Source organism: Drosophila suzukii, chromosome 3 (genome assembly GCF_043229965.1).
Source record: "Drosophila suzukii chromosome 3, CBGP_Dsuzu_IsoJpt1.0, whole genome shotgun sequence".
NCBI lineage: Eukaryota > Metazoa > Arthropoda > Insecta > Diptera > Drosophilidae > Drosophila > Drosophila suzukii.
In genome coordinates this window covers 69580076-70112056 of record NC_092082.1, presented here as the reverse complement: position 1 = coordinate 70112056, position 531981 = coordinate 69580076, and the positions used below count along the sequence as shown (strand labels likewise).

Genomic DNA, 531981 nt, shown 5'->3' with positions numbered 1-531981 from the left:
TTGATTTCAGCTTCAGTTTTAGTTTCGGTTTCAGTTTGAGTCTCAGCTACTCGGCAATTACCGACACGATCGCAAATTGCCAGCACACGAGGCTGGTAATTTGCCGGGCTTAATGTCCGGTATGCAAATACATAACGGAGCTGGCCGATCGATCATTTCAGGCCCCCATATACTTAATGGTACATTGTATTTCCTGTTAGTCTCACTCATATTTCACACATTCGGCAGTAAGCCAGTCCGAGTTTCAGGTGAACTTTAAACGTTTGCGAAAAACACTGTTGAAATATGGGAAAATTGTATCAAATACTTCAAGCTAATATTGATTACAAGATTGTCTAGCTTCAGCAATTATTAACCATTTATCGATTGTGTTGGTTGGTTTGCTAAGGGTCCGGAAAGAGAAAGTGGAATTCGGACTTAGTCAGGTAGATATACTCGTGGTCTTCCTTTTTTTTTTAGCTTATATTAAGAATCTGAAAAAAATGGTTCCTAAAATGGAAAATGGTATTCGGAATTATTAGAAACTTGTTTATAATTAATACCAAGGGTTTTCCTTTCTCAAAAATCCAATGAGAGATATTTTTAAAAAATTTAAATGCTTTATCAATCAATATCTTGTAAGTGTGAAAAAGTAATTGTAAAAAAGTAAATCCCTAAACCATTTTCCCTAAGATCCCACTTCAAGTCTCAATAATAGTGAGTCAATTATTCGACAAACATCTTAGTTGAATTGAGGCACACTCAAGACCTCAAAAAGGACAACTGAAGCCCGAAGGAATTTCACACTTTTGTCTAAACCATATGTAAATAGCCGGCGGCACGTTGCGATCCCCGCATCCTGGCATTGTCCTTCGATCCTGCGATCCTGGCTCAGCTGTCGCACAAAGAGCCGTCAAGAGAGTGGCACTTCAGACCCGTTTCTGGGCATTGTTTGCCTAATAAACGACTGGCTATTGTCGGGGGGTACATTATGTATATGTCAAAAGGTTGCCTGTTTTTGACACCCCAGGACACACTGGTCAGCCAGCCAGGACAATGGCAGTCACCGGGCGAAATGGCACTGTATTTTTGCCCATGTACCAGGGCAAAACCCTGTTCGTCGCACGACGATCATTTATGTGTCATTAAGACATGTCCCGGGAGCAGGAGGATGGTTTAAACGATGCAGCTGTCGGCTAGGAGCGCAGCTTGAGATCGTTGCCTGGCTAATGGAGCCCCGGTCTCCGCCCATATCATATAGTACTGTAGCAACCTGATCGATCAGCCGGCCATGATGAAGTTGTTGCACCGATCGAGCTGGCCAATTTGTTTGCAACTTGCTTGACGCGTTTGTCAATTAAAATCAAATTCATTTCTGGCTAGAGCAAATGTTTGTGTGCAGTCTGTGGATATTCGTATGGGTATCATTAACCACTTAGGCGCTAGTGCAATAACTTTTAATCAACCAATAAATTTGGAGCGATTTATCAAAAACAGAAAAACAGATTTAAGACCAGAACAAAAAACAAGAACCCACTGCGGAGCGGAGAAAATGTTGCTGGCCAAATTGCCTCTAATAACCGCAATCGATCGTTATTTTTTGTGGTTATTAATACGGATGCGTGTCTGGACTTTGGGATCTGCGATCTGCAACGGCTTCTCAGGTAGTTCACAAGTAACTGCAAATTGCTGCCGTCGATAAAACTCAAATTGGCCGGACTGGAGCATCCGCGATCCTCTCGGTGGTTCGTGGGCTCGGTGGTGCAGTGGTGCACTGGCGAGGTGGGGAAGTGGTGCAGTGGAGCGGCAATCGATCGTTGAATTTGCCTAATGGCGATGGCCACTCAACACAAACACCGCTCGTTCCATGGACCGCGATCGATCCTCGGCATCTGCATCTCGGCATCTCTGCATCTGGGTATCTGGGTATCTGGGTATCCACTGATTGACGGAGACCGATTCGATCTGAAGATCCGATCCTCGAGAGGCCTTCTTCCTTTGCCCCTCGACGATCGCGATGTTTACGCGTGCATTTAGCATGTTGTAAAAGTCTGATGGCGTCCATTATAATCAATTGGCCGGGCTCGTAAAATTAAATGATCCCGCAGGAGAATTAAGCGCCAATTACGCGCAGCTCGAGAAAAATAAGAGAAGACAACTAACGGACAGTTGCGGTCAAAATAATAGTTGAACCATTAAATAGTGCGTAGCTGACCAAAAAATCTATGGAAGTTTGTAATTGTTATCAATTTAAAAATATATATTTAATTTAATAAAAAAAAAACACTTAAGAACGGTAATCAAAAAAAACAACAATTTTTTGACATAAGAAAGTCTAGTTCACAGTAAAAAGTCTAAAATAATAATAATTTTTGGTCCCTGCTCTAAAGTGAATAGTTCATATGGTTAACATTTATTTAGTTATTTCAAATTATTATTTGTAGTATTTTATATCAACTTAAAACATCCTTTTGCAATTATTTGATTTTTGTTAACTTAGGAAAATTAAGATTACACATATTATATGTATATATACTACATTTTTAAAAAGATCATAATTTGCAAATTAATCCTTTTAGGATTTAAAGCAGAGGCTTCTAAGTCACAAGTTAAATAATTCTTTTTCATCTTTTATTTATTTATATTTATTTATATTTATACTCCTAATATTTTCCCCTTGTCTGTACATAAAAAATACATATATAAGTTAACGTTGCCATTGGCGCTGCGAAGTCTCAAATTTGGGCCGCGATCGCGAGACCAGAAAATGAACAACCCGAAGTCGAAAAAGAAGAAGACAAGTTGAAACAGGGGTGGGTTAGGGGGGTTAAGAGGGGAGGGAATCGCTGGTCCGACTTAATTGCAGCATTTAAGTTGTCTTATTGATCATAATAACTCCATAATGGCGGAACATACGCGTACAATATAATAATCAGCCGGGCATCGAGTGAAAATTGCGAACGGGAAATGGTGCAAGCCCAAGGACTCGCCATGGGCGGAGGGAAAAGGGGCTAAAGGGGGTAAGCAGGTGGTTGTGCCCAAGAAAGTGGAGCAGTCTTCCTTTCCCGCTCACTCTGCCCCCAATGATTGTGTGAAAGCAAACAAGCCGTTAAATTAAAAGGGATCGATTCTCCCCCCCTGGCATTCCTTAGACCCCCCTTTCCACCCCGTCCCTGCCCACAGAAAACTGATCAACTTGTAATGGGAAATGAGCTCCGAATTTCAACTCAATCAGCTTAATGGCCTGACAACTTTGTAGACTGCGTGGATCGCTTAAAAAGAGGGCTTATAAAAGGGGAGCATGGAAGGAGGTTCTTGGAAAGAGTACCAAAGGGGAGGATATTTGAGGTGGGGCAATCACTGATCATTGGCTCGGCAACAGGCAGGTGCTTTTCCAACGCCAGCACGAATACTATTAAATTATCGACTTTGTTATAAATGAAAGTTGGCTGAGTTTTAATGATAATCGGAAAGGAAAAGCGGATTTTATTTAAAGCCAAACAAATTCAAGGGAGATAATCTCTTTTAAAGATACTTTATGAAACTACATATTCTTTATATTGAATGTAAAAAGTTGTATTACAATAAATAAATAACTAATACTTTATTTATAGACATCTAATAATCAAATAAGTAAAACAAATTTACAGTATCCCTTTTTTATCTGTATCTTTTGGGGCTAAAAATGTTAAAATCATCGAAAGTGTGAGCTATTATATTTCATAATCCCGCACATCGTTAAAAAACTTTTTACTTTCACTAAGATGTATGTTACCCACCACCATATATGTAAGTCCACGTCGAACTGCTGACTGTAATTCATGCATTTACATACGGAATTAGCATGTTCCTACACCTTTATGAGTAATGCGTACTCACACCCCGTACTCCTTATCGCGGTGCCCCCCCAACCCCTAGTTTGACATTTACACTCCGCAATGGAATTCCGTATTTATTGCGAACGCATTGCACGCTACCCTCCATTTTTGGCAGCCCAACAAAACATTATAAATTAAGTCATTTAACATAATTTCGCTACCAACGCGGAGGGATCGGAATTGGTAACAGCAACAGCTGCTAAAAGAGGGGACATGTGCCAAATGCGAAATGCAATATGCAGATACAAAGGATCGTGTGGGTGCAATCAGCAAATGCAGGGGAAACTCCATTTATACCATATACTGGGGTAATTTACAGCCCGATGACGATCCGATGCGATGCGATCCGATCCCAAGGAGGCCAAACTGAATAGCGCAACTAATTTTGAAAAGGCCGGCAGACAAAGCGTGCAATAAACGATGTCCACTTAGGAGGACAAAGGATCGGGATCCTGAAATAAAGGACTGCGGGACGCGGGCGTGGAGATTGAGATATCCCGAAAGTCGGGCCAATAAAACAGCCGGACGAGGACTGGCCTTAATTAATGGAATTGCAATGACTCGGAGGTGTCGCCGCACAATCCGTGTTTGGGATCTTCAAGGAGTCAAGGAGATGGCAGCTGGGCGATGGTTGACAAATTTATAACAAATATTCACGCGTGCTTTGGCAGCCAGTCCTTCGTCCAATTATTGTCTTACAATTGCCACCGAAGGATCTGTTCTTGCCGCTTTGATTTTCGAATCTAAAGGAGGAGGACCCTCCATTGTGTGATTCCCCGGAAAAAAACATATATATATAGGATTGGCGGTTTAGCACATTTTGTGCCAAGTCAACAGCCAAACAATAAATGCTCAATAAGGCAGAAGAATCGTAGACAATGCAGCGAAAACACAAGGACAATTAAATCGAAATTTCCAAATTCAATTGGTTCGGCATTGTCAATTTTCGGGGGTTGTTCCCCGGATTGTTCTACGGAATTTAAAGCGTCAAATGCACTCAGTCATAACAAGCCAATAGAAAACAATTTAAAATATAAAAGGGATTTACTGCAGAAGCGAACAACATTGTTTCCAGAAATTGATTTGCACGCCTTGGCAAGCGGACAGAAAATAATGGTAAAAAAAGGTATGGCTAAGTAAGTGCTGCTAAAACTGCCGGCCGAAGCGTTAATTTCATTTGGCCAGCTCAACTGGTTTGCACTCCCCCAAATCCCCTTGAAATCCCTCGGCTATCGGCTGGAAATTCAGCGAAATCTCGCGATAAAATGCATAACAACTTCATTCACAGCGGGCGATGCCATAAAAGTGTTTTAAATCGTGTTAATAATTTTGTGCAGCATTTGCCTTCAACTGCGAGCCCCGAATTGAGAAAAGTCCTGCTGTGCCTGGCACGTCATCCACATCCATTCAGCTGCAGATACATTTGCACCCAGAGAAATATCCTTAATCAGTTAAGATAATTTGCAAAATATTTTATGTAAAGATAGTATAGTTATAATAAACATTAAAGTAAAATACTTAGGATTTTTTTAAGAGTATACTATATATATACTATACTATAGGTGTTATATCATATATTCTTTTGTTCTTTAGCATTGAGTAGTAAATTACATATTATTATATGATTAGTATATAATCGTATGGCATATTATTATATGATTAGTATATAATCGTATGGCATTTACGGAAATATAATACAATATTTTAAAAATCATCATAAGTTTTCAAGATCCCGAAAACTATTGTAAAATAAACCGAAAAAGATGAATTTTTTACATAGTAGTATGACTTTTTAAAAGTGCCAATAGCAGTTTTATTTTTCCCTTAAAGTTATTTTTGGTTGAACTCTTTGATCAAAGCTAAGGAAATATTTTGTCCCGTGTATGTACAGCTACAGCTTCTCTTGATTCCCCAATCCCATTCCGCTTTGCATGTCTGGGCATATTGCACTTTGGATTTCCAGATATTTGTGCGCAAATTTCTTTCTTTTAATTTTTTTTGCTGACTTGAGGGCCTGAATTGGACCTTTTGGCGTGGCCTATTCACACCTGCAGCCCAAAAATAAATTGGGCCTGCTGAAATGTATCTGCAGGCTGCTCGATCTCCATCACGTGAGCGATGCAATTAATTATAATTTGTCGTTAATAAACGGCTAAAAAAAGTTTGGCCTGAGAAACTTATTCAATATGCAAAGACTCGAAGGCTTTGCGTGATATCACCGGTATATATCGGTGGGTATTTATATTTTTAGGGCCTTTATTGTACAGTTTTTGTGCTCAGGGTGCGGACATCTTGATGGACAATAATTTGACTGGTTAAGTGGATATTTTGAGGATATGAAAACAGTTATACTGCCTGACTTAAATTTAAAACATACTATAATTACGGATAAAAGAGCAGAGAAAATAAATTCTACCTAAATTATGAGCACAGCACCTTCACCGAATTATAAACGAATCTATCCGCTGATCTCTCTATTTATTCACAGTACCCGTGACCCAGCAATAAACCCATCTCTCCGCCAATTTGCGGTCATGCCCACTGATCCATTCTCTCACCCACCCAGTCATTCATCTTGGCTTCTCGCCACCCCAACAATTTGCTTAAATTTGAGCCGAAACTCCCCATCCTTCTGCAATAAAAAGTGCAATAACTCGGCTTTGGGTTCGGGTTCTTCGGTTCCCCGACTTTGGCTCAGAATTGGGCTGTCCATCGGCCAATGTACACAGCCCGATAAATATATTTCCCCATAATGAAGGCCTGGGACTGGAGCCCGACTAGGAATATTTATGAGCACATAATGTGATAATAAGCATGCGCTGATATCCTGCGGAACTCTCCGATCGAACTCCAAGTTCAAAAGTTAAGGCGCTTTTCGTGTTCCAGCTCAATTGCTCAATTATTAGGTGAGGCAAAGTCGAAAATTATATAGCCGGCATTAGGCGAGTGAAATAAAAGTCCATTACAAATGAAATCAACAACTCATTGCTCATCGGTTCAGGGGCGGAGGCAGCACTATTATCAAGACCCCTCCTCCGAGAAAAAAACACAAACTCCTCCTAACCAATATCTGCCCGATAAGCAGCAATTCTCGGCCCCGATTCTTCGAGTGGAGCCCATTAAAATATGATAAATTGCGCCGATTCTATGCAGTTGATTCTAACAAGACAATTTAACAAGCGTAATTTAATATTTGACAGAGTGAAGAGTGCCGCTGCTCGAATCGCTCCGTCTCCCTTCAACCGCAGCGGCAAAATGGAAAAACGACCATGAAAATGATGTAAAGTCGATGGGTTGTTTGGCTCGAAATCTATCTCACCCTGGGGAACACTTAATGCCAACCGAAAAATTGCCCGGGTCGGACTTCAAGTGAGGCGCTGACTTCAACCGTTAATCTCGGTGGTGGATATGGATGGGCTATGGGATGAGGTATATGTATATATGCTCGAGAAGTGGGAACAGGGGAACCCAAACCAGAAACAGAAACATCGACAGAACCGCAAGTACAAACACACTCGTTCTGGGGGTTGATGTTAAACATTATAAATTAAATGGGTCGCCGGCGATAAGGTAATTGGGGTGAAATGTGAACATGGTACTCAGACAGTTCCTGAGGATGAGGATGGGAATTGTGAGACCGAGGCGATGCTCCCTAATCGAATGATTTATTCGCCTATTGCATGACTTATGTTACCAACTCGGCCAGCTCGCTTAGCCAAATTAAGCAATTACCGCGCTGAATCGCCGTCTCAAAAATGAAATGCCCATCAAATTGATTGTTTATTTTTAGAGTTAATTACAGTTCGAACCGGCTAATTAACCTGATCCACATAAAGCCAAAACCGCCGGCGGCATTGAAAAAACGGCCAAAACGAAACCCAAGACTAATTGGCCACAAATCGAGATTGACTTTAATTAATTAAGCCCGGGCGAAGTTAGTCGCAGCATTTGATTGAGTTGAGTAAATAAATCTCGTTGGAAACTTGATCGGATAGGGAAGGTTAAATCTGAGAAATCTTTGCTAGCACGGAGAGAAAATACTATAAAATAATGCTATCTATCTGAGAAAATTGAAATCAGAAATAAAACTTAGATATGCAGCAGGTGATTTCTTATACTATTTTCTACTTTAAAAAAAAAAAGTAATATATTTAAGTAATACTAAAATAATAACATTCCGTACTATCTCTGATATATAACAGGAATTTAGGACTACAAAATATATTTCATGATATTCCTAAATATCTCTAAAATACATAAAATAGGAATTTAGGACTACAAAATATATATTTTATGATATTAAGGTACTAGTTGAAATGTTTAAAAATTAAAAAAAATTAAAATAATATTAATTTTATGATATACTTTCTAGTATCTTCATCTCTATAATTTTCTCTCTGTGCATGCATGTATATATTCCCCTAATTAAATCTAAAAAGCCAATCAACAACTCCGCTGCCAGCCGAAAACAAACAAATCACTTGAAACAATGTCCGCAATTAGCGGAGCATTTCGAGTATTAAGCGAAGGAAACCGCAGCCATTTCTGGGTCTAGAACTTAGACCCTGGACCGCACACCACGAGGGTCTTGAAAAGGGGGGACTCTGGGGCACTTGGCACAAACGTTGACAGATAAAAGTTCAGCGAACCCCGAACAATTGAGAACGCTTTAGAAATTACCAGCCAATGAGCAGACTCCGCTTAATGGCCGCCGTATCAGGCAATTATTTTCAAATTGTCTCGTTAGTTTCGAGGCAGCGCCGCAATTACTATTGCCCGCAAGATATACACGCAGTATCCGAGGGGTGTATATAAAAATATATATATATATATATATAGTTTGTGCCATGGAGTTACGCCTCAACTCACACGCACTCGGCGAATGTAGAGCGTTTCCACGGAACGCAGAGCACAGGAAGTGCGCACTTAAGTAGACTTTGAATAGTTTCTAATTAACGGCGACAAACGGCGTAACGGGGTTGACGGATCGGATGGATCGGACGGATATGGATCGGATGGTGATGGTCTCGTCCACTGAGGCACTGATGGCCTCAATGGCCAACTAACTGACTTACTGACAATACGCACAAAGGCAGTTAATGGCTGCGAAAGAGGGGTTGCAGTTTGTCTAGGGCAGGGGATATGATATGAGACCTGCGAAAAGGCTCTGAAGTGCTTCTGAAAGGGTTCGGCATTTTCCGCTTTGGGATTTATGATTCAGGAATATTTATTAGTAATGCATTTTATTTTGAACAATGGAAATATGATTAACTGCAAGTCAACAAGCAAAAGTCCTTGAACATTTTAGGGAATGACCTTTAACTAGTTCAAGCAAGGTACTTACATTATATGAATATTTTTTATACAAAACCTCTTAAAATATTAAAAAAAATATTTTTCTATTTTTTATTATATACTTAGGTACTTAAAGAAAATATCTTAAGACATAGGTTTGAATTATGGTCAACAATATATTTAAAGTGAGCTCATAAAAACCGAACTTTCCAAATAAAGCCACCAAGCGTGACACGAACAAATGGCCAAATGAAAGCCTTAATAAATAGACCTCCACTTTCCCAATACTTCATATCATCCGATCAATAACATTTAATAATACCAAAATATACAAGCCTTATTAGCCTGTGATATGGTTTCATAAAGAGAAGAAAGGCTATCGTGACTTATGTAAATTGCTTCTGGAATTTGTGCGTTTAAAAAACCGTTTGCTAGCTGGGTGGTTCGGCACGGAGATTTTACAATCTTCAACTCTTCGATACCATAAAAGCACCCCACACGACGACTGCCGTAAGCCAGATACCTCAGAGGAAATTCTTTAAAAAGCCATTATCGGAGCTTAACTATTTGGGCGACATTTCCCCCAAACCAAATAATAGGCTACTGTTGGGACCAGGGAATCTGCATTCGAATTGAAGTGGACTGGCCATCGGGCCCATAAATTTCGACTGCTTAATTAAAGTGTTAGAAATGGGCAGACTTGTCGGGGTAGGGATGTATAATAATACGAACCCGAAAAAACCGAAAACCAATTCGAAGTCCCAGAAGCAGGTTGCGTTCGCGGCGGCTCGTCATAAGCCGACCGTGTGATTTATAGCGAAATTATAACGCATTAAAATCAAAATATATATCACGCCAACAGACCGGGACAACTCGGTCGGTGGAAGTGGAAGCAAACTAGTTTCTGACATTTTAATAAATCGATTGGCGGACAACGAAGCGGATCGGCGACAATGTCTTAAGCCGATAATATTATTAACTCTCCGAGTTAAATCGAACGTTTTGTATGTTTTGAAGTCGTTTATCAGGCGCTTAAGTCGCACCGATTTTTTCTTTATTTTTCTGCCTGGTTGGATTGTACTGCTTCCGACTTTACATTCAACCAGAGTTTGAAATCTCTTTTAAGACTGGGTTCAGGGTAGATTAACCTGAAATTACAAATAAATATTTTTCGAAATATGTGTACCTTAAAGCGTTTCATATCTTGCGAAAACCCAAAAATCTTTTTTTGACATCATTTAAATATTTATATATTAATACTTTTTATATTTAAAAGAATTTAATTTGTAATAAAAAGTTAAAGATATTTATATCAATTTAATGCCATACAAAATTTAAAAGTATTAGTTTCATTCTACTTCGATATAAATATACATTTACTTACAGAAACAAAAGTTTGTAATTAATAAAAAATATTAGTACTTATGAATTTCTTGAATTTAAACCTTATTTCTTCCTTATTTACCTCTCTCTTTATAAACATAAAATTAAATATGTTGAAACCTTCCCGTTTTGTCGCACTTTTGCACTGTGATTTTGGTTAATTACCCACTCAGTTAATGGGAACTGTAGACGAGGATGGTGGGTTGCTGAATCGTCCTTCGTAATGAGACCTCCAGGCCTCGTGCAATTATTAAATGAGTGCCAAAGCGAGCACTTGCCTCACATAAATTAAAGGCAGACACTTTTTGTTGTTTCTCGGAGCGGTTGCGACACAATTATCTAAACGCTTGCATAATATAACAGATGAACAGCTTCCTTCCAGTGCCCCCGAATGTTCAGATACTCAGATATCTAGATTGGCGACGCCCACTGGGGCCTGTGGATTGCGAGTTACCCGTATTACTCGTATTTGTATCTAAGCCCACGGACTGGAAGCTCAGATAATCGGTTTACTCTCAGATTCGGAGACTGCGCAATGGAAGGAAAGAGACAGCAGCAGGTAAGCCCCATATACCAGATCTTATATACCTTATATACCCATTTGCAAGTATGCGGCAGCAGATTTCATATACCATCTTAATTGAGGGCCTTTAAATATATACCTATTTCAGCTGATAATGGAACAAAATTGAATTGTTTTTCCTGCTAGTCGGAGCGGTTAACTAATGAATTGTTAGCAGGGCAAAAATCACGAGATGAAAACATTTAAAATGGGTAATTTTGCTTAACGAGGGGAAATACCTTTACGTTTCCAAAAACAAACTCATTTTAAGTCAGCTCTCTATATATTCTTATAATTATTAATAATTACGCAAATAACACTTTATTTAGTTTAATTTAATTGTAAAAATCACTTTTTAAATTGGCATAAATATATAACATTTTCTACAAATAACATATTTTAACTGAATAATTTTACAATTTAATGATATGTTTATTAAAGTATAATTTATTGAATCTCTACCACTTAAGACTATTATAATTGTTTTCTCTCAAACAGTTAAAAGAACAAATTGCTTTATGCTACATCTCAATTCCGTTGTGTAATCCATAAGAAGTACTTGAACCCATCAGTAATGCCTGTGTTTCCTTATTACCAGCGCAGTCGTAAAAGTAAAACCCTAAGCAATCCTAATTTGGAACGCTATCGATATTCGTATTTATGAACCTTGAAATTGTATTTTTAATTGGGCATAAAATTTAAATATCCCTTCAAGGGCTCGAAGGACACACAGGCTGCGTGCCACTTGTGTCGTATTACCATTTCCATCTCGCTTTGATTGGCATGACAAAGGATGCATAATTACATAAGGGCAGCGACTGCGAATGGAATGGGGTGTGGGATTCGGGATCTGAGAATCCGGAATCTAGATGGTTACATGTGTTTTCGAGCTACTTGCTTCACCAGGAGGCACTTGAGGCCCGTGGACCACCCAGAAATCCATGAAGTGATAAACCAAATTGGTCCAGAGCTCGTAAAATAGTCAAGTATGTAGAGTGGCAGATCTCGGGGGCCTCGACAATGGCATTTTCTCATGTCAAGTCATTGATTTTAATGGCACATTAAGCATACGCCTCGTTGCCGCTGGCTTGGAATTCGCCCAACTTTTATGATATTTGTCGTGGTCATCTAATTTACATAACTTTGAGGGGGAAAAACAATAAACATTTCCAATATAAAACTCGTAGCAGAACAATGGAAACACCAGGGTGAGAGCTATAGAGTAATGAAGTTCGTTTTTGGACACATTTTGTTTTTTGTGGATTTTGAAACGCGTTTCCAAGCTGTCAACTTGGCGGAACCAATTTTGTTAATGATGGGCCATATAAACCGAAATTAACTAAAATTGTTATAAAACTCAATTTTATTGCTCTGCGATCTTTTTTGTTCGAACTGTGATTTGGATTTGCCTTGGTCCGCATTTCGTGTAACTTCGATATTTGGGTTTTTTTTTTGTCTTATTGGAAATCCGATCTGCAGTTTGGCGATCACAATACCCCGCCTAATGACAGGAAATTAATTCCGAAGGCTTCTCCTCTGAGGCGCTCTATTGTGCAGATCTGCCACATAAATCAATATAATAATATTTTCATATAGCATTTAACTAAACGCTTTTGGGCGTGGGCGCTGGCATTCGGCTGGCATTGTTTCGAGTCGCGGCACTCGTGTGGTTTCCATAAATCATCATAATTATGCTTCAACGGCTTCGGTAGACCGTATAAAATTACCCAAATGGGTGGGGCCGCTGTCGAAATCGCGCTAAAATTAGCACAAAGCAAGAGTTTATTTGGGGTAAGAGAAATGTTCTTACTGGGGATGGGATTTTATTCGAAAGATATTTTCTTTTTTATATAGAACTTCGCAGAGCCACTGGGAAATGATTAACGCAATGATACCTTAATTAGTCTATCTTAAATGTTGAGTATAGGTTACCTTTTCTTCTCTTCTATAAAAAAATATAATTTATTATAGTAGGTTTACTAAATTATTTTAAATTATTTATAATACATTTTTTTTTCTTAGTGCATCCTCTGATGTAACACCTCATCTCGAACTTAACCCCCAAAAACTTAGCCTTACCAACCCTTCAATTATCTCACCGCCCAACTCCCAAAAGTGCCGCAAATGCCCAACGACAGCTAAACAAACATTAGTCACAAAATTGCCTGCCAACAGCGAAATGAACAATATCTATATGCCATAAATATCCTTGGGGTGCCACAGCCACTTTCCCGCCATAAAGCTTAGACTGCCCTGGATCCACCCATCCCATCTCGTGGAATGTCGGCGACCCATGACGACCCGGCTGTTTACTTTCAAAACCGTTTGCCATGCGTAAATGACAAACGATTTTGTGAAATTATTATTGCCTTTGTCATCATCGCTCGGCAGCCGCATCCACTCAACCCCCAGGACTTCGCCTCCGTCCTCATCATCCTCATCGTCCTCGTGGTCCAACCACTCCCAACTCACAACTTCCAACTCCCAATCCCCCAATCCGATTCCGAATACGAATCCTGTTAGCCAGCCTCCCCTCGCACTTTGCGCTGCTCAATTTGGCAAACAGTCAGCCGTTGACATTATCCTTCCGCCGGCATGGCACTGAAAACCAATAAGCCACCAGCAGCCAGGGAAACCCTCAGCCATTATAAGCACAGTGGGGCAAAATTAAATGGACTTGTGGCAGGAACTACTTTGCCTATTAGTCGTGTTATTTTATTTAACAAGTCTTTTATCCGCTGAAAAATAATTCAAGTTTGTAATTCAAAAACAAAAAATTCACAAATCTTTGAAATTTAATTTTGTAATATTAAAGTTAACTGAAAATTAAATAAAAATATTTTATATTTACATTTATATTTTACCTTGTCCCGGGTCAGTTAGTCGATGTGTTTGTAACTACGGATGTTGTACACTGTTTGTGTGGTGGCAGAGAACGTGCATAGAAATTTTATTTACTGTGAACATTTATTTATTTATTTATATAAAGCTAGCTTAAAGTTAAAACTATAGGCTAACTAAATTAAGAACTCTAACAGCTAAGGCCTTCAGCTGCCTGTGAATATATAATGTTGTGATGTATGTGTGACACGTAGTTATAATAGTATTAGTAAATGTTGTACCCTAGTTAAATATTTTAAAAGCATAAAAGTCATTTAAAGGTTTAATTATTGTTTTGAAACAAAAAAATTTACATTAATTTGTATTTAGGTTAGATTTAAACAGTGGTGATATTTAAGGAAATTTTTAAATTGCTGTCAGGTATATTAGGTTTTAATGATAAAAAAATTATTTTATATGAATTTTAACAAAGACTGGGGCTACCAAATTTGTATCAAATGCGGTCATAATATGTTCCCAAAAATTTCCTTTAAATCTCAACTTACACCACTGTGTTTTTGATGTGCGACTAAATCCCGCAGCAATTGCTGCTGGCAATGCACACTAATCCGAGAGCACACCCACTCATCCACCCACTCAACCACGCCAAATTTTGCAGAGTTACACGAGTTTCCGGAAAGTGCCCCGCCCACCGCCAACGCCCACCGCCCTCGTAGTGTATTTATTTTATAACATTGCCAATCAAGATGGCTGCGCAAACATAATCGCAGTGGGGCCACGCAGACAGAGACGGGTAGATGGGCAGAGATGGGGAGATGGGAAGAGACCCGAACAGGACCTTTATCCCGGCCACATAACGTGCCTTTTTTGCATGGAGCTCCCTGCATCTCCCAGCTTCCTGGTTAAGGATCAATAACACTTTTGCCTCAATTCCGGCTGCCAGGATGCGCTCACATTCCCCATCCTTGTTGTTTATTTGTTTTGCAAGCAATTTCAGCACTCTGCCCCATTCCGTTCCCTTTTTTCACAGGGTGTGGCAGAGTGTGTGAGCATTATCCTGTGGATATACACATGTATGCTGGTATGTCCTTTTCAATTTGTTCAATGATTCGCAAGCAAATTGATTCCCATTCAATTCCGCGCCGTTTCGCATCCGACAATTTCGATTTTTATTGGTTTTCTTGCTCACTCATCGTCCCATCTCGCTCTGATTACATCCCTCTCGCACTCAGCCATTTTGTCGATAGGATCCTGATTCTGGATCCTGCCCTTTCGCCTCCTCGATACGTGTGCGAAAATATAATAAAATTGTAAATTGGTTTTCGTTCGTTTATTGTTGTGTATATTGTTACTGATATTGTTATTGGTTTTGGGGTTTTATAGACCCCTCAAACTTGTTTCCCAAATATTTTGGCTTCCATTTGCTGGTCCTTTTTCGGCCGTCCTTTGCAGCTTGGCCATTTTGCAATTGGTTTGGGACGGATGTGAGGTTGACATGAAATAAATTAATTGGAAACTCAATTCGAGTGTTATGTATGTAAATTTATTAAACTGAAATCAATTTGTTTTGTGATTTGAATAGTGTATGGTCAGGGTATTGAGATGGGAGGGTTTCTTGGGCAGGTAGTGGATTTAGGAGGACATGTAAGACATGGTTAAGGCTATAAATAAATAATATTTGACTTTCCTATATAAAATAAAGATATTAATAATAATATTATTATTTTCCAAGAGGTTATTTTCTTATAAAACAATTGTATAAATAATTTTGTTGTCTCCCACAATTTCTCAGTCTTTATCCCAGCTAATCACAATCGAATTGCTACTACCAACTTAGTAAGCTCGTAAACATCCCACAGCGAACTCTTTACAACTCGACCGCTTCGGTTCTCTACACAGAACCCAATGAGAACTCAACTTCCTACCATGAGACGGTTGAAACGAGGGGCCGGGCCAAGAATGTTTGTCACAATACATCAAATGGCTGCGAAATGACACAAAACATGAACGCGTCACTTTCCATCACTATCACTCCAAAGTGCCAGGCCGACTGGTTGGGATAACAAGCAAAGTCTTAGCCTCGATTTCAGCCAGGCCAGACAGTCTGACGCAGCCCGAGGTTCAGAAAACCTGGGCGTCAGTCTCCGCCTGGAGAATCGGCCTCAGATTAACTGCGCGCATGCGCAACTATTTGCGCACATTTTAAATGGGCCGTCTTTCGCACAATGGATGGTCTCTGGTCTGTGGTCTTTGGTCCCCGGGTTGCGGGGACAATGCACCTTCGGAGATCCAGTTAAAGGAGGCTGGAGGATGGGGACGAGGGGCACCACACTCTGGTGACACTCTGTGGACGATCTGGAGTCGTCGCTGGGTCTGGCCCGACCGCCTTAATCCGCCAAGAAATGCGACAACAGCAACAACAGCCACCAAGATGACGATCATGGCGATTATTTGTACCTCTTCTTGTTGGCTTTTCCAGCTGAAGATGACACCGTGAGGCACGTAGGAATTTATTTTTTAAGATCACGAAAAAGATTTAATTAAAAACTTTATAAAATAGTAAAATTGACTGGTACAAACTATTTGATATAATTTTTTATTCAAAAACAGCTTTAACTAATTATAGTTTTATAAGGAAAAAATTATAAGGGAATCAAGATTCAAGTTAAAGTACTTCTTTGCCGTCTTTAAATGAAAAATTGTATTCAATACTTTAAAAAAATTCAAATTTAAATTTACCCTATCTTTTTAAATGGAATAAAATTAATAATATCCCACTTTAATAAAACTCGATAATTTTAGGAAAGAGTAATTAGAATTTACCCTCTATATGTGTAACAAATTTTTAAATTGAGGGTTTTCTTTAAAAAGCGAAGGAGTGGCTCAATAATAATGTACGTCTAAGGAACACCTGCTTAAGTAAGTTTAAGTTTTAATATGGTATAATTTGACAAGCCAGCTCATGGCTCAATTTAAATAAAAACTTGCAGGCTAAACAATGTGATTTTAAAAAAATGAAATGTCCATTGTAATAGTTTTTCACATTTCAAAGTATTCCTAGTTAGTAGCCTCACTCTGTCATCTCCATTACGAAGTGCTGCGCCCTCAGATACGAAACTTATACAAAGATTGTTTTATTTTGCTCTCCACCCTTTTTCAGTTTTTGTCGCAGCAATCTCGTTTGACCAAAAACGACTAACGAGCTGGGACTGGAGCTGAATCCGAGTTCCAGATCGAGTTGGGATGATGATGAGGGGGGCCTTGGAGCGGGAAGTTTTGGAGTTGCCGCTGAGCGACTGCCAGACTTGATATTCAGCGACAACGACATCGCAGATACAACCATACAACGACTGGGGATGAGGAAGCTGTGGCATCATTAATCCTTTGCATTGGCAACGCCTTGTATTGCAAAGCCGCCGCGTAAGTTGTCATGTTTTTGTCGCTTTATGGACTTCTAATCGTTCAATTCTATCAAAAAGCTTACGCACTAACAAACGTGTCCCAAAAACTGGAGTCCCCGGGCCCAAAACCAAAAACCAAACCCAAACCCATACCAAAACCGAACCGAATCGGGCAGCCAATTTTCAGGCAGTCCCCCAGATTAAGATATTTAGATTGGCCCACGACGACACGAGGGAGACGAGTGTGGTTCCGCGAGCAACTTATTTAGCACCTTTCGGGCCAAGACGGCCCACGGGTCCATTGGCCACAATGGAGGATGGAGATGGAAATGGCATCGGGATCGGCATCGGGATCGGAATTGGAGTTGAAGTTGGCAATGGAGAGTTTGGAATCGAGTTAAGGCTGGAGGTGACAATAAGCCGGTGGCTGAGTGGCTCAGTGGCTGACTGGACCATGAAATTTGGTTCAATCTGCTGCCTTTTTTGTGCGGACTGCGTGCCACTGATAGAGTCTTTGTGGCATTTGATGGGCGAATTTGTTATTTAGCCAGGGAAACACTCTGCCGATAATCCACTGGGAGAGCAAAGGTGCCAAGATGTGTATAAATTGAGTTCCAGATAGAAAGCAGAGGTGGCAAACGATCGATAGTAAGTGATAGGTTAATGTAAGAGGGGGAATAATGTCGGTTATTAATAAACAGAAGTCTGAATATTTAGAAAATAAAGCAAGCAAATGCTTATTATATAATTAGTCGTTATGGAATGAAAACTTCTCAGTTTATTTTAGGTTGTTGAATATTTGAAGTATATTATATTTATAAATATTATTTAGTCGCATACAAAATATTTCGGTGATATATTACTAAAGACTACATTTTTTTTACAGACTACTCTAGAATTCACTATAATGAACTCCAAACGTCCCATTCATACTATCGACTTTTGGCCATCACTAATCCACAAAAATCCGTCGGATTCTTTTGGAAAGTACGGATGAATTAAATGTTTTAAACGGTTAGTCTGAACGGTATTATCCGTCTTGTGAAGGCCCCAAAAGTTCAGACCAATTTGCATCTGAGTGCTGAACTTTCGATCGGGCCTCTTGAGTTATTGTAATTAATGCCAAATTGGCCATAAAACACAACATTTGCATGTCAAACAGCGGAGTTTTTCGGCATAAATTCAACTCGCATATTATTCATATTTTGACCTTTGCCGGAAGTGTCCATTGTGCGATCGACTGAAATAATTAAATATTAAATATGATTAGTTTTTTTGTGTATTTGCTGCTCTAAGCTGGCACACTGAAAGCCCACGCAGAGCCATAAAATAGCGACTTATAGAGCCCCGCGAATGCTAAACGCCATTCAAATATAAATAAATGTCAATTTGTGCACGCTTGGCCATAATCTTGTCTTGTATATATGTACGGTGTCTAGAAGTTTTTGTTCTCAGAGTCTCGGAACACTCGGCGAACTGAGTCTGCGACTCGGGCTAAATGCAAATTAAAGCTCATTAATCCCCGAAGAGATATTTTGAGAAACAGCGGGGCATTAATGGGCTTCGCACTTTGCCGAACGTATTGCCAACTCGTTTTGCATAGAAAGTGGCCCGGGGTTTTTGTGGGAGGGGTTTTTGAGCTGAGGTGATCGTAAAACATGCCATGATTACTTTATTAAGCCAAATGTTTCATAAACAATCGTCATGTCGTACATAAAACTCGAATCTCGGACCCAATCTGAATGCGATACTTTGAGGTCTCAGCGCGGGCGTTTTTTCTTATGCCCCCCTACCAAAACCATCTTGTATAATCAAGCGTTTTGCTTAGATAAGTCGGTTGAGATAAATCTCTGGTGCGTTCAAAATTATAACTTTCAGATATTGAAACTGAGATACAGTAAAGCACACCCAAGCAGATGAGCCACAAGTTTAGAAATTCAAATGTATAAACGACCTGCAGAGAGTTTAACTAATTTTATTAAATTTAACATTAGTTAAATTTCGCCAGACCTCGGACTTTAAGATGTGGCTTCGATGATAAGGTGGTGCTTGCAATTAAGCTTAAGTTTTAACATAATTAATTTGGTGATCGATTAATGAGAAGCGGTGCTCAGAGTGATCAAAGAAATCTGTGGGAACTCGAAAAGCTAGTGAGAGATATATCTCCTGATAAGTGGGATTTATTGCAGGCTACTATAGTTTATTGGCACTGCACCATATTGGATTACGATCCGGGTTGACTTCCTACTCGCGTACAAATACGACTTGAGCATTAGCCATTCATAAATGTCTAATAATGATTCACGATCCATTGGGTTGCTTATTCAATTAGCGCTTTTATGCGTTTTGCCCAACTTTGGAGAGAGCCAACGCGAAGGTCTTAATTTTATGTCTTCTGGCCATAAACATCGCAGACTTTTGCCAGATTCCGTGGGCCATATATCAGCACCCACTCGGGTAAGTGGATACCACTGCAAAATGTGAGAAAAAGGGGGGAATGTCTTCATTGGCCGGGCCAATTGTCACTTCCTTCCTCAATGGAGGAGCTGAGCTGCCACCACTACTGGCTATAAGAGCTGCCTCACCGTCTGCTTAATTTTATTATCCAGTTCCGCCATCAGCCGGCGGGGATTGTCGCCATTGTGGCCAACATGGTCGTGTCTAGCGACAAATTTAATGACTTACTTAACCCCATTGGTGGCGAGGGGAGGGCGAAGACTTTGTATACCACTTGGGCGACAAAGTCTCCGCCTCGATTTCGCCGAAGGTCCCCTCACCACCCGAGACTCCTCCGTAACTTAGCATTTTTTAATGACTTAATTTACGTTCGCAATAGGTTCCACCTTCCACGTTTATTGTTTTGACTAAGTACAGATATCGGGGCTGCCGGGACGGAGTTTCGGCTCAGATCGTCTGGCTGTATATGATGGCTTTATAGCCAGGGTCTCAAACGCCCTCGAGTTTGCTCCTTATCGCACCGCTCTCATCGTCTCCATCGTCGACTTGCCAGTGTGTTTCTCGGCCAGGCTTCCTGTTCTGATCCAACGTGGGCTGGCTAAATATAAATTGTGGGCCCGGGCACTTTAGTTGGGTCCACATGTGATGGGGATGAGCATGGTGATGAGGAGGTTGGGAATTGGATGGGGTTTTAGAAGCGTAGGTGTTGGCCAGGGATGCGGGAAAAGGGAAGCCGGGCTTATTGTTAATTTAATTGGCCAATTTCGTGAAAGTGTTTGCTCTGGCTTTTGTAGCTTCTCTCCTAAATTAGTTGGACAGTGGGACAGAGATTTTTAAAAAATATCAGCACAGATTGTATAAAGTAAGATGGGTAATAGAAGCTATAGGAAATATTTAGGGCAAAAGAGCACATAAAATTTCAAATAAGTTAGGGAACAGTATTTGTTTTTAGTGGTAAATTCTCATGACCAACCTAGTTATAAACTTTCATCCTACTACTATTAAATAATTAAATCTATTTAAATAAATCCATGCGGTTACAAGTTAACATACTAAGTATGATGACAAAATTTTAAAACGATTTTCAAGAATTAAATTTAAATTATCAATAATTAAATTTTACATAATATTTGGAAATATTGGAAGTATATTTTCGATTAAGTCTTTTAAAATCAAGACCTTTATATTTATTTATTATGATTTTTTGGATGATATTCCTCCCATTTTTTGTCACTGTTCCAGCTATTGCTGCCCAAAGAGATGCCTTTTGTTAAAATTTATTTGCCATTTGTTAGCCTGCCCGTCAGAACCTCAAGTCTTACTGACAATCAAAGTCGCTCGACACTTTGGCTTTAGCCAAACGATTCGCAGTCGTGGGCAGCCAACGCGGCGTATGAGTTATGGCTGCTCACTTGCCGCAAAATATACGAGAAATCGCGCGACGATTTGGGACGGCGACACTTGCTGACCAGGCGGCGCACTTTGAAATGGATTTCGCTGAAATTAACACAAAATGTTGCCCACAAATTGACAGCCAACATGATGCTAAATTAGATGGTACGACTCGAAACAAAAAAGCAAATTAAAATCGGCGACTGGGAATCCTGCTTTTGCCTGACATTTCAAGTTCAATGTCGCCTAACACGACAAGCGGGAAATTAGCGAAACACGCTTATTAAATTCCAATGGAGATGGGCTCCAGTACCCCGGCCAAAAAGCGTGTCCGTGTCCATGTAAACCGATCTAAATAAGAACCTTGGTTGCTTTATTGGGCCAGTCAGACAAACAAAATGCATTTAAAAGCTACAAAACTACATTTCACATACGCCCCGAGGGCCGAAGGGGGTCACAGATACAAACATGAGTTGACAACTCATCGAACATTGAACACGTTGTAATGTGATACTTAAATGCCTGATTGGCTCGTAAATATTTTCACTCTGCGCACAACTCTTTGGCTGAGGCCGTGGCTGTCGTTTCTGTTGTTAACAATAATTTCTACAAAGTATCGCCCGTACCTTTGGCTCGGGCTCGAATCCAGAGGTCCAGCAACAAAAAAACAAAGCGGCCAGCGCAAAAGTGAACAAAAAAGCGCCAAATCTTGCACTAAAAACACACCAAATACGACATCAAAGCTATCGCAGCGATCGATCGGAATCGAAGGGATACAATTGTAATTGTTTGGCCCCGGTCCGCTTTGCTCTGCTCTGCTCTGGACTTTATTCTGGCCACACAGAGGGATCCCAAGTCCATGCCCATGCCCATGCCCACCGATCCGATCCGATCCGGCACTCTCAAGGCCCGTCCTCATCATAATGTTAATGTAAATGCATTTTAAATGGACTTGCGTACAACATTTTTTGCTCTTTGTCTCGCGGCTGTTGTCGCGCTTTGTGTGGACAGTTCGGACAAGGACAAGCTGTTTGCAACACGATGCGGGCCTAGCGAAAAATCATAAAAAATACTGACCATCTTTAAAGGGGAAGAACGAAAGTGGTATACTCTTCCGGGTCTAACAAGCCAGTTTTTAATAGTAAAACACACTTAAGAATGGTTGGTACTATAAATGGTATACCAAAAAGACATTAAAAAGCTTACTTGAGATCTATTTTAATAATAGAATCTATTTAAAAGGTACTTTTTGAAGGATGGTTCCATATACCATTATATATATAACATAAAAAATGTTTATATTTTTTCGTCCTTTGACTAAATATATATATATACTCCCATACCCCGAATATTACATATATATACCCACCTCATATAGAGTACATCCCTACATCTACCCATATACATGCTTGTGTGATCTCTTGTCTGTTTGAGGCTGCAAGAGCAAAACGTTTTTAGTGTCTTACAAATGAAATCTGACAGTTGGCGAGCTAAAAATAACAAAACGCACAAAAACCCAATCCAATAAGCACAATGCCCACAAGAAGAAGAGGTGTAGATGGTTCAAAATTAACATAATTTAATCAACACTAATTCGCGCTTTCAGCTTGACAGATCTTGAGACCAGGAAAAAAAAGAAATGATGGAGTGAGATGTGGGCGCCTCAATCCGAGTTCCAATTGTCCCTTGGCTACGGGCTTGAATGGTATTTCCGCCCTGCTAATTGCTTTCTTTTTCTGGCCTCATTAATATGCCAGGCACAGTGATCAGTGATCAGTGATCGCGAGGAAACAGGATGCTGCTTATCTATATCAATCAGGGGATGCTGCAGTTGCACTCGAAGTATCTCGCCATGAATGAATCCAAATGGGTTAGGAGCTGGGGAACGGGAATGTCAACTGAAAACAAGTTCATTAAGAAGCGTTCTGCACAGCCTACAAAAATAAGAGACCAAGCATTGATTGTAATCGACATTTCCCTGTAAAGACAAAAACGAAAATCGGCATAAAGAAAAGTGTGAATTAAGGCAATTACAGGTTGTAAGGAAAACTACTTTCATCGGAAGATGCTAGCTGATGGTCAGGGGCGGCGAAAAAGGGGTCTTCTAAAGCTAAGAAACATTCCCGGGTACCTTAAAAAAAAACTTACTTCATTTATTCCTTATTTGGCTATTTTTTTCTTATGTATAAAGGAATCACAATGTTTTGGGAATATTAGGATTTCAAAATATGGTCATCATAATATTCCATTTATATAAGTCAAAAAAAAACCTCAATCAAAATATTATGATGTATTGCCCTTTTCCGCCAATAAGTATTTGAGGATTGTATGCCAGCAATAATTAGTTAATATAAAATTTAAGTATTACTAAGTCCTTTACTCAAGATCTCACCTTTTTTATAAGAAGCACATTAAGAAGATGGATCTAAAAAAATTGTCTATCTATAACCACCGGTTTCGTAACCCCCGTGGGCTACACCTCTGCCTTCAATAACGCGATAAACACGTCGTTTTCATTTAAGAGCACAGCACATCACGTACGCACGAGATTCTGTTTAAATATAGCCACATGCCCAACATATTAAGCAGGCACGAGAGCAGCGCCATTCAGGGCCAGAGAAAAGGGCCTGAAAAAAGAGGGGCCAGGCGCTGAACCACATTGGTTTATGACTTCCTTCTAAGACCAACAGAGAACGGGGTTACGGGCTCCTCTAATGGCTGATTTAAGGCCCAAACCAGGGACAGAGCAACATAAATTACATAGCGTAATATATATCAGGGGACGATAAGATCGATTATGCTAAGTTGCTTGGCGTTAAAATTATGTTGACGCATGTTTCTAAAATGTTCCAACATAGGAACTGAACTCTGCGGGTATATATCTTGATTTGGCCATATACAAGCCAAACAAACCCCACCAAATTATGCAAATCTCTTGACAATCATTTAAGACCTTTAAAGCGTATTAAGTATGCCAAGACAGAGAGAGGGCGAGTCCGCTGGTGGGACAGTGCAAAAGAGATAGACGGATGGATAAGACATCGACATTGTGATCGGAACGCACCTCTAACCCAATTTATAACGACTTATCGACAGTAATAAAAACAAAATACAAAATACGTTTCTACACATGTTGCGATCGATAACGCCAACGCCTCATTTGCATGTTAGAGGAGGGAATTCGGATTCGGGGGATTGGTTGGGCTATTGGTAAACTTGTCTTTGTAGCTGCACAGAGAAATATTTTTTGACAGTCAAATTCCTAAAAATATTATTATTAAATAACATTTTTAAGAGATGAGTTTTGTTTCACAAAATTTTTGTTGAAATATTTATGGTTCCTGAATCAAACTAAATATAATATATCTGTATTCATTTTTTTAACAGAATATTTTGACATTTATTATAAGGTGATTTGATACCTTCAAAAAATAATCAATATTTATTGGGAAAATTCTTTATAGATGAGTGTTATTTTTCGCAGTGTGCTCTTGAGAGATCGCCCCCTTGCTGAGGCCGGACACTTGACATTGTCAAATCGCGGCTTAATTAAGCAATCGATCTTCTCCCCTCGAAAGAGCTGGCCAATATCGAAAATGTTGCTAATTTGCAAACAGACAAAGCGCTGGTGGGAAAGTCGAAATATGTGCGTCTTTCACAGGACCGTTATAGGGCCTAATGAGTGACCACTTATCTGATGTGATCCGGGCAAAAAAAAATAACCGATTTAAAAAGAAATTAAAAATTCATTCAGCACGGCGACTGATTCACCACATTTGTTCAGAGCAGCGAGCTCATAAATCATGCCGACTCTTGTGACACTATCGAGCTAATCAAATCGCCAGGCATTATAAAGGGACCCACAGCACAACAACCAAACAACAAACTGAAAAAAAACCCAACAACGAACAACTCGAAGAAATGACAGCCAACAAATGATGTTCGACGCTTTTGTGGACATTAATATTTGACATTAATTGAAATTAATATTAATTTCATATTTATTGTAATGCCCGTTAATACCAGACTGGAGTTTGGAGTGCGGGGGCGTCTGGGCGTCCCAGTCTCCCCGATGAATTGGCATTTTTTGGTCGTCTAGGGAGCCCCACTGTGACCAACTGGTTGGGAATCAGCCCGAGATTCCCATACCCATTCCGATTCCGATTCCTAGGGAGATTCCTCGGCCCAGCACGATAATTCGCGTCACTGTTAGAGGCAACAACTTAATTTTTGTAGTTGCAGGGTATTAGAATTTAAGTAAGGCGTAATTAATGCTGTCTGGCGGGGTAAGATTCTCTTTTTATATTCCCTGGCTTTGGAGGCAAGTCATGCCACGTATGCGAGGTTTATTTATGGGGATCTAAGTGATTTCCGATGAGATTGTAAAGACCGTCCAGCGATTGAGGCATCATCTCTCGCCGCAGGGGGCGCTTAGAAGGGGGAGTGGCAAGGGGTAACTCGACTCATGCGATCTCCTGTTGCGTGTTTTTTTTTTCACTGAGCACTGCCCGCAGTGCATCAGGTGAAGGTGAGAGAAGTCGAAATGGGTTTCACTTTCCATCTTATACGATATTTTGGGTGTGATATCATTAGCTCCCCCCGTTTCGAGAAACCCGTTTCTACCTGGCTCCAACGGACAATGAATATTATTAGCGTGAATAAAAATTGTTGCTGCCGATATTTGCGCATCATTAAAATCATCAAATGAAGCCAATTAAAAGTAAATAAATAATACATTTTATGAAAGCAATCAAATGGCCCCTTCAACGGGCTAAGTTATGCACGGCGAAAATTATAAGATTTTGTTAAAACTTAATTAGGCATCCCAGGCCGAGACAAAAGATCCCAAAAAGCGAATTCGAAAACCTAAACTTCGGGGTCTTAAGCTCAGGGGGCTCATTAATAAATTAAGAAGAGCACACATAAAAACGTCAGTGGAAGAGGGTATAGACAGCCAGATCTGAGAAGAAAAGGCAGCCATAAAAAGGGTTAAGGAATTTGGGGTAAATCTGCTCGGAATGAGATTGGCAAGCGTTTTAAAATCAATAAAATGCGATTAGCGTTCTTTCGACAAGGCAGCCTAATTGAATAGCATTTATCAAAAGTTTCGAACCCAAAGGAATACAATATTAGAGGATTATGGCTTGGGAACGACAAAGTATAGGTGTTCAATTGTTCAATTTCAGATTTAAGAACTTTGAACTTTTTATAATACCAGTGGATGTATCCACATCATAAGGCAGTTTTCAAATAATCAACTTTTTTAACAGATCAAACAGTGAAATTAATTTGAGACCATGAAATTGTATACTCTCAAGTATTCCATAATTCTTTTAATGATTTTAATATATAAATTTACTTGCTTTATTGGATTTTTGTATATAACCTGTACAAATAAAATCTCTTTAATATTGTTTAATGATTTAAGTATAATAAATAATTCTTATAGCTGAAAGCTGATTTAATATGCTTCTGGGAAATGATATCCCTTGTGGTCATATCTCTTCCTTTTGCCTCACTTTCCCCGTTAAACTCCCCGCCTCCTTATAGAGGCCATGCCAAATCGCACCCGCTGCGTTATTTAAGTGCCACATTTCACATAAGCAACTTTTAAAATTATTTACATGCACCACACGGACACGAACACCTTCTGACCGGCTCGTTTGGATAATTAATTGATTAAAATGTTTTCCTTTTTCTCCACTCTTATTTCCTTTTTTGCATATTATGGCGGGTATCATATTTCACATAAATGAGCGCATTCAACACGCTAAAGTGCCAAAGATGGTCCAGGAGTCTGGATTTGTGAGGCAGGGGGAGGCTGGTGTGGCAGGCAGACACTTGTTGCCACAACTTACCACCTAGGGTAAGGTAAGCCCGGCCTCGGATACAATCATGATCATGATGGGGCCGAAGTCGAGGCTGCAGATGCCCCCAAAGAGTTTGTCTATCCAAGCGCCGCATGTTGCCTCATGAGGCAAGATGAGGGGGTCCAGAAATGTTTCCAGGTGAGAGGTGAGGGCCGAATCTCGATGCGACTCCAAACACGGAACAGGGTGTTTATGGTGATTTAGTCAGTTATGTGGATCGTAAACATTTTTGATAGCTAAATTTAAATAAACGACAGATATTTGTGGCTCTCGCAGGCCCGCTTTATGGGACCTCGAGCTCAAGATGGAGGCGCTTACTCATTCGCCGTGGGCTTTGTGGGGAGAAGAATTTAAATTAATTTTATTACATTCCAGTTTTTGTGTAGTTGGCGCGCGAGTGAAAATATCAAATTACTTTCGGTAATATATTTGGAATTAATGGCGCGCATCTCTGGGCCAAGAGATTTTGTTACGTTTTACTTTTATTTAGTTGGTAAATTGGCCATTAAAGTCTGGCCTGGCCAGCATATAAGCATGGGTCTTCTTCGATCTTCCGGCCGATAAGTTTGTATTTTCCTACAAAGAAAGCGGGTGGAAGGGGAAAGATTCCAATGAATCTCTGTTTTTTGGGTGCATAAACAAAATAAATATTTAGTTTAAATTTAACCGCTGACAAGCGAGCGTTTCAAATGTCATTCTAGAGCTCCGACCTTCGGCATAATTGGCTCAAAATTGTGTTTATTTATTTTGGAAATTGCTGCCAGCGATTTACCTGAGCCGAGAGAGTCACTGGGATTTTCCCAGCTCCCTTTTCCTCGATTTCCCCTCTGGCTGGATTAGATTCTAGCTGCAGGCACTTGTGGCTTAACTTCTGTCAAATCCTGTTAGAGATCATCGATCCTCCTGGTTTCCTTCGGGGTTCCGACCTGAATGAATGTCAGCGCAACTTAATCCCCGACTCGGCTCGACTCCTCGGGATCGGTTTGCTGAAACGCCCTCTTTTTTTCATTTGCATGCCGCATTGACTTATGCCTTTTGTCACAAGTCAGGACGAGGTGTACGACTGGATTTCGGGGCCTCACAATTCATATTTAATAAGCCCATAATGGCAATAATCATGATTTTACAGCGAACTTGGACCATTGCATCTCCAGGCCAGCGGGATGCCGTTAAAGGGTTTCGTTCGTCCTCGCAAAAGAAACCCATCCCAACTGACACAATGAGTTGGGAATGGAATGGCAGGATGGCAGGGGAGGAACTATGTAGCTTGGAAACTGGGAGGCGTTGCGCACATTTAATTAATACGTTTGCTTGTTTTCCAGCTCGCCTTTGGGCCAAGAAGATCGGTGGTCGATGGTCGGTGGTTGGTGGGCGTGCCAACAGATGATTAGATTTTCTTCAAAAATTCCAGCCACCGATGCTGTATGTCATTTGAGGCTCTCTCTCCATTGTTCCCGATTTGTGCGATGCCTGCAAAGCTTCGTTTAGTCCGGCAATCCTTTCGAGTCCTCCGCTCAGCGGGGCGGGGAGTTATTATTATTCAGATTCAGGGTCCGACTAACGTTTCAACGGAAGCCCCGGGCTGTGGCATAAATGCGGTGTTTTGGCAGACTGTTTACAACAATCGACTCGGAAAAAGGGAATGCGAGGGGAACTAAAACAAAAGACTTAGGCAACGAACTTGCTGCTCGCAGACTGAAACAAACGAATATGAAATGTTTATGGCCCGATTATGCAGCGGGGGGTTTAAAAAAGATATAGTATCTCTAAAAATGGAGCTAAAGTTGTGTATTTTCAGGTGCTTCCTTAGGTTGGATTTACAAATTTAAGAGATTTAGGTATATATATTTTATATCGTTAGCTTGATTACCATTTTATGGACCCTTATTTAATTAAAGATAGGTTTATAAAAAGAAAGATATTTTATAAAGTATATTTAATATAATAACAATATTGATCAGTCGATAATTTCTTAGATTTTTGTGAGCAAGAGGAGATCTTTAAATTTTGTATATTCTTTTTCTTAGTTTGTTAAATTTTTATGTGTTTTTCCCTCCGCAAGATTTCTATAATTATATACTTTGGCAAGTAAATATTGCTATCTATTCAGCATCATTATCCCAAACATTTCTTGGTAATTAGATTGATTTTTCTGGCTGATTCTCATTGTTCCCACCGTAAAAAGGACGAATCACTAGCCCACAACAATGGCTATCTTTATGAGCTAACGGTTTTCTGCTCGTAAAAGAAATCAACCGAACAATCGGTCCAGGGACCACAACAATTGCTCTACTCAAGTGCCCCCCGTCCGGGCCAAAATCACGCAAAACCGTAGGCCAAACAATAAGTCTCGACCCCGGGCATTTGTTTAATTTCCAATTAAAAAGAGCAAACACTAAAAGAAGTCGAGATGCAGCGATACAAACGCCCACGCACAGCAGGTTAAATCGCCTGGCATTATCTTCATTGACATCGCAACAAGGGATTCTTGACAACTGTTTTAGGCTGGCCAGGAACAAAAAAAAAGAGAGGCCAAAAGGATCGGCCAACACTTGGCTGACCAGTTGTGCGACCCCTGTTGAAATGTCCAGGGCAATCGAATGAGGTTTTTCTTCTCCGCTGCGTTTTGTGCTGCCCAGAGCGTTTCCCGGAAAATGCCACTTGTCAATAAGGACCCTATGTTGCCTGTACCTGTTATCTAAATTACGCCAGGCAAAACAAAAACAGCAGTTGCCGTAACGGTGATAAATAGAAGCCAAGTGGTTGGGAACCCCGAAAAAAGGAACCCAATCGAACCCCAGACAATCCTGTTGGTCAGGGGTGGGCCCTGTCTAATGTTTTAATTTGATTTTAAAACGATGTTATTCTAATATCCGTGGAAATGTCAAAATAAAGCAGCATTCTCTCGCCCACTGCGTCTGATTAATTAGAAATGGTAATGGAACCCGGGAACCCCGAGAGGGCCTAATGCTAATTGAAATGCACTTGCCGTTGCCTTCGTTGACTTCGATTTCAATGAATTTCCCTCTTTATTACGAAATACGCTGTCAAAACTGTATTGGGAATCGTTTTGGGTGTGCTCACCATCTACGATAATCTACGAGCATTATGCTGACAATATTATTTTCCAACGAATTTGAATTTTCAGCCGCAACAGCAGCTCGAAAGGAATGCCATCGGACATCAACATCGTCATCAACATCAGGGACGCACTCATTTGTTTTGTTCGATTTCGACTTTTTTTTCTTCTCTGGGTTCGTTTTGGGCGTGAATACCACAAATTTATATTTAATTGTTTGATTGCCTTGGCTGCATAATTTTTCAATATTTTCATCGTCCGTTTGCGTGTGTGTGACAAATGCTAATTCATTAATATTTGGACATTCGACAGGCCTGACTTTAACTTGGGGTTAAAGTGTGAATAGATGGGACGCAGAGTGTGGGTGTGGATATTCACTGCCGGTAGCAAACTGTGTGACGAATCACCTGTTTACAAATAAAAGTCTCTTTAGCACAGGGTGGATATTACCTGAAGAAAACAGGAAAAGCTGGGGGACTGCTCATATATGCTGTAACATTAGGTAATACCCCCCTACCCACAATTATATTCGAGGCGTGTTAATGTTTTTGTTTACCTAAAAAAACGGCTAATTAGATTAGTGCACTTCATCATCCAAACTAAACCTGTAATAAGCCTCCCGTGCTCGTAATTGTTTCACAGGAAGTACCCGATTCAATTATAGAAAACCACCAACTGGACAGTGAAGTTGATTCCGCATTGGGAGGTTCTCATGGCTGCCAACTAGATGGAAATCGGTCGAGCGGCCTGTAATTTAAACGAATTCACATCGCTTCAATTATGCACATTTGTTGAGCAATTTTCATAATAAATATTCTAATTGGCTTTTAATTATACGAAAAGCGTTTCGTGTTCGAGTCTGGCAAATTGACTAATTGCCTCGTGTAATTGCAATATATTAGATGACGCCTCATCGGCCCGGACCACCGAGCACTTCGATAAACTATAGTATAGTATAGTACTATACTGCATACGAGCACCTTACATTGAGCCACAAAGTGTAGAAGTAGAACCCATATGCAGGCCCCAAATGGCAAACCCATAATTACCTTGACCAACTCGAGGCTGGCACGCAATCCGAGCATTTGTCGGCCTGTCAGGGCGGGGTTATATTTTGGGGAGGAGCAGGGCAATGGGTCCTACACATATATGTATATATAGGCCCTCTGATAGCTTCGCCCCGAGTATAATTCAATAACGGCATCAGCGATTCAGTTGCGGTCGTCACTAATTGATTGTTTAACCAGCTAAATGTCCAAGGCGGGATTTTCTCCAGCGTTTGAATAATGCATTGCACTACGGGCAGTATGGAATGGCATTTATTCCGAGAGCCAATGGTTGCACAGTGGGTCAGGCATTCGAAAATATGGAGAAAAGAAAATAGATATAAGAACAAAATATTTTTTTTACAAAGTCTATCAATATTTACCTAAAAGAAAATGTTGTATATACTTAAGAACCAATTAAAAAGGATTTTATAAAGAATATATATTTATACCCGTTACTCGTAGAGTAAAAGGGTATACTAGATTCGTCGGAAAGTATGTAACAGGCAGAAGGAAGCGTTTCCGACCCCATAAAGTATATATATTCTTGATCAGGATCACTAGCCGAGTCGATCTAGCCATGTCCGTCTGTCCGTCTGTCCGTCTGTCCGTCTGTCCGTCTGTCCGTCTGACCGTCTGTCCGTCTGTCCGTCTGTCCGTCTGTCTGTCCGTCCGGATGAACGCTGAGATCTCGGAAACTATGAGAGCTAGGCTATTGAGATTTGGCGTACAGATTCCTGAGCTTCTTACGCAGCGCAAGTTTGTTTCAGTAGACTGCCACGCCCACTCTAACGCCCACAAACCGCCCAAAACTGTAACTCCTACACCTTTTGATGCTAGATAGAAAATTTTAACTGAAATGTATTGTTCTCATCAATACCTATCGATTGACCTAAAAAAAAGTTTGCCACGCCCACTTAAACGCCCACAAACCGCGAAAACCTGTGACGCCCACAATTTGCATGCTAGATAAAAAATTTTAACTGAAATGTATTGGTGTCGTCAATACCTATCGATTGATCCAAAAAAAAATTTGCCACGCCCACTCTAACGCCCATAACGCTTAAATCTGTCTACCGCCGGTAGGTGGCGCATTTTAATTTCGCTTTGCTGCTTGCATATCTCCATTTCCCTTTGAGTAACGGGTATCTGATAGTCGAGGTACTCAACTATAGCGTTCTTCCTTGTTTTAATTTGCTTAGATGCTATAATAATATTAAGTTATTTCAGGAAAGTGTTTATAGATAAAAAAAAACAAATATATAAAAATTGGATTGCAACTTTTTACGCCTTTTTCGATTACCTTGAACCACAGTGCTCAACCAGTGAAAAGCCAACAATCATACGCAGCGTGGGCGCTCCAGCTCAGCGAGCATAAAACAGTAACAACAAACATCAGGTTGTCATAAAGAGTGCATATTTATGTGGCTAATTCGAAATAAAACATAAAACTCACCAAATAATATTAAGAGTCTCTCGACAGACCCAATAACTGACGGAGAAACCGAGATGCATATCAACAATTAGGACGCCCCGCGGAGTTGGCCACGAAATCGGGAATTGGTAATGGGCAGCCGAGAATTGAGAATTGAGAAATTTGACGCTTTTACGAGCCGGGGGAGGGGTATGGACAGCAGCATAATGTCTCTCTTTGATATACCAAATTAAAGCATTCGATATTTGATAGCCGCAGCACTTTGCATATGAAAGAGACGGCGTCTGGCGCCAGAGATTCGTGATGAGGCCGGCGATCTAGCAGTCCAACAATCCAACAATCCAAACACCCGGAGAGCCTAGCATAATTGAGGCAATTAGAAAACATCAAAATATTGGTCGCTGGCCGCAGCAAAATTGTTAAGTAAATAAAAGCCAAAACGAGTCGTTGTTGCGGCCCTTAATTAAGCACTTGAGGACCTAAAGTCGAGTCAAATGTTTACTCTGCTTACCCTGGTCGACAAGTCAAGCAGTTGGCAATGACACAGCGGATCTGGAGTGCATATATGGGCTGTATGGGCTAAAGAGCTGGAGACGCCCACCGTCGGATCATTCAACTAAAACGCTTACTTATTATTATTACGACAAACAAAAATGTCGAGGGCCTGGAAAAGTGATGCCAATCTAGTTTGAACCGCAGGAAGTGCTTGTGGAATGAGAACAAGCGCTGGTAAATTACAAGCAATTGAAGTCGGCTGATAGGAATCTGTTTTGAGATCCAAAACGACGATGACGGAAGTGGGGTTAACAAGCGTGGCGGCGGCCAAGAAGAAGTTCGTCGCCTAAGTCTTTCGTTAGGCAAACGGAGGGAACATGGACTTTAAAATTAATTACTTAATTTAACACAACAAGCGGCCGGCGACACCTTCGATGAGGTCTGACGTCTCCAACGACAACGGAAAGCACTAAACAGTCGTTTCGGGCCCAGAAACCTGTTGGCCCGAATGGCGATGGAGATGGCCAACAGCGCATCGTCGAACGATCCTGGGCCGGAATGAGCGGGCTTAACAGATTAGTTAGCATATCCCATATCAGGGTAATTATTGTTAAATGCGATAACGATCTTGTACAGCGCTGACATTTATTTATTTTCCTTAATTTCGCCGTATTAATCTTCCAGGAAACACACATTAAACAGAACACCGAGATATGGCACGTCCCGATCTTGAACCCTGCGATCTCCGATCTCTCGAGGATGGCCATTAAGGGGCTGGGGGCCTCAAAACTTGGCTTGACAATTTGCATTATGCCGGCGATCGATCAGCGATCGGTGAAATTCAGCCGACAATAATGAGCAATGGAGTGGGGGGGCTGCTGCCCAGAGAAACCCAAACTCAATTAAAGGCCGAAATAACTGCGAGACGAGACACAGCTAACTTAACCAAATTGGATTACTTAATAAACTTTATGGGATATATAACAATAACAATGGGCAGCAAGTTGTGCGTGGTGCTGGCCATAAAGTGAATGCGGCGTTATTATTATTTCTATATCTCTTTTTTTGGGGCGCGCCGCATAACAAACCTTTTGAGGCATTCGAAAATAAAGAAAAAAAAAACTCAGTCAGTCAGCCACGAGGCAAAACAAGTTGTACAAACATATGTATGTCTGATATATGTATAACATCATCAACAGCAACAACTTACCAAATTGTGTTTTAATTTCCGAGAATTATCAGCAAGGGATTTCATTCCGATTTCGTTTTCAGACCCTTCGTCAGTGTTTTTTTTTCGTGTTTTTGTTCTACAGAAACATTTGAAGAGTGATATTGAAAAGCAGGCCGGGCGATAAGCCGTAGCCCCCGAATCCAATATGCAAGGGGCGTGCCCCAGCCCCATTATTAATTACAGTTGCCCCTCGATGGGCAAATGTATCTCCGAACTGGAATCTAAAATCTGGAATCTCGAAGTTTCCATCAAATGTGCGTGCCCGCTAAGCAAACAAGACTCGCCATTAGCCGGGGGTTTATATGGCTAAGCCAGCGATTCCAATCACCGATGGAACATATAATTTGCCCACTCTGATTTATTAGTTTTGCAATTGTAAACTTTGCGATTGCAATATCCCCCTGATTTTATTTAGAGGGACCTTTGACAGAGTGCCACAATTTAGTGCTGTTAACAGCTAGTAATTAGACTCGTTATGTCCGCTAATTAGCCATATCAACCGGGCCAATCGAGTTTGCAGTTTGCCCATTGCAATTAGCCACTGCATATTCATTAGGCCCCATTCGATAGCCGATAGCTGATAGCCGATGGCTGATTGCCGATCTGCCGATAACGATAAGCCTCTTTTCGAAATTGTCGCATAAATTTGTGGTCCAATGATCATAAATTGGGCTTTTAAATCATTAGCACACCTCGAGTGGTTCATTAACCAGTTTTCAAATGGAGCTCCTTGCTGTCTCAGCCCCTCCTACTGTCGACCCACCAAACCCCCCCTTAAAACCACCACCCCCGCCCCTTTGATCTCGCACGAACTGCGCTCAATTAAATTCTACAATAAAACACGATTTGCATTTTAAATTGTGCAATTAAAATGCTTATGAAATCTATAAGAAATAACGATCGCTAAATGCATTTTATAGCCGACTCCTTAAGCTATCCCTCTCTGTTTTTTTCAGCCCCCCTTCGAACCCCTTCTCCGCCGCACCTGTCACCATTCGAGTGGACAGAAACAGCAACAACAATGTTAAATGTCACACGTTAATTAATTGACGGCGCATAATTTTTAACTCTGTCACACAGTGGGACGAACTCAATTAAAAGGGGGTGGAGATGCTGAAATAAAAACACGATAAAAAGTTTTGTTTAAGGAAATTCAAACTAAAAAGCTTAAATAAAAAATGTTCAACCTGACATGCATAGCATACCAATGATTGGAAGATTTACTTCTTGTCAAAAAAAATATTTTATCAAAATGTTATTATAAAACTGTATAATTGAGTAATAAAATATTAATCTCATCATTACTAGATTTTAAAAAAACAATGAAACATACTTCTTTTTGTTACTTTAGAATTTGCTGAAAAAAAGATAATCCCAACCCAGTTCCCAAATTAAATCCAACTCACATTTTTTTTTAGATTTCTTTTCATAATGAATATTTTATATTTTATATGATAATATTTTTGTGTATTTCTTACAGTGTTGTATTGGCTTAGGAAGTAGTTACTAGCAACTAGGGCTTTATAATAATGGGCTTTAAATAATATCCAGCTGCAGTTGAGCGACTCTAGAGGTTCGTGCTTAAGACTAAACATAAATAAATGCTAGATCGTCATACAATACACAAGAATTATACAATAGATAGTACGATTTGCTCAGGAGGAATTCACTAATTAAAAGTAATGCTTGTCATGAATATTTACACGCTTAAACCATTAAATTTGTACAGTTATAGTTGGTGTCTAGCCTAGAGTTCTTTTTTAAGATTTTCGTTTTTGTTCAGATATTTTTGGAAAGAGAGGAAACAACTTGCTTTCTTTGAGCTCTACTCAACCTCGGTTCTTCGCAAGGATTTGGCACGGATCTTGAGAGAGGGTGATAATGTATGTGGAGAGGGGTTCCTAATACTTTCCTATGTACAGTACAGTTAGCCTAACGCCTTAAGAACGCTCTAAGAATATATCACAACAAAACAAACTATGTTACTTCCGCTGGAATTCGACTGGGAACCCCGAAAACTGGAACTGCTGGACTCTATCTGCCAGGATAAGGAACTCACGGACCGCCGCGGGAGGATTATCTCCCGGATTCTAACTCTAGTGACTGGCGTCCAGGTCGTGCTCCTCGTCGCTGGGGCATTCGTCCATCTCCATGTCGATCAGTTCGTCGTCGTCCTCGTCGCCGCTGCCGTTGTGCATATTACGCTGCGATCCCTCGCCGCCGCCCTTCTCGTCCTCCTGCTGCATCCGCTTGTGCTTGGTGCGCCGGTTCTGGAACCACACCTTCACCTGCGTCTCGGAGAGATTGAGGGTCTGGGCCAGGGCCTTGCGTTCAGCCCCCACCACGTACTGGTTGCTCTCGAAGGCGTGCTCCAGCTTGAGGAGCTGCGATGGCGAGAAGGCGGTGCGGATGCGCTTGGGTTTGCGGAACGGGGGCACCAGGAAACCTTGAAGAAGAGCAGAGAAGAAAGGGTTTCGGTTAGTCATCGGTTTATAATATGGAATTTTTACAGACTATATAATGGATTGCTTAGTCCATTAACAAAAGGAACAATCAAAACAAAGTTTTTAAAGCAAGAGATCCTTTGTTCAGAGTAAACCCTATCACCAAATGTGATATATCATTTATGATGCAGTAATACCAAGATATAAACAAGTTAAAAAGTGTTTTAACATGTTAAGATACCCTATCCTCATAGTCATAAGTGGGTTACAAAATTCGATTAATAGGTTTATAACCCTTTTAGATCTCAAGAACTTTCTTTTTTCATAGATGCTACTAGGGTATATCTTATTCTAAAGATACTTACTTCCTGGGAATCGGTGGGGGAAGATCCTTCCGTGGCGGCTGAGCAGCCAGGGGTACAGCTGGTAGCTATCCCTGGCCATGCCCGGATTGGGCATAAACTGGGCGGCGTGTGGCGGCAGACCTGCGGCAGCAGCGGCGGCGGCAGCGGGACCCAGGACATGACCCGCCTGCAAAGCGGCGGCCATCTGGAACTGGGCGGCGGCGATGAGGTGAGGATTGTGCTGGGGCGGCAGTTCCGGCGGGGCATTGATGTAGGGCGGCAGCGCCTTGATGTCCGGCATTCCGGGTTGTCCCTGCGGCATCGGGGGCCCTCCGGGTCCCATGGGAAAGGGTCGCACAAGTCCAGCCGGTGGCATGCCCGGCATCATCATGGGTCCTGCTCCCGCTCCGGGATGCATCATGGCGGGCTTTGGGTAGTTAGGGGGCTGTTGTTGCTGCTGCTGCTGAGGGGGCGTGGCATGCGGACTACTGATGAGCAGCGTGGGCGACGAAGAGGGCTGCGAGGATTGCGGGCTCACGGATTTGGGTGGCGTATGAGGTGGCTGGATGCGCTGGGCGGGATTCTCCGCCTGCTCGTGGGCAGGTGGGGCAGGTGATCGCTCTCTCTTCAGGGAGACGGGATGTTGGGGCTGCTCCGAGTCCGGGGAGAGGCGCGTCTGCAGCGGACTCAATCCGCTGGCCATGGCGGCATTGTGGTGCAGTCGCTGGAGCAGCTCCTGGATGTCCTGGTGGTTCTTGGGATGTTGCTGCTGCTGCTGCTGCTGTTGGTGTTGCTGTTGTTGCATGAGGAGGTGCTGGTGCAGCACATGCTGCTGGGCGGGCGAGAGATGCGGATGCGGATGAGCTGGCTGCAAGTGCTGCTGCTGCTGCTGCTGGGCGTGTGGATGCGGATAGGGCAGTCCGTGGGCAGGAGGAGCCATCAGGTGGTGAGGAGGTGAGCCGGGTATGAGGGTCAAGGTAGCAGGCGGCGTCTGGGGCGGTGAACCCGGACCATTTCTCTCGCCGGGCGGCGGACTTTGGGGGCCGGACAGCTCCGGTGTGGAATTGCCGCCGGCAGTGCTGACATCATTGCCCACAATGGACTCGATGCTGAAACCGATCTTCTGCTTGGGCGTGGGCATCATGACGGCTGCGGCGGCGGTGGGAACCGGCGGAATCATCTTAGTCATAAATACGGCGGTTAGTTCGGCTATGTTGGCGGTTGTCGGGATTTTATGGGGAGTTAAAACACTTTGTTTCGTAATCCTCAGGGAAGTCCTTGTGTTCTCTTGATTAACTCTTGGTATTTTATAATATTTCTCACTCTAAGCGACGCATTGGAAACGCTTCTGTATATATTTCTACTGTATAAATCACACACGCACTCGATGTTTTTGGGTTTCGGGAACTTTTACTCTATGGCGATCGACGCGCTCGTTTCGGTCGGAAGACGAGGAATATAGACGTGTGCTCTCGACGACGTTCGATGTCTGAATAAATCCGGAGAGCGCTACGACACCACCAAGTGTGCGCTGCTCGAATGCCGATGAGAGTTGTTGGGAATCGAGAATTGAGAAGTCGCCCTCTCTCTCTATCGAGCAGGCCAAACCAGTTTATCGGGCCAGAACGGGAGGCAGTATACTTGCTGCCCTATAGCCATCTTGTTCATCCCTACTTTGTGGATTTTATCTACCCCAGCGATATGGTATATCTCTCTGTGAGTGAGTGAAATGGCTGCTTTTCCAAAGGGGCGGGTCCAACGTAATGCTCTGCTCTTACCCCGACTTTTCTGCATATGGCTTCCGTTCGCATTCAACCACCAGTTGTTGTTGCTCTTGGCCTTTGTGTAATTTGGCTTAAACTGCCATTCATAGTTTTTTTGTTTTTGCGGTTGCATTTCTGGGCCGGAACGAGCGCTAAATGGAAATCTAATGCCAGGTGTGGCGAAATGTCTCTGTTTGCGGACTCTGGCCAAATTTACAGGAACTTCGGAAGGGTTTTCGAGGCTTACAGGGATATCCTTTTAAATATTTCCCTTGTTCGGGGGATTTAGTTGGGGATTGTCGTTGTGCAAATGTATAGTTTATAAAGATTTGTAGAAAGTTTTTTAACAAGAGGTTGGTTTTTGGCAGGAATCCCTTTAATAGAGCTAATTTCTCAAATATATACTTAAGATTTTTTAAAATACTTTTCGTGTGGTTTGTTCTTTTCCTTTATAATTTTTTTATTTTTGTATTTCTATTTTAGAATTACAAATGTTCTGATGTTTTAGACAGCAGCAATTCTTAATTTGTAAATTTCTAAGATATACAATCCAATTCCCATTAGCAATTCCACACCAGGGATGCAATTCAATTGTGCTGTTCCAATCAATCATCCCTGAATTTCGATCGGGACAGTTTTATGACATATGTATGCTACCGGGTTATTTTTCGCTACGATTTAGATGTTAATTTTCGAGCGTTACTTGTTTTTTGGCACACGACAAAGTTTGCATAATTTATGTAGTGTCCGAATCGCAATTCCAAATCTAAATCAGAGCATGTTCATCAATGGTCGAGACGTGCTAAAAGTCTCACTTCATTCCCTCAGCCAGCATTTTTCCTATCAAATTTTCTAAACACATTTGGCGGCGAAACAAATAATATTTGGTAGTGCTAAGTTCACACTCCGTTATCATATGGGGCCTTCAAAATCGTCGCCAGACCTCGGAGATTTATGGGCTAGAAATCGCAGCCACAACTTGTGTGTTAGATTAAAATCTATCAAATTTTTATGGCCGCTAATTAAGCCACGCGTATTTACACATCGCTTTCGTTTCGATTCGATTCGACGCGAGGCATAAACAACTTTCGAGTCCATTAAAGCGTAATTATGTTGACTAATGGATTTTGATTACAAGGCGAAATGCTATCGAAAGTTCACCGATTTTTTGCTGAGTCGGTTTGATTTGCGGTCTAATGTGCAAAACGTGTGTGTAGCTAATTTCGATTTGTATTTTCGGCATTTGAGCTTTAGTTTTGACTTTGTGAAAGTTGGAAGAGTTTTAGAAATAATTAAGGGAATTTTCCATGTTTGATACTATGGGTTTTTTTCAAAAAAAAGTTTTAAAGTGTTTTATTTGAATAAGTCGATGGACATAAAAATGGTTTAATAATATTATCAAGGATTCCAGGTGTGATCAAAATACCATGAATTCAAATTAACCAAGTTTAATTACAAGATTCCTCGTAAGTGTACACCTAACATTTCGACGAACTTATCATAATTGACTTGGCGAAAAACCCAATTTACCTTGTATTTTTGGTAATTTCACATGCCCACCGAGGCGAGGACCTCGCCACAGGAGCTCCAGGACTTCGAGGACCTGCAGCCAGTACAATCGTGCTGCTAATGAGCGAATAAAGATATCCCGATGCCGCAGGACCAGCGGCAGTCAAGTGGCCAAGTGACCAAACGGAGGATTCGGCAGTTGACCCCCTGCCTGGGTTCGCAAAACGAAACGAAAACCATAAAAAATGCAACATTGGCCCCGGGGGAAAACAAAAAGGGCACAAATGCATTTATTAGATGGAAATAAAGAGGAACACAATGCAGCAGCCCGAAAGGTGTCAAAATCAACAATTTCCAGCCTGCAAACAATTCCACAGAAACCGAGGCACAGCGTGATGCAATTTCACCTATCCGAAGTTCGAACCTCCCTCCATCCAAAATCCACATAGTCTACAATCCAATTCCCCGATCCCAGTTCAGCTGAAAATTGGAGAGAGAAAAAACAGCAGTTTCACTTTTTGTATTTTCGTTGTTTTTTCTCGCTGGGAAAACAATGAAAAACGTGGCAAATTTTCCTTTGTTCAATTCGATGGCCAGAAATTGTTGAGTAGCAACAAAACAAGACAACAGAAGACGAGAAAAATTGACTTTAATGATGATGAGTTGGCGTTTAGAGTGTGCGTTTTGGATTCATTTGAATTGAGTGTGTTTCCAGACCCATTTTCTCGGGTTTTCTCCCACTTTTTTTTTTGGCACAAACACGGGAAATCTCTCTGGGGGAGCCAAGCGTTTAAATGTAATTAATTTCTGGCAACTCGATTGAAGGACAAGCGCCATCGCTAACTGCGGTTCCCAGAATACCATCGATCGATTTCACAGTTCCTCGTTATTTTCATATTTTCCCCCAAAACGATCTGACCATAATTTGAGCGCTGTAAATCCACGCGACCCTAGAAATTATGATGGATCGACATGGACTTTTGTGGCTGCATTTTCACGCGTTTGTTTGTAGGGAAAATTCGAATTGGTAGCCGACTGACAGCCGTTTTTCGGGGGCAGGGGGGCGTGTCAGCCCTAAGAACATCAAACAACTGGACTGTGATGAGCCTGCCGTTTTCCAGGAAAATTCCTAGAGGAGCCTAAATCCCCAAAAAGGGTGCACCAGAGCGAAGGATCGGATAATTTGGAATTTCAGGCACGACACGTCGGAGCCAATCAAGTTGGGAATATTTCGAGTTACCACAAAGCCGTAAAATCATATTAAAACACAATTTCTGGTCCACAACTTCGGTAGCGGGCCAACATCATAAAACATTTATATCTAATCCTTGACAATCATAAAAATTACACAAACGGCATGATACAGCGCAGGGAAAATCTGACAAAGGCCAAGTGCCAGCGGCAAAAAGAAATGTTTAAAACGTCGGAAAAGTGCTCGAGAAATGTGGAAAAGGGCGGGCAGCGTGGAGAAAGCGAATAAACAGTAGTCAGGGAAAATGTCATAAAAATGTCTGAATCCCTCTTCGAACCTTTCCATCTCCCAAACTAGGCACTGAGAAAAAGTGTTCATATATTATAGTAATTTAAAGTCTCAAAGTATTCAGAGAATATTCACTTTTCATTAAAATTTCGTTACTATAAAAAATATATTATTTAAATTAAATGTTCACAAATGTTGTTGTTAGAAAATTATTGAAATATTCCATTAAGCAAATTATAAATCATATATTTTTCAACAAATTTTTAAATTTAAATATTATAAGACTTTCCCAAAACATTTTTCACTCTGCATCACCTCCGCTTAGTACGTGTGTGCAAAACAGTGGAAAATAGTGGAAAACCATCCCAGATTCAAGGCATTTTTATGACACTTTCCGTAACGGGCATTCGAGCGTGGCCGGCAGAAGGACAGACAATCCTTTGACTCAGCGGGTATAAAAAATATAGTAGTTGCCGAAATAAAATCAACGTAATGTTTATGACTTTTCACCGGTACACCAGGCTCCCCTGCTCCCGATGGCACTCCTCCTTTGACCTGGCTGGTTGACACTTTCGTTTTGGTAATATTTTGGCTGACAGGCACTTTTGTTCGTGTGTCATTATCGTTTCGCTCAGATCCGGACGGTCGAGCAGGATTTATGATTAGATCGGAGCGATATGAGGACCTCTGTACAGTAAGGTCCTTAGATTTAGTTGGAGTTGGTATAGATAGCGGAGAAAACGTGGAGAACTATATCTTAACTTGTATATTATGTAGACCTCAAGATAGTCCTAATCCAAAATACAGGTAAAAGATTGACGAATACAAGAATACAGGGTTCTATAATTACAATGATTAAATCATCTTACTTTATTTTGATAGTGGTAATATTATTTATAAATGAATACTACTTAGTTAAACTAATTGCAATTTTCTAAATAGCGATTAAATTCTTCTGAGACACATACTTATATTTATTGTTAACTATTCCACTGCTAAGTAAATTCCCAAGTTGGAATTCATGTTAAGCACCAGCTAAACAAATTCAAAATCCCCAAGATCATCTTATAACCGCTTGAGTAACCCCAAGAGACCTTTAAGCAGCCTTCAGCGAGTACCGCCCTCTTGGTATTCCACACCTCACCATCCATATCACACATATGCCTCCCCTATCAACTTGATGGCCAAACCAATTACTCTTCTCGTCCTTATCGCAGATCTTTCCCCTTTCCACACTACCCAACCGAAATATACATAAATATACTCCCCCGAAATTTTCCCCCTGGCAAACACTTTATAAATTACACGCCCACACTTGTCGACTGCCCCATTCCTTGAGTTCAGTCCCCTTCCCAGATATAATCCCCAACCCCTGGCCATATCGAAACTAATGATGACAGCCAATAAAAAATTCCAACAAATGTATAAATTTGTAAAAATGCATGAAAAACAAAAAACGAAAATTTCATAAAAATGTAAATTTTCAAAACGCGGAATGGTGAAGGGAATATGGGATATATGGGATATAGGGATATGCGGACATGCTCGAATGACTGGCTGAAAGTAGGGAATGGGCTGTGGAAAGGGAGGTTTGGGAACAACAAATGAAATAAATTTGTGCATGTTACTTGAAAATGTCGCTGCCAAACAAAAAAAAAGCCAAAAAACCTAAAGTGGAAATGGGAATGGCAATTGGCAGGGGTTGCTATGAGGAGGGGTTGGATGGTTTTCGAGCCAAGGACTTGGCGGGGTGCCCTGGCAGATGACTCAATTTACACGCAACGAGCTCTGTAAATTGCGCCTCATTTCGTTCGCGATTCTTCCTCTGGCAGTTGGGCAAACGTCAAATGTAAAAATAAAATGTATATCCCAGATTTCCTTCCTCCAAATAGCATCCATCCATTCAGCATCCCTGGCTGCCTGCCCTCCGAAAAACGAACCCGGCTACAAATTGCCAAACCTAATAAAAGCGAAATTAGCTAGAGAAAGGAAAGATATGGAGGGTTGATTTGTGAGTTGTGCTTTGAACGAAGTGCGTTGCGAGGGGTAACTTAATTTTGCGGATATGTGCCATAAATTAAAATAAATTAATTGACTGTGACTCTAAGAAGATACCGCCTAGAAGTTATCTGACATCCAGAATGTTTTCTATTTATTGCGCATCTATATTTAGACACACTTTAATTATAAGTATATAAGGGAATTGTACAAGGAATTTTGAGATAAATCTATTAGAACTAATATAAGTGCTGTTCCTACGATTTTTCGGGTATAAATCAGATAAACCTGATGTAGGGTATATATTAACTTCTTAAAAATTTTAGGGTCTGAACATTTTTAACGTCAGTCATTATAGTTTTCCAAAAATTTAAACTATTATTTGTAATTTGAACTAATGAAAATTATAATATGGTTAACTTTACGTGGTATTAACCTTGAAAAAGCTTCGGATACACTTAATAAAAAAAATCTGCCTGAATATCAGACATATATTTTGAAAAATATTCTATAAGAGCTTAATTCCAAGCTTTTAAAAATCCGGGGAGAATATTTTTTTAATGATCTTTAAATCATCCATAGTAAAATTTCCTTAACCATCATCTAAATTTACTTACAGTTTCCTTAGAAGTTTTGGGAACCATCAGAACAGATTTTAAAAAATAAAGTACTTATAGTCTGTGAAGTTCTAAATTAAGTTTGAGGCCATCCCCCTCCCGACAACCCCTAATTGTGATGAGGTTGTGTCGCCATTTTCCCGGGCCCCTTTTTCCCCGGCAGCCCAGATAGGGAAAAGTCTGGGCCCCGAGCGTTGGTCGTTAAACAAATGAATTGCCATAAGCGCCGGCTGATTGCGCTGTCGTCCTAGATGGGCTGCCATAATAAGCTGCGGCTGGGTGGCGCATCCTGATTGGACTGCCAGCTGTCGGCGGGGCAACTGCGATTATTACACCATATAGCATAGCGCCTGCCAAAGTTCCCTTTTTCCCGCTCCACGGACTTTCGCATCATTACGGGATGCTCTGTCCTGCAGCCGGAGTCTGCCATTATTATACGCCATTTAAATAATATTCGCCTTCATGCTGCGACAATGTCGCCTGGCACGTTTTCGAGACCCCAACCCCTGGCAAAATGGGAAATGGTAAAAACGGGAAACCACCCCGATTTCTGGCCTCATTGTTTGCCGTCGTCTATGCCATTTTTCACAGGCATTTGCTGCGCATAATCAAGGCACATCATCAGCATTTGATTGCGACAAATAATGCCGCCACTTTGTGTTTGTCCCGCGAGCGTCTGCCGGCACTTAAGGGGTGCTTCAACCCCCCAACCACACACCATATATATGTATACCCTATATCTCTCAGTAACCCCCTTGGCAAAATGGCCGACAGACTGAAAGGATTATGGCAGGCGCGGATGCAAACGCGCGCGTGTTAAATTAAAAGGATTTGTGTGTTGATTAAGTGCACGCACAGCATTCAAGTGCATCGCGAAATAAAGGAAAATAGTGGTTCTTACGGGGTTAGTTTTTAATGGACTTCTGAAAGGGGTTCGGAGAAGATAAAAAAAAAGATTCCGGGGAAGCAAAGCTGGGAAGACAAACAGACACAAAGCTGAAAAAACGCTTAAGTACATTTAATTATTTTTTATATTTTCAAATGTATAATTGAAAGAGGATTATGTATTGGGAAAAAGGAGTACAACTTTACTTTGAACCTTATATAACAGAAGAATCTTTTTGGAAATAATAACAGATTTGGGAGGGGGATATAAAAAAAATGGGTTGAGTAGAAATCAAAAATTGGGAATAATACTTTTTATTCCGAGTCGGGCGATCTATCCCCTATATCAGATTAATTATTTATCTGTCTTAGATGATTCGATTCAGTTTTATATTGTAAAAGTAATGCAAGTTTATTTTGATTTCTTAAAAATTGTATTATTTAGTTCTCCAATTTCTAGAAAAGTATACTGAATCCCGTTCTTTAACTAGATCCCTTGCGCAAGCTAATCCCAAACAACTGCAAACATTGCAACATAATGGTGTGCAAATGGAACCCGGGAAAGAATCCAGAACTACCTACATGACTTCAGTGGGCTGTCGTGCGATCCATCAGATCAGCGAATCTTAACTGATCCAACAATGCGATAATGGAACATATATGAACTTCGGGGCCTAAACAAGCCGACAAACGGTAGCGGGATCAACGAAGGAATCAATCCCAAGGAACTCGGAACCCAGAAAAGACAATGCCAGCTGATTCCTGCTACTGGTTCGGCGATTCTGGCCAGATTGCTGATCTCAACATGTTGATCTTGTTACAAAAGTCAGAAGAGGTCCGAAACCTGGAACCCCGCAACGTGCGGGTGTTCTTCGGGAGATTTTTCAGTTTCTATTCTTCTCGACGTTGCAGAAGCGGAAAGAGCCAAAAAGTTAAGCCACAAACATACAAGAGGATCAAAACGGATTTAAATACAAAGTGGGAAATAATGAAGTGCATGGGGTAGAAGTGGAAGGGTGCAAGATTTCCCAAAACCAGGGTTGCTCCGGGTCCCCTGCTCTTCTTCTTGCCGTCGAGTGCGTGTTGAGTTGGGCTTATTAAAGTTATAATTAAAATATGTCGGCCTTGATGCGTTGATCTTGGGCGAGTTCCAGTTATTCGTCTGCATTATGTTCCTATGAATTTAATTATAAAAATTCCCTGATAATTGTTTTTGTATTTAAATTTTAATGGGTTCACACTATTCTCTTCGGTCTGGCTGCGTAACGAGAACTCTCGGGAAAGGGGTGGAATTTACCTAAAAAGTCTACAATTAGTTGTTTGCCTTCAACTGGGAATTAAGGCAGAGGTGGAGTAAAATGTTAGAGTAAGGGGGTTTCGAGATTTCTGTTAATAGACGCTGCGATATTAAGAGCCTAAGACTTCGTAAAGTTTATACTCTAATTTTTATAAAGCTTAGATTTTTAATAAATATTGTAGTATAGTATCATATCATAACTATAATATTAAGTTAACTTTAAAGGTACTGCGAGTTTTTTCAAATATTTGTATTCACGGACTAAAAATCTTAGACGATACTCTGGCGAGACCAACCTCCTTCATTATAATGACCCCTCTTGCATTTGACGCCCCTGTTCAAGTACCCTTTTCAACGGATTCGTGTGAGGAGACCTTCGTGTACACATTGCACGTCATTTAAATTTATTAGGATTACGAAACAAAAAGTCAACAATATGACAAGAATCGAAGTGAGCGACTTGAGAGCCCCTTTGAAGTACCAGAGCTACTGGGTCATTGTTTCGCCGAAAGAATAACGCCAAACAGGCAGGGAAAAATAAGGATAATACAACTCATATGCGTCCATTATTAGATGAGTGAAGGGAGAACCATGGAAAATGGAATATAGGGAGGTCTCAGCCTGATGGCCTCACATACTTGACTTAATTTAAGCCAATTTAATGCCCATTGACCGGACGGGGATCACACACAAGTGAGTCCGTGATTCCTGATCCGCAATTGTTTTGGGAAAAATCATTGCACACGCACAGGGACTTTTCGAATACACGAACACACTCACATGTGGCATTATCCGGGGCTTAGCTGTGGGAAAATTGGAACACCCGCAAGTCGCTGACTTTTCAGGGATCCTGCAGGTCCACTTGAACCTATGTACATATACCCTTATACCATTTCGTAATCCCGAAGTGCTCCTGTTTCCCGGCTGTTTTCGAAAGTGAACAGTAGCTTCGTTACGGACATTCTGCGCATGCCATTATCTAATTTGCCCAGCATGTGCAGGCGGCTTTCTTTCTTCTCAGCGGCTTCTTTATGTTGGTTTCTTTTCATAATTTTCAAACTATTTTTTTGTTGTGCCACTTGTCCGTGTAATTAGATTTGTGCTACTTTCCACGGCGGTCCCTTAGAACTAACCGATCCCCACAGCCTTATCAATGCAAATGCCCTCCATGATTATGATGTCTTCGGCACTGTCAACATTATTTATTGAAATACTTTTTATTAAAGCTAATTGGCCGACAAAAGACGCGGCCCGTGCCGCACTGTCTACAAACTGAAACAATCAAAATGCCTCCGCATAAAATCGAACAATTCCGGGGCATTCAGTTCGGGGCAATTCGAATCAATTCGATGTCACTCGATTGCATGCAATGGGTGTCAATGCACGTTCGGGTATTTTTATGCACTCCGGGAAACTTTTGGAGAGATTACGAAGCTCTAGATCGGATCAGTGAGGCGAGATTTGTGGTTACCCTTTATATATATATCAATCTTCCCCAAGTAATAATGAAATGTATTTGTTTTTATTTTTTGAAAACACGTAAGACATTTTAATGTAACAGCATATATTTTTAAAACTAAATAATAAGGACAGGGGATACTGGATCTTGGTTGTGTATGCCAAACAACTATAAAACTTGTCATCCAATTGGATGAATGGTTGTTTTGATAAAAGTTTTTAAAACAAAACAAATAAAATAAAATTGATTTATATATCTAATCTTATAAATATATTTAACAAGAAACAAATATTTTTTCTACATCTTAAAGTCTTTGTAACTTCAATTTTTTACTATTTTAATAGAGTGACTGTGGCTGAAATTATTAATATGTTAAAAAAGTATTACTTTTATAAAATACGTCAAGATTGTATTTTAGCTATTGGTTACCAATGATAACATAATGGTTTCAAAGTAAGTAAAAATATTAAGTTAATACTATTAGTTTAGTACACTGTTCTTTTTTTTCATAACTGGTTCTTTTCTGGCAGTGTACATTAGAGAGCGGAGCTAGTCATGTGTTTAAAGCGATTTAAGCATAGCCAGCGGGCAGTTTGTGTTTTTAATCAGCTGCCACTTGCCAGGCAGACTCCGCCGGAGAGTTCAGATCATGGTGTACCATGCCATCCATGCCAGACCGAATGAGAGGGTTTCAGACCCCACACACGAGTCTCGAGTCCGAGTGCCTAATTAAAATTGATTTGATTTCTCTGACACTTTTGCAGCCCGAGTTTTGTTTTCGAAGCAAAGTCGCAGTGGAATCGGATTCGATTCCGAGCTGGAATCAAAGCCGCATTGTTCGTCACGCCACTCGAACTCATGGATGACTGACAGTTGGTCGCTCAGTGAGCCAATCATTTGCCCAATCGTTTCAATTTCACATTTTGATTGATATTTCTGCTGAAACCGATACAACCCCTGATTTTTTTTACCGCTCTGCATGGAGCATAGAGCTAATTAAGGTGATCCGTGCCCGGCGCTAAGCTCATAATTATACGAAAGTCCAGATTGGATGGGGATGCTGATGGTGATGCCGAAGACGAAGAATCCGATATATAACGATGCCCATGCCGATGGGTTGTCATCTGGGCCATATATCTTGTTATGGCCACGGCGCATGCGCGTCTCGTCAATTAGTTTGGCTGTCAAAAAGATGATGAACTCGTTGCTTGATGAGGGTTTTTTTTACTGAACTCTGGCGAGGATCGCCCCGACTGTCCAGTGACTTATCACAGTTTCGAGCGAATTACGACGCGTCGCAGTTATTTTTTAATAGTTTTGCCAGCTTGGCATTTGTGGCTTTCCATCCACCTCCTTCTGGCATTCCAGAAATATGAGTAACTCGACTCGGAGTATTATGTTTTTTGGGTTAGTTCGAGGTTCGAGGTTTGAGGTCGGTGATAGCATCCGATAGACGTGTTTATAGGCCGGTCTAAGTGGCCTCTTCCACGGTGGTCCGCCTCCGGCGTCATGTCGTTGACATTTGCGACAAATGGCCAGACGCACGTCAAGTATCCGAGCCGTGTGTGTGGTCCACTTTAGGGGGTGTACACGTTACAGGGCACCGCATAATGGCCGCAGCTTGTAAGTGACTCAGATGATAAGTGATCAGATTCAGAGAGTCACACAAAGTCATCGCTATGTTGGGGTTTTTAATCAACTCATTAAGGTCAGCACATAATTTTAATTGTTTTTTCATAATTTTTCGTTTTGTGAGGGGCGGCCGGCATCAAAGGCTCTTAAATTCCGCGGAAATCGGAGGACAGATAAGCCAGGCAAAACACTTTGGCATAATTGGCGGCTAGTTAGCTTTTTAGTTGGTAAACTTCAGCGTTAGTCGGTTTGTTTTGTAATCGCTGCGTTTCGTTTGGGAGGTCATCTGCATGCCATTATAAAATATATATTCCCCTCTTTTCAAAATAAAACGGTGGGAAAACTCTTCGACCGTTCGCTGCATGATTAATTTTAGTTTATTTTTAGGCACGAACGCTCCACTTTGTGGCTGCCTAACCCCCAAAAAATATATATTTATTTGTTGGCTGTGTGTTTTTCATTTCCATCGCAAGCCGCAATTAATTACAATTTTTATTGCGCCGACCTGAGGTTTTCCATTGTGATTTATATGGGAGAATATGCAGGGCTTCGATCTCCACGCGTTGAAAGTGCCATAAAATGCAAGATGCGTTTTTCGTATTCGATGCGTTTTGATGAAATGTGAAAGGCAATTACTCAATTGCATTTTATTAACTGAGAACATTTTCCGGCTCCCTTTTTAGGTAAATGATTTGGAGCATTTGTTTTGGGTTTATAATGGGCAGGGACTTTGGGTTTTGAGAGCTATAAGCATGAGAAAAGTGCCGAGCCCTTGTGAAGCTTCTAATTTGATTTAATGGAAATTAATTCCTGTTGCTTTTTCTGTGAAAGGTGGTAATAAATTGTTGAACATTTTGTGGTTGCAAGAGATGTTAAATTGAGGGGCTGAAAGGGGTTTTAAATTAGAGTTTGTTGAAAAAAATCTGTTTAAGTATTAAATAACATTTTTATCTTATTATTATTGAACTTTTTGTGGTTGGAATTGATGTTAAGTTATGAAACTTACTCGATCTAAAGGGTTTTCAAAAATGAGTAAGTTAAACAAGAAAAAATTTTATATTTATAAAAAACCTTTTTATCTATTTTCAAACAAGTCTTAGATTTTAATATAAAATTCAAAAGTATTGTTGTGTATAAAATAAAACCTGATTGAAAATTTTAAGGTGTTGTAAACTTGAAAATCTCTTTTTTTGAGCCAAATTGAAATCTTAAAAAGTTGTAAAAATTAGTTTTATGGTCTGTTAAAGTGTTTTTTACCCACCTTGACCTGTGTAAAGTCTTGGCTAATTGCGCGAAGCGAACAGCTCATTGACACCTGGGCTTGAACTCCCGGCCTCGCATGTCAACACCGTCATCAGCATCGCCATCACCATCACCATCAGCACTTCCACCTGTCCACCGTCTTCATCATGGAGGCAAAATGCCAGAGTAGCTGGGCAGTTTGTGGCAATTTGGTAAAGATTTTGCCGGCAACCGAAGTGCAAAACACATGCAACGTTTTGGCTAATTAAGCTGGCTGCATTTGAATGCGGCCTCGCCTGTTGTTTTCCTTACTTTTCTGTGGGTTTCTTTCTTTTCGCACCTCAGATGGTGGTGCACCACGGTAGCCCGGTTCCACAGTAGCCCCTCGCACTAACGGAAGCCATACCTCAGCTGCGTCGCTGGGGAATCTGACAAGTGAAATCTAAGAGATGTCGGAGGAAGTCCACATCGCTGATACGCCCTGTGGGCTGCAATAAAAATTAATTTTCCCCCCGTTAGCAGCGCAATCAAAGCAAAGTTGACAAGCGTTTACCAGCGCGACGTCTGCACGAATATTTCATCTGCGGGATAAGCATCGCCAGGGCCAAAATGCAGCCCCCGAAATAATATAAAACTTAAAAAAAAGAAGAGGCAGGCAGCCACTTTGTCATAGCATTTCCGCTGAATAACTTTCCCCTGCCCTCCCTGGACATATGGCGGCTAATTAGCTGCCCGAATGGAATTGAAACTCATCGCGGCTCACACCTTGCTGACCATGGAAATGTACCTTTAGGATGTGGCTGTGGACGCGAAGATGCGGATGCGGCTCTTTGTAGTGCGAATTTTTAATGGTTCGCATTTCGTTGACCAAGCCACGCCAGATGTTAATCAGTTTTTAGGTTTTTTATGCTTTATGATTGTCCAAGGGATTACCGCGAAGTCAGCTTCTTGTGGCTTTAATTGAAATTCGCTATGTCGAGGGGACAGGTGAGTAAGTCGGTGGTGAGTAAGTTGTGGAAAGTTGAAGAAATGGGCTCAAGGTGTGCGGAATGCTCTCCTCTTCAAGTTTGGCAAGTGGTTAAAACAATTCGTCACTCTCTAAAGATGGACAGCTTTCTATAATCAGCGATGAATAATTATAAATTCACTGCAATATTATTAATAGAAAAAAATCTTAAAAATCCATCTTTTATTGCTAAAATTGTGTGCCAAAAGTTCAGGTTCTAAGAACTTCAAGAATATTATTAATCACTCTTACATTCCTTTAGCACCCAATTAAAAATCTATTTAATGGAAACAAGTACCCTCTGAACTCTCCACCTCACTCTCCACGTTTTCCATCACCTTGGAGACTTAAGGAAAATGCGCTTTTAATTGCAGCACATCAATCAAGTTTTCCCTCCCCAACGCCCCCTTTGCGTTTTCCATAATGCACAGAGTGTTAATAAATGCGAAATGCGATTTGGTATTTTGAACTCGAGTTTCGATGGCCAACGGGATGCATAAATCAATGGATGGGTCTGTTCTCGATTCGGTCTGTAGTCAAAACTGGAAAAAGATACTTGAAAGTATTTTTAAAGGAATTTTTATTAAAGAAAAGTAGCCTTTAAAAAGATAATTTCTATATGAAAATGAAAAAAAAAAATGTTTAATTGTATTTTAAATACTTTAAAAATATTTCTTAATATTTGGAGTATTTTTTTTAACTTTTGATTTTTTTTTGTTGATTTTCCCTTTTTCTTTCATCTCGTTAAGTTGCAACTGGCGGCCATTTTGCAAATCTGCAGCGTTATTAATTGCGGCTGCTTGCTTTTTAGCGTTTATTTATGGCCGCCGACTTCGATTCCGATTCCGATATGAGTTTCGAATATGGGCGCGAGTTGCGAGTTTCGAGCGACGCCATTCAATTGACACGCATTCAATTACGGCCGCTGCAGCTGCTCATGGCTAGTGACTCATGACCATGGGCGGAGGGGCAAGAAAAGTGGTAAGGGGAAAGGGGGTGCGGTCAGTCAACGGTCCGCTGGAATGCAATCAGCTTCAATCACTTGGGCTCTGTTATATTTATCGCCTTAAACGAGCATAAATTGCGGCTTAAAAAGTTTCCTAGAATCGAAAGTCAATGCAACAGGGGAAAAATGTGTTCAACAGAGACAAAGATGTGGGTGGGTGGGGTTCGTTGACTGTTAATGGGAAGCTAGGATCACTGAAAGAAACAAATAGGTGAACGTAAGAATTTACACAAAAAATTTGAACTGAAAAAATAAACTAGGTGAGTGTGGGAAATTACACAAGAAATATGTTGTGAAAATAATAATAAAATAATATAATATAATATAATATAATAAAAATAATGTAACATAATACAAAATATAATAAATTATATTTTTTTTTATTTAGAATTAGTTAAACTTTAATGTGATTTATTACAAATTTGTAATGATAATATTATTACCAATTATTTCTCCTTACCAACTTATATAATCTCAAAACAAGTATATTTATCTAATGTTCATAATATACCTAAAAGTAAGCTTCAATATATTAAGATATTAAAGTTTCCTTCTGAAAACTTACTTCTGTTTTAACATTAAAATGAGAAAACGATCCAAAGGGTTTAAAACTTATTAAAATTTGATTTTAGTATTACATAAATATCAATATCAAATATCAATGAACATTTATGTCTAGAACTAACTTTTAGTTTAACCTGAGGTCAAAAATCGGATTAACGTTAGGATCATAGAAACACAGTTTCCATGTAAGGTGCTATAAATGTCTTCTTTCCTTGCAACTTTGCAACTACATCACTTTTCCCTCAGTGCATGCTTATACATACTGAATGGAATGGGCGGAGATAAAGTATCAATACCAGTGGCGTTTAATTAAAATTGTACAAGTGCGAGTGTCAATCGACTGGCATCATGCGTTCAAGTCCCCCCAGATCCCTCAGATAGCCCTCTTCTCTCCCCTCCAGCTCCACGATAGGTGTACCAGTACCAGTACCAGAAGTACCCCCATCCCGGGGACCCATCGATCGGTCACCGAAACACGTTAACAGCCCAAACGTGACAACAGAAATGCCGAGGGGCAGCCCCTGGCCCAACCCACCTGGTGTTGTCTCAATTGTCAATTCACAAACGAACCGAGAGGTTCATTCGATGGTTTTGATTTATGCCCATGAATCCACAGCCAAATGTCACCGAGGGGCAGCAATGGCCGCTTCAAATTGAATGTTAATGTATGCAGTTAATAAGTTTTTCACCCGCCGATGTCGATATTATATGGTAGCCAACGGGCTGTCAAAACTCGCATAGTCGACTGTCAGCAGCCCACGCTTTTGGATTGGATCTGGTGTGGCATATTAATGGGTTAACTTGGGCAGGTAGGTGGGGGTTAAGCTGGGGTCAGAGGATGGGTGGGTGTTTTGTGTGAGGAAGGGGGATCGGGTTGCGGTGGAGTGGAGCAGACTAGGTGACGCTTCCCTGCCGCCATGTTGATCACTTTGCCCAACTGACAAGCTAATTTGTGCGATAATTATGCGAATTCTGACAGCTCCAATGAGATCCCTATCGGTGGCGGAAAGACAGTATCTCGAGAGAGGGTTGCTCTTAACCCATTGGTTAAGGCATATACATAAGGGATTTTTAAAAATATTTTTTAATAGGTAATTTTTTTTTAATATTTCACTCATTGACTTCGTATTTGTACCATCCTAGTAAGTTAGATTTATTTCACAAAATATTTTATGAAGAGACAACTTTTGTTTTATTTGGTTTATGGAATATTTGATATGGAAACTTTTTACCACGCCAGTTATATACAGAAAATATTGGTAAATTCATAATTTGCTTATATTTAGGGCTTTAACTCTCTTATTTTCAAAGTTTCAATAATGTAGGCTTTTCAAGGTGCTGTCCGTCAATGGGTTAAGGAGGGGAAAAATACTGAAACTCGGACAGGGGGACAGATAGTTGGACAGCTCACTGTAACAGGCACCGGGCGAGACAGATTGACATTAAACAAGTTGTAATTCGATACTTAATTGACGCCCGGCTCGTAAATTTGCAATTGCAGCGGGTTAATGGCAGCGCGGCAGTCCCGGGATCTTGAGATGTGGGGAAGTTGGGATCGGGAAGTCTTGGGGTCTTGGGTTCCGAGCGATCCAATTAAAGTTGCCCAAGGGGCCGCCATGGCTGTCGAATTGAGGTAATGTAAAAGACGGAGAGTCCGAGATGTGTTGCCCACACAGCTGGACTTTTGAACACCACCAAAGTCATGTACAGATGTCAGTTGGCCGGAACCCCCCATCCATCCAAAGAAACCCCCCCCCCCCAACACTTTTCTGACCTTTTGCGTGTGCGAAATCCAAGACGGTCCAGTTTTTATTTACTTTCGTCGCATTTGTTTTTAAAATACGATGGCCTGACAGTTTCATTGGGTGGACGTCCCGCCTCCCGGAGACATATTGCACTTTTGGCCATAAATTTTGACCCCGTTTCGGGTGGATCTGTAACTGTAACTGGGCGCATCATTTGTCGAGGGGTTGCGACTGGTACAAAGTGTGCGTTTTTCTGGTTTATGACCCACTGGCGAACAGCATTAGCACTTGGGCTTCGAGCACTCCCCAGAGGAGAAGAAGTTCAAACCGCTGGCCGGCTTTCTATTGCGAAAGTGTAACTTTTACTCCGCGCCGATTTTAAAGCCATAAAAAATGTTTTATGTGCGGCGCTAAAATGAAAATTGCCTTACACCTCTATTTTGTAGTTCAAAACTGAGTCTGGGAATTCCTCGTGCCAACATTGTAGGTGTCTAAGTTTTTTTTTTCCTTTTCGCAGTTATTGGCGGCAATTTATTTTATTGCAAATTTTATCGACCTTCGCCGGTTTGATTGGACTTTTTCGGCAAATCGTTTTTGGTTGTCCGTTGGCGAAATCCAGCGAAAATATCGAATTACCAATGAGTTTAGCTGTTTGATTTTTATGGCCGTTCTGATCGAGGGAACTCGGCTTACTACTGTGATTTCAGCTCAGCCATATGGCTTTTGGGGCTTAAAGTGTGTGTAGGCCACATTTTATGGGAATTGAGATATCACGATTTTAAGGTTGTCAAGTGATTGGATTGTTTTGTTTTCAAGGCAAGTTTTTTCTTGGTAGTGAAATGATCAGGGCTCTTAAAGAAAGATAGGAAATTTGAGGGGTATAGCCATCATAAATATTCATTAGCACCCGGTTTTACTATCTTAGAAGTATTTTATGAATTCAAAAAGTATATTTATATTAAAAACCATGTTTAAATTGGAATGAGATACTTCGAAGTGTAATCAATATATTGCAGTTCTCTTCTTTACTTTCCTGAAAACCCCACCCTACCCCATCAATTATGTTATTCACCCATTCTCATTATAAAGAATCGATCTCGAGTTTTCTCTACCTGATTGCAGTCACGAATCCCACAAATTCTCCAAGAATCCAGTCAGCAATTGTCTCGCCTGAAATTGGAAATAATTAAAATATTTCATATGTCACGCAATGAATTTATAATTACGAGTTGTTTACAATAGAAAACACCTCCCTGATTTTTTTTGGGGGGACAATTACTTTATGAGCGCTTCGAATATGGCGACGATCATAATTACGGATCGAAAGTGACAGCCGAACTTCCGCCGAATGTCGATGGACGGGCGGATAGGCCCGAAAGGTAATCGATAACTCCGGAGTGACAATTATGATTGAGGAGAGGAAGGTGTAATTGCGGCACAAGCCCAAAGTTCAAGTGCCGGGCTTTAATGGCCGGAAAGCGACACGTGGGCGCTGATAAGCGGCCAGCACCTCCAATTTGGCCAAGGTGGGCGGATGTCGGCGATTTGGGTCGGGCTTCCATTTTGGATGGGCTTTTCTTCGCCCCTGATCTCGGCTTTCGATTGCCGGAAAATCGTTTGGCAGACTGAGCAGTAGTTAATGTCTTAATTAACTGCCAAGGGCTCTTCGTAGTCCCCAGTACCAGTCCCCCAGCTTCATGTTTCTCCTCCTTAGACTCGTATTTATCCTCAACTGTTATCGCTAATTTGTAATCAGCAATTAAGTCACAGCGCACGCGCTTCAAGTTTGAGTTTGAGTTTGACTTTGGCCCTCAGTTCTGGTTGGAAGTTGATGATTTTACTTTGGACTGGGATAGGATTACACAGGGAAAATAATACACATAAAAACCTAGAAACGAAATAATAACCAGAATAGATCTCAAAAAACGAAAATATGTATATCCTTCACTATATACAAATTAAATACTATAAATGTTTTGATACTTACAATCAATTTATTGTATTAACATATTATGCCATTTGTATTAGTTTCTATTAACATAGAGAGGTAAACTTTGAGTTGTCGTTATTCTAAATTCAAAAACCAATTTAATCAAATAAACTTTCTATTAATATTCCTTTGGTTTTCCACAGTGCAGTCAACTAGTCACAATCACTGCATCAGCATCAAGCATTAAGTTATTATGTGTTGATTTACATGCCTACACTGCTTATAAAGGGGGAAAGAGGAATATTGTAGAGGCAGCGTTTGTCCGATTGAGCCACTGAGATAGGCGATTGCTTATGAACGATAAAAACGAACTCAAATAACTGGGGATGGTGATAAAGGGATACTAAAGGTGACAGTAGTTCTTCCAGAAGAATTCATGGGAAGAAGCAAAGACATAAAAGGTAGTAAAAACGAGAATATTGGATTTCATATTAGACGGTTTGTTTATGATTATAATTTTAATCAGTCCTAGGCTATAACACTTATTAGGTCAACTGCCTTTCCTAAACCAAACAGATCTTGGGCATAACTCCACAGATAGCTCAGTCATCAGCATCAGCTCCAATCCCCCTTAAACAATTACAGAGCTGAAATCATTTTTGCTTTTGAGCGATCTCATTTGAGATAAAACACGCCTCTTCAGAGGTTGCCCAATGCCAAAGCAAATCAAAGCAAAACCTTTCAGCGGTTATCCAACCAACTAACCTCCCCCCAAAAAAAGGATTGCATAATATCCAAAGCGTTTTATTGCAATTTTTTCACCAGCTCTTGCCTTTGTGTTCAGTTTAAACAGAAATTTAAATTTTTTACGACTTGAAAATTGCAACATTTAACCAAGCAGAAAGGGACGGCAGCTAATTTTCGCACTGGTAAAAAAACGAGACTACTAAAAATAAACGCTCACAATTACAAACCGCAAAGACGTAACAAAGGCAGCAGAGGGTTAAAAGTCTAGAGAGAGGAAAATCAAGCATAAAATTAAAGCGCAAAATGCAAATAAACGAAACCTAATAAAAGCAATTTGGAAAATTAGCCAAAACGCTGGCTCACCTCGGAGTCAGATGCCGAAATTGGACGCGGGGTCGCACTTAAGTCCGTGAGCCGGGCTTCGATTGGGCCCGTAAACAAGCAAAAGCTGTGCTAATTTTTTGTAAATAAAACTACCGATCTACCACCTCTGCAGCCTCTGCAGCCTCAACCACCTCTGCTGTGCGGGTAAATCAACTGTGAAAACTCCCCGGCAGCCCCAGCAGACAAAGTAACAGCAAACGGTTCCAAATTGCCAAGCTGCAGTTCTCCGCAGATCTGCACATTTTCAGATTTCAGATTCCAGATCCTAAGATCGTGAGAGGCGCAAGGCGCAAAACAACAGTTGCAATCCGCAACGGAATGCAAATTACCCAGCACCGAAAAAGCTAAGCCAGCACTCAGCATTAGAATCTCCGGGCTCCCCGAACCCTCTTCTGATTTCAAATTTAACTACACTCGGGAAAACATCAGTTTATAAGGTTATGTTAGGTCCTTTTGTAAAAAGATAGAAATTTTCTGGGAAGATTTGAAGTTTAAGTTAAAGACTTACGGCTTAAACCATTCTGAAATATTTAAAATATATTTTGGATCATCATTATAATATCAAAATAATATTAAAATGCAATTTGGATCATGATCTAAACGTTATAAATAAGGGTTCTATCAGTGGCGTAGGCAGTAATTTTTTGAGGAGGGTGCTATTTTCTTTTTATTAAACTCTTATAAATACATTTGATTTTATTGTCGCAGGGGTCTACTTATTTATTTTGACTAATATTAATCTCTATATTTTGGATCATCATTATATCAAAATAACATTAAAATGTTATCTGTATATAAGAGTTCTATCATTGGCGTAGGCAGTAATTTCATTAGGGGGCATAGTATTTTCTATTTATTAAACTCTTATAAATACATTTAATTTCATTGTCGCAGGGGTATACTTATTTATTTTGACTAATATTAATCTCGTTAATAAAAATCGGAGGGGGGATAGACTCCCAAATGTCCCCCTGGGTTCTATTATTAAATTAGTAAAAGTTTATTAGTTCTTAACAGTGCATCATAAAACAAAAATTTTTCTAAGAAATGATTTCATGGAATGTTCTTTATAATTTCTTCTAGTTTTATACATTTTTTAAGTAAACATTTTTTGAAGCCTATTTAAAAATATTATATTTTTTGAAGTTTCAAATTAATTATAATAATCAAAATAATAAGCCCAAGTACCGAAAAAAGCTCTATTTTAACATAAATATCATGTTTTTTGTTTAAACACTAATCTTTTACCTTTCAATCTTAGAAAATTGATTTGACAAAATATTTTTTCCAGTGCACTTGGCTAATGCTGGCGCTGGCATTTGCATGTGGCTCCAGCTTTGGCTGCTTATTTCGGCTAGCAGCTTCAAGAACCACACTTGTCTGCAATTTGTGATGTGTCTGCCTGCAAGTCACGCGTTGACCCGCCCCCTCCCCATCCCAGCAAACCCCCCTTGCCATTATCGCAGACGCCCCTGTTTTTCGACTGGCAAGTTGCACTGATTATTTGCTTAAATTGCTGCTAATAACATGACAAGAAAGAGAGCGAGCGATGCGAGCGAAAGAGAGATCGCCCCCCAGTTTGCATTTGCATGCAGGTTACTCGTCTCGAATGTCTGTCCATCATTCGTTAATTTCTGCATGTGGCACAGGAGCACCCAGGGGGCCACAGGGGGGTTAAGAGCGGGATGCCTGCCACCGTTTATCCATGCCGCATGGATTTCCCAAGCACAAATTGCCGCAAAATTAGTTGGCTTGACTCTATTACACATGCAGATTGCAACTGCAACTGCAATTGCCGCTCCAATTTGGACCAGATGAGATGTATCTGGGATCTGGGAGACCCGAGAGATGGGCGATCTGAATTCTGAAATCGCAGATCAAAGATGTTGCATGGCCAAACCAATCCCCAACCAGTGGCCATGGAAACGCTACAGTTTAGCCTGCTCATAACTGGAGGGTATATGATGTGGCAAACGAATCCACTTGCTGCAATTATGGCAGCAATTACTGCCGTTGCACCTGATCTATAATTTGCATTGCTAGTGCTGCAAACCGAGAGATCCAGATACTTTTCACAGCTCGCGGCTCTGCTGTCAGGAGAAATGAGGTCTGCACGTCGGGTCATATGTGCATATATGCAAATCCCCAGTCCGATTTCGAGAGTCTGGTGTCGGGCAGTTGCAACAACTCGCAGCCTAATGAAAGAATAATACCAGCCGGTGACATTGACACGGCAGCAAAAAGTCGGTAGGAAAACATCAAATACCCGAGTCAAAGATCAGCCCGGGGCCCATGACAAAGAAACTGTCCGGGGATGTCGGAAATCTAGGATACAATGATCGCTCGAAAATGACTTCAAAAGGAATTTATGTTGCTTTGCAAAATGCAAAAGGGAATTCAGGATGGTGGTCAGTCATTTATTTACTCAGAGAGTTGCCTAAAATGTCAATTAATGATTTTCGGTATGTATTTAAAAATCTGATTTATCTAAAAAAAGGAAGTGAAGGTATGTATTCCTAAAGAAATTAATGAAAATATTCATTTTTGATAATGATCAATTTATTTTAACAATAAACTGACTGACATTTTTATTTTTTTCGCTTATAGTATCCTTAAAATTAAAAAAAAAAACATTTAAAATTTAAGAAATATTTATGGTATCATATTTTCTTTGTTACAGCTAATTCAACTCTTAAAAGTGTATTACCATTTTTATGAAAGAGTAAGATGGTATCTGGAAAACCATTCAATCTAATATTGAAACGGTTAACACACCCACCCAAAGCGAAACCCTCATCATTCCAGAACCAAAACAGTTCGGCTTGATTGCCTGGTCCGCCCCCAAAAGATTTAAGCACCACCACTCTGAACCACTTGCCCGAACCACACTCATTTTCTGCCAGTGAGTTTCCCCCCTTATATATGTATCTATATGTATAAATTGTGTGTTGGCCTCAGTTAAGCCCGACTAATGAGCGACAAGCCCTGAAAACTGTCAAGAAACACCCACAAATCGAGCAGTTCTCCCCATCGAACAAACGAACCCCAAAAAACACAAAACAAAGTAAGCAAAACATTTTGTAAATGTCGAAGACACGAAAATGAATTAATTGTATCTGTATCTCAGCTTTTAAATTTTTGGGGGTTGCACGCACAGCCACGAGATACATGTGCGTAAATAAATCATGGGAAAAAGCCAAAATGCGATGGCGCCAAAGAGCTTAACAGTTTTGGTTATCCAGAGATACAAAAAACCGAGATACAGATACAATTGACTAACCAAATCAGGGACTGACAGACTGTCTGACACTTTCTTTTGGGGAAAAGCAACGCCGTTACACGTTTTTCTGTGTCGATAATCGCTGCCAGATCAGCGTGGATCGAAGATTGGTGGATCATTGCATCAGTGGATCGGTGTTCGATGTTCGGTGGATCGATGATCAGCATGGCGCCTCGACGGGATTATGATGCCGGCCTCACGATGTCGTGCCTCCGATTTTTAGCTCTGGCCTGGGATTTGTTGGTTGCTCGTTGTTGCTCGTTGGTTGTTGCATTCGTGAGCCATTCCAAGTGCAACTAATTGCCGCACGTTCGCACCCAATTAGCCGCGAACGAGTTGAATCCGGCTAAGTGCAGCTATCAACACTCTCAACCGGCAGATGTACACTCAAATGCAGATGCAGATACAGATGCATCAATGTGGGGACACTGAAAAAAAACAACACTGCCTTAAAATAAAAAAATAAACACCTATAATTTTTATTGATAGCTTGTTTTATGAAATTTACAGCAGATACCAATTTGATATTCAATAAATGAGAGAGGGGTACTTATTAAAAACAAGTTTTAAGTAATTATCGACAAGCTTAAGCTGTTTTGTTATAAAAAAAAACTATTATACTTAATAGGATTCGATTATTTGGTAAATTCATTTGTAGAGAGTTTGATGATTTAAATATGGGTACTTCCAATCTTATTAAAAATGGTATAATTAAGAAGAAGACCTCCTTAATCTATTGATACATTTTAAAAATAGTAAGTTTCCAAAACATAATTGTCTGATACTTTACACTCTTTTAAACAAATATTCTCAACAATACATACATACATTAAAAATAATGAAACATTAAAATGCACTCTCAACATTTTTTCTCACTGCACTCCATGCGCCGCAAGTTATGATTTACATGCCCAGGCAAAAAGAACATTCTTTTTTGTAAGATTGAACTTCAAGCGTCAAAATATTGAACTGGCTAGGAATGGCACCATGTCGGGGGGAGTTTCCTCCCTAAGTGGGGGGTGTTGACAAATGTCTTTTGTGCAGTGGTCTCGGTTACTTTCCCTTTCTTTCTCTTCGCCTTTCCCCTCCTTGACACGCATTTTTTTGGGTGTCCCTTTGCCTTCAGACAGCTGCTTCTAATTTTCACGCAACATTTTCCACTCCTCGAAGGCGTTTCCCCGAAGAAAAGCGGGCAGGGAGGTGGAAACTCGAGGCTAGGGGCTGGAATCCAGAAAATATTGGGGAGCGCATTTCGCTGGCCATTTGTATCTATCAGCGCCGTCAAAGTGCAATTGCAATTATGACTTGTGCATTTGCGGGCGATGATGAGTGAATATATTAATGAGCAGCGATTTGTCTAAGGATTTGTCTTAGGGGTAATGGGTTCTAGGGGAAAGTGGGTGATATACACTCCCCCGCTTTCACATGTGCTGGCCATTTATCTAATGGCAATTCTTAAGTGCCCGGCCTAATGTGAAAAATCTGTTTATCATTTCATTAATTACGAAAAATATTCCCTCAATCAAAATCAATGAAATTTATGAAGCCTCCAAAAATAGCCCTGTGAATATTGAAATCAAAAATGATCTGGCTTGGTTTACTCGAAAAATCTATTTCTGACTTCTGGTTAAAAAATTTGTTCTTATATTATAATATCTAAAGTTCAAAATAGGTTTTTTTTCTTTGATATTTCTTTTAAAAGATTTTCTTAAGTACCAACCTGTTTATATTGCACCGATTTAATCTATATACTTTAGTTCTGATCCATCGGATGTTTTGGTGCGATTGCCCCCATTAAGTGCAACTAAATATTTTGGATTTGTAAGTTCGGGGATCAGGGAGAAGTTAGTCTACCCCTGGATTGCCGGCAAAAAGGACCAACAGATCGCGGGGGGATCAGGATCCTGGGCTCTGATCCCCGAATCCTGCGAGGCTGTTTTCCGGGGAACCAAGGCAACCGTAGAACACATATGATCAGCGCGTGTTTAGGCCGGCAAATCCACAAACTTAACTCGGAATTTGTGCGCCTCAAAGCCACGTTGGAAATCCAAAGATCAGCGCTGGACTAGCGCGAAATCTTCTTGGCCCCGAGCGATTTAATCCAATTATCGATGCTGCTTAGAGCGCGCGACAGGAACAGGACGAATCCGCTCGAATCCTTTTGGGCCGGGCAACAATTAGGGGCTGGTTCGCGGGGATTAAGGGGCGGAAAGGGTCGAAGGTCGAGCGGTCAAAAACAGATTATCGGCATTACCGCAATTATCGAACTCGGGCAGGTCCTGGCGTAATTTCAATGCGGTTTTCCGGCGGCCGGCGTATCTAATTGTGGGCCGATCTACCTGGCCATATACCCATGCATATATATATGAACCGCTGATCCGTCTTCCGCTGCTTTTCCCCACCCGCTGATCGCCTCTTCATCGGCGAGAGCCATTCGCATTTGCATAATGAGGCAATAAAATATTTCGCTTGCATCCCACGAACCGCACAAATTTGCGATAATTTGCGGCAGTTGTCGCGCCTCGATCGGCATATCCATATCCCCACCATTCCATATCCATATATTGCCACACCCACTTGGCTACACAGGGGGAAATACTGCCATAGATACATAATTTGTTATAAAAATATTACACATTATAAAGGCACCTAATGTTGAAGATTATATAGTCTTTAATATGATTCATAATTTGTAGTTGTGCATTAGATGTTGCTGGAAATGCTTATTATTTATAAAGAATTTTAAGTTTATCAGGGAATTTTGACGAGTTCTTATAAGCTTAACTTCTGTTGTCATTTTTTCTCCGTGTAAATAAGCAACCACACCTGGCATCCCATAAAAAACTCATTAAATAATGGGCCTCGTTTGCGAGCTGATCAAAATTTTAATTAATCAACGGACTGCTCTGGCAATCTTCCCTCCCTGTCACACCCACCTTGGCTGTCCCTCTCGCACTTTCTGGGAACGGGAGAATTACCCGGACTAAGCCACGCCACCCGCCTACAAATTCTCTTCTAAATAGCCGTTTCCCAAGGCATTTTCGAGCCATCGATAATTGGATTAAATGCGCCGATCCTTGGGCCAAGATGCAGAGATCCCGCGGATTTCCACAGGCTTTTCCTTGGTTTAAGTTCGGGGATTTGCGTGATCTTCTGGCGATCTTCTGATCACTCCTGATCCACGACGACTGATCTGCGACTAAGCATTCCAAATAGTTGCAAAATATTTATTGGCATTTAATTAAGTCCAGTGCTTAGCTCGAAAGGAAGTGGTTAACTTTTGGGAACTCAAAACTTCAAAATAATAATAAATATTAATCAGAAAAATATTATAATTTTCATCTTTATAATTGCTTAATACCCCCACCATTTCAAGCTCATTTATCTTGATATATTTCCAAATACACAAAAACGCCAACCAAATCCGCGTTATTAAAATTTAATTTAAGCTTCCTTTTCGGCCAGACAAACACAAAGTGTCACGACTGGGCGAAGGAAACCCTTTCGATTGGCAGTGGCAATTTTTAATTAAATCAGTGCCCATGGCTGCAGCCGAAAATGCTCAATTATTAAAACAAATAAAGCCAATTAGCTGTGTCAACACGAAGCGCTGGTCGGTTGGTGGAATCTTCTGGCCGTCCAACCCTTGTGGCAATTATGCTTTCGCTAAACATCCATCTCCAACCCCCAGCTGCCATTTATGTGCCCAAAAGCCCCCATCCCCCCGAGCATCACGAAATCCACGGAGACGAGAAGCTGTTTTAATTGACTCTGAAAAGCCGTCACCATCATCGCACATCAGACTTCCCAGGCGTCGGAATATCAGAATCATCAGCATCCGTGGGCTTCCATTTGCGGGTCTAATAAAAACGCTAACGAGACGAGGGCGCACTGAGATACTCAGATACTGCATGTATCTCAGATACTGTATCTGTGTATCTGGCAGATGTATGAAGGGAGACGGGGAGCAGTATCACGAAACTCTTGGGCGGAAAAATAAACAGGGAATAATTTAAGATATCATAAAGTATGTTTGTTATCAAAGGAAAATTGTATGCCTAACAATAAATGTATTAAACATCATAAAAATAAAATAAGCAATACAATACATTAAACGTCATAAAAATAATATTATTTTATAATTTAAGTTTATGCTAACTTTAATAAAAATAACTCTTAAAGGCTAAGTCTAGAAACTGACTGGAGTGTTATAAAATATTTTCTACACAGATAAAATAATGCAAGATATCATAAAGTATAATTATAATCAGAGGAAAATTGTATGCTTAACAATAAATTTATTAAGCATCTCAAAAATAAAATAAATAATACAATACATAAACATGCAAAAACAAAAACACAAAAACAATATAATTTTACAATTTAAGGTCAAACAAACTGTAATAAAAATAACTTTTACAAGCGAAGTCATGAAACTGACTTTAGTGTTTTAAAATATATTCTATGCAGATACAACCCTTTTATCTTAAACTTTCATATTATGCGCTTTAAATAAATTAAAACTGATTTTTATTTTTCACATAAACTGCTAGGATAATCCCAATAAAACACAAAAACCAGACACTAAGTACATTTTGAGTCGACTAGTTCTACGGAACAAGTTAAAAGTACTTTTAAAAAGTATCTGCTCAAAATCCAACAGTAATTGTATTAGTATAGATATATTCTGTCTGTGTGAAGAAGATGAGGTGCCCTGCCCACAAAGAACCCCCTTGCTAGAACCCCCCTCCTGCGAAATACCCCCCGCTGGAAACTGGCAAAGCCGTGCAAAGTACTCGTGATAATGAGCTCCATCTCGTTGGCAATTATTAAATGAATTGGATTTATACGCCGCGGCACCCCTCCCCCTTCCTTTAACCCATCCCTTCCTTCCTGTCATCCTGCCTCCCGCTCACTCCAACGGAAAAGAGTGTCCATCCCCTTGTTAGCAGCTACTGCTACTAGCCTACTGTTGTCCCGCTCTCGCCCACGTAGATACTGCGGGCAGCCAATCAGCGACAGCTGTCGGTTTATCTCGCTCGCAACTGTGGAACATGGAAGTATCTTGTGGATTGCATTTCCCATATGCAGAGAAAGGCCGGCAGGGAGTAATACCAGTATGGATCGGGTGCTTCCACTGGAAGAACCTAATTTCAGGCGACTTTAATTAGTTTGCTTAGAAGCTAAAGAACTCTTATTCCAGGAATATTATAATAGTTACTGGGCTGTAATTAGCAGATAAACTGAAGCGGAATTGAAAAGGAAACCCCTTTATTCATCTGGAAAAGGATAGAAGCTGAAGTTTTTTTGATTTCATCAAAGAATTACTTTTTTTGAATAACTTTAGGAACAGTATTTAAAAACAAAACATATTCAACCTATAACGTATTGTTTTTTATCACAGTAAAATGATCGTTTACACTTTTCATATTTGTTTTAGATTTTAGGTTTTCTTTTCAAAATATATTAAATATCTAAAAAAGGAAAATTTCGTATGATACAGTAAAACACATAGAAAATATTAAAAAAAGCATTTCGTTTTTTAAATTATTTAAAATGAAATAATATCTTTACTACACAACTTTTAATCAAATAAATTCTGAAGTAACATTTTTAAATATCGTCTTAAATTTATTCCCACTTACCAAAGTTGCCTCGCGTTTTGTGAGCTGATAACCCAGGCATTTGCTGCATTTTATCTTTTCTGGGCCCACCTACTGGTCATATATCAAGCGCGGTAAATGCCAAAAAATACGCCCCGAAAATCATTGATTGGCGATCGATAACCTTTAGCAGTGATGGAGCATCCCATAAAGTTCTCGTCCCAGCTCATTGTCTGACTAATTAAATGATTTATCCCGAAACGTGAGGCGGTGGGGCGGAATCGAGAGGAAAAAGAGTAAAAACCAATTACAATTACCGCACCCAGAGGTGCCACACTCACAGATACAAAGGCACACATATAGATATAGATACTCGGCTGCATCTGCGGCAGCCGAACTGCTGGCCCATCGACAAGCACCGGCCTTATCTAGATGCATACAAATCCAGCCAAGCGCACGTCAATTTATTTGCCAACCTCTCGGCTCTCCTGGCTCCTTTGGGCCAACAGCCACAGCCACATCCACATTCACATCCATTCATGGCCAAAAGGAGGAGATCCGAGGAACAGGGGGCCGAGTCGCATGTATTTACCTATGAGAAGGCTGCGAAGTTGGCGCTGCATGTTTTATGCCTCCTCCTGCATCTTTAACGAGGTGTTTATTTTCACAACTCACAGCCAGCGGATGAGGATGGGGATCCAGCCACAGATACAGCCACTCGGATGACCAGATACAGATACATTCCCATCCCCAGCACGGCGTATCTGTGAGATACTCGCTGCGAGTGTGCGCCGGCAGTTGCAGCTCGCCGAAGGTGTAGAAACCAAGTTACCGCCCATTTTCATGTCCAAATGCTTTTGGCCAACATGATGCAGATGCCAATTCGAGCCAATTCAGAATGGTGGAAGGCCAGGAGGAGGGGGTGGGGAGAAGGGCAGGGGCGGAGGGCCAGAAGATGGAGGAGGGGGTGCCGGTTATAGCCAGCACTGACGACGGGGCGTCTAAGCTATATAAGCGATGACGTTGATGTCGGTGCACAGTGGAATCAGGAAAAAGGTTTACCAAATTGGAAAAGCTTATTATACTAAATTTAAGTTAACAGACGGTTACCAAAATGTAATGGGGGATATTATTTTAAAATTTCTTAGTTTTATACCGATTCCTTAGCTAAAGAATTAAACCTTTTGGATTTCGAATAGTAATAATAAGTATCTAATTATATTAAGAAATCTATTCATTATCATAATGTAAAAATTATATAATCTGATACCATAGCTATAAAAAAAATCTTGTTTTAGACTTTATATATTTCTTAAATTTAAATTTAAAGGGCTTAAAACTTTTGAGGGGAGTCCTTTATTTTTAGAATAAATAATAAATAAAACCTAAAACAATTTCTATCTTAAAAAGATACATTTAAAAAAAAAACAGATATTATTAAAAAAAAATTGTAAACACTTTGAGCTTTTCGTTATGAGAAGTTTAAATTAGATCAAATTGGATAGCCAGTTTACACCAGTTTTCCGTTTGTCTAAATTTAAATAACAAATAATACTCACTTTCCAATACCCCCAAAATATTGTGTTTCGCCCACTGTTTTAGTGCCCCTCCCCTCGCCACCCCCGCCCCCTTCCAGCTGGCCAACCCGCTTGGCACTAAAACCACAAACGCTTTAATGATGCTGTTTTGTTTAGCGCAAATTGTTTGTTTCGCTGTCATAAACTGGTGCGAAAAATGGCCAAGAGAGCGAAAGAGAGATGCAGAGAGAGAAAGCCCCCGTAACACACTCACACAAAAGAGGCCAGAGAGCGCGAGAGCGAGCGAGAGAGGAGGTGGCTCCACTTTGGAGCAGAGCAGGTTTTTGGAAATCCAACTGGACTATTGCTGCACTGCTTTGGCGCAGGCGCAGAGTAAAGAGTGTGCGAAAAAGACGCCTGCTGTGCTGTGCGGCTCCCACTGGAAGCAGAAGCAGAAGCAGCAGCAGAAGAAGAGGAAGCACAATTGCTGGCCCCACAAACTTTTTGCGGCTTTTTCCTTTCCAACACGACACTCGAGCCAAAACGCTCAGCGTGAGAGCCACGCAGCGATTCGCCGACGCCCCCGCCGAAAAGAAAGAAAGACAGAAAGAGAGGGGGAGAGCTGCGAGTGAAAGAGAGAGGGCGAGAGAGGAGCCAGCAATTAGACGCCTTTAGAAGCCCCATAATGCTAATGGCGTTGACAGTGCTCATCATCCTCGCAGCGCGGCCACCGCAATCGCAATCGTTTCGTTACCGGGCACCGCTGATAACCGTTAACCGTTAACCGCCGCCTTGCGACCGAGTCAATCATCAATCGTCCATCGTCCACCGGCCGTCGTCAATCGCCGCCGTCAATCGTCCATCGAAGCGGTACGGTCACGCTCCAATCGCCGCGTTGCCGCCGCTCCAGTTATCCAGTTTATCAATGTCACGCCGACGGATGCCAACCGCTGGAGCATCGCAGATACAGATACAGATACAACAACCGCATAGCATAGCCGTGGCCTATGGCTATCTGATCTGAAAAACAGTGCGTGTGTGCCTATCTGATACCCAGTAACCAGTAACAAACAACCTACGTACCGATCGTGTTTCCTATAGACCCCATCCCATCCCAATTAATAGGAAATCGATCAATACTCCCCTCTTTCCGTTTTCGATTCTGATCTATTTTGGCTGTGTTTACCTTTGATAATGCGGAAATTGTGTTTATAACTCACATATCATTAAACGGTTAGGATAAAATTTGCACTCTTTGGGGTTATAAATTCAAGTTTTTAAGAGATTTTTAAATTTAAAACTCATGTTTTTCTGTATAGGAATAATGAATATACCATTTATAGAGTTTTAATCAATTTGATTACAATTTTTTTTAATTTTAAATAGAGTTTGATTATTGAAAAATTTAATATTATACCTGTCCTACTTTAGTTCCTTTAAAAACCTATTTTATTATAATTTCTTTCTTTAAATATGGTTATAATTGTATCTAAATAAAAAGTTTCGTGGATGAACCTAAAATATTTTATGAAATTAATTTTTTTAAAGAATTGGTAGATTGTAGATATTCCTTTCCTTTCCTAGTTCCTTTAAAAACTTTTATGTTAAACTTTTTTTTACTCAGATAAGGTTATATTCTAAAATTCTGATATTTCGTGGTTGAAAACCTAAAATATATTATAAATCCATTTGTAGCAAGCACAATATTATGAAATACAGTCAAATCCAAGCAGATTAGAAAACGGAAACAAAGGTTTATTGGAGTGCTCATAACCTACTTTAACTTATAGTTCGATTTTGAGAAGTTGGACAGTGTTTTGTTTGTGGGTTCCATCGACTAAACCCCTACCAAATGGTCACCTGCGGCCGGCAAACGTTCAACATGCTGCCCATGGCGCCGACGAGTCCTTTCGTGAGCAGCAGCTCCTCGGCGGCCGCGTCCTCGACTTCCGTTTCCGCCAGCACGGCCAGCGCTTCCGCCTCCGCGGGCAGCAAGCCCAAGCTGGCCTTCAGCATCGACTCTATTGTGGGCGAGTCCTCGACGAGATCGGCTCCCCTGAGGGTCAGTGTGATATCCTCGCCGGCGCCGCGCAGCGAGAGTCCCGCCTCGCCGACAAACACCAACAACAGTGGCCGGCGGACGCCCAGGGGATACATCTACTGCCGGAGGCGGGATTCCCTGGACAGATCGCGCAGTCCACAGAGATCGCCGGTCAGCCGTTCGCCAACGCCTCCAAATGGAAATCCTCCTGCAAAATCAGGGGATCCCCCGCCAGCGGGAGCGGGCAATCCGCCCAATCCAACCCTCATCCGTCCGATGCCCTTGCCGGCGCCGAATCTAGCTTTAATCCAGAACCGCACCTCGCCGAACCCCCTGGCGGTGCGCATGGCGGGTCCGCCCCACCCGCCGCCGCCCCCCTTCCTCGCCGCCCAGTTCCAAATGGCTGCCGCCCTGGCCCACCATCACCAGCAGCAGCAGCAGCAGCAACAGCAGCAGCAACTTCCGCCCGTGCCAACTGGACCGCCACATGGTCCGCATCCGCATCTGCCGCCCGGCCAAATGCCAATGGGGATCTTCCCGGGCGGCCCGCATCCGGGACATCCTCCGCCCCACGGCCACCACCCCTTCGGGAGTGCTCCGCATCTGATCCGCGACAGCTATCCGCTGTATCCGTGGCTGCTCAGTAGACACGGACGCATCTTTCCACGCTTTCCAGGCAGTAAGTTATGTCACTCTTAAAACACTTCCCAGTATATTTCAAATATTAAATTCATAACAATAATAAAGTCTTTAATTCATAACAATCTAAATTTATTTTAAAACATGTTTTAAATATTCTATGGATATTTCTTTTAATATAAAACTAAAATGAAAACCCGTTCCTAACTTTTGTATCTAATTTAAAATGTTTTTTAATAATATTTACACGTTTAGCTAAAAATATTTATACATAATACACCGAAAAAAATAGTCATAGAAAAGCAAATATTGTTCCATTAGTTCTACACTATTGAGTATCTATTTGGCGTCAATAAAAAGGGAATTAAATGAATACTTTCCAAAGTATTACATTGAAATTAGTTAACTTAAAAAGTCCAAATCCAAATTCTAGACTCTTTAATATAGAAATAAAACTGTTAAGTATAAACCTTTATTATAAAACCTTGAATCTATACATTTATTTTAACATTGCCTCTATTATACAGTGTTTTTAATAATACAACTGGTATTAAATCTGAACTTTCTGTTTTTTTCGTTGTTGTTTTTCAATTTAAAAATTTGAGAAATGCCTTTTTTATGCATAAATAGCCAATAAAAATTAATAGATTTATAAAGGAATATATTAAAAGCAAAAGCAATTTAGAACAGTCTAAGTTAGTTATTATGCATATTTATTAATTGTATATGTGCACGATTCCATTAGCAGACAGAGATACTTTTAAGCTAGATAAATGGTGGCTCAAAACATATTTAAATACTTTCGAATTTTAAAATTTTCTAAGCCCCAATATTATATTTATTAAAGATTTAATAGGAGGCAAAAAATAGTAGTCATATTCAGGAGTCCGTTAAAACATATATAATTTTGTTTAAACACTATCTGAGAAATGCCACCACTAACTTTTTGAATATATTTCACTTAAACGAGTTTTTCCTAGTCATTATAGCCGTTTCAAACGGCCGCTGAGTGCCGTGAACCAGGGAGAGAAAGAAACCACACCTAAAAGTCATATTCGAACCACTCCGCCATTATGGCGCAGAGAACCTCAATCAAGCAATTATTCAGTTATCGCTGTTGTTGCCGTGCAGCTCCATATAATTAAAGTTAAATAAGCAAATGGCAAACATTTATTACAAGTTAATTAGACGTGTATCGGGCTCATCATCATCAGAGAAAGAGGAACAGAGACAGAGAGAGAGAGATCGGGTGCGAGGGAGAGGGTACCAAACCCATTTTGATAACTATTTCCAAACAAATTACTTTTTAATTAAATTGTTTAAACAACATTACACACATCGTTAGGTCAAGCAGCGTACCTAAATGGCCAGCCAAGTGTGTGAGTGTGGGTTTTTTCTATATAAATATCTTTTTTCGAAATTGCCATTAATGGCCAACAGACGGCGCCAGTTGCTTATGCGGCGGGCCCATGCGGCGTATGTGTAACGTACGAAAAGTGCAACCAGTGAAATGTTAATGCGTTTTTAATTGAGGTTTTGGGGCAACCAAGCAAGGAACTGAAGAACTGAAAAAACCCGAGAGATAGAAGCGAAGAGCCACCGCAAAGCGCATCTCAAAAACATTGTCATTTACCACGCTTTAACCACATTTTTTTTCGTTTGCTCTCATAATTACCATTTGAATTTCCAGGCCATGTTGTTTTTCTCGTTTTTTCTGTTTTTGGGTTGGGTAAATATAAGCATAATTTTCGGCACACTCACACGCCTTTCACCTGCCCAAGTGTGCATGTATCCCCGTTACGCCTTAATTATGTTGTACTCCGTTTCATTATTTTCTCCCTTTTCCCATTTCCCGCTCGACTTCTCACTTTTCTCCACTCCGACTGTAATTTTCGCTTGATTTATGAACGTGAAATGTCAATGTTTCGCATAACGATTTCATTAATTGTAAATGTTTTTCGTCTTCGTTTGCTTTGTAACTCGTGTGAGTAATACCGGGTTACATGGTGTTTTTTTCGGTTTTTGGAGGGGGTTGGCATACAAGATAATGGGGATCATCGCGATAGCGAGGATGATGATGCGTCAGTAACTCAATTCAGGTTGCACGTGCTGCAATTTCTGGGTGTGGCCCTCTAATGCCGACGATGAAGTTCTAGGAAAAGGGTAACACTTATAAGGTTAAGGTCCTTATTATCGAAGGCTTAAAAACGGATCATTATAATTGGACAAGCTGGCTTCTGTTGTCTTACGAACCTGGTAGACCCTTCAAAGTGTAATACGTTTATACAACCTTACTTTTAACAAGTTACATTATAATATTTTACGGAATTATTATTAAAAATATTAAAATCCAATCCCTTAATAAGTGAGAAAAACTTAGACTTACAACATTATTGTAATGTTAAATTGAGGCTTAAAGCACTGTTCTTTACTTATCAAAATTATTAATAAATCTCCAGGGTTAAATCACTTAAAGACTTGCCTAAATTCCATCAAGTACCTCAAGTTAATCAACAAAATTAAATACATTAGTGGTTGGAAAAAATAAATTCCTTTTACTATATGTGATTGTTGAACTGGTTTAATACCTGACCTTATTTGTATAGTGGCCATACTTCACAGTCATTAATTTGATAACTACAACTACTTGATACGTGATTTTGACTTCGAGCTCATTAAAAAGATTGGTGTATCAACTATATTTTATGTTTTAATTTTTTGATTCATTTAAGTGAAGCATAAGTTAGTTATTAGTTATGAAATTGTATTCCGTTGCTTCAAAATTTACATTTAATAATTAAGGGTAAACTGTCTTAAATATTTTTTAGCCCATTCCACATCTAATCAAAAAATGTTTTATAACTATTGTATGTATAGAACTGCTATTCGCCTCATCAACAAGGTTCTCCGATAGGTAGCCTTATCAAAAGTATTTATTCTACCCCAATCAAAGCCATTACCCCGCAGAAACCCACAAAATCGCATTCAGACACCCCGACTGCAAATGGCCATTGCCGTCAAATCGATCATCACAACATCCCCGACTGTCATTTCATTTGATTTCAATTATCGATCTCGAGTCAATGTCCTCGCACGCGGGACACTCGAGGAATGCAATAAATTAATGAAAAAATCATGAGAGCATAAAAATTAAGCCCTAACTCGATAAAAAAGAAAGCAAATACAATTGCACATAAGTGATAAATAATGGGGGGAACAAAAGGCCAGGACAGTCCGATAAACGAAAACGAAACGAGTCCCGGCACTACCAACATGGGCTAAAAAAGTGAGGTATACTCGTATACCATACATAAAAAAATGACAGCTGACAAGGGTGTGAGCCACTGCAAATCCAACAACATGGCCAGCAGAGCGGACACATCAATTAATTGTCAATTGCGCGTATTTTCGCACGGCGGTTTCCTTTGTGTCCACAAACCTACAGAAAAAATCTAAAAAAAAAAAAATACACACACTTCATTGAGAGCTGCTGCAGAGCTAGATGAAAAAAAGGAAGAGAAAAAATAATTAAGTGGCCATTGTGAGCGGCGGCATTATCAATTATACAGCCTCTTCTAAGGCGCTGGGCAGTCGTGTATCTTGTATCTTGTAGCTACATTGTTAGCTGTCAAATGTAACAAATGTCAAGCGATCGTGGAGTACAAAAAAAGACCAAAACTAGATCACTCGGGATGCTAGCTCCTGGCAATCGTTTGTCAAGTTCATAGCAAAAACCAAGCACGCAGTCAGTCGGCAGTCGCAGTCAGTTGCATCTGTCAGATGCGTAGATACATGGCCATCAATGGTGCGAGGCTGCATTTATGAAGTGTCGAATTGACAAGTTCCCCTTGCCCACTCCCCGTTCCCATTTCCCTCACCCTCTCATTCCCTTTTTATTGTTCGGTGGTATTTTTCCAGCCAGGCAGCGCTAACAAGATACATTTCTGGGGTTGCATCTTGTATCTTATGGCTTCGCGCCCTTTCGCCAGCCCTTCTCTATTAGCTGTTTATTTTCCCAATGGCTTAGCTTCTGTTTTGTTGTTTTGCTGTTTGTTGCACAGACTTCCTGTCGCCGAAATCGATTCGATTCTGCTGTGCCAATATTGATTTTGTAATTGGCACACCTTCAGCTTAGGCTTGCTCACTAAATTATATCACAACAAGGCTGGTTAAGGTGGAATGTTTGCTTTGTGAGATCAGAATTGCAGTTGGTTAAGCTCTAAAATCTTAAGGTTACAGTTTTTGGGCCAGCAAAAGAATGGTTAGAATTGTTGGCCAAAGAAAGTCATATCTCAGGACAAGAAATTGGTAATCCGCTGGATTTTCTATTAGATGTTTAGTTAGCTATTATTTACCTTCCGGAAGCAATGTCATTTATTCTTGATTTTCTAAATGCATGAGAATGTATACGTCTTTATAAAAATTTATCATTCCTTAACTGAAAATACATTTTTACAATTAGCTTACATTAACTTAATGAAAACTTTATTAGGTGCATTTAAATATTTTAAAAATATTGAGTCAAAAATAGGTCAATATGCTTGCAAGCTTTCTCGAATAAATCATTCTCCTGATGTTTTGTTTTATAGAAAAAATTAAATATCCTTAAAAATATACAAAACTGGAATTTGTTTATAAATTCCATACATTTTTAAAGCCTTAAACCAAATTTTGAAATATTCAAAATAGGTCAATATGCTAGCAAACTTATCGAACAAATCATTCTCCTAATGTTTTGTTTTACAAAAAATCAAATATCCTTAAAAATGTACAAAAATGGAATTTGGTTTTAAGTTCCATACATTTTTAAAACCTTAAGCCAAATATTTACATATTTAAATGTTCTTTTAATATTTTCTTTTTAAGTTATATTTATTTTTCCGTCTTCCTCTCATATTTTTCAAAGCATATTCCTCCGCACCGTCAGAAATCTCAGTCGCATCTCGCACAGTAGCCCCAGCCCCATATCAATATTCAAATTGTGGCTCAATTGAAATTTGTTAACTCGCAGGCGCAAAAGCGGCAGTGAACTTGGCCTGAAGGTGGGGATGTGGATGGGATTGGGATGGGTATGGGGATGGGGATCTGGGCTTCCAGAAATCGTGATAAACGTCAAAATATCACGTTGTGCCGGCTGGAAGGAAGAACAATGGGACCTCGATCCTCTGTCCTCGGTCCTCCAAAGAGGCGTCGTTGGCGGCTTTTAGGAGCGCTAAAGTGTTCGGCTTGGCGTCCAGGGCAAAAGAAAGCCAACTGGGCTCAGCTTGGCCTGGCCAATTGTTTTGGCCTTATCAGCGATTCTGGGACATGGCAAAAAACACACAGCGCCGACAGCGGCACGAACCAGAAGCCTTTTGTGCTTTCCGTTCGCTGGCCCATGTCTGGAAATTTGTTTATTGTTTTGTAATGAGCGTGTGCAACATGTGAGTGGCCACCATGCGGCATCTTTGCTCGCGGCATTCGCGGAATTCATAATCAACAATTTGAGGCACAACGTCATCTAATTGGCAGGGCCTCCAGGGAGGAACGAGGTCCTCCTCTCACTGGGTGACTCTACATAAATGTACTTTTATAGCCCTTTATATTCATGAAACTTATAAATAGTTTAATAAATTATATGTGGTACAGGTTCACAGGTATTACCCTTAACTAATTTATTTTCCCAATAACAATATTGATTTGTTTTTTATATACATTGAATTAATTTACTAGTTTTATTAGCTCTTAGAGTCTGTTAAAAAAGGTATTTATTCACTTTTATTTATTTTATTAGTAGCCAACATGATTTGCTTAATTGAGAAACTTTAATAGCCCGAGAGCCTATTAACTTAGTAATAAATATTTAATAATTTTTTTAATGGTAAACTTAATGGCTTAGATAAACAAATCGCCGATAAAGTTTTATTACTTACATAATTACTAAACTAAAATAAAACGTGGCTTGGATAACTTTTGATGGGATAACTTTTAATGCTGTTACGTTGCATAGTAACCCTATAATCATTTGCTTTCCGATATTTATTTTTAAAGTAGTAGAGTTAGTTGAAACCTTTATTTGTTAAAAAAATGAAATAGCAGTATCTCTAGCTATTAAAATTCGTCTGTAATTATTATTATTACCCCAAAATATTTAACTTAAAGGGGTATTTTATACAAACTTATGTTATAATAAAATATATTTTAGAAATAAACATTTTATAAAATTTCTTTAAATATATAATTTAAATGGCATACCATAAGTTTATCTTAGAAAATGTGTATTTACTTTAGAAGCTTATAATAATAAAGGTGTTAGTCAATGAGTTATAAGGTTACCCCCCAGCAAATTAACTAATACAGCAGAATCTCAAAGTAATACAATTCGTCTGTAATTATTACTATTATTACCCCAAAATATTTGAGATAAAGAGCTTTTTGATAGAAAGTTCTGTCTTGATAAAAACTATTTTAGAATAAATTTAAATTTCTTAAAATATATATTTTAAATGGTATACCATAAGTTTATCTTAGAAAATGTGTCTTTTCTTTAGAAGATTATATTAATAAAGGTGCTAGTCAACGAGTTATAAGATTACTATTAAAATATATATTTTAAATGGTATACCATAAGTTTATCTTAGGAAATGTATCTTTACTTTAGAAGATTATAATAATAAAGTGTTAGTCAACGAGTTATAAGATTACCCCACAGCACCACCCATTATAGCTCCCATCTAACCCGACTTTTTCCCTCCCGATCTCTTGCAGATTTCCTGTTCCAGCCATTCCGCAAGCCGAAGCGCGTCCGCACCGCCTTCTCGCCGACGCAGCTGCTCAAACTGGAGCACGCCTTCGAGGGGAACCACTACGTGGTGGGGGCGGAGCGCAAGCAGTTGGCCCAGGGGCTCAGCCTGACCGAAACCCAGGTGAGATGGGCCCGCCACCCGGCAGCCCTTAATGCGCATCAAATTCAATAAGCAGCCCCAGTTCAACCCCTTCGGTTAGGGGCTAAGTGATTGCATGTCGTCTGGTCGTTATCCAGGGAAGTGCCGGGACTTACTGAGTTATTAGCGCTTCGAGGGGGCGGCCAGGGGTGCAGGTTCAAGTTCTCGAAAGGGGGTCGTCTAGCACTTGACTCCGTACCCTCGGGGGCATAGCTGGGAGGCAGGCCGTAAATAGAATTAAAAGACTCGTTAAATTTATTTACGACTTGCCAAAAAAAGAGAAAACAAAAGCAAACTAGAAGGGTTAAGGACCCACCCCCGAAAAGGCTACCCCCAAGCTCAATTGCTTCCTGTAAGTGCACTAAAGAAAATATTTATACGAAACTGAGGTTGGAAACAAAGGGGGATTCAATGAACCATTCTTATGGCAGTCAGGTGGTTCTTTAAAATGTTAACATATCATTTCAAGTTAGTCGATTCCTTTTCAAATAAATCATTACTATTTTACCTAAATAATGAAAATGATATTTATATTTACATGGTTATTCAGTTGATAATTTAATAATATAAAATTTTTTTTTGGAATCAAGATATAAAGGATAGACGTTTTCGTTAAAATTATTAATGATAACAAATTTACTATAAAATACATTTTTAAGTTCTTTAAAATGTTAACATATTATATCAAGTTAGTCGACTCATTTTCAAATTAATCATTAATATTTTATCTAAATTATCAAAATGATATTTATGTTTACATGGTTATTCGGTTAATAATTTTATAATATAGAAATGTTTTTTTGGATTCAAGACGTTTTCGTTAAGAATAAAATTGATAACAAATTTACTATAAATACATTTTTAATGTTGTAGAAAAATAATGAAATTTATATTCAATTTAAAGAGCTATTTAATGGATACTGTAAATAATTCAGAAATGTTTTTTTTCGCATCAAGATATTAACGCTATGATTAATGATGATAACGATCACACTTTGAATTTATATAAAAGTTTATAGACCCACCAACAAATTTACCACTTTAGTTTTTTAGTTACATGTGCTTAAATAAATTGTAGTATTTTAGTTTAGGTAACAGTAGAAAGATCTAAAGGTCGTGATATAAGGATTATCATTTGTAAATGATTGATATTTCATAATTTACTTAATCGGAATGAAATAAAATTAATTTTTTTTTAAATAATTTCTTATAATAGGTGAAAGTGTGGTTCCAGAACCGCCGCACCAAGCACAAGCGGATGCAGCAGGAGGGCGGCGACGGGAGCGACACCAAGAGCAACAAGGGCAGCTCCTCGGGAGGCGGAGGAGGTGGCGATGGCGAGGACGATGGCAAGCACGATGGATCGCAGCACAGCTACGAGGATGCAGAGGATCCCGAGGATGAGGAGGAGATCGAGGAAGATGACGAGGACGAGGTGATCGATATGGATGACTATGGCAGTGAAATGGACGCGGAGGAGCACCAGCGACTGAGGGAGCAGTTCCAACAGCAGTTGGCCCAGCACCAGCAGCAGTTCCTCCAGCAGAATCCTTCGGATGCGGCGGCCACCTTGAGTCCCCAGCAGCAGCATCAGTTGCTGCAGCAGCACCAGCAACATCTGCAGCAGCAACACCAGCAGCAGCAGCAACATTTCCTCCAGCAGCAGCAACTCTATCTGCGGGAAAGGGAGCGGGAGCGGGAAAAGTCCCGGGAAAGGGAAAGGGAGCGGGAAAAGTAGTGACCCATAGTTGCTAAACTCGGCTTACTCGGCTATTTTGTGTTCCTTTAATTTCCTGTAAATTATTTGTCAACTGTATAGCTTAATTTAAATTGTTTACTACTTAAAATACAAATAACAAAGCCAATAAATAAAAGAAAGAAATCATATATCCAGCCAAAACATTTATCAAGTGCCTGCAAATCCACATGTGATGGCCATTTATTGGCAAACATTCTGCCATTGCATGATAAACTCATTACAAATGCACAATGGGTATCGATCAGCTGCCAAAATATAACCAATCAAAGGGCCCCGAAAAAAAGTACTGCTAACAAGGCCTTTCATTTATTGAGTTGTTGATGGAAACCCCCATTCTCCCCCCGAAAATTGACAGTAAAAAGTGCAGAGTTACGGTCTCATAAGGCGGCCAAGAAATAAATGTCAGTAACTAAAGGCCGAAATTGATGGCCAAAATTGATATTCAAAATGCAAATGATTGCCTATAAAAAATATTTACTATACCGAAATTGCTCCGAGGTTGCAGATATGCATATGGAGCAGCCCGAAGCTAATGGGCCAGCAATTTGGGTTCATTTAAAGCGAAACGCGAGCTAAACCAAAAATTAAACTGACAAAACGGGAGGAGATCGCAAAGTGGCCCAAAATATATGAGCCCGTTGGCAATGGCGAACAAAAAAAATACATATATATAAATATATTCCCTGCGTTATTTTTCGATATGGCAGGCGAAAAGTTCAAGGTAATTGCCGTTGTCAAAGCAGCGCAACGAAAAGTGGGCGGGCACCGTGAAAACTTGGCCAGCAATTTATGGGCCACTTGACTACAAGCAAAGGGTGTTGAGGTTGCACGCGAGCAATCACCAGAACTCCAGAGCTACAGAACTACGGAACCCCAGAACTCCAGAACCCCAGAGGTTCCTCCACCAGAATGCCAGGGAAAATTCTCGTATTTTGCATAAACGATGTGAGAATTACTTAATTGCACTCGGAAAGGGCCCCTGCCCACATATGCAATTATATATATCGGTTTGGTCTGCGTTTCCTCTGTGGGCCGCGAATTTATGAGTCTTTCGGCTAGACCTACAAAATGAAGTTGTCTACGGCGAAGTGCAGGTGTCTCAGCTGCTCGGGATTCGGGTGGTTACCTCAGAGCAATGGAGGGTGGCCCCGGGAGATGGGGTCGGGGTCACCACTTCACTTTGTTTGTCCCTTTGATAGCTAAGCATATTCGTAAATATGTGCCTTTATCAGGTAGAAAGCTTGGGAGGATTTTCGTCCACATGTTCTTGGTAATGTTAGCCAACAGTTCTCAAGGTAAGATAAGACTAATTAAATCTATTTCAAAAATGAAAGAAGTTTTAGGCTCTAGTGAACTTTATCATGACTACAAAATAATACTTAATTTTTATATTTTGTATATGTAAGGATTCTTTAGGATATTGGAATCTATAAACAACTTTTAAGGGGAAGTGCTAATAGGCATTTCTAAGTAATTTATGGTTACAATAATGGCCATTTAACTGCTTACTTATTTTCCATATTTAAGTATTTATAAGGAATAACTTATTCAGTCGTAACTTTGATTGGATTTTATTTCCTATCATTATATTTATAAGTAAAAGCTTTATTATTTCACCATTTTGATCGCAAGTGCATTGGTAAATCGACTTTTCAGCAGTATTTCCTGGGTTTTCCGTTGGCAAACCTTTTCGTTTGATTTTGGCATGTCTGCCAGCCGCGATGACGAAGACAAAGACGATGGCGATGACTTTGAAAACAAAGCGAAAGGGAAATGGCTTTCAGCCAAGGCACTTGGAGCATATTAAGGGCGTCATTAGTTCCCCAGGCGCTGCAAATTTGACAGGTGCAAGGGGTGGGGAGAGGGGGCGTCAGCGATTGAAGGGCCTGACACTTGCTGCAGTGCAGCAACAGCACGGCAGCAGTTGCAACACCAACAGCACATCAGCAACATTAACCCTCTGCGGGCACAAATCTTTAAGAAATTTATTTAAGTTTATTATAAAAATTTTAGTTAATGATAAAGTGCTTAAAACCAATTTTAATGTATGGAATTCTTTAAACATAAATACATAATAAATAAAATATATGAATAGGTTTATTTAATGTCTTAAAAATGTATAGGCTTTTAATAATGATTTGAAATGTGATCAAAAACTTGGCTAAACATTTGAGTATACAAACAGAGCTTTTTAAACTCAATTCAACTTCATTCAAGCACTTTGAGAACATTTTGAATTCAAAAAGTTTCGCCATGTTTTTAAGAACACTTTCAACTTAGGTGAGAACATGAGAATTCTCTTTGTGTATATTTAGGACATTCTGCCTAAATCGACTAAAAAATCTCAATTTTTTCCCTATTCCCTTGTGATTTTTGTTGAGTGTCAGTGGGTTTATCAATCGCCCATCGATTGACAAAGGGTTAAGCGAAATCGAACGTGCTGGCAACGGCGTAGGAGTCCGGGTTGTTATTGTTGTGTCAGGTCTCAGCTATTTAGCGGCAATTTGTATGGGAAAAGTTTGCCAAATGTAAACGGAATTGCAGTTTAAACCTCATTTGGCGCACATCGTGGGCGGTCGATAGAAAAGCAAAAAACAAATTAAATGCTTAAAATAACAAATGCAATACCTGGAACAGCCATAAAAATAGTACGTTTAATAATTGCAAAGTGTTTTCTATTCGCCTTCGTTTCCAGGTCGTAAATCAGCGATTGCTCAGTCAGTCTCGGCTGGCGCCTCCTGCTCGAACATAAATTTAATTGAAAGACTGGGCCAGAAAGCCAAAGTCTGGGCCAAAAAAACGAAGCCACAGATGCCCGCCAGAGGTTGAGGCGTCAATTGGCAAATTGGTTTCCATGTCAGCCAGCAGGAAAAGTTAATTTTCTCGCCGCCATAAATAACACCCTGATCGACTGGAACCAAGGCCTGCTCCTCCATGGATCTCCATCTTTTGGATGCGAATGGGAATCTCCTTCGGCAGGTGGGCATGGGTGCTGTCCATTTCGATTCCAATTGCAATTCCCTCGCAGGCCGTAAGCAACGTGTTTTAATGCTTTTTTAATTGGAAATGCACACCAGCACGCTGATGATGCGCCGACCTGTCGGTTCTGGCATTACGTAATGGCAATTTAATGATCGACTCGACGAAAAAGTCAACAAATAATTTTGAGCAAACATTAGTATATAATGGATGGCCCGAGGCACCCAATTTAATTATTGTTTGTAATAATTTAAATGCATATTTACTACTAATTTCTTTTTAAATATTAAGTAAAATGAAAACAGGTTTCGTTTCGTTTACTCATTATTTAGCTTGCAATTTTTGTAAGTAAATATATTTTAAAATACAAATTCTTGAGCAATATAAGTACTAGTAGGTCTTAAGTTTTAAAGGCTAAATTTTAGAATATTATCAAAATTCGGCTTTTTCCAAAAACCTATAATACAATAGAGCATCACATATTCCCTACCACTTTTTACCGAATCGCTTTTAATTGACTGTGTTAATTAAACACTTTAATAAATTGCCAATTAAGCTAAAGTGGAAATTGCACGGCACCTACAAACGAATACTATAATACCATACAACATTGTAAGAGTTTTCCTGCAAATAAAGGAAATATAAATTACGGTTGGGGAAAATCTTTGACAGATTGCCGCGCAAATGATTTGTTAATTCCGTATAATTGTGGATTTCTCGAAGTGGAAAATTTATGTGGCTGGCCTGATGAAAATTAACATTAATTAGGCACGAAAAAGCGGCAGCAAATTCAATTTGATGCATTCCGGTTTTATTCGAAAATTCTCTCATTTTGTGGAAATTAATGGGCGCCCATTTGGCGCACTCCTCGGCCACGCCCACAAGGTGCACGCAAGCTTTATTCGTTTGGTTTTCCGTTTCTTTCTGTGCTTTTTTATAGAATCTGCCTTAGTTATATTTATAAATTAATGGGCCAAGATAAATGGCGAGTGATTTGTATTAAGAAGCACTTTTTGGGAACCAAATTGGGCGCCGGGCCACGAGAAATGTCTTCGGTCTTTGTTCTGGGAGGCCCCTAATTTTTGGAAGCGAGTTCAGAGGGTGTGTTTGCCATGAATCTCTGGTATTTCCATTCCGATTACCCTTTTTTTTCGAGGGTGTGGCATTTGGAGCAAGCTTCAGTTTATGAATCTGAGGCAAATTAAGGGAGAGATCTCAAATCGGTTGGGCCATAATGATGATGAGTTCTGATGAGTTTCTGGGTTATGACTCAGAAATTTGATCACCTGGCGAAAGACTTTCAGTAAAGTAATATATTACCGAAAAAATGTTACATGTTGTATCCACATTACCCCTTTGAAAATTATTTTGAAAAGGCATGGGCATGGTCTGGTTTATATGTATATCCAAAGTTTTTAATTAATTTTCATTAAATTATAAATTATAGCTTTAATATAATTTTATATTTAAATATAATAAGGAATCCTTTAATAAGAACTAATGCCTATTTTTAAAAATCACAGAGGTCCAAATCCTTTGCAAAAAAATGACCACAGGTAAATAGAACTGCACACTGTAAGCCTTAAGAAGAATATTGATAAAAAATAATTATAGCTCGCCTTTGAAAAAAAATAAAAATATTAGCCTTTTGATTTTATACCCATACTTCTCAGTTATCAATTTTGAAAGCATATTTCAACCTTTTCCTCCCACCAAATCCAGTCACTACTCCGCCCACCGACTTCCCCGCCCTCCCCCTGCCAAGTACCCTCTCAAGCTCACCTGACCAGCCAATTAACTAATTAACCTTTGACCCAATCTAAGCCAGCCCCTTGTAACAAAATCAATAAGTGCATGTGGGCGCATGACACGCCCCCGAACATGAGTGAAGCTCAATTTAAAAGCCATTTCGCTTTGTCGCCGCCGACAAATTGCCGACATTTGCTATTAAAACCTTTTTGAAACCCCCTTTCAGAAGTCAGAGGGGTACGATCCGCTGTTTGTTGTGGGTATGCTAAAAGTTTTTGTGGCATAGCCGATAAATCTGCTGCCTGAAAAGGCAACATCGCGTCGACCAACTACTTTAAAATAATTAATGGGTGCGGCTCAGCAACCGAAGTTAGCCAAGTTTCGACGCTGACAATTGGCTAAATTATGGGGTCGCAATGCAATTCTCATCGTTACAGGGGGTGGGGTGGGGGTATTTCAGGGGAATTACAAAAGGAGCGCGGTGCAAGAGCACCTGTCCCCCGTCCACCGTATCGAGGTGGCACTGTGAATGCCGTTCGCTGAGCTCAAATCAAAACAACAACAGCTGCCACATTGAGCCGGTTAATTAACACATTTCTGTGCAGCCGCTCATTAGGGGAAATCTGGCAAATTGCCAAAGAAGTGGGGATTAGAAGGGGTCACAAGACACCTGCAATGATCTTATAGATTGCCTATGGGGTATACTCTTTCAGATACATTTTTCTAGAGCAATAAAATAGAACTAAACATCAAAATACCCAGAAAATAACACTTAATTCTGTGTAGTTATAAGATTATTTGACTATAAAAATTATAATATATATGATAATATTATATGTTATAACAAGTATAACCTTATATTTAGTTCGAGAAAAATTATTTAATTAATACTTTCATCTGTTTTTTGTGTGTATATGAAAACCTTTAATCAAAGTGCATCAAAAAGGTTTAGATATATACTTATTTTATAAATATTAATATGGCTAACTTGTTCTAAAGTAGAGAATAAGACTATAATTTCCATTGACTTGTAAGACAAGCTAGATTGAATATATTAATCAGAAATGAGATCAGTTTACATATATTAAACATTGTGTAATATGAACCCTTTAATTAAATGCAAAACAATGTGGTTAATGTAATAAATCTCTAGTAATGACCTGCGGAAAACGTATTTGCTTAAAGTTATGGAAATAGTTTATAATCGCTACCAAGTCCTAATTATTAACCCCATTAAAAAATATGGCGCTGTGCGAAATGGCTCGACTGTGCAAATGATGAGTGTGCCTCTAAGCAAAAGCCGTGCAAATAAACTTAAGTTAATTAACTTCTGGTTACATTAATTTATGCAGCATGATTAATTACCCCGAAAACGAGCTGCCTGCCATGTTGGCCTCGCAGTCTCGACTCAGAGTAGCCTGACTGCCCAAGGAACCTGGCCGAAACGGAGACCCAAAGCTGGCGAGGAGCGCGGGATCGGAATCGAGCAAGTGGTTGGAAGTTGGAAGTTGGAACCAATGGTTGATGGTCAGTGGACAGTGGTTGGCACGTCAGCCGGCGGCCTGTCAGCGTTGCCTGCTACCGGGAGGCAAGAGCTGAGACGTCTCGGCTGCCACAACTCAGGCTGAGTGCCACACGGAGAGAAATAAGTATAAAGTCTGGTACAGTTTTACAGAAAATTATTGCTTTTTTATCTACTAATTTATTTATAAATATTTATTTAAAACCTAATATTTAATTTAAAATATTTTTTTATCAGTTTTTCATTCTCCTTATTTTTAAAAAATCTTCTATTTTGATTAAAATGTTATATTAGTTTAATACAAATGTTTGTTATTACTTTAAAAAAATTAAGGGCAATATACATTATTATCGTTAGCGAATTTAAAATATTTTTAATCATACCAAAGTCTGGTAAATTTAAGTATATAAAATATTTATAAAATAAAAGTTTAACAAATTTTTGCTTCCCTTGATTACCCTTTTTAATTGCTTGATAAAAAATTGTTTCTATTTATTTATTTGATATTACCTAAAAATTTAAACATCATACTAAAAAAAACCATTTAAAACCTAAGTTTTAAATTTTTTTGGAGTCTATTTTTTTTTGATTTTTGAATAAATATTTCAATTGGATCGAATTTTGTTCAGTGCCGGCGATTCGCATCGCTGCTGCAATTTCGCACGCAGTTCCGTTCGGTGTGGGGTGGCGATCGCCGGTGAAGGAGGGTGGGAGGAGGGGGCTTTCTGGGGAGGGGGAGTGTGTGTACAGCTGCAGCAGCAACCAGTTGAAAACGCCATTGGTCATTTGCAGCAAAAGCAGCAGCAGCAAAAGCAGCAGAAGCCAGAGCAAAGCAGCAAAAGCAACAGCAGCGCCGGCCATTAAAATGACATAGAGCCAAAAGACGGGGCACGAAGTCCCGAAAGGAGTCAGTTGGCCAGCAAAGTGCGGGGATTGCGGGGTAGCAGCCAAGTCGTGGCCACTGCTGGCATTCAATTTTTAACCCAAACACATTGCTTCGGGACCTGGGCGCCCAGGCCAGCATGTGTTAATGCTTTAGGACCAGTTACCAGGCTCTCTGGACTGGCCAACAATTAAATTCGAATTAGCACAAACACTGACGCAGACGGACACAAACTTCTAGCCGAGAGCCAATCAAATGGATTTATTTGCCTGCCAGGAGCCAGCAGCTGCCCAATGCCATGAAAAAGGCATCAATATTTACTCCAAATTAGCATAATTTTGGATAATATTATTACAGTGCTTGGGGTAGTAGAATGATTGAAAAGGTATTTATTAAGAATGGTATTAAATGTCAACAAATGCGAGGGAGCTCTTAAATAATGGTTCCAAACTCACTGTTAATTATGCTAGCTCATATATATTTATAAGTATTGTTGTTGAGACATTTATATTTATTTTTTTAAATTATAAACCTATGCAATTGATGAAAAACATACAACAACATTAATTAAGCTATTATAAATACAATTAAATAAATTAGATTGGAAACATTTATATTATATCATTATTTTTGCACGGAAAAATAACAAGAATATTTTAAATTGTATCGACTACATTTTTTAAGTCAAATTAAGATGAAAATCAGTTTAAAATTGGTTCAGGTAAGATAAAAACACAAAGTATGATCTATTGTTTTGTTACATACCCTACTATTTTTTTGAAAGTCTGGTTTTTATTGGATTCTATGCAAAACAGTATTCTTAGCAGCGAATCAAAGTAAGCTTTGGTCTTATTCAATCATTTTTCTAAAAATAAGATTTAAGCTCCAAGCTTTAAATCTTATTATGACTTTTTAGAACAGTTTCTTTTTAGGCAAAGTTTGGTTACAACCAAATGTTTAGAATATATATTTCCCTAAAATCCAAAGACTACTTATAAAATAAATGAAAGACCTCTCCCCACCTGAGGCATTATTACTTGACTTTGTTATGTATACTTTGTTGTGCAACTCAAGGCCAGATTTAGGGCTAAATCTCCAGATTCAGTTCGCACTCGACACGAAGTCCGCATGTCTGGAGCAGAGCCACATTTTGCAAATGAGTTTATCTGCGGCCGCCGATTTGAACAATTCTGGATTCGCCATTGCCATCAGGCAAAAGCCTTTTAACTGCTTGCAAATTTATGTCTCAGCTTAAGAAAACACTAAATGAGTGCCATGCATTTTTTTATCGCACGCAGCAGCAACAACAACAACAACTAATTAGACATGTTAAAGAACTTGTTCGGACTCCCCCGACTCCTCTGATTTCAGTTCCCTACGGATCTGTTCTGTTGTCGGGCATTAAAATGGTAACAGGCCAAAAAGTCAGCCAGCACACACATTTAAAAATGCTCAACTTAATTAATTGCCCAGCAAATGCCGGATAAGGGACTTTAGCCTGTTGGCTGGCCATGGGTTAAGTGTGACTAAAGCCAATGACTTGATATTTGCCGCACGATAGGAAGTCTGCGAGGAACCCAAAGGGTTCGGGGCACAGGCATCTCGTTTCGCTTTTCATTAAACAAATATCCAAACACTTTTGCCGCTGATCCGGCGACACAGATTGCGACCCGGCTGGAGTTCGAGAATCCGGGACCAGGGCACATTTTTATTTTCAATTTCAATTTCGTACCTCTGGCTGGCGACAAAAGGTCTGCCAAAGTCTTGCCAACTTGTTAATGAAGTTTTATTCTCTGTGCCCCTCTTGGCATTTTTTTTCTTGGTCCTGCGCGTGCTGGGCAAACGCATTTTAATCGAATTGGAAAGGCCCGCGATTTGACATCAAGTAATTTTGGACTAACTAAAAAATTCCATTGGTTTTATAAGTCATTTATTAGCTTGGTTTGAAAGCATTTTTCATTGATTTTCTCAAGTACTGTAGCCATCTTTAATTATGCTATAATATTATTATTGTAAAAATGTTCACTTTGTAATTTGGGACTAACTAAAATATTATAGTGTATATAGGAACAAGTGCTTTACTAACCAAACAGCAATCTTTCATTATCAGATAATATTAATATTTTAATGATTCCAGATGTTAAAGTTTTATAAATTTTTTTTAATATGTTTTATATTATTATTAACACAAAAAGAAGTATGATAAAAAATATTAAAGGGTGTTAAATATACAATACTATCATTATATCATCATGTAAATATCCATTAAAATGAATAATAATAATATTTAAAAATATATGTATAAACAGCTAAACCTTAATCGAATTTATTAAATCATTTTATACATTTTATGTTATTTTTGACTTAAAAAGGAATATGATTAAAATTGTTAAAGCCTAAATATACAATACTATCATTATGTCATCTTTATAATACCCAGTTAAATAAATAATAATCAAAAATATATATTTATATCAGCTTGGCCCCTAATCGAATTTATTCAATCAGCTTTAGAATCCTCCTTTCTCCCGATTCCCAGACCAGCCAGCTCATCTTTCATCATCGCTCTCCGCATTAGCCAGGTTCATTAAGGCTAACACGCCCACAACAACCACAAGAACGATCAATGAACAATGATTAATTGATGATTCGACTGCAGAGAAACATTTGACGGCACAATCAAATTAAGGCAGCAAATAAATGTGAGCCAATTATTAAAACCTAATTTTGATGTAGACACCGGGCATGAGACGCGGATTCGATAACCGATTTCACAGCTCCCTCCGTTTTCCACCTCTGGATTTTCAGATTTCCAGTTGCTCATCAGTGGAGAAGCCTAATGAGCCGACATGGACTTGGAATCCCGAGATGCTGCGGTTGTACAACTAATCAAGCTGTTCGAGCTGCCAACTTTGATGCATTTCCCCAATTGATGCCCTCGGGATTGATGGCTACGAGCGCCCCGAGTGCCTCTGACATATGCAAAACATTTTGTTTATACACATTTCCAACCTGCCAGTGGATCGGCGGGCAGGGGGCAAACAGACAGGCACAAATCCAGTGTCTACAAATAAATGAGCTGAAAATGCAGACAAATCACGGGCGCAGAAGGTGAAAAAGCTGCCAGCTGAGATGGGATGAAAAGAGTGCCTGGATGGTGGATAAATGCGAATAATCAGTGAGCGTTAACGAAACCCATAAATACCTTATACTTTCAAGTTAAATAAAAATGTATTGTATTAAAGAAATAATAGTTTCAATTATTGCTAAACAAAATGATCTCTTAAATGTTAATTTGAAATTATTATTATTAACTAATTCATAGAATATGAATAAATAAATATTAGTTTTCTTTGGCTAATATATTTTTGATGCTCTATAATACACATAACAATTAGTGGGAGTTACATTTAAATAGTTATAATACAAAAAAATTGAAAGAAACCGTTTCCAAAAATATATTTTTAATATCAAACTTAATAAATCAAAAGATATATCTATACCCTCCCAATGAAAACCCTTTATAATCAAAAGTTAAACAAATCTATTACAATTTCTTTGGCTGCGCCAAATTAACCGCAGGCATTCTGTATTTTCTCTGGTTTTTGTTTACTTTTTTTGGGGTTTTCTCTTCTTGAAGAATCGAATCGCAGTTTGAAGTCCCTCTTGTTTGCTTTGTTTTTTCATCTGATGAGTATTGATGAGTTTTAATAAATTGCTGATGAGTTGGGTCTGAGTCGGCTTCGAACCCTAAAAAAGAGGAGAATCAACGCCTCGGCTAAAAGAGCCGCAGAATGCAGCCGTGGGGATGAGAAGCAGATGAGCATTTGAGTGATGCGTTTTTGAAAGTGGCGTCGAATTCCTCAACCGTGAAGCGCCATGCAGAGCAGCGGTAATTGAGATGCTGCCCGGGATCGGCCTCCATCACCCTGGTACCCTATGTGTATCCATTTAATTGCCGCCATTATTAAACCCATTTATCGTGTTTTCGTTTCAAAGTGTTCAGGTGTCCGTGGGGATCTGGAATGGGATCGGGTTTTGGGATCGCTATAGGCTCCGAATCGGGATCCCAGATGCAGATGCAATTAGCCTGAGCAGCTGCCCATGATGTGATGCTGATGCAGCGCTTTACATGGGAATTAAGTTGTTTTGCTTAATTAATAAAAGTGGTTTTTAATATAACAGCACTAGGCCGAACGAAAGACTGAGGCAGCGAACTTTCAGGGTAATCAGGCACCCACCCGGAGCTTTATGCTCTTTGGGCCGGAAAAGTTTCCACATTACCCGGGCATTAAGCAATCCGTCGGCTTGTCACACTTTCGAGTTCATCAATGTCAGCCGCGACAATCGTAATGTTCATAATGACGATGATGACAGGCCAACCGGAATGGGAATGGGAATGCTTCCCTGTTTTCACCGTCACATAAAGTCGTATAATTAACATAATCATAATCAACAAAGTATAAACATTAAATTGAGGCTAATTACTTTATAACCGACACTCAACTGCGAAACATCTGACAGTGTTGTATGCTGAATTACCCCAAAATACAAGACCAACATGTTCACTTGTGGCAAACTCGTTTCAATTACGAAGAATCGAGCGGTGGCAGGCAACAACAAGAAATACTTAACCGGATGGAGCCAACAAAAATTAAAAAACCCACAAAATAGCCTCAAATTATGCGAGTACGCGACAGTTTCACACATGCCAATGAAATTTGATTTAATTTTCGTCTAAATGGAGGCTATGATCACGTTTCTGATGTCTGCCGGTATGAAACTGCAATAGCCATGAAGATTGTTGAACGAAATACACGGGGAAATAAATAGTGGTTTATGGTCTACAAATAGAAATAACGATTATTTTTAAAATGTTTAAAATATATTCTTTAGGATTTATAAGGATTCAATGATCAACCTAAGAAGGTATACCAACCGTGTTTTATTTTATCACCTTATAATTGATTTTGAAACATTGAAGCACCAAAAAAATTCACACACATGTTATTAAAATATTTAAAACATTTTCTTTAGGATTTATAAGGATTTAATCATCAACCCAAGAAGATTTACTAACCGTGTTATATTATATCATCTTATTATTGATTTTGAAACATTATAACAACAAATAAACTCATATGTACATCCCATTCTATCCTAAAATAATATTAGTTCATCTTTGATTTATCTGTGATTCTTACCAATTTTCTCGCAGTGCAATCAGCCTAAATGTCCAGCAGTAGCTTACGGCCGTTAACTATTGCAACCGCTGGCTGCGGCCGCTCGAATGAAATTCGAGCAAGATTAAAAGCCAAAGTTAACTCAAAACTCCGCTTCAGATTTTTATGACAAGCGCATGAATCCGTGTGCAATTGTAAGTGCGCCATATAATTTACAGATAATTATTATAATTACAGGTTATTTTCAGTTAACATGTTTGCAGTGGCCGTTGTGTTGTTCTTGTTGCTCGAGTGGCCCCCGGTGTGAATTGTTGTTGCCGGCCAATTAGTGGGCTCTTTTCGAGCTCCAAATATATTTGTGCAATAATAATTAAGTTGTTTTATGCGATTTAATTCCATTTTCGTTCACTAATTAGTTTGCTTAAGATTAGCTAAATGCGTAAGTACGTCGAGCGTAATTCGAGCGAAGCGAAAGACTTAGGCAACGAACTCGACCAAAACGAAAGACTTAGGCAACGAACTCGAATCTGCTAGAGATAGTAAAAAATCCTATGATCCGGGATGTTTGGTACCGTTTGTCTAGAACAAGATAGAAATGGGTTTTATGCGATTTAGTAGGTGATAAGAAAAACATCCATGATTTTACGACTCTATAAAGTACAACCGGGGATTCTGTGTACCCTTGGACGAATTTCATTCAACTTAATTAGGGAAAAGTTTCGAGTACCTGAGTCATCTCCCTCACTCATAACTCTTTGGCCAATTATGCGTTATGGCCGAAACCGAAAACTGAAACTAAAAATACTGTATCTCTCGGCCGTTGGTCATAAATAAATTCGCCAGTCCAGAAAAGCACGAGTGAGTATAAGGAAAACAATCTATGGGCAGGGCCGAACAGGACAGGAAAGAGTCTGGTCGGGTTGGGCTGGTCGGCTGTGGGCTTGGAGCGCGATAAAAATCGCTGGCAATTTGTTAAATTTAACGATTCCGAACCGCCAGCTAACGAAAACTGTGCCGAAAGTTGGCCATTTCGCCCCCGAACCGTGGCCCCTCCCTCGACTTCGACTGTTTTATGGCCAAATAAATAATTAAAATGATGCGTGGTGTTAAGTGCCGCCACGTCGAAATGCTCGGCGGAGAACAACCGCCACAAACGCCAATACTGCCACACTATATATCCAAGCCACACGCAGTCTGAGCAGACCATTTCTTTTGAAAATTTGTCATAAATTTATAGCTTTCGCGACCGGGTTCACTAAACCCCCGAACCTGGACACGTACTTTGTCGCAGTCCGAGCTTAATTGCTTGTCATGTGGCACACATATTCGCCGCAAATTGGTCGCCAGATATACGACCATCTCGGACGTGACCCTTGGCACGCGGACCACACAGGGTTTAAAGTTCTAAGGCCGCCAGAAATTGTTATGACACAATTTACCAATTTAAATAAGATGGTACTAATTATCACTGTCCTGAAATAAGTTTAAAAATTGAAATCATTAAAATAAAAGGGGAAGCTCGATATATTATATATTTAAAGTAGTATTGCCCCTTTTATTAAACTCACTTAGTAAAGTAAAAAAATAATGTATATAAGTTAATATATAATATATCAAGCCAATATAAATTTTCTTTCTGCTTCTATCCAACTAACTTAATATGCCTAATTGTAAAAGGTAAACTATTATACCTCCATTTTTCTTTTAAGCCCGGTTTAACCATCATAAAAAAAAATAAAGAACTAAAAACATTCCTCATTAAAGGCGGCCAGAACACAAAAAAAAGTTAGAATCAAAATTACACTCGGAGTTCAGTTTAATTCCCCTTCTTTAATGAAGTAATATGCTTTATGAGTGCTCGACTTCTTCCGCACAAAATGCCACTTGTCGCAGCTTCTTGTCTTTGAAGATCTTCCTTTTTATGGGTGTACGCGATCGTAAAAGACAACGAACGCATAAAATGAGGTCTAGACCCTAATCTTAACTGATCTTGAACGGTGTTTATCAAAAACGAGGAAAATGGGAAATGGAAAATTAAGAAGCAAGTGCCTCTCATTCAGGTCTTTCTTAGTAAATGCTGTCAGAGGAAATTTTCAAGTACTGAGATTTTTAGGAAAACGGTTTTAATTGGCAGGCAGAATGGGATGTTTGTGCTTAAGGAAGGCCACCTCGTATCCCTCAGTGCCCCCGGACGTTATGCACACCCTTAAGAAGAAAACGGCACGTTAGTGAGCTCTAATATCTTATTTCTAATTTTTAACTCTTTTCCGCAGTGAGTCGCAGTCAGATAAAGTATCTATACATCCGCTTCAACCAGTTTTCAGGGGGAGGTAAGGATCCCCCCAGTCAGCTGCACAAATACAACTTTTATTCGGGGCTCTTGCAGTTGAACCCATTATTGCCCACCATCTTGAACTCCATGTTCGGGGATAAGGTGACAATAAGCTTTTTGGACTTCGCCCTATTTCTGAGCACCTTTCAGGCCCACTCACTAAAAACCTCAACGGAGCTGAAAAATGCAAACAAGGATAAAAAGTTGCAGTGTAAGTGTTTGTTTTTATAAAACTAGATAGTTTCTTCAATTTTTACTTACAGTACTTTTTAACATGTACGATCATAACAAAGATGGTCGCATCACAAAGTATGATTTAGTAATAGTCGTTCACAAACTGTTCTCAAATCTATTGGATCACGTGCAGATAATGCGCATAGTGGAGACAATGATGAAGGAAATGGATCATTCGGACTCAAACCAAATACTATTTGACGACTTTTGCAAAGCATTGGATGTATTTGACATGACCGAAAAGGTGGTCACATGGATACCCGAATTCCATGGGCGGAACCAGCGGTGATTTGCAATAAATTATTATTTAATGTTTCAATTTGGTTTATTTATTTTGGAATAACATTTTAGTGCCCAATACAGATTTTAGCCACTGACAATGTTTAAAACTGGCTGAAGAAGTTGAAGAGCATCATATAAAGCAGGGCTTAGAGTTTTTAATGCACTAAGGTCTCCTGAGGAAAGACCCGAAAGAGCACTCGATAGTCCTGATAAATGGTTAGTGTTCAAGCAGCTAACTCCCGACGAGCTAGTTATAGAATCCAAAAGTCCAGCAGCTTCGCAAGGTTGCATAAATTGCAGAACAAAAATCTAGAAATGGTAAAATAATGTACAGTACAACATTAAAACATGGAGGTATATATCCTAATTTTAAGCCAGTAAAAACAAAATGTTTATCGGTATCCTACTAAGCTTACAGTAATGGCAAAGATCCTTGTGATCCAGACTCCCTTAAAAGACAGCCACATTTTTGCAGTTATGGCAAAACTAGCTGGACTAAGAAACTAAGTCATATGGCCAATGCTTATATAGCTCTTTTCCTAAACTTTAACCGAACACGAGTCTTTCCTAAAGATAGGGTATATCGAAGCAATACAGTTCGTGAGTGGCTTTGATTGGGTTCGGGTCGTTAGTTACCTAACAGAACCACATCAATTTGCGGCCGTCGAATGCCGAATTTTATGACTCTATTAGGGCGAAATTCATATGGGCGACGGAAAAATAAGGTAAGCCAACAAAATGCCAACCGAAAGCTCATAAACTTTACTACCTTTGACTCCAGCTGATTGTCCATATATGCGGATATGCCTCTATATAGTCATCGTCGTTATATTCCCTTTGCGCCGATCTTTCGGGCGCGTTGAAGGAATTTTGCGGGACTGCCTGTTGTATTTTTCGCTTAGCAACATAAATAACATTTTATTGGCAATTTGGTGGGGAAATTAATGTGCATACAGTTGGCAACTTTGGTAATTTATGCAAATAAAACGATCGTAAATTTGGCATTAAAACGCTTATTAAATGATCGTTTATTAACCCACCGTTCGGTTCGGTTCTGTTCGGATCGGTTAATTTCCCGAAATGGATAAGCCCCTCGCTGTTGCAACAAGGTTGCGATTTGTAGCACTTGCATAAATTAAGTGATTAACAGAATTGTTCCTAAATGCTGGCAGCTACTTACACGATTGATATAATTTACTACTGGGCCCCAACAAAATTTCAGTGTGTGTCTATAACTTCTGGGAAAGCGCAGCTTCCATGGGCTCAGCGATATCTCCTTTTCCCCCATATTGTTTAATGTATTAGCCGGCGCATTGTGTGTTAATTTGACATTCCTTGGGAATGGGTTGCGGATTGGGATCGGGAATGGGAATGGGAATGGGAATGGTCAGCCCCAACACTCTGCAGAACGACAAACGAGGCTTGTTGCTGTCAAAAGCAAGAATTATAACCATATAAAATCAGTCGGCATGGCCACTGATTCTGTTGCTGCTGACCTGTCCCGGTCTTTATCTCCAGTCCTCCTGTCTTCTGTCCTCTGTCCTCTGTCCTCCCATCATCATCGTCAGCCCCATCATCATCGTCTCGGCAGGATTAGCAAAATTAATGCGGCAAGCTGGATGCTGAGAATCCCGAGCTGTCAGCGCTTCGAGTCTTCACTTTATCAAAAAACCAGGGATGACGAGGGGATCGGGGCTTAGCCAGTCTGAAAAGCGGAAACTTTCAATGAAAGTTTGGAATATATTCGGATATACCAAGTAAAAGGTTTAGGTTCTTAACATATATCAGTTTTGATGATTTTTTGTTTTAGTACCTATAATATGAAAATGAATATAAATATCATTTATGTAATTAAAATAAATGTATTACTTCAGTTGCAATTTATCCAAAATATTTTTAAAAACATAATAATAACAATAAAATATTGTCTTTTGATCAGATTTGATATCAATAAATGGCAATACTTTTTGATAAATTACAAAAAATATTTTTCATATATTATAAAACACAAAAGCGACGTTCATATCATTGGCTTACATATCTTTGGAATAATAATCCCCGAAAATCATCGCCTTAATCAATGATCGGGCTCAAACGACAAAGCTCACTTCATTCATCCAAACCCTTGTCAAAGGTGACATTCTTGCTCATTCCCCTAAGCTCAGTATTATTGTTTCCATTTTTACCATCTTTCTCTCTGCACAAAATTGAAAAAAACACAAATATTGATTGATATCCCAACGGTTCGAAAAATATTTTAAAAGCGTTCAGCGATTGGCAAGTGTCTTTACACAGTGTTATTTTGTCTTCGTGTCCCCTATAAATGTTGATTCAGTTTAGGCCCCAAGGAAGAAGAGAAACTCGTATTCATTCATGGACGAGGTGAATAAAAAGTATTCGTATTCATTCAGAGAGCACTCTTTGTTCGATCTGCCCACAGGCGAGGGCCTAGAGCATGATAATGATGGCTTAATAATTGAAATTTATCAAAATAAATTAGGCAAATCGTCTTTAAATCGAAATGCCACATTAATTACAGGGTCTTTGAAGGGGTATTTCGTATTTGAATTGGTCGGGACAAATGGGACAGAAGATGTGACAGACTATAAAAAAAATACTTATTTACATTTGTATAGTTTTAAAATAAGATTATAATTTTTTATAAAACTCGAATGATTTTTGATGATCTTAAAGTTATGATTGGTTATATTTAGAGTGCAACGATTTAGCTCTTCATCAGACTGCAGTCCCTGGCTTTAAGAATATTTCTTAAAAATTTTAAAGTTTTTATTTTCTAGATTTATAACAAAATGACATTTTATTATAAATTTTATATTATAAATACATTTCTTTCTGTGCTGTGAAGCTCATCTATGCCAAGACCTGGTTAAATAAACCATTTCAATGACAGAGAACTGAGTCCCATAAATTCGGACAGCAATTTACAACGATCAATTCATAAATTTATTAATGAATTAAGTTATAAGGTAATTTCGCGGCATCCTCTGCGGGTCGACTCCTCCGTTCCCAGCCAACGAAATGCAATCTGCTCAAAACAAAATGATGATCGCTGATGATCGTTGGCAATATATCAACGGCAGACACGGCCTCCGCCGCCCGGCGACCTAATCGAATATTGTGGGCCCAACGATCCCGAGTCCGCGGATTCTCGGAACTGGCTGAAAAGGGAAGGCCAACGGCGCAGGAGGAGGGAAATTTAAATGAAGCTGTGGCAGGAATGCAGAAATACTGAAATAACGACGGGGCTATCGCGGGGGGATCGGATCGGCTTAGTTCTATGCCTCGGACATGATTAGCAAACACGACTGGAGCCTGCTTTGGGTACTTCCATAATCGTTATCAATGCCGCACCATCATCATCATCAGCAGCAACAGCCACAGCAACACCATCGAACGGACAACGGCAACCACTTTTGCATTTCGCATTTCTTGTTTATAAATTGGAATTTAAAATTAATTAAGTTGTCGTTTTGCGCTTTTATCCAATTTATAACTAATATGACACCGATTATACGAAATATGTTCACTAATTAACGGACAAACACCGCAACTCTCCAGACACCCCCTCCATTTTCATTGCCATTTCCATCTCCACCTCTCTAAATAAGCAAAGTCCAGGCAGACAGTCAGGCAACATCCAATGTCGCCGTTGGTTTTCCCCTACTTGGTTTTAATACCCTTAAGGAAAGTATATTATTGGTAATATCACATGGTTTTTTAATAATAACAGTAATGTAAGGCTTCATAATAATGTACTATATACCTCTAAGAAAACATCGGGTTTCTTTATAAGGTTTTGTTTTGATAGAATATATAGTAATATTTTCGTTTGTAAATGTAATAGAAGAACTAAGTATTACGAAATAAATATATTTATTTGGAAACAATATGTATCCTGTATAACTAAATGCAACTATGAAAAAACTATGAAACATATTACTAGATTTTATTAGATAAATCCCATACTATAAATGTATCACAAGAAGGATACTTACGCACTTTAAGCAAATATTTGTGGCTTCTTTCATAATATAAAGTAATTTATCTGTAAGAGTATCTGATACTTCGGTTCTGATGGTTTGATTTCCTTCCTTGTTAGTATCCCCGCTGATTTTTGTTGCTCTCACCGCTGCTGGCGTGTTGTTGTTTGCTTTTTAGTCCGCTGCTGATGATGCTGCTTTTGCTTTTGCTTTCTGCTTTTTGCTTGTTGCTTCTTGCTTTCTGGATGGCAGTTGGATCGTGTCCGCGTGCTCGTAATCTGCTCGCTGAAGACGCGTTGTAAATTGTCTGACAAAGCTTATTTTATTAATTTAAGCCATAAACGCTGGCCTCTCTGGATGCCTGCTTGCAGCTCCTTTTTAGCTTTGCATACCCCGGCCCCCAATATTCCCCGATCTCCGATCGTGGATCCCCAAAACACCCCGACCATCCGACTCCCCGGTACAGCTCCTCAAAACCGCTTCAGGTTCAGAATCAGTTCCATACCCGGCACCAATTTATTGCCATCGTAAAAAGCCGTTTTGCGTTTTAATAAGCCATGTTCGGCTCTTTCGTTTCGGTTGTTAACAGAAGGCGTCGACCATTTCTCTGTCTTTGGTTATTTTTCAGTCTTCTGCATTCTTGGGGCATAACTGCGGAATTGGTCTGGTGTTTTGGTGTCCGGCGAATTGAAAGTGTCAAGAAATTGGCCAATTGAATGGCACTGGCTTACGGAATACCAAAGTAAAGATCAGTTGGTAATTTTTAAGGAGTTGTGAAATGGTTAAGGAATGTGTAAGCAATTAAAACTTTTATTTATTGCTGATTTTGGAAGTATTTTGAAACATTTTAAATGGTGAACAAAACCACTAATTTGTATTACCGATTTTGTCGCCATACTAGAAATAATAATGATCCAAAACCCGTACATCATCTTTAGACATCTTATTTCCCTTCAACCACTTGAAAATTCCATTGAATTTGCACCTGTCCCAAACTATTTTAGGTTCATAATGGATTTCCCACCTCGATTGTCTAAATGGCAGAAATAAAGAAAGAACTCTCCTGGCCTGCAGACCAAATAACCAAGCTGACCCCAACCTGACCCCCACAATCCCACTTAATCACCAGTGTGGGTTGCTCAGGATTAGGGGAAAGGAGGAACCCACTCCCACCGCCAGTATGCAGCACATAATAAAAATAAATATGTCAAAATTAAGTAAGCAGCAACAATTTCCAAAGAGATAAGAAACGCACACAAGAGGTAATAAAAGTGCGAGGGGCGGTGGAGGAGAACACGGAGAACCCTTTGCTGGCCATAAAACAAGGCGTTGAAATCAGTAAAAATTGGCAAGAACCAACTGAGATTCTGCTGAGCAAACAACCTGGCCAGCCCATCAAGATGCCAGCCAAAGTCGAACTGCAGGTCCTGGTGCCCATCCTCATCCTCATTCTCATCTTGGGCCACATCCACATCCACTTCCACATTCACGTCCACATCCACGTCCACATCCACGGCTACATCCACATCCACATCCACGTCCATGGGCGATGGGCATGAAAATCGTTTACAAATAAATCAGAAAGCGATAAATAAGGATTTTGTCTCGTAATAACTCAGCGGGAGCCATTTAACATGCAATCATAACGAATCGATGCTGAACGCTTTAGCAGACGGACAGAATCCAGACAGACCCGAATCCAGGCCCGAACTCGGACCCATCTCCAAAAGCATGCGAATTGCTGACACTTGGAGAAAAATTGTTGTATTTGTATCTCATATAACCAAAGATATAATACATTTTATTCACCAATTATATAAGTATTTATTTATTTATTCATCAAATTAGAATTTCGAAATTATAGTACAGACAATTTAAACAAATTATATATATCATTCAATTATGTTAGGATATATGAAATACTATACAATCCAATGAATAATAGGAGTGTATAAATTCCTATCCTTATAAAGTCAATATTTAAATAAAATAAATATTAAATATTTAAAATATATTTACCTTGGCTAAACTAGTTAATATAATAATCAACCCTTTGTTTTTATAAAAATATCATTGCCAAACATATCATTGGGAATTTTTTATATCTTTTCTTACTTTATGTAAAGGAAAGATATCTTAGCTCTCAGTTATTTTAGCACAATCTAAGTATTATAATTTAAAAAAAAGGAATAAGGATTTTAAAAGCCAAATGCAATTAACCATAATAAATTCAGAAAAATGTATATAATTTATAAAATGTTTCAACAAATTTTAAGGAAACCTGACTTACTATATCTATCACAGTTGGAAGTTAAAAGTATTCAGAATTACTTATTTATATTATTTTAAATCTATATTTGTTTGCAGTGCTGTGAGAGTCGAATGGAATCGGAATCTGGACCGAAGGATGGCAACACGCTTTCACACCAGGCAGTCGCCAAGTGGCCAAGTGGCTGGTACTTTTGGCCAGAATGGCAAGTGGCAAGTGTGTATCGAATTGTTGTTGACTTGCTGCAGTTGTCGCTGTTGGTTGTTGTTCTTGGCTGTTGGTTGTTGTTCTCGCACGCCCGGGGCATGAAAATAAAGTTGCAACATGGTCTGCTCGGTTCTCACCTCCTCGCAAAAGGAGTTAGCACAATGACAGGGGCGTTGCTGAGTGACGTTTTTTATGCCTGCCCCTATTGCCGTGTAAAAAATGAAGGAAAGGACCAGAACAACGCACTACATGCACTTGGCTGCACTTCATAATTCGCACCGAGGCCAACAACAATGCTGCTTAATTATGTTGTAAAACAATCTGGCGAGCCGTCACTTTGGAGGAGCAGGTCCTTTATGGTCCTTCACTCCCACTCCCTGGCCAATAACTCAGCCAGCCATCAAGGGGAAGTAATTAAAATTACAAAAGCCCAGCGTTGACGTTGAGGCCTTTTGCCATAAAATGGCTGCCAGACACGCAGGGCGTATACGTGATTCCCATGACTAATTGCCAGAACTGTGTCACAGGAAACGAGCTGGCTCGATGGCCCCACGGCTCGATGGCTCCATGGCTCTATAGTTCCATGGTTCCATGGCTAGAGGGCTACAGCTCCACTCGGGGATCCCGGCTTATGGGGTCAGGCACGCAGGTCTTATCGCGATGCAGTTGCAGTTAGCTGCGGCTAACAAGAAATTAAATTCCATTAAGCCCGCTCAGAGAGGCGCACACTGGTCGAGGATCATATTTACATATAAATGTATACCCATTATTTTGTAAGTAGAAGACTAATTTAATATTTCCTATTTTATTCTTGGAATAATATAATACAATGTACTAAAACTACAGGGGGTCAAACTTTTAAAAACAATATTGAACATCTATGAAATGTCCAAAAACATAAATATAATTATATAATATTTATGAAAAGGGTTAATCCCATTTAATCTTAATATATCTAAAAATATATTTTAATAAAAGAGTATGTAAATACACCTATCAACATCTAAAACTGTATTTTCCATATTATTCTCTATAAGTATTTTATAAAAAGCAACATCAGAGGGTTAATCCCCTTAAATCTTACTAATATTTCTAAAAATATATTTAAAGTAACTCAAAATATTTAATATAATTTTGAGTTCATAGATCATAAATATGTTGTGATATGTGGTTTCCATATTATTTAAAATTTACAATTTGAAAATTTGTAATATAATCTTTTAGTTGCTAGTCCACATTTAATGTTGTGGTATTTAAGTTTAAATATTTTTGAAATGTTACAAATATTTAAACTAAAAACTTTGCCTGTGCTAAGAAACCCCAAAGTGATGAACCCACCCATAAGTAAACACCTCCCTTGACCTTTGCCCCACTGTGCTGAGCTCTCCGTACGCCCGACTAATGAAGAGGTGGTAATTTATGTGAACATCTTCACCTGTTCCTAGACACGTTTTAATATGCCAGCCGAGAGAGTCATGAATGAGGCGAAAGAGCCATGCCGGGATCTGAATGAAGATGTGGGCCTGGACTCGGGCTGGAGCTCGGGGATCGGCCATGGGCCACTGGCAACCTGCTAGTCGCTGTCTAGTTAGCCGGGCCAACTAAGTTGGCCATGGGGATGGAGCTGGAGTGCAGGATTAATTAATTGCCGCTGCCTCGTCAGCGGAGCGGCCGACATGACGTATACGTGACATTTGAGATATGTTCAGCCGCTTAATGTGCGACATTTTGTTTGTTTTGCAGCCGTGCTGTTGCTCTTCTGCTAACAACTTTCGACAATCATCAGTAGCTGCTTTGCATATTTGTGCATACTTGAGCCCGGCAGTCGGCCGCATAATGATGCAGCAGTTGCAGCGTTGTCAAATGACTTGCGTAAATTTATCGTAAATGCCATCAGCTGAAGTTGAGGCTGAGCTGGGCTCCTCCGCGGATATTCGTCAGTCAGTCAGTCAGTCTGCCATTCAGTCGGTCAGTTCGTCAGTTCCTCAGTTGGATCGAGCTGGCCAATTGTGCTCAGTTGCCAAGGTTTTCTAATCCTCGTTAATCCCTTCAACTGCCTGGCTGCACTGATAAAAACCTTTTCTCTTTGCTTTTATAAAAGTTGCAATAAGTATTCTTTAAGAAAACAATTTAATTGGACTATATTCTAACAGTTTTACGCGTGGTATGAGTAATTTTCTATGAAACTTAAGGACCATTTAGGCGTTAATGATTTAGTTTTAGTTTTGGAATAAACTTCTTGCTTACCAAAATATACAAAAATATAGTAGTTAAAATGACTCTATTTTTTGGAACACTATTTGCTCATACGTTTTTAATTTTATTTAAAATTTTGGCGTCGTTTAAATATAATTTCCATTTAACTTTAGTACTTAATATTACTAATAAATATGGATAAGTATTTTTTTCTTACTTCTCGGCCTCTAAAATTAAATTTCTAAAGAACCAGAACATAATATTGACAAAATCTTATAATAAAGAGATTTCTTAAATTTGGTTGGTATTTTTTTTAGTTTTGAAATATACGGATATGAGGTATGCCCTATGAACTTATTTATTTGAAATAAAATAATTTTTTTATATATATATATTATATAGAATTTTTGAGGTGTTCTACATAGCAAAGCTCTTGTAGCTGCACATAAATTTGGCTCTGATTGTGGTCTTTGTTGCAGCAGCTTCTTTCTGCCGCTTGGCTCAGATGATATGCTAATGAAATTCAGGCCGAGAACCATCCGATGTTCCTTGGCCTGAACGATCGAGCCAGTCTCAACTATGGACTTGGCGTGTTAACGGTCTATGTCGTTTGACACATTTAATTGGAAGTCAATTGGCCGGGCTCGGAGTGATTGCTGAGGTGGCAATTGGCGCTGCCACAAAGGTGGTGCTAATATCTGGGAAATGCAAAACCAGTTAATCACTGAATCGATCAAGGAAGTCGATGTGACTATCACATCAACGCATTTGAATTGCAAATGGAAAAGTGGAGCAAAGGAAGCTGAAAGCTCTGGATTAGTTCGCTTGGGATTATCGTTGAAGAATACGAAAGATTTTCTTAGTGTAGTAAAACTATTTTGTTTGATGAAATTGATATATCATCATAACAATTATAAACACTTTTTTCGTATTTGTTCTGAATAATGATAATGAAAAATCCTGTTAGCTGATACATTTTTTTAATCCAATAGCCAATAAAATAAATTGCAAATTTCGACCGAAGCATTCCAAAATACTGCCGATGAAAAAATGCCAAAACCGAAGTGCTCGCATAACACCCAAAGGACCTAAAAGGCGGCGACAACGGCGCTCCGATCGCCGAAAGAGTCGGAGACAAAGACACACATTTGCGACATTCGGTGGAGAGTCGGGAGCCCGGGTCTCTGTCTCATTGTCATGCCCGGCTTATTGATTGGAATACAATGGATCCTTAAAGTGTGCTTACAAGCGCCGTAACTCAAACAAATTGCAGCGCCCAAACGCCTGACTCAAATGGACGGCGGCAACAGCAACAACAGCAACATCGGCAGCAGCAACAGCAACATCACCAGCAACAGCAACATCCAAGACGACAACGACACTGATCAACAAGCGCGGCGACGTGGATGTGGATGCGTCGAATTTTCGAGCAGGCACAGTGGCGTAGGCGGGGAGGGGCCAAGTGAATGCGTTTTACATGATGCCTACACGACAGGACAGGAGCGGCCAGTCGGCCAGTCCTAACAAGATAAGCCTCTACCCGCAGCACAGTGGTAAAAAATTACAAAAATACAAAAATGTTATTAAAACAATTCATTTATGCATATTAGACAAGGAATGAATTTAAAATTTTATAAATACAAATACAAAGCTTAAAATCATAAGCTTTAAATTAGGCTTTAAACTTATAAAATAGGATATAGTATTTAAACATCTACGTGAATACCCTCTTCCCATAAAGATCATCCGTTGGAATCGGTTGAGATGTTTGACAAATATTAAACTCCGATTACCACAGAGCACTTCCGCAAATTATCCGATTACAACTGATCTGAAAACCTGTGGTTTATCAAACAAAACCTTTTGCGCTTTAATATTTTCGTAGTGAATGCTTAAATTCAAGAAGAAGAATTCAGAGTTGCATCGAAAAAACACCATCATATTTGGATGGAACCATCCGTTCAACGGGTTGTAGATGGTGAATGGATCTCTGTAGAAAGAGGGTATTTCCGTGAAGTCAGTTGACTTTAAATAGTTTAGAAAAACAGCTTTGCAAATTTTAAATTCGAAATGGACAAGAACCACAAAAAGAATCCGAATAAGATTTAAATGCTTCCAACAAAAGTAATGCTTACAAATTTTCAAAATAATTAAGAATAAGTTTGCCTGAATAACTGCATTTTTCTGTTTTGTGACTTAACTCTACAAAAATATTCAAATAATATATTTTAATGAGTTATCATATATATATATGTTTTTTTTCGATGCTATTGCTCTTTTCCCATATCTTTGACCTAGTCCATAAGTTTTCGAACCACTGTGCCCTGGAGTGATTGTTTGGTTCTGTGGCTGCCTCCCGGCCTCCTTAAATTATTCCAAGCTCGCCTCGGAAAGGCACTGGACACAGAAAAGCAGACATGGACCAGAGGCGCTACTGACGCGCTTATGTTAAATTTACCAAACAACCGATTTGTATGCAATTTTGCGATCGAGATGACTCCGAGGGCGGTGGCGGTGGGGCGCGATCCGGCTGAAATCCAAATCCCAGCGAGACATCATGACGTCGCGGATTTGCAGGGTCGGTGGCCAGGTCCCAGTTCCTCCTCCTGGTCCCCCTGGAACCCAGTTACAATCCCATTCCCATTCCCAGTTGCATTGCCATTGTCTGAGTCTGCGCCGCCGTCGCGAAGTCTAGTTTATTGGCGCGACTTTTTATTTGCATTCGAAATGTTTGCCTTTTTTCTGCTGTTTTTTATTTCAGGCTTTGTTTTTGTTCGCGGCTGCTGGCTGCACGTGATGTATGCGACGTGAACTGCCCCGCTGGTTAGGCCAGCTTACACTGAAAAAAAAGGTTCCAAATAAGCAATTATTTGAAGTAAAAAAATTATATCACACTTTTCACAAAGATAAATGACTCAAGTTCTAGAAAGATATTACTTTTCGCCTATTTATAAAATAATTGTCGCTTAGTATCATTAATATTAGTGCCATTTATTAGTAATTAGTACCATTTATTATTAATTAATATAAAAAGAGTATAGTACAGGGCCATTAAAAATTAAAGCTAATAAAAAAATGATATTACCAAAAAAAATCAACATCCGGGTAAGAGTCAAAAGTTGAGAGAGGGATTTTCTTTTTAAATTCTAAACTCATTTTAAAAGTGTGTTTTGGTAAAGTTTGCGGGAAAGAGTGTCCCCATTTTTAAATGATATTTCACCATGAATAAATATTTATTTAATCCGTTCATTTTCTTTCAGTGATCCTTGCATGCCCAGTCGGCCACACAATCGCCATAAGTTTTGGCCGCTCTGCAATTATTTGCGGAATTCCTTTTGGAATATATATTGACTCGGACTGGAGTGCCCGGCCAGACTGACCAACTCGGCCGGGAGACTCTCCTCCGAGCATGTCTTCTCCCAAAGCCGGACTCTTCACTTCGACTAGCTGTGACAGCCCATACAAGGAAGCCCAGCCAGCAATCGCAAATGTTGCCAGGTTCTGTTGCATGTTGCCTGTTGCCTGTTGCTCGTGTTGCTGTTGTCGCTTTGCTGACTGCGACTGTGACTTTGAGTGCTCTGTGGATCGGAATCTAAATTTGAATACGACTCCGGTGTTTTTGGTTTCTGGCCAGGCCTTTACTTTGTTCTTCTGCTAATTTGTCAGGGAATTTCATGGCTGCATTCCCTGGCTGTTAAATATTATAAATTAAGAATATTTAACACTACATTAGTTATCTCACAGTACTAGCCCTCCTGACTAATCAACCTTTCAATTCAATTTACTTTCAACTTTTAAAGAGCTATGCATTACTTCATTATTTTTATGAACCTCCCACCTTTATTATAATGCGGCTCATTAAAAATAATTATCCAGTTGGCATTTAAGCTAACAAGCTGTTCAGCCAACAATCTCGAGAAAAACAATCGCAGATCAAGCCACTCATAATTCCGGCAACAAGTCGATTCAATCATACACACAAGATGGCCAATTCGAGACAAAACCCCGCATTAGCACCCATTGCCAGAGCCAATCTTTGAGTACGGAAAGCTAACAAAGCCCCGCACCCACATATCGATGGGTTGGTGGGTTCTACCCACCGACTTATAAGGCCAATTGCACAACAGCCCCGAGTGTCAAATTAGGCAAACAGCAGACTGGGCCCAATGCAAACTCGGAAACCCGCAACTCGAATCGAATCAAATCAAATCAAATGCTCGTTGCAAATTGCATTGCGCTCACTCGCTGTCGGGCTGCTAATTTTCTGCGAATCGCGCTCTCTGGCTGTATAAATCCCCCTCCAGAAAAGGATCGAAGATATATGGGGGTTCTGGCGCTGGATTTGCATGTGGGTGGTCAGCAAATTGCCGGAACGTGAGCACAATTTTTAAATTAACGGCCCAAAAGTGGTTAGAACGGCAGCAGCAACGGTTCAGAATCGTTTGCAAAGGGGGAACGGAGGAAGTGGTGCCTCCGGGGCACATTCCTGGCACAAAACTGTTGCAATTAATTGCATAAAAGTTCTAAATTGTCAGCCAGCCCCTCGTCCCAACCCGCCCCCAACCACTCCACAGTTCTACCAATGGCGTCTTGGACAAACTTTGCAACTGCAACCACAAAGCGCCGCATTATCGAAGACGCATCGCACAGTGGTAGGTGTTCTTATAAGGTATATTAACGGATACCGCTTTAAAATTGTAACCTGAGGTTAAAGCATAGCTTATCTTAAAACATAAAGTAAAGGTTTTTTAACCCTATTTTAAAATATGGTTTTAAATAACTGTTGTGGGTGCTGTAAAAATCGGTTATAAAATAGGAAAACATATGGTATTTTATATTTTTGAGGTCCAATTTTAGTTTAACCTAAAGATGAGAAACCGGGTCATTAACAATTATAATTGCTTAAATCTGTGTTATTTGAATTCCATTACCATTTTCAGTGTTTGGATTTCATACCATTTATTATAATGATAGGTTGGTTTAAGGGTGTATTATAAAAATGGTATTTGATACTAGTATTTTATAGAATTTTTTAGTATTTTGTATTTCATCTTTAGTATTTACTATGTACCGCTTAAAACACACACATGGTTACCATAAACTTACCTAATGCTTAAGAAGTAGTATAAAATAGTCGAAAACTAACCAGTTCTATTAGGATCCCTCCACCACTGTGCAGATCGGCGGTTCCGTCGTCATGGTCGTGCCTTTCAGTTCGAAACGTGATCGATAGACGGACTACCACTGGCAGTCCGTCGAGAACTGCAAATTGGCCTCTCGCCGTTTGCCGTTTGCCGTTGCTGTTGCCAAATGTTTGGCCTTAGTCAAATTATGTTCTTTGGCCCGTTTGATAATGAAACTGCAAATCGAAGTTGGGTTCCCTCGCTTCGGGACTGGCTGACTGAGGCCCCTCAAATTGTTTGCTCACACCGTCCCGGAGCAACGCTAATGATTACGTGTTATCGTGTTGTAATTTTACACAGGGCCCTAATGATGAGTCTCGGTTCGGTTTGGATCGTATGGGATGGGATACGATAGGATAGGGCGACTTGCCCTGCCCCCACATTCACATCCACATCCACATCCATCTCCATCTGAGAACGATCGGATCGTATCGATCTGGCTCCGGGTTAGACACTAACTGGGCTCATCATGGAGCGTTAACAAGCTCATTTTTCTAAACTTGACGTGCTGAGTCCACCAACCATCCAACTAGAGATCCACTTAGGCAAAAGATCTTTGCAGATTATCGGACGCAGCGACTTGGCCAATTACTTGGCCACTTTCGGACGTTCCCAACCGGTGGGATCATAAATTGTTTATAATGGCATGGAGTGCGTTATGTCCTGGCACTTGGCCAAAACCGATATATGATGGGTTTAATATGTAAAGTATGTAAACAAAGAAGAATTGATAGTTTAGTAGGATTAAAAATGGATGGAAATACCTGCACTTTACTTAAATTAGAGTCAGGATCCGCTATATAAATTTAGGATTTATTTGGAACTAGTCATCTAATGATCATATTTGGAGACAAAGCATTTACCAACAGATTGATAATAAAAGTAATAGATTCCTTTCATAAAATAAAAAATTTGATTACAAATTCTGAAATGTTGAGTGTTTATATACAAGCAATTTTGAAATGATCTCTAAAATATACTTTTCCACCGTTTACCCAAAAAGTATGCAACGTAAAATAGAGCAATCCCTATCAGATTTTATGGTGTGTTCCGATTGGAATCTACAAAACCATAATTATGGACAAAAAGATCCCACAAACAAACACCCACGACAAATTTAGATGGGCTGACATAACCAGCGTTGATTGCATATGGGCCACAATGGTGAACAGAAATTCAAAGACAAAACGCTTTCCAGCTAAATCAGATGGGGAAACGATGGTATAGGAATCCACGAAGATCTTGGGGAGCATATTAAATTGAATTTTTATGTTCTCACAGCCCGGGAAAATCATGTGCCAGGCCATAAAAGTCAAGGATCGCCACGGTTCAGACCGGTGCAGTTGGGATCCGTTGAGTGTGTGGGTTAATAAATAGCCCCAACGGGGCAGGAGCGGGTTAAGAGCGGCCCTGGATCTGGATGGTGCGGTAAATTATGGTTATTTAAATAAACAGCACACGATTTGATTTGGCGGCCCAAAAGTGTTGCCAGCGCGCCTCCGAAATTGGAAGAGCGACGCGTCGACGTCTGGAAATTATGTTGTAGTTGGGCCCGATCACCGATCACCATGCGGCAGGATAGTTGCTCCTCCGATGATGATGGTGATGATGATGATAATGGTGATGATGCTCCGCCGCTCCGGACGGAAAGGGGGTTGTGCCATCAACTCTTGATTGAGTAACGCCCCAGAACTGGCGTCTAATTACGAGTTCCAGGAGTTGGCGGACTGGCAGCCCCGAACTGGCAGCATCATTAGCTGATGTGCGGTATTGACCCGGCCTAATCGGCGATAAGACTCGTGATAAGCAAACACGCATAAGGCTTAATGTGCCTGGTTGCTGCACAGAGCATGATTCCTTCGCAGAAAAATACTAATACTACTAAAAAATACTAATTTTCCCATATTATGTTTGTTAGGGTGTCTTAAGAACCCCTTTTTATATAATGATAATATATCAATATTTATTAAAAATGAAGTTAGATTGTATTGTTCTTTTTAACATAAAAAGAATCTAAAATAGTTTTAGGTACTAAAACAGGGTGTTAAATATGAATACCGAACAGATCATAATAATATTTAAATTTGAAATCCTAAGGATAACACACAATAATATAAATACTTTACTAGGTAGGATTGAAATGATATATACCATGTTTTAACATCAAGTTGTGCACACATACCTCGAATTTAGATTACAATATAGAGATATTTTAATTAATGAGATCAGAATGTCGAATTCAAAATGTATTAACAAATGCAATATTTAATATAATTTTTTCCTGTGTGCCTGTTGGTGTGACCTTTTCCCGATTTGTGAACTGTTCTGTTCTGAAATAAAGTGAACTGACCATCGCGTCCAGCGATTCTCGTTGGCGTTGCGGTGTTTTGTTTATTTTGAGGCTATAATTTAAGCGGGTAATTGCACGCTGGCGGCCAGAATTTGTAACTAAACTGCAAATTAGCAGCCAATTCCCAGGCCGATTAATAACCATAATTATTGGCTCAAGCGCTGACGAGCGAACGTCTCGAGTCTCCAGCCTCGAGTCTGCTCCTCCAGTTTCAGGGATGAGGATGCGGATCTCGATGAGGAGGCTGCTGCCCTACCCGCAAATTGCACTTGGCCAAGGCCTGGGCTTTCAGCCGATTCAGCTGGCCCTCAATTGCCAATTCGTGATACACCCAGGCGCATATGGGTTGCACTCCAAAAAATGAAGTAACTTTGCGACAAGAAAATATAGAAATTAAGATTTGTTTGACATAATATTTATTTTATTAATTAGAAAAATATTTATTTTGATTTAGAAAACACAAAGCATCTCATAGCCAACTAGAAATTAGTAAGTACATAAGTAAGTAAATTATTTAGGTTGTTTTTGATTGAGATTAAATAAAATGTTGGCTTATAGGCTTACATGTTCTCTTGTTTTTTACAGTAGGAATATTATGAATTTGAACCAAGGTTTTGTAAAATAAATAAAATCATATTAACGTTACAACTTAAACAAATAAAAGTTAGGGCATTGTATGGAATTAAAAATATTTCATAAATAAAATATAAGTCTTATAATTTATACATAGCATTATAATATTTTTGTTTCAATATTTTATGACTGGAATTTTATAAAGTTTTAATTTGTATAAATTCAAGGTATAATTTTGTTGATTGCCACACGTTTTTGACTACTTTTTTTACCACAAATTTCACTGGACCTCGAAAGCCAATTTTTTTCAAGTGCTATTTTTTGTTTCATTATTTTTTGAATTACATATTATTTTAAGATTAATTTGTAAAAATTCAAGGTACAAATTTTATGATTGCCAAACGATTTAAAATACTTTTTTTACCACAAATTTTAGTGGATTCTGAAAGCCAGTTTTTTTAAGTGCTGAATCCCAAGCTCTGTCTCCGTTTCAGTGTCGCTCCTTGACTTCCCCGCGCCACCCGGCAGCAATTTAAATAGTGAGCGCCTGGCTTAATTACATAAAACAGGCAACACGAGAGGATCGGTGATCGGGATATATACCGACTCATATATATATATATATTCCCTAGCCGGCGGCGCAGTCGTCAAGTCTGGAGCTGGGCTCTGGACCACGACCACGACCACGATCTGGACCTGGGCCACTTTTGATGGACATGTGTCTAATGAAGCGGCCTAATTAATGTGCATAGCTGACGCGAGAGTCTCTTCCCCATACAGCATGCAAATGGATTGGCCTGAAAAAAGGGAAACTGAGCGGACGTAGAGTGTTGAAAGCCTTGAGTGGTCAAATTCGGATGGGCCAACAAATTACCGGCATTATACTAAAGCAGGCCGGACAAATTAATAAATGTCGATACCCAATTAAACTGTCCGAGTATAATGCACGCTATAAATTTGGGAGAGAAGCCAGAACGAATAGAGACATCCACTATCCAATTATCGATGCGAATGATTAACTGCGCGAGGTCAACGGCAAAGAAACGAAGAAAAATGCTGGATTGAAAATAATTGCACAGCCATCGAACAGAAAAAACCGAAAAGCGGGGAGGAACCAGTGGGATTCTGTAATATGTGCATAGGTCTCTGCAAACAGAGCTGAACTAAAGAATATCATAAATCAAAAAGTAGTTTAAATTGTAACGGGCAATGATCGTCCCTTGAAATCGGGATGCCTATCGATTGCTTAAAGATGGTTTTGGTATTTTTAAAGGATGGTATTTCTATTTGTTTATAATATTAAATTATTTTATTCATTTTTATACTAAACAACATTACGCACTATAAACTCCAAAAAAATAAAATGAATATATTGTTCATAACTGTTGAGTAAAACGGTCAAGCCCGCCCGCATTCTCATTTGGAAGAAACAGCTAGGAACTTAAAAGGTATTTTATAAATAAGCTTTTTTATTTTTGTCATTTATCGATAAGCGCATTCTTATTTAAATTTCCCGCGCACATTTATATTGGACTAGTGCGAATAAAGTATTTAAAACTACTATTTTTTCATACATTTCCCAGAAAATACCGATATACCAAGCTGATAACATTTATCCTCTATCGCTTATATGTAGAGTAAATGTAAAATAGCTTGGAAGATACATGTCGGGATTGGGTTTGTATTTACTTTTTTGAGATAATTAACATGTTCACAGATCCAAAAACCAAGCCAGACAATTTAAAAAACAATATTAAATATTGATTTTGAAAAAAGATATCTTTATAAGCTTACTTAATATCGATTGTTTGTGTTTTATACAAATTTAAAATCGATCTCGATAATTGCAGTAAAATAATCAATGTTTAGCTAACATTCTTTTAAAACAGCTGATCGTGCATGCCTGGGAACAAATTTGGAAAATTTGGAAATTCAACTGGAAAAGCAAATTTTGAAATGAAAATTAAATACTACGTGGTCAATAAAAATGACTTAAATGGAGCGATTGGAGTTCCTGCAGGCGAAGTTTTCGATCTACAACCTTGATGGTTGCCCGCTATCAACGCTAAACGAGCTGGACTAAGACATTGGCATCCTGGATGATTAAATGCTGTTGGTACAGCAGTCGAATTTTGGTGAGGGCAACGTAACTCTAATTAGTCATGGGGAGCGATTAGAGGTCGTACTTTTTTCCTGATGTTTGCCTGATTTTTTAATAATGTCAATGTCTGCATATACAGGAAGTCGTAAGGAATGCCTTGGTCTGCTGGTGTAGCTGCCTCTTTATCTAGAATGTGGACCGACTGATCCCCCCATGGTATCATGAAAAAGGAAGAGGAAAGATGGTATTGCCAACGCTGATGGATGTTCTGAAAAAGCAACCGCCCAGGAGTCACGAGCCGATTATCCTCTGCACTTCCATATGCTGTGGATCCAATCTCTCCAAGATGGGTCCAATTATGGCCGCAACGGACGCTTGAAATATGTTCCAGCCAGAGGAGCTGCTCCAAAATAAGGTCGCCTTGGAGACCCTGATCATCTCCACAGGCAAGACGTTCTATAAAGCGTTTTTTCGTTGTTTTAAACTACTTTTGTGAAAAATATTGGATGGCTAACAGCTGGTCTCAGCTGGATGACGTAGCAGCCAGCTTCTGTTAGCACCACTCGCAGCGAATACACACATACACTGCCAGGGCTGCAATAAACAGCTGATTGCTGAGTCAATTTTGGGATTGTATTATTAAAAAAACTGAGCTGTAAAACCTTTGCATTATACCTAGAAAATGTCCACTGAAATGGCGCATCGGATGAGGGCTATGAAATGCCCGACGGACGAACTGTCCCTAACGAACAGGGCCATTGTGAATGGTTCCGATTTCACGGAGGAGGTCAAGTGAGTGGTCTTTGGATTTATGTTTTCTCCGCGACTACGTGGGCGGATTTTCACGCTTCTCAACACCGCCTTCCCCCCAAAACACCCCAGATATGTGGACATCTCGCCGGGACCGGGGCTGCACTACATCTTCGCGCTGGAGAAGATCAGCGGGGCGGAACTGCCGCCCGGCCACGTAGGATTCTCGCTCGTCCAGCGGAAGTGGGCCACGCTCTCCATCAACCAGGAAATAGACGTCCGGCCCTACCGATTCGACGCCAGTGCGGACCTCATAACACTCGTGTCCTTCGAGACGGACTTCCTGCAGAAGAAGACCACAACGCAGGAGCCCTACGACTCGGACGAGATGGCCAAGGAGTTCCTCATGCAGTTTGCCGGATTGCCCCTGACCGTCGGACAAACCCTGGTTTTCCAGGTATGGTAATCTGATATAAAGAGTATGGGGGATATTTAGAGTTACTCCCCTTTAAAATCCTGGATTTTAGGTAGGGCAATTTGATATCAAGAATATGGTGGAAATGTAGAGTTACTCCCCTTAAAAAATGTATTTACTTTACAATCTCTCAGAAAATAGGACAGTATAGGTTAGAAATTTAATGATCCTCAGATCTGCTATCATAATTTCAGGAGAGGTTTCTATTTTATTTAAAACAGAGGGAGAGTCTTCTAAAGATATTAAACAATTTCAGAAACAATATTGTTAAAATAGTTTAGGATCGGATACCATAATCTAATAATTTCTATGATAGCTGCACCTCTTTTTTATTATTTCACAAGTCTTTTATTTATTAAATTTTGATAACCATTTACTTAGTCACGATATTGTATTTTGTAACTCATTGTATATATATTATAATAACTCTTTATCTGTTATTATATTTGTCAGATTTGTACATACCTATGCATGAATCTTACTGACTTCTAGAATGACTGGGGATGCTGAGTCATATATCTTTTTAGTAAATAATGGCCTAATTGACACCGTGATGCAATCTTCTGAGTTAGACCCTCACAAATTCAAATATGTATACATTATAGGAACCGAGATTTATAATGTATGCGCTGTACACGTCAGGAAAGCATTTGGCTCTCTGCCATGTAGGTTTTTTATGGAATGTGATTGGTAGACTTTTCAAGAACTAAATATTTTATGTTAGCCATATTATTTTCAGTTTTTACCAAGTAAAATTATTGTTCCTGTTGGGGTTCCCTTCTTCATATATGATCCTAACTTATTAACTAACTAATTTTTACATGTTATCCCTGGTCTAAAGTTTTTTTCTAATAAATGTTTTTACTGCCTTACAGTTTAAAGACAAGAAGTTCCTGGGCCTCGCTGTGAAAACCCTGGAGGCAGTGGATCCCCGAACGGTGGGGGATACTGCCCCAAAGACCCGGAACGTCCGGTTCGGTCGCATCCTTGGCAACACAGTGGTGCACTTCGAGAAGGCCGAGAACTCCGTCCTAAATCTGCAGGGTCGCTCCAAGGGTAAAATTGTGCGGCAGTCGATCATAAATCCGGATTGGGACTTTGGCAAGATGGGCATTGGTGGCTTGGACAAGGAGTTCAATGCGATCTTTCGACGCGCCTTCGCTTCTCGCGTTTTCCCGCCGGAATTGGTGGAGCAGCTCGGAATTAAACACGTGAAGGGTATCCTTTTGTACGGACCACCCGGCACGGGTAAAACCCTAATGGCCCGGCAAATAGGAACCATGCTGAATGCCCGCGAACCCAAGATTGTGAACGGGCCGCAGATCCTTGACAAGTACGTGGGCGAGTCGGAGGCCAATATCCGGCGCCTGTTTGCCGAAGCCGAGGAGGAGGAGAAGCGTTTGGGGCCGAACAGTGGACTGCACATCATCATCTTCGACGAGATCGATGCCATCTGCAAGGCTCGTGGCTCGGTGGCAGGCAATAGTGGTGTCCACGATACGGTCGTCAATCAACTGCTGGCCAAGATCGACGGCGTGGAGCAGCTGAACAATATCTTGGTGATAGGAATGACCAATAGGCGGGACATGATCGACGAGGCGCTGCTGCGACCTGGTCGCTTGGAAGTTCAAATGGAGATCAGCTTGCCCAACGAGCAGGGTCGCGTTCAGATCCTCAACATCCATACCAAACGGATGCGGGACTTCAACAAGATAGCCAGCGATGTGGACAACATCGAGATTGCAGCCAGGACAAAGAACTTCAGTGGCGCAGAACTGGAGGGACTGGTCAGAGCGGCCCAATCCACGGCTATGAACCGACTAATTAAGGCGGATTCAAAGGTAGGGTTCATATAGGTTTACAAATGCATGGTAGTTGTTAAGATTACAATAAGTTCGGATACGGGGTGTGTCGCGTACGAATCATATGGTTACAATTATTAGATATATTTATTTATTTCAGTTGTATCTCCTTCGTTTACGGTTTCGGTTCTCGCGTTTATATAATTTCGGTTGCAGTAAGCTAAGGAATCAATCTAAAAGACGTATACGGTTCGGTCGGATACCAAGTGAAAGTTATAATGGTTAAATGAATCGATTCTCAATACATTTGTTATATAATTTCCTTATGTGTAAAATTCTAGGTTCATGTGGATCCCGAGGCTATGGAGAAGTTGAGAGTAACCCGTGCCGATTTCCTACACGCTTTGGACAACGACATCAAGCCCGCTTTTGGAGCCGCCCAGGAAATGTTAGAGAATCTACTGGCGCGTGGCATTATAAACTGGGGTCCACCGGTCAATGACATCCTGGAGGATGGAATGCTGTCCGTGCAGCAGGCGAAGGCCACTGAAGGCTCTGGACTAGTGTCCGTTCTCATCGAAGGAGCCCCCAACTCTGGCAAATCAGCGCTGGCCGCCAATCTGGCCAAGATGAGTGATTTCCCGTTTGTCAAGGTCTGTTCCCCGGAGGATATGGTGGGATTCACGGAGTCTGCCAAGTGCCTGCACATCCGCAAGATCTTCGACGACGCCTACCGCTCCACGTTGAGCTGCATTGTGGTCGACAATGTGGAAAGATTACTGGACTACGGGCCGATCGGACCCAGGTACTCCAATCTCACGCTGCAGGCCCTACTGGTACTGCTAAAGAAGCAGCCGCCCAAAGGTCGAAAACTGCTTATCCTGTGCACTTCCAGCCGAAAAGATGTCCTCCAAGAGATGGAAATGCTTCCGGCTTTTACGTCCGTGTTGCATGTATCCAATCTTTTGAACCCCGAGCATGTGCTCGCCGTGCTGGAAGACTCGGATTTTTTCAGTGCCGAGGAACTGCAGAATATTGCCAGAAATATGGCCGGCAAGCGGGTGTGCATCGGCATCAAGAAGCTGCTGGCCCTAATCGACATGATCCGTCAATCGGAACCCCACCAACGGGTCATCAAGTTCCTCAGCAAAATGGAGGAGGAGGGCGGATTGGAGTTGGTGGCCAGATCGCACTAGCTACCGCCCATCGCCGAGCTGCGGTTGTCCATTGTGGAGCTCCACGACGCCTTCTAACTCACTTACATTCCATTTCCAAACATTTGGGGTGATTCGATTTGATTGATGTGAAAATTAAGGGTAGATACCTATACTTGCAATGGTACAATTAACTTATTTTTATCGGAATGTTTGGAAAAATCAGTTAAAATCGAACCTTAACTTTGATGTTGTTTTTATTTTAAGGATCTAAAGACGTTCTCTTGGTAGTTCAATGCTTAATAGTGACGAAACAGAAGGGAAAAAAGTAGTACATTATTATTTTGTTGCTTATTTGATGCAATGATAGTGGATAAAATGATATACTTCCAAGGAACTTTTAAATTAGTTGATTTCAAACTTATTTGACTGAATCGGCGATTCACTGAAAAGAAGTATGAAGTCAATTAATTGTATTAGTTTTACCACATGTGTCTAGTTTTATTTATATTGAACATGGATAAATCCTTAAGTAAAATATTTTTAATTAAAACAGAAGATTTAAAACAGAATACCACAACGTATAACACGTTCATACTTATTTTAATCACAGATTAATACACGTATGTTTTACTAAAAATTAACAAAGCGCACAACCTACCCGTAACTGAAGACCAATTTGTAAGATATAATCAGATAATTTGATACGTTTTCAACTTTTATGGAACCAACGAACTTGTAAAACTCGCATTAGCGACTAAGGATAAATGCAGTATTTTTACCACGATATGTACGCACAGATTTACAATGACAATTTTTTACAAACAATTTGAATTTTTACAGTTTTTAAGATAAATGCATTTACCATGCTAATAGAAACAGATAAAAAACAGGAACTGAAAACAGATAACTAAATACAAAGCCGACAAGTGGCACACAACGTAGAAAAATATGAAACCAAAAATCAGTCTTTGAAGAAACTTAATAGTTTAAAGAAACTTACATGTAAAACACGTATTTTCACACCGTTCCAAAATGTGGATTTCAACAAAATCGTTGAATTTGCAGTTCGTCGTCTAATTAGGGATGTAAATAAATTTTATACAAACAAATTTTAAATCCCAAACATCTAAACAAATGAAATCTGTCAACATTTTCTTTACATCCCTAAGCAAGATCATATTAGGTTTCAAAACTAGCTGAAGGAGGTTTATGTCTCGGCTAAGAAATGTGGAATCTGATCAAAGCTTTTTTGAATAACGATCTAAACTGAAATTATAAAATGTGTGGGTTATTTGTAAATGTAATTTTATGGAAAAATATTGTGTATTTCAAGAGAAAAATAGCAAGCACAAAGATGTATGTAATAGTTACAAATAAATGGAGTTTACATAAAATGTATATTTTTTTTAACAATCTTGTCTAATTGGGAATATTTCAGGACTAAAGTAGGTTGTTATTATTTTATAAGGATTTTTTTTTCAATTCTGAGTTAATATATTTTTTTAAATTACATCTTTTTTTTGATATTTGTGCCATTTAAAAACAACATTTTCTTTTAATAACATGTATTTATTTTATGATTTCAAAATGAGGTTAGATATAATGATCTTCCTCAACTTACTGTAATGTGATTGGTAAATATTAAACTGGCCAAGACTGAATTCTTTGAAAATTCCCCTTAATTTGAATATTGTTTATGCTAGACGATCGCTGCCAGACAGAGACAGCTGTCCGCTTGGGAGGCGTCAGGTGGTTATCACTGCCCGGCGCTATATGGATATACATATTACCCGATCCATCGATCAGCTGTTCCCAGCGAGACCTGACGCCGGAACACAATCGGAGCAGCGCCGAGGTGCTGACCACAACCAGTCGCTCTAATATGCAATTTGAATAAATGATTTATAATGAAAACACTTTAGCCGCGCGTCGCCTGCGTATACGTAATGTGGAGTGGAGCACTGCTCGGTAATTGATATATGGCGCTAATTGCGCTCGACGCCCATTTGTGGTCCAGTCCGGCTTTATCAGCGTCGTCTGAGGAATCCTGGGTAGCCATACCCATACCCATAGACCATAGACCATAGCCAGTAGCCACGGTAACTACCAAAGCCATGGCCATGTCGCGACGGTGTCAGCTGCGAGCCAGCGCCGCTTATTAACTAATTAAAGCTGCATATTTCTTGAGATCTGAAAATTGATTTGCATTGCCAATTGCCCCTGGAATCGCTAAGCCGCAATCTCACGGTCGGTGAGGGAAATTCTGGACAAGATGTTTGAAAAACATTTTCACAACATGTTAAATTTACATTCTCAGTTTCAGTCTATAGCGAACTTAAATACTATAAATAGCTCAATGGGTATTTTTATAATGGTTTTCTTTGAAAGTTAATTACTTATTTAAAATATCTATTTGAATTTGCCTTTAAAAATCTCCTTGTAAATATTATTTGGAATATTTTTGGCACTGCAAGGCTTAAATTAGAGGAAAACAATGATTTTAAATTAAAACAAATAACCGAAAATCGAAACCTCACCTGGATTATGACCGAGTTAAGACCCCGTCCGCAATTAGCCCCAACTGCTCGTGATTCGGAGGAAAAGCCGACTCATTGTCGCCCACCCACCCGGCAATCGATGGGTAATTATATTTATTAGGGCCCGGCCACCGCGTCATCGGCGGTCTCTCACGTATGCAAACATTTTCATGACGAAAGTCCAGTCGGACAAAGTTCAGTGACCGGGCCAAAAATCAAAGCTGCGCTGCCTGCGAGGAGCCAAAATTAAAACCGAAACGGATTTTCATTCACCGTATGTAAAAATAAATGCGAAACTTTTACAATTCGTATTTTTGTTATTATTAATTGAAGGCAGCAGCGGCGCCCGTCGCACTCTTCACTTGTTCAAAGTTGAGTCTCCGGCTCACAGTGCTTCATGATAAATTATTTCGAAATTATTGAACTGGATTTTTATAAATTATAAAAAAATACAAGTCCCTTCATTTTTGCCTAAATCAGTACTAAGTGTACTTTAATTCTTGAATATTAAAAAAAGAGCCATATAAGATTTTTGGGTATTTATAAGAGCCATAAAACTTTTTCAAATATAATCTTGTTGGAAATGTTTAAAATAGTCCTGTTCAATTTTGTAATATATAATATATGTATTCTTAAGCATAAAGATGAATGTATACAAAAGCATACATTTATAAAATTCTCAAACTATTTAAAATGTATTACTATTTTAGCACGTATATTAATATAAGTAATTTTCCAATTCTGTCTAAATATTTGAAGGTACCCAAAATTTTTTTTAACAGAAAAAGGATACATTGGAACTTTTTACAATTGCATTTCAGTTATTATTTTTAAATATGATATATATTTTTTAAGTTGCTTTATTGGTTTTAAAAAAACTCCAACGCCAGTATGTAATGAAAAATACACGTTTAAACTTTTTTTAAACTTTAAAATTTTTTTAAAGTTACTTTATATCCTATGTTTTTATAATAATACCATCGTATGTAATGTAAAATCAAATTCAATTTAACGGAATTTGGAACACTGTGCAATCGCGCCCCTCGTAAACTTTGAAACCGGCCCGGCTTCGTTGTTTTTGTTGCTGGCTAAAAGCGCAAACGCCGGCAGCGAAGGTTCGATTTCACTTTCGCACGCTGTCCCCTCCCCCTTCCGCCCACCTCCCCCGCCACCCCCTTCTCCCAAGGAGCGGGCGCATCTGGGGTGTCATGTTTTGAGCTCTTTACGAGCGGTCGCCGCTCTCACCTGCTTTCTTTCAAACGGAGCTGGTGCTTTCGCTCTCGGATCTGAGATATCCCATCCGTGGGGTCGCCCGCTCCAAGAGAAATTAATGGAAACAATTTACCTCTATTTTCCAGCAGTTTCGATCAGTCGATTCTTTCGGATTGTCCAGGCTATCCGCGATTACTTCGGCGCCTTTTGAAAATCCCATGGAAAATTGGCAGGTCGCATGTTTATACATGTACTGAAAAAAACGGGGACTGTAACACTAGTTAATACCAAATTTAATTTTAGATTATTTGTAATTCGTATATGAAAGATATAAATGTTAAATTGATTTTACCCGTTTCCTGTTAGATTTGAGACATATCCATAAATTTTTTTAAGATTTTCATTTATTTAAAAAATGTTCACAATACAAAACAGTTTTTAATAAATATACCTAAGTGTCACTCGCCAGTTTTAAAATTAAAAATATTTGTCATGTTAAAAGGATTTATAATTAAAAACAAAAAAATTTCTACAAAATTTACAGCTGATACTACTGTCACTCCTAATGCGTCATACTAAATTAAAAAAAAATCGGAAAAATTAAAATCATCGTGGTTTGTAAAATACAGTGTCTAATATTGTCAATGGTGTGGTTGAATTTTTGCAAGGACTTTTCCTTGTCAATGATTATTATTTTCGAACCCTACTCAATTTTATCCAAGTTTGATAGTAGGACTAACAGATTCTTGGGAAATACTTGAATATCTATTAAAATATATTAATAAAGGTTGTCAAAGGGCTAACTAAATAATAATAGACTTATGTTTTTTTTTATTTTCTTTAACTTTATGCCACATTTCTCGCATTGTACTTTAGTGTGATCAATGTACTAAGCCAACATGCATATAACCATACGTGTTTGTACATACATAGGTATATCTGTGGAAGCAGTCCGGGAAAATGTAAAGCGAGTACAAAAGCAAACATCATGCAAAATCTTCCTGCATTACACAAACGCGGAAGATTTTCCCCGTACTCGCACATTTCATGGATTTTCCAGAGCTCAACCTGCATTTTCATGGCATTTCCATTGATGTTTTTTTCAGCTCGTTTTAGTGCCTGAGTGTGTGTTAGCATGCGAAACTAGCAGTTAAATTAGCAGTTTTTGCCGCTGCCTAAGCTACAATTTTACACTGCGACTCTTTTGGGCCTTTTCTTGGCTTTGGTTTCGGCTTCGCTTTTCGGTTTCTTTGCCTTTTATTTTTTATTTTCCCCTTTGCAATTTATAATTGAGTTGCAATTTGGCAGGCAACTATTTGTGGAATGCCAGGGGGCGCGGGGGATGGGTTTTTCGCGGAACTTGCATGCGTATTAGTCATCAACTGGCTGGGGGAAAAAAAACATGAGAAATAATCGCATTGGCAGAAATATTTGGCAACAAAATGGAGATTTAACCCTACAAATTTACTGAGTTCCTGAAGGGTTTCTGAAAAATATTTAACTAGTAAAACTTTTAACAAGACTGTTAAATTTAAATATAATAAAAACGATTTTTCAACAATTTATTTTGTTTTTTTAAATTTTAATATCAGTTAAATTGTTAAGGACAGAAGAATGTATTAAAAGAATATATAAGGATACAATTTTTTGAACTACTTACTAACTTTTTTCATATAACACAATTCAAAACAGTTAGCAAACTTTTCCTAAATGAACCCACAATGCAATGATCGGACTCATATCTAAAACACCCCCTTCATCATTCAAGGGTTAAACAGAAGTATGTATTATTATACCATTTATAGCCTAAACAGAAGATACAACCCCCGATATTACACACAATCGTCCAAAAAAAAAATCGTGGCACGATCAAAAGGAAGCACAAATCAAAACGTAGAATCAGAATCCAGAGCAAAAAGCTCAGAGCTCGAAATCTGAAATCTGTGAAAATGTTGCCGCACGCGATCGAGACATTCGCATTCGCATTTCATTTTATTTCATTTCGATTCATTGATACCGGGGCCAAGAAAAAACAAGAACAAAAACGAACGGCCCAGTTCCAAATTAAATAATACGAGCCTTTGGCTGCTTTGCTCCTTATTATTATTATATTGTATTCCACCCTTTTTTTGCGTGCTGCGTTTTTTGTGTGTGTGCCATTTTCTTAGGAATTCCCGGCAGCCTCATCCGCATCCCGTGTCGCACGATCAATCAGAACTTCAGACTCCCAATCCCCTGAATTCGATCTGAATTCGGATCGCTATCGGGCTGCGTTGCGATCACTTTCCTTTTTCAAGACAGCTGAATCCTTTTTTAAGGGGCGACACGTGCCTAGAACTCCCGATTTCTTCACTTTTCTCAGGTTCCATTTATTTTAGACCCTTTCAACCCTTCGGTCTCTCGAATTGGAACGCCCACAAGTCATTTGGCGCACTTAAACGCCACACGGTTATACATTTCATTGAAACTGATTGAACCATTAGATCATTTTTAGAAGACCTTACGTGTTAAATCTTAAAAATTAAAGTTCAAATATCATAAGCTGTAAGTTAGGTTAATCAGGTTATGTTATTGGATCTATGTGGATCTTGAACCCTGAAGATCTGCGGTTTATTTTTCCTTTTTTATGTTCTTGAATCTTGTAGATCTTACATTTCATTGAAACTGATTACACCATTAGATCATTTTTAGAACCTTACGTATTAAATCTTAAACATGGAAGTTCAAATATCATAAGCTGTAAGTTAGGATTATCATCCAAACATTGTTTCCTGACGTATTCGGTAAAATTGAAGGATAAATCCGGTTATGTCCTTGGGCCTATGTAGATCTTACATTTTAATGAAACTGATTGAACCATTAGGTCATTTTTAGGAGACCTCCTGTATTAAAACCTTAAAAATGGAAGTACGAATTTCATATGCTGTAAGTTAGGATGATAATTAAACATTGTTTCCTAGGGTATTCGGCAAAATTGAAGGATAAATCCGCTTATATCCCTTGGATCTGTATAGATCTTGAATCCTTACGATCTACGCTTTACTTTTCCTTTTCAAGGGATCAGCTGCCCCTTTCAAGAGGGCGGCACGTGCTTTCTTCACTTTCTTTGGCTACTCGGGTTACCCAAACTCACCTTTCACCCCTTCTGCAGCTCCTCACCTTTAACCCTTGGAGTGCCACGCCCCAAGTCATTAGGGCGCACACTTACGACAGGCGGATATTGATTTCCTTGGTCCATTGACGGCACTATTCAGCGCTTTCCATCTGATGATGACATCTGTGTGTGCCCATTGTGTTTCACTTTTCATCAAACTTATATTAATAAGTTGCGCGAGGGGCCATAATTAAAGCGAATTCGATATTTCCGGCCGGAGGAACATTTGGTTCACTGAACCCAATAAAAATCCTTGAACTCTCGTCGCCAGACGAAATAAAAATATTTGTATACATATGTATTGCCAATAATCTATTTCAAACAAAGACCATCAAAGACCAAATATGAAAGAAAAAACTAAGTTAGAGCAGCGTCTGCTGCCCTTTTGGCGGCACCCTCACAAAATTATTGACCAGAGTTCCATCCATCAAGAGCTAAAAAAAAGCAAAAGCCCACACAGAAAGAAATCAAACCAAAGTTTGGCCTCATTCTGGAGTTATAACTTATATGTATTATATCACTGTTTGACACTTAATAGAATTATTGGTCAAAATTCGTCTAAAATAAATGTTTTATTGGAGTTTAAGGTTTATAATAATATAATGTCATATAATATTATAATTTAGATCTTTTAAAAAAATTCCTAGGATATTATATTATATATATGGTGAGTTATATAATATATTTTTTTAAGATTTCTAGGGGTCCTACGATAAGATCGTTTTTTCTCCGTGCTGAAAAAGAACAAGCAGTCCGACTTTGAGCTGGACTTGTCCGTCTCATCGGATGCGGGATGCTACCCAAATATTTCTGCTAGAAGGGAGAGGACTTCTGTGCTGTGCGGCCTGTCGACGGGGTTTTTGCTTCTGGTGGTCGGTCGACCCTCCGCTCGCACACATATTTCATTCTAATCAACATGCTGCAAAACATATAATTCGAATTTTTGATATTTCGCCCGACCATTTTGCCGAGAAAATTGCATTTAAACGCCTATTATGCGCTTTTTATTTGCAACCCATACTTTTCTGCCCGAATGCTCCGGCTGAGTCAGTCATGCACAAATACAAATCATTGTATAAGCATATAGCATATATAGTTACTTTGGCCCATGTGAACGGGGGTTCCATTCGGAGACTGGACTGGTAAACTCTGTCAGCTAGTTGGCTTCCTGCTTTTTGGGAGCCAAGTTAATTAACCGATATCGTAGAATCGTAAAATCGTAAAATCGTTAGCAAATAAAATAAATTGCACTCAATTACACCGGTGACATCCAAGGCGCAATCGCGACGCTGGTGATTGACCTCTTTCAATGCGACATTCTTGGCTCGGTTCGGCTGGAAAACAACAACACGGCTCTTCGGTCAGATAATGAACTTCAGATACACTTGCATATATAGTATACCCGTCCAGCCCCGATTCTCCATTCTGCGACTCCGATTCCGATTGCGACTCCGACGACAATCGGCTATGCGCCATGCACTTAATCAAAAAGTACGACAAAATCAAGAGTAAACAAAAGTGCAGCGCAGAACTCGACTTGAGAACCGGCAGCGATTCGAACTTCACCCGGGTGCAATGAACACATGATCCGGCGAGAAAACAAAAATTTAAATCTCATTTACTCATTTTATGTGTTACAATGCACTGGAAAAATAGTGACCTCCCTTGTAAAATCGGTTTTGTAGCGTGAAAATAAAATATTCAAAGGCAAGTTATTATCCGACTAGTTTTAAAAGGTATGATAAACTTCCTAAAGAATTTAAATATATATTAAGCTTTCTGAATAAAGGAAATGGTTTTAGTTTAACTTGAAATTTTAAAAATATAAATCAAAGTTATGAACAGGAAAAATAGTGACCTTCTGTTAAAAATAAAATTTGTGTTGCGAAAAGAAGGTATTCAGAAGGTATTAGGCTTTCTGAATAAAGAATATTGATTAAACTTAACTTAAAAATTTTAAAATTAAAATTCAAAGTTATGATCTAAAAAAATGGTGACCTCCAGTTGTTCAATCGGTTTTGTAGCGAGAAAAGAAGCGGTTCAGGCAAATGTTATCATCCAACTGTACTACAAAGTTATGATGAACTGCCTAAGGATTATAAATATATATATATAATCTAATTTAATTACATTTTATTTTATTTAACTTTAGATTTCAAATTTATAAGCCTAAGTTGGGATCTAAAACTATTTATAAAGCAACCATAGCTTCGACTGTCACACTTTTGTAACCCATCTACCCCTGGTTTTCCCATTTTGTATCATTCTTACTTGTCCTTTCGGCCTGAACACATCCAAATTTGTTGTGTAGTCTCAAATTATTTCTTTTTGTTCGGTTCAATGTGAGTAAAAAGTGTTAAAATTTCAAAACAAAAAAATTTATAAATTTTAAATTTTGGTGAATATTTTTCTTTAGAACTTTTACGGATTAATCATGTGCTGCGGACCCTGTGGACCTTGCTGTGGACCCTGCTGTGGACCGTGCGGACCGTGCTGTGGACCATGCGGCGGAGGATGTGGACCATGCTATGGACCCAATGTCTGCGGGCCATGCTACGCATGTGGACCCTGTGGCGGTTGCTATTGTGGATATCCCTGCTGTTAGGCCAGATCGTAGGGGATCCCCTGCAAGGCTTGAATACTACCTACCCTGCTCCATCCTGATAACGCCCGAAATAACATCTACAATTCATCTAATATTCGTGAACCACATGGAAGTAATTTGGGACTAAATAAAAACGAAGGAATTACTTCCAAATCGGTTGACTTTTATTTCTGGTTGTCTATAGAAACCAATTTTCAGTTCTTACAAAGTTAATTTTTAATGCTTTCTAAAGGAGCATAGATAGAGCAAAATAAATATAAAAAATTTTATATTTAAATATATACTTACCCTGAAACAATTTTCGGATTTGAAAGTAATTAAAAACTAAATATAAACGAAGTAAACATTTCAGAATCGTTTGACTTTTATGTATTAGTCTGTGATTTTCTAAAAAGAACCTGCAATTCTTGCAAAGTTAATTGAAACTAATTTTAAATGCTTTATATGTATATTTATGCTCCTGATGATTTTAAATTTTAAATTAAGATTAGGAGGAAACTTCAGATTCGGAAGTAAAACAAAGTAATCACTTCAGAAAGGTTGACTTTAATGAATTAGTCTGTGGTTTTCTAAAAAAGCCAACCTGCAATTCTTAGAAAGTTAATTTACTTCAATTGTAAACCATATTTTCAGGATTATAATCAAATATATCAAAAAAATATAGAAATGGCAGGTTTCCTTAGAAAGATTGTCATATATTTTAACATCTACTTATACTGGAACTATTTTCGAATTGCACTAAATGAGATATTGTTTATGATGCCCCAGCAGAGATGATCAGTTGTCAATTCTGGTGCAATTTGCATACCCAAATCAGTCGAGTTGTGCTGAATTTAGAACCCAAATACAGATGTCTAAAGCGACCCGAATAAGAATCGATCGCAGTCTTCAAATGCGATGTGGTTGACCTTGACGTTTCGCCGAGAGTTTATTGTCCTTTCAATAGAACACGCTAAATAAAGCTCATTTTAGTAGTACGTACATATTCATTTCGCACACAGGCGTGCATATTTTTATACAATATATTCTTTTTCGATTTTTTTTTGTTTATTTACTGCACTAATTCTGCGACGAACTAGTTTCGAGACGGTGGATTCCGATTCCGATTCCTGAATTCCGAGCAATATTAAACAGCGGCGAGGCGAAAAGAGTCAACAAAGTGCATATAAAAATGTATTTAAATTTACCCGACTGCCGGCTCCAGTTGTCGATCCGATCCGATACGATCCTATCCCCTAAGCCCCCTTTTTGGCCATATTTTCCCCCACAAAATACAACTCCAGCCAATCCGAACCCATCATCAGCTGACTGGATCTACGCGCGCGCCTTTTTAATTGCATCGTTTTTATTTGTGCGACTTTATGCAAATTAAACAAGTTCCCTGCCAAAATATTGCTTTGCCGCTGCTGTATTTGCTTTTAATTATTTATTTGCATTTATGTGTGTTGTGTTTGGGATTTTGTAGTCAGTCGGTGTAAGTAGTTTGACTGGAGTAACGAAAAAAGATACAACTAAGTATAAACCAAAAGTTAAACCAAACATGTTTCATGTTTTTTGGGCGTTTGCCGCTCGGGGGTATTTTGCTATGTGTGCTCGCTGGCGTTTTTATTGATTAGCTAGATTGCTGATAATTAGTTTGACTTTGAACTTGATTCAGAGCTTGTTTGAAGCCAAGCCAATGTGTCAATAGTCGGCCGTTTTGGGGTTCATTTCATGTATTGGTATCACGTGTCGGGCCTAGAATGCCAGTTTGGCAACTCTACTCAGTCAATCAAATAAGATTTAGGTTCGTTAGCTTCTGTCAAGTCACTGCGGGTTGAAACATTCGCATTAAATTAGCTTTAAAGCCATTTGTGTCATCCCTTGTAGGGTTCCTAAAAAGTTTAAGGCTTATTGGAAATTACTTAGTAAATTCATTTAAAAGTAAGTATGTATATTATATTGTTACGTTTTTCACTTTCAAGTGCAGTTTTAATGTGAAATATTTATTAATCGCAAAGATTATGATGATTCTTTTAAGTGAATTAAAAAAATTCAAGTTATTTTAATATACATTTAAGAATCCTTTTCTATGCCAAGTTCTTATATTACGTTTTTCACTTTCAGGTACAGTTTAAATTTGAAATATATATATATCGAAAAAATGATGATGATTCTTTTAAGTGAAATAAATAAATATAGAATGTAGTTTAAAATTCTTATACCATTTCAGATGCTAAGAATCTTTTCCTGCGCCAAGTTCTCATATTACGTTTTTTACTTTCAAGTACATTTATATTTTGAAATATATATTTATAGTAAAGACTATGAGAATCATCATAAGTGAATTAAGTAAATACAGAATGTATCCTAAAATTATTATACAATGTTTAATGCTAAGAACCTCTTTCTGTGCCAAGTTCTTATATTAACAAACTATGGCCACCATTTGAATTCATCTCATGCAATCACCCCAATCTCCTGCTCTTGTTATCCAATCACCAGCCCCTTTTTTCAGTGGGTAACTGGCACTGAGCTTCCCCATTCATGCCCTAATTGCAGCCCAGTCCAGCCCAGTGGATCGGCTGAGAGCATTTCATGATCATGACTAAGGTCAGATTCATAAAAACCGCATAAACTAGACCCAATTTAGTTGACAAACACACACGAAAAAAAGCTGCGCGAAGAAATTAAAAGCGAAATGGAATTGTTTGTGCAAAAGCCGCCGATTCGAAGGTGAGGGGGCGCCAAGTGCCGAGGGTGCCGCATTTGCATAGCCATTTGCACGTCGAGGTTTGCGGTTTTGGGTGTCCAGAGGCGTATCGGGTGGATGATGGAGGCCCCCTACACGGCGAGAAAAATGAACTTTATTTCCCATTTAACCTTTTACCACGTAAGGTAAGAAAAAGATAAGTTGAAATGTGAGGATTCGTAGAGAACACCTTTAAAACTTATTAAAAAAATATATTAGGATCGGATTTTTTTGGTTTCATATAGTATATAGTAGCATAGTAGTAGTATAAATAGTAGCTTATATATAGTTTTTTTTACTTTAATTAGAATTTCATTCCTTTACTCAACATTTTCCATTTTTCATTTAAAAAATCACAGAAATCCTTTGATATTTGGTTAAGATCCATGCATTTACCTTGGAAAACTATGATCTTAAATTCAATTGACCTTGAAAAAAAAATTGCATTTAAGAACTCCCTTGATATTTGGTTTGGATCCATATTTTTTATTGGAAAAACTATAACTTAACTTCGCATTTAACCCCAGATAGTAGATTATTTTCTCTCTGCATTAGATGGCGATTGAGGCGCTTCCATTTTCAAGGGTTCGCCTTGTCTGGCGGCTCGGATTAGCCGCTTCCACATTGAACTTGAGCTATGAGATACACCCATGGGCTATCTCCCGGGGCGGAGGTGCGCAATCCAAGACAATCCAATCAGGTTCTGGGCGATTGTTGTTGCCGGATCTGGTGCAGTTGCGCATAAATCATGCGCGTCCGATGATATCACGTGTTATAATTAGACCGATGCATTTTCACTTTCCACGGGGCAGTCGCAGTCGCAGTCGCAGTCACAGTCGCAGTCCCAAACCGAACCGAACCAATCTCAAATGTCCGCATCCGCATCTAAGGCAGCTCAGGGTGACAGCTGAAAATCGTGATATTTGATGTTTGTATCTGTATCTGTATCAGTATCGGTATCTGTTTCTGCGATTTGATTCGTTTTGACCGGGATCGAAACCCCATTGAGCCATCAATGGAGCTAGAGCGTAATGCCCGTAAAGTGTCGTTCATTATGACCTCCCGTTGTTGTTGTTGGTTCTTAACTCTAAGATCTTGGCTACAATGTAATCGTTGGCTCTTTAAAATATGCAGCGGGGTGATACTGGGCATGGGCAATCCATGGAATCCACTTGGCACTCCAGAGCGGCCAGAACGGCCAGAACAGCAGGTTGGCCATGAGAACATGTTATTAAATTACTGTAATAATGTATTAAGTATGTAAGAATGCTACAAATGTTAATATGTAATAATAATTGTAATGGCCGGGCGGCTATATATGCCAATATGTCAGAGAGACCGATCTACTCGACTTTGGCCAATAGTCGACAGTCGCAGTCGGCAGTCTATTATTTCTACGCACTTGTATCCAGCGCCCATTTGACATTTCCATTTCCAATTCCATCAAAGCGCTAATAATGCACTTATGTACACGTATTGCCCGGGGGTCGATTTCGTTATACCGCTGATATATATATACAATTTATGGTGCCTTCATTTGCGTCAGTTGGAACGCGACTGGGTTGGGTTTTCGATTTTGATTTTGATTTTGAACCGCCCATAAGCCGCTTGTGGAGTGTATAAATACGTATTTGGAGGGGCGAGACCAGAACTTTTGGAAAGTGTGCCGAATCTTTACGTAAATGATTCAATTGTATTAAGTTATTTAAAGCTCTGTGTTATATTTTTCATTTTTATTATTTATTTTTATTTTGTATTTATTATTTAATATCATATTATACACACAATATTTATTTTAAAGCAAGACTTCTATAAGCCCCTATTTTTATATCATTATTTCAGCTTACTGTCTAAAACTATTATAGCTTCAATCTTGTCTTTAAAAACCCCTTTTTTATATAAGCTTTACAAATTCTTGAGAGGTACTAGTTCATAATTCTTAGAACCATGACGTTTCTTCCCAATTTACCCATTTACGTACCCCAGCCTCAAAATAAAGTTCTTTCAAATAGACACTGTTATTATCTACGAACGTTATTGCTATTGCGTACATAAATCCCTTAATTATATGCAAACGCTCGGATGGCTTTCGTCAAGACAACTTAATATAAAAATATGTTAATTAATTTTTTCCCCTTTAGTATTCCTTTATTTTTTCTCCAAACGTTCCCGGCTGCGCATTTGATTGCTTCTTCTTCTGGCTGATGATTCGGGTGTTATGCAATCCATTCGATAATTTCAACATCTCTACAATAATTAAAATCCGTATTGAATAAAAGTTAAGGATATGCATATCCAGTTTTAATCGCACGATTTTCTGGATTTGGGAATTTCATGGGCTTTTATTTATGTGATTTGGTTTTCGCTTTTTGTTTGTCGGCTGCTGCCAACAAGTTAGACTTGTAAATAAATCTAATTATTGAGTTGGCGTTCGGTTCAATTAATAAATATCACCTATTTATAAACTGCCTGAAATGATGTTGAACAATTGTGTGTGTCTTGGAGTACATTAAGTACTTTAATTTATGGCATCAAATGTCACAAGTGGATTTCGCATTATGATATCTGCATTAGCATGTTCTTTTTCGCTTTGTATATTTGTGTATTTGCACAATTGCAAGTGGTAAACAATCTGCGTCTGGGCCCGGTCACCAGCCGATCATTAAACATTTATAAACAAATTATGTCAATTTGTATGTAAACACGAAATCGAAGCAAATCATCGAATGCAGACGTGCTGGGAGTCGCCTTTCGGCTAGCCAGCTCGCACATTGCAAATATTGGATTGCAGTTCACAGCTGGCACTTGGCAGTCGATTCGGCTTACAGATGGCAGACGGAAAAAAATACATGCTCAATTTACGACTTTGAAAATATTATAATCCAAATAAAAATATTAAAACATATTTTTTCAATGATATAAATGCATTATAATACATAATATCATATACATAGTTAAGAAGTTGGAGGAAAGCAACATATTTAAGGGGTACTAACGATACAAACAAGTTGTAATGGAACATTACATGATTAGTTATTTAGGGATTATTCTTTCAAATAATATATGAAAATGAATGAGCAGGTCACATATAATCAGGTTATAAAAATTAATCTTCATATCTTAATCTTCATATTTCAGACCTAATTTTCTTGCTTCTACAATCTTAAATGGGACTTTTTTATAATCCTATTTATATATTTATATTACTTTAAAAATGAACTCCTTCAAATAGATTTCATATTGAGGAACTTTGGCGTTAAAAGCAATAATAATCAATAGCAATAATAATATTAGGGAAAAAGGCTTACCTAATTCGAACATTTGTATTATCTTAAGTTACATTTAATCTACAATCTCCAAACGTATGGAACTGGTTTTTGAACCCATGTTTTAGACTTTTCTGATCTACTTTAAATTGGAACTGTTTTTAATCTTAATTATATATTTATATTGCTTAAAGGATAAACTCCTACACAAAGATTTTTCCTAGGAACTTTGGGGCAAATTAGTATTATAATCGGAACCTCAAACATTTTACTTATCAGGGAAATGGGCTTACCAAATTCGTAAATTTGTATTATCTTAAGGTACATTAATTCTGTAGTCCCAAAACGTTTCAAACTTTGTCTTTGAACCCATTTTTTTTCTCAGTGCACCAATCCGCTCTCAGCTTAAACTTTCGCGTCGTGTCGCGTCACCGTCAACATTTAGTTTGGCTTTGCATTTTGTTACTTGAGCTAAATTACAGCGCATGAAATACGGAAGTTGTTATTGCTGTTGTTGTTGCTATTACGGCATTGATTGCAACCTGCACTTAGCGATAGAGCGAGACAGATGCAGCGGGGGAGGGGGGAGCGAGCGGGACGGGGCTTTTAGCCGCGGCCAAAGGGCGTGTGTTTTGGCCCAAAGTTGTATGCTGCTAATTTTGATTTATTGCGAATCGGCTTTTATGGCGTTTTTATCTCCGTAATGCTTCCTGTTCTCCATCAGATCTGGGCTACGATCTAGTGTGTGCGTGTGTTATATCTATGACTAGGCGTATTTTCCCAGCCGATTCGATTCGATACGATACGATCCCATACGATATGATACGATCATTGAGCTGACTGATCTCAAGCTCGAGCATAGCGCGTGTTATTTGATATTGAACTTGGCTTTGAGTCTTGCTTTGAGTGTGGCACGAGTTCTGTCGCGTAAACTGGCTCAAGTGCCCGGTGTTCCTCGTCTTATTCTAATTTATTAATTATTTATTTATGTTGTCAGCAATCGGCGTTACTCGCCGTAGGTGGTAATTGTACTGATGGGGGTGGATTTCGGTTCGGGGACTGCAGGGATCCACAGACTGTGGCGCATTTTGTGCATTAAACGCCTTAGAGCCATTTGTATGGTTATTGATCTGGTTTATGCAAAAGCCAAACTTTTAATGCGACACATGCCATAAATGGGGTGAATGCCATTCTATACTTTCGTGCAGTTCGCGATCGTGAACTTTTGTAATGCAAAATAAGTGACTTCTGTAGAGGAAGTAATAAATTATGAAATTTGTAAATAATAAATATGTTATGTATTGAAAATTTAAGAAAATAATGTAATCTTTATGAAATGCACAATATGATTATAATATTTCTAATAAAGATTATTACAAAAATATTAACTTGAACTCAATGCTAGTCCCTAACCATTTATGAATGTAATCTTAAATACTACTTTAAACAATTATGGATTTACCAATAAGTTAAAAATGATTCTTATAAAGATCGTTACACAACTATTAATTTGTACTGTATGGTATTCTCTAAATATGTAAGGAAATTTAATAAAATATGTTAATATTTATGAATTGTACAATACAACTATAACATTTCTAATAAAGATTATTCAAAAAATATTAATTTGAGCTAAATGCTAATCCCTTATAATTTCTGAACTTAACCTTAAATACTACTTTAAATTATTATGGACTTACCAATAATTTAAAAATGTTTCTTACAAAGATCGTTGCATAAATATTAATTTGAACAGTATGGTAGTCCCTAAAAAATGTTAAATTAAATTGTAAATAATACGTTAAATAATGCAAATAAAAATATATCGTCTTATTAAATTAAGTGATTACCATAAGCCGGTAAACATATGCATGTAATAATTTAAACAGATTATTTAAATATGCTAATCGCTGATAAATATTTATTTGTATTTTATTATAATTGGCTCGCCTTTGATCGCTAACTAGATCACACAGCTCCAAAATATTCCCATGTAATCGGCTTCAACTCCCCCAGTTAACGTCATATTCCGGTTTTGGGTGTATTTCTGGCCAAAGCATCCAGAGAGATATAACAATAAACAAAGTAAAATACTTGTTTCGCTTAAAATACGATAAAGTAATTAATTGGTGCTAATCTGTGCAATAAGAAAATATAATAACAATAAGACTAATGTGCCAACGATCGTCTGGCATGGTCCCAAGACTATTGGGATACTGACATTGTTCGTTTGTTCCCAAAAAAATAAAACACAATCGACACAGAAATGTATTTTGAATCGAGTTAATTAAGTGCATTCTGTTTGCCAGCAAGCAGACGAGTTTTGCTTTGTTTAATGTGTGATAGGAATACTTTCAATCGTAATGCTCGCCGTTGTATTGTTCGGGATTTAATTTAAATTTCAATTTATACAGAGGACTTGCTTTTAATGTGCTTCGCTTCTCACCTGCTGAGCCCAAGGTCGCACCCCTTTTTTTACGGGGAATTAAATGTCGCGACTAAAGTGCGGATTGCAAATAATGGGTTAATATGGGCTGGGTTTTTTTCGGGCATTCCTGGATGGACAATGACTGGGCTGAAAGTGTGTGGAACAAGAAAAGGGCCAACTTCACTGGCCACTTATGATTAATCACAATTGTGTGTTGCTATCAATTTTAATTTCATTATAAAAGTTTACATTACCATCGAATGCCGGCAAACAAAGGCCGAAATCCAAGACCCAAAAGAAGCACATGACACCTCAAACAAAAAAATGAAGAAAAAAAGAAAAAATGGTCAGGAAGAAGCAGACGAAAACCTTTCGAAGAAGAAGCTATGTGCTATGATACCATAATCCACGAATAAAACTAAAGAAACACAGATACACACCTTTACAGGCACACACACCGAAAAAGCTCACAAATAGTTCAATGAACTTATTTTTGTTGTATGTTGCTATGCTGGCTCTCTCTCTACCCCTCTCTTTTCCTCTCTCAGTGCGCTTGTGTGTGTGTATTTATTTATGTTTTATTTTTATTTGTTGCGTCTATTTGAATTTATTTTTTATGTGGCCACAGGAAAGGGAAATATTTTTGGTCAAAGCCAAACGAAAAATGCATTGAAAGCTCCATCGAAAAATACACTTGTATCTTTAAGCTTGAAAGTATCTTACAGATAAATATCTCAAAACCTATTTTTAAAGATCGAAAACACATTTACATTTACAGCGACACTTCTTTCGTCTTCTTTGATCTGCATTTTATTTCCTCCACTGCCTCATAAAATATTGTCACGTAGCCCATCGTATCTCGCTCTTCTGGATTGTATCTTCAATTTTGAATGAATTCTGATAGCCCCGTGCAGGTTGTAGCTCTAGAAAAAGAAAAAAGTAAAAATATACATTTTCACATGCCTCTAATCAAGTGTGAATAATCCCATTTTGGGGCCAGTCAGTAAGCAAAAAGTATTTAAGCTTAATTGTTATGCTGATAGAGGAGGCGCTAGATGGATTGGTTTCAGCTTCAGGCCCCAAAAAAATTAAAGGGAAAAACAAAAGCATACAAGAGTCTCACCTGACAGGTGTACAAACACACAGGTAGCCAGCTTTTGGTAAAAGTGTGTGTGTTTTGGCCAGCTCACGTTTCGTTTGCCGTCTGGGGAGCTCCAAACTCGAGAGCCTCTTTCTGTCTGCTTTGGCCAAATACTTTGATAGTTTTACATATAAAACAATTATGAATAATCCAACACCTCCGGCACGTCGAATTTTTATTGCTCTTAGGGCTTGTAACAGTGTTAATTAGAGAAAATTTATTGAAAACACTGGGGTATCCTAATAATATTTCAGCTAAACATGCTTACCTAAAAGTTATAATATAGTTTTACGAAATGTTACATTAAATCTATTAATTATAAGGTCACTTTTAGGGTTACCCATCTACATTATAGTCCTTAGGTTCTGTTTCGAATTCAATAAATCATATTTATAATTTTTAATATGGTTTACAGAATTTTTAAAGATCTGGTTACTTGACAATCAGACAGTATTAAAAATGTAGATAATTCGTGTAGCTACTCCGAAATATATTTGCATTACCAATTTGTAAATTTATTTTGAATATAATAAAATGTAAATACACTTACGTAACTTTTAGTTAAATAAATTAGCATATTTAAAAATACAAATTAATAAGCTGCTTAAAAATAAATCCCTGTGCACTCAAATTCTACACGTGTTCTCTATTGTTGAGCCTGGCAGTATCTGAAACTATATAGATATATTTTTTGTTTGACCAGCTGAAATTCGGTATACTCCATTCAAGGGCTTCGCGTTGCCAAAAACAATGTGTAATAGGTTTTTAATTGAATTGTCGCAAAAACGGCGTACTTGGCTGCTTTCGAAGCTATTTCTGTTTGATTTTACGGGCTGTAGGCGCGTGCGTTCGGGTTTGGGTGCTATTAATTAATTGTCATGTGCTTATTACACAATCTAGCTGCTAGTGGGCGGTTCGCAGAGTAGCGTGAGTAGAGATGCTGAGACTGACTCGAGTTACGCAATTTATTTGCCAAGTTTGCCAGGTTTGCACAGGTGCTGCTGCTGCCACCCCCCTGCTGACGTCACTGATAGTGGCCGCAAACTAAGTACAACTAAGTACACAAAACTATATTATAGATATGTATTTTCGCAAAACGACTGCGGGGCTGCGCAATCGGTTAACTTGGACTTGGCCAACAAGCCTAAAGTCAGTGCCAAGCAATGAAAATTGCAACGTGTTTTGGCATTAGACGTGAAAGTGGCCAAGTGAGTGGGTGAGTTCACTCGGGGGGGGGGGGGAGTGGGACATGGAATGGGCCTGGGATTGGAAATGGGAATGGGCTTTGAAAAGGAGAGGGTAAAACGGCCCACACCAAACGTCAGTTTGCCTGGCTTTTATGGCACGTAATTTGCAATTGGCAAAACCAAGTCCAAGACATTCAGAGGCGACTGCCTCTTTTGCCGCTGACAAACTTTTCACTTTTCATTCTGCGCTTTTCCACCTCTTACCATTTTTTTAATTTTTTTATATTTTCCTTTTTTTTACCATTTAACGTACGTGCCTCTTGGTGCATATTTTGCCCTGTTGGCCTATTAAGTCCTGGGTTCTTGTTGGCCCTAAGCCAAAGTCTGCCTTGAGTACTGGGAAAAGCCGAAACCCCCATTCGCACAAATGCCTCATGTTGCCTTTAAAGACATGCGACCCATTTCGCCTGCATATTGCGCATACGCCCTGTGGTGAATCAAATACAATCCACTCCATGACTAATGCCAGATTAAGCCGAACTGTAAGATTTGACACGTGAATCGTCTGAAAACTATGCGAAAACAAGTTCAAAAATATTTTAAATATTTCACTTCTCTCTTTTTGGTGCGTTGGCTTTGCCAAAAAAATAAAAGCAAGGAAAGAAAAAGATATTTGCAAATTAGGAGAAACTCTCATATTGTTTTTAAGGTACCCAGAGAGATGAAACTAAAACTGAATATATAACAAAAGGCACTTGTCTGGGTGAAATTTTCACTAGATATTCAAATGAAACGACAACAACAAATGTGGCTGCTGGCTGAACAAACAAACAACAACCAACACACAAAAAACGGAAACCGTTAAGGCCAAAAAAGCCAACAACATCAAACGTTAGTTTTGGAGTCGCTTTCAAATGGTGCACTGGAAAAAATATTACACAATTTATTTGGACTAAAAATTTAGCCAAAGGATATAGAAAAAATCTCTAGGAATACATCTTTTTAAACTCCTAAGACAATAAACACTTATTAAAAGATTATTTTTTAAGATAACTCCAATATAAAATCTCTTAGAAAATATATTTTTAAGTTCCTAAAACGATAAGCATTAATTAAAACAATACCTTTTTATGATAACTACTTCACCAGTTAGTATAATAAATAAATTGTTACAATTATTTATCATGAGTAAACATTATTATATTCAATTTTCAGGAAAAAGACGTACAGTCAAAACATTCTATGGATAAAATTAACCAGTACGGATAGTTAATTTACTGTAAAATAGGGTCAACAGCTCTTTACCATAGTGACGTGTTCCTTCTTTTTGCTTTGGTTACTATTCAATAGTAAAACTACCATAAAATGGTAGGTTGTGTTTAATTTCTTGTTGTGAGAGTAACTATTTCTATGATAAAATTAAAGGTTCGAGGGCTTAGGACCAGTTAACTATATTATATTGGTCAATTTTACCCAAAAGTTTTTGTTTGGAGTAATTCGGATTAATATATTTTATTATTTAATAATACCAACCTAAGACCCCTGTTAGTACATTTCAAATTCAAACAAGCCAGAGACTTATTTTCAGTGTACCAACCGTTGTCGTAGATGTTGCTGCTGTTGATGAGGCGTGCTCCGTTGTTTACCCCACTTGAAAGCGACTGAAGATCAATGGATTGTATGACCAAGACCAAGACCAAAGTTGTGGTGTTGGTCTACCACTTTCGTTGTTACTGTTGTTGATATTTTGTGTGTTTTTTTCCGAGACGCCGCTAGAGCTTTGAGCGATTTTTCATTGGAATAGAAAGTGAATTGAATTTGTTTTCGCTGGCGGACTGCGCGTTTCAATGCTCTTGACGTTGTCGTCTTCATTGGGGGGTGCCGTTGTTTACACTGAAAACAACTCACGATCGAACGGAAAGCAGATGCTCTGCCCGCTGCGACGGAGACAATCTTCTGGAAATTGGACCAAGTCATTGACCTCTTCGCCTCGAGTTGCCCCAAAAACAGTGAGAGTGCTGTTTGTTGTTTATCTTTCGGTTTCAGTTGTTGTTCAGCCCAGGGAAAAACGCCAGTGAAAGAGCAGCTTTTATGGAGCTGTTTGGGGATTTTATTCGAATGCAATTATTGGTGGTGATCTGGGGGATTGCGAAGTTTCCAGATTGTCATAGGAAAATCTGGAAAAATCTATTGGTGAAAATTGAGCTCTACAATTTCCTGCCTGAGTTGCAAATATTATTATTTTTGCAATTTGAAAATTTTTTCTTCTATTACAGGGATTTTTCCATCTAAGGACCTATTGCACGGTTCAAATCCAACAGAATTTTTATTTTAGATTTTTCCAAAAACATTTCCACAGTTTTTCACATTGTTTCTTAGCCACATTTGAACTATTTATAGGAGTAAAATAAAATATTTGACTTAGATTTTAATTACGATATTAAAGGAGTAGCATATATATTTATCGATCTTTTCCCACGTTTTTCAACAGTGATCATAAGTTTTAACTATAGAAAAAACATAGTCTTTTTAAGCTTTGAACGCTTTATTTACTTAGGATCTTGATTTTAGTGAAATATATGTAATTTAACCCGAATTACTTGATATTCTTATAAAAATAATCAAAAATTCCAACTCTACGATATTAAAAAAAATCCCAATGAAGACCTAGATGCAAAGTTTAACCAATTGAGTCATCCAGAGAGTTGACTTTGTCCCAGATTGATTTGACATCCACTGTCGCTTTCTATTTGTGGTGTCTTCTAGCGTTTTCCAATGCGGAACCGCCGAGCCACGGGCTGCAGTCTGCTGACTCTGACTCGATTTCTTTTACCAAAATACCAAAATGTGTAAATTGAACGCGGAGCAGCGGCATCGAGCCAATGGGTTCATTCACCTTTCGCCTAATTATCAAAATACATAAGCGGGGTGTACCAGAAAGCGATATAATCGTGTGTACATATGTGCAAAAGCCTCGACCAAACCGATACGACAACAACGGCAACTCGACTTCAACTTCAATGAAATCAATTTTACGATAATAATACTTTCAGAAAAATAAAAAAAGCCCAGAGAGAGGGGCCTGTGATTCCGATTCGGAATCCGAAGCCCTGCCGATTCATATATAAACATTGATTCAGACCCGGCCAGCAGCTCATGTACCGTTGGAAATTTCTTGCCTTTTCTTTTTTTTTTTCTTTTCTCACAGCGTTGTGTATAAATTTTGTTTTGTGTGTGTATTTTGTTGCTTTTTTTCGTTGTTATTGTCTTGCACAAATGTAGGTCAAGTTATACGTCCGTGTGTGTGTGTGAGTATCTGTGTGTGGGTCTCGTGGGACGGAGCTGCGTACTGGGGTGGATCCGGGGGCGGTACTGAAGGGGGCTGTCATCCCGTCGCACTCCGAGTGACTGACTAAAAGTCGGGCGAAGAGTCACAAGCACTGACAGTATTTTCTAGTAGCTCCATCCCCGGCCAACTTTCACTTAGAAAGTTCTGCTTGCGGTTATGCCGAATCGGTTTTTGGCCTTTTGCTTTTGTGTGGATACTCTTTTGGATCACTTATTCCCAGAATTCACACTTCAAACGGAGGAAAGTATGAACAAAGGAGAGATCAATCACCAGCTTTGCTTGGGGATCTTCTTGAAGAACTTTTTATCATATACATGATAACATTTACATGATTTCGGGGGACGAAAAGTCTTGAGTAATCCCCTACTAAAGTTGCAGTCTTTCTGGAATATTCCTAAGAAATACATTGTTCTTGTTTTTAAATAATTTGAATAACTTATAAGTTAAAAACAAAAGCCTTACTTTAAATATTTCATTACTGGGAACTGAAGTTGCCATTTTATTAGTCATTGATCTGAACTGGTTCCCAGTTAACCATATTACATTACAACAAGTTCGAATAGCTTTCATCAGTCTGTCTGTTACTATTTTCTTAGTCACATATCATTTTTTTACATAAATAAACTTTGAGAATAACATGTTTTACTACTCATAAACTCTGGATAAATAGGTTAATGACTTAATTATAATAAGTACATCAAAATATAGATTTTCTTAGATCCCATTTCTTAACATTATAAATCTTAAAGTCCTATCTTCAGGAACCACTATTCTTTTAAAGGGTATCTGAATTTCGCCTAACTATCTGTACTTTCTCGGCTTGTCTGTTTTTTCGGCGTTATGAGTTGTCTTTTAGTCTGTGGCTGAAAGCGATATTCATTCATATCACCGACGACAAGTTATCTGGGTCAAAGCGTGTGTGGGTTTCTGGGAAGATCTCATATACCTCGAACCTTAACGGATCATATCAAATCGAATGGGATCCCCACGGGCTGATATGATCGCTCAATTGGGTTTTCAATGCGAATCGCTGATCGCTGAGTGTCTGGGAAAGCTTTCCGTTAGGCGACGTCATCAGCGCCAGCGGCGCAGCAACCTTGGCGATCGGCGATCAGCTGTTCGCTCCGAGTGGATTTCCCTGAACTTCATACTGAAAAGCTAATGTGCGCGCGTGTCTATTAATAGACTCTCTTTCCTCGCAGTTTTCCGCTCTCTCTCTCGCTGCGCGTGTGAAGCTCTCTGGGGGACTTCCTGCTGGAAAAACCTGCTGACAGAGAGCGTGGAAAGCTCGGGCTCTCTTAAATGGAAACCCAGCTCTCTCTCGTCGAGAATCCCAAGTTCTCGACTGTTGTTGCTGTTGCTTCTGGTGTGCTATTATTGACCTAATCACTTGTGGAGCACAAACGAACATTGAACTTTTACTTCCGCATCAGCATTGCCCGCTCGAGATTTTCTCTTTTGATTGTCTGGATAGTGCTTTTGCATTGGGAAAATGCGTTTTTTTTGAACCCCCCTTCGCCGCAGAAGGGGGATTTCCAATTTTATTGATCATTTCCAGGCCGCTTGGCCATCGGCGACCGCCCAGTGACATTAATTAATGCCCACAGATTCATCAAATATGCGCTGGCCGTTTGGAAAATCATATTTTATGCTCCCCCGGCAGCAATTTGTCCGCGGCAGAGCCCCCAGAGTTTTGTGCCAGTGTGTGTGTGTGTATCTGTGTATCTGGAAAATCTTGTAATTTAATGCGACAATTTTGTGCTGGGCGCTGGTCCATCGATGAGATACACAAGACCCAGTAAAAAGCCCCAGTAAGGAGTGAAAAATGTTTCAGTTTTAAATATGATTTTCTTTTAATATTATATCTTTATGGGTGTGAGAGGTGTGTGTATGGGGTGTCTGGATGTTGGTCGCAGGTGTAGACATATAAATAGCTTAATACGCTTAAGATCTAAACAAAATTTCTCGCTCCGTATGATTTTCCTGGCTCTCGAGCGAGCGCAAAAAACATTACAAATCGTTGGCAATAAATAAAATTAATAATTTAAACAAACGAAGATTTGCTCGGGAAATATGACACTAAACGTAATACTCTTTGCGTAATCTTTTCCAATTTGAAGAAACAATTACCAGTGTATATGAATATATATATATAACATATATGGTGTGATACAATATAGGATATAGGATATGTATGTGTGCGCTTCGGTGTTTTGTGAACAGCAATGAACAATATTTAATTTAAATAGTATGGTAATAATAAATAATTAATGTAATAGGTATTGGTAGGCTACGCAAAAACTACATAAATACAAAAGATCGCATCGCAGGGGTCTGCCGGGGAATCCCCAGCTTTCTCCTGCGCCGGCAGCTGGAAGTCTCCTCGCGGCCACGAACGCGCAACCAGCGCGCTCCCCCAATCATGCCCAGAATTTTTGGATAAGGCACGGGCGTTATGGGGCTCTCCAGTCGGGTATGGGGTTGGATCAGTACTGCCCGGTGGGATCTAGACAGTCCTGTCGCCTCTTTTGGCGGCTGTCTTGCGAGTCGCGGGGTCGCCGATAGGTTCCAGTGGGGTCCAGCATTTTGTATAGATGTGTTTTTGGGGGTTTCTTTTGAAGATATGATAGTATCTCTTGCAATATTTAGCCCTGTTTGCTTGGCTAAAAAGGTTTCCTTCGAGGGATCCTTAGTAGGTGCCAGTAGGGTCCAAATCGAGCGACATTTTGATACTTTTTCTTGATAACTTTCGGATAGGAACTCAAGATATACGTATGCTCCTTCTTCTTCAGTACTGACCAGTGGGATCCAGATAGGCGGCCATGGCGAAGATCTTTGATTTATTGCGAATCTTTAAAGATGTTTAACAATATCTCTGGATAGCTTCGTTAGTACTGGCCAGTGGGGTCCAAGTAGGCTGCCATTTCGTATGCCGTGTATTGACCAAAAATACTTGAATGACAAAACCGAGCTGGCTTTTTGTGGCTGCTGCTGCTGCTGCTGTCGATTCTCCTTTGTTTAATTTGAATCAACGCGATATTGAACTTTATACTGGTTCTCGTCGCTGTTGTTGTAAGTTCTTTTATTATCACCACCAGTTGTTGGGTTTCTTGGCTGATTATACAGTCACGTTTGGGTGTGTATTTTCTGTGTTCAAAAGTCACTGACACTTAATTTTATTGTTTATTAATATGATGATGAATTGTTTATATTTTTTGGAAAACTACACGGAAAATCTTGAAGGGTTTGCGTGAAAATCTGCGGACTTTGCGAGTTTAGTTCTCTGGGTTGTCTGATATTTCAGATGTTTTGAGCTGGTGAGCTGGTGATCTGCACTCGTCGAATGTTGTCGATCTTTTGATTTGATTTTCGTCAAGTCGTAAGCTTAAATGCTCGGCCGGCTCGACGGCGCTGCCGGCGTCGCAGTCGAGAGCTCCGAGAGCGGGAGCGAGTGCAAAAGAGAGCGATAGACGGCAGGTGCGCCGCTCTTAATGGGCACATCTCTCTTAGCCGAGTGGGAGAGAGCGAGTGGGGAGATGGTCGTGTTTTCATTCATTTCCAGGTAGAGCGCGCTCTCTCGCTCTCGCTCTGCTCACACCCACCTGGATTTCATTCACGAAACAGCTGTTTCTGATCGAGTGCCCTCGTTATGCTCGCACGTCCAGGTGAGTGTGCGTGTGTGAGGTGTCTGTGTGTGAGAGGCTCCTGGGCGCGTGTGTGTGTGTCGGGGGAACTCAGGTAGGAACTATCCTGGAATTCCATTGGTCCTTCGCTTTCCGATCTGTGATCCTAAGACAGCAGACTCCACCTTCTTTAGGGGCCTAATTGAGGTATATCTCCCGACCAAATTCGCTTAGTCTCAGCGAAATACACCCAAAAACTAAGAGTTCTAACTAAGGAACTCTTTTTCCTAAAAGAAGATAGTTCTTTAAATATAAAATTATTTGTTACGCTTTTAACTTTTTCGATAGATGGCGTTTCTTAATATTTGTGAAAAGCACTAAATAATCCAAAAATTTAATATAATATCCAATTAAAGAATTCTTTGTGATATTTCAGAGAAATTTTTAATAGGAACTTACATAATATTTTGATCGTTTCTATTGTAAGCCCATACTAAATTCGAAAATCCGAATTTTATAACCTTACAATTTACCTATTTTAATATTATAAAATTCAGAAGACTATGTTTTTGAAGATTATCTTAAAATTGACATAGTGTAGTTGTTTCAAAAGGTTTACATATATAAAGACAAGTTGATAAATAGACCTTTGCCTAATCTTCATTAAATATAATGTGCCATTGACCATTTCCTTTACCCGCTTTTCCGAAAAACAAGCAAATATAGATGTTAACCAAAGATTACTGCTGTCGCCGCTTGGTCAAACAAAGACGCTAAGGATCCTTGCCAAAATGCTAATATCCTTATGTGGCATAAGTCCCAAATTAATGGTCTTTGAGCCGGCGGCGCGACGGCACTGCCCACTTTACGTGACATTTGTGGTAGCCTAAGCCGGGCTGAAAGCGGCTCAAAAGGCTTAAGCCGCAACTGCCGACTCATAAAAAGGATAAACGCTCGGCATGAGTCAGCAGGCCGACCCACCGACGGGTGCTTCCGCGAAATGCGACACCGGAGGCAGGTCCACTCACAAAGGACCGCCGAGATGCGACAAAAAATGAGATACTGCACCGAGGTGTCGCAGAACGTCTCGATTTTTCCCATATTTTTAACCCAAAAATTGCTCCGTGTCCAAGTCAGCTGGCGGGGCCAACAGAAGGCCGATTACAAGGTGTGTCATCTGTCGCACAATAGGAAATATAAATCCTTTCGTTTTATTACAACGACGTAAAAAACTCGAAAACAAGCGAGGCATCCGAGGAGTGCCACTGGGACTTCCGGCAGGGTACAAAATATTCGACTGAAGGACGGCTGCTCGGCACGAGCGGGGGATGCAACCCTTTGGCACGGGCCGGAATCGGGACTCCCTTCGAGATTGGGATGGTGTAAGATGATCGCCACAGCCCTTGGCACGGGCTTGTTAAAGAAAGGGGACTTAGGACCTATAATGAATTGAATCGAGACCTTGAAAATTGAAAAAATCTCTAATTGTCCCCCACTTAAAACCACTTATTCATTCTTCATATTATCAATATTCTTTGATTTCTAGATGGTTTTAATACCTATACTTATTTAAAACCTTATAGGTAATTGGAATAAATAGTTTTTTATGGGGCAACTACTTATCATGATATAGAAATAAACACATTTTGTTGCTTGATTTTAAAGATAATTCATTATAATGGTCAATTATTGATTATATGATATGTGTATTGTTAATCTAATAACAAGTTTGAACTGGTTCTATTTTATTACGTTTTAAGACATGCCATAAGTAGTTATTATTGAATAATAATTAAAACAATCATAGATAAGTCTTTCTATGTACTACAAATATCCAAAAGAAAATACATACAATTTGGTTTTATTATATTTGAAGAGATCTCTGAGGATAGTAATATACAGCTGTAGTTTTCTTCTGCAGGAAAAACTCTTGGGGTCCATTAACCTTATGTGGCCTGGGTCATTCGGTCTGGAGTTTTCCGTTAGTCTATTTGACTTACCTGGCGTGGGATCCCCAAAGCGAAATTTACCTTTTTGAGTGTTGCCCCGGATGCGCATCATCCTCGCTGCATTTTGGCGCTTCCGCTTCTGGGTTTTCACTTTCCAAACAGTTTTTGCTTTTTTATTAACGAATTCGTTATGCATCGTTTGGGTTTTCGTTTTCCTTTCCGTTTTGCACCTTTTGTTTTCCCGAACGCGCCACGTGCCACATCCAAAACATTTGTTGGCACAACTGTCAGTCGGTGAGTTTTCCCCCTCGTTCACTTTCCCTGCCGCCTTTGCTTTGTAATTCGATCAATTTAATATTTTTTAGGCGGCCCAGGACGGCTGCTGATGCGGTTTTGAGCCAACATACGTTTACCCAGACTTATGCAATGTTTGCCGAGGGCCCAGACTTCAAGAAAAACCTCCAAACGGTCTTGGAGATAGGTTAAAATTTGGGTCAATGTTCGTTGTTTATTTCGGTTTGTGCACACTTAACAGTATTTTCCGCTGAATTTTCTTGCTCTTGGACTTGGCCATGCAATGTTGCAGTTTTTTTCGGTTTGTTTGCTATTCATAAATTGCCATTGCAATGGCAAAAACTTGTTATAGTTGCTTACTTTTTGTGTTGTTTGTTGCTGCCGCGTTGACAGTTTGAACATTCGTGCTTTTGGGCTTAAACTGGCTCTGTTGCTGAATGATAAATGGCCACTTCTTTGGCCTGGCCAATTCACCAAACTGGCTGAAATTGCTTGACACTTTTAATGAGCCATGGGATAAATCGTGCAAAGGTAAGTAACTCAAAGTTCTTAGTCCAGTTGAACCAAATAGGGGTTGGCCATATTTTCTTGGGAAGCCAAGATGTACAGAAAACCCATTTAGATATTTGACTTCTTAAGAACAGTAAGACTACCTTCGTTGTAATCCGTTTTGCAGGGATACGTTGGCTTATTTTATCAGATAAAAAAGATTTTCTAATACATCTAGAACATACCTAAGGGTTATTATATTGTTATTTTTAAAATTTAGTTAAGCGACTATTTTAGATCTTTATTATCCTTTTCCTGTAAAGATTTCATTCAGTTCTATATTATTTTTTCGATCAAAGATTGGTAGTGACATGCCCTTGTAGCTATCCCATTTCGTATTCTTGTTTTCCAAGAATCCTGACCAGGGCAACGACTGCCCAAGATTGTTGTGATCCACGTGCCCGGCGGCACCAGTATAAATTACTGGGTGAACTTTTACTCCAGATTCGGTCAACGAATTTGATCAAGTAAACGTGACTGTGATGGAACTTTTCCTCGATTTCCAAACACCCAACGCACTGCCACCGAATTGGAATCCCAGTCCCCGCATTTCGCTTGTTAAACACTCGGCATCGGATCGGGGAATTGAATATGCTAAATCGACCTATCGATCGGTTCATAACAGACGCACTGACGCAGTGACTCCGAATGCAAATCCCACGGATACTTTGCTTGTTTGTCTTTCGGCCAACGGCAACGGCAATTGCCGAAATGAAATGAATGAAAGAACGGGCCAGGATATTAGGTAAGTCGCCGGCTGTTCTGTTGGGGTCGTTCTCCGTTAATGGCACCAATATGAGCGGAAAATCCACGGGCGGTGCATAAGAATCTGCATATGGATGCGGCATATACCATGGCATACTCCATTCTATACGGCACATACGGACTGTTGATCATTACACAGCGGTCAAACGGTCATTGGCCTGCTTGCGCATCAGCCGCGTATCTTGCAGATACTCCTCCTGAGTATCGGAGTATCTCGGTATCTGAGTTTTGCAGTATCGAGATGTGGATGTGGTGGCCACCACTGAATGCTGCTCGCTGGCACGTAAGCAGTCTTGGCATCTTTCACCATGTGTTGGCGCAGCTTACGCAAAATTATTTATGAAAACAGAGCCCGGCAGCAAGAAAAACAAGCGGATAGAAAGTCTATCTTTGGCCATCGAAGTTCGAAATACCCTAGTGATCGGAACTTTTGATCATCTGAGTTGATTTTCCATTTTGAATATTCATTTTTGAAGTGCTAATCCAATAAAAAATCAGAAGAGGGAACTAGCAATCCATTGGATACACCAAAATCTTTTCTGTCTTAGAGTAAACTAAATGGGATTTGTGATTTTGAAAGAACGTATTGTATCATGATACACTTTTGATTTGTATTTTAATATTAGTTACAATTTATACATGATTTTCCCATAGATGACCATATCATTTCTACCTTCTATCAGGGTAGGAAAACAACAATTGCCTCTGATTCTGAGCTATCAATCAACGACAGCGCCTTCGATATGGAAATGGTCGGGCGGAGTTCTATGGAAATTCCCAAACGATTTGCATATGTGACAATCGGCGACTGTGATTGTAATTGCAATTATCGTGCAGTTTGTGGGGTGTTCGGGTATCCAAGTATCCATGTATCCAAGTAGCTGGAAAATGGAGATGAAGATGGAGAGTGCGTGCGCGTATTCTATGCATGCCAACTATGAACCTTGTCCGCGCTCTTATTACAGCTTTGTTATTGATTTCATAATTTATCAGTTGCGCCTGTCAATGGCCATTAGATCAATGCATCGAATTGCATGCATAACAAAGGCGCCGCCTTCTGAATGGGAATATCTTTTTGGATTACGAAAGCCCGAGGACGGTGGCCTTCTCGAGGGGGTGGATAATAACTGAAAGGGGAGTGGGGCATAAAATGACAAATCAATCTGTTGGCAATCAAAAATGACTTCCCCATGGCTTCGTCGCGATTTTCACCCAATAAGGAAGCAAAGCAGCCAGCAGCACATGCAACATCAACTCGAGCAGCAACAGCAACCAGAAACTGCAGTCAAGCAAAACATAAAATGAGCAAAAGCCCCATGCACTCAGAAAAAAATCAGGCACCTGCATAAGCGAACAGGTCGCAGAAATCAGGAGCATCGCGGATTTAATTTTGAATGGTGATTGGGACATGCCTATTGCGCTCTTTTCTGGCACAAGCTGATGAATAGATCTTTATTTTAAGCCTGAATTGATCAGGCTTGAAATAAATAAATAATAAATTTTACCGAGTTGCTGAATTCGACTTATAAAGCATTTACGTGATCTTATAAAATAATGTTACGGCAAGCATTTAATACATTTTCTTGGCGTTGCACGTTTCGGTACTATAAGTGGTTAGGTGTATATATAATCTAGTTGTATTAGGATTTTTTCGTTAAAAACATTTCTGTTGCGTTGTTTTTAAAGTACCTACTTCAGATATTGAGTAGTGCTTTTGATGGCCAATACTTCTTATCCTTAATAACCTATAAGGTAGTTCTTATTGTAATCTGATGTTAACATTTAGATTTTTCAGCTGGAAAGATGATTAGGTATGTGGTTTTCATTCTAAAAAGATTAAAATGTCATATTAAAATTTGATTTTAGAAAAAGAAAATAATATAGTATTATAATAGCATCAATGGTATGACCAATGGTATGGTAACATAATAACCATCAATAACCATCAATAATGTCATATTGAGTTAAGGATTTCATAATTATTTCATAATAATAATCATAATCAATATTTGATGTTAGGAATAGAAAATAATATAGTGTTATAACGTTATGACCATTAATAATGTCATATTGAGTTAGAAACTTTATAAAGATTATTTATTATAAAAAGATAACTGTCTCTTTGATACATATAGTTTAGATTTAGTGTCAAGATTCTTTCTTTTTTGTGTGGTCATTTCTCTCAGTGCATAGCCGCGGGCCCTATAAATCTGGTGTGCCTCGGGAGACCGGAGACTTGGTCTCCAGCCAACCAGCCAAGTTTCGCCCGAGCAAGAGACCAGACCAGTTGCAACCGACCAGTTGGCCTAGGTGGCTTTTTCTGGGGAGAAGGAATGGTAAATGGGAAATGGGGATCCGGTGAGGAGGAGGTGGAGGCGGCGGAGGCTGTTGCTTGGAGGTAAAAATAACCTCAGCTAAGTTCACTGGGGCGAGGTTGAATGAACTCGCAGAGAAATGTGATTTGCCTCCCCGGCGGCAGCTCTCGCCATCTGCAAGTTGGCAACTTGTTTGCTGGCTGGCAGTCGGCAGTCAGAAGTCAGCAGTCAGCAGTCCGGATATATCAATAAGTGGCCTTTTGCCTATGGCTTGAGCCGCGATTGCAGTCTCAATTTCTCTCAATTAAACCTTGTATTTTGCGGGCCATTCGCGACAGCGATTCGGCTGCAGACGACAGATACAATTAACTTATCGCGAAAAAGTTTCCGGAAACTGACTGACTGCCCACACAATCGGTACTGGGGAATCTGAATTTGAATCTGGGGGAGCTGAGCCCCCGAAAAGGGGGCTTCCGCAGGGGGAAAATCGCGAGTGGCGAGTACCGGGAAAGCGAATGCAATAATACACTCGTATCACAGACGCTCGCGGCTCGCGTTTAATATGTTTGTTGACATCCAATTAGAGCGATTTCCTTCCTCATTAACAATCGCAGCAAGTGCGGATGGTCCGAGGGGAGGGTTCGAATATTCAGTGCTCTTTAAAGACTGGAGTCTACCAAAGAGAATAGGAATGGAAGTGAAAATAATTAATATTAATGTTTTTGAATTTATATAAAATTTTTATTTTCAGTTTTCTATCTTAAACATTTTTTTATTACAGATTATTATCATTAAACATTCCAAAAAATTAAAAAATAATAAAATAGTTTTCATAGGTAATGTCAAAACATATATTAGTATGATATCTTATCATACATATGTTATCATATATATCGCTGTAATGCTTTTTATATGAATAATATTATTGATTTAGTTCTTATTAATATGTGTAAGTAATCTAAGACATTCTAAGTTAATTATATACTTTTTAAGATTATTTTTTGAACAAAGGTTACTTTAACATAATAAGCCCCTTATACCCATCGTACCCTACTCCAAACTTATGGAAACGGAGAGTGCTGTGAGCTGGAACGCAGACGTTGATGTTTTGAAATTTAACTCAAGCGTCAAAAAATTATAGCAAACATGAACGAGATATAGGAGGCACACACACACCAGTTCCGGCCGAGTCACACAGATACGGATACTAGGGTACTAATGTGAGTACGAGTACGACAAACAATTAGATCTGCTGTGGACAGTGTGGCGATGGCGATGGCGATGCATTTTCCTAGACATCACGGGCACATCATGCCACCACCTCACGGCCGAGTATCTGCCAGATACTTAGATACATATACTTGTACCCCATCGCCCAGATACTCGTACTAACTCACGCACACTGAGCCGCAATTAGAGCTGCTGGCAACTCTGCACGCCTAAAGTACAATAAACCCAGATATAGCCGCACTCAACACAATGATAGTCGTCGTGTCGTGGGGTTTTTGAACTTGCTCCTCTCCACGATACCTATGCCACCTATATACCACCTCGCTTCCCAGTTACAGTCCCCATTTCCCATCTCTCCCTACCCGTACTACCTACTATTCTAGTTGGTATCTGCTTGGGTTTTATGACGTTGGCGCCGCTTTATGGCAAACATTTAGCGGAACGTTTAGCAGCCAAATGGCTTTATTATTGATGCCGGCGAGCGAATGAAACGAAAGTGAAAGCCTGCGCATTTGGCTCTAACGATTTGGGCCACTGACGCGAGTTCCGCGGGGATCCATTTAATTGAAGTGCATTTCCAGGCCATCAAAACTCTTAGAAAAATTTTATAGGTAGATAGGGAACTGTTCATATTATGAATTTTTTAGATCCTATGAAAATTTTAAATTTTAAAAGTACTTACATAAATTATTTAGGCAATTTTAATGAACAAATTGTGTTTTACATAAGTATTTTGTACATGCAGAAACAGGAAATGTTAGTTGGTTTCCTTGGAACCTTACCAAACTCCTTGTTTTAGAAAATTGTTTTATATCTTTGAGTTATCACAGGTTAAATAGTTAGTGTTGGTACCCCTGCCAAAGTTCCAAAATAAGGCCACCTTTCAGTAAATCATGAGCACTTGGCTCGCAACCTGGTCACCTTCCCAGGAACCACCATGACTTGACTGCCCCACTCCTTTTGGCCACTTCAGGAGCCCAGCAGAACAATCAGTGTCTATGGAAGCTCCTGCTCCTGCAAACACGCAAGTGGGTTACATGGGAGGACAATTGGGTTTGGGTTGGGTTTAGGTTTAGGTCGGCACTGGCCCGGTTGGGTAATCCAGAGGCCCATGTACGGAGCACATAATGCCATTTACCCACAGGGCGGGGGGTGGATATAGATAGAGAGCTCAGCTGTCTCCATTACATGGCATGAATAACAAATCTAAACATATGTACTACACATAAATATGTGTACCCCGGCCGAACAAACACAAGGAAAAAGCGAGAAAAAATCCAAAGTGGGGCCTGTACAGGGCGCACACATTCAGACAGACACGGGGCGAAAACAATGTGGAACAACAGGGGCGGATGTGTCGACATGGGGTGGCTCTACCCCTCCTTGGACTCTCGCTGCCGGCGACGATGACGATGATGATGATAGCTGCCACCCCCTGAACCCCCTTGAACCCCCTGAACCCGCTGAACCTCTGAGCCCCTGAACCCCTGGACCCCTGGGAACCCCCCGAAGAGCCCACACCCCTGGCAAACTCCGCAGCGGCACTTGTGCTCACATCCTGCGAACCTATTCACATTTCATATACTTACATCAGTGCATTGGTGTTGGTGGCGACCCCTTGCCACGCTGCACATGTGTGGGTGCCAGGGGCGTAGGCGGGGGTCTGGCAAGGAATTGCATTTAAATACATTAAATTGTGTAAATAATATGCTACACATGTTGCCAGTTGCCAGTTCATTAAATACATGCCACAGATACACAGATACATGCTAGGCACATGTATCTGCCAAATACAGGACACTCACACAGCTGAAGGACACTCGCAGGATACAGTGCAGACACAGATACAGTTGTTGGATTGGCTGTAAGCCACATGCCACATGCCGTGTGTGTTCTTGTGTGTGCCTTGCTGACCAGCAATTTATTTATGGCATTTTATCAATTTTATTTTCACTCCTCTCTGGGTTCAGGAATTTTGTTATTCTTTTTTGTGACCCCTCTGCCATTCGATTTTGCCCCGTTTCGACCCATTTGACAACCACCAACTGGGCACTGCTGCTCGCCTGTTGGCGTATCCTTTAAATGCAACTTGTGCGCCACTCGTCCGCCGGGCGTTTTGGCCCCGGCAAGCACTTCAAGCCCGCTTTGATCCTCTTAAACTAATTAAGCCTCGAGAGCGCCGACTTGAGCATGCTCAGCGGTACGACATCAAAGCGTCTCCCGAGTGAGTCCGTAATCTTCAAAGCTCCAGAAATTCATTTTGAACAGGCTGCCAGCGGACAGGAGCAGGCCGCCGGAATGCTGCTCCCCCGGCGCAACAGGAGGTGTCCTCCGCCGGTGTTTATGTGTGTTTGACTCGCTTTTTTTCGGTTTTTTGTCGCTTTGTTGAATATTATTTACCGTAAACGGTTAAGCGCACTCAATGGCCCGCTCATGACACCTTCACTGAGAAAAATAAAAAAAGGTTTAGCATTGTAATAATACCTATTATTGTAAGTACACTTAAATTCGGTTTAAGTGATGTGCTTACTTGAATAGTTGGTTTTAAAAGATGGTCAGAGTCCTTAGTCTTAAAACTTGAATTTAATTCTTTTATTTTGCTTTTATAAATATATTAGGAATATAGTTTTTAATCCTAATATTAGCTAAATAAAACAATTATTAATTTTTTTTTTATTTAATAGGGATAAAATAAAAAAACATCTTTGAAAATATTTACATAAAGTCACTCATATATTATATATATTTCATCATCACTCTTAAACTTTAAACATAGATCAATATTAGGGTACTTATAGGTACTTACTTATAAAGTACTTAGGCAATTTAGTAAATGTGAACTATACTCCTTTTTATTAGGAATTCATTAATCGGTTTTGTTTAAATATTTAAAAATATATAAACTTCCGCTATATAAACAAAATTTAATTGGAGTGCTAAGCAATCTTATTTACTAATTATTATTTCTTAGAGAGAACTATAAAATTTGTTTAATATTTTCTGCGGGTGGAGCTCATATGTACAGCCCCATATCTTCCCTTAGACGGAGGTTTGAGATTTTTGAACCCGCTGGTGGGTGGTGGGTGTTCGGGGATGGTATGTGGGTGGTGGATGGGTGGCTTTTGGCCGGTGTTGTGTGTCATGCGCATAGCTGGCGTGGCTGGCACATCTAACTGTGCTAATGCATACCAACGCCTGCTGCGGGTCCTCGGCGCCGGATAGCTTCTAATATTGAAATTCTCGCTTAGAAATTTCTAACGCGGACGCAACCCTAGGCGCTGCCAGCTCAAAGGTATTAGAATTTGTTACCTTTTCCAGGGGCGTGCCCTTTTTTTTCGCCCGGTATTTGCGAGCTGTGACACCTGCGGGTGGGTACTAAAATGTGCGGCTGGGTTTCCTGGTTGCCTGTTGGGGCCAGGTAAATTATGCAATCTTTGGCAGCCGCAACGGCGACAGGTGCGCGACAGGAGCCAATCGACTCCTGCCGCAGGAGTTGGCGCTCATAATAATGGATTTTTTCGTATATTCCAACAAGGCGAACAGCAATCGCGCTGGAATTCCGACTAAATCCCTTATGTCTGCAGATAAAACTACACACACACATCGCCATGGGATGTGGGCGTGGGTGGCGATTACTGTTATAACTAAAACTACGAAACTATAGTGTTTCAAAACTAACAGTATTACCATACCAGGTTATCAGGCCAACAGAAGTTGCAAGAAGGACAAGCAACTATCTCAGTTGGCCATTCTTTTTCACTACCGGAAAATAGTTGGGAAATCCAATCCCTTGGCTCTCTCTCCGGCTGGCTCTCACATGTGTTTGTGTGGAAAGCGAAAGTGTCCTGCGCTCTTGGCATTTGAAAACTACACATGTGAGGCGTCTAAGCCAAGTTAAGAAGCTGCCCAAACCGCCGGCGAAAAAAGCTAAGCAGCTCCACTCCGCCCCCCAACAAATAACAAGCAATTTTTTTCGCCGCACATGCACATGGAGCGTATAAACTACCCCAAAAGCGGAAAAAGTTAAGGGTCGCAAATCGGCTGTCACAGTAAGTGAAAGTAACCCTCGCTGCCGTCGAGAGTCGGGCGCTGAGAATGGTGAAATAGGTGGACGAATTCCAGGGATTTTCCCCGCTTTCATTTGCCACCCGGGCGAAAGTCAAAAGAATTTTTGGAGCCGGCGGAGGAATACCGTCATTAGGCCAGCAGATGCCACCAAAAAGTGGCAGCAGCGCATTCCAAACCGATGACGTGACCCCGAAAAATGTGACTCAAAGTGTTGCCGAAATAATTCGAAATATTTTGTAAGCACAAACACATATTTATTGTTACCTTTCCTCCTTTTTTTTTGGAGCCCATGGCCATCATGGCCCCTTGGCAACATTGGCCAGGGCGACAGTTAGAACGCCTGGGTGCCAGGGCATCAGAACGTAAGAAAAGTCACTGGAATGTGGTGTGCCTGGCAAAGCGGAAGTGTGCTTAGGTATCCACTTCCGGTTTCGAAGCCCTGATCGCCTGGTAAATGAAAATGCATCAGTTCCGCATGTGTGGCATGTTTGCCCCGTTTTGTGGCATCGAATCCCCCGATATCCGTCTGTATATCGCACATTCCAAGCCAAAACATTCGACGGGCGTGGCCGAACGGGCTATTGATCCGTTGCATGTGCCGCACACGGCAACCAGGAATTGTCAACCAGGCGAAATCCCGCAGGATACTTTGCCAACCCAGGAATGGCGGAGTGCAGGGCAAAGTTGCGCATACGCCGCGTGAGCCAAGTTTTAAATGCCAGCAAAAGTTTCAAAATGGCGCCGCATCTTAAAGTGCCAACTTGTGGCTCTATGGGACCAGGTGCCCAGCTGTTCGCAACAAGCGAACCATAAAAATCCCCTACCAGTATGGGTATATTATATAAATATACCTCGGAGTATAAACTTGCCAATAAACTTGAGCTCATAAAGCGGGGCACCACTTAACCCTCTAAAGTAGGCAATGGCAAATGAGTCCTATCTCGGCCACCTTTCCCCCATGTGTGAGTGTGTGTGTGAGTGCTGCACCGCTTTGAGTGGCTTTAAAAAAATGTTTTCGAGCTGAAACGAGCAGGCTTGCAGGCCCAAAGACATGTGTTTTCAGATAAAAAATCTGTGTGTGATGCGCCCGTTGAAGGAAAAATAAAAAAAAAGAAAAATCGAAGAGTCGCATGCTAAAAAAAGAGGGCCAGCGCTGTCGTTGACTTTTATGGGCATTTAGCACGTCATTAAAACGTCAAGTCATCAATCTTCTGGCCCATTCGAACAGGCTCGCAGCCCGGCCAAGAACTCCGATTCGATCCGGAAGGCCGGAAGCGAAATTTTCGGCAACAAAAAGGCGGGCGCGTGGGCGGCCATTAGAAAATTTCCATTTTCGTCACACGTTGTCAGGCCAACAGAAGGAGCCAGAGAGCCCAGACGGCCCAGATGGCCCAGACGCTTTCGAGCCAAAAGTCACCGCATTCCAATCCCCATCTAGGAATTCTCGCCGCCTGTTGGCCAGATATTTCCCATAGAAATGTTAGAAAAAGAAAATGCCACCGAGAGCGTGTTTAGAGGCGGCATTAGAAGACCTCTCGCTCTGGGGCAATAAATCTGGCATTTTAATGCGAAAACAGTCAACTTGTCGGCGTCGATTTTGACCAGGAGAGCAGGTCTCTCAAGAGGTGGTTCTAATTCCTGGCAGGACATGCGCAATGCCAAGAATTTTGTTGGGGTTCTTGGCTCGAGCACAAGTTATGAATGCCTGCAGTAATGCCGGAAAATCTCTCTTTCGCTGCTGCATTTTTTTTCTATTTAGCCCACTCCCACCAACGCCCCCGACTTACTGGCCAACTTTGGTTGCCTATTACCCTTACGATAATGATAAGAAATTTTTATGTCCCTGCCACGTGAGGGAGCGTCTGCATATATTATCAATGCACACACGCGGCGCGACAAACTTGGCGCCTAAATTAACGTTTGCGTGGGCGTCGCATTCCGATGGAGAAAAAGAAATATTGTAGATTCTGGTAGCGGGAGAACAGTATTTGCTAGGAGGTGTACGCATTCCACAGCAGGACTCCCCATCGAAGGACTCGTCAACTGCGCAGCCGTTAAGAGAGTGGAGAGAAAGTACTGGGAATGCCTAGGGGAGCACGATTCTCGCTGCGCATTAAAGAACAGTGAATTGGGGATTAAGAATTATGTTTTGTAGAATATTTTTATATATTTTAATATTCAAAGTAACAAAAACTACATGAAAAACCATAAACCATTACCATAAGGTTTGGCAATCTTAAAGAATCTCAAAGCTTTGCCATTTCGTCTTATAAAGAAAGCATCCCTTTATTAAGTTCATAAAATACTTCAAAAATATAATCATGTCCGTCGCACAAAATATCGTTTTATGGAGAATAATTAGTGTCCCTAAATGGTTTCTTAAAAATGGTTTTCCTTAGATTCTTTAGTATTGATTGATCAAATTATATAAATATTTAATATAAATAACATTATAATATCCCATAATTTCGATATTGCTCCACTGTGAAGACCACCCCCGAGAGCTTTTTTTTTATCATAGTGTTGGTGAGTACTTTGTAATGAAAAATCAGATTGCTACATAGTGTAAACGAGCGCCACGGGGGTTGTTTGGTGCCAGGGACCCCCACCCCGATTGCTGAGATTGTTGGGGGTTCTGTAAGTTGAGGTACAATGTTGTTGGGCTGCCCATGGCTGGAAGCCTAGTACCTTTTACAGGAATTCGTACTACAAATCTACCAAAAATTTACATGTCACCCCTTACGGCAACTTAGTCGCTGTGCTTAGCGGCCAACCCTTACAGACATCGCATGTAATGTGTGTGCGGGGTGGCGTTGGGATCCCAAGACGCCTTCCACGCTCCCAAATCGCTGCGGCCCTGATACAAGTTTGCATATTTCTAAATTCTAAGCGCATCTGTTCGAGGGCCTCGGAATCGGAATCCGAATCCGACTGTCTCCCCGACTCTGGGCCCTCAACGAAATCGAGAGTGGAAGGCGCTGCAGACGCACCCTCAAGGGAACTTGCTTAGCATACAAAAAAGTGGAACAAAACAACCTCAAAGGCTGCTGTTTTTTCTGTGTGTGCACTGAAGAAAAATATATTAAAAAGGGAAAAAAATTGCAGTCTTAAAAATTAATTTAAGAGTATTATTTCTAGAGTGATGACTATCGGATTTCAGCTTTTTTACGTAATAATAATAATTTTCTTTTATGTAATTATTAATTTGTACACTGATATACAAATAAACTGCATAACAATCTGGTAAAGTACTTTTAAAACTAATTGAAAAATTATAAAAATGTTTTAATTATATAAACGCGATTATTTTAGTGGATGGTTTATTAAATGAAGTTCATAGTTATAAAATAATAAAAATGTTTTAAATATATAAACGGTTTTATTTTAATGGATTATTTATTAAATAAAATTCATAGTCATAAACTTCTTATAGAAAATTAAAGTTAAAATTCAATCAAAAATCAATTCACCGTATTTATTTAAAATTAATTTCCTGTTGGGTATTATTTTTTTTTCAAGTGTATAGACAAACAAAGACAGGAGCAAATGATTTCCTTGATAGGCAGCCTCATAAAAAACCTGAGCCTATGCTATAGACAATGTGCACCCCGACCGCAGATTCGAAAGGATCTTTTCACTTTTTTTTGGGCTCTCTTGTTCTCGACTTAAGGTTTTTTTTCGCGGCTGCCACACTTCCTGGCTGCTGCAATTTGAGGGTGCCTCCTACCATCTTTCACTTTCAATAAAAAAAATAACAATGAAATTATGGAAAAAACCCGAGACTCTCAGTTTTTTCTTAGGGTTTTTTTGTATGCAAAAGATACCGAGGGGCGCCATGTGGTGCGTGCCAGTTGCCATGGAGGATTTGGTTTTTTATGCCAAACGGATATGCGATATTCTGGGCGTAGGCCGGGGCAATCTCTCCATTCGATTCCCTTTCAGGACGAGTCAATGGCTTTTGTGGTCGCCTAGCACGCGTCCTCCACTTGGCAGCTGTTGTTGGACACCGCCGGAACGAGATTGGATTCAATTCCGGCCCAGATCCTTTGCATATTGCTCCGTACTTTGCAGCTGCCGGGCTGAATCCATCATCACGCCCCCACGGCAGCTCCCTGGTAGCCTCAATCAGTTGTCCACTTGAAGGTGTTCCTACCTGGCGACCACCTTTTCCAAAACTCTTAATTGTTGTCAGCGCATTCGTCACACTTTTGCTTTATCCGGGAGTGGACCGTATCAGTCAACTGGACAATGGTCCTCGGGTCCTTGGTCGTCTGTTTCTAGCCAAGGTCCAATGTGTCAATGGCTGCGTTAATAATGCGATTTGCATTTCCCTCTTTTCACTTTTCACCGGCCTTGGGCCGTTTATCCTGCTGTTTGATTGAGTCGTCGTGCCCATTATCTAGCTTAATCCGCACCTTTCATCCAGGCCATCCTGACCATCCTGACCATCTTGCTGTCTATTGTTCCGCCGGCCAGGTCAGCATTGGCTGCGCCGGCTTAGTTTAATTTTGCGAACGCCGCTTGATTGACAGCCACATGCCACTGGACATGAATGACCCTATAGGGTCTATGGGACAAGGCCAAATCCCGCATTTAAAGAGCAGTTAAATGCATTTCAATGATCTTAAATGCATGTGTCTATAGTTTTTTGACAATATTTGTTAAGTTTTTAACGATTGAAATGTAGTTGTTATTATTATTATAATACATTCTTGATTATTGATTATAATAATCTTGACCAGAAGTGTTTTTATTTTCATATTCTCGCGATTAGATAGACCCCACAGCAACAGCAGAAAAAAACAGACCGATGGGGAAATGGGATAGAATATATCAGGCCGGACGAGTTTGCACTTGGGGCCTCCACCGTCACAGCGCCGAAATAGCTCAGTTGGGAGAGCGTTAGACTGAAGATCTAAAGGTCCCCGGTTCAATCCCGGGTTTCGGCAACACTTAACTTTTTTTGTTTTTTTTTTATTATTACATTTTAATGCATTGGCTTCCTTTTCTCAATTTTTAGAGGTAAGCAATATTCTTAATAAAAAAATATTTAATTTTAAGAAAACAAAGGCAAAAAGTTTGGGAAACTACATTCACTTCAAGAAATTCACCTCAAACTAAAAAAAACATAATAACACATGTATTTTTTGTTCTAAAAGTTATTATTGATGATATTTTCAGATGATAAGTTGATAAAATTGATTAAATTTGTGCTAAAACTAATAAGTTCTGAGAGAACTGGAGTCGAGATACAAGTGCTAACTAAAATAAACCAACGATGGCTGATAACTTAACATGTCTGAGGAAAATTAGCCTTTCCTGACTGGTATCTTACAGTCGAGTTGAATTTTAAAGCCCATTATTTGTTGTAAGCAAATACTACTTCGATTTGCTTCGAATACAAATATCTTTCGCTATTCAAGAAAAAAAAATAAAAAAATTAAGTGTTGCCGAAACCCGGGATTGAACCGGGGACCTTTAGATCTTCAGTCTAACGCTCTCCCAACTGAGCTATTTCGGCTGTGCTGGTGGGGGCGCCAAGTTCCGTGTAGTTCCGCTGGCTATGTTCTGACCCTTTTCCCCGGACTCGTGTTGCTGTTGCCACTGCCTTGTGTTGCTGCTGCTGCTGTTGCTGTTGCTGTCGTGTTGTTCGGCTGTTGCTGTGGGGCTTATCTAATCGCGGGCATATTAAAAATAGAACCTTTTGCCCGGGGCCGCCGTGCAGAAAGAACTCCCGGAAAAAGAGGCTCGGGGGCAAAGATTGAATACAGCGCCTGCGCCGAAGCCATCAAAGTCAAATGCATTTCAAATGCAAAAAGCCGGCTCTTGGATTTAGTTGAAAGTCTCCCGTGGCTACACTAAAAGAAACAATAGTTGGGGATTAACAAATCATTTTGTAAAAATTTTTTTTTATACTTGATAGTGTATTTTCGTTAGCTGTATATCTTTATGGCAACTAATAAATCTTTTGATAAGTCCAAGCTAAGTGGGTGAATAAGAAATAACCTAACACATCTAACATTTTTTCATCATCTGGTTATTTAATATAAAATAATGATATGTACAAAATTATTTAGTTTCTTAAATGATATAATAGACACGAAATTGAAACTATATGCGTGAAACATATAAATTACCTTCGGAAGTAGTAAGATATTATAATAAAAATTATTATGATAATAAGTAATACTTATAAGATTTTGTTGTTTCTTTTCATATATTTTGTTCAATTAAATAAATCTAACTTGTATATTTTGTAAGTATTACTTGTATTATATTTTATTGTTCGTTATTATATTTAATTCTATTAAATATATCTATCTTATGTGTTTTCCCAGTGCTGCTGCTCCTTCGTCTGCAGCCAAATCATGTTGGTTCCGCCACGATGGCACATGGCATCTAATGAACTATTGTGGGCGGGGGAGGCGTGGCACCTGGATGGGGCGGGAAGGGGGGTGTTGGGCTGGTGTCGCACACACACTCACACACTTACACCAGCACACACACACACACAACTTGGCTCGCTGGGCAACAAATCAGCCAGCGGAGAAAACCAGAAATGAAGCTGGGCCCCAAGCCCCAAGTTGTCGTTGTAAAAATGTTTGCCTGCACGCTTTCCAATGGCTGCTTGGATCTCTTGTGGTTGTTGGCATTTAGTTGTTGTAGCTAGTCGCTGTTGTTCTTGTTGTTGTTGCTGTAGCTGGTCGTGCTTTGCGGTCGTTGCCCCGCTCTGACGTCACCGGTTCAATGGCAAAATGTGACCCAGATTGTCTGAGCTGCACAACTAAGCTACATGGCTTTATGCCTGTGTGTGCGTTTTTGTTTGCCGTCTGTGTTGGCCACATTTCACCCGGGCTCTTTAGAACCAAGAGCAGCGGGCCCAAAGAGCGACGGGTCGCTCTCTTAGCCAATTTGTAAGATGGAGCTTCATCGAGACGACGGGAGTGGATGGATCCCCTGCCCTTGGCTGTAACCTCTCATGGCTTTTGTTTTTTTGGCCACGGCAACAGCCGCCTCAGCTTTCTATGCCCCAGGTTGGGTTAACCCTTCCCGATCCCGATCCCGATCCCTGGCTCTTTCTTCGAAATGGGGACACACGATTCTCAGCACCAGCGGCTTCTCCTGCTGCCAAGTTTCCAGTGAGTCGGCTCGATTGCCTTTGTTGCCGTGTCTCCGTAATTATCGCTGGCCTGGCCAAGTCCCAAACCTCAAGTCGAACTCAAATTCAAGTCGCAAGGCACTCGAAGAAAGGTGGTATCTAAGTTGGAAAGTGAAGTCGATAAAAAATCATTAGTTCTAATTCGCTGATAATTTGTTGATAAGTTATCGATAATGAATTACAATTTAACCGATTAAGCCTCGATAAAAAGGTTAATAATGATTTATCGTTAAAATAAGATAAGTTATCGATGATGAATTACAATTTGACCGATTTCGCCTCGATAACAAAGGGAGTAAGGATTTATTGTTAGAATTTGTTGATAAGTTATCGATGATGAATTAAAATTTAACCGATTTCGCCTCGATAACAAAGGGAATAGTGACTTATCGTTAAAATGTGTTGATAAGTTATCGATGATGAATTACAATTTAACCGATTTCGCCTCGATAACAAAGGGAATAATGATGTATCGCTACAATTCTTTCACTTAATAATTTTTTTTCTGTTTTACTTACAATCCTTTTTTTCCAGTGCAGGCCAAGTCGGCCCCAGTTAAGAGTCCCAGGCCAAAGCAGTGTTGCGTGTAATTTGTTATTTTATTTTATTGTTATTATTACCGCATGCGACGTGCACTTTATTTTCATTACCAGTTGGGATTCTTTTCATGCATATGTAACTTCGTGTATGGGAGAGCATCTAATGTCATGCATCGGAATTGGAAAATGCTTTCATAGTTGCAGCATTTGTTGCTTTTGCTTTTGCTTTTGCCTTGCTGCCGCTTTTGTTGCACGTGTGAATGTTGCATTTGTGCCCAACTGGGCGGAGTCCCTGGGTTTTACTTTTTTTCTATGTGGAGCTGGCCCAGCACCTACTACCAGGCTAATTGGAAATGCATAAATGGTAATTGATGGCTATAAATAAAATGATGATATACCCAATTTGTTGTGAGTGCGCGCTCTCCGATGATAGGGATTCTGAACCATGTTAGATAATCGATGATGTAGAAATGGGAATAGGTGAGTCCCCCCGTGAGTGATTATTAACATTGTGAAGTTCGTTTTTTCACATTGTTCAATTTTCTAGGAAGCTAACCCACTTCATAAGGCTGTTTTCTTTTTTACCTTGAGGAAATATTACTTTTCTTGTAGTGCTTTTCCGCTTTTTCGGATTTCATTTCAATGTATTTATTTATTTTGTTATAAAAAAATTAAATGTTTTTATTTATTTTTCTAAATTTAAATCATTAAGATTGATTCATGTGAAATTTTCTTTAGCCATGATAGATTGTTTTATTATGGGTAATCAGATTTTCCAGGAACCTAACCCATTTCCTGGGGCTATATCTTTTTTCCGCTTGTGAATCACTGTGACATTTATGTATTTCTAATTTGAACCTCGACCCATCGACTGAGTTTTTCTCGCTTCCCCTTTTCCAATGTGCGACAAATCAGCGGCAATCTGTACAAATTTGTGCAATTCATTAAAACGCTTTTGATTTGATATTGGCTGTGCTGAGCAATTAATTGCGCTTTTAACGATTCGCGCTCCCTGTCTCGCCCACCCAGAGCTCCCTCTCCCTCTCCCTCCCTCTCTTTCGCACATTCGTAAGCCGACTTCAATAGCTCTCTATATAAATCCGTGATTTTCATGGGGAAAAAGAGATATGGAATAGAGAGACAGAGCGAGAGAGAGAGAGAGGGAAGAGAGCGATGCCGGTTGGGGGCCAGTTTGGGTTTGCAGGCCTCGCACGAAATTAACAATATTTATATAAACAAGTTATAAACAATGTTTGCCTAAACAGTGACAAACACACCAACACAAACAGCCGCAAACCAGTTGATCTCTCAATATCGCCCCTCTCCCTCCTATCGATGTGCCCCGTCTCTTTCTCACATTACATGAACGACGGATGCATGAGTAGCATACACTTCCGCATTTCTGAGGCCAGTTGCATTGCATTCTCTTCTCTCCTGTTGCCGTCTCTTTCGCCTGGCCTATGGCCCTCTCTTTCTTTCCTCTCTATCACTCTCTTACAAGCCGATAATCACACTGAGACTCTCTTACAGGCCAGTAATTACTCTTTGGGTGTCAGCTGATTTTGTTTTGCTTGAACTTTTGCCGGTTTTAAGCCGCGATCTATGCACCCATCTCTTTCTAACTGCATATTGCTCTCTCTTTCGCCCCAGCTCAGTTGTTTGGCTTGTTTGTTTTGGAGCGGCAGGCCAAGCTCCTTTATACATTAGCATGTCAGACTGGACTGATGGCGACCCTGCCCAATGTCAATCATTTCTCTGCCCTGTCGAGAGAAGCAGGCCAAAAAGGCGGAACTCGTTTGCCCAAAAACCCCACCCATCGCCCCCGAAAACCATTACAACGAGCTTAACTGCTTGTGTGTTGCCCTGTAATCTTCTGTGGCACGGTCACACTGACAATGAAAGTCAAAAAGAACCCACACTCTCAACCAAAATCCGACAAAAAATTGGTATACTGAGAACAAAAGTCCAAGGTTTTAAAATAAACGTTTAACTTTATCTTGAAATTCCTTTATATATATCTATCTAAAAGTCTGCCAAGATATATTATGTATCTTTGACTTGAATTCTTTTTCCATTTCTTTAGAAATGCAAAACTATTATGAAAGGAATCTACAGCGTGCCTAGATATATCTTAAACCTTTTTTTTTATTAAAGGTATCCTAAGGTATTTAAATATATTTATTCATTCAGAAGACATACCTTTAGGTACTTTGTGAAAGACTTCCGACTTGCCAAGTTTTTTATAACACAATTAAACTACGTTTTGAGATTAAGGAACGTTGTAATCTTCTAGTGTGACTTTCATATCTACAGCATGCCAAGATATATCTTAAGTCTTTTTTTTATTAAAGGTATCCTAAAGTATTTAAATATATTTATTCATTCAGAAGACATACCTTTAGGTACTTTCTGAAAGACTTCCGACTTGCCAAGTTTTTATAACGAATTTAAAATACGTTTTGAGATTAAGGAACGTTGTAATCTTTTAGTGTGACTTTCATATCTAGAGCATTCCAAGATATATTAAGAATTTAAATATATTTATTCATTCAGAAGACATACCTTTAGGTACTTTCTGAAAGATTTCGGTCTTGTCAAGTTTTTTATAACAAAATTCAAATACGTTTTGGGATTAAGTAACGCTGTAATCTTTTAGTGTGACTTTCATAGATAGTTTCTAACCCAGTTTTGGTATTATATTTTCCCGTGTAAAAGTTTGGGAGCCCAAAACGCACTCACACGCCGAACGTGGGCCTGCACAAGTATTGGTGGGGGGCCTAGCGAGCTTGGCTTTACTTGGTTACACCGCGGATGGGACGGGATGGCCTGGTCATTTCATTCTTTTTGGGCCCGACTTACACACTTTGTATTTTGTATTTTGTATGCTGCATATGTGTGCCACTCGCTCTCACAGACGGGCGGATATTTGGTTTTGGTTTTTCGGGAGGTGAATGGCCGCAACTGTCGTTGCCACTTTGGTAACACCGTGGCGCATTAAACGTAGCAGCGGTGGCGGCGGCGGACCCAAAAACCAAAAGCCAAAGCCGCAACCTCGTCATCATCATCTTCATCATGGAAACCATGGCGGATCCAAGGGCTTTTTTGGACACAAAAGGAAATTGGGGTGGTGAGGTGCAGGAGGATGACCACACGGCAAAAAATATGATAATTATTATAAGGATATGAAATATGAAAATGTATAGGATATGATATAGGGGATAAATCCCCCCAACTGGGGATAAATAGTAAAATCAAAATTTTTGTTTTCAACTCAACAAATATTTGGTACATTAAGGGATATAGTAAAGCTTTTTGGGATGTACTGAGCTCACCCACATTATTTTTGTTTAATAATAAATTAAAACTTTTTCTCGGTGTACTTAAAAATTGGAGGGCAGGTCAGGCAAAGTAATGTTTAATTTGCTTTGCATTTTGTTTGGCCAAACTCCAGGCTGAGTCCCAAAACCTGGGAGCCCCAAAAAGACTGACGGACTGAGTGACGTCTCCGCTGCTTCTGGCTCTTATTTCTGCTCTTGGCCCGAACGTAACTCACGCATTTTTATGGCCACACAAAAGTCTGGACCGATGTTTTAGCGTTTTCACTGGGTCTTCATTATACCCTTGCAGAGGGTATCACCGTACTTTAAATACCGCCCTGCTCCTTTTGCTGGAATATACATATGTTGTTGGAATGTATTTTTAAAAATATATATGTGTCACATATATCTTATTGATATTGAATTTATAACTAAACTATTTACACGCATATATTTATTTGTGGCAAAAGGGTCAATATGTTTCATATGTGCGACTCAATTATGTAAAATATATTTTTCTGATAAGTGTAAATATAAAAAAACAATTTGCTAAGAAGTTAAGCTTGGCATTGAATATTTATTTAAAAAAATATATAATAAAAAATAAAAATATATAATAAAAATATATAATTTTTTTATTGAAATAAAATGTTAGTTGAACAATCAAAATAGTTTTCATGTTTGGATCTTTTATACTAAATTGGAGCGAGTGAATGGCGTGATTTGATTTCTTTATTTTATTATGCCTTCCGCTCTCCAATTTTACATATGAGTGTGTATTAAAAGAAACTTTTACAATTTGAAGTTTAATCCTTAAATTTTTTCTTGATTATTATGCATGACTTGAGTCTTCATGAGTCAAATTAAATTTTCCTCAAAAAGTAATCAAGTACTATGTACCAATTTGTACTGGTTGCATTGTCCTAGCAACTCTTTAACATTATCATCTACAAGGCTTATATTTTTATTAAGACTGTCCTCAACTACAATTATGACGCTTTCCGCCTCGTTCTTCAAATCAGTCACCCTATTAAGTTCGTCCCTTACTCCTTGCACCACGTCATCTATTAGCCCCGCAGCTTTATCGATTCTTGGATACAATATCTTAAAATAGTCTTGCGCTTCCTCCAATTCTTTTTTGACCATATTAACGAATACTAATTCTGTAACCCCTGAACCTACAGCCTGTGCAGATACTGCAGCTATTCCTGCACCAATCGCAGTTCCGAGCCCTGGCAAAACTAGAGTTCCAAGGACAGCCCCTATACTTCCCAAAAACGCAGCACCACCAAGTGTACTTAAGTGTCCGGTTACTCGGACATCTCTTATTTTGGTTTGAAAACGATCACTTTCCATCAGTTTATCTATATCAAAATATGGAATTATATTCTTGCACTCTACACTAGCGTTGGAGAATTTTTGCCGCACCATTATGAGTTTTTCTATAGATTTCTCAGCTTTTTCTTTCCCTTGTTGGCTTATGTCGACGATTAATCTGCCAATAATCCTATTTTCCATTTTCAAGCTTTCGAAGGTGGTCAATTTTGAAATAACACTACTGGCCCAATCGTAGATTTCGTGTGAAGATAGAAAATAACTATCGGCCGCTCCGTTTATCAAGTTGCGTATTTTTTCCATTCTAGAGAGGGTTTCGTCAGTGTGATATTCCACCTTGACGTCCAGATTAGCGTTTTTCAATTCCTTCCATTTAATAGAATTGTCCAGATCTCGATTATACACTTGCAAGATATTGGCACTTATTTCCAATTGTTCTTTAACATTGTATTCGACTTTACAATCCCCGCGGGAAATCTCCAAATATAACAAGAATATACAAAAGAACTCGATCTTCATTTGTGTAAATATATTGAATAGCGAAAAAAAAATGAAATAAAAATGCACTGTCTTGAAAAGAAGACTACAAACTGAATTGAAATCAATCCATAGGCTAGCTTTATACTAAAAGATTATCACTTTTTCATCAAAATCGCTGATGCGATCGCAATCCTTATCTATCCAGACTCTATAGATGCATTTTTTAAGGTCATTTCAATATCATTATCTCGCAATACACAACAAGTGTAACATGCGGTTATTCCCTAAAGGGTATTCCCTAAACTGTTGAATTGCTGAATTGTTAAAAAGTCAACAGAAAATGTCAGCAATTAAGGGAACCACCCTAAAAGTTCCCTGTAGAATTATCAATTTTAAGATGTCTGCTGTTTGTCAGATTGTCTAATTGCCAGGCTGTGTTTAGCAAAGATTGTATTTAAAACTAAGGAAAATGCCGAGAATAAGCCAAAAAACTAAACTATTAGAACTGCTAGCAGGCAGCATCCTATCAGATATCCTTTATTTGCATATTTTATACGATTGCAATTTCTCCATGTTTAAAACTGACCAGAGTTACCCTCTAACTTTTAGTCGAGAACGACAACAACTCTAGTTTTCAGCAATTAAACCAAAATTTTTAACAGCCCCGAGACTGTTGAATTGCTGAAATTTCTGACAGTTGACTTTGTATGGAACAGCTGGTTAACAGCTCATTAAAATTCAACAATTCAGCAATTCAACAGTTTAGGGAATACCCAGACTAAAAGATTATAATTTTTTCATAGAAATCACTGTTCCGATCCTTATCTATCCAGACTTTAAAGATGAATTTTGTAGGGTCATTTCATTATCATCATCACGCAATATACAACAAGTCTAACATGCGGTTATTACTGACGTTGTCCAGTTATTTCTAAGAAAAATAGGAAATTTAAAAAAAAAATTCGTTTCTACTGTCATTTCAAGTACCACTCACTCAATTATAATATACATTTAATTTAATTCAAAGTGCATCGATGACATACAGAAATATCAATAAATGATGAGTTAAAAATAAAGGCTATTGAGTGAATACCCTTGCCAAAGTCCTTCCTATCCTAAACTTGGTTCTGTTCTAAGTAGATCTATGTGTTGTCATTATCCTTTTTTATGATCCTTTTCCCTCCCTTAACACCCAAGGCTTTGTATCGACCTAAGCGCCTTAAATTTTTCTATGGTTGGAGTCCTTTAGAACGCCATAAACCCCAAAAGTGGCCTAGAACTTATGTATCTTTTTGCCTAAGCCTGGAGCTAAGTCTATGTATGGCCTAAAATTTAGGTCTCTAAACATTTTAGGTCACTAAAAGGTCCATAAAATGTGGGCCATTTTTAGACTACATTTTAGGTAATTGGCTGCCTAAAATAGTTTAAACACTACACAAATAATTTGTATGAACTTACAAAAGCATTTTGCCGCGAAAAAAAATAGTTTGTATTAATATAATAAATAAACATCTAACACTTTTTTTAAGTACCCAATTTTTAGCGCATGTTTGGCCTAAAATATTCAATTTTGAAATAATTAGTATTTAAAGAGTGCCCTAATAAATTAATAAATTAATAACAATATAATTATTATTTGTGTGGCCGAACATCAATACATAAAAGGCAAATTTAGTTTAAAAGGTTTTTAGCTGTCAAATATTTTTAGGTAAAATGCAATAATTGCAAGTGTGGCAAAAAGTTCCAAATATATTATTACTAAAAGTATAGTCAATTCTCTTAATTTTTAGGTCATAAGTAACTGTTTTTAATTTTTTTATATATATCTAGACTCTAAAGATGCATTTTTATACCCTTGCAGAGGGTACAATGATTTCAGTCAGAAGTTTGCAACTCACTAAAATAGACGTTTCTTTCTATTTTATTTCTATTCTTGATCAGCATCACTAGACGTATGTCTGTACCGAGCGGAGTCTCTCAGTTTTAATGCTATCGTGGTGAAACCTTCCCAAAGTAATTTTTCTGTTGCACGTAGTATATAAGTCGGCAATCTTTTTATATACAATGCTACCACGGAAACGACCTGCAAGGGTGTAGAAACGTCGGCTTGCCGATGTTAGTTTCCTTTCTTCTTTGTGTTTAATCTTGTTGGTTCGCTTTCTTCCCACACTCCGACTCCCACTGATCCTCCGCCGAAGAGTTCGTATCATATGTGGGCACATGTGGTGATGAGGAAGTTCTATTCGAATCTAAGCAGCTTTTGCTATTTAGGTGGAACAAAATTGGAACAAACCTTTGGAGGGGGCGTGGCGAATGCGTGATAAATGGTATTTCAGGGGCAATTAGGCAAAAGCCATTCTAGATTATATAAAGCAGTGCTAGATCGAGATTTGTAAAGGATAAAACTTATATGATCCATACAATATTTAATAATATAAGAAACACTTCAATCGATTTCTAATAAATTGTTTGTAATTGTTAAAAAACAGTAATCAAATAATCCATAGTAGCAAAATATTATACTTTGATATACTATATAAACATAAATATAATATTTTCTATAGTTTTCCTATGTGAAATAGATCAGTTTTAAATAGCCTATTAATTTGACCTTAATTTTGGTGATTAATTAAGTTGTTTCACGGTGCATTATTTATGTTCCATCTCTCAAACGCTGCTCTATTTTTCTCTCTTTCACCAGCTGGTCAGCGTGTAAAACTAATTTTGTTTTAATTTCTCCTTTCAACACATGTTCGTGTGTAATTTTTAGCCCGCCACGAGGTATTTGACCCTTTGGCTCACAGCTGATTTATGGGAATTTATACGTATTCGTATACCTATCCCTGTCTATGGTCTGCTGCTGCTTTTGGATCTGATTCTGCTTCTGATTCTGATTCTACCTCTGATTCTTTTTCTATTTCAGCCCGGAGTTGAATGGACGTTTTGCGTGAAAGTTTGTGTGCCGTGTGTGATACCGTGTTGTATTTGTTTGTTGCCTTGTTTCTGGGATAGCCAAGTAGCCAAGTAGCCAAGTAGCCAAGTGGCAGAAGCCGGGCTCTAAAGTCGGAGCGCAGCTATAGGAAGAAAGCTAATTCATGACATGCTGACCATATTAATTTATCTTCTTTCTGCAAAAGCTCGTGCATGATTTGGCCATTACCACCAATGGAGCTGCCCCTTTCTTCCCTTTTTCAGCTGTCTATCGGCTACAGTCCGACTTCTTTAGCTCAAACTTAATGATAAAATTAGAAAATTTGCACTTTAAAGAAGTTTAGAATTGAGAAAATTCCATTTAGATATATAAAATGAAGATTACTTTCAAATTTTAATGTCACAATGATGCCCTAATCAGGAAAAGTTAAAAAAATGTTTGGAAATCTTTAAAAGGCTTATCTATTTTATGTTCCTAACTCAAAAACCGTATTATATAAACCATACCAACTTTGAATTTAGTGGGAGCCTTGGATAATTAGATTTACGAAAATAAAAGTTTAGGAACCTATTTCCATAGACTTGACTTTTATTAGGGCCCCCAAAAAATTGGGCTGGTAAAGTATGAGTTAGGGAATTTCGACTGTATCTATATCTACGAAAGACTTTGCCATATGGTGGTCATGTCTCTGTAGCCCTCCGTCCAATTCTGTGGTACAATGAACTCCAGTGCGTGAAATGTTTGAAGCTCTTCGTTCTTTTTCGGTAACGAGATCATTGACACTTTAACGCGGAATGCATTAAGTTTGTTACCATGGCGAACGATCGCGGGCCGTGATTTCTTTCTTTTATTGGCATGATCGTGCACTCCTAATGATAAAGAAGTTCGTAGAAAGATAGCTAGCCCAGGTCGGTGGAAGAAAGTTGATGGATGGTTGGCCATAAAAGTGTTAGGATGATGGATTCGTTGGCAACCATATGAGCATGGGCATATTAGAAAGGTCGCTTGCAATCGATATGCTATCTAAGAATTCCTATAAATCAAACCCTAAAAATGTTTGTAACGTGTTTTAAGAGTATTTCAAATGCAGAGGTTGCAAAAGAATAGTCTGAGTTACAAAAATATTTCTCGTTCTCCATTTAACCGATGCTTTTTGAATTCATATCTTTATAATAAGAACGCCAAATCGACTCGATACAACGCAAATTCGAATACAGCGTGTGCTTAACATTTCAATGCTCCGCAGAAGCTTATAAGATTTAAATAATATTCCCATTCCGATGGGGTTTCAAGAATTCAGCATGAATATTCGAAGATAATGCAAATGACTGGAGAGGGGTGAACCAAGTCGAGCTCCATGGGGTTCAGTGACACCTTATCAGGGGAACTTGGCCAGCGGAGGAGCGACAGATAAGGCCATATCATGACAAAAGGGAATTGTTTGGCATTGAGGTCCAGTGCAGAGCATTCCCGACTCTCGAACACGCCATAATTACTCCATTATAATGGAGCGGCAACAACTGAACCGAACTGAGCTGATTGAGAGGCCGCAGAAGGCTGCAGGCAGCAGATAATGATTATGGTTTCAATTACCCAGAGATGGAGCTAACGAACGCCCCACAACAAAAGAGTAAACAAACATATGTATATGTTTTTCCTTTATTTTTTTTTTATTTTTCTCTCCAATTTTTTTCTTCCTCCTTCTTTTTGGACTTTTTAGTGGTGTAAAATATGCGGAAATGCATTTCTATGGACTGACTTACACACAAGTCAAACACCACAAGTCATGCCAGCCCAGCCGGCGAAAACTTGCATGTGAACGGAGCTGGCCGTCTCAGTCTGGCTGGATTTTGCCTCCCGTTCGCACAGTTGGCCCGAAGATGACGATATTAATGTGGCTGCGGATGGTAATGATGATCATGATAATCATGTGAAAACCAAGCCAAACCAAAGCCATAGCCATAGCCAGAGCCTGAGCCTGAGCCTCCCATGGACCTGTTTGGGGCATAATAAGAACACCAAGCAATGCAGCTGCCTGGAGCTGGAGAGCTGCAGCTTCATCCCAACCAAAGGCCCCTTCCCCAGCTCCATCTCCAGCTTCACCTCATCTTGGCCAATGCAACCGAAATGGCAACAAATACGGCCAGGCCGGGCCAGCAGGATGCAACTGAGCGGGGGATTCCATGCGGGGGGCTGGGGATGTTGACGATCAACCTATAGCCCAAGTAAATTACGACTGCAAGTCAACCAGTCAAGTCAGTCAAGACGAGAGACGAGAGTCATCTCTGGATCGGATCGCTGGGTTATGGTATGGGTATGGGTTGTATGGGCTGTACGGGCTATAATGCCTGTTTGTGTGTGAGAAAAGTTAAGAAAGAAAGCAAGTTGCTGGCCGGGCTTTTTCTTTTGTTGTATTTACAAGCGGCCAAAGGTTCGTTGACCGTACAAATAGTGACCCACTAACATCCGCGAGTACGTTCACCCTAGTGACGTATTGTTGCCTCCATGGAGCCGAAGATCCAACCGGGCCGAAGCGAACCTGGCTCAAACCTTTTGGGCCCGTCCGCTCTGCCGAGTAAGCCAGTTTGAAGCGAACCTCGAAAAATCGGTTGGGGCCTAAGAGTATTGTGGGGCTTAAGAGCACACTCGCCACTCTCTTTTGGCCAAAATGCGGAAATGTTGCAGCATGCTGTCGCAGCTGTATGGGTGTTCGCTGCTCAGTTTCCCGGGCCATATCTTTTGTGGTCTGCTAATCCCATCGCCTCCCATCGGCGGACATCTTCATCAGGCTAGATTAAAAGCAAATTGGTTGGCAAGCTTCGCTCTCGCTTGGCCAAAAGTGATTTCGGCCCTGACCATAAAAATATTTGCCGCGGCAATCAATTATGATCTGGCTGCAACGGTGTGAGCCTGGTTCAAATGCATCTGTGTGAAGCACACCGAGGAAAAATTAGGGATAGTTAAGTTGCGTATTTACACAGGATAATTATAATAAATTACCGAAGAAAATTAGGCAGAGTATTGTTGCATATTTACACAGGATAATTATAATTATTTGTGGCTTCAACACTAATTTTTGTAATATTGGTTTCATATTTTCAATCTAAGAAACATTTCAATTTAACTGAAAGTCTTTACAAAATCGAATCATACTTATTAAAAGACAACATCTTCTGGTTTCAACATTATTGAAATTGCATACATAATTAAGAGATATTATACCCCGCAATTGGCTAATTATTGAATTTAATAAAGACTTACAATCGTTGCATTATTTGAACATAACTTAAGTTGCATTTCCACCTGTAAACATACATACTACTACCATTATATACATATATGTATGTCTTTTAAATTTTTGAAATAAAAATATATTGATGGTCTGATAGTAACATTTCAAGCGCTGAAAGAAAGCTTACCATTATTTTTCATCTAAATGTATATAATTAAGAACTATTTTAAGAACTATAGTATACAGTCAAAGGCATAATCTAATCCCATAATTCGGAATATTAAAATGTAATCCCACTTTAAAATTTTCCATACCTTATCTTCCCTCTTCATCTCCATATAGATAGGGTATCTGCATCCGATGTCTCGTGGTGTTTAAACCCGCTTATCGGCCCGACCACACCTTTCGTTGTACTGGGTCTTGTGACCTTTGGCAGCCTTGACAATTGCCGCCTTCGACTCTGCCCCTGCATTTGCCTGTGCCTCAAGTTCAAGCCCGCTGGCAAACCTGAAATTGCCACATGCGGTGAAAGTAAAAATTCATAATTTTACCCCCGTCCCCGGCGCAGTTGTAAGCATTTTACCCAAAGAGGCCATAAAAATGGCAAGCCAACTGCGCTCCTCTCGGTGGAGGTAATAGCAACACTGCAACACCATTGAAAACGGCGTTGGTGGCAACACCAAATGCAATGGCATGCCGTTTTCCAAGCCCCTTTTTACCACTTCATTAGCCGGCGAGCGGGTCGAATTCGGTTGTCGGTTGTTTTTGGTATTTGGTTTTCGGTTTTTAGTTTTCGACTTTGGTTTTCGGGCCTTTCTCTTACTTTCATTCGCTCGGCGAGGAGTTTTCCGAATAATTTTGCCATCAAGGTGTGGGCCGGCCACACATTTTTCTCACCAAGGCTGAGGCCGCGTTGATCATGAACATGACACAATATTATGGATTATGAGGCGCCTTTTCTGCACACAGAGAAAATTTTACTATTCAACCCTTTGTGAAAAAATGCCGAATAATTTCATTAATATTTTTATAATTTTAAAAAGTTTCTTAAGCATATTTTGTATGGGAATTACATTTCGAAGAAATAATATAATATAATTCTAACTTTCTTGATTGTAATGACGTATATGTTCAAAGAATTTGTACTATTCTTTGATTTTTCAATGAAGTTTTGTAAGAATACAATCTAATTTATGTTTTAACTTGTATATTTTAACTAAAAAATGCTTTTAATAGAAAGTAGAAGGGATGCAAAAGGGATTTTAAAACAGTTTAAATTTCTTGAATATTAAGAAAGTTCCTAAAATATCCTTATTTAAATTCTTACTTACAAAATAATCACATAACACGGCTATTGATATAAGTTTAAGTTAAATTTGCTGTCTAAGGAATTAGGATGATTCTTTTTATTATTTATACCAATGACAATAATTTTATGTATTTTTCTAGGTGTATTTATTTTACTGCGGGTTGCCGATTGCTTGCTTTTTCCTGTGCGGCTGCTGGCCAGGGAAAATCTGTTGGTGTGGCAAAAACATTTCAATTCCTATTCGAAATTCGACTGGAGTTCATAATTTAGCGTTTATTTATGAGTTGTCAAGGCGTTCGCTACGTGACTTGTCGGCCTTGTTGGATTTTCAAGTTCAGGGCGCCGGCGCCTCTGGGTATCCCGTTTAGATCAACTTGATATTTATGGGTTTATGCAGAAATTTGTCTGTTCCCAGGCAGGATCTGTTTGGCCAGGGCCCACCCAGGCTAAGGGATTCGATTCGTGGCCCATGAATGAACAACTGCAGGCGGGGGAGGACATTCAATATGGATCCTGGCAGCCTTGAACTTCAGCAGCCCGAAAACTGGATGATCTCAGCAGCTGCTGCTGCTGCTGGCTGCTGCTGCTGCATCATCTTCCAACTGGCTGGGCACATGGGAAAGCTTTTGGCCAGGATCAAATGACTATGGGCAGCTGGAGCCGCTGCCTCAGCTTCCGATTCACACGCTCCCTGCTTACTCAAGTGAGGCCAACAGGCTGCCAAGGGGCTACCAAATTGGCTAACAATTTTCAAGCGGCTGCCGCTGCAATCATTGGATTAATTTTAATATGTCCATGGACTGGGCTGCTTTCGACCTAGCCAGCAGCATCTATGATTATGGGCTCACGGCATCGACTGGCCGACAAACACATGTACATAAATGTAGCAACATTGCTGCCACTGGAATTGCGACCTCTTTGGTGTTGCTGCTGCAGTTGCTGTTGCTGTTGCTGCTGCAGTTGCTGTTGCTGCTGCTGCTGCTGCTGTAGCTGGTTACGAAACCCCAAGAAAAACTTCCGCATTCATTTAAGATCATTTCTGTCGTTTGCTGCTCCAAGTGGTTGTTGCTGCTGCTGCTGCTGCCGGTGCAAGAGTTGCAAGTTGCAACAAGCAGCTAGCAGCAGCAACAGCAACAGCAACACAGCCCCCCTCATTTGGTGTTGCTTGTCTGTTGTTTGCTATTATTAATGCCGTCGCCGCCACCACCGACGTCTCAACTCCCAAGTCCCCAGTCCCCAGTGGTATGTTTTCTTCATTTGCCGTTTTCGCGACTTTATGGATCGGGGAGCAACAGCAACAGCAACAGCAACAGCAACACACACTTGGAGCCAGTTCGTCTGCTTCCAAAAGACAAGCGCCCAATTGACAAGGTGTTTTGGTGATTGTCCATACCGGATTGCTGTTCCTCATTGCTGTTTAGGTTGTTTTGATGTGTCTTACTGGGGGGCAGCCGACCAGTCAGCTGATTTGCTACGATTCGATCCAGCTTTCAATGGAAATATCTTGTTTATTTATAAAATGTATTCAAAAACCGCTTCATACATTAAGGATTACTTAATGGGACCAAAATAATATATAATATGTCTGTTTTCTAATAATTTCTCTTTGAAAAATTGTGTCATACTATTTTTAAAGGATCTCAAAACCAATTAAATATGGAATTTTTTTTAAAAAAGAGGCTTAAGGCTATGTACATTTTATCTTGAAAAGATCTTGATCTTATCTTGAAAAGATCTTGATCTTATATTGAAAAGATCTTGAGAATTTTTACCTTGTAAATGTCCTTAAAATCCTTTGTTTAATATATTACTTATTTACAAATATTAATAAAACTTAATGTTTTTATAAGAATTTGTTAAATCCTTTCGCCCTGAATATAAGGCCATACAGTCTTCCTTAATCTCTCTACAGACCTTTACAAATTGATGCCCTGCCCCTAATCGATTAATCTTATACCATATGAACCAGATTTAGCAGTAGTCTCTACAAGACAGCATCCAGGAAACCGTTAACCAGTCCTGCCATAATCAGGTCAACTCTTGGTGCGGTCCGTTAAATGGTCAAGAAGCCAGAAAACTTCCTCCAATCCCGAAGATCTTCTTTTTTTCGCTGTTTTTTGGATCGTGCCGCATTGGCAATAAATTCACACTAACGGGGCGAAAATGGGAGAGAAGTCAGCGCAAGAGACTTTTACGTTCATCAATAATAAGTACCGTTAGCCCGGTCAGAGCCAAAGTCTCCCGACTTGGCCAGATGACCAAAAGTGGCCAGTGTGACTGTCAATAAATTACCCAGAAGCCGAAGCAGAAGCGCACCCAGAGGAGAAGGAGGTGGAACCAAGTTGGCCCGGGAGAACGGCCAAGAACGGGAAGACTCGGCTCCGCAGTGCAGGCAGAAGAAGGCCAACTAGAGGCAACGGTATATTATGCAATCACAGCATGAATGAGACACTCTTGACCGAGTTTCCGAAGCCAGGCAATAACGGTACCACGACACATGCGACAGCTGACAGCAGAGCCAAGTTGCAGGCCCAAGCTCCCCGGAACGAGGCCCAAAGCGAAGAGCATGGCCAAGAAGCGAGTAACGGGTTCTAGGTTCTGTGGGCCAATCTAAAAAGAAGAAGGCTGAAAAGCTGAAAAGAAAAGGCTGTTGATGGGGACTGGGAAGGGGAAGAGGATGAGCCTGAGCCGTTCCATAGATGGCCAACAAGAACTCGAAATGCAGGGCACCCGCCAATTATGCAAACAATGCAGCTGAGAAATGCAGTAATAATAAAAAAGAAATAAAAACCCAAGAACTTTAAGACCTGCATCCCCACACAGAGTTTCTTATATGTCCAACAAATAGGGCCTATTCACATTCACTATTATGGGATTGTAATACTACTTGAATATCAGTTGGGCGCTTTTTATTTCCTATTTTATCATTTCCAAATCATTTCTTCTATTTTTCTAAAATGCGTTTTCCTGTCTGTATTATATTATTTTGACTGCCGAAGATCTCAAGGATTATCATTTTTGGAATGTCAAATAAACTGGCAGTAACTGTAATATAAGAGCTCTCTTGTATTTGAAATGGTAATAATATAATACTTATATAAATACAATCTGAAATCATTTTATGGTGCCTTTATTAAGAACAGTGATGTAGTTAGTGGACAGAAAGATAATATTGTTGGATAGGTATAATCATATTAGTGTATAAGTACGGTAAGTGGTGCTGGGCAGTACTTCCTCACGATAAATATGTAAGTTTGAAAGGATTTACTTCTGAAGATGGGTCTTCACAAGGGAAACCAGAGGGGCAGCTGTGGGCATAGCTGGGTGTTCACCGGCACTGCCGGCGATATCGATATGGGTATACTTGATCGGCAACTTGGAGTCCAACCCGTGTTTGTCCAATCCAGAAGCCATGATCATAAAGGCAGCTGGCACCTGGTGTCCACGAGGAGTCCTCACCGATGGGGCATTATTGGCCTGCACCAGATCCTCGCCAATCACCTTGCCGGCGTTGAAGGCAAAGTCGCTGGGACGGAGAATGGAAATCTCGAAGGGTTCGCCGAAGGTCTGGCCAGCAGCCTGCAGCCTCCTGGCGTGATCCTCGCGGTGGGCCACGCTGTTGTCGATGGCAATCGATTGCCCCTCTCCGGCTGAGATGAAGGCGTGTCCAGTCAAAGTGGCAATGGTGAACAGATGGGGATCGGGGAGATTCTGCTCCACCACCATCTCCTTCATGCGGCAGAGGGCATCGGTCATGCACATACGACCCTCGGCATCGGTGTTTCCAATCCTGACATGGAGGCCAGCTCGCGAGGTGATGATCTCATCGGCCACATAGCACTCCTCGCCCACGGAATTGCGGACCATGCACAGGGCCACCACGACATGGACATCTTCGGGCTGGAGTTGGCTGACCACCTGCATGAATCCAGCTGCAGCAGCTGCTCCGCACTTGTCGCGCGACATGCCGGCCATCACACCTCCGGCCTTGATGTCAGCGCCACCGGTGTCATAGGTCACTCCCTTGCCGACCAGCATCAGCGTCTTCCTCGCCGGCTTCGGGGGCTTGTACTCCAGGAAAATGATGCGACCGCGGTGACGCTCGACGGCATCTGCAGCCCGGTTCACAGCCGCAAACAGCGGATACTCCTTCTCCAGGACCTTCGAGTCACTAATCACATTCACGTTCAGTTTGTCGAACAGAGGCTTGATGTACTTCTCCACCTGGATGGGGGTCATGCGCTCTGGATCCCCAACTCCAATGTCACGGGCCACAAAACGACCAGCCTCCAAAATGAGAGCTTCCTGGAAAATGGACTCCGCCCTCGGATCGTCGATCTGGACACTGAGCGTAGTCACGCGGTTGTCTTTGGAGGTTCCTGCTTCACGCAGTTGAATGGGCTGAAAGAAAAATGTGTTTAAATGGGATTTGTATAATGACCTAATAGCTAATTTTTTAAATAAAAACAAATAAGGCCATACTCACCACATAAAGCTGCTCCAGGGCTCCGAGAACGGTGCAGAGCTCGACCTCGGGGAAACGCTGTACCTTAGGCACAAACAGCAAAGGTGTTCGGAAGCCAGCCTGACGAAAAAATATTTATTAAATATTTTTGCATAATTATCAGATCCTGTATTGCAGAATTTTTTGAGTTGAAATGTAAAGTATTCCAGATATTCTTTATACATTTTAGTAAGGATCCAATTTTTTGAACTATAGTTTTATAGTTTGGTTTTAAAAAATCTACTTGGAAACTAAATTTAAGTTCACCAATTGTGGCTTTAACAATATCAAATCACAGTCTATTATAAAATCTCCAATTGTGGTTTTAGCACTATCCAAAAACCGCGGAATAGTCTTTATAATTTGATGACCCAAAAATAGTTATATAACGATAGTGGTTTATACATTTTCCCCAAAAAAAAAGCGATAGTTTTTTTTAAATTTCTTGAATGTTAAAACTATAGAAACAGAGAAGAGATATACCAACCTTGAGCACCTTCTCCATGGACTTCTTGGCCGCCGCCTGGTAGCTCCTCACATCGTCGTAGTCGGTGAGTTCGGAGACGGGGGCATAGACCACAGGTTGGTCCACGTTGGGAGCCTTGAAGCAGGACACACTGCTGTCGAAGGACTTGTCGTAGCTGCGGTGCTCATCGAAGATGGCCTTCAGCTCGTTGGGAACCGCCTCGCGGTCGATGATGCACAGGCAGTCGCTGCCCGCCAAGCTCATCAGCTTGTTCAGCCGGAGGGTGCATGGTAGAATTCTGGAGGGGCAACGGAATCGTTATTGATATTCATTAAGAAACATTTCAGGGTGTCTACAATATATGCAATGGCGTTTGATTGAAGTGAATTTTATCACGTCACACGGGCTTTATTAACTGATGCAATAGTTCGCATTACATAACAAGCTCCTTTTGTGTTTTAATTCAGTTTTAACAATAAAAATCCCCACTGAATAGAGAATTACTATGCCCATGACTTGGTTTACTTAGCCTTCCTTTTACCCTCATTCCTGGCGCTGAGATTATCTTAACTTTAAGTACTATAAAGAATGCCGATAAGGTTTTAACATGACCATAATCATAATCTAATTTCTTATTGTAGTAAAGGTGTACCACTCGAAGTGTTAGCAACAATAATATTACTTTATATTTTTAAAATAATCTTGGTCTACCTAGTCTATTTTTCCTACACACTCCTTTATCTTCTTAACATAAATTGATTTATGGTTTAAGATTTAAAAAGAAATAGATTAGGTTTATAAAAATACTACATTTGTTACAAGTGTTAGCAACAATAGTAATATTTTATGTTTTTGAAAATAATCCTGGACTACCTACCATTTATCCGTCTTTTTTTCCGAAACATTACTTTATCTTCATCATAAACATATTTATAGTTTAAGGTTTAAAATTAAGTGTATTAAGTCTATACAAATGAGCATTTATACATTTATAAATGTTATTAAGCAATAATCGTTCTCCCTATTTTACTTTTACTCAAGTTCGACAAACAATGTTATCATCCTTGGCAAAGATAAAGTGCGGAATTTTCATGATATCCCCTCCACAGTTATTAAGCAAAATATGAAAATTGAGATACGGAAAGATAGTAAAACGTGAACAGCTTTTAATTTCGGTTTTGAATTGTCAAAGGAACGATAAAATGGAATGTGTCCTATGTGAACAAGTCTTAATTTCTGTTTGGACATTATGGAAACGGTACAATGGAATGTGTCCTATATGATTAACCTTCACTGTAAAAGATGGCGAATCCCGAAGAGCTTTCCCAATCGGGCGCTAAGCGTGGGCTAGATAACTAAGGCCATATAATCCCAAACACGCCCTCTAATAACAGGTAGTAATACTCACTTCTCGATACCCATGTTGAGTACTTTTTATAGGCAGCTCACGCGACTTGGTCGATCGGCAAGTGGGGCGTCACTGAACCTCAGATGGGCACAAAGCGCTGCAGCTGGAAACTGGAAACTTGGGAGCGGGATCTGGAACGGAAAGCTGGCGATAAGGAGCGATTTTGATAACTCTCTATGGTGATTTGCAACGTTCTGTCTGGGTGGTCAAGCTTTTTATACGTTCGACAACCGCACTGGCGCTTTGGTTTTAGTTGTTGTACAATAACCACTTGGGCAAAAACAAAATGCACGAGCTATGAATAATCGCCAGTATGATCGCAATGTAATACTAGAACTCGGATATAACTCGACGACAATAAAGTCAAAGTCTACTCACGTCGCTTGGTTGGGAATTGTGGGTTTCCTTTTGCCAGTCACGTCCCAGGTGGATGCAGTTTCTGGGCCAAACCAAACGCAAAAACAAAGGAGAGTCCAGGTTTTCAGAGGTAGACCAGCCGGCATGTGCAGAGCTTTCAAATGCCGGCCAGCTGACAGCTGTTAGTCGTTTGCCCGCGTTGCCAATCGATGTGAAGAGGCTAAAGAGCTTTCGGTTCGAATATTTGATACCCTTGATTTGGTATCTTTAACATGGTAAAGGAAGAAAAATGGGGTTATCGGCCTGTAGTCATTATTTTGGATATGGGTAAAGTACCACACTATTGTGTTGGAAACCGCAACTGGAATAATATACTATTTATAGTTTAAGATTCTTCTGGATATGTTTGAGTTTGCCAACACTCTTTCATACACATGTTTTTCCATCCCAAAATTCCCTATTTTTGTGCAATCAGGGAAATCCTTAAAAATTTTATATTTTTTAAGTTTTATCTCTCTCTTACTTGATTTTGTTATATTTTAAAGGTAAACCTGCATAGTTAGGACTAGGATCTTGATAAGTTATTAAGATTTTGTTACCAAAACGTAGCTTTTCTTAACACTCCCCCTCCTAGAAAGACAACTTTTAAAAAAGGGAAACATTTATTCACCATTAATAAAACGCTGTATATCGTCAATAAGTTGTGGCAACTGCTTGGCCTCCAGGACCAGGAGTTTCCTGTAGGGTGTCATCACTGCATCGCCCTCCAGCCAATCGCCGGACATCCCCGAGTCCGTCTCGGAGGCTACGGAGTACTCGAAGGAGAACTTGGCCCGATCCGAGAGCAGCTCATCCTCAGCGTTGGTGTAATTGTCCTCGGCTGGTTTTCCCTTCTTGGCCTCCTTCCTGTAGAATTTAACCAGAAGCAGCAGAGTGCCAAAGTCGAACTTCATTTTCTTGGCCTTGGCGGCGTCGATCTCCTGCTGCAGACTCTGCAATAGTGGCACGGAGATCTGGGCGGGGATGTTAATGAACCGCTCATTCACCAGGAATCCCACATGGCGCTGCTCGCTGTCCAGGAGATCCTTCAGCTGCTGCTGCACTTGCTCCGAAGCGTGCGACTTGGCGCGATCAAGTAGGTAGGTTCTTAACTGAGCGATGCTAGGCTGATCCTTCTTGGCGGTCAGATTCAGCACGGAGGTGATTCCAAAGACAGTGCCGTCCTCGACCATGTTTTCGTCGTCAGTTTCGCTCTCGGCGCCCTCGTCGTCGCACTGGCAGATCACACTGCCCACATAGTTTTGAGCTGGAAATACAAAAGTTTGTAAGTGGATACATTAGGTCATTTAGGAGAAATTAATGTGTCTATAAACTTATTCATATGAAGTTGCATATATATATAAGCAAATCCGACATAGAAGACCTAGTTATCTATGAAACAATCTATGTTTCTAATCTTTTGGAACACTCACATATGATAAGGTCCGCCATTTGGTTGCAATTGATGTGGGCTCTTAGGAACAGTCGCTGCAGCAGCTGGGAGATTCCCTGGGCATCGGGATCCACTGGAGAACGACCTTCGAAGTCGATTTGCACCTCCTAATTTGGAATTAACTTTATAAACATCTTTACTTCTGCTTTTTTGGGGACTTTGCTTACCTCGTTTCCCCTGTAAGCGTCTGGATGAGGTTCGTCCTCGTCATCATCCTCACTGGAACTGGAGTCCTCATCGTTAGGGTCCACCTCCATTGTATTCAGTTTCTTTTGCTTATTCGCTGACATTTTAATGATTTAGTAAACGGAATTACTATTGTTCGGCTTCCAAATAACAATAAAATGCGGCTTGAACAGCTGTTTTCGTTCACACGTGTTGCTCCGCGTTGCCAACCACTTTTAGCAGCTCTGTTAAGAGTTACAGAGCTCTGTTAATCCGTAAACACGGTTAACATATGCTGTTATTTTAAAAGCATTAAACTACACAGGAAAAAACTTTTTTAAACATATGATATTAATTACTCAAAAAATCACTTTAAGCACATAACAAATATGTGTTTTTGCTCAGTTCGTTCAAAAATGCATAGTTTAAACAAGAATATCCAACCCCCACAAAATGTATAAGGAACAACGAATGTATTTGTTTTCTTTTAATGTCAAGTGTGCAAAAAATGAATTATAATCATAAGCATTGTTAGGTATATTTAAACATTGTAGTATATCATGTGCTTCGTTATTTCCCTCACACTTATGAAGATATTAAATATGAATCTTTATGTACAAATACATAGGCTTTAATGGATAATTCGAAAATCGAAAACTGGAAACAGAATCACGTGGCCAGCTCCATTTTCACGATCTGAGGATCGTCGCTGGTTTCAGTTTCGGGTAGGACCTCCTTCTTGATCTTAAGACGCTCCTCGTACTGCTCCTGTGTTAAAAGACTCGCCTTGATGGCATCGCAGTTCTCGATTTTGGGCAGAAGAATAGCAAAGTAGCCGGCTCCCTCGGGCAGTTGCTCCAGGAGTTTGGGCTCCTCCACCAGGGAGGTGTTGACTTCCACTAGTTTTCCCCGAATGCAGCTGGGCACCTTGTAAGTCTCTCCACTTTCCGTGGTAAGCAATGCTAGGGTGGACTCCGCCTGGAGAATCATTCCGCCCTTTTTGCCCTTGCCTTTGACCACATTCTGGCTGCGATCTACGTTCCCGATGTCGAAGTTTACCGATGAGATGCCCTGATTGAGAGCAGGATGATCGGGAGCCAAACAAATCAGGCAAATGCGATTGGAGTGGTAGAGCACCTGGTAGGGAACCTCTCCCTTAAAGTAGTAATATCTGGTAAAGAAACGATCCACAACGGTGGGGTAGTCCTCTTGGAAACCATCAGTTATGGGCGTTACAAGCTTTCCGCAGATCTCCTGTTCCTCGTGCTCGAAGTAGAAGGGTTCCAACGGATCCTCTGATAGGATTGACATGTTGGTAGGATGAAGATCCTGCTAATTACTCTCACCCTGGAGCAGCTTTTCCTTGTATTTCGCCTGACGTTCGCGAGCTCTAGCGCGATTTGCAGCCGATCGGGCAACACGTTCGCCTTTTAGACACTTTACCACCTATTTCATAAAATTAATATTATGAATCTTATTTAAAGGCCATATTTTAGACCTACCTTATCGTCAATGGAATTGCACACACCTACGAATTTGGCGAAGGCGTTCTAAAAGTAGGATTCCCAGTTTAGTTCCCATTCCCATTCCGGTAATGTAATCCCTGATAATAACTCACATTTTCGTGGCAGGCCTGGAGTTCCTCGATTAACTTGTTGCAAGCGGGCGTGTGCAGGTGGGCGGACAGATCCGTATGCATTTTCAGCTAATTCCGGCCGGGTTTATTCCTTTCTTTCCAGTTTACTAATTCTATTCTATTCGCGTGTGTTGTCAAATGTTGTTAGGTAATTTTAACATATGTTATAACATTACTAGAAATGGTCTGCTCTGGTCACATTCTGCCAGTTGCAGAAAACTGTACTAACAGAAATACCAAATGTTAAAACGAAAACCGTTATGGTTTGAATATGTAATATTGAAATATCTTAGAATCGTTTCGTTTTCGTTTTCCTACAAATAAACTATTTTAAAATATGCAATTGCATATTGTTTTGGAGTTTATTCATATATACTGCATATTTAAGTTATATTTAAATTTGGTCTATTTTCTTTTTATTCCATGCTTAAGTTCTATTAATTTTTTTCTTTATTAAACTCCAGGATGCCAAAATTATTATACCCTCTAAAAATGGCAAGTAAAACAATTGATTGCTTGGGGTTTTCTGTTGTTTTTATTTATTTGTGTATTTCACCCGCTCTCACAGTTCATTTTACATGGGTTTTCAGTGTGTAAAATTGATAATAGTATTTTATAGTTTGAGCTGCTCACGCTCGTCAACAAGTTCATTTAATTTATTTAAGTAGGTTAAATTCTTTATTATCGTCTTCACTGTTTGCTTTTATCAAAAAAGTCTTATCAACTACGAAAAATCGTCAGGGACAGGAACCAAAAAACTAAAAAATCAAAACTTTACGAAGTTCCATTTGCTCTAAACTCAAATCTCAGATCTCAAAATCAAAACTCTGCGCTGTTGTCCACTACTATTCAAGGAAAGAAAAGAAAAAAACTGGGCACTTGGGAATTATAACGGGATGCTAGCCGATGAGGGGTCGTATTAGGGGGTTATGGTGATGGATTAGAATTCGTCGATAGTTCGTCTATTAGTTATTGCTCTCAGTTATGGGTTAAGTGCTGATCTACTCGCCTAGAAAAGACTCGGTGTGTTATGTGACCTCTCTACTCGGTTAAATATGAAAGTATTCAGTGTGTGATTGTGTGTTTGGCTCTCGATATTACATTGGTTTTCCTCTCATAAAGCTCTCAGTTCGGTTAAGTTATGTTAAGTAAGTGAAAATAAAGATCTCCTGCAAGGCGGTTGAAATCAAAAGTTCTCTAAAGCAACCGTTGCTATTTCAAATCGCTCTTGCCCTCTCTCTCCCCTTTTCTCTCTCTCTCTCCCTCTTGTTAGCTCTGTCTCTCTCCCTCTCTTTCCTCAAAAACAATGTCCTTGTTTTTTGTCTTGCGCTGTTGTTCTCTACCGATTTTGGGGGGTTCTATAACATTTCTCCCTTGTCGATATTAATTCCCTATAGACGGTTACCGGTGCCGATGTCACATTCTCTCTATCTCTCGCTAAAACAAACTAAATGGCAGGTTTTCTCCTCTGGGGGAGCCAACACCTCAACTCGTCTTTTTGGGATCGGCCTGGTTCTGGGCCCCACCATCCCGTTGCTGGGCCTCGATGCTGGCCAAGGCCGCCTCGGACATCTTCTTGTACTTGCCGGCCAACTCGGGCAGCTCGTAGGCAATGGCCAGGTCCAGTTTGGTGATCGGACATCCGCGGAAATAGGTGCAGGTGTCCCTCAGCTTCTTGAACTCGTACAGCGGGTTCAGGCGGAAGAAGTCGCGGTAGACCTCCGGATCCGGAAGATCGTAGCGCGAGATGTTCGTCAGCGTGGAGAGTCCCTCGTAGATGTGGTAGTTCTGCGGATGGTCGATAATGTCGTCAGCGATGCGCTTCTTGTTGCCGAACAGCGTCTTGTGGTTGTTGAACGTGTTCAGGTAGCAGTCCACCATCTTGGCGTGGTTGCGCACGCGCACCTGTAGATAAAAATTTATGGTTTATTTCAATAATAAAGAAAATTAAGATTCGAAGACTCTTCCATTTAAAATAATATTATATATATTCAATTAACCAGTTATTAGAAATTTTATGAACGGAACTGAGAACTTAGTAAGTCTTATTTAATTTTAATATATTATATAATATATAAAGTATATATTAAAACATTTTATAATACTCCAGCTAAATAAATTTGACTGTTCTAATTTGGTGTCCTTTATTTACTCGCCGGAAACTCGATAAAAGAGAGATGTGAACAAACCTCAAATCTAAAATCAGTTAGATTAGGCTGAGTTCTCTATTGTATTTCATATTTATTATAAAAAAAGCCTTATTTATTTTAAGGTTGGAATGCTTAACTGTGTTAACTTGTTGCTTATTATATTTTGCCATGTTTTCAACTTTATACTCCTAGCATCCTAAGTCAAAGATGACCAATAAATATATTCACTGCTATAATATTATGTTTCTAGGTTATGATATGTGACATGCTTTTCCATATCAAGGCTAAAGAAATAAGTTTACCCATGCTAGGAAATGTCTTCACTGATATATTCTTGTTTACCCATAAAGCAAGCCCTTTACAAGTAAGTTATTGAAAATATCACTCATACGCCCGAGTACTCACCGCGAAACGGCGGGCGCTGGCGATCTTGTGCTCGATGCGCTTGTCGATGGCCGTGCGCAGGTCGCGCAGGAAGGCGCGCTCCTGGGCGAGCAGCAGGCGGGCCGGGGCTCCATCCTGGTAGGGATGTGTCCACAGCGAGGTGGTGTACATCAGCGGAGGCTGGGCGGAGGACATCAAGGGCGAGATGTTCCAGATGAGAGCGCCCTGGACGCGCAGCAGTTCCTCCGGCTTGACGGTGTCCGCCTTGTTGAGGATGATGCGCGTCTGGTACTCACGCCCCTTCAGCTGGTCGAGAATGGCCTCCGTCTCGGGACCCACATCCAACTTGGCCGGGTCGTAGACCAGAAAGATGATGTCCGCCCGATCGATGAACCACTGGCAGGCGTCGTTGAAGGGGAAGACTCGGGACACTTGCTTGCGCACCTCTAGAATGCCGGGTATCTCGACGATGTTGACCTGAAAAACGCATAGCCAAGTGCTTAAATATAGTAATTCTCTGTATTTCTGCCCGCGCTGCCTTACTATGTCTATATGTATTTAGTTGCCCGCTCTCCGCCCCGCCCCGCATCAATTTATTAATAACGAAATTAATGCAAACAGCCTGTGTGCTAAAAGCTATAAATTCCGTTTGGCAGGTGGCCAACCGTTTGCAGTTTCCCAATCGACGGGCAGCTGCCCTGGGCGACAAGTTAATGCATGGCGGCACCTATATACCTCTGGCCCTGATCTGCCCTGTCAGATAATACGGCTATATATCTTACCTTCTCGAGGATCTTGCTCTTCATCTTCAGACCTCGCAGACGCTCCTCCAATCCCTGGCCGAACTTCTGCAGGCCGGCGAAGGTGTAGTCCGCCGCCAGTTGGGTTCCGTCCAGAACCTCCGTCTCGTTGCCCCACATCAGAATGTTAAAGTAGGCTGGAGAGGGTTCGGCACCTGTTGGGGAGCAAAAAAAATTGAATATAGAAAAAGTTTAATATATTTTTTATTTGTTGTGGCGATTAGATAGAAAGTATTTAACAAGTTAGGAGCTGAGTTACATCACTTTATATGTGTGAAATCCCTTTAGACTATCCCTTTATTATAAAAATTCCAAGAACCAATAGCTCCTAAAATTATAGTAAGTATCTATTACTAATACAAACAGTAAGAGGTTTCTGTACACCTTTAAATAACCGAAATAAATCAATTCTGGTATATATACCCTGGTATTGAACTATTAAAGACTTATTTTTTATACCCTTTAGTACTCACCAGTTCTCAAAGAGTTCGGGGTGTACTCGTTGTCGGTCAGATAGTTGAGGATGGACGACTTGCCACCCGACCAGGGACCCATGAACAGAATCAGTGGCTTCGAGAAGATCTCGGGATCGCTGAAGTGGCGGTTGCTCAGGTCGCGGTACTTGTAGAGGGTCTCCAGGGGCTTGACAGCGTTCTCGTAGATGCGCTTAATGTCCCGCAGGATGATCTCGGCCACATTATCGGTGGCCTTCTCGCGGGCATTGAACTCCTCATCCAGCTGCAGCAATTCCGTGATGTGCTGGCGACTGCGACGGTTCTCGGGAATGACTCCTTCCTGAAAATTATATAATTATACAGTTTTATACAATGGACTTTACCAGAGTCTTACCCAGAGAAGCTCATCCTCTGGCTTGGTGTCATCCTCATCATCATCATCCTCAGCGGTTTCCTTGGCGGCATCTGCTTGTGGTTCCTCCTGAGCCTTCTCAGGCTCCACGGCATCTTCGGGGACGGCTTCGGGCTCCTTGGGAGCGGCTTCCTGCTGAACAGGTTCCTCCTCAGCCTCCTCGACAGGAGCGGGCTTCTCCTCCTCCTTCACTTCCTCAGACACTGGCTTCTCTTCTTCCTGTTTAACTGGTTCTGGTTCGACTTTATCGGCTTCCGGTTCCGGGACAGCTTCCTGTTCGGACTCCTCCACTTTCACAGCCTCGACTTCGGGTTCCACCTCGGCAGATTCCTCCTTGACGATTTCCTCCTCCACGGGGAATTCTTCGGCAGGGCTTGGTGGAGCCTCAATGTCATGAACTGGAGCAGCATCCACTTCACGCTTGCTACGCTTCTTCACCGCCTCCTTCTCATCCTCATCATCATCGTCGTCATCATCGGCATTCTCACCGCTGTCCTTGTCATCGTGCTCGTTGGGAACTCCATCGCCATCCACATCACCATCGTGCTCATTCAGGATGCCATCCCCATCGAGATCGTCGTCCTTCTCGTTTGGCACACCATCACCATCCAGATCTTCATCCTCTGAAGGGGTTTCGGGGAAATAATTATTAAGAAATTTAAAAATTATTTTATAAGAGGAACTTACTGGAATTGTTGGTGCCATCGCCATCCAAATCGTCATCCTTTTCGTTCTTCACGCCATCTCCGTCGATATCTTCATCCTCTGAACGGAAAACAAGGGAAATAAATTAGAATATAATAGAACTAGAAAGAACTTAGCTATAATATTTTTACCATGGTTAGCTTTGCCATCACCATCCAGATCTTCATCATCTTCATTGTTCACTCCATCACCATCAAGATCTTCATCCTCTGTTGTTCAAAATATATAAATTAATATATTTAATTTGATGAATATATATTTTGTTAACCCACCATGATTGATTTTTCCATCTCCATCTAGATCATCGTCTTCCTCATTGGGCACTCCGTCTCCATCAAGATCTTCGTCCTCTGAAATATTTAACAATTATTTAGAAGCTGTACAAATCTGTGGGTGAAATCATAAAAAAGCTAGAATGCTGAAATTAAAACAAGGTAAGAACGCTACGTTGCAACTATCTGAAAATCAAAAAAGCTTTTAAATTAAGCACTATTATAGCCTAAAATCGAAATATACAAAATAAAGCTTTAAAAATATGCAAATTATGTATCGAAAGAAAAAAAAAGTTTGTATAGTTTATGGTCATACCATGATTTGGAGTGCCATCGCCATCTAGATCATCATCCTCTGCAAGTTGAAATCATAATTTTAAGTCTTATCAGTTAACTTTCGAGTACTATCCAATTTACCGTGATTCGCCTTGCCATCGCCATCGATGTCTTCATCTCTGGAGTTGGGCACACCATCCCCATCGATGTCCTCGTCCTTGGAGTTGGGCACACCATCCCCATCGATATCATCGTCCTCTTCATTCGGGATGCCATCGCCATCAATGTCCTCATCCTCGTCGTTTGGTATGCCATCTCCATCGATATCATCGTCCTTGTCGTTCGGTATGCCATCCCCATCGATATCATCGTCCTCGTCATCGGGGATGCCATCTCCATCCAAATCGTTGGCACTTTTCGCGTCTTCTGTGGAATCCAATTCGACAGTTTCAATTTCAATCGTCTCTTTCTCAACCGCGGATAGCCCACCATCATCGTCATCATCGTCGTCGTCCCCACGTGGCTGATCGGATTGCAGTTCTCCAGATCCATCTTTGACACCATCTGCAAATATACATATAATCGAATGAGTTATCCGCTAAATAGCTCATAAATATTGTATTACTCATACTAAAAGATTTGTTTATTTTCGCACTTCGGTAGTAGATATATCTTAATAGACCATTTAACAAAATTTATTATTATTATCTTGTATTTCACAAAAATGTGAGGAACCGGTTGGTTTAATAATTGTTTTAAAAAAAAGTAAGCGAAATGTATTTAATTTTATTACATTTTAAATGTCGTTATGTATGTTCATCATAAGGATTTTTACAGCAATTTAATTTGTAAATCTTTACTATTCGCTAGATCTTGGTCTTATTAAAATTCTTATATTATTTATAACTATTCCTTACCTGTTTTCAATTCATGTATGGCCTTTTCAATGTAGGGTCGACATTCTGATTCGCTTGGTCCGACATCGGCATTGACAAACCCAACTGAAAATCGTCGAAAAGAACATGACAGGTCAATTTGTAATCCGAGTATGGCGAGTATAGCCCAGAGATCAGGAAGCCCTAGGAAGGGCCCTAAGCTATTTTCATCTCGTCATCTTAAGAACCAAGAACAATGGCCCCACTTTCTCGGTTTGATGTCAGCGCCAACGGCGAGGTCATTCAATCTGTTCAAACTTGACATTATTTATGGTACTCGCCGTGCACAAACATACACACTTCGAAATATATGCGGCGGATTTATGAATTTTATTTTTAAAAGATGAGAACTCAAACACATTTCGCCAGCTTGCGGATGAGTAAATTTTGGTACCATTCTGTTGGCCGCTCGCCCACTTTGGCCTTACTTCTTTATTTTTGTTTCTCTTGGCCACCTTACTACTCCGAAAATCCGGATGCGGGGGCGTACCATTTGCAATGGAATATTCTATATCTTCAGAACTTGCTTTTCGGTAATGGAAGGTCGACTTTTTGAGTGACTGGTGGGCTGGAGGTCGCTCGACTAATTACTTGTGTATTTTCAGATAATTAGAACAAATGCCTGCCCGAGATCAACAGACTATCCAAAATATATATTGGGGTCCAATTAAGCGGGTTTTAAATGGGTTTGCCTATCAGTTTTCAGTGTGCAGTTTGCCTGTCGGCAGATAATTCATTTGATTTATTTCAGGGCGTATGTGGGCAGGAAGCTATTTGAGCAATTTCGCATTTCATTGCTAACCGCATTGATAGAATTATTTATACAAATTTCGCCGACCGACCGACCGCCTGCCTGCATATTGTGTTTATGTTGCTGCAATCGAGCCCATCCCAGCCCATAATATATAGTACACGGCATTTGCGCCATTTCTCATTTTTCTTTTTAGGATTTTTTCTATATTTTTTTGGCTGTTTTGCAAACTTGAGCAAACCAAACAAAATATACAGAGACATTTCGCATACATATGTAGATGGAAAGCGCTCGCTGAGCGCAAATCAAATAACTTAAAATTGTCTAAATTTAAAAATATTACAAGCGATGACAACGAAGAGCAACCAAGCGGCGCAAAAATCTCAAAAGTTCTCGCGAGATGAAAAATGTCGGCAAAAATTATATCTGTATCTGTGTATCTGCCACTAGTGGTTGGCCAAGTCAAGTGTACGGGGCTATACCAATATACTAATGCCCAAAGTGTCGTCCACTGACGTTTGCAGACACCAATACCGAACCAAAAAAAAATAAAAAGAAAAAATATAGAGAACGCACAAACTCAGGCAAATATTTTTAAACGTATATTAATACATATTTCTTTTTTTCGGACGTTTTCCTTCTGTTTTTCTTGGCTTTTTGTTATAAAATTGCATAATGCCTGCCCAGGCTGCGTGAAAAACTGTCAAGATATTCGAAAGTGCCAACTCTCGCCCTTTTTTTGCCTTATATAATCTCTCTTTATATATGGGATCGCAAGGATACTCACCATTATTGGAGACGGCGATTAACGTTAGTCCCAGCAGGAACCAAATGGTTAGCCGCCCCATAATAATCAAAACAACAAATTATCCTCGAGTTTCCAGCGTGGTTAGCACTTTAGCCACGTCATAAATTCTCCTTGCAAGTTTTCCGTAATTATGAATAATTAGGGAAAATTATAATTAACACTTTTTCTCGTATTCTGCATATATATGCATCCGCTATATATGCGCTCGTTTAAATGCACTAAATGAAAAGAGTGAAGAATTCGAAAACCAACGATTATTTAAGGCCAGAGAGCTGGATAGATTTTTTTATAGAATGTATAGGATGTATAGTGTGTAGATTGGAAGTCTGGTATGTTTATATATAGAGGTATCTGTATAGATGTTCAATTAGGATCGCACAAATTTTGTCACAGTTTCAGTGGGTTTCCAATTTTGCACTTGTTCGTTATTTCATTCACTTTGCAGATCGATTTATTAATATTATTAATTATTAATATATATTATAGTTATTGATTTTAGGTTTTAAGGTTTTTCGCGCTGCCGTTAGCAAATTTAACCAACAATCGTCGGCTGGGTAATCCTTAGTGTCCCTTTCGACGATTGTTAGCTAAATAATTTGCTTATTTCTGGCCGTCGTGGTCGTCTTCGTTTTGGTCGTCTGTGCACGTCGTGTGCGTGTCGTTTTTTGAACAGGGCAGCTCGAATTTTCCCAACACCTATCACATCTATTTTCTATCTGGTATCTGGTAAGAAAATTCAGTGTGCCGTACACGAGTATACGAGACGATCTCTCCCGGTCCAAAACCAATTCGTAACTCAACATGCATATACCATGAATTTACCTTGTGACCGCGAAAATTATTCGATTTTGATATTTTCGTAGCACGAATTTTTGTCAAAAGCACACACAGTTGAGTGAGTGAGTGGGTTTTCCTTCTCGCCTAATGCTCTTTCTATGTTTTCCGTTTCCATTTTCATTTTTCTTTCAATATTAATTCTATTTCCTCTCGCCGGGTGGCGCTCTCTGCTGGGATTTTGGGAACATCCCGGCGAATTCTTGGGATAAGCCTATGGGAAATTAATAGCTTTCGCGGGTTGGAAGTATTTTCAAAATTATTTTAATATATTTTTCCTCTAGTTGTGAGCTCTTTTGTGATTGATTAGATATTTCCTTTGCACTAGATCACTTTCTCTCTCAGCACTTTCGTTTTGGAGGAATGTTTAATTATAGACAATGCGGTGCTCATTCCGCATATTATTACTCAGAGCATCTTTTGAGCCAAAAAGAATATTTCGAAATCAAGATTTTGGCCTCTTTGCGATTTGTTTCGTGTCACAAATGCTTAGGTTCCATTTCCCTCAAGCTCTCCGCGTATGAAATGAGATTATGAAAATCAAATGTTAGGGTCTAAAATGATACATACATCTCGCTGTGGCATTTATCATTGCTCGTTTATATGGTTGATTGCACGAACAGCTGTTCGCTGGTTGTGTTCCAAGGCTACCATCCTCGCTGCACCCCATCTCACCCCATCTCGGATCGCCGCGGACAAGTGAAAATGTGTCCCAAGTCATTGCGTTTATTAGCTTAATTAGAATTGGCTAGTTCTCATCCAAAAAAAATTGTGCAGGGCAGGGAGCATTACGTATACGTAATCCGCTGATCATCGAGCATGCCTTATGTAAGACACGTTCTGCCCCATCACGTATTGTTTTATTCTAGAAACGATTGCTCACACCTCCATTGAACGGCCCATTTAGTTCTTGCTTTATTCGATTTTAAAATCAAATTTATTTTTATTGTTTTCGTCTCGTCTGGTTATCTATTTTATAACCCCAAGATGCTATTAAATTAAAATACTTAAACATCTATTTCTAAGTGTACATGAAGATTTTTCGTTTTTAAATAATTTAGATATGTATATTTTGGGACAGTTAGTGGGCCTCGTTGCCCTCCTTCTTCTGCTTCAGACGAGTGCAGTAGTAGCGATCGCTATTCTCGATCCAATCGCAGACATTCAAAACAGTGTGGAAAGCTGTTCCCTCCTTGCATTCGAATTCCACGGGTTTGCCATGGACACATCGGAAGTACTGGTAGAGAAAAGGGGATTATTAGTAACATGACAGAATATATTGAAAATCTGGAACATTCTTAAGTGGTAGCGGGATAGTCTATATATATTCCACTTCCGAATTGAATAAAGGGAATTGGTCACAAGATCAACTTTAGTTCGTTTCAAAAAATAATGCCATAAAGTATGCAATGATTTTTTGTGAAGGAAAGAACATAAGGCTTATAAAGATTATTTTAAATCCTTCATAGATTTATGAGGAAGAACCTTTTTAAAACAAAGTTATTTTTTGCACTTACCTTTCGGCAGTTGGGATGTGGAACAAAGTCGCGGTTGGTACAATCGATTTCGTTGGGATCAAACTGGGAACCCATAGCCTGTTCGGGTTCTTCAGGATCAACAACTTCTTCGGGCTCCTCAGTGTTCTTTTCCGGAGCGGCAGTGGTTGTCGTTGTAGTGGTTGTAGGCTTTTTCGGCTTTTTGGGTTTCTGGTAGGTAAATAATAAGGAATATTTAACAAACCTATATTTACAAAATTTTATTTATAACAATTTTCAAAAGTTATTACCTTTGTTGTTGGTTTTGGGGTGGTACTAGTAACAGTTGGCACTGGAGCTGATGTAGGGCTTAAAGCAACTGAAGTTGGCTTGGGCTTGGGCTTTGGCCTCTTAGTAGTAGCCATCGTTGGTTTTGGTTGGGTTTGCACCACAGTGCCCTCATCCGGATTTGGAGGAGTTGCTGGAGGCTTGGCCCACTCAGGCTTAAAAGAAGAGAAACTCATCATATAACCATTTCCTGATTTAGGAACCCCAACTTACCCTTGGAGTAGTTTCCCTTGTTGGTTCCGGAACCCGATAGTTCTTCATGTTGTCGTAGAGGATCTGCGTTAAGCCGTTCTTCTTGCCGCAAATTCCATGGAAGTCATCCATGTCGATGGCCCAGGTCATGGCGCCGGCGTAGCCCTTCTGCTTGATGAAGTCCATCTTGATCTGGACGGAGGCTTCGTTCTCGTAGCCCACCCACTGGGTGTCCTTGTAGGTGTAGGGCACCATTCCGGCGTCGTCCCACTCCACGGTCCATCCCTTGGACTTGTCCATCACCTCGGTGCAGATTTCGTAGTAGGCCAGGAAGCCGCTGGCGTTGGTGTAGGGACCCGGTGCTCCGCCACCCGCCTCCTTGTTGATGTAGGTGCCCATGTTGTAGTTCTTGTTCGAACTGCTCAGCGTGAAAGTCCGGCCGTAGAAGGGGATGCCCACCACCAGCTTGTTGGCCGGACAGCCCATCTCCTCCCACAAGGCGAGGCCGTCGTTCTTGAATGGCGACGCTAATTAGTTTGGCACCAGCATCAGCATTCGCCCCTGCTCTTTCCCACTTTCCCCATTATGTCTTTTTATATATATCACTTACCACATTCAGGCGTTCGTAGGCGTATTGGTCGTGTTTTCGCTTGTAGAGTGGACTGTGCACGTCGGCGAATCCGGCCCAATTGCCCCGCAGGTCATAGGTCATGGCGTGAATGGCATCCAGCTCTCTGCAAAGGTGGGCAATAATGAGAGCGTGAATGAAAGTTGCTGAAAAACGACAGCTCTTTTGCAAGGGAGTTTAACTTTAATTTGTATTAAAATAGTTTCTGTGGAAAATATAACCTTAATGAAATGGAATTTATGACTTACAAAATTGTAAAAATAGTTCTGGTCAATACCATAGACATATTTGAAATTAACAAATAAATATTGTTATAAAAAAATAAATAAATGCATACCTTTGTATTTTAATATTATACAATTCTAAAATTTAGAAGGAAATTGTTATACCTACTAAAAATATATTTTTTGAGAGTTTAAGAACCTTAAGCCGTTAAGACTTTTTTAATCACTAATTTTTATAAAATCATAAAAATGCATTCAACTTACTCGCACAATTCCGGAACGTGGTAACCCTCCTGCAGTCGGAACTTGGCCACCGGCACCGCCATGGTGATTTCCCATCCCAAACCCTCGCGATCGAAGGCGCGTCGCAGCTCCTGAACGAAATACAGGAACTTGTCCTTGTCACTAAAGGAGCCACCGCGATCTGTGGCCCCGGGATACTCCCAGTCCAGATCGAAACCATCGAAATTGTACTGCTTCATAAAGCGTACCACACTGCGGATGAAACTCTGTCGCCGCTCTCGAACTGCCACCATTTGTGAGTACTTGGAGCCACCTTCGGCCCAGCCACCCACTGCAATCTCCAACTTTACATCGGGATTGATCTTCTTCAACTTTGTGAACCTGCTGAAGCCCCTTTGATCGACATCCAATTCCGGATCGATCACCAGGACATCCCAGCTCTTGTCGTTAACACCGATGAAGGAGTAGATGATATGGGTGCACATACCGGCGGGCACATCCTCCAATCCATATCGACCAATACCAGGGCGATATACCGCCCAATTGCTGAAGTAGCAGACGATTCGAGAAGGCTGATCACTGGCCAAAGTTGCAGCTGGCCAGGAAGAGAGCACTCCGAGGAGCAGGAGCGCCAAATGATGCACTAAGATCAGAATAAACAGTGTTTAAAATAATATGATGTCGATATGATCTTAACACATAATCCTCAGAAATTCCTGGTAAGTCCACACCTTAAAAATTAAACTTTGTTTATTTTTAAGCACACCATTATGTTATTTTGAAATACTGAGGCTCCCGACTGTTTTGCTTTTTCCCAGTCAAAGAATCGTAAAAGCCTCTCCCGTTCCCAGTTAAGACTTGTTTTTCGAGATCAACGTGAGCTGCATTTTTAATTGAATGTAGTTCGAGTCTCTTATCGTCCCACTGCGAGGGTTCGAATTTATGGAACAGCTAAGGTTATGTGTCCATAATGCTGCACGCCTCAAGTTCATTCACCGATTTGCACTTTGTATGCACGGTCAGGCTTACCCATTTCTTAATGCTCCTCCACGAAGCGACGATAACCAAAGAATTGATTTGAATATATGTGTAAACCGAAATCGGGGGAATCTCGAATCTCGAGTTCTGCGTGCGACGCTCGTTTGGCGTCAAATGACAGTCCAGCTCGCGATCAGCTCGACTTTTATAGTGGGAGGCGGTTGTCTCGATATACTCTTTTTTGCAGTCCGGTTCTTGGATTGCGTCTTTGTTCCTGCGTAGAGTGCGTGAGAGGTGTGCGATTCTCCGAAGAATCGCAACTTTACGGGAATGGTCGCGGGGCGTGGAAGGGGCTTTTGTTTTGCCTCTGCTGACTGACTGTGCTCATTTCCAGATCGGTTTAGCTCTTTGTGTTGTCTTACCACTTTCTTTCCGATTGTTTTGCATTCGCATTTTATCTTACTGTCACCCCCTGCGTGTTGTTTATGCTCTAGAATTACCATATATATGTCAGGCAGGGCCCTAAAAAGATCCCTGCGAGTGGCCTGGATAATGTTACGCTGTGCGCATCCAGGCTTCGCTGGCCGATTATAATGGTAATGGATAGATAACTTGTGGTTTTGGTAGCAACTTTAATGTCACGAGATATAAAATAGAGTCGAGGCTTAGGTCTAGGTCTCGGAGCCAATGCGTATGTCGATGGCCAGGGGGGCTTCTTCGGTGCTGGAAGAGATGGGTGCTGAAGTGGTGGAGGTGGTGCTGGTGGTGGAGGTGGTGGTGCTGGTGGTTGAGGATGGAGTAATCGGAGCCGCAGGTGGTGGAGCTACACTGCTTGAGCTGGGCTGTCTGGGAGCCACTTGAGATCCTCCTTTGTCATCTGAAATAAATGAGTGCACTGATTATATCTGGCATTTTAAAGGCTTTTATAAATAGAAGAGTGGAATAGAATGGACTTCTGAAATATAAGTGGCTCTGATATAAGGATTTCAGTAACATATAAATAAATATAAATAACATATTTATTCAAAACAGTAATATAATAATAGGACTTCCAGAATATTCGATTGATCAAAGCAAAGATATTTTAACCATTTTTTCATTCATTACACTTTAAGTGCCTTAATAGGGTTTCTTTGTGACTAACTGTTTGCGTAAATACAAGTTAAACGTGTAAATCAACGATAGAGAAATGTTTATCCAAAAACCAAAAGAACAGGAAAATTTATTTCTATAATATAGCTTTACAATTAAATGAAGAATAAACAAGGAAAACTATTTAGTCGACACCTCACACAATGATAACAATTTCTTAGAAGTCTTGTTTAAAATACATTGTAAGAGTCGTGTATATATATGTATATATATGTACTGTATCATAACTTTCTTAGCAATACTTTAATTTGGCAAATATTATAGTAAATATGTAGGTACACAATTACAATACTAAGATCCAAAAAATTTGATAAAGTAGGAACTATTGATTTGCTCCTAAGATAGTGAAATACATAAGACCAAACACACTTCCTTCCCTCTTTTTCATCCTGATAGTGACTTTAAACTTGAAATTTTGGTTCTAACGAATGCTTTCATTTTCTTAATGGAGATTATTAGAGTAAACTATGCTCACCCTTGAATGGTTCCAATTCAGCATTAAAAGGTCGCTGGTGCTCTTCGTAGTCCGGGGCTCCAAAGGCGTTAGGAAAGGGTTCGAAGCCATGTGGCTCGAATCCGAATCTGTGGGGTCGCGGCGGTCCATGTGGGGGATGCTCAAATCCAAATCCAAATCCGCCCGGGTGATGGCAGTCGGGAGCCGGGAAGTGGTGATCCCTGTGCCGCTTGTGATGGTGGTGCCCGTGGTAATTGCCGTCCCCATGATGGCGACGATGCCGATTGTGCTGGACGTGGACCTGGCTAAAAACGGGTGCCGATTCCTCGGCCAATAAATCTTGGCTGGCAAAGGCACTGAAAGAGGGAGCAGGGCAACAAAAAAAAACAACCAGGTGAAGTGCAGAAAATACGGAGCTAACAGATACGGATACTGACGCATTCTCGATTCCTGGGAACGGAGCAGCCTGAAGCTGCAGACTCTGTGAGCTTATCACTGCGAACAGCGCCAGCTGGGTGAAATATATGGGATTGAAATGGGGTTGGATTGGGTTGGTTTTGCATTTGGATTGGGTTGGAGGATTTACGAGCTCTGGACTTACACGGACGGGAACTGAGGCTAACATGCTGTTGGTATGGTATGCCGATTCCCTTGGACTGCTGCAGTTTAACAGTTTATCTTCCTTGAACGTTTCGCCTGAACCGCGCTCTTTAGCCGCACAGAATCGACTAAATCTTGCCGTACGACTCACTTTATTCCGCACAATTAATACTTGGACAATGTCGCATGTCGGGGTTTTTATTTTTTATCTGCTGCTCCCTTACTCACTCAGATTTTGAGTTGTTTTTGTGCGCATCATAAACCTGATCGGTCAATGATAATTCAGGTTTTTTATATCCAATACCCATTTACATACGCGACTACAGTCGTTCATAAGTCGCTGGTCTTTTGAGCGTTTTGTAATTAGCCTGGCCTGCAATGGGCTGATTTTGGTACGGAATAGCCGCAAACGTACATTAATTGCCAATAAATGTGACAAAGTGTTGCTAATTTTGCGGTCGCTGAATTGAAGCCCATTGAGAGAGGTTGCGATGCAGGGCGAAAACCTCTCAGATTATCGTACTTGTGGCTAATTGTTAGGAAATATACTTTAAAAAGTTATCTTAATGTTACTTTTATTATTCATCAATCGAATTGGAGAGGGTTTCCCCTTAACTATTAATCAGTTTAAAAGTGAAAGAGACCTATAAGGAATACTAATCTAGTTAAAAAATGTTCAGTGAAAGAAATAGTTGACCACATATTTAAAATGAACTATAATATTTAGTTGATAAATAAAAAATATAAATAAAAAGAATTGTGATTGGGGAATTAAATTTTAATTTTTATTATTATACCCGTTACTCGTAGAGTAAAAGGGTATACTAGATTCGTCGGAAAGTATGTAACAGGCAGAAGGAAGCGTTTCCGACCCCACAAAGTATATATATTCTTGATCAGGATCACTAGCCGAGTCGATCTAGCCATGTCCGTCTGTCCGTCTGTCCGTCTGTCCGTCTGTCCGTCTGTCCGTCTGTCCGTCTGTCTGTCCGTCCGGATGAACGCTGAGATCTCGGAAACTATGGGAGCTAGGCTATTGAGATTTGGCGTGCAGATTCCTGAGCTTCTTACGCAGCGCAAGTTTGTTTCGGCACAGTGCCACGCCCACTCTAACGCCCACAAACCGCCCAAAACTGTGGCTCCTACAGTTTTGATGATAGAATAAAAATTTTAACTGAAATTTATTGTTCTCATCAATACCTATCGATTGACCCAAAAAAAAGTTTGCCACGCCCACTTTAACGCCCACAAACCGCGAAAACCTGTGACGCCCACAATTTTCATGCTAGATAAAAAATTGTAACTGAAATGTATTGGTCTCGTCGATACCTATCGATTGATCCAAAAAAAAATTTGCTACGCCCACTCTAACGCCCATAACGCTTAAATCTGTATACCGCCGGTAGGTGGCGCATTTTAATCTCGCTTTGCTGCTTGCATATCTCCATATAGCTGAGTAACGGGTATCTGATAGTCGAGGTACTCGACTATAGCGTTCTTCCTTGTTTTTTTTTTTAATTCGCTATGTTGGTATTTCCTATAAACAATATTTTTAAATCAGGAAGAGTTGTATAAATTCTAAAAACTTTTTGGAAACAGTTAAATTTTATTTTTAAATTTAAAGAATATTTATTTACGAAATTAAACAAAAATGTTCTGTTTTAAAATTTCTTAGTGTATTCGGAACCAAACTAATTGGTTAATTATCCATCTCCTTGTGGACACAAGAGTCACGATTATGTTAATATGATATCAGGCCGTTGCTTTTTGAAAACTATTCAGAGCTGTTTAAGCAAATCCAAAAAAATATAAAACAAATTTTAAAATAGAGCGAATTGTACTTTAAAACGTAGGTTTATTTTTGGGAACTGTTTAGACATTTTTTAGATCTTAAACATTTAATATTAAAGATGTGAAGAGAAGAAGTTCTCAGTGTACCCTGACCCAAACTAATTGGTTAATCACCACGCACCTTGTGGACACAAGAGTCACGATTATGGTAATATGATATCGGGGCGGTGCTTTTAGAAAGTTATCGAATGCTCCACATTTCTCCCGATATGTCTATCTCTACTATCTCCACACCCACACATTTCCGCAGAGCCAACTTCTACGGCGATTTCTGGGTCTATTTGGCATGCCAACGGCGTCGGCCCAGAATACAATTCAAAATGAAAATATTTAATGTTGAGCTGTCAGCGCCTGGATTCATTGTGATTCATGACGACGGGGAATCGGCCCCTTAACATTGATCTTGAATTTAGCCGGCAATTGGGAATGATATTCGTCATAAGGCTGGGCAGTAAGTGACCAGTCGAGCAGTCGAGTTCCTGTTCCGCGAAACCTTCGGGCTGTTACAATGAAATTGAAAACAAAGGCGCATTTGAATTTTCAACTAAAATCTTTATTGATAACATTTCTCGTTCGCAGTTTATCGTCTTCAACTCTTATCATATTATGACGTACAGTTTATATGTATATGTTTATGTATATCTATATATATATATGCAATAAATATTTGTTGAGTGTGTTTTTTCTTTCTTCTTAGATGTTTTTTCCCCCCTACTTTCGGTATCTGGGGAGTATGCGTGCTTCTATGCCTGGTGCAGTAGCAATTTTAAGCCGACAATCTACATATCTGACAGTGTGTCTACGTATATATACTTTGACTTTGCCTTAACTTTTTCTGTGGGTGCGCAAACTTAGGGGAAAACTTGAGAGCAAATAATTTACATATACACATCCATATAGCACCGCGAAATGTACAAACAACTTGTGGAATCATTGGGAACTTAGCGATAATGATAAAAGAACCTTAAACCATACGTAGCAAATAGATAATAACAACTAAAGACTAAGAACTTAAAATATATTTTTGTACAATTTTGCAGGGATCGTTTTCGTTTAGATTATCTCTTCTATAAACATTTTGCTCGTCGTTGTTCTTGTGGGTTAGTACGATTATTTTTTTGTATGTATAATTGTGAATAGAGCTATGCGATTTCAATAACTTTTAAAGTTTCCATAGACATTAAATTCAACCAGCGATTGCGTATAATTTATCCATTGACTTGTATTGCAATTTATTTTCTTTTTTAAAAACATTCATCAACATGATCAAATATTTGATTTCAACCGCTTCCCTTTAATTGCCCGGCTAATTGACCTACATTTAAATAATTATGTGTACGTTTGTGTATATTATAGCATTATGCTCGTTTAAATATGTATAGCTTTAAATTAATATATGCATGTCGTAATTCAGCGTTGCCATTTATATGTATGTTCTCGTTTAAATACAATTGAATTATATTTCCTCAGTTGTGTATTCATATTAGTCCATTATTAATAATTGCGATAGGTACGTTTTGGGAAAAGTTGCGAAGGTTCGAAGTGCTCTGAGTGCGCCGTGCTGTGTTCTGCCAGATTTCTGTTTTCCGTCCTTTAGGAATGATGGTATCGGGTTCGGACTAGAGTCCCTAACTAACGGTTTGATGCCACTGCTGTTGATATTCTGCTGACTGATCTTAAAAACTTGTTCATATCAAATGCATTAATATTGGCTCCAAAAGTGGTTCAATTAATGTAACTGCTTTTTGGTTGGTTGGTTTTGTTCGTTTTGTTTGTTCCTTTTTGTAGAGAAAATGCGCTACTCTCGAAAAGTCCGTTACAAAAGTCTTTAAAGTTATTGTATTAGTTGTCGTGAATAAGTTTTGACCTGCCACTCTACTTTGTAAGCCCAACAGGAACGTATTTGATTCGCCTCAACTCCGATTTGGATCGTACATAATTGTCGATCCCTTGCAGATCTATACCCATATCGATTTTCCTACAGTTCAAGAACGCTCGCTAATTGTGTGTAATTGATATCGTTTAAATGACTTGTAACACGCTTACAGTGATATGTTGAATCTTTGATTTCCATATTGTATATGTTGTATATATATAATAATATGCTTAGTATCATTTACGCAATAACAATCGCCTCGCAAAAATTCGTTTAATTCCCCCACCCCCGCTGACTTTCGATCTTTCGTGGTCTTTTCAACTTTCTCAGATATATAACGCCCCTAAAACTCAGTCACATTTAAGAATTGATACGATTTTTGGGTTAAAATTGTTAGCAAATTTCCTAGTTTGATTCTCAAGATAAATGCAGCGGATATTGTGCCTGAATAGTATAAATATATTCGCCAATCGGAGTTAGTTTAATTAGTTGACGTAGTTCTCGTTTAGCTGTAAAAATTGTCGCGTTGCTGGAATATCGGCAGTGGTTCACTTGGTGACTCCGATCGGTTTTCGTCATCTTGATTGGATCTTTCGGCCGCCTTCGACATGGCTTTCTCTGTGGGTTGACAAAAAGGGCCAAAAGTTAGTTCACCAAGTTGGAAATGTGGATTTTCTTAGACCAAAAACCTTCCCAAGCGTGCTGTAAAAGTTTTGTAGTATATAAAAAAGTACACCGATAACCATTCGGAAGTATATATCGTGTGTGTTTGGTTTGTGTTCTTCTTTTTTTTAAACTTTTTTGTTGGTAGTATGTTTGTGTTTGTTGCTACTCCTGTCTTAGCTGTTTTCTTGGTGCTTTGAGCTTATACTTACTCGATTTATCGCTTCTTGACTCTTTTGGACAACTTTTATAAGCATGTTAGGCAGTGCAGAAATTTAGTTTGGAAACTAAGCCATTTGCATGAAATTGGTTTTTGAAACTTCGCAAACATTTCTGGTAAAATTGCATGTTTTTATAAACTGACAGTTGTTTTAATTTATTAAATTTTAATTGATTTATTTCTTCGTAGGTATTAAAATTGTAAAGAACACTAAGACTTAGTGACTTTAATTTACGATTTTAAAAAATTCTTGAACAGATTTTTAACATGTTTAGATTTAAAGGATAATATTTATTTCCATATGTCTATAAGGTTTTTATATTATATGTAATATTTCTATCATTTGGTCATTATTTTGATCCCTTTTCTGTCCTAATTTTCCAATACAATTGCACTTTGGTGAAAACATTAAATTCTGTGCTTATTTTGGTGTTTGACTATTTTTTTCTGAATTTTGAGTGTTTGGTAAGTTTGGCTTGTGTGTGGTTTAGTGGGTTAGTGTTGGGGGTGCATATTTCCTGTATAGCTTTAAGTCTAAAATTATAATTACGGCGTGCAGGTTAATTAATTTAGCCAATATTTCATTTCTAGGCTAAGCAGAGATTTGGTCGTGATTATATTCAAAATGCAAGGCCTGGAAGCTACAATATACTCGTTTATTGTTTATTTATGAATATCGGTATAATCGAAATGTGTACAAACCTGGACTTACGTAATCGTATATCTGTTGTTGTTGTTCTTGTGCTTGTTGTTGTTGTACTTGTTCTTGTTGCTATTACGTTGCTGTTTATTCTTGTCGTCGTTTTTATATATATATATAGTTTTTAGTATTGCTTGTTGTGAATTGTTGCGTTTTGTTTGGAGTGAGTTTTATGTTTTTTATGTGAGTTTAGCATGCTGTAAATCTCAACTTCGCGTGTGTTATTGTTTGTAGTTACTGTATACTTGGGGTGTACTGTATACTAGGTATGCGTATATGTACGTATGTCTGGTATGCTTCGAACTTCGAACAACAAACTCATTTATCGCGAATCGTGATGCGAACCCTCTCAGTTATCGATTGGCAAAACACAACGTGAACAAAAATTAAATGCAATGCAAGGGTAAACACAAAAAGTGAACAGAAACAACTCGACAGGCTACTTGCGGATTAGTTGTGACTAGTGGGATTTCCTAGAAAAATATGCAAAACAAATAAAGACAAACATGTAAATTAAACGAATGCAAATGCATAAATTATACAATTATAATATAAGTGTAAATAATAATAAGTAAATCTAAAGTAGGTGTTAGTTTTGTAACAAATATTTCTTGAATGTTTATGAAATCTCTTTGCTGGCCCTATTACAACATTATAATATTTTATCAACACCCTATTTATAAGGTATTCAAAACATATCTTCATAAAATAAATATAATTTAATTAAGGGGAGTGATAAATATTATTTCCAGTTATTTAACAATTTTTGAATTAAAGTTTAAGGCTCCTGACAACTTGCAGCTTGATATGTTTTGTGGGTAGGCTAACACTGCGTATGCGCAATATTTGGAGAATTCAATCTTGACAAAGTTCATAGAACTCTCATCAATGGTTACTTAATTTATGATTAATTATACATAAACTGGTCGGGTGCAGATGCGAATGCGAATGCATGAGAGGGCAATGTGGGCCACAGGTTTTCAAATGTACGATTGACTGTTGAAAATGTCTGAATATTGTGTAGGTGATTGGGTTTTGAATGGTGTGTCTTTGTGAGAAGGGGTTATGAACTTGACGAACGACGCCGGTGATTAGCACGCAATGTGGGTGGGGGGGGCATGATCTTAGAACTCTTATTCGAACGGGGGCTTATCGCTCTAGATTAGATGGTATGCATATGATATGTTTTATCATTAATAATCTAGAAATCAGAAAGAGTTGAAAGAAGATACATATATAGAGATTAGAAGAGCATAGAGTTGACAGTTTGAAATGGGGGATCTGCTGGCATGGTTAGATTACACTGCATAACGCTTATATACATATAGATAAATAACACAGGGGTCTATATGTTTGAGATTTTGAGAGAGCATATTAGTAAGAACATAAACATGAAACATAAACTCAACTTGCAAGGCATTGCGTATACGTTTTAAAGGGGATTTATTTTTTAGGATATCGATTGGAACTTAACACAAAGTTTATCTGGTAGGAGACCTAAATGGATCCGAGGATGACTCTACTTACCGGCCACAATCTTGCTGACCTGCATCACCTGCTGGGCCAGGATTTGATTGAGTTGCAACAGGTGTTCGCGCTGCTTCTTCTCGGCATTGATTTTGCTAGGTGGCAGACTTTCATTTTCCTGAAAATATTATTTTTTAACTATATCTTAGCGATTATATAACAAAATCGTAAACTTACATTGCTGCTAATGGGCGCCTCGGCCAGCATTTTCTTGATGGACTCGACCTTCTCCTGACGACGCTTCTTCTCCTCCGGCGACAGTTCGGGCGTCTATTTGGATTTTCATGAATTATTTAATTATTTAAGTATATTTTTAATCATCTTCCACTTACTGTTTCTGGTATGTAACGCTCGGGTATGACTATTTTGTTGGGTGCCAGTAGCAAGTTGTCTATGGTATTCTCCGAAATCTTTTCTCCCTGTCCCAGAGCAGAACGAACCACATCGGGGGCATTCATTCGAGGTCTTAGGGCCACCTCCATGTCCAGATCATCGCGAGCCCGCCAGTTGGTGTTCTGTAAATGTAAAGAAATATATATACCTTAGCAAATCTATATAGAGTTATAGAAATTGAGTTAAGTTTCAATAGTGTAATTTAAGTGGGTTTTAAAGTGCCTTGATTCTTAGTTACGAACGGATTCGCTTCTTAGTTACGAGAATATAGATTAACACAAACCACAGATTTACATTTTCCCTTCTAACCAAACACTTACATTTCGATTCATATCGTTCTCGGCCTGCACCTTCTCCATGGCCTTCTGATTCACATTATTTGGCGCAGTGTAGTGTCGCCTCTTTTCCCTTGGAACCGCCCTGCGATGCTTGTGATGTGGTGGCACCTTCTCCACCACCTTTTCGGTGTCCTCCGATGCCGATCCGGCGGACATTTCGTTAATGATCTGGCGGGCAGCCACGCTTTGGAACACCGGCTCCGGACTGATGTCCGTGAGGCTCTTGTTGAGGCTCTGCAGGGAGTCCGTCTTGGTGCGCAGAGCCACTCGGGCACTGTCCCTGGAGGGATTCACCTGCTGCTGGAGCTGCTTGGCGAAGTAGGCATTGGCCAGGGGATTCAGGTGCTCCCTCTGCTCCCGGTGCTCCCTCGGCGGATGATGGTGGTGTCCATTGCTCTGGGGTGCCGGTGGTGGCGGTGGCTGGTGCTCATAGTTGCTGTTCCGATCATAGTCGAAGCCATTGTTATAGTGATGGCCATTCTGCTGTTTGCCATTCAGGTGACGACTGTGCCTCTGCTTGGGGGGCTCACTGTAGTTGCGCGGCAGCGACTTTGAGCGACTCTGGTGGCCATTGCTCATCTGCTCCTCCAGGTTCTGGGCGTACAGCTGCTGCTCCCTCTGCTGCTGGGCATACTGCTCCTCCTCCAAGACCTGATCCAGATTCTGGATGGAGCTGCTGAGACCCCTTTCGCTGCGATCGCGATTTCGCCGCTCCGATTCCCGCTTCACAATCCTCACCGTCTTGATTTCCGGCTTTTCCAGGCCAATGGCAAAGGGATTGCTGTCCAGGAAGCCATCGCTGTCCACTCCGCTCATCTCCAGGGCATCGCTGCTTCCGCCTCCATTGTATCGGTTATAATCACTCAACTTGGTGAAGCTATTGGTGTCCACATAGAGGGGTGTGGATAGGTTAAGAGTGGAGTCATTCAGCTGCTGGCGACTTCCGCATCGCAGCATATTGGCGTCCAGATCGGTTTCCGTCCAACTGGTGGAGTTGCTGCGCTTCTTCAGGCTGCCATTGGTGGATCCACCGCCGTTCATCTCCTTGTTGCCAATCTCTTGGTACAGCCTGGTCGAGTTCTCCGTCAGCTGGCGAACCGCCGAGCTGAGTTCGTGGCGCTGTCTCTGCATATCGCCCACCAGGGATTGAACCCTCTCCAGCTCCGAGGCCAAAACGGAGGCATCCCCATTGATGTGCGGACCATCGCCGCCCATGCCATTGGTGGCTGCTCCTCCCCGGGTGGCCTGCACCTTCTGACGGAGGAGGAGGAGCTCCTGCTCCAGGCGAGCATTTCCCGCCACTGTCTGCTCCAGTTTCTGCAAGGTAGGATTAGGGGTTAGTTGATCTTGGCCCTTGGGTTCTGGCAATGGCACATGCAGCAGAGGCCACAAACATGAGAAGTCTTTTGCATTAATCCTATTTTGTTGAGCTCTGGATTAAAGATTAAGCTAACTGAGTTATTTTTAAAATAAGTGAAGAAAACTATACTCTGGTAATACAAAATATATATTTTACTCACTAAACCACAGTTAACCCCCAATCAAATTTATTTCAATTTAAAAAACTGTGTCTTTTGATTTACCTTTATCTTAAATGTAAGACCTGATATAGGTCTATTGTTTTTGAAATGCACAATCAATTTAACAATTAACTCTACCTAACGCAATTAAAACTTCTTGATTTAAACTGTAAAGTATAGTAAGCTAGGGTGAAAAAATAATTTAAATGGTTGAGTTTGCTCAGTAAGAAATGGATCAATAAAGGTGATATTAATCGTTCTGACTTGCAATTTAATATAATATTTCCTATTTCCTTTAAGAAGTAATCTTACGGTGCTCAATCCTGGATTTAAAAATTAGTTTTTGGTTAGTTACATAAGCGACATGCGAAGCTCAAGCAGACAAATAACACGCAGGTGGACACGGAATGCAAAAAACTTCTACTAGGCACCTTGGATACCTTTGAGTTCTCGGCCAGCAGCTGATGGACCCGCGACAATTCGCGCTCCAGGATGTGCTGCTGCTTCTTGGCCGCCTCCAGGGCCATGGGCGTGGCATTGCTGTCGTGGATGCGGGCCCTCAATCCTCCCAAGGCCCGCTCGAGGTCCTCCTTGTCCCGCTGGAGACTCTGCAGAGTTCCAGATTCCTCCTGCAGCAGCTGATCTAGTTGGTAGAGCTCACGCACCTTGGCCTGCAAATCATATAATGTATTTTATAGATTTTATTAAAGTTATCTTAAGTAAACCCACCTGTAACTCCGCCTGATTGGGACTGAGACGCTCCCACTGCTGCTGTTCTTCCTGCAGCATTTGACGCTCCTGCATCCTTTGATTGAACTCCAGGCGATCCAAAGTGGCGGGCTGAACCCTGCCATTAGCATCATTGCGATATAGTGATCCCAGCTTGACCATGTTGTCCACCAAGTTGACCAGTGGCTTGCTCTTCTCGTAATGCCGCTCCAGGTCCAAAAGGTGCTGCTTCAAGTAGTCCAATCGCTGGATGCTTTCGGCTCTGGTCAAGCCCTCGGCACTGCGTAGGCGATTCTGTAGAGGATTCCATTTATATAAAGTTAGAATTTAGGAATTTTTAATATTTTGTTATTATTTATAAAAATTAGATAGATAAAATGTAGAATTAGTCACAGAACCAGCACCGGAAGTTAGCCAAAACCGCCCAACGATAAACATAGAATAGATTCGTTTATCCACCTGCACGTCGTGAATATCGCTGCAGCACTGCTCGATGGCCCTGGCAGTCTGGCTGCTCTGCCTCCGCAGCTGGATCAGCAGGAGGACAAGCTCCTCGTGGGTGCGACTCAGCAGATCCCCGGCCGACACATCCAAGTTCTGTGGGTTGGTCAAATATACTTTAGGTGTGCTTCTTACCCGTAGCCCAAGTAACATAATCCAAAGAATTTACCCTTACATATCTCTCAATTTTGAAATGTTTGTAGTAATTATAAGGGCTTATCTTAATTAAATAAAAAAAATATTTTACTATTTATTAATTTAAATATTCCCCTTTTTCAATGCTTGTTTAAGTTTCAAGGATCTATTTTAAGTCATTAAAAAAATACTGCACCATTTATTCGCCTATCAAAAACAAATATATGCTTGTATGCAAATACTTTTATTTTTCTTTGAATCCTAATATAGAATTTCTCGTCATTCATTTCATACATGTTGCAGAGCACATTTTAAGCACGAATACATTCCAGGCTAAAGTTCAATTTGAAATGAAACTATTTCGGTTTATTGCGGAAATATTTTAAGATGGAAATTATATTTCTACGTAACAGCATTCCACCCAGTGCAGATTTTAATACTTCAACCCTTTGCAAAAATAAATGAAAATATTGAATCTATGGAGTTTTGATTTACTAAAGGGATATATAAAAAATATTAAACTTCGCTTTTAATGTCAAGCTCTCAATTGATGCCGTTTAAAAAGTCACAGGTTATGATTGTGTCCTTTAAATGGTTCAGATTTCAATGCAAAATAATGGTAATATTCTGAAATCCGATTAAGTGTTTTCCTCGATGGACTCACCCTGATCTGGCTGCTTGTCTCCCGCTCCAGCATATCGATTTCCGCCCTGCTTCCGGTGCGCCGCATCCGGAACTGCGGGTGATTTTGGGGCGTGGACGTGGCCAGCCCACTAGGAGTTCCGTTTCCGGCGTAGAGTCCGCGATCCGTGAGCACCGTATTCTTGGCATACTTGGTCTCCGCCGCTCCGCCATAGTATGGGGCAAAGGCGGACTCCTGCTGGACATCCGAAGGATCCGGTTTCACCGTCAAATTGCCCACGGGCAGATTGTTCACATTGCGCACGGAAATCGAGGCTACAAGGTCATAGAGATTGAATTAGGCAAATATTTTAGAAAGTTTAGAAAAGGCGGGGCTTAAAATAGTTTCAATGCGTGCGCGAAATATTTAGAAAAGCAATCAGTTATCGGTTAGCGAATGCCCAGCAGTTGTACGGAATATTTAATTTGGCTCTGTTTGTATTTCATTTATTTTTGTAATTTTTTTGGAAGATGGAAATTGGCTACTAATATCTGCATTATCTATAGATTTAGCTGCTGGCTCCTACGGCTATTTGTAACTGCCCAAAATGTATCTATCTATCTATGGATTGGTTCAACTTTACAAATGGGTGTGCTTGGGTGAGATTTGTGAGTGTGTTTGGCGTATGTATATACAAGCGATTCAATGACTTAATGAGATAAGTGGGGGAATTGGATAAATAAATATATATGTATAAGTTTGCTTACCAGTTGATTAATTAAACAAAACAAGACAACACAACAATAATGACAACAACAACAGCAACAACAGTGACAGTCAACAAAACAAATAGAGCACTATCTAGCTGGGAAAACTGTGAAAACTGGGGAAACATGATGATGATGGGCAAACAGAGGCATAAAATAACTTGCCGAGTGCAAACCAAAAATGGTGAAAACGGAAAGCTAAATTGAAACTACGGAAAAGTATTGCATATTTTTCGGGGCCCCAAGGAGGGGGGGTTTTTTCAGTTTTCAGTGGTTATTGTTGGCTCTCGACTTTTTCCCCGTCACCAGGGGATTTCCATTGGTATCGTCCATGGAAGTGTTGTTCAACTGCTGGACGATGGAGCGCACACTGCTGGTGAGAGGCATTTGGGGAGATGCACTGGCTCCTCCTCCTCCTCCTCCTGTGGTCTCCGCACCGCTGTGGTGGCTCTTCATTAGCCCACTGGACATGGCATCCCACTGCCGGATGGTCTCGCGATCCAGCTCGTTAGACTTATGCGACAAATTCGAGGCCGTCTCCTCGCGCAGCACCTCGTAGACATCGGAATCCGTTTGGTCCTGGCCCAACAGCGAGGCGGAGGAGATGGAGTTGTCCAGGAGCTGTACATACACATCATGCTCGTTGGATAGGGGATGCTGCCGTGGCTTCTGGCTGTCATTCACATAGGTCACCTCGCGACTCAACTTGGCCTTGGGCGTACTCGAAAGGGGAGCAGCTGGTGCCGTAATCCTGTCCAGATCATCCAGGGATCTGGCATGCCGCTGGGATACCCGTCGCAGGCTCTCCCGCCACAGGGCATCCTCCTCCCAGAGCAGCTCGCCACCTAGAACTGAAAGGTTGGGATGCACATTATTTGATGGGCTCTTGTGGATGGACACCTCCTCCGCCTGCAACTCCTCCTCCGAATCTTCACCAGCACCAGCTTCGTTAGGATTGCCATCTTCCGACGGGTTATGGCTACCACCAATCGTCTTACGAGCGAGATTTGTGTTTTTAGTAGTTGTGATATGATATGAATGGACCACTGGACCTTGGTTTAGTGCACCACCTCCACTACCTCCTCCTCCTAATCCTCCACTGCTGCTCATCTCCATCTCCGCCGACAGCTCCTTTGCCTTGTTCAGCTTGAGAATCTTGTTGCTCAGCTTCTCATGGTTGTCCTTCTGCCCGGAGTAGATGTTCTTGCTATCGATGGCCTGATCCTTGTCCACCAGTGCGTCCACATTAAACTGCTGAGGATGCCGATCGATGGGATTGTGTATGTGGGCTATATTAAGGCCATGGGCATGGATATCCCGCTGATTATTTAAAGGTGGAGGTGCCGGCAACTCCGAGTAGTAGTAAGGAGCGGATTGGGTGGATATGTTGCTGTTGTTCCGACTATGGATTATCCTTAGAGCAGCTGCAGTTGCTCCACCCTCGCCGCCCAACTGCTGAATGGAGTCGGTGGAGGAGAGAAAGTGTATGTTGCCATAGAAGTGCTGTTCCTCGTCCTCGGTATTTCGGAATGTTTTAGGTGGCTTTATAAGGTTGGTTAGTATATCAGCTCCTGCGGCGGCATTGGCATCATTTAGCAGGTGACTGGTGGGCGTGGTTTGGCCAGTGGACAGGTGCAGGTGACTCAGGTAGGTGTCCAGCTCATGACTACTCAGGGTTTCCTCGAACTGCTCACTGAGGGATTCAATCTCGCTGATGGATTCCTGGGACAAGGGTCTCCTCGAACGCTGACGATCTAGCTCAGAATCCGATCTCTGTCTGAACTCCACGGACTCATTTTCACTGCTCAGGGGCAGGGAATTATTACTAGTACCCCTTCTACGATATAGATCCAGATCCGAAGAGGTGCGGGAACTACTATTATCTGTTAATTGACCACTATAATTGGAGTCCGATAAGGTTCTGGCATGATGTTGCTGCTGAGGAACTAGCAATCTTTGTGGTGTCATCCGCACTTTGGTAAAATGGTCGGGTAGGGAAAGACGACTACTTTTCAGGGTAGGACTGGGCACTGCTTTTGGTAAGTTCAGGGAGGTATTGCTCGCATGCATCTTAGGTAGTTGTTCATAAGACAAGTTGACCTTGGTATTACTATCCTTTCGCTTCACCGTATCATAATGTTCCGACGAGAAGATCTCCTCCGTTTTTAGTTCCTCCATGGGTGGTGGTGAATCTGGTATGGGCGGTGGTGGTAATATCTCACTATCCGAACTCTCGGCATAGTTGTTCATTGGCGTGGAGGCTCCAAGATAATACGATGCTGGTCTGAAGGTATCCGACAAACTAAAGCGGGATCTGGAGCGCAGTTTCTTGGCCTCCAGTTGCTGCCGGCTGCTCTCGTCATCCGCATCCGAACTATCGCTGGCCAGAGCGCTTTTGGTCGGCTTCAGGATGTCCGGCATGTCCTTGCCCTGCCGCTTCTTGGTCTTCTTCTTCAGGGTCTCGGAACCGGATTTCTTGCCCTTCTTCAGGGTGGAACGACCCGAAGAGCAGTGGGCTTCCTCGTTGCTGGGCGGAGCCGGAGGAGCCTTAACCCCTGCCAGTTCCATATAGACAGGCTCCGTTTTATTAGTCTCTTTAAAGGCACTCGAACTGGTGCTGGCCAGGCACATGATCTCATAGTTGCTCCTACAATCCTCGTCCTGGATGCCCTTGGTCATCTCTACATAGTGATTCTCCTCTTCCTCTGCGTAGGACTCATGGGTGCAGACGAGGGTCAAGACCCCTGGCTGACCCAGTTCCACCTTCTTGGGCGTCATGGGCAGATAGTGACTTTCGTCGAACTGCTGGTCGGTGGGTGTGATGGGTTCGTTCACGTATATCTGCTGCATTTCCCGCTCCTCCCTGAGTTCCTGGGAATCGGCCTCCTCGAAGACAGCTTCATCCTCATCATCCTGGGCCAGGGCCTCGTCTATATCATCATCTGTGTACTCCTCGCAGGCCGTGCTCTCATCTTCTTCGTCGTCTAACCTCTGTTCCTCCGATTCCTCCTGTCCATCCCTACTTTCCTCATACGAATCCTCTGCCATCGCCTCCCCCGGCATGGATTTACTTTCCGCCGTGGGTGTCAGGTCCTCCTCCGTTTCCAGTTGTTGCTCCTGCCTCTGTTCCTGCTGCTCCTTGAACAACTTGAGTTGCATCAGCATGGGCGTCTCTTCGGGATCCGTAATCGCTGCCTGGCTGTCGGGGGCTTTGCTCTCGGGGATTGGGGCCTTGGCAAAGTCCATGTTCTCGTAGTTGCTGACCAGCTTATTGTTGTACACAGGCACATAATTGGCATTCTGCGGCGACTTGGGGGCTGTTTTCTTTGGCACAATGGGCACAGGCTCTGCATCCTCCGTATCCCCATCCACATCCTCCTTCTCCTTCTCCTCCTTGGGCAATTGCAATCTGAGTTTTGGCCTCTCTTCCAGCTGTTTGGGTTGCACCTGAATAATGCGGGTTTTACCAGCCTCATGCACTTTCAAAATGGGCTTTAGTTGGAATTTCGCATTGCCAGGTGTTTTGGGTGATGCAGATGATGATGATGATGTTTCTGTTGTTTTGGGACTCTCTAAATTTCTGCTACTGCTAACACTTGTTATTGCTAACGCCGCTGTTGTTGCTGTTGTTGTTGTTGATAATATTGTTTCTGTTTCTGTTTCGGTTTCTGTCTTTATCGATGACCTTCCTGCCGTCGCACTATACATGCTATCATCCACAGTCCCAGCTGCGATTCGTGCGTTTTGTTAATGTTTTTTGCGAGTTTTCGTTCATTGTTTTACATTTACAGCATTTACAAATTGAGGTATTGTTTTTTTTTCGGTTATTTTTTTTGGATTTTTTGTTTTTAAGAATTACAAAATTCAACGTATACACAACGAATTTTATTTTATATATGTATGGAAAAAGAAGAAATATAAAACATATTTGTATATCTTGCTGGTTTTTGGTATGTGTAATTAAAATCAATCAAATGGGTGGTCGATTGCGCTATGAGCCCAGATTGAGTTTGAGTTTTATTTTGTTTTTGGTTTATTTGTTTGTTTTTGGGTTTTAGTGCGAAGTTTACAGCGGCATTTAGTAGTGGAAATACCAAGCACCCGGTTGTCATGATGGGAAAACGAATATATATGTATGGTATGGAATGAAACAAATCCGAAACGAAACTAAATACGCCAAAAATGTTTACTAAACCCATGAAAGATAGAGATTTCCAAAAATAAAGAGAGAGAGGAGGTAGAGATTTATGGACTACAGAAATATTGGTATTTCGTTTAAGCCTCCTTTTTGCAATCAAATAAAGGCAAACAAAAATGTTCAGTGTGTGTGTTGGTGTATTTCGATTTTAGTATTGACCAAACACTTTTGCTACTGGCCAGAATTTGGTTTTATGCGTTGCCTACTTTTTGGCAGCTCTTCTAAATTAATTACTCGATACTTTTCAATTTGCCTCTGCAGCATAGATATATATTTGTATTGTGTGCGCACGGCAGGAAGGTTTCGATTTGCGACATAAATTGCTTTCTGTTGTGTACATTCAAATTAACCATATTTATTAAAACATAAAACAAGGCCACACAAAAGTGTAGAGCACACAAATATTAACTACATGAAGCTTTTAATTGTTTAGTCTGGCGTCTGGTGGACATGATAAATTAGCATTGAAATGGTTAAGGCTTATAAATAGTTAATGGTCAGAGGGTTTTCACAATTATGTCATAGCAAAATGGGCCTGTCAGGGGCAGCTGCGGTCCTTTATTTATAGATTTCTAACATCCTCAAGCGAAAGGTCAACGCAGTTTGCAATTACTGGTAAGCATCTTGTTCTGACTACAAAGTAAAGCAAAAGCAGGCAGCTCAAGGCCCGCCACATAACATGCAACTAACTGAAAGCAAAGCCAAGAGCAACTAAAGGTAAAAATAAAAATAAAAATAAAAGTAAAATAAGGAGCGCAGAACAGAGCATCACGGTTAGCTACAGCTACAGATACAGATACATATATAGAGATACAACTACGGATACGATACGATACTGATGCAGATAGAGATACTTGCTACGTTTATGCGCACGCATTAAAATCATTTATATTTCAATTTGGTAAGCAAATATCATTAATACCAGCTACTTTACCAAGACATTAAAATACATCATTAAATTCTGAAATATGGCACTTTGTGAAACAAATGCCATTAATACAAACAACTTTACCAAGTCGATATAATACAATATTTGTAGTATCATAATTTTCATTGCAAAATGGTAGTTATACAAGTGATATAAGATAATTAGCTTTTTGTTGCACATAATAAATTTTCTTTTCAATACAATTTGTTTAGGGACTTAAAATTTAGACTTTTTATAAGGGCTTTGAATTAAAATTTTTATGGATATCTTGAGATATTTTAATTAAGAAAAAGCGTAATTTTTTGATTCGTTGTTATAAATAGCTTTACTTCAATTTAAATTCATGATAGTTTACTCAATGTCACATAGTATTCGGCATTGCCTTAAAATATTCGCATTATATCGAAATCATTATTTGTATGTTGTTAATTTACCACCGCATAAACGTAGCCATAGATACGTAGTAGAGACAGTTACAGATAGAGAAAGAGACGTATAGGGACAGAGTTGAAGCCAAGCAGAATGGGGAATACTTATGGGATGTCATCGCTGATCAAGACTCACCCTCATCGTCCGAGGAGTAGCTGTTGTACACCACTCCGCCGGGTCCTATGTTGGCCTGGCTCTCGGATCGGGATCGCTGGATTCCGGAGGTTGAAGGGGGCTGCAGTTGATTCCCGGCCACCTGAGCACTGCCATTCGCATTGCCCACCACCAGACCCGTTTTGCCCGCCTGGGGGCCATAGCGTGCTCCACTAGCCACCGCCGTGGAGGCCAGCAAGATGTTGGGATTACTGCCCAGCTTGGACATGGCGGACATGTTGCTGCCGCCCTGCTGGATGCCCTTGCGGGTCAAAGGTGACTGCAGCATGCGTTGTTTCCACTCCAGCAGACGCTTCATGGACTCCTCCCGCTTCCTTTCACCATCCTGATGCTGCGGCGAGTTGGAGGCACCTGCTCCTCCAGTGGGCGAAGTGGTCGTTGAGTTCCCAGCCGAATAGTCATCATCCATGCCACCAGCTCTCTTGGGCAGACGGGCACTGGCGGAGCGCAGGAACTGCTCGTTCTTGCTGATGATCTCCTGCGTGGACATCGAGGGTGGGAAGATGGAACCCGGATGCACATTCAACGGAGGCAGATCCTCCTGCTGCTGGGGAGATTGGAGCTGAGAGGCCACCGAGCGTCCTTGACTGGCGGATCGACTCATTCGCGGCATGCTGCTGGCAGCTCCTCCCTGAGCCTGTGCCTCGGCCAGGAGCTCCTGCCGCTTGTAGGCCCTCTCGTAGGGATTCTCATAGCCAATGGTGTTCACCCCGGAGTTGAAGTCACCAGCTGCGGTGCGATAACTGCCCGCCTGCTGGGGCTGAGCCTGCCCAGCTCCGCCACTCTGCAGATACAGGGCACTCTTCCGCATCTTCTCCGCATAGCTGGCTTCCGAGTAGTAGAAGCTATCCGGAGTGCGATTGATGTCCAAACTGGACTTGGGCCTGGGAGCCCGGCCACTCTCCTGCTGACTCTGGGCCACCGCCGCGGCGGCAGCGGCTGCAGCTGCCTCGGCACGCGCCTCGTACTCCAGGAAGTCCGCGGAATGGGGACGCACTATGGCCGCCGCCGAGCGGGCACGCAAGTCCATGGTATTGATTAGTTGATCAGCGGCACTGGCCTAAAAAATTGTTGCAAAAAAAAGAAGGGGAAAGGCATAAAGTTAGAAAGGGTTATGCAATGGTAATGGCGGTAATAAGAGTAATTGGGCTTTTGCATTTTTAACTAGAGCAGCACTCGTAAAAATCTCGGAAAACTTAGAATGCATTCAAAACAAGTCGAGTCTTATACGACGCCATAAACATTGATTTATTTAAAAAAAGGCATTAAAAAGGGTTTTAATTGGATAATTACAAGCCCTACAAAAGCCTGGTTAATTTTCTAGAAAATCATAAAACAATCCTATGTTATTAACTGAACTAAATAATTTAAAATTGTTTGATACCGTTCCTTTTATTTTTTTATTATTTGATACCGGTTGTCTGAAGTTAATAATTATTAAAAAAGGAAAAATTAAATATATTTAAGCTGGAAGCCAAAAAATAGTTATAAAAACAAATAAGTATTTCCCTCCAAAAAATATGAAAAATCCTTTTGACTGAATTACACATTTTTTACCACATTGATTAAGTTCCTTGAATTCCTTTTTATTTTTGAACAAATAATATTTAGAAAGATACATTTTAGGCCTATATATAAGTACATAAATTAGGTTTGAACTGAAAGCCTTTGAATAACAACATCAAATATCACTTATAATATGAATGAAAGTTATTAAAAATCTTTGTTGGTACGCAAATGTAGGATACTGAAAGTCTAACCGTTTCCATACTAAAGGGCAACATTTTAGGTATTTTGTGAATCACTTTGAAAGTTGTAAGAAGTTGAGTGTGGCAGATTGGCGTGGCCCGTAACTTGTTCGACACTTGGCAGGCGGCACAGCTGGTCTCTTGCCCAGGAACCGTGGCCATAAATCATGCACGCGACTCATTTCCCGGCTAACTTGCTGGGCCTGACCTGACCCACTAAACACAGCACCACCATCACCCCATAGCCGCCCACTGCCCAAAAGGGCGGAAGGAGCATAAAGTTGCATTCGAAGGAAATTGCTGCACTGGTGGCTAAGAAGGAGGAGGAGGAGCTCGAGGCGGAGCTTCTTCCTTCGCCCAAATGTCTGCAATTCAGCAACCCACTGACACACTAAAGTCCAATTAAATTGTGAGCTGCGGACTCGAGACAGCAGCTGCTTGAAACCGAAAGTTTCCGAGAAAGACTCTGGAGGAGCACCCATCCCATTCCGTTGCCGTCCATCAATGTGGGCACTTTCGGCAGAAGCAGCAAACAGCAGCAGCTTTTGTGAGCGTGGCTTCATGGAGTCACAGGAGCTCGAGGAAGGAGTTATCTCAGCGGGACCAGGAGCAGGAGGACCAGGCTTCCAGGCAAGGGCAAATAAAAGTGAAAAGCTGATACGTGCAGAGGTGCAAGTCTCAGGCAGCAAAACTTTCCAACTAGGTCAGGGAAAGAGGTGCGGAAATAAAACACCATCATCATCTCAGGGCCCTACTCACTTTTCCCCCCGGGTTTTTGTGAGCATTCGCAGCAATCAGACAACATCAAGTGGCATCGCAGATGATTTGGTGGGCTGACCTTTGCCGGTGCCACGCCCCCGAGCTTCAAGTACCCAGAGTTCCCAGCTCCCAGTTTCCATTTCCCAGCCCCCAGTTTCCATCGCGAAGCACCCATAAAGCCAAGGATGCCATGCCAAGTGGCAGGTCATCAGCAATCGCAATTGCAATCGGAATCGCAGTTCGTTGCTGCCCGGGGCAGTGGTTTGCCATTTTGACTGCCTTTGAGAACTGCACTCACTACTTGTGCCATTAAATCTTTAGTGATGGAAATTTATAACCACTATTTTTTCTGATGAAAACCTATTATATCAGATAGGTTCTTTTAAAATAATGCTCGGAAAATTTTTTCAGTTACCAGAAAACTGTTTTACTTTTATGGGATACTCATCAGATTTTTAAATGAACGTGCTTTGTAAAAATAAGTAGGCCTAACTTTTAATAAAGAATATTATTTGAGCGTTATGCGAAGAAGGCGTTCATGGCTACAACGGAAAGGGACTATTTGGTATGTTTCGAGGATTGGAACAATCGTTGATATACGTGTATTTTATCGGGAGGGGATTTCTTTAAATGGGATAATTTGATTTAGAAGAATAAATTAAGAACTTTCATTTTACAAAACACATACACCTTAGTTTTTGCCCTCAGTAGTACATTAGTCAATACTTTTTTGAAAAAAAAAGTTTTTAATGGTTATAATTCTTTTAAATATTTTCTTTAGATATGAATAATATAATATATCCCATTTTTATAATGTTCAAGGGGCTTTCTCAATAAAAAATTATTATGGCTTAGAAAATGGTTTGACAGATAAAGGAGTAAAAATGTTAAATATAAACCCGTTTTAACAAAGGATTCCCTACAACATCTAGTTATTTGCAAGTTGCCCAGCTGTATATTCCCAGGATTTCTCCCATCACTTACCTCCATATGATTGGGCGTGTACCGCTGCGGCATTGCTGGTACATGCTTACTTCCATCGTAGCTGGGCGGACTGAGGGGTCGGCGGTAGCTGGCGGCCTCCTGAAGAAGTGCCTCCTGGGCGGACATGGCCACGCCTCCTGCGCCGCCGGCTCCCGCCAGCTGCGACATGTTGTAGATGTCCTCGTAATCCGCTGCAGCGGCGGCGGCGGCAAAGAGTCGCTGCTGCTTGGAACGCCCATAGGCATCGGGAGTCCTCCGCTCCGCCTGCAGCAGCTGCTGCTGAGTGGGATAGGCTCCATTGGGACCCTGCCTCTGCTGCATCAACTTGGCCATGTACATCTCCCTTTCGCCATAGATCTCCTCTGCAGCCCTCTGTTGCTGCAACCTAGCAATCTGCTCCTCCATGTCCAGCTGTTGCTGCTGGAACTGCGCCTCTAGATGATCCAGGGAGTATTGCTGCTGCGCCTGTTGCAACTGCAAGGCGGTGGACACATGACCTGTTCGAGTGTCGTAGATGGCATGATGTTGCTGCGGTTGCTGCTGCTGTTGCTGCTGAGATCGTTGGTGTTGCTGCTGCTGCTGGTAGATTTGCTGCGTGGGCGACATGAGGCGGCGACTAGGATGTTGTTGCTGCTGCGGATGATGTTGCTGCTGTTCGTTGTGCTCCGGTGAAGGTGAGGAGTATCCTCCATCATTGATGCGTCTGGGCTTGGGTGGTGCATTTGCATAGAGGGGTTGTCCAGTACCACTTCCTCCTCCACTGCTGCCCGTGTTCTCCGACGAGGGTGTGGGCTGCTGGTTACCCTTTCCCGGGTGCGATTGCAGTGTATGAATGCCGGAGTCAGAGTTCTCGCCACTGTGATTCAGCGAGGAGTTCACACTGGGCTCCGATTCCCCGCTGCTGGGTGCCTGCATCAAACTGGCCGCCGCCAAGGCTCTGACCCACTGCATCATAGCCTCGGAATTATCAGCAGCCAGCCAATAAGTTCTCATATTCTGATGCTCACACTTGAAGGCGAATTTCCTGTAGATCTTGTCCTCGGGCAAACAGGCGGATACGCGATATGAAGGTAATAGAACCGAACCCAACAGTTTCTCCTCCTCGGGTCCCTTGTAGTAGTACAGGCAGTACTCAGCCAGGACGAACCAACGTTTGCGCCACACCTTCAGACCATCGGAACCCTGTTTGTGTAGCCATCCTGATAGAGTAACCGGTGTGGAGGGTGGTCTCTTCGTAATCGGTGACTTCAGGGCCTGTATTGAACCGGCACTCTTCTTCCGATCCAATGGGGCATGGGTGGGACTCTTGGCCGAGTTGGAAGAGGACTCCTCCGAACTGGGCGTGGCCTTGGGCTTGACCGCCGATATCTGGGTCTGGCAGGCCTGGTTGACCACGTGACCGGGATGATTCTGTTGGATATAGACGGTGCCGTGTTCACTGCCCGGGGTTTGCAGGTCGTTTTTGTGACGATGTTGCTGTTGTTGCAACTGTTGCTGCTGCTGCTGTTGTAACTGCTGCTGCTGCTGCAATTGTTGCTGCAACTGTTGCTGCTGGGCGTACAATTGCTCCTGGTAGTGTTTGGGCATTGCAGGTTGCTGCTGTTGCTGTTGCTGCTGCTGTTGTTGCTGCTGCTGTTGCTGCTGCTGCTGCTGTTGTTGCAACTTGAGAGGACCCTGAGCAGGTTGGTATTGATTTTGCAAATTAAGCGAGGAGGGAGGAGCCCTCTGCTGCTGCTGCTGTTGCTGCTGCTGTTGCTGGGTGAGAGTGGTCATATTGGAGGCCATGCTGGGCGACTGACTCATGTGGTAGTGATTCGTGGGCGGGTTCATGGCCTGTCGCATGGCGAATGTCCGCTGTTGCTGCTGGGCGGCCTCACTTTGGGTGGCCATCTGGGCCTGCATCTTGGCGGCCTGCAGTTGCTGGTACTGCGACTGGAGGGCAGAGATGGGATGATGCCCGGCCATGGCATTGCTGGCCTGCAATCTTCCCGCCGCCGCCAGATAGGTTCGCTCCGTGGGCGACTGATAGAGCTGCTCCCCCGCTGCAGTTCCTCCACTGCTCGAGTAGGACTGGTGGTAGGGGGAACTGTGGGAACTACTGGACGTGCCTCCTCCATGGCCACCGTGCTTCATCAGGTTGTGGTGCTTGGACTGCGGCTGCATCTCGATCGGGGAGAGCGGTCCTCCTCCGCTGGAACTGGTGGCCGTGGGGGATTGCTGGTACAGCGCCTGGCTGTAGGCCGCCGTTCGGTAGTCCACGAGATTCGTCTGGTAGGCCAGCGGCAGCTTCTTCTGCTGCTGCGCCAGGATCGCTGCCTCCTGCAGCTGCTGCAGCTTCTTGGCGTCCATGGTGCCGGCGGTGAAGAGGGGCGGCGCCTCCAACCTGCAATGGAAAAGGAGGGGAAAAGCGGAAAGCCGATCAGTGGAAGTTCAACAGGCAGTCGGAAATGTGATTTAATCAGTGGAGGTCACACGGCCTTAATTCGTGGGGACAGGGCAGTTAACCCTAAGCTGCAGAAAGTATAAGAATTCTAAACCTTAAAGATACCCATACTCTCTTTAAATATATTTATTGATTTTAATGAAAGAATTCTTTAGGGATTTCGTGGCTATAAAAGATCTTCACAAAATTTAATTTCCAAAAGATTTTATAAATTATTTTTAAAATTTACGTTTGCATTTAGAAGTATTTTCGGCTTAAAAAAATTCTGGGGTGCTTTATTATATTTTAATTTACTTATTAAAACAATTCAACAATTAAAAACCAATTTTTTTAATATTATCCACTAGAAAAGTAGAGATTTAATAAAATAGGCTGTTCGTAACTGCAAAGTTTTATTTTATTAAGCGAGAGAGTTTATAAAAAGTGTCCTTTGTTATTATGATAAAAACACTTCAACAAAAAACCTTATAAATTAGGTAGTTCAAGTGCCTTTCACGACATCCACAAGTGAAAACAGCTTAATGGAAATTCCTTAAGAGCCGATAAGCATTTCATATATGTCACGGGTGTTAACAAGGGGTTTATTCCTAGTCGAGGGTCTTCGGGAAAATATGCAAACTGCGGAAGACACGGAGGCCGTGGAAAATGCAACTGGCTCAGCGCGTAATTGACCGTAATTGATTAACTGCAGTCGCCGCTCCGGCCACAAACACACGGCTGACCTTGCCGGCCTCATTTTCTCTGCGCGGAAATGGGAAATCGGAAGGTGGGGGGAAACTGGAAAATGGTGTGGAAAATGGGGAATGGTTCGAGGGTACCGCACCGAGAGAGATCTACGAGATTTATGCTACTCACCAGTCCCAAAGCTGATAAATGCAGCCAAACATTTTGCACCTTTTTATTTTGGTTTGTCGTTAATTCGATTTAATAACTTAATTGGCCTTATTGCCTTAATTGAATTGCACTAATTTCTTTCTCGCGCCCGCCTTTTCGCTTTTATTGTAATGAGTTTTGATTTGATTATTCGATTGGCTGCAAAAACTCAATTAAAACTTTTCGATTGAAATGCGGCGGCCTCTTTTTTCGCGTTGCCTTTCGCGTGTGTGCCTCAGACTTTTTGGGGGGCACCAAAAAAAACGAGAAAAAAATGTGGAATTGCAGCCGCCGTCTAGTTGCAATTGAAACTGCGAATGTGTCTATTTTTATTGGAGGAGAACCGCAGATTTATTTGTCGACGCTCGACGAGAGCAAAAAATTTAACAAAAGTAATAAAACCAAAGCCAAAAGTCAAAAAAAATGGCAGGGAGCAAACGAAAAGCTTAATTTTTATATTGATTTTTTTGTTATTTCACATTTTTCGAGAAGATAAACTCAATTTAATTTAATTCTGTTTGATGCCTGCCTTAAATTTGTTTATGTTTTGCATATTCAATGCGTATTGAATACATCATAAATTTGGTTTGAAACCTCCCCAATGCAAAACACAAAGAAAAAATAAATCATCTCCAAGGAAACAATAATTCCCTTGTCGAGTATTGAACACGAATTCGGTTTTAATGCCAGTGAACGAGTCGACTGGACAAATCCAGATACGACACACACGGCAAACATTTGTGAAGCCCAACACTCGATAACTGCTCTATCGAATGACAATTTTAATGCAATTTAACGTCCGCAATTGTGAGATGCAGGCCAGAATGCACGGATAGATGCATCTGCAATGAGCCCGCTTCGAATGCATTTAACCAAATGAATTATGGATTGCCTTTATTGGAGCTCCGGCACATGCCTCCAACGGAAAGGCAAAAATGTTGGCTTTTCGACCCATTCGATTCTGTTCGGTTCTATCCTGTCTGTCTGTCTGGGCATTAAATGAATCCCTTACAATAAAAAAAAGAAACAGACAGAAAAACCTTTCTGGTTTTTAGAAGGTTTTTTGGAAAAGAAATTCTTTACCCGAATCTTAAAAATCGAGATCAATAAATATTTTTATACAAAAATGTGATATCTTAACAATATTAGTTTCTCTAGACGGAGTTTTTCACTGAATCATGTGATAACAGACTATTCTAAACATTATTTGTTCGTAACATTAACATCACATTGAGAAAACTAATTTGTCTACCCAAAAACCCCAACATCATGTTAATTTCTATTTAAAGAAATCAAATTTTAACAATTTATTTATGCCCTAAAGAGCTAGATACTTTAGTATTAGTTTCTCTCAGTGCCTTAAACTTGACTCTTGCATTAAAAGCAAAGTCCTGTTGAAACTGTTGCGCAATAAATAAGCAATTGATCCGTTGTTAACGGCCATTCATGGCCAGACTTTTTCCATTTCTATTTCTTGGCCAGTGTGTGCGGGTTAGAGCCATCCGTAGTCGTAACCGTGGCTATTTTACGCCACAATCAACTTTGGCCAAACAATTTTATAATTGCCTGCCAGCCGGTCGGCAATTTGTATGGCTTTCAATTACCGCCTGGCGTTTGCCAAAAGCGCAATGGCTGAAAACTCGAAGGAAGACGTGGCCCAGAGCAGAACGCACAATAAAATATTGGCGGTGGCACAACAATACAAAATCAATACCGATTAAACGATAGGACCGTCGTTCTCTCTCTCTGGGGTCCTTTGAGCTGGGTTTTTATTTATTTATGCGGGCTGGCAAGTGAGTGAGGGAGGAGGGAAAATGGATGCCTTGCAGCTTCTTGATGTTGCAACATTTTCCCTCACAGTTTTTCCCTCACTTTTCGGTTGACAGACGCCGCTAATGTGAGCATGAAAAATTACCACAGAAATATTTTATGCACACAACGTGGAGGGCACAAGAATGTGCCAAAAAAATATGTGCATATAAATGGCCCACATACTATACCCCACTATACTGTGTGTACCCATGGTGAATATTATGCTGAAAGATGATATAAATTTGGCATACAGCCAGGCCAAAAAGCGACGAGGCTGATGGTAATGATACACAGCATATTATGCTTATTTATATAACAAATTACAATGGGGCCGATTAGAGGTCATCGGGCCAATGTGTGTTTATACCGAAACTGGACTGCCACCAACCACGACTACTCCCCGAAAATTTCCCTTTTTATTCCGTTTATTATTTGTTCATATGCTCACAAATATTTGAAAGCCAATGGAAATATGAAAATTGACGATGAGGCCTAAACTATGCCGATAATCGAGTTCAATTCGCTTGTTTGGCATTTGATTGGCATGTGAGTTTTCCCCTTTTTCCGATCAGTAATTTCAATAAAATCGCGCATACGACCTGTGGTATGCACAGTGGAATTCCATTATCTCTGATAGCTTTTTGTGATATGTATAATTATAATTTGAGGTCGTGACCCGCCTGTCAGAAAATGGGTATATCTTGATGTGGGTTTTATAGGAGCTACTTTTGCCTACTTATCGGGGACCTGTTTATTTCTGGCCCCAATTTAATTGCTGTGACATGTGCAACAGCCTATCTGTCACAAACACACACCTCTAAGAACTGAAGACACACCTGCTGGGGAGTTGACCCGCAATCCAGCCACCAACTGCCCGCAATGACGTCATTACCACCAACGACAAGTGCCACTCGGGTTGAGAGGAAAAGGGAGAGAAGATGGGAGAGAACCCGGCCAACAACTTCCAACGGCCACTTCACTTTGAATTGGCCATGGCCATAGTCGGAAAAAGGCGGCCCACTGAAACTGGCCAACTTAATTAGTATTGAAACCTGCCCCTTTTTTCCCTCTTTTTCCTCGACTCTTGTAATACGCTAAGTGCAATTATAAATACTCATCAAGCAAAGATTCCAAAGTAGTTAAAGCCCTAGCAAACCGAAGTGGAACAATAAATAATGTGAGAAAAGTACAACAAACTTGGGTGGGTCGGGTAGGAAAAATCAATAAACAAGAAAAGCGAAAAGTTGAGATACAGACGAAGACGGCAAATATCTGAGCGACCGGTTGAAAGTGTGACAAACTTGGGAGCTCTGGGGAAAAGTGGCCCACACATTGAGATACACATAGATCGAAGAACACGGAAAAAAACTATAGTTCCCGGAAAACTACTTAAAAACATGTTTTGAAGCGAAAAAAGCTTTTGTCAGTCAAAGTATTTTGTAATAATTTCCATTTAACAAACACTTTTTAAGAAGAAATCGTTCTTGATAACAGGTATTCTACCGTTTAAGTTTTAGTTCTTTTTAAAGATTCTTAGTCAACTTTAAATAACTCTTATGCTTCTTATTATTATTGTAATAATTTCATTTAACTTAACACTTTTTAAGAAGAAATCGTTCTTGATAAACGGTATTATTTCGTTTAAGTTTAAGATTCTTAGCCAACTTTAAAGAACTTTTATTTTTCTCTCTGCGGAAATGTTCTTATATACTTTTGGGTTTTATTTTTCGCCATTTTCTTGAGAGCCCTCTGGGTATTTGGCACATCATGACCTTGCCCGTCGCTTTTGATGAGTTGTCAATGGGCGGAGATACATGCGAATATGTTAAGGGTATGCGAATTTGGGCCAAAAGTGTTGCATAATATTTGCCTGGGGCCTGGAATGGTTGAAATGGCTGGAATGGCCGGTACTTTAACAAATCGCCTCGGTTCACACGTGATTGTGTGGGGCAAAAACTGTTTGCTTATTGCTTATTGATCTCCCTGGGCAGTCAACCGTTTGTAAAATTTGCATTTGCATTCCGCAAAACAATTGAAAGCAATTAAACTCAAATCAATCATTAAATTGAGTGCGTGTGTATGGGTAGCGGATAATGCTTAATGGCATTCGACGGCCATCTGTTTTTCCAAGCGATGCATTAAGCTGAAATCATAACGATACCGTGGCCAATGGCCAGCATAAATCAGAAACGAATCGATCCATGGTTTTGGGTTATTAATTGAGGCTGGCACAGAGTCTGGGGATTGTAGCCAAAGCCCGGAGCTTCCATGTTACCTGCCATCGGAAATTGGATTTTGGTCCCAAGTTCGCAAAGATGCAATATGCAAAGGGCGCGGGGTAACGGGTGAATCTAAATACTTCGGCCAAGTATGATGGAATCAAAGTTTTGTTTAAACAACATTTAAGCCCGGCAGCAGCAACAGCAGCCGCCCCAATTCAAAGTTGCACACTTGATTTGCCAGACAGTGTGTGCTCTTGAGGAAGAACAACGGCTGGGTTAGTACAACCCCATGACCCTCTCTGGACCCAAAACAACATCCGAAACATTCCGGAGAGGAGGTCCTCGCCACAGGGCATAAATATTCATGGGTATAGTTGTGCGAGGGGGCGAACGAGAGGGACACATTGAGATGGATAGAGATGCACACGGACAGATGCCTCAATACAGACGGTACATACAGTAAAAAACAAAGGGGTTCTAGTTTACATTAACTAATTAATATTGATTAATTATAAAGTAAGTGGTGGGTGAAATATTACACTTCTAGTAACTCAAAAAATGGTATTACAAAGATATCGCCATAAGTATTCTAGAATTTTTCCTATACATTTTAGTAGTATTATTAAAATAATACACTAGGTAGAAGTACATGGTTAAAATAAATGTTTTCTTAGTTAAAGTTTAATTAAAGTTTAGATTATACTCAAAAATAAAAATAATACTGTATTGAAAAGTCACATACATATCAGTCAAATGCATAGATCTACAAAAAGGTATCTTTAAGAAACTTTTTCTGAGAACCGATTTCTCAATATCATTTAAACTTTTATCATAAGGTTCATTTACTGTGTTTGTTTCTCAATATTATGATAGGTTTATCTGGTTGAAAACATTTAACAGTCTCCCGGAGAACTTAACACCTTGCTAACATGACATTGAGAAATCGGCCGTTAAAGACCACATTGTTTAATTGTTAGTATATAGGTACATGTGAAAAAATGTAAAAAAAACAGCCTGATCTCACTGTTCAAAGTTTTTTATCTTTTTAAAGACCTTGGGAAATGAATGGATGACCATTTCGAATTTATTTTCCTTAACATTCCCTCGCCAACTATCTAGTTTGGCCCAGTGTGCCTATGTATGCGTCAACTTCTGCCCAGAATGACACTTGATGATGGAGATTTTGTTGCTTTCACTTTTGTCCTCCTCGTGGTGGGTGGTCGTCCTTAGAGCCTCCCAGCTGGCTGGCTGACTTGATTGGCATAGACGCCAAACGAGCGGAGAGCAACAGACGTGCATGCATCCTCATCCTCATCATTGTCGTCGTCGTCCTGATGATGGTTGTTGTCCTCTGGTGGATGCAATACCATTTTATCTCGCTGTAACCCACAATCAGGAGCCAGGGCACGTCCTTCTCGAGGAGCAGCGAAGGCGTCAATGCAGCCCAGGCGGCAAAAAGGACAGCAAAGTCGCGCGTTCTGCTCCTTCGTAACTCTGTCTCCAAGGTGATTATCAATGGATGCCTATATCCTGCCAACGTCGCTGGGAAGCCAAAGTTCAGCATTAGGGGAAAATCGCTAAGTGAGCATGGGAAGCTGAATAAGTCATTGAGAAGAAATTTCATCAGGCCATCAGGAGCTCTGGCATTTCGCTAATGCTCGCTTTCATTTGCGCCTGGCACAAGTTAAAAATTCAAATCAAGGCAAGGACACAGGCACACAGACACAGACACTCTGGCAAAGAGTTTATCAGGGAAACATGAGCGATGGCAATGGCGGCTGTCATTCATGTTGCATACTAATTTAAATACGTGGCACGCACAGGAAAGTCGGAAAACAGAGAGGGGGGAGGTAGGGGAAAAACCTGGAAAATCCTACCCACTCTCACTCGCACCATCGCATCCAGAATGCGGTGCTGTTACCCATTTCCGCTTCTGGCAGCAGCACAAAAGCCACTCGAGTCCTTGCCTCCAGGATGTGTGCCATGTTTATGACTGCCCCTCACTCTTCCTCCCACTCTCTCTCTCTATCTCCATCTCACTCCCTCCTATACCCATCTCGCTTCCTCGGAAAAACCCCTCCTGGAAACAAAGACAAGCAAAAATATTTTGCCGTTTTTAGTTGTCGCAAAAAGTTTGCTTTTTCTGTGTGTTGGGTGGTTCTATGTGTTTGGGTTCGAGCGCTTTTGTTTATTGTGTATTTGTTTGGCATTTTCTTGCACAGCTTGTCGCAAAGAAAAAAAAATTGGGAATAGCAGAAACAAATGTAACACGAGTTGACCAAAAACAGGGACAAAAGCATATCGAAGGCTATAAAGGAGTTCGGACACCACTAAAGCTGGATTTTCGGTATTGTTTTCTGCTTTTGTAATCGGAATTACGTTTGCTGGAGTTCTGAGCGTTGGTAAATATTTCTATAAAAGGATATTTTCCGGAAAAACTAAAAATAAAGAAAATACAAGTAAAAATCTTTAACGAAAGAACTAATAATTTAAAATGCATTTCAGGATATATACCATTTATTTACTTTTTCTTTCATCTCTGTAGTAAATTCTTTATTCTTTATTTTCTAGGAAAACTGGAAAAGGAATTACACGTAAAAATCCTTAAAGAAAGAACTAATAATTGAAATACATTTCCGGAAATAAACAATTTATTTACTTTTTCTTTCGTCTACTGTAGTAAAATTCTTCAAAGAATCTTCTTGAGGAATCCTTAATTTTTCATCCCACCCACATTTCGCATAATATATTATAACCCCCGCTGCATTGTGAAATTTCGTTTTTTTACAGCCTTTATCTTTTCCTTATATATGCTCCACCATTTCGTTTCAATATCTGTTGTTTTCCTTTTCTGCCGTTCAGTTCTTGTGTATAATACATATACATATATTTGGGTCTTGTTTCGAGTATGGGTATTTGTCTGGAGGGAACCCGATGGCCCCGTCCATTCAGACCATTGTATATAAATGCAAATTGTTATTGATTATGCTCCACATATAAAACTATAAAAGACATCAGAACACTCTGTCACAAACACGAGCACTGGGTTTTGTACACATGGCGCAGGGTTTCTACGATTCGTGCGCCATCATAAATTTGAACATTTGCAATTTTTGACCCAAAAGAAGATTTGTTTCATTCTTTTGCTTTTTCCTGAATTTATTTCGAGTAAATTCAATAAGAAGACCCTGCAAGACAAACTATTTTCATTTGCAAGCCAGTTTAGGCAGTAAACTGAAATATCACCCATACGCCCCGATGGACGACCATAAATTCATTTCGAAATGCACTTTGACTGCTTGACTTTCCGCTTAGAAGTCGAAGTTTTGGCAGTCTAATGTATTATACACAGAGATAAATTTATATTATTATTGGGGACATTGGAAAAACTTTATATGTGCCTAAGTATTCGTATCCTTATAAAAACCCCCTAACTTCTTTTTGATTTAATGGTATACATCACGTTTGCTCTCCAAAAGGTTGTGTTTGATCATGACCCACTTCATATTAGAAGTTCAAATGTTAAAGTCAAAAGGTTATGGTTATTTTCTCAATGTACGGAGTTCAGGAGTGCGAAAGAGACCGCCTGGCTGTCATGCAGAGTTTGGCAAACAGTTTGCTTGCGGCTGCACAACTCAAACAGTTTAGCAAAAACTTTTGCCACTGACATTTGCCCCGACAGCAGAAGTTGCCCCCACCTCGGAAAAAGTGGCGGTTGAAACGGTGACGCAAGAACATAATGACTTCTGTAATTACGACGGATCCCCCCTTTTCTACCCCTTGGAAGATATATCTTCCCTTCTAGCAATTACCTGCTGAATCGACTGTCCAACTTTTAATTGCCGAGGCATGCAAAACTCAAAATCAGCAGCAATCCGCGGAGCACGCACCAAATTAAGTGGATTTAAGGAGGTTGAGGAGACGCATCCAGCTGATTGCAGTTGGAATTGCTGTTGCCATTGCAATTGCAATTGCAGTTTCGTGTGCAATTCTAATTTTACACTGCACTCCGTGGGGCCTGAGAAAATTGCAAAATGAAATGCACAACATCTCGAATCTGGGTGCCGCAGCCGCGGAATTAGGCAAGGCCATTATAAAATTATGAAAAATTATGAAATTGCGAAAATTGAAAAGCCGAGGATGGCAAGTCATGTGAGAAATCGGGCACACAGACCCCCATTTTCACTCTCTATCTCTCTAAATACATATAAAAGCCATGTTTATCGGGGGAAATGGGCACAAGCTGTAATTTTCATTTCACCTGGAAAAGTTGGCGTACATACCAAACTCATCTATTATTCAATTTAAGCCAAACACAATTATCTGAGAACTGGGAAATAATTTTCCGGGCTCCACCCAACTTACAAAAAGTAGAAAATTCTTTGATGGGGGCCGGCCGCAGATAACTTTCGCTTTCTGAACAAGTTGTGGAACTGTTCTGGACTCCTTTTCTAAAGAATTTGAATGTGGAAAATCAATATAAAAAACCACATTTAAGAATCTGACTTGAAAAGTTAAGTACATGAAATGTGCACACACAGTTATTATGCCAATTTATGCTAAGATTGCGTGAGACTTCAATAAAAGCCAGGAACTACTTAATATTTATTTGACTTTTACTATTATGGTAATTACTAGGCAGTTCACTTGCATGGAAACTACCTTTATTTCTTAAGAACTTTAACCCCATTGTCAAAGAACATATAGTTCTTAATTGTAAAATATGTTGGTCTAGCATAAAATAAATTTAGCACGCACACAATCCCATTTTACTTAAAATATTATTGCAGTTTCTGCAAAGTTTGCGTGAGACTTTAATGAAAGCCAACTTCTTAACTTCTACCACGTATTATGGAAATTTGAAAGCATTTGAGGGATTAGTTTGTGAGACCTTAACTTCGGGCAGTCCCTGTTGGTCGGTGAAAAGTTGGCCGACTCAAAATGTAAGCCCCAACTGAAAATCCAATTTCAATGGACAGTGCTCCATGGTCACCATTTGAATGCATGGCTGCCCACAGATGGGCATTCGAAAGGGGTAGTTTAATTGAATAAACCGTAGTAAACCGCCGGACGGGCTTTTCATTCAATTTACCATCGAACACGACCGCTCCCCCATTTTACAAGCGCCCATTAGTCGAATTAATGCTCAAATTTGATTTGTATTAAGCGCTCGGCGCGACTGGCAACCATGTGGCAGGCTCTATGTGGCAGGAGTAGTAGTATCCTTGCCAGCCATGTTTTTGCCTTCTGCATAATATCGGTGGAAAATATGTAGATACATTTTTCAAATAACTTATTCATTACGGGGGAGCAAAGGTGTGTGGGTGTGTAAATTATTCGCTTTCAGGCATAATAAATTGCTTTAAAAAGGAGCCGCCAAGCGAGCTGCCAAAGATAGCAGAACTTGGCAACAATTTAGTTGCCTTTTGTCCTCGTTGTTGCCACATTCTGCAGGTGCCGCACCGCTTTGTATTTCCGCCTAACCACCGCCCACACAAACACTCCCACTCATGTGTCGCCAAAAAAAGGATTTTCTAAAGGCAAGAAGGATGCCAAAAGAGGGGCATACACTCAGAAAACAAAGCCTTTTAAAAATCGAGAATTGCATTTTATTATTTTTTATGCATATTTTAAGTTTTAACTATATACCAGTTTGCGTTAATAATAATTATATTGAAACATCTTCAAGTAATATTCATTTTTTCAATTGGGACACTTGGGTTAACCCATTTTAGCTAAGTAAATATATTTATATATTTATAAATTTAACGATAAATTGTAATAGTATCCTTTAGATAGATTTCGCTGTGAGTTGATTCTTGTTTTTGAGAGGATAGCTTTCTATATACGGATCTCTTTGTATTTCGCTTTGTCAAATAATACTATCATTTATTTTGATATATTATTTAATTGTTAGTATCCTGCGGACTTTTGGCCATGTTTTTCCCCTCTTCAAAATTGAATTTCGGTTTTTATGTAATTGAAAAAAATATCTTCCCAAAAGCGCTCCTGGTGAAATATATAACACCCTACAGACTTTGAAAGTCTTTTCCATTTCAACCTCTTATTCCTGATTTTATAACAAGTTAGGCCAAGTTGGGGCGGCCAAAAGAGTACTTTCCAGTCAAAATAAGCCGCATAGGACCTGAAGTTGTAGAAGGAGGTGAGGTCCTGATAAAAATGGAGGCTTTCACTGGCCAAAGTTTAGTGCTTGTGGTGTTCAGTGGACGAAACAAGAAGGTAAAAAGGTGGACAGCCCTCGAAAGTACGCCCACTTTGGGCCGAGAGGTGAGGTATGAGAACTCAGCTTTCAGAATTCAGGACTCAGGACTAAGGACCATGGACTATGGGACTATGAACAGTGGGCTCGGCTCCACATCTCGGCTAAAAACATCCACGACGACGACGAGGACGACTACGAAGGTTTTGGCCTGGTCTTCGTGAGTCGCAACGCTCCGTTTCTGGCACATAATCATTTACATAATATACGTGAGCACCATCAGCACGACCACAGCGAACTCGGTGGCACAACGGCAACGGCAACTTGGCCAGGATAATTTCACTCTCGCAGGACGCGAAACGATTTTTGGGCAACTTCATGTGAGTTGAGCGCTGGTTTTGCGGGCGGAAAATAATGCCTCGTTTATGTAACAACGGAGCGCGCACAATTTCTAATTCATTTTTACTTTTCTCGTTTTTGTTTTTGTGTTTTTGGAATTGCGCGTGGCACCGAGCCAGCCCCGCCCACCGCCTCCTGCGCCTGCCGCCTCCCGACGCGCTGCCGTTATTGCGTTTTGGCCAACTTCCGACGAGGAGCGCGCGTTCTGGGCCACAAAAGGTTCGTTGGGAGACTGACGTGGGAAAGTCGAGTTTGCGTCGCTCGGTTTCGGACTCGGCAAAAAGGACACACAGCTGACGAGGGGAGTTGCGAGTGAAAGCTGCAGGTCGGAAAAGCTCAGGCGAAAGCTTCGAGGGTGGATCAAAGAGTTACCTTTGAGGAATAAACTTTACAGGGAGAAAAAAAATGCATCCTCTTACAATAAAATATTGGAAACACATATATTTAAGTTAATTGGAAATAAAAAGTATATTATTATATATTGTTATATCTCAAAATGAAATAAGTTAGTTCCTTGAAATTAGAAGCCTGTTTTTTTAACAGAGAGCATCTCTGGGTAACCGATTATCATTTAGGCTGAGCTTTCCCTCACTTCTGATTACATATCCCGTGTTTTTTTATTTATCTTAGCCACGATTGCATTTAGCTCGTATCAGAAATCGTGAAACCACTCAAAATCTCTACGAGTGAAAGCTCCGGGCAACTCACATGGTACCCACATGCCACACACAAACCTGAAACCTCCTGGAACCCCCAACCACTTTTGGTTTTCTTGTGTTTATGCAAAAAGCATCAGCAAAGGTGAAGCTTTTATTTCTAATTTAGCCCGAAAATACAGTGAAGAAGCCCCGACAGCATGAAAATGAGTTATGGACAGATACAAAGTATATCCGTTGGCTGATGAAGCCGGAGTCACGGGACCATTTTTCAGATGGGAGCGCGTGCGAGGTCATAAAATCGGTGCTAATGCCAATAATCCAAGACGTCTGGCCTGTCGGCTTTAATTATCATTGAAGCGCATGCGAGGCCAATTAAGTGAACCTAGTCATAGTCAGACTCTGGCTAATAACTCACCTCTGGGTTTTAGCCGATGTGTTGGCCAATAGACTCAATAGCCGGTCATCGTCGACATCGGGTTGCGGCTGCAAAGAGAATTCGAAAGCAGAAGTTAGACATTAGTATGCAGACTATGGATTTGGTTTGCAGGGGAGATGTGGCATAGCAAACTACTAGGAAATCGTGTAAAAAAAACGCATATGTCAATTAAAAGCCTATAACAAAAGGCAAGCGACAAACAAGAGGCAACAGAAGTCAGCTTCGATTCCCACTGACACAACACTCGGAACACTCGAAACACACAGCAATCGCAGCACGCAAATGCAAAGTGATGCGTGAGGGTGAAAGAGTGGAAAGTGCTGTATGGGATGGGTTCGGATTGGATGGGATGGTATGGGGAAAGTCCCTCGGGGGAAAGGTACTGATGGCCCTTTTGCTCACACAGGTCACGTGCGGCCAAAACGACAAAACACGCGCTTTCCAGTGAGCCGTATTTTGAGTTCGGTTCGATATGTTTTACATGCATCCAAAAAAACTTCAAAGAGCTTCCTAGCACTTATATGGTAATTAGTAAAATAAAACATTTACCAGATCTTACAAAAATATTAGTAACAATTATATTACTTTTTATGATAACAAAAACATAGATATTACTAAACACCGTTTTCATTCCAACTAAATAAATTATAAATTAAAAATTAACACCTGCTTTTAATCATCCATTTCATATGTCCTTTAATTTCAATTTATTACAGATCAATCAACAACCTGTAGTCAATAAAAAACACAATACATCAATACAAATATCCTTTTTCCTTGGTGTAAAAATTTAAATTGGCTTAGCCAACAAAAACTGGTGAATGAAAATGGATAGTCGATGGCTATAAAAATGCATTTACCTTTCAGAGAAGTTCGGACACTGCACTGAATAGCCAAATTGAATGGAAAATTGTAGTCGGGGGCAGCTTTTATTCAACACGAATGTAAATCAAATGTGTGTTAGGAAATGAGTTTTGGCAATTGAATTTGCATTTAATCAAAGGAATTGGGTCAAAGTCAAATTAATGAAAGGCAGGAATTAAAGGTCGTTGGGCGGGAATGGCATATGCCATTTAACAATCATAATTGAAGCGTTTCCCTCTGAACTTTCACAGCCAATTTGCCGGAGGTCAGACTACAGCTGCAATTACTTGTCCGTCTGTCTGTCTATCTGTGTGTGGGGGTCCACTGTGCGAGTGTGTTTGTGGAATTGGAAACAATTAGCAAAGTGTGCAGGAGATTTAGAGCGGAATGTCATAGCCCTAATTGCCCAGGAGCCCACACAAGCAGAGGGAGAAGGCACGAATTTAATGCCGGAGACATGCAAAAATTACATCCTCAATTGCAGGAGGCGACGACCGTCGTCGTTGTCACTCTCACACAAAAGCGCCCAAATTCAATAAACAAGGCGCTCGTGCGGCCAGGATACTATGTCTTCCGTCTCACTCCCTGGAATCCCTCCCTCTCTTTCTCTCTCTCTGTCCAACGAGCCGTGAGGTTTCTACACACTGTAAAAAAATATTAAAATATTTCTTCTACAATTTTTTAATTGTGATATACTTTTTCAAAGCTGTAATCGATATACTACATTTTTATTTTAAGCCCCTTAAAATCTGTATCTCAAATCTTTTTGGGCAAAAATTTATGTACTTTTTTAAGATATGGGACCCTGGGTTTTTTAAATATTATTCCATAAATAGCATATCATAAATAAAAGTGGATTCCACTTAGTCTTAAATATATAGAAATTAAAGTAATATTAGCACCTTTTACCAATACCTTATAAAGGGTAAGTAAGGAGTTAGCCACTTACTTTATAATCTCTTAATAATCTATTCACAAATATGTGATTATTTAAGTCAAATCCTCTATCAAAAATCCCTAACTGCTTTAGAAACCAACTGTTTTTCAAACATTAAAATTTAATAAGTTATAATGATTGTTAAGGAACTTAACTTGGCCAGATGGAACTGATATTTTTTTAAGTACTCTGCAGCTGTTAGATTCCAGAGTTGGAGACAATGTTGGTCATGTGCGGGTGGCTTGGAGGCAAAAACGAAATCAATTGCACTTGCCAAACACTCGCTGGCCGAAAAGTAGGCAATATAAATTTGCACACAGCTGCCATGCGTCACCCACCCACACACTCACAGGGAGAGAAACAGAGGCACACTCACATGCACACATTAAGCCATTAGTCAGTGGTCAGAAATCGACGGCAACATGGAGGCAACATCGATTTGGTCGCGTTTCTGCGTGCAGCACTTTCAATTGAAATCTACACAATGGCCACACATGCGTGGGTTAAGCCATGAAAATGGCTATATTCCCTTAACCCCCCATGGTCCATACCCCTTCCACACCCCTTCTATACCCCTTCCACATCCCTTCCATACCCCTTCCACATCCCTTCCACACCCCTTCCAAACCCCTTCCACACCCCTTCCTTACCCCTTCTCGCCACCGAATTGAAACCCATTGAAGTGAGTGTGCAGCGGAGTAAACTGCACGCTCCATTGAACGGCCAGCGGGCAACGTATTTCGCCAATTACGGCAACCACCTTTGACAGTTGGCCAAAAGGAGAGCCCAGCCAGAACTGGAAACCATCGGAAACCACATCGGGGCATCTTAAGGTGGCAATTGATTGTCGTAAACAATGGAGTCTGATTTAATGGAGAGCGCTCCGCTCGGACAGGCGGTAAGCTGATTTAAATTATCGCACTTGTGCACTATTCTGGCCCATACATAGTTCTATTTTGGCCAAAACACCTGGCCAACAATCGGGTTCCCTCCTGTGGGCAGTTTATGGGTTGGCTTTTAGTAATTTATAACAATCTCTCATGCAGATAATTCCCCATACAAATTATCGAAAATGTCTTGGCTTAGTGAATTTTATCATTATCAACCAGGCTATTTATTTTGGCCTATGCCAGCTGCTTTGTATCCTAGTAAACCAATACATATTGGTATATTGTCGGTCTAATTATAATCACAAAAGTTTAATATATTATAGGAATAATTGAAAACATTCCATAGGGCAATTGACGCATTATTGTGAACTGTTAACTGCAATAGCAATCAAAATTGATTGCAATTTATTATACAGCAATTTTAATAGCAATGTGTTTTAGCCTGGGAATTTAATAAATTATATATATACTTTTCTAGTACTGATGAGGCAGGATTTTTAAATAAGATTAAATGCTTAAATCACGGAAACCGTACCTTTTAAACTGCAATTAGGTTAGAAACTGGTTCTCTAAGGACCGCCATTAAATATTCAATAGTTTTCCCTTCTGTCATAATCTCGTTTAGCCCGGAGGAATTCATTAACCCTTGTCAGCCGCCCGGGGGTCGTTGAACCCGTCCTCTTCTTCCTGGCAAAGTGTTGCTGTCAATGCAGCAGCCTAATGCATAATTAAGTGCGCCTGTGTGAGTTCGTATCTGTGTTTCTGTGAGCGGTGTTCAAGTGTGCGTAAAACGCTGCACCTTGTTGGTGCTTTTTTTCTTATTTTTTTATTTTTCCAGGCAATGGCTGACACACTTAAAAGACTGCAACTTAAAGTTGCAATCTCAGAGCCTCGATTTAAAGCCCGTTAATGCAAAAGTCACGTTCATGCTGTTAAACTGGCCGCAAAGAAACTGATTGACTGAAAAAAAATAAAACCTTACCGCTAGCATCTGCTTTTCGCATTTGACATTTTGCCCAGCCATCGGCAGCTAACTTTGTATGGTAACAACATGATTTGCGTTCACAAATTGCCGACAACTTCCGTTCAATCCGTTGATTTTCACCCAAAGACAGCCGCTGGGCTTTAGTTTCGGTATCTGGCGGATAGATAGTAGATTGTATCTGCAAGTACATCCTCATTACACAGTGCCTTGGGATTGGTTTGGTTGCCCATCAATCACTGGCTGCAACATCATTTGCCTCATTGATGGCTCTTTAAAGTGGGTCAAAAGGTGATTTTTCCCCACTTCAACCAAGACACTCTTTTTCCTTTATTTTTCTGTGCCATTTGGCTAATTTCCAAGGCTTTTGCGGTTGGTGTTCAGTGTTCGGTTTGTGAAAATGCCAATTGCCAGTTTCCCATCAAACGGCTGGCTACCGGAAAATCTCCGCACTTCAACGAGGCAAGATAATCGCTCCAAACTTGAACTTGATCTTGAATGCAAAACGGTTCCATATGCCCGGCCATGCATGCACACACCCATATGTATTCTCCCCCCGATTATATCATATTTTCCTACGCATTTCCACTCCACTTAATGCCAAATTATCTGCAGTGTCAGTCGCGTGTTTTGTCTGTACATTTCGAATGTTTTGTTGTGTTTTTATGTGTGTAGTATCTTTTTTGTTACTTTTCAGCACAGCTAAATGTTCCCCGGCTGTGCAGTGTTGCATGTCGCAGAGTGTTTTTTTATATTTTTTTGTTTTAGTTGCTACTTTTGCTGTTTATTTTACCTAGCCGTTTTTTGTGTGCCTTCAACTATGTGTGTTGGCCGAGCGAATGAACAAACGAACAAGCGCACAATTAGAGCGCTCAAAGTCGCGTAACACTCGCCAAATGCCGGCAACTTGGCGAGTACATAGAATGCCAAATGAGCAGCCGTTTAGTACGGATCTGCTAGATATATGTATCGCTCAGATGCATCTTAGGGTATCAGGGGTATATTCTAGAAACTAGAATTATTAGAATTTTCCTCAAGGGCGACACATATTGGGGCTTAGAATCTAGAACCACACATCATTAGCCCAACGAATTTTAGTTATACTTTTATCTTTACTTTAAAATAGGCAATTTATTTACCTATATGTATCAGCAAATAATATCCAAAATATATTTACATTTTATTTTAACTTATAACTTATAACTTTAAAATAGGAAATTTATTTACCTATATGTATCAGCAAATAATATCCAAAATATGTTTACATTTTATTTTAACTTATCAAGATTACTAAAAGAAACGCAAAAATAGTGGAATATAAAAGGCACAAGATATTTTTTTGGCTTTACCGGTAAGGGACTATTTGGCATGTTTCGAGGATTGGAAAAAACTTTTTTATAAGTGAATTTTATCAAGAGGTGATTACTTTGAAGGGAATGCATTTGATTTAGAAGAATAAATAAAGATTTTTCATTTTACAAACAAATTCGCCATAGTTCTTGCCCACAGTAGTAAATATGAAGTTCATTTTATAGGGTGTCCCACTCTGCCCAACAATTTACTTCAGCTTCCTCTCTGCTTCAGTTGTTTTCCATTCTCAATTGGGGTTTTGTATTTAGAACGTTTTATTTTTCTGTTTTCCAGTGACCGTTTGCAATGTTAATTTTTCAGCTTTCCATTTCAATGAGCTGAATGACATTTTGTGCAAGGCAATGGCAAAACTAAACCAGACCAGATTGAACCAAGCCGTTGACAGCCTGGCCACGATCTATCTATCTGTAATATCTGGTTAAAGATTGGAGTGGGTAGAAGTACGAGTAAGCTGGAGTTTTTTCAGCTCTTGCGCAATTCATTGGCTCTGCACCTGCACAAGTTTGAGTGGATCGAAGTATCGAAGAACTGAGCTCAACGAATCGAGGTGATCGTGCCGGTATTTTTTAGCTGGGTAATTTTGCTGTCGCAGCATTTGGCCATGGTTCGATCATCGGATTTTCAGCTCACCTGACTGCTAATGCCGGCAGTTCCGTTACTTTATATATAAAGTATATATACACTATGTGCCACGCTTCATCAGTTAATTTCCCGCTCGATCAGCACATTTTGTCCGCGCTTTGTATTACATTAATGTTGCTCCACGAGAGAGCACCCAATAATGGTAAAGTAATACCCGCAATCAGCACTTTCTGCACTTTTTATCCGGGTGGTAAAAAGTTGGAGTCGCTGTCTCAGTCTCAGTTTCAGTCTCATTTTCAGTTTCGTAGCCAGTCAGTCAGTCGGAAATTGGCGGACAAGTAGCTCGCTTATCAGCTGCTTTCAAGTCACCAAAATCACGTTGCAAAATGCCAGCGACAAATTTGTTGAGGGGCCAAGTCGAGGAAGCCAATTCTACGGCCTTTGCAGCTGGCCGGCGAAAATTGCATTGCCAAATCGTCTCAGTATTTCTCAGGGATGCAACGGCTTAGGCACTTGAAAAAAAGCTGTTTTTCAATTTTTAATTATTTTAAAGTATTACATTTAAGGTGTATGTCTTCCGCATTTGATTGAAAAATTGAGGTTAACCATTGAATTAATATCATCTGTTTATGTCCTGTTTGTATTCTCTATAACTAAGACCACATTTATTAAAGATTTTTACATTCAATTTAAAGAACTATTCTTGAGGTCGACCTTAAGAAACTGAGTAATTTTTATAAAACAACTCTTTGTTTTTTACTTTTCGCCATAGTATAAATCACTTTTCCTAGGTTTTTTGTTTTCAATATTTAATATTTTTAATAAAAACTTAAGAAATTATGGAGTGTTTCAAGATGAAACCCAAATAAAATATAACATTTCAAGAACAAAATACTTTATTTGTATATTTGAGATGTGTTTTCAATATAACATAACAGAAACACTTCAAGTTATAATTGTTCTTCAAGACATGATAGTTCTTGTGATAAGACCATGCTTGTTTGCTTAAAATGGTTTACTGTTAAGCATTTTTATGGATTTTCGTGTAAAGGTAATATTATAATAGACTTACAAGCTGTTTATATATAATATTTGTATATTTTCAATTTTTCTTAAGTTGAAAATAAAGTTAGATTTAATCACAGGACCCATTTCTGGCAGTGCATCTGTGGAAGACACTTGTCTGAAGTTCGTCGCTGCCATTTGTCATGCGATGCCGTTTTCGCTCCGTCTCCCATTTTGCACTGCTCCGGGAAATTGGCGCTGGCATTTGGGTAATTTTAATGAGCGGCGCTTGTAAGAATTTGCGACAATTTGACAGCAAATTGCCAGGGCAGCCAGCAACAAAACTGCAACTGCGAAATGCAACTGCAACTGCGAGATGCAACTGCAACATCTGCGGGAGTGTCTGCTTAGAGTGGCTGAACAAAGCATTTGTGTCAAAGTTTCCAGACTTTAAGTTGCAACATCGCGATGCGCTTATCAGCGGCTGGCAGTCGATTCGAAATGTGGGGCACGAGTAGCGATAACCGAAGCCAAATATTTGAAATGCGACACTAAATTGATTGCATTTAGCTGAATAAATCAACCAAATGATGTCGACCGAGCAACCTAATAATGAGCTGCACTAGTTTGCCCATAAATACAGTGGACCAGGGCCATTGACAGTCGTCGACCGCAGAGTGTTCCAAACATTTAGCCAAGCCACGCAATCCCAGCCCCATTCCCCAGAGCCACGGAAAACGCGCCCTTTGCCACTTTATGTGCGGCCGGTCAGTCCCGAGGCCAGCCACAAATGTTACAGTTTGCTTAGCAGTGCCACGCCCCCAAATCCCGCATTTATTGCCGCAGGGAGAGGTGTGGTCGTACACTTGGAACATAGTTATTCAAAAAATCAGTTTTTCAAAAAATCAGTTATTCAAAAAATCAGTTATTCATACTATAAGTTGTTGGACTGAACTAGAAACAAGAGAACTTTAGAATTGATTTCTAAGCAATCCGTATAATGTTCCTATTGTGAAACATTATTTGTCCTAATAAAAATGAACGATTAAAGAAATCATTTAAAATCCATTGAAACCCATTGAGAAACAGAATTTCTAAATATTTTAAATGGTTTTTAGGTACATTTTATAAATATAAAAAGAATATATTTTGTAATAGCCTAAGCCTTAGTGTTCTATAAAACCCACTATAAAAAATGACAAAATTGTATAAAAAAAACTCATTAATTTTTAAAGTTTTGGAAAGGTTATCAATGTTCTTTTAAAGGGCTGATATTGGGACCCCAAAAAAATCTTTTTGCGTTTTTAAAAATGTTTTTGAGAGAGATTTCGGTTGCAAATTAATGGTAAATCTTGTCAATCTGGGCCAATAAATAGTTTACTAAAATAATTTTAGGGGATAAAAGAAATAGTAGTAGCAGTAAAAAATAGTAGTAAAAAAGGTAGTATTTTTTCGGAGTGTAACAAAAAGTGGGAGCGAAATCGATCAAACTTCTGAGCCGCGTTCGTGCAACTGCATAGATTTTGTGCAATGTTTGGCCAACGCAACGGCAACTGATTTACCACGGCCCGCGGCTGGAATTTCCGAGTAAATGTGAATGGGTGTTCCTCTCACCCAAAACTTTCCTCCGCACCCCGCTCATAAATGAAATCCCATTCGGACTTTCGCCCCCTGCAAACGACCATCGAATCGAAACGAGACGAGACGAATTTTATTCATGGCGCATTTGGTATAAACGGCGTTTACATATTGAAATCTCAAATCCGAAAATGTGAAATGTGGAAATCTCTGCAAATGGAAAGTCGCGGAGCAAACACACGCACATTCCCATGTGTGCCGAAGGGTTTGAGCTTATAAACTTGTTGTAAAAACTCATAAAATATGAAGAGAAAAAAGATTGAAAATTTATCACCCGTGGTGTTAACGAATACAAAATGCTCTTTTGAACAACGAAACGATTTCTTTGGTTGAATGCTAAATAGATTAAATTATGAATTATTTGTTGGTATTCTTTTATGGAACGGTCATTAAGCTTTAATGGTCAATAAACGCCAAATTGTCAAAATAAACAGTTGTTTACTTCTTTTAAGTAATAATAACATAATTGCTTGCATAATACTACCTTTTTGTTATATTATAATCTTCATTTAAGATTTATTCTTTTATTTATCAACAGAAAATAAGAAACTTAGGACATCTTCAAGACTTTTATCTACCCGATTAATAATAGCTTCTGCAGATGTAGCCATTTATTTGGTTCTGCTTCCCTTTTGAGTGCGTGACAAATTCTCTAAAATAAACTTTACTCATAAAGTGTATAAAACGAGACCGCATTGTGGATGTGAGCCAGCAAATTCATGCTGCATCAACTTTGAAAACGAGTTTTGCGTGAGCCCAAAATCAGGCTGGTTGGCCCAAAACCTCAGTTCGTTCGGTCCCTAAAGACTGCATTTCACTCGAATAATTGAACATTTTCGGTGACCCAATTTAAGGCGACGCCTGAATATAACAAATTGCTGCATTGGGCCACGCCCCCCATTTTCCATTTGCTGCCCGTACCCGCATTTTCCCCCTTTCCCCCTTCTAAACTACCAAGTTTTCCTATTGATTTTGTCGCAACTTAACTCCAAGAGCCGGTCCTAAAGTTTTTCTGTAGCCTGAAACCTCGGCCCGACTTGCTGACACGTTCAGTTTACTTGGAGTTTCTTTGAGTTAGGAGCATATATACTTATATATACGTGCAATGGGCGCCATGTGTGTGCGCACTTGTGGCCAATAACTTTCAAATGGCCAAGTTTGAAAGTTGGTAGGAGCCACGGAGGCACAGTCATTGAATGCCACCAATCATTGTTCGCCGTCAGCGGAGCAGCAGCTGCAGATTCAATTAAACTTTGGCTTCACGCTTTCGATCAGTGAAAGTGAGTGAGTAGCCATTGAATGTCGTCCAGCCATCCATCCCCCTTCGATTGACCAGCAGCCACAATCAATTGCACTGCCAATCGCAATTGCAATTGCATTTTCAATGGCCAGTCCAGTTGCAGTTTTAGCCGCATTGACAGTGGCCATAAGTCAAGTGCATCGGCTGGCAGAGGCCACTGAACTGGGGAGAAAAGTGAGATGGATTTCCATCTTGACATTTTCTAGTTTTAAAGGTCAAGAATGAAAAGGAAATTTGTTCAATAGATGTATCAAGTTGGTCCAGTGAAGTTAAATCTAGTGAAGTATCCTGTTGATAATATCATTAGTTGATACTTCATTAGACTTAAGTGACTTCGATTAACATTAAATGAACAACAATGTTGGGACTTTTAATCAGGATTTTGAGATTCAAAATTAAATCAAATGTTTGTTTTCCTATGATCAATAAACCTAAAAAACACAAGCCTATCTAGAAAAACACAATAAATAACATAGAATTAAGTGAGTCTAAGACTTTCCACTTATAAAATGTATATAAAGAAAACAGCTTTACTAAACCAAAAAAAACCTAGTAAGTCCAACGATTTTATATTGAATTTAAATTTTGTTTTTTTATCCATTCCTGATTTTAAAAATTTGATCTATGGATATATTAAGCTTAACATTTATAGTTCTCTTAAAGAATTTAAACTTTGATATTATTATGAAATCGTAAAGTGTCCAATTTTAATATGACTAACATCGCATTTAGTATTTACAACCCGCAATGCATTATTTTAAAATGATATCATGCCATTCAATATGTTTTGTTTTCTCTATTCTGTCTTTTCATTTTATTTAAATATTTAATACAAAAATGTGAACTCAATATGCAGATATATATTTTTATTGCTTCATTTTTATCGCTCAATAAATAAACAATATTACATATTTGCCAAGGTAACCTTAGCACAAAGCAATTGGCAAATTGATTGCCCCCTTTAATTCTGAATTCCCGGAATGTATGGATTACACCCACTTGATCGGCAAGTTCACTGCCACCCAGTAGCAATTGTTGCAACCCGAAACGTCCCAGTGCAGCAGGGCACATATGCATGAATTATAATTCGCCAGGCCTGCAATTAAAGCCAACATCCGCTTTAAATTGAAATCGAAACTGCATGAGGGAATGGAAATGGGGATCCAGTAAAGTGCATAAATCTAGCACAAGCACGAGCGGCCAGAACAATAGAAGCTGCAAACTGCCGAAGGGCAGAGGCGTTGGTAAGTGAAGGGGGTGTACGAAATGGGGGTTCTCAGGGGGGTCTATGGGGGGTCTGCAGATGAGGCCGCCGGCTGGTGACGGCGACGCTCAGTTGCATTTGGCCGGAGGAGCAACAACAGCACGCTTGGCCAACGCTGCGTGATGAAGTGGCCATGTATGGACGAGCCTGTGGCTCCCACTCTCCCACTCCAAGATTCTTGCATTACAAGCACATAAAGATATGGTATATATACTATATATATAGAAAATTGGCACATTTTATTCGCTTTTCAACAAGTTCAGAGAAGCGAAATGGAACGCACAACAGGCAACAATGCCAAGCAACCAAGAAGAGAAGACCACACATGGAAAAAATCTTAAGAGAACGGGGAATCAAGTTTCGGAACTACCCATATATGATGGTAAGAAACCAAGCACTTTAAATATATAAAAAAGATTACATTTTATTGTTTTTAGAAAACATAATTTATTATATTGTTTTATATGGATTGTAATATTTGTTAATATATTTCCCTATGATCTCGTAATTGAATTTCAGAAATACATATCCCTAACTAACTAATAACACCCTAGTTTTCCCCAGTGATTGACAGGAAATGCAGGTTACTATGATAAGATCTTTTGGATTTCCTTTATATTAATTAGCGCAAGTGTAGTTGGGCAGCCCAGATCCACAGAGGAAGTCCCCTCGAGCGTATCAATTTGTTATTGAAAAGGTCTTTTATCCCTTCTTAAAGATCTCTCCAGAGTAGAAAGCCCTTGCTAGTGCCTTGACAATGAACCGTGTGCCCAATCCGCAACTTAACTGCCACCAAGAATTCCAAATACCCACATCGGATCAAAGACGTCTAACTGTAGACTAATGATAGCCACATATTACCCGGGTTGTGCAACGTCATCCGAGGGCTATTTAGACCACCGACATAATCCCCTCTCGGTGTGGTTCACCTGTCTATCTGGGCTATCTCGAATCAGCCATCTACATCTCAATCGGAAGGTAATGTCATCACATAGAGACCCCCGATTGTTGTTTGTTTTTTTTTTTTGTTGGTCCGAACCAAGCTGGAGGGCTCTTGGCCTTTGGAGTATCTGTGTTAATTTCCGCTCAACTGTTAGTTTTATGACTTCTTCGAGACGTTCCCACAGGGCCTAGAGACAACTGTTGCTGCGTCACATGGAAAACAAATGGAGAAAAACAAAACGAACCCCAAAGAAATGAAAGCCGCGGGTCAGTTTTGAATTATTTATATAGGAGACAGCTTTGAATTGAACATTTCGGAGTGAACTTCTGCTGCGAAAATGTTAATTCAAAGGCTGTGTCAAAAGAAAGCTAATTAGATGATGCCCAGGTCAGTGGGCGAACTTCGAAGACCGGTGAGTCTAGACTATAGACCAAAGTCAAGGGTTTGTCTTTTAATTGCCGGCAAGTGATGCGGCCCCCTTTGAAAAAATCAGTCGAGCGTGACAGGTAAAACTGAACAGGTGAATGGCGGAGGAAGCGAATGCAAATTCGCCGGCTGTAATTGTGTGAATAAAAGTCAACAGTTGTGGCCAAAGCCGCGACACGCAACCGAAATTTGCCCTTCCGCATTTTGGCGATTGTTTTGCCAAAGGAAAATGAATTCATTTCATAAGACTCCCCCAATTAACATAGTTTTCTAAGAGCAAAAAAAGGGGGAACTGTGCTAATGTTACAAAGTTGCTTCCTGTTTTGGCCCTGCTTCCAGATTTTCGCTCAGTTCATTAACTTTGGCAGAAACAAAAGTGTGGAGAGTGTGGAGGCCATAAGAAAAATTTCACTTTTTTCCCGCACAATTTGAAGTTCAACGAGCACTCCACAGACAACATACCAAGAAACCAGTTGAATAATAAGCCATGTCTTTTTCGCGGCGAAATTGCAATTACCGCCTCATAACCCGCAGGTCTAAAGCGCTCATTGAAGTCCCCTTCCTTTGGGGCATTTAATTAAAATACTTTCACTGCCTGTTTACTGAAAATGCCAAAACGACTGTCAGTCATAAATTTATGCCAGTTTGTCGTTCATAATTGTGAGAAATCTTAGGCGACAGTTGGCCAAAGGGGTCGGTGGAAATCACGACAGGATCGGATAAAATTGTGACAGGTCGAAAAGGAGCTGAGAAATATCTGTTGAAATGGAAAATTTACCAGGTTGTGGAGAAACTTATTGCTGGGTTGTTAATTGGACCTAATCAGGGATAATTGAAGAGTTTAAGCTGAGATCATGTATAACGAAGCATGGAAATTAAAGATCATATCATCACAAATACATCAAATAATAACTAAAGAAAGTTTGATGTCTTATATGAAGGTATATTGTTGGGAACTCTGAACTATATATAATCGTACATTAAAACATTTGTTATACAAGTTCCTATCACAATGAAAAATTTAATTATAACACATGTTTAGAAAATAAAGCGATTACTAAATTTTAAAAACGGTAATTTCTCCCTTTTCTTTTTTATTTAATTTTTTTTTTTAATTTTCCCTCAAAGATGCAATAATAATATTTTTTAATAAGACAGGAAATAATGAGTTAATCAAAGATAACTTTCGTTTTCCCCACATTAGCTCACGAACAATGAAATTTGCTACCATTTCAATTGAAACTACATATATAACTATTATGACCATTACGACCCCTTTATGAAGACCGGGGCAAGAAGCCCTGCCACATAATTAAACTTAAAGACTGTGCTGTTATGGCCTCAGTGCTCTCAATGAGCCACAGTCCCCAATAAACCAAATACGAATAAAAAAACTACTCAAAAAAGCAGTATAACCAAAAGGTTGGAAAAAAGCTTTACAAAAAAATAACGAAAATTGTCGAATCGCTTTTCGCAAGCAAACGTGCTGTCATTAAATTTAATAAGCACTTTTTCAGGCCAAGCTTGGATTTTTTTTTGAAGCCCCAGTCTTTAGACCCCCGCTCTTCACCCGGAACAAAGAACAGCCGGCCAGCAAAGCTTTTAAAAACGAAATGGTCTAGTAAAAAGAGATGGGTAAATAAAAAAATAAAAGAAATAAAAACTACAAATAACGTTGCTTGACGTTTTTTTGTCGAATTTTTTTCCGCCTGCCTTTTCTTTCCATAGAATTTTCTTTGGTGGCCGAGCGGAGTAAATGAACTCTGGGGCGCCATGGGCACTGTCTAACGGCTCATCTGGCTCCCCAGATCCCTCGATTTCCAGACCCCAGTAGCACACTTTTGCTCATTTGTTTGCCGGTCTTATGAGTGAGTTATGAAACACTCGTACGCATAACGCTTTACACTTCACACTTTACTGGGTCTACAAGTGGGTTTAGAAAAAGCATAGAAAAGGGCCTAAATGTTTATGGTCGGACAAATTAAGAGTTTCTCGCTTCCTGGGTGATCTTTCATTGGGTCCGACAAATTACTAACCGAATGCAAAGGAAAACCCGTTAATGAAGCAAGAAATTGAGCAATTATGTAGTGTAGATCCAATTTAAAGTCAGCCGTGTGGTGATAGAAAGAAAATACCCTTTTAAATGCGGCACGTTAACCTAAGTGCCAGTGCACTAACAAAAAAAATATTCTTAATTTTTAAAATATTATGTACTGATCTTTTAAAACTTACCGTAAGATTCGGCTTTATTCTGAAAATAAAAAAAACATAGAATTAAAAAAATGAAAATATATTAGGGACAATATATTATAATTGGTAGTATGATATGATATGGTTGGGCCAGATATGCTGGACAGCTTGGAACAAGGGTGAACAAAAAATCTAAAAATTGTGGCACAATCAAATCTCGTCCAAACACTTTTAAGACCCACTTTTTGCCAAGTGTTTGAACGAGAAAATGGCTTTGACGGAAACGCTCATTACGGAACCCACCGCAAGGATGGCGGTTTTTGTCTGGCATCGGTGCACCAGATCCCCGAGCGTTTGAGTCTGCGCCTCCATTTCAATGCAGCGCACAAAGGTAAGTCCGCACTGGGCCGACGGTATTATGAAATAATAATAATAATAAAAATATGAGGAATATGTACATAAAATAATATCGCGTTGCAGTTGAAAAGTGTGCAGAAGTTTTTCGCATTCAGTGCACACGAGTGAACAGCAACGTGGCCGAATCCCGATGGCAACCCACCCATTTCCATTGGGAAAAGCAAGGGAAAACCAGGGAAAAAGGGGGCATCTTTGGGCTGGACAGGGAAATGTGGATGGGTTTCGGGTAGCGATGAGTGCACGACTGCAACTCCAACTTTAGCTGCAACTGCCAACTCAATTATAAAACGAGGAACAACGCACCAAACACATTAAAACTGCAAGTGGAAAGCGTGTTTTCCTTTTTTTATATTTTTGCAGTTTCGTTCTTGTTTATTTTTCATTCCTTCCACTTTTCGCTTTTCTGCAATTTATTGAGTTCTCTCTTTAGCATTGTTTTGCTCCCTCTATGCGGAACGATATAATGGCCAGTTTTCCCGAGCAGAGCAATTCCTCCTCATATTTCTGCATGCAATTGGAAATTGTGTGCCGGGGGCAACAAAAATGGGAGTGCATAACTCAGAGCGCCAATAAAGCACTAAAATCCAGTTGGTCACTCACTTAAGTTGAATTTATGAGAAGTGCAGAGAGAGGTGGTGTTTTTTGCACTGCTTTGCAAGTTTTTGCTGCCCGAGGACATGCTTTTATCCACACCCTTTTATAACAATTTTTAATTAAAGTCTTACGTTTAATTACAATGAAGTGTTACCTAAACACATCGCTCAAGGAATTATTGTTATATATTACTATACGATAAATGATTGATTTCATTTTGAAGGCAAAGATTGCAATTTTTATTACTATAAACGGAGATCATAAAACTTTCTTTCTGGGTGCCTCTCATCCTTACAACATTACATGCCTGCTAGAGAAACTATTAATATACTTTACGATCAACTTGAAAGACAATTCATCAGCAGGTTGCCCAGTCATTAGATCCAGGAAGTCATCAACGAGAAGAACGGACCGCAGCAACTCGGTGGCGATGCAGCATTATAGGGCGATGGAAAAACGAAGGAAAAAGCCATTTCAATTGATCGACGCCGTCAGCTGTTTGATGGACGCAACATGAGCCAACAATTTGAGGCACGCAGCCAGGAGAACAGGTGCTCCGTTTGGGAAACAGGGGCCAAACCCAAAAAAAAAACCTAGAAGGGAGAAATTGTCAGATAGCCAAAGGGAATATTGGGGCGTGGAACATGCTGGTTTTTGCCGGAAATGCAATTGTCGCATGCAACCACCACGCCCATCAAAAAAAAAAATGAAAAGCAACTAAGGGCATACCGACGAGCAGATGAACTTCAGACACCCTCATTTTAATGGGAACCCCTCCCCTCTCTCCAATCAAATGCCATGGCAACGAACCCGGGGCAGTGTCTGCATTTGCGTGTGGGCGTCTTAATGAATATTGGAAATCAATTCCACAAAGTGAGCCGAAATCGGTTGAAAGGCCGCCGAAGCAATGTCACTCTATCACTTTATCAATGAGCACGAGCGCGACACTTTTTCTACACAGAAAAAAATATAAAAGATCTGAAAAAGAAAGGCGTATCTAAAGCGCCAAATTAGGGATAACTCTGTTTCTGCAATGATGGATCACAAAGAATATGTGTATACCCTTTTAAAATATCCTGTGCCTAGAGAACTTGTGTGATAATAAAATATTATATCCCACATCTTATGCACTGAGAAAATATTTGTTACAGAAAAGACATTTACTTTAATCGAGTAATTTACCAACTTTTTTATAGGCCTTACCAATTAAGTAATAAAAATAATCTTTTTATATTTTAATTTCATTATATTACTCATGCTAAAAAAATAAAATATTTAGGTGCCATGAATTGTGTATAGTACCGGTTAATTTTTAAACATTTTCCTAGCTCTTTTCATCTCTAAAATTATATGCCAACTTTATAGATGAACTAATTAAAACACCATTTTATTGTTCCGCAAATAAATAATACAAGAATTTGAATATCAATAATAATGTTGTCAGACTGTTGACAATTAAATTACCATTTATAATTCAAACCTTTATTTATTAAGCAATAAATAGACATTAAACATTGTGGCTCCTAAATATATGCAATCTTGGCTTGACAATAGTTTGTATTATGAAAATGACTAATTCAATTATCTGATGAAATGTGTTTAGCTCTCAATTTCCTCTAGATTTCTTATCTAGATTGAAGTGGGCGTTTTTCCCCCGAGTGTAGGGAATGAAAATTCGAGTTTTACTTGGAGGTGCGCTGTGGCACGTGTGAGTTTCCCGGCTCTCGCTGTCATATCGCTTTCCCTGCGGGAACTGGAGGAACGTCTCCGACATGTGGCACTTAAATGGGCAGAGTCGGTTGGATGCGGAGATATAAGTAGAAGTTGAAGTAGAGGCAGCCAGAGCTGGAGGAACCGGCCGAGCAGCAGCTGTCGGTCTTATGTGTTCTGGCCAAACATGTTTTATATGAACCCTACTCCTCCGCCCCCTTTTGGCATGTGCTGGATAATTTAGCAAATTTCGAATGCGACTTGGTTCTTGGTTAGTCGAAGAACTCCACATGTTGTTGCAGGTAGGTAAATATTATTACAAAAAATAATAATGCATACAAAAAAAGCGAAGGAATTTTTTGAGAAAACTCGCAGCATAGATAACTTGAAAAACCGGCAGTGCCGAAAGAGCAAGCGCAATGTTCCCCAGCTGGCAACAAGACATTAACGATTCACACATTTGCGGCAACATAATTTCAGTTAGCGATACTCAGATAGTCAGCTAAAGTTGCGGATTTCCAAATGCCAGCCAAATGCAATTTTGCAAAAAAAAAAAAGGAGGAATGAGAAGAAAAACCTCAAAGCTGCGGAAAAGTCGATGGGGCAGCCGCCACATGTCGTGGTCGAAGTTGCAGGCCAGCAAGAAACTCTGGGCCAACATTTGTGCGCAATTACGAAAGGCCAAAACCAACGGCAACAATGTGGCGGCCATCATAATTTCCATTCAGCCAGTTCGGAAAAAAGGAAAAATAAAAAGGAGGAAAAGAGTGGCACCAGTAGCATTAGCAACGGCCAAGTAATTGCTGGAAATGGAGGGAAATGAAAGGAAAGAGGGACTTTCCTTGGACCCATTCCAGGCCAAGAGCAAAGAGCTTATAATGGAAACTTTCGAGTCGCCTTCAAGAGGATTTCTATGGAGATAGTTTCTTTACACAGGGCTACAATTGTAAAGATAGTGGAACTAGACATTCCTTTATCAGACAAAGGGAATTGATCTTTTAGTTCCTTTTAGCATGTTACGTATAAGTTCTTTAAGTTAACAGTCTTGATTGTTACTATTTGCTGTAATATCTTTTTATACCAATTTCAATAATTGATTATGTTCAAATAGACACTTTCCAATTAACTACAAAATATTCAAATATTAAAGTATGGTATGTTATATTTATATCACTCAGATTTTAAGTGATACCATTTAAAATTCAAAATGTAATGTAATGTAATGTTGGTCTACAAATTGGACGAAGCTCTATTGTAAAGTTTTCAGTTCCGCGCATTCAAAAAGTAGGTACTTATAATTTATAATATAGAACAGATAAAAAGTTAATAGGGATAGATACCTTAAAGAGCAATACAGTAAAAGTTCCTCTTACGTTTACGGTATATATCTGATTATAATCAGTTTATTTTGATAAGTATATTCTTATTTGCTAAGAATCTTTTACATAGTCACCGATTACTTAGAAAACACAGTAGTCGCTGAAAGATCTTTCTCGGCTGGCTGCCTTTGACTGTAGTTCAGCAGCCGTAGAAGTAACCCAGAAAGTGACTCGAAACAATAGAACAAAATTCCAGTAAGTATAGTTCTTCCCCTCTGGAGATACATATATCCTACTAGTGGCGATCGCAATACCATCCCCCAGTCCAGTGACATGTCAGAACTGCAAGCATCGCTACTGCTCAATCGCCAGCTCTCCGAGCTGCAGCGCAATCCCGTCGAGGGCTTCTCCGCCGGTCTGGTCAGCGACTCGGATATCTTCAAATGGGAGGTGGTGATCATCGGTCCGGCGGACACCCTCTACGAGGGCGGATGCTTCAGGGCGCACCTGGTCTTTCCCAAGGAGTACCCGCTGCGTCCGCCGCGCATGAAGTTCATCACCGAGATCTGGCATCCGAATATCGACAAGGCCGGGGACGTTTGTATCTCAATCCTCCACGAACCAGGTGACGACAAGTGGGGCTACGAGAAGGCCGAGGAGCGCTGGCTTCCAGTCCACACCGTGGAGACGATCCTCCTCTCGGTGATCTCTATGCTCACCGATCCCAATGATGAATCGGCCGCCAATGTGGACGCGGCCAAGGAGTATCGTGAGAATTATGCGGAGTTCAAGCGAAAGGTCACCCGCTGCGTCCGCCGGAGCCAAGAGGAGGTGGAGTAAAGCCCTCCGGAAAATCACAATCCTGGGCAATGAATATGATCCCTAGCGATCCGCATGCTAATCACGTAAATAAAGAGAGCATCTAGTAGAAGTCTTCCCTTCCCTTTTTTGATGTGGCGAAAGTGCCGGCATACAAACACATCTCCTAATTGGAGGAACCAATTAGGGCGTTGCAATCTCTTTGAGCTTGCGCCAATTCAGTGACACCTGTCGGCATTAATTACACTTAATCGGCTGGGGAGCTACGGGTATTATCTCCCGGCATCGCCCGATCTTAAGCCAGTGTGCTTAATAGGCTTAGACCTCTTCTAGTTGCACACTGACACAGTTATGGCCGTTCTTTGGTTTGGTCTCTGGTGGTCAGAGGAAAGCCGAGGCAGCTGGCCACTTGGCCGCTTTTTATGGTCTTCACATGGGGACACCGATTTACACATGCACGGTGAAAAATACATTTTTTATGACTTTGTTGATACCGATCACTAGAAAGAATGTAGTTGGTTTTTTGTGACCTTGTTTCAGCTACCATGGGATGACATGCATTTTCCAGAATATTCTTTAAATGTAGTTTAAAAATCTTTCGCTATATAATACAGAACTAATACACAACTCGTATTTTTCTAAAATGTCACTTTTACTAAAATATATAATATTAATATCAATTGCAAGGCTAAAGCCCTACTAACACATTAATAAAGTCTATTACCTTATAATACATTTTACATGGTTCCTGTTAGGTAATGTGTTTTGAATGATACTGATTAAATTCGTTATCAGCGTTAGAAATCCCCTAATATTTTTTTTGTTTAGCAATTTAAAGCTACTATATAATACTAAAATTAATATTTGTAAGAGAAGGGGAGCTTAAGTCCTTTGACCCTAAAACCCTATAATAATATTGATTGTTTAGAAAGAATTTTGATAATATTTCTCCCATAAACCGCAGATATTCTTCGGCTCCCACAGATATTAAAAGGGGATAGAAAAGACAATCTCTCTTGATATTTCTGTGGCACCCAAATACTTAAAATCGGCTTAATGAAATAAATAAATCCTAAGAGGTTTAAAGAAACTAAGTAGTTTTAAATGCAAGTGTTCGAAATGTAACTGTTGTGGATTATAAAGAAACGTTTTTGATGGCAGATAAAGGTCTATTTGTTATGGAAATGAAAAACTGTTTTGGGTGTGTTGTTTTTCTCTGTGCAGCAACAACAAATTGCTTATGTTGCTGTTGGTGTTGCTGTTGCTGGTGGCTAGTGTGACAACAGCAGCAGCAACAACAGCCAATGGCTCTGTGCTCCGACTTGTTTTCGGTGTGGGGTTCGGAGTAGAGCTCCTGGGCAACGTCGAGCGACTCTGGAGTTTAGCTGCCAGCATTTTTGTGGTTAGCTGAACTTGTTTTTGTTGTTGTAATTGTTGTTTATTAGCAACAAGTTTTGCATTTTGATTTTTTCTCTTTTGCCCATGCCAGTATCCCCACAGCAATTCGCCGCATGTCGCATTGTTTGGCCGTGAGTCAATTCCGGAGCGGGATACTTACTCGCCATGGGTGTGACTCTTAAAAAATAATACAAAAAAAAAACAGAATACAACCCCATTCCATCGACTGTCTGGCTAAAACATTCAAATGATCCCCGTGTGATTCAGCAAATACCTCAAAACAAACCCCAAAACGGAATAAGCAGAAATCGGTGAGCGATTTGGAAACTGGGTAAATAAGGCCATGCACCTTCAATCGGCAAAAATACAAAATCTTGGCGGCAATAAGCCACAGCATCATGATCAACATCAACACGACGATCGGCAAATGGTAAAAAACGAAAACGAAACGAAAGAAAACAAAGCGAGCGAAGAAAAGTAAAGAAAAGAAAACGTCTTGAAGAAACCAGCTCTCCAGAGATCACAGCGAAGATGCTGCTCGACCTGGAGATGGAGATTCTTCTCGTCGAGAGTTAAAAACTCACTCAGCCAGTAGAAATTGAATTGATGTTGGCCCCGCCAGCAGACATGGGCTGGGATATATGAAAACCGGATTTGAGCCTGGGCCCCAAAGCGCAGGGTACCTATATTTATAAATAGCCATAGCTTTCCGATATACCATATAGCAGCGGCAGTGAAATCTTCTAGCGGCTAATGGGAAAACCAGAGGGTCAATCCCGAGACAGGTAGCCCAAAAATTTATTGAGGGTGGAAAAACGCAGCTGGACAAGTGTGAGTTTGTATCTCTGTTCTTTTCCAGGGAAGAGACCGCGATTAGCCACGATTTGTACCTACCCTGTAGTTTTTTCGGTTCAAAAATCCAATGGGTCCCGCTCGAACTGTGTGGCCTAGTGGTATTGGTGCGTCGTTGCATACGTGTTAAGTAAATTCCAATATGTGGTCTGGACTGCCTCACGTATCTTGCAGATACTTGGGCTCAGAGGAGATACTGGTTTTTGGGATTTCGTAAAGTTGTGGCAGTGGAGTTGTAGTCGATGACGATGATGATGATGATGCGCTGATGAGTAATCCCGGCAAAAGGGTAAACACTAGCACTTTTCACGCAGAATGTACACCTCTGATTTTATTCTCGCACGGGGTAGTACAACCTTTACACGCTGGATGGTTTTGTCAGCCATAAAACATTGCCGCCAGACGAATCACAAAAACATTATACAGGTATATGATGTATATATATATATATCTCGGGAAAAAACTACCTGACGCGAAGCGTGCGCCATAAAACTAAAGACAAACACTGAAATGCTGCTGCTGCTGCTGTTGTTGTTGTTTCTATAACGCGGTCCGCTTACGTTCCGCTCGCGTTTTTCGATCTCTTTCACTCGCACTCGGACACGTCCACCTGCGTCGCCGTCTCAAAGTAAACTAAACCCAACTACGTTGAAAACAAGTTTTCGAAACGCTGCTCATGTTGCTGAGGCGACCCACACAAATGCAATGTTTGCTGCTGATGTTGCTGATGCGTATACGGCAGCAACAAGCGACATGTTGCCAGTGCGACACGGCAGCAACATGCAACATTTTGCCGGCACTGCGCGGGCGTTTGTTGTTGCCGGCTTTTTGGCTGTTCTTGCTGGTCGTTGGCACTGCCCACACCCCCTATTTTGTTGCAGGGTAGTTCGCCTGCTCTCTATAAAGCATCTGCTGCAGGGGTATACTGTGTTCGGTGTTCGGGGTGGGGGAGGTTTATTAAATTTACGTATAAACAAGGACTAAAATCGATTCCCTCAAAGTTTGTTTTATTCATTAGTTCTGACGGCATTGCTTTAACAGTTTCTAGACTTTTATGTTTCCTCATACAAAGCTATTAAATACAGTGATTGATGTAGTAAAAACTACCACAACCAACTATTAACGTCTGGAAACTTGGATAGAATGGTATATCGATAAAGCAACAAAGGTAGTATTTATGTAACGAACCCCGAATTCTAGTGTTCCTTTGTTTAACTTATGAGAAATCTCTAGAATCCGATTGGTATCTTTATAGGATTATTTCCAAATAATTATCTTCAGAAAAAAGTTGAACAATTTATTTGATTTAAAAGAAATTCTTAGAATAGCATTTAAATCTGCCAAATAGTACAAATACAAAAATGTAAAAAAAGGGGTTTTTAATAAAATGGTATTTAATAATAAATCTATAATAATAATATTTCCATCTAGCAAGAAATGTATATGTACATATTCTTATTTTCAAAACTAAGAGCTTACCATGTTTGAAAGATTTGATGTACTAACTTATTTATACAATATTTATAAAATTTATAAATTAAAATATTCCGAACCTAAGAAATATACAAATACATTTGTTAAATGGAAGGAGTTTTTATCTATCTTCTGTCGGATCTTTTTACAGTATCACATCAGTCGACGTCAGCTCTCAAGATTTCCAAGTTGTTATTTTCCAAGCAGTGCTACATCCGTTTCGTATTTACACTGAACGAACACAATGAATGCGCTTATTTGTCCCTCTTCTCCGCCCCTCGAGATGAAGCCGCCTGCCTGGCGCTAAATATTTGATGAAGCTGCAAAAGGCAGACAGAGAGAGGAAAATATACGGTTACCAGATACGGACTTCCAGATACAGATACAGGCCCAGATAGAGATGGCTTGATGCATAGACAAGCTGTCTGCCAGCCACTACGTCAGTTGTAGCTTTCCCGCTTTTCATTTGCCAAATGCAAAATGGATGTTCATCTCGGACATGTTTGCTCTCGACTGTCAACTGCTCGACGAAGTGGGAGTTTTGGGTCGCAGGCAGGCAGGTCAGGGGTTATGATGGTTTTGTACCCCTTGTCATTTACCTCATTTGCACTTGAGAATTTATTTCGGCCTGCGGTGGGCTACGAATCCGTTTTCATTTATTTACACTGACCTTTCCCTAGGGCACTTGAAAAAATGTGTCGGATTTGTAGAGAAATTGTTTTGATCATCTTAGAAAAACATAATACCTCATAAAAAATGATCTTTTCTGAAGATAGTTTTTAATAACTATTATTTTAAACTAAACAATTATTTAAAATATTTATTTATTGAGCGTCATAAAAACCAAACTTTTTTATAATATTGAGAAGGGACGGTATATTGAGACCCTACGTAAATGTATTTGTCTGTTAAAACACTTTCTGTATATATTTTTCTAACTAAAGTTATACATAAGTGTATGTCTATAAAGCCCTTGTATACATTTCTTCTGGTGTATCTATCTTAATAGTTAGTTTTCAATAAGTATAGAGTTCTGATTAAATAAAAAATATAGTAAGGCAACGATAAACAAACAATGATTACATATATAATTAAATATATAATCCTAAGTATAGAGTATATATAATTAAATATATAACCCTAACTATACAGTTTTCCTGCATTCGTTCAGGCATATTTTCACAATATTTTGAATTATTAGGAAATATTTGAAAATCGTACATTCCGAACTTTCTTAATATATTTCTTCCAGTACATGCATTCCCATAGTTGTTGCTGTTGACTTTGCCAACGTTTATCTTATCTGAGGAGATGTCGTCGCCGGATGATGATAGTAGAGACATCGCCTTTGCATTTGTCTTCACCTCTTTACCTCTTTACCTGCACGGCCTCCTCCCCCGAGAAGCCTCCATTATCCATGGCATATGTATGAATTGCTGGTGTGGCTGTTGGGCACATGTCTTGGCATTTCCATTTCCATTTGCATTTTCAACAATTGTCAATTGTGGAGGACGCACTGCAGCACTGCGCCGGCAAGGGACATTTGCATATGTAAGAGTGTGACGAGAGTACGTAACATTTGTCTGCACAACGACAAGCTCACTTTGATGCCATCAAAGCCGCCCCCTGACTACCAGGAAAAGCAACATCAACATCAACAACAACTACCAGAAACTTGGCAAAGTTTGTGTACATCCATTTCGTCTGGCTTTTGTTTGCCCCCGACGGTTGTGTGTGTGTACAATTTGCATAAAACTCTAAACGAATTTATTTAAAAAGCAACTTTATTTCTCTGCCAGAGACCTGGTCATCCTCATCCGCTTTAAGTTTCACACCCGAACCCGAGAACTCATCTCCCTGACAGTCATTACGCATTTTACGACCAGCCTGTCCTTTGAGCAGCAGGTGCAGCTTGCATATTCATGGGTCAACCCAAACCCAGATCCAAAACCCAGTTGGAAACGGAGGCCAGAGCTCATCACCTCTGCATTCCTCTGGGCAAAAGTTTCCCCTTCAAACAAAGTGGGTGGAAGTGACCTCGTCCATGGCCCAGCAAATGAACTTTAATTAAATGCTAATAGTTAAAGTTGCTTTGAGCGCAGTTTTTAGTCAGAGTTTCGGAGTAAATACGGATGGTGGGTAAACAGGATGTGGTGTATGCACCAGGCAGCCGGAAGTGGAAGTGCCAGAGGTGTGATCTCCAGCCAGGCACCACTTGACAAAGTGTAACGGCCAAAGTCTGCTCCCAAACTAAATGCTGACTATGCAGAGCAGGCTAATCCCGAGGTTGTTTATACCTCAGAGGTGTTTACTGTAGTTCGGTAATGGCTCTTCTGTAATTCAGCACCTTGTCAATTAAAACTCCATAGTCATTTGGAAAATTTTGGAAAACTCGTCTCTTAAAATAACTCTATAGATTGGTATTTAATAACCTAAGAAATTCACTATTGCTATGATTTATTTAAATAAACCGTAATTTGCAATGGGAGAAAGAGCTTCTAATAAAAAGTATTGCCTTCTAAAACAAATTGCCTTACTAAAGTGATTTTCTTTAGGTCCTTAGGACCTTTAAGTAAAGTTACATCTTTATAACCTTAGAAAAAAATTTAAAAGGCTTTCTTAACTTATCAGAATCAAAATGAAATAAATTAGGAAATTAATAATGTCATATAACCAAGGGATACCAAAAATGTATAGATACTAAATAATTAATAAAAATGAATTTTAGAAAAATCGTAGAAAAAAAATTGAAAGGCTTTCTTAACTTATCAGAATCAAAATAAAATAAATTAGGAAATTCATAATATCATATAACCAAGGGATACCAAAAACGTATTGATATTTGTTAAAAAATGAAAATACATTTTAACACTTAGTTTATTGCTTTTAATGTCAGTTAAGTTTACATATCAATCTACTTACTTATTCTTCACACATTTTTTGAACACTTTTGTACTAAGCCGCACCTATATACTCTTGAGTTACCAAGTCCTCTCAAATTTCTCAGTGAATTGAGTTCGTGAATCAAAAAGCCAATCCCAAAATATCCAATTGTGAGCCATGGGAAGGAGATCGCAGAGGAGGAGCGTACTGATGGTCTGCGTGGGTGCGTAAACTCCTTATAATATATCCCTGAAATTTTCGTAATTAATATGCAAATGGACTGCACACACAGGCAACCTTTGCCGCTCCCCAATTGCCGAGGCTGTGATGCGTGACGTAGTCCAAAAGGCGGGTCTGCAGGGGGAGTGGCACGTGGAGAGTGCCGGAATCGAAGGATGGCACTGCGGCTGCAGGCCGGATGAGCGGGCTCTGAATGTCCTGGCCAGAAACAACATCGAGTATTATAGCCATGCCAGAGTTCTGACCCCCGGGGATTTCCTTAAGTTCGACTATATCTTCGGCATGGATCGGAGTAACTTGGCCGCCCTGAAGCGAATGGCTCCGGATTATGCCACAGCCAAGGTGCTTCTTTTGGGAGATTTTGGACTAAAGCCGGATGATCGAATCATTGAAGATCCCTATTATGTAAGCCTTTGAAATAAGGGAAACTGGGATTATCTCTAAAATCAGATTTTTAAAGTAAGGCCGAAAATTTGTTTGCTAAAGATTACTTTCTGCGGCACCCCTGAATAGCTATCATATTAAATTCACTTATTATTTTTCTTAATCACTATTTTAAAGTATTAACATAGCTTTAATTGTTAGTTTTAAGAACATTTTTGTAAGAATGGATATGGCTTACGACAATTTTTTTAATGAATTAAATAATAGCTCTAACTATATATTTATAATAATTGATTCCAATTAAATTTTGTATGATATTTATTTTAATAAATTAAATATTTGTTATTTTTAAAATATAATTAAAATATTTACAATTTTTCCCAACGATAGGATATTGGCGAAGCATCATTCGACAAAATTTACCAGAAATGCAAAATAGCGTGCCAGAATTTCCTGAAACAGGCGCGCAAGAATGAGATAAAGTAAAGCAGCCCCGGCGACCGCTTGAGGGTTAAGCCTTCCGGCACGCAACAGCTGATTGCCCGCGTTGCCAACTACCGGCGACTACCAGGGCTGCAAAGTTCGGAACCCTCGCTCACCAGCCGGAAAAATCAACACACAAAATTGTTTGTAAACCCGTGTAAATTGTCTTAAGATGGTGAAGAAAGTGCTTATGATTTGTTTGGGTAATAAATGACAGGTCATTAAAATGGTACATTAATTTATGGAGTTTAATCTTCGACCTTGTAGGCAACATCTGCCGATCACCCATTGCGGAGGTGGTGATGGTGGACACACTAGAGAAAGCCAAGGTCAAGGACGTGGAGGTCGATAGTGCGGCCATTGGAGGCTGGCACGTGGGCAACCGGGCAGATCCTAGGGCCATCAGCACTCTGGAAAAGCACGGTCTCAAGTGCACCCACATTGTCCGTCAGATCCGAAAGCAGGACTTCTCGGACTTTGACTACATCTTCGGCATGGACGAGGAAAACATGAGCGACCTGAGGCGCCAGGCACCCAAAGGTTCAAAGGCCGAGCTCCTGATGCTCGGTGACTTTGGGCTGGACAAAAAGAACCGCATCATAGAGGATCCCTACTATGTAAGATAACCTTGGAAAATGAGTCTACATCGCTGGCCATCATGATTTCTTCGTCTATCTTTAATATTCATGGACATCTTCAATGCTGTGATAGTAGAGAGTGATCAAACCGTAAAAGTTAATGAGGTCTATAAATGTTATTACTAGAGACCTTAAAAATGTATACATAAATAGGTGATAAACATATATTAGATATTAAAATAGATTAAGGGTTTTTATTATAGAGTAATAGGCTTTTGATTTATACTTCAAGGTATCTCTGGGAAAAAAAAAACAAGCCATGCAAAGATAATAGATAGTAATAGGTTTTAAATTTATAATTCAAGGTATCTCTGGTAAGAATACTACAAGCGATGTAAAGATAAAAAGATAGACCATAGTGCGATTTTTCAACCTATAAGTATTGTATGGAAAAATTTAAAATTCTGAAGAAACAGTCTTTTAAAAATAAGTAGCCTATTACCTATGAATATAGACTAAATGGAAAAAAATTATAATATTTGCTTTAAAACTAAGCCAAAAACTTTATTTTTCAATACATGTACTTTTGACCTATATTTGTATCTTTCAGGAGCGTGGAGCAGAGGGCTTTGAGACCGCCTATCAGCAATGTGTTGTGGCCTGTGCCGCCTTCATGAAGGAACGCCTGCTAAAGTAAATGATTTGTAAATGTCTTGTGATAAGGGTAATCTAATAAAACTGAATAAAAACGTGAACCGGTTTATATATTATAAAATGAATCAGCTGCATTAGTCATCGGAACTTGCAGTTCTCAGCATTTCCGCGATCATGAAGGTTCTGTTCGTATGCATTGGTAAGTGTCAACAATTAAAAACAACATACTTATTAAAAGACTTACTTTTTTTAAGGAAACACCTGTCGTTCTCCAATGGCCGAGGCCATACTGAAGCATTTAGTACTAAAACGAAATCTTCAGGATTGGTATGTGGACAGCGCTGGCCTCAGAGATTGGAATGTGGGCGAGGAGCCCCAAGCCCGTGGCCAACAATTGCTAAAACAACACGGTCTTAAAACGAACCACTTGGGTCGCATGGTACACACAAGTTACTTTAAAAGTTCTCATCATCATGTTATATCTAAATCATATTGCTTAGATAGTTTCCCAAGACCTTTACGACTTTGATTACATATTCGCCATGGACAACAGCAACCTGATTGAGCTTCAGCAAATGGCAAATGCACTTCATCCCAGTCCAAAGTGCAAGATTGAGTTGCTGGGTAGCTCTATCGGACGCAAGGAGGATGAGATCATCCAGGACCCATATTTCGTAATTTAAATGATATGGATTTTTTAACTCATGTTGAAAATAATGTTTGTTTTCACAGAGTCAAGGCATGGGAGGTTTTAATACTGCATATCTTCAAATTCGGGAAAGCTGCGAGCGTTTTGTGGAAATTAATTTATCAGATGACAAATAAGATTTGAAGAAATACTCTGGAAAGAAATTTAAAAAAAAATTTTGTTGATTGAGCTAGCCAAACATATATTTCTTCAAATTATATCCGAAAATATTTAATGAGTGGTTCAGCAGTGCAATTTTTCAAAACAAATGTTTTTACTTTAAATGTTCTCCGCGTTGGCTTTATAAACCACCTATACTTTGGTTGTTCATTTTTTTCACAAAGGCTTTTAATCTTAGAAAACGCTGCCGTTCAACACCTCTTCTATAAGGCGCGACCAGCTGAGCTCCAGCATTTCAAAAGCCCGGGCCTGTTTCTCGCACTTCAGCGTGGATTACCTCACATATTTCCACACCAGAGTCTTTAGAATTTTAAGGCCCCCGTTATTTGGCGCCAGAGTCATGATGGCATAGTACAAGTCGTAGCTCAGGCCCTTGGCATTCCAGAACCTAGGATCATCGATGCCTATCACGATTGGCATGGCGAGGGCCAGATACTGAGCACCTGGATGATTACGCAGGTCCCAACTCTTTGAGCTTGTAATCCATAAATAACTCATCCGCTTTGACCTCTTGAGTGTTTAGATGTGTGTGCCCTCCAGTCATGAGCTCCGCCTCCGCTTTGAGAAAAGCCTGGGGATCTTGTTCGAAGCCTAAAGATATGGTTAGATACATTCACAATTTGCTCAATTATATCATCAGATTATCGATTTTAGAAACAATACGTTTTAAGTTTTGTTAATTCGTTAGAAGCCGCGACAATATCCAACAATTTAAATCATTAAAGAAATTAAATAAATAATACGGCTGGTTATTGTTTTCTTACTTGACTGGATCTGAAGTTTTGAAATCAAGAGCACTAGCAAAACCAATAATCGTCTCATTATGTTAAGTACTTATACAGCTTGTCCGATTTATTTGTTAGTCCTGTCCAGCTGCTAGTGAGTTTTCTATTCAAATATTGACTTCACTACGACACGTTGACTTATTAGTATCAACTTGAGAACTTGGGGGAGAAACTATTCTCCCTTTAAGCAACCGCTCGCCCAAAAAGTCTGAGTAGTACTGCGGATATCATTGCCGAAAACGGGTGTTCAAAATCCTACTGCCACATTGAAACCCACCACATCTCCACGTTATGATCACGTTTGTCTTAAAGGATTAATTTATTTACCACTCAAAAACACTATTACTTTGATTGTTTGTATTTATTATTAGGTTATCTTAGAATACGCTGCCTTGAAGTACTTTATCTATGAACCGCGACCAACTGAGCTCCAGGATTTTGAAGGCACGGGTCTGTTCCTCCTCCGTCAGCGTGGAGTACCTCACCGAGTTCCACACCAGAGTCTTTAGAATCCTTATCCCGGCGTTATTTGGCGCCAAACTCATGATGGCATAGTAGAAGTCGTAGCTCAGACCCTTGGCATTCCAGAACCCAGGATCATCGTTGCAAATCACCACGGGCACATCGAGGGCTAGATACTGAGCACCTGGATGATTACGGAGATCCCAGACCAGGTGAAGCACTTGATTTGAAATAGGGCTGACCTCCACGGCGATTTGTCGAGACTTGACAGCATTTAGGAGGATCGGATGCTTGGCCAGAGCATAACCATGACCAATGCGAGTGGTGTTGAGCAAAAGGGCATCCAGCAGATTGATGTCGGTGGAGGCACCAAACCAATCTGGAAGAAATATATAAGCTATAGAAAACCTCTGAAAGGAGTGTTACTTACTGGTCTCTCCTCCGTGCAGAAAAAGTCGAGCTGTTGGCGGCAAATCCCTGAGGGCAGGCAGCAGAGAATAAAGTGGTTTTCCCTTGTCTTCCTGACCCACCAAATCGAATCCAACCACAAAGTGGGGCAAGTCTTGGCTGTAAAAATTATGTAACAGGGGATTTTCTTTATATAGTAATTTATACATACTGCAGCTGCTTAAATTCCTCGACGGTTTCCTTGAGCTTATCCATTTCATAGCCCCGATAAACAGCCATAATGACTTTAAAGCCCAAAAAGTCGGGATGCAGCTTAACGAACTTGTCATTTATATTGTACAACTCGCGTATCGTACGCTCTCTGGGAAAAGTGCGTCCACTTGCGTCATAAAGCTAATGAAAGAAAGGTTACGAATAAGTTGTAGGAAAAAATCTTAATAAATGGTACCCTTTTTTAAAAAGGTCCCATATTTGTACGAGCGACAATGTCATTTCATAAACTATAAGCAGGAAACGGTAAAATAAATACAATTACAGCTATAAAAACTGTATCTTGAAATATGGACCGACCATACCAAATGCGGCTATGGCCATATATAATATTTTTCCATTAAATCATTTTATACATATAGTCATATGGAAATACCTAAAAAATGGTTACTTACCGTTTTGCAACTAGTGCGAATCTCCGCGTACATCACGTTATCGTTGTAAAGTTCCTCGAGCATCTGCCAATGATATGCACGAAAGGCTGGCAAGTAAGTTATGGCATCACCGAGCACGTCGAACATGTCCTGAAAACGATTCCAAACCTCGGTAATTGTAGGGTACTCCACTGTAAGATAAAGACATTGGATATCATGATATGTTCTCACTAAACTTTATTCACCACTTACGCTCTGGAACTGGAGTATATAAGTTAATCAAGCGTTCGAAATTCTTGTCGTAGACCCTGGGATCCAGGGAGTTCCGCCGCTCATCGGAAACTCGAACGTACTGCGATTGGCACTTATGCTCCTTTGGTGTCCTTCGGAATGTCAGGACACTTCGTCCTTTAGCTGTGGTGCAACGCAGTAATCCAGGCATATACGACAAATCGTCCACTACCCACCTGGAACTCACGGCGGCGGAGTTATGCAGATGGAGCACAGATCCCTTTGGCATCTTCTGAAGGAACCGGAAGACAGCACTCCGATCGATCAGCGGCTTGGCCTTAAAGAAATGCAGAGCTGCTGCATTCTGTTCCGCATTTCTAAATCCTTGGGACAATTCTCCGAGCTTGTATTCCATGAATATGTCGTCCACCTTGGCCTCCTGAGTGTTCAGATATGTGTGTCCTCCAGTCATGAGCTCCTCCTCTGCTGTGAGAACAGCTTGACGAGCTTGTTCGTAGCCTAAGAATATGGAATTAATTACCATTTTGAATCTTTTATTGAAGTAATCTCATTAAATATTCTTGGGAAAGGATCATTAGATATAAAATTAAAAAGTTTAAAAACACAAAGGATGGATTAATAAATGGTAAACCATTTACAGATTCTAAATCTGAATGTTTAACTCGATATATAATACTTAGGGCGGTTTGCGCCTGGATCTGAAGTTGTGAAATCCGTAGCACTAGCAAAAACAGCCATATCCTCATCATGTTGAAGTCCTTTTACTGATTGCCCGACGAATGTGTTAGTCCTGTTTAGCTGCTAATGAGTTTACTATCCAAATATTGACTCGACTCCGCCTCACGTTAACTTATTATTATTATTGACTCGGGAATTTGGGTGGGGAATCGTTTTCTCTTTTTGCGACCGCTCGCCCGAAGTGTCCGGATAGAACTGTGGATACCATCGCCGAAAGCGGGTGTTCAAACTATGGCTGTGCGAACCAAGAAAAGCAAAAACAAACTATAATTTTGATAAAATCATTTCGCGAAGCTTGCTCATTAAAAGATTATGCCAGAGGTGGAGCCGGGGCCAGCACCCTCCGCGACTCTTAACGGTTGACAACGCTCCCGGGCTCGGAATTGCCGAAACAATTTCATTCTAGTAGCTGGATTGTTTGGGTATCTTTTTTATATATCTATCTGATTAAATGCCTCCCGCGCATATTAAGTGATTTAAAATGACGAAGGCGCGCGCCCGCTGGCCGCTCGCTGATTTTTAACTATTTGAATTTTTCTATTTTGGCAAATTTTCACTGACGTTGACGGACGCGGTTGTTGGTTTCTAACAGCATACGACGGCGGAATTACAAGTTCCTAGAGCCCCCAGCCCTATAAAGTGGTCTGGATGCTCATGACAATTACGGTAATTACAGATGTGTCAATTATCCTCGCTTACACACCAAAAAGTTTGTTGACAAATGCAATTTGTATTATTAATGTAATGTAATGTTTATTTGGTTTGTTTCGTTCTAAATTGTAGATTGTAGCTTTGAAACCAGGGTATCGTCATTTAGCTCTCTTTGTCATTGCTAAGTAAAATTTGATTACCATTTTGAAAAAAATATTTTGGTTTGATAAGAAAATAATCTTGTACACAAATATATATTTTCCTCGAAAACCTCATCGTTTTAATGAGTTATACAATAGAACATTACCTAAAATTTGTATATTTTTAAAGCTAGGAGATACTTTTATAGATATGCCAACTACGTTTGAGTAAAAGAGGGTCAAATTTATAGATGCTTTTTTATGAATCCCATTTTATTTAGTAAACAACATGCATATACACACAGACCCCATATACATAATATATGCAAACATAGTTTTTAAAAAATTCTCATGAGTTGGATTACATTTCCAGTAGATTTCTCTTTTATGATCGATGGCCTGATGCCCCCATTTCACGTTCAATGTCAAGTATAATTTCGGCGGGTAAACAGAGCAAATTGGGTTAGTCAACAATATGCAAAAATATACCCACGAACCCAATGTATTTACATCATATGTACACAAATATAGCTGATAGCAGCATAAATGTCCGGCTTTGGCGTTCCTGGTGATGCGCTATATGTAATAGTAATGCATTTAAATAAAATATATAATATATCTGACTGGATATTTATTTTTAGGTAGGATCGTGTTTGCGTAGGGCATTTTGGCACTGACCATGCTACGTCACGAAATTTATTTGCAAATTGGCCGAGGGGCCAGTGTCAACGAAAGTGCCAACCCGGGGGCATTCAAACATTTCGCGCCCCATTCCAGAGCGGACTAATCCCCGTCATTGAACCACTGCACCAGATGCCGCTGCTCCCACAGCGACCAAGATCATGATCAGTGTGGAAATTGCACAAGCCGTATACGGGTCAGTTTTTTAAGCGGGAGGCCCTATCAGTTGGTTTACGATCGCCAAGAGACGTGGATCGAAAAAGTGCGGCGTATATTCTGAAAGCGGAACTGAGATTACTGGAAGGCAATGCTGCTACTGGAAGCTTTGGTCGCCTTTGTTTTCCTGGGCGGACTTCAGGCCGCCGACCAACGTAAGTCTCGAAGGATCCTCCGACTATTCATTTTTCATCAATTCTCTTATCATAAGGCTTTCTGCAGTTCTAATAAATCACAGTTTGTGTGATAAGAAAACTTATTAAAGTTTAACTTATAATAGTTTTTGACTAACAGATCTAAAATATTTACTTCTGAGAATGCGTACTTTCTTAAAAAAGTCTCCTAAGCCTAATAAATAACGACTCTAAAAAGCTATACAGCCATAAACAAGCATAATAAATCTAACAAAATAATACATAAATTCTGTTTTTGAGTTTATTCTATTTATTTTACTGTACTATAAACTTATCACTGAATCAAATGTGTAAACAAACAACACACAAGCGAAAAGTAAAAGCAGCATCCATGTATGTGAATCCTAAAAACGAAATCAGGGAGTAATCAAAGCTTATAAAAGTGTATTATACTAAAAGTCCCAACAATAAAATTAGAAAACAGGATTTTTTAAGAACATTTTCACTTCCGATAGCCTATGAGACTCTACGGGAGCAGATTATGGAAGCGGAGCGGGCGGCCTCCCTGGGGGGCAGCATCTGGTTGACTTCCGACGAGGAGAAGGTCAACAGCATCCTGATGAACGCCAAGCGGGCGGAGATCGCCGAGGGCCTCAAGACCCCAGAGAAGTACGCCCCGGCAATGCACTTTTTCCAGGGCAGGCAATACGTTCGCCAGAGCGAGGTCTTCCGGATGATCCAGAAGATGCCGAAGGGTGCCTTCCTGCACGGACATAATACGGGAATGGTGACCTCCCGGTGGATCATCCAGAACCTAACCACCACCAACAACCTGTACACCTGCCGTAATCCGGATGGACTCCTGGTGTTCACCTACGATAAGTCTGGTTGCCACAGCGAGGTGCAGAATGTGTGCACCGAGCGGATAAATGCCGAGGATCGTGGCAAATACGAGCGACAGTTGGAGAAGCACATCAATATGCACGGTCCCAGGCCGGAAGGTAGGGATATTATATTTAAATTTCTCTCATTTTAACCTTTTCATTACCCAGCCCTCTTGCCGAACCGCAAAAAGATATGGGAGCGCTTTGAGAATATCTTCACCACCGTGGATCGGCTCTACAAACACCGACCGACCTATTGCGCCTTTCACAAACGCCTGCTAGAGGAGCTGTGTGAGGATAACATCATCTATGCTGAGATCAGAGCCTCCCTGTCGCCTGTAAGTAATCATTATAAAGGAACAAATTGCCAACCTTTCATCCCATCTTATATAACATTTAATCCTTTAATCAATTTGATGTTAATCTTCTTTCAGCTCTACGACGAAAATAATCGCACTCTTAGTACTTTGGAGGTGGCCAACGAACTGGAACGGATTGTGGAGGAGTTCAAGGCCAAGCACCATGACTTTGTGGGTGTCAAAGTGATATATGCTAAACGCAATAAGGCCTCCGAGGAAGAGATGTTGAGGCGCATAACCACTTTTAAGCAACTACAGTAAGTACAATATTAAATTTGAATGTGATAATTGTTTTTATCTTGATAATACATATTATATATTAAATAATAGCAAAAAACAAATATGTATATGTTTCTTACAAATGCCGTTTAGTATTTATTACCATCCTTTAATATGTATTAACCATCCCCTGTAAAGAGAAATTTGATAGTTCATACAATTAACAATTATACATAACAATTATATGTAAATTTTTATATATTTTATATATTATCCTCTTTCATAGTCATGCTAAGCCAAACTTTGTGATTGGATTCGATCTAATTGGTCAGGAAGACACAGGGGATCCGTTGAACAAATATATGAATCAACTGTCCGATCTTCCCAGTACAGCCAACTACTTCTTTCACGCCGGAGAGACTAGTAAGTTACATAGATAATATTATCCGCCGTTAATAACAAAACATAACCCTCAGATTGGAATGGGCGTACGGACTGGAACATGATGGACGCTATTTTGCTAAATACGAAGCGCATCGGTCACGCCTTTGCACTGCCCAAACACCCACAATTGTGGTCCACCATCAAAAAGCGTAACATCGCCATCGAGGTGAATCCCATTTCCAACCAAGTTCTGGGCTTCGTTTGGGATCTGCGGAATCATCCGGCCAGCTTTCTGATAGCGGAGAACTTCCCCATCGTAATATCCTCCGATGATCCGGGTGTCTGGGGTGCCAAGGGTCTTAGTTACGACTTTTACTACGCCTTTATGGCCTTGGCTCCAGCAGAAGCGGATCTGCGATTCCTTAAACAGCTGGCCCTGAACTCCATCAAATACGCAGTGCTCACCTCGGATGAACGGCGCAAGATCAATCGGGTGTTCCAGCGGAAGTGGCAGGAGTTTATTGCAAATACCTTGAATCCAAAGTTTTGAGTCAATACAAAAGTCACTAGTCTAGTTCTAAGAGTAATACTGGGACCTATCTCTTAAGTCATATGATCTTTGTCGGGGTTCTTCCCATATAAACAGTAATCTAAGAATCTAAATGGCATTGGGGGCAAACCATCCGTGGAGGCACTTGGGAACGGGTCCGTTGGTGTGGAAATCACAACGACCCAACTCGGTCATGGTTTTGGCACACAGCACAATCAGGCCCACATAACAATCGTTGAGGCCACCACCTATAACCATAGAGGCCAGGATGACACCATCGTCCTCGGATTGGGGATCTGGCGAGGGCACAAAGATGGGTTCACTGGGATACACATTGTCCTCGCACCAGGTGAGACTGGTTTTGTTCCATACATCCACTTTGATGAGCTGTAAAAGTATACATAAATGCTTTTAATGTATTAAGATTCATAATACGAACGGAAAATTGAACATGGAAACGAGCCAAGATGGAATGAGAAACGATATTTTAAGACGAAATGCTCTTGAATTTGTTTTTCGAGATAAACCAATCTTGAAATGATGAACCAATCGATAAATATTGTCGATATTGTTTTCCTTCATCTTAATGCTGAGAATTTGAGATTGAATTGATCTTGGCTCACTTTTGATATAAAAAAAACGCTTTTAGGAAAGGTGTTTTTTTCTGGGTGTAGATATAACTAAGAAATCTCCAAAGTACTTACAGTTCCCGGGTTCTCTGCATCCACATCCGAACTGATGGCGTAAAAGTATCGATAGTTTTTGCCCATATACCGTTCGTAAAAGACCCTGGGTGTCTCGCAGCCCCAATCGCAGAGCATTTCCGGACGCAGAGAGATTGCATCAGTACCCTGGAAAGCCTCCGCCTGGCTGCCCTCCAAGGTCACCAAGTTAATCAGATTCTCCTCGTCATAGCGACCCTTCTTGGCATCTCTCTTGGGGCTTTCTTCCCCTGGATTCTCCTGCTTGCCATTAGTGGGCATGTATGTAATATCCGCGTACTGAGAAACCGAGTGCTTCATGGTTCGGGAAATCGGAGGAGAACTCAGACCAGCCAGGGAGAAAGACTTGACCAAAGCCCTTTTTCCGGAACTCTGAGGTTTGGGAATCGTGCCCAAGGGCAGAACAAATCTCAAAGGACGTCCCCGGAAGAGGGTTGCATAATTTGGATTTGTCTGCATATTGGCAATGGCCTCCAGGTACATGCAGTTGATCATCTCGGGATTCCTGTAGCTGCAAATGTCCACCACCACGTGACCATCCTGCTCGAAGCAGTTAATGATGTGCAGGTAGAAGAAGGCCTCCGATTCATAGGTCTGCACCAGCTTCCCTGACACCCTGTCTATAAGGTGAAAGAGCGTCGGCCGATCCTCAAACCACTTGAGGCATGCCGACATGTTCTGGCCATTTAGCTGGGATTTTATGTACTCCGGCAGGGAAACGGACAGCGGTTGTTCCACAATCACAAAGAAGTGATCCGTCAGGCCGAAGGTGTGCATATAACCAGGATGCAGCTTCCATCGACAGGGCAGTGTGGCCACCACATGAGCATCCTCAAACATCTGACGACCATGCGGAAAGCAAAGGATGGTGTAAGCCGGTCCAGATCTGGTCATTGTGGTGCCCAGGTTGTAAACGGTGCCGCTGGGCATGATGTGCGGATGCGAGGTGTGGTTCACCACGCCCACAAAGTCCGTGGCGCAGATACGCGCCTCGGTGGCCAAAGTACAGGGATTTATTCTAAAATATTAACATAATAAGAAGAAAAGTGTTGAAAACTGTTATGGGCTGGTCGGACTAACACCACCTTTCTTTGTTTTAAAAATAAAACCACTCCTTTCCGCACATTATTAATGCCATTACTTTTTCTAATATAAGTATGAACATAAATCATTTGTCTTTAAACTTTAATAAACAACTAACTAAAAGGCCATAAAACCAATACAAAACTTTTTATGTTAAAGCTTTTTAATTGATAATTTTGCGAATCTGTTAAGAGAATCTTATAAGATCAAAAGGTCTCTTGTGGACTAGTGGTCGTTCAAACCCCACCTTTTTTTTCTAATATATTTTTCCCTTTTCATTTCGCTTAAAACAAAGCTTAACTTACCGATGCATAAAGGGCGTCTCGGTGAATGTGTAATACTGATCCCCAAAGGGGTATATGGAAATCATTGAATTGTCCGTCCCACTATCTGGTCGAAATATGGCCGCAAATCTATCAAAGATTGAGTGGCAGGGATCCGGAACAGCTGCCGTTCCGAACTCAGTAACCACAATCCGTTGGGCCGAACGATTCTTTCGCAGGGTTTCCGTGTCCACAAATCGATTCTGGTAGGTAACACGTCCATTCTTAATGGCAAATCGATGGAGCAGGGCCGAGCAGTCGAAGAGATGGCCAAAGGTCATGTCGCCCACCTTCCAGCTGCCGGGTCCATTCCTCAGCAGACTGCCGCTAATCCATCGTGGGATGTGTCCACTGTGGTGGCCCTCGATGGGATCCACTATCTCCCGCTCGCAGGATCGCAGCCAAACATCCGAGGAGCAGTTGGGATAGTGGCGTCCATTGGCATCTAGTCGCTCCGATTGGGGATCATTTAACTGGTCGTCGTATTTCACCTGCAAGAAAATTCAGACTGGTCTTAACGCTTTTCTCTGCCTTGATTAAGCCCCCTAAGCTAGCTGCACTTTTGCCGTGGATTAGCAGGGATTATCCAGTCGGTATGTGGGCCAATTTCGCACATTCCAAACATTTTAACAGCTGGAACCGTTCTCAAGGACCTCGACTTGGGGTCTCGAGTACAGTATTTACTAAGTACAATTTCCTGGCTTTTTTTTTTAAAGTTATTTCAAAATGGATAATCTAATAAGTGATTTCCTTTTAACAGACAAGTTGGAAACTTTTTATCTGAATTATCTTATTAAACACGAATGTCGACAGAAAATTAGCAATAAATAAATAATATAAGTCTTGAAATTTTAAAGCCAGATTTTTTTTTTTAAATTATTTTGTTTTAAAATAGGTTTTTAAAAAACAAATTGGCCTTAAAAACTTTAAGACTAATAGTTTATATGATTGCTAAGTTTTTGTTTAAGTAACTTAATTTCTTCCGCATAATAACCCCTAGGATTCATTTGAAATTCTGTCAGCAAGCTTTCGGTAATTTTTGGAAGCCTTGGTAAAATTTTGAAAAATTCTTTAGTTTGAAATTGGGTCCCCACGTGGATGACTTGTCCATCAACCGACCGCAAAGAAGTCGCGCATAAAGCTCTTGAAGACGCCGGTTGCCATTGCGTGGATATTCCAAGTGTGAGTCGGGGATCTTCTAGGGCAGTTAGTCCAAACTGTGAGTGATGCAATAGTAGTAGACTAGAACCGAAACCAAAACCGAGTTCACTTGGTCGGTCCGCTTGCAATGAGAACCGAATGACAACTGGCAAGTGCTCCACGGGTCTATCACCTAGTCACTTTGGGTAGGGGATGAATGGATGTGGATGGCCCATGTGGACGGCGAAGGCGGCCAATTGGAGGCAACCGACCTGGCATTATTCATAATTTTGATTGACAGTCGACGTGGCCACACCGATGGAATATGCCCATTGACGACAGACTGAGGCCCATTGCAATGGGCATGGCGCAAAGACAAGTGGCTCAGCATTTTTGCCGCTTCGGCGAGCCACCATATTTTCAGGGGGGTTTGAGTGCTCTAGAAGGTGTACTATATATGTACATTACACTAACCAACATTTTGTGGTGGGCACCCACGTCGAACAGGGAAATCTAATACACCCCACTGACTGACTTTTGCGACTGACCTTGCGCCAAAGTAACTGGGTATCTTGTATCTCCCGCAGAAGAAGAAGCCAAACAGATAGGAAAACGGGTCCCCAACAAGATGATGAAGTAAGTACCGACTTAACCTAAGCTTTTAATCTGCTTGTGGATTGCGGATTGCACACCCCCAGCACAGACTTAAGTTCACGATCAAATCAATTACGGTTCTGGGGGACGTATGGCTCTATTGCTATTTATTCAGATGCATAGGAAATACATACATGACTGAGCAGGTGCACTATTATCAAACGCTGCCGCTTCTTGGGGTAACAAATTGATTTCAATTCTAAATCCGTAGCAGCTGTGGCAAGAAATTTTAATTGGTGTCTTCAAAATCGTATGTAAAAGAGGTACATATATTTTAAGGAAAATGGTATAGGTATATTTAAAAAAAAAAAATGCTTTTAACGAGAAAAATGTTAAATTTAGTTTTCCATACATTTTTTAAGTTGTAAAATTTATAAATTTAACCACTTTTTAAAAAATTTAATAAATTTAGAAGCACACTAAGTTTTAGTAAACTTATGTAAGTAAAATATACATTTATATTCCCTTTTACAACATAATTTAATAGAATTTATAAATTTGTTTTTTGAATAAATTTAATTCATTTTATAGGTGCACCAAAAGCTATTTAATCTTTTAATTTACTTTCTTAAATTTAGTATAATGTGTTTAGGTAACTTTTTTTTTAAGGACAGCCAAAATCGGTTTTAGAACTAAAACAATTTAAGTTTATTATAAAGTAACGGCCGTTGGTGATTTAAAAATAATTACCGTTGACAACGAATTGCACACACCGTTTAGTGTTGGAAAACGCGCAGCGAACAGCTGACGGCTGACAGTGACCAAAATAAAACGACGCAAAAATTAACAAAAACCGAATACACCTGTGATTCGGTGGCTATTTAGCGTTCCACTGACCCCATTTAACCCGTGATCCCCGCCAGCTTCAGCGATTCGCAGGGCGTGGAGTTCAGCTCGTTCCACGGAGCCCAGGAATGTGACCAGGCCTCCGCGTTCGGCGGCGACTTCGACTTTGGCCACTCCTGCTTCACCCACTACGGCTGCCCCAGCGAAATGAGCGACGAGACAGGACGTGGACGAGGTCGGCCCTCCGCCAGGGTCAACTCCTCCGCCAGCAGGATCCCCCGCTGCGCCCCGAGTCCACGCCAAACGCCCCCCGCGGCGCTCTCGCCCAGGCCAAACTACTCTTTTCGCCCGATCTTCCACGAGAGGAGCAACCACGAGGACGACCAGGTGCTCACCCAGCAGTTGTGGAAGCTGGCCCGCAAGTCGGGCACCCTGAATCTATCCAACAAGGCTTTGGCCAGAGGTGAGTCCATAGGGCAAAATTAATGATGTAGTCGAAACTCTGTAACTCAAACTTCAAGAATCCGTTAAATTAATTATTCAAATTCGAGCGTTATTTTTTATGGAACCCTACCTTAATTTTAACTTTATAGGAGAGATTTCTTTTAACAATTCAACATTGTTACATAAATATGTTTAATAGGAGCCATTTTAAGGATTTCTAACAACATTTTTTTTAAATATACCTTTATCCTCAAAAAATTGATTAGGAAAAAGTAATATCAATAAAATAATGGATTTATAATTACATTTACCTTTACATATATTGACATTTTATTTTGTTTGACCTAATTAAAGGAAATTCGCCCTTTATGTTAGGATTTAAGTTGTTTTTGCTTTAAAACGTAAACGAATTTACAGAAGTTAAACTATAAAAAACCTTCAAAAATATAACATCTCAAAAGCTGGGAGTCACAGAGTTCCGACTACCTTTATCCACTAAAAAGTAGCTAGCTACATACGTTGCGGCGCTTGTAAGCAGTGGTGACCCAGGAGCAACTGCGTCGCTGGAAGTCCAAGGTCAGGCCAGGCATGACTCAGGAGGGGTGTCATCATCAATGGAGCCCCGGCCTCATCGACAGCAGCGCCTTGTGGTTCCAGTTCATGTGAGGCAATAGCGATAGTGATCGCGAACTTGACCTTGGAGGCAACTGAAAAAGGCAGGGAACATATTTGCCGCTTCACTGGACAGCATCCGCGCCTCGAGACGATCCATAAAGGTGCTCCAGGGGTGCGTCCAAGAACCAGTCATCGCTCGGATCAATCAGCTCGGTGAGCTGAACGACATCGGTTGTGTGACTGCATCCAACTATCCAATCTCCCAAGATTGCGTCCTCCAGGAAACAGCTCACCTCGTTCTGCATGTGCGGTCCTTATCCGCGGAGGCGACGCTACTACCAGATCCGCGAATTCCAGATGGCCTCCTCGGCGGACGAGCTGGAGAGCGAGGATCCGGACGATGAGCTGGAGCTGGATGATGATCCAGAGCCTGCGTCCCGCGTTGAAGACTGTAGTGTAGTGATTTCTCCGGATCAGCGTTCTCTAATTGATTCCACATCTTATCATTTCAGTGCCCGAACGACTCTACGACATCAACGAGGCGGATACGGAGAGCAAGACCGCGAATCTGGAACAACTGACAATCAAGGAGGAGGACGCCTGGTGGAACCAAGTGCCATTAAACAACCTGGACCTGAGCTCCAACACGCTAACGCACATATCCCCCAAGATCGAGAACCTGCAATCGTTGACCGTTCTCACTGTATGGCATTATTTTTAAATCGGAGTTTTAACAGTGTAATAACGATCATTTTTAGCTGCACGATAATGCTCTGGTGGAGCTTCCGTCGGAAATCGGGAAGTTGGAAAAGCTAATGCGCCTCAATGTGAGCCACAACAAACTCAGCCAGCTGCCCCGTTCGATCTACAGTCTACCTGAGCTGCGACACCTCAACATTTCGTACAATGAGTTCAACGAAGTCGATCCGGACATCAGTGACCTTCATATGCTCGAGTTTCTGGTGAGTTAGGTGAAAGAAATTTTAAATCCTAAAAAAATATATATGCATAGACTACCAATAACACTAAAATCTTAGTTTAATCAGGTTATGGAATTAAGAACGAAAAAAAATTATAATTCATCGAAAGAATAGTTTTTCGATTAACATCCGTTTCTTATTTTAAGCACACTTATCATAAAGTGCACATTAAATTAAAAATTTTATTTATTTTTTAAGAAGAACTAGGTATATTAAAATGAATGAATGAAAAGCTATTTTTATTTAGTTTTAAACATAATTCTGGTTGTGGCGTCTTATCTGACTAATACCATCCTATATATTCTCCCTTAACCAACTGCTTGCTAACCCAATTGTAACGAAAGGACGGCGGGCATAACAACATTCAATCCCTGCCCGGTGGCATTGGGTTCCTGGTGCGTCTAACTGCGCTCCTGTTGCCCTACAATCACATCAAGGAACTGCCCCCCGATCTTGTTAACATGCGCTGTAAGTGCTGGACCACCTCCAATACTTGCTAATCTAAGTTTAACATTTGCGTGTGCTTAGCTCTGCAAAAGATTGATCTGATGCAAAATGACCTGACCAGCTTGCCGGAAGATATGGGTCTACTGAGAAAGCTGGAATGCCTTTATCTGCAGCACAACGATATTTTGGAGTTGCCCGAGTTTGAGGGAAATGAGACCTTGAGCGAATTGCATGCCAGCAATAATTTTATAAAGGTAAGTTATAGTACTAATATCATAGTTATCTAAGTTATTCTAAGACTTTTGAGATACTTATATTCAATAACACCCATTTCAGACCATACCAAAAGCCATGTGCGGCAACTTGCCACATTTGAAGATACTCGACTTGAGGGACAACAAGATCACAGAGCTGCCCGACGAGCTGTGCCTGCTGCGCAATCTGAACCGCCTGGATTTGTCCAACAATACGATCAGTGTGTTGCCAGTCACATTGTCCTCTTTGGCCCACCTGATCAGCCTGCAGGTGGAGGGAAATCCCATAAAGATGATCCGACGCGACATCCTGCAGTGTGGAACGGCGCGGATTTTGAAGACGCTGCACGAGAGAGCGCTGGCCAAGGCCAAGGAGGAAGGAGGTGGCTCCGATGGCGGCTTCACATCAGAGTTACCCGGCATCAGTGTTACCCGTTTGCGTGGTGGCCAATCGGATTCTGGGGATATGCCCGGCAACTTTCCGGATAGGTATGCATATAGAGCTTTTCTTTCAGACGGGACAGCAGATTGATCTCCCCAGCAGTAGCTATCATCAACCACAACAGCAGGATGGGTTTCAATATCAGTGTCCATATCCATGTCAGCAGCAAATGCAGCAGCACTGTTGTGTGTATGAACCGCTCAGAAATTGCCAGGAATATGATCGCCAGACGCAGGGACACATTTATGAGCCTGAGAGCTATCAGCAGCAGCATCCAATTGGCAACATGAAATCCCTTTTCATGCAGCACCAGCAATATCAGCGACTAGAATATCCCCATCCAAATTACTTTATGTGCCAGCAGCAGCAACATACGCAGTTTTCCTATGGGCAGCATGATTCCTCTCACTTAGCTGTCCATCCACGTTGGGTGTAGTGTATCACCAAGTTCCAAAAATTAAACAATTCCCATTAATCACATCTTGTAGATTATGACAATCTTAATGCTTACTTCAATCTTTCCTACCTCCTGTAGATACAAATTACGTCATACACGTACATTAGCTGTCAACCTGGAGGAACTGACTCAAGTGCCCGACCAGGTGTTCCAGATTGCCAGAGATGAAGGAGTGCATGTTGTGGACTTTGCGCGCAACCAGCTGAGCACCTTGCCCAATGGGTAGGCTATAAGGAATCCACTGGATCCCATGGATTATTACTGTAATATTCAATTACTTTCAGACTGCAGCTCATGCATGATCTGGTCACGGAGCTGGTTCTATCCAACAATGTCATCGGCTACGTGCCTCAGTTTATCTCCCAGTTTACACGTATTTCTTTCCTGAATTTGTCCAACAATCTGTTGAATGACCTGCCCAAGGAGTTTGGTGTTTTGAACACTCTGCGGGAACTCAACATTGCCAACAATCGGTGAGTAAAAGTTGATCATATGAAAATATCCTCTAGGGTCATTTGATTATCTTCTTTTTAAATTCTCAGTTTCCAGTTCGTTCCCAACTGTGTGTACGAGTTGCAAGGTCTGGAGATCCTCATTGCCAGTGAGAACCACATTAAAACGTTAAATGTATCGGGTCTGCAGAGTATGCCACGTCTTAGTACATTGGATTTGCGCAATAATGATATTGATGCAGTGCCGCCCACATTGGGGAATCTGACCAACATAACGTAAGAACCAGATTGGAAATTAATACTCGTATGAGCAAATATATATCCTTTTTAAATTTCAGACACTTGGAACTGGTGGGCAATCCTTTTCGCCAGCCCCGCCATCAGATCCTGATGAAGGGCACCGATGCCATCATGTCCTACTTGCGGGATCGCATACCAACATAGAAGAGCAATCAACACAATGTTTTTGGGAAACACTTCACTAGCAATATGTTTATTTTGAGGAAAAGCTTAATGGAAATTAGTAGAGATTCCCTTGACCATGTCCACACACAATCCACTACCATCAAATCTGGGTTGTATGTGGACATGGACGAGTGGAAACGAGACAAGTACAACATATGACACACCCTGTGCATTCACCAAACGAACTAGTCTGCATGTCGCAATACCTTATGCACGTTGTTAATTCTGGCTGAGCATCTGCAATAAATGGGAATAGTAGAAAATAGTAGTGTGTCCTGCCTTTTACTTCTGTTCCACCACTTCGCTCCGCAAGCGCTTGGCCAGATTGCGTCTGAGTTGAAGTGCAGCGTTTTCCTCGGCTTCTAGTGGAGCTGGCATCGAGAGCTCCTTGGTCTGGCCGCCATTCTCCAGCAGCTGTTGGGCCACTAATGCGGAGCTGGGACGTGCTCCCTCCGGGGCATGCGGAGTACCGCGGGACATGGTCTCCTGCAGTTGCTTGGCCCGCGTCTGCTTCTTAATCTCCACGATCTTGTCGCGTTGCTGGCGCAGGTACTCCTGTCGCGAGACCACGTCGCTGGGGTCCACATGATCCTCCTGCTCGAAGAACAGATTCAGGCGCTGGAACTTGTCATTAACCAGTTCCATATTGGGCTCCTGCTCTGGAGTTAGAGCCGCTTCAGGACTCTCCAGTTCGTCGGCCACCGTCTTGGCTATCAACTGTTCCACCTCGGAGGCGGTATCACTGTGGAAAGTATTATGTATTAGGACTTGGCAAAAATTAAGAATAAGATGTTCAACGTGTAGTCGAATGTTTTTTTAAGATTCTTACTTTGTATAGATGGTAAGTGCGACTAAATCCTACTGAAGAGAATAATATATTTAGCAAAAACAAATCAAAATCGTTTAAAATTTGACCAGTTAGTTTTTGAGTTAATTTAAAATCAGAAATAGATTCCGAAACTATATAGGAACAACCTAGCCAAACTAGAACAAAATGAGTCTAATAAATATATCTAAAACGTTTTGGCACTGTGCAAAACCATATAGAACTTCCCCCGCAATTGCATAAGACAGGTTTATTGACGGGGAACCACCGTAAACCCACCCTGGATCCGAGCTCGCGTCCGCACTGCGGTCATCCCCCTCGTCGGCGGTACTTTGGGCTAATTGATTTTTCTCGATGAGATCCAGGGCCTGTAGCTGAAGCTCCACGTTACGTTGCGTCATCATGCGTATGAATATCTTGATGTCGTTGGCGGCCCATATCTGAAAGATGACACCTCGAGAACACTATTGCGTTGAAGACTGAGACCGGACGTACCTGCTGAAACAGCACTTGGTGGAACTGGAAGGGATTCTCGCCCTGCCCCTGCTGACGACCCTCGAGACAGGCCATTTCGAACTGCTCCGGTGATATCTGCATCTCCTCCATAAAGCTGCCCAGCATGTAATCCACCAGATTCTTGTATTCCTCGTGGATCTGTAGTATATCTGGATTGTTCTCATCCATCGGCAGATTGGGATCGAAGACTGCACCAAATCCTTGGGTTATTGCGGATTCCATTGTCAGAATGGGTGCTCACCTAAGGACTTTTGCTCGATAAAAGTCTGGAGCGGAGCATTCCAGATGGGGCCGTGCAGAAAGCACACCAGTGAATCAAAAACCCAGGAGTCTTCCACCGACATTTTGGTTACAGTTCAAAGAAGTGACTAAACCGAAAAGTTTAGTCAACATTTGCTGGAAACATTTGTTTGGTCCTTGAATCGGTTACCATGACAGTGAAAAACCACCCGACACCTGACAATCAGGTGTTTCATATATAGTAAATAAAAGAACACTTTGAGAGCTTAGCCATTTGATTCTGTTTAAAAACTATTAAAAACTATTATTTAATTTACTCATAATAATAATATAGAGTTATATATATCGCATTTTACGCACGGATGTTTAAACAACTAAATAAAGTATTCAAATTATAGATGTAATGGGTATGTGTTAGGATTAGGGATTAGACAGCATATCATATACAATACACGATTCATATAAATACTATGTATAAACTATAGTGTTGTCGCTTTACGTTTACGTTTAGTTTTCATTATCATTTTCTTTATTTTTATTCATCATTCTTGTTCATGCACTTTGCGAATGCGTCTTGTTAATGTTGCTCAATCAATCAAACAAAACATCAACTTGGAAGGATATATGTATGGATACGTTCTCCGCGGCTTTATCATGGGTGTATTCTTAAGATCGTGGGCTTCGGGAGAGGAACAAACGATCGGTTGCTCAAGGGAAACCGTTTGCAGTGACAAGTTCTTTTAAACACTAAAATAAATAAATGTAGTACAGTACGCAACGCACATGGCAAATACGATTATTAACAAATAACTTTATTACTTTCTGTCATTGTGGTTGTGGGATGTAGATTGGTTATAGCGTGGGCGAACGTATTTATGCGTTTGTGGGTGGAGTGGTGTGGTTCCAAGTGAGCCCACCTACAGTCGTTCAATACAAATTAAACGTTAAATATGAAAAAAAAAACTTACACGAGAACTCAAGAGACTATTTTAATTTACGTTATTGTTATTTGTTTGCTGATGTTTCTTTACCCCACTTTAGTTTTATTTTACGATCTATTTGTTATCATTATAATTAGTTATTTATTGATGTGTTTGTGGTGAGTGTGTTTCAATAATGCAAGGATAGCGCAACAATTGTTTTTAATTACACAGTCAGACAACGCTTCTCAAGTTATCACCCACAAGAGTTTGAATTTAAATCTGCTCGATAATGTGCAAAACCTTCGATTCCTTCAAGATCAATTGTTTGGGCTTAATGTGGGCGTCAGTGGTGCTAGGGCAGTTATCAACTAATCGCGTATTGAGACTGACTAAATTATATACAAGGTTCATTGGGTTCAAGTGTTATCTGCGTCTAACTCAAGGGATTAACAGTTTTTGTCAAGTTGGCAACCATGGCTTCTGGTTGTTATTCAAAAAACAATTAAACAAAAAAAAAACAATTGATACAAATTTTACTGTTTTGGGAGTAGTTCAAAATTTAAAATTTAGTAACATAACACAGATGTACGTTGCTTAAGATGTTACAGCGCTGTTTGCAATAGAAACTTTTATAAAGGCTTTTGCGATAAGAAGTGTTTACTCAAATTGTCAGTTGAAAACAGCGCTACGAGTGATAGTGGTGCAATTGGCAGGAAGTCGTTCTCATAGGTAATGATAGTAAAAGTGATTAACTCTAAGCATTACAACTAAGCTAGGCGCAAGACACAATTTTATTAATTGTCCTTCAAATACCGACATTCTAAGCCGGCAGCCAACTTCACAGGATCTGTTAACTGCTGATATACTAGGGACATTGCGAATGGATGTTGCCTGTGTACAAATGTCCTCCACCACCTGACGGCACCTCCTCCTCCTCCTTTTTGCTGCGTTTCTCTTGTGTGGGATTTAACTACTAAATACATTTTATTTTGGTTTGTTTCGTTAATGCTTTGCCAACTCGCGAACAACACGCACTCGTTTGCATCTCTGCCTGTGGATGCTGATCATTTATAGTTAGCTGTGTTTTCATATGCATATATATTTGAATATATATATTTATATGTAGTTATTTAATTTAGTAAAGTAAGATTTATAATTTCTCGTTTACTTTAGGTGTTGTTTGCTCCTCCTTTAAAATAAATTTTATGCTAAAATTTAATTGTATGCTTTCTTGTTCGATCTTACATCGTACGGCTGTCTGCTGTGCTGTCCTGTCGTTGCCGCCAATGCGATCCTAACATTCGTTGGTGTGTGTGTTGGGGGTCTGTGTGTTGCTTGTTGTTTGTTGTATGCCGTGGTTGGTTGTGTTCTGTTATGTGTGTACTAATTTATAATTGATGCCGCTGTATTCATCATCTGCCAACTATGCCAGACGTGCGCGCTTTTGTGCTTGTGGCCCCTCGGAGTCCTCGTCCTCCTCGTAGTCATCTTCGCCAGAATCACTCTCGTAGTCCACCAGACCCTGCGAATGGTAAATAGATTCGTATGAATAGAAAAACTACATGCTTCTTATGCTAGGTAAAATTATAAATACAAAAAGTAACTAAAATTCCTAAAGAGCATTTTTAAACTTATGTTTACAATTTGTAGTCGTAACATTAAAAAAATTAAACATGGTCGGTGTTTTCTTTGCCTATAATTAACATTATTGGGTTCAGCAACACACCTTTTTGCCCGTCGCCTTATCTGCCTCACTGCTGGCAGCTTCCGTGCTGTTCGCATCTTGATCCCCGCTGACCGGGCTGCTGGCGTCATCGCTGGGCGGCAACTGGGCGTCGGCGCTCTCGATATCCGGACTGGAGACAGCCGGAGCTGGCGACAGGTTGGGGGAGCCGCTTGTGGCCGCCGCCGCCGCCGTAACAGACGCCGCCATGGCCGTGGCGATCGTTGAGAGAAACTGAGAAGCTGCCACGGCCGCCACTGTCGCCGAGTCGGAAAGAGATGCGGCCGAGGATGAGCCGGGCGGCGAGGACGATGACGACGAGGATGAAGACGAGGACGCCGATGAAGAGGACGTGGATGCCTCCAGAGACGAGGATGACGAAGAGGGCGATACGCTGGCTACGGCCGATTGCGACAGCTCCAGGTCCTGGCTTTGTGGCGTCTCCACGCCGCGCAGCTGCTGTTGCAGCTCCGCGATTTCGGGCTGGGTCTGTTGCTGGAATGGGTTCTGCTGCTGTTGCTGCTGCTGCTGGTGGTGCTGAAGTGCGATGTTGGCAGCGGCGACTAAATGCACTGCCGTCTGCGTCTGCTCGTCGGCTGAGATCGCCTCGGGGCTACTGCTGCCACTGGCCACTGGAGCGCCTGACGAGGCGGATGTGGCAGTGGATGACGCGGTGGTGCTCAGGTTACCCAGCAAACCACTGTGCGGCGACGTACTGTGCGGCGGAGAGGATTTCTGCTGGTTTTGCGTTTGCGGGCCATTCTTTTCGCTGACGGCTGCAAGGCAAGAACGGAAAATACGTTTAAATACAGAAGAACAACAGAAGATATAACTTGGGTGAATCAATAATTTAAATATAAACATAAAATTTCTCCAAACCCTAATTGAATGATGACCCACATTTGTTTCCATCGTTATTCCAAGTATTCAATTATTAAATATACTTACATTTCATGACATTGCTGTAGGTGTCGATCTCCTCAGTGAAATCGTCCTCCTCATTGAACCACATCTCCTCCTCTTCCTCCATCTGCCGCTGATCCCGACGAAACCGGCCACCGCTACGGATGATGGGCAGGCCACTTTAAGATGATATACCCAAATATTTTCACTTTGTGTTGGAGCACAAGGCGCTAAAGCAAAACTTACCCGTCCGTGCGGTTCTCCATCTTGTCGCGGTCCTTAAGCCGATCCTGGTACTGATCGTAGCGATTCTTCAAGTACTTGAATGTCTGCACATATTCGATTTCATCAAATATCTTGCTAAAGTTCTCCACGAAGTAAACGCACAGAGTACGGATGTCCTCGAGTTTTATAAACTCAAACAGCTCTAGAATGGCCGACTCCAGCAGATTGTAGCGGCCGTTGTTGCGGATGAAGGCATCCACCACCGGCGCAAACAGATTACACTTTACAATGTGTCTGCGGATAGGGATTATCCAATTAGCAATGCCGCATTTGATTTAATCACGTCACACTCACCTGTTGTAAAACTCATCTTTGAGTGCAATTATCTTGCGCAGAAGTCGCAGGGCGCCGAGGACAAGGAACGTATGTGTGCTCTTCATCAGCACCAGAATTCGCTTGAGGAGATCCTTTTGCAGCAAAAAGTTTTTGATGTGATAACTGTGGTGTTCCACGCAGAACGACAGAATGTCCAGGACGATGCCCAGCAGCTGGGCCGTCTGATAGTCCTCGTTCTGCGGACGGTCGCCCATGGTGTTAAGCATCAATGGGGCTGAAAACATCGAGTAGTTAGACGCTGAAAACTTGATTGTGTTGGAGTCGCACTTACCCACTAACGTCTGGACACTGTATTTGTAAAAGAAGTTGAGAAAATCGCCCTTCTCGGTGAGCATGTTCTCCGGCTCCAACAGGATCTTAACGATTCCCATCAGTTGCACCGCAATACCAAGCTCCGGCTCCGAGTCGTTCAGCATTTGTTCGATGGCAATGTTCAGTAGCATACGCTCCTACGTGCAGGCAAAGGTAAATATAAGTATTCATGTATTACAACAAAGATTCTGCAGATTAACTTACCCCCTCCGGCCTGTTGGCCTGGTTGAGCGTGTAGTTGCGCACCACCAGCGGCGAGAACTCAACGATGGCCGTGAGGATATCGATGGAGGCCGATTTGGTCTTCTTGTCGTTCATCACGAGTGTCAGTTCTAACGCCTGCAGGATGCCCAGGCAGGTGAGAGTTTTGTAGAACGAGTCCTTGCCCTGCGGCTGCAGGTTCTGGGCGAAGTTGCAGAACTCCTTCAGGAAGAGGACTGTGTCGCGGCGTTTCGCATCGCCGGTGGCGGGATCCGTCAGCACCGCAAACACGTCGAGCAGGAAGCGCTCATCGTCCTGGATCATTGTGACAATCTCCACCTTGTTGAAGAAGATGAAGCTGGACAGAGTGTTCAGCATATTGTCCTCGACAAAGACCGATGGTGTGGGCAGGATAATGTCCTGGATGTACTGCACCCGGAACGTCTGGTGGATCTTGGCCAGCAGGTCCTGGTTCTTGATCGGCACCGCCTCGCGGAACTTGGCCAACTGCTTCAGATACTGGCGATGCTTCTTGGGCTGAGCCACGCTCGGATCGTACTCAAGGCAACCGACCACGTCGAAGATGGTGTCATCCGCAAACATGATCTCGAAGAGCGCGTTCTTATTCAGCAAGAAGATGTTCTTGAAGATCTCGAAGAGGTGGTGCAGACCCTCGGTGTTGTCCAGGTCCTCGCACACGTGGAACAAGTTCAGCAGCTTCTTGATATAGCTCTCCGACTCCAGGGCCATTGATAGCTTCTCCTTGCGCAGCGGCGTAGAGAGACAGCTCTGTATCGTCTCCGAAATGTCCTCCAGCCGGGAAAGCTCGCAGGGTGGCAGCTCAATGGGTGGCGCGGTGTCCGACATATCCTCAAAACGCTCGTCCTCAGACTCTTCGACAATGTCCTGTGTTATCTCTACAGAGGGATCCTTGCCTTGCACCTGGAAAATCATTAGTTTAGGATTGTCGTTAATACCAAAATGACCGAGCAACATAGAGAGACGTCGTTTGACACACGTCTTAAATGAACTGACATATAAATCAACGGTAGCTATTTTTTCAAAAAGCTGCAGCTTAAACAACTCTTACCTGACATATCTTCTCCCATATCTCGTCACAGCCCGCCTTTTCCTGGAAACTCAGGGCCAAGTCAAAGTTGTCGCCCTCGGACCACACAATCAGGGTGTCCTGTTGCTTCTGGTAGGCGGTGTCCGGTTGTATCTTGCTCTCCAAAAGCAGCGATCCATCGGATTCGGCGCGAACCAGAAGCGAGATGCCTGGAAGTAGTTAAGGGATGCAGAAACTTAGACCACACTCCGGGGGGGTTGGTTGACTTTGTACACCCACCTTTTAACCTCTCCACGTAGGTGGAGGACACGTGACCCGTGCCACGGTCATCCCATTGGCGCTCCGCATTCAGCGCGTACAACTTGACGCGTCGGCGGGTGTCAGTCGTCATGATGATGTTGCTCCTCGAAGTGCCTCTGTGGTTTTTCTCGCTGGTGTCCGGGGGATTCGGTTAAGTTACGATCTGGACTACGAACGCGAGTTGCTTGCGGCTTGGAACCGTTCCGCTGGCTAGGGGCTATAGGCTACGCTATGCTACTTGGCTATATTAAATTAGGATCTTGAATTTAAAATTCAAAGGATTCGGCTAATCTCTATGCTTGACTTCTATATCCATGTTAGGCTACCACTCCAGCTCCGGGTGGGGACTAATGGGATCGGGATTGGCCCACGACGTGACTGCACTGCAAGATAACAAACACAGATGTTGTTAAAATATTATAGAACGTTTTTAGACAACGATTACAAATATTATTGACAGTAAATCCTGAGTGTACTTTAATTACATCAGAAAATCTCTGGCGATATGGGATAAATATATATAAATTTAATATTCAGTGCAGCTGAGATTATTTAACTAAATATAAGTATGTTTTTCTGGTTTTCTTTAATTATTCACTAGTTTAGTAGTTCAATATAATTATTTCCCGCTAAAGTAGTAAGCAGTGTTTTATTATTTTGCATTAAACACAGCAATTATTCCACGTTGAATTTGTTTCACAGTCTTATGAAATGGAAAAGTCGTAGGTAAGTTATGGTTATAATATTACTATTGAGCTTAAGGTCTTGTAAACGCATCGTATATCTTATCTTAAGGTTTCTGCAACATTTCATGGGAAGTTTCGCGATGAATGAAAATGTGAAAGCAACGTTCGTAGTGTGTGTGTTTGGGGGAGAAAGATGTGTAGAGAGAAGCCGAGAGAAGACCATTCCGACTGAGATGCGATATGCCAAAAAAATAAAGGAAAAGAAATGTGCTTTGCCCGGTCTGTTTACAAACATTAAGCGTTTTCCATTAGATCTAGGCCTTTCGCAGTGTGCGCGCCTGTATCTGTGCGATGGGGTTTTCGGTATGAGTGGGGTTACTATATGGCGTATATACTATATCCGAGCAACTATTATCGCTGCGCTTTCGCCCCACGGCGAGTGCAAACACGCGCGCGAAGCAAACAAACAGCGGCGAGAGCGGGAGATTTAGAGAGTGGGGAGGCAGCAGTAAACTATCCATTCTCATACACACCAAAAAACTGAGCTCTATATTTACTCAAAGCTAGGGGGTTAAGTAAATATTTTGAGATTTCATATCATAGTTAAGGGTTATTATGTATTTTAATAAATGAATTGATAGTATGAACTTAATAGAATATAAGGGGATTTTAATATATTACGTCATCATCACCTAGATTTTTGAGCCAACTAAATTCCTTCAAATTAAATTTGTATCACATCCATCATTTCTTTCTGTGCAAGGCGAAAATCAATGGGCAAGTGCAAAATAATGTGCGAGTAAACAGAAGAAGCGCTAGCTACGTCATCGTTGAAGAGCGCCACCTCAAAGTTGGCGCTATCCACCGCAAACATTTACGTCACCTCAGATCGACAGCGAGAACCCCGCCACACTTAATCACCCCCACCACCCACCGCCCTGCCCAACCAAGGTTGCAAGAAGTTGGGGAAAACGCGTGCTCCGCAGTTTCAACACGATTTGCACTGCGATTAAGATCCCAGATACGACCCGAAATACTATACTACACCTACATATACTAATACTACCCCATACCAGTTCCCATAAAGCGCCATAGGCCAATTCCGCACTGATAACACCCGGAGAATGTAGAATGGAGAATCGAGAGCCGAGGGAGAGAGCCAGAGATTTCACACTCGTAGACCCTCGAATCGGTACCAAAACAAAAGCAGCAATTCAAAACAAACGTCGCGAGCGGTTTACGCAATCAGCTGCGAAATACACGAGAATGCCCATGTCCAAGTGCCCCAGCGCCAGAGATTTGGTTATTATTAATTTTTATTAATAACCAGCAGAAGGCTGCCAAAGTGCCGAGAGAAAATCTGTGTGCGAAAAACTGCCCTGGAGTCGAGTCATCGATAAAGTCCGACAAATATGACAAGTTGGCAGTATTTTTCGCCCCAGCAACAATTAGTTTTTATTGGTTAGTAAAAGAAAGAGATACAACTACAAAAAGATACTTGTCATTTTGATTCTGTTTCCCTCCTGATAAATTACACGTGTCAGTTTATAAATCTCAAGATCTTTTTTCTGTCCTGGTTGTTTTCTTTAGATTGTTCATTGGGATTGTGTAAATCAAGTAATTGAATTTGTAGTTTAAGCATAATCTTATTCAAAGCTCCGTTATTATAGACAAAAAGATATAAAAAAAAAACTTAAGGATCCATAGAGCTCGGGATTGTATATTTTGACTAAAACGTGTACATGATCATAATTTCATTATCATAAATTGTCGACTGGCTGTATAACGCTTATTTAAATCTTGATATCTACATACACTGGTTAAAACCTTTATAATGGAGGTTCAATATCCTCAAAACTTTTAGAATCTGACTAGTTTTAAGGAAGTAAGAAAACTTACTGGGTAGCAGTTCGGAAATCAGGATTTCATGAATTAAAAAAGTCTAACTACCTCATATATATTGACCTCTGGTACCGGGCCCCAAAGTGATCCCGTAATGCTTTTCGGGTTAATAAAACTACAGCTATGCACTATTTGAACCGCAACTGTAAACGCTAAGTTGGAGTCTCGCTTCTCTCTTCCTGTTCTTCACACACACACGCGCGCGAAAGCTGCAAGTGTCCGGGAAGGCGTGAATAAGGAGAGAGCGAAAAGGTGGGCAGGGATGAGAAGAGCAAAGGATGCGGATGCAGGACTCCATAGGAAAAAATAAAAGCGGTCCAAATTGGACTCGCGCCTGTTCCCTTTCGTTAACTTTTTGCCTTCTTCATCCTGCAATGAATAATGCAGGGCCAGAAAGAGAAGGACTGAGCGAAGGGGGGATAAGGAGTCTGACGATTACGAACGCGTCGTATCTTGTTTTTGCATGCATGACAATGTGTGCAGAATACGCGCGCGCTCAGACCAACACATTCGCACAATCGAAGGCGCGTGTGCATGTATGCAATTTTTTGGGGTGGTATTGGGCAGGGAAGGACGGAAGGAAGTTGGGGAAAGAGACTGGTAGAGAACTCGAAAATTTCACAATTATAAACACTCTCCGGTGCGATTGCAATGTCAGCCAATTTCCTTTATTTTTTAGAAATTTTTTTTTTTGTACTTGACAGTTGATGTATTTTCATGCGCGATACACACACAACGCGATACAGACACACACACGCACCAACACAGACACAACGTCTGGCAAGTACATCGCTTTTTGGGCCGTCTCTTTTGCGGTTCATTCAATAAAATTATTGCGAATGGCAGGCGCAAAACAGAATCGCACAAATTGCAGCGTATTGTGGGGAAGAAGAGGCGTGTGGTAAAGAAAAATGCCGTCTCCCCACCATACACACACACACTCACACAAGCGCACTACACGCGCACACCCACGCACGTTTTTGTTGTTGTTGCCAGTAGATTTTTGTTTTGATTCGATACTTTATTTATGTCTGTATATAAAGCATGAGCGATTCCGCATTTCCGCGATATTCGCAGCCGATTTTGCATTTAATTGAAACGCACACAGGACGCAGGAAAAAGAAAAACAGACGACGGCAACTCACCACGCTGCGCGAAACCCAACACACTACACACAGCGGAGAGCGCAGAAACTCAACACACGACGGTTTGCTTTTCGTTGTTGCATAAAGTGCGATAAAAAGGGGGGGGTCGGTGTCAGCGGGAGCAGCGGCAACAGCCTCGCATCCAGATCGGGATCCAATATGGGCTATAGCCGGGATATATAGTCCGATTTCCTTGGCAAGGCCGTAAATCATCCACGGAGTACGTGAGAACACACCGTCACTGTTAAAAACTCAAACACACACACACACTCGCACGCAGACAACACAGAAGCCGCAAGAGGGCAAAAGAGAGGAGTGAGAGAGAGCAAGAGCAGGAGCAGCAAGAGACAGAGAGCGCGGGGGCAAAAACCAAAAAGTTATACACTCACGCTGCAATTCCTTCTTGTTTCTGTTTCTGGCGTTTTTCGCTTTTAGTGCTTCGCACGCTGGCTGCATTCGTTTCACTGTATGTACAATTTACGCTTGCGCATATTTACTGGGGACCCGCGTTAGTTTTCGACTAATATCTCCCCGGATAATTGTGATTTTTCTACTTTCCGACCGACGCTGTTGGCCTGACCTCGATGATTGAATATTATATACTCCATCTTTATTTGTTCGGATATACCAAAAAATACTCTAGTTGGTCACACTTAAGTGTCAGATGTGTGTCTACGCTGGCATAGCGGAGACAACCTCCTGGTATTTTAATTATATTTTTTGGTATATACTGAAAAATTCCAAATGTATTCCAGAAACGGCGAGGACATACACCTACGCTTGAGCCATCTTTTCGTCTTAATCCAAATTGGGCGCCAAATTTAAATTTGTTATTTATCACCATTTACTTACCATAAATATTAATATTCCGAATTTAGTAAGTAGAAAAGTAATCGTTTGCTATCAAGAAAAGAAATGGCTGCAGATAAAGAATGAAATTAAAACATTTTAGTTTTGCTAATTCCTAATACGCCATTTAGCGGCTAGCTGCTGAACAGGCATTTGCCTAATAGTCTCTGCACACGGATTCTTTTTCACATATTCGAAGGGGCAGGTCTTGCAAATTCAGTTGCTTCAAATAAAATGTAACTCAACGCAAAACTAAATACAATTTGAAAGCTAGCATGTGAAATTATTACATTGCTATTAGCAAGGACATAAGCTGGAGACAGGTAATTTCCTTAAAAAAGAGCAGCAATATCTCTATTCGCGATGAGATTAATTGGGTTCGGAACCGTGCCAACAACAATTTCCTTATATCGGCGTCATTACAATTCATATGCATTTCCAACTCAAAAAACTCCCGAAACGGCAAGCGAATTTTATCGACTTCTTCCGGTCTCTTTCTAGAACGTGTATTTCTTATATTAGAAAAATTCGTTGAATTTCGTCGCTGAATCGGAAACCCCTTCTGTGTGAATAGACTATAAGGGCTAACAGTGCGGAGTAAACAGTTCTGCAAGAGTGTTGAACAACGCAAAGAGGTACAGTGTGACCGTTGGCTTGGTGTGCCCAACTGCTTGCGGCTTCGAAATACCGGCTGACATCGCAAGGCATTTGCTTTGCTCTTTTGCTTTACTTTTTTAACTTTTACTTTCCCGATCCGATGCCTAGAACCACAAAATGCTGCGCCAGAACCTGTTGGATCAGCTCAAGCACTTCATAGAGACGGTGAGCAATGGTCACAGCTGCCCCCAGCTGCTGACCAGCCCCAATCTCATCAAGCTCGCGTGAGTAGTCCGCTAAACTTCCTCAGAGTCCGTGGTAAACAACAAATACCTTTGATCCATGCAGACTGGGATTCCTGGAGGAGCTTCCTGCCACGCGGGACATAGTCTTCGAGTACTTCGCCCTGCTAGCCGAAATCAGCGTCCAGCTGTATGTGTCCCCCGAGATGGCCGACTCAAAGACCGGGATGCCGGTGTCCCAGGTGAAGCAGGCCGGGAATCGGCAGCAGCAACTCCGGGCGCCGGAGTACGAGAGCTTTAACCTGGTCAAGACGGCGCTACAGAGCCTGGTGTGGAAGGGTCCGCCCGCCTGGTCGCCCCTCATCGCCAACTGGAGCCTGGAGCTGGTGGCCAAGCTAAGCGACAAGTACACCCAGCGGCGGATGACCATCACGGCCAGCTGCAACTACTGGCTGGAGTGCAGCGCCATGCACGGCCTGATGACCCTCATCAACAGCTGCTTCCGGAAGCTCACCCAGCCGGAGGAGGAGGCCTGCGTCGAGATCATGTTAAATGCCTTTCATCGCTTTCCCATGACCTTCGATTGGATTGTGGCCAGGTTGGGTGGCTGCTTTCCCTACAAGATCATCATGCAGATCCTGCAGTGCGGCATCAAGCGGTTCGTCGAGGACTACCGCTGCCACCTGGACTCGGAGGCGGGCATCCTTGACTACATGACCTCTTGCCACGAGCAGCAGCTGAGGGCCGCGTTCCGCGAGATGCTCAGGGAGGGCTTTGCGCCCAAGAAGCCGCTGGACGTGGCCGTGGTACCCTTCCTGCTGATCACCACCAACTACTCAGACACTATCCTGCAGAGCTTGGTCAATGTGCTGGTGGAAATATGTGAGTGGCAGTTAGATGAGGGGAAATTGTTAAGTATAAAGAATACTTTATCAATTTCTTTGATTATAATTACTTTTTTGTAACCTTTTGAATTCGTTTCAAGTTAATTACTGTATACTACTATTTTGATCCTATAATTAAGTTCATAATCTGTTCTGAAAGTTCCTCTTTCATATGAGTGACCTCCTATTTAAGACGATTTATAACAAGTATTCATTCCTTTAGATTCCGAGGACATGTGCGAGGTGATTGTGCAAAAGTCGCCGCTCTGGCTGAGCAACAAGATGTTTGCCGGAATGCAGCCCACGCTAAATAACGCCGTGCTCCGGCTGAACGAGCATGGAGCCACGTTGCTACTCACGGCAGCCAAGATGGCGGAGAAGTACGTTTGGTGTCAGGACTTTCTGGACAACTCAATGCAAGAGCTGGAACAGTGGGTGCTCAATCAGCGCAACTTCCCGCTGCTGGCAGATTTGGCCTATGAGGAAACCAAGTACATGCTGTGGAAGAGCTGCCTCAGCACCAATCTCTTCGAGCAGCAAACGGCGGTGCGACTGCTGCTGGTGGTCTGTAAGTAGAGATAACTTATTTACATTAAAGATCAATTAAACAATATTCTTTACTTTTTCTAGCCTCCCAGCATCCACACATTTACTACCAGACAATATCCCAGCTTCTAAAGAAGTCATATGCCCAGAATCCCAATGGTATTGGCGCACTCATCCGTTTGCTGGGCGGCCAAAGCGGCATGGTGAACTTTCCCGGTTTCACGCCAGGCTTCAAGATGGTTTTGGAGGATATAACGCTGCATGTTCAGGTCAACAATCGGTTGCCGGTGCCCCCTGGCACGCCCACAGAAGCCTTCAACACGTTCTCCAACCTCAACATACTGGCCAGGTGAGAGAAATAATATTTTTACTTGAATGCCAGTAACATTTCCGTTTAATAATCTCCCCCAGGATGCACAAGAGCAAGAATGTGGCTCCCTATATTAAAGCGCATCATTTAAACCAAGCCCTCAACGAGTGTCTTCCCAAAATCATCCAAATCTTTGACTGCACCGTCAACAAATTGGTTCTGAAGATGGACAGAGATGCTGCTGAGCGCAGTGCGGAGAAATTTAGGGCGCAGCAGAGCAATAATAACAACAATAATGACATGTGCAATGGAAAAGACTACGGAAAGCGGCCAAAATTAGAGCCAGGCGAGGATAAGGCGGAGGATGAAGACGTGACCCGTATGAGGTTGGCCCACCTCATTGTGGATTTGCTGAACAACATTGAAGCCGGCAGCCGCACCAATGTCCTGCGAACCCCACTTGTCCTTAAGTTGGCCGTGCTCAGCGTGAAGTACTTCTTTGTGGGCCTAACTGAGCAGAGTAAGGATCACTTTATTTGCTTAGACATATGTGTAATAACAAATCTTCTGTGTTACAGCTGTGATCCGTCGAGCGGCGGCTTCTCATCGGTCATACGCCCTGCTGCAGCGCCAGTGTTCTGCGAGAAAGATTGCGAGAACAGTCTGCCTACGCGAGCTGGTGGAGGGCGCACTCTTCTATCACGGCCATCTGCTTGGCCAGCTGGAGGAGTACGAACTGGACGAGCTGCAAATCCCCGAGCACGAGTTGCTCATCTTGCAGAACCTGCACACCAGCTCTGGCGCAAACTCGAATCGATCCGTGCTGCATTCCGGGATTATAGGACGTGGTCTGCGACCCGTGCTGCCCACCAACGAGCGAAGCTGCGATGCGGAGAAGCAGGCGCTGTATCTTAAGGCATTGAATGCCTGCTGCGCCGATCTGGAGAAGCCGAACAACGTGGAGGGCTACTCGCTGGTCTCGCTGCTGCTGGTCGAGCTGGTCTCCACGGACGTCATGTACAACGGCCTGCCCTTTCCGGATGAGGAGTTCACCCGAGTCACCATGGAACGGGACATGCAGATCAGAAGGGCGTTTATCACCTCGCCAGTGCTTTGGGCGGTTTTGGGACTGATTGCCGGTCATAGGCCGGCCCTTTGCTATTCCTCTGTGCTACTGCGGGCACTTTGCGCCACCTGCTTGCATCACTGGCGGGGAAAGAATGGTGGGTTTTACAGCTAAAACCTCTTAGAAACCTTTTCTAATAAAATGTCACTCTTTCAGTCAATAGATTCCAGCCCACGGCTGCCAACGATGAGCTGATGTTGTGCACCAAGAAGATGCTGCAGCTGCTGGCTATGAGCCAACTGATACCGCCGCCACTTACCAATTTGCATCTTATTATCGAGCACTTTGAGTCGGCAGAGGTAGGATACCCTTAATTTTGTAAGAACTTCGTAATATAAACCACTGAAACCCACTTCCAGATCGCTCTGCTGCTGCGCGAGTGCATCTGGAACTACCTTAAGGACCACGTGCCCTCGCCGGCGCTCTTCCACGTGGACAACAACGGCCTGCACTGGCGGAATACGAACACGCCGCTAGCCAAGGTGCCGCCACAGTATGTGGACACCCTGCGTCACCTGATGCAGCGCAAGCTGTCCACGTTGGGGCCACACTACCATCAGATGTTCATCATGGGCGAGCTGATGGAGGGCCACTCGGATCCGGATCCCACGGACCGGCTGCAGATCGTGGAACTAGATTAAGCATCCGTAGTTAGCTAGCCTAATGTTGTGTGAGCCTGAGCGTGTGTGTGGAATGAAATGTTGAGTGTGAAATGTGGAGTATGGAGTGTGCGAACTAAATGCAGTGTTTGTATTTTGATCTTCAATGGGTTCTTTTATTTTCGTTTCATTGGTTTGTAAAAATTAAAATCTCAACCTAGGCCTTTGCAAATACTGTCCAGCAGTTATTGTACCGACGGCGCCTGAAAATCGCATCGTTTGTGGGTAGTGGTTTTAGAATATAACGAAGCCAACAACAATTTCACTTGAACATGTCTCTTTATGTGTGCGAACCGAACGGGCACCGTCTCCTTCAGCAATCGTCCGCTGCCTTCAGTACATCATATATTAACGACTAATTTACGCTTTCATTTGTTTCATATAATACACAGTATTGTCACATGGATATATATAGCTTTCGTGTAGCCCCAATCGCTGCCTCGTCCCAAAAGCGTCCTGGCCATCAGCTAACTTAGAGTCGCTGCTGATGCATCTGCATCTCCTGCTGGGGCGTCCAGGTGCTCCTGGCTCAATGGTTCCTACATGGTTCTATGTTTACAAATACTTGGCGAATGTAGGACAACAAAAACGGGAAAACAAAACCAAAAAGTTCCTCACAATTTGTTAACAAAGTTATTCCTTTCGATTACGCTTAGCATCTAAGTGTGGTGGCGGCAACCGTGTGCGCCTACGAAGTCCGGCAGTGGCTCAATTTGCGTACGGAGATGCAGGACGTCAGCTTCTTGGCGCGCCGCTTCAGGGCCGATCCCTTCTTCTTGACCGGCGGCGGTTCTTCCCTGCTCCCGTTGCCCAGGGAATTGCCGGAGGCGGATGCGGCTGCGGCGGCCGCAGCACTCGTGGAAGGCGGCTCGTAGGCGTGGCAGGCTGCCTGGGCCGCCTTGTTGGCTCGATACTCGGAGGCAGCAGCTGCCGCTTGGCGGGCGAGCTCCTCTGTAAGGAAAAGCATTTAAAGGTTATTAAAGCTCATTGAAAAATAGAGACTTTTAAATAGGTTGAGTTTCCTGAAGTTTTCGTTATAAAAAGTCACTTATTAGTATTACAAAGTAGAGTTCTAGTCAAGCATTTAGAAAGCTCAGAAATATTTACAAGATAATGTTTAAAAAGGAATTACTATATACTGTTTTTACCCATGGTAAATGTATTTTGAATATTTTAAAATTGAATATTTCTCCAGAAATCAACAAGGAACCCAATACTCACGATTGACGTCGTGCTCGGTGAAGTAGACATCCTCCTGGTCCTGATCGCCGTAGTGGTAGGCTTCCAGGTAAGGTATCACCGTCGAGCTGCGGTATTTGTCGCCCTTCAGCGGGGGAATGGGTATCGGTGGGCCGGTCTTCACCGGGGCGGATCTGAACCAACTAAGAAGAGAACATTGAAATTTAAGTAAACAAACAGTCAAGGAAGACATTCCAACTCACGTATCGTGGCGAATTTCCTGGAGGGAGAGGCGCTTGCTAGGATCAGCCTGCAGCATGCCCAGGATCAGCGTGGCGAAGTCCGCGTCCATCTCGTAGAGCCACGCGGGCGCCTCCCACTGCCCCCGCCCAATGTTCTCCAGCAGTCGGTAGATATTGTCACCCTCGAAGGGATACTGTCCAGTGGCCAAATTGTAGCTGCACGTTGAGAAGATAAGTCAAATTATTGGAAAGGAAGTACATATATTTTATAAGACTTGTGATTTAAATAAAGCTACATTATCTCTGTATAAAAAAATGTGTATAACACGCAGAAACTGAAATTGAATTTCAAATGTTCACGAAAGCGAAAAAAACATCCTTGATTGTGATTCAATGTTTACACATTTTACAATAGCAAACAGTGGTTGATGTAAGCTGATGTAATTTTATATTTTTAGAAACCAATAAACACTTCATATTCTAATTTAAATTAATGATGCAATTCTTTGGGTAAGATTTATGATAAATATTCATAGTGAACAAAGGAATGAATTTTGATCTTATTGGGACTTTCTGATTTACAAAATAATGCATTTGACAAGCGGAAAATGAAGTCATTATAGACATTATAGTTCTATTGATTAGCGTTATAGAACATGATCTTTTAAGCGAAAATTAAGATGATTTATGTACACCGCAAATGACTTGATAAAACAGTATATAATCCTAGGCTTACAGTGTCACTCCGCTGCTCCAGATGTCCACCTTGAAGCCGGCGAAGGTCTCGTGTCCGTTGGCGATCTCTGGCGGCTGGAAGGCCGGCGATCCCTGGCCCGTCGTGCACGTGTCGTCGGGCGAGAACAGATCCAGTTGCTCGGCCACGCCAAAGTCGGATATTTTGAGCGTCTGGTCGAGGGAGAGCAGTAGGTTGCCCGGCTTGATGTCCTTGTGGATCACCCGGCAGCTGTGCAGGTACTCCAGGCCGTCGACCAGCTGGCGAAAGTAGCCGTGCGCCTGGAAGAGTGGCATCCGCTTGTCCGGCTGGTAGTCCACCATCTCCTGCAGCCCCCCGACGCAGTACTCCATCACCAGGTACATCTTCTGCTTCTCATCGTTGTACAGAACGTCCACCAGCTGCACGACATTCGGGTGCTTCAGCTGCTTCAGCAGGGCGATCTCCCGCGTGACGTTCTGCTCGCCATTGGGGATCCTGCGTAGCTTGCGCTTGGTCAGGATCTTGACTGCCAGCCGGCAGAGATCCTCCGAGTTCATGGCCTCCTTCACCTTGCCGTAGGAGCCCTCGCCGAGGACATCACCCATGATGTACTTGCCCACCATCTTGATGTTCTTCTTTTTCTGCTGATAGATGATGTCCTGACTGTCGACGCGATTGAAGAACATGTTGCCCATGTCCAGGGTGACGCGATCCAGCGTCTCGATCTCGTCGTCGTCCAGCCAGGTGACCTGAGGATGTGGCTGCTCCTCGAGGAGCAGCTCATCGGGATTGTAGAAGCCCGCTGCTCCCGCCGGTTCCGACTCGGCGGCCGTGGTTTCCTCCTTGAGCTCCACAAAGGCCTCGTCGTCCAGGTCGGAGGCGACGTCATAGTGAAAGTTCTTGTTGGCCAGCAGAACGGTCATCTCGTCCTCGACGGGACCCGGATCTTCCTCCTCCTTGTGCTGGGCCCCGCCGCCCGTTGGATGGTGTAGATGGTGATGATGTGCTGCCTTGACCTGTGCCTCCATGGTGGTCACAGTCATCTGGACAGGCTGCTCCGGCTGCTTCTCCTCCGCCTTGCCGAGAGCTAGAACATTGCATAAACCTCCGGAGAGCCCCACTGATCACATATCGCAGGTGGGGTGGCCCCACTCCGGCGGATTTGGAGTTGCGGGGAGCAGCCTTGGCAGGTTCTGTGGGTGCTTACTGGTTGGCCAACCCAATCCTCTCCAGGCACACGCGTGTTTTTTTTCCCTCTTTTATCGCTCACCTCTCGAAATACCTTTATTTTTGTAATCAATTCGCACAAACACACTTGAATTGATTGTTGGCCTGTGATTTTCTCGAGGTCTCTCGTCGTCCGTAGTTTCTCGCGTGGCTTTTCCCCTGGATTTCCTTCACCCCTTCTCCGGTCCACAACTGCTCGATCTGTTTTTCATATAAATTTGTTAATTTCTGTGTTTATTTTCCGTTTAATTTGTTCTTTTTTTCCGAAAATTGTTTAACAATTATTTTTTGGTCAAATTTGGTGTTTCGTCGTACGGTCACACTGACCAGGGCTGCGCAACGAAAGTCTTGTTGTTGCTGGCGAGGCTAAAAAACGGAATAAAATAACAAATTTGTGATTTTTAAAGAAAACAACCGAACAACTCGAATCGAAGGGAAAGTCATGGCCACCACCAAGGAGCGACTGGAGCGGCTGATCAACGCCAAGAAGCAGCTGGAGGCGCAGATCAGCAGGAACGGACAGATCCTGGCCGCCGTAAGTAAAGTCGCGCACTCATCTTGGTACCCTGTTCTTGGAATGGGGTATATTTGCCTTTGCAAGCAAGAGGTAGTGCTACATACCCTGTATCTACTGGTCTATAGGATCAAAAGAAATGAGGCCATACAGTACCCCTTCTTTAAGTTGGGGTACATCCACTTTGGCGAGCAGCTGGTTCGTAAACACCCTTGATCAGCTGTTCTTATAGGACCTCGGGAAATACCCTTTACTTATAGGTGGTTTTTGACTTTGAATCGACATACGCAGAAATGGAAAATACCATAGTGATTCTCTTTGGTTGGTCTTTCAAGGGGACGTCAGGTCTCTTGAGTCCTAAAGCAATAAAATTGTTTTTGTTCAATTATTGTAAATATTGTTTAATCACCTTTTCTGTTATGTTTCCATGCTAATTATTTCTCTTCGTACAAAACGTTTTATAGCCATAGGTTGGCTGATCAACGTTAAATAAATAAATTTGTTATACTAAAATGGTCTATCCATTTTCATCATGTTTGTTAAATCTGTGATTTTTATGTTATTTCTCAAAAATAATATTTTTTCTGAGTTTTGTTTTTTATATAAAAATAATCATTATACCTGAGCGAAAATAAATTAAAAAATTTTTGGACTCTTCTTAAATTTAAACAAAAATGAGAGACTGCTGTCTAATGGATATATGTACATGATCATAGGTTTGTAAGACTTTTCAATAATTTTTTATATTTCAAAGGAGTAATTCCTTAATAATTTAGGAAAAAAATTCAAAACATTAAAAACAACAAAAGAACTTTTGAAAATGTGTCAGCCAATTGCAAAAATTGCCCCTTCGCCATCCATTTAAATGAGAATTATGTTATGCATTGATTAATATGATCCTACCTTATGATCCTAGAGGCTTCCAATTTATATTAATGACCGCCATGATCAGGAAATTCGATTAGTCTGTATGATTTTGAGCATAAATATTTAAAATCTACCTGACCAAAGAACCGTTCCCTTCATGTCTCCCTATTTTATTATTTAACTAAAACTCTACGATATTTACCTTAACCTTTCATTCCAGAACGACAATGTGGGCATGACAGGACCGCTGGTGGATTCCGAGGGCTTCCCGCGCAACGACATCGACATTTACCAGGTGCGCCAGGCGCGCCAGACGATCATCTGCCTGCAGAACGACCACAAGGAGCTGATGAACCAGATCCAGACCCTGCTTAACCAATACCACAGCGAGATAGCCACCACAGATCCGGAGCTGGTTAACCGTGCTTCCGCTCTGGACCTGGACAGTGACCGATCGCCAGGAGGAGCCAATTTGGCTGAGCTTGCACCAGCTCGCGCCATCGTGGTGGTCAACCTAGTCAGTCCCGATTCCCCCGCCGAGAAAGCTGTGAGTGGCAAAAGAAATAATCATTATTATAGCCCTTGTTAATCCCATTTGAATACCCATTTCAGGGACTTTGTGTGGGCGATGCCATCCTCCGTTTCGGCTCTATCAATAGCAATAACTTCAAAGGAGATCTCGCCCAGATTGGCGAGGTCGTGCGCAACATGCAGAACCAGAATGTCCAACTGAAGGTGAAGCGTGCCGAGCAGCAGCTGGACTTGATATTGGTGCCAAAAACCTGGAGCGGACGCGGCCTCCTCGGCTGCAACATCGTCTTGCCGCCCGAGGCCATGGAGCACTAATGTAGTTAGCCTTTTAAGTTTTTACGGAATCGTCAGTGTACAATGTACATTTTACCCTGCACTTTAATTATCAGCTCATGGCCAGGCCACCACTGGGCATGTTTGCTCTAAATTGTGAAAATTGATTTTTGGATTGGAAGCCTGATTTCAGAAGGGTTTTCAGGCCAATTTAGGCGGAGTCATCTTGGTGATTGACGGCCGGGTCAGTGTGCCAAGGAACAGTAGAGGAGTTGACCAAGGTAGGTGACAGCTAAGGGATAATAGTAGTGATTCAGGGTATGATGAGCCATTGCTGCTTAAATGGGGCATTTATTTTTTATCAAGTAAATTAATCTTTTTATATTACAATCTAAAAGAAATGATAGTTTTAGACAGTTTTTTAAAGGATGGGATCATCCTTTTTTATAACTTTTGACTTTATAATGTAAAGTTTATTTTTTAAATACTGACTTTGCAATAAATTTAAGAATGGAATTGAGGCGGGTAATAAACATTTTTACGGAATATTTTGAAAAGTTTCTTTAAAAATGAAAATGATAGGCAGTTTTTCAAAAGATGTCATCATACTTTGCTTTTAACCTAAAAAAATTCCGAAATTTGATTTTTTAAAACTTTATATTTTAAATATTTTTTAGCAATAATTTTAAGAATTGAATTGAAGCGGTAAATAAACACTTTTTGGTCACATTTCGAAAATTTCCTTGAATGTTTTTGAACAAAACTAAGGTAGCCGAGTTTTGAACCTAACATTTAGTCTGCGCACAATGCTTTCAAAACTGTGTGTTTCTAAGGTCCCAGGAAATAAAAATCCACAAATAAATAAATACAATAAATCCATAATTAAAAAAAAAATGGAAAATTAACCAAACGTTTAATTTATTAAAATAAGTCGTACATTTTAAAACTTGTTTATATGTATTTAAGGGTTATTTTTAGAGGCTAAGCCAAAATAAACCTCACTTTAGCTTAGACTCAAACCAAGGACCAAAACCGGTAGGAAATGTAATATCCACAGAGAGTCCTTACAGCAAATTCCCCGCGAGGAGAGAGAAACTAGCAGGTCGAGCTTTCGACCGAAAATCTATTTAAGCAACACGCAGCGTGAAAGTTTTAAAATTTTTTCACCCGCGCCGCAGCATCCGAGTGCCATAAAACAATATTTAATTAAAATAATTAGACTAGTTAGAAATATTGCTCTGTGGCGAGGAAACACTTGCAAAATAGTTTACCTGGAATAATACAACTCACAACCCCAACAGCAGCCGACGATTTTGTGCGCCGGAGCAAAGCTTCCGCAGCCGTCGATTCGAGAGCATTACGGATGCGAATCCGAGTGGCGACAGGACGAAAGTGCGGCCCCAACGGAGCCAAATTACGGTAGTGAAAAATTGTGGGGCGCCGCTGGATTTCTGTGCAATTATTGTAGTTAACCAATCGAAAGGATCTGTGCTGTGTCCTGTGACTGATTGCTAAGATAGCGAGCTGTTCCAGATTCTAAACCTGTTTTTTTTTTAGAGGAAAGAATGTACATATATGTGTGCGGGCTTTACATAATGGAACAAAATTCAGATGTGAGGACTCTGCTTCTCGTCCTTTTTTTCGCGAAGTGCCTGTTGTGGGGGGGGGGGGGGATTCTCTTGATAGTGTCACTGTCATTGCCAGTGCATGGGAACTGTGTAGGAATCTGCGAGAGATTTGGGGGGGGGGGGTGTGTGTGTTCATAGAAAGCTGCGCGAAATAGCACAACAAACAAGAAGCAAGGAAACTAACAAAAAAGTTAACTAAGGGCGGGCATCCTTTTGGCTTTTGTGTGTGTGTGGGGGGGGGGGCAGGAAAACCAACCCCCACAATCCGCGCCGAAGGACCAACATTTCGGCTACTATACTCGATGAATTAAAAAAAGCCTGTCTGTGTGCGTCGGTATGTCTGTCTGTGTGTGTGTGGGTACACTTGAACGCGCTTTGAACCTCTCTCATCTACACACACACACACACACACTTGAATAATTCAGAGACACTGCAATGCTGCCTCATTGTTCATCAATAAATTGCCGTTAGATGGCCAAAACACACACACACACACACACACACTCTAAAACTCAAGGAGAGCTTTCATTTTCGGCGTCTCATTATCCCGCCTGTTAACTGAATTATTCAACAATTACAGCTGAGATTTCGCAGCTTCACACGTTGCCAAAACGCCAAAATGCCAGTGTGTCCACAAATCCTTACGCTCATTGGGCGAAGGACATATGCAAATGAATTTTTCATTTGCATGTTTGTGTGGTGGGCGAGTGTGTGAGTAAAGGTGAGGTGAAGTGTACACCTTTCACACAGCGGCGGTCAAAATAATAGCTCAAAAATGGAGTTGGGGGGAGAACTTTCAAAAGCCGATAATTAACAGAAGTCTCCAAGAGTTTAGTAGAGTTTATAGTTTATTTAAATCCGATAATTAACAGAAGTCTCCAAGAGTTTAGTATCACCTTTTGAGGTTTTCTATCACACATAAGTCCTGAGATCTTATAGATACGTGGATTAAGTTTCCTTTAAAACATTTTTAAAAGTTCATTCAAATTCATTTGGAATGTAGTTGAAAAAGATTTCTCCAGCACCACTGTTTAAGTGGTTTTAATCCTCCTAATGTTCTGTGAAAAAAACCATTAGTGAAAAATGCGTCTAAAAGTATGCTACGATTTATTTCACGTTCGAACATATGGGGTTATAAACGGAAAGAGGAAATTTTAAGTTTTGACAGCATACTTTTAGGCACATTTTTTAAAAATCAGATTTTAAACCTGTAGAGATTATACCAATGGGCTTGAAATCTCAAGGAAGACGTTGAGCTAATCATAATAATCATAGTAATCATAATAAGTATTGATCCATCTACTATTTTTATAATACATTTTAAGGGCTACTTAGTTAAAGTACCTAAAGTTCCCTATTTTTAATGTATCAAGCTAACTTTGTCTTGATACATTTTGATAAAGCACTTCAAAAGTGCTATTAGATTGACCCCAACTGCTCTTAAAACTTCGCCAGAGAGTGTGTGTGCTTGTAGAGGGGAGAACCTGGTATTGATGATGACAGATTAGTTGCAGGCGTTATTTTTAGCCCGGCCGTAAAACCTAATTCAAGCCAATCCACGCAGGAAGGACACGGACACGAACTCGGGACTGCACAACTACAGCCACTGCGCGAGATGGCGCCCGTCACCCGCAGCCGGAGCAGCAGCCGTGGCAGAGTAATCCTTGAGAGCAGCGCCGCCCGATGAAGGATTGCAGCATGGAACGCACATGCACAGGCACTGGCACATGCACATCCAAGCTCACTGGCAGCATAAATAACGCAAGGACATGGACGGCGCAACGAACGCGACGAGGACAAAGGCCCACGGCCTGTGACAGAAATAAACGCCACCACCACCACCTCCTCGCCGAGAGCTAACCGACTAAACGTGAACCCAGCACCAGCACTAGCACCACGCCCCCCTCCCCGAGTGATATTATTTTTAATGCAATCAAAGTGCTAAGTGAGTTTGCCAAAAACAGAAAATAGAAAGCAGCCGAAGAGACTGCATAAAACTAGAACAGAAGTGCAGAAGAGTGAAAGACCGTGTCGAGTCCTAGGTCCTAACCCAATTTGGGAAGTTTGTCCTTTGAGAGCGCGTCGTTGAGCCCGGCAAGGACGAGCAGGATTCATATGGACGACGGCAGGTGCGGCCCGGTTAGCCAGGTGAGCAGCCAGGAAAGGCCCTGCAAACTGTACCGCAAGCGGAGGCGACGCCACTGAACCAACGATCCACCACCCAATACTCGCCTAAATGAAGAATGAAGAAACAAAATGTGCGCACGATATCCTTGATCGTGTGTACATTTACCTACTTGCTTGTCGGCGCCGCCGTCTTTGACGCCCTCGAATCGGAAACGGAAAAGCGTCGTTGGGAGGCGCTGCAAGGTGAGTGCGAACACAAGTGGCAGTGCAGTCACACCATACACTGGAAAAAATATGGTTTCGGAAAAAAATTATTAAAAAAAGTTTCATTTAGTTAATATTTTCTTAGACTTTATATCTCAAGGCAAAAATGGGAAAGTCTTTGAATAAATAAATTGTAAAGTCCCTATATCAAAAAAAATTATTTTATTCAGGTTTTGCGTTTGTATCCATAATTAAGCGAGTAAAATTTATTATTCTTAAAACAACATATTTGGTTATAATAGAAAGCATTACCTTTTTTGATTATTTATTGATTTTTAAGATTATATTGTAGTCTACGTGCAGATTTCGTATTTTTTAACGAAGGTACCGAGTTCAAATCCAGGCATTAAATGTAATTATAAAATATCTTTAAAACTCTAAGTTTAGACAAGTCTCCGATTTAGAATTTTTAAACTGAAAGGCCTGTTTTAAGTTCATATAGTAAATTATTAAAAGTCTTTAAAAATATGTAAAAAAAATGCAACTAAATTATTTTAATGTATTGATTATTATAAACCGATACCTTCTGAATACCATTCATTAAAATTCTATTGCACCAAGTAGGTTAGAAATTTGCATAATGAGGTATGATGCTCAAGAACATATGTATGTATGGTATATGCATACTTGTAATTAACGTTAACTTCAAGAGACTCCTTATTTCTTCGAGTGCCCAATTGCTTTTCACTGAAGAACATGACGACCATTACCTGCCGTCGAGATTCGTGTGGGTTGCGTCATAAACACTCTTGCCTTTCTTGCGACTAATTGCAGATGCCGAGGACATGATAATACGCAAATACAATATCTCACAGGAGGACTTCAAAGTCATGGAGACTGTGGTGCTCAAATCGGAATCACACAAGGCCGGCCAGCAGTGGAAATTCACCGGTGCATTTTATTATGCAACCACGGTGCTAACCACCATAGGTGAGTTATCTAACCGACTGTGATATGGCTATAATACACGTACACATCTATAAACCACTCATGATGACCCACCATTTCAGGCTACGGACACTCGACGCCCAGCACGGTGGGCGGGAAGCTCTTCACGATGTGCTATGCCATCGTGGGGATTCCCCTGGGCCTCGTTATGTTCCAGAGCATCGGAGAAAGAGTGAATAGACTGAGCAGGTGTGTTTGCTAATTTAATAATTGTATTCTGACTATTTCATAGGTAGTCCATGTGTATATAAATATTTATGTTTTATTTCTTATAAGGGATTTTAACTTAATCGTTACTTTAAATCTTTCTACGTTTTCCATCTAAGTTTGAGACATTTTCTTTCCTATATTTTTTAAGGATTTATTCTTATCAACAGTATATATTCACACTGTATTTTAGTTTTATTCTTAAGTGACTTTTTTATTTTCAACGTCCTCGACTATTAAATTTCCGTTACTCAGCTAAGGGGAGTGCGAGGGAGATGAAGATATGCATGCAGTAAATCGGCTGTTTCCGGGATTGCACACTTCATTCGCCTATAACTTTTAAATGGATGATCCGATTTGTACAATTTTTGGAATGCAGATGCGTACTGATACAACATATTATAAACTTTAGCGTTATGGGCGTTTGCGGTCGTGGTACCTTGCTGCGCAAGAACCCCAAGAATCTGCATGCCAAATCCCAACTTTCTAGCTTTTATAGTTCCCGATATCTCAATTTCAATTGGAGGGATAGACATACGGACATGGCTAGCTCGGCTTCTGATCCTGATCATAAACATATATATCCCGACGAATCTAGGATACCTTTTTACTCTATGAGTAACGGGTATAACTATACGTTTTTAACTTATTTCAACTACTTTATTACCTTAAGTCTAATTCAACTTTTTTAAAATATCTTCAATCTTACACATCCTTATATCTCTAATCTACAGCTATGTTATCAAAGCGGTCCGCTCCTCGCTGCGCTGCAAAAGGACCGTCGCCTCGGAGGTGGACCTCATATGTGTTGTGACCACTCTCAGTTCGCTGACGATAGCAGGCGGTGCTGCGGCCTTCTCGAAATTCGAGGGCTGGAGCTACTTCGATTCAGTATATTACTGTTTTATTACTTTAACCACAATAGGTAGGGTATACCATACAACTTTTCCAACAAAGAATATAATTTGTATACCCCTTCCCCAGGCTTTGGCGACATGGTAGCCCTGCAGCGGGACAATGCACTGAACAGGAAGCCCGAATACGTGATGTTCGCACTGATATTTATACTATTTGGCCTGGCCATCGTGGCCGCCTCGCTGAACTTGTTAGTACTTAGGTTTGTTACAATGAATACCGAGGATGAGCGACGCGACGAGGCCCAGGCCATGCAGGTGAGATCGGGGTCCTCCGTGCGGGAGTAAGTCGAGCAACTCATGCCATTTATTACCGTAGACTTGAGGACTGTTTTTGGATTTTATTACTATCGTATTATGCCACTCGCCACAGCGAGTGTTTCCAAACTCGAGGCTTTTCCCCCCGTTTTCGTAGTCAACCGCTTTGCTCTACAGTTTTATCCTTATACCAACGCTTCACTGTACCCTAGATTCCATAATATTACAAATTTTGTAATTTCTTTTCGTACAACTTCCATCTGTCTCATACTCTCGTACCTTTTGACCAAAACTTGTTAAATTAACTATAGTTTTTTATATATCATACATATATCTGCTTGCCACTTTGCTGCACACTTGGCTAACTCTTGATCTTGCACCTTCGGCTTCTTTTTCGATATTTACTTAACAATTTTAATACCAAATGTTTTGAACAAATTAATTTATACAATCTATTCAATGCAGGCCCAAAATGCGAGAGCTAACCAATAAAAATCGAATAAATACTTTCTTTTTTCGCATATTTTCGGTTGCTTTTGACTTAACGAAACGATAATGAAACGCATCAAATGCAAAACGCGAGCTTAGTTTATGTCCAAGTCCAGTTTATGGACCAACGAGGTGATTGCGGTTTTTCAGATTCCAATACTCTTGACTAACTAACAAACACGCCCCCAACAATCTACTATACTACTTAACCACCTGGCTTTCTGTACGACACTGAACAAAGAAGCACCACCACCAATCCAGTTCCAATCCACAAAACCACACGAAAATACCGTTCCTCAGTCTTCAACGCTATACTCCACCCACTCGGCATTCAAAAACACCTCCTGAATCCATAGACGATTTGTATCTAACACCTGTATTAACCCCTTGCAGGCGCTGCAAGTGGCTGTGAAGCTGGAGGGCGATGTGATAACATCCAACGGATCCATTCTGAGCGGCTACGAGGGACACGATGGCCAATCTCTGAACGGAAGCAACGCCTCGTCCATGTGCTCGTGCCACTGCATGTGTCTCAATGGGAACCGACATAAAAAGTACGTAATCGCGCGATTAGGAAGAGGCTCAGGGGTAGGCCAATTCACTGGGCACTTGCCGGGGTTTTCCCGCTCTATTATCTAGAGATAGGACTTGGGGCTCGCAAGTGTCTGAGGGCTTTCGAAAGCTTTTCATCCTTCCACTGCCGACAGGATTGACCTTTAATATTTCCCTTTCTTTGTCCAGCCAGTTGGCACAATATGGCATGCTCTGAAAGGGGGTTCGTATTAGCCAAGTTTATAATTAGTTAGGTAAACACAAAATAATTAGATATCAAAGCTTGAGGAACCAAATGTCATAGGTTATCCTTGGATACCTAAAACTTGGGCTGTGCTTATACTTTGAATGGATTTCCTAGTTAAATTGAGGTTATTGAACAAGAAAAATTGGAAATATAATATCATACTATATATCATAAAACTGTAATACGAATTATCTGGCTAACAACTTGAAGGGTAGTTCATATCCCCCCTCTTTTTTTTAATAAGTATTGAAGTTTTTGAACAGTATCTTTTAACAAAGGAATATTATTTTGAGAAAACATGTTCGTTATATAAAAATACAAATATTTAGTGCTTATAGTCCTACTCCTGAGCCTCTTTAAAAATTCTTTTTGAATGTTCTGTGTGTACTTATTTTGGTTTTTACAACACTTTATGGTTTGCACATCTGCAGAAGTAACAACTTGGGAAAGAACAACGATGCAGAGTAAGCTTTCCATTTCATCCGATTAAATTAATATCCTGATTCTACTGATATATACTGAAATAAGAGATTGGACTATTGAAACCAAGACAATGCTATCCTTATTATTAGAAAGAAAGATTATATAGTAAAATCAGGTTATTCCATCCACCATGCATGCCTTCTGTACCGATCCTTCATCACCTTGACTACTTAATTGAAATCCCAACATCTTCATCCGCAGAAATCAATACAAGTTGAGGCGATCGCCCACACACATCCGACACCTTCTGCCCGAGGTGGTGCCCATGCAGGACCTGAACTACGACTACGACACCCAGAGCCTGCACACTTTGGCCGATCGTGGGACCATGGACAGCAGCTACATGGGCGTGGATATGGTGGACATGGGGGATACGGCGAGCATGGAGCTGCGACCGCACACCCTGCTGAAGCGCAATGTCTCACTCCTATCCATTCGCATCTAGGATATCTAGATGCATTGGTGGAGGATTAGCGGGTTGCTGGAACAACGAAGTGGCGGCCCCAGCCCCCAGCCAAAAACGACTTACAAATCGAAAGTGATAACAAGGCTCTAATAGTACTTAAATACTTATATAGATTCGCAACTGAATGTAGGACACGACACGATTGATCCGACCTGGATCCGTTTGGATAATGATATCGAGCAATTTATGTAGGCTCTGGCTCAGGCTCCCCGCGATATGCCATGTGTGTGCATTTACAATGTGAACTAGTGCATAAATCTATACAACATGTAGTCGGCATGATAGAGACTAAACCTATATATACAACACTTACAACTAGGGCACTATACAATTGAATGTAAACCACTGCCATTTCCGAGCGATAGAACATAGAAGCGATGCGAAAGATTATGGAACGGCAACACTCACTCGTAGTCTTTCTATTTTAACACTAACATCCATTCATCTGTAGCCATAAATAGACCGATTCCGATGGTAACCTCGAGCTAAAATCAACCTGTGTATTACTACGTTTATAGGCCAGCTATTTGTAAAATAATGTATTTCCTTTGTATTTCGTAAATTTTAGACCTATATTACATATATATCATAGAAGGGGTCGCGGATTTCGTAATAGTCAGTTTAGAGAATTTGATGGTCTTCAAACCATCAAAGCCTTAAAAGTTTTAGGATCAGGATTACCAATATCATTGACTATTAAACTGCCTTAAGTCTTTTTAAATGTTCGAAACTTAAAACCGAAACGGTTTCAAAAAATTCAAGCATAACAGACACGTTTTTGCTTCGTTTTATTAACTTAGTTTGCAACTAATCGTGCATATAAACGTAGAATATAAACCAGGAGCCAAAGTAACGCAATGAAAGTGTCAAATTAATGCTGTAAATACTATTTAGCCGATTAATGTTAGCTAACGTTTAAAAATCCATTTTATTCAGACTTATTATGATTACGTAATGTTTGAAGACGAACTCGATATTAGTTTACGACGCACGGTGCGCAGTAGTTAGTAGCCGCAACTAAGGCGACGTCCTCTATCTAACCAAGTGTCAAATACTTAGCTAGAAGCCCACGAAGAACATTTCAGGCAACTCCAGTGCTCAAGTGACTCCACGATGTGCCAAATACCCACTCGTACGTGCGAAGCAATGCCATGCAAATGGCATCGAAGGGTTCGTATCGTACGTGTGCTAGACAGACATATATACCGTCTCAGACCCCAAGACCTCCCCCTATCGCATTTATGCAAAGAATGCATTTAGTTATAGTTGTAGATAATGTCGAACCGAATTCCCCACACTTAATTTAAGCATTCCCATGGATATGTTTTACGGCATTCGCATTTAAAATAGGATTTTCGATAATCTGTTCTAGTTAGTCGATGCATTTTTCAAGGCCCACATTGCTCACTCGAGACGTCAAACGCTTCAAAAGAAATCTCTTTTATCCTTATGTGCTTTGTATATAATAGTATACTTAATTAATAAAAGTAATTACTTTAAAAAACGATATATTGTTAGAACCAAAACTTTGTCAGTTTGAAAAACTTAGTTATGCATTTGATTTAACTGAATTTTAGATTTTTAGAATGCTAATTCATTTCCAAATTTTAAATATTTAACTATACCATATTTCAGCCAATGGGGTTTAAATTACCAGTGGATTTCTTTAAATTCAAGATAAATAAAATCAAATGAAATTGTAATTTTAATTCAGGCAAATAATGCGAAATAGTGAAACTAAGACTTTGTAATATACTTATATTCCGAAATTACAACAAAAACAATAAACTAAATTTATATATGATTAAATTCGATATGGTGTTCTTGTTCTGGGAATCATAGAAGCCTCTTTGGGAGGAAAATGGGGGGAAACTTGTATTGATGATTAGGTACATTATCTCCGAAGAGATTTCTGTAACACCCCAGATTATTTTTTTCCAGTAAAACCACCTAAGCAAAGAATTTGTTAAGTTTAAATGTATCCGTATTTATTGAAATTACTCATCGTATAGACAATTTTAAGTGTTCTTGTGTGGTGTACATGTCACATGATCCGTGTCCAAAGTGTACTCCCTGGAATCCAATTAATCCAACAGGTCCCAGTCATTTTCCAGCTTATGGCCCACCTGCAAGTGGGATTCTCCAGGATACCAAAAAATGACGAGGCCCGATTGTTGTGGATTTGTATATGATTTCATTTTCATTTGTTTTGGTTTTAGTGACGCAGGGTAAATAGGGGGTGTCTGAGTGTTGATGTTCGTAGAATAGTTATAGTAGAAGTCTAAAATCAAGTGTTTTAAAATTAATGGGACAGCTAACTAATCTAATCGTCCATGCTCTCGTTATTGCGGTCCGGCGAGGCGTTTCCATTTTTGGGCGAGGCCGAACGGGAGCGCGAGCGGGAACGCGACTTGTTGTCAGCCGATGCGGATCGATCGCTGTAAGGAAAAGGCATTATAATGCATTATAGAACGAGCTTTTGAGCGACCACAGCAGTTGGAGGTCTACAAACAGGTGCATCCAAACAAAACCAAAGAAAGCACGAAAGAAAGAACCGTGAACTATCTATATAGAGCCGAGATCAGCGGGTCTAGCTAAACTTACCGTGAGCGGGAGTCGCGGCGGTTGGACTTGGAACGTGAGCGGGAGCGGGACTCGCGCTTGGAGACGGAACGGGAGCGGGAACGGGAGTCGCGCTCGCGCTTGGGAGAACGGGAGCGGGTGCGGGAGTGGGACTTCGACTTGGACTTGGACACATCACGCGATTTGCTGCAGCACAAGAGGAGAAATAAATTAAATGGGTAAGCATAAGAATCTAATCAAAATATATCAAGCAAGGGATCGTAATTAACATACATGTTCATTCCAAATAAAGTCTATCTAAATATATATATTGATTTTATAATAATTTAATTTTTATATTTAATAGCAATAACTCTATATAGGTAAAGTATAGATTAAAATCAGGCAGGTATTCTATTTATATTCCATATGCTAGCTTCCATTATATGATTCATTAAGATCAATGTATATTAAGTACGATCCCTATAGGAAGTATCGAAAGCAGAACTTACTTGGAGCGCGAGCGGGAACGAGAACGCGACTTGACCGGCGACTTGGACTTGGAGCGTCCGCCACGGGACTTGGAGCGGCTGCGAGACTTGGAGCGCGAGTGCGACGAGCGGCGGGAGCGGGAACGCCTGCGGGAGCGAGAGCGCGAACGAGAGCTGGACGAACGGGAGCGTCCACGTCCGCCGCCGCCACCACCACCGCTGCGTCCTCCACGGCGATCTTCGACCAGATGGATGCGCCGGCCATTCAGCTCAGTGTCATCCAACTTCTCGATGGCCGTCTTCATGTCCGACAACGAGGCAAACTCAACCACCCTGGAGTGAAAGAGTACTGATTAATAAACAAATCGAAATATTACGGACCATTTTACTTACCCTTCATTGCGGCGCTGCTTGTGGGCATCGGCATAGGTGACCTCGCCAGCCTGGCGCATGTAATCCTTCAGATCCTGCAGGGGACGCACAAAGTTGGAAGAGAAGGATAAGCATTAGTAAATTTAGCTTTGGTGGAGATCTCGCACAATTCGCATCCGACGACAGTGGTGCAACTCAAAGGACAGCCCGTGCAGCATGTGGAGCGTTTCAAATGATTCCGGTGATATTGGGGCTGGCTCCTAACCAAGTCCGATCTTAGAGTCCCTCTTTCTCTCCCTCTCACTGAGTGCCCTGTGTTCGTCTATCCTGTGCTCTTGTCGCGCCTGCCTACGGGTGGAAACCGAGAACCTCACGCCGGACGAAGGACTCAAACGATAGATCGATCGGGATGGGAGGAGCTGGTGCCCAGAGTAGCGTACCGGACGAAACATTCAAACGCTCCACGCTGCACGCGGCACAGAACTTAAGCGTAAACAATATAGTTAACAGTGGTTGGCAATTGATAGATAGTTTATATAGTTGATTTGGTTTTGGAAATAAATTAAAGTTAACAAAATATTTGTAATTGAATTCTTACTTAATGCGCTTTCAGAGAGAGGAGGACACACACATCGTTTCTACACCGAGAGTTTAGATTGTCTGCCTAGTAACTGTGGGCCAAGGACACCAAGGACACCTCATGACCTCATCGAAAGTCCGATCGAACATCGTTAACTCGACCAGGCAGCCAGTAGTTAACCAGTGGCCAGGCGGGCGGATGAGCAGATGGATGGCCGGCCAGACCTCGTTACGTTTCGTTACTTAGGTTTTTGTATTGTTTTGTTTGGTTTGTTATGCTTTTTTTTTCTCTTGGTTTTCATGTACAACAGAATCATATTATAAATGGCAAAAAAGGTATTCAAGTGTTGCGGTAGCGATAGCGGTATGCGGTATTCGTTTCGTTTCAGAGGGAGCCACACCACCGGATACAGTCAGGAGGTCAGATCAGATCAGAGCAGACATCGCTGGCCAGAACCACCGCACCAGAGAGCCAGAGAGTGGAGCATTTGGAGCAGTTTGCCGGGCAGCGGGCGGACAACAACCAGCGGCTTCGGCGCCTCACGCACAAACGAACTGTAAAAATAAGAAATACGTTTCGGGACGCTGCTCTCGCTGCTCCAACGGGTTGGTTGTCTAGTCGGTAGTCTCAGCCGGAGACGGAAGCCGGGTGCCGGAAGCCGGGAGCCGTAAGCCAGAAGAACCGGGAATTGGGGGGAAGGACTAAGTTCGGAGGCACTAGCCGAAGTTGGCAACTGAACGCGCGACCAGCATCGTATCGTCATCGTCTTCGATCGATCATCGTCACATGCTCATCTCTCATCTCATCGTCGCCACGACCATCATCACATCATCTCAGAATTAGCGAACGCAAGCTTCTCATCTCTAACCACACTCGATTGTATCGATTTACGCCCTCTCACACTCACAATGGCTATAAGGAATTTGACAATTCTTTATATAATATTGTTGGTAGTTAAAATTGTGAATAGTTTTAGCAGAGAGTTAAATACCTAACACGCAAGAGGCCAGCCTACGTCTTGAATCTTCTTACGTGGGCTGGCCTTTTGACCCGGGCAGCTCATCATCGTCCATCGTCATCGTCATCGTTTGCTTTCTGATTTTGGTTTCGTGTTTTTTTTTGGATTGGGTTCGATTCTGATCGACTTATGTGTATATTCTTTTTTATTTTGTTTGGAATGGACGGATGGATGAGGCGGCGGCGATGGCGCATCGTGGAGGTCGTAGGTCGCAGATCGTAGATCGCAGATCGAAACCAATCTGGGGCTGCTCTGGGGACTGTCTTTCTGCCTTCCACCACTTCATTTGGTTTTTTGGGAAACACTCTGAACCGGTCAACAGTTTGTCTTTCTCACGGCGATTCAATTAGATTCGATTCGATTCTCTATCGGGGTTTTGGTCCCGGTTCGGTTATAGTTTTGGCCCAGGCCGAGGAGGGAATCTCTCAGTCAAAGCACATCAAACTCTTTTTTTTTATCGGTTTCGGTTGGTGTGTGCGAGAGAAAGTAATGGTGGGTAGATTACACCGATCAGTACCAGGGTTTTAGCAGTATTACTTATGTTTTCGTTTCACTTAAGCCTAGGTCAACTGTACAGCTTAGGGCTAATTTACAGATTAAAGATGGCTGGAGTCAGAGTGGAGGAGTTAAACGAAAAACGGGAGAAAGACACCGGGTAGCAAGTCGAAATCAAAAGAGGTTCTCAAAAGTGTGGGGGAGTGGTTCTTGGTTGGGGGATGGGTAAGTTGATTAGTGGGCGATAGTAATAGAGTTCCATTTCAATCGGTTAGCCGTTATTAATGCTATCACTACACTCCTCGAATCTAAGCTACAGTGATCACCGGGCCCAGGGCCCGATAATCGATTCATGCCGATCACTTACCTGCCAGCTAACGCGACTGGACAAATTCTCCACAATCAGGCGGTACTCAGTGCGCAACGGTGGCCCATAGCGAGAGGATGATCTGGAATTTTTGTTTCTGGTGAATAATTGAATGGATTTGCTAATTAGTATTGACACTGCGCTGCTGCTTCCGCTGCTCCATCACAAAAATCAACGGTGATGCTGAATGTTCGAACATGTGCATATTTACACTCGGGTTATGCGCAAACAAAACGAAAACAAACATTTTACATAATATGCGGATAGGAAACGTGCAAACGTAGGAAAATAATAATATGCATAGGAAAACGGAGCGTATTGGAAATAAAAAGATTAACAGCAAGTCAGTGTCGTTTGGGTCCCATCCACACAGAGGACACTGGTTTGATTGGATGCATGGGAATCTCTTAGGAACTGAATTTAAGACTATTTTTTATAATATTATTTCAAGTAGAACTGTTTTTTAAGATCATAAAGTGGAAATTTAAATAAACTGATATTCGCTTTAATTTGTTATACTCAAAAATTTATATATAATATTAAAAACAAAATTAATTTGAGGAAAACTAGTCTTGGGAATCGCTATGAATAGACCAAAGATGAAATATATTAACTTGTTTTGAACTAATATACAAACATATTGCTAACGTTGTGGCAAACAATATGAACTGTTCGCATCTGTGTGAATAGGACTTTCAAATGAATATAATTTGGCAAAGCTAATTTTGGGGCAAACTTCAACGCAAACGAAGTTATAGGACAGAATCGTCGCTACTTTGATCGGGTTTTAGGGCCTGTACTTACTTATCGTTGTAGCGACCGCCGCCGCCGCCCCGCCGACCACTGTATCGATCGTCGTAGCGGTCGCGGTTGCTGCCACGAGCGGTACCTCTGGCGGGTTCAACAACCACGCTGCAAAAATAGAACAGACAAGCGTGAGTCACTCGGTTTCGCGGGCTTTTTTCAACTTGTAGTAACTTACCGCTCGCCCAACAGCTCTTTGCCATTCAGTTCATAAACAGCATCGTCAGCATCACGATAGTCTTCGAATTCCTGAAAGTTCAATTAAAGTTTAGTATTGATTATGGGATTGGTAAGGGTTCCCTGCCTTTTATATAACCTTTCAGAGGGTATTCTAATTTTTTGGAAATAATTAAAGCAGCAATAGAACAATTTTGAATCAGAAAGTAGGTCTACAGAGTATAAACCAAATATTAAAATAAAAATAAAAATGTTGTCTCTAATAAAAAAATTTAATTTTATAATGGCTGCCACGACAACAATGTGTCAAAAAATATAGATCTTTTTAGTATTGCCTTAATAAAATAACAACATTCTATAGTAAGTATAGGAAACGCCTTCCTAACTTTCTGTAACATTTGGTTATGAAAATGTTTTTATACTAATATTCTAATAATAATATAAATCAATATGGTAAATTTACATTTGGATCAAAGTGGAAAGGTCTATGATATGGTATAAAAAGGGTATGTGGCAATTCTTTTACATTCCGGGGTGCTACAGAAAACTTTTCCAATCGAAAAGCCGTAGAACTTAGCAACCCAGAAACAAATATTTTTCTAATTTTTGTATTTATGACATTAAATATAAAACTTTTTGTACTCACCACGAAGCCGTAGCCATTCTTGATAAGAATGTCGCGAGTGCGGCCGTAGCCTTTGAAGAAGCGCTCCAAATCGCGCTCGCGCACTCCGTACGGCAGACCGCCCACGTACACTCGAGATCCCACCATGTTGAGGGGTCTTTACGTATCTCAAGCAGATGCTAAAAGTTAATAAAAAGCTTATTTTAAAGGAAAATGATTTTATTTTTCAGCTTCTATTTTGCTCGACTGTCCTTTCCGAATGAAAAAAGATAATAACACATGCATGCGAGTGTGCGTGTATTTGCCAAGATGGCGGCCACCACATACAGACGTCACACACACTCGCACGCAATGTACCGGGTGTACAGAATATTGGCAAAAATAATCAATATTCTTGGTGGCCAAAGTCTACCTTGCGCTTAACTTAATCGTATTCACTAGCACGTACCGTTTACTAAAGAATATTAATGGCAAATTTACAATTTACTCGATCTCCACACACTCTCTTTTCTCTGGCTTCTTTTTCACACGAAAAAAACGCAAGCGACTCGACACAAACGGAAGTGAAAGTGACAGCAGAAAACGATGTTTGACAGCCGTTGCAAAGGTGGAATGGAACGATAGTTTGCTGCCTATCGATATTTTGGGCGGGCAATGCGTTCTGCCACGTTGTGGGTATTCATTTTCTGTTTTCTATGTAGCCCACGACAATAAATTTTGATATAAAAATAAGGTGATTTATGATTTCTACTGAAGTTTAGGAGTTTTTAAATTTCAATAAAATTTTAAGATGTCCATATTAAATATGTGAGCTAAATATTTATTTAAAAAAATTATGGAACCCATTTAAACACGTTTTCAACTAAAAGAACGATTATAAGATATTTTCACGTACGGTCCGATAAAGCAACCAATAGTTCCACAGTTTAATAACGCAATGAAGCGGAATTAGATAAAAGTTATAAAAAGAGTTGTTTTAATACTAGCAAATATAAGTGTTTTAGAAAATAAATTGTATAGCCAAAGTGCTAAATTTAATGAATTTTTTAAAACAACATTAGTTTTAGTGCAAGTATACGTAGTCGTAAAGATAATTCATTTAAAAAACACCTCAGTGCAGTGCGTACTTAATTTTCCTTGAACTATCGTTTCAATTCCACGTTCCGCGGGGCATCTCGAATCTTATCTTATCGCTTGGCCTTCCGGCGCATTCGACACCTGGTCACACTGCTGGCTAATTCCTTTGTGCGTGCTGTACACTTTTCGGGCGTCTGCTGGAAAAAAAAGAGTGAAAAACTGACAAACTGTGCTCGACTTTGAAGTTGCTTGCGTTTTACACACAAACAGTACAATAATGGCGGATCTGAACGACTCCAACGGAAACTACGACGATGGCGACGAGGTGAGTTACCAAACTGCGCTTATTTTTGTATAACAGCGCGTGGGAAAGTGCAAACTGTCGACGCCGACAAATTTGCAGGTAATGCAGCACGCGGCTTTTTCGCTGGCTGTAGAATTGCACAGGTCTTTGATCTTTGTCCGAATTCAACCGGTTATTGACACGGCAGCAGTTTAATGGCCCCCTTTTTTGGGGAAAATATATACTTAATTGTTGAGGAAAACGCGTTACCGGCTGCCGAGAAAAAAAGAGAACGAAAACACATACACACATACATGGGAGAGCTGTCATGGCGGTGCAAATAGTAAAAAGAAAATGGCGGGCGGCGTTTTTCTCGGCCAGGTACCGTAATTACAATCATAAACAATTGCGATTGAATGTCACGTTCTATCTATAACCCATGTTTATCTTCGGACGACTCAATGACTTTATTTTTAATCTTTCTTTGCCTTATGTCCTTGGAAAACAAAATGTTAGTGGGTACACATTTGTAACCAATCAACGTTTAAAAAATCTTTTACATTTTTTTTTGCATACTAGTAAAATAAATAAAGCATTATGATTTTATTAGGTATATATAATCCAACCGGTATGTTGTGTTAAAAACCTTAAATATCCAAATGATTTTTAGATTGTTGAAATATGTTTGTATTTTAACAATAATAAATATTATTATTATATTTATCAATTATATTTTACAATGTAGAAAACTTCTTAACAAAAACTATATATTTAGAAAATAGTTCGTTAAAAGGTGATCTTAAAAACTGTGAAACTTAAGACCAAACCTTCTAAAATCTGTATGCAACAGTAAAAGGTAGTCGATATCCACGCGTTTTCGAAGTTTGGTTCTGAAATTTTTTCTCAAAATGTATTTTTTAAAAGGTAATTTATACCAAACAACACAAAGTTTCCAGCCATTCAGATTTTAAACGGTCAGTCACTACTTAAGCTTTCCGGTTTATGCAAATTAGTTATTTTGAACTCTTTTACTCACCCCAAAATCACTCGAATTTCGCCCACAGATCACCGAGCCAGAGCAGCTGCGCAAACTGTTTATCGGCGGTCTGGACTACCGCACCACGGACGATGGCCTTAAAGCCCACTTCGAGAAGTGGGGCAACATCGTGGACGTGGTGGTGATGAAGGACCCCAAGACGAAGCGCTCTCGCGGATTTGGGTTCATCACTTACTCCCAGTCATACATGATCGACAATGCCCAGAATGCGCGTCCCCACAAGATCGATGGACGCACCGTGGAGCCCAAGAGGGCTGTGCCGCGCCAGGAGATCGATGCCCCGAATGCCGGGGCCACGGTGAAGAAGCTCTTTGTGGGCGGACTCCGCGACGATCACGATGATGAGTGCCTGCGCGAGTACTTTAAGGACTTTGGCCAGATCGTCAGCGTGAACATCGTGTCCGACAAGGATACGGGCAAGAAGCGCGGCTTCGCCTTCATTGAGTTCGATGACTACGATCCCGTGGACAAGATTATCCTCCAGAAGAACCACACCATCAAGAACAAGAGCCTGGACGTGAAGAAGGCGATTGCCAAGCAGGACATGGACCGCCAGGGCGGTGGTGGTGGCGGCGGCGGAGGAGGCGGTGCTCCGGGCGGCGGACGAGGCGGTCCTCGAATTGGCGGACGAGGTGGTCAGGGCGATCGCGGCCAGGGCGGCGGCGGTGGCTGGGGAGGCCAGAGCAGGCAGAACGGTGGCGGCAACTGGGGCGGAGCCGGCGGCGGTGGTTTCGGCAACAGCAGCGGCAACTTCGGAGGCGGCGGTCAGGGCGGCGGCGCGGGCGGTTGGAACCAGCAGGGCGGCGCTGGCGGTGGCGGTCCGTGGAACAACCAGGGTGGCGGCAACAGCGGCTGGAACAATGGTGGTGGCGCTGGAGGCGGCTACGGCGGCGGCAGCAGCAACGGAAGCTGGGGCGGCAACGGCGGGGGCGGTGGCTTCGGCAACGACTACCAGCAGAGCTACGGCGGTGGTCCGCAGCGCAACAACAACTTTGGCAGCAACCGCCCGGCTCCGTACAGCCAAGGAGGCAGTGGAGGTGGCGGTGGAGGTTTCAATAAGGGTAAGTTTGATAAATATAGTCAATATGAGCTTCAAGTTTATAAATCGATATGGAAATATGTATCTAAACTGGTAAAAGTTACATTGATACATTTTCCCAGTTGATAGACCAATTTGAAATCATACCTTAAGCCATCATAAAGATTACCGTTGAACCTTTATGATATACAAATATAACCTCCCCTTTTAACCTCTATCTTTTCCAGGTAACCAGGGTGGAGGACAAGGATTCGGTGGCAACAGCTACAACACAGGAGGCGGCCAGGGTGGAAACATGGGCGGCGGCAATAGGCGTTACTAGACAAGGTAAATATATATAGACTGAAGGGCAGGTCCTCCTTACCCACAGTATGTTTGAAAACGCTCGGATCTTTGCTCGTTGTTGGCAGCTAGTTGGAAGCCAAACAATCAATCCTAATCAGAACGAATCGAAGCTAATGCAAAATTTTCTCCTTTTTCGCAACTAGGTAAACACACATAGAGAGAGAGAGTGTGTCAGTTCAAGCTAGACGACAAACAGGCAGTCTAGGCAGGCAGATGCAGAGGCACAAGCACAATCACAAACTCAGGCACAGGCAGGCAATCAGTAGCAGGTGTGTGTCAGACCAGGCAGACAAGATCAGGCCCAAGAAATCCAGATCCAGAACCAGAACCATGCCGAGTACAAGTGCAAGCAATAAGTTTTTAGGCCAGCCCAAAACCCAAGCTGGCCAAAACCCAAATCTACTTGCCAAAAAGCAACAAGCAAGCAAACAGTAACAAACAGCCAAAAGCGAAACGAATCAACGCCACTTGTCCACAGTTTGAATGCTGCTATCTCTCTTTTGTAACCATTAATTCGCTGATCAATTCATGTTTAGGATGTTAAGAACCCTGAACGCTTAGTTTTAACTATATTAACAAAACAAACAAACTAAAAGAAACGAAACGAAAAGAAAGAAACCAACCAACAAAATATAAATTAAACAATAATTTTATTTTATAAAATTGACTATCAACAGAAACCGATTGAGCGACGAATTCTCATTGAGAACCAGTTGTGTTATAAGGGTGTTTATGAGGTAGAGTACCTTGAACTTTATTCATGTCGGGATGGATGGCCCACAGCTAGATGTATTTGCAAATGATTTTATTTTGTAGCGATCCAGCGAAATGTAAGAAATCAAATAGAACCATATTTTGTAATCTCTTTTTTGTACAACTAAGAACTTTTACACATACTATATGATTTATTCCTGAAAAGCGATCGCCGCGCTGTGTCCTAGCAAGCGAAATCCATATATACGAAACATACCACTCTGTTAGCCCCTAAGAAGTAGATGCTACGCTAAGCCAGAAAAAAAACCACTAAAAACAAACAACTTACAAATGTTCTGTAATTAGTTCGTTTCGAGAGGAACGAAAGCGACGAGACACAAGCAAAATAAAGTCCTAACCAATGTTACCCACCCGAAACGATCACAGGAGCAGAGTCCTTGCGAAAGGGAGCAGGAGCAGCAGCACAATCCGGGGTTCCGATCCATCCCAGGTCGGCAGGGTAGCGAGCAGGGCTAGTTACCGTCATTAGAGACCCCCAATTAACCCCCGGGCCAACCGCGTACTAATGCACTGCCTATTTCTTTGCAAGACTGGCCGGGCTACGGACGGATGCTCCCGAGCCGGATACGAAAGCTGCGCTGCGCTTCGCACCGGTTCGTTTCCCACCAAATATAAGTTCTAAATTGTAGCCGGCAGAGCGGAGCCTCTTTGGACTCACTTTGGACTTTGGTCGGTGGCTGTTCCGGCTGACTTGGTTGGCACTTGGTACTCGGAGGTAAGTGAAGGTAACTTGTCGGTATTTTACTAACAGTTCCTATATTTCTGAATTTCTCAATAAAGAACTAATTATTTGATCAAAAATTCAACCTGTTTTTCCTTGGGATGGGACATAGTTTTCCAGGGTTTGATAAATTCTTCAGAACCCACTGCACTCAGAAAAAATAAGGGTTATTATATAGAATTTAAAAAAGAACCTTGAAAAACTATGTAAGGGATTTGGTACGATAAGGTTGAGCTTCATAAAAATATCATCATTCATTGCTTTGAAGCAGGGGTTACTTTAAGCGGGCATAGGAGAATTGGTCTGCCGCCACACAAACAGTGTGGAATAGCTGTTGGTACTGAGCTGTCCTGTTTATATCACTTAAAGAGACGATTGACAGTCGCATCACTTCGAAAGTATTGTATTTTATATGTTAATATATTAGAAGATATTTCTTTAAATTTATTTTCGGCGAATTAGTTGTTTAAAAATCGTTCTTAATTTTTCCATGGGGCTCGAAGGACAACTATGGTGATTAGATCTGCTGGGAGAGCAAGCAGAAAGAGAAATGGTCCTACAAATTAAAGGGGTTATAGGTTAGGTTATAGGGTTTAGAAAGTCTGACCAAATATATTGATAATCGATTTGCAGCCTAGTGTTGAATCACATAATATTGTCGAACTATCCTTTTTTCTCGTGCCTATGTGGAAACAGAAGCTTCTGGATTTTTCCGATAGTCCATATCTAAGTAATTGACATTTAAATTTTTTGCCTATCATTCAAACTTTGGTCGGGTTAAATTCTTAGCCGTAACTTGGACTATTTTAATTTGATATTCTTGCAAAAAATGGATACAGAGAACTGTACCACAACGTCTTGCCTGCCGGAGGTAAGATCATCAATAGTATCCTTAGGTCCTGGTCTAAAAAACCACTCTTCTTGGCAGTGCAAAACTGCCCGGAACAGCGGCTCCTCCAATCCGGTGTCCGCTGCGAGCAATAATCCTTTGCCTAGCGCCAACGGGGGAAATGATGCCGACGAGCATTTGCGCAAGATCTTCATTGGAGGCCTATCCACCCAGACGACTGCGGATACCTTGCTCGAATTCTTCAGGCAGTTCGGAGCCGTGTCCGATGCGGTGGTCATGCGCGACCCGGTGAGGGGTCACTCAAGGGGTTTTGGGTTCGTCACCTATGTGGATCCCACATCCGTCGATAAGGTCCAAAAGGCCCGGCCGCATACCATTGATAACAAGTGAGTACCATAACCTATACCTAGGTGACTTTGATTTCCAAATTTTTGTTTCTAACAGATTCCATTTTTATAATGGATATATACATATGCACTCACGATTTAATTTTAGATATCTTTAAAAAATGTATTAACTCAAAAAATATAAGTTGTTTTAAAAAGATATTTGTAAGTGTTCAAAAACTTAAAATTATGCACCGGTAATAATTTATTATTTGAAACTTAAATTAAAGCAGGATAACAAACATGTTCAAACATGTCACAATTCGATTGAGAAATTTTAAAATATTTTGAAGAAAGATTTTTATATGCAATCTATTCGCATTTTTTTATATTTTAAAATATAATAATTTATATAAGAATCCCATAATTTGGTACAATTTGTTTCATAAGACTAAAAGTATTAACATATTTAATTAGAAATCATTCAATTTAAATCTAATCTTTTTCCGATTTAGATCTGTGGAGACCAAGCCAGCTCTGCCACGTCACGAGTTTACCAAGCCAGGAGGAGGTGGAGGTTCAGGTCTTGGAGGTGGTGGACCCGGCGGCGTCAAAACGACCAAGATCTTCCTAGGCGGTCTGCAGGACTGTCACGATGAGAAAACCATTCGCGAATACTTTTCGCAGTTTGGCGCAGTCGTCGGCGTGAAATTGCTGATTGACAAGGACACTGGGCGTAAGCGAGGATTTGGATTCCTGGAGTTTGGAGATCCATTAGGTGCCGAGCGGGCTTTGGGTAAGTTTTCCATATGTTAAATAAACTACCCTACATATTGTATAGTATAAAAGGGACATATTAAAGAATACACCGAAAAAAATAGTCATAGAAAAGCAACTATTGTTACATTAATTATACACTATTAAGTACCTATTTAGCATCAATAGGATAGGTATTTAATAAATACTAATTTGAAACCTTAAAACCACAAGTATTCATTTTATACTAAACAATTTTATGTAGTTGGATACAAATAATACCACAAATCCAAAAATATAGACTTTTTAGTATAGAAATGAAAATGTAAAGTATAGACTTCATATTATATAGTCTTGAATGTATTATTTAATTTATATAATAATAATCTTATTAATAATGAAGCTTTCTGTTTTTTTTGTGTATTGTTATAATACTTTGTCTTAAGAAGTAAAGGAATTAATTTAATCCCACTTAATATTTGCTTTCATTTCCAGCCCAGAGCAAGCACTCGATCAGCCTGAACACGGTGGAGGTGAAGAAGTCCACCCAGAAGCCTGATCCCGGCAAGCGCCTGCGGTTCCCCGTTTCCGGATCCGTTCGTGCCGGCTACATTCCACCGCAGCCGGCCTCTTTGGACAGCTATAGCCGCAACAGCAACTACAATCCGTACCTGGTGCAGTCCGTCCTGCCACCATCGGCATTCATCAATGGTTGGGCTGCGTATGTGACCCCTGTAGCTCCACCAACTCCTCCCGGGCACTACGCAGGCCATCCCAAACAACATCCGGGGCATCCATTCACCGGCTACGGTCCAAATGCCTGGGCCTCTTACCCGAAACCCGGGAAATACGCTGCTCAGGAGTGGACACCCAGCAAGCTGGGCGAATGGCCACCAAAGGCTGGGCACAAGCATGCCCAGACCTCGACCAGCGATCGTCCCAAGAACGATTCTAAGAGCGTCCAGGTGACTCCTTCGGCCGCCAAAGTGGATCTAGGTGCCAGGGGCGATGCGGATGGCGGTTCGGGAGTTAAGCTGGGACCGGGATTGAAGGCAGGAGCATCAGTTGGAATTGGGGCCATTAAGAAGTGGCCCACCGGCGACTACAAGATCTTCAAGCCCGCTCAAGCTCCAGCCCACGACCTCAATCCAAAAATGGGCAACGGGGGCTCACCACCAGCCTATGGTACGTTATTTAACAAATATATATATTAAATATATCATATATCAGTTTTTTACTACGGAGAAATATTGAGCTCTTCTAGGAGTTATGCACTGAAAAGTAAATTTGAGAAATTTGAAGTCACTGGCAATTTTTTAAAATTCACTTTATTTGAAAAAATGTATCTTCAGAAGGTATTTTTTCAAAATTCTAGGAAATATCGCCTTTGAATTCCGACTCTTCTAAGAGTCGGATCTTCAGAAGATGTTTTTCAAATTTCTAGGAAATATCGCCTTCGACTTCCGATTTTTTTAAGAGCTATATGCACTCAAAAGTGAATTAGAGATATTTAGAGTCAATGGCAATTTTTTCAAAATTCACTTTATTAGAAAAAAAAAAATGTATCTTCAGAAGATATTTTTTCAAATTTTAAGGAAATATTGCCTTGACTTCCGACTCTTCTAAGAGTTATATGCACTCAAAAGTGAATTAGAAATATTTGGAATCAATGGCAATTTTATAAAAACTCACTTTATTTAAAAAAAAATGTAACTTCAGAAGATATTATTTTTAAGATTCAAGAAAGTATTCCCTTTGAATTCAAACTATTATAAGAGTTATATGCACTCAAAAGTGAATTAAAGATATTTGGTGTCGGTGGGGATTTGTTAAAAATTCATTTTATTTGAAAAAATGTATCAGATGATAAATTTTCAAATTTCTAGGAAACATCGCCTTCGACTTCAAAATTGTTCTAAGAGTTATATGCACTCAAAAGTGAATTAGAGGTATTTGAAGTCAATTGCATTTCTTTTAAGTTCACTTTACTTGAAAAATGTATCTTCAGAAGTTATTTTTTCAAATTTTTGGGAAATATCACCTTTCACTTTAGACTTTAAATGTAAGGGAGAATTTTTTCAGTGTGCTCATTTGACATTTGACGAAATTTCAAACAAATTTGAATATTTTAAATAATTTACCGATTTTGTTGCTCCCATTTATTTTTATCGAATCTCTTTTATTATTGCAGGCGTCTAATTTGGCGAAAACTGGATCGACGTTTTCCACAATCACATAGCTAATGGTATTTTCCGATTTTTTACGATGTAACGCCATACCTTTAAGAGGAAGAATAATAAACAAAACAATACACTGAATTTTTAAGACTTAAAATCGTAAACTCTTGTTCTTTATTTATACTATTTCTGTTGGTTTTTTTTTCATTTAAAGTATTGCATGAGTGAATTGATTTTGCGTAAATGTTTTATATCTGAAACGCTATAAAACGCACCACTGAATTATGTCTGGGACTCGGGAATTGGGGATTGGAGAGTGGGAATTTTATCGACTGGCTGTGATTGATTAAAGTTATGCAAATTACTTTCAATTGCTTAGCTTTGTGCGCATCAATTTCAATTAAATGCTGAATGCTCAGTTGTTTTAACACAAAGGCAATGGAAATCGGATTCAGTCGCAGGAATCGCCTTGATAAGTAAAAATAAACGTTATATGCATCCTCGTCTCTGTGGTGTTTTCTTTTCCAGATATCTAATCTACGAGTTATTGGTGTTTTTCAGGAGATATCGCGTTTACCAGAAACGAAAAACAATCGGTCCGATCCAATGTAAAGTTTGTATATATTTTGATAAGTACAGAAGTAGAAATAAAACAAATCATAAGTTTTCTGGTAAACACGCTGAATCTTTGTGGTTGTTTTTATTATTATAATTATTTGTAGTTGTATACATATAAATTAAATTATAATTAAGTGTTTCCTTCTTTTTTTACTCTTTACAAACTGCAGTATTGTGATTTCATCGGTTTACTTAGAAATGAGCATGAACTCGTAATTGTTTGTTTTTCATTACTCTTACATAGATTTAGTTAGTACCTCTGATTTGTATTGTATTGTTGATGCTGTTTTTTTTTTGTTTGTTGAGGGTGTTTACGAAGCACTTCCAGCACTGATCGTTGAGCTAAGATTTGAACACTAACATTTTCGTTTTACAAAAAATGTACTAAAATTGCTTAAGACCCTGTTCACAGTGCTAAAAATGTTTGGCTGTGTGTGTGTTTATGTGTCTGTACTAGAAATAGTTGTAGAAAGTAATTGATTTAGCAATTGATTCTCTAGAGCAGGCGTCGACCAACAAAAACAAATGATATGTTTCCAACGAATCAAAAGTTTTAAGTTTTAACAAAACAAGAATAACTTAGGCAAACATATTTGGACGCCTGCGATAAAATTCAAAAAGTTCTCACACGATTTTAAATGTTTTAGTTCCCCTCTTCGCTTTTCTGCCTTCTCTTCCTTTGCTACAGCAGTTATATAAATATATATATGTATATTTAGATTTCTGGTAAGTCTAAAAGTTAACATTAAATTATATGAGTTTTTGTTTTATTTATATATATATTTGTATATATTTTTTGTTACATGTTTTGCTTGTTTTACCTTGAGAAAAATGTTAGTAGCTTGTGTTGTCTCGTCCTTCGACTATTATAATAAGTTTTTGTGTGTGTTTTATATGGTTCTCATCTTATTTTTTTGGGCTTTTCTTGATTTTATTTAAAAAATATGTACTAAATTTTAGTTCACAACTGCGTTGGAAACACCAAATCGTTTAAGTTGCTTGACTTAGTTTGGTTTACGACCTTGAACTCATTACACAGAACGAAAAAAGAAGCGAAAACACAGTCCGTCCATCCGTCCGTCCCTCATCATCATCGATTGCATCGACCACGCCCCCGCTGCGGCGCCGGCACCGCTTTTGCCATCACACGCTCTCATTTCAACAATCATTCGATTCGATCCGATTCGATTCGATTCCCTATATAGACTAGCTAGTTAAATGTGTCAGTGTCTGCAAATTAGATTTAAGTAGCAAAAGGTTTACAGGCTCTAAGATGCGGCGGACTTCTTGGGGCGCTAAACGACGACGTTGATGCGTTTGTTTTCTGGTGCTGAATTGATTTTCGTTTCGATTTCAATGTTTTATAAGAGGTTTGAGTTCTTGTTCTTGTGTGTTCTAGCTTGATCTTATTTTTGCTTGTTTTCTAACCGCGCCTTACATTTTTCTCGTGTTTACATTCCTTTTTTTTTTTTAGTTTTTAGATTAATTTTTTCAAGTCTTTCTTTTGCTCTTTTTTATTGCATTTTACAAAGGTTTTTCATTTTTTTGTTTTTTTTTTTCTTTTAGCTAAGTTTTTTAAGTTTTCCCTTTTAATTTCTTCTTTTATTTAGCTTAAGTAATGTGGTTATTCAGTGAAAAAACAAACGAAAATGTGTTGCATTGCTCCTTTCCTTCTTTTCAAAAACCAATTTCTCTCATCTCGCGAACTTAGTTTAGATTTTTGTTGAAAGTGTTTTGCCAAACGATAGCTGAAATTAAAGTTTACATTTATGCTAAGATGGGTGGTGTGTGTGGTGTGTCTTCTGTCTGTTTGTGTGCTTCGATGAATGTTCATGGATGTGCTTGATTGAGACTTAAACTTAATACACGTGTTTCATGGTGAAGGTGATTTCGTGAGCGGTTTGTGGTGGGTGGAGGGTGGTAGAGAGTAGCAGTTGAGCTGAAGCTTTCTTTTTTGGATTCACAACAGAGATTTGCACAGAATTTCGGTATATTTTGGCACGAACTGGCTGGAAAAAGCGAGCCTAACGCAATTAAACTAAGGAGAGACTCAAGATCTTGATGTTATCCTTTCTTTTAGCTCGACGCCCCGAGTTGCGCTCAGGAACATTTAAAGGACAGTTGACTGTTTTTGTTGCTCCAACTACTTTTATGTTAGTGTGATTTGCGTGGGTTTGTGTGTTTAATTGCATGAGATGTTCTTGAATGTAATTGATTGATTGCATTGTGGAAGAAGTCGATGTTTTTTAACGTTGGGTTGTTGCTGCTGTTATTGTTGTGGCTACTGCTGCTTCTGCTCTGGCCGATGCTTTTGCATTTGCTGATGTGCTGAGGAATTCCTTTAGCGACGTCCGTAGTTGCCACCACCCGTCTGTCCATTTCCGGCTCCGCGCAGCGGTCCGTTGGACTGGTTGTTGCCGGCACCGGTGCGGTTATCCTGGCGCTGTCCGAATCCGCCGCCGCCGCCCAGGCGGGGAGCTCCGTTTCCGCCTCCGCCGCCGCCTCCCTGACGCAGATTGTTGCCCCCGGCATTGTTACGCATCATGCCGCCACCGCTGCCGTTGTTGTTTCCCATCGGACGCGACTGCGGACCGTTGTTACCGCCCAGACGGCCCATGTTGTTGTTGAGGTTGTTGCCGCCGATCGGCTGGCGAGGCACCATGTCGCTGCGCACGCGCGGTTTCTTCTCCTCCACGTTCAACTTCTGGCCATCAGGAGAGTTCTCCGGGAAGTACAGGGGCTATAAGAATGAAAATAATTGGTTTTAGTAATCTCGATCACTTTTTTGAAATTATTTAACAAAGACTTTTTAAATAATATGTATAAAAACATTATTTAAATCATTAATTTCTTCGAATATATGGATTTTCTGATGTACTCACGCAGTTGGCTAGACACTTTTGCACCGCCTCGGGATCGTCGTAGGTAATGAAGCCGTAGTTCAGCGGACTACGCATGCCCGGCATGACCTTGTTGCCAGCCTTGGACAGGATACGCAGCTCCAGGACATTTCCGAACCGCGAGAAGATGTCGCGCAGATCATCCTCGCTTGCGTGGTGCGGGATGTTGCCCAAGAACAGCTGCTGATTATCACCGAACTGCTGCGTGTTGCTCGGACGACGCTGCTCAAAGTCTGAAGAAAATTAAAAAATAAATAGATAGCAAATTAGAACAGCTTAAATTTATAAAGTTAATATATACCGAAAAACATCTCTTAGGTGTTTTGTGAACTAATGTATAATTCATTTTCTATACCAATGACGCGTTCTTATAACGACAAAAAAGATTTATAATAGGTATTAAGAACACAATAATTATACGCTCACAAACGAGATCTAGTCATTAAATAAATATTTATACATCATAATCTAACATTATATCTATTTCTTGGGTTTTATGAATGTTTGAAAGTTGGTCTGCTGATATGTATACTATTAAAATCTCTAGTGATATTTTCACTTTAGCGTTCAAAACTGGTTTAAAATCCAAGGCTATGCAATACAAGTTCTTGAAGAATTTCTCTCAAGTCTTATAAAGGGGAATGACCCCATTAAAGTTAGGGGAGGATTGACAACTTACCACCCTTGTTGTTACGGATCGAGTTGTTGCGCTGCGGCAGCGGACCGCCGTTGTCCAGTCGAGAGTTGCCATTGCTGTTGTTGTAGGACGAAGCGGTGGTGGAGTAGCTAACCTGACCGCCATTGCCGCCGGCCGCAGATGCCGAGGACGAGTTGTAAGTGTTGCTGCTGATCGACTGCTGCTGTTGTTGCTGCTGCTGCTGGAGTTGCTGCTGCTGCTGAAGGGCTGCATTAACAAAGCCGCTGGGCGAGGAGGATGTGGACTTGAACAGATTCGCGTAGGTCTTTGGCTCGTTCTGCTGCTGCTTGGCGGCCTCGTACTTCTCCTGCTGCTGCTGCTCGTGAATGGTCTTGAAGTCCTCGACGGGCGTGGATGGCTTCTGCAGTTGGCGCGGTGGCACCTCGACCTCCTCGGGCTCCGACAACGGTTGCTGCTGCTGCTGCTGCTGCTGCAAAGGTTGCTGCTGGATGGGTTGCGGCTGCTGTTGCTGCGGGGGCAGCTGTTGAGGTGGCTGCTGCTGGATGAGCTGTGGTGCCACCAGTGGTGTTTGCTGGAAGCCCGCACTTGGCACTGGAACAATGGGCAACACCGGGGTGCCGCTCGGCTGCTGCTGCTGCACCAACGGAGACACGCTGGGCGGCACAAGCACCTGCTGTTGCTGCTGCAGCTCCTCGTGCGACACCACTCCATTTTGGATGGGCTGTGGCGGCGGCACAGTGAACTGCGCGGGCAGGGGCACCGCCGCTGCTTGTGGAGCTGGCGGCAAAACGGCCACTGGACGTCCGGCAGCAGCTCCCGCTGGCAATGGGTAGAAGATCGGCTGCGGGGCAGCACCGCCGGCTGCTACAGGAGCCACCTGCTGGGGCACCACGACCTGAGCCTGCGGCTGCGGGGGAGCCTGCTGCTGCTGCGGCTGCTGGGCAACCACATCGCCTGCCACCTGAACAGCTTGGTCCACGGTGCCGCCAACGCTGCCAACCACCTGCACGTCGTGCTCCTCATCGTTCTCCGACCGCGACTCGCCGTCCTGTTCGTCCTCAATGTACAGATCCTGGTAGCGGAAGATGTCGTTGTGCACGTAGTACTTCTTCGGCGATTGAGCGGCCAAGACGAATGTCTGGGTGAAACGACGCATGGGCTGACCATCGTTGGACAGCTCCCCGGTGACCTGGACCACCACACCGTTGCCCAACGTGGCCTGTGCATCTACCTGGCTGATCTTCGCATGGCAATCGTTGAAGTTCAGCTGCTGGATCCGGTTGTGGATCTCCCGCTGACCCACCACCAGCTTGGACTCCCCATGGATGTACGACGAGTTGTTGTTGTAGAAGCGGTGCAAGTGATTGGGCGCCTTGTTCAGCAGCGTGTAGTACTGGCGGACAAACTCACGTCCCACCGACTGCGGCGAAGGCTGCTGCGATTGGGTCGCATCCATGACCATAGCTGTCGATTGATTCTTCCTTCTCTGAACTAAGGGCTTCTCGACTCTGGTTCTTAGTCTCCTCTTCCAATTCCTGTTCCGCTTTCTATCTGGTTTTTGGACTTATCGACACGGTGCCTGATCGGTGTCGATTTTGTTTTTTACCTCAAGAGTGTGGAATTCGAACGTCTGCGAAACAGTGCAAAAAATATAAGGGCACTTTTAATTATAAAGTAATAATATACAGGAAATCAGTCTGGTTTTTGGATTATAAAAATTAGCAAAAGTCCTAAAAGATGGGACTGGGTGTTGATTTCTCGAACTGACACTTTGAAATCAAAGCAGGGGGTTACTTCGTTATCTACAATGCCAAAAGGCTGTTTTAATCGGGGTATCGATGAGGGCGTAATCTCTTGCGAAAGTATCAGTTTCCTTTCCCCACATTCCTAACGACCACGGTTGAGTTAACAGTCATTAAATCATATTCTCAAGTGAGTTCGGTAGAGATCAAAGAATTGAATTTGTATATTTTCATCACGTGAACTTTTTTTATAATTTTTAGTTTTGATAACGAAAAGCAATAAGATTTTGGTCAATCGAAAGTTTTATACCCTTGGTTATTTATAGAAAATTATTAATTATTACTATTAATATTTTTTTTTTTTGAATTTACCTCATTTTAAAAGCAAATATTTAAAAAAAATATATTATCTAAATTTTTTTAAAGATATATTTAAAATAATTTTAAAGATTTCTTAAGTCTTGGGTCCTTAGTGAAAGGAATTCTAATAAATATTCCAGGAAGTACCGATATCCAAGTTATCATAGGATTATCACGGATTTCTTGCCACTATTATTATGGGCACCACTGTTTTCTCTAGAAGGATCTAGAGTTTCACTGGCTAGGACAAGGGGTCCACCCAAAAAGGAGCCAATTTTACCGCAGTGCATATAAAAAAAAAAGACGCAGCGCGATGCGGTTTGACCCACTTTTTGGCCCCACACACATTTGCACATGCGGAAAAGGGGAAAATGTATAGTGCAGCTGTCACCCAAAGTTCCACTTTGCCTTGTTGTTGCAGGATATTTAACCCTGCACGTGCTCTCCGTTTTTGTACCTGCGATCCCGACCCAAAGGACTTTGCACATGTGTGTGTAAGTAAATGACCTCATATATGGGCAAAAAAAAAAAGAAGCCGCCAAGCGGGGAGCATGAATTAAATTGAGGTTATGTTCGGGCTTCAAGGTTGGGGCGCCGCTTTCATTGAACTCCGGCTTGGCCAAAAGGTTAATTTGTTGCTAAATCAAGCTTAACCAACGAAAACCATTAAATGTTTAAAATAAACTAGATTGTATGTGCCTCTTAGCCCCTTTTTAGCCATAAATATTTGCCTATAAAACAAATAATGCACAAAGAGTTGCGGCACACACACATGTACACTTATACGGTTATGAACGCGCCACTCTCTCTCTTTTCCTCTCTCTTTCTGCTGCCGAACCGCGTGTGTAGGAAGAACAAAGAAAGCGATAGTTAAAGAGCAGCATTTAAACAAAAATTTACAAAAACAATTTACTTTTTCGAAAATTTTTAGGTTATGCGCAAGCGATAATCAAAAAAAAAGCCGCTAAAATGGCAAAAATGTTTGGGGTCCCGCAAAAAGGAAAAACACGCCCATTGGACTTTTCGTTTTTAAGTTGGCTGTTTCTTTTTTAGTATGCGCCACCCCAATGAAAATGGAAAATGCCAGTTTTTCTAGACCGCGCACACGAGGCCGCCGCCGGCTCACCTTTTTTTTTTGCGATTTTTCTCCTCCTTTTTAGTTTTAATGCACAATGTGTATTGCTTTTGGGTTGAAATTTGCCGAAAAATCGGCACTTTTTGTAGCACTTTTCTTTGTTTTCTTCCTGCGGGGGCGGGGAGTGGTGGATTTTTCAATGGAGCGCTGAAATTATGCAGGATTTTCGGTTTAAAAATCAGTGGGCAAAACTTGTAAAATACAATACAAAATTGCAAACTGCACACAGAACACACACAGGCACACTCTTGCACGTACACACACACACACTACTCTACTTTGTTGCAATTTTCTTGTCTTTTTTTTATAGAATAACTAACTTGGCAATTCTTGACGTGCTTTTTTTTGTTATTTTCCGATGTTTGGCGATCACAGTTGTTGTTGAATTAAGTTACGATGCATAGGTTGTGGCTTTTGAGTAGAAAATAATCGCAAACGCAATGAAATTGGACAAGTGTGTTGAATCGAGAAGAGAACCGACGTTCGTTCCTCTTTTCCTCTTTTTGCCTCTGCAGCGTTTTATTCTCGGTTTCTTTTCACTTGTGTTGGTGTGCGCTGGTGTGTGCAGTGAATGATGGCGGCTTTGCGGCGGTGTGTACACACTGTTTCGAGGGGTGGGGAAGTTGGTATTTTCTGTCAAATATATTGTTTAAAAATATTTGTTTAAACATGGGTTTTGCTTGGTTTATTTATTTATTTTTTATTGAGTTCTATAAATGGTATGTCTTTGGAGGTTGTACGACTGCAATATATTTTCTTGGGTGGTTTCTAATCGAAATATATATCTATAAATAATTTAAATTAAAAAAAAAACAGATACTTTTTATAATTATAAAGATTAGAAAAAAAAGTTATCTGCCCTCTTTAATTTAATATATGCGTTGTTAAATAAAACAAAATAAAAAAACAAAAGAAGATGACAAATAGAAATTGTTCCCATTGCAATATGTTTTAAACAAATTAATTAAATTAATAATAATTGAATAATATTTTTCAGTTGACTTAATTTTTAGGTTTCTATGTTTATGATTTTTCAAAGTCCCAAATTATGAAATTTTTAATTGTCAATTTAAAGTTTTTATTTGGCTTAGTATTTTTAATAATGTGATTTTTAATTTTGGTATTTTATAATTTATTTCCCATTTCGGGTGTGTGCACACTCCTTGAAACAGAGTTGCCGTAGTGCAAACTGACAGTCACGCGCCCCATAAATCCCCTGTTATGCCCATTTAGGGGTTGAAAAATACCAAAACCACCAATGTAAAACCTTGTAAATGTAAAGATAACAAACCACAGCAGAGCAGGCCGATAGACTAAGTACCAGCCCAAATAATACCAAATCGCCCCAACTGGCAGCGCGACGAGCTGGCAACGCCGCACCCATATACACACGCTGTCGCTTGCATTTGTCATTTTCCGGTCGAACATTCATTCGTACGCGCGACTTTTTTTGGCGAGTGTGTAAAAATCTCCGGCTCTGCGTAAATCAACCGAAAATCGTGCTGTTTAGCCCCCGAAATTAGTAAATCGAACGCAGACACACACAATATGGCCGACAAGCAGCAAGTGGACAGCGAGATGAACGGCGAGGACTTCACCAAGGACGTGACCGCCGACGGTCCTGGATCCGAAAACGGGGATGGGGCCGCCGCCGGCTCGACCAACGGCAGCTCGGACAACCAGTCGGGAGCGTCTGGCCAGCGGGACGACGACAGGTATGTCGATTATCCGGCGGATATATCTTCTTTTCTCTTTGTTCTCTTGCAATGGGGCAGCTGATGATCATGTGCCCCGCTTAGATTTTCTCCTTGCATATAATGTATAATGTTACGTAAATGCGAAGCTAACGTCGTTGGTCGAGTTGTATGGGTTTTACGGGGTCTTGCGGGGGAAGTCTGACCCCTTTTGTGTTCTCTCTCGCTTGGGCTCGGTGTGTCTGTGTGTGCGTTGTGTGTGTGTGGTGTCGGTGCGACTGTACTTCAGTCATATTAATAGAATCTTCGGAAAAATGCATCATCATAGCCTCGGGAGAAATGGAAAATTTTCACCGTCTTCCTCTACACACACATGCATACGGCCTGCAATGAAAAGCCCAGTTTTCTTCAGCTTGGAGCACATTTTCCCCCCTTTGTGAGGTTATGTTGGATACCCACGTTGCCCCACACACAAACACACGCGCCCAGAAACATACGGCTGCCTTTCACTTGCAAAATAAAATCGAGAAAAAAAAGTTGGAAAAAAGTTATGTTTGTATTTGCCAGTGTATTCTTTTTTATTCGCATTACTCTTTGGTTCGGCTATTCGTTGTTATTTTGTGCTCTTCCAGTTCTGTACCCAAAATGGCGGCCGCACACATGCATACATACTAACGCCCGATGTTTCGTATGTGTGTGCGTGTTTTGCAGTTTTCACTTATTCTCTTTTGCTTGCCGGCTTCGTTCGCTCTCGCCATCTCTTTTCCCCCCTTCTCTGGGAGAGCGACAGCCGGCGTTGTTTTCAGAGTTGCCAAGGCGCCAAATGAAAAAGTAATTTAATCAAAAATGTACTTTGATAAGCAATAAAATTGTGATAGGCTAGAAATCTGGAGACGATAACGTAGAATGGTCCTTTGTTTTTGCCCCATGGTTTTGTTTTTAGGTCTAGCATACACTTCATTTGCCCATCCTACTGATCATTTAATATCTAAGTTTAATCTTAAGTCACACGATGCTGTACATTAAAACGAAAATACGAAACCAGCGCTGAAGAAGATGAGGAGAGTGCCCCGAAAATTGAAGGACGGAATGGAGAAATTAAATCCAAAATCATAGCTTATCCTGTTGTCTTGTGAGCGAACTAACCTTGTTCCTCTCCGGCAGGTTTTGAGAGAAGTGAAATGCCCAGGGTCAGGGTTATAAGCTATGCTCAAGTCGGATATGGATTCGGATTCGGAATTGGATTTGGATTCGTATTCCTGCCCCCGGCAAACGGTTGCGGATTCGGATTCGGCGGACTTGGTGGATATCCAACCCTCTCCACTTTCCAGTCTCCAAAAGTCTCCGCTCCGCCGATACTGATGCTGATGGTATTTATCTATCCAAAACTAAAACAATCAATCAGTCAGTCAGCCAATATATAGAACTATCGACACACAAAATTATCAACAAATTATCTCGATTTAAATTGGATCCATATGTAAACTGTATACGAGTATATATTGTATTGTATCTTAACGTATAACTTGTAAATTACCCAGACAAAAAAAAAATAACAAAAAAAAGTACCAAGTAATCGGAGACAGAGAGAGACCGAGTGAAAAAAGAGACTCGCAGTTTTTTCGTTTGTTTTTATGAAGCTCCTAAAATATATATTATATATCGCCCGATGAAAGAAACACAAAGAAAACGAATGTAACGTAACGAATTGCCGCAAAAATGACGCACAATCACTAAATTGCAATCGAAATTCCGCCGCCGTGTGACGAGACTGTTCAAAATTTGCCGGGAGTCTGCCGAGAACGCTGAGATATCTTTCCAAAAATCCAGAAATCTATGAGAGTAACGTACATCACAGTAAACTATAAGTGTCTATGCATATTTTTTTCAACATTCTTTTTTATAAAAAAAAAAATAAAGGAAATAAAATAAACAGCCAAATAAATAAAGAAAGTAAAACCAACCACAATCCAGCATAAAAACCTTTGCATTTTTCTCATCCTATTGAATAAAGACTAATTGTTACTTGTTAATTGTACAAACAAAAACTATAAGTATACCCAAAAACAAAAACTAAATAATTCACTCTTGCATATCTTATATATATTATATATCTATTATCTTTCGCTCGTTTTGTGTCTCGATCGATCGCTCGCTCGCTCCTCGAACTCTTTCGCTCATTTCCGAGTTTGCAAGTTTTTTGACACTATCCGATCAATTGTTTGATTGCAATACAGTAACTAAAGCAAATTTTCACTTCAAATTTGGTGAGTTTTTTTTATTCGTTTTGTATTCTTGCTCTGTCATCAATTCTTTTGCAGCCAATACCTAAAACAGTAAGAGAAGAGAAATTTAAAGTAAATTAAGAAAGTATTTGCCTCGCGCATTAAACACAACCTATTTTCGTGCCTGATATCCCAGATCTACCTTATTTCCCACCCATTTCCCAAAAATGTCCCCTTCGTAGATCTTAAAATTATTTGTAATCCCATAAAACTAACCAATTGAATTTTGACCTTTCGCAGAAAACTGTTTGTGGGCGGTCTGAGCTGGGAAACTACCGAGAGTAAGTAAAGAAAAATAAAAATGATTAAAATACTTACTTACACTTGGTTTGTTATTTTTCCAGAGGAACTGCGCGATCACTTTGGCAAATATGGTGAGATCGAGAGCATCAATGTCAAGACAGATCCCCAGACCGGACGGTCCCGAGGATTCGCCTTCATCGTGTTCACAAACACCGAGGCCATTGACAAGGTCAGCGCCGCCGATGAGCACATAATCAACAGCAAGAAGGTCGACCCCAAGAAGGCCAAGGCCCGCCATGGCAAGATCTTTGTCGGCGGTCTGACCACAGAGATCAGCGATGAGGAGATTAAGACCTACTTTGGACAGTTTGGCAACGTAAGTAACCAAATCTGTTATATTAATGGTTTATCTTATGATCAAGTACTAACCTGCATATTTCTTTCTCAAAGATCGTTGAGGTTGAGATGCCATTCGACAAGCAAAAGTCGCAGCGCAAGGGCTTCTGCTTCATCACCTTCGATTCGGAGCAGGTGGTGACGGACCTGCTGAAGACGCCCAAGCAGAAGATCGCCGGCAAGGAGGTCGATGTTAAGCGGGCAACGCCCAAGCCGGAGAACCAGATGATGGGCGGTATGCGAGGAGGACCACGCGGTGGTATGCGTGGCGGACGTGGTGGCTACGGAGGACGTGGTGGTTAGTACAGCTAGCAGATAAGCTAAGGAGATATCCCCTAAAGAAACACCTATAATCACCACTCGCCATCTTCTTGCAGGCTACAACAACCAGTGGGACGGACAGGGTTCCTACTCGGGATATGGCGGCTACGGCGGATATGGTGCCACTGGCTATGGCGACTACTATACCGGCGGCTACTATAATGGATATGACTACGGTTATGGTAAATACAACAAACAACAAAGTAGTGCTCAGAACAATTATTACAATAACAACACGTCGAGTAATTACCATCAAAACAAGAACAATAGCAACAACTATCAGCAGTTCTAAGTAGAGCCTAGCCGCAATCAGCAGGCCAGCAAAAAAATCAGAAACAAAAAATCAAGCAAACAAAGCAACAACAACCGCAAAACACCATATAAACTTTTTAATTTTTGCCATAGACCTGATCTGAACCAAAATTTCCACGTTGTTGTGTTTCCCATTCAAACAAAACTGAGAGAAAAACAAAAACAAAAAGTTTTGCTGCATTTCGATATATATTGTATATATATATATTGACAATATATATGCTTATATACCGCATGTATTATCTCTATATGCATATTGGCATATAAGCCCATGTTGGTATATGACATACAGATGTCAAAGAACAACATCAACAACAACAACAACAAGAACAACAACTACGAAAGCAACGTCGCTAAAAACAAGAAAACTTTAAAATATTGTAGACAAAAAAAAAACAAGAAATCTAACATAAATTTTAAACATTTTATATTGAAAAAAACGAAATGTGTATGTTGACAGACAATTTTCTTCATTTAATATAACAAGCAAATTCGCAATTTTTATATACACATTTATATCTATCTTATATATAACTACGTATAATTTTAAAGGCATATATTTGATGTTTTAAATTTTAAAGCGTACTTTTTAAACGAGAATTCATTTAAACAAAACATTTAATTACCAATTATTAGTTGAGTAGCATTTAAACATAAAACTGACGAAGCGTGTGTAAAAAAGATTGTGTTGTTTAAAGAGTGAGAAGGAGCGAAGAGAAAAGTAGACGTGACGTTCAAGTTGAGGCATATATATAGAGGTGGAATCCTGCCTTACTTATATGCGACCACCAGACCGGACCTACCAACAACAACATCAACAACTAGAGGTTGCCTTCAACAGACTTTCCAAAGATGACAAATACCTCAAACGCAAGGGCAGCAAGCAAACAACAACATGAACAACAGCAAACAGCAACCCCAGATATAACAACAAACAAAGAAACACAAAACACACGAGGAGCATGTGCCAATTATGTGAAACTGTGTGAAATGCCAGCGTTTTTGGCCTTTTGCGCAATTGCAACTTGTGCCTTTTTTAATTGTTAACTAAACTGTTATTGTTTGAACCAACTGAAACCAAAATCTGTTGAAACACACACACACACACATATATACACACACACAACCCCCTCAGCACCCCTCAGCACTCCCATAAAATAGTTATTTAAATAGTTTCTCCTTTTGTTTTGTTAAACAAAACACTAAACAACAACAACAAACCAGAACAGAAACGACAAGAAACAACAAACAACAAACAACAAAACAAAAAACAAAACAAACGAAACGCATAATCAAAGCTTTGATTCAATGTCTATTTAAATATATATACCTTATATATAGCATATAAATATATTTTTAGATACATATTATTATTCCGGCAACGGGATAATATTCACGTTCTTTGCAATGCATATGTTTTCGTATGCACCATACGTCAATATACCTACCATATATATTTATATCAAATATATACAAATGTTATATATTTATACATAAAACGTAACATTTAACTATGGTACTATTTTTGATAGTATTATTTTAAGGCAAATCCTTGTAAAAAACAACTACAATACGAGAAAAGAGTACAACCAACCAAGGGCTCTTAAGATCTGAGGGCCGGGGTCCAAAAAGTCAGCGCAGCGGATCCGGGGTACAATACTTTTATCTCGGCTGAACTCTGCAGCACCCCCGGCCCCATTCGTTAGAATGTTCTTTTATTTGCTTTATTTGCATTTCCGCTGAACTTTCTTGACAAAAACGTAACGTAATGTCGAAACAATCCAATTTCGAGGCTTGTTTTAGTTGCACCGCGAGCGCATTGCGGCATTCTGCATGTTCATACGTTGATTCCAGGATAAAGAACCAAAAAAAAACAACTAACTAACTTACTTACTGAACAACGACAAGTAATTACAACTACAATAGCAACATCAACAACATCTTAATTGTAGCCACAAAAATGAAACTTTTCCAACAAAACAAATGAAAAACACACTTCGTCAATTTTAGTAATTTTAATTCAAGCATATATACATATATAATTTTTTCTTATGGTTTTTAAATGTTAAGTCGATCAACACCAGCAAATCACACATACACAAGCATTGCTATTGGCAAATGTATATATATATATTAATACCTTTTACAATTCGTATATCTTTGAATTTGAAATTGAGCAGAACCTGAAATCAACTTTTGCTGATATAACCATTTCAAATGTTGTCAATGTGCGTCGACAATTTTACAATCAAACTATACCAATTATATATACATTTGTACATTTACATACACCTTTATTCATAAACTTTGAGTAAATTATTTTACAAAGAAATTGCATGTTTCTCAATGTTTTTAGCAAGTTGTCTGTATACAAAACAAATTAAAAAAAAATTAAGCAAAATAAGAAAAAAAAATTGACATATACCTTTAAATTATCCAAGCAAGAAACGTTTTTATACATTTTATGCTATATTTTTTATTAATTATTATACTGATTATTATGCTGTTTAAATGTGTAAACAAATTTTTTTGATATAAACAAAATTTTTGTATACCTTTACATATACTTACAATACAATTATATAGCAATAATTTTGTGCCCCACTTTATATTAAAACCTTAACAACAATATATTTTTAGTTTCTTTATAATTTCCTATTCCGTTACTCTACAACTTGAAATTTTAAAACTAACCATCGAAACCTAGAAAAGTGCGGGTAGCGGGAGCTTTAACACCGATTTAGATCTGATCCAATATAATAAGCAGCCAAGTTGCTGGTAAACAGAACGGGTGTTTCTATTCCCCCTCCCCACACTTTTACCACTTAATTATGTAATATTACTTTCGTAACTATGATTTTTGAACATATTTATATACGATTATATGATTGTAATACCGAATTTTCCGATGTTTCGCCTCACAAAAACGAAAAAAAAAAAGAAAGCAAACTAAACGAACCCAAAACATATAAGAAAAAGAAACCCCAATGAGAGTTCAACTCAAAATACACAGCCACCAACCACCCAAAAGCGAATATCCAAAAACGATCGCAAGCTGCGCCTTTGTCTTGTTCAAGCTTCTCGCAAGCGGTTAACCGATTGCCCGGCTAGCCCGGTAACCGATACCACCGGTTCCCGAGGGTCTTTGGTGAGAACAACACCCAGTAGAGCCACTCTATATCCATCTACTATCCACCGACATCTAAACCAAGCAAGCAATCAAGCAATCAAGCAACCAAGCGACCAGAAATCGAGCAATCTAGCGATCCGCCAAGCAAAACCGCACCAACAGTGTTAACTTTTCACTTAACTGTAACGTTTTTCATTTTTTACTTAAATCTTCCTTTTTCTATTACATTTAAAACGTATATATTTACAAGTAATTTAGCGTAATTAATATTTGTTTTTAGTAAAATGCATTGAAAAACTCTACAAAAAAAAGAAGATAATGATAATGATAATGATTATGAAACCACTAAAGTAATTCTACAATGAAATCAATTAATATATATATTGTCAAAACCATTTCTGAGACAATTCTTAAGCTACAAAACCAGTTTTCTTGTTTTTAACAACAGCTACAACAACAACAACAATGAACACGAAGAGTAATTATTACAATGATTATATTAACTCGAGTATAAAGTAAAATTTGTTGACTATTTGCATTTGTTTTTGTTTTTCGCAAAACGTTTTCTATGACACACAAGAATATAATATTCGCGACAAACTCCGCATCCTCATCCTCCCCCCTCCCCCACCCCCCAGACCCTAGTAATTCCCGAAGATCCTTCGAAAGGAATTTTTTAAAACCAAAATGATACGAAAAAAGAAACAATTTTATTACTTTTTGCTGAGGTGAGACATTCAAAATACACACACACAAGAGCAGCAAATGAATTCACAAATTTTTTGGCAATCCTAACGAAATTTTATTCCGAAAATTTTAAAACATTTTTAAAAAAATTCACTAATTTGAAATTGAAATGCTGAAATTGTTGTGTGGAAAATGAGGTAAAAATTAAAAAAACATAAATGCATAACGAGTGCTGTAAAAATGAGAAATCAAACGAAATGAATTGAGAAATCCATTGCAATACATTGTGAAACATGTTAATAAGTCGAGTAGAGTCGCGTCAAGTCGACAACTAACCAAAATCTGAGACAACATCCAGAGTTATATTATTTTTATATAACCGAGCAAACAACAACCAACCGAACCGCATGTATGTGTGAGCGCCGCCTTGCGCCATTATCCTCGCCATTTTTTGCAAGAGGAGAGCGAGCGAAAATTGTTTTTTAAATTTTTATTGTGTACCAGCATCCAACAACTACAACAACAACCAACAACCAAATGTTAGAGCAACAAAAACCTATTGTACTTTTGAGCTACAGCAAATAACGGAGAAACATTTTAACCATCATCAATCTTATAATCAAAATCCACAAAACGAGAAATGAGCAAATAAAAGAAAAACGAAAAAAAAACAAAAACCAGACAACAATTTTGTGTGTATTTCAGTTTCCGCCCCACAACCTACCCCTGATCTCTTCCCACACCAACCACAATCTCCTCCGGATCCGGAGTAGGTGATTCCTTTCCAGCTCTCGCGGTATGTGCCATTTGAATTGTCTCCCCTCGGCGCGGCGTCGTCCCAGTTAAGCAGTATAAATTTTGACCAAACCAAGCGTAACAGAATGCAAACCCCTCGATCCAAATAAGTAATAGTAGGTTCCAATCCTCCAAAAGTGTTGCCAACAACTAGTCCTTAAAGAAAATATCCTTATCGAGTACCTAAAATATCAGTGTCATTAATGGTTCCTAACTTTTATAACGAATAGTAATAATATCCATCGGAATTGATAAATATTTGATAAACAAATTAAAGATCTATGAATTTTTAGTCATGATAATTCAAATTCTAGAAATCTAATATGAAATTTAAAAAAAAAAATTGATATTTAAAAAAAATATTTAAAAATCTAAAAATATTTTGTTTTTGCAAGACATTTTATCTACGCAAGAAATTTAAAAATGTATTTGAAATATAATAATTTAAAATTAAAGTTAAAGTTCTTATAAAATCTTAATATTGAAATTGGAACTTGTAGTACTAATGGCAGTTGGCAACACCCTGTAGCACTCCCCACCTTATTTTTGTTCGTGTCGTTTTACACCATTTTATAAGATAAGCTTTGTTTGTGTTCTCATCAATTTTCTATACGACCCAATCCACGAAATCAACGACACTTTTGTGATTGTGTGATTGATCCACGAAATGCCTTTGCAACCAAAAGACGGCTACGGCTACGGCGGCGGCTTTGAGGGTAACGGCTACGGCGGCGGCGGTGGTGGCAATATGGGCGGTGGTCGCGGTGGACCCCGCGGCGGCGGCGGCCCCAAAGGTATTAACACAGTAAAAGCGCCTAGCAAAAAAACTATCTCTAACCAACGAATTGTTGGGCCCTCATCCCTCCTATACTATGCATAGACTATTCGAAATAATTTTTATTTTCCGTAAAGCACAGTTTCATCGTTTTTGGTTATCCTCTCCATTGGCTTTTCATGACTTGTGTTCATTTAATTTTGCTATGCCCCCCCCCTTAGTATTGGTCAAAATTTTCCCAAGAAAAATGAAGTCGTTTGGCGTAGTTAAAGAAATCTTTAGATGCCCTTCCTTCCCTTCCCGCAGATGTTGAGCATGTCTTTCTTTTTGCCTGATTTCATTTGAATTTAATTCACTAATGTCTTGCAAATTTCTCCAACGTTTCTGAAACAGGCGGCGGCGGTGGCGGCGGTTTTAACGGTGGCAAACAGCGCGGAGGCGGTGGACGCCAGCAGCGGCATCAGCCCTACTAAAAAGGGGCAGGGGGCGTGGGCATTGGGTATCTCGCATTCTCCAGATAACTGCAAACTATTTGAATTTTACCTAGTTTAGTTTGTTATGGTGAGTTTGAAAACCTTTATCCTTCAATGCCAGTTAATAAACATAGTTTCCCCATTGCAGCATTACTACAAAAAAACAACACACGTCAAAAAAAAAACACCAGCTGAGTAACCGCATATATACGCAATTGTATATACATATAGAAGAAAGAAAAGGAAAATGAATAGACTGGCTGGCTGGGAGCAATAATATCAACATCAGCTACCTTTACAAACCTTTACACACTTGTTGTGTAGCACCATTCCAACAAAGAACATCAGAAGCAGCAGCAACTACCCCGCAGCAGGAACATCAGGAGGAAAGAAAAAACATCATTTATACCATACAAAACCAAACCGCACGAAACACAAATGCATACACATATAGTTAGGCATAGAGACACATGTAATTTTTCAGCAAGTGGCTAATTTTTCATAGCCACACGCTCATTAAGCCGACAAACCAACCAACCAACAACCAACCAACCGCCCACCAAACAACCCTTCAACCCCTGGAAAACCACAAGACAACCTTGCAGAGAACGTGGCACACAACATTTGCCAAACTAAATGCCGTGCAACAGCGCTCACGTTGTCTGTGTGTCGAAACTAATTTGTTTTTCCAATGTAGTACCATACATTATGCGAGGTAATTGTTTAACGCGTCAGTAGCACAGGGAATCGGAGACATTAGAAAGGAAAGGAAAGAAAAGAAAGCAAAACAAGCATACTTACGAAACAAAACAAAGTACATACAGCTAAAATGTTTCATACATTACACAATACAATAGACGATAAGTATTTGTTTAACTTTAATTATGAATTAACTGTAATATGTAATAATAATTATAAATCAAACAAACAAACCAAGAAAACAAGCGTTGACTGGTTGGCACATCGGGTTGCCTTCTTCCCGTTCGATTGAAAAAAAAACAAAAAACTATATACGACAAGACAACAAAGCAGAAACAACCTACAACAAACAAATCCACCATAATACAGAGCAGAAAGCGGAAACAGAATTAGTTTTTGTTTTCGGAATATGTATTACGCTCATAGACTACATTTATACATACATAATACATATATCTATATTTATGTACACCTTCTGAAAGGGAAGAGATTTATATTTTAATAAAAATCTAAAGCCACACAGCGAGAAAATTATCTACTTACCGCCACAATTGTATAGACCACTGCAAAAATAAGAATTGATAATTGTTAAATCAAATCTATCTATGTATACATTACTATAGCTATATGAAAATCTTTATGAAATCGTCCGAAAAAAGCAGATTATTGATGGCTGGATGGGCAGTTTAGGTAGCATTTCAACCAAATCAACACATTGAAAACGTTGCGCATGTGTAAGCGTAGTTTCTCCCCCTTAAAAATTAAACATTCTCAAGCGAAATTACAACCTATCTTAACTGAACGATAAGAGATCAGGCAGTTTTAAAGCGAATTACATTAAAGAAAACCTAAAGTAAAAGTCCACAAGTTGTTGTTTATTGCCAAGTATCACTAAAAATTTTGGGGGACCGAACTGACTGGGGAACACTTAGAATTTTGAGAGGGGGTTACTTTTCACATGCCTAATAGTTGCGCTTCATCTGGCCGGTGGCGAAGAGCACGTCGAGGATCTTGAGGAACTCGCGGTAGTTGAACTCCATGCACATGCCCTTCTTGACGCCGAAGCACTTGCAGATGGCCTGGAACTCGCGGCTGCTCAGCATTACATGCATGTCGCGCACTGTGATGCCACGCAGGAACTGGTTCTGCGTGATGGAGCCGCACTGTTCGCGATCAAAGTCCTTGAACACCTGGCTCAGGTTGGAGATCTCGTCCGGTTTGCGGGCCAGTTTCATCAGGGCTTGCGAACAAATGGTTCGCTCGTCGAAGCTCAGGAAGCAGTCGACGCAGTCCAGGTTGGGCAGGTGGAGCAGCGGCACGGCAGTCACCACCTGGTCACCCATGTTCGTGTCCAGTTGGATGAAGATCTCGTCGAGGGCCTTGCAGAAGTCCCGGTAGCGGATGCAGGACACGCGTTGGGGGGAACGGAAGCTGAAATTAGGTAAGGGAATGGGTAAAGTAACTTGCAACTTAACTTGTAACTTAACTTTAAATGTTTTTTAAAAGGCAAATTAAAGATTTGTAAGATTACTCACATGTTGCACAAGATTGTGGCCTCTTCCTCCTTGATGATTACACTGGAGTTGTCCAGGGCGCGCTTAAAGTCCGATTCGAGGATCTCACCCTCGCGGTGGCGATCGTAGTCTTTCATGAACTCTATGACAGCAACGCTTTTGATCACAGCCTGTCGCTTGCAGTCCGTCAGGATGCGCACGATGACCTCCTCGCTGACGTCCTCCGGCTCCAAGTTGTCCCTCGCGAACGGCGGACACTCGACCAACTGTTGCTTGGTGACCATAGCCGGCATGGCGTACTCGGCCGGATCGACATCGTCCAAAAACTTGGTGTAGCAGAAGCCCAGCTCGTTGCCATAGCGCCTCAGCACGGAGTCCTGCTCCGGATCGGATAAAAGGATTCCGTTGGTGCGGAAGATCTGCTTGGCTATGTTGCAGCGCACATGGCCACTGTTGAGTCTGGAGAGGATTTGTAATTACTAAGCAACACAAAAAATAAAATGGATTGAAAGCTAGACTAGAAGTATTGAAAATAATATTACATTAACGTAGATTTGGAAATTTCTAATAACTCCAAAATGAACCAATAACTCACTTGTCGTAGCTCCGGAAGAAAGGATGCAGATAGAGGCGACGATTGCGAATTCGTATACGTATCTTGGCCATGGCATCCTCGCACAGATCCCGAATATTCGCCGGCACAGTCTCCCAGGGCACGGCTCCTGGTCTGGGTAGCTCTTGTATATGACGAAGAGGTGATTCCACCACACATTGTGGCATCTTCTCAAGGTTCTTGATGGTAAAAACTAAATATAACAGAGTGTTAGATAAGTAAGCAATCTGAAACCTTCATATCTGCCCACCTGTATCAATCTCGTCGGCAAAATTGCGCCAGCGTACTCTATTTGTATCCACGGGATCCGTGTAACGTTCCAGTAGGATGGCCATCTCCCTCTGGGTCAGATACTTGCCCACTCCCATATTGGACAGGCCCCGCTCGAACTGATTCTTGGTAATGCTTCCCACGTTCAGAGAGTCATAGCTCTCGAGGAATTCGGATGTGCGCACTTGGTTCTTGTAGATGTAGTTCTGGATGCAGAAGAGAATGTCGCACTGGTTTCTATTCTTTTTGGGCGTATGACAGGCATCCGGGAAGAGCGGATGCACCGCCTTGCAGCCATCGATTGCCGGCAGTTGTGATAGCTCTAGGTCCACTAGGCGTCCAGGAAAGTCCTTGATTATGTCCTATATATGTTGCATTTTGTCAAAATATGTATTTTTGGAATTTAACGTAATCGCGAATTCTTTAGATTTATTGCTTTTTACTTACATGGGAGTTATCCAGCAGATGATGCTCGCCCAGATATGCTATAATATTATCAATGTGCTTGAGAAAGGCCACATAGTTCACCAGGTATCCATCCTTCATATAGCGCCTCAGTAGGAGCAGAAAATCCGATTCGGAAAGGGGGATCTTCATGAAGTGTAGCACGCGCGAAAAGTGCGCCACGGTTACGACTCCTACATTTTGGGCAATCTAAACGAAACCGATTAATAACATTAAAAAAATTTTAAAAAATATTAAAACATAGTATATCTTACCAGTTCATAGTCCTGAAAGTAAGGCATGAGAGGAATGTGGGTCAGCTGGGCAATCTTGACCAAGATCAAGCAGAGCCGTCTGCGATCCTCTGGCTGGGGGATAACATTCACATGCCAGGGATCATTCCATTCCAGACCCGTGGCCAGATCCGTTTTGGCGGTCTTATGGAGGGCTTTAAATTAAAAGTTAAGGCTTAAGCTGAGAAAGCATTTCTAGCCAAGTGCAAACTCACTTTCACTGCAGACGACCTTGCAGAACTGACGATATGCTACTCGTCCATCTCGAATTTGGAAATAGTCTGTGACATCCCGGAGTTCGGACTCAGACATTCCGGCCACCTTGCGATATTTGCCCAATACGGCCGTGAAAATGGGTTCTGCAAAAAGGTGGGTAGGTCATAAAAATGTCATAAAATGGGGGAATATAGCCAAAGGATGAGCTCACCGGACACAAAGCCGCTGCAGCAAGGATCGTGCTGCTTTAACTCGGCACAGATGTCAAAGTTATAACGAAAAATGGCTCCCTGAATTTTACGACATCCTCGCCAGATTTGGTTTAGCTCCATGTCCTCCTAATCAAGGCATTCAAATTAGTTGGCCACGTTTAATGGCCAGCACATATGCACACAGGACATTGGACTAGCAATTGAATTCCAAACTCACCCTGTCATCGCCCTCTTTAATCTTGGTCGAATGCATCTTGCTGGGTTACAACTTTTTTCCGATTTTTCTTTTGCACAATATAATGTGTGTAAAATGGGGTGTACAAAAGTCGTTTGCACTGAGTGAGTGTTTCTGTGTGTGTGGGCGAACCTGGTGAAACAATGAAATCAAAGGCAACTTGGCAACCAGCTACCCATTACAAATTGGATTTCTCCACTGCGGCTTGTTTGCTTTGTTCCTGTCGCCGCTGTCGCTCCTGTCGGGATCCCGACTCACGCAAGGAAGCCGTCGAGGAGCCCAACACTAATCACTTCCTTCGCCGGCAGGACCAGGAGGTCCTGGTGGTCAGCAGCTATGCCTGCCACCTTTCTACAAATCGCCTCCAATCACGCGCTCATTCGTCGACCAGTTTGTCGCAATGCCACCAACACTTTTATTCAATTTTCTATAAATGGCGCGGGTAAAAGGAAAACAGCATGGGAAAACAAAAAGGGTAAGGGCGAAAAATATCAGAATGATTGGAAAAAAACATATCCTGGCATCATCAAATGCAATTTCACTTTATTGGAAAATCGCTGGCCAACCAACCAAGCAAACCGCATCCAAAGCCACCCAACAGTAACAAATCACTGAAAAAAAATCGATGCAGCTTACTTTTGTTTAGAATAATCTGTTGGATTTTGCAGCTACATATATGTAAAACATGTTTTACATATGTTATTTCTATTCTTTTGTAAAATTAGATAACAAGGTGTTTTCAAAACCTTGGATCAAAGCTAGTAATTTACATATTAATATTATTATTAGTCACAATTTGGATTGTATTATTTTATTTTATTAAAATAGTTAATATAATCTTTAGAGGTTTCTAATTTCTTGTAAAGGTGTCTAAAAGTATGCTATGAAAAGGCGAAACCTTCTTTTAAAATGAATTAATTGCATTTCGTGGCATACTTTTAGACACCTTTATAAGTGATTCTAGGCCCTAGTTATTTCTTCCAATATATGATGTTCTTCCAAGACATTTCCCCCAGTGTGGCAGCAGCAAAAGGCAACCTTGTGCAGAGCTGACTCTTATGGTAGTGGCAGTGACCCTCCCACCTTGCAACGCCCAGTTCTAGTCAAGGTTGATTGGCGACGACAGGTGCCCCCTACACCTGCCCACTTCAACCTGGCCACTCTGGTTACTCTGGCCACTTCTGGCCACGCGACTAAAAATAAGCTAAAGGGCGGTCCTCGTTGGCATTTCTAGTGTTTGTTTAGATGCCCTTTTCTCTCGAAGAGTCACGAATGTCGCACTCAGTTATAAAGTCAATGCGGAAAATGCCTAGATAGATGCCTGCAGTGATATTAATTCACAATGATTGCATTGAACAAAGGTAATCAAGCGATCAAATATAAGTTGTATTTTTATATAAATCAAAGTATCTGAAAGCATTTTTTATAAAAAATAACGTAATTTAAGGGACGTATTTAAATGTATTTAAGTTAAAAATTACATTCAATTTATAGAATTTATATAGAGTCAATTTATATTAGAGTCATACCAATAAGAAAAAAACATTTACTTTCTACTTTAAAAAAATATTTGTATAAATCTAGACACCAAAATTATTTTTTATACTTTTATATTTTTCTGTGGTCTTTAAATCATTTTAAAATGCCAAGTTAGGTGTCTAAAAGTGTGCAACAAATAAGAACAGTCGTCTTTCTGAATGAATTCACTGTTATTCTGAGTTTAACATACATTGTTGCATACTTTTAGGCACATAAAAATGACATCTTAAATTAATTTCAAGACCCTCGTGATTTTTGTGGCTTTAATAAAAGCAAAATGTTGGACTTTAACTTGTTGTTCTGAAATATACAAATAAAAACTTTAATCAGTTTACAAAAATAAGTAGGAATCAATAAATTTATAATCCAAAGTGCAAATTTTCGACCAAACTAGAAATTTGTTCGACTACGGCACTTTAAATATGTTTAATTAAGCACACATTGAATGCAAATTCCATAAATCTAAAACGGAACATTAGTTCTGATTTAAAATGACCCGTTTAGCATAAAAAGCGTTCATTACGCTCCCGTCAGCTGTAAATCTCTGGCTTTAATTGAATTCAGTTATATGCGTGCCGGCAAATTGGGTTCGAGAATCGTAATACCCGGAAACGGTTAGTTGGGGGTCATAAAAATGAATTGCAATCATTATCGTTGCTTAGATGAGGTTTGCAGCCATCCAATTCCCCGATCCCCCTGCAATCCAAACCATCGTCCGATGGCAGGTACCTTTGAAGCGTGCTTTATTGCAATTTTTATTGCACATTTTTGATTTACTCAGCCATCCAGGGGCTTTTGAGCTGGTTGAGCGATTCAGGTTGGGGCATTTGGCTTTTTAGCTGGGGCGAAATGTGCGTGTAAGATGGCCAGGACATCGATTTGCTGGTGTTTTGTTCTTATTGCCTAGCCCGTTTGATTTGATGCGGTGTTAAATTATAATTACAGGTCTGAGCCGTTGAAATGGGGTCGTCGGAAAACGGATTTGGCCGACGGAGGATGGAGGGGCTTTCCAGCTTATCGCGCACAAACATATGGCATTTTGTCAGTTAGTTTTGTGTGCCTTCGTTTTTTTCGCACAATAGCGAAGGCATAGTACTCTAGACACTGAGGAAAAAACAATTAGCAATTATAACTAAGAAAAAGATTGTTTGATTCCTTAAAAAAATATATATACCAAATTGTGCATCTATTCATACATTTTTCAAAATTCTACAACTTAAAAAGGTTGGTAAAATATTTAATATTCTAAAAAAAATGTAAATTGTAAGAAAACCTAATTATAATTATATTATTTATTTATAGCCCAACGATTTTACTAGCTTAAATTTATTAAAACACATTTATTTCTAGTTTAAAATATAGAATTAAAAATGTTTAAAGACTTTTTAAGCCACATTCTATGAATATATTGATCATTTGATATAAAAGTGATAATTATTGTATACTTTTAGACACCTCTAAAACTGATTTAAAAAACCTTATGTCTTCTGTGGATCCCTTGAACTATTGAAATTTTTTAACTTATGTTTTAATAAGGATTAAACCCGGCTATTATTTATCTGACTGCTTTTATTAAAGTCCAAGTCTGTGGTGATGGAATATGTATTATATATGTGCCCAAGAATAATTATAATTTATAATATTTGTATATTACCTGAGTGGACATTTATTTAAATAAATTATTTCGTCTGCGGCTGTCTGCGAGTGTAGGCAGACAAAGTACTCGCATATATATTCATGAACCTGGTGTACATCTGCATAATGCATGGCAGCGGCGGCACCAGCAGAAGAAGAAGAATCGGTGGCAGTGGCAGGATACGCCAGTTGGCGGACTTTGCCTTTTATTTTAGCCGCTGCTTGGGCTGTCTGCTGCTGCTTTTGGCGGCCAACTAGTGCGGCTAACACACACAGATACACACACATAAGCAAAAAGAAATATGGGGAAAAGGCAAACAATGGCAGGCAACCTAGTTATCGCCCCGCCATCTTTATTGCATGCAAATGCGCGAAAGGCGGCGCAAAAAGGAGGCGCGTCTGTTGAAATGGCTAACACACACACACGCACACACACACTCATCTTATAAACCAACCGCATGCATATTTATCTTTTGCCACCTCCTGCTCCTTTGTGGCTCACAAACACATCCACAGACATGCGAGTCCAAGAAATACGATATCTTAAGTGTTAAACAGGCGCTTTGCCAAACAAGCCTGCACTCTGCAAGCCTTATCTGCAATATATGTGAGTGTGGGCCACGCCCACCGCCCTTCTTATGCAGCTGCTGGTGTAAACATTACACAGAAAACAAACGTTTTTTGAATATTTCTAAAATATTTGATTTTTTTTTAATATGAAGGGTGCTAAAGAAATTGCAAGGGTTTTAAAACCACTTATAAATTTGTCTAAAAGTATGCTTTAATAAATTTGTTAACCAAAAAAAAACATATAGTTTTGATTAGGTCCAAATTAACTAATGTTTTTATTGTTTTTTACTTTCAGGTAACTAACCTATTGGTTCCACATATTTGTTAGGCATCAAAATATGTCAAAAATTCCAAAATCTGGCACCTTGGCATATATACGTATTTTGGGGATGCTAATGGCTTGTCAATTTTTTCTACACTTTAAATTATGAATAAAAAATGAAAATCTTTTAAATGTGATTTTAGGTGTCTGGAAGTATGCAATGAATAAAGGAGTATTGTCTTCATTGTACTTCTAAGTATAAAATATAATGTTGCATACTTTCGGACACCTAAATTTATTTTTAAGTAATGATTTCAGAACTATATTTAAACATATCTTTGGAATCTTGCAGAATTAATTATGATTTCAATAAAATATGAACATGAGTAAAAAAGTTTAAGAAGATTTGGGCGAATGAATATTTTTTTTTAAATCTTTTAAAAGGTATAATTATTTTTATAAAATATAGTTTGAGTCACCAATGTGGTCTGTTTGTTTTCCAATATTTTTGTATAGGACATATATGACAAAGGCCAAGAAACCATTTTATTTTATTGCATTCTTGCAGGCAACTAAATTATTCATTTTGATTTACTTCAACCACCTAATGCCAATTTTTTTTCCGTGCCAGAATTCAAGACCCACATATTTGGCAGCGCAACAAAAAAAGTGGGGAAGGGGCAAAGAAAAATAAAAACTACACCGCGGCAAATAAATAAAAATGCTGCTCACTTCTGCTGCGGCGCGTTTTATGCGCACTTGCACTCACTCACACACACGCACAAGTGCAAACAGGTGTGAGCTGGCTCACACACACACTGGCACACTAACACACGAGCCTTGCTTCATTTTTGTAGCGCATACTTTCGGGCGCTGCTTATAATTCCGAGCCAGAGTTGTAAATATTTGTTCAAGTATTTATTTATGTACTGCCTCCGCGCGTGTTTCACCTGCATATTTGTATGTGTGTTTGCCTGTTTGGATGTTTGGATGTACTTCCCTTTGGTTTTGTGTGAGTTGCGGGCTAAATTAAAATGCATTGCACTATAGCTGGCTTTTTGATTTGCCAGCCCTCGCCAACTATATATAGTATAGTACCATCCAGTTGGAGGAGGTACTTTCAATTTCTTTAATGGCAACTCCAGACTCCAGCCCGCTGCTTATGGGGAATTATTTTCTGCCATTGATTCCTGCAGGCGGATAATCGATTTGCGGGAAAAGCTTTATACGCACTTCATGCAAATCAGCATGGCCAATTTTATTTTAAATTTAAAGATGTATTAATTTTAATCACCTTCTATAATCATTGGAGCATTAAAACCACAAATGAAAGTGACTAAGAGTATGCAACAATTTTTATTTGAATTATAAAGAAGATTAATTTTTTTAATGCTATAAAGTGTCGAAAAGTATGCAACAATTATTTTAAGTCCGAAAGACCCATATATTGCTTCGCAAAAAATAAATGTATTTTTTACTGCATACTTTTAGGCACTTTTAAAGAGATTTAGGAACTACTGAATTGCTGAAATGTCACTTAAAAGATTACCAAATATATATATAATTTAAATTTAATTTAGGTAGACTTTTAAGAGGTTTACTTAAGGTCTGTGAAAAAATTGTAACTTTATTTTTACCCAAAGAAATGCCTATTTCTGTGGCTTTTTTAATTATGTGTGTTTTAACTGCTATGGAAATTCCTACGGTCTTGATTATTTGATTATAACTTTTTTCGAAAGTTACTATCCATTTTGGTAAAAAGTTTATCAGTGAAAAGTCTTTTTGCAACACGCTATTAATTAACCATTTTATCACATTCAAAAGAATTTAACCATGAAATAAGGCAATGAATTTGTGCCCCAAGGCAATCTTTCTAATGAAATCGGAATGCAAAAATAAGCACGAAATGCATCTGGCAAAATGCATTTGATTTCATTTCGATAAAAGTTCGGGCCGTTCCGACATTGCGACCCGTTGCAAATACTAATCAAGGAATTACCAGAATATTTCTGAGTGGATCAAGCTGGCAGTCATTTCATGCTTTGGAATTTCCGCAAAGACTTCGGTTCTCATTTTCGTTCTCGTTTGCCATCCTTGTCCATGACAAGCCAAAGTTATCAATTTTTTCAGCTGCTCTCGTTGGCCACGGTTCATCAAACATCTCTGCAGACACTTCTTGGCATTTGGAAATTGATTTAAAAAACTTTTTTAATTAATTATGATAATGTTGTAGTGAGAGAGTTTGGCAAGGGGGGGGAGGGGGGTTTGGGCGTCATCCCGACCACGCCCCAAATACATTTGACGCATTGCTGTTGCCCCGCTGCGTCTGTCGAGTATTTCTGACTTCTTTTATTGCTGCAAATGATGTTCGAGTTGAGTATTTCTTTTGCCCGTACCGCCTTTCTTCCTCTTTTTTTTTGTATCATCGGAATGTTTGAGTTTTCACATTTCAATTTCTGGAATTTTCCCCAGCAACTTTAGATGAATCTCTGCACGTGTGTGTGTGTGTGTTGGGCGAATGCTCAAGTTAAAATTAACAGAAAATTGTGGGTAGAGAATTGGGCCTGCAAATAAGTTTTGTATTAATGAAATTGCAAATATGTAAAACTTTTATACATGTTTCTTTATAAACTGACAAACTAATAGACTGAGTTTTGGCATGTTGTGTCACTGGGTCGGAGTAGTTGTCCTGCCACCATGATTCTCCCTTTGGTCCTTTTTCGAAGACCTGGTCTTCTATAGGAAGGTCTGCATGTGTGTGTGTGCAAATATCCTGGCAACTTTCTGCTGCAAAGTTTGAAAATGTATTTCAATGCATAGAAATGAATCTAATTTGTAAAATTTCATACAACAGTTGAAAAGTTATAAACGCGCAGGCACTTGCACTCGGCACACGGCTAGGATTCAGGATCCAGGATCCTAGATCCCAAACCCCCTTCTTTCTCCCCCCCCCCCCCCCCTTGTAGCAATACCGGCTGCACTGCCTCCTCCTTTTCCCATTTCGTTTGCCCTAGCCCCGCCCAGTTTTCCCCCATTTTCCCGGCCTGTTTGTGTGAAAACGTCGACAACTTGGCATGCAGATTGCAAACTTTCGAATAGCATCAGCGGCTGAGGCACCAGCGCAAACCAAGAAAGGAAAAAACTAAAATGCTGAGCAGATTTAAGTGGTGCTTTGTTATGCATAAATAAAATGCTTGGCAAGAAATAAGCAGGCCGGCTGACTGGCTGGCAGCGCGGGGGTAAAAAACGAACTAAAATAAAAGCAACTAGTGCAAGCCAAAACATATTTTCAGTTTATTTAAAATAAATTTTACATTACTTAGCTCCCAACTAAAAAGCTGCAAACATGGGTCATGATGCCGGGGCACACGCCTACCGCCGCCCCCTCGCCCGCACCAATGCGAAAAGTAATTTACGCTCAGCCAACTTGCAAAAAAGTTGTGCACCGGAAGAAATATTGATAATATTACAATATTCCTCGTTGTCATAAGAAATAATTGGCCAGTCAATTTGGGAGTTTAATAATGAAATTTATTGATAGCTGGAAGGCTTAATAAAAGTCATTCCCCAGGAGCTATTTATAAAGCATATTCAAATGAAAGCCTGTTGGCTGTTAGGAATTTTATGCCTTGAGAAAATATTTTTACAAGGAAATAACAAATATGTTTTCAATATAAGATAACTTATTATTTGTTATTTTATTGACTTTTATTAAACGAGGAGCTTTAATTCGATTTATTAAGGCCTAAAAAATTTCATTGAAATATTGCATACTTTTGGGCGCATTTATACATGATTTTAAGGCCTGGGGATTTCTCCATTTAATAAAAAGTTTCTTTTAATTTAATACAGTATGTAATTTTATTTATTACAAATTTAATTATATATAATATATTAAAAATTAAAATAGGTTTGAATTATTATTACATATTTGTTTATTATATATTTCCATTTACTTAAGCCTAAGATATTTCATTGCGGTATTGCATACTTTTAGGCGCACTTAAAAATGATTTTACCATATAATAAGAAGTTTCTTTTTATTTATTTCAGAAGGTAATTTTATTTTTAAACTATTAATTCAAATTGAAATAGTTAAAATTATTATTATTTATTCGTTTATTATTTATTTTGAACTATTTTTATTAAGATTTTTAAAATAACCAACAGTTGTTACATTTAGATTTTCATTTAGGTGGTACTTTTGGCCCAATTTTTTTTTTTTCTGTGCCAGTAATTGTTTGCTAGCCCTCAGGCAATAACAAAAACCCACTTTGAAGTTTATAAAATTGTCAAATAAATTGTTGGTCATTACTTATAAAATAAATGAGAAATGGTATTTTTCAAGCATCATCTATTGTAGTTTCTAAAATGTTTAAGCCCCTATTTAAGAACTCTAAAAATATACAACCAACTAATGAGGAATGCGAATGGCTGCCACAACTTTGGTGATATTTTTTGGCCGTGTGTGTCTGAGGCTGGCCTGTGAAACTGTCTCTGGTTCTGGTTCTGGCAACTAGGCGCAGTCTACGGCAAGCAGCCAAAGACAATTTTGTTGGCACTAATTGAATGTAAATACAATTTTGCTTTGCTGTCAAGTCTTGTGTCTAGGCGACGTCGCAACGCTGACGATGAAGACGATGACTACGATGACTATGGGGATGTGGATGTGGATGGAGATGCAGGCCAGGATGGGGCGAGGTGGATGCTCTATGACGACGTTGGCAATAAAACGAAACGAGCTGATTGTATGCTACAAACAACTGGTGCAGCTGCTGCCAGGACTCCAGGACACCCAGGACATTCAGGACTCCAGCGATCCACCAGCCAGCCTCCATCTTCAGTCCGCACTCCTGCTGAAGTGTCGTTGTAACGTTTGGCACACAGATCAAGTGCAATGCAACGTGCAAAGTTGCAAAAAGCGCAAAAATCAACAGTATAAAATCTTTTATTTAGTGTCATCATCATCAACGCTGCTCAGCTTCCATCCTTTCGCCCTGCTCAATTCTCAGTGCCCCTTGCCCTTTGGCCCGCATTTCCAAGTTTTTGGTGCACAAAATGTCATTTGCCGTTTTGAATTGATATTTACTTAAAATTTAATTACGAAATTTGTAAACATAAGTTGTAGTGCAACATGATTTTTGGGGTAAGGGGGAAAACCTGAAGGGCTTGTCGCACGAGTTTATGCGGACAATCAGGGCCAAAAACTCCATTAATAACATTAAGCCCGACTCTCAATTCAATTAAAATACATTTGTTTTAAATTGCTTACAAATTGTTTGCATTCAGGCGTTATTTTTTGTTACACGGTAATTGAATTACTTTTTGCCAGGACAATGTCCAGCCGCAGTTTGGATCAAGGATCAAAGTCAGCGAAGCTGGCTGAAAAATCGATTTAGTTTGTTGACCTTTTACGTTTTATACAGGTTTTTACAAGGTGTTTGCTTGTTGTTGTGGCAATGTTGTGTATCCTATCGGATATATGTAAATAAGTTAAAATATAATATTTACCGCTGTAAAGGTTGTAAGGAAAATTGGAATTTATTAGTGTCAAAAGGGCAATTTATTTTTAAAGCCTTTTGCAGATTATTAACGACGGCAATTAATAAAATTAATCCCAGGAATAAGCATGGTTAGCAAGAAATTTGTAATTAAAAGTTGGGAAATTTGTAGTAAAGGCATATTTAAATTTAATTTTAAATTGTGCAATCTTACCATTTTAAATCAAATTAAGTTGGCTGAATTTGGGTTGTAATAAATAATGAAGATACATATAATTAAAAATGCTTGCAGTTGTATATTTTGACACTATGTTAATTTCTAATGTTATGTTATTTAAATTATATGTCCATCAGTTTTCCAATTAAATAACAAAAAATGCAATAGAATAGCTTAATATGCAACTGACATTTTAAACAAATATCGTAATTAACTTTTTCTCTTTGCTGTTATTCGGAAATTAGTAATTGATTTAAATAAACACATGTTTGTTAATTAAATATAAAGCCACCAACTGGGAGTGGGTAATGTGACTTTTATTTGTTTGAGTTACATTAATTAAAACAGTAGTTTTTATGACTTTCGCTTGCCATGCTGCCTGTTTTGCTCCGAGGATTTAAGCTCATCTCCGCATTTTGCCTGTTTGGCAAAGTCTTCTGCATGTTGGCGACAGGTTGTTGGTTAATTAATTCATTTATGCGCATTAAGCGGTCGTGCTGGCTGTAAGTGTTCATTAGCATTTTCGCTATTTGCATCTATTCGAATGCAATTTTCGCGTTTGTGGTAATGACATTCGCAACCATAGACGCGCTCTGGTTTTTCCTATTAGCGGCGCCCAAATGTATGCTACATTTTCATCCGGAGATTCTCAAGCAAATTGTCCGGTATTCAGCATTTGTGCGGATTAGTGCACTGAGAAAAATATTGTTTTTGTTTGTTGATGAAGTTAATATTTATTTGTGTTGTATATTAACTTAAGCAACAATTACATTTTCTTGATATATTGTTCTTTAAAATTAAACCCACTAATTTAATAATTTTTTTTTAATGGAACAATTGTTAAACTAGATTTTTGTTATTTTATTAAGCAATGGGTTTAAATTATAACGCACAGAAAAAACGTGGAAAAATTGTAAAAGGTAAAAGCGGCTTTACAAATAAATAAAAGACTTATAGGTACTAAGGCTTTATTTTCTCTGTGTATATTAAATTGATAAATATTGGATACTTTCTCATTGAGATAAAATTATATATTTAACTCTAACCCTAATATTAGTATTTTTCTAATCATCCCCCAAGCAGTCATCATAATATTTCGATTGAATTAGTCTGGCACATTTTTTTCAAAATATCAATGCATTTATTTCCGATTTTTTAAAATAGTTTTTCCCAGTGCACGAGTGTGTGTTTGATGTTTGTGTGAGTGCGCGATGATGCGATTGTGTGGGTGCTGGTCCTCTGGCCCGTGCCGCCTGTCTCGGAACAAATCAAATCATCATCAAATCATGCCAAAATCGAGTTAATTCATCTCCACAGTTCATTGCGCTCTAACAAATGAGAGGGAGACGGCTAGCTGCGTGTGCGAAAGAGACGGGGCGACTACCAACCGAAAGAGACGGGGCTAGAGAGCTTATGCACTCGAAATACGCATTTCAATGCGGTTTTTCGGCATTTTGTCTAACGCAAAATATAAATGCATTTTGTCACTGAATGGCCCAAAAAGTGGTGGGAGGGGGGGGGGGGCTTTCTGCGGTGGTGGTGATGGGGTTTTTGGGTGCATAAAAATGCACGACTGGCAAACAACGCTGCGTATAAGCGATGCTTGATTGCGTTTCCGGTTTATGAAATTTGTGGTGCGCTATGCAATAATTTCTCGTGGCTTATGTGACGTCACCCTCTGATGGAATGCCTAAATGCGTGTGTTTGAGTGAGTGTTAATATTTTGTCGATTGGCGATGGCAATATTTTGTCATTTGCGAAAGCCATTATGAATTTATTTATTATTTTGCCGAATGCTCTGTGAGCTGTTGATTGCGTTTATTTCCCCACCCATTTAACCCCCCCTTTTCCTCTGAGTGTATGTGTGGGTTTTCGTGTGATTTTCAATTCGTTTTCGGCGTACGTGTGTTTTTAGCATTTTGCGTTAGCATCTGGCAAATTAAAGTGCAGGCAAGCAGAAATTCAATCTCTCGTTTGATTCTCCCTGTCCCACTCTGGCACTCTAGAACTCGCCATCTCGCTCTTTGTGCCAACTTTAAATGCGGCAAAAGTCCCTTTTTTAGCCGTCTCTCTGTCTGATTTAAATTACGAAAAGCGCACGTTTTATTGTTTGTTTCAATTGCCTGCTGACGAGCCATGGATTCAGAGATATAGCCAAAGAACCACTTGGAAAAAATGCTCATTCAGTATATTTCTTTTCAACACTATATACTTATTCCTTTGTTTTACATTTGAAAAAATTATTAAAAACAACTTATTAAACTTTTTTAATCTGTCAAAAACACGTGTGCTATTTCTGAAAAAGAATTAACTTTCATTCTTGATTATCTGAACCCAAATTAATTCCGTTGCTTTCTGATTTTTTAAAGTATCATATTAACAAGGTGTGGAATTTCTGAAAAAAATATAATAAAGCCATTATAATGCCATACAAATCAAAATAATATAACTTTAAAATTTCAATTTGGATGTCTATCAATATGCAGTAATGGAATAATTTCATTCATTGTACTTGTGAGCTTAAAATATATTGTTGCATACTTTTATACGCCTAAGTTGAGATTAAAATGGGATTTCAAACCCCTAAGGATTTGTGTGGCCTCCCTGAATATCCCCAGAATGTAAATTATAGGATGATAGTATTTGGATTAAATTTTATTAAACATTCAGCATCGTTTACTTTGCCTGGGGTTTTAAATATTTTACAAAGATGTTTAAAAGTATGCAACCCATCGCACTTTGAGATATTAAATATTTATAGCATACTTCTAGGCTTTTCCCTTTCTTTGTTTCATTTCTTTTATAACTTAAACGCTGTAAATTCTCCTTAGTGTAGATTGAGCAGGACGAGCGTAATCAGCAAATGTGCCAAACGTCCTCCAGCTTCGCCGACCAAAAAAGGTAGGGAAAACCAAATTAGTTTAATTTGTACGAAATCAAGCAAACGTATGAGAAGAAAGCCAAAAGGGAAAGAGAAAGGCAAAGCTGTAGCCTGAAATGACGGAGAGAATGGAGGAATGGCCAAAACTGTCTTCGGACCAAATTCTATTTAGCATTTGCAAGGACTCTGGCCAGCGAAATGAACTTGGGCTAATTACTCAATGCAAATTAAAATTCATGTCAAGCAGATTGGATTATCCTCACGCAACATTTAATGTCGCACTTAGCAAATGGCCAACACAGCGAAAAAGGTGAACGGATAGCAAAGTCAAGGGCGTGAAAATGCGACACTGTGGGCGGGGAAAATTGCGAGGATGAGGAAAAGCCCAAGGAGCTGCGGAGCGCTTCACAGGGCAACAAAGAAAAATCTCTTTTGAAATGCTAATGTAAAAATTCTTTAAAGAAAATTACGCAATACATTATTTTGGTTTATTTTGCATTAAAAGTCAATTTAGTGTTAAGGTCCCGGACAGGGAAAAAATAAAGAGCACACAAAAAAAAAGGGCATCCCGAAAAAACAAATGCCGGGTAGCGAGAACAAAAAAAGAGCTGTAGACCGTAAAGCGCGCAACAGGATTGGGTCCTGCCAATTGGATGGACAACGGAGTTGCCAGCCAGGACATTCGTCCTTCGGCGTGGGCATGACAACGCACCTTGGAGCCCTCGGACCCCCCAGTTTCTACTTTGCATTTTAAGTTGGCCCCGCGCAAAAGGACACGGGCCAAATCCTTCACACATTCCTCGCCGGACGGCAGGTGGCAAAGTGGGCGTCTTCGGTTGCTGCCTCATTCTTCATCTTCATCGGCATTTCCAGCGGAAAATATTAAAATTTTCCATTGGAAAAACCTGAGAATTTCACCTTGCTGTGATGTAATATAATAATTTAAAATAGCCTTGGTGCCTTGGGAAAGTGCGAAATTAATTAAAACAAGTGTATTTGTATTTTTAGCCAATACAATTAAAGTCTTTAGTGTTAAAGAGTTACAACAGTAAGCTCTATAAATATTATAACCCCTAAGAGGTAGTTCTTTTCTATTTGTAAATAAAATCAATTATAATGGGCTAACGAACAAGAACATATTAGAAATTTTTAAATGAAATAGCACACTGCACATCGATTAAATTTATCGATGCAATTAAATTCTTTAGTGTTGAAAAGTTGCAAAAGTTAATTCTATAAATACTACAACTTCTTGCATGTATCACTTTTCCTTCCATTAATTAATTTAATATAATGGGCTAATGAATAAGAACATGTTATAAATTTAAAAAATGCTGTAATTTAACCCAATTTATTTTTATTATAAAAGTTAGGGTTGTAAAATAAGTGTTATACAGTTGCGGATGAAAGGCCCGCAAACCGTTTCAATATTTTGAAATTTATAATATATTGTCATATATATTTGTTTGTGATATTTCTAATATATTATTAAAAGCCTAAATCTATTTGATTATTTATGTAATATTGATTAATGACTGTTTTCCATTTAGACTGCAGACTTTTTAGAAGCATTCTAAATGATTCCAAAATCCTCCGGTTCCCTTTAGCAAAATGAGATTATAAGCTTTTCGCATTTAACTTAACAATATGCAACAAAAGCCATTATTATGGCTGCCTTCCACTTAGCCGCGCTTTTTTTCCAACATTTTCGCCGCGGCTTTTCCCATTGTGAGATTGTGTGCCGGGCGGTCCTTTTTCGTCGAGTGTCCTGCGTGGCAGGACACCATCGCCATAGCCATTGCCGCGGCACGCTGCCTCTGCTCCGCTCTTTATCTATTAAAACGCCTTCCAATTTGCATATTTCTGCAGCTGTAACAGCTGTCAACGCTGGACGCGACGCAGGACTTATTGTGGCAGGGATCGGGAAGGGGATCTGGGAGGATATTGGGGAACCGGGGAAGTGGTGGTGGCTGCTCTTAAGATAATGTCCGCCGGCCAGCGGACTCGCCACGCCGTCCGCCGTCTGGGGCAATGGAGTGAGCAAATTAAAGCCCCGGTCTGTAAAAGCAAATCAGAAGGGGGTCTCAATTCGGGGGATACAGTCTGAAAAGGGGACATAGCAGAGTGTTGATGGTCCCTATAAACACATACTGTACTTTCACCATCTACGTTCGCCGAGAAACTTGGTAAAGAAGTAGGACTATGAACGAAAATGTCCCACTTAATATAAGGAATTTCAAATAAAAATCCTTAAAAATAATGTAGGTTCCAATGTCAACTTTACAAGTTGATATGACATCTAGGTTATAAACTTGGAGTATAAATAGGACTTCAAGAGAAAATGTTCATCTAAATAGAAGAGAAACAAGACACTTCAAAGTAAGGTTTAAAATATTACAAGTTCATAAAACCTTTCAAATATAACTTCGAATACAAGAGAATAAGTCTACCTTAATATTTATTGTACTTATACTTAATATCAAGAAAATCGTCAAACGAAATTCGTAAAAAATAGTTTAAATTCCAATATATCTTATAATTATACTTATAAAAATCGTTTTGCAAGGCAGCATCTGAAAACTTGGTAGGGAAGAAAATTTAGAAAGCAATATTATATTTTAACCATTATACAATTTAATAAGCTTAAAATTGTGAATTATCAAATACAAAAATTATTTAGTATTCTATTTTTAACACATTTAATAAATTTTATCAATTATTCTTATCAGAAATGTACTCAAATCAAAAAAAAAAACGAAATTGGAAAATTTAAATTCCTCCCTTTTTAAAAATAGCAAATAAATCAAGGGGCATTACAAAGTCCACGCCCTCAGAACTTTTTGTCCGGCGTTATTTGTATCGTTTTATTCGGTTTTATGCCATTTTATTTCGTTTCTTTCGTTGGCTTGTAAGGCTGTCACATTACCTACATCAAGTGTCACTTTAAAACGCATTTTTCTTTCACTTTCACCCCGCTCGGGTCTCATTTTGAAGTGTTGCTCAAAGCTGTCGCCACTTTGCTTTATCTAAAGACCGTACCGCCCCTTTCCCCGATGTCCTTTCAGATCCGTCCTGCTGCCCCAAAAACCGACCGATTTCGTCCCTCTGGTGGTCCCTCTTCGTGTTTGTAAACAATTCGAGGCACATTAAGTTCCAATTAAGTAACATTCCAGGCAAATCAGAGACCCGGCCTCTGGCATTTGTTTATGCTGTTGTTGCAGAGCCGGGATGGAGCATCAGCAGATTGCTTTGTTAATATTAATTTGTCATTAGTTTCGGGCTTACGAAGCCGTCTCGTTTAAAATGCATTGATAGGCCAAGTGGCTCTTATCACAGCTACAGCTGCGAGCTGTGTACATAGCCACTGGTCGGTGGGTTTGTCGTCCTGCCTTCAAATATCAGATAAGTTTAATGCGCTTTAAACTGTTTGGCTAGGGGCTTGCGGCCAGTGTCGAGATGGGGTTGAAATCCCCCCTTTAGGCCAGGCTTCCTTTGAAAACTAGGCACAACTGTTGCTCGGCCACTTTGCTGATGAAAGGGTGCGAAGGTATTTCGGTTTCCAACCCAACCGCAGCCTCACCTGCCTACACCCGACTCAGGTTCTCATCCTCATCCAATGAGTTCAGCACTTAGAAAAAAAAACACCCTCTTCTTATTATCTTCCTTGTATTGGTTTTGCCTTATAGTTTTTGACAATGGGTTTTATTTATTTTTCCAAAATATATTATATATATTAGAACATTAAATGGTTTGGATACAGTCTAGATTTTCAATATTTATTACTCATTGTCCATTCCATTATTCCATTATCTTACCATAATCTTTATTATATTTAATTTGTCTAATATTTTCATTATTTTGGTTCTATTCCGATTTTTTATAACATTATTATTGGGTTCACATCCAGATATCGCAAACCGTTTATCTTCTTGGTCAACTTTTGGTTCAGATTTTCATATGAGTCCATAGCTTGCAATTTCTATAATCTAAAAACGTATTAAAAACTATGTAAATAAGATACATTTATTGCAATGTTAATATGGTAACCCATGCGATAAGCAACATTTTAATGAGTTTAAAAGCTTCTAAATAGCTTGTAAATAATTATTTATACTAAATGCACCTATATCTAGTGATTTACGACATTTAGAAAAATAAACATTTATTTTTACTATTTTTTATAAGTTCTCTTAATAAAGACGTTTTGAATGACTTTGTATAGTAATCTTTATATAGTTTCTTCTGTACCAGGGACATTTAATTTTCTCAGTGCATTCTTTGCCTTATCTGGTCATCGGTTGAGGACCTTAGTGTGCTTTTCTTAGGGTGCCATTTTGATGGACAGATCTTCGAGCACAGCCATAGAGATTTCATTTTCCGCACCAAGTCCTTTTCGCTGGACTAGCTTTCTTTCTGCGGCTGTGGCTGTTCTTTTTGCCGGCCATCATCTTGTTTTATTTTTATTTTCATCTGGTTTTTTATACGCTTCAACACGGTCGGACTATATGCCACATATATATATACATATATATATTTATATAAACACTGGCAGCACTCAAAGGCTTCGGCCTCAAGTGTCGACGTTTTTTTATTTCACGCTACTTTGAGCTGATACACATGCAAATACACACACACACCCACATTGCGGGGGCCACAAAGCGTAAAAATGTATAAAGCTTATGCCAACTGGCAACCCATTCGGCAGACTGCCTTTAGTCAGTCAGTTTAGCATAGCAAAATCCACCCATACCCCTTTAACCAACCCACCAAACTACGCATAAAAACCAAATATATATATATATGGATGTTTTCAATTCAAACACAGCCACGGCAACCGCAGCATGTGGCTCTTGAATAGAGGTATAGAGTGGAATATGTCTAAAAAGGAAGGTGTTATCTGATTGCCATTTTAAACACAGCGCCCGCTGCAGCAATTTCGAGTGCAATTGGTAAAGCACTGGCCAAATCAAAAGCGATGTCCGCTGAAAGGCGAGGCGAGCGCATAAAAGCTGAAGGATCCAATGAATGGCTCGGCGGGTCCAGTGTTTTCAGATGAGCCTCCAGACCCCCCCACCCCCCACATCGAAAAAGAGCCCCCGGCGAGTGCCCACAGAGACATTAAAAGATAATCGGCACCAAGTAGAAGCGCAATCAGAGGCCCCCGAAGAGGATGAAAGACCAGCGGACACATTCCGTATTTGTCAACGGATTGTCAAAGCCAAGTTGGCAAACGATGGGGTTTTTTGAGGCCCGGGTAGGTAAGCTAGATCAGCCGATTTAGTTAGAAACATGCTTAGATATAGATTGGCTTAAATAGGTGGTTTGGGGATTTTTAAAAATATTTTGTGTATTAAAAGACTAATAATAAGCCCTATATTTAGAAAGCTGAAAAAGCAAACCTATACTTATTACGAATTTAAAAGCCCTATTTTGGAGTCTTATATTGAAGGAATATTTGTTTTTTAGCTATTTTGATTTTAAGCGCCTTACTTTAGTGTCATAGATTCTAAGAATTTTTGTATTGTCAAAATAATTTAAGCTCACTATTTGTTAAAGATTTATTTATTTTCTATATATAATAAATGAATTTAAATAAAGAGAGAAATAAGATTTTGTATAAAAAAATAATTTTAATGATGTAATATAATCCACCACAAAATCTAGCAATTTTTAATTGCCGAACACAAGTTATTTTATGGCCATTAGCAGCACATTAATATTTGCAAGTCAGTGAGTCATTAGCAGAAAATGATTATTAATTTACGTGCAATTACAACAATTAGAAAGTCAACCAAGAAGCCTAAATAGCACAATTAGTTGACGGCTTGCCATTCTGAATTATTAAGGATTCCCACCGCACGGCACATGCAAATACTGATGACTTTATTGGGCCACTGCAGTCGGTGTCGTTTTTCGTAGCCGTTTAACTGAAATAATAATTCATGCTCACGTATCTCGTTAGGGCATTCGGACATTTGCCCCTTTTTCTTGGTCTGTGTCTGTCTTCGATGTCCTGTTGCCTGTTTTTCTGTTTGCGTACGCTTTTCCAACCAACTCATCGGTCTCTGTGTGTGTGTGTTTGCCTACACTGAGCAAAAAAGGGGAGTGGGCTGGGGGAATGTAAGTGCAACGGGGCGTATGTGCAACGCAAGTCGTTTAAAAGTCACACACTAATTAAACGGCACTCGGACACTTTGCTCCACTGAATTGCGAGTGTATGGGTATGGGCATCCCATGGTATCCCATGGCATAGTGCTTACACTATCGGCAATTAAAATCTAAAAGAAGCCCTGTCTCTTCCTGTCTGCGAAAACCCCCTACTATTTGCTTAAGCTTCTCCTCTTTATAAACGTAAATGATTGAGCTCCGTTTAGCGTTGAGCAGACTTTGGCAAATAATGTGGTGTACCACGCTAGATTTTAATGAATGAAAGCGATAATCGCTTTCAATTGCAAAGCAGTTGGGACGCCTCAAAGAAGCGCTGGACAGTGGGCAAATAAACACCGATATCGTGGGGCCATCAAAGCGAAACATTTGTTTTGACTACAGCGAATGGTACACCATTTAAGAGCGCATTTTTATTTATAACCGAAATTTGGGATCCAATTATCAGGGCAAACCTTAGAAATAAAGGCTTTACAAATTTATTTTAAAAGATTTGGAGCAGAGGTCGACATCCCACTAAGCGGGCATAGGGAAAAGCACTGCCTGTTCTCCGCCGCCACACAAACAGCGGACTAGCAGTCGGCACACAAACATTAATAAGCTTGCCCCGTGCTGATTTTGAAAAGATGGATAGTCGTTGTTTTGTGTTACAAAAGCTGATATTTCAATGTCATGTTAACTTTAATTATTAGTGGGTTAAACACCTCTTTCTGTAAAATTTAGTTTCTCAATATCATGTTAGGTTAAATCCTACTGAAAAGTAAATTACCCACAGAATCGTGTTATAATCGAATCTGTTAAGATTGGTCGTTCGTAAAAAATATAGCTATGAGAAAACGAACGTGTTTTTCTGAAAAAATTAACTTCATTTTTGCAAAAAGATAACAAATTATAAAAAATATACTTTTAAAAATGTTTAACAAATTTTTTCGTGTCACAAGTCAAAAATTTCTGAATAAAAAACACTTTACAGTCATATAAACATTAAAATTAATATCAAATTAGCTCACACCCGAAATATTATATCTGCCAATCTGTAAAGCAAATTTTGGCGTGAGAAACTTGTATTTTTTTTATTCACATTTATTTTTTACACATTTCTGCTTGTTTGACCACAATCACATTACTATGTCAAATAGCCAGCTGAGGGATCATTAGGTAATCCCAGCTTATTTAACCGCAGCAAAAACCTCCCCACAAATTTGAATAAATTTTTCAAGTCAAGCATTTTTGTCCAAGGGTTTTCGATTTTCGTATTGGTTTTTTATTTCGTATAGCCACTTAAGCGAATGGGGAAAATGGACTAGCGCCATAGATGCCGCCGGCGGTGGCACCAAAGCCGCCAATGGCCGGATATCCAATATTATAGCCAACGCCATAACCATAAGGACGACCATAATATCCGCCCGCCAGTCCCAAGCCGCTGGAACCGTACAGATTGCCGTAAGGATAAGCTGAGGAGCGTATGCCGGCGTAGCTTCCATAGCCACCGTAGCCCCCATATCCTCCATAGCCTCCTCCGTAGATTCCTCCATAGCCACCTCCATATCCTCCGCCGCCCAAATAGGGATAGGGAATTTGGCGACTCACTCGCTCGCCCCTTTCGGCATCCTCGTTTTTTCCAGACTCATTTTGCTGCAGCGGTTGGCCAACTGTTGCGGCGATTAGCAGCGCATATAATCCAAATAAAAACCAGCTACGCATTATCCTTATAGCTCCTTGAACTGTTTCGGCGCTTGACTTTATCAGTGGCTTTATGGTTGCTCCGCTTTTGGCTAACTGTGACCTGGCCAACTGGCGACCGGTGTCTTTATAGCCTAGAACTTTGGGCATAAAATGGAAACTTTTGTTTTGCGATTTCCCTCGCACTTCATCTGTTTGTTTTGCCTCCGCCGCTTGTTAGCAAAAATTAGATGCTAATGTAAATGCCATAAAACAAACTATTAAAATATGCTGGAACATTGCCCCCTGCCCCTGCAAAAATGCCAGTCCCCCTAAAATGGAACAAAAAGCCAATTCATATGGTTTGCGCGGGTACTTTTGGTGGCACGCTAAGTGGCGCTCATGAAATCGAATGGCAGCCAGTGGCAGTTTAAAGAGCAAAACATTTCACTTTGCGGCGGAACCAACTTCTGAGCAGTGTTGGCCATTTCAGATTACAGCAAGTAGCCAGATTAAAATGTGATTTTAAAGCAAGGAAATTAAGCTTTGATATGAAAAAGGTATGGTTATTTGGATGTTATTATATACACAAGAAGATATCTTGAGTTATGGAAAATGAGTATAGTCAGGGGTCTCACAGAAATCTCTTTCAAACATATTTTTCTCTACATTCCAGAAAAACTGTTTCAGAATCAAGTAGGCGATTTAAAACCCACCAAATAGAAGAAACTAAAAGTCGGAGAAACCTTACTCTGAAACACACACAAACCTTTAAGAACTTTGCGAGATCGACGTGTATTTTGGTTGGTTTTTCAACTACCCGTCCCTAAAACCTTTGAAGATTTCCGCATAAAGTTTAGTAACTAAAGTTATAATAAAACACATATTCATGTGTTCCGACAATAGCATTCTAACCCAAAAAACTTGGTTCAAAGAAATTATAAAATTTACATAATTCGAAATAGGCTTGAAATCTTTTATTAAGGTTCCTAAAAGTATGTTGTGCATTTTTACATAAAATTTCTGGTTACCAAATATTTTGTGGCATACTTTTAGACACCTTCATAAGTGGGTTCCGAGCCTCTTAGAGTTTCTGTAACTTCCGCAAATATTTTGTTTTTGAAAAAGTCAAACGCTGGCTATGAAACCGCCAAGTTGGCCACACTGCTCCTGCGGTCAGGTAAGCTGTGTAAATGTGCTAATTTCATTTGAAGGTTAGTTATGCTATTGACCAGGCCCCATACCATGCCATATCATACCATTCCCGTTCCCAGACTTTCGGCAGACGCCTCCAACTTCGGGGTGCGTAAGTGTGAATTGCTGTTAGCTGTTGCTCTTGTTGTTTGCAGAGTTCGGCCAGTTTGCCAGTTTGCGAGTTTGCCAGTTTGCCGGCCAGCTTGTTTGCCTGTTTGCTGCTGTTTGGCTTCGCTGTTTGTTTTATGAACGCGGGCCGGGCCATTAACAATGCTCGATGGCTCTATAGACGGCTTGAATAGCTCTCAATTGGTTTATTGCGGTTTTGGCGCATGTGTTTATGTCGGCTAAAATCCGCTGTCTAATCCAAAGGCAAAGCTGCGGCATTTTAATTCATTTATGCAAAACGCGAAATCTCTCTACCCATCTCCATTTCGCTGCCCAAATTTGCTTATTCAAATTTAAACGCTTTTAGCCAGTCCAGAAAACTGGGTCAATTAACGATGTCAACGTCAAAATGATGCACATTTTGCGACCCACTCCCTCTTACAGATACCCAAAAAGCCCCCGCCTTTCGCCCCGAAATCCACTGGATGGCATAAACTTCCGCATAAATTTCCCACCAAGAGACTGCACCGGGGGAAACTCAATGAGAGAAAAAGAATCTCAGACACGGCATAAATTAAAAATACACTTTTTACTCGACCACCGCCGACCTGGCCAAAAAGTATTTTGACTATGATTGTCATAATCAGTGGAGAAACCGGGGAAAAAAATGAACAGGAAACCTTAAAAAGGCCACGCAAACATTTACCCTACAGTATTTAACCGCCCCAAAGAACCGAATGGCGATTAGTAAAATTACTAATTTACATTGGCCAGGTGTTCGTGCTTTTTGGGTAGCGCTGTTTTGACCAGGTTCATGGTTATTTATGTTCCAGCATATTTTGTTGGAAATGGAAATTCATATTTAATTAGACTCTACCACCTTTAAACTGGAATTATAATTTTATTCCTTACATAAGCAAATTCCTACAGGTTCTTACCTTGAATAAATCTCAAAAACTTGTAGTGGTAAATTAATTAACTAATTTACGTGAAGTTATTTTTAATATGTTGAAATAAGACATTATAACTAGTTTACATTGCACTTTTGCGACTACTGAAAAGTCTTAATAAAAATGAAATCACGTGCAATGATAGAACGTTTTTACCTGTTTAAGCCTGGAAAATCTTTTCTCTTTTTTAATGCTAGTCCCCCTTAAAAAGTTTTAATATTTTCTTGCTTGCATTTTGTTTGTTACTTCTTTAAAAGTTCAACACAAAGTTTCGCTTCTTCTCAGAAAAGATGACTATAATGTTGTGAGAAACGTAGGCTGTCGTGTCATTTTCTTTACCCCTGTTGAACTCAGCTGCCGGTGAGGATGGTCGGCAATTGACGGATGACAGGTCAGACGGCAAATCAGTTTAATATACAAGTTTGAGCCGTAGCAGATTTATTTTAACGGCCACTTTGAGTGCATAATTGAATTAAAAGTTGTGTTGTCCTCGCTTGTATCTCTGTTTTGTATTCGTGGGAAAATGTGACGATCTAATGGATTAACCTTGATTACATTTATTGTATAATTGTTAACAATTACCTGAAATTATCAACTTATATATAAGCATTTTGTTTTGGGTGACACCTTTAAAAAGTATTATCAACGGTTATGTATACTTAACATAAAATTGAATCTTTGAAATGATAACTTCATTCATATAATTTCTTACTTTTCCCAGGTTATATAAGATGAATAATAATTTGGAGATCAGCAGAAAACTTGTTTTTTAATATAATATAAACATCAGCTTATTTAGCAAAGACATGGTATTTTTAAATTTCTTTGAATTTCATCTTATTTATAAAACCAAAAATAAAATGGATCAACGATCTAGTTTCTCCTACACACAAAATAATTAAATCCAAATGGCTAATCATACCATTAAAGCATTATGATTTTTAATATAATAAATAAAGAAATAAATTAAACTACCTGTTCATTGATTTAGACACTAACCCTTCCGTAAAAGATTTTTATTATTAGAAAAGAAAATTAAATTTGTAAATAATAATAACCATACCTAAAATCGAAGTAGTCTCAGTAAATTTATTAGTTTATCGCGATAATATGACTCATATTTATTTCCCAAGATTTAGAACCAGTGTAAGTGAAACCAAAACCCAGAAATTATCTGAAAATGTGCTAACCACTGAGCAAGCTAATAGCCGAGAGGAGTCAGTGCGTCACTCAAAATGAAAACGACCACATTGATGACATTTAAATAACAACCAGTTGCGTCGACTGTTTACCCTTAGATTTTAATTAAGTCAAACAAACAAAACAAAATACCCAATCCCCGCTGGAGAGCCTTACGAAATCTGAAAGATGAATGGAGTGGCAGAGGCCCACTTGAGATGGTGCTCCCCATGAATACTTGGCCACTTGTCTATCGATCTGTTGTGTTGTGCTGGCCAGGCCAAGAAACTTGAATGTTTTGCGCATTTGAATAGTAGTCTCAACTTGAGTCGAGTCTGAGACTCTGGAGAAAGCCCATCATCAACCGGCTGGCCACTTCAGAGCACCCCCCCCACCCATTTTCTGGGGTGTTTGCCAAAAACTTTTGGCTCTTCTGCCTGTGCTCCGTTTTTGTTGCCTAATAGGTTTTGGTTATTATTATTGGGGAGCATTATGGTTGTTGTTTAGCCAGACGGTTAATACGAATCGCTCTGCCCGGAGTATTCATTTCAGTATTCGGTTTTTGACGTAACATTCGCAACTTTGATGTTCCGCCCCGTCGAACCACTTCTACTACTTTTATTCGCTTCCTCTGCCTCGAGTCGATAAATTCCAAATCATATAAATTGCCAGGCCGCAGAGCAGAGGCTTCATAGAATCCATCGAAACTTTGTCGGTGATTAGTGGCAGAAGTTTTACTCGAAATGCGCACATTTGTTTGCCTCGCCCTGGCGGCCATACTTTTGGTCGCCGGCTCCTCAGCAGCCACATATGATCCTGCGGCCCAGCTCCTGGCCGTGGATGCAGGTGTCCAGGCTTCATCGGCCGCTCGGCAAGTTCGTCAGTATGGAGGCGGTTTTGGAGGAGGCGGCTTTGGAGGACGACCAGGAGGTGGCTTTGGAGGAGGACCTGGAGGCGGCGGTGGCTTTGGAGGTCCAGGAGGCGGCGGTGGCTTTGGAGGTCCAGGAGGCTTTGGAGGTCAAGGAGGTGGTTTCGGAGGTCCAGGAGGCGGTGGCTTCGGAGGCGGTGGCTTCGGAGGACCAGGAGGCGGCGGTGGCTTCGGAGGACCAGGAGGCGGCGGTGGCTTCGGAGGAGGTCCAGGAGGCTTCGGAGGCTTTGGACGCTAAGGCCCTACCAGCAATCATCTGTGACTGACTAAGCTTAAAACACTAGAAAAAGAATGTGTAATTAAGTGCATTCAAGCACGTTCTAATTAAGTTCGAAATAAATTAACCCCTTTTCTTTAATTCACCTAATTTCCTTGTCTTTTGCATGGCCCACAGTGATTGGCACAACTATTCAGAGTTAAATTTTGTTTGCAAAGGCTCTTAAAATAATCTGGTTTGGTTTGAGTACAAAAAATATTTTTGTGAGATATATAAGATCTCGTTAAAGAATTATAAAATACTATAGTAATAAAGGTAAACTGTTTGAGGAAGTATTACAAAATGGCTGCAGTTATCTCTACAGATTTTAAATAATTTATAAAGATGCTCAAGAGTATACTACGAAATGTTATGAAGTCCTAAATGTCGTAATCTTTTTTATAAGATTTATAAGGTGTTGGAAAAGTGTTATAAAATACATTAGTAATATTGGTAAGCTGTTAGATAATCTTTGAAAAATAGCAGCAGCCATCTCAACAGATTTAAAATAATTTAAAAAGGTGCTTCAGAGTATGCTACATACAGCCTACTTTTAGGCACATTTTAGAAGTGAAATCGAACCTCTAGATTTGTATCTAGTTTACCATGAGAACTCTATGAGTGCCAAAGAGAGAAGATAAATTCTACCGCCTTTTCCCCTGTAAATCAGCCTTTAATTCTTTCTATCGCCGTTTGTTTGCGTTTTCCAATTTATAACAAAGCAATCCATTGAAACTTCGCCTCGGCTGCTGCCACTGGCGTCTGCTATCTAACTTGCCAATCGCGCTGGCTCGCAAAAGTCGTTTAAGATTAAACGTTTGCTGTAAAATTTCTCTTTTGACAAGCGCCCTTTTATTGTTAAAAAATTAACTTGGCTTTAAATTTACGCCTTTTGTTATCCCTTGACCTTAGCGCAGAGGACAGCCCAGCCCAGCCACCCAGCCAACCAGCCACCCACCCACTCATACAAGGGTCATACGCCAACATTGATAAAAGTTTTCGCTTTTTTCTCGTTGCCCCATCGCCCCTTTTCATTTTTTCCGGCTCGTGAAAAATTTCTTGTTACTAGAACGCAGTCTTGTAAAAGGCTTTGTTAGTCTACACTTTCACGGTATACTTTGGGAACTTTGTTAAAAGAGGACTTTTCATTCTTTTTTCGCGCGCTTTAATGACTTTGCATAGTTGGGGTTTAAAGAATTTAACAGTTTTAGATTAAGGACTGTAGTAAGAAAGTTAAAAATAATCCCTGCTAGAGTTGGCAATGTATTTGGATAACTCATTAGTTAAACAGTTAATTGGTATTAAATTAAACAAATTTAATGAAGAATGTATGCATTTATCTAAATGGTAATTGGGTAGTCGTAAAATTGCCGTGGAAAATGTTAATTTATTGTTATAATTTCTATATCATATGCTCATATCTTACCAGAACCTTTAACATCTTAATATATCAAAGTCTTAAATGTCATTATTAAAATTATTTTAGAGTGTATGCCTTATTGATTATAAGATAATATATATTTAATCAATATTTATTTAGTTAAGTTAAGATATGTTAAATAATTTCCTTGAAAGTTCCCACTTAGAGTATTACAGGTTCGATGACCTTTAGGTTCATCCTGCTTCCTCTGCTTTTTGGCCGTTTTGGCGGAGCAGTTCTTATCGAAATCGTGTCTCAATAAATCTACGGCACCTTCGAATACCCACCCGCCCACTTTCGATAACCGCCCCCAAAAGGGCACCGCCCCAGCAGCTGTTGGGGAAAATCGGGGAAAATTCGAGAAAAGCCGTTCGAACTGATTATCCATGTTGACCGTCGCGGCAGCAGCCGCAGCTGATTGATTTGTTATTGAAAATATTAGGCCTGGCCCAGGGGGGAAACTGGGGATCCCGAAAGATGGGGATCTGTGGGTAATGTGAGTAGGGGAGTGACGTGGAACGTGCTGTGCGTTTGGATACGCTTGAAACTTTTATAACTTTATGAGGGCGTTGTAATTTGATATCGCAAAGTTTTTTTTATTGCCTTTTATAGCCTTATAATTTGGCCGCGATGCTGTTACCATTGTTGTTAAAGTTGTTGTTGTTCTTGCTGGTGTCGCCACAAGAGAGATTCTGAGCCCGGTTTGTTGGCCCATCGGGCGTATACTTGTTGTTTGTGGCGGCTTTTTGTTTACACGTTATTTATGGCTTATAAATACGTATCGCTTTTTTGGGGGAAGGCGCCCGGGGCGTCTTTTCTGAGATGCGAACAACTCACATGTGGCCCGTACTTAAGAAAGCTCTTAATGAGCATTAGATGTCTAGTCCCGTCATTCAAATGACGGCACATTTTGCAATCCCCAACGTACATATGTGATTAGTTCTAATTTAATTCGCAGCTGGGTTTTTCTACCCACTTCAAATAATAATAAAGTACCAAAGAAGAAATTCCAAGAAATAGATATTGACAGTTTCTATGCTTTTTAATCCAAAAAGATATTTATCTTATAACGACTTTGGTAAATTAAAGACCATTGACGTAATAGCATGATAGTTCGATTCTTTCTGTGTTGTTTTTTTAAGGGAATAAATTTAGTTAAATTTAGGTTTGTTAGTAACTTCATAAATACAGTCTTGTTTCTTTGTTTCTATTAACGTTGTAAATAAATAGTGAATTTCCCTAATTTAAATGCGTTATAGGATAGTATAATAACCATTTATTGTGAATACCAAATGACAAATTAAAGATTTATTCAAATTGGATTGTCCGTGCCAACAAACAGAAACAGTTAAAAAGTTCTGCTACAAACTACTTTTTAACAAGTTACAAACAAAATTGGGTGAAGTCTGTCAAGGGTTATGTTCAAAAACATTTTAATAATTTAAAGAGCGTTTTAAACAAAAGTTTTGGACATTTTAATCATGTTTAAATTGCCAATTAAAATATTAAAATAACCCAAACACAAATTGAAAATTTCTAATTAAGCAAATTCTTTTGATAATAAAGATCCATAATAACAGCAAATATAAGATTTTAAAGTTTCACGCTTTAATTAGTTATATTTTTAAATAGTATTACAGTATTTTATAAAATGTTTGAAAATTTACTTAGTTAAAATGGTATTGTTATTTTGAATATTATATCATCTATTTAATCCCAATAGCATGCGTAGATCGACGGGGGGTTGTGGGGGATAGATACCCCACTCGGTTTCCAAATTTTTGATATCTACTCAACCACATTTTTTTATATCCCACACAAACAAATTCTGGATCCGCCACAGCCATATAGGTAAACATAAATAATTATTGAATGGGTGTTTTTGTTTATTAGTTAACCTATGACATACCACAGTCGGCTTGCAAAACTTGTAGATTAATATGTTAAGTATATTATTCCCTCTTGTAGAACATAATTAGAAGCGAGTGAGGTGAGCAGTGGAGTGGGTAAAACCGAGAACAGGTTGTTTTTCGCTGCGCAGAAATGATGTTGTTATTTTCTTTTTTTCTCCCCCCACCCAGTTAGTTGTTTACAATTTCAGCTCGAGGCTCTTGAGAGTCGGGGGTTTTCTTCGCCATTTGATTATGCTCAGGAAATTTAATTGTTTAAGGTCGTCGGCGCAGGCAGAACTCGTTTAGAACCCCACAGTCATCAAGTCAGCTCGAAAAGGGTATATAAAGCGACCTGGCGGGGGATCGGCTCGACCATAGTGAACTTTTGGGTGAACGAGACAAACGGAGCGATGCGCGTTTACCACTTGAATCTATTAGTGCTAAGTGCGGGCCTTTTGGTCCTGATGGCGAAATCGGGAACCACGGCCCCCCAGGCGGATGTGGATGTACAGCAACTGACTCTGGCGGATGTAAATCGGGCCGAGGAGCAGCAGGAGATGCCGGCAGTTCGCCTGGCCAGGCAATTTGGAGGCGGTCGAGGAGGATTTGGCAGAGGCGGCGGTGGATTCGGCCGGAGGGGAGGCGGAGGATTCGGACGAAGGGGAGGCGGAGGATTCGGCGGCGGTGGATTCGGCGGCGGTGGGTTCCGGAGACCCGGTGGATTCGGAAGAGGTGGCTTCGGGGGTTTCGGAGGAGGATTCCCACCACCACCTCCACCGCCCTTCTTCGGCGGGCCCTTCTACGGCTAGGTGTTATTAATTTAATGTGCATACATGTGATACGATCAGAGCAGGATTAGCTCCTAATAAATCAACACGAGCTGCTGCTCTAATTACCCGACCAAGTGCTGAACCAGTTTTTTATGTGGGCCGTACTCTCTTTAAATTTCCATCACAGGTACTTAGCCATCTTTATAGGGGCTCTTGGCGGAAGCTGATGCGAAATACAGGGATGCACTATTAAGGTTTGTCATGAGATTTAAGGAAAAACTACATTTTTAGTAAAAATAAAAATATTACTTTGTTATAAAGTGAGTTGCAGTCATCCCTTATGAATTTTAAGTATTTAAAAAAGTAAACTATACACAGAGAGAAGTATCTAAGAACATTGTTCTTGAATTGAGAACATTCGTTTAGTAAAAATAAAAATATTACTTTGTTATAAAGTGAGTTGCAGTCATCCCTTATGAATTTTAAGTATTTAAAAAACTAAACTATACACAGAGAGAAGTATCTAAGAACATTGTTCTTGAATTGAGAACATTCGTTCTTAAAAACCGTGTAAGAACATTTTGGTATCAATATAAGAACGGAATGGTGAGGAGAGAAAAGTTAAATTGAGTTTATTTAATAAATTTTTGATAAGTTTACACTAAGGACTAAACTGATAGGCTTTTTGTACATACAATGTACTTGAATACCGTTCAAAATGTCGTTCTTTTTTTTAAGAACATTTTCAACTCAGATGAGAGTATAAGCCCAGTTAAATGGCTGGTGTAAGCAATTGGAAATCAATTAAATTTTCCTTCACTTTGTGGATTAGAGTTTTAATTTGCAAAATCAGGGAATTTTTTTAAAATTTTAATATAGTTTAAATTTAAATAAATAACATTTTAGTATAATTTTTATTTTTATAACATTTTAGCGGATATTCGAGTTTTCCCATCTTGACTTTCATAAATTAAATGATATTTGTAATATTGCAGAGTTTTCTGAACCTCTGAATTTCAGTTTAAAGATTATTCCCATTTTTATAAGTGCAAAATAGACTTTTATTGCATTTTTAAAATGCGACATCAGATCATTAAAGATAAATTTCAACCTGGCAGAGCTTTTAATAAATCAAAAGAAGTAGCTACTCTAATTGCGTAAACAAGTACTCAACTTGTTTTCGCTGCTAAAGCTCTGCAGATAATTCCCATAAATATAACTGCTGGTGTTCCGAAGAGTATGATTGTAATAAATAGAATTAAGATGAGTGTGCTGCGTTGCCTCATGTTCTTAATTTTCGGAGCACTGCTCCTAAGAAATGCAGCGTCTGAAGATAATAAATCCCAGGACGACAAGGAGCAACAACATCATCTGCCTGATGAAGTGAAAAATTTAGACGAATCTGTGGAACGCATACGACGACAGATTGGAGCCTTTGGTTATGGCGTTGGTGTTTTTGGAGGAAGGCAACTGGCACATATTGGTAACCCCTACTATGGTGGTCAATTTGGCAATCCCTACTTTGTTCAGCCCTATGGTCATTATTTCCATGATCGGAGATTTGGAGGCAACTACGGAGGAGGTTTCGGTGGAAATTTCTACGGACGCTAGACTTTTTCTCTGCCGAATGGCAGTCAATGTCGACTTAATAAAGTTAAACATTAAAAGGTATAAACCCGTTTGGATAAAAGAGTTGATGGAGGGGGAAGGGGGAGTTTACCCAAGGGCAATGCTGAAATTATAAAAATTTCATTTCAAATCACGTTGAGTGACATGCAGACTGAGCACAGGACAAGAAAACTTAATCAGCGATGTTAACGATGTCAGGCTGCGGGAAACAGGATGTCATTCTGTACCATCAAATGGCTCCATTCCGGGTCGCGTACTCGTATTTTATTTCGCTCTCTACTTTCATTTTTTTTGGATTTTTTTTTTACTTCTTTTTTGTATTTTCTAATTCATATGCGTTTCAAGTTTTAATTACGTGGGAAAAAAGCGAATGAACAAACGAGCGGGTGCCATCCAGGGACCCAAAGCCAGGACCACGGGCAGGACTTCTTCTGCCGACTCCGTTTGGCTTGACTGACAGACGGAAAGACAGCAGAGTAGCAGAGCAGCAGAACATGAAAATAACAAAATACGCCCAATCAGACCAGCCAGAACGGAAACGAGACGATTCGCAGGGGGGGCAGAAGACGGACGCCCCGACCTAGAGACAGACAACCGCAGCAGACCCGCAAAAAAGGGCAAAAAAATTAAGTAGCGAAATCAGCGGGTAGAAAAAAATATAAAACAGAAGGAACCCGAGCTGGTGCCCCCAGAACAACACAAATACAACAGGATAAAGGCGTTGCATGCCAAGGATAATCCGTGCAGCGCTGGTACAAAGACGAAACTCGCGACTGACAGAGGCGGAAGAAAAATGGTAGCACGCAAAAATTGTGAACTCACTTGACGTGGCTCATTCTGGCTGAGCTGGTACTATGCACTAGAAAAAATATTATAAGGCTATCACAATTGGTAAACTCTAGCTGGAAGTATTGAAGGAATAAAGGCAGAATTAAACTTATTTTAAAAAAATTTATTAAACTAGTAACTTACTTAAGTAACATAACCCCTAATTAAAAAATTCCATATTTGGAAAATATTATATTCATCCTGATTAAAAAGTTTTGCCAAGATATTGAGAAAATCAAGTTTCGTCTTAAATAAAAAAATCTCCTATAACAACGGAATACTAATTTGAACTTTGTGAAATTTTCACAAACCATTTCTAGTTTTCCATGGTATTGGGGTTATTCTAAGAAAAAATCCTATACACACTTATGTTTAGTCATGTTCCGTGGTATGACTAAGCATAAAAAAATGATGATTTTAGAGCTTTAATTATTTTTTATAATTTATATATATAAACAAGATTAAAAATGATATTTTTAGGGCTTTAATTATTTTTTATAAGTCTTAATATGAACAAGATTAAAATCATTTAAGAATGGTATCTAACTTAAAGATCATAACAAAGATTATCTTTCAGAAAAAATGTTAGTAATTGAAATTAAATATATCATATATATATCATATCATATATAAATATATCATCTTTTATTTTGAACATAATATTTTTAAAAATATCATAAAAGCAGAAGATTTTTGTTCACATTTTTTTAATACTTATTTTTTATTTTTTTAATTAAAAAATAATTTAGTTGAGTAAAAATATATAATATAAAATAATATGTATGGCTCTGCTATAAAGCTGTCTTATACATAACACACAGGTTTGAAGGATAAATATTTCTTCTAGTGCACTCCCCCTCCACAAGCATTCTCCACCCGCTGCCAAACGGCATGACGACGTTGTTTGGTGTTGACGTGTTTGTGTGGGCGGAATGGGTGGTCAGCCCTTGTTAGCTGCGTGCGGCGGCCAAATCAGCGCTCCTTTCGTGGCTTGGCCAGAAGACGTGGCCATAAGCATAAATATGCACGAGCCCCTGGCAACAGCAGCTGGTCAAATTGCTCTGTGCGTGCGTGCGTATTAAAAGGCGGGGATTCTGCGGCACAACAGAAGACCAAAAAAACCAGAATAAATATCTGGGTAATTAACAATTACAATGATGCGAGAAAATTCTGGACCGTTGGCCAGCTCAGCTAGACCAGGTCCTAACGCTTGGCTGCCTGGTTAACGGACTGCTTGAGTGACTGACAGTTGCTATCAGAATGTGGAAGCCTGTCCGTCCATCTGTCCTTCCGGCTATCTGTCCGTCTGCGGTTTCGACCCCTCTTTGCTGTTATTCCATCATGCTGACAATCCCACAGATGCTCAGGCTATTTCGACCAGTGTGAAATAACAATGCGAATAGAATAGGGTAATAACATTATCGTCAGCAGTTTGCAGCGGTCTGGAAAAATCTCCAAACAACTATAGATATTTATAGAAAAATAAAGAAATTCCAGGTAATATGCTTTTACGATTTTAATATATTAAATAAGCATAAACAGACTCTCTTCTTTATATTATAAAAACTCAGTGCATAATTTCTTCGGTTTGAAGAACTTCATCTCCTATTTTTGATACGTTTATGGTCGAATAAATCCAAAAATTGTCTTCCCTTGAGGTGTATTTTTCAGTACACTTTTGACGGTTACCCAATGATTGGCTTGCTGCCTAATTGAAGTAGTTTATTGTTTTATTGCGTTTTCTGTACGAGTACTTCCAACTCTAAGTGAAAAGCAATTATATTAACTTTGGAGTGCCGTGCCTAAATACATTTCAAATGATTTTGGTTTTAACCCAAAACAGCAGAAAAAAATAGTAATATGTTAAATCAGCAGAAACATTAACTGAGTAATCGAATTAGTACGGAAGGGATTATGGATTATGGTATTTAATGCGAAAAATAGATTAACTTTTTACCAAAAAGTCCATTAAATCGTAGCGTGTTTTAATAAACTTAAATTCGCAGCCTGACAGGAATATCATATAAATTAGCCAACGTAGGGGAAAAGCACTCTGGAGCCCCCAACCTCCGACCTCAACACACTTTGGCCAGATTAAGGATGATTTTATTTTGGTTTCGTTGTGTGCACTCCCGCCTACCATGTTTAATTGTATTTGTGGCGATGGAACACAAACACAAACACTCGCACACAAACACACACACACTCTGAAACGCAAACACAGATACTCTCGCACACAGATGGGCATGTAGGCACATCCTGCCGCAAAGTTTCGCTGCTGAAAAATCTAAGAAAAAATCCCTAATTAAACAGTTTGTCAGTAATGCAAATAAACTTTGCTAAACTTTTAGCCCACAGTCAACGAGCGCGTTTCGTTTCGTTTCTTTCTTCCTCTGCTTGTTGCTTATTATTATTCCTGGGTTTCTTTCTTATTTCCAAAAACCCCCCTCTTGTCTTGGAATTTTTGTATATTTTTTTTTGGTCAAGCACACAAAAATGTAATTATTAAAAAATTATGCTAAACACGCAATAAAAAGTTGGTAAGAGAAAAAAATATAAAATTAAGGAAGAAAACCGACGACAGGACAAGAAAAAAAATGTATTTTTAAAAGGCAAACGGTCAAATTTATATATTTGTAATTTCTTTTTTGTTAAACTTTGTTGTGTTCATTTTACGTTTTGTTTTGTTAGCCGCCCGCATGATGGCAAAAAAGGAAAGCATAAAAGAAAGCGAGGCTGGCAACAAGAGCGAAATTAACAATTGTTAATTTGAAAATTGCACACAAATGCGTAATGCGAAAGTTTTTGCGCTCCGCCGACGGACAGCAACCCGTATTCTCCCCCAGAACCCGGACCCAGAATCCCGGTCCCGAACCCGGACCTCTAGTCCGGATCCCGCCAGACTCGGCTTGGCCACTTGTTAAGTGTTAATGAAATAATTATGCCAACTTTGCCCGGTCCAGCCACTGGCCGCACATGGCCCATTCAGCCCCCACTATGTATACAAACACTGTGAGAAAATACGATTCATAAGGAAACTTATTTCTGATTTATAAAATTTTAAATGACCAGCGGGATACAAAATTGTTGTACAAATAATTGATAATGAATTTAAAAACTTACTTTTCCAAATGCCTTAAGTCTAAGTGTATTCTAATATGTACAAAATTAATTATCTTAACATTTTTTTTCAGTGTAACGGGATATACTTTATAGAAACTCTTTAAAGAAAAAACCTTGAATGTTTTAAATACTTGCCGAAGATGTTTTTATATAAAAGATATTAATAAGCTAGCTATTCTTTAAAAAATTATTGTTTTGGTCTTTCATAATCCTACCTATACTTTATTTTTAGTTTAAATATAACCTTTTAAGCCAAAAAAAAGACACTAGTAAAAACAAATGTGAATATAAGGAGTTATAAATGTTTCAAAAAAGTATTTGAAATAAAATATAAGCCAGAACTCGTAATATCAGGGGTTTTTTTTACTCTACAGAGGAAGCTGTAGTATCATTGTGGACTTGGGATGTGCGTATAAACCATGTTCTTATAAGTTCTTCATATCACGCAGCTTTATTTTGATCAGTGCTGCAAGGACACACCCCTCTGAAGAGCCCGTGGGTCACAGGCGGGATTCCCTATCCCTGCAGCCACTTCAGTTTTATTGTTCCCCTCAGCGCCAAGTTGTGAACAATGAAGTGTGAGCTGGACTGTGCCCACTGCCAGCACTTCTCGTACTGCCCCCTGCTTATTGCTTTTTTTAATTCGATAAACTGCCCTCGGAAGACTCTGAGGAGCAATGGCAGCGACCTTGGTTTTGTTGCCCCCGGAAAGCCTAAAAGCAGGCAGCCCCTTTGTGCCGCAGAGGCTTTTAAACGCCTAAGCCGCTTAATTACAACGAGTCGGGGGCACCAGAGTTTGCCAGCTATTTGCTTAAGACGCGAAAATGTGATTAACAAGTGTGAAAAGCCGCCCGGTTCTCCCTTCATTTTTTCTTCTTTTCGTTTCTGCATGTCTTGTTTCCAAGTTTCTGGGCGAGTTTGGGAGGAGTTTAATTTTGCTTGAATAACTTTAATTGATTTAGTTTGGCAGAGTGTGTGTTTGCTGGGGGCAAAAAGGTGGGCTTTCAATTACTTAAAAATTACGAGAATTTTGCTTTATTCATTTTGAAGTACCCAGAAATAAATACATTTAAGAAGATATTAAGCTGTATTAATATTTGAGGGCCAAAGAAATAACTTAACAAGGTGCCTAAAAGTATGCAACAATATATTTTGAATAAGATGTCATTAGCAAATAAGGTGTTACTCATTGCATTGCATACTTTCAGGCACTTTTTTTTGGTGGTTTTAAATAAACTTTTGTTCTTAATATTAAATATTAATATTAATTAATTAAATATTAATAGCTAATTGAAAACAAAACCCTTACATTTTATTTTAAATAAATCTTTATACTCTTGCTGAATATTGACAACCTTTTTCATTTAGCCACCACTTTACCTTCCATTCAACCCATGTATGAGTACAAAATTGATTGAATTTTGCTTTTTAAATGGGTTAAACTTCTCGCTGACAAAGGACAAAGTTGGCAAAGGACTGGCGTAGTTTTTGTTGGCCGCACCAGATGCATCATTATCAAGCCGAATGACAGGTGTGCGCATGCCAATTTGGGCCAGCTCTAATTGAATTTAGTCAACTCCGGGGCTCCGTGTCTTCACGTTTGTCTGTTTTCTGTTTCCTTGGCTTTTCACCGGGGGATCCAGGGGCGGTATGTGTGCCGAAAAACTTTCCTGCCCTGTCATTGTAATACACACCTCGCCGAGCCTCGAATGTTTGGTGGCGCCTCAGCTCCAGCTCCTTTTACTTTTCCATTTCGCTTTCCATTGTTAAGTTGTAGTTGTAGTTGCTGCTGCCGTGTCGAGCAAATCCCAAGCAAGTTGTCTCGACTTCTGGGCCGACTTCGCCATCGACGCCACCACCGCCGCCAAACAATTAACGTTAATGGATCATGGTAACTTTTTCGCCTCTTTGCCACTGTGAAATCCCAGCGGTGCGTGTAAACTGGCAAAAGTAGGGAAAGCAAACTACGAGCCCCGAGAATGGCGAATGGAGAACGGAGCGTCGAGCTCACAGCGAGCCATCAAAGATGTCTTTGGCCTCCAGCCCACTCCTTTTCATTTAGCCCACCTACTTTCAGCTGCTTATGGCTGCAGCTCAAGACTCTGCTTCATATGCAGAGGGAAAAATTGTACCAAATTAATACCGATGCATTCAAAAATATCCCCGAATAGATTGTATTTGTGTAATAAAAAGGTATTTTATTTCATTTTAGGTGTGAAAAAGTATGCAACAATATATTTTTAGCTCAGAAGTAAAATGGATTCATTGCGAAAGACGATTGTACCTAATTCACTGCATACTTTTAGACACCATAGGGTAATTATCTTTTTCTCAGTATTATTCCACTGGTCAAAGGTCTTTTTTTTGTTGACAAAAATTGATACAATATTTTAAATATGCATTTATACTCTTTTATATTTATTATATATTATTTATTATATTCATTTTTTAGTTATAGTGCTTTAGGCGAAAATAATATTGGACATCCTCACAAACATTAGTAAGTATAATATAATACAATTTTAAGAAACATAGGGAAAAGAAAATAATGAAAAGTAAGCATTAAGAAGATAAAAGTATAACTAATTGATTTTATTAGTTAGGAAGTAATTGTGGAAAATAATAATGAGCATTCTCATAAAAAACAAGTAAGTAAAGGTAAGATTCAAGAAACATATGTAACATAAGGTAAGGAAAAAAGTTAAAGGTAAGTGTTAGGAAAATAAAGGTGTAACCAATATATTTTATTCGTTGAGGAACAGTTATAACTAAATATAAATTCCAAAGTCGAACTTTTCAAAATTGCACCAACTAACATATATGTTAGATATAGCTGCTTTTCAAAAATCTTCTGGTAGTGATTTATTATATCATATTCTTAAGTTAAGAAAGACGAAGCATAGTTCTTATTTAAATTTAAATGTTTCCAATATTCAATTACCAATATCCAGTTGATCCCAATATATTACAACATTTCCCCCAGTGGATCCTCCAGTGTCCTTTCAGCTGCCTTGGCAGGATGCTATCTGTGATAGACAAGGCTGGCACGGCCCCTTTCGACACCGTCGCCAGCCGGTTTTGGCCAAGTTTTCTGCTGTCTTCTGCTGTTTTGCGTGGCTCTCGCTGCGACTCCGTTCGCCAAACTTTTCCTGCTCCTTTTCACTTTTTTCCCCTCCCCCGACGTTACTTTTCTTTTACTTTTCGATTTGTGTGAGCGAAAGGGAAGTTCTAAAGGATGAGCAGCGCGCGCAACTTTTAACACACTCAAGTGTCGTAATTTTGGTTGATTTTTCGCACACAAAACAATATTAATGCTGGTAGTTCCACGGGGCGGGATCGCAGGAAAACCTCCATTTTCACCGCCTTCTGTGCCGCAGGAAAAAAAAGAAGTTAAATGAAAAGTTTTGCTTGCGCTGCAAACACGTCGCTTTTCCTCAGCCTCAGCCGCTTTTCGCGATGCGTCTGACTTTCGGGCTGCGAGTCAAGTTTTCCGTGTGTATACACATGTAGGCTTGGCTGGGCAAATACGAGAGTGTGTGTGTGCGACAGTGCAAGTGTGTGGGTGCACGTCGCACCCAACTATCGAGCAAGTTTTCAACAAGCCTCCCCACCGGGAATAGGCAGAGTTTTACTCTGTCCCAAAACTAGCACCTTTGCACCTTGGTTTTGTTCCCTTTAACTAGTTTACTATTTAAAGATCCCTAAGTTTTTGATACAAAAACCATTTTAAAACACCCCTGAACAATATAAAAAATAAATATTGGCGGCTTATAAAATAAATAAAAAGGCAGGGGTGCTAGTTTGTAAAGAATGTATATTCATACACATAAGAAATATAATAGATGGGCGCTCTGCGATTTCTGTGGATCCCCCGATGGAATTAATTATAAGAAACACTAAAGTATATATTTAAATATTAGAAAATCTGCATCATTTTATACTCCAACTTTTGTTTTGTAAAGATTATGTACAACTTCAATATAAATTCAACAAATATCTTCCAATATAAAATCTTCATATATATTACGTATACGCAAAGTTGTCTTCACGTTGTCTACAATATTTGGATCATGTTAGAAATCTAGATGTAAATTTGCATAGATATGCACCATTTTATAAAGATATATCTTATAGATTATGTATTATTACAAATAAAACTAGTACGACTTGTGCATACCAAATATTACGTATACGCGTGGTGATACCAGACGTAAACCTACAAATATTTAGTGTTGTGCTAAGAATACTTAACCCAAATTAGAACTTCTCCGAAAGGTTTGTATTTCTGAGCTTTATAATTTTTTTATGCTAAGACATTTTGTCTTCCTATAGCTCTCTTTGGTTTGGGTGTCTTCTAAAGCTTCGTAACTTATTAAATTATAATTAATGGCCATTATTACGCCTCATCGTTATTATATTTTGCCATTTGGTGGCTGTTGAACAAAGCAGAGTTTATTAGAATTTGAAAAACCACAATCTAGACCACTGTGCTAAGCAGCTAAAGTGAATGGGGTAACGGCGGAAGTCGCATCGTCAGGCACCAGAGAACCGCTCAAGAGGGGCAGGAAGTATGCGAGTGGGGGAATTGTGGGTGGTGGGTGGTGCGTTGAGGTGACTGGGCGGATGTTGGCTGAAAAAAGTTTGGGCGCAGCTTAAAAGTTATTAGCGTTTTTGGGGCGGGCCAGGAGCAGAAGAAGAGCTGAATGAGAATCAGAAGCCGGCGCATCTACGCAGGCAACCAGAAAGCACTTTCGGTTTGGTATGTGGTGCGTATGCACGGCGGGAAAAGTAATTATAAACCATAATATTATATTATATTTTAGGTTAAATTCATTTTAAAATTTTCTTTTTTTTATTGCTTATTAGAAACTTTGACAAGATTTCCAAATTGTATATGTCAAAATAATTTTAAATCTTAATAAGGGGTTTAAATAGGACTTTTTCCTGAAGGAATTTCAACCGGATTATGGTTACAGCATATTTTATTGATATTAATTATCGAACTAATTTAATGATTTTTTTTAAATATTTAAGTACCTCTATTAAATAACTACATTTGAAGATTATTTTAAATGGTATAATCGCAAAGGTAAGATAACTATTTTCAAAATGATTGCTTCACACTTTAAATTTAAATCATCAGATTTAAGTTCTTGTTGATGAACATAACCACCATTTAAATTGGATCATCTTAGGGAACTTATAATCACTTCAGATATTGTTATAAAACCTTCTTAGTATATACAGTCATTTAATGGTAAAATCGTTTGTGGGAATTTGATTTATATTTCATTCTCAGTTTTAAGAGGATAGCTTTATATATATGATTATTTCTAATACAGCAAACTGTATTATTTAAAATATTATTTCTCAGTGTGGGGGGGTTACCCTGTATTCCCCAATTTTTGTAAGTGGTAGTTGAGGTGAGCAGTCGAAAAATGCCACCAGGCTATACGGATTTCGGGGCGGCTGGGGGCGTGGCAGCCCTGCCAGCTTGGCCCTGGTATTCATATTTGTGTTTGAGGCTTAGTACGTTATTAAGTTGTTACGTTTGGCCTGCTACAAGCAAAAACAGCAACATTAGCACCACCAACAGAACTCAGCGGGTGGCGGATGGGTTGCCCTGGGTGGTTTTTTGGGTGGTGCGGGTAGTCGCGTGGGTCTCGCGCTCAACTCTCACAGGTATTGCGTGATATTTCAATTTGTTTTTAGTTGTAAGTGGCTTAAAATGATTTAATAACTCATCAAGGGATTTGCTTGTTGTTAGGTATTTACTTTAGTTTTCGTTGCCGCTGCCATTTCCCATTTTCCTGCTGCTTTTCCTGCTACAGCTACTACTATTTGCGCGGGCTTACCTCAGTCTAGAGTCTTGAGTTTTGGGTCTGGGATTGGGATTTGGTTTCGGTTTTTTGGGTTCTGTGCCTCCGTCGGATCGACTTATGGCATGTGAAAGTTTTTAAGTAGTTTTGTCGTTTCATATTAACGAAGTTTCGTATTAGTTCTTGCGCTTTTTCGCTTCTTTGCCATCATTAATACAAATAACAAACTAAACTCTGAATATTTGTGTATGGTTTTGGGTAATGGGGGTTTTTTGGGTTTCTCAATTTTGGCTGCGAGCAACTATGTGCTTTCAACGCCCCCGAAAAACCCCAAATGCGAATGTTTGCCGTTATAATGAGCAAAATGTATTATGCATGTTGGTATTTGTGCGCGTACGCGTGTGTGTGTGTGTGTGCACATAGTTTTGCGGCAACTGTGTAAATATTTTAAATGCCGCTTTAGACCTAAATGCACCCCAGGGAAGCCGCCAGCTTTTCCACCTCATTTTTCCCAACCCCCTTTCATCATGACTTCAAATTATGTGAATACACATATGTACGTGGCTGCATTTGTATCTGTGTTCTGTTTGTATTGTTTTTATACCCAAATATCGGGTATATTTAATTTATAACCGATAAATGGTGAAACACTATTTGAGATACAATTTATTTGGAATTATTTTGCTTCCAAAGCTATAAAAATGAAGTTTAATGGTATCTGTATGGAACATAACATATTTAAGCTTTGGCGCCCAAAATGTTTCTTATACAAGTTATTTTTTTGCTATGCAGTCCATTGTATTTTATTAACTTTTTACGAAATAACATTTATATTTAGATATAAGTGATGACAATAATTATTTTAAAAATGTTAATGCTTGTGTCTTTGAATTTATCCTAATGGTGTGTTAGTAACATGAAATATACTGAAATATTGAATTTAAAGAATCTAAAGGATCTATAACTTATAGTGTGCCGACTTATGTTTATTTCTTAAATTGATTTTGACTACCTATAATGTTAGTAAAGTACTAATCAACCAATATACATTCCAAAAAATTCAATTTAATTTGCAAGATTCAGAAACAGTTAAAAGGTTTGTGAGTTCTGACCAACTTAACAAATATATTTTACCCAATTAAATTGGTCATAATCTGTAGGAAGTCCATTAGGCTCCATTAAAAGTAAGGGAGAATGGGTTATTTAACTTCTACCCACTATCATTAAGTAGTTCAGACCCGCATACAAATTAAATTAAAAACTTTTCCTTTACTAATAAAACTGTTTAAGAAGCAACGAAGTTGAACGGAAGGTATTTCGTAGTCGAAAAAGTGTTAGATCCAGCATTTTTCGCTTGAACACAATATTCGTTTTGGGAGTGAGAGGGTTTGGGTCCGTTTGGCAAATTTAAAATGTGCACGAATTAAGCCAAATCAATTTCAGACCAACAAATTGTATAGGTTGTTTTGCGGGTAGGGCCACTCGAATCCCAGGCCCTCAACCATAGTTTTTCACCCTTTCCCCTAACGCATTGTAACCAGTCACGTAGCACAAATGTATCGAGGGGGCTGGACACGGACAGTAAACTACTGACCAAGAGGCTGGGCCAACAGCAAAAGCAACAGAAATGGACCGAATGGTCGGACGGACGGACAAACGGACATACGGACAAATGGACGAACGGACAGAGTTACGGACGGACACAAGGACCAACGGACAGTTGGGCACTTGGGAAAGCATTCCGTCCGACTTGCGAGAACCCCAGGAAAACCCAAAAGTAGTTTGTGTGTGTTCGTCTGGGGGAGCAACGTAAAATTTGACAAGTTGTGAAATTCTCTGGCAGCCACAGAGCGCACAAAACAAAGTTTTGGTATTCTTTGTATATTTCTATGCCAAAAATTCAATACGGCTAATTACCCATCCAGCATCTCAAACGGCCATTGCACAGTGGGCGGTTAAGTCGATGAATGTCGGCAGGAATCATTCATATAACTTTAATTGGCGATTGGGAATTCGACGGTGGATATTTTGTCGCTGCTTTGTTGGTATCCGAAATATTCAATTAGGCTGATAACTTTTATCGATCGATATGGCCATTGTTTTTAAGTTAGTAGGGCCACCCAAAACTCAAACCGTTATCGATTCCAATTCAAATATCAATTACAAGCAGCTTTTTGAAATGCCAATTTCAATGCCGGTTGGTGACCCAATTTTCATACAAACTGCTCCACTTATTGACCATTGTGCGATCCCTTGACTTTAGGGACCGTATTCTATATGACTGCGTGGATATGTTTGTGCACTAAGAGGAAAAAGGAAAAATACTATCTGCTGAAAAAGAAATTATGAACGGAAAGTAAATTACAAAATTAAATTAGAAATGGTCTAGAAGAAGTCTTTTAATAAATAATAACCAAACAAATCTACCTATCTTCTTAGAGTAAATGATGACAAAGAGTTTATACTTTGTGAGTGAAATAAGCCTTATAAAAAAAGATATTTATTGGGTTTAGGTTATGAAATTTTGTAAATATTACATGACTTTTTTATTTAAGCTGACCAATAAGGTTATGAATAATATATTTTCTGAACCTGTTACAATTCATCAAAAAAAGCAAGAGTTGTAATGGTTCACACTTTGATGAATGTTATTATAATGATGAACAATATTGATATAATCGAACCATAAGTGCCACCCTCAACAAAATAGGTTTCTGAACCTTAGTTTACTTAACTTAGTTCTCTTCGTTACTTTAATTTCGAATAACCCACCACCCTGGCTGACTTCCGAATCTTCTCAATCTTGATTTTGTGGTAAAGTCTGTCCTTGGAAAGGTATTTTCTTTCCGTGCACGTGTGTGTGTGGGCTGCGAGTGCAAGTTTTGGTCGTCGTCTTCATTGTTGGCTGTCCTCGTCCTCGGCGTCCTCGTCACAAAAGTTTCTCCTCCATGTGCCTGCTGGCGGCATGTGTTCAAGAGTTAAGTTGTGTCGAGTGTGACTGAAGGGGGCGAAGGGGGCTCTGAAGGGTCTAGGGGGGTATATGGGGGTCTAAGGGGGTCTAAGGGGATCTGAGGGGGTCTAAGGGGATCTGAGGGGTCTGAGGGTCTGCGGTGTTCTTTGTGTGCTGACTGCACGAATTTAAAGCTGCCACACACTCTGCCAAACTGCTTTTTGACTTCTTGCAGGGGGGCAGCAGGAAAGGCAGCAGTCAGCTAACCAGCTGATTACTTTGGCATTTGTTTGGGCCCACCACAGCGGTGAGAGCGTTGTGGGGGGGAAACTCCCTCCGAAAGGGAAAATCCTTACGGGTATCCTTCGAATCCTTGAAACGTGGAGAGTTGGGAGACACGACGGCTGCTGGGCGTCATGCTTTATTTATTGGCCGGCTACGATGTCATAAAAGTCATACCAAAACAAAGTAAAAAAACCAAAAAAAGAAACAAAGTAACCTTTTCGGGGGAAGCCCCAATAACGGGCGACACATTAGCCGACACTCTGGCTATGAGACAGCGACAATGACATCGCAAAGTGCCCTGTCATAATAATAATAGCAACAACAAACACGGCGCAGGGCAACAACCATAACAATTAAGCTATATCAAATTGAAAAAGTTACTTTTTGTCTCGCAACCTGTCATTACCACGGGAATATAAAAAAGATTGTCGTTGGGGGAGGGGTCGCCAAATGATGATTAAGCAAAATGCGCCTCGATGTCAGCATTATAGATCAAAGATACAAGCACGGTGAAAAATGATGCATATATTATGGAATCTATTTTTATTGCTTATAAAATAAGTTAATTTGGGAACAGTCCTAGAAAAATATGGCTAAAGTCCATACAACAGGTGTCTAAAAGTAGGCTAAATAAATTTGTGTTGTATTTCTAACAGATTATGTTTTTAAAATTAGTTTTCTATAACTGTTATTGTTTTTTAAAAGAGTTTGGAATTATATTAATAGATATTTTCTAAGATCTGCCTTAGTTGCTGTTTTAAAAAATCTAGTTTTAGAAATACATATTACAAATCACTTCATTAGATGTCTAAAAGTATGCTACATATTTTGAATTTTGTTCTTACATGTACCATTTCTGAAGTTCCTTTTCAGGAGTTATAATATTAGTTTTTAATAGGTTTTCACAGATGCTATAAAGAGAAAATCAAAAATTTAATATTTTAAAATCACTTTCTTAGACATTATTTTTTTCTCTGCACAATCGTTTACACATAAACATATTCACGTTTATGCCTTCACAATGGCTTTGCCCTTAGCCCTGTTTTATGGCCTAGCAAAGCGTAAATCAACGCTAATTAAATAAAAAATTGCTGAGCTATGGGTGAGAAATGGGGTAATTGACTCGCCCTTTTAGTTCGTTTACCAATATTAATACAAAACTTTCTCATTAAGTGTCATAATACGGTCGAGCAAATGTCAAAACCAACTTTTTGTCGGGCCAGAATGACTTTCAGAGTCGGGGTCCTTTTTCCCCCCAGTCCCTTCGCATTCGAGAAGTCTCGCCAGAAGTCCCGAAACAAATACGTTTTTAATAAAGCGCATGAGTTGCATACAACGATTGCGATTGCCGCACTAATGAAAGAGTTAATTGAATTTTGTGCGCGTGTGTCCACAAAGTATTGGTTGCAAGGCAGCGACTGCAAATATGATTATAATTATTAATTAAATCGGTATTGTGTTGCACTCAGCGGTGGGTTTTTCTTTAAACTCGCTCTCTCCATCTCACAACTTTTCGCCAATTCCGGAAAAGTGTGAAAAATACGAAGGAATGCGGGTGGTGCAGGATTAATTGCAGTTCAACTGTTTCAATCGAGAGGTTTTTAATATCGTTTAGTGGTGAATGAAATTCACTTTCAAAATGAAAATAAAAAAAAGCACATATTCTTTTATTAAACTTCAAACGCAATATATTTTATCTCTTTAGAATATGAGCTTTAGAATATCCAAAAATATTTTCAAAGTATATTATAGTAACTGAATTTCTTAAATGAGTTTAGATAAAATTGAAATTCCTATTTTCTTATTGGTTAAATTCACAGCTTTTCCTGAAAATACCTAAGCTTAAATCCTTTCGATAGATAGAGCTGAGAACTTCTTAGAATTCAATGAACACAATAGGTTCACTGCTTCAGGGTTTGACTGGCTAACATTTGCACTTGTTCCGGCCAAGTTGAAGCATGCCACATAGCCTTTTCAAAGCGTATTCAGGGATTTGGGCTTATTATTCACAAGATGGCAGCTTGACCATTTCCTGGTCCGGTCGATTGGCCAGTCGCCGTTATCTCCGGGCTTTGGCTTCCAAGAATCTATCCAACTGCCCAAGCTCCTTTCTTGACCATTGCCTTTTATCATTAGTTTCTATTTGAGTTAAGCTCTACTCTAGTGGCCGGGCATTTAATTAACTCAACTCAAAGTTTGAATTTGACTTGCGTAAATTAATACATTGGCCATGTTATTGGCCTCCTGTTGAACTTGGGAGGCCAAAAGACTGGGTACCACAACTATGCCTCAATCTCATCCCTATTTTCGACCCGATTCGTATTACTTGGCATCTTTGGATGAGCTGACTCTCTGGCTTTTTGGGGAAAAACTTCATTTACCACCGAACCCTTATCAACTTTCGCCACTGCGAACTGCGTTCAGCTAACTTTGCTTATAAATTTCATTCGAGTCATTTGTTGACACACAGATACACCCGCACACAGACAAGGACTCATCGAACACAGATACTCACGCAGACAAATGCACACAATACAAAAGTCGCAAGTCGCGGAAATCGCGAAAAGTTGTTGAAGTTATCTGGGCAACGCAATTTCTTGTTCTCGTTCCGCTGCCATTGTTTATAGTTCGCCTTTGTATTTGTAAGTTTCGCCCGAATGTGCAAATAGAATTAAAATGCGACGGAGACGGAACTAACCCAATTCTGATTTCTCATTGCAGGGGTCCTTTGTTCGACGTGATTGTTGAGGGTTTTTGATTGGGGATATTGGCCATGGGAAAAGGTTATAATAGGGGAATCAAATTAGAAACAAATTTTAGAAAAATATTTTATTTTTAACCTTAATGGAACCAATTTAAAAGATTAGTAAAGGTTTACATTGATTTTATGTTTTATGTTATAGCTCGGGGTCCCCAAAATGTACCTTAGAAAGTAAATATACAGTACTATAAATGCAATGATAATAAATTTTAAAAGTGTCATTTAAGTGGATTTCGCTAAGGGTGGATTCTTAATTTTAAGTGGGTAGTTTTATAAATATTCATATATTTGTAGAGTTTACTTGGTAGTTAAAAAAAGTATTATAAAGGAGATCTATATTTTAAAACAAGGAAGAACGCTATAGTCGAGTACCTCGACTATCAGATACCCGTTACTCAGCTAAATGGAGATATGCAAGCAGCAAAGCGAGATTAAAATGCGCCACCTACCGGCGGTATACAGATTTAAGCGTTATGGGCGTTAGAGTGGGCGTGGCAAATTTTTTTTTTGGACCAATCGCTAGGTATTGTCGAGACCAATACATTTCAGTTAAAATTTTTTATCTAGCATGAAAATTGTGGGCGTCACAGGTTTTCGCGGTTTGTGGGCGTTAAAGTGGGCGTGGCAAACTTTTTTTTGGATCAATCGATAGGTATTGATGAGAACAATACATTTCATTTCACATTTTATTCTAGTATCAAAACTGTAGGAGCCACAGTTTTGGGCGGTTTGTGGGTGTTAGAGTGGGCGTGGCACTGTGCTGAAACAAACTTGCGCTGCGTAAGAAGCTCAGGAATCTGCACGCCAAATCTCAATAGCCTAGCTCCCATAGTTTCCGAGATCTCAGCGTTCATCCGGACGGACAGACAGACGGACAGACGGACAGACGGACATGGCTAGATCGACTCGGCTAGTGATGCTGATCAAGAATATATATACTTTATGGGGTCGGAAACGCTTCCTTCTGCCTGTTACATACTTTCCGACGAATCTAGTATACCCTTTTACTCTACGAGTAACGGGTATAAATAGACAATTTTTCATAGAAAAACCGCGCAATAAAACAGAACTAACAACTTAAAACTATTGCTTTAAAATAGTAATAGGTAGGATTTACTATTAAAAACCAAATCCCTCTGCCTGGGGAATTTAGTTTCCCGTAAACCCACCAGACATAAGCAGCTTACTGGGTAGCAATTAGTTGTGCAACCCCTATTCAGCCCTTCCCCCTTTACCCTCTGCACTTGTTAATCGGGCAAAAAGAACTCGACGACACCCACAAACAGCGGGCCATGACTTTCCTTTATGACAAATATATTCATTTCATACTCGTTCAAAGGCAACAAATCGCGTGACACGCTGACAGCGGTACTTGGCTTTGTTTTACTTGTTTTTATTGTTTTTCTGGTTTTTCTTGTTGCGGTTGTTGAGTGGAGAGTGTAAAACTCAACTATTGTCTTCATTTTTCTTGCAAATCATGCAAGGCAATCTAAAATGTTGACACATTGGCAAACACATACCCGTCGACAGGGGCACATCGACACATCCTGTAGAACATAGTATACATATATACCAAAGGGAAGTGAGTACTATACATATAGAACAAGAAAATAAAGGCATCCGGCGCCTTTTTTGCCCTCTGTCACTCAAGTTCAAGGTTCACACGCTGTCGGTTAAGGTTACGCTTTTATGTGTATTATCGCTGAATTGTCACAAGTCTACGCTTTGTCTCGCAACGAGCGCTTTGAAAAATTACAATAATTGTTATTTACGCATATCTGAACATGAAATGTGTCAATTGGCAACCAGCGAGCTAGCAAAGCGAACAGAACGCAACAACGTGGCGTATGCGTAATGTGTGAAAAGGGACACAAGGTCTGGCAAATGAATGGCGGAATGGGTGTGTTTCAGGGTGTTTGCGGGTGTTTGCGACGAATGTCAGACAAGTGCTGTCAAGCCTTCATAATTCGGTTCATAAAGCGATTTAGGTTTAAGCATATAGGGGGTGTTTGGAGTCCCTGGTCAAGCCACAAAGCCAGATTATACAATTTTTTCCGAACTTGTACTCGACTTGAGTAGGTTTAACAGGCTGAATGTGCTGCCTTTACACATTGATTTTCGTATTCAATTTATATGAAATTTTTTATACAGTTTTTTAAAAATTTTATTGGCTTTCATTGGCGAGCTTTAAATTAAACGCTGCTGGTATTGAACAGAAATTAAAGAATTTTTTGTGTGAAAAAGTTTATAAAAAATTTTAAGCCGGTTTAATAGCATTAATTTATCAGCATTCTGGTTAATCAGCTTGTTTTATATACATCAAAAATATAGTAGAAAAAAAGGGTACACCATATTCATTGTTATATTTGTATTTCTGCCTCCCAACCAAATTGATTGCTTCATCTAAATCGTCTAAATTAGAACCTTTTTTTGTCTTTTCATATTTTTTATGGTTGTTTTTCAATAAATCCATTTATACAGCCCTCAATTAGCGCGCTTTAAATCAAACGAAAATGGTGTTGGCATTAAATTCAATCCACATTGACCCCACATATAAATAGGAAACATCGACGACTCTTTGACTGGCAGTTGTGTGTGAGGCAGTGACGCGGTTTGTCGATTGAATTAAATATAAATATCATATTTTCAGCGTTGAATTTTAAATATATTTAAATATTTAAATATGCTGTTGTTGCTGGCGGTGGTGCAGACGATTCTGCTGCTGGGCACGCACTTGAGTGGCGCGTCGGCTGTTGACAAGGATGTGGCACCAGTTGGCGATGTAAAAACGGATTTGCTGTCATTGGAGCAGGAAATTGGCGGCTCTTCCGTGTGGAATCTGCATCCGGCGGTGGGGCGGGGTCGCCGAAGAAGGCGTGGCATCTTCTTTAGCGGCGGCATCACCGGTTATCCCTTCCTCAACTGGGCCAATGGTTACCCATGGTCTGGCTATCCTGGCTATAACTACTACGGCTACTATGGCCAACAATCGCCTGGTTACTATGGCTATGCCAGTGGCTACTATCCCGGTTATCTGGGCTTACAGAAAATAATCATCGGCTAATGTGGTTTTTTTTGATTAGAAAAACCTTTTCAATTTGTGAGATTATAAATAATGCCCAGGCAGCAACACCACCAACGACGACCCTTTCGCAGTTTGTTATTTCACTTATTGTTGCTGCTTTTAAATTAATTTGCCGGACACAAAAAGTTGAGGGAAGTTGAAGAGGGCAGCAACATGAAATTGCACAATTTATATTCATTTTTAAGGGGCACACAGATTTTGCATAAATCATTTTCGCAGCGACCAAAATGAAACGCGTAACATAATTTTTAACCCTTGATAATTTTTTATGACAAGCATTTTCGTTATTTTTCCTCCACGGTGGGCCGCCGCGAAATGCAAATAAAGCGGATCAAAAGTTTGCTGTTAAAAGAAGATTAATTGCAATTTGGTGGCAAGACCTGGAAACATTTCGAACCCAACTCCACAATTTTACCCCATCTCATCCAACCCACGAAATCCCCCAGACCATTCGCGGGGTGGTTGGTAATTAAATATTTTTAAGCTGTAAATGGTTTCCATTTGCCTGATGCTGTGTTCTTATTTTGTATTTGCAATCAATAAAATTCATTAAACGCCCAACAATAACAGCCAATAACAACGGCAACAACAAGGGCAGACAAAAAAGGGAGCAAGTAAAATGTAAAATCAAATAAAATACATTCCTCGATGGTCTTAGTTTCAATTGCCACTCGGCAGTTGTAAATTGTTCTTCTATAAGTGCTGTCCTGCAGTTGTTGCAGTTTTGCAAGTGGCCATTGTTTATTCGCTCTGTTCTATAATCATTTTATTGCCGAGGTATGCTGATTTTTTAATCAATTTACATAATTTATGTATTTTTTATGAACTTCACTCCCAACGGCGGCTGAATGGCAAAACGTATTCGGTTTGTGAATTGTTAAAGCGCAGGGAGTATTTCAGTTTTGATAGTTGATCTGCTATATTATTGAATTATCCCCGAACAAGCAGTTGTCACGTTGTAAATCATTAAAAATTAATTATTGATTCAACAGGGCTTTATTTACAGAGTTGGCGATTTTATCTCGAAAGTTACAAATATTTCCATAAATTAGCTAAATGGTGTTTAATTTTCGCTCTTCGAATTTCTGAAATTATGGGATTAATTATTTAGTAATCTGATTTAAATATTTGCAGCATTTGCTTTTAATAATATTTTAAAAAATCATTAATACGTTATACTAAAAATATTTAACACCTTTTTTATGAATTTGTAGAGGGATACATTTTTTAATGACACTTAAAGATATTATTTTAAAAATATATTTAAGTAGGATTCTCATTTTTAACATAACCAGTTTCTTAATTAATTTAAATATTTTTAAGTAGCTCTCTAATTGTAAATGAAACATCAGGCTTAAATTACTCAACTCCATGTAAATATATTTTTTTAAGATTTCCTGAGAAGGAAACCCAATTTCAGTTAATGAGTATTTTGGGAAATTTAAAAACTATAATTAAGTGGTTCAGCAATTAGTAGATCACACGTGTTTCAGTGCTCCGGCCCACACCCGGAAATTCCATTCTCGACTTAACCTTTTTTTGTTAGCCACCTGTAATTAATAGTTTCGAACTGACCATTTTTTGGGCCGGTGATACTGAGAAGGCGGTCCGAATTGAGGGTATTCGAAATTTTAATAGAGCTGTCAGTGCCTGTGCCACCGCCACTTTTCCAATTTTCCACTTTTCCGAGTGGGCGGAACGACCTCCAGCTGGCCTTCCTGCCGTCCAGTCGTCCATCCGTCCAATCAGTCATCCGGGAGCTGAGCTGCCTACTCCGGGCACTTGTGCCCATTGTGCTTGCTTTTCATAATTGAAACGAGGTCAAAACCAGCGAACCTCATTAAAAATTGAATTGTTTAATTTTCATTTGATTTAATTAAGTTATTTGTTGGTCAATTAACCTTTTTTCCGCTGGTCGCTGTTCCGTTTGCCATTGTTGTTGTCTGACATATCAATACAATGTACTATGGAGTATATATGTAGTACATGTATGTACATCTTTATATATATTCATCGGATGCAGTTGTTTGTGCTGACATTATATTGTTATTGTTGTGATGATTGCCCTTTGCCCCGAGGAGTGGGCACTTTTTAATGCCTACTTGCAATTATGTGTGCTGGGCTGGCGCCAACGTGTTGAAATTTATTAATTAAAAATACTTTTCAATTAAAGTTAATGCGCTCAGCATTTATGTAATTCTATGTGTAAATACGCTGTAAACTCTTGAAACAACATATTATGAAAATACCGTGGCCAGCCAATTAAAGGGGTTTTCCGCTCTTCTTTTTTTTTATGGGCTTAAAGCCCATGCCCGTTCGCCATCCGTTGCGATGTCAAGTGTCTAAAGGCCACTTTTCTTTTTTAAGCCTTTTTTGTTATGGCCACGGTTATTTTTCACTTAGCACTTAGCGAGCGGCTTAAACTGCAACTCAACTCCGGCTCAGCCCAACTCAACTGCGCCGGAGTCTGGAGACCGGAGTCCATAGTCTATCTCATTATGCTCAAATGCACTTGCAAAGGCTGGGGGTTCTGAGCTGCTCACAGGGCGATAAACAATATTCATGATTATGAAAACTTGTGCGGCGTTCGCTTTCGCACTTGAAATCTGTGAGTAGCGAGGGTGGATTGCACAGATCAAGGGCTAGAGTAAAGTACTTTTAATTTAAATCCTTCGTCCTTTGTTCTGGGCCAAGGGGCGATGGCAGGCTTCTATTGTGGCATACTTTTTATGAAGAGTCTTGGCCTCGTCAGAAGGTTAATTGTTCATATTTTAGACTAAAATAATTAAGCTGCCTGGTCATGAATAATACTTGAACAAAAGTCGTTACTTAAAGGATTTATAAGGAACAAAGTGTCGAGATCTGGGGATCCTTTTAGTGTAAACTTTGTACTGTAAAGATACATAACATTGGTATAAAGAAAAAAGAGTTGTAAAATATGGGAAAACCTATATATCATTAAAGGTACTTCTTATACACAGCAGCACATGCATGTGTACAATACCAGCATTAATAAAAAATCTTTATAAATCTTTTAAAGTCATATAAAAATTGAGAACCTTTGGTTAATCATAAAGAAAAGTCATGATAATCTTTCAAGTACCCAATTTTCGAATAAGTGTACTTATACGCCCACTTAAAGCTTATATTAAAGCTCCGCTTTCTATGGCTACTCCCACTCCTTGAAACCTTTGACCTTTGATGCTGGATGCCATGGCCGTTTGAATTGTACTTGATTGCCGAAATCTAAGAATCCAGGAGTCCGACAATCCGAGAATCCTAGAATCGGTTTACGTTGCCAATACGCTTCGAGCTGCCCTCCTCCGGGGCGGCTGACTGGCTTTTGGGTGCCTTTGGAGGAACTCCATTAAGCGAACGCACTGGGTCGGCTTCAAGTAATCCAGAGCTGGCTATTTTCTCATCCAAAGGCTCCCGGCAATGACCACATTTACAGAAACAGATACAGATGCAGCCACAGATACAGACACAAATGCAGGAGCGGATACAGATACAGCTAGAGCTACAGATGCGGATGTGGATGCGGAGATACGAGGGCATGTAGATGTGCACATATATTTTTGGGCAAAACATCGAGGACTACTGACTCCTTGCCGCAGAGGCCAACTGAAATGAAGTGTCATTGTGATAGAGCAACGGCACTGCAGCTGCATCAGTGCAGCTCAGTTCAGTTCAGTTCCGAACTAGCTGTGCAGCTTGCGGAGGATGCAAAGGATCCACGGGACAGGACAGGACAGGTCCGGACAGGACGGGACAGGACGGGACAGGACGGGACGGGATGGGGCCAAAGGACGACCCGAAGGACTCGCGCTCTGCCCGGACGACACATTTACACGCACTGCTGCAGCTGCTGCGCTGCCTCACGTACTCGGCATTGTGACAAATGGATTTTCGCATGAAATCCCCAGGATTTCTTCAAGTGTAATTGCGCACGCTAAAAGCGAATGCGAATGCGGATGCATTTGGCGGCATTCCGCTCCCCAAAAATGTAGAAACGATAGATTCGACTAAAGGATACCCGGTGTTGAATATGATAAATATTTTTGATCTGATAACCGTAATCACAAAACCTGTATGTCTGCTAAAAGAATTGTTTCTATATTTCCAATTGTATCTTTACGAAAACACAAAAAAATGGCTAATTACACTAGCTTAAAAATAATATTTTGAAGCTGCACCAAGAATGATGATTGTAGTTCCTGGTAGAATTGATCCGATAGATCACGAAAAAAGTAAAAAAAATTGTATGAGAATAACTGTCCTTAAATGTTTTTGTTAAGAAAACGTTTTTAAAATCACCGGGTTTTTAGTTAGATCTTAAAATGCGCCTAACCAATTTAGGTGATATATGATACTAAATTATTAGAGGGTAAAAAAAAGTTAGAAATAAACAGACACAAAGTTAACATAAATGAGTCAACAATTTTCAGTTTTGGTTAAGCAATGATTCTCAGCTCATATATATAGATAAATATATATTTTATATTTTACTGCCAATATTCCAGCGGAAAAGTTCAAGTTTTAAAATCAATTTCTTTTTAATTTTCTGACAATGTTGCCTTGTGCCTAGTACCCAAATACCCTCCTGTTCATCAAGTACCTCGCTAAAGTATGCGGATTTGAGTCCACAAAATGAGCATTAAATTTCATGCACTTGGGAACGTTTATTGCTCTCGCAGGATAATTTTTCAGCGTTGGGGGCTGTCTAGGGTTTCCAGGGTTCCCAGAGTTCTTCAGTTGGCCTGCAGCATGGTCGCCCAGGTGCGACTACGGGCGCAGAAGCGGAAAACCCGGCTGAGTCGTCCCAGAACGGCGCACGGGAAGCTCAAGGATTGGGCGAGCATGTGCAGCAGCAGGCTCCATCCGTTCATGAGGAACTGCAGTGTGTCCAGTAGGTTCTCTCGAAATGGTGTACCCACAAAGAGCCGGGGATGGTACATGTATCTGATCGCCACCAGTTGCAGTTGCAGCGATAGCATCAAAAGTTCCTGGATCAATTGCAACATGGCCGCCACATTGGCCAGGTAAAGGAAGACCGCATACAGCAACATTCTCACAGGAAGGCTCAGAAATAGTCCATAGGTCACAAGTCCATTGCCCAGATAGTTGACCATTCTCTAAACTCAAACTTATGGCAGCACCACACACAGAAAAAACTCCACTCAGCAGCAGGGAACTTGAAATTCGAAATGCAAACTTCGCCTTTGGTGCGTGCTATTGCCTGCGATTGGAGTTTTTACTTGGCTTCACGTTTTTGTTTTCGATTTGCTGCCCGGCTTTGACAAATTTGTAGTAAGCTACTTTGGCAAAGGTGTCGTTCTCGTTTTATATTTTTTTTTATTTTTTTTTATAGCGAGCGAGAGTGAGACCATAGCTCCTATATCGTAAAAGTACAAAAAGTTTTTATATTGCCAAACATTACCAACCAGGGGCGACATTACGGGCCACCGAGCCACCCCAACAAATCACGCCCAGGCTATTTGCAGTGAATTGAAATTGATCAATTTGGGTAGTTAGGGGAATTGTTTGGCTTTATGTACGCTGCTGGCAGCTTTAATGGATGAATTCGCTTATGCCATCGGGACTGTCGAAATGGGTAAATTGAGGTTGCCACTCGGGGAACAGGATCTGCTGGAACACATATATGTGTACAAATATATACAGCGAGTTGAGATATGCCCTCAAATCGAATTAACGTTTGCCCTGCGGGACACGTATGATTTTGGTGGGGGGGTAAGCAGCCAAATAATTTAGACAAGTTGATAGGAATTTGACAGCTGATTTTTCGAAAAATCAATTGCAGGCGTTACATATTCCAACCGAGTCAAGTTAATTAATAAATGTATCCTAAGTTAGGATACATAGCACATTTTGTATTAATTTGATACAAGCTTGTAGAGTTATTACGATCGATAGAACTATCGATACTATCGATGGCTTACAAATGAATGGTGTTGTCCCGTTATCGATAGTATTGCTCAGAAAAGAATTTTAATTTTTCATGTGTTGTTCGTTATTTTTGAGTAATAAAGTTGTATTTTTAGCTATATTTAATAAGATACCACGTTAAAAATTAATTTTGATCGATTTTTGTTTTATAGTTTAGGCAATATTTTCAATTGTTTTTTAATATTCGTTCGTTTCTACGCTTGCTTGTTTATTCTCTCTGATTTTCGATAGTATCGATAATATCAATGGAGGCCAGTATCGATAGCTAAGACTATCGACGGTGCCCATATCGATGGTTTCCCAACCTACCAAAAGCATATACTATTATATTATCCGATATTAATTTATCAACTTCATATTCCTGACTCCTATCAAATGTTAACTCGTTATGAAAAATAATAGCTTTAATATTCGTTGTACTCATCCATGATAAAAAGTGTGCCATAAAAATATTTGCATAGCTGTGTATTCATCAAACAATACCTTTTTGTTTTGTGTTATTCATATGGTATATTATTTTGAAAATGCTTTTAGTTCATTATTTTTTAAGAGCGTTGGTATAAATTTTCTGTTGATAGTTTGGAAGGTGAGAACTGAGTGCCAATGCATTTTTCGGATCATAATTTTAACTGTTGATGCACATTTTTTTTGTGCTTGCTTTGTCACCGAAATAAAACCCTTCGATATCGCCGGTTAACATACCTGATACTCGTTCTCAACCCGACAGCTGATGGCATTTGAGTTTGCAGTTGGCTGCATTTAAGCCCCGAACTGCAGTCTCCGTCGGCAAGCAGCTTACGGCTCAGTCCAAACTTTCGGCCCCTTTTCCCTTTTGCCCGGGTCTTGGCCAGTTTTAAGACCCTGCATCTCAATTTCCCACTGCCCCAGTGCCTTGTCTTTGTGCTCATCTGTCCTCACTGCATTATTTCCAATTGCTCCTCTTTGCTGGCCGAAAACGAGGGAAATAAAGAAAGATATGGTGTTGAAAAAAAAAATGGCAGAAAAAAAAAACAAATGGGAAATACGAAAGGAGAAAATCTGCCTAATTCACAGTGAAGACCGGATTGGGGGCGGGATCAAAGGGGGCGGGGCAGTGCTTACAACGCAAATCTGCGAGCGAACGGAAATAAAGTGGAAAGTGTAATGACAAAAACCCGGATTAAGAATGTGCCGCATACAAGTTGCACACTTGTGCCTTTCTTGATGTCCGGTTCCGTTTCCACAGGAATAAGAGTTTGCACTAGAGTGGACGTTAATTTAATTTTAATTTATGCTAATATTATAAATTATTTTACTGCCCAATTAATGTAATGATAGTAAAATAATGAGCATTTTATATAGCTATGATTACACAATTTAAAAAAGGTAAGGAAAGGTCTTTTAGTAAAAACTTTAAAAAGTAGTAGAGGAACTCTTAAAAAAATGGTTGCAAATGTATGGATTCATTATATAAGAATTTACCCAAATAAAAACTTTAAAAATTGTAAATTATTATAGGATCTGTTTAAATATTTAAGAAAATAATGGTCGTACAGAAATATATTTATTTAATTTCTTCTGACAACTTTAAAAAATTCAAATCTTGAAAAAGTACTGCAAATATATGAGTTTATTATTTGAGAATTTACCCAATTGAAAATAACTGTCCTAATAAAGGCTCTACATATTAAACCTTGTTAAAATAATTCTTTGAATATGTGAATAAATATAGTGAAAGAATGAAGTAGTGAAATATATTTATTTTATTTATTCTGTCAACTCATAAATTGTAAAATTTTTGATACCTAAAAGAATTTCTTTGTGGGTATATTTTGTATTCAAAACATGGTAAAGCTTAATTCCAGACAGGAGACTGCTGAAAATGTTATACCTCGGTCCACCCACTTAAAAACAGTATCCTTTTTCAAACCCATCTTACTCCATCTGCAACCCCACTCTATGTAGGATGTACATATAAATACATAGCGAGGAATATATATTTTAAGCGAGGCTTATCTTATCAAGCGACATAAAAGACGCCTTTCAGCGAGCGTCTGGCGACAATTGTAGTGGCACCGATTCGGTCCGGTTTCAGATTCAGATTCAGATTCAGATGCCGGGTTCCGATTCAGCTTCAGTTTCAGTTTTAGCGAGAGCTTCGTACCCGGACTCGTTTGCTTTGGCTTTAGCTTTGCGTTGGCCAGATCTAGAGCCCGATTCGGATTTGGATTCGGAGCCAGAGGAGGAGAAAGGAGAAAGTAGTAAGGAGAAAGGAGAAAGGGGGGGGGGGTGGCTCCTTGTCCGCAGGGCAATGCACACAGCTGGACATTCATTACAAAAACGGAAACACTCGCACAATGACAGAAGATAAATGGACCTGCACTTGTACGTGTGTCTCCTGCTCTCAATCCATCCACACGACCCCCCCCATTTCACCACCCCCTCCCTCGAGAATTTCGGTGTGTGTGTGCGAGTGTGTGTGTGTGTGCGGTTTTTATTTAGTCGCTTGTTTTATATCAACATCTAACAAACGAAAAAAGAAGAGTCTAAACAAAAAAAAAAGAATGGGAAGCGAAATCTTTGATGGTGGAAAATGGAAACAGCTTATACTTTTCCTTTTTTCCATACACACACTGCTTTTAGTTTAGATTTTTAATCTGTGCAGTGCTTTTTGTTGCCTTTTGTTTTATCAGCCAGCAAAATCGGCAAATGGCAAACAGCGCTTCATATTCATTTTGTTGTGTTCCATTTGCTGCCATATTTGTATTCCGATGCTGATGCTACTTTTTGCCCGCTTGTCTTTTTTGATTGAGATATTTATTATGGACATTTTTTAGCTCCTGCTATACCCGGCTATCGTGTGTTGTACCTAGTCTCGAACCCATGCGCTTGCCTTTTGGCCCAATTTCAATTTAAAACTTTAACCATTTGTTTTGCGTAGAGCGCAAATTTATCAGCTATTTTTGCGCAATTTTTTTTACGGTCCAAGCTCGTTGCCGAGCGTTGCATTCATCAAAAAATTTTATTCCGGCGCGTTTCTAACTTGGCGGTTTTTTATAAGCGCACTTTATGTCAAAACCACAGCGACACCAACAGCAACACCAACCACCAACCACCGAGCGAGAAATGCTGGCTGCACCACTAAAAGGAATGCGAAAAAATATTTATTTCCTCCCTGGAAAACCATCCCTTTCTATAAAGTTTCGGTCCCTCTGACCAGCGACAAAAGACAAAAGCAAACCGAACCGTACCATACCATACCAAAAACCAAACCAGAACTCAAACTAACCGAGCGCAAAAAATGAAAACGAAAATAAAAAATTGAAAACAAACTGTCAAGCAAGTGAAATAAATTAACAAAATGGCGCCATAAAGCTAACATATGAGCGAATACTTGATTTTTGCCACAGCTCCTCCATATAAATTTTGGAGATGAGCTCAGTGCTCTCAGTGCATCGTGGAGCTTTCTGCTTTCTTCGCCACTAACTTTTCTATTATTTAGACATATATGCCACTGACAGCGTTAGAAGATAAAGCCAAAGATGGCGGAAGTTTGTATAGAAGTAAAGTCTCGACACGTATGATACCGTGCCTTGAAAAGATCTTCGGAACAAACTTTCAGTCTCACAGCGAATTGCTTCTATTGAAAGATAATCTCTGGTTAAGTGAGTTCAAGGAAAAGTGTCACATCAGAGACAGATGCAAATTTAACTTTGCCTCACCGTCTGAATGGCACTCGAAAAGTTTTAGACTAAGTAGATTAATTAATCAAAGGAGTGCATTAAATGAAAGAGCAAACAATAAAAGCAGACGGAAATTTATTGCTCTGTTTTGTAAAAGATAGAGTAAGTGTCCATATTAATTTTAAACTTAATTGGGTTTCATTTCTCATCATTTATCAGTATTACTTTTGTTTATAATTGTATTAGAAAAGTAGTTGATGCTTGAACAACAGTTCAAAACATTCAAGAGGCTCAATTTATTTTGCTTTGCCTTTGCTTTCAAAAGATAGTCATAAATCCGAAACACAATTTTTCTATTTTTATCAAAAAAAACAGATAGTTTTAAGATTTAAAAACAAAAAGGGGGGCCACAGAAATTATCGTTTTCTTAAATCACATTACAATGGTGTCTAAAAGAATGCAGTGAATCAAGGAGTGACGTCTATCTGAACACATCAATCGGCTTTGTATAAAAAAAAACATTGTTTTAAATAATTAAAACAAGTTATTTTTTAGACATCTTTATAATATTTAGTAGAAAATGCAGGCCTTCTTAAAAACAGTTGAAAACATTCATGGGGCTTAATATATTTGAGTTTTTCATTGCTTTTGAATGAAATATCAAGAAAATAACCAAACCTTATTTAGATTTAAAAAACATTTACGGTTTTTTTTAAATCACTTTTTTATGGTGCCAAAAAGTAGGCAGTAAAATAAAGAATGGTGTCTTCTGTAATTAAATCATCGGAATTGTTGATTAAAAAATATGTTGTTGCATACTTTTAGACACCTTTCAGTATAACTCTTGATTTTTCTTGAAGTTCTTTATTCGATCTTTTGAAATTGAAAGATTTCATTCAGATTGCTATCTAGAGAGACCCAAATAACTTACCTTTTCTCCATCGATTTGGCATACCCTCAAGCCCGCTGAATGCCCAAGTGCAAGCCCGGCAATAGTGATTTTTTGCTTAACTTTATCGCTCGGGCAAAACAAAAGTAACTACTTCACTTTCGACTTTTTGCTTTCGGGCGCTACACGCGACATATGAGCCGCAACTGGCAGGATGTCACTGCCCCACTGCCACTACCACTACCAAGAACAATAACCAATGGCTTCAATTTTGTTGATTGGAGTCGCACGAGGTTGTCTGGGCTGGGCCCCAAAAACACCCAAAAAGGCTGGGAAGGGGAGGATTTTCGGGACTGGGAACCAGGCTTATGGCATGTGAATGCAATTGCCAATGTGCCGGCGTGCAAAGTATGCCCAAATGCATTTTAAAACATTGTTTTGGCTACGCTTTTTGCCACATGGCATCAGCTGGCGACCATGTTGGCCTGGCCAACACACAAAAGCCAATGCCAAACAGATAAGAGCGCGTATTTTATTTGCATACTTTTAGGCTGACTTTGCGAGCTCGTTGCGGCACTGGCGTTTGGAAAGCCATTTGCCAGCAGAAATGCGAGTTGGTTGACAAAAAAAAAACATAAGGGAAAAATAGGGAAAAAGCTGGCTAAAAAAAGTAGTCAAAAAAAGTAACCCCACACACACACATACACAAAGAGAAAGCAAAGGGGGCCGAGAAAATATGTGAAATGCGAACTTTTACAAAGATTGACAAGTGGCGACTGGCCCGTTTAAAATGTCAAATACGTATACAGTTGCCGAGACTTTTCATGAAAAACTGGAAGGGGTGGGGGGGGGGGTCATGGGAAAAGTGCTGCGGGGGGTTACGTGCCGCGGGTTTTCGCCAGCGATTTTTGTTTTGTTGATGTTTTGATTTGTGCGTGCGTGCAAATGTTTGCACTCCCGCGTTTTGTTTTTGTATGCTTTTGTTTTCTTTTTCGGTTTTGCACTTTGGACAAGCCACCAACTAGCCATGTCCCATTCCCCGATTTTCCCTGGTATTTCCCCATTTTTCCACCCATCGAGGCACTCGAAAAGCCCTCGGGCTATGTCGCATTTTTTTCTGGCTGGGCATAAACCATAGTTTCCATACATATATTCCCTCGTATATATTTATTTTTTGCCTGTTAAAATTTCCTTGCGCGTTGTCCGTTACATTGCGTTGATGCACTGAAAATTATTGGATAATATATAGGTACATTCCTTAAAATGTGGTCTTTTAAAACACATGTTCACATATTTTATTTAAAGCTGTCATACAAATAAAAAATGTTTTTAGTACTAGCCGAAATTACAAAATTTAAATCAATAACAATTACAAAGATTTTTGCTAATAGGTATAATGCTCTTTTGATCTTAAAAGAAATCAATTAGGTGCTTTTAATATTAGTCAAATATATTACATATGGGAGACCACACAAATCACCAGGGCTTAAATTCGATTTTAAATGTAATTTTAGGTGTATAAAGGTATGCAGTAAATATAAGATGGACGTCTTTCCGAATGAATTCATTGAACTTGGGAGCTAAAAAATATTGTTGCATACTTTTAGACACCTAAGTGTGATTTTAAAACTGTAGTGATTTTGAGACACCTCCGCAGATGAAGACGTTACGTATTTTTATTGAAAAAATATAAATTAAATTATAAAAGTAATGTGGTATGTAAAAATATTGCAATGAAATCAAATAACATTTTTTTTGGAAGCCTTTTCTAATTTTTCCTCCGTGCACTTTTGTAGTTGTTGCTTTGTTTCGTTTCCGTTCGCCAAGTTGTGTGTGTGTGCTCATCAAAATGGAAACTGTGCAACGTGCACTAAGTGTGACTGATAGTGTGGTGAGTTAGTTGATTCTTTTTTATGCCTCGCAGCCCAAAAATTTCCCCGGGCCGCGACTGACAGTTGCAAATCATCAGAAATTTAAATTGACTTAAATTGTTTATTTTTTGTCGGCTTGTGTTTTTTTTCTGTGCTCTGCGCCATGGTTTTTGCCGTGATTCGCAGCAGGAAGCGAACTTCGCTGTTATTTATGAAAATAATAGATATGCAAATTAATCTGCTGGCTCTTTCCGATAGCAAAAACCATTGATAAAACTAGCAATTACTGGGAGGGTGGCTGGATATATATATATATATATATGCGGATTGCGAACCTTTAAAGATAACTCACGTACACGGGAGTAATTTAAGGTGCCCAATTAGCTGCCCCGAAATGTATGCTGCACATATAACATGAAAGCGACTTCATTAGTCCATTGTATACGGCTTTATCTATAGATATGGCTAAGGCCTGCGGACCGTTCCACGCTCGATTGAGTAGTAAAGCCGCAGATCTATCTATATATATATATATATCTTTGTGCCGTGTGTAAGGCTGGCTCCTTTTACTTGGTCCTTTTTCTATTCGATTTGGCTTTGATTTCGGGCAAATAATAAAATATACAATTGTAGTAGAAATATGTCAGTAAAATTCACAAAATTCACGTTTCACATCTCCTGCTGTGGTCGTTTTTCCCTCCATTTTCCCAATTTTCCTCACTTCAGCCCGTCTGTCTTTTCCATTGTCTCTGGGCCCTCTGTGTGTGTGATTTTTATTTTTGTGGCTTTTGCGCGCATTGCTCTTTGTTTTTATGTATAAATCATTTATTGTTTTTATGTACGACGTTGCGAGCTGCCTCGATGGCTGGCTGAATGCCAAATATGAGTGCCTGTGTCTGACATTAATTGGCAGTGATTGAGGGATTTTTGTATGCTGCCTGCTCCCTTTCCCAGTCTCCCTTTCATACATATATATATATATATATATGGTGCGTATGTATTGTCTTGGCTACGTGCGCCTTTATGAAATATTAATTGGCCTTTCATAGGGCCTTTCCTCTCTGCTCCCAAACGTGCTATGGGCCATAACCTGCTCAATGTCAGCAAAACGGAAGGCCAATACCAATACGAATTCGAATACCATTGCCATTTGCTCCGGAGGTTGGCATCACGATTCGCACAATAAGGTGAAACAATAAAAAGACAGATAGACCCCCATGAACACGATTTGGTGCTGCAAATTGAATCTGCTTTCTGTGGAAGGCGAGGAATAACTGAAAAAGTCGAGTAATAATGCAGGAAATTATTATTCAGGCTTATTTAAATTCGCCATTTCGAACTCATACTCAATTAGGGTATTTTCTTCGCATTATAATTCAGAGCTTCTCGGTTGTATACAAATTAAGTTACTTTTAGAAGGAATATTTTAACCTGGTTTTCGATATAATACTTATATTAATGGGACTTTACAATTTTAAAAAATATTATAAAGAGTTGTGTTAGCAAACGGAATCGAAACCTGTTCAGAGAAAATCCTGAAGTTCTTATCTTAGTTGAAAATGTTCTTAAGAATATGACTACATTTTTTAAGTTGAAAATCTTTTCAATCTGAATTGGCGGTATTTACATTGTTTATCTTAACAACTTAACTATTAGTCTAGTCAGTAGTCTATACTTATCAAAATAAACTCAATTTATCTTTTCTCTTCGCACCATTTTGTTCTGATATTAAGAACATTGAACCCATAATCCACTTGCACTGATTTTAAGAACGAATATGCTCAATTCAAGAACAATGTATATTTCTTTCTGTGAGAGTTAGGGTATTTTTTATATTTTACTTAATACCTGTTCTTACCATGTAAACACTTGTAAAGCATTAAATTTACCACCAAGATTAAGGAAAAATTTAATTCTTAAGGACTTCTTCAAGTACCAAATCTGAATTCAGTTATGTTTCCTTTCAATATTTTTGAATCCCCATCTCGACCTTAAACTAATAAGATATGTGAATGAACCACTTCATTAGCAATTCAATTTGCAAGATGTCACATCTTTCGCCGACTTGAAATAGTTTCTAAGCTAAATTAAAACAACATTTTAATACACTTAACGGCTTCAGCCTTGCATTTCCACTTAGTTTGCAGCAAGTCAGTAACCTCGATGGGGAAAATCCTCCTTGGCCTCCATACACTCCTCCTTTCCCATTTTCGTGGCAAACAAAGCTGACGACTTAACCTTGAAGTTGTCGTCGCGATTGCTCTGCACTCGCTCGAGAACATTTTCCCCCACTGCCAGTACCAGTACCATTTTCCTAACCCATTTTCCTCTCGCATTTTCCTTGGCTGCTGGAAAAGCATGGGCGCTGGGGTTTCTGCCTCAGCAGCTGCGCTTTGCGTGTTGCCGAAAGGGCTTTTTGCGTTTAATTAAAAATATAGAAATGCACGAGTGCGAGTATGTTTTGCGGCTGGCGTCTTTGGCCCTGGCCATGCAATAGAAATGTTGCTTGCTTATTGCTTTTGCCCGCTTGTACTGTGAAAAAAATCACCGATTTAGAGGATAAACGACAATGGTAGATCTAGATCTGCGAATATTGGTGGGTTTAGTAAAAGAAACAAACATCCCTAGGGCTTGGAAATCATTTTCAAATGTCACTTCAGTTGCCTAAAAGTATGCACTGAATAAATTATAGTCTTTTTCGGAAGGAATGCATTGTATTTCTGAGTTTGAAATGTATGTACTTCTTTTGGACACCTAGTGAAAAGCAAACCCTGGGGTTTTGAAACCACTTTTACCTGTCATTTTAGGATTGTCTTCTTTGTGACCTAGTTGTACTTCTGAGTTCAAAATAAATTGTTGCATACTTTTAAACACCTCTCTTTATTCCTGTTTACCATAGTTTTTCTGTGTTTATTACCCATATAACTTACTTTCTAAGACAAAATAAATTCAATTTGGCTTAGAAACAAGAAATACAATTTTATTAAAATTGTTTGTACAACAAATAATACGTTTTCATACCAAAATTGGTATCTTCTTTATTTCTGATTGAAAACAAATTTAAATTTTAAAAATTGCATGAATGTTATAGATGATTATATTATTTTCTAAAAGTAACTAACTAATTAGAACGTCTATAATTGTTTGTGAAACAGGCGTTTTAAAATCAGATAAAAGAATCACTTTACTGAGAAACTTCAATTTTATAGATTTAAGTTGGTAATTTTACAAAAATCGAGGTTTGAAATCGCGTGCTGACTATATAAATCTAAGAAATTTTTGAGACAAGTTTATTGACCAGTGCTCATCACATTTTTCTCCCAGTGCAATGGCAGTTCTTGTTGAGTGCGCTACAGTGCGTATTCGTGATTTTCCACGCCTCTCGAGTGTGGAGCACACGAACGCGAAATTTAGCTGTTCCTGTTCCCATTCCGGCACCCGTTCCCTCCGATCCGCTCCTGTTCCCGATCCTTTTGTGCTGAATTGAAATCTTATATTAAAGATGGTGCAAGGCGGCACCCAGGATCCGTGAGTGTGTGCTTGGGTGTTTTCGGGTGTGTGTGCTGGAGTCGAAATAATAACAGCGATGCCAACAAAAGCGCGCACAATAACCAAGGCAACAGCTGCTGCAACTCGGCCAACAACAATATCAGGCTCTGGGAACTCCAGTGCCGTTGTTGTTGCCGTTTGAAGCGGAAACTCAAAGCGCGTAAACCGGAAACGGCTGTTTAATGGCGTCGCTGCGCATGCAAAGCCAAAAGCCCATGGCCCAAACCATTCCAAACCATTTCTAACCATTCCCAACCAAAACCAGAGCAGTCCTAAAACTGGCCCAATAGAAATGGCGAGCAATAGAAGCCAGGCGCAGGCAGCTGGGGAAATGAAATTTAATTCATCGCAAACAAACAGAAACGAGCCTGCAATGTAGGCACTGCAGAAAATGTAATTAAAATTTTCTATTTCAATTCGGTGTGTAACCTTTTCAGCGACCTTTGGCCAGGTTACATGGCCGGGGCTATTAAATTATTTCCGCCCTTTGTTGCTCTAATTAAAGTGATAGATACGGCTGGGCAGAGTGATGGATTTCAGGGATTTGCATTTCATTCCATTGGCTAATACCCCCAGCTGAAAGTCATTCTTCATTCTTCAGTTTTGCTTTAAAGCCAAACAAAATGAAAGGGCTTAGCAAGCTGCTCATCTGTGCTTTTCGAAGGCAATGCCATAATTTGTGTGGCGTTTTTGTTGTTCCCGGTTTAAGTTTTCCGGGAATATCGCCCATCACCACCCACGCAGCTGGCCTTGTCAATCAGCAACGGACTTAGACTAGTCGAAAATGCACGCGTTGGCATATTAGATTGCCATTACTGCTTGTCAAGGATTATATGTCTTAATTTCGTGTTAAAGGATTTGCGCTGCCCTTCGCCATTCGCCATTGCGAATTCTCTGTGGGGAAAACAGACTCTGTCCTATTTTTGCTCGTTACACTTTTTGTCAGCTTAATGCTCGCTCGCTTATCAAGGCAGCCAATCATCAGCGTTGTATCGCTTGCCATTTCAGTAGCTGCTTGCCAAACGTAGCTAATAAACTTGACAGCACTCTCTGTCTTCCTGTTTCCCTGCACTGGTAAAAATTTGGGGATTCAGGGTCTTAAAAAATAATATTTTACATATCAGTAAACTAGAATGGCTTGGATTTCCCTAAAAGGGTGTCTAGAAGTATGCTACGATTTGTGAAAAAATTTAGAGCATACTTTTGGGCATTTGGTGAAGTGGATTCAAGCCTGGTAGATTTCCGAATTAAGTTTTTTAATTTGTGCAAGAAATTGTTTAGGTAAAAGTATTTTTAAAAATTAATATTTTACAGAAATCTGTAGAGGTTTTGATTTTCTTTAAAAGGTTTCTAATAGTATGCTTCGATTTTCGGTAAAAATAAATATTTCTTATAGTATACTTTTTGGCATTTACTGAAGTGTTTTCAAACCTGGAAGATTTTTGAATTAGACAGTTTAAAGTATATAAATTTGTACAGAACAATGTTTAGATGAAAATTTTTGTAGGTTCTATTCATAAATGTAACTATTAAAACAATATATTTATTTTTCCGCCGTGTGTTTTCTAGCAGCTCGTTTGTCGCTGGGATTTGGTCTATTGGGAGAGAGCGGGTCAATAAACATTCGGATTCGGCTCTTGGCCATGTTCCGTTTAATGCACATTTAAGGATGGAAAACTTTCTGCTTTGCCGACATCCTGTCCGTGCCGATTCGCACATTAATATTTCAAATTGTGGCATCGCCGGAGCAGTTGCATAGCCACGGCTATCCATTTGATTCCCATTCTAGGACTCATCAGGCCCCGGAAAAATGTATTTCTGCTGTTGTCATGTCCGAAAGCTGATGAGCAAACTGTGTTTTGGCCAACTCTCGCAACGCACCACCACCCACTTGGCCATATAGCACTCTACCCCTACCAAAAAAAGCACCGCAAACTGAACACCGATTCGGGAGCGGAACTTCAAAAATCTTGTTTCAAGTTAAAAGCAAAGTAATAAAAACAGCAAATGGCTAACAGCAAGCTGCAAAAGTTTTGACAATTTCGAGTGTTTCACTTGCTTTTTTTTCTCGTTCTCGTTTTCGTTTTCGTCTTTTTGTTGTTTTGTTTCTCCTAATTTTGGGTTTGGTTTCGGTTTTTCCAAATCCGACTTGTGTGTGAGTTTTTACGGTTTTGTTGGCTGACACTTTAATTGAGGCGGTGGAAAATATTGTGAACAGCACAGTTGACAGTAATATTTGCATTGGTTGTTATTTTAAATAAAAGTTGTAAAGTGCAAAAGCGTTGCAAACTGTCGATGGGGGGGGGGGGTTTGTACAAAATCGAAATGGAAACCAATAATTTGCTACACTGTGTGTAGCTGTCTCTTTCTCACTTTTTGGGGGCGGAACCGGCGGATGGGCGTGGACTGATGAAACTAATTTCACATGCTGTGTTGTCTTTTGTGGCTTCAGTTCATCGCTCATTGTCACATTGTCACTGGCGGAATGAGAGGACAGGACAGGACAGGACATTGCTGACTGTGGTTTCATTTCCATTCATTTGCCAACTGACATTTTGTGTATTTGAGCAGAAATTTTGATTTGTCTGCAACCGGAAATCCGCAAAATAAACTGCAAATATATTTGCACATTGTGTGTGTGTGTGTGCGGCTGGCTTAGCCAAAATGATTTCCATATGGCTCAGCAAAAGTCCTGCCCAGATGAGCTTAAAGTTCACTGCAGCCGCAGCAAATTATCAAAGGCATTCCATAATCCTTCAATCTGTCAATAAATGAACACACACTCGAATTCATGTGTGTGTAGGAGAAGACAATGCATCGACTGCCGAATCAGCAAATCTTCTCCTGCCTGAAAACCACCCACTAACCCATCATCAACCCATCCATTCACCCACTTAACCCCTTTTTCCTAATGCGCCCGCATCTGTATTTGACTTTGGTCTTAGATGCAACGCCTAATTTAAATTGTAATATGCATGAATTATTTGCACTGCACAGCAAATTTGATTTAAAATCTTGCACCATTTTGCCTCCCAGACAAATATGACTTTTCAAGAGTACTTACTCAACGTAAATTTTAGTCTCGGGTCCTAGATTTTGTTTGCCGGAATTTGAGAAATTTTGCGGTAAATATTTGCCTTGGCAAAACTTTGCGTTTTCTGTGTAATTGTCGAAAATGTGCGCATTTTCACATCGGAATTCACATGGCTAACGGTGAAATGAGCAGTGAAAATGCTTTTCCAGCTGCAAGTACCGTATGTGTGTGGCATTAACTCGAGGGGCTCGTCGAACAAAGGATCCAGAGTCTATCAAAATTTTCCGGTGAGGCAAAAGGAGGATTAAAGATAAGAGAGAGTACTTAATGGTGAATGGATAGTTTGGCATCGAGAACTCTTACTTAAAGCGAAAGCAATTGCCTAACTGCCAGGCATTGTGTTTAAATTCCTGACATACTTCATCATAACTGGGATTCATTTTCACCCTCTCTTTCGCTTTGTCCAAGGGTCCTTGTCCATTTCCCCAAGCACTCTCGACAGGACATTGGGCGAAAGGACAAAGCACAGGAAAAAAAAAAGATTGGATGAGAGAGGGAAAATATGTTGCATACTTTTATGCTAATGCAAAATATCTCAATGTCAAATGTAACGTATACGCACCGTCGGCCGAGCAATTCATCATTAAAATCCCCACCCCATCCACGTGACCGACCTGACCCATTTCGTAGCCCCAGGGTCGAGTCCCAGGACCTTCAAGGGCGATAACATCCAAACAGCCAACGAAGATGGCCCAGTTGGCCATCGAAAATTGTCTTAAAGTCAAGGTGCGGTCCATCCATGCCCAAAGTCACGCCACGCACAAGCCTCCCTGCATTTCTGCTCGTAGCTCCCACTCGAGAAAATCGCCTGTAAAACTAGTTAAACATGCCCCTACGGCAATTTTCGAGACGTTCGCCTGGGCTCCTCGGACTTCAAAGGTGACCCACACACTCGTCGTGGGCTGGGCCACCTAAAAATTGAGTGAAAGCCACTCGGCGCATTAGGGAAATGTGGAAACTTTGCTTTTTTCGCCCTCAACTTTCCTTGCTTTCCCTGGAGTGTGTGGGAGTGTGCGTGTGCGCACGTGTGTATTAGTGCACGGAAAATAAAATTTTCGAGTCTGGTGAGGTATGATTTTTTCCCCCTTTGAGTATATATTAATTTTCTATGGTATATATATTAGAATTTTAATACTTCCAAATTTATGTAATAATACAATTTAACAAAAATCGTTTGGTTAATTTTTTTTTTTTGCAGTAAGCAATTTAAAAATCAATAAAATTTCCTTAGACCTTTATAATAATATTTTTATATTGTATGTAAAATCATTTTGAATAAAACTTTGTATCCGTGCTAACAGAATCTTTTCACAAATAAATAATTTGCAAAGAAAATATTTTAAACTGTCAAAATGTTATATGTGCATTTCCAGTGTGACCAACGCTACATTTTTTTGCTTTAATATTAAAAATAACTGTAAATTTCATTTAGTGGCGTTTTAGGGATTACTTAGACGCCATTTTACACAAAATAAGGTTCTGTTTAGTTAGTTCTCAGAAATAAAATGAAATCAGTGAATTAAGACACGATAAAAGGGATTTTCAGGAAGTGTTTTTTTAACAATTTTTTTTGTGTGTGCATGTATTGTAATGGCTTTTGTATTAGTGTCAAAACACGTAAATTGTTGCGTGGCGCTTTGTTGCTTTTCCCCCTCGTTTTCCCCCCAAATTGAGTGCGTGTGCGATTATGAAAGCGGTCGAAAGGGGGGCGGTGGGCAGTGGGGGTGTGGCAGTGGGTGCGGCCGTGCGAATATGTTGTTCATTATAATCTGCTCATGTTGCTATTTTAGCTGTTTGTTGTTATTGCTTATGTCCTTGTTGGCAGGCGGTAGTCCCTCCAGTCCTTTGGGCCCCTCAATCCGGAATTCAGTTCCTATGTCCGTTCTCGATGTTGTTCACATTGCCGCTGGTATTGTTGTTGTACTATCTGCCATTGTGGTTATTTTCATTGCTTTGCATTATTGTTGTTTTGTCGTGCTTCGGTTGTTGCTATTGTTGTTGTCGCTTGTGTGTTTTCAACAAATACATAATTTTGTGGACATAAAATTGTCACATGTCGTTGAATTTTGATTTGATTTTATGCGTGCAAATTTATGCATGCGTTTACGGCTGCTTCGATCGCTTCGGGGTGATTTTGCAAGGGGTTCAAGGGGTTCCAGGGGGAATATCCTGGGTCCTCAGTGTGTGTTTAGCTGCACGCACACACACCGCAAACACACAAGGACACGTGGACACACGGACACAGTCGGTCAAACAGACAAACAGCCTGTTTGCCTGTTGGTATTTGCACACGCTTTTTATGACTTTTCATCGCAAAAAATAGCCAGGCAAATAAATAAATGTATACGCAAATTGCCACGTATCTATAGTGTATAGCATTGTATTGTATTGGGGTGCCCAATAATAACTCCTGTTGTGCATTTGCATGCAGTTTTGTTCTGGCATTTTGGTATTTGGCTTTCATGGGGCAATTATGCTGTAAATTTACACAATGATTTATATTTGATATTTTAATTGCTATTGTTTATTGTGTCATTATTCTAACACTTCCGATTGCGGTTGATTAAATTTATTTGGGCTTAGATAAAACTCCAACGGACTGCGAGGTCTGGGGCAAACCGCATTGGTTTTGCGGACAGAGCTGTCGGGCTTTGCGCATAATTTATGCAGCTCAACAAAGAGCATAATAGATATGGCTTATAATTGTCGGCCAGATTAACAGTGCCGCCAAAAAGTTGGCGGACGCAAATATTATTCAATGCACCAGCCGCAACAATTGGACAATCAGTTGCGTTGTAATTGGCATTCGATCGGGATTTCTATTGGCAATTGTTTATGGGTGGTTTTCCATAAAATAGGAAGATAAATTTACAAACATCCGGCAACTAATTTTAAATACAAAAGAAAAATTATTGCAATCTTTTTCAAAAATAAAATGATAACATTTGTATACCTTCACTTGAATTCTAGTTCAAATATGTGCTAAGAAATATTTAAATTTGTACTCTAACTTATAAGTTATCGCTTTTTTAAGGCTGCAATCTATTTTCGGCTACTTTTGCATTTTTCAGTTTAGCCCATCTTTGAGTTTCATAAATTTTCGTCCATTATTTATCAAGATTTAAAGCCGGAAACAAAGGAAAAGCTTATGAAACAGCTTAGCCATACAATTCATTTAATTTTCCAAGTGTCCGTTTCACAGTTATACTTTATTAATTTAGGTTCTTTGCTTAATCCTTGGAAAATCTCATGGTGAGCCCAAGTAAAACGAAGTAGTGGGTAAACAAATAGCTTAGGTTTTGCATACAATTATTAAAATTGAATAAGCCTGGTTGAGGCAGCAGGCTTTTGTTGGGCAGTGTAGTGTCCTGGGCGGCAACGCATTTAATTCCATATTTGACATTGGCAATCAGAAAAGCGTCGATTGGCTTAAGCTGTCGTCGTGGCTGGCAATGGATGTCAGCTTTGATTTTGGCTTATAAGTAGATGGGGTGTTGGCCATGAGTAATGTTGCGAGGCACAGTAAAAAAAAAATTTAGGAGGGTCGTTTGACCGCGTAACCGACTTCGCATTCGTGGAAAATCGTTTTATTAACTCGCAAAAATTAAATCATACAAATTATTCAAAACGCCCTGCCCGGACTAACAAATTGAATTCACATTTCGGTCTCTCCACTTGGCAAAAAGGGTTGCCGACGCAACAAGACAATTTTACAGTTGCCTGGCAAAAAGGTAAGTCCGAGTCCACTGCCTGCCGACTTATATAAGCCTTTTTACGAGCCAAACTCGTGCCACTGGCCATATGGTGGAGCACTGGAGTTCTGGCCAGAACAGCTCCGGTGCCCAGTTCTCTGTGGGATATACATTCGATTGTTGGATGAACAGGGGACTCCGGTCACCGGCTGCTTTTAGTTTTTTTTTCCGTTTTCTCGTCCATAATAAATTCAGCCCATATAAAGGTGGCACCAGCTGGCCAGCGGGCCAACAAATAAAAAGGCTACAAAGAATACTCAACTAGAACAATATGGCTAAGTAAATGTTGAGAACAAAGGTATACCCAATACAATTTAAAAAGTTATGTAAAAATAGTTAACTTCCCTTAAAATTGGAAAAGTAATTTTATATATTTAATTTTAATACGGCTTGGAATTAAAAAAATATATATATCAAACGGCAATTTTTGTTTGATAGACATGTCTACCATAATTTTCTGTTAATTGGATTCTTCTAAATGGATTATTATTAATAAACGTTATATTTGCGAAAAACAAAACAATTGAAGGATTAACATTAAAAACTTAAAGATTGAAAAAACAAGCCTTTATTAATTCAATATTGAATTTCTATAATTAACACAATAAAATTCACAGCACGAAAAATTTCAAAGAAAAAAATAAAAACAATAGAAAACGTGAACATGGCAAATTAAATTAAGCCCCTCCATTAGTTCATAATTTAATATAAAATATAGCATACCGGAGAAGAAAGAAATAAATTTCTGAATAAGAGTTCAATTGACTAAATGAAGGAAAATAGTTACCAGAAAAACCATTTCCTCGTTATCCCAGAAGTTTAGCCAAAAACCGAGACACATGTTTTTTATTTTGGCTTACAGCAATCGGCAAGTCAATATGCCCTTGTGCCCAATGAGTAAGATGGTGTATAAAAACCCATAGAAACTGAATTGGCAAAGGCAAGAAAAGCAAAATTCACAAAATTCAATTAAAGTTAAACTAAACAAGCTTCGAACAAATGCGTTTAGTCCTGTCCATTTCGAGGAGCAGCAACAGGAAGGCAGAAAAACAGGGAAACAGGAAGCTTTGCCGCTTGTCAAAGGAGCGGTAACTGGACGTTTGCTCCATCGGTTCAATGTGGATGCCTCCATGAGGATGTGGATGTCGATGTGGATGTGGATGGGATACTATGGATGGTTAGATGGATGGATGGATGGATGGTTCGATGGCTCGATGGCTCGATGGCTCGATGGCTCGATGGGCGGACAGACGGAGACGATATAGATGGATGGCCGTGCGTATGGGCTAGTCTTTTGGTTAGTTGACCCAATAGATGGATGGACGGATGGATGGATGACTGCGTAGCCGATGCTCCTCTGCATCCTCTGCCGCTAACAGGAAACGGAAGCTGCTAAAACAAACGCTGTGTTTAGTTTGTCCCTCCATCCGTCGCGTCGTGCTTTCGTATTTGTATTTGTATTTATTTGCCGCTCTTCTTTTTTTTTGTTTGGTTTTTTTTTCAAGCTGGCCGCTCTGGCAGAAGTCCCCATTGTTGTTTCTGTTGTTTTAGGCAAGAAATTCGATTTACTAGCTGATTGCTGTTAGCGCGCACAAAACAAAAAGGGAAATGACAGCCTGCAGGAGTCGACTGCTGAATGCCTCATCAATAAAGTAATGCCCTTTAAAAATTTTTTTTTATATATGGTAACCGTCCTGAAATATAAAATGGTAATAATAATATATCAAATAAAACACTTCAATATCTCAAAATATTTAATAGTGCCTTCATACATGATCTCTGACTTGTTGCCCTAGTAAGTTTTATGCTTTTTATTACCAAAGCTGAAAGGTAATATAATACTGGCCATCATTAAATCACTAAAAGTACCCACAAAGTCCGGCAAACTTCTGCTTTTTTCAAGGATGCCTTGGCTTCCTCCAAAGTTGTGCGTAAATTTAAGCGACAAGGCTAGGCGTATGGTTCATTGATTTAAAGGGCGCATCGTAAATAAATAAAACGCCATAAAAGGTTCTTTACCCCCTGATCTTTCCCCAGCCAGGAAAACCGGACACTGGACATTCTGGCATTGGCAGGCGTTAACCGAAAAAATGAACGAGGAAAAAAAATCGAAGGAGGCTGCACAAATAAATAAATAGAAGCAAGACGACAAGGGCGGCAGACAATTAAATTTGTACAAATTGAGTGTAGAAATGTGGCAGGCAAGAGCACAAAACAGCCCAGTAATAACAACAGTCGGCCAAAAGATGCCAGTCGATAGCGCATTTTTATGGCAATTTAAAGCACTTCCACCGGGAAATGGGGCACAGAGAATCCAGTTCGAAGGACGAAGGACGAAGGACGATGTGCAGACAGCACAGGCAGACAGCCCATGGCAAATGATGCGCCCATTACGTGCACGTTGGCAAAATAGTTAATTTTATCGGCCGTCGGAGTTGGAATATACGAGCAAATGTACTCACCACCGCCCCTCAATTGCCAAGCGCTTGACTTCATAACCAACCACATCAAATAATATGGCCTGGCCGAAAAACTTACGCTCAATAAAGTAGCCGACTTGGAGAAACTAACTTCCATTGTACTTTGTGGAAAACGGTGAGTGGTGGAGTGTGGTGGCCTTTCGGGCCAAGTTCAATAGTTATATAGATATACAGTCGGGGGAGATGTTGGGGAGAGTTGAGGCATCTGAACGAGTTTGCGAATGCAACCAACTGAAGAGGTGCGCTCATCCGTTCATTTATTCATTCATTCAGTCATTCATTTTGAACCGTTCATTGGTTAGTCAGTCAGTTCGGCAGCCAAGGCAATCATTCAGCCAGCTTCGCGATTCGCTTTTTCCGCTCTCCCCCTGGGTTTCCCCTACCAATTTTCATTTCCATTTCCAATGCCAATGCCAGGCCACGTCCACATCCACATCCTCATCCACATCCACATCCACGTCGACGTCCACGGACGCCAAGTCCGGCTCTATCTGCTGTCGGCCAGGAGGAGCAGTGTTTTCTATAGACGGTTCTATATACGCATCACACTTGGAAAAACTGACAATGGTAATTTAGAAAAACTTAATGGGAAAATAATCAAGAACCATAAAATCTATTGTCTTTGGTACTATCCATTTCGTGTTGAAACAAAAAAGTTATGGAGGTTATTTGGATAAATTTAAATAAATTTTGTATTAATGTAAATTTATTATTCAATTTTTAAGTTTGGCTAAAAAGATTCTTTAATCTATTTGAATTCTCAAAAATGAATCCATTCCCATAAACATGTTCGGAGTTAATTTGGTAATTTATGAACCGAAATAACTCAGCTGCATTTGTGTTAGCTAATTTGTACTCATTAATTCTTTTCATAAGTATTCATATTTTATTAATCAACGGAATTGGATAGTGCACATATCATGCGCGTATTCACGGGAGGAAATATAGGGGATAGATCGCCCCCACTTGGGTTATAAAGTATATGATATATGTGTAATTTATTCCAAATTTTTTATTTCAACTCAACAATTTTTTTTTAAATCCCCCTTCACAACCAAACTTTGGATCCGCCACTGGCATATACTGAATGTTATAGGTTTTATATAGTATACAATTTGGAATATATTTTGAAATAGTTGAAAGACAACTTATTCGGGTTCGATAAGAAATGCCTCTAACGAATCGGTTAAACCTTGCTTTAAAGTGTTTGAAGTATTAGGTAGTTCTGATTCTATTGAGATAATACCTGATCTGGGAAATATTTTTGTATTATAATAGTTAAATGCTTAGGTATGTATTTATTTAACAAGCTGAGAAGGTCTACATAGTTCCTTGAAATATAAATATTTGTATCTTACTCTTATTTTATTCTTAAAAATACAGTTCCCCAACTATTTTCTCCAGTGCATAGACGTACCTTCATGCGAGCATAAGCAGTCCCCAGTTAGCAATAGCGTTCGTCACTCGTTAACTGAATCGTGTTTGCCTTTCATTTCCATCTGGCAGTGCTCAGGATCCGGCATCAGCAGCTCCAGCTTCTGCTCCTCTTTGCTTTTTATTGTATATTGTTTCTTATGCGCTGTTTTATTTGCAACTTTGTGCGATGGAGTGGGAGTTGACTGGTGGGAGTGGTCCTGGTCCTGGTCCTGCTTCTGGTTCTGGTTCTGGGTCTGATTCTGATTCTGGGTCTGATTCTGGTTCTCAATGCCGGCCAAGGGATTGGCATTCAGCACCCATCCCAGCTTCTTTTTCTTCTGCCATGATGCTCGGTCGTGCACGCGCTCTTTTGGTCGCTCCAACCGTTACAGTTTCAATTCATTTCTAGCATATTTTCATTTGGAATTCATATTTTCTTAACAAAAGTTTTGTGGGTATATATATATATATATATATAGATGTACAGTTTGTGCCTCCGTTTTACGGATCCGCATTGGGACGGATGGGGTGCATGAAAACTTTTCATTCTCTGCATCAAATGAGGCAGAAAAAATTTATACAAAGGCAAACGTCAAGTTTGAATCACTCAAACGTAACGGACGAGAAATGAAAAAGGAAGCTGCAACAAATGTTTAAATAAATATTAAAAAATAAAATGCTCCCCCACGATGGAGGACTGGCAAAAAATATAAGCAAAATAAAAAAAGGTAAAACGAAAAAGTTGAAGGTATCCGTAGTATCCGTTTTTAAGGGGGCGAAGAGGTGGAAAAACGAATGATGCTAATGAAATAAATCATATGGAAATATGCATAAATCAAATTTCCCAGGCGACAGCGGGAAAGCTATAGGGCTTTACAGCCAAAAGTATATATATATATATATATATATTTCGCTACGACCCGCATTGGGTAATGGCTGCGTTGAAGGAAATGATCGGTTAAAATAACAACGCATATCGATTTCCGCACAATTGCAGCGTCGACGACAATTGCGAATAAATTGCTTGATTTGCCCAAATAACCAAATAACCGAGCGCATCATCGCGCACCAAAATGGCCATAATAACGGCTCACACAATGACTCCACTCACGTTTTGTAGTCCCAACCCCCCATATAAGGCCGAACACCCATTGTCGCATCCTGGCCATGTCGTGCGGCCTGACATGCCGTACTTTTCGCCCGGACCCGCAGCTACCAGACCAATCCCCCTGAAAATTCATAAGAATTGCCACAAATATTCATATATGGACTGGCGACACGCACACGGGCCAATAAACGACATGGCATACACCCAATAAACGTCCCCGCTCCTCCAAAAATGGAACCCGGATCCGGAGCCGGAGCCATCGGAACCCAGAAGCGGCGTACAATTGCACGGAAGTGTCATCGCCAAGTGTCGTCGAGGCAATAGGCGTGTTGTCAGGCCAACTTCAGTCGGTCCTTCAGTCAGTCAGACAGTCAGCCAGTCAGTCATTCCGTCACTCCGTCATTCAGTCTTTCAGGAGGCGACTCATCGACGTTGTCGTCGCGCTGCACAATGGTAATAATAATCAAATTGGAAATATTTCCATCACCTTCAATTTGGCTCACAACCCTGCGGTGTTTGCAAATTACATGACAGGACATATAATTTGAAGACTGCATATTTTTACGGCTCTCCTTTGATGGATTGCATAAATTAAAATTTATTGAAGGCAATTTCCTGACACGTATATTTAATTGCTAAATGATGACAAGATTCAAATGGATCAATTAGGCTAAGCAAAGTATTTTTTATTGGCTAGTTTTAAGAACTTAATAATGGGATTATATATTTATAATAATTACAACAAATATTTGAATATAATAATTTTTCTGAAAAACTTTCATAATAAAGAATTTAAAAGCCCTTTTTAACATTCCTTTAAATTAACAGCTAATATCATAAAGTGTTAAATTTTTTATTCACACATTATTACTTCAATGACATTCTATTTCCATTGCTATTTTAGGAATGAATTATTCTACGACTCCCCCACATTATTGCTTTTATTAAACCAAATGTTTTTTATTGATTTCCATCGATGATTTATATTCATTGTTTTTTCTGCCTTTTGGTTTGAGAGCTTAAGTATATTATGAGCTTTTAAATATTAAATTGAATTGTTTACAAAACAAAACCATAAGGAATGCGAGGCTTATGTGCAAAGCTTTTATTAAGAATTTTTTATTAAGCAGCCATGCTGGATATGTAAATCAAAGGGATTTAATTTCTTTTACCCAGGATTGATTATTTAATTTGAAGATTAAGTTTAATTTGGTTAGGTATGTCAAGAATTTAGTGTATATAAAAACATTTTATTGATTTGAAGGACTATTTTGCTCGGTATTGTCTGGGAATTTGAATTAAAATTTATATTCATTAACAAAAACTGAACAATACAAACCTAAAGTCAAGCTGGCAACTGGAATTGGCATTACTCTGGAATTTTGTCAATGTTTATTTCCCCATTATGGCATCAAAAGGATGCCATTCCCATTGTGCAGCCTGTGGCGTATTTAATTTTAATATTCCTCTACACATTTAGCCCGACACCCTTGGCCAATTTGCGCAAACACGGCCAAGAACAAGTACGCCATGATATGTGTGCACAGACGAAAATATTCGCATACACGGGGCGTATGGGTAATGTATGGGTACCGCACACCACAGCAATGTGTGTTTGTATGTACACATTTTTTGCGGTAAATTGACATTTTCGGGGGGAACAACCCACAGAAAAAAAAAGTGAAATAAGCAAAAAGCCAGCCAATGTAAAATAAGAAAAAAAAATATATTAAAAAAAAAAGAAAAAGCCGAACCGAAACGCCAAACAGTCTCACACCAAATTCGAGACGCGTCACACATTGTAAAATCCTGCGGCATCGGTGTCCTTGAACGTGTCGCTGCCATGGGCGTGCCCTCCGCCCCCTGACTCCCCTTCTGCGCCCCCTTTTTCCCTACTTTTTCATCCTGCAACGACTCTGGCTTTTTTGGCAGCCAGCTTAGCGGCCGCAGCAAAGCCGCAAAACGTCGACGTTACTCTGGCAGCGTCACGCTTTTCTGCCTGCCACACGCTGTCGCCCGGCTGGGGAAACTTTCTGCGGCAGGCATGCTTTTAATATTGCAATTGGGTTAGCCCTGCCCCGAGAACGCAAAAATATGAGACGAGCCCCGGTTTTTACCCACCGAACCGTCTACCACCGGCATCAAGCCCTGCTCAAAGGGCCGATCCCGAAAGGGTGGCCAACAATTGGAATTTCATACGTTGGCATTGAAACCCACTTGCTGCTGCAGAGAGAAAAAACCAATATCAGAAATTGGAGGGCAGATTTGCTACGTTTTAGAACTAGTTTCTTCACACTTGTGGTCAAGGCAGTAAGGATTTCAAGGATTTTAGGTTATTTAAGGACCAGAAACTTTAAAGCTTCTATATAAATCAGTTCTTAAATAATAATATCATTGACGTTAAGTACTTAAAAAGATATAGATATAACATAAAGTTAAAAGGAAGTGTTAGCCTATTTTAAGAGAGATCATAAGCCTATAACTACAGAACAACCCCGTCTGTTAGTTTGTAGTTATACCAAAAAAGAACGCTTTAGTCGTCTTTTAGATACCGCTACTTAGCTAAAGAAAGTGCGAGGGAGATGGAGATATGCATGCAGCAAATCGGCTGTTTTCGAGATCGCACACTTTATTTGCTTATAACTTTTTAATGAATGGTCCAATATGAAACATTTTTGGAATGTAGATGTCTATTGATAATCAGAACAAAGTCCTTGTAGACAGGTTTTATCGTAATGCTCGTTAGAGTGGTCGTTGAGGTTTTAAAACATGTTGTGAAGTTTTCAAATTTGATATAATTTAAACATAAGACTTCTGAAATGAACCCAATGGCATATATACTTTTTCTGCCTGTGCTCGATCTAAGCCCACTCAGCTATTGGGCCATCGCTTTGCTCTTGAGTTGGCTCTTGAAGTCGCAGCCAAAATGTCAGACATATAATGACGCGTTGTCAACCTTTTGCTGGCAGCGGCTGCGAATTTATGTATTTATCGTCACCATCAATGGTGTTGTTGCTGTGGCTGCGGCTTTTGTTGCAAGCGAAGCGCCGCCAAGGACACCGAAAGGACGCTAAGGACGAGGTCCTGGCTAAAAGGCTCATATCACCTTGAGTGTTTCGTATCTTGAGACTTTGACTGACTGTCACACGGTTAGCTGGCGTGCTTAAATATGGGTATGACATAGCCCACCCGATTTGGCCAGACAAACCCAAAATGCCCTTTCCACCGGTTTTACTTATAATCCCCAAAACTCACCCTATCGAGCCCAAAATCTATGTAAGCGGCTATGTAAACATACAAATGTGTTGGGAACAATAATAACATATTTGTGCCCTTGGAGGTAATAAAATATAAACATATTCTGGATGATAAATTGTGTTGTAAGCCAAGAATTATCAATATTTTTAAGCCAAACAAGTTACTTTACTTTAGGGAATCTTTTGGTTTTCTAAGAAAAGCCGCTAGAATGTCTGACAAAAATATGGAAAATATTTAAAAATAGGTAACTGAAGCCCCAGAGATGACACTTTAAATAATAGAATAGGTCCTAAAAGTAAACATTTATTTACTGCTATTATTTTGAACGCCACTGTGCGGGTGTGAGTGTGCGATTTTAATGTGGGACCGAAAAACGTTCGTTGATTTATTATGGCATGTGGCGTAGATTTCGTTTGTGATAAATATGCTTTCAAATTAATAACGCTCGGCTCATGAATAATTGGAGGCAAGTCCACGCGTGACATTTGTTGTTTAGGCGGGATGCAACAAAACCAAGAACAACGGCAGTCAAATATTGAAAGCTCAGCCATGCCATCATGTATTAAATTGGTCTGGATGGTCTGGGTGGTCTGAATGGTCTGGATGGTGTGTGTGCTAGTGTGTGTGTGTTGTGACCAGGTGTATGCGGCTTACTTAGCCTAAATCCAACTAGGCACACACAGATACCCACACGGATAACACCACACACCCCACACACCAACACACACAGGACACCCCGAGCATAACAAACATTTTTGCGCTGACTGTAAATAAACAAAAGCCAAAAAGTACAATGGCGGGAAATCCTGATGCGAATGTTCGAATATGGCAAACAGAGAGTCGCAGGACCTGCAGTCCCGTTAGTCCCGTTGTCCTGCCGTCCTGCAGTCCCGCCCAGTGACTCCTGGCTAACGGTTGTAGGCCATATCCTCTCCCCACCCGCTGTGGCGCATTATTTATGCATTTCCATGGTCAACATATGTAGTATGTACAGTGGAGGCCAGTAGGTATAGTGGGCACAGTAGGTAGTGTGTGCGAGTCGTTAGGTAGCTACCAAGTAGTTAGTCCTCTTCCCCATTTCCCCAACCCCACTTTCCCCAGCCCACTTTCCCCATTCGAATGGGCTGCGGTTGTTGGCTGCGCCTAACATTTGTTGTAACTACCAGTGCATGGCATTGTTAGCGGTAAATTGCACTCATCTATATGTACTATTGGCCCCAAAACTCCACTCTTGACGGTCTGGCCGGCACTGGGAAGAAAATCTTGTTGAAATTGGTGAGCTATTTCGCTAGTTTTACATTCTATATATAAAGAATCATCCTTCTAATCGACTGGAAGATTAAACATAGCCTTAAGTCTTATGACATTACCCGCAGTATCGTTGAATATTTGTTTTACCCTAAGCCAAATCTCTAAAAATGTTTTAAACATCTTTGTCGTTATAGAAAATTGACTTTAAAATCAACCCTTGTTTATGGGAATCCTGCAGAAATAATACGTTTTTAATATAAAGCGCTTATATACTGGTTCATATTCGAACCTTCGCAAAAAATACTATCCACAGTCTTCATAACATTATACTTCCCGTTGCATGTCAATGATGCAGACCTGATTAACAATACTTTTAAATCAGTCAAATTAAAATCTGGATTTTAAATCCGAGCCTTGTGTTTGTTATTCAGTTCTGTTAGAATATTTAATGCCTTTACTTGTAGCGACTATTAAGAATCTTACTATTATAATTTCATAGTTAGTATTTAAATTAAAATTTGTTCATGTATGTAAGCGCTATAAAATTGAATAGACTCTTTAGGAAAATATTAATGGACTATACTACTATAAATTAAGGGAAGTTGTGGTGTTTTATAAGAGCCGTGTCAAACATAGTTGCTCCAATGTTGTTATTATTATAATTTTAGGAATACAGCAAAACATAAATAATACGCCAACATGCATTTATTTTTAAGCGATGGCCATGGGCATGACCCATCCTTAGCAGATACCTATCAGAACTCTAAGGACCTTTTTTTTTTGTTAATTTAACCTACTGTTTTTTCTTACTGTGTGCCCGGTGGCACTCTCAAAATATCAGTGGAATAACAGCAAATAGTCCGCTTTGAGCATGCGACACTGTCAGCCGCAGCAGCAATACCGGCGGCAGTTGCAGCGGCAAAAGCAGACGTTGCCAGCCAGCTCAGTTCAGCCGGCCAGCCAGCCAGCCAGTCAGCCAGTTCAGCCAACCAGCCAGGAGGCAATTCATTTTGTTACCTGGGAAAAATTGCATGGCATGGCCATGGCATACCGTCCGACTGCAGGACCTCTGGATTGCGAGTGCAATTCGGGAGCGATGGAACTGGAAAATGGGTGAGGTTTTAGGTGGTCTCTAAGCTGGCGAACGTGTGCACAATATGTGATTTTTGTTTCCAACGATTTGCACACGGGGCCATGGGACTCAAGCGACCACCACCCATATATACACCTATCCGATTCTAGGGGAGATTCCCCCATACCGATTGCCATACCGATTCCGATTCCGATTCCGATTCAGATGCGAGTCAGGGCAAGTCAAGCCCGGTTTTGGGCAATCACAGCAGTTTTAAGGCTCCTTGCAATCATTGCGCACAATAAACAAACGAATGACGAGCCTTTAACTGACTGCCCAAAATGGACAGCAGGACAGGTGAGGGCAAAGCAAGCAACTTGCTTAGCCGCACGGACTGCACCTGACAGACTCTTCTGGGTCCTGTAAACATCACATGGACCGCATGTGAAAAAAGGAAAAATCGAAGAACCCAGAGTTCGGTTGGGAAATTAAGCGCAGAATTTTTAATTAGTAACTGCTTTGCGGGGGCAATTTCTCCTCCGCAAATTGAGGGCGTCTATTAACGAATTCTGGCGCCAATTTACGAAAAAAGTCATCGGGAGACAGCTGTCTGGTCTGTCTGCTATCTGGTATGATATGCGGCAAATTGCAAGAACCGAATAACTCGGAAAACCAGGGAAAACCAGGGAAAACCAGGGAAAACTCTGAAGGGAAAGCTTTGGCTTTGGGGTCGCCTGCAGTCGCATGTGAATTGCTTGTCTGGCCTACCTTTTTGGCTGAGTACATTTCGCAAACAACTGCGACTTTCCTGGCCTCCATGCCTTCTCTATAGAGACCACCTCCACCTGTGGGCGGAAAACTTGGCCAGCCAACGTTGCGTATGAGCAATGCACTGGCTGTTCATTGTGTGCATACGTGTGGCATGTCGTAGTTTGCCGCTCCGGCTGCTCACTTTGCTGGCTCCACGTTTTCTGCTGGCGGCCCTAACAACCAGTTTGGCACTGCAGCAACCTGACCGCCATGCCACGCCCCCTTTCGGCCCACAGCTAACGCCCACTTTGCCCAAAAAATCACACAGCACAAAGCCAAAAGTACAAACACACAAACAAACAGGCGCACAGGGGGCACATGGAGCGAAATGAAGGGCTGCCCAAATTGAGACTTGGTCATTGGCATCAGAGATGGAACCCGGCTTGGCCCGAAAAACACAGACGCTGATGGTGACCTGCCCCCTTAAACCGCCAATTTCAAAAAGTTATTAACGCAGAGAAAGAAACTGGAGATATATTTACTCTTCGTACACTTGAAAGGAAGTAATTATTTAAGGATTATCAATAAACTTCACGTGGTTTAGGGTTTTGGTGGGATTTCTTGCAATTTAAAAATAACGAAAGACTATAAAAACAATTTATTTATGAACTGCACCTTATTATTATTAAAATAATATTGTTCACCCAAAAAATATTCGACCTATATTTTAGCAATTCGGAGTTAGTGGTAACATTTTTAAAATTTTAGGAAAATTGGAAAAATGTTGGAAAAAAATTGTTATGAATCTTATTTTAAGATATCAGAAAGCATGTTTTCGGTGTGTTACAAAATTAAGAAGAATTATTATAATAATTAGTAATTGTTGATTTAAAATATTTTCAAGCCCTAGCATCCTACTGTAAATAGATCTATAGATATAAAGTACCTTGCGATACTCTTAGTGTGGCCCTGAATACAACAATTTAATATTTATAAATTACTTTACTAATATTATTATTATAGATAAAAAAGTTTACAAAACTAGACTAACTTACATGATACAGCACTGGCAACAGGGCTTTCTGATATACTTTACCAATATATTTAAACATATTTCTTAAAAGAAATGTGGATAATACATTTAAGAGTGAGTATCTCATCTACTGATTACTTTTTAAATAATAAGCGTTTATTATAAAAATACAAAACGAGTTTCTAACTGCTTCATTTCCAAATGAGTGAATCGCCATTACTATAAGTGGTAGATTTGAAAAACTTTTCCAACACTTAATTCAGTTGATTTTTAAGTAGATAACTGCCGGATTTCGTGCTCTGTAAAGTTTTTGCCTCATGTGGAGTGTCAGAAGCCCGAAGGCCAAGCGGTCTTTAAAAATGACTTTTGCGTACGTCGATTCCAAATTAAACTTTGGCCTTTTATGGCTGGCAATCATAAAAGAGGATCCACATCAAGTTGCCAAGTTGGCGGAATTCGGCAGTTCCTACGGCACGAATCGGCGTGACTGAATGGCATCTCTAAAGATAGATAGATAGATAGATAGATAGATAGATAGATACAGATGGACTCGAAGGCTTGTTGTTATGTCTATTGTTGTGCCACTTGTTGTTGCTGTCTCATCTCTCGTCTCAGGCGTGCGCTCAAACTGCATTTTACGAAATTTCACCATTCAATTGCCATTCCCAGAACAAAAAAAAAGGAAAAAACAATCAAAAAAACCAAAAAAAAAATTGGACAGGACGAAGGACGAAGGTTGCAGGGGCCAAACAAGCAAAAAACTAGGAAAAGGACAAGCGGAGCACTGAGAGTGCAATCGCATGCATGGGCTCGGCAATTCAACGCCCCCGACCACGCCCCCTGTGCACGCCCCTGCCACGCCTGCCATTTTCAAATGCAATAACAAAAATTTTGCTCGTTTTTTGATTTTTCAATGTTTTTCCAGCCCCCTCCCCCCATTTTCCCAGTCGATGGCTTGTGTTGTGCTGACTCTTTTAGTTTTATGCACGTCGACTGCACGAATTGGCAGCTTGTCTCTTTGGATGTCAGTCAGCCTGTTCCGGCCGGGCCTTTTGAGAAAAGTGCCATTTAAACTTAAATATAGACATTCGCAAATCGAGGCAGCAAAAACACAGAGGGGCAAAAGGGGTGATTTATAACCATTTGCCAGTTGTTGATTGAGTGTTTCAATGAAATTATCAATTGTGCCAATTTACCTGGCTTACCTTCGATTATCCTGGCATATCTGGTTTATCTGGGTTTGAAAACGATTGATGGTTGGGCAATCAAAACCCCCCCCAAAAAAAAAAGAACCAACTAATTAAATGGCCCCCAGATAATTAGCCAAATGGTTTTGTCGCATTTTTGTGCCATAATTTCGCCACACTCGCCATCCGGTTAGTTGCTAATGGCAAATGACAAACTAAAATTGTTTTCATATTAACACACCGCGCGAATAGGCTATTCGCATAATTAGTTGGCTGGGTATATTGCATAATGAAACTGCCATTGCAATGCAATTAAAAGCATATAAATTTTGTGATCCTCGCCGAAATTATCATTATGCAATCCGCATTGCAGGCTGCACAACTGCACAGCACATGGTCTGTGCTCGTCTCTATATATATTGAAATTAAAGAAATATGAAATTAAATTTGCATAAAATACACATAAATGCACTTAATAATAAATCTGATAAAAGGCATTCACGGGTTGGGAGAGGCTGTGGTGCCATTGCAGATGCGGCTCATTAACGTAAATAAATTAAACATTTTTCGTCGGCAAATTACAGACTTCACACGGCCGGACGAGCCGACTGATGACCGTCTGAGCCAATTTATTGGACAACTTTTACCCTTTTGCAGGAAAGTATTTATCGGGCATTTTGACCTCACACACATTCGAGCACTTCTTTGTGGGCTTATTTGTGTCTGGGTGGGAAATTAACCCTGGGTCTTGATTACGTGCACGTTTTACCAATTTTCCTGATCCGGGCTTATTTATTAATTTACAATTCAAATATAAATATGTGCTGGAGTAAAAGCTTTGCGAAAATGTTTCGAAATAAAGATTGGTTAAACAAAAGAAATTACAAAAATCGAATTATAAAATGTCAACGGTTCTATGATTAACAAGGCGAGTTAATAACACGGATTCCAATTTGATTAAACATTCCCAATCAAATGATGGTATTTATTAAAAGAACATTTGAACTCGACTCTATATTTGTTTATCGAAATCACTTGTCAACTGCTTTTCCCTAACTTAATATAGCATTATAAAATGTCAATGCAAATCATTTTCAACACTCAATTATGGGCTGGTCATCGGTGCGTATGATTAATAAATTATATTAAAATCAAAAATGGTTGTCATCGCTGTCAGCTGGAATCATTTAAATTTTACCAATAATCAAATTGGATTAACAACTTTGATAAGTAAGGAAAATTAATAATAAATGATAAGGATTATTTACAGCCATAGAAAACAGATCGGTATCGACATAACCGAAAACAAGAAAATAATCGTTCAATTCTTAAGTAAATGTTTATTTAAGAGGCAAGCGGAAAAGGAAGCAAAACAAGGATAATACAGATACAAAGAGCCAACAATCAATCGTTTTCCTGCCAGATAAGGAATCAGAGGACATGCCTTAAAAAGGGGAAAAAAGAACTTTGGAGTGACAAAGAACAGTTGCGATAATTGCTTGTGGATGTTAACAAGACATTGAAAAAAGATCATTCGAAATATTAGTTCAGATAAAGATAGGATCCTAAAGGGTAAGTATTTCCATTAAAAATTAAATTTCTAGAAAATATAAATCAACAACTTAATGGACTCCCAGTTAGTTATCTTTAGTTATCGGCACCTAAGTAAATGTTTATTATATATTACTTTCAAGTAACTAGACCGTGGATACTTATAACTCAATCGAGTACGCCTTTGTGAGTCCGTAATCTTCCGAAAAGGAAAAGGAAACCGAACTGCAGAGTCACAGCCACACATCATTCGTTTCAACAATCTCAATCTGAAGTACTTTCAATTCATTTCAAATGCTGCCATTGATACACTCGAAAAACGAAAGCTTTTGCACTTCTACGGATAAAATTCACAAGTCGCATAATATTTAGAGAGCTGGGGCGCACAGGAAAAAGAAACAAAATCAAGGGGTGGCTTTGTTTTTCCGGCAATAAATCAAGTCGGGTGGCTGGTAGGTCTGGCCCCAAACCGAATGACAGCTTATTGGCTTTGGAATCATCCAATCCAATCCGATCCAATTGACGTTGACGTATATCACATTATCATGGCAGCGGTAAAGTCATGACAATAAATGCTGCCATTGTACACGGTTCCAGGTATTTGCGGCCCTTTAAACTGAATTTCAATAAGGGGGCGTGGCACTGGCACTGCCGCTGGATTTCATTGCAATAGATGGCGGATGAAAATTATGACCAAGCCAGATTTATGACCTTTTCTAGGCTGGCTTAGGATTCTTAGGAATTCTTAAGGCGGCGTATGGGTAGTAATTCAGTCAGTAATTTATTGGAAGATAGGTGTTCTTGCTTTTTTTGTTAATTAAGAAATAGTAATAAAAATATATATATTTGTTTTAAATATAAGCCAGCTCTTTTTATCTGATTTCTAATGATTTTATTGTACTGAACTAAGAATCTAATAATATATGAAGAAATTTAGATGTATTGGAAAATTCTGTAAAGTGCTATCTTAGAAATACAGCTTATAATGATATTGCAGTGTTGTAAACCTTTTAAGTTACAAACGAACTAGTGAGCAGCTCGTTTCATATGATTTAGATTTTTCCAATGCTTACAAACCCTAATAATTTTATGTCATTAGAATAAGAATTTAATAATTTAGTTGTATCGGAAAATTCTGTAAATTGTCATCTAGGAAAGACAGCTTATAATGATATTCCAGTGTTGTAAACTTTTTAAATTTCCGTTGAACTAGCTCTTTGGAGCCTCTTGATTTAAACAAATAAATAGCCCTTTTTATATGACTTAGACTTTTTCTATGCTTACAACCCGAAATGATTTTATATCACTGGACTCAGAATATTATACAGTTAATCAGTACAGATATATTGGAAAACTCTGTATATTGATAACCAGGAAAGACAGCTTATAATGATTTTGGGGTGTTGAAAACCCTTCAAATTACCATCGAACTAGCTCATAAGAGCTCCTGATTTAATCACTTAATAACCTAATGTTGGACTAATATTTAGAATGTTAATTATGCAAATGCCTGATGAAAATTATTAATGAGGGCATACCAAATCGACTCCCAAATCTTGCTGGCGAGTGGCTTTGTCCTGCCCAGGGAATTATACACACTTATATATCTTATTTGCCATTCACTATTTACCATTGACCAACCAGTGCCTAATTAACTGGCCAACTGGCCGTGAAGATGCCATTCAAATGGATCCTGACCGGTCTAAAATATGCAAGACGCAATGTGTCAGGGTCAGGACCTGTCTTCATCTCTCGACCTCCCATCTCCCTGTGCATCCTGCCCGAATGTCCGAATGTCCTGCCTGAATGCCAAATTGGTCATGCCCGAGTGCTTATCAAATATTGTCAATATGACACACAGCTGTGACATCTCCGTATATTTGTCGGTATATCTCCAGGCATTGGTAATCGCCTGCCAGCCCCCTCTGCATTGATGTATGTATGCATTTGAATTTGTCGTCACTTGGTGCTGATGGGCTTAATTATTGAATCACCTGTTAATGGAAAAATCAGCCAGCTAATTATGCACGCATGCTGCTCAGTCGGTTGCTTTTACTACTCCGCACAGCCAACACTATGGCCACTTAATTGACGGTTGAGTGCTACGGAAAGAGCCGAAACAAAAGTTAATTCAATCATAAAAGCGGGCTATAAACTATAAAACAGAGAAAAAAAAAAAAAAAGTAAAATATCCCCAACGCTTACCCATAATTCTGCATAAAGTAAATTGGGAAATGTATGATAAATGACAGGGCTGCAGATCCCAAACAACAATGTGCAACAACAATGAGTGGACGAGTGGAAGGAAAGAAAAATTGGTCGGTGGGAAAAACCTTGTGAAATATTAATGCGCCGGCATATAAATAAAATAAGTAGTAATTGTGGCTAGTGGAGGTTCCACTCAGCCGTTTCTGAAGTTCCGAAACGGTTTCGGGTGGAGGATGAAGGAGGTATGAAGGATGGGTTGGTGGTTATCCGCTGCCCGTTGGCCATGTCTTTGCACAAAAAGTTATGAAAATTGCATTTTAATCTGAAAACGAATTGTTTATTATTTCGCTGAGGTTTAAATTTGTTGAAATAATTGCATTGAGCGGGTGGAAGTGGGTTGGTTGGGTTGGGTGGTTGGGTGGTTTGGTGGCATGTGGGTGGTGCATGGTGGTTGGTGGCGAATCGAGAGGAAACGGCAATGGAAATGGCAACAATTGGAGGCAGCCAGGACGAACGAGAACGATGGCCACAGGAATACACAACAATGCCATATACATACACACACATGCAGAGCAGCACAATTGCCGGACATGGGATGGGGGCGGTGGGCTGTGGCAAGGACAGGGGGCGTGGCAGGAGCAGGAGGCAAGGACAGTAGCTGGTATCCTGGTTCACTCCCAGGGCCTTGCTCCGGCATCGGCGAACAAAGAACGGGGCAAAATTGTGCATGTAATCAGTTTCAAGTGTGTGCTGCAAGAGGGTTATTCGAGAAAGCCATTCCGTTGCCCCACTACCCAATTTCCCCAGCCCACTTTCACCCCCCCCACTGTCATCTGAAAAGTATGCAACGTTGTCGTCGTGGACGCGACTTTGTTGCTGTTGTTTTATTTCGCCTTTGCCGTGCTTGCCATCACATACCACACATCCAAATTTGGAAAGCGGTCGTTTCGGGCAGGTAAAATCCAGGTGAATCGACTGGCAAATCCAGCAAAATGGCCTAAGTAAAATAATTACCCATGGAACCCACACGGAAAAGAAATTGTAGCAAGTTTGGATATATTTGGCAATAAAGAAATTATTTATGAGTAAATAATAGATAAATAAGAGTGATTTATCATATTTATTGAAAAAGCTACTTCAAATATTTTTACAGTCAATTTATATTTAACTAAGTTTTTAGAATATGTGTCAAAGATTGTAAGGGATTACATTTTAAGCCTAAAAATGTAAAATGTTGTATAGACCACTTTTATAAAATCATAAATTATTGTTGCGCAAAACGTAAGGAAACCATTTAAAAGTAAAATATTTTGCATTCAATTTTTCAATTTCCCTTGAAGAAATTACCATTAGTTTCAATAACAACTGCTATTCCTACTTTAATGATTTTATTTGTAACACTAAGACACTTACTAAATAAATTATGCCAGTATTAGAAATTGATATGTTAAATCGTTAAAAATGGTATGTATTTTTTCAGTAAAAACTATAAAAAATATTTTTTGTACTCCAATTAAACTATAGCCCTAAACACTTTCGATATAATGAAATGAACACCATTTAAAAGATTATTTTTTTAATTTAATAGAAATGTATAGTTCTCCCCAGAAAATGTATTTCAAAGGTACACCCCAGTCGAATCTTTCAAGCAACTCAGCACTTTTCTGCTTGTTGTGCTGCCGTTTTATGCGCAAAAATTGATTTTTATGCACTTTTCACTCACACCGGGGCACCGGCTCACACACACTGGCACACTCGTGCTGTTACAAACACGTATGAATTATTGTTCATAAAGTATATTTTATGAAAGCAAGGACTCACGGCAAATTATAAGGTATTAAGTGAGCATGGATGGCGCTCGCACGTATCCGTCGTTTCCTGCGAGAGTGTGTGAGTGGGTGTGCCAGTGTGTGAGTGCTGGCCCAACACTTTCTAGGACTCCACTCCGGGGTTCGACAATAACAAAGAACAAAAGCCGGTGAAAAAATGTCATAAAATATGAGTGCATGCCCTCCATCCTCGTATTACAATAATTGCAAAATTGTGTAGGTGAAAGATTCTGAAAAAATTATTTTCCTTTAAGTTGGCTGGCAAATTGAGTAGTTACTGGCACACGCACACACATACTGCTAATGAAGGCGTTAAGAAAGTCCTGGAGACCAGACCAGACCCCCCCTCGAAGGACTCCCTGGGATTCCCGAGCACGGCCAGCCAATTACGGCTACGCGGTTCTCGGGCTCGTTACGCAACGTGCTAAAAATCAAAACTCCATGAAATAAACCAATTTAAAAAGTTCAAAAACTAATTTTGCGCTTAGTTTGTCTGATAAAAGAAGACGACGATGTTGGCATCGCATGCTCATACAAGAAGAAAAAATCCACCTACCGACGAACTCATCCTCGAGTGTGTCAATGTGCTGCTCTAAGGACAGGGACGGGGATCTGAAATCGTTTTGCACTGCAGGAGGGGGAGTCTCGTTTGCATCAAAGAACTGAAAGCATAATTCAAGTCGGATAAACTTGCAGATTTCCCATTAAAAAATTTCCATACGAGTACATTTGGATGACCAGGTTTAATGAACATTGGAATACTTTTATTTATTTGTATATAGATGGTTGTCACCATTGACAACAAATAATATTTTTTTAAATTTATTTCCAGTCATTTTGAACACTTTTAAAGGCTTTTTAACACACAACATTTTTTTTACATTGCATACTTTTAGCACTTTTATTGCCTACTTTTAAAAGCTTTTTAACATTTTAGGAACTAAAGTTTTAAGAAAAAATAAACCACAAAACTATCATACTGTGTTTCTTAAAATATTATACTCCAGTAATATTTTTAAAAGTTCAAAAATTTGACATTTTTTTACATTGCATACTTTTAGGCACTTTTATTGCCTACTTCTAAAGACTTTTTAAAATTTTAGGAACTTTAGTTTTACACAAAAATAAACCAGAAAACTATCATACTGGGTTTCTTAAAATATTATATTTCAGAAATATTTTTAAAAGTTAAAAACACCGACATTTTTTTACATTGCATACTTTTAAGCTCTTTTATTGCATACTTTTAAAGGCTTTTATAGGCGTTTTAAAAGTTTTTGAAATTTCCTTTATGTTCCTTTGATAACTACAATCATAACGTGAACCTTTAAATATTATGAATCCTTATATACATTATATGGTTGTCTAATAAATAAAATGCTCTTTCCTTTTTTCACATATCTACAATTTTGTTTTACCTATTGACCCCTAACATATGTAATACAAAATTATTCTAGATATTTTAACTAATAATAAAATTAGTTAAGCTGTATTTTATGTTCCTAGTTTAAAATAAACATTTTTAAAATTTTTAAAAATTTAGTTTTAACCCATAAATATCCCCTCGAATACGCCCCTGTCCCGAAAGTGAGTTCCAGTGTGAGAATGAGATGTAGCTGCAGCAGTTTGCTTTCGGGTTTAACACACAGCACAACATGTAAAACTTCTGGCGTTGTCAACGCCGCTGCTGCCAGGAGCGCATTTAAATATTTAAACGACAACACGTGTGAAAACATTGCCGATGCCATTGGGCTTTAACTCCCGTTCAGCGACTATATATATATGTATATTTGGGGGTATACATGGGGCTGTTCAGGTATACCCAGGTATACACAGGTACCTTAAATCGCAGAGGTCGATCGGAGGAGAGAACTGCTCACTTTTCAGTTTATTAATTGCACAAGTTTGCAATTGTTTTTGCTGTCACTTTATTTTTATCGCAAGCGCACTCTATAAGTGAGTGTTTGTGTGTGTGTGTGCGGGTGTGCGGGTGTGCGAGTGTGCGTCAGCTCAAAGTTGCCAACTGCAATAATTTTTGCGACTTCAGCGATTTTTTTTGCCACTTGAACGCGTAGAGACAACCCTCCAGCATTTGCAGCAGCCACTCAAGGTAGCAGACCCCCTGTATTTTTATCCCCATACCGCCCTTTGTAATATTGTAGCATTTGTCTTTTAGTGGAAATCTCTTTTTGAGTGTGTCTCGCAGTGGGAAGGAGGAAAAGGAACCGGAGAGAAGAAAATCGTGGGAAAAACGAAGCCAGAACATACACGTACAGCTGAGTTCAAAACTATAGTAAGACCCTATCAAGAAACATTTTAATTTGTTTAATACCATGTGAAAAATATATTTTCCCAATTTAAAAGATATTTTGAACTAGTAATCTGATTTAAACATAAATATTTTTATTTCTCTTTACTTTATCAAGGCTACAACTAAAATATTTTCTCAATTTAGAAGATGTTTTTAGCTATTAATAAGATTTAAACATAAATGTGATTATTTCTCTATATTTTACAAAAGGAATAAAGTATATTGGGAATAGAAGATGTTTAAGCAAAAACATTTTTGTTTTTCTTGATTATATCAAGAATCATATATGTATATTCCCAATTTGGAAGATATCTTAAACTATTAATCTTTTTTTAACATAAACATGCTTGTTTCTCTTCATATTATCAAGGATACAACTAGAACATTTTCTCAATTTAGAAGAAATTTTTAACTACTAAGCTGATTTAAGAATAAACTTGCCCATTTCTCTTTTGAAAAAGCATACTAGTTGTATCAGCTTACTATTCTATTTGATTTTATAACCATCTTTTAGAATGAACCCATATTTAAAGGATTGCTATCATTTGATTTATTCCTTTCTTTTATCAGAGTTTTAAAAACCTCTTTAAATTGATAACCCAGTTTACTATTTTTAACCCCCTCCCTTGACTCCCCCCCCTCTCTACAAACACCTGACACGCCCTGGGCTGCCATTAACATTTAAGTAAATTGATCAGCACATTTAAATGCGATCACGATGATGATGGCGAACCACTGGGTCCAATTAGTGGCGTGCTGTGTGCCTTGAGCTTTGAGCTGCTGCTGGTAGCTACACGGCGAGAAAAACTCTACCAAGAGGGAGTTCCTCTTGGGTTTAATAAAAGTCTTTGAAAAAATCATAAAGAAATCATATAGAAATATCCCTTAAACCATTTATACGTTCAAATTCCGTGTAGGTTTTACAGACAACTTTGAAAAACTCACATAGATCTTTCAGATATATCCTAAAAACTATTTTAATTTCAAGTTTTTGTATTTATGATAAAGTTCCGAGTGATTTTTACTACATTTCTAAAAAAAAATTGGTAAAAATATATTTTTTTCCACTTAGCCAGGACTTAGCTAAAATTACATTGTTATATCTAAATAATATTTTTGAAATGTACCCAAATGTATCTCAAAGAAAATTTAAAATATACTTTATTTAAATTCCTGGCAATTTTTTTGGAGAAAAGACAAATATATGTAGGCTATCATAACTTTGAGTAGATTAATATATGATTCCAGCCTGCTATAAGTCTTAAGTCAGGATGAGGATATATTATTGCTTAGATGTCCAATTTGGCAATAAACTTACAAAGAAAGTAGACCATTTCATTTTGAGTCTCCAAACAGATTTTTTAAAAACCTTATATATGTGGGAGAAAGTTTTGGTATTTTATCAGTCCTCAACTAGTTTTGATATCATAAAAACAAACATATGGTAATTTAAGTATAATGCATTAGTCTTGAATCATTCAAATACGAAGCACTTACTATTCTGAATTCAGGATTGTTAAATTGATAAGAATTTCTTCTCTTTCTTATGATAACTCTTACTTTTTTTGCAACTCGTAGCTGCTCATTAAACCAGGATTTGAAATACCCAAGACCTCTCAAGCTTAATGTTTATTTTTCGACGGTGTACAGCTTGGCTGCTGGATGGAATGCAATGCGCACGACGACCAACGTGCATTGAATATTTGCATATAAATTTTCTATACAAACACATAGTTCTGGTCTCGGGGACCGGAGCTAGAGATATGTGCGGCTTTGGAGAATATGGCTATATGGCTGTATACTATACATCGCGAGTCCCAAATCTGGTGGCATAAATTTCGATGGGCGGCCAGGGACCCAGGGGCGGATAAATTGGGATGTGTCCGTGAATGCGCCGCTGATAGTCAACATATTGGATATAAATTTAGACGAACGTGACACAACTTAAGTCATAACCTAAATAAATATCACGCAATAATGAGGGACATTTGCGACAAAATAACGAAATATCAGAAAAATAACAGAACATGCCGGGTCCAACCGAAAACGGCGTTGGAAAACAAGCAAAACGCCGCCGCCTGGCCTAATGTTTGATCATTTTGTTTGGCAATTTATTTTATTGGTTATTGCATTTTAAACCAAAAACGAACAAAAATGGAAAGCGCCATGGACCACGCACAGCGGCCGTTGCTACGTGCGACTCGCCATTTGTTTGTTTTTAATGGAAATCATTTTTGCATTTAACAACATAAACAGCCCGTCGCCACCACTCCATCATCTCCTTCTAAATTCCAAAAAGTGAGATGCTCAGTCAGTCAGTCAGTCAGTCAGTTAGTCAGTCGGAGCAGCTAAAAAGTTCAGATTCGGTAAACAAACAAAGGCGGAGGGGCGATGCCCATCTTATTCTCGTAGAATGTCGATGGCAGCTGCACCTGTCATTGCTGAAATAAACGATAAACAGACATGGAGCTGCTGCGACTACGGTCCGTGTTCCATGGAGTTTCTGATATCCCCCATTCCCCAAACACCCCACTCCCCCACAATGGCCACGAAATTTATGTTTGGGATCAAAAAGTTCCCTAACCTCTGAACCGTGCAGGTGCTAGGAAACGAAATACCCCAGATGGGGGTGCTACGAGATTTATTAGTTCGACCAAAATATTGATGAATAAATTATCAATTGGTTATCGGTCCTATTTGACAGATGAATGGTGGCCTAAAAAGGTAAAATGCATAAGTTCGAGGTGAGATTACCCCCATAGATAACCCCATTTCAAGCCCAGAACTTAAATAATGGTAGTATAATTATTGCATTATGTGTATTTTAAATCCCAGAATTATTCTGTGAAATACTGCTTATTTCAAATCAGCTTATGCTCTTTAAATTTTCCCCCAATTTTGGCTTTCCATTATTTGCTGGCTTAAATCCATTAATGAATAAAATATGCATGTTTGCTTGGTATTTATGATTGTGCATTGAAAAGCAAATTGATGACCCTAAAACAGGAATTATTAACGTTTATTTAAGCAATTTGCTTTGCTGACCTTACTGATGTGTTTGTTTTTATGGACATATAAATATACATAAATGCCTCTGAGCAAGAATGATTACTAGATGGTTGATAAAAAGTGATATTTGATATTTTTCTAAATGATGGTTATTGTTCAGAGAACGGTATTTGACTAAAATTCTTTCTACTTTCTACTTTCTCTTTCTTCTTATTTTTTACACTCCCATACTTTCTTCTCGTTTCAGAATTTCCCAAGAATCCCTGGAATAGCTTAGCACCTCACTTGTCATTCATCAATATTTGAGATTTATGTTCGGATTTTCAACCCAGCAGCACCTCCGTTTAGCCTCAATTAATTCCTCAATAATTTATATGAGAGCAATAAATATTTTTTATGCCTATTCGTGTATTCCCATCCATGGTGCGTCTGTCTGTCAAATGAAACGGATGTGTGATTTTATTTCGCTTGTCGTTTTCATGGCTGGGCCACACATAATTCCATAAAATGACAGAAACATGTGTACAAATTTGTTGCCACAGACAGACTGAGATATCTACGCAATGTAACTACATTTGTTGCATCGCCAGTTGGCCATAAACAAATTCGAGGCGAATCTTTGGGCCATTCTTGTCTGCAGATTCAGATACAAATGTACATGTGCATTTGCAGATGCAGATGCAGAATGGAGATGCAGAATGGAGATGCCGAGCTCCAGCTTCAGCTAAGCTGTTTACTTAAAGCCGGGGGCTAAAAGTGGGTCGTTTGCCGGTCGACTGAAGGCGGCTGGGAAATCTAGGAAAACTGGGAAAACTACGACGCTGAGGATGACGACGACGACTACGTTGGGTCTTAAATGTAGCGCAACTAAGCTCAGTTTACAGTTCAGCAAGCTTTTGATTGCTGGCTGATGTGTTTATTTGATTTTAAATATGCCGCTTAAATATTTTGACTCTTTATCAGAGGGCATTAGTTAACTATGCTGCTGCTGCTGCTTTTTCCTCCAGCATTGTTTTCTTTGTCCAATCCGGCCGTTTCCTCAAGTGGCCCCACTCGTAAGCGGCTTAAACGCCTTCTTCTCGCCATGGGCTTTTCGAGAGAGCAGACAGTTAACAAATGATTACAAGCAGTGCAACAAATTGTTAAAAGAAATATAAATGATCATTTTATTATTATTTAAATGCCGAGCGGAAACCGAGACCAGCTGCCTTTAAAACGGAACGTCAGGGCCATAATTTAGACCCGAAATGCGACCGTAGAGCCGGGGAAAAGTGTGAAAAACGAGTGAAAAAAATCGAGCTAAACGCTGCGCACTTTTTCCACTGCAGTTTTCCGTGTGTCTGCGTGTGTGAGTGTCGCCTGGAACTACAAAAGACCGCATTGTGTGTGATTTATACACCTTAAGCTTCGATGAACGCTATTACACAAACAGCCAGCAGAGCCAGAGGTGTTCCAGTCCCACTCTAAGACTCGGTTCAAGCTGCCTTTTTCTCCCCTTTTATTTGGCAAGTTGGCGCATAGCCACCAGACAAAGCGGCAGACGCCGACGTTTGGTGGCAATGAAGCCATAGCCATGAAATGGAAATGCATTCAAGTGTGTTTAAGCCATTGCAGCCCCCCTTTCACCGCCGCCCCTGTCACTCCCACTCCCACTCTTACTCCGTTCTGGCCATGGCCGAATACGTATGCGACTTCAGATAAGACGTGCTCGATAGAGTCCACAGAAAAAATGAACTCATTTTACGCCTGCATCTTTGTGACTGTCTAGATCCCCTGTCCCCCACTCAACCATCACTGATTTTGGGCACTGAGAGAAATGCATTTGCAATGGGTACTTATCTAAGATCAAGTGCAATATCTTAATTCCTCTTAAGGAACTGGTTATATTTAGAGTTGATTAGATTTAAGTTACGATTTTTAAGATTGCCTGTACTATACTCATCTTAATATGCACAATAAAAGTATCATCTTTATATGATAAGTTATTTTTGGTGGTTTATAAAATCATTCATAAATTGTTATGCATTTAATATATTATTGGTATTATATCTTAAGCTAAAATTTGTATGCATCTTATATTTAATATGATCATGTTAGCTATAAAATATTTTTTAAATATATTTTTAAAATAATATTTTTGTTAAATAGTATGTTATGAGCTGATAATGAAATAATATTTAAGATTTATTCGGTTTTAATAAACTTTTCATGAAATGTGCATCATAAGCATTACGTGGTATAGATTGTCTAGTACTTATAAAGAGATGGTATTGTATCTCAAAAATACTCTATAAAAATCCATAAAATATGATATCAAAAATATTAAGACTTGAATATGATATCAAAAATATCAAGACTTGAATTAGAAACTAAATCTAGCTAAATAATGAAAATCTTATAAATTAGTTAAATTTATTTGGAAATGCAACCATTTTTTTGATAATGATAGAAGATAAGGTGATATTTGAATGAATTTTCCTCCTGGTAACCAATCTTTTTTCATATTTTTTTAAAAGTATATTTCGTTTAATGCTTGAAAACTAAACATTTTCTAAGTTGAGTATAGTTGATTAGTAAAAAATCTTAGGACCAATTAAATTAATTTGTAAATCAACCATTTTTTAGAAATTTATAGAAGATAAGGTGTTATCTAAATGGACTTTCCACCTGCTTACCAATCTTTTCTCCCAGTGTGGCTGTGTGTGTAGCCGCTTGACGTTAACAAGCTCAAGCGTACGACGGAATTGAAAAAAACCGTAGGAAGGAGTTTATCAAGTCAATTGAGACCTGCGACAAAAGACCGAGCAGCCAAAGCGGCAAATGCGGCAAATGCAGCAACAACAGTCGCCGCTCGTAAGCAGCAGCATCATCAGACTGCTTTTGGTCGCAATGTCTGAATCATCAGCGTTTGGCAGCATTGTCGTGTGCATGTCGTCGGTATCTTTATCAGAAGAAGGCCCGCAGAAGCTTCAGCAGCAGCTTCAGGAAAATGAAAAAAAAAAACTGGGGAAAAAGAAAAAAACCAAGGCGACAATACCATCAGGCGAGAGGAGCTGCTGCAGTTTTGTAGATTGGCGGACAAAGGCGAGACACAGTAATATCGGAGAGGAATCTAATTTGCATGCAATACGATTTTTGATAAAAGCTTTTACCCCAACATCAAATAAAACGACAATGCAACAGCACACTTCGGAGTGCAGTCTGCAGATGTGTCCGCCCCCCACTCGACTATTCATAAGAATAACAGCCAAAGCCAGATAAGAAAAGCCAAAGACAGATATAGATTGGGTGGGTGGGGTATTGGAAATTGGGTGGATTTTCTTTAGCTGGGTGGTATGGGTGGCATGCCTCTCCAAGGCTGCAGCACACCCGATGGCAATCAAAAAGTGCATTTGCGTGTGCCGTTTGCCGTCGCCTCGAGCTGAGCATTCGACTATCCGCATCCGAGCATCTGCATGCGAAAGTGCTCGACTGCAGGTAACTAGTTGCGACTCCCGGACTCCCGGAGAGTGCCATGAACTGCAAGTCACAATTTGACACATGATCCATGGCATTGTCGTGTCTGACACGCGTTTTATCTCCGCCCTGGGAATCTTTTGGATTCGGTGGAGGGAGGGAGTCAGGGGCGGGGTCGAGGCCGTGGGCGGGGGCCTTGGAGGGGGCGTGGGCGTTGGCGTGCACATGATGTGCATGCATGCGTTTTCCTAAATGATTTCCAAAGAATTTTTATTGGTGAAAAAGGCGAAAGCGAAAACACAGGCAGCACATAGAAGAAAATTTATAAATTTCCTTAAGAAAATATTTTTGAAATCAAAATTAAGGTTTTTAAAAATAAATAAATTTTAAAATAAATATTTGTTTAAGTATTAATTTTTGTTTAAGTATGATTAAGTATTATGTGCCACTGGAAAATACATTTTAAAACTCAAATAAACAATTAGTATTTTTATTTACCCTTTGATAGCCGAAAACTTAAGAAAGTTTTTTAGTAAAAAATCTTAAATAAAATAAATAAAATATTTTAATAATAAATAAATATTAAATTAAATCTTTATAAGCTAAATATAAACTAAAATATAAATATAATAGTATAATATATATACTAATGTATTAAAATATGTATATCAAGCAATAATTATTGATGGTGGGGTAATCATAGTGAAGTATTGAAGGTATAACTACCATGGGGAAAGCAATTTTAAAGTTGAAATGAAAAATGTCTTCAATAATTTATTTTTAATTTATCAGAATTATGTTTATTTAAGACCTTGCTGTAAAATGCAATTTTATTTCCTTATTTTTTGAAAGTTTTGAGTAAAAACAGGAATAAAGTTATTAGGTACCTACAACTTTTATACATTTTTTAAAATTTACAAAATATAGTGATAATCTGAATATATCCAAAAAATGTTAGGTAATATTTGTATTCTTTAAAAAAATATTAAAAATTTTTTTTTTCTATAACAATAGCAAACCAACGGTATTTCAATAAAGACTTAATATCTAGATATTCTTGTGATTTTATTTTACAACTTTTTCAATCCCTAATAAATCTTTCTATTCAATATTTTAAAATATATTTTGTGTGTGCCTTTTCTAAAAATTCAAATTTCTTTCGGTGCATCAGCAGCGTGCAATGACAAAAACAAAAATCGATGGAACGAGGAGCGTAGGAAACTTTATTGGCGTCTTCAAATTGTCAACTCGAAGTTCCGAAGTGTTTTACTTTATGCTTTGTTTCTCATATTTTCCGATGCCTTTTGTTGCCCAGCCCGTTGCCCGTTGTTTTATCGCACATCTGTAAAAGGGCTACGCCGGCTCTCAGTTTCAGTTTCAGATTGGGATACTGCATATATGTATGGACTCTATATGTCGGATGGGCAATGGTTATGGGGCCATTCAGCCGTAGTCGGAGTCGGAGTTGAAGTTGAAGTCTATGACGATGTCTTTTTATTATGCGCATTTCGGGTTTTTATGCCTCGGTTCCGGCATGTTTGTGTTTTCGTACACATATCTAAATATCGTACTTAAACGTTTACACATGTGATCGATTCGGGGGAGTGGGGCAGCAAATTGAAATGGGGGACCGGGGACCCTGAACATTTAGCTGGCCCAGTGTCAATATTTTCTCTCGGGAAAGGGTTTTTAATGATGTAGCTGGTTTTATGGCCCATCAAATGGCTCTGTCAACACTTTGCCCTCAGCCATGCAATGCGTTCGATAATGTTTCGATGTCCATTAAATCAATCATTATTTGTCTTAGCCATGCACAAGGCATAATATCGATAAAAAAGAAACAAATTAATCGTCTTGTTTAGAAATTACAAAACGAAAAGCTTTCATTTATTGCAAAATATACGAAATTTAAGAGATTTTGTTAACAAGGATTTATGGCATTTTGAGAAAGTTAATGCTAATTTTTAATCGATTCAAAGAGGAATTATAAACTTACAATTAAGTGTGTCAAATAATATTTACGACCAAGGAAGCATAAAAAATGTCAACTATTTTTTATGGCCAAACTAAATGATTTCCCCTTTATGACATAACTTTGGCAGCACTTAAAACTGAGACAAAATTCTAGGAACCTCGGAAAAAACAGGATATCTTAAATGATGGTCTCAGGGTTTGAGGACGGATGCAAAAACCAACTCAGGGATCTGGGGGAATACTTAAAATTCAAACGAAATAAAAACTTTTCTTTATGACCGCAATTATAATTCGATAAAGCCGCAATCTTCTGGAACGCACGCGATGGGAGAACGAAAGCCAATTGGCATGACATTCAGATTCGGAGGCAGCCGAAAAACTTTAACTTTAACCTGGCCAAATGATACTTTTGGATAGCAATGGGATTGGGAATGGGAGTTGCGTGCACCGCCTGTGTGTTGCGATTGTGTTGGCCAAGTTCGGTGAGTTGGCCGGATTGCGTTGGGAATGGGATGCTGCGGGTATCAGCTACAAAAACTGCCGCCAAGTTCATAACGAGCAATACTTTTTTATTGGCTTTTTCCAGCGCCAAGAACCCCTAAGGCAACTAAAAAAAAATTTACATTTTTATTAAAATCTTCTCTTTTGGCAGGAGAACTACATATATATACATGCACATGTGCGAGACCATGGGCTGAATAAAATTGAATTCGACTGTGATTTTGGCCAGAATGGAGTGTGCAGAAGGGAAACCTATAAGCCAGGCCAAAACAGCAAGTGAAGGCATAAATTGGTATTTATTGAACAATACCAGCGCCCCGAGGATACTTAATTAGGAGTGTGCATTGTGCTTTTGAGCAGGGGTGAAACGCTCCAGGGTAAGCGGCTTACAAGCTGGTGGCTTACCTGTCTTGCCTGCCATCAATCATTGCTGAATATGGCTATTTTGACATATCTACGCAATCAAAAAAAATACTTACTCTGGTCTAGAAAAAATATTAATATGAATGTGGGTCTTTTGACCACAAATATGGGTCACATATCCCATTGCTAAAAGATTAATAGATTTCAGAAATAATTTAAATAAGAAATCCTACACTTTTTAAGGTAAGCCGGTTTGCTTTGGGATGTTAGTTTCTATCACTTTTTTTAGATATATTAATATATAATAATCAGACAATAAAAATCTATATTTCTTTTCTTAGGTCTCTCAGTATTCTAAGATTATACTATACATCTTAAAAATGATTTAGTATGTATTTAAAATTTCTAAAATATTTATACGACCTTGGGAAAAAGTTGGCTAATTTTTATACATATATTTTATTCCTCAGCTTTAATTTTGGAACATACTGGACCCTTTCTTCCTGTGCATATATTGGTGGTTTTCCAGCTGCAGAGATGAATAAAGACGGTGACTCTGGGGTTTTCGCTGCGAGCCCACAGCTGCTAGAATTCATTTCGAACTTTGCAATATATCTACATGTATATGTATAATAAATTTCCATTTGCTTTTGTTAGCGTTAACGTTTAACCCCACGCAACCCGGCAGGCGCCCGGCATAAGTTCAAACTGGTACGCGCCGCCTCAAACATGTGTTTATGGATGCTGCGATGGTATTGTTGTAGAGCTGCTGAGCTGCCCCTTTTTAGGGTGTGGGTGCCGGAGTATCTGTGTGCTTTGTTTACATATTATGTACATATTTTTTGGCCTCTTGTTTTGCACGCCGTCGATAAGAGAGGCGGCCCCGCTGGCCCCACACATCCCCAACACATCATCCAACCATTTTTTCCACTCGCTTATCAAAAGTTGCCCAAGCCCAAGCTGTTTACTTGAGCAACAATCTGCTGCCAGAACAGAGTCGGTGCCCCAGACTCGATTCCAGTTTCAGTCCAAGACTCAGTCTGGGTTCCACTCGGCGGCGCTTAAAGCTCTTAAGACTTTAACGCGACTTTAATATTGAGCATACAGCAAATACTGACGCGCATCGTCATCTTTCCATCCTTCCATCTTTTCCGGAAGAGTCTGCGGCGTAACAACTGCTTCCGAAATTGTAAATTCACAATGCGGTGCACATCTCGATTGATTCCGTTCGGTTTCGTCATCCTGCTCCTGCTGTTCCTCGTCGGCCACACACGTAAGCCATTGATTATGGATATATGTATATCCATCCACACGTGAAAAAAACAGAATGTCTCTGTGATATTGTATCCCCAATGTTGGGGATTGGGGATTGCTTCTTTGAGATGTTTTGCCGTTTTGATTGGCATCGGAGAAGAGCAATTAGGGATATCAATATTTTAAATTGAGTTGGTAATTCACCTGGGTGCGAAAGTTTAAAGATATAAATCTCAATGCAGAAAGACAATTTTATAGCATATTTTTATACAAATCTAACATTTAAACCAATTTAAAAATTAAATTGATATTTACAAAATGAACCTTAGTAATATATCTTTAAATATCTTATCGTGAAATAAATTGCATTTAATGAAACCAACTGCTGTGCTCTGTTCAAACTCCAATCGAAATACCCATATCTGAGTCCCAAACAACTCCGTATTTAAACTTAAGCAAAATTATCCAAACCAATTCAATATACTGTTTTGGTAGTCAAACTAACAAGCCTTGAAATTATCATAACACAGAAATTCAATAAAGAACGATAATTTAAAAACATAATAAGGCAATTTTTTGTATACAAATCTTACATTTATCCAATTTTAAAATTAAAAAGAAATCTAACAAATTTATCTTAATAAAATATTTTTTAAAATCTTGTGGATAGTTTTACTCTTATCATCAAAATAAATTTCATTCAATGAATCCAATTGGTGTCTTGTGTGCAAACTCCAATCGAAGTTCCAATCCTAGAGTCCCAATCCACTGCGTATTGAAACTTTAGTAAAATTGTCAAGGCCAATTGAAGATATTGTTTATAAAGTCAAACTAACTTCTAGGCTTGTTAGTTATAATATATAATTATATATAATTTTAATAAGCAAATAATATTAAAACCCTGTATCACATATATTGACACTAGGGTATACGACTTATAATTTTTGGATTGGAGTTTCCTAATAAGCCAGTAAAATGTATGTTACGGATAAGTGATAATACTAACAAATATATTTTACATAGACTTAGAAAATATATACATTTTTTGTTGGAAAGAAATATTTTTGTTATAATAATGATAAGAAAATCTTTTATTTTTATGAGTTTTTTACGTTGTAGTATAAATCCCCATAGTTTGGACTTTATAAATGATATGATATTATGACGTTTTCCTATAAACAAACATGTTTTCTGATATATTTTTAATATTCCCCATATTTTATGATATGAATGATATGATATATGATATATGAATGATATGATATTATGATAGTTTCATGTAATCAACCTTTTTTTCTTATATTTGATAACTCTCGTATTTTATGAATATTCTGATATGATATGGTAATGATAGTTTCTTAGTAGTTCCCGTATTTTATAAATGATATGATATTATGATAGTTTCCTGTATTCAACCATATTTTCTTATATTTTCTTAATATGATATGATATTATGATAGTTTCCTGTAACCAACCATACTTTCTGATATTTTGTTAATAATTCCCGTATCTCCTGTTTTTTTCTCCCCGTGCCTGCCTGACCTTCCTCTGAAGTGGGGTCCAGCTGCCAGACGCCCGAGAAGACCGAGGGCCGTTGTGTGCACTTCAGCTCCTGCCGCCTGGTCCTGCGGCACTATGCGATGTACAAGGAGCACATGCCGCCGGTGATAATGCGATTCCTGCAGAGGGCCCGCTGCAAGCCCAAAAACGAAGGCGTAAGTTGCGAGTTGCGAGTTGCGAGTGCCCAATAAAACTGTCTGGCAAGAACAATAACCCGACGAATGGCTCTGATTCTAATGAAATTTCGCTTGCTTTTGCTTTTTATTCCCAATGCTCCTGTGGAATGCGGCGCATATACCACATACATTTCTCCCGTGGCAACATCAACGTCAACAAAGTATCATTTGTGCTGCGAACTCAAAGATGTGATTCCGGCGAACGCCAACTCCAAGTTGAAGTAAATCAACTTCAAAGTGCGTCGTCATGTGTTGTGTGCGTGTGGGCTTTGATCTGCTAAGTCTAAGATCAGTTGGTAGCTTTTTGTTTGGGCCCATAACCGAAATGTTATGGCCGGGGCCGCATCCCATCGCATCGCATCGCATCGCCTGTAATTATAATGTGTACACGAATTATGTATTAAGTGCGCCTTCTTGTTTTACTCTCGTCTCGACTGGCAACAGATGCCGGTACATAATAAAAATAAAAAGTTTACCCCCAATCCTGACAGCTCTCCTCATCGTCGAGAGTTCTTGAGTTTGTGTGTTTTGTGTTTTATTTAAAGCTCAGGACTGCCAAAAGCTAAAGCGCTCTGAGTTGCAGAAATTCCTCTGGGACAACTGGTGAAAATCAAAAGGGAAATTCAACTCCATCGAAGGGCAGAAGATTCGTTTTGCCAACAGCCCTATTAAAAGCATAAATAAATTTGAACTTGCAACACCTGCTGTCAATGAAATAAATACTTGAAATACATACAGCCTTTATATTTCAATTCGTATATTTTTCTTGTGTCAAAGAGAGATCCTCTCTGGACACCTGAAACTCGTCATTTGCCCAGCATATACATATATATAGTATAGTGCACAACATACCTTATTTATTCATTTTAATATTTACCCGAGTGTTGGATTTTATGTTGTCGTAGATGAACTTTTGCTTGTTCAATGTTTATATTTTCCCCTTTTTGGCCAAACAAGGGTTTCCATTACACAAAGCCGGCCAGCGAGTGGAGTTCATTCCCTGTTATTTAATTTTGATTTATGCTCGTGTCTGGTGTTGAAACAGCCCTCGCCATTCCTCCTGTTTTTTTGTGTGCCGGCTTTAATGTGCCAGATTTTAAGTGACATTCGGGAGACGCTAAAAGGCCGTCTAAAAATCACGCAACATAAGATGATTTATGCGGAATAATTTCAGTGTAAATGAGCCAGACTCCGGGGCTGACCAGCAGTGGTTGCTCTTGGGTTTTGGCCAAGCAGTTGCAAGTGGGCTGGGTTTTTGGTGTGCAGATATGGGGCTCTTGAGTTGTGGAGCTGTGGAGGTCTGTAGTCTGGACTCTTCTGGGCTGGGGCGTTGAAAAGTAGACACCTTGTGCGCGCACGCTGCTCGAATTTCAAGCCGAGGCTCGAGGCAGCAGCTTAGTTTTTAGCCCATGTTGCTGCTGTTGCTGGTGTTGCTGGTGTTGCTGTTGCAACTGCAACATGAACGCCGCTGAAATTGCAGACAGCGGGCAGCAGATGATAAATGGCCTGAAAACACATTTGAGCTGCTGCAGCTCGCCTTCTGTAGCCGCTGATGCTGATCTATTAGACAAACGCACGCCCAAGGCGTCTACTACACTATGTATCTTCTAGTCCCCCCCCCCATTTGGCTATTTATGGAAAGTTTACCCCCAGATAAAGCCAGAAAAACGGCAATTTCCATGATTATTTTTGTCGCTTTTAAACTAAAAATTTCTAGCTGTCAGAAATTAAATGGATATATATGTACATAGAGCATCAGCTTTAGCTTCGGCAAACATGTTTAGGCCAAAGCAGCTGCACCACTCGCCGGCTTTGGTCTTTAGTGCTTAGTGTTTGGTCTTCAGACTTGGCTCTCAGTGTTGTGTATCTGTGTATCTGTGTGTATCTGCTGTTGTTGCTGCGGTGCGGTGCAACAAATGTTGTTAACAAGCATATTTTGACAGCTCAACAAGATGTTGCAGATGCGCGAACAGCAAACTATGGCATCGCATAGCTGCAACAACTGCTGCAGCAACGAGGCCATCTGCATATGCTGCTGCCTGCGTTTTAGCTGCCATAAAAGGCGAAACAAAAGTAAGACAAACCATGGACTATATGGGTCTCAATATAGGGGGTGACTATGGGAAAGTTGTGGCTTTCTACTCCATATATATACATATATGCATATATGCCTTTTGCCACAGCAATTGAAGTTAGTGAGGCGCAGAGTCCATTGCATGCATATGTGCTGCTGCTACAGACTACTTCAGAGCATAAAATGTGGAGCATATTGTTCCACCGCCAAGGCAGACATGTTTTTAAAAAACTATTTTGTGTGCAGTTTTATTAAACATTGCAGTGGATTTAATGAAACACGCAGATGGTAGCATGCAGATACAGAGACGGCCACATCTATTTGCTAATTGCATTTCGTTGTTGTCGCTCCGGTGTTTGTTGTTCTGCGGCCACATACCTTTCACGCGCACTGTTCCGGTTTCTGCCCGCTTTCCACCTGTCACCTTGGTTAAATATCGCTTTGTTCCAACTGTCGCAACTGACACATCCGAATGTCTTGTCCTTGTCCTCACCGCATCGCATTGCATCGCATCGCATCGCACATCGCACAGCGAACAGCATCACATCACATAACATCACATCACATCAGTTGGCATTGGAAAACTCGGTAACATCGGGGAAACTCAGGAACCTCGGGAACCTCGGGAACCCCGGGAACCGGAGTTGCAGTCACTTCGCTTCGCGGCTTGTCTATCACCTGGCCAAGGAAAATGCAATTAACGAGCGCCATCAAAACGGCAAAAGCCTGCGAAATGAAAGGCAGCCAAACAAATGGCTGGCAGAGTGGCAAATTGCTTTACATATTTACATGCCAAATGAGAGCGGTGAATGTAAGCTAGATGCGGACAAATTTGCAATCTAACTGATTTCTTTAAGGTTAATGTAGCTCTTGTTTGAGAAACTCCTGATTCTGGAGTGAGAGAAGTATACGGACATTATTTATTTTATAGGTTAATTGATTATAGCTTTTTAAGCAAGCCTCAAAACTTACAAAATAAAACATAACTATTATAATACACTACACAAAATTAAGTCTAATTAACTTTAAGAAAATCATTTATGTAAACAATGATTTAAGCATGTTCCATAATAGATCCTTTATTATTTTAAGTGTTCTTTTATTTTTATTCTAGTATAAAATGAAGTTTAACATGAATGATTTTAGTTTGATGCATACATGATTTTTGTTTGATTTACTTATGGTCTGTATTGATTTTAGTGTGACCCATACTCAATTTTAGTGTGACCCATACTTGATTTAATATTAATATGTTAATCGCTTCCTAAGTTATGGCTTGGTTTTCAAAATTTTGTGCTTTGGTATACATGGACAGGATACCTAACTGAACTGTCCAACATTTTGCTTCCACTAAGTATCTAAAGAATTAAAATGAACTTATGGGCATTACTATAACCTACATCCTTTTGCTTGATAAATTCTCGATTAAAAATGTCCATTTTAAGTTAAAACATCTTAAAGTATAACAAATTATATCTCAATTTATCAATGCATCTCCATTTATTCTGTATTAAAAAAAAACCTTTTGGGCACTGCAGTTCCGATCGGAATGTTCAATTATGTTGTCCCATAGACTCAAACAATTATTGTCCCAATATCTCTTACTTTGTACATTTAGATACTTGAATTGGCTTGTGTGCCATTCCATTTCCATTACGGGCCACTCTTTTGGCCAGGCTTTGTTGCTGCCAGTGCGTCTTAAATGCTAAATGCGTAGAATGACATCGAATTGACTCGGTTTCGTTGCAAATTGCTGAAAAATGCAGCTTAATGAACCTTGGGCTGACATGCACAAAATGAAACAAGCCGGACAACAAAGAGAAAAAAAATGGATATAAAAACGATGCCAGCATTTTCTGCCAATCATGAAGGGCCACAAAAACGATGGAGAAGAAAGCAAAGCCAAATTGCAAGCAACCGCAAATTCAATAAATTTGAAAAGCAATTAATAACTGATTGACAAGTATTTATCTAGGAGGAAATGGCGTGCGGCGGGCGGAGGATGTCGGACAAAAAAGCCGGAAACGGAAGTTGCAACAGCAAGGATGCAAAGAGCGGCAGCCATGTTGTCCTGTTGTCCGGGGGAAACCGAAACCGAAACCGGGCAAATAAGCGTAATACGTTGGCCAAACACCGAGCCACCATCAGAATCAGAATCAGAAACAGCAACAGCAACAGAAACAATAGCCGAAACAGAAGCTGAAAATCGGGGCAGATGGAGCTTGGGAAAGCTGGCGGGAAATGAACCCGTGGGATCTGGCGGAAATTCAAAACCCAAAGTCAAATGGAACACAGCAATATAACGCAACGAATTGACGGAGACGAGATAAAAGAACAATCAACAATACGCCAGCCGGGCAGCAACAATATCAGCAACACCCGGGCAACTGAAGGTCCGAAGGAGGAGAGGGCCCAGCGGGCCAAAAGATGTAGCATAAAATGTAGCGAAAACTTTGGAAAAATCATTAATAATGCTGGGGCAGCGCAATGGCATTGGTTTTCCGAAAGGACAAGCGCAAGGACATGCAGCGCGAGGAGCCGGAGAAGGAGCCCCAGCTCTCAGCTCACAGCTCTCCGTCAATCAAAGCGCAAACAGAAACAAAATGAATGGCAAACAGTGTCGACTCGGACGCCGAACGTTGGCTAAGTGGCGATACTGCACTGCGAGAAAAGGGGGTGAGCTACACATGTCATATGCCTAGAGCTTGGGAAAAAAAGTCTGCATAAAACAGGCTAGAAGAATGTTCTGATTTTTTAATAGGCTTACCCGAAATCATGTTGTCTTTTAATTTGATTTGCCTAAGGAATTATGACAGTTGATTGATTTCCATTTATTTTCAAAATCCAATAAGACAAATTTTAGATAAAAAAAGTTCTACAACTTAACAACACTTTATATAAATTTATTTATTCATTACACGCTAGCTTTTGTTGACTTTATATGAAATGTCAGTAAGCCTAAACTCAAGAAAGTATCTTAAGGCCTTCGATTAAGAGTGCTGCTAAGGTCTAAATTAGGTTATTCAATAATATATTTGATTCACCGGAATTCAACTCATAAAATAAACATATTTAGCATGAGTAGATAATAAATTGTATTGAATTGAATTGAATTTTTGCAAGTACTTATATGATGACAAGAAATATTTGATATGCGAAAATATGAAGTTTCTTGCTATAATCCCCAGATATTTTTATATTGACTGTTTACTTTTGATTACTTTGATTTATTTATTGAATCACTTAATTTTTGTCACAAAATATATGAACCTATTATAGTTTTTCTTGGCCACACCGATAAAAGTTCGCAGATTATTCCATAGCCAAAAAGATAACATGTCTTTTAGCTTATAACTCAAATGGTAAGCAAAAACCGTATGAATGACAATTCCTGGGGTTTCCCCACGCGATCTTCCGCCTCTTTTTTCAGAGTGCCGACGTGGAGACAGGGCTAAATCCAACGGATGTCCATTGAAAAGGGGTCAGTAGTCAGGCTGGCTGGGCTAAGCGACTGTTTAGCTGCTTGTTTTGCTGCGGTCGGACGGCGATGGCCGAGACCAGGCTGGCTAGAACAGGACATTCTGGCCCTCTGATGGTGATGAGCAGGCTGACGACGATGACGATGATGATGATGATGACGATGGCCGATGGCCGATGGCTGATGGCCCAACCGGTGGATGAGCAACGTGCTTTTGGCCAACTGGGAGGACAATGAACGCGATGATGACCCCCAACGTGGCTGATGATTACGATGATAATGATGATGGGACATTGAGCGAGCGATGTGGAACGGATGTGCAGTTGTTGTGGTCGCCAGCAAAGCAAAGAAAAGCACAATTATTCATTTGCACAATGTCACAAAAGTGTCAGGCGGCAAAAGGAGCAAAGGATTCTTTGGCCATTGCCTCGGGATCCGGTTCCCCTGGTTTTCCCCGCTCAGTTTTCCCACTGCTTTTCCAAGACAAAAGCGTTTGCGAAAAGCGATAATGACGAGCTGGGTGCATGAGCATTATATATATATTCCCTATATATATATACTAACCATTCATTTCAGGGATAAGGCGAATCGGAAGCAAGATGGATAACCCCTGACTTGGTGAGTTTGCGGTGCATTCAAGTAATTAAGTGAGCAGAGAGCTAGTTTCAAGTCGAGCCGGCCCGTTTCAAGCCGAAAGTGCATTAAAATTAATGCATTAGCAAGTGCAACATTGTTATCGGCCTGCACACATGAGCACACTCACTGGCGAATAACGCCTCACGTGGCCACACACGAGCGAGTGCTACCAATATACATCTACATGTAGCCCAGTAAAGGACCCCCACCCCCCCATGCATGCCCATATAACACTCACATATTACTTGTAGTAATTTCTCACGGAAATTCATAACCTTCCGCAACTATTCAGCATTTGTGTGGCATACTATGCCGCGCTCTTGTGCCGCTCGTGTATTTGTCGTCGCCGTCGTTCTCGTCGTCGTCTACCCATTGGCCTACATCCGCGATTTTCGCACATGCCGACACATTCTACCTTATATATGTATAAAGTATCTCAGTATCTCAGTATCTCAGGAGCAACCTACTGGGTTCCCTTGAAATCAGCGCTAAAATGCTTCGTTTTCGAACTCGAAAGCGCATGCTCTTAAACTTGGCACTCTCTTAAATGCCCCTCTCGGCATTTACGATATTCGCCGCTGTTAGTCGCTTTAGAGGCCAAAGAGAGCCAAGTTCGAAAGAATGCCAGCTGGCGATGGGGGAATAATGAGCCGATCCATAATATTTTCAAAACATTTCCAACTGACTAGGCCAATATTTGGTAGTTCCTGTTTACCCCCTCCTTAAACCCCTTGAGTGGGCTTATGTAAGCTTTGCTGGAAATTGGTCTGCTTTTATAAGATTTTTCTTGTCTTGGTTTCAACTGTGCCCTTCCTTGAACTTCAATCTATTTTACTTCATTTTAAATCGCAAAAAATATCAAATACTTTCATTAAATAAATCCACTTTTTTGATAGTATTAAAATTAATCTGCCTTTTTAAAGTTTTAGTTGTTTCTTGGCTAGAAGTTTGCCCTTTCCTAACCTTTACTCCATTTTATTTAATTTAAAAATTTTACAAGCTTGGAATATTTATATATTATTTTAATTTACCTAATATATTTAAACTGAAAAAATATCAAATACTTTTCTTTAATACATGTACTTTTTTGACAATAAAAAAATGTATCTGCTATTATAAGAATTTTTTCTAGTCTAGAAGTGTGCCTTTTCTTAACATCTATTCCATTTTATTTAATTGAAAAACTTAAAAAATTGTAAATATTTGTATTAAATTTTATTTTACTACATTTAAAAAATTAAAAAATATTGAATACTTAAATGTAGTTTTTAGAAATTATTAAAATTGGGGCGCTTTTATAAGGTTTTTTTTCTAGACTAGAATTGTAGCTTTCCTTAACATCTATTCCATTTCATTTAATTGAAAAACTTTGCCTTTTTGAAATAATCGATTGAATTTTATTTTACTTTATTTATAAAGCGGGAAAATATTTAATACTTAAATGTCGATTTTTTTATATAAAAACCGAGCTGCTTTTAAAAGTTTATTTTTTGTCTTGGTTAGAAGAAGTGTGCCTTTTCTTAAGCTCTATTTAATTTTATTTAATGGAAAACTTTACAATTTTGGAATATTTGTATTAAGTTTTATTTTACTCCATTTAAAATCTTAAAAAATATCGAATAAATGATATTATAATGATGATATAATAATGATGATATTATTAATATTTGACTGCTTTTAAAAGGGTTTGCTTGTTCTTGGCTAGAAAGCGTGCCTTTCCTTAACTTCTCTACCACTTCACCTAATTTAAAAACTCAAAATATTTGAAATATTTCCCATTAAATGTAGCTATTTTAATATATTAATGTTACCAAACGACAAGAACCAAAAACCACCAACTAAACTGCTCTTAATTATGCACTCGAGAGCCGCAACTTGAGTCGAGTTGAGTAATTTGCGCTGGCACAAAGTTTTGCCTTTGAAAAGTGTGTGAGGGAGTGGGTAAATTAATTTTTGATTTTTCCTCCTTATTTGCAGCAGCAGGCCCAGGTCTGAATATCAATTTCAGCATTATTTTTACCAGCGCATTTCCCACCTGATTTATATGCCTCGATCCTGCCCACGTTTGCCTGGCATGTGGAATATGTAAATATTTGATGGACTGGCTTTTGCTTGCCCACTCGCACTAAATCGAAAATGGAAACCTTTCGCTGCTCTTATCTGACACAAATATATCATGAATTTCTTAATCAATGGTCAGACGACGGCTACCGGCATTTCCCAAATGACCGCCACGGGGGAAAACCAGATCCAGATATCCAGCGACTACTACTATCCACTGCGGCGGTGCTAACCAGTTCGATTGGTTTAAGGTAAAGCCGCCGCCGTTGACAATTTCAATTTCAATATTTCGAATCGGTATTGGATTTGGGTTTGGGCTTTGACTTTGGCTTGGGGAAAAGGCGGTCGGTCCCCCTGAGCACACGCCCACTAAATTAAGTGGCACTTAATAATCAAAATTACGCGTCGCTCAGATAAGTCGCAGTAGGTCAAAGGGCCGCCTTGGATTTGTCACTCGGGATGGGGTCAGGGATTGGATTTGAAATGGAGTTGGAGATGGTGATGGAGGAAAAACGCAGTTCGATGATTTCCCATTAATAAATTAAAACACGCCCGAGTGCCTAAGCGGCTTTCGCTGTGGCTTTTTGCTACCCGAAATCCCCCCACTGATTTTTTCCAACCATTCCCTTTAGTTTTAAACGTTGCCCATTGAGCTTTGATTGCAATTAATATGCAGCATCGGCTGTGGGATCGCTGTCAGCTCGAATTAAACGCCCGGCTGAGTGCTGCGATGTCTGCCATTCTTCAAGCGCCAGTCGCATGTGCAATTCATGAATTTCAATTAATTAATTAGGCCGCACAAATCTGGCGCGGGGTATGCCGATGATTCCGATGCCGATTGCCATTGCAATTGCGATGGCGATGCCAATCGAAATGTAGTTGCTGCTGCAATTTCTGTTGCAGCTGCTGCTTGACAAAGTAGCTGTTAGATTGCATCGCAATTTTGCCAGGGTGCCCCCTTTTACATCCACCACCTCCTTGATGTCGCATGTACTTTGCATGCAACAGTTCGCTGCTTTTTCGCATACAAGTGACCCAATTACCGAGAGTGGGGGGTTTTGGGTTCAGGAATGGCAACTACCGACGAAGGACATTCGAGGGCTCCACACACACAGCGGGCTTCGTTACGGCTTGTTGATTTATGTAATTTAGATTGGATTTTGCGGCGGAGAAATTAATGCGTTGTAGATTAATGAGTGGCCGGGAGGACATGGAGGCTGTTTTGCGAAGGTGCCGCCCGCCAGCCTCAAATCTCTTAAACCTTTTAGGCAACTCTTTAAAATTTCAAATCGTCTGGGGGTATATGTGATTTGCAAAAGCAAAAAAAATCCCCTACAAGTCCCCAAATTGCCATAAAGTACGCACCCACACACACTCACCTTCCTTTCGAAAGTTGCTTGTTGTTTCCGTGTTGTTGGCACTGTGTGAGCCTATTTTAATCTCATTAAAAATGTAGCAGCAGGGAAATGGGAAATGGGCTCTCCTGCCACTCGGTGCTGATGGTGCTGGTTGGTTATGCGGCTTCAAGTTGTCTTTAAAATTGACTGAAAGCGAAAATCAGTGTAAGCGCTTCGCTGGGCAGGCCAAAGACACAGTTGCCGGTTGCCAGTTGCCAGTTGCCAGTTGCCAAAGGACCGAAGGCTCCAGTCGCCATCTTGGCTCCACGTGTAGATGCGGCTTAGTAAGCCGCACACATATATACACAGAGAAAAAAATATTCCCTTTCCCAAATAACCCAAAAATGAATACACCATTTAAAATGTTAATAGGTTGGAATGCCATAAGCATAGTAAAAAATATTGAAATGGAATTGAAACTAATAATACTAGTTTTAAAATGCTCCAAGAAGAATGATGGTAGTTCCTGGTAGATTTAATCCCCTAAAACACAAAAAATAAGTCAACATTTCTTTTGAAATTTTAAGTTAATGACGTCTTTCTTTTTGTACACATTATAAATAAAATATTTTGACACATGCCAAAATAAAAGATGTAATTCATTATTTATTAATAAGCCCAAGATACTCATTATATATACCCTACAAATTTAATGATTAAATCAACAATAAAATTACTTAGTGTATCTTTGCATAGTGATTTATAATGAGAAAGAATAGAATTTACTTTTCGTAAAAATTATTAAAAAAATTTCGCTTTAATAACTCCTACTTTTTTTTACAAAGAACTTTGTAAATCAACCGATCCAATTCAGTTGCTATCAAATCGAACAGAACGTTATAAAAATAAATCTAATTTTCTTGGTTGGTTTTAGATTCTTATCACATAATTTTTTTAGATTTTTCGGTTGGACTTAGATTTTTTGATATTTATTTTATTAAATAATTTTTGCATTCTTTTTAAAAGACAGAATTTAGTTGTAGTTTTTTCAAACTCTTTTTTTGTTCTGTAATTAAGTTGGGGAATCATATGTTTTCCCCAGTGTGCGCTTACCACATGTGTGTGGGCCTCAGTGGGTGTGTGCGTGTTCCTGTTTGTGGGCTTCCACTTTATTTCGCGTTTATTATTTTACGCCTGCTTGGCAGCCGCCAAAAATGTAGGAACACAGGAATCAGACAGACAATGCGGCCTTGCCCCGCCCCCCCACTTCCCGCCCACTTAGACCTTAGACACCTTCGACCGCCCACTACCGCCCCCGGGAACCCCGACCCCTGGAAAACCCCTGGAAAACCCCTAACCTTAGTTAACCTCGCTCGACGACCGCAGTGTTGTTGCTATTATGATTATTGCTCGTGGTTGTTGGGAGGCACGCGCATGCTTTGTTTTTATTTGGGCTCAATTCTCCTTGTTGATTCCTATTTTTTTATCCCACATTCATTCGCTTTATTTTTTTGGAGGGGGTTTGTTATAAAATTTATGAAAAGAAAGCGAAATCAAAATTATAATAAAATCAGATTACAGCCTCTCAAAGAACTCGAGGAGTTGGGGATTTTTGCTTAGCAGCACCCCCATCCATCCCCTTGTTTTTGTATTTTTGTTTTTATTATGCTTTTCAGTCAAAAAATTGTTTGCGCTTCATTTTATGAAAACATAAGCAATTTTTGATGCCGCTGTAGCTGATGTGATGATGCTCCTGCTGCTGCTGCTGTTTTCTACTTTTTTCCCTGTTTTTTTGCTTATAAATAGATACTGACACCAGCAAGTTGGGCCGCGACATTTGCGCCACCGTCTTCTTCCGGTTTCCGGGGGCGTCTTCTTCCGCTTTTCGCGTTTTCCAAGCGGTGCGTTTAACAACGCTCCATTTTTATGCGCCAGACATGTGAAAGCTCTTCATTCAGGGGGCCAAAAAAGGAGGGGCTGCTGTTGGCCTGGCCCAAACGAAAGTCTCTTTGACTCTTCAGCCAGAAAGTCCTGGCTGACTTACCTCGTCGTCATCCTGTCGCTGCCTTGGCGTTGATTTTATGGCATCTTATTTTTGGCCCATCTCAATCTTCAGGTTGCGCGCTCAAAAAAAAAAGGGACTTTATAAAATATATGTACTTGGAGGGTAGTCTGTTTTATTGCAATTACTTAAGATTTTACTGTCTGCGTTAATTGAGCATTGGATTACTTTATTTCGTGGCTGCGACGGCGGCGGCGGCAGCCATGAAGATTGATTGCATTGTTCTCTGTCGGCTAGGAGTTGGCAGCATTAATCTAGCATTAATTATTATGTAATTGGTCACCGCAGCATGGGCAAACAAAGGGATTTTAATTAAATTTTAACCATAAACCGACGCTGACGGGGGGAAGTTGCTTTGATGTATGCAGCTTTAAATGCAAATCAAATATTTATTCCGCCCACATGCTCGCACATCCTGGCAAACACACACACACACACACACAACATACAGATGAGCCATTGTTTGAGCTCGTCTATGTGTGCGTTGGCAAACAAAACAAAAATAATTGTAAATTCAATTTCATTATTAAATGTTCTTGTCCGCAGTTTTGTGTGTTTGTCTATTATCTCAGCGCAGCCAAATAGCCGCAGTCCCCTAGTTAAGCTTTTGGACCCATGACCCCATAACCCTATAAAACCCAAAACACCTAACCCATCAGACATTACCCATACGCAGTGTGTGCTTTGGATTGCATTGGACTGGTTAGTGTGAGTGTTTGCACGCAGTGTGTGCGGTTTCGATGTATATTTAAACAAATGCGGTTAATGTTCATATTTCATTTTAATCAGACCCACGGATATTGATATTGGCATCGTTTGTCTCTCTCCATGTGTGAGTGCCTGCAACGCCTGTTAATGCGCATTTACGTGCCGCATTATGTATTTTTATACAAACACACACACATCGCATTTGCTTTAGTTTGTCAAAAACAAACTTTCCCTAGTTCAACAACCACAAAACAGGCAACGCAACGAAGCACTGGAAAATGATTGTAAAATTTTACAACCGACAGCCAATTACCATAGCTTTTTATTTGATTTTGCACGGTTTAGCTTTTTGGTAACGAGTCGGATGTTGCCGGCAGCACTGCGGGCGATCCCATACCATACCATCCCGAATACCATACCCAAATACCGAATACCAAAAAACACAGCCGAGAGCGCTCCACGTGCTCGATTTTTAAAGGGTAAAGAATGACGGATATTAAATTGGTTGAACAGCCAAAGGTTGAGCTTAATGCCGGGGAGGAAAACCACAAATTCATGGCAATCGATTGGGATGGCCTCGTTGAAAGATAGAAGTACTCATCCAAAATGATTGCAATCGGGAAATTTTCAAGAGCATTTTTCGTATGTGTGGAAGTTTTTATCCATCTCGATTATTTGCGATTTGATAATCACCTTCTCGGTGATTTCGGAAATGTCTTTGTTTAAATGAAAAGCAATTTAAAAGGACCAAAATTCGTGGAAATCCATAGACTATATAAGCTCTATTTCAAATCTTATAAGATATTAAAAACTGTAAAAAATACGATATATATTTTTAGTGAACTCAAGGCTGCTATAGTTCTTTAATAAATCATCTGTTGACCCATAGTTGCAGATATAAGATAGCATTAGATAATAATAATAATATAAATAACATTAAATGTTTTAAACCTATATAGGATGTTAAGGGATTTATCTGAAAATAATAAATATATATCTTTTGTAAATTAGTTTCACCTAATACATAGAGTTAGTGCCTGTTTGTTTGTTATTAACTTTATTAAACCAAATCAAAGGTTCTGTTGAGGTTACCACTTCATTCTATATGCTTCAATTTAACCAACACTTTGGCTAATTCTAGATATTGGCAATACGGTCCCAAGCGGCAGCAACTAGAACAACAGACACAATTGCACGCAAATTTCATTTGATTTCATTTCAATTGAGCACAATTAAATTTTTGCGCACCACAATCAAGTGGCCTTTTGTAGTTGTAGTTGTCGTTTTTGCTGGTCAGACGAATAATGTTTTGTTGTTATTGATTTTCCGCCACGCCCTTGCCGTTTTCCATGAGTCCACGAGTCCATGAGTCCGATTTTCCGGGGTTTTCCAGGATTCCGGAGACGCACGTTTGTAGGGTATTATTTATTTATGCATCGTTTGTCGGCGGCGGCTTTATTCCTTATTATTAATTTCCTTTTATTTTCATTTCGGTTTGCATTTAAGCATATAGATATTATGGCTAGCCGGCTGGCCGAAACAAAATCCATTAATATTCTTTTATCCCCCGGGCTATTTATGGTTGCAAATGAAAAGGCAGAAAGCAAATGTGAAAGCGATTGCATTAAGTTTTAAATACGCGAATTCATCTATTGGTCGGCTAATGAAATCATGAAATGTATTTGAGGTCGGCCGACCGAACAATTTTGATTTTAATTGAAAAGAGTTTTTGTTTGTTGCCTGTTTTTGGGCTTATTGTTGCTGTCAACCGCCCCCGATGGAAATGGCATGGAATTCATCCCCTGGATTTCGGTGCAACCCAGTGTTGCTTATATCCGGCTTGCGGCACGTTTCCGGTTGCCATTTGGCCCGGCTGCTAATTTCACAGTTTGGCATTGCGGATGCGAAAAAGGGGGCCAAAACGGTTGGCCCGCAAACAATTAACTCCCCGCATCCACACCCAAATCCACACCCACTCGATCCAAAAGCGAAAGCTCTGCAATTCTGTGGTTAAGTATCATTTCTAATATTTTGTGTGACACCCGTGCGACACTTTGGCATTTTTAGATGGGGGTGCGTTTTCGTTTTCGTTTTCCTTCTCGGGTTTTTAGCCCGGCTGCCAGCCACATTGTTTATGGCTCACTCAAGAGTTTCAGCCAACAGCGAACAGTCAACCCCAGCAACATTTGAACAAAACCTGGCGCCACCGCCAAACACACAAAAACAAAAATAAAAGCAAAACCAAAAACAATGGGGTACCACCAGGCAGGGGCAAAACCCAAACCATTGGGGCAAAAAGTTTTTAAGTGAAAATAGTCATTCAAATTTAATTAGTCCAAAACAAAGCCAGAACGTAATGAGCTTACGCTTAGGCTAGCAGAGGAGCCAAGGGCATGGGATGGCCATAGGGATGGGTTCCATCTCAATCTGAAATTGTGGTTATTGCACTCCGACCCACTCATTGTCCTTCGGCGAGCTCTCCAAAAAGGGGTGCCATCCCCACCGACTAAAGGGGTCATGTGCGACACAATTACGGCAAAGGTGGAGCCGGAGTCAGCAGCGTTTTGCTGTCACATGCCACATGGCCGCAGAAACTCCCTCGGCCACGCCCCCCCGACTACCTTCTCGCCAGTTTACGCCCACATATCACCCACACACACACACACACACAACCAACAAAACAGCGAAACTGAGAGCAGGTCGACAACGGTAGCAGTTTCAAAATATTTTACGTAATATCATTGTTCGCACTCGTAACTAACTTTTGCCAACGCTCCATGCCGGCACAAAGGATACATCTCCACCTACGGCTTCAGCCAGACCCTCTCTATAGTATATCCACCCAATCCCCAGCACCCATCTCAGAGTCCCCAATCCACGCGTCACCCAACCCAGTCCTTCTAATACTTGCCAACTGTTTAGCGTGTGACGAAACTTGCACATGGCGAGGGGTTTTCCAGAAGTTTTTGCTAGGGATTAATAATGCAAACCTTTTATGGCACTGAAAAGGTGGGTAAAAATACATTTTTATGACATTTATAGATTAAAGATTTTAAGATCCGATTTTAAAAATATATATTTCCCCTTATTTAAAATACTTTCTGATTGTGTAATACATTTTATTTAATATTTTTTTATAGATCTGTATAAAACTTATATATTATTTCACAAATACATTATTTATATAATATAGAATATTGAATATAGAATTATTGGGTTTTGTTAAATAGTAAAATTAGTGAATTTTTATCCTCATAAAATGTATTATTTGCAAATGCTATCAGATTAATAACATTATCAATTTGCAACACAAACATTGTAAGAAGTTATCCTCTTTCCCTTTAAATATTATATTGCATTACAATATTATTTATAAAAAAAAAAAATTACAAACTGGACAATAATTTCAGGATTAAATTATTTTTATAATAATAATATATTTGTTTATTTCATTTCTTTATTCAAAATACAAATTACATCACAAGCTCTCAAATTTCAAAGAGTTGAATAAAATTATACCATTGTTTATAACCCCAGGCAACATGAGCCTGCATATCTGTATAGCTATGAAATATCTCCTAATATAAATTTAACTCTCGTATTTCATTTTTCTTTCTGGTAATATCAGCATTTTAGGTCTCTCAGTTTTTGTCTATTGGAAACAAACGAAAATACTGCATTGTACAATGCCGCAGAGAATCTATGTGCAAATGCATCTATAATTATGGAATATTTACTGAAAAGCGTAGGTTTTTCTTTTGTTTTTTTCGGGCTTTCTGATATCCGCATATCGGGATTTTCATTTTCTATTGGGGCAGCCCCCGCAGATGGTTCCCCATGGCTGTATGGGATAAATGAGGTGTATCCTGGTGGGTGGGGAAAGCAAAGGGGGTCGAGGAGGTCCTGGTCTGGGCTAGGTCTGCATTTTCGGCGCTGCCGCATATGATTCCTATCGCTGATACTATTTCTAGTCCAATGGCACAGTTAGTTTGCATCCTACGTGCCTGCTAATGTATGCTGGCTACCTTTCTACGTGTCCTCGTGCTCCAGGACTTTACTATATAGTGGGTGTCAGGACATCCGGAGGTGTGTGTGTGTGCGGGCACATCCGTGTTAATATAAACGCATAACAGCATTTTTAGCTGTGAAATAGTTTTGCTGTTGCTGCTGCTACTGCTACTGCTCCCAAACCCCCAGATCCTCAGATCCCTGGGAACCCGAAAAACCCACTCCCAAACCGGGGGTCCATTGTCCTGTACTCTCTGCCTTCCTGTAGGTGTAATTGTGGCCGTTGCCGGTTGCCGGTTGCCATTGTCGACCATGTGGCAGTTGTTTTTGCCCCGGCGCGGTCGAGTGGGTGGGCGGTGGTTTTCTCTAAATTAATACATCACATGCACGCAAAAAGGACGACTAGGACAACGTCGACTAGGACATGCATACAAGCTTAATTATGGGATTTAGCCGGGGCCCCGTCTTCTTCGTTGCGGTTTTAGTTCGGTTTTGGTTTGGTTTTCGGTCTGGCCATCTAACTATCATATTTTGGGTAGCATATAATTGGGATACATGCAGATCTACCCGTAAATATTTTAATTTAGTTGGCCGAAGAGAACGCGACGGCCTATGAAAACATTTCACGTGGCAATTTTTAATGGCATTTGTTGGCCTTTGGGTGCTCTGATGCACACTGATGGAAATTGTAATAGACACGGGCATCCGGGGGCTTCAAATCAGGATTTGGGATGGGCAAAGGGAAATGGGAAATTGGGAAACTGGGAAACTGGGGAACCCGGAACCATATATGTACGTGCCCGTACTTCGTTAACGAATTCTCGGAGCTGTCATTACCATTAACATTTTGGCTTGGGCAAACATTTTAGCGTCGCACTCTCGAACTCATTTGCACTTTTGTTTGCATTGGATTTGGACACTGTCAGCGCCGGCGGCCGAAACCATTGACATGACCACATTTGGGTATTTTCGTGTCGCTTCAGTTATTTGATTAGTTAACAGGTGGACAGGTGGACAAAAATGGAAGGGTTTCGGGTTCAGCAGCGGTGCCGGGTTCACTTTCCACGCTTCAACGGAAAACTAAATGGGGAAAGTTTAATGCTGCAATTGATTGACATTATGTGCTTACTTTTACCCATGTCCACAGATGGGGGAAAATGTATCAAAGTCTCCGAACGGGTCACCTTTCGTATGGTAATTTTGTCACAATGTAGCAGGTGCAAGTGCCATTGGGTATTTATTGGAATTGGATTTTAGTTTTTACTATGCAGCCATACTAAGGATGTTTTAAATTTTAGAAACATTTAAAGTTATAAAGATACATTTTACAGATAACGCATTTTCCTTTTGTGTCAAAAGTTGTGTATCATTATTTGAATTTGTAAATAAAATGTGCAAGAAGTTAAATATTTTGAAAAAATTTAACATTTGCACCAAGTACAGGGCCTGCATTTTCTGGGCATGCATCAATATAGTGGTGGGAATAGCTTTTATTCGTGAGTAATCATTTAAGACGTAGAAGATTCTATAAAATATGTTATCGAGCTACTTAAATGTGAAATATTGGATGAATTTTGAATTTCCTTATAAATCATATAAATTTATTTAATATAGCTCTTGTGATGGACTTTGTAAGAAGGGAAAAGCTGCCAGTTGCAGTACTTGTTGTTGGATGCATATGTGGAGCAACCTTTATAATATCTGGTTTCATGCTCTTGATTGGTGTCCTGAAGGTTTACTTGGTTCTTTGTTTATTTAAATATTGAATGACCTTATTTTGTATGCAGGGTTTTCGATGTCTGGTTTGCTCATCCATAGTCTTCTGTGGTATAGGTATTTTCTTTCTACAGTGGTTAATAATACCTTTAGGTGAGTTTTGCATACTTAAACATATTTGTAATGTATATCTTTACTTTTCTGTACCCTAGCACTTTATTTTATTTTCTCTTTCGTTGTGTACAACTATTATCAAGTGGATTTGTCTCCTGATGATCGCTATCGAGTGCCGCGACGCTTTTCATAAATAAAATGAAATCATATTTTTTATTATATGGTATTGTATCTATTCTTTATGCTCAGATAAAAAATAGTTACCCACGTTCACCATTTATTTACAGAGTTCCTAAGTTCGAAAGCAGGAAAACCACCGTCCCACAAACCCGTATTTATGATAGGAACTGGATAAGTTGGCATTAGCGGAGCTTTGGCCTGAATTGCAATCGCCTTTTGGCCGCTTACGAAAATATTTATTCCGTGTGGGGGCCACCTTATCCCATAAGTATCTCTGTATCGCCGCCGCCCGTGCAATCTACTCCAAATAACTGCAATAGTTTTATGGCTCATCATGATTTTTTTTTTTGGGGGGGAGAAAATCCCTTGGCGAGGGCGAGTTCAATGCTCCAGTTCTTTTTTTTTGTAAGTTGGTTGGGCCGCAAAAAATACCGAAAACGGCCCAGTTTGTTTGTTTTTTTATGCCGACTGCTCAATTTGCTGTTATACCACTGGCCAGACCAACACCAGTTCATCACTTACACGCCAGGGTAATTTAAAACAAATGCCCCACCAAATCGCATTCGGCTTTGGCTCCACAAGTTTTTATTGCCGCTTTCGCATATGAGGCGGCAAATTTGTTCATCCACTACAATTTGGCATGCCATTTATATTGGTTCCATGTTAATGCCGGCGCCAAATCCCCGATTCGATCCTATCCAGATACCAGATACCTGCACCCACCGCATAGTCCTACGGTTGATCTAGTTGTTGCTGCAGTTGTTGATGCAGCTGTTGTATTTTTTAATAGACACATTAAAAAATAATTTAACAGACAGACAGCGAGTCACACAAGCCACTTCGTTTGCCTCGTTTTGGCCGTTGCATTGAATAAATCATAAATCATTCAACTTTTGGCCAGTGGAGCTGTGAAATAAAAATGCCCCGAAAACATGTGACCGTATAGTATATATGGATGTACCATATATGTATGGTTGGCGTTGGTCGTTTCTATTAAACGATACACGATGAGCAGCCAGGCAATTTGTCCAATTTTTCCACCTCCATCATCACACTCACCGCTTTTCCGCCCATTTTCCACACAGTTTTTCTGTGCCGCGCGCGCGTGTGTTTACTTTTTACACATCATAATTTTTTATGCTAGTTGACTTCTGGACACTGGCGCGTCCTGTGTTTTTTTCACCGTTTGCTCCTTTTTTCGCACAGCGCCGAAAAGTTGTTGCCATGTACAAATTAATAAACGAGTAACTGACAAAAAGGTAATTTATTATTTTATACATATTTGACAAATTAATTTAATGACACTGCGCCGTCTCACACTCGCACATTAACGCACATGTCCCAGTGGGCTTGGGCAGCCAGGATGCCCTGAATCCCTGAATCCTCCTCCTCCTGGCGGCTCCTCCTCCTGGCCGCTCCTTCTCCCCGCTGCCACACATAATAATTTCTCATTTAATTTTTCAATTTTAAGCGTCATTTACACATGCCATGCCATGGCAGTGAAGCTCTGTCCAGATCCCCGATGCCGCGATTCCCCTTCGGGCCGCTCTGTTTCACTTGTTTTTTATTTTTTTGTCAGCTTGTCGGACGGCTGCCTTTGTTTTTGCTACTGCCATCGCGTTTGATTATACCCTGCTTATTAGCGGGCGTGTCCGACTCAAGCAGGCGGCTTGCCCTTGTCAATCGAATCAAACAGCAGGAATCAAAACAATTATTGAATCATTCATGTTCGAAAGGCAGCCAGGTAATTGCGCATGTTCTTCTCCAGGCTTGCATGTCTGTAACGCCAGAGTCCATGAAACATTTATGGTAAGTTTAACACTTTTAGAGGTAGTTTTTAATAATCTTAATCACTCAATATGCCAATTATCCTTTTGGGAAACAATTATTACACATTTTCAATGAATTATAGCCTTTATTTTGATTTATACTATACAATTCTTAACCATTTATCATTTACAAATTTCTTGGAAAATTTTTTTGTAAATATTTTTAATTTTGGTGAGGCTAAAATTTTTTAAGGTAGTGTTAAATAATTTGTATCACTAAACATGTCAGTAACATCTTTGTGAAATATTTCTTGGATATTTTCAAAGAACTATAATCTTTATATTGATTTTTAATATATAATCATTTAGCATACATTAAATATTATTTCTGAAATATTTTTTATAAATTATGACATTTACTTGGAGACACAGATTTTATTAAATAAACAAATTTAATTTAATTACAATTTAATAATATATTAAATATGCTTTTTGGGAAGCTTCAAAATATTTTAGTTTTATTATTGCTTAAAATTATGTACCATCTTTCTAGGTAACTTGGTAAATATTTATTATGAACTATGATATTTATTTAGGAACACTTTTTTTTAAATAAATAAGAACTTACTGGAATTTTAATAATATATTGCTTATGATTTTTGGGTAGCTTTAAAATATGTAAATTTCATTATTGATATATAGTAATATAATATATAATATTTACCATCTTTTTAGATAACTTTTAATGACTGATAAACTTAAAATAAAATATAACAAAAAATAAATTAGCAACCATTAAAATATTTCGAATATTTCTTAAGTAAAGAAGAAATATATAAAATGGTGCTTCGGTTACTCTTTTTTAATCTAGGCAGTTTTAACCATATATTGTATGTTTTTTTTTATACCTTTAATTCGTTTTGTGCTTTCTTTGGCTTTGTAATACCTTTAAGACAATCCACCTGAAGTGCTTACTAATTTCCCTGGTTTATAACCAGAGCATTTTCGACTCGACTCCTTGGCTTCCAATCGCTTTATGTTGTTCTTTCATTTTTATATTTGCATTAAAAGGTAATCATCGGGAGCAGCGTTGCAGCGTTGATGGCAAGCCTTGCAATTTTCGCACCGTTGTCGTATTTTGTATGACTGTCATTAAGTCGTCAGCGGGTTCAGTAACGAGGGGGACAATGCCGCCGGGGGGATATGCTGATGGTGATGGTGATGGTGATGGGGATCGGAAGAGGACAGTGGACTGAGGACTATGGACTGTGGACTGTGGACTGCGGACTGCAGACAGTGGAGTGGCAGGACGCAATCAGTTGCTCACTCAGTTGGCGACGCATCAGTTTAAATGACTCGTCGTGCCCGCTGGCAATGGAGTGGAGGAGCAGGAGGAGGAGCAGCAGGAGGAGGAGGAGCCTGTCCTGGTGGCGAGGTGACGAGGTGGCGAGGTGGCAGCGATGCCCCAAGGACGCAGAAAGATACTGCTCGCGTTGCACTCGAATTGGTCTGGAGAGCTCGCACGTTAATGACACTAGAATCAGTTTTCATTAACGATATAACGTGCGACTGGCCACTCGGCACTCGGTTGGTTGGTTGGTTGGTGGGTGAAAAGCGAGGAAAATTCAGGGGGGAGTGGGAAAAAGTGGGAGGGGTGGAAAAACTGAGGGAACCGCATGCGTGCATTGCTCGCATATTTCTCCTGGCCGCGGCTGCTGCGGCGACTGCGGCATTGGCGCTGGCAATTAATAAAACACACACCTTCTGTGCCACCGAAACAGCACTGCCCCTGCCTCCCCCCCACCTCCTTGCTGCACAGTGGTCTAAAGCGCTTATTTATGCAACGGCTGGCCTCGACAACCCATCGACATTGCCATCGGCATCTGAATCCGAATCCGAATCCGAGTCCACATCTGAATCTGAATCCGCGTCTCGCCATGCATCTGCAACTCTCACTCCGACTGGAAATTGAATTTAAAAAGCTCAAACGCTGCAAAATATTTCACACACAGCAGCCGTGTGTGTGTGTGTGCGTGTGTTGTTGCTGAGATTTTTCGTATAAATCACATTTGCCAGCGAAAAAATATAAATAAAATATATGGCACACAGTGTGTGCTTGTGCGTTTGTGTGCCAGTGCCTGCATAAATCTTTCAGTTTGGATTTTCACTTTGGCGGCATAAATTGACACTGGCTGACGACATCACAGCCACATTTGAAAACCGCGCTTAAAAGCATGCTCGCTCGATCGCCTGTGTACCCCCCTCCCCCCATCGAAAAACTCTTGCATTGCAAATTGCGTTTTTTGTCAGCTTAAATAAAGCAACGCGCGCTGACAGTAAAAACTCATTTACGCGAAATTAAATTAAAAGTTAATTAACGCTGTCAATGTGCAAAGCACTCCAGTCCACGATGGGGGAAAATATTCAGGTAACTACTACCTGCAACTGCAACTCTGCGGGCCAAGTTGAAAAATCACCGCAAGTAAAGTTAAGCATATGTCCGCTTAAATTGATGCGAACTGGTTTTAAACGCCAGCCTGACAATTCGCGAGCTGTTTTTTCCTGCTTTTTCTGTTCAGTTTTTTTTGCAGTTGCAAGTTGTTGGCCGGACTCTGGAATTGGTTCGTCGGCTGCTGGGAGGGATTTTGCGGAGGATGCGGGGCTTTAGTGGCAGTTCGCTTGATTGCTTGGCTTGCCGGCAGTTATGCGCTGCGCACACACTGCGTATGCTTAATGTGACACGACCGACCATCCGTCCATCCGTCCGTCTGGCAAAATCAACAAGCCGATCCCAGCCTGCTGATAATTAATTTTTAAGTAAAACTGAAATTTACACCGGCCAATCAGCGATAAACCGACAAAGAAAAGGCACCATTTAATTGGGCGCCATATATGATGATGATAATGATAATGATGATGAAGATGATGATTGTGCTGGCCGCCTTATTTGTCATTCAGTATTCATGGTATGAGCATTTCCATTTGGCCGGCACTTTCCAGCTAAGCGAACACTTACCGCAGCGGTCTAATTGGCGGCACTCGGGCAAACTGACCACGAAATGCATTGCCCGCCTGATTAATTGGCCAAGACATCAATTGTGACCGCTCTGCCGTGAGCCCTCGGTGCTCATCAAATGGGCGCTGGCCAAACATTGGTTCAGAGCCAAGCCGAGGGTAATGCGGCATTTGCCAATTGGCATAAGTCAAATTTACATACCTGCAAAGGTGGTATTCTGGCTGCATTAGGTTTCAATATCAGGTAAAACCCTGGCAGAATATCTAATAATTTTATGAAGGCATGTCGAAATTAATTTATCAGCATCTCAGGAAAATGTTTATACTTCCCAAAATTGCGTAACTTAACTTAATGGCCTGAAAATTCATATTTCCATTGGTTGAGGTTTAATAATTAATGCAAATGGCAGGAACCAGAAAAGTGAAATGAGTTGAATTCGTGCCATTTCAAATTGATTTTGGTCTTAACTTAAGAACATGTTTGGATTAATTAGTATATAAAAAGGTTTTTTTGTTCTTTTTTTTCAGAACATTTTGCTCTCAATATGATAACACTTTGTGATTGATTTTGTCTACGTTTGTGTTCAAAGGAAGAACATTTTAAACTTATTTTAAAAGGAATAAATTAAATGAAATTGATTACCCTTCCCAATATAACGCAAAAATAAGAATATTTAGTTTTAAAAAGTTTCATATTTTTATTAAATTGGAATATATATTTATAATGTGATTGGTATTAAATATTTGATTGCTTACAGGCTTATAATTACTACAACATTATGGTATATATACATGCTTATATCTGCTTAAATCTAAACTTAAATAATAAAGTAAGGATGGACTATATTCCCTCCATTTCATACTCAGTTAAATCCTTTTTGCTATGGTTTTTATTAGTTTCTGTTTCTAATATTTTAAACATGGAAATTTAATTGAAAACTATTTTCATTTAAGCTTGTTACTGGATTTTATAAGTTGTTTAAAATAGGAAATTAATATGTAGTTGTAGAAATATGACCTAATGCTTAAAGTAAATTTAAGTCGTATGGAAGATTTTTAAACTTAATGCAGCTACTTTCATATTAAGTCAAGGAACTTTAATGATTTATGTTTACCATACATTATTTTGTTTCCGTATTATTTAAATATGAAATATAATATTTTAAAATCAAAGTAACATTACTATACAATTTTTTCTACAGTCTGCCTTCACTTTTATTTTAGAAAATCTCATTAAATTGACAGCGCCTCTCCAAGTCCCCGAATGTTTCGACTTGATCTCTCCCCAGCCCGGCAGAATTTCTCCCATTTCGTGGCAACTGAAGTGCCTCAACTGGCCTGTAACTTCATGACAGTTCGCATTGGGGTCGAGCGGCGTGGCAATATAAATAAATATGCTTGTTGTCTGGCAATTCGAACTGCACTCCCACGGCCAATTTGGTTGTGAAAAATTAAAGATAACATAAATGCGGCTCGCCGGGCACGCCATTCCATTGCTTTCCATTCCACAGCGATTCCCCACCGATTCCCCACCGATTCCATACCAAAAACGAAGCGATTCCGGACGGAGCTAGGCCCGAAAAGCGGAAAAGCGGCGGAATGCCGTGCCAGGACATCAATGTCGGGGCTCTGGCGTGCTATTTGAATTGAACAAGTGTCAGCGTCGAGGGAAACAGCTGAAACAGCTCTATGGTGCTCCTCCGGTGACCCCTCCTCATCGCTACCATATACATTTATATGGTGTATGTATGTATATATTCTCAGACGTTGTTGTACAGCATTTGCATGTCCTGCCAGTCCGCTCTCAAAACTCAAAATATTAACACTTTAACGCCAAGTTTTTTATCCGGCTGCCGGAAACAGACAACACACAAACGGCGCACACAAACACAAACACACGGGGGGCCGGGAACACAAATACTAGTGCACTGCTCTCGGCGTTGGCGGCACAAAACGCCATGTTGGATTATTCAACTCGACGCCATTTCGCGTCACAATGCGCGCTATGCGCCGCCATCATTGCAACCGACAGCGAACGGCACACGGTAATAGCAGCAGCAACAACAAAGGCAGCGGGAAATGCAACAACAACTGCAGCAGGACGAAGGACGAAGGACTAGGGCGGCCCACACGGCGGATGAAGTTGCAATTCAAAGTCATAAACACGTGGAGCGTGGGCGCAAAGTCTCAGCTAAGCCGGTGGGTAAGTGGGGAGAAAGTAGGAGAGAAAGTAGAGGGAAAAGGCGGGGGGCAAAAGCCTGGGAAAATCCGGGGGAAAAGCGGGAAAATCCGCGAAACCCTGGAAGGGGAGGAAAAGCGGGGCTACGGCAGCGGTAGCGCCACTTCCTGCCCCTAGATTCCTAGCCCACTTGCAGCTCCCCCATTTTTTTATTTCCAGACCATTTTGTTGTCTATGCAACACGACAGACAGAGGGTATCAAAGGCATATTAAATCCACTCCATTTGCCCGCAAAACTGCAATTGAGCATGCTGGCATTCACTTTTGATGGCCGCCCGTTGGAGAAAATACTTCAAATGGATCAAGTATTTTATGCTTTATCCTATCATATAAAAAGATCTTATTTGCCCAGCACAGCAGCCAATTTCAGACATATATGTAAACATTTTAATTTCGATTTAAATTTTCTGCTTGTTTTTATTTAAGTAAATACGAACTTCACCATTCCAGACTTTTCATTGAACACTTAAGTGAACTTTGCGTTCTGGTAAATGAAATTTTTGATTAGATTTGTTAAAATGATTTTGAGTTTAATTTCCCTGACAGCAACTTCTATCAGTTCCTATGCTAATTCTAACACCATAAAAAAAAAAATAAAAATCCTAACGAATTTTAGAAAATAAACCATTAATAACAAAGCCATTTGCTTGACTACAATGTTTAGATTTTTGAGTTTTTCCTTGTCAAAGTGGCATTATTTTATTTATCTGCGATAAATGTATCATGACTAACACTTTTATTGCTAGTCTTCTTTTTGTACACAATTCTAACAACCTAAAAAAATAAAAAATAAATCTAAGCAAATTTCAAAAAGCATAAATTAAAATGAAGCCTTTTAGATTTGCAATTTTTTCCATAACAAAATGGTATAAACTTTCGATAGACCTATCATGACTGATAACTCCAATGCTAGTCATAATATTGTACACAACTCTAACCCCATACAAAATACAAATAAAAATCATATCAAATCAATACAAATACAAAAAAAACAGTCCTTAAAATAAAGCCATTTGCTAGTCGTATAATATTTTGATTTTTAATTTTTCCTTGTGAATATGGCATAATTTTATTCATTTGCCATAGACATATCATGACTGACAGATCCTATTCAAATTATAGTTTTGTACACAATTCTGATAGCAATTAAATAAATTGAAAAAAAGAAAACCTTTTTAAAACCATTTGGCAAGTCATATAATATTTAGACTTTTGCTATTGTCCAGGTCAAATGGCATAATTGAATCCATTTACGATAGACATATCATGACTGACAGTTGAGATCATAAAAAAGAGACCTTTGACATTATGATTGCGATAAGCATATTGCTGGTGTTTTGTCATTTTCCCACTCATTAGATGGTGTTGAGACCTTGTCCCGATATCGGGTAACCCAAAGGTCGAGCCTTCCGTTGGAGCCACGAATGGCGAGTGTTATTTTTCGGTTGGCACTGTTCGTTTTTCATTTGCATGCGAAATTCAAACATCAGCATAAAAATGCAATTTTTATTGCGCAACATTTCTCAATGCCCGCTGCAAATATTTTCGCGGGCTTTATTATATTTTTTGCATCGCCTTTTGTATTGTTTTGTTTTTTTTCCTGCCCAGTTCTGTTCTGGCTGTTTCAGCTTTTGTTTTGGCCTTCCTGCTCGACGGTCCTGGCCATTGTTGTTTGTTTTGGTTCGGCTTGTTGCTGCTGCCGCTGCTGCTGCTGCTGCTCATATTTATTTGTGCTTTTTATTTGGACCCCGAGGGGGTGTAAAACCAAGCACCCAGCCCCTGGAACCATCCAGATCCACGGCCACATCCACCCGCGGCTTTATTATGAGCTGCACTTTATGAAAATGCAGTTGCCAGCCCGCTGTCGCTGTCGCTGGCGTTTTGCCACTGCAGCCGCCGCGCTTCGAGTACATTGCAAATATTTTATTATTGCACAATTTCGCCAACTTATCCCGCCGGCATATGAATGCATAGGAGGTGGTATAGGTGTACCATGCCATGCCATGGAACAGGAATCTCCTGGTGGCCGCAAGGCTGCAGGAAGGATGCAAGTGAGCTAAAATAATATTTCGCTGCTGTTTCGTTCGTTGGCTCTGTTTGTTTTTGTTTGTCGGTTCGTTTAGTTGAAATTACGTTCTGTATGCCACTGAATTTCATAGCAGTCGAATAGAGCACTGCAAAACAACAACTTGAGCCGAAAAACTTGCTTTCGGTTGTTATTATTCTTGCGTTTACTCCCGGCAAATTTGCCGTGTGCCGCCTTTTTCACTCCACGAACTCGGCGGTCTTGTTGCTGTTGTTATGGACACCATACCACCGCCCATCTCCCCTTTTTCCTCCACTTAACTGCCACTGTATTCCGTTACACCACCCACAGGGAAAATACACACACCCACCCACCCATGGAAACCACCCATTGTACCACCCAGCGACCAGCTCGCCGTGTTTTTGGTTTTGCTTTTTTCGTGCTGTTTTTCCAACATTTTAACTTCCGCTCAATTTACCTTTAGGCCAAGTAATTTAAAAGCTGACGTGTTTGTACAACTACAATTTCGACTCATGTTGCCGTTGTTGTAGTTGTTTCTGTTGTTGCCTGTTGGCATTGCCTGTGTATAGCACTTCCTGGTGTGGATTTTAGCCAGGTTCAGTCGGGCTCTTGTTCTGGTTCTTGGTTCTTAGTTTTCGGCTCTTGGATTTCAATCTACTGCAACCTTGTTTTCCTTGCGTCGGTCAGAAAATATTAAAAATGAAATAATATTTGGCCAGCGATGAAATTTGCTAACGCTTTTGCAACATATTTTGTTTATTTGCCCTCCGTTTGACTTGCGCTCGAGTCAAGTTTTTTGATGTGCCCCGATGGACTAAAAGTCAAAACATCCGCAAAAGCTGTTAAAACTGTTTGCCCCGGCTAATAGTCGCTGCTGAAAGCCATGCAGTTTGGCAAGCAAATATTAATTAAAGTCGATAGTAAATGGCCGAAAAGCGCTTAGCCCACTGTTTGCTGTTATTTTTTTTCCATGCCCACCCATTTGTCCTGTTTTGGCACCCCTCATCCGACCCGTTTAACATGTGAGCACGCAATTTCCTTGATTGGCAACGCCGAGTCAAGTTGGCGGCAGAGGTGCGGCAGAGGTGCGGCAGAAGCCGAGGCTGAAGTTGAATGATTGAAGGCGCACTGCTAAGCTGTCGGCGGCGCTCTGCCAAGGATCTGCATAACGTATCAAAAGGCGTAGCATACTTTTTGGGGCCCCAGTGCATTAAAGCTGACGAGCGAGTGTGTGCACTGAGCAAAAAATGTTCTTAATTTGCTGAAACCAATTTAATTTATAGCTCCATGAATAATTTTAGTAAGCTACATTATTTTCATTTTAACCTGTTTTTAAATTCATTCAAAAGCTTCCATTGGTTTTATTAGACAGGCAAATTCATTCGCTTGTTGGTCGTCAAATAGTTTTTATTAGGTTTATAATTGTATCAGATTTTGTTGTTTGTTATGGGATTTATATTGCAAATGGGTATTAAAATTATGCTATGGAAGACCTCAATATTGGTGATCAATTTGCGCTTTAATGGGATAAAATAAGATAAATAAATACAATTATAGAATATAAGATATTACTATGTAGGTAAATACAAACATCGCCTGTTAAAGATAAATAACATTTATAATATTTATTGATAGGTAAGTACAAACCTGTATTTTAAAACATTCAAAAACGTTCATGGGTTTTATTATACAGGCAAATTCATTCTCTTGTTAGTCGTCAAATAGCTTTTATTAGGTTTATAGCTTTATCAGATTTTACCAGATTTTGCCATTGAGGACCTCAATATTGGGGATCAATTTGCGCTTTAATAGGATAGATTTTTATTTATGAGAAATTATAGAATATAAGAATTTAATATGATTTCATTTGAGACCATATTCACAATAATTAATCATAGGTAAATACAAATATCGCCTGTTAAAGATTTATAATACTTATTAATAGGTAGGTACAAACCTATATTTAAAAATATTCAAAAACGTTTATGGGTTTTATTAGACAGGCAAATTCATTCGCTTGTTAGTCGTCAATAATAATCCAAATGGGTTACAAGATTATGCTATTGACAACCTCAATGTTGGGAATTAATTTGCGCTTTAATGGAATACATATTTATAAGAAAGTATAGAGTAATGCGCTCAATTTAAATCACATTTAGAATAATTATTCATAGGTAAGTACAAACATCGCCTGTTAAAGAAAGGTTACATTTATAATAGTTATTGATAGGTAAATGCAAACATTTCCTTATAATAATGTTTCAATAGGTAACAATATTTTTGTTTCAATACTGAAAGCTCCTTATAGTAGGTACTTCAAGTGGTGCAGTTCAAACAGGAAGTACTCCTTAAATAATAAATATGATCCTGGTTTTTGGAACCCTGCTTTTCCCCCAGTGTATGTGTGAGTGAGTGAGGCTGAGCGTGAGCAGTTAACGCCATTGTTTGTGTTAAGCTCGGACGAATCTGGCAGCCAGGTCAGCCCCGCCCCCGCCTCAGTCATCTCAGCCACCTCATTTACCTCATCCACCTGCATCCCCCACATAGCCCACATAGCCCACCCCCTCCCGCATAGCCCGCCTCCGGTTCCGACGGCTTTCCTCCTCCAGTTTTCCCCCAATCCCAGTCCCAATCCCAATCCGGCTGCCGGCTGCCTGGCAAGCCAACGAGTCTGTTAGCCAGGCCGCAGGCTGGAGCTGAAGCCGAAACTGGGAATGGAGCTAAAGCTGGAGTCCGTGGACCACAGGCAGCTCCTGCTCCGCGCAGCTCCTGCTGCTGCATTTAGTGAAGTATTGTTTCTGCTAGATTAATCCTGTTTTAATTAAATATACACGCTGCCAGCATAAAACCAACAAGAGCCCCGTCGCCGGCGAGCAAAAAAAAAAATGAAATGGGAATGAAGAACTCGGGCGGCGGCGGCAAAAACAGCAGAGCAGAGATCCACATCCTTGCAGTCCGCCTCCTTCGACTCCTGATGTGCCATGCAAATGTGAGTGTGGATGCGGGATGTGGGATGCGGGATGCAGGATTCAGGACTCAGGATTCGGGCTGCCGGATGCAGGATGCTGTTGATGCTGCCGCTCCACTCGGAATGACAAAGTGACTTGACTGACTGGGCTGGGCGAACTGTTTGAGAACAGGACGAACGAGAGTGCTGCTGCTGCTGCTGCTGCATTCGACCTCGCTTTATTTATTTATATTTCCATCTACCCCCTCAGAAGAACCCCCCCCCCCCCCATTCTGCGATGTTTTTCTCCTTGTGCTTTTAAGAAAAATACTTTTTCTCACGCAGCTCTCGCAGTTCGCTTGTAATTTCTGTAGTAAATTAAAAATGCTGCGGTTTTTATACCCGTTACTCGTAGAGTAAAAGGGTATACTAGATTCGTCGGAAAGTATGTAACAGGCAGAAGGAAGCGTTTCCGACCCCATAAAGTATATATATTCTTGATCAGGATCACTAGCCGAGTCGATCTAGCCATGTCCGTCTGTCCGTCTGTCCGTCTGTCCGTCTGTCCGTCTGTCCGTCTGTCCGTCTGTCCGTCTGTCTGTCCGGATGAACGCTGAGATCTCGGAAACTATGGGAGCTAGGCTATTGAGATTTGGCGTGCAGATTCCTGAGCTTCCTACGCAGCGCAAGTTTGTTTCAGTAGACTGCCACGCCCACTCTAACGCCCACAAACCGCCCAAAACTGTGGCTCCTACAGTTTTGATGCTAGATAGAAAATTTTAACTGAAATGTAATGTTCTCATCAATACCTATCGATTGACCCAAAAAAAAATTTGCCACGCCCACTTTAACGCCCACAAACCGCAAAACCCTGTGACGCCCACAATTTTCATGCTAGATAAAAAATTTTAACTGAAATGTATTGGTCTCGTCAATACCTATCGATTGATCCAAAAAAAAATTTGCCACGCCCACTTTAACGCCCACAAACCGCAAAACCCTGTGACGCCCACAATTTTCATGCTAGATAAAAAATTTTAACTGAAATGTATTGGTCTCGTCAACACCTATCGATTGATCCAAAAAAAAATTTGCCACGCCCACTCTAACGCCCATAACGCTTAAATCTGTATACCGCCGGTAGGTGGCGCATTTTAATCTCGCTTTGCTGCTTGCATATCTCCATTTAGCTGAGTAACGGGTATCTGATAGTCGAGGTACTCGACTATAGCGTTCTCCCTTGTTTTTGCTGGAGTGCTCTACACAGCAGAGCAGCCTCGACTCGGTTCATCTCGGGGCCGGCTTTGTCATGCATGTTCTGCATTCAGGCAAATCCTAAGATCCAGCTCGAGAGCCCCGCAAGTTTTTAAGTTAATGAGCTGAAAGTTCCTTTGCACCAAGCGGCGTCTTCAGGCAGCCACGAGTGCCAGAATGCCAGAATGCCAGAATTCCAAAATGCCGGATTGCCAGAATGCCAGAGTGCCGGAATGCCTAAATGCGAGTGTGGCGGAATGACGGAGTTAACACCGGCTGCATTTTAGGGAGAATTATTTTTTGCACTACATCTTAATCTGGTGATGGTGATGAGCCCCGGCCTGAGAGCATTCGGCGCAATTAAGAGGTTGCACATAAAAAAACTATATAATATCATCGTTTCTATCTAAAAACTTGCCATTATTTTTAATGACATGTCTTGATTAATCATAAAAACATATATACATATAACCCTTTCTTCAAATTGGAAGTCTTATATTATCTTCTACATTCATTTTCACGTGAGTAATTAATGCTCTACAAGAAAATTGTATGAATTTAAAATGAGTCGTTCTTTAACATATAAATCTTTTAATTAGTTAGGACATGGATTTGCTGCTCATTTTTTGTACACCTATTCGGTAAATAAGTAAACTAGTGTATTACGATCAGGATGTGTTTAAATTATTATAATATTTAATTCTTTTAAGTAATTTCTTTGTAAAGTAATAAATACTAACATATTATTTCCTAGCACTCTAATAGAAGATTGAATTATTACCAAATCAAATTCATTGTTGGATAAATATTGTATCTTTTATTTCTGGTAATTAGATTTTTAGACAAAAATATAAAAAACCGAATTTGCTTTATTTTGTATCATATATAGCTAAGATTTCTGCGGAATCCTATATTTTAAGCATTTTTTATTCATTTAAGGTTAACACCTTCTTACAGAAAATATTAGCTTACAAGATACATGTATAACCCGTATTTAGAATCCCATCCAAAATTCTGATTTCTTTCTGACTATTATAATTTTTTTTAAAAACCCTATGTATAAACTTTTTCAGTGTATCCTGAATAGTTGCAGCTCGAAATATTCCATCATGCGAAGCCAGCCAGGCGGCCTCTTCAACTGTGCCAACATCTCCTTCGCCCGCATTAAGATGTCAGCGGGATTCGAGATGGGGGATTCGGGATGGGGGATCGGCATTCGGGGGGATATATCACAACTTATTTGCCGGGATAACCGGCAGCTAATCAGCGCACCACTCGAGCCGCAACTTCAACTTCAGCGGCAACTTCAGCGGCAACCTCGAGACATTATTGGGTTCGTCGGGCTGCCAAAGTGCAGGAGTGCAGTAGGGTGCTTCATAAGCGGCTGCCGTCAAACAATCTTAACGTTTGTTGTTTGTTTTTCGCCAGACCAGTTGTTGTTGTTCCTGCTGCTGGTTTTCCCGCTGCGCGGCATGCAATTTCACTCCATTAAATACGACGCGTACTTAAATGTATAAGTAAACTTCATTGCCGGCGAGTGTAGCCCGGCATAAGTGTGTGTAAACATATCCACGCACTCTCAGCGGGAAAAAGGGGGCGTTTGGGTGAGGGGGCGTGGCCCCCGTACAAGTGTCCATTAAATTTTGTCATTAATTTTCGTTTGTCCCTCCCGCGTCGCCAACTGGTGGCTTCTGCTGTTTTACTTTTTCATCATTTCATTTATTTACCCAGCCATATATAAATTAAGCAATAAATGAAAAGAAGCGCCCTATAAGCTCTCCAGATCGAATTTCAGCTTTTGACTATATCTTAAGCTTCATTAACAGAAATATTTACCTCTGACTTTATTACGAACATATATTTCTATAGAAATATCTTTTAATATTTTTCATAACTAAATTTTTCCCATTACAATTTCTTTCTGTCTGAAATTGATGTGTCTGTGTGTGGCAGGCCCAAAAAATATAAATTAATTCCAGTGCAGAAAGCATATTTGGCAAAGATACAAACATGTTCGAGTGCCCATCTGATGCTGTATTTCTTATTGGTTCTGAATCTATTTGCCGGCTTAGTTCGGTTTTTGTGGGCTTGGCGATATACGAAAAATAAATATCTACATGCGGCAAGCATTTATTTATAAATCTCGTTTATTAGTTCAATTTGCTTTTAGTATAATCGATGCACTCGGCTTCAATAAAAATCAAAAACATAAATCTCTCTTGGATGCACGTATACGTATACGTATTTAGCTATTGCCCCAAAAATATAACGCAAAAATTGGTAAATAAATGGAAACAAGTACGAAATGTCGGGCAGAGAGACCGAAATGAAAAACATTTTGCAGCTGAGGAGGGTAATGGACCGTGGGATACCCTGCAAACAATTGCCAAAACAATTGAGAACAATCAAAAATGCATAGAGAAACTTTGCCCGGTAATGTTTTATTTGGCTTCTTCCACTTGCACCCAATCCTCATTTGGGACCGGTTGAGAACCAGAGCAGGGAAACCGAAACGGAAACTAAACTGAAACCGAAACAGACACAGAAACTGCAGTCAAAACTTCTGCTTGGGGTGTGAATTTCCCTTTTGGCCAGGGTCGTATTCTTCTAAACCAATAACCACCAAGCGATCCCTGGGCTTGAAAGCCAGGCTTTAATTTTTGGCCAAGTTATTTACTGTCTTGGGAGGCATGTATTTATAAGATACCTTTTTTCCAGCGGTGTATGGTGTATTTTCAGCTCTGCCATTGCCACCCGACAATTTATTCCTAGCTGAAAAACTGAACAAGTGAAAAATCGCCATGAAAATGGCAGGCGCTTGGCCATGTAATAACCGAAAATTGATAACAATCAATATGGCCATGTGTGACGGCGGCGGCAGTGTTGTTAGGCCCACCCATTTAATACTAGCACCTCGATTTGCGACCATGTTGTGTTGGCCATGTTGCTGGCATTTAACCCGTAACCTGTCGTTGACAGGACCACGCCCACTTCGCCCCTTTCAGACTTATGCGAATATCACAGGAGCGTGAACACAAAGTGCACGCATTGAGTTTTGATTGCCCCACCGTTCACAACCTCACTCGTCTCTCCTTTTTTGCGCCCAGCAACTTAGTTTATTTGAAAATGCACTTAAAATTTAATTTAAATGTAAATTTGTGCAGCGAAATGTTTTTGTGTAGCACCAAAAAAAAAACGAGTGAAAAAAAACCGAAATGTTTATGTAAACAGTGTAGGAGTACAGGAGGCGACAATGGCGGGCGGCAAAAAAAAAATATGTATGGGGGAAAAAAACGAGGAAATGTGGAATAGAATGCAAATGCAAATATTGGCAACAGCGGTGGAGCGGCGGAGTGTGGCCAAAACAGCGTGTGTAAGCTGCCTGCCTGCCGCCTGTCGGAGTGCGAACAAAAATGAGAGGAATTTATATGCAGATGCGAAAACATTTTGCACCCCATTCGCCTGCAACAGTCACCAGCAGTTCGGCAGCCCAGCATTTCACCATTTCACCGTTCCACCAGCGAAAGCACAAAAATCGCTGGATCGCTGGATCGCTGGTGCTGGAGTGCTAGTTTTCCAGCATGTGCATTTATTTTCAGGTTCGCCAGCGAGCGTGGCGTGCGTGAAATTTAATAAAGCTTTAGCTGCCCCAGCCCCTTTAACCTTTAACCCCGCCGCCTCACAGTTTGCAGCTTCAGGATGCTGCTCCTCTGACCCTGGCTCAAGTTTTGCGCACAAAGGACGCACACAGTTGGTGTTGATGTTTATTAAATTTCGTTAAATTATGTAATATTCGAGCGGCCCTCGCACAGCAGCAGCGACACTGGCAAATGCAATTCGGAACAACTTAAAAAGCAAACGCACCGCAATAAAAATGTCTTCGCCCCCAGTTCCTGGCCCTGTCATCCGTTTCCTCGCCAAATGCAGCTGTCTGCGGTGCACTGGGGAAAATGGGGGGTATGATCTTCAATTACCATGGCGTATACTTGATATAATTAATATTATACTAAACCCACTAATAAAGTTTATAAAAACTTCTATCAAAAATATGAATGTAGTATTTCGCATAGTCTATTTCTTAAGTTTATGAATGCATCTATTGAAAATATAAAGGACTTAAGAGCCAGCATTTTTTTTTTGAATATTTGTTAATTTTATATCAAGCAAAAACACCTTTTAAGGAGGTAAAGGACGTTAAATAGTAGATTTTACTAGACAATCGCAACTTAAACATATAAAAGGTATGACATCAACTTATGTGACGAAAATATTTATACAATTCACTAAATAAATACACCTTCTTAATTTTTGTCATAGTAATTTTTGTTCATTTAATATAATTTATAATATTAATATATTAAGAAACCCCCCTAAAACATATTTTAGCATTATTCTGTCTTAATTTAATTTATTTGAAATTTTTGTATTATTTTAAAGTATTCAAAATATAAAGATTTCTTGAAACCATTCAATTTAAAAGCGATCTTAGTTAGATTAAATATATTTTTGTGTTAAAATAAGGCTTAAGTATTAAATGACTATGATCTTAGTCAAATTAAATATGTTTTTGTATTTTAATTAGGCTTAAGTATTAAATGACTAAGATCTCTATGTCTTAAATAAAACTATTTTTTTAATGTTAAATGGTTTCAAATTGCTTAAAATATAAGGGATATCTTAAAAAAATGATTTAATTTAAAATACATCTTAATCAGATTAATTATATTACTGCAATTTGAATTGAAATGACTGAGATACTTTTTTTGTATCTGTGTGTATATTATATCATATTTTTCCCCAGCGTGTCAGTGTGTGTGTGGCACCCTTGCAGCGCTGTTTTCACATTGTTGCTTCACACTAATCTTCTGTCAATGCAATGCCAGGATGAGGATGAAAGCGACAACAGCTTGCCGAGGACTTGGCCACTACAGCACAGAACCCACGGCCCCTTTTGGCCAGTTAGCCAGCCACCCACAACCACCCACCACCCACTGCCCACCCACAGAACTGCATAGCTTCAAAGACCAAAAAGTACAAACCGCAGCCGCAAACGTTTCAATGTTGGGAGTCCAAACTGAAAAGCTGGGCGGATGGGATGGTATGGGATGGGTTCAGATGGTATGGGTTCAGATGGGTTGGGATTTTCGCGCCCAACCTCTGACAAGCTGAGAGGGCTGTGTGTTTGGGGGCGAATCTCTGGTTTTGTCTTTAAGTGTAAAAACATTTTGCTTTCGGGCAGGGCTGGCAATCCCAATTCGGATGCTGTTGCTCCTTCAGCTCCTGTTGGCCCGCTTTTCCGCTTTTCCCCGCTTTTCCCGATCTCCCGTTTTCAGTGGCACCATGTTGTCGCCGTTGTAGGAGCGTGTCACCAGCTTTGGACCGCCGATGCAGTCAAGTGCAAGTGTGTGTGGATGTGGATGTGGATGTGGTATCCTTCGTCCTTCGTCCTTCGTCCTTCGTCCTGTTTGGACTCGTGTGTGTTACCAGCTTGTCGGTTGTTGGGCTGTCAGTGCGGTTAATGCTTTTAGCCGCTGCCCAGCCGGCCATCTTGCGGAGGTCTCGAAGTCTCGAACTCGTACTGAAAGGACTCTCGATCCGAAAGTAGCCCCCAGGCATTCACTAAAACTAATGCAATATTCTTATTATTTGGTCTGCCTTGTTTGCTCTATTTTATTTTATTTAATTTGGTTTTGATTCAGCCCCCCTTTTGGCTTTGTTTATTGGCACAACATGCAGCTGCTGCAACAATTTGTCTTGCCTTTCGGCCAGCATGTGTGTTTGGGTTTGCCTTTTGTTTGTCGGCTTGTTTATTTGTTTGTTTGTCCGCTTTACACTCTCTTTGTTATTGTTTTATTTAATGTAATTGCTTCCACACAGCCAGCCAGCAGCACGAAAAGAATGCTTCTTTTTCCTTTCCTTTCCCTTCTTTTTTTTTTTATTTTTCAACAACAGACGCCATTTGTCTTGGCCGCAAACTGGACAAGTGTCTTGGCAGCCCCGTCCCCCTGTTAGCCTGGGCAAATTAATTTCGTATTAGCGCACTCTGACAAATTAAAACCGCAGAGTCAACAGGCCGACAGGTTCCACATTCAAATGGCCAAATCAATGGCAGTTCAGAAAACCGGGCCTGGCCCACAAATTATATGCAAAGTAACAACTAATAAATATTCAATGGCTGTCGCATTAATCTTTGAACACCAGCTCCACTTTGCAGTCGGCAGCCTGTCGGTGGTATAAAAAAAAGGAAAAACCGGGAAAAGAGGAAACGCATTACTAATGCCAATCTTTTAGCCGGACCGGGCACACTGTGTTTATGGCCCATTACTCTGGAACCCCGTCTTCGGGAATGGGTAGTCGGGATACGGGATTCGGGATTTGGGAACTTGGAACTGGGAACTGGGATGCGGGGTGGACTCGGATTGATTGTTTTAGTGCCCTCGCTGATTTAATTAGTGCTTGGAGAGAGCTTTGCTGCAGTGATAAATATAGTTCGGAACTAAAAAAGTGGTTAACATATTGTAACGAATTTTTTGTAGAGACAGGTAATGATACTAATGTCGAAAATATATCTTTAATAAGGGATATTAGAACTAATAAGGTAGTTACAAATTTTAAACCTTAAGGAATTATCCCACGTATATTCTTTTCTTTTCATTGAATTCTTTCTTATTTAATTATTTATATAACTTATAGTAAACCATTTATCGGACTGGAAAATGGATATTATTTTTTATATCAATTAGTTATTAATAAATTCTAATAGAGTAATCTAAACTAAACAGTAATAAATTCAATAAAATATTTAAACTTAAAATGACTTAAATTAATAAATAAATAGATTACTCTATTTGAATTTACTAAAAACTAATTGATTTAGAAAATAATATCCTTCTTTCCTGTCCGATAAATGGTTTTAATCCTTTTAATATAAAATCAAAGTTTACGATAAGTTATATGAATAATGAAATATGAAAGAATTCTTTGAAAAGAAGAGACGATACGTGGTATAATTCCTCAAGGATTAAAAACCATATAATCCTTGATGAATTGTTCCATGTATCTCCATTCTTTTCTGAGCATTCTTCTTTATTTGGTTATTCATATTACTTATCGAAAACTTTGATTCCTCGAAAACCATGTATTAGTCTTTATAGCCATAAATATATAATGATAACATAAAACGATCTCCCCCCCTTAAAGACCAGGCTTTCCCCAAGTTTTAGCATACTTTCCCGTACAATCTTTAAGGAATTAACACCCCTTGTCCTCCGTTGATCCTTCCAGAGGGTATCCCCCAATCGAACCGTCCGTCCTGTCCGTTTTGTAAATTTAACAAATAGTCACTGAGGTGAAAGGGGCGCGTGCTAAGGTCGTAAACAAGCAGGGCCAGGGCCAGTTGAGCGTTGGCTGTTGGCTCTTAGCTGTTGGCTGTTGGCAGGGCCTCGTAGAACGACAATACCTGACCGGCCTGACCTGCTTTACCTTTAGACCTTTGCACACACATATATACACACTGACCACAGTGACGCTCTGGCCACTCAACAAAACCCTCAGGCACTTTTTAATCTAACAAAATCCAAAGAAACCGCACGTCGCATAAATAATGAGACTGATGAGGGTCCATTATGGGCACGTAAAACGGGGAGCGCTGCACGCTAGCCCCCCCCTGCCCCCTATACCATTATGATGGGGAAATGGGGATCGGAAAGCGGGAAATCGGAAAATCGGGAGAGCGGGAAGCCCTGGCTTTTCCGGGCCGCCAAGAGTTGGGGGCGTCCACAGTCAATGTTTGAGCAACGTGTTTTTAAACAGCGCTAGGTGTGATAACAGTTGAGGTCCGACCTTTGAGGGGGTGCGGGGTGTTGGATTTGGGGGCCAGGATCGGGATGGCATGGGGTCAAAAGCATGACAATGACAGCATAATTGATTTTCGAACAAAGCAAAGCAAGAACAAGGAGACAGAGAAGCAGCCGCATTTTCTGCAAGACAATTTATGAAATGGGTAGCCCCAATATATATATTTCTGGCCAAGCTATATACACACACACATACTGTATAAATACGGTCCTGGTATATAGGTTGTGGGCCATGTATCTGCTGACCGAGAAAGTTTTGAAAGCAACCAACAAAGTAACACACGAAACTACTCTGATTTGGCTTACCTCAGGAGCAACTTTATAAAATTTATATAAGCCGCAGCTTATATTCGTGTGGAAATAGAATTTGGCCTCACTTCAGTTGATTTTCTCCATGTACACCAAATGTCTTTCAATTCATTTTTGTGTAAATAAAAATCAGGGCGCATCGCCTGGGAATCGCTGGTAAATATTTGCCACATTTTTTCGCTCTTTAGGATTTATTGAAATAATTATTTATAGATATTGGTTAAAGTGTTTGATAGTAAGGTAAATATGTAACTGTGTTGTTGACTGAAAATTATGAACTCAAAAAAATAAGTTTACATACTGTCAATGATGTTCATCTATTGAAGTTTTTATAGGTTTTTAAGATGGTATTTGATTTTAATTTAAAATTTATTTATTTATTGACATGAGATGTGTAGAAAATTCAAAAATGGATAAAGTTTGCATTGAGTTGATTCCAACAAAATCCAACTTTCTGTACAGATTTTCCAGAGAACAGCAATCCACATAAACCCTTTACCCTTTAAAGCTCTGTAATAGTTTCTGAACTTTGACCAGCTTTTTAATTGATTTCGCCCCTGTTGTCTCCTAAATTGTGGAAACACCGCAGTGGCCCTCCTTTCACGGACTCCACTTGGCTGTGCTTTATTTAAAATTTATTTAAATGAAGCCGAACGTATAAATAGCGCCACTTTAGATGCAATCAATGGCTTAAGCATTTCAACGCTGGCCCAGAGTCAAGATAGCAGCTTACAAGCGAGACGGGCCACTCGAACATGCTTCAACAAATTCAAACAGATAAAATATGCAAAAATTAATTAAATACTTGCGCTTTGCATGTTCCTTGAAAACAATTTGCCAGACACCAAGGCTCATGTCGAAGGTGTCTGTGTGCTGCTCTCTCTCTGTGTGTGTTTGTGTTAGCCAGTCCGGAAGTAGCTGAGGGTAAGGACCATGGCCAAAAGGGGCGTGGCAGTGGAGCCGGGCGTTGAGTTGTTGCCGTGGCCAGCGATGTCGACGTCGGCCTGTCCAGGTGTGGAAAGTGTGCTATATAATTTGCAGCCAGCTGAAAGGCAAAAACACAAAAAAAAAATGCAGCAGAAATGCAAAGAGCGTGCAGCAGGAGGGCCCAAAGGAAAATACCAGCAACAACAGCAGCTTGCCGGGGCAACAACAACATCGATTGCAATTTACTGCCTGATGCACTTAAGAAAATTTATGCAAATACCCAAAAATACTTACTTTACTTTGGGTGCCGGTACTCGGTGCCGGGAAAACTCAGCCGGTGAAAACTCAGGCAGTGAAAACTCAGGGAAGAGACGCCTCAGCAAGGACAAACGGTATTATAGCATAAATTTTATACTGCCCAGGTCTACGAACCATCGAAAAGGGGGGGGGCCTGGGGGTCTATATAACCTGGCATACTAAATGAAGCAGCACCCACAAAACTGCCAGCGCTTGCTTCATTACTTAAGGAGAGCCCCCCCCTTTCACCTTTCTTTTTTGTTCCTGGCTCCTCTTCCCTTTTTTTCTTTTTTGAAAAATAGTTAAGAACCGGCACACAAAATGAAGAGCAAGGCGCCCCGTGTTATATATGGCAAATTGAGCAAGTCGACCGCCGAGAATCTGAGAATGCCCCCAGGTCGTCAGCGGGCGAGTGAGTTATAGTTATGTAACCCGGCCTGAGCGGTGGACACTGGCCAAAACAGCGAGCACAATTGGAGGCTGACTGTCTTGTCCAACAGGCCACCTCCTCTTGCCACTTTTTTTGTTGTTTGCTACGTGCTGGCCACTCCGCAAAGTGGGGCATAAATCAGAGGGCAGCTCAGGCTGCAAAACTGACAGCGGACAAATTTCCACCGCCGCTTGACGCTGCACTAATTTGCCCAGGCATTCGCTCATCTTGAGATCCTGAGCCAAATTGATGTGCCCCGAGCTGCAGTTGCGTTGCAGTTGAGCCAGGAGATGAGAACTGGGAACTGGTGACTGGGAGATGGTAACTGGAAGAAGGGGTCTGAGGATCTGGGGAACTGGGAGCTGAAAGCCAAGATGGAGATGGAGCGCTGCAGAAATCAGGGGCGGCAAGAAATATCGTGTTAACCAAATGTTGAAGCCAAGTGTTTGGGTGTTGCCTCGAGGGCCAAGGCTCTCAAGTCCCAGTTTCCAGCTTTTTACACGAAAAACTTTTTCCCTGAATTTCACATTTTAAGATAATAATCTAAGTGTAAGAATTAATCCACTGGGAGAATTTTATTGATGGTTAAATTATTATTATAAGGTTTTTTAAGGCAGTCATTGATTGATAAATTTACATTTTTCTCTGAACTCACCATTTTAAATATTAATATAAGTTAGAAACAGATATAAATGATATTGATTTTGAATATAACTAACAGAATATAACTAAAAGTTCTGTTTTTAAGGTACTTATTATTCGGACTATTTGATTAATTTTTTTTTCTGAATTTACAATTTGAGATAATAATCTAAGTGTAAGATTTATTCCACTGAATGACTGAATTACACTTAAATGAATAATATTGTTTTGAAAGTGATTAAAAAATAGGTACAATTTTTTTTTGCGAAAAAAAATTTACGATAATAATTTAAGTTTATTATAAGTATGTATATATATTGTTATTAATTTAATTTAAATTGTTCTTAAATATCAGACTTTTTAGTTTTTTAGGTAATTATAAAGAGGCAATTTGATTTTATTTTATTTCTGAATTTACAATTTGAGATCATATTCTAAGTTTAAGAATTATTCCAAATAGGGACTTTTATTGTATTACATTTTTATGTTAATGCTTTTAAGAATACTTACAATTTTTAAAAACTTTATATTTTCCAACACATAGATTCAAGGCAGGTATAACATAGATATATAAAATATATATGTGTTATAAGGCAACATTTTTTTGCGAGTAACATCAAAAAAAAACTTTTTGAGAAATTTGAAAAATATTTAATTTTTTTAAAACAAATGTTTAACTTAATCACTAAATGTAACAACATTTCTTTTTTATTTTTGTAATGAGTTTAATATCTTTTTATATTTTTAAGAGCAGTATAATTTTAATGGTTTTATTATTTTTTAGCAGGTAAAGGGTACTAATTGACATCAAAAATTGACCTAATATTGTTGAAAATAATACTACATATGAGATAACTACAATAGGTTAAGTATGTACTTAAAAAACAAAAACCTACAAAATGGAAATCAAGCAACATATCAACGGTCCGTTTCTTTAAGAAATTTTTGTTTCGTAGCCCTTTTAATTAGGGTAAAAACTAGACCTAAACTAAAAAAATCCTTTGTAATCCTCACCCGAACAACTTGAGTTGGCTATACAAGCCCAAGTTTCGTCTTGCAGTGCAGGTCCAGCTTATTTCATGTGCTTGTAGGCACTTGTTGGCGACTTGTGTGATGAAGTGCAGGCAGTGGCAGTGAGGCAGTGAGGCAGCCAGGCAGGCATCCGCAGCTTTCAGCTCCCAGCCACCCGCATCTTGGCCAGAAGGAGGAGCACAGGCACCAGGCACCACAGACTGGTTCCAGGGCTCCGCAGCCCGGCTAAATAAGTTGCAGCAGGTGCTTTTTACACATTCGCCAGCCAGAGTCGCGACATGAGAGAAGACAGCTGCAGCCTTCGCTCGGCTAAACGCACTGCCACCTGGGCAGGTGAGTGTGTGAGTGTGTCGGCACATAACTTAAGATCTATGAGGATTTGAGGTTGTTTAGTGCCATGTACAGTGCAGAACCCCCCACCCCCTTTTCGTAACCATTTCAGCTTTCTTTTTGCGGGTGATGTGTTGTGTGGCCCGCACTTAAGGTAATTTGCATTGCAGAATTTCGCAGAGCTTGGCCAGAGCTTCTCTGCAGCGAAAAAGCGAAGGAGCGAGCCAACAACGTGCCGGGCATGAATGAAGCAAAGTGCTACAAAGGATTATGCAAATTAATTATTTTTCGCAAGGCGTCCGCTGGTTAAAAATAGTAAAAAAAAAAAAATGGCAAGAGTGGAGTGGAGGAGCCGGGCACCTAGAAAGTGTAACGACAAAATTGTGGGCGCTACACGCCCCCTGGCGGCTGCCAACAATGGCCAAATAGCTGCAGTCACTCCTCCATCTCAATCTCTGCGCCTCTGCCTCACTTTTCCCTGGGAAAGTTGTTTAGTTTTTAGCAGTAAAGGCAGTAAAAGCAGCAGGAGGAGCAGTAGGAGCTGCAGCAGCAGCCTCAACGTGCTCGTTTTTTAGTTTAGTAGTTTTTAGATTTTGGTTGAATGCATTTTAATAACCAAGTGCTCAAGGTTGGCACTTTTGATGGCATTTTATTTAGCTTTATTTTTGCAGTTTTTTGCTTTCTGCTCAGTGCTGGGTGGCTCTGTGTTTTATGCAGGCGACAACCGCCCCCAAACCACCCAAACCACCCACTGTTTCGCACTGGGGTCGTGGCACAGGTTGTAACTAACTGGGGTGCAGCTATTAAATTCTACAACTAGCTCGTCTCCAGTACTCTCTGGCTGCTGCGGGCAAAGTTTTATTTAATGAAATGCGGCAAAAATAAAACCAAAAACAAAAAATGCAACATATATATATGTAGGGGAGAAAAATTGGCAAAAAGAAAGGGAGCGAGCTGCAAACCCGCAGCAACAACAAACAAGCCCAATAAACATTAAAGGGAAAACTTTACCTATTAAAATGCTACGTAAATTTTCATTTTTTTGATTTTTTGTACGCCAGCCATGTTTGTCGTTTTTTGTTTGTTTGCTTGTTTATCTCGTGTATTGGCAAATGTGTTTAAGCCGATTGGCTGGCTGCCTGGCATGTGTGATGTGCATGCTAAAGCGAAAATTAAACCTACCCCCGAGCTCATGTGTGCATTGATTAGTTTGGCCCAAACACACACACACACACGCTCGCATAAGGGCCAAAAGGATACCAGGATATACACATACACATATATGGTGGCAAGTATGCAGGTGCCTTTGTGTGTGCTGCATTTTGTGTTTTGATTAGTTAATTACCTTTTATCTGTGTTTTTGTTTCCGCATTTATTTACATACGCTTTCGGCTAGTTTTAATTAATTAAATAATTGCCGTGTAATAGCCAGGCCCAGAGTGCGCTGCACTTGGCCAATTGAATGCACAAAGCACGCACATCGACATGCACACCAAACGCAGCTGCATTTGTTGACTCCGCATACAAATTGAGTTAGTTGAGAATGGGGAACCCCCTCGAATTCCGTGACAAACTGCCCGATATGGTATTTTTCTACGCGTGTGGCTACCAAAGTATTAGCTAATTGACATGGAATAATTCCTTTCACGGTTCTTTATGGGGAAGGGAAATTTATGGGTTCAAGACAGCTGAAATGGGGGGTGTTTAAAAAAAAAACATTTAAGTAAAAGTAGGTACTACTCCCAGACATGTGATTTTAAGAAAATACGAACATATCAAATTGTACAAAAATATCTAATTCAAATATCGGGTGACACTCATTGATTCTTAAATAGGTATGACCTATAGTTTAAATTTTCATAAATATTTTCATTTTTGGTAGCTTAAATTTCAGCATGTAAATATTCTAGTAATAAAGGAGACACCTATTGATTTTTAAATTGAAATGATTTATAGTTTAAATGTTCGAAAATATTTTCCTTTATTGCAGATTAAATTTCAGCATGTAAATATTCTACTAATAAAAGGAATTATTCCTAGTTATATGATTATGCAAAAATTAAAACAGTATAAATTGCAAACAAAAATATTATTAAATGAAAAGATTCTAAAAATAAACAGTACTTTTGAAAACCAATTTATAGTTTGCGAGCATTATATGACTTTTAATTTAAATTCTCCTACATATATATATTTCCTAGTAGATTAAATTCCTACCAATTATCGATTTACAAATTGCTTTTTGGCCGGGCATGCGATTTGTATTTTACAAGCCTTTCATTGTTTTCCATTCACTCGAGGTATTAAATCATTTCAAGGACCTAAGCATTTGCATGGGCTTAATATTTCCTGTGTGTTTTTGCGGAAATTAATCGGCTTAACTTTATTGATGTTTCGTCATTTGACCATTTCTTCAAAACCACGCCCGCAAATACTTCGAATGCAATTATATTTGATGAGCCATAAAGGAGCGGGGGAATTTCGAACCGATTGCGATGCCCAACCGCCCATTTGGGGCAATGAGATATTATGTTCTGCACTAAATGGAAACTACATCGGCCTGCTCTCTAAGCCTTTAAAATCGAATTGCCCAATCGTCCGCGCTCGACTGCCTTGCCGCCGCACAAAAGCCAACAAAATTTAATACTTTGCCAAAGTAAATAACCAACTGGCCAGGGCCCAACCCCAAATCGTTTGGCTGGAAATGCGATTCCCCACGCATAATGCCGAATGACTTCATGAATCCAATAAATTAATAAACTTTTGGAAATTCGCTGAGGTCACTGAGCGTCGTTGTGGCTTTTTTTCGCTGTTTTCGCTGCTTTGGGAGCGGAATGGGGATTCAGGGAAGAAAACAGGAGCCCACCTTTTGCCATCCGCACAGTGTGGGACTTGGACCAACCCATTCGCAGCACGCCCACTTCAACAGCTCCACCAACGCACATTAATCATTGAATTTCTGGTGGCCAACTCCCTGAAGGGCGTGGGGGGTTCGCCACCCCCCGGAAAATCACCCAAAAAACCCCCCGAAAAAACCATACACCTTAACACACAACTCCCCTCGCGTGAATAAAATGTACACAAAATTGACTTATTGCCGGTCAAACACCTTTCAAAAAGTGCGTCTGGGCCGCTGTGTGTTTTCCGCCGTGTACGCCCGCGTGGAAAACTCTGCGGGGGCGGTGGGTGGCCCTCAAATTAAATATGAAAAACTTTTCCCACCGCCAAGCCGCCAACAAAACCGCCGAGGCCCAAACACATTTAAAAAGCGTTGCGAACGCAAAAACGCATGCAGGCAGCGGTGAAACTTTGGCATTAAGTCTCCCAGCCAGGACAAGTCAATAAATTTGTTGGCATTACTTAATGGGTATAGAAAGTTGGTTCACGGCATGAGTCTGGTCGCTTTTTTTGCGAATTATTCAAAGTATGGCACTGGTTTTTAGTTAAATGTTTACTTAGCATTTTTTCAGTTTTGCATTTAATTAACATTGCATTAATGAATATCACTCACCCATAAAAAATGGATAAAATAAATGTGCAGTGTTTTTCTGTCTCGTTACTGAAATTGATGTCCTAAATAAATATGTTTTAAATGAGTTTCTACTTCTACGAATCCATGTTTAAATTGAAAGGAACAATTATGGGAGACTTAAAATATAGGCGATCTTTAAATAAATTGGCTTGAAGAAGTAAGAAAAATCAATAACTAAACTTCTGTGATATAGAATGGTTAGAGTACAATCCTTATAACAATTTAGGTAATATTTTGTATTTTTTTATCCATTTTTATAAGAATATGATGTTACTGGAATATATCTAGTTTTGTAAGGTAATATTTACATACTGAATTTTATTTATAATCCATGCTGTATCGTAAGTACTGCGCTTATAGATAGAGGCTTATCTATGTTATTGATTGGCTTAAAATAGTAAGTAAGCTTCTATAATATCAAATGGTTAGAGTACGATATTATAGTTCTCTTACTTTTACCTTATTTACCTTTCTTAAGAATATGATCTTGCTGGAAAGTTGTGGCTCTGTTAATTCATAGTTACATATTCCAAACTTTCTGAACAATATTTATAATCCACGCCATATCGTACCAACTGCGATTATAGATTCCTCCGAGAATCTCATTTATTCCGACCGCACGTACAAGTTTAATGGGAGTTCCTTCAACTGTGGCGCAACTTAAATTAGAATTTTTGTTTTCCTCATTTCCATGGTTTGTATCTTGAATGCCGGGGCGCCACAGCCAGTTGTTTACCTTATCACAAAATTAATAAATTTCAACTTGCTTTAACGCGCCTTGAAGTCCACTTGTTTGTCTTGGCCCCCCTGCCTTGACAATATTTCTCCAGTTTGCGCCATAAATTTGTGTATTTGTATGCCGGGGCTGTTTTTGGTGTTGCTCCTGCTGCTGTTGCTGTTGCTGCTGCTGCTGTTGCTGTTGCTGCTGCTGCTGTGAGCGTTATTGGTCCCCCTTTGTTTTTGGGTTTTTTTCGGCCAGGACTAAACATATTTTCAGGCTGCCAGGACAGAGGGAGCCTGTGTCCTGCGCTGTCCTGCGGTTGTTGCGCCTAAAAGTAGTCAAATTGTGCGGACTAATAAATTTTGTTGGCCGTTGTTGTGGCGCTTGTTTCGCTTTTTGTCTGCCCGACACACCGCCACACCCACTCCATTCCCCTCGATTTTATACCAGGCGAAAACCATTCCCAAAAATCCCCTCGAAAATTCTGGGGGAATGCCACTCCATTTGCCCCAAGCTGCCCGCCAGCAATTGCCGATGTTGCTGTTGCTGCTGTTGGTGTTGCTGCTGTTGGTGCTGTTGCTGCTGCTGCTGTTGGTGTTGCTGCTGCCGCCGTGAGTGCTATTCAAACCGGAAAGCATCGCACATCCTCGCCGGGCGCACCTTGTTGCTCCTTCGAACTGGAGAGCTGTAGAGCTGGATCCTGGCGCTAAGCTTTTACCTTTTTGAAATGACATTCATTGGCTTTTACGTGTTTATTTGGAATTTCATTAAAAATTATTAGAAGCTGTTTTGTTTTCGTTATTTTGTGTATTTTTTTTTTTTTTGGTCTGGTTTGGTCCTGCTTGCTTCTGTGGGTTTTTGTGTGGGTTTTAGCCAGGGTTTTTGGCTGCCTGTGTGTAATGGCGCTTTCATGCTTGTGAATTTTATTTGAAATTTTCTTGCGTTGTCCTCGGTATCGTTGTTTTTGCCGCCTTGTTTTTCCTTTTTTTTTCGGGGGACAGCATTTTAAATTTGTGCATACTTGTTGGCTTTTGTTTGGCTTCGGCTTCGACTACGGATTTTTGGCTGCAGGCAGGCGCCGACATTTCGGCGGCATTTCCGTTGTCTGGCTATAAATTTTTAATAGATAATGTGCGGAGGGCATGTGAAGTGGGCCGTGCTGAAGCCGTAAAGCTTTTAATCGTCGCTTATTGTTATGTAGATTGTCCTGGCTAATGCCAAAGTCGCCCATCTCGGCCCCCATTGTCCTGCAAATGGCGCCACGTGTTATAGTGTGTGTGTGTGTGGGGCTTAAAAATTTCTAGCTTGCCCTTATAACTGTAATGCATAAATTAGCCTTTTACAAAGTCATAGATGATAACGAGAAAGCTTGGGCGCTTTTAATTTGCCTGCGTTTGTGCGGTTGCCCAGTGTCCTTCAGCCTTTCTGAACCCCTCATCTTTTTCTGCTGTCTGTGGCCCAGTTTTTGACCTTCTCTTTGCCGTTTGACAAGCTGCTTTTAACCCATTTGTTAACAAAAAAAAAAGAAAGAAATATGCATTTTATTTTTTAAAAATATTTAAAAGGCGGTTATACAACTTTTATGTACATTAAACACTCTAATTATAGCTTGGAGTCAAAGGCAACGCCAAAAATTGTTTCTTGTTTTATCAGTGAACGGTGTTTAATGGGTTAAAGCCTCATTAAGCCACTGGCAATGGCACTGCATAAACTTGGCTGGAAAGTATGCTACAGCCTGGCTCCCACTTAGCGAGTCTGTTGCGCAAATTTTCGATTGTTGAGCCGGCACTTCATATGCAAAACCGAACCGCCTGAGCTGCAATGGCAACTGTTCTCATGCGTGTGTACCATGCTGAAAATCTGGCATTTGCTGCTTTTGACTTTTTAGCCAGCAAATACACACATCTATACAGAGCTATAGTGCGCCATACTTTCGCATATGTCTGCTGACGCAAACTTCTGAAGCGCACTTGGCAAGACATGAATGCGTAATAACCAAAAGCGGAAGCAAACAACTATAAAGTCAAGGCGGGGGGCACGCACTTCTGGTGGAAGGGGAGGGGGTCAGAGGGTCACACACACACACACACACATATGCATCAAAAGAGCTAGAAAAACAACGGGCAAACAATGCAAATGTATTTAGCATAATGAGACAGGAGAAATGTGCAAAAATGCAAACATTTGCGGGCAAGAAGAAAGTGGTGACTGAGAGGGGTGGGAAGAGGGGGGGGGGGGGATCCTGGACAAGGATATGGACTCAGCAGCAGGCTCACACTTTATGTGTGAACGCTGTTCCGCTCCGACTTTGACTTTGGTCCCTGCTCTCGCAAATGGCAACAACGTTTCCATCTCATCCGTTTCCGCTTTTGCCTTTCACCGCGTGTGTGTGTGTGTGTAAGGCTGAGTGTGTGTGCGTTGGTTTTCAAAATGAAAGTCATATGCCAACTCATAACTCAGCTTGTTGTTGCAGCATGCCTCGGCTGCTTTTGCTGCTGCTGCTGCTTCTTCTGCTACCCGGCACAAGTTATTTCATTTGGCATTTCAAGTTGGTTGGCATTTGAATGAAGTCATTACGAAGGTGGCAGCCAGAAAGAGTGAGAGTCAGCCACTATATAACCACGATAACGTGCGAAAAAATAGTGCCAAACAACGGAAAGAATACACACTCTACAAAAAAAAACAATCTATTAAAATTACTAAAATTTTAAACTATTAACAAAGGTACCTAAAAGTATGCTAAATTATATTTTGTCCCCCAAAGATGAAATTACTTTTTTTGTTGCATACTTTTAAGCCCCCTAATAAATGATGTAAGATTTCAAGTGATATTCGGTGACATTTTGATACATTATTATCGTTTTTTTAATCATTTACCATACAAACGTTTCCGAAAGTACGCATCAATATATTTTGTGACCCAAAGTTGATATTATTTTTTGTTGCATGCTTTTAGACAGCTTATTGAAAAAACTCAAGTAATTTTCGTAGTTATTTTTATACATTAACATCATTTTATTATTAATTTATAGAGGTGTCTAAAAGCATGTTAAAATATATTTTGTGACCGAAAGTTTTAACTACTTTTTTTTGGTCCAAACATTTAAACACCTTAATAAATTATGTCAAGAATTCAAGTGATTTTCGATGTCATAATTTATATATTATATATTATACATTCTTTAAATATTATATATTATACATTATATTGACTTTTGTAATCATTTTTAAAGGAGTCCAAAAATATATTACAATATATTTAGTGACCGAAAGATGTAATAACTTTTTTGTTGCATAGTTTTAGAAACCGTAATAAATGATTTAAAAAATCAAATAATTTTTGGTAACATTTCTATACATTTGAGTTCTAAAGGGAATAATCATTTTAAGTACACAACTACTATTATTTTCTTGCCCACATCTGTGCATAATGTAACCTTATAAAATCGAGTGTGAGTCGGGGCTGGCTGCTTACATTTTTTCGGTGCTTATTTGTTCGTCGGTTCGCCTGCTTCACGTACTTTATTGCCAGGGCAGTAACAATGAAAGCGTCTAAATAAGCATTGGCTTGAAAATACCGAGCCACAGGAACACACTCGCAAATACCCCATACACACACTCGCACACCGGAGAGCAGAATGTAATTAAAGTTGAGTTGGGAACTTTTGCTTTTATTCTTATTTATTTATTCATTTTAATTCCCAAAGAGTTTAACAGGGTGTATTAGACAGGCACTTGGAAATGGGTCGTCAACTTGTTTATGCACTTGCCAACAGCAATGTGAATAGCCTTTTGCTTACTTATTTTAATTTAGAAAAAACACTTTCAACGAGAAAAATATGTGATGAAACGTTACCAAAATACATGAACATAATATCATTTACTTAGGGTTTTTTTATTAAAACATTTATATATATATAAATATATATTTAAATTAACCACAACAAAATTAAAAAAGCGTCCGAAAATGTATTTCTTTAATACAACTTTTCTATTTATATAAAGTACATTTTTTTCTGATGATAAAATAAAAAAATAGCATTTATGTATCTGTACAATACCATCTTAAAATTCCGTATGTATTCATAAGTCAAATATTTGTTACCTATTTATTTATAAGTTCTTTTATTTTTATTGTTTAAATAACGAAAGCTAAAATATAGGGCTATAATATTAGCAAAGAGGTCTTCGACCATGTATTTCAAAGGGAAACTAGCAGATGACTTAAGACATTTGTAAATATAATTTTTCCAGGGTATCCCCCCGTCGATGTGGGCCTCTTTCTTTGTTTATGTAAATTGCGACTTTAAAAGCACTTTCAACGGCTTGAACTTGGCTAAGGTGGCTCACGCTCGCACTGCCAACCACAATCCCCTACCCCTTTTCCCATTTCCCACCCCCCCGGACGCCCCTGCCCCTTCGACGTACGCACCAAACGCATTAAAGCAGCTTAAAAGTTCGTTTTTCTTCCTTTTTTTCACGCACGCAACCTGAAAAGTATGCAATGCAAAAAGTACCGAGTTTGGTTTGGGTGTGAGTGGATGAAAAGGGGCGTGCTGAGAAGGGGTGACCCCTGCCCATCCCCCTCTCCCAGCGGCTCTTGTATTTGCATGTAAGAAAAGTTTTACCACAGACCCAGACAAACAGACAACGTGAGACTTCCATGTGCGAAACACTGGGTAATACGGTAGTGTGGGGGGGGGGGGGTCTGGGAAGCTGCGACATTAATGCTGCGTGCGTGTAAATACCATGAATCTGTTGGCATGTAAAACACTTTTGTTACGCCCAAAGCCAGAGCGAGAAACCAGGGGGAAAAAAGTAAAATATATTGTTGCAGCAATTTGTCAAAAAAATTTGCTCGACTTATTGTTGCTCCTGCAGCAGCAAAGCAGCAAAAGCAGCAGCAGCAAAAGCAGCAGCAAGTTGCAGACTTAAGTCGCATTTGAAAGTTGGCAAAAAGTTTGGCGGAGGGTGCTTGCTTATTTGTGGTGCAATTATCAAAATTAAAAAATTCAGACACGTGGGCGGCCGTCCCCCCGAGAGGTGTTTATATATATATATTATGCGATTGTGTGCCCAACGCAAATATTGAAACGTGAAAATGGAGAATGCCGACTGGCGATTGGGAGTTCCAATCAAAAGTTGAGAGGCCGCCTTTCCCGGGGTCCATTTAATTTATGCCCCGCATTGAAATTTATCACTGGGCGAGCATCTTAATGGTTCATTAAATTCATTATTCGTACGCTGGCCAAAAAAAAAAAAAAGTAATAATCAAATTGGAAAAAAACGAAACGGAACGGAGCGCAAACAAACAAACGAATGAAATAAAATAATGCACATATTTGTGTGTGTACATATGCAGGAAAAGCTCAGTGGGGGAAAGTCTGTGTTTTTTTTTTAACCATGGCCGTTGCTGTTGCTCCTTACGTCTGGGCTCATTTTAATGAGTTTTTCCTTTACGTAAATTTATTTTCATTTGAATTCTTTTGCAATAATTTCAGTCGGCCGCGGGCCCAAATGGCTTCGAGGCGTGCACAAAAATGCGATTATGCATTCATTAACGAAATTAATTGCAGACAAATGCAGACAAAGAGCAATTACACACGCATGTGTACGTGTTCGTTTCGCAGTATTGAAAAATCGCCCAGATTCAAAGGGAGTATGCCCTCGTAAGTCCCCGTATTCCCCCTACCAAAATGCTAACCTGTAGCTGGGAGCGGAGCTCGAAACTTGGCTAACAAGCAGGGCCAAATCGGACCGGCTTAGGGACCTTGTGTGTGTGTGTGTGCGATTCTGTGTGTTTGGAGTCTCGGTAAGGAGAACATTACCAGGGCTTTTATCGTAAATGCCAACATCTTTTGCTTGTAATTTTCTGTTACGCTCCCAACACACTGGCACACTCGCAGTCGCATTCACATTCTCATTCAAATAATAATGGCTGCCTTTTAGTTGTGCAATGATTACGTGATGCCTGCAGAGCCACACGCACACATGAGCGAGCACATCCATTAGATATGAGATTTTTGTTTCTGCTGGCTGTCCATGGCCTTGTCTTGTCTTTTGGCCACCCAACCCCTAAAAAGGCTCCTAGTCCAGTGGCGGAGTGCTGAAAAGGGGGCTAAGTGTCCCAGCGTATTAGCAAGTTGGAAAAGAAAGTCCTTTAAAAAGGTAAACGTAATATTATTCACTATACAGAATAATTAGGGATGTGATTTTGGTTATATAACCTATATCATAGCATACTTTTAAGCACCTTTTCTGGTGACTAAAAATTTTGGAATATCTTAAGACTGCCCTGAATTAAATAAAAAAAGCTCAAGGCTTAAAAGCTTAATATAAAATAATTTTAGATAAGATAACAGATAGCTATAATTTTTTTCATTTCTTGAAATAAATTTATCATAGCATACTTTTAGACACCCATTCTTGCAATTTTAAATTTTTGGATTTTATAATGAGGTACTAAAATCAAAGGAAAGTACAACGTTTTTAAAAGCTAAATATAAACTAGTTTCTAATTTAAAATTTATTTAAGAAGATGTATTCCTTCTTGTCTAAATTTTGGGTAATAAATATATTATAGCATACTTTTAGACACTTTTTCTGGTGAGTCCTCTACAGATTTTTTTTTAATTTTCAGTACATATGTATATATTTTTTTAAATCATCTGAAACTACAACTTGGGAACTCCGCCCCTGCCCTAATCCCCTACCACTGTTTGTTGTTGCCCGGTTTATGCGTGCATTTGGCTTCAACTTGTATGTCATACAATTTTGACTCTAATAACGACACGCACATGCACACAAGCCCCTTCGCCACTGGATATACAATTTTTGTGTGCCATATAACAATGCACATTGTGATTTCTGTCCGCCATCTTATTTGTCTTGGCAAAAAGCATAACAATGCGTATACGTAATATTTTCTACTTAACTTGCCGACCCTAAAAAAAAAAGCTGACGGAACAGCAAGAGCTCTTTTTCCCCCTGAGGAAAAACTCTTCATCGCTCAGCTGCTTGTTAGGGATAGATTACAGCTATATTTTAGCTGCAACTGCAGGAAACTCTAGCATTTTAAAGCTTGGGTTATAAGATTGCATGGAATATCCCTATTTTTAATGAGGCATATTCGATTGGTTGTTATAACATATGCAGTTTATAAAAAGTGTTGAACTTTTTTAGTATACTTGAATTTCAGTTCATAACTCGAAAAAAATGTTTCTTACGAATTTTACCAGGGAAAAAAATCTCTGATTGTGAAAACATTTTGCACATTATTACGTATACGCAACGTTGTGCGTCAAATGGGCATTAATCAGGCTTGATGGCATGCAGTCGTCTAAATTCCAGAATTCCCAGGGGGCAAAAATGGGATTGGGCTTGGGATTGGGACCGAAAACAATACGAAGTGCCAGTGCCAGTGCCAGAAATGCAGAAATGCAGTTGAGAACTCAGACTGATGACGCTGTTGCATTGTCGCTGATGAGTTTTGAATGCGTAGCTGCAGATGAAGCCTGGCCCAGACGTCCTCGGATACTCTCTTGTCAGTGGGGCGGCATTAAGCACCAAGATATGGTTTAGGCCCCCTGTCATTTTCCCCTGAATTTCCCACATTTTCTGTGTGTGTGCTTAGCCGCTTTGCTGGTTCGTTGAACGTATTTCTCATTTTCATGTCCATTTCAGCAAATCCATGCTAGTCATATGAATGTATTTGTCAACTACAAAGCAACAGCGACCGGCAGCAGATGCAACAAAAACAATAAACAAACCGGGAATGGCAAACAAAACAACCAAATTAAAAAAGTAGAAGCTAAAAAAATATCTTGAGGGTGTACTTAGGGCATGATTTTTGTAGTGCTCTGACTTTTTGTCCTGGCCACGTGTGAGTGTTTCCTGTGTGTGTGTGTTCCCCTCGGCTTAAGCGGACAGTTGAAGCCTGGCCAAAACAGAAACCAAGCACCACCCACCTGACTTACCCCTTTTGCCACATCCTTTGGCTGCACTCGCGCTGGTATTTTGCATTTGCAGTTTCTCATTGCATTTGTAAGCTGATATGCGAGTCCCCTCCTTCGGCCGTTATGGCCATGTTTCTGGGGCGGGATTGTTGTTTCTGCTGTTATTAGTACAGTTGTTGTGGCTGTCTTTGTTGTTGCACTGCTGCTTCTGCCGGCTCTGGTTGTTCTGGTTGTTGTTTCGGCTTGGCACTGCTGCGCGAGAGCATAATAGTTTTGTAAGCTCCCTCTGGGGCATTCAACTATATATGCGACTTGCGCCGAGACTGCAACTGCAACTGCTATCCCGAGAAGGAGAAGGAAAATAAGACAGAGACAGCGGCGATGTCTGTATTTCCCAGGACAATCTTTCGCCACGAGTGTTTGTACACTTGTGTTTGCACCCATCAACCCATCCACCGAAACCAAAGGGCCACCCATCAACCCACCAACCCACCAAGCCTCCAACCCATTGACATCCACCCATCCTACCCACATTGTGTACACAGTCTTATTTGGGCAACTGAGGACAAAAGTTTCCTTGGCTTTACAGCATCAACAAGCAAATACAAGCCGAGTGCAGAAACACAGGGAGATACTACATGCACAGGGGGGTTCAACTTAATAGGCACCAAGTATTTGCATACTTGGGATAAAAATAAAGTTAATTGAGGCAAGAAATCGTAGACCTTTTTGGCCTTTTTTTGCTTTTTGGATAAATTATGAAGAACTTCTAGGGTCCCACAAAAATTCATAAAGATTTAGTTGGCTTTTCTTGCAGCCTTGGTAAAATAATATCTAATATTTTTATATATATCATTGAACAATTTGTGTGTTCTAAGATTGTCATAAATTTAAAGACTGTGTGCATACCTCTTCGAATAAATCTCTTTTAGTTTGCACAACCTAGCTTAGAACTATAGAACCACTTTAAACCAATGTATCTTTTAAGCTTCTGCCATTGCAAGGCATCTATTACGTTGAAGATAGCTGTACAAGTATTGCACTCATAGATAGAATGCAACGGGAGCGAGGGCTAACAACAAAACTAGTTGTTGATTTTGATATTCGAATGCAAAAAGTTCCCCATGCAAAGGAATGTGCCGCTTGGATATTCCTGCAGCTCACCTGGGGAGCTGAAAAGTGGGCTGGCGGGAAATCGGGAAAGCGGCAGCGATGTTGCATGCCACTGCAGCGTTAGCACAAGACATTTCTCCTTAGTCGCTGTTTAATCTGAAAATGGCATGCCCTATCGACGTAAAGCCAACAGCCAGAAGACAGGAATACGAGAAGAACAAGGGAGCCGCGGGGATTCGGCAATTGGTATTGGAATAATTAAGAATCGCCTGGCAAGCCGGATAAAGGCAACGTCGCCATGTGACAAAGGGTAGTAATATCAAGTGTTATTGGTCTGTCTTGCGAATCCCTGAAACGCATTCAGGAATTTTCTTTTAAAAGTGTACGTTAAAGTCTGAAAGTATTTTTGTGGAATTCCTTTACAGGAAAGATGTTTTCCATAAGGCATATAATGATTTTTTACTGGAGGAAAGTAGTGTCGAATTCAAAGTAAATTTAAATGTGTAGTAAATATTTTTATTATTGTTTCCTTTTTTTTGATCTTGTTATTATAAGAACCTTTATAGAAATAAGATATTTAATTCAAAAACATTTTTGAAGCCGTCAATATATTAAGCAATGCAGACTTTACACATTCCTATAAATCCTTTTAGTATAATCCTTATTAAAATATATCACAAAATGTGTGGTAATCCTTGTTCTAAAATAATGTTCTTTTTTTTGTTAAAGCATTTTTACATTTTTTTTGTTCAGAAGTATTACTTCTAATTTCAATAATTATTTAAAACCTTATATTGCAAGTATTTACCAACCTATCCTTATATAATTTCTACTCCTGGAGGCTTTAGCCTCTGAATTCTCCACCAAACTCTACTAACTATTTAATCCGATCCCATTGTCTTTTAGCGGGACTTTAAGAATATTCGCTTAGGGCCGCTTGCTCAGCCAGAAGAGCCCTGTGCATCTTTGTTTATCTTTAAACTCGTTTAGCTCTCAAGACTTTTAGCGCCCATGCTCGCTCCCCTGTGGGCGACTTGGAGTTAAACTTAAACTTTCATCGCTCAGCGCAGAGGGCTTTGAGCCGTGGGTCAGACTCTGGACCCCGACTGCTACTTCGACTGCTACTCCGACTACTACTCCTACTCCTACTCCACCGTAAAGCGTCCTACTTCACAGCGACTTTTATGGTCATCCAAAAAGTATGACAACCCGGGCTATTGCTCCTGTTGTTCACGACCCGCACAACCCACAGCCCACAACCCATCACATCCACAGCCCATAACCCTCGGTAAACACAATGCCAGACCGAAGCGCACTCATATATATTATACTCGTATACGTATACTATATAGTACGGGGAGGAGAGCTCTATATGAACTGCTTGTGGCACTCGTGGAGCCGTACTTATTTATATACTTATAGTTTACGGCGCTGCGGGACATATTGTGCTCGAATATATATTTTTGTTCTAATGAAAAAGTTATGACCATCAAATAAAGTATGCTGCTTGCTGGCAAAGGCAATGGCAGAGGCAAAGGCAAAAGCAGCCATAACGTAACGCAACGTAACGAAATCAGCTCAAAAGTGAAGCACAACTGTTAAGTGACCGACCGAAAGACCTGCAATCGTTGTCGTTGTTTTTTTTGGTCGATGGTTCTTGGTGACCCCGACGACAGTTGAGAGTTGACTCCATTGTGTGCTTCCTGTTTACGCTGCGAATTCATATTGCTGCTGCTTTTCGCCTGATGCTGCTGCTGCTGCTGCTGCTGCTTTTGCTTTTGCTGACCCTTCTTGCTTTTTCCTTGCTTTTTCCTTGCTTTTTCCCTGCTGCCATTATCTTTTGTCTTGTGCCGCTATTGCTTTTCTTGTTCTTTAGCTGGCCATTGTTGTTGGCAGTGCTGCTGTTGTGTTATTTCCCATTCGTAGTTCGTTTAATTCAGTTTTCATATACACATGTCCCTGGTATGTGTGTGCCCACTGGGCGTATACTTTATCATACAATATTGTTTCGTTTTTATTACACGTCACTCAGACGTGGACGTCACCGCTTCTCCCTTTGTGGTTATTTGTATCTGTGTTATGAGGAGGGTCTCCGGCCGAAGAGCGTGTAAAGTGCGTTCTTTGGTTTTATATGAATTTTTTAGAGTTTTTATGCACTCAACATGAAAATTTGTTTCGTCAAGAGTTTTCACCACAACAACAACAGCAACCACGTGCTGTTCCCCGAGTTCTAATTTGGATTTTTGTGGGAGCATGAAAACCTGATTCCATGAACCAAGCCGAGTAAGTATACTAAGCTTTATGCCCCCGAAAAATCCAGTATATGTATGTACTATGCCAACAACTAACTCGGCTAAGCCCACGTACTTGGCCCTGTTTTGTTTACACACACACAGATAGATGTGAATATTTTTAACGAGTATTACCATCAAATTACATATGCAAATATACATATTTCGAGCTTCTGCTTGAGCCGGGCTGAAAAACCAGGCAAGTAGGCAGCCGAGAGCAGGCCAAAGATTTAGCTATTTGTCAGCTCTGCATACGCAATCTTCAGGCTGAGCACGTAATACGTGACAATTACTACATTTTGGGTAAAACATGCTCATTAAATCATTTCAGCTTAATACGGTAAAGGCGAATGCGAGATGTGTGCCAAGGCATTGTTCCCTGTTCGCTGCTCCCGTGCAAAAGCTACTACCTGGGCGCATGTAAACCGCACAGAGCTATAGAATGCACTGTGCAAAAATAGGAGGAATGATCAATATAAAAACTAATCATAAAGAGCTGCTCTGACCATCTTAGGTTACAAATAAACCATATGAACCGGGTTAAAACAAATTAAATATACTTCTGAATTATGCCTAACTTAGTTATAAATTATAGGGGGCGCCACTCAAATCACTAGGCTAAAGTGTCTAAAAGTATGCAGTGAGTAATGTTTAGTGGTCTTTCTTATAAATGCATTGTGCTTTTGAGCTTATAATATATTGTTGCATACTTTTAGACACCTACAAATGATTTTAATATCTAATGATAGAAAGTCTGTATAAAAATTGTATCTATATCATTGACAATTAATTATTAACAACAATATGTGGAAACAAATACTTTGAAGAGGGAGGGATCTTAAAAACCATTTATCATATTACTGTCTCCAACTCTTCCATTTTATATGCCATTGTTTTCCGTGTAAAAGGCTAAGCTATTAGGAGACAGTGTAGGCCACGCCGGGCCAGGCCAACTTGTCTATATGAACAATGGCTCGGCTGGCAGGCAAAAGTGAGCAACAATGCAGAGCCTGGTAAAGGATTTAACAAGGGACCGCGCCACGATGACAGGCTTCAGGATGAGGACGAGGTCGAGGATGGGGATGGGAATGGGGATGGGGATGAGAACCTGGCCAGAAGCTGGGGCTGAGGCCTCGGCTGAGGAACAACAGCGCTGATGAGTGGAGACACTACACACACAACTGCGACAACAGCTACATGCAACTATAAGGTATTTTCGCAGCAACAAAGCCTGGCTGGCAAATGAACAGGCAGGACCTGCCTGCCATCCTGACTGGCTGCCAGCCACCAGGAAGTGTAACATCAGCGCTGGCATCCTGTAGTGTCCTTTTACCGCACTTTGCATGACGTTTAGCTGGCCCGAGTGCCGTCCAAGTCCGGTAGTCGCTTTCTTCCCCGCTCCCCACCGCCTCGAATCCACTCCACTTGGTTGCAGGCCCAGAACGTTGTCTCCCCACATTACTTATTATGATTATTATTTAATGCAGCAACAGCAACAGTTCCTCCATTCTGCCGCCTCGGATCGGAGATGAGGCCGCAGACGGGAAGTCACGAATGGTAATCGAAGTGGGTAACATAAAATTGATGGGGTTACATGGAAAAAAATATTATGGTAACAAAAGACTAGGAATAGAATACAAAATGGAAAAACTACAATATATATGAAAATATTACAATTGGAACAGTATAAAAAAAGTGATACAAACAAATAAAGATAAGAGATCTGATTGGATTACACATTAAATTAAATATTATAAAAATGTTCAACTTGGAATAGCATACAAAATGGAGTAAAAAATGTCAGAAAAATAACACTAATAAGATAGTAAAGAAAATTCCTATAAATGGTTAAAAAAAACTCATAAATTATGTCTCAGTTATAAATTACAACTTATAACATAACACTAAAAAGACAATCAATCTCTAAAATTAAAAAAATACATATATATATATTTTCTTCATTCAAGTAAAACAAAAATAAGAAGATTATGCCAAAGGACTTAAGTTTCCAGTTCCCTTCTGTCAAAAATATTAGTTATTTATTTATAGTACACTGTTGTCAAAAGTTTAAAACTTAAGGTAAAGGGAGGAATCGGCAATAGTTGCTAAGACTTTCAAAATATTAATTATATTTTTATAAATAAATAAGAATGAAGAATATGTTTAAAACAAAAAATAAACAAACATCTGAATGGAAAAGTCTGTAAGCATTGTAATTACTTACATTTTTATATATATATATAAAAACAAGTGTTGATACTGTACAAAATTATCAGAATTATAAGTATAAATCAAACCAGTATCCACCGTCAAAAATTCTTAATTTTCGGAGAAGTTTAACTACAAAATTGTTGTCATTTGTATTTACTTATAATGAGTGACATGACAGAGTTATGATGTATATGAGTATTTAAAACCAATTATTTTTTTAATCATATGTTTTTTTGAAGAACCTTAAGCTCGTTCACGAGCAATGAACTCACGGCAGCATCTCTGGACTTCTGGTCCTCAAAAGTCTATTGTGGCCTCTTGTCCACTGCGTGTCGTTTGCATTGTTTTGCTCTTTTTGTCTAGCTCACCTAGGCGGCTGTTGCTGCTGCTGATGTTGCTGCTGCTGATGTTGCTGCTGCTGCTGCTGCTGATGATGTTGCTGTTGCTGCTGATGTTGCTGCTGTGCATCTCTTTACCCGCAACCATGTCGCCCGTCTGCGATTCTTTGGCCTGCCCTGTTATTCTTTTGTTGCGTGCACTTTTCTCCGTAGTATTTCGTAATATTTGTTAAGTATGCTTTTGAAATTGTGGTCTTCCACCATTATGTCATTCATTCATGTCGGCAGAGCAGTTCCACCGAGGGGCGGCAAACAAAAGGCAACGAGATGGGGATAGTGGCATAGTTCTAGTCGTAGTTACTGCTGGTGTGGTTGTCGTTGGACTTGTTATTGAAAGAGATAAAGAGTGGTTACTTAACCGCACGACGCCGTTGCTTTGTTACTGCTACTCTGCCCCCCCCCCCCACCACTCCATCTCTGTGGCCGCCTTCGGTGCAATAATGTAACATAAATATTACTAATTTCAGGGAATTTATTTAACTGTAGTTAAATTTAGTAGCCTGCAGTTGCAGTTGCAGTTTAGCCTTTGCCGCTTAGATGGGGGGGGGGATGGGGCACACATTGCGCATACGCCGCATTGGTCTACGCCTGGGGCGTGCTGACAGCATCTGGCAGCCAGAGATACACACATACAGAGTGGAAATCTGGGCGGGATCGGGGGGCATGGAGGGAAGGGTCCACTGCCTGGCCCGGCGGCAAATTTGCTCTTGGTTTGTCTTGAATTTGACGCAGCTCCATTGCATGTCCGCAACCGTCGGCTGGCTGTTATTTAAACGCACAGCATTTAGGCTTAAATTGCGGTTGCTGCCGCTCGCTGCCGTCTCAGCCATGAATTCCCATGAATTTTAGCCCCCCTCAGTCCATGTGGCAGTGGGCGTGTCATTAGACAAGGAGACAAGCTAAAAGAGATAAATGGCGACAGTCGTTGAACTTTTTGCTTTGTAAGTTGTTTATGCATTTCAAATGAGGCGTGAGGCGGGAATAGGGAATGGGGGGATGCAGGGGATCGGAGTAATACATTTTATTTGCAATCTTAACCTTAATTTAGTTGCGAGACTCAAGAGCCCGCCATGGAATCTGTCGTCTGAAATAAATGAAAATGCAGAAGCACCACCACCACCAGCAGCAGCAGTTGCAAAAGCGGAAGCAGCAAAAAGCGCAGCAATAAACATACAAATACAAGGATGGCAAACACAGATACGCACACATACACGCAACGGGGCTCCTTCTTCACTCTTTCAAACGAATTGCAAGGACCCCCTTTCCAAACCAAAGGGAAAAACGGGGCTGCTAAAGGAGAAAGCGGCAGGGAAGGGCACTTTTACTTTGTGCCAAAAGGCAATGAAAATGACTAATTTAGAGTTTAATTAAAATGCGCTAACGATTTGGCGCTCAACAGCAGCAGCAGCAGCAGCAACAGCAGCAACATCTACATCAGCAATGCCAACTCAAAGTCCTCAGCTACAACTTAAGCCCGCCTGTCGCTCAAGAAATTTTCCAACGAAATAAATAATCAGCCACAATGGGAACGAAATAGCACTGAAAGTTTGGGCCCTGATGATGGAGATGTAATCCCCTGAAATATCTATTAAAATAATTGCCATTGAAATTACGTCGATAGCTTTGAGCTGGCCCGTTGCGATGGCGACTTTAACGCAAGCTGTCCAAAATTGGCCAACAAGACGCTGGCCACTTCAGTTCAACATTAAAGCTGTTGAAAATATTCGAAAATAGATCTCCAAACGAAATTACTGATGAATGGAAAACAGTTTAAAGTGCAATTAATTGCAGTTTTTTCAGTGCCTCGCAATCAATCAAACTTTTTTGCCACTCGATGAAAGGCTACTTTTTTCAAGAGATTTATAATACTTTACGTGCTAATGCACTTCTGACAGCATTTTAGAAGAACCACAAAATAAATAATTTGTGTATATAATACATTTTACATGCTTTTTAAACTATGACCTAAACACTTTTATTTTTACTTGCTGTTCAAAAACAATTTTTTATTTATTATCGCATAAATTAGAGTGCGTTATTAACAAACATAATTGTAATGAATTGTTAGTGGATCAGATTTAATACAAAAAATCTCTGTCTTAGCAGAGCTTAACCCAAATCCCAGAAGTGATGAGCTGTAGGCCATCGTTCATCCCATTTGCGTCACCCGAAATGCGAAATTAAGTAAGGTAAAATTGGCAGAAGATGGAGCTCTATTTCCCCAGCCGCCAAACTCAAACTGGGACAAGTTTAATACACTCGAAAATATTTTCTCCAGGCGCCAGAAGCCATAAATTGACGGGTCTTTGTCCTCGTTACTTAGCGCAGTTAAGATGCCTGAGGAGCCGGCAGCCAGGATCCAGTAACCAGGAATCGGGAGTCGAGTTCGGCGTTATTAATCGACTGGCATCCATAATTGCGGTTGCCATTATAATTGTCATTATGAACAATACGGGGATGGATAGTGGTGCCTGTCAAAACGTCACTCGCTGTCTTACCGGCGGCCACGCGATTACTGCGGTTCCTTCTCTATGACTCCGGATTCCCCTACTTTGGATCCCCTGGATTCCCCGTATCCCTTGGATCCCAGTGCGATTGTGTTTGTGTGGCAATGTAATTGACTGTGAATAATAACCGCTATAATAATTTTCAGCCACAACGCCAAAGCCTGGCAACAGCAGGCCCCGAAAATCGGTCTGGGAAGGGGACAACAATGCTGACAATGTTCTTGATGATGATGACGACTACGGAGTCGTCGAGGATTCAAACCGGGGGCCCAAGGACCTGGTATCCAGCCGATTCCCGGGCCCTGTATATGGTGAATCTGGCGCAGAGACAGGGCCCACAATTTGCGATTGACAATCCTATTAATAACAAGAGCAGCCCAGAAACTCCGGGCAGCATTCATAGTTCAACTTGCCGGCATAAATAAACAGGCTGGCGAATGTATATCCAGCAGACCGAAGTGTGTATGATCTCGTTAGCCAGAATTATGCGCCGGCTCACCTGAGTTTCGACCAAAGTCAACAAGGTGCGGCTTAAAAAGAAGCAATTAACAGATGGGAATTTCCTGGGAATTTATAAATGCGCATTCTTGTTTGATTTACTTTTAACAATTAATTAAGGAGATAAGCCTGGGGTCTTTAATTATTTTAAGAGAGAATTTAAAGGAGAGTCTAAAATTGTTTTATAGATACTACTGGCAAAAGATATACGAAATCTTAAATTTAGAAAATAAATCAATGGGAGGATAATATCTAAAATATATAACAATTTATTTTAATTGTTCTTGTATTTCAATATAAGCACCTTTAAAATATAAATATCCTAAGATAAGATAAGGTAAAACATACTTAAATTTATTGGCCATTATCGTAAAATTATTTCCAAATTCAAAATAAAGTTATGGGATTTAAAGTTATTAAATTTAGAAAACAAATCAGGGGAGGATAATATCCAAAACATATAACAATTTATTTCAATTGTGCTTGTATTTTAGTATAAGCACCTTTAAAATAGAACTATCCTAAGATAAGATAAGATAAAATATACTTAAATTTATTGGCCATTATCGTAAACCTATTTACAAGTTCTAGATAAAATTATATTGTTATAAAATGCTTCTAACTTCTTTTGTCTTTATTTGATTTATTCTTAACTTTGGTTTTAATTGAAGATAAATTCTGAAAAATTAGTTTGCCCATATATTTTCTAATAATCTTATATTCCTTTTTCGACAAACTGACTGATATAGTGCACATATCCTTTGGCAGGATATATTATAAGGGACAATGGGAAGAAAGGGATCGCTCCCCGGCGAGGGCAAGTGGCAGAACAATCATAAATGACATTGCTCAATTGCATTTGATTAACTTAATTGTTTTCGGGCTTATGGCCGGGCGATTAACAATGAGCGGCGCACAAATTTGACACGACTACGGCTGCCTGTGTCGTTAAGGAAAATCGAGGGGTGGTATCCTGGAAAAGCTGGGGAGGTGGGCGGTTGGGCGGTGTGTTGTGGGTGGTGCGCCTGACAAATGTCAGCAGCGCTGGCATATCTGTATTGAATTATTGACATAATTTACAAAATCTGTGGCTAATGGGCCGTATGACTGTGTATAAATACCCATGGCTATCTCTGCGGGTCGAAGTATGTGGTCGTACTGGATATTTACCCCACTGTCAGTTTGTGTGTGTGTGTGTGCGTGTGCTGGTACACATGTGTAGGTGGTCTGCAATGCATGTCAAAATGAAATTTGTGTGTTTTACCACGGGGGAACGCCCGGCCGGACTCGATGGGCCAAACAACGGCGCCCAGCAACAGGTTAATTTATATTGCCTTCAATTTATTGAATTATTATAGCTCATTAATGGGCCTGCTGAAATGCGATTTCGGTTTAAGGGCCCCTGACCCCCAAAACGGGTCTCTCTCTCCAGGGGGATTTGTGTTCCGAACTTTATCAGTGACATTTGCAGCTTGTTGGAGCTGCTCCAAATGGAGCATTAGTTTTCAGCGACCATTAATTAGTCGTTTATTAAAGCCGTTTTTATTCAAATCCAACAACCGAACCGAACCGAACCGAGAACCCCAAATGCCCCATACATGTAGAGCCCAATGTCTGACCGAATACCCAAAACCGAAAACCCAAAACCACAAAGCCAGCATCCAAATACGGCAGCAGTATTGCTATTTCCATGTGTGCCCGTGTGTACAATGTAAACCATAAAACTAATCTTATTTGACAGATGAATTAATTAAAATCAGTGGAAAGCATCTAACTGACATCAGGGCCTGCCAGTCCGCCTGCCAGTTAGTCTGGCCCACAGCTCTGCGGACCCACATCCACCTATGGTCGTATATATATAGTAGTGGAAATGGAAATGGAAGTGGCCCAGAAATTGAGCAGGCAGTTGAAATACAGCGGACCATCAAGCACTAGCATGTATTTTCAAATTAATTTAACACTGTCAATTTGTTGTCCGGCTTACAGCGGCGACATGCAGCCGAGGTCTCATCTGCACTCGCAAAAATCTGGTCGGTAATCTATGCTCGCTAATTGGCCTAAAAGCCATTCCAAATATTCAGTTGCTAAAATTCACAATTATAATTTATTTAGAAGCTCTAAACTTTCGCAGAGAAGTCACTTGTTAAAATCCTTTGATGGCACAACTTTTTGCTGCCGCAAACATTAAACAAGTTTAAAGCTTTTCTTGGCAAATGGAGAAATGAACTGTGCTGTGTTCGAGATATTTGAAGTAAAGAAAAAAATTGTGTTAAGTTTATTTTATATTTATGGTTTCCAATGTAGTCATTAAAGTTCTTAGTTTAGATTATCCGAATTCAGAAAATTGATTTAAGAGTTCTAATAAGCAGTTTATGATTATAAATATAAGTAATAATAAAAATTAATATATTTCATTTTTAAAATACAATAGTTTCAAAAAGCTATGTGTTTTTGGGTAACTTAAATATATTTTCCTAAAAGAAAATTATTGATATTTTATAAATTGTATCGTTAGCAAGAAATGGGCAACACCATTCCAAAAACGGAATAGGTCTTTTTTTTCAGAAAATTCCCGACTTGCCATTTTGAAATATCTTTAAAGAGTTGGCTAGGTGTTTTTGGATAGCTTTAACCTTTTCTGTCACATCAATTCTCTACGTGTGCTTAGTTGTTATTGTTGGTGGCAACAACAGCAGCATTGCGATGGTAAACGTTAACTAATTCCATGGAAACGCTGTTGCGCGGCTGCTATTTGCATTTGAAACCGCAGCAGAGTCAGAATCCGGGCGTTTTCAGGGGGTTTTCGGGGGGTTTCGGGGTGGGGCTTCCAGGGGGTTCCGGGGGTTTACCGGGTGTTGGTGCATGCAACGCCGGGGGCAATTGGCGCAACGCAACTCAGAGTGACGGCAACAGTCACTGACATTTAGCATGATTTAATGACACCGCTGCGGGGACAGAGATATAGCGTCCGAATCCGAATCCGGATCCGAATCTAATGAAACGCTCCGCGGGCCAACGGGGTCCTGTTGTAAGATGCAAATGGCTGAAATCTGCGGAGGGCCCAGGATGACGGGGAATGAAATGTAATTTGGCTTGTATGCAAAGTTGGGCAAAGAAACAGCAAGTGGCAGAGCATTGAAAGCATTGTCGTGTAGTGGCCAACTCTTACTCCCACTTCCATTACCATTTTTGGGATGGAAAAACCCATCGCAATCCCTAGTTCTAGTCCATCACTCCCACTGTAGCAGAAGAACTACCAAAAGTGACTGTGACTAACTATGGCTGTAAATGCTAATGACTTTACGTTGTTATCGATGTCAAAGTTTGCGCTAATAATAAACTTCAACTGAAACTAATTAAGCGACTTTGCGCTGGCCAAAGCGATTCTCACACACGGACAAACAAGCCGTGGAAAAGCTGAGGAAAACGTAGAAAAACGAGCTGGGGAAATGCGACTAGCAGTGACAACCCGCTGGTCTTTCGGCCAAATAATTAATGAACTGCATCAGCAGGAGGTGGAGCAGCTCACACATGACGCAAGCGGGAGTTACGTACAAATAAACCCACTCTGGATGACCATTTCCACACCCACACCCACTGCCACTGTTCCCACGCTTCCCCGGAATGCGATGACCACTCCGAGTGGCCTGCCCAGCGAGTCCATGTCCATGTCCATCCAAATTGGCAGAGGGTCGCCCCATTAACTTTCCAGGTGCCCTCATATCGGGTTACACGGTCCCGAGGATGTGAAGTAATTAAAACGGAATGCATAATTGCAATTAGTGCATTTCTAGGGTTTAATGGCAAGCTCTAGTACATTTATCTCTAATGTTAAAGGCTTGTAATTATGTATTTCGAATTGAAATTTGTGATTATTTGAATGCTTTTCATAAACAAGTTGGTATTAAATATCTCATTTAGATCAATGTTTATTGAACGGTAGACAAGATGAAAATTAAATAAATATTGTAAACGAAATGAAGTGCAAAACACATTCAATAGAATGCATAAATGGTATATTTTGATTGGAATTTCTGGATTATTGGAATTACTTATGGTTGGAAATAAAGTAAAAAATGTAGGTATAGAAAATATGTAAGTAACATATTTAACAAAGTAAAACCAAGTGCCTTAATGCTTATTAAATAATAAAGAGTCGGTAAAAAATAATTTTAAAAAATCTTTTTGTGGTAAAAACTGAAGAACAAGAGCATTATTTAAAGAATAAAAGAACCCCATGTTGTTGTTACCCTTATACCTTAATTTTATTTTTATCCCACCTAATTGGTGGATCAACCCTCGCCCTGCGGTTACATATTAGTGACGGAAGGCGTCAGTTAGACAAGCGTTTGAAAACTATTAAACAGCGTCCAAAGTTCACGGGACCGGGGCGGAAAATAGAAAATGGAAAATGGAAAACGGAAGGCGGAAGGCGCGTGCTGTTGCCTGTCAGAGTTGACTGCTGGGTGGTCCTCGATCCCGTCGCGTCCCGTCCCTCGTCCTCGTCCTGTTTCCGATCCTTTGTCCCCGGGCGGTGCTGGTGGCGCTAGTGGTGCTGTCGTGTCGGCGGTCTAGGGCAAACAAACTACAGCTTTTAAGCATTTGTGTAACATTAATTAAATTTATATTCAAACAGCGCGCGACTTAATTTCTAATTTCCGCCCTGCCTCGCCCCATGGGTGGTAGTTCAGTGGGTGGATGGGTGGGTGGTCTGTCTGTCCTGCCCGGCGGTTGTGGGTTAAGTGTGTGTATATTATATATACCTATATATATATATATATATGGCGACTGGTGGCTGGCCGCGGGTGGTTGGCACTTTAAGCAACCTGCCCGGGCGTCATTAACTTTAATGCCTCGCTTTATTTAGCAGCAAACAAATGTCATAACAACATCCTCGAGTGGGTGGTGGTGCGGTGGATGGTGTTGGCCTGGAGTGGTTTTTGGGTGGCTCGGCGCAAGGCCATAGCCATCAGCATCAACACCAACACTAACAAGTGCGAAACGAGGTTGTTAGGAAATTTATGCCAGGCATACTTTTGTCATAATTGCGCCTCCTTTTGACTTGTGCGCCTTCCTTCTCCACATTTTGTGCCTTATTTTTTCATGTTGGAGAGTGTCGACAGTTTTGAAATATGGGCCAAAGTAAGTTGGCTGTAAAGTGGGGTTGGGGGGGTGCCTGCCGCATGCAAATGTAATAACCCTGGCATTGGCTCCAGTTTTCTCCAGTTGTCTGCACCCTGATCTCCTGGCTCCTGTCACTGGGTCGCCCGTCAGCGATATCTGCCGCTCCTGTCGGCTTATTTGCCAGCTCAGCCGCCGCCCGAAGCTGCGACCTTTGCCCCCAGCCATCCACCCTGGAACCCGGTTAACACCTCACCCAAACCCAAGGCCAGCATCCAGCATCCTGAATCCAGAACCCACCGCAATCAGACCTGGGCATCCTCTTCGACTGGGACTGCTTCATTTTATGCTTGTTGAGTTAATAGTTGCTTGCCAACTACCGCTTCCAGTGCGTTCCCCTCCCCCTCAATAGCACAATATCTAACACACGGGAAAAAACTATGGGTAAACATCAGAAAAAATGGCAGACTTTTAATTGGCTCCTTTGAAATGGGTTATTTTCCCATTTGCTTCTAACTTTTTTAGACCGGAGGTTTTTATGATGAATGGTAGTCATTAATACATATACAGCACCTTAACTCCATAAACTAGCTTATACACCCTCTTGCTTAACTACATATATCGAAATATATATTTTTAGGAACCTAGTAAGAGTTATAAACTTCTAAAACTATTAGATTTATCAATAAACCAGACATATGTATTATGGTTGAGTACATTTTACGTGTAGTTACATTTATATTAGCTTCCCTGTTAATATTTCCTAAAAGTTCATTAGCTGGTTACTAAATTATTTTAATAAAAATAATTCAGTCATGGATGAATATGGAATATTATTAAAAATTATCTGATTAAATATATTTAAATTATTTTAATAAAAATATTGTTCCAAAAAAACTTTTTTAAAACTTTCTGTGGCTCCCTTGGGAGTACAAAATAAATATTACGTAGTAGCGCCATAGTAAAGGTTTAGTTTTGTTTACTAAAGATAATTCATTTAGTGTGCCATCCAGTTATTTTGAAAGGGTTCACATTCAGATATAAATATTTTCTGTATTACTTAGACTGTTTACAATGTAAACTTTACATAGATGTAATTAATTTATTTTAATAAAAATATTATATGCATCAATCAACTAGACATATTTTGTTTATTTGTTTGAATTTTGAATACCAACCTTATTTTTGTATCTTCCCTGTAAATAAATATTTTAACGTTATTCAGAAGTTTTACAAAATATA

At 40.1% G+C, this 531981-nt stretch overlaps 42 protein-coding genes, 2 long non-coding RNA genes and 2 other non-coding genes across 89 annotated transcripts; 24 read left to right on the top strand and 22 right to left on the bottom strand.

Annotated features, from left to right (window-relative positions):
• Nucleotides 1–35783: 35783 nt before the first annotated feature.
• On the bottom strand, nucleotides 35784–38639 carry ems (empty spiracles). The gene is made up of 2 exons (XM_036818752.3): nucleotides 37154–38639; nucleotides 35784–36790 (listed from the first exon to the last, which is right to left on the bottom strand). The coding sequence occupies exons 1-2, from the start codon at nucleotides 38319–38321 to the stop codon at nucleotides 36441–36443; spliced, it is 1518 nt and encodes a 505-aa protein (XP_036674647.3). The 5' UTR covers nucleotides 38322–38639; the 3' UTR covers nucleotides 35784–36440.
• Nucleotides 38640–69322: 30683 nt separating this feature from the next.
• Nucleotides 69323–80286, top strand: E5 (empty spiracles homeobox protein E5). 4 transcript variants are annotated; one of them, XM_036818750.3, is made up of 4 exons: nucleotides 69323–69830; nucleotides 70587–71516; nucleotides 78224–78381; nucleotides 79616–80286. In XM_036818750.3, the coding sequence occupies exons 2-4, from the start codon at nucleotides 70649–70651 to the stop codon at nucleotides 80135–80137; spliced, it is 1548 nt and encodes a 515-aa protein (XP_036674645.3). In that variant the 5' UTR covers nucleotides 69323–69830; nucleotides 70587–70648; the 3' UTR covers nucleotides 80138–80286. The 4 variants fall into 4 exon arrangements, with proteins under 4 accessions (XP_036674645.3, XP_036674642.3, XP_036674641.3 ...); XM_036818747.3 differs by having other exon boundaries at nucleotides 69323–69859; XM_036818746.3 differs by having other exon boundaries at nucleotides 69323–69875.
• A 14327-nt stretch (nucleotides 80287–94613) lies between these two features.
• On the top strand, nucleotides 94614–95630 carry LOC108020855 (calcineurin subunit B). Its single transcript, XM_017089242.4, has 3 exons — nucleotides 94614–94698; nucleotides 94748–95017; nucleotides 95070–95630. Exons 1-3 carry the CDS (start codon nucleotides 94614–94616, stop codon nucleotides 95327–95329), a joined length of 615 nt encoding a protein of 204 aa, XP_016944731.4. The 3' UTR covers nucleotides 95330–95630.
• LOC139353033 (uncharacterized) lies at nucleotides 95341–95877 on the bottom strand. The gene is made up of 2 exons (XR_011604136.1): nucleotides 95739–95877; nucleotides 95341–95631 (listed from the first exon to the last, which is right to left on the bottom strand). It is a non-coding gene; the product is annotated as an uncharacterized lncRNA (long non-coding RNA).
• An 18849-nt stretch (nucleotides 95878–114726) lies between these two features.
• LOC108020105 (vesicle-fusing ATPase 2) lies at nucleotides 114727–119784 on the top strand. The gene is made up of 4 exons (XM_070995670.1): nucleotides 114727–114994; nucleotides 115085–115409; nucleotides 116303–117268; nucleotides 117571–119784. The coding sequence occupies exons 1-4, from the start codon at nucleotides 114885–114887 to the stop codon at nucleotides 118423–118425; spliced, it is 2256 nt and encodes a 751-aa protein (XP_070851771.1). The 5' UTR covers nucleotides 114727–114884; the 3' UTR covers nucleotides 118426–119784.
• Nucleotides 119785–127479: 7695 nt separating this feature from the next.
• LOC108020106 (uncharacterized) lies at nucleotides 127480–128047 on the top strand. Its single transcript, XR_001767943.4, has 2 exons — nucleotides 127480–127631; nucleotides 127706–128047. It is a non-coding gene; the product is annotated as an uncharacterized lncRNA (long non-coding RNA).
• Nucleotides 128048–143824: 15777 nt separating this feature from the next.
• tal-AA (tarsal-less AA) lies at nucleotides 143825–145369 on the bottom strand. Its single transcript, XM_017082130.4, has one exon. The coding sequence runs from the start codon at nucleotides 144579–144581 to the stop codon at nucleotides 144483–144485; it is 99 nt and encodes a 32-aa protein (XP_016937619.1). The 5' UTR covers nucleotides 144582–145369; the 3' UTR covers nucleotides 143825–144482.
• A 16296-nt stretch (nucleotides 145370–161665) lies between these two features.
• TRNAF-GAA (transfer RNA phenylalanine (anticodon GAA)) lies at nucleotides 161666–161738 on the top strand. The gene has a single exon. It is a non-coding gene; the product is annotated as a tRNA-Phe (tRNA).
• A 499-nt stretch (nucleotides 161739–162237) lies between these two features.
• TRNAF-GAA (transfer RNA phenylalanine (anticodon GAA)) lies at nucleotides 162238–162310 on the bottom strand. Its single transcript has one exon. It is a non-coding gene; the product is annotated as a tRNA-Phe (tRNA).
• Nucleotides 162311–180206: 17896 nt separating this feature from the next.
• Nucleotides 180207–184002, bottom strand: Dip-B (Dipeptidase B). The gene is made up of 5 exons (XM_036816756.3): nucleotides 183849–184002; nucleotides 183471–183601; nucleotides 182084–182360; nucleotides 181579–181677; nucleotides 180207–181493 (listed from the first exon to the last, which is right to left on the bottom strand). The coding sequence occupies exons 2-5, from the start codon at nucleotides 183482–183484 to the stop codon at nucleotides 180357–180359; spliced, it is 1527 nt and encodes a 508-aa protein (XP_036672651.1). The 5' UTR covers nucleotides 183485–183601; nucleotides 183849–184002; the 3' UTR covers nucleotides 180207–180356.
• A 468-nt stretch (nucleotides 184003–184470) lies between these two features.
• LOC108015630 (protein BCCIP homolog) lies at nucleotides 184471–185707 on the bottom strand. The gene is made up of 3 exons (XM_017082122.4): nucleotides 185487–185707; nucleotides 185300–185426; nucleotides 184471–185133 (listed from the first exon to the last, which is right to left on the bottom strand). The coding sequence occupies exons 1-3, from the start codon at nucleotides 185607–185609 to the stop codon at nucleotides 184490–184492; spliced, it is 894 nt and encodes a 297-aa protein (XP_016937611.4). The 5' UTR covers nucleotides 185610–185707; the 3' UTR covers nucleotides 184471–184489.
• Nucleotides 185708–185993: 286 nt separating this feature from the next.
• Nucleotides 185994–186795, bottom strand: LOC108015645 (protein Abitram). The gene has a single exon (XM_017082142.4). It carries the CDS (start codon nucleotides 186793–186795, stop codon nucleotides 186154–186156), a length of 642 nt encoding a protein of 213 aa, XP_016937631.3. The 3' UTR covers nucleotides 185994–186153.
• Nucleotides 186694–187247, bottom strand: LOC108015629 (COX assembly mitochondrial protein 2 homolog). Its single transcript, XM_036818371.3, has 3 exons — nucleotides 187103–187247; nucleotides 186987–187034; nucleotides 186694–186930 (listed from the first exon to the last, which is right to left on the bottom strand). Exons 1-3 carry the CDS (start codon nucleotides 187181–187183, stop codon nucleotides 186817–186819), a joined length of 243 nt encoding a protein of 80 aa, XP_036674266.2. The 5' UTR covers nucleotides 187184–187247; the 3' UTR covers nucleotides 186694–186816.
• A 385-nt stretch (nucleotides 187248–187632) lies between these two features.
• On the bottom strand, nucleotides 187633–195895 carry LOC108015643 (uncharacterized). 4 transcript variants are annotated; one of them, XM_036818370.3, is made up of 14 exons: nucleotides 195819–195895; nucleotides 195048–195286; nucleotides 193492–193575; nucleotides 193064–193138; nucleotides 192716–193000; nucleotides 192615–192653; nucleotides 192299–192376; nucleotides 192158–192235; nucleotides 192009–192086; nucleotides 191304–191944; nucleotides 190928–191249; nucleotides 190437–190609; nucleotides 189676–190131; nucleotides 187633–189025 (listed from the first exon to the last, which is right to left on the bottom strand). In XM_036818370.3, exons 2-14 carry the CDS (start codon nucleotides 195106–195108, stop codon nucleotides 188606–188608), a joined length of 2790 nt encoding a protein of 929 aa, XP_036674265.3. In that variant the 5' UTR covers nucleotides 195109–195286; nucleotides 195819–195895; the 3' UTR covers nucleotides 187633–188605. The 4 variants fall into 4 exon arrangements, with proteins under 4 accessions (XP_036674265.3, XP_036674261.3, XP_070852045.1 ...); XM_036818366.3 differs by having other exon boundaries at nucleotides 192716–193138; XM_070995944.1 differs by lacking the exon at nucleotides 192299–192376.
• A 930-nt stretch (nucleotides 195896–196825) lies between these two features.
• Cht5 (Chitinase 5) lies at nucleotides 196826–200193 on the bottom strand. Its single transcript, XM_036817002.3, has 7 exons — nucleotides 200042–200193; nucleotides 199034–199655; nucleotides 198528–198651; nucleotides 197939–198430; nucleotides 197689–197880; nucleotides 197420–197608; nucleotides 196826–197139 (listed from the first exon to the last, which is right to left on the bottom strand). The coding sequence occupies exons 1-7, from the start codon at nucleotides 200043–200045 to the stop codon at nucleotides 196984–196986; spliced, it is 1779 nt and encodes a 592-aa protein (XP_036672897.3). The 5' UTR covers nucleotides 200046–200193; the 3' UTR covers nucleotides 196826–196983.
• Nucleotides 200194–200602: 409 nt separating this feature from the next.
• LOC108015635 (uncharacterized) lies at nucleotides 200603–202359 on the bottom strand. The gene is made up of 4 exons (XM_036817003.3): nucleotides 202198–202359; nucleotides 202034–202107; nucleotides 201618–201952; nucleotides 200603–200867 (listed from the first exon to the last, which is right to left on the bottom strand). Exons 1-4 carry the CDS (start codon nucleotides 202219–202221, stop codon nucleotides 200662–200664), a joined length of 639 nt encoding a protein of 212 aa, XP_036672898.3. The 5' UTR covers nucleotides 202222–202359; the 3' UTR covers nucleotides 200603–200661.
• A 2219-nt stretch (nucleotides 202360–204578) lies between these two features.
• Nucleotides 204579–260459, bottom strand: kmr (pleckstrin homology domain-containing family A member kramer). 16 transcript variants are annotated; one of them, XM_070995943.1, is made up of 14 exons: nucleotides 237089–237458; nucleotides 226557–226733; nucleotides 223259–225641; nucleotides 219729–220827; nucleotides 214340–217766; nucleotides 213314–213608; nucleotides 212014–212307; nucleotides 211725–211955; nucleotides 209747–211081; nucleotides 209366–209548; nucleotides 209211–209303; nucleotides 209034–209151; nucleotides 207509–207979; nucleotides 204579–206541 (listed from the first exon to the last, which is right to left on the bottom strand). In XM_070995943.1, the coding sequence occupies exons 2-13, from the start codon at nucleotides 226586–226588 to the stop codon at nucleotides 207957–207959; spliced, it is 9513 nt and encodes a 3170-aa protein (XP_070852044.1). In that variant the 5' UTR covers nucleotides 226589–226733; nucleotides 237089–237458; the 3' UTR covers nucleotides 204579–206541; nucleotides 207509–207956. The 16 variants fall into 16 exon arrangements, with proteins under 16 accessions (XP_070852044.1, XP_070852039.1, XP_070852040.1 ...); XM_070995938.1 differs by lacking the exon at nucleotides 214340–217766 and adding an exon at nucleotides 212473–212610 and having other exon boundaries at nucleotides 211716–211955; nucleotides 213314–213606; nucleotides 237089–237445; XM_070995939.1 differs by lacking the exon at nucleotides 214340–217766 and adding an exon at nucleotides 212473–212610 and having other exon boundaries at nucleotides 207519–207979; nucleotides 211716–211955; nucleotides 213314–213606; nucleotides 237089–237445.
• Nucleotides 256896–257685, top strand: Ubc87F (Ubiquitin conjugating enzyme 87F). Its single transcript, XM_017076007.4, has 2 exons — nucleotides 256896–257009; nucleotides 257079–257685. The coding sequence occupies exon 2, from the start codon at nucleotides 257088–257090 to the stop codon at nucleotides 257592–257594; it is 507 nt and encodes a 168-aa protein (XP_016931496.1). The 5' UTR covers nucleotides 256896–257009; nucleotides 257079–257087; the 3' UTR covers nucleotides 257595–257685.
• Nucleotides 260460–264191: 3732 nt separating the features above from the next.
• primo-2 lies at nucleotides 264192–265336 on the top strand. Its single transcript, XM_036818736.3, has 3 exons — nucleotides 264192–264402; nucleotides 264472–264824; nucleotides 265194–265336. Exons 1-3 carry the CDS (start codon nucleotides 264357–264359, stop codon nucleotides 265287–265289), a joined length of 495 nt encoding a protein of 164 aa, XP_036674631.3. The 5' UTR covers nucleotides 264192–264356; the 3' UTR covers nucleotides 265290–265336.
• Nucleotides 265337–265348: 12 nt separating this feature from the next.
• primo-1 lies at nucleotides 265349–266619 on the top strand. Its single transcript, XM_017076019.3, has 3 exons — nucleotides 265349–265489; nucleotides 265554–265903; nucleotides 266475–266619. The coding sequence occupies exons 1-3, from the start codon at nucleotides 265459–265461 to the stop codon at nucleotides 266559–266561; spliced, it is 468 nt and encodes a 155-aa protein (XP_016931508.2). The 5' UTR covers nucleotides 265349–265458; the 3' UTR covers nucleotides 266562–266619.
• Argp (Arginine phosphatase) lies at nucleotides 266577–267490 on the top strand. 2 transcript variants are annotated; one of them, XR_011604212.1, is made up of 4 exons: nucleotides 266577–266717; nucleotides 266773–266957; nucleotides 267023–267192; nucleotides 267251–267490. XR_011604212.1 is itself a non-coding variant. In XM_036818737.3 (4 exons), exons 1-4 carry the CDS (start codon nucleotides 266693–266695, stop codon nucleotides 267341–267343), a joined length of 477 nt encoding a protein of 158 aa, XP_036674632.2. In that variant the 5' UTR covers nucleotides 266577–266692; the 3' UTR covers nucleotides 267344–267490. The 2 variants fall into 2 exon arrangements, 1 of the variants encoding a protein (XP_036674632.2); XM_036818737.3 differs by having other exon boundaries at nucleotides 267019–267192.
• A 1023-nt stretch (nucleotides 267491–268513) lies between these two features.
• On the bottom strand, nucleotides 268514–270994 carry Adgf-C (Adenosine deaminase-related growth factor C). Its single transcript, XM_036818803.3, has 6 exons — nucleotides 270614–270994; nucleotides 269938–270435; nucleotides 269707–269876; nucleotides 269253–269434; nucleotides 269064–269200; nucleotides 268514–269012 (listed from the first exon to the last, which is right to left on the bottom strand). Exons 1-6 carry the CDS (start codon nucleotides 270684–270686, stop codon nucleotides 268549–268551), a joined length of 1524 nt encoding a protein of 507 aa, XP_036674698.3. The 5' UTR covers nucleotides 270687–270994; the 3' UTR covers nucleotides 268514–268548.
• Nucleotides 270995–272330: 1336 nt separating this feature from the next.
• Adgf-D (Adenosine deaminase-related growth factor D) lies at nucleotides 272331–275000 on the top strand. Its single transcript, XM_036816942.3, has 6 exons — nucleotides 272331–272518; nucleotides 273013–273498; nucleotides 273550–273719; nucleotides 273816–273997; nucleotides 274246–274382; nucleotides 274436–275000. The coding sequence occupies exons 1-6, from the start codon at nucleotides 272455–272457 to the stop codon at nucleotides 274891–274893; spliced, it is 1497 nt and encodes a 498-aa protein (XP_036672837.3). The 5' UTR covers nucleotides 272331–272454; the 3' UTR covers nucleotides 274894–275000.
• On the bottom strand, nucleotides 274833–278332 carry ninaB (neither inactivation nor afterpotential B). The gene is made up of 4 exons (XM_017084635.4): nucleotides 278141–278332; nucleotides 277004–277512; nucleotides 275598–276633; nucleotides 274833–275280 (listed from the first exon to the last, which is right to left on the bottom strand). Exons 1-4 carry the CDS (start codon nucleotides 278183–278185, stop codon nucleotides 275002–275004), a joined length of 1869 nt encoding a protein of 622 aa, XP_016940124.4. The 5' UTR covers nucleotides 278186–278332; the 3' UTR covers nucleotides 274833–275001.
• Nucleotides 278082–284420, top strand: f-cup (leucine rich repeat containing flyers-cup). Of its 8 annotated transcripts, XM_065865860.2 has the most exons (12): nucleotides 278776–278797; nucleotides 279679–280064; nucleotides 281173–281363; nucleotides 281419–281622; nucleotides 281985–282108; nucleotides 282169–282341; nucleotides 282424–282830; nucleotides 282886–283215; nucleotides 283319–283462; nucleotides 283525–283713; nucleotides 283783–283968; nucleotides 284031–284420. In XM_065865860.2, the coding sequence occupies exons 1-12, from the start codon at nucleotides 278790–278792 to the stop codon at nucleotides 284134–284136; spliced, it is 2448 nt and encodes an 815-aa protein (XP_065721932.2). In that variant the 5' UTR covers nucleotides 278776–278789; the 3' UTR covers nucleotides 284137–284420. The 8 variants fall into 8 exon arrangements, 7 of the variants coding, with proteins under 7 accessions (XP_070852388.1, XP_065721932.2, XP_065721934.2 ...); XR_011604211.1 differs by lacking the exons at nucleotides 283783–283968; nucleotides 284031–284420 and adding an exon at nucleotides 278082–278203 and having other exon boundaries at nucleotides 278749–278797; nucleotides 282886–283213; XM_065865861.2 differs by lacking the exons at nucleotides 278776–278797; nucleotides 279679–280064 and adding an exon at nucleotides 280833–281111.
• On the bottom strand, nucleotides 284156–285900 carry LOC108010984 (cilia- and flagella-associated protein 36). The gene is made up of 4 exons (XM_036818813.3): nucleotides 285741–285900; nucleotides 285479–285687; nucleotides 285263–285423; nucleotides 284156–284899 (listed from the first exon to the last, which is right to left on the bottom strand). Exons 1-4 carry the CDS (start codon nucleotides 285841–285843, stop codon nucleotides 284440–284442), a joined length of 933 nt encoding a protein of 310 aa, XP_036674708.2. The 5' UTR covers nucleotides 285844–285900; the 3' UTR covers nucleotides 284156–284439.
• Nucleotides 285901–287741: 1841 nt separating this feature from the next.
• Nucleotides 287742–296125, bottom strand: flfl (serine/threonine-protein phosphatase 4 regulatory subunit 3 flfl). Of its 4 annotated transcripts, XR_005014571.3 has the most exons (11): nucleotides 295914–296124; nucleotides 291771–292174; nucleotides 291513–291700; nucleotides 290426–291364; nucleotides 290181–290358; nucleotides 289868–290123; nucleotides 289535–289807; nucleotides 289334–289467; nucleotides 288389–289161; nucleotides 287908–288184; nucleotides 287742–287851 (listed from the first exon to the last, which is right to left on the bottom strand). XR_005014571.3 is itself a non-coding variant. In XM_036818807.3 (10 exons), exons 2-10 carry the CDS (start codon nucleotides 291880–291882, stop codon nucleotides 288086–288088), a joined length of 2931 nt encoding a protein of 976 aa, XP_036674702.3. In that variant the 5' UTR covers nucleotides 291883–292174; nucleotides 295914–296125; the 3' UTR covers nucleotides 287742–288085. The 4 variants fall into 4 exon arrangements, 3 of the variants coding, with proteins under 3 accessions (XP_036674702.3, XP_036674701.3, XP_065721931.2); XM_036818807.3 differs by having other exon boundaries at nucleotides 287742–288184; nucleotides 289334–289446; nucleotides 295914–296125; XM_036818806.3 differs by having other exon boundaries at nucleotides 287742–288184.
• Nucleotides 296126–297049: 924 nt separating this feature from the next.
• On the top strand, nucleotides 297050–300844 carry omd (integrator complex subunit 5 omd). Its single transcript, XM_036816731.3, has 8 exons — nucleotides 297050–297254; nucleotides 297319–298094; nucleotides 298320–298664; nucleotides 298727–298991; nucleotides 299054–299472; nucleotides 299531–300175; nucleotides 300235–300377; nucleotides 300438–300844. The coding sequence occupies exons 1-8, from the start codon at nucleotides 297148–297150 to the stop codon at nucleotides 300717–300719; spliced, it is 2982 nt and encodes a 993-aa protein (XP_036672626.3). The 5' UTR covers nucleotides 297050–297147; the 3' UTR covers nucleotides 300720–300844.
• A 153-nt stretch (nucleotides 300845–300997) lies between these two features.
• On the bottom strand, nucleotides 300998–304415 carry Lkb1 (Lkb1 kinase). The gene is given in 5 exon segments (XM_036818362.3): nucleotides 300998–301688; nucleotides 301959–302119; nucleotides 302180–302374; nucleotides 302895–303923; nucleotides 303925–304415. Coding segments are annotated over 5 exon segments (1698 nt in total). The 5' UTR covers nucleotides 303975–304415; the 3' UTR covers nucleotides 300998–301425.
• A 1-nt stretch (nucleotide 304416) lies between these two features.
• On the top strand, nucleotides 304417–306439 carry LOC108010995 (26S proteasome non-ATPase regulatory subunit 9). The gene is made up of 3 exons (XM_017076017.4): nucleotides 304417–304635; nucleotides 305702–306028; nucleotides 306094–306439. Exons 1-3 carry the CDS (start codon nucleotides 304543–304545, stop codon nucleotides 306325–306327), a joined length of 654 nt encoding a protein of 217 aa, XP_016931506.3. The 5' UTR covers nucleotides 304417–304542; the 3' UTR covers nucleotides 306328–306439.
• A 997-nt stretch (nucleotides 306440–307436) lies between these two features.
• Nucleotides 307437–317013, top strand: Task6 (TWIK-related acid-sensitive K[+] channel 6). Of its 5 annotated transcripts, none has more exons than XM_036818571.3 (10): nucleotides 307437–307704; nucleotides 309478–310283; nucleotides 311079–311234; nucleotides 311315–311441; nucleotides 312194–312384; nucleotides 312444–312631; nucleotides 313220–313252; nucleotides 313514–313674; nucleotides 314351–314383; nucleotides 314604–317013. In XM_036818571.3, the coding sequence occupies exons 2-10, from the start codon at nucleotides 310157–310159 to the stop codon at nucleotides 314845–314847; spliced, it is 1260 nt and encodes a 419-aa protein (XP_036674466.1). In that variant the 5' UTR covers nucleotides 307437–307704; nucleotides 309478–310156; the 3' UTR covers nucleotides 314848–317013. The 5 variants fall into 5 exon arrangements, with proteins under 5 accessions (XP_036674466.1, XP_036674468.1, XP_036674467.1 ...); XM_065865864.2 differs by lacking the exon at nucleotides 307437–307704 and adding an exon at nucleotides 307719–307898; XM_036818573.3 differs by lacking the exon at nucleotides 314351–314383.
• B52 (serine and arginine rich splicing factor B52) lies at nucleotides 316831–322968 on the bottom strand. Of its 5 annotated transcripts, none has more exons than XM_036816771.3 (9): nucleotides 322808–322967; nucleotides 322381–322538; nucleotides 321736–321806; nucleotides 321558–321665; nucleotides 320754–320850; nucleotides 318315–318388; nucleotides 317943–318254; nucleotides 317473–317637; nucleotides 316831–317306 (listed from the first exon to the last, which is right to left on the bottom strand). In XM_036816771.3, exons 2-9 carry the CDS (start codon nucleotides 322504–322506, stop codon nucleotides 317192–317194), a joined length of 1068 nt encoding a protein of 355 aa, XP_036672666.1. In that variant the 5' UTR covers nucleotides 322507–322538; nucleotides 322808–322967; the 3' UTR covers nucleotides 316831–317191. The 5 variants fall into 5 exon arrangements, 4 of the variants coding, with proteins under 4 accessions (XP_036672666.1, XP_036672667.1, XP_036672668.1 ...); XM_036816772.3 differs by having other exon boundaries at nucleotides 320754–320835; XM_065865865.2 differs by lacking the exon at nucleotides 316831–317306 and adding an exon at nucleotides 317318–317372 and having other exon boundaries at nucleotides 322808–322968.
• A 603-nt stretch (nucleotides 322969–323571) lies between these two features.
• Nucleotides 323572–327735, top strand: Hrb87F (Heterogeneous nuclear ribonucleoprotein at 87F). Of its 2 annotated transcripts, none has more exons than XM_065866963.2 (4): nucleotides 323572–323761; nucleotides 324784–325837; nucleotides 326043–326142; nucleotides 327464–327735. In XM_065866963.2, exons 1-3 carry the CDS (start codon nucleotides 323714–323716, stop codon nucleotides 326135–326137), a joined length of 1197 nt encoding a protein of 398 aa, XP_065723035.1. In that variant the 5' UTR covers nucleotides 323572–323713; the 3' UTR covers nucleotides 326138–326142; nucleotides 327464–327735. The 2 variants fall into 2 exon arrangements, with proteins under 2 accessions (XP_065723035.1, XP_036674395.2); XM_036818500.3 differs by lacking the exon at nucleotides 327464–327735 and adding an exon at nucleotides 326304–327291.
• A 530-nt stretch (nucleotides 327736–328265) lies between these two features.
• Rbp4 (RNA-binding protein 4) lies at nucleotides 328266–331931 on the top strand. The gene is made up of 5 exons (XM_036818327.3): nucleotides 328266–328526; nucleotides 328584–328891; nucleotides 329347–329627; nucleotides 330083–330772; nucleotides 331779–331931. The coding sequence occupies exons 1-5, from the start codon at nucleotides 328485–328487 to the stop codon at nucleotides 331784–331786; spliced, it is 1329 nt and encodes a 442-aa protein (XP_036674222.2). The 5' UTR covers nucleotides 328266–328484; the 3' UTR covers nucleotides 331787–331931.
• A 2525-nt stretch (nucleotides 331932–334456) lies between these two features.
• On the bottom strand, nucleotides 334457–339724 carry rin (ras GTPase-activating protein-binding protein 2). 2 transcript variants are annotated; one of them, XM_036816625.3, is made up of 5 exons: nucleotides 339498–339724; nucleotides 339169–339324; nucleotides 335962–337570; nucleotides 335265–335515; nucleotides 334457–335122 (listed from the first exon to the last, which is right to left on the bottom strand). In XM_036816625.3, exons 3-5 carry the CDS (start codon nucleotides 337400–337402, stop codon nucleotides 334724–334726), a joined length of 2091 nt encoding a protein of 696 aa, XP_036672520.3. In that variant the 5' UTR covers nucleotides 337403–337570; nucleotides 339169–339324; nucleotides 339498–339724; the 3' UTR covers nucleotides 334457–334723. The 2 variants fall into 2 exon arrangements, with proteins under 2 accessions (XP_036672520.3, XP_036672521.3); XM_036816626.3 differs by lacking the exon at nucleotides 339169–339324.
• An 854-nt stretch (nucleotides 339725–340578) lies between these two features.
• sqd (RNA-binding protein squid) lies at nucleotides 340579–351846 on the top strand. Of its 2 annotated transcripts, XM_036818822.3 has the most exons (8): nucleotides 340579–340892; nucleotides 343397–343437; nucleotides 343501–343775; nucleotides 343850–344093; nucleotides 344173–344298; nucleotides 349727–349834; nucleotides 350209–350376; nucleotides 350437–351846. In XM_036818822.3, the coding sequence occupies exons 1-7, from the start codon at nucleotides 340726–340728 to the stop codon at nucleotides 350286–350288; spliced, it is 1041 nt and encodes a 346-aa protein (XP_036674717.1). In that variant the 5' UTR covers nucleotides 340579–340725; the 3' UTR covers nucleotides 350289–350376; nucleotides 350437–351846. The 2 variants fall into 2 exon arrangements, with proteins under 2 accessions (XP_036674717.1, XP_036674718.1); XM_036818823.3 differs by lacking the exon at nucleotides 349727–349834 and having other exon boundaries at nucleotides 340582–340892.
• LOC108010989 (uncharacterized) lies at nucleotides 350436–354928 on the bottom strand. Its single transcript, XM_017076009.4, has 9 exons — nucleotides 354767–354928; nucleotides 354549–354675; nucleotides 354337–354480; nucleotides 354104–354276; nucleotides 353832–354038; nucleotides 353365–353746; nucleotides 353097–353307; nucleotides 352523–352960; nucleotides 350436–352418 (listed from the first exon to the last, which is right to left on the bottom strand). The coding sequence occupies exons 1-9, from the start codon at nucleotides 354800–354802 to the stop codon at nucleotides 351950–351952; spliced, it is 2187 nt and encodes a 728-aa protein (XP_016931498.3). The 5' UTR covers nucleotides 354803–354928; the 3' UTR covers nucleotides 350436–351949.
• Nucleotides 354929–374781: 19853 nt separating this feature from the next.
• Nucleotides 374782–375345, bottom strand: LOC118877579 (shematrin-like protein 2). Its single transcript, XM_036816836.3, has one exon. The coding sequence runs from the start codon at nucleotides 375256–375258 to the stop codon at nucleotides 374836–374838; it is 423 nt and encodes a 140-aa protein (XP_036672731.2). The 5' UTR covers nucleotides 375259–375345; the 3' UTR covers nucleotides 374782–374835.
• Nucleotides 375346–379327: 3982 nt separating this feature from the next.
• Nucleotides 379328–379942, top strand: LOC108010990 (uncharacterized). Its single transcript, XM_017076010.4, has one exon. It carries the CDS (start codon nucleotides 379391–379393, stop codon nucleotides 379811–379813), a length of 423 nt encoding a protein of 140 aa, XP_016931499.3. The 5' UTR covers nucleotides 379328–379390; the 3' UTR covers nucleotides 379814–379942.
• Nucleotides 379943–383507: 3565 nt separating this feature from the next.
• Nucleotides 383508–384047, top strand: LOC118877936 (protein FAM98B). Its single transcript, XM_036818602.3, has one exon. It carries the CDS (start codon nucleotides 383554–383556, stop codon nucleotides 383950–383952), a length of 399 nt encoding a protein of 132 aa, XP_036674497.2. The 5' UTR covers nucleotides 383508–383553; the 3' UTR covers nucleotides 383953–384047.
• Nucleotides 384048–385147: 1100 nt separating this feature from the next.
• LOC118877884 (uncharacterized) lies at nucleotides 385148–385588 on the top strand. The gene has a single exon (XM_036818260.3). The coding sequence runs from the start codon at nucleotides 385153–385155 to the stop codon at nucleotides 385522–385524; it is 372 nt and encodes a 123-aa protein (XP_036674155.3). The 5' UTR covers nucleotides 385148–385152; the 3' UTR covers nucleotides 385525–385588.
• Nucleotides 385589–403902: 18314 nt separating this feature from the next.
• LOC118877910 (uncharacterized) lies at nucleotides 403903–405143 on the top strand. Its single transcript, XM_065866533.2, has one exon. The coding sequence runs from the start codon at nucleotides 403992–403994 to the stop codon at nucleotides 404370–404372; it is 381 nt and encodes a 126-aa protein (XP_065722605.2). The 5' UTR covers nucleotides 403903–403991; the 3' UTR covers nucleotides 404373–405143.
• A 3766-nt stretch (nucleotides 405144–408909) lies between these two features.
• Nucleotides 408910–409722, bottom strand: LOC108007723 (uncharacterized). Its single transcript, XM_017071474.4, has one exon. The coding sequence runs from the start codon at nucleotides 409523–409525 to the stop codon at nucleotides 409145–409147; it is 381 nt and encodes a 126-aa protein (XP_016926963.2). The 5' UTR covers nucleotides 409526–409722; the 3' UTR covers nucleotides 408910–409144.
• Nucleotides 409723–458926: 49204 nt separating this feature from the next.
• Nucleotides 458927–461406, top strand: LOC118877922 (uncharacterized). Its single transcript, XM_036818495.3, has 3 exons — nucleotides 458927–459207; nucleotides 460743–460903; nucleotides 461087–461406. The coding sequence occupies exons 1-3, from the start codon at nucleotides 459135–459137 to the stop codon at nucleotides 461147–461149; spliced, it is 297 nt and encodes a 98-aa protein (XP_036674390.1). The 5' UTR covers nucleotides 458927–459134; the 3' UTR covers nucleotides 461150–461406.
• A 17238-nt stretch (nucleotides 461407–478644) lies between these two features.
• Nucleotides 478645–479341, top strand: LOC118877975 (uncharacterized). The gene is made up of 4 exons (XM_036818880.3): nucleotides 478645–478784; nucleotides 478903–479021; nucleotides 479076–479157; nucleotides 479217–479341. The coding sequence occupies exons 1-4, from the start codon at nucleotides 478679–478681 to the stop codon at nucleotides 479309–479311; spliced, it is 402 nt and encodes a 133-aa protein (XP_036674775.3). The 5' UTR covers nucleotides 478645–478678; the 3' UTR covers nucleotides 479312–479341.
• A 5997-nt stretch (nucleotides 479342–485338) lies between these two features.
• On the top strand, nucleotides 485339–521133 carry LOC108013900 (uncharacterized). Its single transcript, XM_070995527.1, is given in 4 exon segments — nucleotides 485339–485703; nucleotides 485706–485796; nucleotides 485831–486281; nucleotides 520990–521133. Coding segments are annotated over 4 exon segments (708 nt in total). The 5' UTR covers nucleotides 485339–485681.
• The last annotated feature ends 10848 nt before the right edge of the window (nucleotides 521134–531981 follow it).

What these genes read in the sequence shown, in the direction of transcription:
- ninaB (XM_017084635.4), bottom strand. Translation starts at nt 278,185, where the DNA reads ATGGCAACCGGCGTCTTCAAGAGCTTTATGCGCGACTTCTTTGCG. An exon ending in GAGACGCCCTTTATGCATCG is followed by an intron (nt 276,634 to 277,003) that starts GTAAGTTAAGCT and finishes TTAATATTTTAG; the next exon opens with AATAAATCCCTGTACTTTGG. An exon ending in ATGCAGAGAACCCGGGAACT is followed by an intron (nt 275,281 to 275,597) that starts GTAAGTACTTTG and finishes ATACTTTTACAG; the next exon opens with CTCATCAAAGTGGATGTATG.
- tal-AA (XM_017082130.4), bottom strand. Translation starts at nt 144,581, where the DNA reads ATGCTGGACCCCACTGGAACCTATCGGCGACCCCGCGACTCGCAAGAC.
- Hrb87F (XM_065866963.2), top strand. Translation starts at nt 323,714, where the DNA reads ATGGCGGATCTGAACGACTCCAACGGAAACTACGACGATGGCGACGAG. An exon ending in ACTACGACGATGGCGACGAG is followed by an intron (nt 323,762 to 324,783) that starts GTGAGTTACCAA and finishes TTTCGCCCACAG; the next exon opens with ATCACCGAGCCAGAGCAGCT. An exon ending in CGGTGGAGGTTTCAATAAGG is followed by an intron (nt 325,838 to 326,042) that starts GTAAGTTTGATA and finishes TATCTTTTCCAG; the next exon opens with GTAACCAGGGTGGAGGACAA.
- Rbp4 (XM_036818327.3), top strand. Translation starts at nt 328,485, where the DNA reads ATGGATACAGAGAACTGTACCACAACGTCTTGCCTGCCGGAG. An exon ending in CAACGTCTTGCCTGCCGGAG is followed by an intron (nt 328,527 to 328,583) that starts GTAAGATCATCA and finishes TCTTCTTGGCAG; the next exon opens with TGCAAAACTGCCCGGAACAG. An exon ending in AGGTGCCGAGCGGGCTTTGG is followed by an intron (nt 329,628 to 330,082) that starts GTAAGTTTTCCA and finishes TTTCATTTCCAG; the next exon opens with CCCAGAGCAAGCACTCGATC.
- LOC118877910 (XM_065866533.2), top strand. Translation starts at nt 403,992, where the DNA reads ATGCTGTTGTTGCTGGCGGTGGTGCAGACGATTCTGCTGCTGGGCACG.
- B52 (XM_036816771.3), bottom strand. Translation starts at nt 322,506, where the DNA reads ATGGTGGGATCTCGAGTGTACGTGGGCGGTCTGCCGTACGGAGTGCGC. An exon ending in CCAGTCGCGTTAGCTGGCAG is followed by an intron (nt 318,389 to 320,753) that starts GTAAGTGATCGG and finishes CGTCCCCTGCAG; the next exon opens with GATCTGAAGGATTACATGCG. An exon ending in AAGCAGCGCCGCAATGAAGG is followed by an intron (nt 318,255 to 318,314) that starts GTAAGTAAAATG and finishes CTTTCACTCCAG; the next exon opens with GGTGGTTGAGTTTGCCTCGT.
- LOC108007723 (XM_017071474.4), bottom strand. Translation starts at nt 409,525, where the DNA reads ATGGTCAACTATCTGGGCAATGGACTTGTGACCTATGGACTATTTCTG.
- omd (XM_036816731.3), top strand. Translation starts at nt 297,148, where the DNA reads ATGCTGCGCCAGAACCTGTTGGATCAGCTCAAGCACTTCATAGAGACG. An exon ending in CCCAATCTCATCAAGCTCGC is followed by an intron (nt 297,255 to 297,318) that starts GTGAGTAGTCCG and finishes TGATCCATGCAG; the next exon opens with ACTGGGATTCCTGGAGGAGC. An exon ending in TGTGGGCCTAACTGAGCAGA is followed by an intron (nt 299,473 to 299,530) that starts GTAAGGATCACT and finishes TCTGTGTTACAG; the next exon opens with CTGTGATCCGTCGAGCGGCG.
- primo-1 (XM_017076019.3), top strand. Translation starts at nt 265,459, where the DNA reads ATGGTGAAGAAAGTGCTTATGATTTGTTTGG. An exon ending in AGTGCTTATGATTTGTTTGG is followed by an intron (nt 265,490 to 265,553) that starts GTAATAAATGAC and finishes TCGACCTTGTAG; the next exon opens with GCAACATCTGCCGATCACCC. An exon ending in TCATAGAGGATCCCTACTAT is followed by an intron (nt 265,904 to 266,474) that starts GTAAGATAACCT and finishes TGTATCTTTCAG; the next exon opens with GAGCGTGGAGCAGAGGGCTT.
- Task6 (XM_036818571.3), top strand. Translation starts at nt 310,157, where the DNA reads ATGAAGAAACAAAATGTGCGCACGATATCCTTGATCGTGTGTACATTT. An exon ending in AGAGTGAATAGACTGAGCAG is followed by an intron (nt 311,442 to 312,193) that starts GTGTGTTTGCTA and finishes TCTAATCTACAG; the next exon opens with CTATGTTATCAAAGCGGTCC. An exon ending in CCAGTTTATGGACCAACGAG is followed by an intron (nt 313,253 to 313,513) that starts GTGATTGCGGTT and finishes AACCCCTTGCAG; the next exon opens with GCGCTGCAAGTGGCTGTGAA.
- LOC118877922 (XM_036818495.3), top strand. Translation starts at nt 459,135, where the DNA reads ATGCGGTGCACATCTCGATTGATTCCGTTCGGTTTCGTCATCCTGCTC. An exon ending in GTTCCTCGTCGGCCACACAC is followed by an intron (nt 459,208 to 460,742) that starts GTAAGCCATTGA and finishes CTTCCTCTGAAG; the next exon opens with TGGGGTCCAGCTGCCAGACG. An exon ending in GCAAGCCCAAAAACGAAGGC is followed by an intron (nt 460,904 to 461,086) that starts GTAAGTTGCGAG and finishes ACGTCAACAAAG; the next exon opens with TATCATTTGTGCTGCGAACT.
- ems (XM_036818752.3), bottom strand. Translation starts at nt 38,321, where the DNA reads ATGACTAAGATGATTCCGCCGGTTCCCACCGCCGCCGCAGCCGTCATG. An exon ending in CCCCCACCGATTCCCAGGAA is followed by an intron (nt 36,791 to 37,153) that starts GTAAGTATCTTT and finishes CTCTTCTTCAAG; the next exon opens with GTTTCCTGGTGCCCCCGTTC.
- Adgf-D (XM_036816942.3), top strand. Translation starts at nt 272,455, where the DNA reads ATGCTGCTACTGGAAGCTTTGGTCGCCTTTGTTTTCCTGGGCGGACTT. An exon ending in GCACGGTCCCAGGCCGGAAG is followed by an intron (nt 273,499 to 273,549) that starts GTAGGGATATTA and finishes TTCATTACCCAG; the next exon opens with CCCTCTTGCCGAACCGCAAA. An exon ending in CTTTCACGCCGGAGAGACTA is followed by an intron (nt 274,383 to 274,435) that starts GTAAGTTACATA and finishes CATAACCCTCAG; the next exon opens with ATTGGAATGGGCGTACGGAC.
- E5 (XM_036818750.3), top strand. Translation starts at nt 70,649, where the DNA reads ATGGTCACCTGCGGCCGGCAAACGTTCAACATGCTGCCCATGGCGCCG. An exon ending in CTTTCCACGCTTTCCAGGCA is followed by an intron (nt 71,517 to 78,223) that starts GTAAGTTATGTC and finishes GATCTCTTGCAG; the next exon opens with ATTTCCTGTTCCAGCCATTC. An exon ending in TCAGCCTGACCGAAACCCAG is followed by an intron (nt 78,382 to 79,615) that starts GTGAGATGGGCC and finishes TTCTTATAATAG; the next exon opens with GTGAAAGTGTGGTTCCAGAA.
- primo-2 (XM_036818736.3), top strand. Translation starts at nt 264,357, where the DNA reads ATGGGAAGGAGATCGCAGAGGAGGAGCGTACTGATGGTCTGCGTGG. An exon ending in CGTACTGATGGTCTGCGTGG is followed by an intron (nt 264,403 to 264,471) that starts GTGCGTAAACTC and finishes CTGCACACACAG; the next exon opens with GCAACCTTTGCCGCTCCCCA. An exon ending in TCATTGAAGATCCCTATTAT is followed by an intron (nt 264,825 to 265,193) that starts GTAAGCCTTTGA and finishes TCCCAACGATAG; the next exon opens with GATATTGGCGAAGCATCATT.
- flfl (XM_036818806.3), bottom strand. Translation starts at nt 291,882, where the DNA reads ATGACGACTGACACCCGCCGACGCGTCAAGTTGTACGCGCTGAATGCG. An exon ending in TATGGGAGAAGATATGTCAG is followed by an intron (nt 291,365 to 291,512) that starts GTAAGAGTTGTT and finishes ATGATTTTCCAG; the next exon opens with GTGCAAGGCAAGGATCCCTC. An exon ending in AGGCCAACAGGCCGGAGGGG is followed by an intron (nt 290,359 to 290,425) that starts GTAAGTTAATCT and finishes GCCTGCACGTAG; the next exon opens with GAGCGTATGCTACTGAACAT.
- LOC108015643 (XM_036818366.3), bottom strand. Translation starts at nt 195,108, where the DNA reads ATGGGGCGGCTAACCATTTGGTTCCTGCTGGGACTAACGTTAATCGCC. An exon ending in CGATGGCAAGGCGAATCACG is followed by an intron (nt 192,654 to 192,715) that starts GTAAATTGGATA and finishes TTCAACTTGCAG; the next exon opens with AGGATGATGATCTAGATGGC. An exon ending in CCCGAACTCTTTGAGAACTG is followed by an intron (nt 190,610 to 190,927) that starts GTGAGTACTAAA and finishes GCTCCCCAACAG; the next exon opens with GTGCCGAACCCTCTCCAGCC.
- Adgf-C (XM_036818803.3), bottom strand. Translation starts at nt 270,686, where the DNA reads ATGATGAGGATATGGCTGTTTTTGCTAGTGCTACGGATTTCACAACTT. An exon ending in TTCGCACTAGTTGCAAAACG is followed by an intron (nt 269,435 to 269,706) that starts GTAAGTAACCAT and finishes TTCTTTCATTAG; the next exon opens with CTTTATGACGCAAGTGGACG. An exon ending in TCTGCACGGAGGAGAGACCA is followed by an intron (nt 269,013 to 269,063) that starts GTAAGTAACACT and finishes TATTTCTTCCAG; the next exon opens with ATTGGTTTGGTGCCTCCACC.
- LOC108015630 (XM_017082122.4), bottom strand. Translation starts at nt 185,609, where the DNA reads ATGTCAGCGAATAAGCAAAAGAAACTGAATACAATGGAGGTGGACCCT. An exon ending in ACGCTTACAGGGGAAACGAG is followed by an intron (nt 185,427 to 185,486) that starts GTAAGCAAAGTC and finishes ATTCCAAATTAG; the next exon opens with GAGGTGCAAATCGACTTCGA. An exon ending in AATGGCGGACCTTATCATAT is followed by an intron (nt 185,134 to 185,299) that starts GTGAGTGTTCCA and finishes TTGTATTTCCAG; the next exon opens with CTCAAAACTATGTGGGCAGT.
- Cht5 (XM_036817002.3), bottom strand. An exon ending in CCTACGAACGCCTGAATGTG is followed by an intron (nt 198,431 to 198,527) that starts GTAAGTGATATA and finishes TCGCCATTCAAG; the next exon opens with AACGACGGCCTCGCCTTGTG. An exon ending in CCCCAAAACCAACAACAAAG is followed by an intron (nt 197,609 to 197,688) that starts GTAATAACTTTT and finishes TTTACCTACCAG; the next exon opens with AAACCCAAAAAGCCGAAAAA.
- LOC108010995 (XM_017076017.4), top strand. Translation starts at nt 304,543, where the DNA reads ATGGCCACCACCAAGGAGCGACTGGAGCGGCTGATCAACGCCAAGAAG. An exon ending in ACGGACAGATCCTGGCCGCC is followed by an intron (nt 304,636 to 305,701) that starts GTAAGTAAAGTC and finishes CTTTCATTCCAG; the next exon opens with AACGACAATGTGGGCATGAC. An exon ending in ATTCCCCCGCCGAGAAAGCT is followed by an intron (nt 306,029 to 306,093) that starts GTGAGTGGCAAA and finishes TACCCATTTCAG; the next exon opens with GGACTTTGTGTGGGCGATGC.
- LOC118877936 (XM_036818602.3), top strand. Translation starts at nt 383,554, where the DNA reads ATGCGCGTTTACCACTTGAATCTATTAGTGCTAAGTGCGGGCCTTTTG.
- LOC108015645 (XM_017082142.4), bottom strand. Translation starts at nt 186,795, where the DNA reads ATGTCAATCCTATCAGAGGATCCGTTGGAACCCTTCTACTTCGAGCAC.
- Argp (XM_036818737.3), top strand. Translation starts at nt 266,693, where the DNA reads ATGAAGGTTCTGTTCGTATGCATTG. An exon ending in CGAACCACTTGGGTCGCATG is followed by an intron (nt 266,958 to 267,018) that starts GTACACACAAGT and finishes CATATTGCTTAG; the next exon opens with ATAGTTTCCCAAGACCTTTA. An exon ending in TCATCCAGGACCCATATTTC is followed by an intron (nt 267,193 to 267,250) that starts GTAATTTAAATG and finishes TTGTTTTCACAG; the next exon opens with AGTCAAGGCATGGGAGGTTT.
- LOC108020105 (XM_070995670.1), top strand. Translation starts at nt 114,885, where the DNA reads ATGTCCACTGAAATGGCGCATCGGATGAGGGCTATGAAATGCCCGACG. An exon ending in GATTTCACGGAGGAGGTCAA is followed by an intron (nt 114,995 to 115,084) that starts GTGAGTGGTCTT and finishes AAAACACCCCAG; the next exon opens with ATATGTGGACATCTCGCCGG. An exon ending in GACAAACCCTGGTTTTCCAG is followed by an intron (nt 115,410 to 116,302) that starts GTATGGTAATCT and finishes ACTGCCTTACAG; the next exon opens with TTTAAAGACAAGAAGTTCCT.
- LOC108010984 (XM_036818813.3), bottom strand. Translation starts at nt 285,843, where the DNA reads ATGTCGGTGGAAGACTCCTGGGTTTTTGATTCACTGGTGTGCTTTCTG. An exon ending in TATCGAGCAAAAGTCCTTAG is followed by an intron (nt 285,688 to 285,740) that starts GTGAGCACCCAT and finishes GATTTGGTGCAG; the next exon opens with TCTTCGATCCCAATCTGCCG. An exon ending in ACCAAGTGCTGTTTCAGCAG is followed by an intron (nt 285,424 to 285,478) that starts GTACGTCCGGTC and finishes GTCATCTTTCAG; the next exon opens with ATATGGGCCGCCAACGACAT.
- LOC108010989 (XM_017076009.4), bottom strand. Translation starts at nt 354,802, where the DNA reads ATGCATTCGACCAAGATTAAAGAGGGCGATGACAGG. An exon ending in TTCTTCCGGAGCTACGACAA is followed by an intron (nt 352,961 to 353,096) that starts GTGAGTTATTGG and finishes AATCCTCTCCAG; the next exon opens with ACTCAACAGTGGCCATGTGC. An exon ending in GCCACAATCTTGTGCAACAT is followed by an intron (nt 352,419 to 352,522) that starts GTGAGTAATCTT and finishes ACCTAATTTCAG; the next exon opens with CTTCCGTTCCCCCCAACGCG.
- LOC108020855 (XM_017089242.4), top strand. Translation starts at nt 94,614, where the DNA reads ATGGGATGTTTGTGCTTAAGGAAGGCCACCTCGTATCCCTCAGTGCCC. An exon ending in CCTTAAGAAGAAAACGGCAC is followed by an intron (nt 94,699 to 94,747) that starts GTTAGTGAGCTC and finishes TCTTTTCCGCAG; the next exon opens with TGAGTCGCAGTCAGATAAAG. An exon ending in CAAGGATAAAAAGTTGCAGT is followed by an intron (nt 95,018 to 95,069) that starts GTAAGTGTTTGT and finishes TTTTACTTACAG; the next exon opens with TACTTTTTAACATGTACGAT.
- Ubc87F (XM_017076007.4), top strand. Translation starts at nt 257,088, where the DNA reads ATGTCAGAACTGCAAGCATCGCTACTGCTCAATCGCCAGCTCTCCGAG.
- LOC108015635 (XM_036817003.3), bottom strand. Translation starts at nt 202,221, where the DNA reads ATGTTAGCCTCAGTTCCCGTCCGT. An exon ending in TTCCCAGGAATCGAGAATGC is followed by an intron (nt 201,953 to 202,033) that starts GTCAGTATCCGT and finishes TCCCTCTTTCAG; the next exon opens with TGCCTTTGCCAGCCAAGATT. An exon ending in TGAATTGGAACCATTCAAGG is followed by an intron (nt 200,868 to 201,617) that starts GTGAGCATAGTT and finishes CATTTATTTCAG; the next exon opens with ATGACAAAGGAGGATCTCAA.
- LOC108010990 (XM_017076010.4), top strand. Translation starts at nt 379,391, where the DNA reads ATGCGCACATTTGTTTGCCTCGCCCTGGCGGCCATACTTTTGGTCGCC.
- kmr (XM_070995943.1), bottom strand. Translation starts at nt 226,588, where the DNA reads ATGTTTGGCTGCATTTATCAGCTTTGGGACTG. An exon ending in AGAACGATATGAATCGAAAT is followed by an intron (nt 209,549 to 209,746) that starts GTAAGTGTTTGG and finishes TTACATTTACAG; the next exon opens with AACACCAACTGGCGGGCTCG. An exon ending in AGGCGCCCATTAGCAGCAAT is followed by an intron (nt 209,152 to 209,210) that starts GTAAGTTTACGA and finishes TAATATTTTCAG; the next exon opens with GAAAATGAAAGTCTGCCACC.
- LOC108015629 (XM_036818371.3), bottom strand. Translation starts at nt 187,183, where the DNA reads ATGCATACGGATCTGTCCGCCCACCTGCACACGCCCGCTTGCAACAAG. An exon ending in TCCAGGCCTGCCACGAAAAT is followed by an intron (nt 187,035 to 187,102) that starts GTGAGTTATTAT and finishes TCCTACTTTTAG; the next exon opens with AACGCCTTCGCCAAATTCGT. An exon ending in GCAATTCCATTGACGATAAG is followed by an intron (nt 186,931 to 186,986) that starts GTAGGTCTAAAA and finishes TTTATGAAATAG; the next exon opens with GTGGTAAAGTGTCTAAAAGG.
- Dip-B (XM_036816756.3), bottom strand. An exon ending in CCATGGAGAAGGTGCTCAAG is followed by an intron (nt 181,678 to 182,083) that starts GTTGGTATATCT and finishes TTTTTTCGTCAG; the next exon opens with GCTGGCTTCCGAACACCTTT. An exon ending in CCCTGGAGCAGCTTTATGTG is followed by an intron (nt 181,494 to 181,578) that starts GTGAGTATGGCC and finishes TTTTTCTTTCAG; the next exon opens with CCCATTCAACTGCGTGAAGC.
- f-cup (XM_065865860.2), top strand. An exon ending in AATCGTTGACCGTTCTCACT is followed by an intron (nt 281,364 to 281,418) that starts GTATGGCATTAT and finishes GATCATTTTTAG; the next exon opens with CTGCACGATAATGCTCTGGT. An exon ending in CTCAACATTGCCAACAATCG is followed by an intron (nt 283,714 to 283,782) that starts GTGAGTAAAAGT and finishes TTAAATTCTCAG; the next exon opens with TTTCCAGTTCGTTCCCAACT.
- LOC118877884 (XM_036818260.3), top strand. Translation starts at nt 385,153, where the DNA reads ATGATTGTAATAAATAGAATTAAGATGAGTGTGCTGCGTTGCCTCATG.
- LOC118877975 (XM_036818880.3), top strand. Translation starts at nt 478,679, where the DNA reads ATGTGCAAGAAGTTAAATATTTTGAAAAAATTTAACATTTGCACCAAG. An exon ending in TCTTGATTGGTGTCCTGAAG is followed by an intron (nt 479,022 to 479,075) that starts GTTTACTTGGTT and finishes TTTTGTATGCAG; the next exon opens with GGTTTTCGATGTCTGGTTTG. An exon ending in GTGGTTAATAATACCTTTAG is followed by an intron (nt 479,158 to 479,216) that starts GTGAGTTTTGCA and finishes TCTGTACCCTAG; the next exon opens with CACTTTATTTTATTTTCTCT.
- rin (XM_036816625.3), bottom strand. Translation starts at nt 337,402, where the DNA reads ATGGTCATGGATGCGACCCAATCGCAGCAGCCTTCGCCGCAGTCGGTG. An exon ending in GATCCGTAACAACAAGGGTG is followed by an intron (nt 335,516 to 335,961) that starts GTAAGTTGTCAA and finishes AATTTTCTTCAG; the next exon opens with ACTTTGAGCAGCGTCGTCCG. An exon ending in AAAAGTGTCTAGCCAACTGC is followed by an intron (nt 335,123 to 335,264) that starts GTGAGTACATCA and finishes TCATTCTTATAG; the next exon opens with CCCCTGTACTTCCCGGAGAA.
- LOC118877579 (XM_036816836.3), bottom strand. Translation starts at nt 375,258, where the DNA reads ATGCGTAGCTGGTTTTTATTTGGATTATATGCGCTGCTAATCGCCGCA.
- sqd (XM_036818822.3), top strand. Translation starts at nt 340,726, where the DNA reads ATGGCCGACAAGCAGCAAGTGGACAGCGAGATGAACGGCGAGGACTTC. An exon ending in GGCCAGCGGGACGACGACAG is followed by an intron (nt 340,893 to 343,396) that starts GTATGTCGATTA and finishes GACCTTTCGCAG; the next exon opens with AAAACTGTTTGTGGGCGGTC. An exon ending in CGGCGGCGGCGGCCCCAAAG is followed by an intron (nt 349,835 to 350,208) that starts GTATTAACACAG and finishes TTTCTGAAACAG; the next exon opens with GCGGCGGCGGTGGCGGCGGT.